Source organism: Amblyomma americanum, chromosome 2 (genome assembly GCF_052857255.1).
Source record: "Amblyomma americanum isolate KBUSLIRL-KWMA chromosome 2, ASM5285725v1, whole genome shotgun sequence".
Classification (NCBI taxonomy): domain Eukaryota; kingdom Metazoa; phylum Arthropoda; class Arachnida; order Ixodida; family Ixodidae; genus Amblyomma; species Amblyomma americanum.
In genome coordinates this window covers 187,368,601-187,945,316 of record NC_135498.1, presented here as the reverse complement: position 1 = coordinate 187,945,316, position 576,716 = coordinate 187,368,601, and the positions used below count along the sequence as shown (strand labels likewise).

The window sequence follows — 576,716 nt, the reverse complement described above, 5'->3', positions numbered from 1 at the left end:
TTTCATTTGTTCGCCGCTTTAACCCATGCTCCGAACAAGCCCAGCGTTATTTTGCACTCAGAACCTTGCACTTAGAATGGAAAGTGCCTTGAAAAGAGGGAGAAAAAATACCCAGGACCGTACAGCACAAGCTAATCTTTAGCAAAAATCAACTCATGCGCTTACCTATACCAACCCGCCAGTAGCAGCCAACGTCTGACATTTACGAGAGCTCAAAAATTACATCACATTCATTCTTGCGTCTTGAAAACAAAAGCAAGCAACAAACAAAAAGGTGACGCCGTGAGGAGTGATAATTTGATCAAATTGTATTCCCGGTCGTGTTAGGCGCAAGTAAGCAGCGTCTAATAAGGATTTTTGCAGGAGTCTGGATATCCAACCTCACAACAAATGTCCTTGCACCCGATGTGAATTTTTTGTCCTAGCGCAGTTGGACGGATGCAGCTTATACCACCGCACAAACATCCGCAAAAACTAATTCCGAATTTCCGCTATGTAGAAACGCACGGCGAACGGCCGGTGCGGCTGGCTTCCCTTCCGGGAAACGTGGAAATCCTGCATGTTACTGCGCGGCCATTGCTTCACTCATGACGCATTATCGCTGCAGATTAGAGAAGGCTGTCTGCATCCAGCGAAAGTAGCTTTAAACGGACCTGACTTCCCTCAGAGATGCCGGATGATCAGATGTGCAGTTTGTAGTATTGCACGTCTTAGAGAAGCTACTCTCTTCTTTTACACAAGGACAGTACTCTGGCAACCGTTCCATAGAAACTAACGAATGAGAAAATAACGAATGATGAGTTTCCTTCTGGGCAGCGCCGTTTCTGCTGCGCTAGTCAGTCTAGACATAACCGGCATGTCCGATCAACAGCGTCATCTGGGAAAAAGTGCGAGGCTTGGCTCTCGATGGAAAAGTTGAGTGGTACAATTAGACTGGTGGCATGTAAGCACTGAGAAGAGCGGAACGCTCATATCGCGGATATCCAGTGATGATCAAAGAATGCCAACTCTTACTGCTTGGACCCGGATGTGAGTTCTTAAGATAGATGTGTTCTCTCTCGCTGCCTTACTACCATCTCGTCATCGCAAAGAGGTCTCAGTGCATCCGCACAGGAGGGTTTTATACAGGATGTCGCGCAAAGAACGCTGTGATGCGAAAGCGAGAGGGAAAAAAACAAAACATTAAGCCCACATGTCTTGCGCCATCCGGCACTGAAGAGCATACCAAGCACGCGGCTACACTGAAGATGGGCAGCACCGCAGCTGATCGACTGCCTGCAGCCACAGTGCAGGGCCACCCCGCAGTTGCTCAACGAGAGTCGAGGTCGGCTCGCAAGGTACGTGTCACGCTCTCAGTCCTGTCCTCGCAGACTCGTGGCATGGTCGGCCGGAGGGCTACGCGTGCATGTTCTTGCAGCAGTGCGGCTCCTCGTCTGGCTGGCAGCTGCGCAGGGGCTCCGTCGCATCGGGCTCCGGCTGCGGCTTCAGCTCGGCTTCGCCCTGCAGCGTCTGGTAGCAGGCCAGCACGCACTTGAGGAAGTACACCTGTCCGAAGCGGGGAGAAGGAAAGGCCCCGTCGCACAGGATCCCGCTGCCGCACAAATCGCATCCGGTTTCAGTGAGAACAATTGTTTCAGTGGCAAATGGTCAAGTTGAAATACACGCACAGCTGTTTACAATAGAATGCCTGGATGCGTACTTCGGCTGAATGAGACGCTGCCCTCGCGATCTTTATATCTAAATGCGTAAGTAAAATAAGAGCCACTTGTAAAATTGGGGGGTTAATTTCATTTTCATATGACAGGAGTCGCTTGCAGTAATACGCTTGGGATTCTAAAGCATTGATTGACAGTGTGTTCGACACTCCTGATGTATAAAAAGCGAGTCTCGTAATCTGCGTACGCCTGAACTGGCGCAGTCACTATAAAGGCTTAGTCTAAGAAGGAAAGCAATCATAGGGTGGGTGGCTAATTCCAGAAACACGTCGAGGAAAAATTCTTTGAATTTTTGAAAAGTATTTCTTGCATTCGCCGTGGAATACACTGGAACTGCTGTGCAAGGCCATCATATTTTCTTAAATTTTTTCTCCTCTTCAGAGCCTTATGTAGAACTGCCTGCCGCTATGAGAAGAGCACAATTCTGAATCTTGATATTTTTTTGCTCTACAGATTCTGAAGCTGTAGTAATCAGCACAAATTTCTAAGTCAATTTTGCTTCAACGTGCATGCCCAGTGATCCGCGTATTCCTTTCTGATAAAAATAGGCTCGTCGTCTTACACTTGTGGACCCATCTCGGCAGTTAGAAAATTGGTTTTTGAGGAAAGGAAATGGCGCAGTATCTGTCTCATATCGTTTGACACCTGAACCGCGCCGTAAGAGAAGGGAGGAAGGTGCGAGTGAAAGAAGAAAGAGAGAAGCAGGTGCATTAATCGAGAGCTTCGGAATAATTTCGACCACCTGAGGATCTTTAACGTGCACTGACATCGCAGAGCACACGGGCGCCTTTGCGTTTCGCCTCCATTTCGACCACCTGGGGATCTTTAACATTCACTTACATCGCACTGCAAATGGGCGCCTTTTGCATTTCGCCTCAATCTAAACGCGCCCGCCGCGACCGTATTCGTACCCGGAAACTCTGGTTCAGTAGCCGAGGGTCCCGACCACGGCGCCACTGCGATGGGTTCTCGTTAGTTAGAGAATCACCCTTCAGTGCAACAAGGCGCCCCGTAGCAGGCGTACAGTTTTTCCTTATGTGAACGACGGCACCATTTGCCCGGACGACGGAAGAGGAAAGTTTGTTCGCACAGAAACGGTGATTAGAAATGGAATGGCGGTCTCACGTGTCGAAAAGCCAATTGCGACTCGATAGCTCTGCATGCATACACTTTGCACACACGCAATGGAATGGACACCACACGTGGTGCATTGTAGCCTGCGCAAAACGAATCACGGATGGAGAGTCAAGTGGCAGCCTGATACTACGAGTCATTATGTGGAGTCTTCATTGCGAAACACATCTCTCACGCTGCGCGTTCGATCCCCCAGAGACGCTCAGTGCTCATATCAAATGGGCGCAAGAAGTGGCACTGTTCTGACGGTGGGGCGACACGTGCGGCCTGCTTCATGTCCCGTGAGAGGGGAGCGAATAAAGCAAGGCCTCTTCCCGGTAACACGAGCACCAAACTCTCCTACACCAGTAAGGACGAGCACAATCGAACGGAACATCAACCGATTTAGAGCGGATTAGGCATGTGATGCGCGGCAGGCGAGACAGAGGCGAGGTGCGGCACTAACACAGCACTGTGCGAACAAATTTCAGCAGGGAAAGAAGGGACGCACGAAGTCCTGCAAAAGCCTTCTCAGCTTCGCCATGTATTTGAGTCACGCAGCAAAGCGGATAGATTTCCAGCAAGCACATGGCATTGGCAACATTGGGCTGCTGCAGCCAAGTACCACGCTTCCGAACGGCGCGTCCGAGGCAGCCTGAGCTCCCCTAACGACGCAGCATTTTGTGCGGGCACACGCGACGCTGTCCAGGAAAGAAAGTAGGCCGCTGCAGTCGGCTCAGACTAGGACCGCGTTTGGTGCTCCTGTGCGGTCGCCTCTTGATCGAGACCACCGGAGCGAACGAAACGCCTCGGCGGCGCAGGAAGCTACAGTGACCACAAGAATGTGTTCGCAAGGCTGAAAGATTTTTCTCATCGATCAGACAGTTGCGTATTAGTCGGCTGAAGCGCTGTTCAAATTTTCTTCAGTCTCATATGGCTACTGGTTTTGAATAAAATTCCGGGACTCATAGCCGTCGTAGGCGCACAGGCATCATTCTGGCATGGTCTCACGTGGTTCAACGCCCTGTGCCTGCGAAGACGCTGCAAGAAGGTGCTGTAGGCTTAACGCACTGTGGTTTCGCCGACAGGTTGCAAGACGGCGCATCATGCCGGCACCACCGACGGGCAAATGCTTCGCTACTTTCGCCGGTAAGACAGGTTCATTAGTAGGTAGGGTAGAAAGACAACGAGAGAGAGAGAGAAAGCACTCCATCTGGCAACGTTGTACTAGTCGCCGAGGAGGGAACAAGCTTGTTTCACCAGCGACAGTTGATCCTGATAATGGCACGGGGCCAACCATGCACTCCGGGAGTACGGGGTGGGTAAGGAAAGTGGGGATTATATGGCTACTGGGCATGTGTAGAGGCAACGCTGTAGTTTTGCGAACAGTTCAGGCAGTTAGGGAGGGCTGGGCCAACTCGGAGGCGTTATTGGTAAAGCAGGCGGAAGTGTGTTGCGGAGCGTGTAGAGAGATGGTGTTGGTAGAGCTCGTTAGGGGCAAGGCAGTTTTTGGTGGGCCTCCCTGACGTGGTCGTTGCAGGTCTTTTATGTTGCGTTGTATTGAAGGCCTTATCTTATGTCGTTCGGAAAGGCCGGGGGATTGCAGGCGCCCCGCTGCGTGACATCATGGGCGAGCCGGTGGACCAGCTCACTTCCTGAAATTCCAGAGCGGTCGGTAAGTGAAACACGACGGAACAGCGGTGTACGGATGTAAACGTGGACCCTAGTGTGCGCCTTGAAACAAATATTGCTGCTTAATGTAGGTGGGTAGCAATCTGGCGGCGACCATTTCATACACAGGCGGTCGTTTACGAAGTCGGCCGTTACCTTTCGTATTTTTGTTTGCGTTGCTGATCGACACGTGAACGCTGTTATTAGAAATCTTCCTTCGCGTTTCTTCCAGAGCAGTTTAAAAGACAAGCGAGGGAATGTCAGAACTACGGCACAATTAGACGTGCCTAAGGGTGGCGAACAAGCAGCTCGGTCTCGACAGTTGTCCTGTGCGTCGTTTCGTGAACTTCCGCCGTTGCGACAGCACTCACGCGGACTGTGCTAAACAAGGTTAGCTTGTGCATGCAAATCTCCCCCTTTGGAAGCCGGTGATGTGACATGGGCCGGGGGAGAGGGTGGTAAACTAATAATCATCATTTTCATTCACGTGTCTACTGCAGGACAAATGCCTGTCTCCAAAAGACTTCCATTTAGCCTTCCTCAGCGCCAGTTGAGACCACTTTATCACCGCACATATCTTAATCTCATCCGCCTATCTGACTCTCTGCTGGACCTTGCTCCGGTTACCTCCTCTTGAAGTCCGTCACGCCAAGGGACTATCGCTCAATATTCCCTTCCCACTGGAGGCAGTGCTCACTCCCACACTCGTATGCATGCTTTGCGCTAGCGACATTCCGTTGGACGGCTAAAAGACAGTTGCTATAACGTGGTTCTGTGTATACTGTAAAGCGGAGAGGGCGCGAGCGAAGGACTGCGAAGCTAGGCAGGCGACCGCATAGGTGCTGACTGTCAGAAGTCACTACGCATGCGCAGCCGCATGACAGCGCACGGGCTGTATTCGGAGCATGCTGTGACTGGTGTCCGGTTCGCAGACACCAAATCTGTCCAGGGAGGACAAGCAGCAGCGCAAGCGCCGGAGCTGCCAGCTCGGCAAATTTCTACTATCCAGTTTCGGTTTACACCAGCGGTGGCTGCAATAATGTCACCGAATTTATTGTGAACTACCGCTTGCGCCTGAGTGATACGGTGAAATGTAGTTCAGGTGATCTCTGAACAAATACTGTTGCTCTTGACCAAATGGCAAAAATAAAGCAGCTCATTTTTAGCACATGAATACCGTGGAAACAAGGGACCTAACCTAGTTGCTAAGTATTAGGCGTAACTCCTAGAGATTATTGTCCATTACTAGAGGGACAACTGGCGACGCTGCACTTCGTCCATCAAGGGCATGCCGAGAAGATGAGGTTTCGTATTTCGCTTGGCTAGCGCAGGGCCGAAAACGTGCACTCAGTGGTGACGCAAATTTTTCCCGAGGCAAACTTTAATGAAATGCTTTTGCTATTTTCCACACAAGCCTAACACCAAACACTGTGTTGTGATAAATATTGTAAATAAGTAATAAATGCTCTGTCAACAGAATCTAATCTGTACAGGGAGGAGAGAAAAGCGGAATATGGTGATTTCAGACAATTTATGACTCAAGCTGCCACTTGCAGTCGCCACTTTAGCCGATCAAAGCGCACACGACAGGAATTGCGACAGTATCCGTGACGTCATAGGTTCGTCTGGCGTGGCGTCAACATTTGGTCGAAACCCAGTTTAAGTTTCCTTGATTCTTGCTTTTTAAAAAAAATTCTACTCAAAACTTTTCAAACGCGGTTTCTTGTACCGGAGAGGGGCCTCCAAGGAATGCGATGTTATTATGAACGTTAAATATTGAAAAACAAACAAACGTGTGGCCGTTCTTTCTAAACCACACTGTTAAAGAAAAGGCTACGTCATTTTGGACCCCCCCCCCCTCAATTTAGGAAGCAAGCCTACCCAGAAAATGGATTAATGTAGATTAGTGGGTGGCTTAAGGTATATTAGTGGGTATCCTGATGTGGAGCAGAGCGTCGGGTTAATATCGTCCCATACTGCAATCCAATGAAAGGCACTGGACTATTATAGTCCTTAGATTTTCAAACTTGGCAGTGCTGATGACGTCATGACCCTGTCAACCTAATCATGTAATTCTGTCAGAGAGACACCCGGTGGTTTTTTACAAGACGAGAACCCAAATGATGCCGCATTAATATCACCGGAGTTCCCTTTAAGAAACTAGCATAGGCGCTGGGCGCCATGCACTTTTCCCTTTAGGTTGGTCTGTGAAACTATAGTATTAATCGCCTATCGATGAGACAACAGATATCTTGTTAGGCTTGCACGGCAAGGACAACTGCCTGCAGATATCGAAATAAATCGCATGGAATTGCCGCGTTCTATATGAACTTGCCGAAATTTTTGGGTCGCAAAGCAGGTAACAGCTTGTGAAAAAAAAAGAACCGATAAACAGGCGAGGTCACCCAACACAGAAAGAGCACACACGACTCGCTTGTGACTGCGATGAAGACCTAGAGTCCCAACGATGCAAATGAGAACTGGTTCTACTCCAAGCTTCGATACGTAATTATGGGAATTTCTGAGGGCGCACAACTCCGAACTCCCATTTGACAGTTGGATTTTTTTTTCGGTGGCTGCGAAGTAGAAGGCGCGCTTATGCCCTAACTCTCGAGTTCACTCTCAGCTGTCTGGCACCCGAGAGGCTTACATTTATACTATAGTTTCATGTATTGATGCTTGACGGAGACGCGGGAAAAGTCAGCGGAATCTGCTTGCTGGGCGGTACTCAAAAGAAGATAACGCCCACCGGTGCTGGGATAAATTAGTTGATTTATTAGTTTGAAATTTGAGCTCCCTCTTTCTTTCGTTGCAACTTTTTCGTACAGCGCTCCATTGCTTCATTGCTCCACTCATTCCTCCACAAAATAGCTCCGCTCATCGGTCTAACAAACGCGGCAATTCACTCAAAGTAACTTCGGAAAACATGAAAAACAGAACAAGGCAGGAGATGCTCGTAACTCGCTACACGTACGCTGCCATCCGAGTTCTCATTTTCTGCTGACATCCTTTCCCCGTGTAAGTGGAGAACGCATGGAAAAGAGGACAACTTTAAAACGCGGTAATTCTGCTGAAGTTATTCCAAAAAAAAAGAAGAGAGTGGGGAACACTTGGACATAGCTGTACTTCCGTGAGTTGTCGTTTTCTGCAAAGGTCTTTTTGTCCTTTAATTTGAGAGCGCAGAGACAGCGTGCAGCTTGAAGGAGCTAGAGCGTATTATTCGCAAGTCGCTGGTGCCCCCCCCCCCCCCTTCTGCAAATAAGCAACCGCAGCGTCGCCATACTCCGACCTTGCTGCCAAAGCACAGCCTCACGCTCGTGATAAACTCGGGGCGGAATGCGGGCGACCACTCCATTATTAATGCCTGCCAGGGTACGTCCAATATTCATCCGCCGCGCCATGCCGCCGCCGGAGGGCGCCTCGGGTCATATGCGGCTGTCGGTGGACGGGGGCTGATGGCTTGGCGGGCGGGAGCGCAGATCTATTTGTCAAAATCTCAACTTGCGCTTCTTCCGCGTGCGCGTAAATCTTTTTTCACGAGCGGCTGGCGTTTGTGGTGGCTGATTTTTTCGCGCGAGTCAAAGGGAGGGGGGGGGGGGGGGGGGGGGGGGGGGGGGCTCCATTTGACGCCAAGAATGCTTGGAGGCCCACTCAACGCCTTCGTCGCCGGTGGCGCTGTCGTCAAGCCCTGAACCTCGAAAGTCCGCCTGCCGACTCTCGTCAGAGAGCTGGGTGAGAAGGAAGCCTAGATGGTCGCTGAGTTTTCTCTGATGTACATTTAGTCATTTCGGCAAAACGGCGAGCTTAGAGATCCTTTGGGTAAGTTTTGAAAATATCCTCCAGGGGTATTGTTCTTTAGGTAAAGCTCGCACAGTGCAGAAGCAAACGCTGCTTTGACGACAGCAGTAGCAGCGCACTCACAGAAACAAAGAATTCGATCCAGGATCCCATGGCCCTGCCCAGGGAGTGCGTCAAGTGTAAGGAGGAGGGGAGAGACAGAGCTGATCGCAACGCTCATTCGGAACGCAACAAATCTTGCAGAGTTTACTGTCCGGTTGCCCAGGTTCTAATTATTATCAGTCGTGGAAACGTAACGCAGCATTTCTTTTTCGGCTACGGCTGATGCTCACACATCACTGATCAAGATCAACTGAAGCCTTGCATTGCAATGCCTAGCCGCACTGTACATGTTTCTCTACTTGCGCTGTGTTTCTGACTGCATCAGAAACGTTCCATTTTAACGACGGGACTCATTTCGGAGATATGCTGTTGTACACACTGAACTCAGACTACTCAATATGAGAGTAAACGGTCGTCTAGCGCACACTATAATGAAGACAGGGTATGCTTTGGAAGCCCAGCGGTGTATACTTGTCCTGATAACACTTACGATTGGCAGTCGGAGCAGATTGGCACCTAAAAAGATACGAAGTTATTGGGTAACCATGCGGGTACATTTTCACCGCTACAACAGGGATCTTGCGGTTAGCAACAGGAGGAGCAGGAAGAGCTCGAGCGAAACTAATAAGCTACATTAGTAGGCGCAGTAATTTTTCTAAGAGTTACAGCTTACTCTCATTGGGCAATCGTCTACACTCCGTTGTTACGAGAAAACATACTTTCGAATCCGCACCTATTTCCAACAGTAAGTAGTGCGCTTTCTCAGATGTGCAAGTCGACTCCGGGGCTCGTGGCGCATATTCACAGGGATGTTTCATTCCAGGAACTTTCCGTTTTTCAGGGAATTTCGGTAGCAAAATTTCGTGAGAAGGAAATCTTGATGGCTTTCATAAAAATTTTAATAACCAATATTTTCTCGGTTTTTTTCGAACTGTTGGATATACAAAGTGCTACAACGAAAAAAAGGCTAGAAATAGAGAACTATTTGGTTAAGCCACGGAACATCACAGCATATCCTGCCTCTTCCAATAAGGAGACTCCCAATACGGGTATTATGTGTTTATAGTGTACGATGCTCGGAGACAGCTGACGGGGCGCTGTAATTGCGTCGTGCGTGATTGATTAGCATGCATTTAGCAGAACGATCGTTTCGTTGCTTCTCTTTCGAGGCATTCCCAAAGATACGTACGCGGAAGGGAGTAAGACCCTAGCGTTGTCCCGCCATTAACCTCAGTGAGGAAAAGCAACAGGGCTGTTCAGAGGCAACACGTGCTGATTTTCATACAGAAACTGTGATCTCTCAGTTACTTGGGTTGTTAGCAAGAAGCTGCCCCCAGTAACGCGACTCAGTACCATAACTTTTCTCTCGAGGTACAGTCCCCGCCAAAAGTACACAGCAGAAGGGGTTCGCTTCTAAGCTGTTCAGCGGGGCTCCCTAGCACATCTGGCAGTCCAAAGCTTCGGAGGATTAAGGACACGAAGGCATTGCTCTTTAAAGCGCTTACGATCACTGAGGATGCATAACGAGCCATGCTGCAGGCCTCACAAGAAAACCCTTGGGCGGCATAGCTTTGACGGTGGTGCACGTACAATAGAATCAGTTACCTGCTGAAGATGCGGTATTTTAACGCCAAATGCACTGAGGTCGTATTCTTCCAGTAGGTAACTCCTACAGGCGATCGCTCCGGTGAAGAGGAAGAGGCACAGTAGAGAAGGCGAAGGCGCTTGCAACGAATTGTGATTGCAATGGTCGTCTTTAAGTTTGGTTCCTTTCTAATATGAGCACAGAAGGTGCCTTCCGGGACACCGCGGGGCCTCGACAGTAGAGACGCCAGTTTTCTGGGCAGTCACACGCACCATTCACGCCAAATGGGACGCCCCGCCGCGTGCACATGTTCTCATAACGTTGCCAAAGTTAAATCCTGGTTAATGTGTGAACAAGGGAAAAATGAATGGCATACCGAAGCAAACACAGCGGCAAGCACCTGCATGACGGCGATGACGAAAATGTACACGATGTTGAAGAAGCCCCACACGATGCACAGAAGTAACCAGCGATGATAGGCCTGCAAAAGAACAGCAAAAAAATTAAGGGTGATCAATTGGATTGATACAGAGGAAATGTGATAGCATTTTCTTTTCATTCACATATGTATTCCACTTCCATTCTATTCCAATTCTGAGTTCATTCTTTTTCACTCCCCAAATATTCCAATTCTGATTATATTACAACTGAAACTACGCAACCATGCAAAATATGTGAAAATGTTAGAGCGCGGCGCATCATCATACCACTACCGGCGCAGTTGTGCAGCGGTTAAGCGATACGCCACTGCACTGGCACCGGCATGTGGCTGTTTCAAACACAAACACCGGTTGTGCTTGTGGGGCCAAAATTCCTCTTCCTGAGCAATGCCAGGATAAATACCTCCCGCAAACCTAATCTTTGCACAGATAGCTCTTTGGGCGGCAGCATTCTTTTCACGCAGGCCTACTGCTCTCTGAGTCAATTTCTACACGTCATTTTCATTTCCACCTAGTCATTATTCATCGGGACTCTCCCCTACAAGTGTAGAAGGAGAGAGAGATGGTTGACAGGTGGAAAGTGTAGAGAAAAAAAAACAATAAACACCACCTGGCGGTTGGAAGCTCCACGCAGACGTCGCCGGACAGTTTTCACCTTGATGGCCCTCCTAAAGCTTGCGCATTAAACGTGCAGACGATCAATGCGATTGACGTGGCCGAAATGCTTTCGTATTCTCTTTGCGTTCTCTCCTTGAAGCGGTTAGTCGAGAGGCAATGAGAGTCACCTCTTGCCTTCCTCACATCCTCCAACAAGGCGCCACAAGAACATGCGCAGCTGAATACACTAGATGGGCTGGTGCAGCAACGACGCGATGCTCGCCGGATTAAGTCTAACCTTATACACACAACGTGTGCACTCAGGTCATATGCTTCATCGCACTTCATTCTACAGTCACCTCCGCCAGTTCTCCCTCCACGGCGGTTTGTGCAGTTAAACGACAACAAACCAAGTGATAATACGTTGGCCAACATCTACCCTCGCGGCGTCGTCATTTCGCGACCGAATTACAGAACAAGACTAAAATCTGCAGCATGGCTCCATCGTTATATACGTTGATGCAAGCATCCAGGCCACTGAAATAACAACGGTGGTTGACTGCCCTTGCAAGCCTGCCCTGAACAAATCGTCAAGGAGTCGCCTCTCAGAACCTCCTTCTTCCTTCTGGGTGGAGATGCTTGCTGTTCAAGACGCATTTTACTCTGTGTCTGCCGTTACCATGGTACCAACGGCCCGCATTGTCATTCGCACCGACGCTGTTCACCTCACACGCCTACTACGACGCGTCAGTTGCACGCCAGAAACTTGCCAAGACATCCATCGTCTAGCGGCACGCATCCCGCAGCCAATCCGTACTGAGCAGTACCACGTTAGCTCCTGAGCTCACAAAGCTGCGCAGATTCTGCGACCCGCCTTTTGACCCCAAGCTCACCTTTGCCTCGACTCCTCGCTCTAGATGCCACCGCCCTCCTTCTAACAAGAAAGGAACACCTACGGCGCCGCGCACGGGCTCCAATCCCTCCGTGAGCGGCAACCCTCCTCCGCGGTCTTACCCGTGCAGAGGAGGTTGCGCTTCGGAGGATGCGGGTCGGGGTTGCCCTAACATACTCTTTTATGCACTGAGGCATTAAACATCGTTAAAAAAAAGAAACCCAGGTAGTCGAACTTTCCGGAGCCCTTCACTACGGCGCCCCTCATAGCCTGAGTCGATTTGTGACGTTAAGCCCCCATTAACCAAACTAATCAGATTCCCTGTCGACACTAAAACAACAAAAAGTCATCAACATTTCTAAAACACTTAAAAACATTTTGTTTATCTTTGGTCAAGCACACTGCAACGCGCTTGTTAAACCGGCCTAAAAATCTTTGACGGAGCAAATTAGCAATGCAGGAACCTATCAAAAAACCACATTTTTGCTCGTATAGCCCGCCATTAATATGGATAAAGGAAGACAAAAGATACACCTCAAATAAAAGCACAAAATCTGCTACTGAAACTGAATAGAATTTTGAAATCTCCCCTCACCCTAACTCTCAATCCGTACTTTACCGGTTTTCAAAAGTTGTGGCCTCGAGCCATGTGACCTGGACTGTACTATAAAGACAAACGTCAGCACCAAGAACGAAAAAAACATTAAAAACATAGGGGCCACATCTGCCATACACAATCAGACTTCACCGCATCAGATTAGAGCACGTATACTCGATGCTTAACTCCACAACTAACGCCACGAAGCACCGGATAACAACAAGAATGTCGGGTTCTGTTGCCGTTTGTGCGTCCAGGAAACTTGTACTTGATGCTGTACGGTCGTGTGCAATAGTGGCGGGAAAATGTGCTATAAAAATCGTTGTACAGCTTTTTCGAAGCATTCCACTGAGATAAACTGAGAAAGCGCGTGACCAGAAAGTGGCAGTTCAGTCTTACGTTTTTCGGGCAGCCACGAATGGATTCAAGAAAAACTCTGACGTGTATTAGTGAAAGCTCCGCTTATCCTCACGTAATTCACAAACCAGAGAGGTCTCTATAGTATTCCTAAAGAAATAGTTGACTAGCCAATGGAGATACAAACGACTTAAACCAATTCCCCAGTCGCGGCCCGCCGAAAAAAGTTGGTTCGGCAGGTCCACATCCAGGGGGAACAACACACAAGTAATGGAAACACTGTGCAGTTTTGCACTTTCAAATCGGGTCACTGTAGACCCTGAACTCCATACCACAATTTTATGACCAAGAAAACATTGCAAATTGATGGTATGCCCGAAGAATGAATGTTTCATCCATGAAATCCTTCGCATCAGTCCAACTCCGCCAGTAGGACTCACAATCACAATAAAATTCGAGAGGCACAGCGAAGTAAGGGTCCTCCACTCCTAGCTTTAACACGCAAGAAAGAGGTGCGGCTCGCTCTTCGGATTGCCAGTGCGTCTTACACCGACACGTATCAAAACAAAGTGACGCAGGCGTAGAGGGGCCCAGAGCTGGTGCTTCTCGTCGTCTGCCATGTCGCTTTGATGCACACATGCAACGGACACAGTGGCATTCCGAACAGCGCAGTCATACCGCTTGCGTGTTCAAGCTAGAACTGGGCGACCCTTTACATGGGTGGGGTTGTGGTCCGAGGTATGTTACAGAAAGTGTCCGAGTCCCGTTCAATCTGAAATCGGCTCCTAACCTTCGTTTCACATGGTGTGTTGCGGAACTAATGTAGTAGTAGTAGTAGTGGTTTATTTAAAATAACATAAAAGGAAGGTAAAAGATTTTTGCTAGCCCCGGCATCTGCCATCACGTGCGGCGGCACCTGAGCTGGGGCAGCGGAAAGAAAGGATAGCAGGCAGGTGGGAGAAATGAAATAAAAGAGGTGAGGGGACAGAAGAAAGACAGGGGGGGAGGTAAATAGTACAGTACATAAAATAGATATACACTGCATAAAAACATTAAAAGTGAACACTATAAATGCAAAATAAATATACTATATACATTATTTACACAAACAGTCAAAAAGTCAGTTGTCTTCGCGGCGCGCGTGTGCTGATGACGGGAAACTCGGCAGTCAATGGTCACACGCGCGCCGCACTTTGCACACAACAGCTGGTGTGGGGCGCCCAGCTGTTAGAGCGTCCGAGGTAGCACACACGAAGCGTTCAGTCACAGCACTGTACTACCTGGCGCAGAACAGGCGGGACGTCAAGCCCGCCTGTTCGAGAAATACACACAGGCTCACCAAGGTTCGCTCGCGGGTGCGCGCACTGCCTTGCGGCCACAGGAGCGTCTCGAGCGAGTCCGGGAAGATGCCCAGCGCTCTGTAGGCCGCGAGCATATCGCGACGAGCGTCAGCGAACGCGGTGCAGCGTAGGAGTAGGTGGTTCATTGTCTCCACTGCACCGCATCCATCACACACATCACTCGTCGCGATTCCGTGTCGCACCCGTCGTACCCCGGGCCACACGCAACCAACGCGCGCGCGGAGGATCATTGCGCGTTGCTGCCGCGAAAGGGCACGGCAGCCGTTGAGGCTGGGTATGCGCTCACCTCCGGCGATGCGCGGGTCCGGGTGCTGCTGTCGGAGATGTTCCTGGATCACCGCACGCACATCCTCCAGCGAGAGGGGGTGGTCAGGCAGCTGGTGTGCGGCGATCGCGAGACTGTCGGCCTCTTCGTTGCCCGCAATGCCGCAGTGGCCTGGCACCCACTGGGCCCGCACAACGCATCCTTGTTGCGCGAGCCGCGCGATGCCGGAGCGGATGGCTCGCACGAGTGGTGTGCCACGGCCGTTGCACTGCAGGCGGGTGAGGGCGGAGCGGGAGTCACACAGCAGAGCACTCCTGGGTGGCGGGGGGGGGGGGGGGACATTGTGAGCAACAGGTCCACCCCGAGCTGCAGTCCGAGCAGTTCTGCGGTGGTGGACGAGCCCAGGAATGCTGCGTGCGTCTGGCTGTGCAGCCGCAGGGCGGGGATGGTGGCCGCCGCTGCGAGAGAGCAGCTTTCTCTGACCACTGAGCCGTCAGTATACACGAGGAGGTAGTCCCGGAGTTCCTCGTGTATGACGGCTCTGGTCAGCTGCTGCACAGCGTAGAGGGGTGTGCTCCGCTTTCCCGCGATGCCGACGATGTCTCGCTGTATCTCCGAGGCAGCTGGCCAGGGCGGGCAGGGTCCGTAGGGGGGGGGGGGCGGCATCAGTTAGGCGCTCGTACTCCTGCAACGCCGCGCCCATTCTTGAGTGGGGATGCGAGCGCAGACGCTGCAGAAGCGAGGCGCCGTCCGGTGCGCGGTGCATGCAGGCGATCGATGTGATGCAGTGCCCTGCGCGTTGCTTGGAGCTGGAGCGGCCAAGCTCCTGCCTCGGCCAGCGTTGCGGCGCTCTGAGAGTTCTTGGGCAGGCCGAGGCACACGCGCAGGGACTTGCGATGTTGCGTCTCCAACTTTCGCCAGCACGGTTTGCGCACCGTGACGAGTGGCAGCGCGTAGAGTGCCGCCCCCAGCGCTGCGGCGTTGTAGAGTCGCAGCGCTGCGTGCTGGCTGATGCCCTGGCCTCGAGCGGTGAGCCTGTGCACGGCGGCTGTGGTCCTCTTCAGCTGCAAACAGGCCTTGGTCGCCGCGGGGCGGAAGGAGAGGCGCCAGTCGATCTCCAAGCCCAGGTACCGCACCGACTCTCGCCAAGGAATCGGAGTCCCGTCCGGTGACAGTGGCGCTGGGCGGGCGCGCGAGCGCGAAACGCAAGCCATGGCGACCGATTTGCTCGCGCTCAGCGAGAGACCCAGGCCGCGCAAGCGGGCGTCAATTGCCGTCAGCGCCTCCTGAAGGCACCCACGCACGCGGAGCGCCTTGCCCGGTGGCCCACGGCACCACAGGGCAATGTCGTCCGCGTATATGGACATGTACACATCGTGTCGGCCGCCCGCGGGGAGGCAGGCCGGCACCACCGACATGGCCACATTGAAAAGAAAAGGCGACAAAACAGAGCCCTGCGGCACGCCCTGTTCCACCGGACGAGGCTCGGAGAGCTTGCCCCCTACTCGTACGCGCATGGTGCGCCCGGTCAGGAAACCGCGAACATATTGCAACAGGCGCCCGCTCACGCCTGCCCCCTCCAGTATCGCGAGAATTGGTGCACGGAGGACGTTGTCAAAGGCGCTGGAGACGTCCAGTAGCAGCAGCAGCGCTACGAGCCGCGCCGCTCTAGCGTGCTCCAGCGCCGTGACAACATCCGAAATCGAATCGGCCGTGCACCGCATCGCGCGAAAACCAGTCTGCCGCTCGTCAAACAAATCAGCCTCCGCGACTCGCTCGTTCAAACGCTGCAACGCCATGTGCTCCATGAGCTTACCCGCTGCCGATGTTAGTGCCACTGGTCGGTATCCGCTCAGCTCCGTCGGTGGGCGACCGGGCTTCAGGATAGGGCTGACGACCGCAGTGCGCCACTCCTCTGGTAGTTCCCCGCGTTCCCACACCAGGTTGACCTGCTGCAGGAGGACCTGTCATTGCTCCGCATCCAGGTTCCGAAGCATCTGGTAGGTCACCCCGTCCGGTCCGGGCGCCGATCGGCGGCGGCAGCGCTGCAGCGCGTTATTCAGTTCCGCCGCGGTGAAAGGCGCGTCACAGGGACCTTCCGAGGTGACGGGGGTGGGCGTGGCACCGCTTCTGGGGCTCTCCGATGCAACCATGCTGGCTGCGCCCGCCGGGCTTTGCGGCGCGAACCGATCGGCAAACCGCTCAGCGAGTTCTTCAAAGCTGAGCCCGCTCGCTATTGCCAGGGCAGCGAGCGGCTGAGGGTTTGCCTGCGGTTCGGAGATGCGCCGCAGGGTGTCGAAAAGCCTCCGCGAGCTAGCGTCCTGCTCCATCCTGTTGCAGAGTGAAGCCCACTGCTGCCGGTATAGTTTGTTGGAGTGGCGGCGCGCCTTCGCGTCCAGGCGGTTGTAGACAGTCCAATCGGCGGCCCTGTCGGTCCGTCGCGCCCTGCGCTCTGCCTGGTCTCTCTGAGCGCGCAGCTCCAGCAGGCGGTTGTCTGGTGCGGGCTGGCCTGCCCGCAATTCTGCTGTTCTGGTGGCTGCGAGGGCGCTCCGGACCAAGCTGGTGAAGAAGGCCGCGCCTGAGGCAGCCGCCTCGTCTACAGCCTGCCTGAACGCGCTCCAGTTGACAATGGAGTAGGTTCGTTTGGCGCGCGCCTCCACTGCAGTGGGCTCAATCAGGATGGAGTAGTGGTCTGAGGCCCAGAGAGATGGTGATCGGTGCCATGTCGCCTCGATGCCTCTGGATGCGAATTCAACGTCGATGCAGGAGCCGGGTGTTCCGCGTCGTCGAAAGGTGGGCTCGCCGGTGTTCAGGGCGGTGAGTCCCAGCTGCGTGGCTGCGTCGTGCAGGTCGTCTCCTCGCGCTGTGTGACGCGCACTGCCCCACGCACTGTGGTGCGCATTAAAGTCGCCACAGATGATTTGGCGCGGGGCACAACACGACGACACTGCACGAAACAACAGCGCGTTCCACGCGACAACTGGGCGCACATAAACACATGCCACCGACGTGTCAACACCACCGACGCGCACTGTCACCACCACACACTCCTGTGCATCGGATGTCGCCGCCGCCGAGCCGATAAGAGTATGTTGCACGTCCCGCCGCACATACAACGCGCACCGCGATTTCCCAGGCGGATGGGAGCGATCGCCGCATGGCACTGCTGCACAGGTCAGCTCCTCACATGATGTTGGTGAGTGGTAGCCGACATATCCAGGTAGTCGCCCTTGGGGGTCCCCGTCGTGGACGCGCACATACGTCTCCCGCAGCGCGATAACTTCCGGCGAGCTCTCCGCTATCCGCACGCGGAGCTCGGAATACCGCGCCGCAAGAGACCCCACGTTCTACTGGAGAATGGTGGGGATCCGTGGGGGGGCCCGGCGACTAGCCATGGTTGTCGGCATCCAGTGGAGGAGAGCCTGCAGCTTCTAAGCAGGCCCGGCGACCCTCTGAGCGCTCCGGAAGCAGGGAGCTGAGAGCCCGCAAGGCCAGCCTAAGCTGGCTGATCTCGCGGTCCCGTGCGTCCGGAGGCTGGCCTGGGGCTTTCGCAGCGGGTGCGCGTTTTGGTGCCTGGCGGGACACGCGCGGGCCCGGTTTCTGCCGGTCCCGCTGTGGAGGCTGCTGGCTGCGATTGCTCCGTCCGCCCTTCACCACCTGCGCATAGGAGAGAGCAGCAGGCGATGTAGTAGGTCGCTGCGGGGGACTCTGGGTCGCCGTTTCCGCCGCCACCACGCCCCGGACCGCGCGTCGAGACGGTGGCACCTGCGATGTGGCAAGCAGGGTGGCCACATGCCTCTCGCGCTGCCAATGATGGCACATGGGGTCCGAGGCCGCGTGTGGCCCGCCGCAGTTGATGCAGCGCGGCTTGCGGCTCGAGCAGGCGCCCTGGTCGTGGGGGCCCCCGCAGCGGATGCAGCGGACTGGAGCTCGGCAGGCCCCGGTGATGTGGCCAAGACCGCCGCACTTCCCGCACTGCAGCGGTCGTGGCCTGCAGGGCCTCACAGCCAGGCGCCTCCTGTGGATGGAGATATGGGCTGGTGGTGTCGGCGCCGCGAACCGGACCGTGAGCGTCGAGTCCGTGAGCGACGCCGACACGATCGGCACAGCCGACTCGGTCGCGGCGAGCAGCTGCTCCACTGTCCGGCGCCCGTCCACCCCGAAAACGAGGCCGGAACAGTGGTTGCGCGGGGCGGGCTCCCTCGCGCTTACTGCCACGCCACGTATGACGCTCATGGCGAGCAGCTCGCGCAGGGCAGCATCGCTCCCCACATCCGCAGCCACAACGCCGCGCCGAGTGTTGACCTGGACCGCCAGGACACCAGGCCGCGATCCCAGCTCCTCCGCCAGTTCCCAGCCTTGGTCCCTCGTGAAGGTGGTACCCCGCTGGGCTGGGCGGAAGAGCACGGTCCCCTGGATGTCTTCCGGGACTCGAACCGCGGCTGCCGCCCCGGCTAGGGCAGCACTGCGCCTCCGCTGGGCCTTGGTAGTCTGCAGCCTCCAAGGCACGAGGTCGCAGGCTGCCTCCGGGTCACAGCCGTCCCCGCGCGCTGGATGCTGCGCGCTCTGAGGCGCCGTGTTGACAAACAAGGGCTTCTCCCCTTATACCCTAGTTACACGGCCGGCTTAACCGCGGTTAAGCGCAACTGTGGTTAGGCGGAGTTAACCTTGGTTATCGTGAACTGCAGTTTGGTGGTGTTACACGCGGAAATTTGTTCTCGGTGTGCGCAGTTGTGTCGGTCACGTTGTTGCTCCAGAAGAGAAATCTGCACGGCTAATTTAACGCAAGTGGTACACAAAATCTTACCTAAAACACAAACGTAGGAAGTTTTCTTCGAACGAAGTTTGGTTACATCTGTGCAGGGAAATTTGTTGTCCCGAGGTTATTGAAAGTCAGACAAAACTTAAGAAAGTCTTTCGACATTGGGTGCAGTCGACTCCGCAGGCGACCCGAGAGCCAAGTCAATCCCGTCTGCTTTGGCTCTCTCTGCGACTTGCCGCCCGTCTTCCTGCCGCGCTCCACGTTTCATTTTACCAACTATTTTCCTATTTTAATTGTTCGCTAGAATAAGTGTTATTTTAAATTCTCTTCTATCATCTCTTATTGTGGTTTGCGTGTGAGTGCCGTGGCGCCGTGCGTCGGCGCGAAGTCATACATCGTGATGGCTCACAGCAAGCCCGTGCCGGACGCTGTGGACAGAGGCTGCGGGTTCCTGGCTATGTTCGCCGCCTGTCAGACGGAAATGCAGCAGCGACGTTTGCGGCAGCTCGCAATTCTCGACGAGCTGGAAGAACGGCAAGCTGAACAAGAGCAAGCGGAGAGAACGTGCAGGCGTCTGCAAGCCTTAGCTGCAAGGCTGTGCTCGCGTGAGCGTAGTGTGTGGACTTACCACCGGGAAACGTCGTGGTATGAAACAACTCTCCCGCACCTTCCGGAGAGTGGCTTCAGAGAAAATTTTCGAATGACCAGGAGCACATTTCAGTACATCGTGGGTGTGTGCGAGTGCATGAAGCGGCGCGATACGAACATGCGCAAGGCGATACCGCTGCGCAAACGTGTGGCGATTGCCATATATCGCCTAGCCACCTCAGGGAGTTTTGCGACACGATGGTGGAAGTGCTGGAACCTCGGTATATAAAAATGCCGAGGACGCACGAGCTGGCCGAACATCTCCGGCAGTTTGCAGCAGTCGCAGGCTTCCCGCAGGGCGTAGGAGCTGTCGACGGCTGCCACATTGAAGTTTGTCCACCCTCGGAACACGCTGTGGATTACCACAATTATAAGGGGTGGTACAGCACAATTCTTTTGGCTGTCGCAGACCACCGGTACAAATTTTTGTACACGAACTCTGGGTCTCCTGGCCGAAACCATGATGCTGCAGTTTTTGAAGTGTCGCGGCTTCCAAAGATTCTGGACAGTGATTTGTTCAAGAGGGAAGTGAGAGAAATTGAAGGTGTGCAGATTGGGCCTCTCTTCCTTGCCGACCAAGCTTTCCCACTGCAGAAGAATGTAATGAAGCCCTTCCCACATTCCGGCATTATCGGTTCTGATGCACAGGAATTTAATTTTCGCCTTTCTAGTGCCAGACGTGTGGTGGAAAATGCTTTTGGGCGCCTCAAGGCACGCTTCAGAATTCTACTGAAGGGCCTGGAATGTGACATTGTTAATGTACCCTATGTCATTCGAGCATGCTGTGTCCTTCACAACATATGTGAAGAACTTACCGACAGCTGCGACTCTAACTGGCTGGATGTGGTGCATGTAGAAGACAGGCGACGGCCACAGCCCGTCTGCACAAGCAGTCAAGTAGAACTTTCAGGGGTGGCCGTAAGAAATGCCCTGGCAAAGCACCTTGCTTCAAAGTGAAATGCCTTGCATTTACTGCCATGTTGGTGCACGAGTTTATTTCAGTGTGTTTTGTGGCATACAGGTTGAAAATATTTATCCAACTGTGCATATGCCGGATGTTTCAGGGAAGGTGATCACTAATTTTTCAAAATAAGGTTTTTGAGGCAACGAGAAGCAATTTGCGGCATAGTAGTACGAGTGTTGGCGGACGTCAAAAACAGGCGAATCATCTTAACTAGCGAAGTGCGTAACTAAGTTATAATAGTTAGCTTTTAACTATTACCAATAGGCACTTGATTGCAATTAGAGGTTTGTAGCCGGCCATTAGTAATAGCCATATCAGTTTTTGAATTTCAAAAATGCCATTTCTCTCGCTGCTGTGGCACAACAAAATTTGGCTATTTCGACTAGTTACGACTCCTGGAGGGGTTGCTTTGCCTACATACTGTTCGAAAGTGCATGTATTATAGCACGATGTAGCCAAATTCTGTCGTGCCACAGCACCGAGGGTAATGGCATTTTCGAATTTCTAAACTGATATGGCCATTCTTAACGGTCTGCTACAAATCTCTAATTGCAAGCAGGTGTCTTTTGGCAATAGTTTAAAAGTTAACTATTAGAATTTAATCACTTAGCTATTTAACATGATTCACCTCAAAAATCCTATCTTTAAACATGAGTGATCACCTTCTCTGAAACACCAGGTATGAGCTTTTAAGCTGCTTTTGGTTCATCTGTGGTCATTTCTCATTTTCATATGTGGAATCTTTGCAACCGTTCTGCAGTCTGAACAGGAAGTGACGTCTCCATTCCATGTAGGAAAAACAACTGCGCTTAACAGACGAAGACAGGGGCAGAACATAGACATAGTCTTCGTCTATAAGCACGCAGTTGTTTTTCAAAGAGCATGAACAAAGTATCTCATCAAAAAGTTCAGAAGACGGAAATTGTGGCAAAACTTAATCGCTCAGCAGTATAAACATGCAGCCACAAACTGCAGTGTGTGCCTGCATAGTCCACCCCTCAGTTCATGGCTTCTGTTCTATATGCAGTGCGGAAATTTAGGTGCCTTATGATTTCGGTGTGCCAGAAACGTTTGTGACCACTTGTACATTAGTAACTGTACACAAGTTCTTGCATTGTCCATGTCAACTTTGAGGAATTCTAGAAAAGTTGAAACAGGTTTCTGCATAAGCATTGTCAACAGCATATCGTTACTGGCAGTGCCTTGCTTATTACAGACAGGACAGAATCAATTATTCTTTATTCTCCTTGGATTGCAAATAGTCCTTCATCACCTGTAGCATGCCCTTCTGCACCTCATTGCTCTCTTTCTGGAGCTCGATGAGTTGCTTTCGCAGCTCGCTGCTTTCCTTCGCAGCCTTTGCTGCACGTTCCTCAGCCTGTTGATGCATGGCCATCAGCTCACGAAGCAGTGAGCTGGAAGGCCGCTTCCTGCGAAGATTGGACTTTCCACATCGCTCCCCACTTGTCCCCTGCTCCCTGCCTGCTGGCTCGCTGCCTGCCGTGCTGTCATTACCCTCTTCCAGAGTGCAGGGAATTGTAGCGGGTACGGGTATCAAGTTGTCTTCGTACTCAAAGACAATCTCTTGCCCAGTGTGGGCTGGATCCTCTGGCATCTGTGAATGGAGGAAAAAAGAGAAAATGACAAAGATATGTCAACCACTAAAATACAGAATCATATGATGGTTGGTAGGCAAGTAAAGCCTTGATCACAGACTCTTGAAAACATAACAGGACAAGATACAGAGAAATCTCAGGGGGATAAGAGAGCTTCCTACTTATTAGTAAAAACAGACTGTCTTACGGCGCAAACTTTGCATTGCCTCTTGTCCTTGTGTAACTCTATTAATTTTTGAATGTGAGGAAATCCTTGTGCTGGAGCACCATGTCAATTTTACACTGAACACAACATGGCTGCCACATGTTGTGGAGAAATGACTTATGATGGCCGTGCTGCTACATACGCCACTCATGTCAATAGTGGCACGCTGTCCAATCCCTGCAATTAATTTCTTGTACTTAAACTTTTCTTGTCAAAGAGCATATATGAAGCCTCACTGAAAGGGTCTGGGCCGTCACATTTTGAGATGCATTGCACATTGTGCCGAGAGGCTCAATTCTGTGTTCTGTGTATGATGTCCAAGCACAAAAACCATTTTGTAAGGAAGCTACTGAAAACACTTTATAGGACTGTGCGTAAGGCCCTCCTTGTCACTTACTCATTTGCCACATTGGTTTTTAATGTTTTTGTTGGGTTTTCGACAACTATGATTTCTTTCATGTGTTCTTGCTGATATATACCTTGCTGTTATGTTCATATGCTTATCTCTTTCGACCATGCTCATTCTATTCTTTTCAATAAAAACACGTCAAGTTCTGAGTGAGGTGGCTCTTCGCATTGTTTGTGTAGTTTGCTTTTGGTGTCGTGTAGTGCTTCGATGCAACCTAGATCGACATCAATTAGCCCTTTGTAAGCAACGATGCGGTACGACACAAATGGAGAAGCAAAGGCATGTTTGCACACATGATATTGCTTTCAACTCTCTGTTTATTCCTTTTTCCGTACTGTTCCTCAAAAACTTTATAGTGGTTTCTGAAAGGTGTCTGCAAAGAGGAATGGAAAGCAGGCACATAGCATTCACTACGCTGCTACCAGGCTGAACTGTGCTACAGGCAAAAAAAAAAGATTACCTCCACGCTCTCCTGCATCAGGTCACTGTCATTTACTGGCAGTGTGCCAAGAAAGGAGTGCAGCTGCCAATAAAAGGGCCACTGCACTCCTTTAGATCCAGTGGTCGATCCAGATCGCCTGAGCTTCCTAGAATGAAAGACAGTATTAGTCCATGAAACTGTGTCACGAAAATACACAACAAGGTACAATTACTTTTAAGAGAAAAATGGAGGAAAGGTGGCACTCGTGCTATTGAACACATTCAGCGAATAAAGCTGTACAGCTCGAGTAGCACCTGTATTAGCATGTCTACATGCAGCAGTTTAGCCTCAGCTAGTGGAAAGGTACATTGTTGACCACCTACCATAGGTCAAGCTATGCATGCATCAAGAAGGAAACATGTTGAATTAACTCTCTTGTCTGGGCGAGTTGGTTCATTTCTAACAAATAATGCACTTGCGCAAAGAAAACAGGACACAACGAAGTAACACATACGACAAGAACAGAGCGCAACTCCCAACTAGTTTATTAAGAGCAGGCAACTTGAATATATAGCAGTGTTAGCCAACAGAAAGATTACAAAACCAAAAGAAAGATAAACCACGTGCGCTGTTAATACCAGCAAGCCGCTGCCAAGGGTACAACCAGATATCATTCTGTCAAACTGATATGATACTCCATAACAATCAAAACATAAAACCAAAAAAGAGAAACTGAAGAATCATGAGGTGAACAATGAACACAGGGAATATGAGATATATTCACCTCATGATTCTTCAGTTTCTCTTTTTTGGTTTTATGTTTTGATTGTTATGGAGTATCATATCAGTTTGACAGAATGATATCTGGTTGTACTCTTGGCAGCGGCTTGCTGGTATTAACAGCGCATGTGGTTTATCTTTCTTTTGGTTTTGTAATCTTTCTGTTGGCTAACACTGCTATATATTCAAGTTGCCTGCTCTTAATAAACTAGTTGGAAGTTGCGCTCTGTTCTTGTCGTATGTGTTATTTTGTTGTGTCCTGTTTTCTTTGCGCAAGTGCATTATTTGTAAGAAGGAAACGCGTGTGTTCTGCTGGCGCAAGCCATTTGTGGCAATGGCGAAGTCTGCCCTTTACACGCTGTCGATGAAACGTTAAAATACGGTTTGGTTTGGTTTATATGGGTTTAACGCCCCAAAGCGACTCGGGCTACGAGAGAGACCGTAGTGCACGGCTCCGGAATTTCGACCACCTGGGGTTCTTTAACGTGCACTGCCATCGCACAGTACACGGGCCAGCAGCATTTCGCCTCCATCGAAAAGCTACCCCCGCGGCCGGGATCGAAGCCGCGCCTTTTCAGTCCACAGCTGAGCACCATTACCACTGAGCCATTGCGGTGCCTAAAAATATGCACGCTACAAAGGAAATGTACGCGGTCAGTGCAACCAAGCTTAGTTCAGGATGACACCGCACCACGTACAGGAAAGGACACGCAACTCGTACTAAAATGTGTGTTCTGCTCACGACCGGCAGCCGGTCGAGGTTCTGCTGAACGCTACGAGATTGGCAGTCACTCGGACGAGCCAGGCTACGATAGCGGCTGCCGCTCGTCACACACACACACTGGTGTTTACACGCGGAACCAAAATAGACGGTAAACATCGTTACTTGAGAAGGAACAACAAAAGATTTAGTGCTTACCGGTATTGCTTGTTCAAGTTTTCAAGCTTCTGCCGCACCTGCTTTGCCGAGTACGGTCCCTCGCCCGACGGCAGGCCCGCGTTCAACAACTCTGCCATCGCATTATATATGCGCGCATTGCGCGTGTTTGAGCGCAGTGAGCTAAGGTTGTCCTCCCAGATTCGTATCAACGCCTCTGTAGTCACAGTAGGCCAGTTGACACGCTTCTGGGAGGACGCTTCGCTGGCCATGGCACTGGGCTCGACCGACATGGTGGCAGCCATCTTGTGAGTTAGCAAGGCTTGACTGAGGTGGCCGACCTCAGTTTACGATGACCATGGTTACCGACATAACTGCGGTTAGATTGTCCGTGTGACTGCGCATAACTATGGTTAGTATTAACTGAGATAAACTGAACCGTGGTTAAGTCGGCCGTGTAACTAGGGTATTAGGGTGCCTCGATGCCAGCACCGCCGTCGGCGCAGCGCTGGCATCGAGGCACCCTATCTCCCCTCGTCGCGGCGCGCACCGGCCGGCTGCTTCCGTGTCAGCGGGGCTGACGACAGCAGCCTCCCCCTCTCTGCCGCTCGACGGTCTCCCCTCCGTCTGCCGCGGTGAGGGAGAGGGTGTCCGCCAGGCACCTCCTCGCCGCCTCCCGGCGGCTGATCCTCGGAATGTCCGAGAGAGGGGGCGGCCTCCGCGTCGCTGGGCGCTCCCTCGCTGGGAAGGGAAGGCCGGAATGCGGAAGAAGCCCCCTCTGCTCCGCCGGTGATTGACAGGCCGCTGCTGCCGTGGTATGCGGCTGGCCTGTCCATCGCCACGTGGTCCTCAGCGCCCTGCTCGCTGGCCCCGCGGAGCTCTCTGCCCGGCCTGGCCCTGCGTCCCTCTGTGGTCCCAGCAGCAGGAGGGGATGGCGAGCGAGGACGCTTGCGGACCGTGGTTTCATCCATGGGCTCCAGGTCCGGGTCCGCTGTCGTGGCCGCGATCCTGCTCGCCGTCGCCAGGGCTCCAAGGGTGGCAGGGGGGCCCGTCGGTGCGACCACGTGCTCCGACGTGGCAGAAGGCTCAGCAGGCAGGCCACGCGGCAGCGGCAGCTCGCCAGGTCCTCGGGGTTGATGGGGCACGCCGTACGTGGCCGTAGGTCCCGGGGCGATGCCAGCGTTCTTCAGGAGGCCGTTCACGCGCTCCAGCTCGACCAGCAACGTGGTGAGGCGGGTGCGGCTGCAGCCGTGTACATCGGCGCTGTGCGAGCGCGGCATTCGTATCAACGCGCTCGCCGCAGGCCTGTCGAGCACAGGAAGGGGGGGCGAAAACGTGGGCTCCATTATGGAGCCCTCTGCGTTCGAGTCCTAGCCATGGTCCCGCCGTGGCCAGGTCAACTCGCCCGTTGCGTTCAGAACGAGACGGCGATGCTGGTCTTCAGGTGCAAACAACGTCCACAACCGTCGACACACTCAACATCGCTCGCACTCAAGAGAGAGCACAGAATTCCAAATCAACTAATGTACGCCATATTCAATTCCTGGCTAAAAGCAGCTCCAATGCTAATATGAAATCTAAGATTCGACGAAATCTCGTCTGGTCGGGTGAATACATTGGCGAAAATAATGAAGCGCCGACCAAAAGGTGTTGTCAAGATGGAAGGACGTTTCGACTTCCACACGGAAGTCTTGTTCACCCTCAAGATGGAAGGACGTTTCGACTTCCACACGGAAGTCTTGTTCAGGGTGAACAAGACTTCCGTGTGGAAGTCGAAACGTCCTTCCATCTTGACAACACCTTTTGGTCGGCGCTTCATTATTTTCGCCAATGCTAATATGTTCAACAGGGTTACAACCAGCTTAAAAAGACGCACACATGACTGAGAATAGGAACGATTAAGGCCGAACAGCCCTGTGGTGTGCTATTCTCTATTATGTTTGCGCATTTTTTTGGCTGGTTGTAACCTTTTTGAATATGCATTGCCCAATAGGGCCACTATTGAGCACTGCTACAATGTTAACAGCAGGGAAAGACGAATATTGGTGAGCGAGAGGGCCAGAAAGTTTCCCGGAGTGTAATTTAAGCTTACTGGCATGTGTAGGTGTGATGTCAGAAGCACGCTTTCCACGTGCTTGTAAATATACTGCGACATGTCACGTGCCTTATGACTAGCTAAAATATTGTTACGGTTGTAACGTCACGACCGAGGCGTCTGGGCCGGTTCAACAGGGTAGGGACCAGCGGGAAGCAACACAGGTGCCGCTACACAGAGTCTAATGACCCAAACCACTTAGTTCCTCTTCATTGCTTCCTCTACCGTGCTCATTGTATGCCTTCTGTAAGTCCGCAACAATATCTTTCATCACACTCTGCTGCCTTTTCGCCAGCACCTTCAAAGAATTCTACGATGAACTTTTATTCTGTCCTTACTTTAGCCCAATTTATTACCCTCTCTCCGTGAAGGGCCGCCGGCAGGTTATTGCTTGGGCAACCACCGTGCCTTTGCTTTCGTCCAAGTGCACCATTCTTGGACAACAATTTTGAATATTGGAAGACTGTAAGGTACTGGCACAGAAACATTGAAACTAAGGGTTCCATCTTCCAGTATGTAGAAAATCTTTCTTTTGTAGAGTTCCCATGGCTTGCATCGAGCCGTTAAGAGTGCCGTAGAAAACCAATGGTGAACGCTTTTGACGACAGCAAAAATGTTAATTGTAAAAAAATGGAAGCCTGCCGGAGGGAGATCTGCAGTTATATTGTGTTATTTTGAAATCTTGCAGTATATAAAATATTATGTCCATAAACTCTCTCCCGTTCAAAAATGTTTTTGTCCAACAAAAACTCAGGACGGTTACGACTGTTGTAGCGCGAATTCGCTGTTGACCTGCCTCCATTCCGTTCACTTCCACGCTCCTCTCCATTGCCCTCTTCCTCGTTGGAGACAGGGCGACGGGTGGCAGCCGTTAGAGTGGGAGGCATGGGAGGAGTTGTGGGGAGTTAATGGGGCACTTGGGGAGTTCTTTCTTTAACGTGACAATGACGGCCTCGTGAGCGCTGAACTGGGCGCTTAAGTGGTCGACTAGGAAATGCGCGGGTAGTGAAAAGTTCCAGCTGCAGATGGCCTCCTGGGCAACCGCAGACATCGGCAGTGCCTCCGAGCCATTGACTTCCATCATTGCCGAGGTACACGCAAGAGATAGGCTACCTGCTGTTTGATTTTACATAGATTTTGGAAGCTGTGGAGTTCGCTGACCTTTCCGCGAACTCGCTGATATTGTGTCCGCAGGGAAAGCCGCTCCAGTGGGGTCGGAAGTCCCCAACAAAGAGTCCCGTCCCGTCCCTGCCTCCCTTCGTGCGGCGGACTCCCTCGTTTACGCCGCGCCGTCACGGGGATGACCCGCCGGGAAAAACGCTAACCATGTACAGCTGTCGACATGTGGTTGTTAAGGGGTTGACGAGGTTTCGGAGGCGCACGGGATACGGCTGAGTATTAGCCGAGGGACCGGAAACCCACTATTTCCGTAACGACTGTGTTCGTCTCGTGCGATGTATTCTGTAAACACTTTAGGGATCGTTTTGTCGCGTGTGCGAAAGAGATAGGAAAGTGGTAACGGCTGGGCCGTGGGTGCCGTGGAGAGGGTGGTCGCGTTTGTGCTGTTTGTCTATTTGATTGCAACCTCTCCTTTCCCAGATGTTTAATCAGCACTCTTTCTCCAATCTGTGATTAGTGGGCAGACCTTATTTTCCTTTCCCTAACCACTGATTGGCGAGATGGGTCGTTTGTTATCTTATTGGTTGCTGTCCCCGCTAAGGGCGGAGACAGAGGGTTTAAAACCAAGCGCTCTGGGTTGAGCGGGGGCTGAATTCGTCTGGTCCACGATTTAGTCATGTAAATAGTTTTCTCCTTGCTTTGTTTCTTCTCGTTTTTTTACCTATGTTGTAAATAAATAGTCAACCTTCTCCTTTCCTTGAGTAATGTGAATGTTTGCGAGTAGAACCACCGGGTCATCAAGAAACCCCGATTTCATCATCAAGTAGTTTCCTCTCATCGCCACCGGAAGGGGAAACTCAACTGGCGCAGTCGACAGGATTGCAACTGGCGCAGTTTACATACATACATACATACATACATACATACATACATACATACATACATACATACATACATACATACATACATACATACATACATACATACATACATACATACATACATACATACATACATACATACATACATACATACATACATACATACATACATACATACATACATCTTTATTTCCAGAAGACAACTGGATGGTCTCTTGGGCTAAAAGCTACACAAAAGCTTGACGAGGCCCAAGAGACCATTATAAGGCAGCAGCGTAAAGAATAGAAACATAATACATGAATAGTACATAGGTAGACAGTAATAGGGAAATAATAAAACAGTTACTGTGACAGGTAATAATGATGTCAATCACATAAAGCTACCAGTAATGAACTGAAACCAAAATAAAACAACTGAAAAGCACATACGCGGAAACAACAAACAAAAATTAATGGATCACAACTGCACAAAACAGGAATGTAATTGTTTTTTTGTTCAAGCCCACTGTGTGTCTATATTTGTTTAGTATTGTAGGGAGGTTATGGGTAAGTGACTGATATTTATAAAATGTACGAAAATGAGGAACTGCCCACGCATCAACATTTCTTGTTTGCACGCTAATAATTCGTCGCTCTAAGGATGCCAAGGACTTTAGAAGGTTAGTAACTTCAGGGGAGGAAAAGTAGATTGACTGTAATAGGCGAAATTCATACAACTTGTCTACACCTATGATATTGAATGATTCAAATGCACCCTTTGTAGTTTCCATGGGCTCAATATTTGCTATGTAACGGATGATTTTTTTCTGTAAAACCAGGAGTTTATTTAAATTGGTTTTTGTGGTTGTGCACCAAACTAGACTGCAGTATCTTAAATGAGAGTTAAGCAAAGCATGATATACTTGAAGTTTTATCTTGGGTGGAAGTACAGTACGACAGCGCGATATAACTCCTGTAATCGAGGAAAGTTTTTTACGAAGGTGATCAATGTGAGCATCCCAGGTTAGATGTGAGGAAAAATGTACACCTAATATTTTATGGTTGTCAACGATTTCAATTTCTTGGTGCTCATAGGTTATAGTGTGATTTATTTCAACTAATTCGTTTTTAGCGCGGAATATAATAGCTTTAGTTTTAGTGCAATTGATTTGAAGTCTGTTTAACTTGGACCATGTGGATCATGGCCAGGATTCTGGTTCATCCACTCCTAGTTCACAACGCCGCCACCACGGGCCGCATGAAGTTGAGCTCCTCCTCCTTCTCTTACATTAATCCTCCCGGTTTGAGAGAGAGACGCTAGTAAGCTTCGCCCATTGTCCGCTTTGTGTGTCCTCCCCTCAAGCCAAGCTCCTCGGGAGGGGGGCACCCTTCGCGTTTCTGTTTTTTTTTTCCACCCAGCGTGTTCGAAACGGGCTGACTGTGCGGCTCCCCTAGTCTGTTCCTTTACTGCGGTGCAAGAAAAGAAAGAAGTCGGGTTGGGGTTGAAACGGTGTACACGCCCCGTCTTTGTCCGACTTTGAGGGGCCATTTGTCAAAAACTACTGGCGGTATATATGCACATCACACAAGATATGGCTAAACGTTCCAGAATTGTGCCAAGGCCCAGCTATCACTCAGTGAGTCCAGAGCATAATGCGTGGAATAGAATTTTTTAGCGCTGCACCCAACTTCTCCCCGTGGGACGGTCTGTGTCTTCATGGTAAATGGTGTTTTGCTGTACAGAAAATCTGATGACTGGTGACAGAACAGAACTAGCGGCCGTATAAGCATCAGTAAGAACCTTGTGTTGCGCATTTGTTTACACGTCAGTGTTTTTATTTTTTCGAAAGAGGTTGCAGTTATAACCTGACTCACCATAATTGTCAAGTTTTTTCGCAATGGGGAAAAAAATTACGGACAACAATTAAGTCTACTGACGAGCTGTGAAGGAGAAAGCTTGCAGCGTGGTGTTCGGCTGCGGCGATGGCGTGCTGCTCTAATGCAATGGCCAGCCAAGCTGGTCAGTTCACGCCGCCCGAATGGAAGTTGATGAAGGCGACGATACCCAAACCCAACTCGAGCCCCTGTGCTTCCTTTTTTCGAGTTGAGTTGAGTTGTCGACAGAATGATGAAATGAAAAGCACGGGCTTGCTTACTGGCTCAATGCGGAGCCACGCCCAGCTGCCTGCGTGCTGATAGTAGGAGGTGAAAGATGGGAGTAAAGAGACAGAAGAAAAGCGCGCGCAATAGCCCGTAGGCCACGGGCCAATCCCGGAGGCAGTGCAATACCGGGCTGACCTGTGCCAGCGTGCGTTACGCCAAGCACTCCGCCATACTTTCAAAAATATGCGTAACACCCAAGCCTCAAGGGCCCATATGAGATAATAAGCCAGGTATGTGAATGGCATCCCCCTTCGAAAGCGGACCGGGGATTGAGCCACACGCGAATACTCGATCCTGTGCTTCCTTGCTATCGCTCCCCTTTATATTTCTCCTCGATATCATTTCCCTTTCTCCTCCGCCGGCTGAAGCTCGGGTGGTTAAGATATTAGATAGCAATTGCCACGGCCGGCAACATTATTTTCCTTCACTTTTGATGCGAAAGCTTCACTATGCTACCTCGTAACGATTTCGCGGTGCTTACGGTTTTGACCTTCAAGTGGGCCAGAGGTCAGTCCTCTCACGGCGTGGTTCGAGCGTCCACCGATATATGTGAGACAGTTACTGCGCCATTTCCTTTCCTCAAAACCAATTTTAGAAACTAACGCAATGAAGTGAAGTAGCAGTCACTGACCATAGTCGAAAAAAGAAAGACGTTTCGAAACCCGTACGGGTTTCTTGTTCACAGTGAGCAGGACAAGAGCGGTGGCGAATTTATATCCGGAGAATGTGACGTAAAGATCGGGCGTAGATGCCTGTCATGGGGCCAGCGTTCTTGTTTAATGTTGCTTGTGATGTTTGGATGAATAGCGATTCCAGCAGAAGGCGCGCCGTCAGGTTTCTTTCCTTAGATAAGATGGAGGCATTGCCCCAGTCAATCTGGTGGCCATTGTCGTGTGCATGACCCGCCAGCGCATTTGTGGCATGATTTTTGTTTTTCACATCACGTTGGTGGTCCTTTATGCGTCTTGAGAACTTCCCTGTCTCACCGATGTAGGCATGATTGCAGTTCAGGCATGGTATTTTGTAGACGACTCCTGGAAACTGCTCATTTGGTAGTCGGTCTTTCACATTCATTAGCTGATTCCGCAGCTTGCTGACAGGCATGTGGGCCGCGCGTAAGTCGTATTTTGAGAACACACGAGACAACGCTTCGCTGATACCAGGCATGTATGGAATGCCTGCTCGTGTTCGATACGTCCTACAATCAGTGGTAGCTGGATGTGCAGCTCGTTCTTGTAGCTTTGATATGAAGCGGCTCGGATAACCGTTGGCTGACAGTTCTTCGTGCACTCTTTTTAACTCCTTTTCTTGATCTTCTCGGCTTTTGCAGACACGTGTCGCACGTTTGGTCAGTGATGTGACGACGGAGGCTTTGTGCGCAACTGGATGATTTGAATGAAAGTTTAAGTACTGGGCTGTGTGCGTAGGCTTTCTGTACACAGAGAACGAAAGGCGATTGTCCCTCCGCTCGACCAGGACATCCAAGAAGGGAAGGCGGTTTTCTCGCTCAAACCCGGCCGTGAACTTCAAGCTTGGTTCGGCACTGTTTAGTTCATGTAGAAACCGCGACCGGCAGACAAAGGGAATGCTACCGTCCTGCTCAACCGCAGTGAATACAATGACAAGATGATCGGTTTACTGAACGACGGCACCTACTTGTCTGTACCACGCGATCCTACGGCCAGATTGCCAACAAAATTGCAAGAACTGCTGGCGGGCCTATTTAAGCTCGTGCCTCCGGATAACAAGAAACTTTACTACCGCCTCCTATGCACAAATGGTTCGGCTCCTGCTATATACGGTCTACCGAAGATCCACAAGCCTGGAGTCCCCCTACGCCCGATAGTGGACTTCACAAGGTCGCCACTGTATCGACTTTCGGGGTACCTCCACGAAGTGTTCAGCCGTAATATAAAAGCATTATTTTGTCATTTCTTTTCATAGTTTATTTAAATAAATAAATTATTGCGTTTTAAGCATTAAACAGCGCTTTATACAATTTCTTTCCTAAACAAAAGTTCGTACGTGCGGCGTACAAACTCGCGTGGCAACGCCGGGCCAGTCTAGCCACCCTTACCGGGCGGTCATTGGTTGAGATGCGGTGCTGCCGCGTCGCCGCCGCGAAAATTTCCAACTTGCCCGAACCTCGCCGCTCCAGCCGCTGGGGTTTCCTCCGCCGCTTCAGAGAGGGTGTATGCGCCGCGGCGGCGGAGTTCGCGAGCGGTTCGCTTGCATGTGAAACGGGCTTTAGACGGGCGAAGGGGGGCGGGCGGTTTCGGGAAAACGTCTTGGCTCCTTTCCTCTGGCTCGGTCTTTGCCTTCGCCGGTCTACGCCCGCTTGCCTCGCCATGCACGCTTCCTGCTGACGGGGATTAACAGGGAAATCGCCGCATCTCGGCGCCGGGCTGTCGACAAACCCTCGGATGGTTCGAACCTCGGCTTTTTAAGCCCTCGTGTTGAAGACATCCGGGTCAGTGGCTGCAAACCATGGATGTAAGAAGCGGGAAGTGTCCCCAGGGAGCGATTAACATTCTTCCCTGTCTGTTGGATGTGCCACGACTCAAGTAGAAGCCTCCTGTGCGGGTTAGCTTCGGTTTCCAGTACATTAGTGCCGTCAACGTCCATTCGGTGGTCGCATGCCTCGCAGTGTTCGGCCGCAGCGCTGCGGTCACGGTTCATTTGTCGGACGTCCGCTTTGTGTTGCCTCATTATTTCGGCGAAGTTCTTCGTTTCTCCTATGTACGATTCCGGGAAGACCGAGCAGGACATTTGGTATACAACCTCTTGGGCCCTTTCTTTTGGGTGACGGCCGTTTGGGGGGGGGGGGGGGGCGACTATGTCGTGCAGCTTGTGCTTCGCACCATAGGGAGCAGAAACATAGCGCATCCAAAAAGCAACCATGGACTGCGCTCCACGATTCGAGGAAAAGTAAAAGGAGAAAAAACAAGAAAGGCAGGCAAAGGCACAGCAGGAGACCCCTCCCCACTGTCCTTTTCTTCCTCCCTCTTACCACCCTGCTACCGGCTGCCCGTGTAGCTCTTGAAAAAGAATTTCTCCGTACCTATGCACCTGCTGAAATCATCCTTGGCCTTTTCCGTTACCGCCTCTCCACGTTCTTCATCCGTTTGATGCTGCGTGTTGTGCGTCTTGTTCCAGTAGCCTTTTTGGGAGGAACAGTGCTGAAAATTGTGCCCTAAGGGTAGGGTGGAATTCAAGCAAGTTTTGGTTAAGACGATTCCCAATTCTTGCATATTTGTTTTAAAATCAGCGACAACAGCAATGACACATCGCTTTGAGCATGCGGCTCGAGGACGGTGTGTGATTCGTTCCGCAGTGTCGCCGTGTACCCACTGATTTCCAATGGGTAGAAGTTTTCTCGAAGCCTGGCGCTTGGTTTCTTTGAGTTGAAGTGCTCGGAAAATGGTCTTCCACCTAACATTGTGTTGAAGAAAACACTTCAACCCATTGCGCTTGGTGCGAGGTTGCCAGTGCGCCATTAAAACTCATCATCAGCAAAACAAAACATTTCTAGGCAATGGATACCCAAGATTCTTCACTCGATGTATCATCTAAAACTGAAAAGGATGCAACGAAAACAACTCGATATGCTTATGCTAAGGACACGCTGGTGGCAAAAAAGCGTATGCAGTTAGTACGTAAAGGGTGTCTGCGAAACCTTGGCCAGTGTTCTCAGAAAGGAAGGGATGCAAACTACACACAAGCCGGACATCATTATAGGAGGCCTCCTGTGCCACTTCAAAGACAGTCATCCCACCCCAAAAAAGGCCTAGAGGCGCCAACTCGAATGGCCCTTCCTGGGCGTACGCGCTCAGCGTCCGCGCTCTTAGCGTAAGCCGAAACCGGTCTGCGCATGCGCACTGCAGGAGACGCCAGCAAGCCTAGGTGAGGCGTCCGTGCTAGATGTCGGCATCAGCGCGCGGGCGCTCGTGTACGCGTTGGAAAGGGGGTCCGGTTTATAACAATGGAAGGATCGCCGGGCTCTCGGTGGCTCTTTTCTTCATGGCTTGAAGCTACTTCAGGTTCCCCGAACTTTTCTTCGCGGTTTAAGTTGTTCTTTCATCGCCCCCCAACCCCTTCTCTCCACGGCTTGAAATTCTCTCCGTCCGCTCGACAGGTGAAGGGAGCCAGCACCAGGAACATGGAGATGCATGGCACATTTAAAAGTCGCTAGATAGTTCCGTGGAGTCACACATCCAATAAGTAGTAGATTGCCAACAGCTCCAGAGGCAACAACAACTGACGAGAATACAAAAAGGAAGCTAAAAATGTTGCCGGCCCAGCGACTGCTATCTAATCCCTCAAGCGAGAGAAGCACTGGAACTGCAACCGGCGGAATTAAAAGCAAAGAGAGAGGATAGCGAAAAGTAGATAGGAGAGCGGCAGAAAAAAAAAAAAACGAGGGTAGGTTGGAACTTATGCAAAAAAAAATATGTTCGCGCCACTCTTGCGAAAGTGCTTATGGGTATTGTTGCACATATTCGCAACACGGTAAATTCACTGCATATTCAGGGCCGCGAGCATGTAGCGTCCTGTCGCTAATGAATCGCGCTAGCGGCGCATTGCACAAACGGGTTGGGTGGAGCGCCGAGTCACCGTACTGGAGAAAACCAGTAATCTTTTAAACATCGTGTTATCCGACAATAACTTCTGTTCATTTCTTAGCAGATTTAAATTATAATCAAGAACATTTAACTAGAGTTTGACTCTTGATTGCTGCTCTGGGTAACGGCGTAGTTACTGGCTTGCCGAACTGATGGCACACTCTTCAGAATAGTTCCCAGCATGCCACTCTATGAAGTCTTCGTTAGCGGTTCATCCTTCACGTACATCTTTGACAGAATTGCCGAAACTAGCATCGATTACAGCAATGGTAAACCCCTTCTCGACGGCGAACGATCGAATCGTGAGAAGCACTTTACCAACCTAGACAAAAATGTGAACTACCACACTACTAATTATTACATTGGACAAATAACCTACTGGCATAAAACGCAGCATCAGGTTTGCCGCCTCTTATGTGCAACACATGCAACATTCACTTCAACGCATCCTTGCTGCACTTGCACCACATCGACAAAAGATTGGAAGAGCTTTCCGCTATTGAGGCTAATAACATGAGTGTTGAAATGTAGACATTAAGACACGATTTTACAATTTTGAATGCACAGTGCAACAACCATATACAAGTATCGGTGAGTGAGCTACAAGTATGAGCGTCCGGGAATTACAAATTTCACTGCTTGAACGAAAGTACCTAGAAGCTTCATTGCTTTGCACTGTTATTGCGTACGCAATTCCACTATCACCTATGCCGGTGTGGTCACTGTACGCGCTTAATGAAAAATGTACCTGTCAAGCAAAAGAGTCTTCTTATAGTTTCCTCTATATACCTCATAAAAGGCACACGCTTTCTTGTAGCATTTTATGTAGCAGCCCATAGCCATAGCCTCCCTCCGATGGGGGCACTTTTGATAAAACTGCGCATTCGTACGGCAGGCTCAACCTCCCAAAGCAACCTACCAAAGCAGGGACACTGTAGCAGGGCACGGCCGGAATCGAGCCGCCTCCGCTACTCGCGCCCGGCCGCGAGCAGGGACGTGTGCCTTTCCAACGCACCGAGAGAGGGCGCCACACGTTTCATGAATAAGCTGATGATGCATGATCAATAGTGAAATAGCGCAGGAAGACTTTTACGCCATTGAAATGTAAAATACCTTATACTTCCTTAAATGCAGGACATTACCCTACGTGAACCTGCTAGAGCTTGTCGATATATTTTAAAATAGGGCTGTAGTGAGCGATAAATTGAAGTCAAGTGGGGTATTTTTCAGGACCTCGCCATAGGCCCCATGCTGTCATAGATCATTGCTCATGGCAAACGCAATATGTAAGCTACATCGATGAAACTAGACTAAATGAAACTTTAGGATGCATTTAACATCTAGGCGAGAGAGCTAATTTCTAACTGTTATGCGCGACGAAATATCAATTTTTATTTTTCGTCGCCTTTGAGTTACGCGCCGCTGCGCCGCCGGCTGTCGCGAGATGGCGCGACCGGTTTTTCGAGGCGCATGGTCCAGAATCCTGGGGATGAGCTTAGCTAAAAATTCATTACATTGCATGATTAAACCGTCAGCATTTGGGCCAGAAATAAGAATAGTACTATCATCAGCATATATCACTAGTTTTACTGTATTACCAATATTCACCAAGTCATTAACGTATGTATTGAACAACAGCGGACCTAACACACTTCCCTGGGGTACGCCACTCTTTATCGGAAAAAGGGATGAGCTGCAGTTTTTGACATACACTCTCTGAAACCTGTTGCTGAGGTAGCATTTCAGCAAAGCTAGACACGTGCCGCGGATCCCGTAAGCTTGTATTTTGGATAGAAGAATGTTATGGTCCAGACAGTCAAAAGCCTTGCTGAAATCTATAAAAACAGCCAACGAGAACAAATTACTTTCTATGTTTCGTAAAATATTTTCTTTTAATGTTAGTAAAGCAGTTTCCGTCGATCTGTCCTTCCTAAAACCGAACTGTGCATTTGTTATTATGTTTTCTTTGTTAAAGAAGTTAGTTATACGAGCAAAAATGATTTTTTCTAGTGCCTTAGAAAATACAGGGAGGACTGAAATTGGGCGATAGTTTGTTGCCAAGTTTGGGTCGCCGCCCTTGAAGATTACAGAAACCCTGGCACATTTCATTTTTTCAGGAAAGACGCCCGAATCCAGTATTAAATTAAATATGTAAGCAAGTACGGATGTAAGTAAGGTCAATACATACTTTATCGGCATGATTTGAATGTTTTCAATATCAAGCGCCTTACTGTTTCGGAGCAACATGAAAGTGTTATAAATCTCCTGCTCATCAGTAGGCTGAAGGTATATTGTTTTCATTGTACTAGTGGAGATTCCAGTTGTATCTGGAGGATAGTCACAAGGATTTGCAATACTCACAAAATGATTGTTAAGGTAATCCGCAAGCGCTTTACCGCTCAATTCACCACCTTCATGTGTTAAAACATCCGGAAGAGAACTTTTACTTTTACGACCCAAAACAGTGTTTATTGCTTTCCATGCAGCATCCGGGCGTTGTCGAGCGCAGTCTGCAAATAACTGCTCATAGTATAAAGATTTGGCTCTCCGAAGCTCAGCGTTCAGCTTATTCCGCAATATTTTAAACTCCTTTAGAGTTTCTTTTGAACGTGCACGCAAGAAAGAAGGAAAGTGACGATTTTTTATTTTTGATCATTTGTAAGTGTTCTCGAGTGGCCCATGGTTTCTTAATCTTTTTTGTTGGCACGATAGTTTGCAAAGGGAAATGTTTAGCATAGATGCACACAAAACGATTTATGAATTCGTTATACGCGTCATTCGCATCCACATTTTTTAGCACGGCAGACCAATCTTGGTTCATGATTTCATTCTTGAACGAGATTAGCTTTCCTTCGGTAATGCGCTGAACAAAAAATGTTTCCCTTTTCACATTCCTGTCCAGTGAATCAATGCGATATGTTAAGAAAGTAGGACAGTGATCACTAACGTCGCAGGCAACTGTGCCTGCATTGTAAATTTCAGTGTCAAGATTCGTAACAATGAGATCTAGCATGGATGATGTAGAACATGTAATTCGAGTTGGTGTTTTAATCACATTTATGAAACCAGATGAAACCAGTTTTGTGCTAAAGTCACGAACACAGTTATTTTCGTCTAACATGTTTATGTTAAAATCACCACCACTGATGAGCCTAAGGTTGTTTTTACAAATAAATTCCAAGAAGTCTTCATAAAATTCTAAGAAGCGTGCAACATTCCCAGTTGGTGGACGATACAAGACAGAAATTATTTCTTGTTTATTTTTCAGCGTTAAGATTTCATAATCCACAGTGGTCTTACTGAATTCCGGAAAAATTTCACACTTCTTGTGCTTTGCAACTAGAATTGCGACGCCACCACCAATGCTGTTTTTACGATTAAGAAAGAAGTTATTGTAACCATCTAGTTCCAACATTTTGCTGCTGTTTGTATACCAAGTTTCCGACAGCATTAGGACAGAAAATTGAGAGCAAAATTGCTGTAATAAAAGGACAATGTCATCTTCTTTACGGTTCACTGAACGTGCATTGATATGCATAACTGATTCGCATGATAAATAATCAAACTTCACATCAGATGGCAGAGTAAGCTCCTGATAATCCATCTTTCAATGCTTGAAAACACGAAGCAGATAGCCAGATGAGCACGATGTCGGCAATCACACGTTATCGGCATCACGAGCTGTGTTGCCCGCTTGAGTAGAAAAAATCTTGTCGACAACGTCCTCACCTGTCACATGCACAGTGGGCGTGTTGTCTGCCTGCTTGGAAAAGATTTTCCCGTTGTAGGACCACACCGATTTCCAGTTACACTCATATTTTTTTTCACAGCCATTGCAAGTAGTTTCTTCAATGCGGGACAGAGGTGCTCATTTACATATATTGCATCTGATTTGTCTAGGTCGATGTCTTTGCTTGTAAGCCGTGTTTTTTTTCGCCTTCGTCAGAACAATGTCTCGCTTCCTGCGGGATTTGAATTGGACGAGGATGTGCGATTTCCCAGCAGTTCACGTAGGCACGCGATGGCAGACTTCAATGTCAGCTTCTTCTATCGGTTCTGAGATGGTGTTGTCAATTTTAGAGAGAATGTCACTCAGGGATTCGCCTTCAGTCTCTGCTATTCCTTGTATTTCAATGTTACACTTCCTTGAATATTGTTCAGCATGAGTAAGCCTGCTTTCTGCATTTTGCAATTTACTTTCGAGAGACAGGATCGCAACTTCTTTCTACTCAAGGCATTGGACGGAAGGTGAGAAGAACAAGTCGGTGGACAAGCTGTTTGTCCTAAAGGAGAAACGTGAAGCTGCGTCGAAAGACGACGTCGAGAGCTTCAGGTCACGGGTCGAGTTCGAGAGGACGTCGGAGGCTCAAGTCAGCGAGGAGCTGAAGGAGCCGGGAAACGACAAGCCAGGGGGGTCGAGTCAGTGAGCAGCTGAAAAGAGCCCATCGTCCACATCGAAAAGGTTGAGAACCAAGCGACCAAGTCAAGCGAGGTCCGAGGCAGTGAGCTGCGGAGGGACCAGGATCAACTCGTGGGCGTCTATACCTTCCCGGGAGCCCGCTGTCATCACGCTGAGATTGACAGCGCTGCGGTCGTCGGAGCATCGAAAGAGGTAGGACACCTGTTTGCTTTCTCCGAAACTGCCATGTCTGTGTAGTAGTCGTTCGCTATAGGGTAGCGTTATAATGACTGATGCAGAGATGGATGCTGCAGGGGGGTGCCATATTACTTGAGAAGAAGAAGAAGAAGAAGAAGAAGAAGAAGAAGAAGAAGAAGAAGAAGAAGAAGAAGAGAAGAAGAAGAAGAAGAAGAAGAAGAAGAAGAAGAAGAAGAAGAAGAAGAAGAAGAAGAAGAAGAAGAAGAAGAAGAAGAAGAAGAAGAAGAAGAAGAAGAAGAAGAAGAAGAAGAAGAAGAAGAAGAAGAAGAATGGTCTAGAGCCTGTTGAGCAACTCGTGTCATCAGAGTCGGTGCTAACGACAGAGCGGGCACTGGGAAGTATGACGAAAGCTTTGTGGAACGAAAGGGAGCGCAAGGCTCAAATGTTTGAAATTGAAAAGTTGAAGCTCCAACTTGAACTTAAAGAAATAAAATTGATGCAAATGCAGTTTCCGCCACTAGAGGATGCGCAACATGGACAGCGGTTGGGCGATTATGCAAATGGACTGAAAACGGTGCTGGCTCCTATGCCAGAAAAGGACCCATTGGCGCCCGCGGGCCATATTGGCGGAGGTCAGAAGAGCGCCGCACCTGAGGCGACATCGACGCGGTTAGCAATGCTGCAACTGCAGTTGCAGATCGCAGAAGTAGAGAGAGAATCGCTGGAATTGAAGCGCGAAACGTATCGTCTTCGTTCGGAGCGTATAGCACGAGAAAAGGCCAGCGAGACAGAAAAAGTGCGCGTGCTGGAAACACAAAGAGCGAGGCCGGAATTAAGAGATGCTAATTCTGAGTCTGACGTCGCTGTCCCGGGCAGATTAGTTCCCCAGAACTGCGAAAGAGCACGACAAACTTTAAGGGTAAGAGCAGGTACTGATGACGTTGTCGCCGAGGTGGCCTGTAGGCCATCACTGTCAGCTGAGGACGCGCCGCTCGTGTCGGTCGAGCTGTCGATACAAAGAACGCAGGTAGCGCTAACTCGGGCGGCGGTATTGGTAGACGCGTTGAGCGCGCCGGGCGACAGCAAAGAGCTGCGTGAGGATTCAGCGATGGTTTCCACCAATGATTGTGGAACAAAGGAAGCGCACGCAGAAAACCATCGGACACCTAGAAAAAGTCGTCGCCGCCGAGTGTACCCTGAACGCAACAAAGCCGAGTCCTCTCAGACTACGCCTGCGGGTGACTCAGACGGTAGCAACAGGAAGGGCAAGGTGAAGGCGTGCTTCTCGGCCGCAAGAGGCGTTCACATTGTGGATAGGCAGCGGCAGATGAGAAGTGGCATCAAGAAGGAGAATCAAGTAATTTAAATTTACACTCAGTCTAATATTTGGCATGAATATCTTCTCGTGCTATTAGCGAAGAGGCTTGGAACCACGTTTTCAAGGCGTGAAACCACTCATATTAATTTAATAGTTTATTTACGACCATCTAAGACGCCTATTTTCAATAAACGGCCGCTGCGGTGGCTCTGTGGTTACGGCGCTCGGCTGCTGACCCGGAAGACGCGGCTTCGATTCCGGCTGTGGCGGTCAAATTTCGATGGAGGCGAGATTCTAGAGGCCCGTGTAGTGTGCGACGTCAGTGGATATTAAAGAACCCCAGGTGGTCGATATTTCCGGTGCTCTTCACTACTGCGTCCCTCATAGCCAGAGTCGCTTTGGGACGTTAAACCCACCTTAACTAAACCAAACGATTTTCAATTTTTAAAAAACTGGCAGCACAAACTAGGGTGGAGGAATCTTGGATGGATAACTTCTGAACTGCTCCAAATTGTTATGCATAAGAAAACCTTCTACGCACAGTTTGTAAAATAAAGAGATTAAAACTTGATTCATCAGTTCAAAAAGTACCGAAATATTTTACATTTAAACTAATGATGGCTCGAGGTGCCTAAATTGCAAATGTGCTTTGGAGTTCCACTGAACGTTCACTCGTGTGCTATATGGCCGAAATTAAATTCATTGCGCCAACAAAATTTCCCTGATACCTTTGATAACGTTAAGCATGAGAGAAAACGACTTTTTGTCAGTCGCTTAGCGGACACCTTTAACAACTCTCTGGTTCAACATTCTTGTCATAGTCAGACAAACAATAACCAAATATACACTGAATTCTTACAAGAAAGCAGCTGCTCATCAGCGCTTTTCTTTGCTCCCACCAACTGCGCAGAAATTTAAATATATCAAATATATCAATATAGCAAATGGTCTTCCAATACCGTCTATTAAGCATGTTCAACTAGTAGGCATTTTAACTGCCAGCATTTATAATCTGATGTCATCTACTGCTCTATTAAAAAAGACTGCAAATCAGCTCTAGTGATAGCGTCTTTTAAACGTAGCCACAAAAAGTTTATTAATAACCACCGTCTCAAAAGCCATAGGGAAATTAATGCATAGTGGGGAACTGTCATTTTGTAACAAACAAAATCTGCTCATTGATTTTCAGCATGGCTCTCTAAAAAATCAGTCCACAAAAGGAACACTAATCACTTAAATAGAATCGATAAGAAACAAGGTTCAAAAGAAGGATATAGTTCCAGGCATATACGTAGATTTTAGGAAAGCTTCCGATGTAATAAAGCACAGTGTTCTGCTGCATAAATTAGACTACTATGGTGTCCGCAAAAAAACTCAGGACCTTACAAAATTCTACTTCTCACAAGGAATACAATATGTAGATTTCAATGAATCATTTTCTTTAATAAAAAAACATCAGAGCAAGAGTCCCCCAAGGAATCGTTTTTGGTTCCTCTTTTACTCTTATTTTAATTAAGCGACTTGGTCCATTGTGCAGCTGACAGCAAATTTGTGCCTATTGCGGATGACACTTCAGTTTTCATGTTCAAGAAATTGGAAGATGCCACTGAAAAAAAATTTCGAGGGGCACTTTGAACTCTCCAAACTGCGTGAGGTGAAAGCCTTTGCGCGCGGCTTTGGCTGTTACTATTGCTGCCTCTGTGAATTGTCATTAAAGGTGAAGCATTGGTATGATTACTTTTTATTTTTTCGACTGAATCACTTGACGATTACCGCTGAAAGTTTCTATGAGGACGTAGAATCGGCAATGAATAAAGGATAATTGCAGTACACTGTACTGTTGGGCGACTTCAATGCGAAGGTGGGCAAGAAGCAGGCCGACGACCACATGGTAGGTTACCATGGGATAGGTTCTACAAATAGCTGGCGAGAGTTATTAGTGGAATTTGCAGATAGAAATAATTTACGGATAATGAACACCTTCTACCGCAAACGAGAAAACAGGAAGTGGACCTGGAAGAGGCCCAATGATGAGACTAAAAATAAAATCGACTTCATACTATGCGCTAAATCTGGCATCGGTCAGGATGTGGCCCTCCTCGGAAAGGTACGTTGTAGCGACCACATAATGGTAAGGTCCCTAATTACCTTACACTTGAAGAGGGAACGGAAAAAAGCTAGTGAAGACGATGTCTATTAACGAGTTAGCCGTAATGGGGAAGTACAGGAGTTTAGCATACCGCTGCAAAACAGATATTGCGCTTTAACTGAGGAAGACGACCTTGATGTTCATACAATGAACGATAATTTCACAGTCACAATTACGGAGTGCGCAGTAGAAGTAGGTGGTAGGACAGTTCGACAGGATATCCGAAAGCTATCTCAGGTGACGAAAGATCTGATTAAGAAGCGCCAAAGCATCAGGGCGCCTAACCCTAACGATTGAGCAGAACTGATAGAGTTATCGAAGTTAATAAATAAGCGCAAGGTAGCCGACATAAGGAAGTTTAAAATGGAGAGAATCGAGCATGCACTAAAGAACGGAGGTAGTTTGAAGGCGGTGAAGAGGAAGCTAGACATAGGTAAAAACCAGATGTATGCGTTAAGAGACAAGCAGGGCAATGTCATTAGCAATATAGATAAGATAGTTAACGTAGCCGAAGAGTTCTACACAGACCTGTACAGTAGCCAATGTAATCAGAGCGTTAAAGAGAAAGACAGCAGTGCACAGCAATGCGTCATCCTGCCAGTAACGAAAGATGAAGTAAAAAAAGCCTCAGGAGCAATGGAAATGGGAAAAGCAGCTGGGGAGGATCATCTAACAGCAGATCTGTTGAAGGATGGAGGAGACATCGTGCTAGAAAAACTAGCCACCCTGTATACGCAATGCCTTAGGACCTCGACTGTACCAGAAGCTTGGAATAATGCAAACATTATGTTAATTCATAAGAAGGGAGACGCCAAGGACTTGCAAAATTACAGACCGATCAACTTACTGTCCGTTGCCTACAAAGTATTTACTAAGGTAATCGCTAATAGAGTCAGGGCAACCTGAGACATTAATCAACCAAATGATCAGGCAGGCTGTCGTAAAGGATATTCCACAATTGATCATATTCACACTATCAATCGGGTGACAGAGAAATGCTCAGAATATAACCAACCTCTATATATAGGCTTCATTGATTATGAGAAAGCATTCGACTCAGTAGAAACCTCAGCAGTCATAGAGGCATTGCGTAACCAGGGGGTAGAAGAGCCTGATGTCAAAATACTGGAAGATATATATAGCAATTGTACAGCTACTATAGTCCTCCATAAAATCAGCAATAAAATTGCAATAAGGAAGGACGTCAGGCAAGGAGACATGATCTCGCCAATGCTCTTCACCGCCTGTTTACAGGAGGTTTTCCGAGGCCTGAATTGGGAAAAGTTGGGAATAAGAGTAAATGGAGACTACCTAAATAATCTGCGATTCGCTGATGACATTGCCTTGCTGAGTAACTAAGGAGGTGAACTGCAAATCATGATCTATAAGTTAGGCATGAAGAGCAGAACGCTGGGTCTGAAAATTAACATGCAGAAAACCAAGGTAATGTTCAACAGTACTTAACAATTGGCAGCAAGAGCATGGGAGTCTACTTGGGGCAGGTAGGGACAGCTGATCCGGGCCATGAGAGGGCGATAACTTAAAGGATAAGAATGGGGTGGAGTGCATATGGCAGGTTCTCTCAGATCATGAGTGGCAGTTTAACAATTTTCCTCAAGTGAAAAGTGTACAACAGCTGTATCTTACCGGTACTCACCTACGGGGCAGAAACGTGGGGGCTAACGAAACGAGTTCAGCTAAAGTTAAGGAAAGCTTAGCGAGCCATGGAAAAAAAATGATAGGTGTAATGTTAAGAGACTGAAGCGGGCAGATTGGGTGAGGGAACAAACGCGGGTTATGGGCATCCTAGTCGAAATCAAGAGGAAGAAATCGGTTTGGGCAGGACATGTAATGCGCAGGCAAGATAACCGCTGGTCCTTAAGGGCAACGGAGTGGATTCCAAGGGAAAGTAAGCATAGCCAGGGGCGGCAGAAGGTTTGGTGGGCGGATGAGATAAAGAAGTTTGCAGGCAAAGGGTGGGTGCAGCTGGCAACGAAGAGGGTTAATTGGAGAGACATGGGAGAGACCTTTGCCCTGCAGTGGGTGCAGTAAGGCTGAGGATGATGGTGATGATGATGAGGTTGTTGACGTCGCTTCTGAACTTCTGATCTTCTGTTGGGTTTCTTATTTTTTCGACTGAACCACTTGACCCCTTTCTCTTGTTGATGCTTACTCTACAGTCATCAAACTTGGCTTCTGAATGCATTTTTTTCTCCTCTTCCCGATGCAACCATTTTTCTCCAATCTTTATTAGTTCCCGAGTTATTGCACTTTGCTGTGACGACTTTCGTTGGATGTGACGTCACACCCTTCCAGTTCTCGCTCTGAGTAATTAACTAATAATTCTACAGTTTATAAAACTTGCCTTCGAAGTTCATTTTTTCTCCTCTTTCCGATGCAACCATTTTTCTCCTCTCTTTATTAGTTCTCGAGTTATTGCACTTTGCTCTGATGATTTCTGGGGGATTTGACGTCACACCGTTCTTGTGGCTATATATTTAATCAACTAATTACTCTACAGTCATCCAACTTGGCTCCTAGGTTTCATTGTTCTTCCTCTGCCTGATGCAATTGCTTTTTTTCTGCTATCTTTTTAGTTTCCTAGTTATTCTACATAGAAAGCGTTACGGAAGGACGCTCACGATCAACGCCGCGAGCATGAGCCATTAAACACTTTCGCCTTAACAGCCAGGACACTATGGTCGGATAAAACTTAAGTCTGCAGTAAAACTACCCCCACATTTAGTGCCGGCGCAAAGAAGTCCTCCACGACAAAAAAGATAGTCCATTGTTAAAACTTATTTTGTCACCTAAACAAGAAGCTAATCACGAGATACACGTTATAAGCTTTATAATTTTGATACCTGGGTTGTTTAATAGAGTGAAACATTGAACAGCTGATTTCGTTAACTTTTGGGACCGTCTAGCGGTGTAATATAGCACGCCGTGGATTGTGGCCCAGTGTTAACAACAGCTGTCTTTTTTAAGTTGTATTCCACTATAGATGCATTGAATACTTGGGCGCACGGAAAGTCTGTGAAGATGAGAAAAATAGCATCACACTTTTGTATAGGGAATGTAACATATCGGCCAATGAATCCTGAATGTTTGTTGCCATACGACTTTATATTTTGAGTGTTTTATCTTTTTGAACATGGTTATCCTGGCCAAAAAATTTTATACTTATCCAATTCTTTTTGCTTTGCTCCTTATCTTGTTTCCCCCTATGTAATGCCCGATCGAACCTTTAGGGCATTTGAATAAATAAATAAATAAATAAATAAATAAATAAATAAATAAATAAATAAATAAATAAACAAAATCTTACAACATATAAAGAGATTGCGCTCATAAACTCCCGACCAAAGATCCTTTTGTCCAGAATTGTTGGATATGTCATGAATAGACAAGACTCGCTCTCCGCATTCTAACATCCTTCCCACCTTACAACCCCCCTCCCCCCGACCCTTTACCGGGCCTTCCTACTCGGATTGAATACCCTTTTTAAATCGCGCCAATGATGAACCCTCTGCCCAGACGAGGCCAAGCCCTCCTATCGGAACAATGGCAAGCACCCTGAGGCTCTGCTCTCCCTTGTTCACTTTTCGATATTCGGTAAACGGGTGTTTTTCCCAAGTTCAACAAGGCAGCCAATATAATCTTCATCACTGCGTGAAGATGACCTGAAAGACATTATTAGATATAATTGTATAAAGCTGAAACTGGCAGGATTTCACACTTTAAAGAGAGGTGAAGCGTAAGGGGAAAAATAAGCTACGCCGGCAATGCATCTCACAGCTGAGTTTTGAAAAAACTGTAAATTGCACAAAGTTGTAGCACCCGTATTGCCCAAAACGCTACTGCAATATAGTAAGACAGAAGTAAGGAATTATGGAGCAAAAGAGAACTGAAAAACAACACGCATGCGCGACATAATACATACATCTGAAGATGTATTTTATCTAACAGTCAATGTGATCATAGCAAGTGAATTCTGCCCTCGCGGTTGCTCAGTGGTTTGGCCCTAGGCTACTGACCTGGAAAACGCAGGTTTGATCCCGGCCGCGGTGGCCGAATTTCGATGGAGGCGAAATTCTAGAGGCCTGTGTAGAACCCCAGGTGGACAAATTTCCGGAGGCTTTAACGTCGGCGTCCCTCGCAGCCCGAGTTGCTTCGGGGCGTTAAACCCCTATAAACGAAATCAAACCAAGTCAAGCGCTTTGAAGCTATTACACCAAAAATTTTGAAAGAATATACTATTTCTATAGGGTCATGGCTTAAAGAAACATTGATTGGCCGAGATGTTACCTTCCCTATAGGAAAGTGTGATGCTATTTTTCTCTTTCTTCTTCACAGACTTTGCGCGCGCCCAAGTATTCAATGCAACTATAGTGGGATACAACTTAAAAAAAGACAGAAGTTGTTAACACTCGCCCACAGTCCACGGCGTGCTGTATTACTCAGCTAGACGGTCCCAAAAGTTAACGAAATCAGCTGTTCAATGTTTCACTCTATTAAACAACCAAGGTATCAAAATTATAAAGCTTATAACGTGTATCTCGTGATTAGCTTCTTGTTTAGGTGACGAGATAAGTTTTAACAATGGACTATCTTTGTGTCGTGGAGGACTTCTTTGCGCCGGCACTAAATGTGGGGGTAGTTTTACTGCAGACTTAAGTTTTATCCGACCATAGTGTCCTGCCTGTTAAGGCGAAAGCGTTTAATGGCTCATGCTCGCGGCGTTGATCGTGAGCGTCCTTCCGTAACGCTTTCTATGTAGAATAACTAGGAAACTAAAAAGATAGCAGAAAAAAAGCAATGCATCAGGCAGAGGAGGAAAAATGAAACCTAGGAGCCAAGTTGGATGACTGTAGAGTAATTAGTTGATTAAATATATAGCCACAAGAACGGTGTGACGTCAAATCCACCAGAAATCATCAGAGCAAAGTGCAATAACTCGAGAACTAATAAAGAGAGGAGAAAAATGGTTGCATCGGAAAGAGGAGAAAAAATGAACTTCGAAGGCAAGATTTATAAACTGTAGAATTATTAGATAATTACTCAGAGCGAGAACTGGAAGGGTGTGACGTCACATCCAACGAAAGTCGTCACAGCAAAGTGCAATAACTCGGGAACTAATAAAGATTGGAGAAAAATGGTTGCATCGGGAAGAGGAGAAAAAAATGCATTCAGAAGCCAAGTTTGATGACTGTAGAGTAAGCATCAACCAGAGAAAGGGGTCAAGTGGTTCAGTCGAAAAAATGAGAAACCCAACAGAAGATCAGAAGTTCAGAAGCGACGTCAACAACCTCATCATCATCACCATCATCATCAGCCTTACTGCACCCACTGCAGGGCAAAGGTCTCTCCCATGTCTCTCCAATTAACCCTCTTCGTTGCCAGCTGCACCCACCCTTTGCCTGCAAACTTCTTTATCTCATCCGCCCACCAAACCTTCTGCCGCCCCTGGCTATGCTTACTTTCCCTTGGAATCCACTCCGTTGCCCTTAAGGACCAGCGGTTATCTTGCCTGCGCATTACATGTCCTGCCCAAACCGATTTCTTCCTCTTGATTTCGACTAGGATGCCCATAACCCGCGTTTGTTCCCTCACCCAATCTTCCCGTTTCAGTCTCTTAACATTACACCTATCATTTTTTTTCCATGGCTCGCTAAGCTTTCCTTAACTTTAGCTGAACTCGTTTCGTTAGCCCCCCCCCGTTTCTGCCCCGTAGGTGAGTACCGGTAAGATACAGCTGTTGTACACTTTTCACTTGAGGAAAATTGTTAAACTGCCACTCATGATCTGAGAGAACCTGCCATATGCACTCCACCCCATTCTTATCCTTCCAGTTATCGCCCTCTCATGATCCGGATCAGCTGTCCCTACCTGCCCCAAGTAGACTCCCATGCTCTCACTGCCAATTGGTAAGTACTGTTGAACATTACCTTGGTTTTCTGCATGTTAATTTTTAGACCCAGCGTTCTGCTCTTCATGCCTAACTTATTGATCATGATTTGCAGTTCACCTCCTTAGTTACTCAGCAAGGCAATGTCATCAGCGAATCGCAGATTATTTAGGTAGTCTCCATTTACTCTTATTCCCAACTTTTCCCAATTCAGGCCTCGGAAAACCTCCTGTAAACAGGCGGTGAAGAGCATTGGCGAGCTCATGTCTCCTTGCCTGACGTCCTTCCTTATTGCAATTTTATTGCTGATTTTATGGAGGACTATAGTAGCTGTACAATTGCTATATATATCTTCCAGTTTTTGACATCAGGCTCTTCTACCCCCTGGTTACGCAATGCCTCTATGACTGCTGAGGTTTCTACTTAGTCGAATGCTTTCTCATAATCAATGAAGCCTATATATAGAGGTCGGTAATATTCTGAGCATTTCTCTGTTACCCGATTGATAGTGTGAATATGATCTATTGTGGAATATCCTTTACGAAAGCCTGCCTGATCATTTCGTTGATTAAAGTCTCAGGTTGCCCTGACTCTATTAGCGATTACCTTAGTAAATACTTTGTAGGCAACGGACAGTAAGTTGATCGGTCTTTAATTTTGCAAGTCCTTGGCGTCTCCCTTCTTATGAATTAAGATAATGTTTGCATTCTTCCAAGCTTCTGGTACAGTCGAGGTCCCAAGGCATTGCGTATACAGGGTGGCTAGTTTTTCTAGCACGATATCTCCTCCATCCTTCAACAGATCTGCTGTTAGATGATCCTCCCCAGCTGCTTTTCCCATTTCCATTGCTCCTAAGGCTTTTTTTACTTCATCTTTCGTTACTGGCAGGATGACGCATTGTTGTGCCCTGCTGGTTTTCTCATTAACGCTCTGATTACATTGGCTACTGTACAGGTCTGTGTAGAACTCTTCGGCTACGTTAACTATCTTATCTATATTGCTAATGACATTGCCCTGCTTGTCTCTTAACGCATACATCTGGTTTTTACCTATGTCTAGCTTCCTCTTCACCGCCTTCAAACTACCTCCGTTCGTTAGAGCATGCTCGATTCTCTCCATTTTAAGCATCCTTATGTCGGCTACCTTGCGCTTATTTATTAAGTTCGATAACTCTGTCAGTTCTGCTCAATCGTTAGGGTTAGACGCCCTCATGCTTTGGCGCTTCTTAATCAGATCTTTCGTCACCTGAGATAGCTTTCGGGTATCCTGTCGAACTGTCCTACCACCTACTTCTACTGCGCACTCCGTAATTGTGACTGTGAGATTCTCGTTCATTGTCTGAACATCAAGGTCGTCTTCCTCAGTTCAAGCGCAATATCTGTTTTGCAGCGGTATGCTAAACTCGTGTACTTTCCCCCTTGCGGCTAACTCGTTAATAGACATCGTCTTCACTAGCTTTTTTCCGTTCCCTCTTCAAGTCTAAGGTAATTCGGGACCTTACCATTCTGTGGTCGCTACAACGCACCTTTCCGAGGACGGCCACATCCTGACCGATGCCAGATTTAGCGCATAGTATGAAGTCGATTTTATTTTTAGTCTCATCATTGGGGCTCTTCCAGGTCCACTTCCTGTTTTCTCGTTTGCGGTAGAAGGTGTTCATTATCCGTAAATTATTTCTATCTGCAAATTCGACTAATAACTCTCGCCAGCTATTTGTAGAACCTATCCCATAGTAACCTACCATGTGGTCGTCGGCCTGCTTCTTGCCCACCATCGCATTGAAGTCGCCCAACAGTACAGTGTACTGGGATTTTTTTTATTCACTGCCGATTCTACGTCCTCATAGAAACTTTCAACGGTAATCGAAAAGTGATTCAGTCGAAAAAATAAAAAGTAATCATACCAATGCTTCATCTTTAATGAAAATTCACAGAGGCAGCAATAGTAACAGCCAAAGCCGCGTGAAACGGCTTTCACCTCGCGCAGTTTGGAGAGTTCAAAGTGCCCCTCGAAATTTTTTTTCAGTGGCATCTTCCAATTTACAATTTCTTGAACATGAAAACTGAAGTGTCATCCGCAATAGGCACAAATTTGCTGTCAGCTGCACAATGGACAAGTCGCTTAAATAAAATAAGAGTAAAAGAGGAACCAAAAACGGTTCCTTGGGGGACTCTTGCTCTGATGTTTTTTTATTAAAGAAAATGATTCTTTGAAATCTACATATTGTATTCCTTGTGAGAAGTAGAATTTTGTAAGGTCCTGAGTTTTTTTGCGGACACCATAGTAGTCTAATTTATGCAGCAGGACACTGTGCTTTATTACATCGGAAGCTTTCTTAAAATCTATGTATATGCCTGGAAATATATCCTTCTTTTGAACCTTGTTTCTTATCGATTCTATTTAAGTGAGTAGTGTTCCTTTTGTGGACTGATTTTTTAGAGAGCATGCTGAAAATCAATGAGCAGATTTTGTTTGTTACAAAATGATAGTACCCCACATGCATTAATTTCCCTATGGCATTTGAGACGGTGATTATTAATAAACTTTTTGTGGCTACGTTTAAAAGACGCTATCCCTAGAGCTGATTTGCAATGTCTTTCTAAATAGAGCATTAGATGACATCAGATTATAAATGCTGGCAGTTAAAATGCCTACCAGTTGAACATGCTTAATAGAGGGTATTGGAAGACCATTTGCTATATTGATATATTTGATATATTTAAATTTCCGCGCAGTTGGTGGGAGCAAAGAAAAGCGCTGATGAGCAGCTGCTTTCTTGTAAGAATTCAGTGTATATTTGGTTATTTTTTGTCTGACTATGACAAGAATGTTTAACCAGAAAGTTGTTAAAGGTGTCCGCTAAGCGACTGCCAAAAAGTTGTTTTCCCTCATGCTGAACGTTATCAAAGGTATCAGGGGAATTTTGTTGCCGCAATGAATTTATTTCGTCCATATAGCACCCGAGTGAACGTTCAGTGGAACTCCAAAGCACATTTGCAATTTAGGCACCTCCAGCCATCATTAGTTTAAATGTAAATATTTCGGTACTTTTTGAACTGATGAATCAAGTTTTAATCTCTTTATTTGACAAACTGTGCGTAGAAGGTTTTCTTATGCATACCAATTTGGAGCAGTTCAGACGTTATCCATCCAAGATTCCTCCACCCTAGTTTGTGCTGCCAGTTTTTTAAAAATTGAAAATCGTTTGGTTTAGTTAAGGTAGGTTTAACGTCCCAAAGCGACTCTGGCTATGAGGGACGCAGTAGTGAAGAGCACCGGAAGTATCGACCACCTGGGGTTCTTTAATATCCACTGACGTCGCACACTACACGGGCCTCTAGAATTTCGCCTTTATCGAAATTTGACCGCCACAGCCGGAATCGAAGCCGCGTCGTCCGGGTCAGCAGCCGAGCGCCGTAACCACAGAGCCACCGCAGCGGCCGTTTATTTAAAATAGGCGTCTTAGATGGTCGTAAATAAACTAATTAACTTAATGTGAGTGGTATCACGCCTCGAAAACGTGGCTCCAAGCTCCTTGGATAATAGCACCAGAAGATATTCATGCCAAGTATTAGACTGAGTGTAAATTTAAATTACTCGATTCTCTTTAATAACATCTCCAGGGTTATGAACTAACAGTACTACTCCCAGGTGATCACTAATGTAGGTATAGACAACACCTGCACTGTTAAATTGGTGACAGAATTTGTAACGAACACATGTATTAGGAATGCACTTTCTAAGGCCACGCATGTCGGCTTTGTTATTACGCTAAAGAAACCATTCATGGCATTTAAACTCCAACTAGTCCCGTCCGAAATCCTGATTCAGCGCCCGTCCTGTAGTCAGTGTTTTTTTCTTCTCATGTCCCTGTCTCTTTCCGCGCTGGTGATTTCGAATAATGTACCACCAACTCACCCCATCAGCAATTTTGATTGCGAATCTGTGAAGAGCAAGACGTTGTTGGTGTGTGTCCAGCTGCCCGAACCTGCTACTGCTTTGGCAGTGGGTCCGTGCTTTGAGGCCGAAGTGTGGAGTTGTCGGTTCAGCAATCGGCATGGCATAGCGGTACTTTTACTTTTGTTGCAACTTGGCCTAACACGGTTTTAAAAGAACAGTTGTTATAGGCTACAGTTCTACTGCGCTGCTTCTTAGATTCTTCCCAAGCTCTTACTCGCGCCATAGAGTTAGTCGCAGATTGCTGTTTGCGCACATCTCGCTGTCGAGAAAGAAGCGCATCCCATGAAAGTAAGTCTACGTGCGCACATCCTACGAAAGTAACTACACATGCTCCGTCATAACATCAAGTGAAAGGACCAACAAAGAAGGGCGTCTTCGCTGTGCGCGCGCTTACTGATTCGTTCCCCATGGACGGAAGCCGCCGCTGATGGCCAAGCCCATGCTTCCATTTGCTCGCACCCTACGGGAGGCCTGATAATCGTATCGGAGCGAGGGCGCTACGCTTCCGCACCACGATTGCCGCCTTCATCTACTGTTCAGTCCGTCCTTGCGTTCGAGGAAGTGGGCTCCGTAATCGTCCGACCATAATTGGCGCCTCTGTCTATCCAAAGTGACCTCCCTCCACAGAGAAAGTTGTCCTCCCTGTGACCTACGCTAGTGCCTGTCACGACAGAACTGCGCCCTGACGGCAGCTTCTTCTCAGCGGCCGTTTTCCCACTGGCAGGCGTCACTTACACCTGCTTTTTTGCGGCTGTCAGGCGCGGCGCACTATCTACGCTAAGATTTCGAACTGCACAACAAAGCCACGCTTGCCGGCTTGTGCTGGGATAACGACAATAAGGCAATAACTACAATAAGGTGAGAACGGCGACAGCGACGAAAAGAGTTTCAGCAACTCCAAAAGGACTTCATTTTGACTCGCTAGGACATATCGCTTGAAAAAATGTTAGCACAAAAAAAATTATCAATCACACAATAGGGGACGGTCACAAAGCAATATGGACACCCCTCTATTGTGATTCGTCTTTCGTTTGCGCTAAACGTTTTCCAGTAGTAGTAGTAGTAGAAACATTTATTGGCAACTCAAAATAAGATGAAGTCACTGCTGTGTGTGGTGTGTCTATTTGAGTACTACGATGATCATGATCGCGCTGATCTTTTGTGCACGAAGCGTGAATATGCACTGGTTTCTTTGCTTTTGCGGTGTGCCATCACACAACATCTTCAGTCTAGTAAATTCGCAGACACCCATAAAGGCACGACTGGCGCCGTAGCTCGGCAAAATGGTACGTCTTCTCAAGAAGCCTCGTCACCTTTGCGACGTTCGCAGAGCTCATATGCTCATCGGCTGTCTGGCACGTGATTACTCAGCAATTAGAAAAAACGAAACCGAATCGATTAGATTTGAATGCAGCGCTTGAAAATCTACTGACGGCAGCAATCAGCGCGCCTTTAGTTCACCGCCGTGAAGCATCGCATGCCAATTAAAACGTCACTGAATATTGTCGGACCCTTTTCACCTGTTTGCAACGTGGTATTTGTGCTAACTAAGAACCATTACTCTGAAATGCGATTTCTTTTGGTCCAGTGTCTCCCGGATTATCGGGTGGGGTGCCCACTGACGACTTAACGCTGCGACGAAAGCCGCATATGATGCGCAGTGACGCAAGAAGCTAGGAGATTGGCAGTATGCCCATTATCCGTATCCTACTGCATACATAGCTGTGCTACGTGTGAACCTTTTTTTATTACCGGAAGAATCCCAAAAGGCCAGTACCATAATTCAAATTGAAATGGCATGACATAGCACTTCTTCTCGCTAAGCTAAATGCTAAGGAGGGCGTTTACATACGCTTCACTAATATTCAGGTATGGGTTTGTTGGTTCATACGTTCTAAGAAACAGATTAACACAGCGCAACAGAGCGAGGACATGATAGAAGAAACACGAAACACAGGACGGGAGCTGCCCACCAACATTTGGTGTAGTACTGACTCGAATGCTTTACTGTGCAGGTCGACTGAATCTTCCGGTTTACCATCAGGCACATTTTAGCTAACTTACCGGGGGCAGAAACGCAACGTTCACACCATACTTGTCTGTATTCTATTTGAAATTGTGCGACAGTTTGTGGCTGTTCTCATTGACCGCCAAACGTTTCTCTTCGTTAGGCTCTTTCCCTCCTTCGCTTGGCTTTAGTTTCGGGATTAAGGCTTCGCGCAGGCTGATATGAGGAAGGGGAAGTAGCCAGACAAACGAAGGGGTTGAACCTGGTTGTCGGAGCTAGAATCAGTCATGTATTCGCTACTGTTTGTTAGTGGCGCATGAAGTGCACCAGTTACGGCTGCCCGTTTGACAAGTTTAGAATGCGCACTGTCGAAGGATAGCAAACCTTTCTTCGAACTAACGCTATATGACCAACACGCACGCTCGCCACTAAAACCAGCAACAAATCTAGAAATTTTATCGTATTCTCTTTTTGCATTTCCCACGTGAAGTTTATTCCATCAGAACAGTTTTTGAACGTCTCGACGATGTCCTTGACGGCTTCAGGTATGTCGATGACCGCTGCACTGTCTAACACAAAGAGGAAATCGTCCACATAATTACACATCTTGATAATAAGCTTGTCATGTAGATGTTCTTCAACAGTCCTATCCATGGCGGTCAAGAAAATAGCTCAGAGTACTAGGGCAACAGAAGAACCAATACAGATTCCTGATTTTTGTATCAGGAACTGGTCAAGGTACGACACTACTGTGGACTGCAGGTAAAACTCAAGTAGGCTGATGAACCTTTCTTGGCTCATTCCGGTTGCATTCTGAAAGCTGACGGCGCCGAACTCGTCCATCCTTTCGAACACAGCTGTGAATAGTCTTTCATGGGGAATAGAGCAAAACGCTCCCCTACGTGAATTGAAAAACTCCTCGCAGCTCCTTGCAATCCTTGACGACAGTCCTGGACTACTTCCAACGAGCTGCGTACTTGAAACGGGTCAGCTCCTGTCGAACAGTTCAAGCTGTCGCGAAGAAAATGTCCAAGGTTTTCCTGTCAGGTGCTGTTCCGAAACTGTTGTTCGTAGCGGACATTCAGGCTTACGAATTTTGCCTGTGAGTAACATTTCAATGCATCTAGATTTTACTGTTTTCACTATTTTGCTATTTATCCCAGATGGCATTCTTTTAACAGACGCATCACAGCTTATTTCTTTCTTGTCTATCGAGACTTAACGGTCTTGAAATTTTCCTCTATGGCAGTCAGTGCTTTCTCATTAAAAACACGAGTCGACATTACAACAAATCTTCCTTCTTTGTCTGACTGCATCACAGTTAGGTTGTTGTCTTCCAAAAATTTCATGAGTTTTATAAGGGCCGCACGTCGTTTCTGGCTCTGACTCACGTTTTTGATGAAGCAATCCACAACGTCTCTTCTGAGCCGTTCGATGATGATGATTATAGATATTATGACACAAGGACATCTATGGCCAAAGAGCGCCATGGCACAAGCTATCTTCAATTTCTCAAGGTTTGGTCAAGGACCCATTTCCTAAGCATTTCACCCGAAGTCAACCGAGCACCAGACCAGGGGAAAGCTTGTACCCATGGTATCACCGGTGGGTACCCGGCGGCACTGCGGATCGAACCCCGCACCTCCCGCATGCGAGGCGTATACTCCACCACTCGGCCACCGCTGCGGTTTCTGCTGAGCCATTCCTTGTCCTGGGTGTGCGACCGCTCAGCCACCTCCATAACCGTTGCCAGTAACTGAGATCGGGTAGGAGTCGGCCCTTTCAGCAAAATATTCTTGATGGCCGCTGTATGACTGGCGCCTCCGAAAATGCAACCGGAATAAGCCAAGACAGGTTCATGAACCTAATTGAGTTTTACGTGCAGTCCACAATAGTGCCGTACCGAGACCAGCTCCTGATACAAAAATCAGGAATCTGCATTGGTTCCTCTGTTGCCCAAGTGTTCTCACGCATTTTCTTGACCGCCATGGGCAGCACAGTTCAAAACCATCTACATGACAAGCACATAGTCAAGATTTATCGTTAAGTGGACAATTTCCTTATTGTGTTGGACACTGCAGCGGACATTGACATGCCTGAAGCAGTCCCTTCGTCGGGGTGTTCAAGGCCTCTTCTGGTGAAATGAATTTCACGTGGGAAATGCCAAAAGAGAACAGGATCCAGTTTCAAGATCTGACGGTTTTTAGTCGCGTTCCTGTGTCCTGGTCCTATAATGTTAGTTCGAAGAAAGGTTTGGTACTCTTCGACAGTGCGCATTTTAAACTTGTCAAGCAGGCAGCCGTAACAGGTACGAAGTTGTGAACTTATGGTTCCGACAAAAGTTTCAACGCCTTCGTTTGGCTGGCTACTCACCGTTCCTCATATCAGGCCTGTGCGAAACCTTACTCCAGAAAGTGAAGGTAGGCGAAGTAGGGACAGAGCCGAAAGAAAATAAATGTTTGACGTTCATTGATACACCCCAAACTGTCACACAATATCAAAAAAGTTTCTGCCAGGCATGATGTAAACGTTAGGTTCTCTGCACCATGTAAGTTGGCTAAAATATGCGCGATGGTAAAGCGGAAAAATCAGGCGACGTGCACAGTAAAGCATTCGAGTCAGTACACCTAATGTCAGACCACAGCACCCGTCCTGTATTCCCTGTTTACATACAGGGTGTTTTACATATCTTTAACCGAGGATTTAAAAATAAAAAGCTGCAAACTGTAGAAAGCTGAAACCAACGACACAGTGTGAAAATTAAAAAAGAGGCTTCCTTGAACTAGACGACTTCACTGCTCTCCATTCCTTTTGTGTATTATCTATGCGAATTGGCGTTTGAATTGGCTGTCTGTGGCTAGCCCATCGCTTATAGCTAATTAAGGCGCGAGTTTGCCATGTACCGGCAGAATGTGCTGACGCACTTTCAACGCTACGCTTACAGCGTCGTAGGCCGCGCACTTCAAGACGTTGAGCACGTACGATTCGCTCTTTCAAAACGAGTTTGGCAACGCCATAATAAGGTAGCGCAAGAGCCCAATCACGTGTAATCACTGTGGTTTGCACTCATTGTCGAGTCTCCAATGCTCCACAGCGCTTCGACAACATGACACTGCACCCGCACACGTGAGCGGCACAGCCACTTCTGCACCCTTCAAGAGAACTAGCACAAACACTCAACACTCAGAACAAGTGCTTTAACCTCTCCTCCAGCGTGCCCTATATCCTCTCATGCAAGCAAGAATGCTTCTGCGCCTCTCTCTTAGCTTTTGAAGCGAATTACTCTTTCTGCGCCTCTGCTCTTGTTGAAGACGGAAATCTCGTTCATAAATGCCTCTCGCTACTGCAATATGAATAATACTTCTCTCCTGTTGAACAAAGCCACCGCTTCAACCTTTGTAATATGATTACAACGGGACTGCCGAGGATTCTGCGAGGGAAGTAATCTCGTACTACAACACATAGCGCTCACAAATCCGCGACCTGAAACCACTGCGCAACAATATTATTCTCGAGAACTTTTGTTTGTTTATTTATGTATTTTTGATACCCTCATGGCCCACAGGGTATTACTGAGGGGACTGGTACATAGAGAAAAACCAGAATTGGTTAGAAGGAGGATAATGCATTTAGCAAAAAAAAAAACTCTGCACACAATTGTGACAAAATTCGATTCAAGTTTATTTGCATCTATACATGTACAGACAAAAAGCCAAATGAATTCGGCTTGACCGGGTCTCTACCCTCTACAGAAATGACACTACACAATAAAGAGAACACAAATGTACAATAATGAATAAACGAAAAAAGCATTACTGAACATTCTATAACAGAAATACGTACAGGTAAAAAAATCAGCGATAGAATGCGGCAAGGAATTAAATTACAGAAAGCGTATAGTATAAAAGGATACAAATGATACAGCCTTAAAATTCACATCTATAAATAGGTTATTCACAAGCGAACAAAATTGGTTAAGCATTCACGGCGTCAGTGTATACCACAGCAAAGCAAAAAAAGGTATCCACAATGAGCCCATTAAAAGGGATGATAAGTGTCTATAGAGTTTCTAATGAGCTTAGCAAAGACGGAAGTGTGTGGAGTAACATTTGTTGACCGTAGTTAGTGCACGCTTTAGGAACGTACCATGTTTCTCTGTGACGTGGGCTGTAAATGTGAGAATTCATTGCCAATAGAGATAAATGCTCGAAAAATTTCCTGTTCTGGTTTTTCGCAGGAGTGAAACGCTTGAGTAAAATACTATGATATATGGAGGTGACCAGTTGTAAGTTAAGGGCGCTGAAAATAGGCTGCGTATAAGCGTCATATGAAGAATTAGGGATAGCGCGCACTGCTTTCTTCTGCAATAAAATGAGTTTTTTGATGTTAGACATCGTGGTGCTTCCCCAGACTAAATGACAGTAATTCATATGGGACAGGAAGGGAAAGTTATAAGGCAGTTTTTTCACGTTCAAGGAAAGAAAAAAATTGAAGTTTCATTAGTATTCGCACAACACGAGCGATTTTGTTAGCAACTGAGTCTGTATAAAGATTCCAAATCAAGCTTTTTTAAATACGACCCCGAGACGCTTAATGGATGACACAAAGTTGACAGTCGAGGAATCCATTTGCAAATGACCTTCAATGTGGATATTTTTGTTTTTAGGTTGAAAAAGTACAGCCTTTGTTTTGTTTTTATTTACAGACAGTGAATACAATGAACTCTATCAATTAAGTTCACTTTAAACAGCAACCACAAGAACCAACAGCTCGCTTGCACACCCAGATGTACAAAACAGACTAGTGTCATTAGCGTATATGATCAATTGGGTAGTGGTGTCAATATTTGTTATGTCGTAAACGTAAATATTAAGTAACAAAGTCCAAGAATGCTTCGTTGAGGTACACCAGAATGACTGGGTAAGTTATCTGAAATGCAGCTATTTATTACAATCCTCTTACACCTTAACTCAAGATAGTTATTGATTATGCCAAGGAATGGGCCCCTGAAACCGTAAATTTTAAGTTTTGTTAGCGCAGAGTGGTGTCCGTAATTGTGTCAAAGGCCGTTTAGAAATCAATGGAAACGCCTAGTGTCATTAAATTTTATCAGATGCTTGTAGTATTAATTCCTTTTGTGTTAGTAGAGCCAGCTCTGTCGAGCGACCCTTTCGGAAACCGAACTGACAGCCAGTAATGAAAGATGGTAACTAGACAATGAAAGATGGTAACTTGAAAATGAAAGATAGTAACTAGAAAAACATGTCAGTCAAAAAGCCCAAACAAGACAATAAATACACACACTAAAAAGAGACAATTAACACAAAGAAAACTGGGACAAATTGAGATAAACACGAAAATATCAAAAAGAGAAAATAGGATCACCATCAGTAAAAACACAGAAAGCACAAAAGGGCGTGTTGCAGGAAGCTATACACATAACAGTAGAGGTTACGGTGCGTACACTCAACCAAGCATTACTGGATAACTTCGTGGTAACTAACCATACGGACCACTCCTCCCTGCATGTTGTACAAGATACATCCCCCTGAGCACGAAAAACGGAGGGACATGTTTCCGTCACAGCGCTCGTCAGAACCGCGCAACTGGAGTCCTTCAAATCTATTTGACAACAAACCAACCCACGTCTTCCTTCCGACAATCGACATACTTGCCCCAGCTACAAACAACACTGAAACGATTCACAAAAACCTGTCCGTTCCTGTCCTGAAGATGTCCCTGCCATCTTCTTTTGCACGTGTACTCGTCGCCCAACTAACCCACCTCCTCCTTTTGGGCATTCGACATACTTTTCCCAGCTCCAAACAACACTGTAACGATGACGAAGACCTCTCCTGTCGTTTTTTGCAGCTCTTTTGTATTCGTCTGTCGCGCCGTCTTTTTTCTCACATATACTCGTCACCAAACCAACCCACCTCTTTCATCCTGGCATTCGACATACCTGTCCCACCTAAAACAACACTGCAACGATTATCGAAGACCCGCCCTGTCGTTTTCTTGCTCTTGCTTTGTCTTCATCTGTCTCGCCATCATGTTTTGCACATCAACTCGCCACCCAGCCAACCCACCTCTTTTTTCCTGACATTCAACATACCTGTCTCAGCTCAAAGCAACAGCGTAATGATTCTCGAAGACCTGTCCTGTCCGGAAGAAGGTCCTGTCGTTTTTTGTGGCTCCCTTGTCTTCATCTGTCGCGCCGTCTTTTTTTGCACATCTACTCGTCACGCAGCCAACTCACCTCTTTCTTCCGGGCATTCGGCATATCTGTCCCATCTCCAAACAACACTCTAACGACTGACAAAGACCTGTCCTGTCCTGAAGAAGATCCTGTTGCTTTTTGTGGCTCTTTTGCCTTCACCTGTCGCACCGACTTCTTTGGGAAATCTACTCGTCACCAAACCAACCCACCTCCTCCTTCTGAGCACTCGACATAAATGTTCCAGCTCCAAACAACACTGTATCGATTTACGAAGACCTATCCCGTCGTTTCTGTGGCTCTTTTGTCTTTGTCTGACGCCCCCTCTTCTTTTGCACATCTGCTCGTCACCCAACCGATCCACCTCTTTCTGCCTGGCATTAGACATACCTGTTCCAGCTCAACACAACCCTGTAAGGATTCTCGAAAACCTGTACTGTCCGGAAAAAGGTCCTGTCGTTTTTTTGTGTGGCTCCCTTCTTTTCATCTCTCGCGCCGACTTCTTTTGCAAATCTACTCGTCACCTAACCAACCCACCTTCTCCTTCTGGGCACTCGACATATTTGTTCCAGCTCCAAACAACACTGTAACGAATTACGAAGACCTATCCTGTTGTTTTTGTGGCTCCTTTGTCTTCATCTGCTGCGCCGTCTTGTTTTGTACATCTACTCGTCACCCAACCAACCCACCTCCTCCTTCCGAGCACTCGACATACTTGACCGAGCTCTAAACAACACTGAAACGATTGACGAAGACCTGTCCTGTCCTGAAGAATATCCTCTCGTTTTTTGTGGCTCCTTTTTCTTCATCTGCCACGCCGTCTTCTTTTGCATATCTGCTCGTCACCCAACCAACCCACCTCCTCCTTCCGAACACTCGACATACTTGGCCCCGCTCCCAAACAGACCAAAACGATTGACAATGACATGTCCTGTCCTGAAGAATATCCTGTCGTGTTTTGTGGCTCCCTTGTCTTCATCTGCCGCGCCGTCTTTTTTTGCACATCCACTCGTCACACAACCAACCCACCTCTTTCTTCCTGGCATTCGAGATATCTCTCCCAGCTCCAAACAACACTGTAACCACTGACAACGACCTGTCCTGTCCTGAAGAAGATCCTGTCGCTTTTAGGACTCTTTTGTCTTCATCTGTCGTGCTGAGTTCTTTTTCAAATCTACTCGTCACCTAACCAACCCACCTAATCCTTCTGGGCACTCGTCAAAATTTTTTCCAGCTCTAAAAAACACTGTAACGATTTACGAAGACCTATCCTGTCGTTTTTGTGGCTCCTTTGTCTTCGTCTGACACAACCTCTTCTTTTGCACATCTGCTCGTCACCCAACCAACCCACCTCTTTCTTCCTGGCAATGGACATACCTGTCCCAGCTCAAAACAACCCTTTAAGGATTTTCTAGGACCTGTACTGTCCAGAAGAAGGACCTGTCGTTCTTTGTGGCTCCCTTGTCTTCATCTCTCGCACAGACTTCTTTTGCAAATCTACTAGCCACCTAACCAACCCACCTCCTCCTTCTGGGCACTCGAGATACTTGTTCCAGCTCCAAACAACACTGTAACGAATTACGAAGACCTATACTGTCGTTTTTTGCGGCTCTTTTGTCTTCATCTGCCGCGCTGTCTTGTTTTGTACATCTGCTCGTCACTCAATCAACCCAACCCCTCCTTCCGAGCACTCGACATACTTGTCCCTCCACCCAACAACACTGAAACGATTGACGAAGACCAGTCCTGTCCTGAAGAATATCCTGTCTTTTTTGTGGCTCCCTTCTCTTGATCTGTCGCGCCGTCTTTTTTTGCACATCTACTCATCAACCAACCAACCCACCTCCTCCTTCTGAGCACTCGACATACTTGTCCCAGCTCCCAAAACTGAAGCAATGAACGAAGACATGTCCTGTCCTGAGGAATATCATGTCTTTTTTGTGTCTCTTTTGTTTTCATCGCTCGCTCCATCTTCTTTTCTACATCTACTCGTCACCCAATAAACCCACCTCCTCCCTTTGTGCACTCGACATACTTGTCCCTTCTCCAAACAACACTCAAACGATTGACAAAAACTTGCCCTGTTCTGAAGATAATCCTGTCGTTTTTTGTGGCTCCTTTGTCTTCACCTGTCGCGCCATCTTCTTTTACAAATAAACTCGTCACGCAACTAACCTACCTTCTCCTTCCAGGCCCTCGACATACTTGTCCAACTTGCCAACAACACTGAAACGACTGACGAAGATCTGTCCTATCCTGAAGAAGATCCTGTCGTTTTTTGGGGCTTCTTTAGTCTTCATCTGTTACGCCGTCTTTTTTGTACATCTACTTGTCACCAAACCAACCCACCTCCTCCTTTCGAGAACTCGACATGCTTGTCCCCGCTCCCAACGACACTGAAACTATTAATGAAGACCTGTCCTGTCCTGAAAAAGACACTGTCGTTTTTTGTGGCTCCTTTGTCTCACCTGTCGCGCCGTCTTCTCTTGCAAATCTACTCGTCACGCAACCAACCCACCTCCTCCTTCCGGGCACATTACATACTTGTCCCAGCTCCAAACAGCACTGAAATGACTCTCGTACTCGATCATGGCCACTTTCTCGATCCTCACTCGGGCCTTTGTATGAACTTTAACGCTAGAGAGCAAAGGTAACAAGGACAAGACAAGAGAAGCGCGAAAAACACTAGCGCTGATTTTTATTGAGCGAAACGTACACAATATAGTATAGGGAAGTAGTATCAGTTGTAAGCAGATACAGTCAGTGTCACATATTGCAAAGGCTCATAAAAGCGATGAGACAACAGGTGATAAGGCTAATAAGCGATGTGATGTTTACAAAATTATATACAATAAAATACACTGGATGAGTGCATACACAATTAATGTCACAAGGTGTAGACAGCCATAAAATCGATAAACGACCTATAACGAGGTGTCAAGCGTAGTAGCTATAAAACGTTGAAAAATGAATGGTAGAATATTATACATCGAATGAATATGACAAGGTGTGGCTAAAAGCTGGAAGGACCTTAACAACAAAAAAATGAGAAAACAGTCTTTTAATGAAACAGGCATGTGTGGTCGTCGTCAAAAAAAAATTACGATGTTCTGATAGGCACCAGGCTCGTGGCGGCACAAAAAAGAAAAACAGCTCATGCTTCGATGGCACGATTTCTTCACTCTTCTACCCATCTATCCAATCATTCAATTTATCATTGTTGTGCAGGAATAGCAGTTCTTTTTTGCTTATGTGCACGGAAGCCTTGCTGACACATTTATCAAGAATTTTGAAATGGCGTGAGCGTCTATTATCACTTTTGTGGTGATATGCCGGCACTTGCTCAGAACAGTTTTTCTTCGGAAGTGAGGTCTGCAGTTTTGGGACTGGTTACAGTGTCTGCTGACGAAAATGATGATGAGTCTTGTGCTTAGACACCGTCCGGTTTGGGCGTTTCGCTCAATTAAAAATCAGTTGTTAGTGCAGCGCTTGTGCTTTGCGTCCTTTGTTGCTCGTCTTGTCATTGTTATCACTGTGTTCTAGTCTTGAAGTATGAACAAACAACTAGCCGGCCCGCACATGTTAAGCTTTGCTTGTAAGTAAAGAGGCTATGTAAATGTTTTGATGGCGGCATTTCTGTGCTTAGAGGATTATCTGTGTGAGAATTGTGACACATACGCCTGGAAAAAAAGCTGGCCGCCATCTTTTGACAGCAAATGAGGGAGTGAAAGTTGAGAGCAGATTTCAAAGATCGTCGTTACATTGTGTAATGTTTCTTGCTTTTATATGTATGGCTGTTTGTGAAGAGTCTGTCAGAAATTCATTTGTTATTTTTTGACCAAATCAACTTAACGTTCCAGAAAAAGGAGGAATGAAAACAGTGAGAGATCTATATTAGTTCGATGATCGCTTTCTTTAATGTGTTAGCATTACTGCCCCAATGTTCGCAAAATCTCTCTGTCTGGTGCTGTGAGATGACGCTCAGTGGAATGTGGAGAGGAGATGGGAGAGTGAACATGGTAAATAAGAGTGCTACGAATCACGTGGAGAGAAGAAAACGCGGCGGCCAATCGTAGAAATGGGGAGGAATCAAGGGCTCGAGATGAGGAAAGCGCCGTCCAGGCGCTTTATTATGCGTTAGCGGCGGCGCCTGCTCCTGCCTTTGTGAAGCGTCTACATTCCGGCCTCCCTCCGGGCCCGGAAGCTGCCTCCTCCGAGCACCCTCCAGGACTCCATACATGGGCAGTCACCGGCAAAAATACAAGTCTCAACTATCAGGGTCCACGCACATGTCAACCTTTACTCTCCAAAGGTTTCCACCCTCCTCCATAAGAGTCCTTCCCAAGCCATCATTCCATGGTGAAAGCGAATTCAAAGACGCAACTGGGGCGTTAAGCAGCTGAAGCCCCGCACAGGAGATTCAGATGCCAAGTGTGCTCAGTGCACCGTTGGATACACGGCCGTATGCGCCACCGCATGACTACAAATGATCATCTGTGAGTTTCTACAGCGACCGCTGCTAAGCGTCCGTTCCGTATGTTTCTCGTGGTTGTAGTTGTTGTAGTGCGTGACCGGAGAGTGATTGTCATGCCGACAACTCGGTGGGAAGCTACCGTAGAAGGAGGAGGGTTACTCCGGAAGAAAAAGGGTAGGACAACACTCTAAGAATGCGCAACCGTTATCGTGGAAGAAAGAGGGTTTGGCGAGAGCGTAAGAGAGAGAGAAGAAGCAATTGAATGAAAAAGGTGCAGAGGCCGGTCTGGTGCAAGGTGACGTAGAAACAGGAGGGGAGCGCTTACCCGGATGGTGTCTACGACAGAAACCATCCGGAAGGTGGTTATCGCGGACAGAGGGGAGCTAGCAAGGCGAGAGTGGGGAATGTAGCACGCTCCGTCTGCAGCGGCAGCTGAGAAACGCGCCGCCCGAGGAGAGGCTCAGCTGCGGTGGCACCACACATGTTTAACGGTGGACATTTGTAGGGGAGAACTAGCAGAATAATGAGCACGTGGGAACAACTAAAGAATGGGCTCTATAACTATATACGTGTGCACGTTGCTCTTGTGTTCCTTGTATTATTATGTCATGAAATGAATGTACGCAAATATCTCTAGCTGAATTCCGTGTTACAGACTGGTAACCATCCGATGAGTTTTTGTAGCGAAAGCTACATTACGGTATCCTATCGAGCTTCCAGCGTGGTTGGTCACGTGATGCGGAGCAGCTGTCGGCGGCGCGGTGCCGTGGCTGATCAAGTGGTTCCACACGTGGTTGGTCAAGTGACCAAGTTCCACTCGGCCAGCTGTAGCTATCGCTTCACTTCAGGTTTCACCACAGCTAAACCACCGCCAATTTTTTTTTATTCAGTCCTACCCTACATGCCCTCAACTGAAGATATTGTCACTGATGCCACGGTCTTGGCTCGAGCTACCTGCGCGCTACGCCGTGGCGAGGACGAAGCGGTCGCGAGGGGAGAGCTCTATCCGGCTCTGGGCTAAGCGATTAAAACTCCGGCCGCTCTATGGTCCCCTTCACGTCTACGACTGCGTTTCGGCTGGTCTGCGGCTGAAACATGAGCACATTAACATAACACTTAAGATAAAGAAAGCGAAACCAACAAGGTTGAAAAAAATATGTATACAGATGCTAGGAGCTATGAGGTCAACGCACATTAGAGTTATCTCCAAAGTACAGTCAAGAAAATATATACAGCACTTGATGTTGGCGTTTGTATAGATGTACACACCTAAACCTTGATTTGGCTCTTTTCTGTTCAGAAAAATTATCACTCTGCGTTCTTGGCGTGCCCGCCCTTAAATTCGGCCTTTGTTTTCAATGGATTAATGATCGTTATAGGAAGTAGACCCGAGCTCTCAACACCGACGCCATGCCACCCTAACAGTTCTTTCCTTGCCACGATGATGAAACTAGCCCTCTTAATGCGGCAACAAAATCTGGCAATTAAGATTTGTGTTCTACTCGGTGGACAAACTCAAGAGTAGCATATGGTGGATCTCGTCTTGCTTCATCCACTAATGAAGCTCAAGTGCAGAGCTATTGTTTTGGAGCTGAGTGCTACGCTTCCTAAGCTCCTTTTTTACCCTTATATAGAAGGGCGAAATTTCAGCGTAGCTCTTCTAGCATGTCTTCTAGCAATTCAGCCTTTTGTTCCACATTCTCCGTCTGTTTTTCTTCGTCCCTGAATGTCTATTGCGGTGCAGTAGAATTTAGTCACCGGTTTGCTGAATAGGTGATTGAAAAGTTCTTTACCTCCTCTGCCCAGTTTTAATACAAGTTGATCAATTTCTTTTTCGGATTCACCAGTAGTAGGCATGGTCGAGTAATTAGATAGAATGTCCACATCACAATGTATACAACTACTTTGATCAAGGCAGTAGTAAAGACTGCTGGTTGTTATGGGTAGCTAAAAAATAGGGTGACAATGCGAGAACTAGCCTGCCCAGCAAAGGCGACGATTCAGACGGCACTAGCTGTTCTGAGGCCGCTGCTGTCAATCATAGGTTTATTAAGGCACCTCTTTATTCAAGGCAGGAATGGCGGCGGCCGTAACTAAGGGAAACGGACGTTGAAAGTGAACGCTTACTAGTTCGGACGCTTTTCCTGCAGTCGCCGTTCATTTCATTGATAACGTACAACTGCTTTCCGCGATATTTCCGAGCAGTTTCGAGCAAATTAGTAATCGTGATGGCGGCGATGATGAACGGAGAGCATGCTTGAAATCCGTTACCACATTGCCCACGAGTCGAGTTTTGTTCGTTTTGCTTTTCGCTTTTGTCAAGACAGCCTCCGGCGGTAGCGGTTTGAGGTTTTGATGGAGCGCTATCGATGTCTATTTCGTTGTCATTAGCTTGTTGTTGGACGGCAGAATGCGGAAGGCGCATCATGACTCTCACGTTTAAGAAACTGCTCGAAAACAAAGGCAGAATACCAGAAGGAATTAACTGCTTGTTTCGTGCTTCCTCTCGAGTGTGGCTGTGCCATTAATGTCCTGGTGCATCTGCTGTCTCCGTTTTTTATTTTCCTTTTTGCACGGTGCGTTTAAGCTCTGTACCGGATATATGCCACACTTAGCAGGGAACGTAGCAACGAATGGCCGCCGCTCTTCGCGAAGCGCTGCCGTGTTTCCTCTAAGTATGGCACATACTGTACAGTCAAGAGTGGAGTGCACGACTCGCCCTGACGCCGGTATTCGCCCCTTTCGAAGCTGACGCGGGGCCTGACCATCCTGGGCTCCTACCTCATGGTGACCGCACCGCGCTAAGAGAACACGCGGCTCCACAAGCAGGACGAGAAAGCGCTCATCAGTGAGTGGGCCGACCTCCGCGCGAGGGCGCTCCGGTCGCACTTGGCAGGCGGTCCTCTAGAGAGCACTCGTGCCGTCAGGACACGTTTTTGGGTGGCCCCTGAGTCAGTGCTTGGTGACGCAAAATACTTTTCTTTTCGATGTGGCCTGAATCAGGGATCACGGAAGTCTAGTGTATATTAAAGCGAAAGCTTCACTGGCCTAGCGGCGCTGATTTCGCCAAGGGCTGCAGTTTGACATTGAACTTCCTTGCTGCGCCGTTGCCATCGCAACGCCTCACGTGACTTCGCCGTCGCTGCGCCGGGGCTCCAGAGCTGCTTAGCGGCTGCTGTCTGACCACGCGATCTAGCCGAGCAGGCGTGGCTTGGCGTCTGTAACGCTGAGTGCCTTCCGCTCACTGGAGAGGCTGCGCGCCCACACTGCCACCCTGGCAGGTGGCATTTATGGTTGATCGCGAGAGGTTGGTCACCCAATGAGCGCTGCGGCCTATTGCTGCAGTGTTGCGTACCTGACCCAACGTTGTCAGCGCAAATGCACGCAGCCCACAACTATCTCTTATCACCGCCACGAACCTCAAAACGCGATTGCGGCCTCCACCGACCCAGGGAGCCATTTATGCGCCCTTCCTTTATTCAAAATCATCGACGTGCAGACCGCTGTCAGCGCCGACGCCAATGAACGCAATGAACGCCGACACCTTTCGCTTTGCATATAATAGATTAGTTGAGCTAAAACACATTCAATTCTTTCTTGCTGTTAGTAAGGTATAGTCGGCTACAGGCTTGCTAGCAAATTTAAAAACTGTTTATTGCTCTAGCGACTCGAATGCATATACCCCAAACAAAAGTATGTTATGGCAGGCAGTAGTTAAACGGGCCAAGTTGCTATGGTCATCTTTAACTGTATTTTCAGGCGGATATACTTTTCTATAGACAGCTAAAAATAGCTGTTTCGTTGCGAAGGTGTAGCTCCAGTGGCAGAAATTTTTCAATAGCTGGCGATAAGCATCGCTTTTGGGCATGTACAGATGCTCCAATGTTTTTCACCTCCCTTTTCGCACACATTTCATTGTAACTGCATTACTGCCTGTGTACAGGTACACCAACCCCCTCCTGTAAAGTTCCCTTCAGGGTTTCTTGGAAACACAGCGCAAAAAGACAAGGACGACACAACAAGGTCTAGCCCTTGTCTGACTGTTACGCCCTCCTTGTCTTTTTTTCTGCGTTATGTTTCCAGGAAACTAAAACCACTAGCACAAACCAAGTTTATGTTCCTGTCAAGAGATTGACAGTATCTTGAAATACATCAATAAAAATGTTCATTGGGACGGCAGTATTAACAAAACGGTCAGAGGGAGTAGGAAAAAACAGAAGAAAAGGGTTTTAACGTAGTTAAATCGAGTAGACGTGCAAAAGCATGTGTTCAGTCTTGACTTGAACACTACACTTAAGCTCCGCCTTAACCCAAGCAGCACAGGTAATCGGCCCAATATTGCAACAGGATGGTCCCATCCTGGCTCTTTGTAGGGTCGGCCTTTGCCAATACACGCTCCAATGTTGGGCCAATTACCTGCGCTGCTTGGGAAGAGTATAACGCGATACCTTCACTGGGTTAATGCCCATATATGCAGAAATGGCCATTCTCTACTTAGCATTCATAGATGGCGGCCAGTCCTCATGCCAGAGCAGTGGCGCAGCGGTTAACCGATGCGCCACTGCAGTGGAAGGTGGCTGTTTTTATCACAGCCACCGGTATTGATTGCGCGACCCAAGTTTCTCTTCCCGAGAAACCTTCGGTGGCCAATCAAGTTAACTGCCCTCTGCCTCCCATTGGCTGCTGCTTGCGCGACGCTTCTCCGAACTAACCCGAGCTTACCCGAGCAAGTCGGGTAAGCTCGGGTTAGTTCGGAGCACGGCACTAGAAAAGACAAAATTCTTGCTCGGCATTGGTACGTCTGGAATAGTGCTTTCGAACTAATAACGAGTTCCGCAGCAGAAATAACGCGGAGGAATTACAAACTACGTGGCTTCTAAACGAAGAAGAAATAGGCGCACACGTTGTTCCTCAGACGCCGCTCTGTGATCTGGACCGTTTCACTTTCAATCGAAGGTTACATTTGTGAAGTGCAGTAGAAAAACAACTGAAAAGAAATGTGCGGAGGTTGAAGTGCTGGCCCATCAAGGAACGAATCGGCAGGGAGTAAAATCCAAATGTAAAAACAATATCTCAGTGTCAGGCATAGTTGGTGGACAAGGGACGTCACTCGTAGTAGTCTGTTGATGGACTGGGACGGATAAGACCTCATGAGATGTCTTAACGATAATATAAAGCAGTTTTGGGATAAGGGCATCCAAGCTCTGGATGAAATAGCAGAAATTAATAAGAAGTTACTTCTTAAACTCTGTGAGCAGCACAAGCTATTTGTCAACAGAGAGCGAATAAAAAAATCATGTTGGCCATTCCGAATTCACGACTACCTCGGTAATAAGGAAATGCACGAAGGAGGAGCGGAAGAGCTAGGAAGCGATTATTAACTTATAAGTCTTATTATAGAACACCTATCGAAAAGATTAATGTTGGAGCACAAACTGGAAAAATAAATTTAAGTGACCAGCCGCTAGAGCTAATAGCTGCAAGCATTTATTGAGAAATGACCTAATTTTGATCGTGGGATTGTGTGGTATATTTTGACTGCAGGGAGAGGTGGCCCAATGCCGCCATGGTGTCATTCTTCCAAATCAGAAGGCAAGGTGCAGATTTCTGCACCGGTGGCAACCAAGTCACAGACCTTCCTGACGCTATCGGTTACACGGAACAGCCAACAAGTTGTTGCGCGGAGGACACAGGCTCGTCGTCTTCAGTGTTTATCCCAACTGTTTTTTTTTTTTTGCAAAGTCGCAGTGCTGGTGGTTTTGCTTTCGTGAGTTTCGTGGTGGCTCTGGTACCAGAAAACTGGTGCGCATGATAGTGAACAGTTTTCGTAGTGACTACGCCTAGAGCTTTGGGGCCATGACGTAGAAAGGGAATGGTTCGTTGGAATCGCTGAAACATTGGATGTGAGCACCGCCATTAATCCAGAAAGCTTCTCGTTAAAGGTCAGGAAGAGGTCGTAGCGATTATAAGCACAGTCTGCAACTGGTGAAGTCAGAAGGACAGCTAGTAATGTGAGGGCTGGGAAAAAAAACGAGAACTTTGAGATGAAAAAACCTTTTTCCTTATTTTTTCCCGATGGATGGAAAACAGGAAAAAAATGGACTGTCTAGAGGACACATAATAAATGGAGTCTTGCGCAAATATTTTGTTTCTGAACATTCAAACAGCGATTAAAAGCTTTTTAAAAAAATCATCATCATCATCCAGACTGCACCCACTGTAGAGTAAAGGGATCTCCCATGTCTCTCCAATTAACCCTGTGATTTGCCAGCTGCGCCCACCTAACCTTCTGCCGCCCCATGCTACGCTTGCCTTCTCTTGGAACCTACTCCATTATTTTTAGGACCAGCGGTTATCTTGCCTTCGAATTACATGCCCTGCCTAAGTCCACAACCTCCCCTTGATTTCCAGCAGGATGTCCCTAACACGCGTTTGTTCCCTCACCAACTAGGCCCGCTTCCGGGCTCTTAACGTTACACCTATCATTTTTCTTTCCATGGCTCGCTGTGTTGTACTTAAGCTGAACCTTTTTCGTTAGCCGCCACGCTTCTGCCCCGTAGGTCCGTAGGTGAGTACTGGTAATATACAGCTGTTCAACAGTTTTCTCTTGAGGGATATTGCTAACCTGCTATTCATGATCTGAGAGCACCTGCCATGTGCGCTCCAGCCCGTTCTTATCCTTATAGTTGTTTCCCTCTAATGATCGGGATCAGCAGCCACTACCTGTCCTAAGTAGTATTCCTTTACTTCTTCCAGCACCTCGCTTCCAATTGTGTACTTCTGTTCGCTTGCTAGACTGTTAAACATTACTTTGGTTTTTTGCATGTTAATTTTTAGACCTACCGTTCTGCTCTCTGTGTAACCCATTGATGAAATTAAAAGGAATGATCAAATTAAAAAAAAATCTGGCTCTGGCTTAACAGTGGCTAAGCTTCGGTATACAAGGGAAAGCTTCGCGCGCTTGGCGTTCCGAACCCTTTTCTGTGAAGCAGCTCCCCAGGCGATATCCGCGGGGTGGCCAGACGCCGCTTTCCGACGACTGCCCAAAGCCTCCCGCGCAACGCTCAGAGAAGACGGCCCGGTCTCGCCCTCATGCATGGCCAAGCCCGCATGACTAGGCAAGCGCGGCGCTCCATGCGCGCGGTGAGTGACGTGTTTCAGGCGGAGACCCAGCTGCGCAGAGCGCATGCGCCAAGCCGCCGCCGGCGGCGTTGCCAACTCTACAGCGCAGCTGCGGTCAAATGAAGGTCAATCTGCATCTGTAGGCCACCGTGAACTTTGGGACGCAGGGACGTAGAGAGGCACATTGAAACAGGAAACACAGCGCTGATGTTCCTCTCTGTATCGGCTCCTCTTTTCTTCTCTGTTCTTCAAGCCCCACCTTCTACTTTAACGCTCTTGATTGCCGACATTACCTGCAAGGGAAGATTGCTATCGCGCAGTATAACAAAGAAGCTGTGCACACAGGACGTTAGGCAGCTGTTAAGACAGTGCTGTGTTTCGTGTTTCAATGCGTATGTCTGCGTCCCTGCGTCCCAATGTTCACGCTGGCCCACAGATGGAATTATACCAACTAGCCCAGACGAATGCCATTTTGTCAAACTGCAGATCACGGCTAAATCCGCGTCTGTCTTCTTTCACTCCCTCCTTTATCCCTTCCCTTACGGCGCGGTTCAGGTGTCCAACGATATATGAGACAGATACTGCGCCATTTCCTTTCCACCAAAAACCAATTATTATTATTATTATTATGTAAACCTTTCGTTTGAAAAAAAAGGCAAGCAAGTGCACTTCATTTAATATTATTTTTCCGTTCTTAAACAATTAGAAGTTAAGCCATTACATCATCCTTTCCATTCTGCTGATAAGAAAGGACTGAACGGCACTTGTTGAGCGATTTCGTTCGCATGACAATATGTGGTAAAATTTTTAAAACTGAATTTTCTACACGGCTGCTAAGAAAGCGATCTTGTAGTCCTTCTTTGGTCATCGCAACATTGCAGCACTTTTCATTTCTAACTTCTGGAAAATTGACAGCCGCCCAGTACAACGCGTGATTTTGCAGGAACGAAATGCAGTTAGAGCATAACAGCCATTTTAAGACACCACGTAAGTGTTCGTTATACTCTTTCAAAATTCTTCTTGCTTTATCGCGCCGTCGTATTCTACCGCAGAGCCGCCGTGGTGGCTCAGTGGTTGCCCAGCTAAGCTCTGGCTCAGCTGCTAACCCGAAAGACGCGGGTTAGACCCCGGTCGCGGCAGCAGTCGAATTTCGATGGAGGCGAAATGCTAGAGGCCCGTTCGTGCACCGATCGAAATTTCCGCTGCCCTTCACTACGGCGTCCATCATAGCCTGAGTCGCTTTGGGACGTTAAAATCCCGTAAACCGTATTCTACCGCAGGGAGTCCCCCGCTAAACGTGAGAAATTAACGGCAACTCGAATGCAACCCTTCAGCGCTCGGAGGCTTCAGGCCAGTATCGGCTCTTAACAACAAAGCTGTCTCACATATGCATACTGCTTGTTTCAGCGCCTCATCTAGCTATTTTTCTGGCACTGCAGTGGAATTTGCTCAACAGTTTTTGTAGGAGGTAGTACAGTTATCGGCTCGTCCGTCATGTTCCTTTCTCTTTTTTCCGTGGTGCAGTCAACTTTCGCCGTCATAGATCTTGCAGCTTCACTAACTCAGCTTTTGGGAAGACGCTACCAGACGGGATCCTTGAAACACCGTCATGCAGAGACGGAACAAGTTGCCCTGCGCTGTCCATTTCTGGTACATTTCAGTGTTGCTCCACATTCGCCTTCTTTGTCTCACCATAGATGTGAGTGTACACAAATGTACCCAATATCGCCACTACACGCCATGAAGTAACAGTATTCCGTAAGCCAGAGCACCGGGAGTAGAGCGTATGCCAAGTGTTTCGCCTAAAATGGTCTCCAATTTTTAAAAATGCGCTTTTAGAGTTAGAAGAGCGCATTTTTCTACATAGGATATTATCTATCTGCGGTGTAGCGTATCAAAATCCAGCTAAGACGTGCTAACTGTTTACTGCGCGACGTGTAGCCCACCGTAAGTAATATGCGTATTTTTTTATTTAGAGAACGTACTCGCCCTTGGCGCTGTGACCTCGAAAATTGCGCCTGTTTCAAATCAAATGAAATGAAATTAAACTGCAGTTTATCTCTGAAGGAGAAAAGGGGCTGACGGGAAAAAGCCGCATCACTGCGGCTTGGGAAAGCCCGGCTTCGTTTTTGTACAGTTCGGCATTGGTTCTACTGTAATGCAAGAAACGATGTAACACCTGGCTCAAACTTTCATGCTTCAGTTCGCAGACCCAAATTAGCAATTTACAGAACAAAACGGTTCAGGTAAAGAGCCCATTTTTATAAATTGCAGAACATTGAGGGGAAATATCCTGTATGTGAACAAGAATCCATAAAAGAGTCTTTCCGGTGACAAACGTCTGGCGTATATGGGTACAAATGAAATGCATATTCTTGTTCTTATTATCTTCACAATGCTTCCAGCAGTAGAACAACTTACTTTCTTAGTCGATTTTTAGCATTCGAAATTTTCGCATATTTTTCATTCCTAACTGGAACGACGGACGGGAATTCGACGGCCACAATCTTGTCAGTCGGTCTGTTAAACTTTCGGGTGTGTCTGTCGACGGCACGCTGACGATGATGGGCACCAGCTGGAGGAGGAGAAGGAACAATTTATTTAAGAAGCCTGAGAGCGTCATCGTCATCTTCTACAAAAATTGGCTGTGGTTTAGCTCTGGTTCACCCTAGTTGAATTGTGAAAGCTTCGTTTCCTCGCCACGTCGCCTACGCAGCGTCTCATTCCGACACTCTCGAGAACTCACAGCGGTCTCTTCCGCAGATGAAGAGTCACTCCGGGACGTGGCGCGACCGCTTCTAGCCGCATGTTCGTTACGACGCTTCTCGAGTCGTGCGGCGCGTTCTTCTGCCGTCTCTTGAGCGCCTTGGCTCTTCCTCGCTTCGTTCTTTCGTTGTTGCGTGTCTCTTTCGCGCTTTCCATAAGGAACGACTAGAATCCAGTGAGGCGAAGCGCATATATATATATCTATATATATATATATATATATATATATATATATATATATATATATATATATATATATATATATATATATATATATATATATATATATATATATATATATATATACCCCGCGAGGCGACACCTACTCTCCCTCTACTCCAGCGGAGGAGCGCGGCTGTGGCATTGCTAGGCAACGGCGGCACAAGGTCGTTCGTCGGCCATGGCAAACGACATACGGCTGAAGTGCGTCCACACATGACTAGCCGAGCTGGCTGGCTGGCTGGCGTAGTGTTGCTTTCGCAACAAAAAGTCGTCAAAGGTGGGCTCCTACTTGTCCCTGAGTCCACGGGCCTGGGTTGGGTACGGGGGAAACAGCCATGGGTTGGGCAAATTCCCACAGGTAGCGCATACGCGGGTGGCCTTGGCCACCCCACATGTTGAACAAAGTGGTAGGGTGGTAGCGATGAAGGAGGTAAGGCGAAATGTATCAGTTTGTCTGCAGTTACCGCCAGACAGCAAGACATTCTGAATCAAGTGCATGGTGAGGTGGTGGGAGGGTGAAGCGGCTGTTTTCTAATGACTGGTGATTAAGTGGCATGTGAGTAGAGCCCGCGAGGCTTCCTGCGTGAGTGAGGGCGCCACCGCGCTCTTGGCGGGCACTCTGTCATCAGTAGCGCACAGGGGTGGCAAAATGTTCCCACGCCGCTCCGACCGAGTCAGGAGCGATTTCTCACACCTGGCGTGGCGCTGCCGTCGCTGGCGCGCCTCGGAGCGCTCCGGCTTCGAGGGTGGGCGCTGAGAGGGCGTGAGATCCTCTTTCCTTCTTGCTCTCCTTGATAACGAAGCTGGAAAAAAGGTTGTGCGACGGGTGCCTTTCCTTTTCGCTCTTCGAATGTGGCTGTGGTGCAAGAGAGCATGGCCGCCAGCATGGTGCGTTACTGCAGTTTTTCTGAAAGTAAGGCACTGTGCTGGAGGCCTTATGTAGTTGGACTCCTTGTGCTTCTCCTTACTTTTCGGCTTCCTGGCGTACGATACTGTCCTTTTCCCTTCACATGAGCTCTGCAGCGACTCTTTCATGCATCTGCGTGATTTCTGAAGTGCTCTTTTCTTGAAATTCCGTCTTGTAACCTGGAAATTGCCAACATATAAACTTGATCAAAGTCCGGCGTGTTCGCTCTTGTTCTAGAAAAATTCTTGTTCGCCGCAGTGTTACAGTGCTCTGTCTTAAGCTGCGTGTTAATGAGTGAGTTCGGTGCATCCACGCACGTAACGCTGGCGAAGTAGCTGTTGTGCCGGAGCAGCTGTCATATGTTGTTGACACTTTCGCTAAGAATTTGTAGGCTCCTAAGCAGAATGTTCTGTCTAATAATAATAATAATAATAATAATAATAATAATAATAATAATAATAATAATAATAATAATAATAATAATAATAATAATAATAATAATAATAATATAATAATAATAATAATCATTGGTTTATGGGGAAAGGTTAAAGCTGCGCTTTCGGCGCTTAAGGGAGTCTCTCTGTGCTCACGAGCACGAGACGGACAAGATAGCACTTTGCCATAATTCCAGGGAATAATGGGTATGAGCTTGACTGCCCGCCATCATGTGACCAATTAAGGTGTTAGGCTATGCGTGATGTTGTTGCAACTGTTCTCTCGCTTTCTCTTCGCGTGCTTGACACGTGATTTCCGCACAGGTTCTTCGTCGGAGGGGGAGAAATAGTTGCTGTGCTGTGAATCTCTGCCTCGGCTTGGCTTGCATTTGCGGTTGGTGCTGCCTCGCGCTGTCGAACTCTGGGCGTTCGAACATTTCACGCTCCGTTCATGACAAGGAGCAAATCTTTTCGCCCCTCTGCAGCCAATCTGACACGTCAGTTCTATGTGGACAACAGTCGATAAACACAAATACGGCGTCGCTGCAGTAGTTTCGCTTGCACTTTTGTGTCGTCACGCTTGCATTGCACAGCAAACAACATACGACGGGGGAAGCAGCAGACAATTTTCTGTCGCAAAGATAGCGCCTACATCTCGAAGCGCCGACAAAAAGTCATTGACAGGCGATGTGACGCTCGTATTTCATCTATTCGTTCCTCCTAAAGAAGAAAAGGAAATACCGCAGTCATGCTCCAAATGAAAAGCGCCTCGAGATCAGGGCTTTAGATTTGCACCGCGGTGGCCGATAACTGCCTTAACGATGCCGGAACAGCCAGGACAGTTGGGTGAAGATAGGACCGATGCTCCAGATATCTTCCGTGTAGAAAAGGTATCTTCGATAAAGCAAAGAAAAAATCCTCGCCCCCGTTATCTTCTCTTCATTGCTATGCAACACGTGGATGAGGACGTAGAAGTGCACGCAGTTTTACTGCAGCGACGTCGAGCGTACGATTACCGCCCCTTTTCTATGCACTAGAGGTGATTAAGATTGGTAGTAGGGGAACCAAATTATTCGCTCTTTCCTTTGAATGGAGCGCCACAGGTTTTAGCGCCGATAGCGCGGCAGCGCTACCGCAAGACCAAAAGCAAGCGCATCCAGGCAGAGGCAGGGGCTCACAGCACAGGGACGTTTCCCTCCTCTCTGACGAAGAATCAATGTTGACATCACACGACAAGCGCGCAAAGCGGGACAACGGATGCAAGAACATCACGCTTAGTGTCAACACCTTAAATGGTCATATGACGCGCGTGTTTAGCCTCGTACACGATGAGCATCTATTTTGTTAACATGTTGAATGAGTCCTTTCGCCCTTCTCGTGAGCACAGAGGGACCAGCATGGGCGTCGAAAAAGTTGCATTGATAGATCGAGCGTACTGCATAGGAGTGCACGAAAGATTTCACAATAGCGCCCACAGCTCCTTCTAGCGGCTTCAGCACACGGCGAACTTCAGCTGTGTTGCTTGCACAGAGGATCTAATCAAACTTCTTACCATATAGAGCTCAGGATAGTGCACTGACATCATGGCAGCAAGCGTGAACTCTTCGGAATCCTAAGCAAACATTCCGGACTCCAGGCATTCCCGACGTCTGTATGTAGCGAATTTCCGGAATGTAAAACGAAGGGGTAAAAATATGGCATGTTAGAAGTCAAGCAGATGGCTCAAAGAACCGCAAACCAGCTCTTGCGAACGCAAACGCATGATATCGTGCGCCAGGAAGCACGAAGGCATGGCTAAGGACACGGAGTCTAACAAAGTATGCCCATCAGCATTCTGCGTTATTTTCTGGGAAATTGTCGCCTAGCAGTTCGATGTAGAGCCGTGAAGGCGCACGTCGCACTAGCTTCTTTGCGGCTTTGTTATCAAGGGGAGCAAGCAGTAATGTTTTCACGCTTGCATAAATGAAGGAGAGTGCACGGCTGGTGTTTATTAAGAATAATCTTGAAGCGAGTCGCTGAATTACCTCCAATTTATGAAGGTTAGTTGTGGTGTGTGGGTGCCGCACTATTTTTGCTTATTCAATAATTGTCCTTGGTACAACCTTATGCACCAGATTTTTCACTTCGATGGTTGCGCGATAGTCATTCCCAGGGTGCCCAGAGAACTTTATTGACCCTTCGCCACACATCACTGATGCGCGTGTTCCACCTCAAGTTTGGTAACATACAATTATCCTGAATATTATGCTCTGAATTGTTTTTAGTTCGTGTTCTTCGATGCTGTACTCATACTTCAGGGTCGCCTTGTTCCTTGCTATAAGTCTTACAGACTGATTGTACTGGGTTCGGTGTCATTTGTTATTCAATACACCATTCCGGAATTTTTGTGTAAATTAGTGCTAAAGTCTTACTGGTCACTCAAACTTTGAATTGTGTAATATAGGACGCGATAATCTGCGAATAACCTTAGTGATACTTTGATAGTGAAAAAAATTGTTAAGTAAAATTAGAAATTAAAGGGGCCTGCATACTCTGCCCTGCGGTGCTCCTGACAAAACTAGCTTGCGTCCGGTGCTTACTTTCATTTATCTGGACATACTGCTCACGAGAATGAAGGCGTGATGTAAACGATTTGGAAATATTTCCATTTTCATATAGCTTTAGTTTTTAGCAAGAGTTTAGGAAGATATCCTTTATAAAGTACGTTGGCGAACTCAAAAAGCTAAGTTGCTCTGGCCTCGGCTCCTTATTGTTTGACGAATATCGTAAACGGCTTGTACAAATGCCATGCTATTGCGGACAACCTCTTATGAAAATCATGCTGCACTTTTGATAACAAATTTTAAGTTGAAAGATAGTTTGAGAGATGTTTACAGATTATAACTACAGTTATTTTCGCTTGTTTCCAGGCTGTAGGAAATGCACCCTGGGTATGCGATGATTAAGACATGGTGAGGTATTTAGTGACCCACTAGGAATATCTATATAAAGCACATTAAGAACGCCGTCCGCAACGGCGGATATCTTAGTCTTAATCCTCAGGAGGTTTAGGACTCCTTCCTCGTTGACCACAAGGTCTGATGCTGAAGGACGATCGGACGAGTCGTAAAATTATAGAAGCAACATCTTTGGCGGAAACGGAAGAGAAGTTTAAGCTAAAATGTTCATGGTGTTCTCGTGTAATTTTTTAATCCCTAGCTTTATTCTGTTTATATATAGGGCTTACGTATCCCAACACTTAACAAATGCTTTCAAAGGTGCTGCATAAATAAAATCTTTCACTGTTGCGTTAAAGATATATCCTTCGAAACCTTAGTAAGACGATTAAATTCTCGCCTCGTGCAATGAAGCAGTGTCATGTTCTCGGCGCTTACGAGAGCATGCTTTTCGTTTCCTTTTAATCCTGCACTTGAGATGAATCACTTCGCTGCTAGTCCAGACGTTTTTTTTCCTTTTGCACTTTTAGCAGTTCTTGGGGAAAAGTAAATACTGTGCCTCATCTTAGAAAAAAATTCCCACAGATCATCTCTGAGAGCATTTGATTAGAAAATAGACATGAAATTATCAAACGACCGTTCAGGGCAATCTAAAACACACTCACCTCATCATCAGCTAGAAAGTTCGCACCTAAACCTTGCAAATGAAAAATTAGCGTTTAGAATCCTCGTAAACATTGAGACAGTCTGCAATGCCTCACGCCTCTTGTTTCTGGGTCATTCCAGATCCCCACTACGTCGCGATAGCCATGATAACAGAAATCTGCATAGAAATTTTCTTCTCCATCATCATTCTCATCGGCGTACTTAAGGCACGCACACACGTCCATCTCTATACCAGCCAGCCGACCCTATTTGCAACTCCAGATCACTGCTTGCCACCTAGCAGGCTGCGCGAGAAACCGTCGATTCAGGTCCAGCATAGTAGCCCGACTCAGTTGTCCGTAACTCGTGTGTACTACTACGTCGTTTATTGTTCTTTACTCATCGTGAAGCCTTCACGCGAAGTGCAAGAAACACCAAAGCAAACGTCGAAAGATTTTGGCTGCGTTCTATTTTGTATGCCCTTTCGCTGGAATGCACATACAGTGTCATTTTGCTGTTTCCAAAGGAGGAAGCAGATGATGTGCTCCGGAAAACGTTATTGATTGAAAACCTGAGAACTGGAAAAAAAGGTGACCGCGATCATGGTCATTTCCTCGAACCATTTCACTCTATCGATACATCTTCTTCCTTCCCTGTCATCATCAAATTACCTTGTAATAAGTGATATAATATCGCATGAGCGAATTGCGATCGTGGTTTCGTTTTGAAGTCAAATTTGTCCTGGAGCTTTCCTTTTTACTTTCATGGTCTTCAACCCCAGAGAGAAAGAAAGAGCGTTATTTGCAGAATGTTACAGTAATGGCGCTTCCTTGTGACGTACGATGCCGTCGAAATATTCGACGCATAGGAGGCGTCAAAACACTGCCGATAATGCCACCATGCATCCTAGATTCGGTTATTATAGTGATGTGGGAAAACGACGGGCTACTTCCTTCTACCGAAGGAATAGAGCGCGGCTGCCATGAATGTGGCCGGAGCTTCACTGCAGACTTCCTTTATCCGACCATAGTATTTCTCACACCAGATTACGCTTTTTTTGTGGACTAGTTTCGCAAATATAAGGCTCTAACATTAGGCTTTTGGCGTATGACAAGTTCCTTCGGAATAAGCTCAAATACGCATCTATCATTTGGGATCCGTACACGAAAAAGAACATCACCTCCTTTCAAACCATTGAAAGGGAAGCAGTCAGGTTTATTTTACACAAATATGGCAGATTTGATTCTCCCACAAAGCTTAAGGCCGAAAATAGTATCCCAATTCTTTCAGACCGCCGCAATATAAACCGAATTTTGTTCCTTCGTAAGATTCTTTCATGCGAGGTAAACATTCCAGTACCTAGTTGTGTTCAACTTTCTACCATCAGACGAACATGACACGCTAAGGACCCACACTGCAGCCTATATTTGCACGAACAAATTCATTTAAGCACAGCTTCTTGCCCCGAACCATCTTCGATTAGAACTTGCTCCCAGAATCCCTTTTTCAAAATAGTAATTTTAGCAACGCATTGGAAGAACACTTCCTTGGTTAAGTTGTCTTTCTTGGAATATTATTATTGCTGTTTTTTCTTCCCTTTGTTAACATCGAATGATGCTGTGTGTTGTTTTTTTCTTTGTGATTGTTATGTTGTATTGCCCTCCTGCTTGGGCCATATAGGCTCGCAGTATTTTTAAATAAATCAATAAATTTGGGAGACGTAAAAATTTCTTCTCGCTGGTTCTTTTCAACGTGAACACGGCGTCGCTAAAATGCTGTCTGATATGCTCTGAAATTCATGCACACCTCTTTAAGAGTCACATGTTATTTATTTATTTATTTTATATTGGCATGTGCCTAGCACCACGCGTCCTCCGCGATTAGTCGAAAGGACAACGAAGCGGCGGTTGGTTCGAAAGATGCGCTCGGGCTAGGCCACTTGAAATTCCCTAGGGAGCGTTCATGTGCTTCAAAGCAATGTGAGGTTTTCATGACGCTTATTGCGCTGGCGGATTCCTCGCCTTAATCTTTATTTATGAAGTGCTCGATTCACGCCGTCGAATCTACTTGCGTCATGCGTGGACGTTGATTGGTTTGGTTTGTGAGGGTTTAACGTCCAAAAGCGACTCAGGCTATCAGGGACGCCGTAGTGAACGGCTCCGGAAATTTCTATCACCTGGGGTTCTTTAACGTGCACTGACATCGCACAGTACACGAGCCTCTAGAATTTCACCTCCATCGAAATTCGACCGCCGCGGCCGGGATCGAACCCGCGTCTTTCGGACCAGCAGGCGAGCGCTATAACCACTCAGCCACAGCGGTGGCCAGCGGGGACGTTGAATCCTTAACCATTTAATCTTCTCCGGTAGACGGTTTGCACGGAAGAGAACTAAGTATTTTCAAAATTTCCCCTCGCTCGATTAGGGCTCACAAGTCTCACAAGCCTGGATGCCCCCTGCGCACGATTGTTTCGGAAAAAGGGTCCTGGCAGCTGTACGTTGGGCGCTTTCTCCAGTGCCATTTAAAGTCCCTACCTCTAGATGACCCTTTTCTTGTCCGCAGCTCTAATAAGGTTGTTCAGGAACTTAGAAACGGAATGCCAGGAGCACAGTGGGCTTTTTCGATTGATGCCAATGACCTGTATTATTCCATCCCGCATACCGAAATGTTAATTTCCATCAAACACAAGATTGCATGCATTGGCGAACTACCATTTCAGGACAAAACAGGTATTAGTTGTGATGATTTCTTGACACTTTTAGAATTTTACCTTTCATCGACTGCCGTTTTTTTCAACCATCAGTTTTATGCTCAGCGCGATGGTGTTTGTATTGGGTCGTCTCTTGCGCCTATATTGAGTGACATTTATTTATCGTGTGTTGACAAACGTGTCAGTGACCGGCTTTTATTGACCTCTAACGTTGTTAGGGTATTCAGATATGTGGATGACTACCTAATTGTGCTAACCGATCACGTAGGTTCAAAAACCATGCGCCATTTATGAAAACATTGTCACCATTTTCAGTAGTGAATCCAAAGGGCTTCTTTTCACTCAAGAACTTCCCCGCGATAATAGCCTACAATTTCTTGACCTTAGACTTGTGTTTAGAACGACAGACATATTTGCTGGTCCTACAACCCCAGATCGTGCATAGAGCTACTCCCTTTCGGTAGTGCACATTCCAAGCAAATCAAGCGAGGAATCGTTGCGACATGCCTGAATGCAGCCTTGGAAAAATCTTGCCAGCATGAGATGGCACTCAGCTTTGATGCGCAAACTGAACGCATTCACCAAGCCGGGTACCCAAAACACCTCATCACGAGTATTAGTGAGAACCTTGTAAAAAAGCGCAAGGTGGCGTCAAGGGGTGAACAGGCTCAGAAAGACAAGGACAAAGAAAAGAAACCGACGGTGGTGATTCCCTATATTCATCGGCTTTCGCACAATCTAAAGAAAGTAGCCAGCAGGTATAAGGTCAATGTGGTTCTATCTGCTCCTTGCAAGCTATCATGCGTGTGCACTTTGAACAAAGCAAGAATGGTTAGGCAGTGCAAAACTAATCACCAAATCCGCGCCACTGTTTTCACTACTGACGTTGTGTATGCTGTGCCTCTTAGCTGCGGTCTGGAATATATTGGCCAGACAGGTCAATGCTACAATGAAAGAGTGAGGCAGCACAAGATTGAGATAAAAAATGGTTATGGGAGCCACATGGCCACTCACTGCAAAAGCTGCAAGTGTCGTCCAGGTTTTGTAAACACCAAATTCATCGCAAGGTCTAAAGACAAATTAGAGCGTGAAATCATAGAAGCTTATTACATCAAGCAGAGGGGTCATATCTGCATAAGCAAGCCATCTGTCTCGCTCTCAGAAGAAGAGATTAGGTTTCTCAGTGTTGTCATTATCAGAGTTGTAATCATTTCTTGATCCTTTTGGCACGTGTTCCTATGCTCTGTCACTGCGTGTTTATGTTTTGCTTCTATCTTTGCCTGCTGGTGTGGTTATTAAGCGATTTTTTCCATGAATAAACTTAGTTGGAAGTTGGCGCCTGTCCTGTCTTGAGTGTGCTTGTCTTCGTCGTTTAGCGCCTGTAAGCTTTTTTGCGTAAACCATGTCAAGCTACAACCAACTAGCTCAAATGAAAGTCTTGCCTACCTGCACGGCTCTCCTTAGGTCGTGACACTGGTGGATGTGCGGTCGATGCTCCCGTCTCGTGTAGATGACTCTCGTGACCACCCCGGTTCATCGCGCAACCCGGAGGCTCCAAGGTTTGTCCGCCGAGGTCGTTCCTCTTGACGGAGCGGCCCAGCCTTCCACTTCACTCATGGCAACGTCACCGCCCGCCCTGACTGCGGATGGCCCTACCGCCGCTCCCTCCTATCTCACCCTTCAAACCCCACGGACCCCTAAGCCCATTCAAGGAGACCAGTTCGAGAATGCCGAGGTCTGGCTGGCTCACTACGAATGGATCGTGACCTTCAATAGCTGGGAAGACGCTACGAAACTGCGGAACGTGTACTTCAGCCCTGAAGCTACTGCCCTGGCGTGGTTTGAGAATTGCGAGGCCACATAGTCTACGTGGCCGGCATTCCGCCGTCAACTTCCGAGTGCGTACGCCAACAGTGACCGCCGGGAGAGTGCGGACCGTACCCTGGCCTCTCGCATCTAACTCACGAATGAGGGTGTTGCAATGTACGTTGAGGACGTGACGCGTCTTTGCCACCGCGCCGACCCGGCCATGAGTGAAGAAAAGAAGCTGCGGTACCTGATGCGCGGTGTCAAAAATGAGCTCTTTTCTGGCCTCGCACGGAACCAACTTGCCCACCACCGCTGCGGAGTTTCTGGCCGATGCTGTTCATATGGATAAACTGCTGCAGCAGAGGTCCAGCAGCGTCGAGCGTCCACGCTGTACAAGCTTAACCGGGTCGACTACGATCCCGGAACAAATCCGAGCTCCCTTCGCGAACTTGTGCGCTCCGTGGCCCGTGATAAGCTGGAGTAACTCAGAGCAGTGTTTGCCGCTGACGTCGATTCCCTGACTTGTGTCACCCGCGAAGAAGTTCATTTCACACTCAGGGCACCGGTCGCTGCAGTCGTTCCAGCACCGCAACCGGCCCCCCAAGCTAGTGACATATGCGGCCCTAATGCGCCGTTTCCTGTAATTCCTGTACCCTCGCCCTAAACTCCAGTGGTCGCCGTGCACGCTGCCCAACCGTTTGCCTTCTGATCTGATAGGCGCCAGGCGCCACGGACGACGGATCCTGATCAACGCGCTCCTGATCAACGACCTCTCTGCTACCACTGTACGTAGTCCCCCGCGTTCTCCGCGCCGCGAGACTCGATCGCCACGCCGCTCTTCGCCTTCTGGGTCACATTATGCCGCAGCACGTGTTTCCTCCGAAGGTGAAGCCGTCAAAGGCCAATTCGCCGAAAAGCTTCGACCGCAGCACCAATCGAATCGCCCCTACGTCTACCGCCGCACTGCCGAACAGTTTATTTATTTATTTCAGAGGTACTGCCAGCCTTCGCAGAAGGCCTTTGGCAGGAGTGAGCAAACATGGTGAAGAAAGTACAAAAAAGCGCTACAATATATGATAATGATAACAGTGGTGTCATCCGCCTGCTTGAGCAGATTAACACCGAGAAGAAAAGAAAAAAGAAAAAATAAGAAAGAAAAATGCTTTGTACAAGCTCGCGCTGTTCAGGCATATAGAAACAACACTGGCACATAACACAAGAACGCTGGCATCAATAGCACGCTTTAGTAAATAAACACTAACGGTAGACATACGCTGATCCATCAGCAATGACAATAATCACAACCACAAAGCAATATCAATAGCGGGAACCAAAAACGCTTAGGTTGAGTTAACTTATGCACTTCAATTTTGATAAGAAAGATTCGACAGTAGGGCATTCCACAGCATCACAAGGCAAAGCGTTGCACTGACGGACGGTTCTCGGAAAAAAGGAATTTTGAAAGGTATCTGTTCGGCACATATATTCTTTTAATTTTTTGGAATGGTTTGATCGTGTACATCGCCGTATAACATGTTCGATATAAATGCTACTATCTATACCTAGCTTACTATTGTAGAGTAGATGCATGTATTTCATTCGTTCAAAATACCGTCGCAATTGTAATGGTTCTAAATTAGCTTTTTCCACAAGTGCAGTTGCGGAGGTACGCCAACTATAATAGTTATAGATGAATCGAGCTGCCTTTTTTTGGATGCTTTCGAGTTTGGCAATGTTTAATTGAGTGCACGGATCCCAGACTACAGAAGCGTATTCAAGAACGGGTGTGATAAAAGTTTTGAATGCAAGAAGTTTTATCTCTTGTGTAGAATTGCGCAGGGTTCTTCTCATGTAACCTAGTTTCTGCATAGCCTTTTTTGTAATGTATGAAACATGTTCATTCCATCTGAGATCTGAGGTGAGGATTACACCTAAGTATTTACAGCTTTTAACGGAAGATAAAGGGTGTCAATTGACGGAATAGGGAAATAGGAGGGGTTTTCTTTTGCGTGTTACTGCCATTGTTACCGTTTTCTTCCTGTTTATTTTCATTTGCCACTTTGAGCACCAGTTTTCTATTTGAGCTAGCGAAAAATTTAGTTGAGATTGGTCATTCGAGTTTTTAATTTCTTGATAAATAATACAATCATCAGCAAAAAGTTTTATTTTCACGGGTGCTACACTAACAATATCATTAATAAAAAACTAGGAAGAAAAGGGGCCCAAGAACAGATCCCTGTGGAACACCCGACTGGACAAACATATAGCTCGAGCACACTCCATCAATTCCCACACATTGGCATCTACAGGAGAGATAAGCTGCTATCCATGCAAGCAATGTGTCGTTCTTGAGTATGGTTCGCAGTTTTAATAGCAGCTTTGGGTGGGACACGCAGTCGAAAGCTTTTTAAAAATCTAAAAAAATAATATCGATCTGGCTTTGTTTATCGAGTGCTGCTCTAAAATCATGCACTGCCTCTATAAGTTGCGTGACCGTAGATACGCCCCTGCGGAAGCCGTGCTGTCGGGAATCGACTAAGTTGTACTCCTCCAGGAAAGAATATATGTGTTTGAAAATAATACGTTCCATTATTTTAGCGCTTGTGCTCAATAGAGAAAATGGTCTATAGGATGCTAGAAGTGATTTGTTTTCCGCTTTCGGTATGGGCGTAATTTTCGCATACTTCCAGTCAACTGGAAGCGCTGCTTGAGATAGGGATATTCTAAAAATAACAGATAAGTATTTGGAGCACCACTCTGCGTACCTGTACCGGAAGGCGTTTGGGATCCCGTCAGTTCCGTGTGCCTTTTTTGTATCGATGTTCTGTAAAAGCGATAAGACGCCTTGTTCTGATATGGATACATCACTGAGAGCGGAGTTACCATGGCATGCAAAATATGGTCATTTGCCGTCATCAAATGTAAATATCGAACAGAAAAATTTGTTGAATGCGTTCGCAATATGGGACTTGTCAGTCACAGTCGCACCGTCGATACACATACTACAGAATTGGTCTTTTCTGGGTTTAAAATGCCGCCAGAACTTGGCAGGGGATGAGACAAGGAAAGTTTTCATGGTTACATGAGGATAATTATATTTTGCTTTTCTTACGCATCCCTTCAGCTGAAGGTGCATGTATGAAAGCTTGAGCATATTAGAAGGAGAGGGAGATTTCCTGATTTGTTTTCTAAGTCTTTTTGTTTTCCGCTTTAAGCGCACAATCTCTTTGGACATCCAGGGATTTGTGTTATGTACAATTTTTTGAGTACATGGTACTAAATCATTTATACACTTTAACACCAAACTCTTAAAGATTAACCATAAGCGGTCCACCCGACATGTCTCGGAAAGAGAGAGGAAGTTAGAAAAGGAGCCGTCCAACGCATCCAGAATGCCAACGTCATCGGCACGTGAAAAATTTGGAAAAGCACGTTTATGCTTCCTGCAGTTAGGAACAATGTTTAGTTTGAAGGCTAAGCATATCATCTTGTGGTCTGATATGCCTTCCACGATGTGCAGTTCTGGACCACGACGAAGTAGTCCATCGGATAAAAGAAATAAATCTAAAATGGACGCTGAGTCGTTCTGAATGCGTGTGGGCTGCTTTACAAGCTGGGTTAAACTATGGAAAAGAATTATGTCAACGAAGGGCTCTGCTGATTTGGACAAAGGTTCAGGAAATTCGCTTTCCCAGTCAATGGCCGGAATATTAAAATCGCCGCCGATTAAGATGTTAGGTGAGATTTTTTAGCACTCAGAAAGGAAATCATTAAGTTTTTCGAAGAAGATATTATCGGAGTTAGGAGGCCTGTAAAATGCTCCTATGATAAGGTTCAGTTCCCTTAAACAAATCTTTGCAACAACGCACTCAATTTCAGGTATGTCAGGCAACCTAACTACTTGCAATGATTCTTGAACGCCGCTTGAATCGCCCCGACTCGCCGACCAGATTCCGCCGCCGCACCGCTGTCACTCCCTACCTACAACGCCAGGCCGCGCTGAAGGGGGGACCTCCTTGGTCGTCCCTGTTTTTGTCGACGCGAAGAAGGTTGATAAGCACGTTGGTAGATACCGTTGCGAATTACTCCATCCTTAGCGGACCACTTACGGCGACCCTTAAAAACGTGACAACGGCGTGGCAAGGGTCAGATATACGTACGGCCGGCGGATATGTTGCGCACCACACGGTATGTGTACGGCGTGGGTTACGGTGCGAGGCTACACATTCGTTGCCACGTTTCTCATACTGCACGAATTCTTTCGCGATGTCCTCCTTGGCATCGACTTTCTGCTGGAGCACGGTGCCACTATCAATATCCCGAATCTCTTGGTGACGTTTCCCACCAAAATGACAGCCTAAAAGCCTGAGCACAAAGGGTTCCCAATGTGCTCTGCGAGTCACCGATGATAACATTAAGGCGCCACTACGCGCCAGCATACTCGCTAGATTTACGTGCGACAAACAACATCAGGGACTCCGGGTTGTCGAGACTAATGTATCCCTTTTAGTAGCTACGGGGATTTCTGCGGCACGAGATCTTGGCTTCCTTCATGGCGGTTGCACAGATATACTTGTTACCAGTTTCTCCAATGAGCATCGCCATCTGTTCCGTGGCACAGCCATAGCGTACGTCGACCATATTCGGGATGTGGCCGAATACTTTTCTTGCGAGGTAACTCCGACTCGAGGTCAACCAGAAGCGGTAAACGACATTGACATAAATAGAGGCCTTCCACCAGCTGGAAAGAGGAAACTGCAGGACTTCTTGCGTGACTTTGGCGCACGTTTCACGTCTTTGTCCAAACGGCGACAAACATCGATTGTTAAACGCCATATCATCATGCATAAATACGCTCGGCCCATTCATCAGCAGCCCTATCGTGTGTTCATTCGTGAGAGAAATGCTATTCAAAGGCAGATCAGTGAGATGCTCGCAGACTGCGTAATCCAACCGTCAAGCAGTCCGTGGTCCTCTCCTGTAGTCCTCGTAAAGAATACGAAACACTGCGCTTCTGCGTCGACTACTGGAAGCTTAACGTATATCTGCTGCCGCGTGTCGACGCTCCCTCGATAGGCTTCGGCTAGCCAAATACTTCTTTTCGGTAGACCTCAGGAGTGGATATTGGGAAATAGAAGTTGATGAGAGGGACCGTGAGAAAACCGCCTTAGTTACACCGGACAGGCTCTACGAATTCCGCGTCCTCCCATTCGGGCTCGGCTTCGCTCCTGCAACATCCCTAAGAATGATGGACACCATCCTCAGAGGTCTGAAGTGACAGATATGCCTTGTTTACCTTGGCGATGTCATCAATTTTTTTTCACAGCGTTCACCGATCATTTTCACCGCCTCAGAACTGACCTCGAAGCTGTTGGTTAGATCCGCCACACTCTCCATCAGGCCGCTAAAGTACTACTTTGGGTTCCCCGAATTGAAGTTTCTCGGGTACATCGTGAGTGTGGACAGAATCTGTGCTGACCCTCAGAAACTTATTGCCGTTGCTGCCTTTCCGGTCCCTGCCTACAAAAAGCGGTCCGACGGTTCCTGAGCCTCTGCTCCTACTATCGTCGCTTCATTAAAACTTTACCCACCATGCCGGCCCTCTGACGCTCCTAACCCTTGATGATGCATCATTTTCCTGGGGCAGCGAACAGCAGACGGCTTTCGATGTTTTACGACGCCGGCTCCAATCGCCCCCCGATCGTGGCACATTTCGACGATGATACCGACATGGAGGTACTCGCGGATTCAAACAGCGTCGGTCTTGGTGCCGTTCTAGTTCAGCGGCAAAACGGTGTCAACAAAGCAATCGTTTGCGCCAGCCGTGCACTTTCGCGCTTTGAATCGAACTACCCGACGAAGTTGTTCACTTCTTTATACACGACATAGTGCTCAGACAAGGCATTACTGACTGAGGCAAGGCGTTTACAGCTCGGCTCCTACATGACATCTTGACTCTCAGCCATACAGAAAATCGAAAAACCACAGCCTTTCATCCACAAACTAATGGCCTAACGGAACGGCTCAACAAGACATTGGGAGATATGATCTCAATGTACGTCGACGTTCAGCATAAAACACGAGACGAGATCTTGCCATTCGTCACCTTCGCGTACAATACCGCGACGCAAGAAACCACTAAGTTTACCCCGTTTCGTCTTATTTAACCTAGGTAGAGTCCGCATGATGTTGGACGCGATGCTCCTATGCGGGAATGAAGCGGTCCCACCGAACGCAGGCCACTTCGTGGAGCAAGCAGAGCAAACCCGTCAGCTGGCCCGCTTGCACATCAAGGACCAGAGATCCGCCGATGTCCGACACTACAACCTTCGGCACAGGAATGTGCACTACGAACCGGGCGACCACTTGTCGGTGTGGACCCCCATGCGCCGCAAGGGGTTGTGCGAAAAGCTCCTCACGATTTTTAAGCGGCACGGGCCTTGACTAGAGTTTGTAGTGTTAGAAAATATGCCTTGTCTTTTTATCGTGTGCTTCTCCCATCATCATCATCATCTCCCGTCGTGACCCTCTTTTTTCTCTTCTTCCCCTTACCCAGTACGGAGCAGCAGGCGAGATATTCATTTTTCCGCCCAACCTCTCTGCATTTCCAGTGAATAAACTTTCTCTCTCTCTTTCTCCTTCATACACAAAGTCCAGCGCGGCCTCAGCGTGAACTACTATGTTGTTCCTGACGGAAGTGTCATCGCTGGCCCTCGAGGTCAGCGGCTTCATATCGTGCGTGTGGTATGCTTAAAGCCGTACTTTTCACGTGACTGAGCGATGCGTTCACGTTGTGTTCCGCGCCCTTATCACCTCCCCGCAAGTGCGAACTTGACTTTCCCCGCCTCCCAGCTAGCACGGATTGTATATTTCACCTCACCCCTATTCATTTCCTTTTCTTCTATAATTGTACAAAGCCCACTTGGCATCGAGCCGATGGTCTTTCGAGAGGGAAATAATGCCACGTGCCTATATCACCCAGCGGCTTTCCGCGCTTAGTCGAAACATCGAAGAAGCGGTGGTTGGCTTTAGAGACACGCTCGGGCTTGACCTGGCTCTTTGATTAAAAGGACCTACCTCTTTGTCGAGTTATCCTCTACGCCTGCCTGCACGGCTCTCCTTGGGTCGTGACAATATACACCTCAAAGGCTCCAGGTATGGGGTATTCATTGCATGAGGGATAGCGTTTATACATCAAAGGCAAAGAAAAATGCATCACCCATTACAGGAGTACAATTTTTTTGTCTGAACATAATAAAATGTTGCGCATCAATGTAGAGCACGGTAGAAATCATTCTAGTCTTTTGCAGTCTGGAAGGAAAATGAGAAAAGATACGCACTAGTATGGGCAGGCGGTGGATAAGCACTTTTACTGTGGCTGACACGTTGCGAAGTCCGGTAAGGGGTAGGATGAGAGAACTAGATAGCTGTAAATGATAAAATATATGAAAAAGACTAATTCGAGAAATTTTACATTGATTAACGAGAGCAGGCAGGTCAGATTCAAACTTTAGATTAGATACACTAGTGAAATAGCTGTAGTTGGAGTGCATAAACCGGGCAGCTCGATTCTGTACTGATTCAAGAGCATTCCTAAGAAATTATTGTTGCGGGTCCCAAATAGCGCATGCGTGCTCTAGTTTTGTTCGAACAATGGTAAGACAGGGAATAATTATTACACAGGAGCAGGAGAGTTTTAAGTGACAGCAGCGAAAACCAACCAGGACACCGGTTAGAATCGTTTGTGCGTGCTGATATGTGATCAGACCAAGACAGATTGTGTGTTATGTTAATACCCAAGTACCTGTAAGAGGGAACACAGGTGATTACCGAATCTAAAATGACGTACTTAGGCGGTGGGTAGGAGTGCTTTCGATGGGAGGATACGACGGATGTTTTTGTAGGATTGATAGTCATTAACCATTGATGCGGAAAGCGAACGCCCAGAACATTTATTTCACATTCAGAAATCTGGGTGCAACTATGATTCTCCATGGCCTTGCAACGTTTAATTCACAATTAGTGAAACAGGCCTTAACGAGTCAGTGGCCAGAGGCGCGGCGGTTAAAGAAAATGCATTTCTGTAGTATTTCTGTAAACGCTTTGCTATAACCATTTGAACACTGACTCCTTTAGGCCATTAACGCCTAACTATAAAAAATGATGTCAGAACAGGAAGTAGGGAACACCCATTTCCAATATCGGAAGTCTCCAACACCGTAACCCTGATATATTGCCAGGAGCTGTTGTTTGCCTGCTGCTTTTTATAGAACTTGAAAACAATATTAGTATCGTTTCAATGGAGGTTTTTGTAAAAAGCTATTGGTGTCAAGCTCTTCAATCTTTACTTGACAGCGCAGCTCTTAAGCGGTGCTGTGAAAAAATTTGAGGCCTCTGCGGTAACCCGCATCGGAGGATTACGAAAGCACTGACGCCTCCTCGGGACTCGTCGCCTCTTTTTGCTTCACTTGTCCCTTCCCCTCACATTTACTCGATTAAGCAGTGGTGTAAATTCATACCATTTCTCAATTACCACAATGAATTCTCTTACTTTATGAAGTTCCATAAATGGCCCATTTTGAGTTTTGAAACATGGCGCCACGCTTCGATTTCAAATTTGGCGCCAAACGTTGCCCTGGCTCCGCCCCTTCTTTCGGTCCTTTTTAGCTATAAGTAATATAACTAATCACTCTGTCGACATAATTTTTTTGCGCACCATCCTCACATTATCCTCTTTCGTTTGGCGCCACCTCTTTTAAGTTCCTCAAAACTGCTGCGGACATGTTTTGCGGACACGACCTTGTCGATATAGCCTAGTAAAGCTTTCGCCGTAATAATCGTTAAGCGGTGTCCAATGTTGGTGTAACGTATAACGTGAACATTCTGCAGCCACATGAGCACGATGTCAACCTCACGTCAGCTCCACGTCCTGCTTCGTCTCCCTGTAAGAGGGTTAGCTTCCAGATCCATTTCTCCTATATATGGCTTCCAAAATCTATGTAAAATCAAACAGCAGGTAGCCTATCTCTTGCGTGTGCCTCGGCAATGATGGAACTCAATGGCTCGGAGGCACTGCCGATGTCTGCGGTTGCCCAAGAGGCCATCTGCAGCTGGAACTTTTCGCTACCCGCGCATTTCCTAGTCGACCACTTAAGCGCCCAGTTCAGCGCTCACGAGGCCGTCATTGTCACGTTAAAGAAAGAACTCCCCAAGTGCCCCATTAACTCCCCACAACTCCTCCCATGCCTCCCACTCTAACGGCTGCCACCCGTCGCCCTGTCTCCAACGAGGAAGAGGGTAATGGAGAGGAGCGTGGAAGTGAACGGAATGGAGGCAGGTCAACAGCGAATTCGCGCTACAACAGTCGTAACCGTCCTGAGTTTTTGTTGGACAAAAACATTTTTGAACGGGAGAGAGTTTATGGACATAATATTTTATATACTGCAAGATTTCAAAATAACACAATATAACTGCAGATCTCCCTCCGGCAGGCTTCCATTTTTTTACAATTAACATTTTTGCTGTCGCCAAAAGCGTTCCCCATTGGTTTTCTACGCCAGTCTTAACGGCTCGATGCAAGCCATGGGGACACTACAAAAGAAAGATTTTCTGCATATTGGAAGAATGAACCATTAGTTTCAATGTTTCTGTGCCAGTACCTTACAGTCTTCCAATGTTCAAAATTGTTGTCCAAGAATGGTGCACTTGGACGAAAGCAAAGGCACGGTGGTTGCCCAAGCAATGACCTGCCGGCGGCCCTTCACGGAGAGAGGGTAATAAATTGGGCTAAAGTAAGGACAGAACAAAAGTTCATCGTAGAATTCTTTGAAGGTGCTGGCGAAAAGGCAGCAGAGTGTGATGAAAGATATTGTTGCGGACTTACAGAAGGCATACAATGAGCACGGTAGAGGAAGCAATGAAGAGGAACTAAGTGGTTTGGGTCATTAGACTCTGTGTAGCGGCACCTGTGTTGCTTCCCGCTGGTCCCTACCCTGTTGAACCGGCCCAGACGCCTCGGTCGTGACGTTACAACCGTAACAATATTTTAGCTAGTCATAAGGCACGTGACATGTCGCAGTATATTTACAAGCACGTGCAAAGCGTGCTTCTGACATCACTCCTACACATGCCTGTAAGCTTAAATTACACTCCGGGAAACTTTCTGGCCCTCTCGCTCACCAATATTCGTCTTTCCCTGCTGTTAACATTGTAGCAGTGCTCAATAGTGGCCCTATTGGGCAATGCATATTCGAAAAGGTTACAACCAGCCAAAAAAATGCGCAAACATAATAGAGAATAGCACACCACAGGGCTGTTCAGCCTTAATCGTTCCTATTCTCAGTCATGTGTGCGCCTTTTTAAGCTGGTTGTAAACCTGTTGAACATATAAACATTGGAGCTGCTATTAGCCAGGAATTGAATATGGCGTACATTAGTTCCGCAACACACCATGTGAAACGAAGGTTAGGAGCCGATTTCAGATTGAACGGGACTCGGACACTTTCTGTAACATACCTCGGTCCACAACCCCACCCATGTACAGGGTCGTCCAGTTCTAGCTTGAACACGCAAGCGGTATGACTTCGCTCTTCGGAATGCCACTGTGTCCGTTGCATATGTGCATCAAAGCGACGTGGCAGACGACGAGAAGCACCAACTCTGGGCCCCTCTACGCCTGCGCCACTTTGTTTTGATGTCGGTGTAAGACGCACTGGCCATCCGAAGAGCGAGCCGCACCTCTTTCTTGCGTGTTAAAGCTGGGAGTGGACGACCCTTACTTCACTGTGCCTCTCGAATTTTTTTGTGATTGTGAGTCCTACTGGCGGAGTAGGACTGATGCGAAAGATTTCATGGATGAAACATTCATTCTTCGGGCATACCATCAATTTGCAATGTTTTCTTGGTCATAAAATTGTGGTATGGAGTTCAGGGTCTACAGTGACCCGATCTCAAAGTGCAAAAACTGCACAGTGTTTCCATTACTTGTGTGTTGTTCCCCCTGGATGTGGACCTGCCGAACCAACCTTTTTCGGCGGGCCCGTGACTGGGGAATTGGTTTAAGTCGTTTGTATCTCCATTGGCTAGTCAACTATTTCTTTAGGAATACTATAGAGACCTTTCTGGTCTGTGAATTACGTGAGGATAAGCGGAGCTTTCACTAATACACGTCAGAGTTTTTCTAGAATCCATTCGTGGCTGCCCGAAAAACGTAGCACGGAACTGCCGCCTTCTGGTCACGCGCTTTCTCAGTTTATCTCAGTGGAATGCTTCAAAAAAGCTCTACAACGATTCTTATAGTACATTTTCCCGCCACCATTGCACACGACCGTACAGCATCGGGTACAAGTTTCCTGGACGCATAAACGGCAACAGAACCCGACATTTTTGTTGTTATCCGGTGCTTCGTGGCGTTAGTTGTGGAGTTAAGCATCGAGTATACGAGCTCTAATCTAATGCAGTGAAGTCTGATTGTGTATGGCAGATGTGGCCCCTATGCTTTTAATGGTTTTTTCGTTCTTGGTGTTGACGTTTGTCTTTATAGTACAGTGCAGGTCACATGTGTCGAGGCCACAACTTTTGGAAACCGTTAAAGTGCGGATTGAGAGTTAGGGTGCGGGGAGATTTCAAAATTCTATTGAGTTTCAGTAGCAGATTTTGTGCTTTTATTTGAGGTGTATCTTTTGTCTTCCTTTATCCATATTAATTGCGGGCTATACGTGCAAAAATGTGGTGTTTTGATAGGTTCCTGCATTGCTAATTTGCTCCGTCAAAGATGTTTAGGCCAGTTTAACAAGCGCGTTGCAGTGTGCTTGACCAAAGATAAAAAAATGTCTTTAAGTGTTTTAGAAATGTTGATGACTTTTTGTTGTTTTATTGTCGATCGGAAATCAGATTAGTTTGGTTAATGGGGGCTTAACGTCACAAATCGACTCAGGCTATGAGGGGCGCCGCAGTGAAGGGCTCCGGAAACTTCGACCACCTGGGTTTCTTTTTTTTTTAACGATGTTTATTGCCTCAGGGCATAAAAGAGTATGTTAGGGCAACCCCGACCCGCATCCTCCGAAGCGCAACCTCCTCTGCACGGGTAAGACCGCGGAGGAGGGTTGCCGCTCACGGAGGGATTGGAGCCCGTGCGCGGCGCCGGAGGTGTTCCTTTCTTGTTAGAAGGAGGGCGGTGTCATCTAGAGCGAGGAGTCGAGGCAAAGGTGAGCTTGGGGTCGAAAGGCGGGTCGCAGAATCCGCGCAGTATTGTGAGCTCAGGAGGTAACGTGGTACTACTCAGTACGGATTGGCTGCGGGATGCGTTCCGCTAGACGATGGATGTCTTGGCAAGTTTCTGGCGTGCAACTGAAGCGTCGTAGTAGGCGTGTGACGTGAACAGCGTCGGTGCGAATGACAATGCGGGCCGTTGGTACCATGGTAACGGCAGACACAGAGTAAAATGCGTCTTGAACAGCAAGCATCTCCACCCAGAAGGAAGAAGGAGGTTCTGAGAGGCGACTCCTTGACGATTTGTTCAGGGCAGGCTTGCAAGGGCAGTCAACCACCGTTGTTATTTCAGTGGCCTGGATGCTTGCATCAACGTATATAACGATGGAGCCATGCTGCAGATTTTAGTCTTGTTCTGTAATTCGGTCGCGAAATGACGACGCCGCGAGGGTAGATGTTGGCCAACGTATTATCACTTGGTTTGTTGTCGTTTAACTGCACAAACCGCCGTGGAGGGAGAACTGGCGGAGGTGACTGTAGAATGAAGTGCGATGAAGCATATGACCTGAGTGCACACGTTGTGTGTATAAGGTTAGACTTAATCCGGCGAGCATCGCGTCGTTGCTGCACCAGCCTATCTAGTGTATTCAGCTGCGCATGTTCTTGTAACGCCTTGTTGGAGGATGTGAGGAAGGCAAGAGGTGGCTCTCATTGCCTCTCGACTAACCGCTTCAAGGAGAGAACGCAAAGAGAATACGAAAGCATTTCGGCCACGTCAATCGCATTCATCGTCTGCACGTTTAATGCGCAAGCTTTAGGAGGGCCATCAAGGTGAAAACTGTCCGGCGGCGTCTGCGTGGAGCTTCCAACCGCCAGGTTGTGTTTATTGTTTTTTTTCTCTACACTTTCCACCTGTCAACCATCTCTCTCTCCTTATACACTTATGGGGGAGAGTCCCGATGAATAATGACTAGGGGAAAATGAAAATGACGAGTAGAAATTGACTCAGACATCAGTAGGCCTTCGTGAAAAGTATGCAGCCGCCCAAAGAGCTATCTGTGCAAAGATTAGGTTTGCGGGAGGTATTTATCCTGCCATTGCTCAGGAAGAGGAATTTTGGCACCACAAGCACAACCGGTGGTTGTGTTTGAAACAGCCACATGCCGGTGCCAGTGCAGTGGCGTATCGCTTAACCGCTGCACAACTGCGCCGGTAGTGGTATGATGATGCGCCGCGCTCGAACATTTTCACATATTTTGCATGGTTGCGTAGTTTCAGTTGGAATAGAATCAGAATTGGAATATATTGGGGAGTGAAAAAGAATGAACTCAGAATTGGAATAGAATGGAAGTGGAACACATATGTGAATGAAAAGAGCATGCTATCTCATTTCCTCTGTATCAATCCAATTGATCACCCTTAATTTTTTTGCTGTTCTTTTGCAGGCCTATCATCTCTGGTTACTTCTGTGCATCGTGTGGGGCTTCTTCAACATCGTGTACATTTTCGTCATCGCCGTCATGCAGGTGCTTGCCGCTGTGTTTGCTTCGGTATGCCATTCATTTTTCTCTTGTTCACACATTAACCAGGATTTAACTTTGGCAACGTTATGAGAACATGTGCACGCGGCGGGGCGTCCCATTTGGCGTGAATGGTGCGTGTGACTGCCCAGAAAACTGGCGTCTCTACTGTCGAGGCCCCGCGGTGTCCCGGAAGGCACCTTCTGTGCTCATATTAGAAAGGAACCAAACTTAAAGACGACCATTGCAATCACAATTCGTTGCAAGCGCCTTCGCCTTCTCTACTGTGCCTCTTCCTCTTCACCCGAGCGATCGCCTGTAGGAGTTACCTTACTGGAAGAATACGACCTCAGTGCATTTGGCGTAAAATACCGCGTCATCAGCAGGTAACTGATTCTATTGTACGTGCACCACCGTCAAAACTATGCCGCCCAAGGGTTTTCTTGTGAGGCCTGCAGCATGGCTCGTTATGCATACTCGGTGATCGTAAGCGCTCTAAAGAGCAATGCCTTCGTGTCCTTAGTCCTCCGAAGCTTTGGACTGCCAGATGTTCTAGGGAGCCCCGCTGAACAGCTTAGAAGCGAACCCCTTCTGCTGTGTACTTTTGGCGGGGACTGTACCTCGAGAGAAAAGTTATGGTACTGAGTCGCGTTACTGGCGGCAGCTTCTTGCTAACAACCCAAGTAACTGAGAGATCACAGTTTCTGTATGAAAATCAGCACGTGTTGCCTCTGAACAGCCCTGTTGCTTTTCCTCACTGAGGTTAATGGCGGGACAACGCTAGGGTCTTACTCCCTTCCGCGTACGTATCTTTGGGAATGCCTCGAAAGAGAAGCAACGAAACGATCGTTCTGCTAAATGCATGCTAATCAATCACGCACGACGCAATTACAGCGCCCCGTCAGCTGTCTCCGAGCATCGTACAATATAAACACATAATACCCGTATTGGGAGTCTCCTTATTGGAAGAGGCAGGATATGCTGTGATGTTCCGTGGCTTAACCAAAAAATTCTCTATTTCTCGCCTTTTTTTCGTTGTAGCACTTTGTATATCCAACAGTTCGAAAAAAAACGAGAAAAGTTTGGTTATTAAAATTTTTATGAAAGCCAGCAAGATTTCCTTGTCACGAAATTTTGCTAACGAATTCCCTGAAAAACGGAAAGTTCCCGGAATGAAACATCCCTGTGAATATGCGCCACGAGCCCCGGAGTCGACTTGCACATCTGAGAAAGCGCACTACCTACTGTTGGAAATAGGTGCGGATTCGAAGGTATGTTTTCTCGTAATAACGAAGTGTAGATGATTGCCAAATGAGAGTAAGCTGTAACCCTTAGAAAAAAAGTACTGCGCCTACTAATGTAGCTTATTAGTTTCGCTCGAGCTCTTCCTGCTCCCCCTGTTGCTAGCCGCAAGATCCCTGTTGTAGCGGAGAAAATGTACCCGAATTGTTACCCAATAACTTCGTATCTTTTTAGGTGCCAATCTGCTCCGACTGCCAATCGTAAGTGTTATCAGGACAAGAATACACCGCTGGGCTTCCAAAGCATACCCTGCCTTCATTATAGCGTGCGCTAGACGACCGTTTACTCTCATATTGAGTAGTCTGAGTTCAGTGTGTACAACAGCATATCTCCGAAAGGAGTCCCGTCGTTAAAACGGAATGTTTCTGATGCATTCAGAAACGCAGCGCAAGTAGAGAAACATGTACAGTGCGGCTAGGCAATGCAATGCAAGGCTTCAGTTGATCTTGATCAGTGATGTGTGAGCATCAGCCGTAGGCCGAAAAAGAAATGCTGCGTTACGTTTCCACGAATGTTAATAATTAGAACCTGGGCAACCGGACAGTAAACTCTGCAAGATTTGTTGCGTTCCGAATGAGCGCTGCGATCAGCTCTGTCTCCTCCCCTCCTCCTTACAGTAGACGCACGCCCTGGGCAGGGCCATGGGATCCTGGATCGGATTCTTTGTTTCTGTGAGTGCGCTGCTACTGCTGTCGTCAAAGTAGCGTTTGCTTCTGCACTGGACGAGCTTTATCTAAAGAACAATACCTCTGGAGGATATTTTCAAAACTTATCCAAAGGATCTCTAAGCTCGCCGTTTTGCCGAAATGACTAAATGTATATCAGAGAAAACTCAGCGACCATCTAGGCTTCCTTCTCACCCAGCTCTCTGACGAGAGTCGGCAGGCGGACTTTCGAGGTTCAGGATTTGACGACAGCGCCACCGGCGACAAAGGCGTTGAGTGGGCCTCCAAGCATTCTTGGCGTCAAATGGAGCCCTTTCCCCCCCCCCCCCCCCCACCCTCCCCCCTTTGACTCGCGCGAAAAAATCAGCCACCAAAACGCCAGCCGCGCGTGAAAAAAGATTTACGCGCACGCGGAAGAAGCGCAAGTTGAGATTTTGAAAAATAGATCTGCGCTTCCGCCCGCCAAGCCATCAGCCCCCGTCCACCGACAGCCGCATATGACCCGACGCGCCCTCCGGCGGCGGCATGGCGCGGCCGATGAATCTTGGACGTACCCTGGCGGGCATTAATAATGGAGTGGTCGCCCGCATTCCGCCCCGAGTTTATCACCAGCGTGAGGCTGTGCTTTGGCAGCAAGGTCGGAGTATGGCGACGCTGCGGTTGCTGATTTGCAGATAGGGGGGAGGGGGCACCAGCGACTTGCGAAAATTACGCTCTAGCTCCTTCAAGCTGCACGCTGTCTCTGCGCTCTCAAATTAAAGGACAAAAAGAACTTTGCAGAAAAAGACAACTCACGGAAGTACAGCTATGTCGAAGTGTTCCCCACTCTCTTTTTGTTTGGAATAACTTCTGCAGAATTACCGCGTTTTTAAAGTTGTCCTCTTTTCCATGCGTTCTCCACTTACACGGGGAAAGGATGTCAGCAGAAAATGAGAACTCGGATGGCAGCGTACGTGTAGCGAGCTACGAGCATCTCCTGCCTTGTTCTGTTTTTCATGTTTTCCGAAGTTACTTTCAGAGAATTGCCGCGTTTGTTAGACCGATGAGCGGAGCTATTTTGTGGAGCAATGAGTGAAGCAATAAAGCAATGGAGCGCTGTACGAAAAAGTTGCAACGAAAGAAAGAGGGAGCTCAAATTTCAAACTAATAAATCAACTAATTTATCCCAGCACCGGTGGGCGTTATCTTCTTTTGAGTACCGCCCAGCAAGCAGATTCCGCTGACTTTCCCCGCGTCTCCGTCAAGCATCAATACATGAAACTATAGTATAAATGTAAGCCTCTCGGGTGCCAGACAGCTGAGAGTGAACTCGAGAGTTAGGGCATAAGCGCGAATTCTACTTCGCAGCCACCGAAAAAAAATCCAACTGTCAAATGGGAGTTCGGTGTTGTGCGCCCTCAGAAATTCCAAAATTACGTATCGAAGCTAGGAGTAGAACCAGTTCTCATTTGTATAGTTGGGACTCTAGGTCTTCATCGCAGTCACAAGCGAGTCGTGTGTGCTCTTTCTGTGTTGGGCGACCTTGCCTGTTTATCGGTTTCTTTTTTTTTCACAAGCTGTTACCTGCTTTGCGACCCAAAAATTTCGGCAAGTTCATATAGAACGCGGCAATTCCATGCGATTTATTTCGATATCTGCAGGCAGTTGTCCTTGCCGTGCAAGCCTAACAAGATATCTGTTGTCTCATCGATAGGCGATTAATACTATAGTTTCACAGACCAACCTAAAGGGAAAAGTGCATGGCGCCAGCGCCTATGCTAGTTTCTTAAAGGGAACTCTGGTGATATTAATGCGGCATCATTTGGGTTCTCGTCTTGTAAAAAACCACCGGGTGTCTCTCTGACAGAATTACATGATTAGGTTGACAGGGTCATGACGTCATCAGCACTGCCAAGTTTGAAAATCTAAGGACTATAATAGTCCAGTGCCTTTCATTGGATTGCAGTATGGGACGATATTAACCCGACGCTCTGCTCCACATCAGGATACCCACTAATATACCTTAAGCCACCCACTAATCTACATTAATCCATTTTCTGGGGTAGGCTTGCTTCCTAAATTGAGGGGGGGGGGGTCCAAAATGACGTAGCCTTTTCTTTAACAGTGTGGTTTAGAAAGAACGGCCACACGTTTGTTTGTTTTTCAATATTTAACGTTCATAATAACATCGCATTCCTTGGAGGCCCCTCTCCGGTACAAGAAACCGCGTTTGAAAAGTTTTGAGTAGAATTTTTTTTAAAAAGCAAGAATCAAGGAAACTTAAACTGGGTTTCGACCAAATGTTGACGCCACGCCAGACGAACCTATGACGTCATGGATACTGTCGCAATTCCTGTCGTGTGCGCTTTGATCGGCTAAAGTGGCGACTGCAAGTGGCAGCTTGAGTCATAAATTGTCTGAAATCACCATATTCCGCTTTTCTCTCCTCCCTGTACAGATTAGATTCTGTTGACAGAGCATTTATTACTTATTTACAATATTTATCACAACACAGTGTTTGGTGTTAGGCTCGTGTGGAAAATAGCAAAAGCATTTCATTAAAGTTTGCCTCGGGAAAAATTTGCGTCACCACTGAGTGCACGTTTTCGGCCCTGCGCTAGGCAAGCGAAATACGAAACCTCATCTTCTCGGCATGCCCTTGATGGACGAAGTGCAGCGTCGCCAGTTGTCCCTCTAGGAAAGGACAATGAGCTCTAGGAGTTACGCCTAATACTTAGCAACTAGGTTAGGTCCCTTGTTTCCACGGTATTCATGTGCTAAAAATGAGCTGCTTTATTTTTGCCATTTGGTCAAGAGCAACAGTACTTGTTCAAAGATCATCTGATCTACATTTCACCGCATGACTCAAGCGCAAGCGGAAGTTCACAATAAATTCGGTGACATTATTGCAGCCACCGCTGGTGTAAACCGAAACTGGATAGCAGAAATTTGCCGAGCTGGCAGCTCCGGCGCTTGCGCTGCTGCTTGTCCTCCCTGGACAGATTTGGTATCTGCGAACCGGACACCAGTCACAGCATGCTCCGATTACAGCCCGTGCGCTGTCATGCGGCTGCGCATGCGTAGTGACTTCTGACAGTCAGCACCTATGCGGTCGCCTGCCTAGCTTCGCAGTCCTTCGCTCGCGCCCTCTCCGCTTTACAGTATACACAGAGCCACGTTATAGCAACTGTCTTTTAGCCGACCAACGGAATGTCGCTAGCGCAAAGTATGCATACGAGTGTGGGAGTGAGCACTGCCTCCAGTGGAAGGGAATATTGAGCGATAGTCCCTTGGCGTGACGGACTTCAAGAGGAGGTAACCGGAGCAAGGTCCAGAAGAGAGTCAGATAGGCGGATGAGATTAAGATATGTGCGGTGATAAAGTGGTCTCAACTGGCGCTGAGGAAGGCTAAATGGAAGTCTTTTGGAGACAGACATTTGTCCTGCAGTGGACACGTGAATGAAAATGATGATTATTAGTTTACCACCCTCTCCCCCGGCCCATGTCACATCACCGGCTTCTAAAGGGGGAGATTTGCATGCACAAGCTAACCTTGTTTAGCACAGTCCGCGTGAGTGCTGTCGCAACGGTGGAAGTTCACGACACGACGCACAGGACAACTGTCGAGACCGAGCTGCTTGTTCGCCACCCTTAGGCACGTCTAATTGTGCCGTAGTTCTGACATTCCCTCGCTTGTCTTTTAAACTGCTCTGGCACTGTCAAACGCACTGTGGAATGAACAAAGGCACATGGACTTAACAGCCTAGTGCAGCTTTAAATTCATCGAGCGAAACGCGAAGGAAGATTTCTAATAACAGCGTTCACGTGTCGATCAGCAACGCAAACAAAAATACGAAAGGTAACGGCCGACTTCGTAAACGACCGCCTGTGTATGAAATGGTCGCCGCCAGATTGCTACCCACCTACATTAAGCAGCAATATTTGTTTCAAGGCGCACACTAGGGTCCACGTTTACATCCGTACACCGCTGTTCCGTCGTGTTTCACTTACCGACCGCTCTGGAATTTCAGGAAGTGAGCTGGTCCACCGGCTCGCCCATGATGTCACGCAGCGGGGCGCCTGCAATCCCCCGGCCTTTCCCAACGACATAAGATAAGGCCTTCAATACAACGCAACATAAAAGACCTGCAACGACCACGTCAGGGAGGCCCACCAAAAACTGCCTTGCCCCTAACGAGCTCTACCAACACCATCTCTCTACACGCTCCGCAACACACTTCCGCCTGCTTTACCTATAACGCCTCCGAGTTGGCCCAGCCCTCCCTAACTGCCTGAACTGTTCGCAAAACTACAGCGTTGCCTCTACACATGCCCAGTAGCCATATAATCCCCACTTTCCTTACCCACCCCGTACTCCCGGAGTGCATGGTTGGCCCCGTGCCATTATCAGGATCAACTGTCGCTGGTGAAACAAGCTTGTTCCCTCCTCGGCGACTAGTACAACGTTGCCAGATGGAGTGCTTTCTCTCTCTCTCTCGTTGTCTTTCTACCCTACCTACTAATGAACCTGTCTTATCGGCGAAAGTAGCGAAGCATTTTCCCGTCGGTGGTGCCATAATGATGCGCCGTCTTGCAAGCTGTCGGCCAAACCACAGTGCCTTAAGCCTACAACACCTTCTTGCAGCGTCTTCGCAGGCACAGGGCGTTGAACCACGGGAGACCATGCCAGAATGATGCCTGTGCGCCTACGACGGATATGAGTCCCGGAATTTCATTCAAAACCAGTAGCCATATGAGACTGAAGAAAATTTGAACAGCGCTTCAGCCGACTTCTACGCAACTGTCTGATCGATGAGAAAAATCTTTCAGCCTTGAGAACACATTCTTGTGGTCACTGTAGCTTCCTGCGCCGCCGAGGCGTTTCGTTCGCTCCGGTGGTCTCGATCAAGAGGCGACCGCACAGGAGCACCAAATGCGGTCCTAGTCTGAGCCGACTGCAGCGGCCTACTTTCTTTCCTGGACAGCGTCGCGTGTGCCCGCACAAAATGCTGCGTCGTTAGGGGAGCTCAGGCTGCCTCGGACGCGCCGTTCGGAAGCGTGGTACTTGGCTGCAGCAGCCCAATGTTGCCAATGCCTTGTGCTTGCTGGAAATCTATCCGCTTTGCTGCGTGACTCAAATACATGGCCAAGCTGAGAGGGCATTTGCAGGACTTCGTGCGTCCCTTCTTTCCCTGCTTAAATTTGTTGGCACAGTACTGTGTTAGTGCAGCACCTCGCCTATATCTTGCCTGCCGCGCATCACTTGCCTAATCCGCTCTAAATCGGTTGATGTTCCGTTCGATTGTGCTCGTCCTTACTGGTGTAGGAGAGTTTGGTGCTCGTGTTACCGGGAAGAGGCCTTGCTTTATTCGCTCCCCTCTCACGGGACGTGAAGCAGGCCGCACGTGTCGCCTCACCGTCAGAACAGTGCCACTTCTTGTGCCCATTTGATATGAGCACTGAGCGTCTCTGGGGGATCGAATGCGCAGCGTGAGAGACGTGTTTTGCAATGAAGACTCCACATAATGACTCGTAGTATCAGGCTGCCACTTGGCTCTCCATCCGTGATTCGTTTGGCGCAGGCTACGATGCACCACGTGTGGTGTCCATTCCATTGCGTGTGTGCAAAGTGTATGCATGCAGAGCTATCGAGTCGCAATTGGCTTTTCGACACGTGAGACCGCCATTCCATTTCTAATCACCGTTTCTGTGCGAACAAACTTTCCTCTTCCGTCGTCCGGGCAAATGGTGCCGTCGTTCACATAAGGAAAAACTGTACGCCTGCTACGGGGCGCCTTGTTGCACTGAAGGGTGATTCTCTAACTAACGAGAACCCATCGCAGTGGCGCCGTGGTCGGGACCCTCGGCTACTGAACCAGAGTTTCCGGGTACGAATACGGTCGCGGCGGGCGCGTTTAGATTGAGGCGAAATGCAAAAGGCGCCCATTTGCAGTGCGATGTAAGTGAATGTTAAAGATCCCCAGGTGGTCGAAATGGAGGCGAAACGCAAAGGCGCCCGTGTGCTCTGCGATGTCAGTGCACGTTAATGATCCTCAGGTGGTCGAAATTATTCCGAAGCTCTCGATTAATGCACCTGCTTCTCTCTTTCTTCTTTCACTCCCACCTTCCTCCCTTCTCTTACGGCGCGGTTCAGGTGTCAAACGATATGAGACAGATACTGCGCCATTTCCTTTCCTCAAAAACCAATTTTCTAACTGGCGAGATGGGTCCACAAGTGTAAGACGACGAGCCTTTTTTTATCAGAAAGGAATACGCGGATCACTGGGCATGCACGCTGAAGCAAAATTGACTTAGAAATTTGTGCTGATTACTACAGCTTTAGAATCAGTAGAGCAAAAAAATATCAAGATTCAGAATTGTGCTCTTCTCATAGCGGCAGGCAGTTCTACATAAGGCTCTGAAGAGGAGAAAAAATTTAAGAAAATATGATGGCCTTGCACAGCAGTTCCAGTGTATTCTACGGCGAATGCAAGAAATACTTTTCAAAAATTCAAAGAATTTTTCCTCGACGTGTTTCTGGAATTAGCCACCCACCCTATGATTGCTTTTCTTCTTAGACTAAGCCTTTATAGCGACTGCGCCAGTTCAGGCGTATGCAGATTACGAGACTCGCTTTTTATACATCAGGAGTGTCGAACACACTGTCAATCAATGCTTTAGAATCCCAAGCGTATTACTGCAAGCGACTCCTGTCATATGAAAATGAAATTAACCCCCCAATTTTACAAGTGGCTCTTACTTTACTTACGCATTTAGATATAATGATCGCGAGGGCAGCGTCTCATTCAGCCGAAGTACGCATCCAGGCATTCTATTGTAAACAACTGTGCGTGTATTTCAACTTGACCATTTGCCACTGAGACAATTGTTCTGACTGAAACCGGACGCGATCAGTGCGGCAGCGGGATCCTGTGCGACGGGGCCTTTCTTTCTCCCCGCTTCGGACAGGTGTACTTCCTCAAGTGCGTGCTGGCCTGCTACCAGACGCTGCAGGGCGAAGCCGAGCTGAAGCCGCAGCCGGAGCCCGATGCGACGGAGCCCCTGCGCAGCTACCAGCCAGACGAGGAGCCGCACTGCAGCAAGAACATGCACGCGTAGCCCTCCGGCCGACCATGGCACGAGTCTGCGAGGACAGGACTGAGAGCGTGACACGTACCTTGCGAGCCGACCTCGACTCTCGTAGAGCAACTGCGGGGTGGCCCTGCACTGTGGCTGCAGGCAGTCGATCAGCTGCGGTGCTGCCCATCTTCAGTGTAGCCGCGTGCTTGGTATGCTCTTCAGTGCCGGATGGCGCAAGACATGTGGGCTTAATGTTTTGTTTTTTTCCCTCTCGTTTTCGCCTCACAGCGTTCTTGGCGCGACATGCTGTATAAAACCCTCCTGTGCGGATGCACTGAGACCTCTTTGCGATGACGAGATGGTAGTAAGGCAGTGAGAGAGAACACGTCTATTTTAAGAACTCACATCCGGATCCAAGCAGTAAGAGTTGGCATTCTTTGATCATCACTGGATATCCGCGGTATGAGCGTTCCGCTCTTCTCAGTGCTTACATGCCACCAGTCTAATTGTACCACTCAACTTTTCCATCGAGAGCAAAGCCTCGCACTTTTTCCCAGATGACGGTGTTGATCGGACATGCCGGTTATGTCTAGAGTGACTAGCGCAGCAGAAACGGCGCTGCCCGGAAGGAAACTCGTCATTCGTTATTTTCTCATTCATTAGTTTCTATGGAACGGTTGCCAGAGTACTGAGCTTGTGTAAAAGAAGAGAGTAGCTTCTCTAAGACGTGCAATACTACAAACTCTGCAAATCTGATCATCCGGCATCTCTGAGGGAAGTCAGGTCCGTTTAAAGCTACTTTCGCTGGATGCAGACAGCCTTCTCTAATCTGCAGCGATAATGCGTCATGAGTGAAGCAATGGCCGCGCAGTAACATGCAGGATTTCCACGTTTCCCAGAAGGGAAGCCAGCCGCACCGGCCGTTCGCCGTGCGTTTCTACATAGCGGAAATTCGGAATTAGTTTTTGCGGATGTTTGTGCGGTGGTATAAGCCGCATCCGTCGAACTGCGCTAGGACAAAAAATTCACATCGGGTGCAAGAACATTTGTTGTGGGGTTGGATATCCAGACTCCTGCAAAAATCCTTATTAGACGCTGCTTACTTGCGCCTAACACGACCGGGAATACAATTTGATCAAATTATCACTCCTCACGGCGTCACCTTTTTGTTTGTTGCTTGCTTTTGTTTTCAAGACGCAAGAATGAATGTGATGTAATTTTTGAGCTCTCGTAAATGTCAGACGTTGGCTGCTACTGGCGGGATGGTATAGGTAAGCGCTTGAGTTGATTTTTGCTAAAGATTAGCTTGTGCTGTACGGTCCTGGGTATTTTTTTCTCCCTCTTTTCAAGGCATTTTCCATTCTAAGTGCAAGGTTCTGAGTGCAAAATAACGCTGGGCTTGTTCGGAGCATGGGTTAAAGCGGCGAACAAATGAAACGTGACACGTGGGATCAATTCCATGGCCGCAGATGTATTTGGCGTAGAGAGGTGCTTCGGAGGGAGCTCTCCCCCTTATAATTCCGAGCGGCTGCCAAAGCGTATAAATTGCGCAGTATGTCAACAGCACAAGTGCATCCTGACGTATGCAGAAGCAGCCGATGCCGCGGTGACTCTTCAGCAGCATTGTGAGTTTTATGGGAACAATTATTTGTCGCTTGAGTACTGATTAGTCATATAGACAGAGGCAGTGCCCTCTCTATTATGTCCGATGCGGTACAACACAGCACTGCATTGAGTTTAGACACGTGGTTGTGTGCCTGTATCAAAGGCACCCGTTTGCGAACAAAGTTCGACGTTAAAGAAGAAAGCAGGAAGAAAATTCGGCTGTTACCATGACTAAAAAAGTAACTGAATCAAAAACAAGAGAGCCAAGCTGCGCTTTGCAGTTGAGATTTGTTACGATCGTATGAGGTGACGACTCGGCGCGAATGTGGGTCGGGTTCTGCCGGTTGGCTCGAACGTTGGGAATGTACCCACTTCTATTCAAGGGGTCTTCTGTTGCGACTGCACATGCAATCGCTTGGTACTCGAACAAGCGAAAAGCTGTGAAAGCGAAGATTGACGGCTGGCAGTGATGGTTTAGAGGTGGCATCTTTGATCCAGTAGAAATGTGCATGGAGGAAAGCGGCCGCTAGGCCGCTAGGGCGCTTTCAGAGAATCCTATTACGTTTTGCGTGAACTCACTAATCTGCAAGCGGGAGCTGAATTCCTCCTTGCTCCAGAAATTTGTAGAGGTAACATATATTTCGTTGCTTGCGTAATGCCGAAAAATATTTAGGGGCTATAATTCGAGTGAGGTAGAGAAGATTCCGTACCATTTTAGTGCTGTAGCACTTAGTGTCGTTGCTGTTGCTGTTATAGTGTCGTTGTTGTTATAGCGTCGTAGCTGTTGTTTGTTTGTTTACTTTTGTTTGTTTGTTTGTTTGTTTGAGGTCTCTCAAGGATCTACCGTATGAGAGCGGTATGAGGACTCCCAGAGATATATGAATGTAATCAATGACCAATGGCAGGGGAAGGGTACGGTTGACAGGTGACATGTGGACAGAGGGACATCCCCCTAGACACCACCTGGCATGGTTGGCAGGTGGAGGCTTTAGACAGACGCGACGCCATACTCTTTGGACTTTCGTACTCCTCCTAATGATATCCCATTAATTATGAAGAGAGAGGGGTTGGTTGCAAGGTGGCAAGTGAAGAGAGGGAAATCCCATAAACACTACCTGCCGCCTGTCACCTGCCAGGGCTGGCAGGTGGAGCCTTCACACAGACGTCACCACCAACGCCACCGATGCCGCGCAGTTTTTTCTTTCATGGCTGTCCTAATGTTATCGCATTAATAAATAAAAACCTCCCACCTGATAGGAAGCTACTTTCCAGAGATCGTGTGAGGAAAGGGCGGTGATAAGCTTGCGTCTGTGCTCTATGTCATTTCATTTACTACAGAATAACGCAGAACATCATGTGCATATGTGTAGTGAGGACGTCCTGTCTGGATAGCCGAGGCAAGACGCGCGCTGTAACGCCAGACAAGACCTCACAACCCTAATGGCACAAAAAGCTGCAGGAAAAAGCCCAGCTGTCTTCCCGCGCTTCTTTGGAGTAACACTCAGAGCAGCTTCAGTAAAGCGCGCGCTGCAGTACAGCAAAAATAAAGAAAACTGCGGTACGATTAGACATCTGGTGCAACAATTCTGCGAATGCACTTGAATCCACAATAGAATATTTACTCTCGAAAGAGCACTATATTGAGATACAGCTGAGAAGTGGAGGATGCGGTTCGCCATATTGCTTACACCTCTCCTCAGTGATCCCTGGCCTATCCCCCGTGATGGGTATATGCCATGTCACTAAGGCAGCAACAACAGCCGGCTCGGCAGGCTGGTGTAGTTCTGTTCCCAATTGCCTGCCGTTGAACATTCGTGACAAATCTGATGGAGAAGCCGGGTTCACTTCCAGCCCCGCGTGGGCTACATACCAGCACGGATCTCACCCCTGTCCACCAGAGCCGCGGCCGCCGCCTCCGTCGAGCGTCCCCTGAATTCGGACCATATCCGGCCGCCGCAAGGGCGACGCAGCCTCGGCTGTCGGAGGAACCAGGTGCCATGTTAACTAAGAGTAGGCTCCTGGCGCAAATACTATGCCATCAGCCGCGCACACCCTCGTCGTTTCATGGCGACGTGTTTGAGAACGCCGAGGACTGGCTCGAGACCTTCGAGCGTGTTGCCCGTTACAGCGGTCGGAGCGATGACCGTAAGCTACAAAAAGTATATTTCGCGCTTGAAGAGTCGGCCCGTACGCGGTTCGAAAACCGTGAGGCGTCGTTTCTATCCTGGGAGGCCTTCTGTCGCAACCTGCTGGCCACTTTCCCGAACGCAGACCGCCGAGAGAGAGCAGAAGCTACGGTACACTCGCGCAACTGGCGCCAATACGAGAGTGCGCGCGTCTGCTACGAGGCTGTGACCCGTCTACTCAAGCCCGCGGACCCCGATATGCCGGAAGTCAAGAAGCTTTGCCACCTCATGCGAGATGTCAAGCAAGAGCTTCTCGCGAGACTCGGGCGCAGCCCAACGCTCACTGCAGCACTTTCTTACCGACGCGATTACTATACAGAAGACGCTGAATCAACAGGCCCACCAGTACAATCGCGACGTCCACAGCTTAAGGCCTGATATCTTCTCCATTCTTTTCGAGAGCGATGCGACCGTTCTACGTGAGGTCATCTGGTCTGTTGTCAGGAGGAACTGCAGGCTCAGAGGATGGCTTCCAACACGCCATCTTTTCCGTCGCTAAGTGATGTCGTCCGTGAAGAGGTGTTCCTGGCTGCGCATCAACACCAAGTCTCTGAAGTGCCCCGGGTTGATGCAAGGCCCACGTATGCGTCTGCCCTGCGTCAGAGTTCCGGGTACGACGTCACTGCCGCGACTCCAGCAGTGCGTCCGCCGGAGTCCCCTTGTGACCACGCTCTGCCCGCTTACCAGCTACCACGAAAGAGTGAAGTGTGGCTTTCCCCGGATCGTTGGTCCTGATGCTATCACTGTGGCGAGGCGGGTCACCTCTACAGGGCTTGCCCATACCGCCGCGTGGGCCTGCGTGGTTTCGCGCCTGACGACCCGTGCCCATATAACGGCGAACGACCACTTCAGCTTTGATCCCCGTTGCCGATGCGCTACCGTTCTCCAAGGCCCGTCAAGCAGCAGGCTACGCCGGTCGCTCTTCTCCCAGTCCACGCTGGGAGAACTAATTCCAGCGGCCTCTGGAAGCAAGGCCGCTGACATCGTTCAAAGTGTAGATTCTCCTACGCCATCACGACCCTACGACGGTATTTCTCTGGGAGCCAGTAGCGACAGCATCCGACGCGCTACCTCTGATTTGTGCGTAACAATTGATGGAGTCGACCTGACCGCCTTACTGGATAGTGGGGCCGATTATTCCGTCATGTGCCTTGCCCTCAAGCAGCAGGATGATGATCTGTGTGGCCCAGCTGCAAGTGAGGCAGATAATGTTGTCGACACTTTTCTTTTCTTCTACTTTTTCCCTGGCACTTAAACGTCCGAGTTTCTGCTTCCTAGCACTGAAGGCACTCGGGGCCATTTCGAGATCGCCCTTTATTTTTTTCCTTACAACACGTACTATCAGCAAGTAATAAAACGCGAACAAGATAGTTCAGCGGAGCAAAATAAGAATCTTTCACCAGGGGAAGCTCAATATTAGCAGATGACAACATCACTTTGAAGGCGTGAAGACTTGTTCAGAAGTGTTAACCTCGCTTGTATTTCTTCTCCGGGAGCTAATAAGTTGGTGCTTTTTTGTTGCCACCACAGTTGTGTGTTTCGCATTTCATGCGTTGCTGATAGCAGACTTGAATATGTAGGGTAACTCTGAGAAAGTGCTTGACAAAAGAATTCTTTAATCAGGTCTGTCATTAAACAGGCTTTTAACTCGCTGGGCAACGCCATTAGCGATTCGCCTCAGTTGGTCATTGTAGCAGAATTTTATCAAGATTTCTTTTGTAGCCAGAAAAAACAGCGCTGAAGAGTTGCTTCGTCGAGCTTCATGTCCCGTTTGAAAATTAAAAAACCTAAAGAGAGTGAAGAGGGCTATAAGGCAGGGGATATCAAGCTACTGCAGAACCGCTGAGATATGGCACACGTACTTCGCTCGAAGCGCTTTCCGTGTTGACACGGAAGGCTGCATCGTCTGAAACTTATTATAAAACATGTAGGAATGCAATCAAAACTTTGGCAATAAGACATCTATATCAAAACACTTGACATGTATAAAGAATGACTAGACTAGCGTCCGCTGCCTCTTATATATTTACTGACTAAGGCCGTTGTTAATATAGATGTAAAGCGTTAGATAATTACAAAGCCGAGCGCAGCCGTTACCGTATAAAGCCTGGACTCCATGTACGCGAAAACTCACGCGAACGCGAACGCGACGGCGGCAAGCGACGAGCGACGCCGTCGCGCGAAGCAAAATGCATGTGTCGCTCGGATCTGCACCCACACAAAATTTCGCTCGTCTCCCGGAAGTTGCTTACGCGATTAGCTAATAGCAGCTAAGGCAGCGTACGTCACTGCCGGTAATTTTGCGCGCTTTCTCTAAAGTGCCGCATTGTTGGCAAGCTTTTTCGAGTGCTCGTAGGTGTATCACATTTGCGCTACCATGGCACACGCTCAAGCCCAAGCCTTCAATGAAAAACTCATCGACGCCGTGGAGTGCGAGCGGGTCCTTTGGGACATGCAGCAAAAAAACTATAAGGACCGCAACGTTTCGGAAGCGGCGTGGCGCCGAGTAGCCGAAGCCGTCGGTGCAACAGGTGAGGTTTTGTAAACAAAGCACTCTGTCGGTGCCATTGACTATACAAAATGCTGGTTGTACGCCGAGTGCCGCGTTTCGCAATTGCTGTGTTTTACGACGTGGCAAGTTGTGTAACGTCGAGCGATCGTTATCGTTCGCTAGAAAATGCACTCCGCCGGGCAGCAGATTTGCATGCCAAATCGATACAGGCTTTCACCTGATAGCCGATTATTATTGCGCTTTTCATGCCTCCGCAGTTCCTGACGTGAAGCACCGTTGGAAAAATCTGCGCGACACATTCAGGGGGGTTTTTAAAAGGCTCCGCCAATCGAAAAAGAGCGGGACTGGGGCAGACGAGGTTGAAGAGACAACCTGGCCTTTCTTCGAAAGGCTGCTCTTCCTGCGGGACACGATGCTCAGCAGACCGTAAGTCCATTTGGAGGTTATCATTACATTTCACTGAATGTATGCTGTTTTATGTGCAGTTTCGCCGCTGATTTACCGTTTTGCACAGAACAAGAAAACCAAGGCCCAATATTATTTCCTGCCTGCCGTGTTGAAAATTATTGTAAGCAAATTATTTGTACTTGCTGCCTCTTAAATGATTCGAGCAGACTATTGTCTTCAAGTGCATTAAACTTTAAAGGGCCTCATTTTCCCGATTGAAACCGGAGGTACTTATCTTTTACTTTACTGTAGGACCTCGGGCAACTTGGAATCGCTGCCGCATGCGGAAGCGGTATATATTGTGCCCGAAGAAAACATCAGAGACACGCCACAGGGAAGTGCAGAGGCGATTTTTCAACAAATGTTTGCCGAGTCTGCCTCTTTGCAATCAAGTCCTGGGACAAGCGCAGCACCAACACCAAATGCCCCAAATGCCCCAAGTGCCAGTGTTGAGCTTGTGGCTGAGATGCCCAGCACAGGCTCACATAAAAAAAGGAGCAGAATAGAGAAGTATGATAGTCAGATTGATATGCTTGGAGAAATGCTAAAAAAAAAACCGGACAGCCTCGATCATTTCGGAGCATACTTAGTCGACAAAATGAGGGAAGTGCCAGAGAGGCTGCAGAATGAAATGCAGATGAAGTTATTGTAGTGTGTATTTGAATTCATACCGGAGAAGTAATTTACTTGATTTATCCTGTGAACTGCTGGAAGCAATATGAGGGGGAACACAGGAGCATGGGGCCTCCGTACTTTGCAAAGTGGAGCCACCAACAGACTACAACAGGTGGCATCAGGGTCTTGCTCGGGAAGGATAGGCGGCCATGCTTACTTTGCATGCGCCTTACACTGACAATTCTCGCCTTCTGTCCCTGGCAGTACTTTGCAAAGCAAGGAGGCCACACGCTCCCATGTTCCCTCTTATATTGCTTCTAGCTATACATCATGCATGCGAGATCATATGAAGGAAGCTAACAGTCACTGAAAGCAAGAAAAGCATAGGGAACTAGATGCTTATACATTTCTTCGTATTGTGGTATTGCTCATTGAGAAATTATTACTGTAATATGGCTATGCCTGAAAAATAACAGATTACAAATTGGTTTGGTTTGGTTTATGAGGGTTTAACGTCCCAAAGCATTTAAGGCTATGAGAGACGCCGTAGTGAAGGGCTCCCTAAAAGGACCACCAGGGGTTCTTTAACGTGCATTGACACTGCGCTGTGCATTGACATTGCACAGTACATGGGCCTCTAGAATTTCGCCTTCATTAAAATTCGTCTGCCGCGTCCGGGATCGAACCCGCATCTTTCGGGCCGGCAGCCGAGCGTCATAACCACTCAGCCACCGTGGCGGCTGGATTACAAATTGGAACAAAGGCAAGCAATTGCCACCATGGCGATCCGAGCCCACGACCTCCATGTCGTGTACGGTCGCGAGTTTGGTTCCCATTGCTGGCATATTCATGTTTTTGATCCGACTTGTAATCAGTTACCTTTCAGGCATAACGAGATTACAGTACTAATTTCCAAGCGAGCAGTATTACAATACGAAGAAATGGAGAACAGTATATGTATAGAAACTCACTATGCTGTCCTTGCTTTCGGTGACTGTTTGTGTTGCTCGTTTTGAACTGTGCTATAGTGATGCTGTGATAACTATGAATACTGTAGCTATTACACGTTTGTGCAATAATCGAAATTATATTCCATTATGGTTTCTTTATTTTATTTTAAAGTCAACTTTGTAATTGCAGTTGCAATGATTGGTTTGATTACTTAGTAGTCTGCATTTTTGTGAAATACAAGTTTTCTCATTTTAGTGTATGATTGCTAATACCCGACTATAGTGATGCTGTAATATCTCTGATTACTGCAGCTTTTACACTTTTGCGCAGTAATCAGTTATGTTTCTGTACTTATTTCTTATTTTAAAGTCAACTCTGAAATTGCAGTAGCAATGATTGGTTCGATTACTTAGGAATCTGCATTTTTGTGAAGTACGAGTTTTCTCATTTTAGTGTATGATTAGTAATACCCGACTATGGTGATGCTGTGATAACTCTGATTACTGCAGCTTTTGCAAGGTAATCACTCTTACGCTCCTGTATGTATTTCTTATTTTGAAGTCAACTCTGTAATTGCAGTTGCAATGATTGGTTCGATTACTTAGGAGTCTGCATTTTTGTGAAGTACAAGTTTTCTCATTTTAGTGTATATTAGTAATACCCGACTATATTGATGCTTTGATAACTCTGATTACTGCATCTTTTGCACAGTAATCAGTTACGTTTCTGTACTTATTTCGTATTTTAAAGTCAACTCTGAAATTGCAGTAGCAATGATTGGTTCGATTACTTAGGAGTCTGCATTTTTCTGAAGTACTAGTTTTCTCATTTTAGTGTATGATTAGTCATACCCGACAATAGTGATGTGATAACTGAATTCTGCAGCTTTTACACTTTTGTGCAATAATCAAGGTTATGTTCCTGTATGCATTTTTATTCACAGTCAGCTTCGCCACTGTAGACATTGCAGTGGTCATTTTGAATGCTTACATGTCCGCATTGCTGTGAAGTTAAAGGAGTCTTTAAAGTTTCTCATTTTATTGTGCGCTTAGTGATATCTGACTGCAGTGATGCTGCAATAACTGTGAATGCAGCAGCTTTCACACTTTTGTGCAATCAAGGTTACATTCCGTTATGCATTTTTTATTTATAGTCAGCTTTGCCACTGTAGACATTGCAGTTGCAGTGTTCATTTTCAATGCTTACATGTCCCCATTTTTGTGAAATAAAAGGCGTGTTTAAAGTTTCTAAATTTAGTGTGTGGATACAGTGATCTGTTACAATCACAAAGAGAACAGTGTGTTTACAAATTCATTTCTTTCCATCAGAAATCCGGGGCGAAGCAAAAAGCTGCAGCAGCAGCTTGACTAGTCGTGGCATCTAGCAAGTTACTGCTTTCGAACTCCCTGATTACTGAAGAGGTTGGAAAACATAATGACATAATAGATTCTTTGCATGGCAATGTAAAGAATGAGGTGTGCAGAGCTTTAATGGTACAAAAGTTTAATACACAAGGACATATTCATAAGATGTAAAGGTACATAATCTGAATGCAGAGGCTCACACGCAAAATAAAAGAAAGTCTTCAAACGCAACAAAATAATTTCCCAATATTTACACACACACGCACTTGAGGTGTAAATTATCGATATTCAACAAAGTTCGGTGGGGAAAAAAGACAATGTAATACAGAGAATGCAGATGGTCAAACATAATTGCGCTTTTGAACTGACTGGGAAACAACAGGGGTGACACAAGCACTGGTGCGCAAGCTGTCAACTGAAGTTTACTGCGGTTTGCACATGTCAAAACATAAACAAAAAAAACATTGAAAGCAGCAACTTTCCTATCGTATCAACAAGCATAAAAAAAAACTCTCCCAGCAGATCGGATATTACTTTTACTCCTTTGATATTACTTTTCCAAGATTTGCTTTTCTTGTTTGGAAAGCAAAAATGAAGGGCCTCTTACACAAGTCCCCACTTTTCCCGATTCCAAGCATAAGCTTCCCACAGCTCCCTGATTGTCTTATCTCTGGCATTATGTTTGACCATGTAAACTACCAACTAGTCGAATTTGAAACTCTCTCAATGGAGGTGCATTGCTGCATTGTACTGGTACCCATCTTGTTCAGCGACTTCAGTTACCCTATTACATTCTCCCTTTTTGTCTGTCCAGTACATGAGCACAATCTAGGCAATTTTTGAGCCTAGTACAGGATTACTACCTTCAGAGAGCGATGAGATGGCCCTCCTGTTGACATCAACCCCTGATAAGGTAACAAGTATAAATATGATAACTGTTATCAGCGATCATCACAACCTCCTCAAATTTCAAATTAAAATTCAACTTCATTTTCAACATTTCACAATGTTGACGGTCTTACAGGCAAAAAGTTGTGGGGACAGCTTGACGAGGCCTGAAAGCCGGCGGCAGGCGACAGTGACAGCCGTAGAAAAGAAAAGTTATACATGTTCTGCTGCTTCGAAAAAGACACGTTTTATCATAAATGTACAAAAATAAGAGCAGAAGTAAAAGTAAAAAAAGACATGAAGCCATTATACAAAAACTAGCGTATGCATGCACACGAGCTTACAACAAACCCGATCACTGCATTCAAGTTAGACATAAAGCTAAGATTATTATGTTTATAGCACGAAAGCGCAAGTCATTCTAGAAATATTGACCGCGAAACTTCGCGGGTTATTACAGGATTAAAAGAACTGGGTACATTGCGCTTATTGAGTAACACTGGCATGTATAGCTTAACTGTAGAAGGTAATTTGTTCGGCGGTGTGCAATTTTCTATTTTTCAGGCCCGCGTTTTCAAAATATTGCAGCATAACATTGCATCTGAATGTGTCAATAAGAATTCTTTATACTTTGCATTACCAAAATGAAACTGGTGGAGGAGACGGTAATTATGAAGGAAGTAAATATTGATTATATGATGCTGACTAAATAGCTTGGCTGAGGGATGTAAATATGATACATTGTTTAAGCAACGTATGGCTTTTTTTTCTATCACTATTCCTTTTCTCTCACGCCACTTTTTCATTATCAATGAAAAGCAGACTACCTTCTAGAAAAATACCATATTATGCCAGATCAAACAATGAAATCATTAATGGTACCCTTCGCAGTGGCTTAGTGGTTAAGGCACTCATCTAGTAAGCCGGAGTATCCGGGTTCGAACCCGACCGCAGCGGCCGCATTTCAATGGAGGCAAATGCACAAGGCGCCCGTGTGCTGTGTGATTTCGGTGCACGTTAAAGAACCCCAGGTGGTCGAAATTACTCCGAAGGCCTTCACTACGGCATCCCTCATAGCCCGAGTCGCTTTGGGACATTAAACCCTCATAAAACCATAAAGCTAAGGCAAGATGTTGATAGACTGTCATCTAAGAGAATGGATGAGAAGGAAACGTGCAACTACAATTAGTAGTCTGCACTCGACACACACATGGCTGAGCCACTGCCCAAGCCTTACGGCTTGCTGACACCAGGCAGGCTCCACTGCCAGGGCACTTGGCCTTCAGTCAAAAAACTCCAAAAATGTGTTGCGCACAGCAGTGGCACCCTGTGCACAGTTGCGTGCCCTCGTCCTCTGCAACTGGAACATTGCAGAGGTAGACGCAGCCTCCCGCCAGGAGCCCTCGTAAACATTTCTGAACGTGTCGGTGCAGTCAGCGTAGCCAGGAGGGCAGTAGTAGCTAACGGAACTGCGCTCCATACAAAGAAAATTATGGCGCACACATGTTGCCTTTACTACACTGTCCACATTTTTGGGCTCGAGGTTGATCTTTCTCTCGAAGATGCGCCACCGAGACACCAAGATGCCGAATGCATTTTGGACACATCTTCTGTAAAAGAGACAATCACAATTTTGCTTGCAAAACTAATATGCGTCTCACTTTTCTCAACCAAGCAAAGCCCTTTTTGTGACTCAGCAGGCTGGTTTTAGCACTTATAAAATATCGCACGCCTGCAAGTCTATGGTGCTAACTGGTGACTGAGTGAGGCCAGAAACACCGTTAAATTTACTGTTAGGTTCTCACTTGAGTGATACATACCGTGCTCGGCTGAGGCGGTAGTTGAACACCACCTCTTTGGCGTCTGTGCGGCTCCCTGGCAGTGGCCGCATGAAATCTGGGCGCAACAGGAAGGCCTCATCGCCAACGAAAACATGAGGGCACACCTTCTACGACTTTGGCAGTCGAGCTGCACGAGGCAGTTTGAGCGTGCCCTAATGCAGACGTTGGCCAATGGGGGAATCTTTAAAGATGCCCCCATCACTGAGTCTTCCAGGTGCGCCCACGTCCACCAGCCGAAAAAGATACCTGCTGTCCACCACGGCCAGCAGAACAATGGAATGGGTGCAATGCGCATAAGTGCGAATACAAACACTGAAGGCTGGGGTCCACAGGAGTCACCAGAGTGAGCAGTAGCAAGTGCGGTGACGTGGCATGTCATCCCACCCTCTACCATGTCCTGATGCTCGCTCTGCACCCACAGCAGTTGACCCTCCCCTCGTACTAAGTTTACTGCTGGAGTGTCATGAACTTTGTTTCTTGCAGTGCGTTACAATTATTATTGCAATGCAGTAGTTTTCGCAAAAAAAAAGACTTTGCTTCCTCAGAATACACACTTGCTATCACGCCACACAAAACACCAGCTCAGTGTGACTGTTTCACAGTCAGATGTGACCCTTTCCACAATGCTCTTTGGGCCTTGAAACAGTGCAACAAATGGATTACTCCCGTTTTTACATCACAACATACAAATACTTTGCTTTCATACCTTGTAGGTGAAATAAAGACTTCCAGCATTCTTGGGGCATTTGATTTCAACGTGCTTCCCATCAACGGCTCCCAGGCAGTTCGGAAATTGCCACAGACTCCAGAAGTCTGCAGCAATTTCCCTCCACTCGTTCTCTGTTGGAGCCTGCAATACGGAGGACTAGTGGTTAATGAAAACTGAAATGCCTATATCGCAGCTGTATTGTACTAGAGGGCAAAATTAATTGACACACCTTCATGTAAATTGGAGCAAGCACCTTCCAGAGCACTGTGCGTGTCATATGGATTGCCCGTCTGGCTGTTTCGATCCCCACCCTGAACACCATTGCGGCATCTTTGATCAGCATTCCTGATGACAGGTACCTGAAAATATAGACAATAACAAGAATTTCATCTAGTTCCAAAAAGCACACACACACGCGCGCGCTGTGCTACTCTGTGAATTATTACAGGCAAGCAATCTCCTGTACAATGTCCCCAAACAAGCGTCGTCTGCTTATAGCCGCTCGTCGCACAGCCTCCCTTCAGAAACAGTACGTCCTTACCGCAGCGTCAGGGCGAGGCGCTCGCCAGACGATATGGGCTCTGCACAGCCACTCGTTTGTTAGACGACTTGCAACCATTGAGTGGAGGAGGTTAAATGTCTGCGGGGACTTGCGGTGAAACGTGTGGAACAGCTATGCGTCCCCGTCTTGCATCGCCTTCATCTGCAAGAATGCATTGAACCATATGCAGTTGCGCTGCTTTGATTTCTTCGCCAGGAACAACTTACCGCTGTAAAGAATTCGCTTTCCTCAGCGCGCCGCTCCCAGACTGGTCGAACCCAGTACTTGCGTGTAAGGGCCTTCTTTCTTTTCAGAATTAGGCGCAGGCGTAGAGCTGCTACTTACTGCTGCCACTCCATTTCGATCGGGGAAAAGCGCGGGGAAAAGCGCGCGGGGAAAACAGCCGAAAACAAACTCCACAACCAAGTGCCAAAACGTTACGTGAGTGTTCAGTTAAACAGTCTACACTCTATGCACAAAGCTGTAAACACATTATATTTTGAATTTCATGCGCAATATTTTAAACCTTGCACATAATGTGACTCTTGTTATAGGCGCAAACAGCTTTGTGGTGTATTATGCCAGCAACACTGATCGTCGTCGCCATTTCGCGTTCGCGTCTGTTTCGCGCATGGAGCTTGGCCGGTGGGCGACGGAGCGGACGCCAGCCTTCGCCGCCGCCGTCGCCTTCGCGTTCGCGTGAGTTTTCGCGCACATGGAGTCCAGGCTTAAGCGTTAAGCGTTACGATAAGAGCCACGTTTTGCTTTCATCCGGTACCTAGCATCTGATGATAGCAAGCAGCTGTGTAAATCCAGCTGTCATTATTGCACTGTATCCTGTCTACATCTCGTGTTGCTATCCCTTTTAGGCGCAACTTGGTTGTCAGGTGCCTACCATGTGCATTGATAGAACTTGCATTGACCTTAAGTATGTGTTCGGAGCTACGACTCTGTATAGTATGTTTCCAGCAGAGCATGTACTGCTGCATTTCCTTCGCAGGGTAAGGCAAGGAACCAGCAATCGGTTTTAACAACTTACTGGAAGATTCTATGTGTCCGCTTGATATTTTGCCTTTCAGGTTAGTAACACAGCTCGGAACCTCTGTACAGTGTACTTTCAATATCCTTTATTCTTCTTCACTGTCCTTTCACCGAAGGACAGGGCATCACTCTTCGGTCCAAGATGTCATTTCAATTTGCGAGGGAACATTTCCTCTGGGGCTACTATCCTTCTTCAACCCTTTTATGTCTTGCTGTAAGCCGTTTGTACCGATCTGTAAGGACACAGGATTGAAGTTTTTGTTTTTTATTCTCGCAGCAGAAACATCAAAACATTTTGTTTGGTAACACTTACTGTATACCTATCTCAACGACTGGCCAACAGAATTTTCGATGTTCACATAGCACACTTCAGGTGCGTGTTTCAGTGCTGATAAATGTAATTCGCTGCTTTTTAGAGTTAAACTCTCTAGAAAATAAGGTTACAGCAACGCCGGTAAAGCAGTCAACCAGAAGCAGCACTGACACTCTCGTGTTCTCTTCAAGATGTAGCACAGTACTCCTAACGTACTGCCAGCTTCCGAGTGTGAATGCGCCAGTCCGTCAGCCTTTACGACGGTTGAGGTTCATGCATTGCCACATCCGCCTGCAACAAACAAAAGAAGCAGAGAATATGAGCTTACCACGTAGTCGAATTTCCTCCCTGGAGATATCTGTATAGAGTCCACACAGATCATGCCGTCGCGGTGATCGCAAAACCCAGGCGCCACAGATTATTTTCCCGCTACGTTGCATGGCATGTTCTGGTGTGGTTGTACCGCGTGTTGAAAGAAATTATTGATTAACCTAACAGAGGGGACCATGTTGCTCACCTCGTCTCGTGTAACCGAGAACCCTCATACAGTGACAAAGTACGCAATCGTGCCTTCTCAGTGTACCACACTTGACAGCACTTCCCCTTCTTCCTGTGGCTGAATGAAAGCTCCGCTGTGTAGTCACTCCATGCGCGTGTCTCCTCCCGGTGCCTCTCCACGCGTGTTTGCTCAGCATGCACGAACTCCGTTGTGTGCCTTCCTTGGTGTCTTGAGGCACTGAAAGCGTCCTCCAGCACCCAGACGGGCTGAGAAGCCAGAATCTCAACGATCATCTAGCTTGAGCTCATTGCGAAAATACCGGCAGAGAGGTAAGTTTGTTATATGCCTTCTCTCTCGACTATCCAAACCGCAGCATCTGCAATGAAAACCGGTGGCAGACTCTGCCGGCTTCCGAAGATCTTCGGTTAAACCTTTCAAAAACAAAAAGCCGCCAGCGTGAAAACCACACCTTGTCTTTGTTCAAAGTTAAGTGTGTTTCAGTTTTCGCTCTTACTGTTCTGCAAGAGTAGAAATGTCCACAGTAGGCACTCTGGGTATGAAATGTGGCCCCCGAGCTCCTGCGCGCCTGCACAGCAGCAGCCACCGCGGTAGTGAAAAAACTGCCAGGAGGGACGTGGCACAATTAAGTCGCGTTACCAGAGGGCCACGGATGAAGGAGAGGCGGAGCACAGTGGTCTAAACGCGTCACGTATACGGGAAGCAAGAGCCACAAACGAGCGACAGGTCAAACGGGGGAGGAACACTACTGGGATGCCGACCGCACACGCTCTGCATGCCAAGACATCAAAGTCCGTGCCAGTACATTTCTCACGCTATAAACCACTCGTTGCAATGCTGCCAAAATCGAAACAAAAGCGTCGCCCCCTCACGCCTACCAGCAACATTCAAAGCGAATGCAACAATTCCAAAAGTGGAATCTAATAACGCTATCGCCGGTCTGCCGCATTCATCATCAGCGACAGGAACAGCAGCAGCAGCCTGACTGCGCCTTCTGCAGGACAAAGGCAACTCCCACATCTGTCCAATTAACCCTGTCCTGTGCCATCCGCGGCCATCTTGTCGCCACAAACTTCTTAATATTACTTGCGCAATTAACTTTCTGCCGCCCCCGGCTACCCTTGCCTGCTCTTGGAATCCATTTCGTTTCGCCTAGGGGCCACCGGTTATTTTGGCGTCGCATTACGTGCACAGCCAGTGCCCATTTCTTCTTTATTTCGGATGGGGTGTCATTATATCGCGATTGTTCTCTGATCCACTCTCTTGGCTTAATCCGCTTTGCCACTGATGTAATCGGTATCAATTTTAGTCATAATAACCACAAGGTTAATGCAAACAATAACCACGTGTACCAAAGCGTCATGAACACCCAGAAACGGGTATGCGCTGAAATTAAATTACTGATATTAAAACGGAATAATGTGCCTATTCTTTGAATAAAAGGCGGACGGAGACGATCCGAATATCCACGTTTCTGCTGTGGCTACGTCGGCTGGCACTATTCTAGTTCATTTGTAAATAACTGTAACGATATCCTTCCCGCACCACAATTGGTAGAGATGCGATGTAGGCCATCGCAAGACGGAGCTCCGCAGCGGGCGCAAGCTTCATCAACCTGCGATGCCGCGAAAAACCGCGCAAAGACGGCACCGGTTCATGTTATCGGTCATAATCACGAAGCCCAGTTATCATGGGACATTTTCCGGTACAGACAGTGTAAACATGGACTATTAATTGCTTATGTGCGAACGCGTGAATACGTACAACAGATGGCATCACCCCTTATGCTTGCCAATGTGAAATTCGATCCTGAGGGCACCGCGCTTGTCTTCTTGACACCTACAAATCCAAAATTTTGCACGGAGACATGTTGGGATTTCAGCGCACTTACTTCTTCATCATAATTGTGTGACTCACGAAGACGAGTTAACAAACTGGGACATCTTCAAGCAGAAACATTGTGGCCTGTTTGGAGAGCCGATTGGTAAGTCCATTGCACGTATTCACGCAAGCAGACACACTAATTAGAGCATAAATTTGGGCGAGTTGATTGAAGTGCATGGTAGGTAATAGCGCAAGAAGAGACGAAGGACAAGGCGCCACAATGAGCACACATAGGAGTTTGACGTCAAAACCAATAATTAATCCGATATTGTATACAATCAGCGCCGCATAAGTAAGTGGCGCAGGCATTCAGTGTCCACAGTGACGAAGGCTCGGAAGGCGCTTTTGGAAAAGAAGAGTGTGCATACGTTGTCCTGCAACAGTTTACTAATTCATTTCTCGTATGCCTGTTGATCACGGGTACGCACCATTGGGAGCAGAAAATTTATTGTTTCGATTCATGGGGTTTAGTGACGAAAGGCTCAGAATTAAAGGAAAGGTTGTCAGCGAGCTTTAAAGATTCGAATGCTTGAAGCTTGTAGTTAAAGCCCCAAAGTACTTTTTAGGCTAGCACCAAAACTGGTTATGCTATCACCCATTAAAGACACAGTGAAGATGCTTGCCCTCAAAGACTGTGCTGTGCGGGGAAGCCTGGAGATTATGTTATCTACGGTCAGGTTTCAAATTTCCACTGTTTCCGCTCGCGCTCTGCTATCTATGTTCCATTGCAGCCAAGCTATGCAGAGTGGTCTCAAGCTTCGTGCAGTTTGCTTTCGTTTAAAGAGGTGTTTTTTGATTGAAAATGTACCGCAACTGTAGCGCCATTCGGTAACCTCTACACTCTAAACACGAAAGCAGTAAAAATGGAGTAGGCGCTCCTCTAGCGCACCCTCTTTACGGGGCAGAGTATGCCGCCCAAGCCCACGGGTAGATTTCCATCGCTGAAAACCTAGATTACTAACGGTTGGCAACGCAAACAAAATTCCCCCTTCAATACCTGCGAAGTTCTAGCGGTTACGCAAATTTTAACCGAGGTTATCTATTTGCTAACCTCAGGACCCCCGGTGCAGCGTTGAAAAGTATTATCCGTTTTCTAACTCCATCAAGTTACTATGCTTGTCGGAGGCAGTGTGTGCCTCCGTAGCCAAGGGTAAGCATTGCGTACATTTAGCGATCGAAATCTACTGTGGAACATGGTCAGCATACCCTGCCCCTAAAAGGCAGTGCGCTAGAGAAAAGCTCGCACCCATATTACTCACACATAGGCCAATTCGTCATAAGGGAGCAATTACTCATTGGCATCCACCCAAGCGCAGCCATACGGCTACAAATTCAAGCTTGCGGGATTCCACTAAACATTGTGCCAACACATTCCCGCTTGTTCCAAGTTATTGATAAATTCGCTCTCTCGTCGTACCATATCCTAGCTGTCCCGGTTAGCTCGGGTGGTAGAGCAACTGCTGCGGTGAACCGGTGGTCCCTGTTGCGATCGAAGCCCGGAGCAGGATGAATTTTTCTTTAACTATAAAGTTTCCGTGCAAGCTCTACAGCTTTCCTTTGTATCCGTATGGCTGATCTCGGGTGGATGTTAATGAGTAATTAATCCCTTATTACAAATCTACTCCACTTTGTGGGATTTCCCTAAACATTGGACCATGCTTATTCCTCTTTACAGTTTACCCGGTGCTGTACAACGCGGAGAAGCCTGAACGGTGCTACGGCGTTAATAAGCAGTTACGTCATCGGTTCAAACACTAGCTCAAAAAATTTGAGGGGGCACTTAAGCTCCACTTTAAGGCGATAACGCGATAGCGTTAATGGGTGCCTTCTGCAGCCTGGGGTCCACTTTGCGTATCACTTTACAGATACGGACAACGTTCTTTTATTTACCCTCAAATAACGCTTATGGTCTGTGCCATAAAGTGAACCGCAAAGAAGAAAAACGCCCTCCACGAATTATAAAACATGACATCCACTCGCTCAATGCCACAAACGTGTCTACATGAGATACCACTAAACTTTGGTTGCACGTACGTCAGTCAGACAGGTCGTTGCCTTAATGCCCGACCGGCTGCGTGAGCATGAAGATTCAAAGAGGACTGCCATTGGAGCAATCTTCCTATAGACTGTAAGAAATGCAGAACCTACGTAACGAAGGTTCACCTGACGCACGTCTTCAGAAGGTATCAAGGAAAAACAGCCAGGGAAATCTACGAAGCTCCCATCATCCACACGAGGGAAGAGACTTTGGTCAGCACGTGTTCAATCGCATTCCTGAAGAAGGAACCGCTCTATCTGAACGCTTAGTTCCTTTATCTATGACATATTGTGTCCGACTATTTTGTTTTTTACTCCCTAGGGCCAGTGGTGTATTTAATCATTCTCTTGCTTCTCGACGGTATTATCACCGACAAACGTAGGGCGACACAAAAGGAGCTTTTAATCGGATGGCCAAGAACAACAGCACCAAGCGTCCGAGCTGGAACGTCGTCTTCCTCGCTCCCACACGAGCCCAGCATTTTTGCACACGCAAGTAGAAGTGTTTTCAGTTGTTAGTAGTCAGCGCGTGTGTTTCTCTTTCTCCAGCCCATGTTCTTAGGACTCCTTTGCCTAATTTAGATTCAAAGCACCTCAATCCATTCTTATAGCAACCCGAGCCTATATCCCCTCAAAACGTGTGAAGCATGAGAGTTGTTTTGCCTCCGAGGACAAAAAGCTCGTTTAGACCAACTTTGGAAGAATTGCCTTATTTCTGCGCAGCTGTTGAAAACCTGACCACGTGGGAGCACAGGGAACGCTCTCAGACTTGCAATAGCCCTCATACGGCTGAATTGGTGCGTTTTTCTCTTTTTTAGCCCCGTAAAAGACAGATGTGCACAATAAGGTATGCAGAGTGCGACGAGGCTATAAGCACTCCGCTTGTCTCCGGTTCTCGGGTGCAATTTTCATTCGTTCTTCTTTTAAAATTCAAGATGTTAACGCCTGTGATGTCTACCCTGGCGTCCCCAAAGCCAGTGTGCAAGCTGGCTGTAGCTGATGTAGCGCTACCTCCTGCTGATAAGAGAAAACAAGTCACCATTTTTTTAGCACAGCAAAATGAAAGTTCACCTTCAGGCTTTTATAATGCTGAAAGCTAATCATGTTGCCAGTGTCTGTACAGTTAGTTCTAACGTCATTGTTTGCAAGTTGGACCATGTGATCGTCACCTTGTGTTCGTCCGGGCAGCGTGGTGAACTCAGACTTCTATTGCAACATTTTGCAGTTACTGTGACAGAACGGTAGACAACAAAAATGCAGCAATGACGTAGCCACAATTTCTTAGCAGCACTGAAACTTTTTGTTCATGGTGCTACGGTTCTCCATGTGCAGCACAGGTAAATGTTGCTGAATTATCATATTTGTATGAAGTTGCGAAGAGAGGAAAGCGTTTATTTACTAGACAGACTGAACGGTCAGCGGCAAGTACCATAGCTCAGTTTTGCGTCCATCGTGTCCGTCATTTTCTCGCTGCACTATAGGGCGACTTTGTATATCGCCCCAGGTCGGTTGAAGCTCGTCTTCAGGCAAGATAGACAATATTGTGATGACAGCGTTTGAGGGAGGCTATGTGAACAACCTGGGTTTCGCGAGTGTGGCAAATACATGGGGTAACAGGGGTGCAAACTTGTGTCCTGATTGTTCTTAGGTGAGCTAGTCTTCACGTTTCCTTGGCATGACCAAGGGTATGCAGAACTAATGGATCAGGATGTTGAGAAAAAGGAAGAATTGTGTCCCAAAAGGTGATTAGTATGTGAGTATAAAAAAACAAAGGGAGTATCCAGTGACGTCGTGTTTGCCAGTGTTGTAAGTGTACGTGACAAACGGTAGCACAATGCCCCAGTTCTTGCATAAACCAAAGGACATAACATTAAATTCACACCGTCGATCGCGGCGAACAAATGCGGTCTTCTTCCGATCCGATGGATGCATGGGGATCTGCCAATACCCAGAGCGCTGGTGAACCGACCAGAGGTGCGACACAGATTGAAGACAATCCACGGCATCATTAATACGTGGGAGTGGACAGACGTACTTCTTCGTAACAGTATTTAACTTATTGTAGTCTATACAAAAGCGCCAGGAGTTATGCTTTTTTTCGCACCTGTGTAAAAGGAGCAGCCCGTGGACTCGACGACTCCGGGATGATGCCTTTCTGTACTATATCTTGCACTTTATCTTTGAACCAAGTCTATTCGGCGTGGGACACGCAACAAGACTTCTATTTGATGAGCAGAGTGGTTCTAGTATTAATCTGATGTTACATGCCATAAATTTGCAGCGGAGAGTAAGTGGCTGGCTGAGCAAGATCAAACACTGACGCATACTGGCTAAGAACAGTCTGTAATGCGAGCAGTTCGGATGACAAAAACGACACATATCAGATAGTAAGAGTATCATAATCATCAAATCAAGCGAGTTTAAGCCCCGACGGGATCAAAACAGGTTCTGATGAGGTTCACTGTCCACACTTGTGCGCAACGGTCATCCACGGTAAGAAGGACCCGGGGCACGAGAACATTATTTCGCAGCGTTGTGCACGTCTGGCTGAATAAGCAAGTGGCGGGTACGCGTGTAAATGTTGGAAGAGTGAAAAGGAATGGACATTACTGCCATGGTTGGTAAGAGCACATATTGGGCGACACTAAGGGTTGCGGCAGCCAGTTGCTGTGCTGGCCTTGTGAAGAATCTATGTTTTGATTGAGTGAAGTGTTTCACAAATTTCGCATGGCAAGTTGACACTTCCAGATTATGGAAGCCCAAAGTCATCGACACCAAGGCAAGCATAGTGGAATGTTTCCATTTTTTCGTGCTGTCCATCGATGCGAAACAAATAGTGTTTTATTTCATGAATCAGAAAGCAGAAGAAAAACAACAACCACATACTGGCGGTGAGTCTGAAGCCTCAACCTCCAAATGTTGCGCCCCATGCTCTACCAACTTAAGCCATAGTAGCAGCTGCCCAATCTTCTGCTATCGGTTGTTTTTATGTTGCATGAAACCCAACCTTGAGAGTGTTCATCAGTGCCACCTTCATCCATGGCGGTTACAGAATGTGTAACGTAAGAATGCGATGGAGTGACGAGGGAAGAAGCTGTTAGAGAACTCTCTTATGTTACCTGTGGCATCAAGATTGCTAGGTTCTGAATAAAAGAGGAAGAGAAATTAGGGGCTTGTTATGACTTACAAATCAAAGAAGCCAACAGTCATCGAAAACAAGGGAAGCATAGGGCTAAGCAAGCACATTTTTTGTGGGTTGTTCATCAATGAAAAACTATGAGTGTAATTAAATATTTGTTTGGTTCTGTGATCCCACCTGTCCTGTTCTGTCACGTTGGTCAGCCCTGTGACTTTACAACTTTAGAGCTGGAGGGTGGAGCTGAGGAACAGCTAGCAGTTTCAAAGAGGAATGCCTCGCACCCCCAGCACATGCAAGATGCCAGTGTCGACATATGTAAGACAGGTTTACTGTGTGACTGCTGAAGATTCGGATTTTATACACCATGCTGTGCCACAAGCATCCATACATTTGTAGAGGTGATGATGGCTGCAATGAAGTTCATCAGCAAATACTTTTTAATCGAAACAAATTACGTATGGCACGCTCTAGAACGTTATCACCTAATGCGCTTGGCAAAAAAAAAAGATAGCAAAGAGGACAGTGCTGGGATGGTGATTGTTCTGGCAGTGAGCGGGGCTTGGTTATTTTGCTATATATAATTCAATTTTATACAGTTTCGTGCAAAATAAAGGATTGCTTTCTTTTGTACCAATTTTAAAGTATTTCTCACGATTATTTTCATTGAAATCATCTTCTCTAGTGGTGCACTTGTTGAAGCTGCATATACAGGCAATAAAACTCAAAATTGTCTGGTCAGTATCTAAATACCGTACAACGATGGGCATGATCTTCAACCGCATTATCCAAGTTCACACATGCCAGAAGACACGTCTCATCTGCCTTTCTCATTTACTCGAGAATATTTTACCACCTGAGCAGCAATACATCATGCTCGTCCACGCCAATGAAAAAAGAAAAATAAGACCATCGAGGTCGTGTTCACAGTAACGTGCCGCGATGCGTATACACTCCGTGACACCTTGTGCAAACACAACATCGGCGCTTTTACACATTTTCCTAGGGCACGATGTGATCCCAGAAGTTATCGCCAAGTTGAAGCCTTTATAGAGCACTGCCTCCAAGTTTGATTACAGCGCTTCGCATGTGAGAAAAGAGCAAAACAGGCGGTTGCTTCTTCATGCTGCGTCTCCATTTGAGCATTGTTCTTACCTTGTGTCCTCGACGTATGGCTCATGATCCAGAAGCATTTGCACTGCCATAGTAAGCACCACCTCGTCTAGGCACAGGGTATAAAAGTGGGGGTGCTCCGTAATGCACGCGGACGGCTGCTTCAGAGTCGCTGCCGGAATCTCGCGGCAGCAGGTGCTTCCGAGTACAGTGGGCATGGACAAACACCGCCCAGAGACACACCTATTCGAATGCTTTGGTTAGCGATTGCATTATCCTCCTCATCATCATCAGCCTGACTACAGCCACAGCAGGGCAAAGGCCTCTCCTAAATCCCTCCAATTAACCTTGCCCTTTGCCACTGCGATTGCACTCTCTCGCAAAGTGCTCAACGTAAGCAACAAGACTCGGACATACCAGTGGGCATTCCCGACACGACCGGGTTCGGGAGGTTCACGGTCGGGGCTTCCGCAAGTAGAGGTTGTGCCACGGGTTACGTCCGCTATTGGCCGGGCGCACGCTACGTCTTCGCAGTCATTGTCACTGCCGCCGCTGTCGTCCTCTCTGTCGTCTTCTGACGACGACCGATCTTGCCCCCGCAAAGGTGTGTTGCCGTACGGCCCAAAACCCCTACAGCCGACTGCTTTCCAGCAAGCGACGCTGTAGATCGGGAAGATCGGCCATTTTAAAATTACCTGGCTTGTGTGCGTGGCGTACCGTGACGTCATTTTGACGCCATATCTCAGTACATAAGGTGCTAGACCTCGGTCAACCATGGGTCTACAGGCCTCGCTAAGCCGCCATGTTGTTTCGGCGACAGAAGAGTCTGATTGGCTTCTTAAGATGATGTTTGCTGTACAGTTGAGCAGAATGCATGCGGGAAACCGAAATTTACTTTTTTTTTTGCTATTTGATCAACCCGGACGATGAAACGAATCACTGTACGCTATAGTATGAAGGGTCAGAATTCCAGTTACACACGTCGTTCAAAATTTTTCGGAAAACGCTTCACGACCGATTTAAAGGGGCTGTGATAGGAGTCTCAACAAAGATGCGCAGTGCCTAGGATGCTAAAGGACGCCGCTTCGCAAATATTCTCCAGCAAGAATTTTTTAGATGCGTTTTGTGGAAGCTGACTTGTCTGTAGTAAAAATTTGCATTTCCGCGTCTTCGCGCCTTTCCCTCTCCTCTCGTCACTTTTGTCATGCTAAAATGTCAGCGCTCCTCCGCCGGCCCCTCGCACTCGCCTTCTCCGCCAGCTGCCGACGCGCGCGAACCAATGCTAGCAGTCCACTGCTGACATAACGAGTGATACATGACGCAACGAGCGCGGATGCTGACGTAACGAGCGCGGATTCGGGTGAAAGCCCAGCACAGCAGTTACTCGCCACTATAGGTGCGGAAGCGGAAGTTTTTAAAATTGTGTTGTAAATTATCGGCTCGCTTTTGAGGTCTTGCACGCGGCATGAACGCTCTTAGGCCTGTGCTGTACATGAGGCGAGCATTTTATAGCAAACTTCAAACACACTTTTAGAGACCCTTTAAGGCAGGTAGTGACCGCTGATCCTGATAATGAGGGGAAAATAACTGGAAGATTAAGAATCTGATGAAGAGCATATGGCAGGTCCTCAGGTCCTCTCAGACAATTAATGGCAGTTTACCAATATCCCTTAAGATAAAAGCATACAACAGCTGTATCTTACTGGTGCTCACCTACGGGGCAGAAGCGTGGAGGCTAACGAAAAGGGTTCAGCTTAAGTTAACGACAACGCAGCGAGCCATGGAAAGAAAAATTATAGGTGTATCGTTAAGAGACCGGAATCGGGCAGAGTGGGTGAGGGAACAAACGCCATTTAGTGACATCCTAGTCGAAATCAAGAGGAATAAAATGGGCTTGGGCAGGACATCTATTGCGAAGGCAAGATAACCGCTGGCCCTGAAGGGAGTCGAAATGGATTCCAAGATAAGGCAAGCGTAGCAGGGGGTGATAGAAATTTATGTAGGTGGATGTGATTAAGAAGTTTGCGGGAACACGGTGGCCGCTCCAGGAAAATCACCGGGTGAATTGGAGGTAGTTGGGAGAGGCCTTAGCCCTGCAGTGAGCATAAACAGGCTAATGCTGATGCTGATCTGGACAGCAATGTGAAGTTTGACGAATATATAATCAATAAAAAAAAATTTGTTATAGTGTGATAATCCTTATTAAAGCCCGTTCTTACTTTTCAACAGCACATGAGTATCCTTGTATTATGCATTTATACACCCGCACATCAATTATTGTACAGTGTGCTAGGGAACCAGATACGAGTATACTACTAGTTTTATTAACGTTTATTTTCGTTCTATTGCTGCATCATAATGTACGCTCTGTGTACGGTCAGTGAACACACACACACACACACACACACACACACACACACACACACACACACACACACACACACACACACACACACACACACACACACACACACACACACACACACACACACACACACACACACACACACACACACACACACACACACACACACACACACACACACACACACACACACACACACACACACACACACACACACACACACACACACACACACACACACACACACACACACACACACACACACACACACACACACACACACACACACACACACACACACACACACACACACACACACACACACACACACACACACACACACACACACACACACACACACACACACACACACACACACACACACACACACACACACACACACACACACACACACACACACACACACACACACACACACACACACACACACACACACACACACACACACACACACACACACACACACACACACACACACGCACGCACGCACACACGCGCACACACACACACACACACACACACGCACGCACGCACGCACACACACACACACACACACACACACACACACACACACACACACACACACATACACGCTAACACGCACGCACACTAACACGCACGCACACACGCACGCACGCACACACACACGCACACACACACACACACACACACACACTCACACACACACACACACACACACACACACACACACACACACACACACACACACACACACACACACACACACACACACACACACACACACACACACACACACACACACACACACGCACACACGCACACGCACCTTTATATATCGAATAGATAAGCATGTCTTATGCATGAAAAGTCAGCTGACTGTAGGTAGCTGCGGAGGAGGTTGTTTACATATTAAAGTTAGAACTACTGTGAAAATGCCTAGGAAAGACTGCAAATGCCGTTATTTTTTCTCTGTCAGCAATGCAAAAAACACAGCGGTGTGCAACTTTGAATAACTGACTAAAATTTTTAAGTTTTTAATCTCAACTATTTGTAAAAATGTGATTATGCCGTTTATAATTACGGAGGGTTTATAATCCTGGACTTTGGCCTGACCTGATCGAGAATTCGCAATAAGAATCGCGTCGTTCTGAATTCGTGGGGGTAGCGTAACTTTCAGAGGGGGCAGCCTGCTGTTATTTTGGTAAATCGTCGACCGTTGTGAAAAAATAGCAATTGAACGAGAAGGAATACGCGATTGCGATGGGACGCGTTTTTCGGTCTCTTGGATAGAAATGCTCCACATATCGTTTCCCACAACTTCGCTTAAGATGATTAGACTTTCCTGCGCTGCTGCAAAGTTTTGTCACGAATTGGTTCGCGGCCGTTAGAGTCGGCCGAACCGAGATCCATGGCATGCCCAGCCGACCACGATTGTATCTTCAACGAAAATATCGGAGCAAAAAAAAAAAATCGTTGACGCAACGGATGTCTCGAGCACGCCGCAATTAAAAGGAACAATTTCTACTGCAAGATATCTGCGTGCGTTGCTACAGGCACATACCTGTACCGCTGCACGCGATTAGACGACAGGCACTGCCGGGAGCGCCAATCGGAATGCTGGGATCATCCGGCTCGCTCGAAAGCGCAAAAGTGATCGTACAACGCCTTTCCGCCCTACGTCCGCTCGGAGGCCGAAAATGGGGGGACCGCTCGTCGAACGGGCCTAGCGGAAGCCGCTCAAGAACGATCGTACGACGGCCCTTACGAAGAACAGGTGTCGGCAGCACTGTCTACCATCAGCTGGCCATGGAACAACACATGCTGACCTACCGTAGTGACCTACCGTGACCTACCACAGCAGCCTGAACACGTGAGAGGGGCGGGGGGGCGGGGAGGGCCTGTCGAGGGAGATAGAGTGTGTGATCGTGCGCCACAATAAGCTTGACAGGACAGGGCGTCCTGTCAAGTTCCCATGGCAGGACGTCCTCCATGTAGTGTCTTTTAAAAATGCGTGCTTTATAAAACAAGGCCAGGGCAAGAGTTGTACAAAATGCAAATAAACCCGGTAATCTTATTTCAGCCTTCACCGAACTCCTTCCCTCGACGGAACTGCTTTCATGGTTGGAACGGGCGTCGTCTAAACCGAGGATCCAATAAGCGGCGTCCGATCCCCACACACAACACCGGACACTTGACATCGTTTTTCCCGTTGCCAATCGCTAATTGTTCAGGGCACTGAAGTGTCGCGAACTTGGGCATTATCTAATATACAGTAGTGAACAACAACATATGACATTTCATCTTTTACAATCTAAACGTTTTCACCGGACGAACATTTTGGCACAAAGTTGGTGGGACAAAATTTCAGACATTTCAGACGCAGTTGCGAGTAAGCGCTTGTGTGGTTTGGTCTCTCTTGTCTGTTGTCCTAAGTGCGCTTTATAATTTTTGAAAATTTTACACAATACCAACCAATATTTATTATCATATTCAGCAACGACTTCTGAGGGCAGAAAATTTATTGAGGAACAGCTTTCTGCGCTACGTGCAAGTATCGGAGAATATGAATATTTAATAGAACGTGAGGCAACAGTTTCAAGAACGCCTCTTCGCAGTAAACTAATGTGTAAGCACTTCACAGGCAAGTGTTTTCAGGCGATCACAACTTGACTCCACCGCAGTATGAAGTTCAGGAAGCTCTCAGTCAACGTCTAGTCCAAGTTTTCCCACTTTTGTAGCAGCGCGATTTCTATAGCCAATTCAAATAATCTCAGCAGGCCACCTGGCCACTCCATAAGGTCTACCATCCTCATCTTTATCCAGTCTTTCACAAGCGTAGAAGAGTGCCTCCGACGTCATGTCCCGACATGACCTATTTGATGCAGTGCGGGACCGCGCAGTGGCCCAGGGACCCAGCAGGATCTGAAACTCACTTGCGAATAAAAAAGTTTTTCTGTCTGTCTGTCTGTCTGTCTGTCTGTCTGTCTGTCTGTCTGTCTGTCTGTCTGTCTGTCTGTCTGTCTGTCTGTCTGTCTGTCTGTCTGTCTGTCTGTCTGTCTGTCTGTCTGTCTGTCTGTCTGTCTGTCTGTCTGTCTGTCTGTCTGTCTGTCTGTCTGTCTGTCTGTCTGTCTGTCTGTCTGTCTGTCTGCCTGTCTGTCTGTCTGTCTGTCTGTCTGTCTGTCTGTCTGTCTGTCTGTCTGTCTGTCTGTCTGTCTGTCTGTCTGTCTGTCTGTCTGTCTGTCTGTCTGTCTGTCTGTCTGTCTGTCTGTCTGTCTGTCTGTCTGTCTGTCTGTCTGTCTGTCTGTCTGTCTGTCTGTCTGTCTGTCTGTCTGTCTGTCTGTCTGTCTGTCTGTCTGTCTGTCTGTCTGTCTGTCTGTCTGTCTGTCTGTCTGTCTGTCTGTCTGTCTGTCTGTCTGTCTGTCTGTCTGTCTGTCTGTCTGTCTGTCTGTCTGTCTGTCTGTCTCATACGTTCTGGCTAATACGTTCGATTGTCTGTCTGTGTGTCTGTCTAATACGTTCTGGTTAATACGTTCGATTGTCTGTGTGTCTGTCTGTGAAGACACATATCCTAATCCCAGATACTTCTGTGCCCATGGAAGCATAAAATTTTAAAGAATGCACCGATCAACCTCTCTTCGCTCATGGTACCTGGAGTTCAGTCAAGCAGAGAATGAGCTCCGTGCCACTGCGTTCCCACCTCTGTGGTTCAACGCGGGAAGTTGAAATGAATTGAATTTGTTGCGCTTTCGACAATACAGCCATGGAACAGGGGCAAAAGGTGGTCCGTATAAATTGCGTTTGGGGTGAAGTATAAAAATGGTACGATCATTCCCGCACGACACAAGAAATTTTATTCGGCTAATAGGTTCGATAGTGACTCATAAAGAATTTGATTATTCGCGGCCTCCTGCGGAACTCCAAGCGCTCTCCTTATGCTCTTTCGGTGCAGAGTTTCAAGGTTTTAAAAATGAGAAGCAGAATGCGATAATAAAGTAGTTGGTACATTATGCGTCTCATTACGAGGGCTCATGGAGTCTGAGTCTTGAGGAAGTACGATTTTCTCATTGTTCATCCGCGATTCTGCGGATCACATTGAGGCGCAAAGACGGAGATGAGACAGTAGAGTCCACAGAACATCGCCATTGAAGACTGGAGTCAAGAACGACGTCACGGAAGCGCATGCGACTATATTGGCGAATGCACGAGAGGCCAAGATCAATCTTCAACCGCGCATATCGTTTTCGAACACCTGGAAACAGGACAAAGCTAGACTTTCCCATTGCTGTAGATAATCTCATACTTTGAAGGTAATCCTGTACCGAAAGTAGGGTCGGTGGAGCTATCAAGTCTAATCGCTTGCGTTGGTAGCCCAAATTGTGTTGTGTTGGTAAACCAAATACAAATCTCGTCTGCATAAACCGACATGGTTTTTCTTCAAGGCCACGTGAAGAGCAGCCATTGCACCGTCAAAGAGCATGGGGGAAAACATTTCCCGAGGCGCACCTCTCGATGCAGCCCTTTACGTGCTTGAAGTGATCCCTAGCTTTACTCGAATCGAACGATCGCAGATGAACGAATGAACGCATCGTAGGAGATGGCCCTGGTTGGCTTGGTTTTATAGGGTTTATCGTTGCAAAGCGACTCAGGCTATGAGGGATGCCGTAGTGGGGAATTCTGGAAAAATACGAACGTTTGGGGTTCTTTAGCGTATCCTGAAATCGTGCAGTATACGGGCCTATAGCACTGCACCTTCATAGAAATGCGACCTCCGCGGCCGGGATCGAACCCACGTCCTTCAGGTTAGTGGCCAAGCCCCACAACCTCTAAGTCACCGGTGTGGCAGACGGTGACTCTGCACATCGGTCTTGCAAAATACTCAGTATTGCACTTTGGAGGACGCTGTCATTAGCTTTTGGTACGGCAAGGAAAATGGCTAATGTCGGAAGGCCAAAAGCCCTCTGAAGCTTAATGCGGCTTACCAGGTTCAACACGCTATCTTGGGCACTCAGGCCTGGGCGGAATCGAGTCATGCATTACGGAGATCACGCACTATGCTATCCTCCTGTCTATTATGGTTGCTCCTATAATTTTCCTTTCCATAGATCGCTGCGTTTTGCTCAATTTAGGTGCATCCTTTTCGTTAGCCCTGCATGTTTCTGCTGCATAGGTGAGTACCAGTAAGGTACAGCGGTTATATACTATTCTCTTGCGGTATATTGGTAACCTGCCGTTCATGGTGGCTATAGTGGCGGTGAGGGCTTTGCAGATATCTTCCAGTACTCTTACATAAGGCTTTTCTACACTCTGATTCTGTATTGCCTGCATAATGCAGAGGTTTCGACTGAGTTAAATGCTTTCTCGTAATCTTGGGTGGCATGCAGAAGAAAAACATACAATTCTGATGGCTTCGAGCGAAATTCGATCCCGCCAGCCTCTGGCGCTGTGGTTTGGAAATCGTGGGCGTCACCAACTTACATTCGTGGGCGATTCAGTGCAAACGCAGGAGCGCACGGCCACTTGTACGTGCCAGCTCGAGTTCGAACGCCTGGCTGGTTTCATGACTACACTTGATGACATTTGATAAAACGCTTGATTTAACTTGGAAACTCATTTGAACAAGTTCGACAATATGCCAAATGGTTTCTAAGAATTGGAAAACACGAGAAGCAGCCTTCCTCCTCGCGTGCTAAATTGCCAGCCTCTCGGTCTGTGGCTCTAGTTGGCGCCTCTGCGTGCAGAGGGTGCCACAGATCCTCGACGCTCGTGCTAACTGGCGTGACTGCGCAAAGATGGTGCCACGAGTCAGTGCGCTCACGAAACGGGACCCCACCTGCTAACGCAGCGTTAGCAGGTGGGGTCCCGTTTCCTGAGCGCACTGACTCGTGGCACCATCTTTGCGCAGTCACGCAAGTTAGCACGGCTGGATGGATGGATGGAAGGTAGGAGCGTCCCCTTTTAAACTGGGTGTTGGCAGTTGCCACCATGTTGGGCATTTTTAAATTTTTATTGAAATGTATTGGAAGTTATTGAAATTCACCATTTTCTTAATATACATCTTCCTATGCTTCTAACCTTATGTCATCTCTCTGCTTTTTAGCCACGAATCCTCCAATCGATTTTTGCTACATTCCACCGAAGATTTATTTACATGACCATTGCTATCTCTAAACCCTAGGGCCTCAGGAAGAATGACTGGGCCTGTATCAACATCGGGATGGATACCATCACACTTGAGTATGAGGTGTTCTATTGTTTCTACAGATTTACCACACACAGCACATGTGTCATCTGCTTCGTTAAAATTCTTTTTGTAACTTCGCGTTCTAAGACACTCTGACCTAGATTCAAAGAGTAGGGCACTCCCTCTTGAGTTATCATAAAACACTTATTCTTTCCTGATCGGCCTTTTCCAGTATCCGTATAGTTCTACACTATGCTTCCTTTTCATTCAATATATCCAATTTGTACCTTCACGTTATTAACCTATCGTTTATTGCTCTTTCTTTCTCCGTCCACGTGTCTGCCATACTTACTGGCTAGATTCCGAGTTCTTTTCCGCCAGTGTGAGTCAACGCTCTTTATGTATAGGTATTTAAATACCTTAGCTGGCCACCTGATACCGTCCAATTTCCTTAGGCGTTCTTCGTATAGTATTTTACTCTGAGCTTTCCGTTCTTCGAACGATGCCCAACCTATATCCCTCTGTACTGCCTCGTTTGTGGTTTCCCCGTGGGCACCTAGTGCTAATCTTCCAAGTGCTCTCTCATTTACTTCTAATCTCGACTGAACGCCTGCCCTTAAGCACAGAACCGCTTTTCTTGAAAGTAAGCCCAGGCCCCATTATTCCTTTCCAAATACCTCTCAGCAGTTCATACCTGCTGTACCCCCACGATGCTCTATGTTTCATTATCCCAGCATCTCTTCGCCCTTTTGCTATGAGAAACTGTTCTTGCTTTTCTGTGTACATCTGCCCTTCGTTTACCTATACCCCGAGATATTTGTATTCGGCCACTCGGGGTATTTCATGGCCTTGTATTGTGAGCTCCTGATCTGTTGTATCATTGAAAATCTTCAAACCTGACTTAGTTGCGCTAAAACTGAAACCTAAACTGTCTCCGTTTCCACAGCAATTTACCAGAGTTTGCAAATCTTCCTGGCCATCTGCTAAGGGTACAATATTGTTAAACCGGTAGTCGTTGATCAACAACCCTTCCGCCTAATCTGTACGACCGAATATAACCTAGATTGCTTCCATGTAGCCTTCTTTCCATACTTATCATATAAAGCATGATCAGCAGCGGTGATAGAGGACAACCTCGTATTAATCCTTTGCGTACGTCGACAGTTGTCCTACTCTTAATTCCTTCCCATGATATTTAAATTTTATTTTCTCGATATATTTCCTGTACAAAATCATTTACCTAGTGGCAGATACCTTCATCTTTTAATATGATCCGCAGAAGTTCCCTGTTCCTGTTGTCGTGTGCACCGCTTATGTCCAGGAAGGCTAAATACAGAGGTCTTTTTCTCCGCCTCATCTATATCTATGCACTTGCTAAGCACGAATAGACTATTATTTAAGCGCCTACCACTTCGGAACCCATTCTGAAGTTCTCCTATTATTATATAACTTTTTACCCATGACTGCATTTTAAATTGCACCGCCTGCATCGCCAGCCTGTATATAACTGGTGTTATCGTAAACGCTCGGAAGGATTTTATGTCGGTCTTTTCACTTTTTTATTATTTTTTTTTTGGGGGGGGGGGTGGTAGCCTCGTCAAGCCGACTGTCTTGCTTCTCCCTACGTCCCCCATCGCAATGATGGAAAATAAAGGTATTATTATTATTATTATTATTATTATTATGTGTTTTCGCCTTTTCCTTTATAAATCAAATTCATTTTACCTTGTTTCTGGCTGTGCGCACTTTCCTTAGTTGTTATGACTGCCTTCAATGTTTTTATCACCGTTTCCTTGCCTCTTCGCCCAAGTTCATTAATTAGCTTGATTGGAATTTTGTCCATCCCTGCTGACGTTCATTTTGGAATATTTGCTACCACCTGTTTCCAGTTAAGACTGGTCATTTGGTCAGATTGGTCAGTGCTGTCAAGGATCTGTGGCTGCCTCTGTGCGCAGAGGCGCCAGCTAGTAATGCATTCCCCTCCACATCTGTTGCACTGATCGGCAGTGAAGTTCACTAACTACGATGCATGTACTAGTTGAGCAGGTATGCGTCGTCCCGCAACAAAGTTGAGGAATTACTGCTCTAAACTTGTTTAGGGCACCTGCCGACTCTGTCATGCAGCTTGCAATATATTCCTCAACAGGGCCTTTCAGCTTGGAAAAAGGCTGCGGCAGAGCGCGTCGCAGCCAGAATCACTGAGAGCTGTATGCATCGGCTGGTGCTTGATTAAGCTACTCATGATCACGTGGTTACGTCACGGATGAATTGTTACAGAGGATTCATAGCGCTCTTTGCCCCCAACCGGAAATTTGAGTGCAGGCGGCTATGGCTGCGTTGGAGAATAGTAATGAAAAAGAAATTGAGCGCTTTCTCTTGTTAGCACGAAATATACTACTGCTGAAGAACAAAATGTAGGAGATATTTAATTAAATTACGTGTTCAGAATGCAGTCCGGCCTGTTTCTCCTTCGTTGTGGCTGCTCGCCGCATGCGATGATGAGCCTGTGCAGCTACCGGTGCTCTATATGGGCAGCGACGCACTTTCGGGATCGGCTCTCCCCGAGCGGGAGTTGGCTACTATACAGGAGGCACGCGGCGCTGCTTCTGGCTCCATGCCACCGTGATACGCCGAGCTGTCTAGAAACGCCTGCACACAACCAAGCACAGCTGCCAACTGATTTCCAGCGCGCCACGCCCTCGGCCATGTCATATGATCAGCGCACCTACCAACCCGGCCATATCAGGTGGTCTCATGAGGTCGCGCACCCATCGACGAATCAGCGAACTTTAGGAAAGAGGACGCCGCCGAATTTTTTCTTCGATGACGCTAATGCTGCCTCAATGAAACGTCGCTACACGAACCTACGCTAAAGAGCGCCCGCTATGGAGTCCCATAGACCTCCCGTGCGCGGTGGTGAACTTTGCACGCGCACGACGTGTGACACTGGGAGAATTTTCGATGACATGGACTTTATTGGCGGAAGCCGGCGTCGTCCTCCGATTGCTGGCCCAGGACACCGTCGGCGCTGTCAGGGTCCATTCCGAATATGGAGAAGCCGCTGGCGATGCCATCGGCCACCGTGTGGATGACGTTGTTGAAGATGTTGCTGATCATGCCTGTGATGGGACCCAGCGAGCGGCCATCCAACGCCACGCACTGCGCCAGCGCTGCGCAGGAGAAACAGAGAGCACCGCTTTACGACACGTCGGCTGGGCTGATTCCACACCGGAAACATCACCCTCTTTAGAGTCAAGCTCCCGCACACTGTTGATGCGAATGAACACACGCCTCACAGGGTACGTGCACACCACGAACGGGCATCCCGCGAGTGTATGACGCGTATTCAAGTATATTACCCCTAGCAGTACCGCACAAGTAAACGAATGAGGTTGCAGTACTGAAAACGAGCAGTCCCCACCACGAACACGAAAAAATCCAAAGTTAGGGATTTAATTCCGTATAAGCTGCGTGTTAATAATAACATTAATTGGAATTTGGGGAAAGGAAATGGCGCAGTATCTGTCTCATGTATCCTTGGACACCGGAACAGCGCCGTGATAGAAGGAATAAAGGAGAGAGTGAAAGAAGAAAGGAAGAAAAAAGTCCCATAGTGGAGGGCTCCAGAATAATTTCGACCACCTGGGGATCTTTAACGTGCCCTGACATCGCACAGCACACGGACGCCTTAGCGTTTTGCCTCTCTAAGAACGCAGCGCCGCGGTGTTCCGGCTGCATGTTCTGTACGCCTTTTTATTATCTTCTATGTATGACAGCGATGGCTCCTTACTTCGTGCTTATTCACACCTAGAGTAGACGAACTTGTCATGGAGTTTTCATGGAGTTTTAGCTCAATGACTAGAAATATAAGCGTGCCGTATGCGAGGCTTACACACCAGAGGTGAAAAAACATTCGCGGTGGTTTAGCTCTGGTTAAACCTGGAGTGAGGCGATAACTAGAGCTGGCCAAGTGGAACTTCCTCAGCTGAATTACAAAGTCAGTGTTTCGCCGCTCCGTTTCGCTGGGCGTTCCGTCTTCATCTTAATCCCAGTTGATATGGCGCATGCGCTCAGCAGTGGCAGCTCAGTTTCGCCGGCGCGCACCACGTGACTGGCCACGTGACCAACCACGTGACCACGTGATCTGTACTGTTCGCGCCGGAGTTGGAAGTTGTTGAAGTCGACGATGGGAAATGCACAGTGCGAAAGTGGTTACGCTCTGATCGGGGTTCAGCTGCTCTGGTATGTTCGCGCCGCAGTTGGAAGTTGATGAATAGGACGATGTGCTATGCACAGCGCGAAGGTGGTTAAGCTATGATCGAGGTTCAGCTTATCTGGTCTGTTCGCGCCGCACATGGAAGTTGATAATGACGATGATGCCTGCAAGGTACTGCGAGAAAGCGGCTAAGCTTTGATCGAGGTTCAGCTGATCTGGTCTGTTCACGCTGCAGTTGGAAGTTGATGAAAAGGACAATGTGCAATGCACAGCGCCAAAGAGGTTAAGATCTGATCGATATTCAGCTTATCTGATCTGTTCGCACCGCAGATGGAAGCTGATGAAGTTGATTATTTGCAACGCACAGCGCCAAAGTGGTAAAGCTATGGTCGAGGTTCAGCTTATCTGGTCTGTTCGCACGGCAGTTGGAATCTGATGATGAGGACGGTGTGCAACGCACAGCGCGAAAGTGGTTTAGCCCTGATCGAGGTTCAGCTGATCTGGTCTGTTCGCGTGGCAAATTGAAGCTGATGAAGATGACGGTGTGCAACACACAGCGCGAAAGTGGTTAAGCCCTGATCGGGGTTCAGCTGATCTGGTCTGTTCGCGCGGCAGTTGAAAGTTGATGAAGAGGACGATGTGCAATGCACAGCGCGAAAGTGGTTAAGCCCTGATCGAGGTTCAGCTGACCTGGTCTGTTCGCGTGGCTGTTCGAAGCTGATGAAGATATCGGTGTGCAATGCACAGCCCGAAAGTGATTAAGCCCTAATCGAGGTTCAGCTGATCTGGTCTGTTCGCGCATCAGTTGGAAGCTGATGAATAGGACGATGAGCAATGGACAGCGCGAAAGTGATTAAGCTCTGATCGAGCTTCAGCTTATCTGGTCTGTTCGCGCCGCAGATGGCCGCTGATGATAATGACGGTGTGCAACGCACAGCGCAAAAGTGGTTAAGCTCTGATCGAGGTTCAGCTGCTCTGCTGTGTTCGCGCTGCAGTTGGAAGTTGATAATTACGATGATGCATGCAAGGCACTGCGATAAAGCGGCTAAGCTTTGATCGAGGTTCAGCTGATCTGGTCTGTTCGCGCTGCAGTGGGAAGTTCTTGAAGACGACGATGTGAAATGCACAGTGCGAAAGTGGTTAAGCTCTGATCGAGGTTCAGCTGCTAAGGTATGCTCGCACTGCAGTTGGAAGTTGATAAAGACGACGATGCATACAAGGCACTGCGAGAAAGTGGCTCAGTTTTGATTGAGGTTCAGTTGATCTGGTCTGTTCGTGCTGGAGATAGAAGTTGTTGAAGAGGACGATGGGAAATGCCCAGTGCGAAAGTGGCTAAGCTCTGATCGGGGTTCAGCTGCTCTGGTCGGTTCGCGCCGCAGTTGGAAGTTGATGAAGAGGACAATGTGCAATGCACAGCGCCAACGAGGTTAAGCTCTGATCGATATTCAGCTTATCTGATCTGTTCGCACCGCAGATGGAAGCTGATGAAGTTTATGGTGTGGAACGCACAGCGCCGAAGTGGTAAAACTATGATCGGGATTCAGCTTATCTGCACTGCTCGCCCGGCAGTTGGAAGCTGATGATGATGACGGTGAGCAACGCACAGCGCGAAATCGAGGTTCAGCTGATGTGTTCTGTTCGCGCGGCAGTTGCAAGCTGATGAAGATGACGGCGTGCAACGCACAGCGCGAAAGTGGCTCAGATTTAATCGAGGCTCAGCTGATCTGGTCTGTTCGCGCTGCAGTTGAAAGTTGATGAAGAGGACGATGTGCAATGCACAGCGCGAATGTGGTTAAGCTCTGATCGAGGTTCACCTTATCTGGTCTGTTCGCGGCGCAGATGGAAGCTGATGAAGATGACGGTGTGCAACGCATAGCGTGAAAGTGGTAAAGCTATGATCGAGGTTCCGCTTATCTGGTCTGTTCGCGTATCAGTTTGAAGCTGATGAAGAGGACGATGTGCAATGGACAGCGCGAAAATGGTTAAGCTCTGATAGAGGTTCAGCTTATCTGGTCTGTTCGCGGTGCAGATGGAAGCTGATGAAGATGATGGTGTGCAACGCACAGCGCGAAAGTGTTTAAGCACTGATCAAGGTTCAGGTGATCTGCTTTGTTCGCGCCGCAGATGGAAGCTGATGAAGATGACGGAGTGCAATGTACAGCGCGAAAGTGGTAAAGCTCTGATCAAGGTTCAGCGGCTCTGGTCTGTTCGCGCCGCAGTTGGAAGTTGATAATGACGATGATGCATGCAAGGGAATGCGAGAAAGTGGCTAAGCTTTGGTCGAGGTTCAGCTGACCTGGTCTGTTCACGCTGCAGTTGGAAGTTGATGAAGAGGACATTGTGCAATGCAAAGCGCGAAAGTGGCTAAGCTCTGATCGAAGTTCAGCTGATATGGTCTGTTCGCGCTGCAGTTGAAAGTTGGTGAAGAGGACGATGTGCAATGCACAGCGCGAAAGTGGTTAAGCTCTGATCGAGGTTCATCTGCTCCGGTCTGTTCGCGCTGCAGCTGGAAGTTGATAAAGATGACGGTGTGAAATGCACAGTGCGAAAGTGGTTAAGCTCTGATCGACGTTCAGCTGCTCTGGTCTGTTTGCGCTGCATTTGGAAGTTGATAAAGATGACGGTGTGCAACGCACAATGCGAATGTGGTTAAGCTCTGATTAAGGTTCGGCTTATCTGGTCTGTTCGCGCCGCAGGTGGAAGCTGATGAACATGACGGTGTGCAATCCACAGCGCCAAAGTGGTTAAGCTCTGATCGTGGATCAGCTTATCTGGTCTGCTCGCACTGCAGTTGGAAGCTGATGAGGATGACGGTGTGCAACGCACAGCGCGAAAGTGGTTAAGCTCTGATCGAGGTTCAGCTGATCTGGTCAGTTCGCGTGGTAGTTGGAAGCTGAAGATGACGGTGTGCAATGCAGAGCGAGAAAGTGGTTAAGCTCTGATCGAGGTTCAGCTTATCTGGTCTGTTCGCGTGGCAGTTCGAAGCTGATGAAGATGACGGTGTGTGACGCAAAGCGAGAAAGTGATTAAGCCCTGATCGAGGATCAGCTTATCTGGTCTGTTCATGCCGCAAATGGAAGCTGATGAAGATGACGGTGTGGAACACGCAGCGCAAAAGTTGTTAAGCTATGATCAAGGTTCAGCTTATCTGGTCTGTTCGCGCCGCAAATGCCGGTGTGCAACGCTCAGCGCGAAAGTGGTTAAGCTCTGATCAAGGTTCAGATTATGTGGGCTATTCGCGTCGCAGATGGAATTTGATGAAGATAACGGTGTGCAATGCACATTGCGAAAGTGGTTAAGCTCTGATCGAGGGTCAGATTATCTGGTCTGTTCGTGCTGCAGTTGAAAGTTGATGAAGACGACGGTGTGCAATGCACAGCGCGAAAGTGGTTAAGCTCTGATTCGCGGTTCAGCTTATCTGGTCTGTTCGCGGCGCAGATGGAAGCTGATGAAGATGATGGTGTGCAATGCGCAGCGCGAAAGTGGTTAAGCTCTGATCAAGGTTGAGCTTATCTGGTCGATCCGCGCCGCAGATGGAAGCTAATGAAGGTGACGGCGTGCAACGCACAGCGCGAAAGTCCTTAAGCTCTGATGAAGGTTCAGCTTATCTGGTCTGTTCGCACCGCAGATGGAAGATGACAAGGATGACGCTGTGCAACGCTGAGCGCGAAAGTGGCTAAGCCCTGGTCGAGGTTCAGCTGATCTGGTCTGTTCGCGTGGCAGTTGGAACTTGATGAATAGGACGATGTGCTATGCACAGAGTGAAAGTGGTAAAGCTATGATCGAGGTTCAGCTTATCTGGTCTGTTCGCCCGGCAGTTGGAAGCTGATGATGATGACGGTGTGCAACGCATAGCGCGAAAGTGATTAAGCACTGATCGAGGTTCAGCTGATCTGGTCTGTTCGCGCCGCAGATGAAAGCTGATGGATATAACGGTGTGCAATGCACAGCGCGAAAGTGGCTAAGCTCTGACCAAGGTTGAGCTGATCTGGTCTGTTCGCGCTGCAGTTGAAGGTTGATGAAGAGGACGATGTGCAATCCACAGCACGAAAGTGGTTAAGCTGTGATCGAGGTTCAGCTTATCTCGTCAGTTCGCGCTGCAGTGGGAAGTTCTTTAAGACGACGATATGAAATGCAAAGTGCGAAAGTGGTTAAGCTCTGATCGAGGTTCAGCTGCTGTTGTCTGTTCGCGCTGCAGTTGGCAGTTGTTGAAGACGACGATGTGAAATGCACAGTGCGAAAAGGGTTAAGCTCTCATAGAGGTTCAGCTGCTCTGGTTTGTTCGCTTTGCAGTTGGAAGTTGATAAAGACGACGATGTGAAATACACAGTGCAAAGGTGGTCAACCCGTGATCGAGATTCAGCTGATCTGCTCTGTTCGCGCCGCAGTTGGAAGTTGATGAATAATACGATGGTCTATGCGCAGTGGGAAAGTGATTAAGCTCTGTTCGAGGTTCAGCTTATCTGGTCTGTCGGCGCCGTAGATGGAAGCTGATGAAGATGACGGTGTGCAACGCACGGCGCAAAAGATGTTAAGCTCTTATCAAGGTTCAGCTTGTCTGGCCTGTTCGCCCGGCAGATGGAAGCTGATGAGGATCACGGTGTGCAACGCACAGCGCCAAAGTGATTAAGCCCTGATCGAAGTTCAGCTATCTGGTCTTTTCGCGCCGCAGATGGAAGCTGATGATGGCGGTGTGCAACGCACAGCGCGAACTGGATAAGCTCTGATCAAGGTTCAGCTTCTCTGGTCTGTTCGCGCCGCACATGGAAGCTGATGAACATGACGATGTGCAACACCCTGCGCGAAAGTGGTTAAGCTGTGATCGAGGTTCAGCTTATCTGTCCGGTTCGCCCAGCAGTTGGAAGCTGATGATGATGACAGTGTGCATCGCACAGCGTCAAAGTGGTTATGCCCTGATCGAGGTTCAGCTGATCTGGTCTTTTCGCGCGGCGGTCGGAAACTGATGAAGATGACGGTCTGCAACGACCAGCGCGAAAGTGGTTAAGCCCTGATCGAGTTTCAGCTGCCCTCTTCTGTTCGCGCTGCAGTTGGAAGTTGATAAAGACGACGTTGTGCAACGCACAGCGCGAAAGTGATTAAGCTCTGATCCAGGTTCAGCTAATCTGGCCTGTTCGCGTGGCAGTTTGAAGCTGATGAAGATGACGTTGTGCAACGCTCAGCGCGAAAGTGGTTAAGGCCTGATCGAGGTTGAGATTATCTGGTCTGTTCGCACCGCAGATGGAAGCTGATGAAGATGTCGTTGTGCAATGCACAGCGCGAAAGTGGTTAAGCTCTGATCAAGGTTCAGCTTATATGGTCTGTCCGCGCCGCAAATGGAAGCTGATGAAGATGACAGTGTGCAACGCACAGCGCCAAATTGCTTAAGCTCTGGCCAAGATTCAGCTTATCATTTCTGATCACGCCGAAGGTAGATGCTGAAGAAGATGGCGGTGTGCAGCGCACAGCCAAAAGTGGTTAAGCTCTGATCAATGTTCAGCTTATCTGGTCTGTTCGCCCAGCAGTTGGAAGCTGATGAGGATGACGGGTGCAACGCACAAGACGAAAGTGGTTACGCTATCATCAAGGTTCAGCTTATCTGGTCTGTTCGCGCCGCAGATGGAAGCTGATGAAGATGACGGTGTGCAACGCACAGTGCGAAAGAGGTTAAGCTCTGATCGAGGTTCACCTTATCTGGTCTCTTCGCGCGGCAGTTGGAAGCTTATACAGATGACGGCGTGCAATGCACAGCGCGAAAGTGGCGAAGCTCTGATCGAGGTTCAGCTGATCTAGTTTGTTCGCGCTGCAGTTGAAAGTTGATGAAGAGGACGATGTGCAATACACAGCGCGAAAGTGGTTAAGCTCTGATCAAGGTTCAGCTTATCTGGTCTGTTCGCTACGCACATGGAAGCTGATGAAGATGATGGTGTGCAACGCACAGCGCCAATCTGGTTAAGCTCTGATCAAGGTTCAGCTTATCTGGTCTGTCCGCGCCGCAAATGTAAGCTGATGAAGATGACGGTATGCCACGCACAGCGCGAAAGTTTGTAAGCTCTAATTGATGTTCAGCTTATCTGGTCTGTTCGCACCGCAGATGGAAGCTGATGAAGATGATGGTGCGCAACGCACAGCGCGAATCTGGTTAAGCTCTGATCAAGGTTCAGCTTATCTGGTCTGTTCGCCCGGCAGATGGAAGCTGATGAGGATGACGGTGTGCAACGCACAGCGCCAAAGTGGTTGCGCCCAGATCGAGGTTCAGCTGATCAGGTCTGTTCGCGCGGCGGTAGGAAACTGATGAAGATGACGGTGTGCAACGCACAGAGCGAAAGTGGTTAAGCTCTGATCAAGGTTCAGCTATCTGGTCTTTTCGCGCCGCAGATGGAAGCTGATGATGGCGGTGTGCAACGCGCAGCGCGAACTGAATAAGCTCTGATCAAGGTTCAGCTTATCTGGTCTGTTCGCGCCGCAGATGGCAGTTGATGAACATGACTCTGTGCAACGCCCAGCGCAAATGTGCTTAAGCCCTGATCGCGGTTTAGCTGATCTGGTCTGTTCGCGTGGCAGATCGAAGCTGATGAAGAAGAAGGTGTGCAACGCACAGCGCGAAAGTGGGTAAGCCCTGAGCGAGGTTCAGCTGATCTGGTCAGTTCGCGCGGCAGATGGAAGCTGATGAAGACGACGGTGTGCAACGCACAGCGCGAAAGTGGTTAAGCCCTGATCGAGGTTCAGCTGATATGGCCTGTTAGCGCGGCCGTTGGAAGTTGATGAAAATGACGGTGTGCAACGACCAGCGCGAACGTGGTTAAGCCCTGATCGAGCTTCAGCTTCCCTCTTCTGTTCGCGCTGCAGATTGAAGTTGATAAAGACGACGTTGTGCAACGCACAGCGCGAAAGTGGTTAAGGTCTGATCAAGGTTCAGCTGATCTGGCCTCTTCGCGCTGCAGTTGAAAATTGATGAAGAGGAGGTTGTGCAATGCACATCGCGAAAGTGGTTAAGCTCTGATCGAGGTTCGGCTTATCTGGCCTGTTCGCGCAGAAGCACGAAGCTGATGAAAATGACGGTGTGCAACGCACTGCTCGAAAGTGGTTAAGCCCTGATCGAGGTTTAACTGATCTCGTCTGTTCGCGCGGCAGTTGGAAGCTGATGAAGATGACGGTGTGCAACGCAAAGCGTGAAAGTGGCTAAGCTTTGATCGAGGTTAAGCTGATCTGGTCTGTTCGCGCTGTAGTTGAAAGTTGATGAAGAGGACCATGTGCAATGCACAGCGCGAAAGTGGTTAAGCTATGATCGAGGTTCAGCTTATCTGGTCTCTTCGCGCAGCACATGGAAGTTGATAATGACGATGATGCCTGCAAGGTACTGCGAGAAAGCGGCTAAGCTTTGATCGAGGTTCAGCTGATCTGGTCTGTTCACGCTGCAGTTGGAAGTTGATGAAAAGGACAATGTGCAATGCACAGCGCCAAAGAGGTTAAGATCTGATCGATATTCAGCTTATCTGATCTGTTCGCACCGCAGATGGAAGCTGATGAAGTTGATTATTTGCAACGCACAGCGCCAAAGTGGTAAAGCTATGGTCGAGGTTCAGCTTATCTGGTCTGTTCGCACGGCACTTGGAATCTGATGATGAGGACGGTGTGCAACGCACAGCGCGAAAGTGGTTTAGCCCTGATCGAGGTTCAGCTGATCTGGTCTGTTCGCGTGGCAAATTGAAGCTGATGAAGATGACGGTGTGCAACACACAGCGCGAAAGTGGTTAAGCCCTGATCGGGGTTCAGCTGATCTGGTCTGTTCGCGCGGCAGTTGAAAGTTGATGAAGAGGACGATGTGCAATGCACAGCGCGAAAGTGGTTAAGCCCTGATCGAGGTTCAGCTGACCTGGTCTGTTCGCGTGGCTGTTCGAAGCTGATGAAGATATCGGTGTGCAATGCACAGCCCGAAAGTGATTAAGCCCTAATCTAGGTTCAGCTGATCTGGTCTGTTCGCGCATCAGTTGGAAGCTGATGAATAGGACGATGTGCAATGGACAGCGCGAAAGTGATTAAGCTCTGATCGAGCTTCAGCTTATCTGGTCTGTTCGCGCCGCAGATGGCCGCTGATGAAAATGACGGTGTGCAACGCACAGCGCAAAAGTGGTTAAGCTCTGATCGAGGTTCAGCTGCTCTGCTGTGTTCGCGCTGCAGTTGGAAGTTGATAATTACGATGATGCATGCAAGGCACTGCGATAAAGCGGCTAAGCTTTGATCGAGGTTCAGCTGATCTGGTCTGTTCGCGCTGCAGTGGGAAGTTCTTGAAGACGACGATGTGAAATGCACAGTGCGAGAGTGGTTAAGCTCTGATCGAGGTTCAGCTGCTAAGGTATGCTCGCACTGCAGTTGGAAGTTGATAAAGACGACGATGCATACAAGGCACTGCGAGAAAGTGGCTCAGCTTTGATTGAGGTTCAGTTGATCTGGTCTGTTCGTGCTGGAGATAGAAGTTGTTGAAGAGGACGATGGGAAATGCCCAGTGCGAAAGTGGCTAAGCTCTGATCGGGGTTCAGCTGCTCTGGTCGGTTCGCGCCGCAGTTGGAAGTTGATGAAAAGGACAATGTGCAATGCACAGCGCCAACGAGGTTAAGCTCTGATCGATATTCAGCTTATCTGATCTGTTCGCACCGCAGATGGAAGCTGATGAAGTTTATGGTGTGGAACGCACAGCGCCGAAGTGGTAAAACTATGATCGAGGTTCAGCTTATCTGCTGTGCTCGCCCGGCAGTTGGAAGCTGATGATGATGACGGTGAGCAACGCACAGCGCGAAATCGAGGTTCAGCTGATGTGTTCTGTTCGCGCGGCAGTTGCAAGCTGATGAAGATGACGGCGTGCAACGCACAGCGCGAAAGTGGCTCAGATTTTCTCGAGGCTCAGCTGATCTGGTCTGTTCGCGCTGCAGTTGAAAGTTGATGAAGAGGACGATGTGCAATGCACAGCGCGAATGTGGTTAAGCTCTGATCGAGGTTCAGCTTATCTGGTCTGTTCGCGGCGCAGATGGAAGCTGATGAAGATGACGGTGTGCAACGCATAGCGCGAAAGTGGTAAAGCTATGATCGAGGTAACGCTTATCTGGTCTGTTCGCGCATCAGTTTGAAGCTGATGAAGAGAACGATGTGCAATGGACAGCGCGAAAATGGTTAAGCTCTGATAGAGGTTCAGCTTATCTGGTCTGTTCGCGGTGCAGATGGAAGCTGATGAAGATGATGGTGTGCAACGCACAGCGCGAAAGTGTTTAAGCACTGATCAAGGTTCAGCTGATCTGCTTTGTTCGCGCCGCAGATGGAAGCTGATGAAGATGACGGAGTGCAATGTACAGCGCGAAAGTGGTAAAGCTCTGATCAAGGTTCAGCGGCTCTGGTCTGTTCGCGCCGCAGTTGGAAGTTGATGAATAGGACGATGTGCTATGCACAGCGCGAAAGTGGTTAAGCTATGATCGAGGTGCAGCTTATCTGGTCTGTTCGCGCCGCAGATGGAAGTTGATAATGACGATGATGCATGCAAGGGAATGCGAGAAAGTGGCTAAGCTTTGGTCGAGGTTCAGCTGACCTGGTGTGTTCACGCTGCAGTTGGAAGTTGATGAAGAGGACATTGTGCAACGCAAAGCGCGAAAGTGGCTAACCTCTGATCGAAGTTCAGCTGATATGGTCTGTTCGCGCTGCAGTTGAAAGTTGGTGAAGAGGACGATGTGCAATGCACAGCGCGAAAGTGGTTAAGCTCTGATCGAGGTTCATCTGCTCCGGTCTGTTCGCGCTGCAGCTGGAAGTTGATAAAGATGACGGTGTGAAATGCACAGTGCGAAAGTGGTTAAGCTCTGATCGACGTTCAGCTGCTCTGGTCTGTTTGCGCTGCATTTGGAAGTTGATAAAGATGACGGTGTGCAACGCACAATGCGAATGTGGATAAGCTCTGATTAAGGTTCGGCTTATCTGGTCTGTTCGCGCCGCAGGTGGAAGCTGATGAACATGACGGTGTGCAATCCACAGCGCCAAAGTGGTTAAGCTCTGATCGTGGATCAGCTTATCTGGTCTGCTCGCACTGCAGTTGGAAGCTGATGAGGATGACGGTGTGCAACGCACAGCGCGAAAGTGGTTAAGCCCTGATCGAGGCTCAGCTGATCTGGCCTGTTCGCGTGGTAGTTGGAACCTGAAGATGACGGTGTGCAATGCAGAGCGAGAAAGTGGTTAAGCTCTGATCGAGGTTCAGCTTATCTGGTCTGTTCGCGTGGCAGTTCGAAGCTGATGAAGATGACGGTGTGGAACACGCAGCGCAAAAATTGTTAAGCTATGATCAAGGTTCAGCTTATCTGGTCTGTTCGCGCCGCAAATGCCGGTGTGCAACGCTCAGCGCGAAAGTGGATAAGCTCTGATCAAGGTTCAGATTATGTGGGCTATTCGCGTCGCAGATGGAATTTGTTGAAGATAACGGTGTGCAATGCACATTGCGAAAGTGGTTAAGCTCTGATCGAGGGTCAGATTATCTGGTCTGTTCGTGCTGCAGTTGAAAGTTGATGAAGACGACGGTGTGCAATGCACAGCGCGAAAGTGGTTAAGCTCTGATTCGCGGTTCAGCTTATCTGGTCTGTTCGCGGCGCAGATGGAAGCTGATGAAGATGATGGTGTGCAATGCGCAGCGCGAAAGCGGTTAAGCTCTGATCAAGGTTGAGCTTATCTGGTCGATCCGCGCCGCAGATGGAAGCTAATGAAGGTGACGGCGTGCAACGCACAGCGCGAAAGTGCTTAAGCTCTGATGAAGGTTCAGCTTATCTGGTCTGTTCGCCCGGCAGTTGGAAGCTGATGATGATGACGGTGTGCAACGCATAGCGCGAAAGTGGCTAAGCTCTGACCACGGTTGAGCTGATCTGGTCTGTTCGCGCTGCAGTTGAAGGTTGATGAAGAGGACGATGTGCAATCCACAGCACGAAAGTGGTTAAGCTGTGATCGAGATTCAGCTTATCTCGTCAGTTCGCGCTGCAGTGGGAAGTTCTTTAAGACGACGATATGAAATGCAAAGTGCGAAAGTGGTTAAGCTCTGATCGAGGTTCAGCTGCTGTGGTCTGTTCGCGCTGCAGTTGGCAGTTGTTGAAGACGACGATGTGAAATGCACAGTGCGAAAAGGGTTAAGCTCTCATAGAGGTTCAGCTGCTCTGGTTTGTTCGCTTTGCAGTTGGAGGTTGATAAAGACGACGATGTGAAATGCACAGTGCAAAGGTGGTCAACCCGTGATCGAGATTCAGCTGATCTGCTCTGTTCGCGCCGCAGTTGGAAGTTGATGAATAATACGATGGTCTATGCGCAGTGGGAAAGTGATTAAGCTCTGTTCGAGGTTCAGCTTATCTGGTCTGTCGGCGCCGTAGATGGAAGCTGATGAAGATGACGATGTGCAACACCCTGCGCGAAAGTGGTTAAGCTGTGATCGAGGTTCAGCTTATCTGTCCGGTTCACCCGGCAGTTGGAAGCTGATGATGATGACAGTGTGCATCGCACAGCGTCAAAGTGGTTAAGCCCTGATCGAGGTTCAGCTGATCTGGTCTTTTCGCGCGGCGGTCGGAAACTTATGAAGATGACGGTCTGCAACGACCAGCGCGAAAGTGGTTAAGCCCTGATCGAGTTTCAGCTGCCCTCTTCTGTTCGCGCTGCAGTTGGAAGTTGATAAAGACGACGTTGTGCAACGCACAGCGCGAAAGTGATTAAGCTCTGATCCAGGTTCAGCTAATCTGGCCTGTTCGCGTGGCAGTTTGAAGCTGATGAAGATGACGGTGTGCAACGCTCAGCGCGAAAGTGGTTAAGGCCTGATCGAGGTTGAGATTATCTGGTCTGTTCGCACCGCAGATGGAAGCTGATGAAGATGTCGTTGTGCAATGCACAGCGCGAAAGTGGTTAAGCTCTGATCAAGGTTCAGCTTATATGGTCTGTCCGCGCCGCAAATGGAAGCTGATGAAGATGACAGTGTGCAACGCACAGCGCGAAATTGCTTAAGCTCTGGCCAAGATTCAGCTTATTTTTTCTGATCACGCCGAAGGTAGATGCTGAAGAAGATGGCGGTGTGCAGCGCACAGCCAAAAGTGGTTAAGCTCTGATCAATGTTCAGCTTATCTGGTCTGTTCGCCCAGCAGTTGGAAGCTGATGAGGATGACGGGTGCAACGCACAAGACGAAAGTGGTTACGCTATCATCAAGGTTCAGCTTATCTGGTCTGTTCGCGCCGCAGATGGAAGCTGATGAAGATGACGGTGTGCAACGCACAGTGCGAAAGAGGTTAAGCTCTGATCGAGGTTCACCTTATCTGGTCTGTTCGCGCGGCAGTTGGAAGCTTATACAGATGACGGCGTGCAATGCACAGCGCGAAAGTGGCGAAGCTCTGATCGAGGTTCAGCTGATCTAGTTTGTTCGCGCTGCAGTTGAAAGTTGATGAAGAAGACGATGTGCAATACACAGCGCGAAAGTGGTTAAGCTCTGATCAAGGTTCAGCTTATCTGGTCTGTTCGCTACGCACATGGAAGCTGATGAAGATGATGGTGTGCAACGCACAGCGCCAATCTGGTTAAGCTCTGATCAAGGTTCAGCTTATCTGGTCTGTCCGCGCCGCAAATGTAAGCTGATGAAGATGACGGTATGCCACGCACAGCGCGAAAGTTTGTAAGCTCTAATTGATGTTCAGCTTATCTGGTCTGTTCGCACCGCAGATGGAAGCTGATGAAGATGATGGTGCGCAACGCACAGCGCGAATCTGGTTAAGCTCTGATCAAGGTTCAGCTTATCTGGTCTGTTCGCCCGGCAGATGGAAGCTGATGAGGATGACGGTGTGCAACGCACAGCGCCAAAGTGGTTAAGCCCTGATCGAGGTTCAGCTGATCTGGTCTGTTCGCGCGGCGGTAGGAAACTGATGAAGATGACGGTGTGCAACGCACAGAGCGAAAGTGGTTAAGCTCTGATCAAGGTTCAGCTATCTGGTCTTTTCGCGCCGCAGATGGAAGCTGATGATGGCGGTGTGCAACGCGCAGCGCGAACTGAATAAGCTCTGATCAAGGTTCAGCTTATCTGGTCTGTTCGCGCCGCAGATGGCAGTTGATGAACATGACTCTGTGCAACGCCCAGCGCAAATGTGCTTAAGCCCTGATCGCGGTTTAGCTGATCTGGTCTGTTCGCGTGGCAGATCGAAGCTGATGAAGAAGAAGGTGTGCAACGCACAGCGCGAAAGTGGGTAAGCCCTGAGCGAGGTTCAGCTGATCTGGTCAGTTCGCGCGGCAGATGGAAGCTGATGAGGATTACAGTGTGCATCGCACAGCGTCAAAGTTGTTAATCCCTGATCGAGGTTCAGCTTATCTGGTCTTTTAGCGCGGCGGTCGGAAACTGATGAAGATGACGGTCTGCAACGACCAGCGCGAAAGTGGTTAAGCCCTGATCGAGTTTCAGCTGCCCTCTTCTGTTCGCGCTGCAGTTGGAAGTTGATAAAGACGACGTTGTGCAACGCACAGCGCTCTGATCCAGGTTCAGCTGATCTTCCCTGTTCGCGCTGCAGTTGAAAGCTGATGAAGAGGACGATGTGCAATTGACAGCGCGAAAGCGGTTAAGCTCTGATCGAGGTTCAGCTGATCTGGTCTGTTCGCGTGGCAGTTTGAAGCTGATGAAGATGACGGTGTGCAACGCTCAGCGCGAAAGTGGTTAAGCCTTGATCGAAGTTAAGATTATCTGGTCTGTTCGCACCGCAGATGGAAGCTGATGAAGATGTCGTTGTGCAGCGCACAGAAAAAAGTGGTTAAGCTCTGATCAAGGTTCAGCTTATCTGGTCTGTTCGCCGAGCAGTTGGAAGCTGATGAGGATGACGGTGCGCAACGCACAAGACCAAAGTAGTTAAGCTATCATTAAGGTTCACCTTATCTGGCCTGTTCGCGCGGCAGTTGGAAGCTGAGAAAGAACGGCGTGCAATGCACAGCGCGAAAGTGGCGAAGCTCTGATCGAGGTTCAGCTGATCTAGTTTGTTCGCGCTGCAGTTGAAAGTTGATGGAGAGGACGATGTGCAATACACAGCGCGAAAGTGGCGAAGCTCTGATCGAGGTTCAGCTGATCTAGTTTGTTCGCGCTGCAGTTGAAAGTTGATGAAGAGGACGTTGTGCTATACACAGCGCGAAAGTGGTTAAGCTCTGATCAAGGTTCAGCTTATGTGGTCTGTCCGCGCCGCAAATGGAAGCTGATGAATATGACGGTAGGCCACGCACAGCGCGAAAGTTGTTAAGCTCTAATTGATGTTCAGCTTATCTGGTCTGTTCGCCCGGCAGATGGAAGCTGATGAGGATGACGGTGTGCAACGCACAGCGCCAAAGTGGTTAAGCCCTGGTCGAGGTTCAGCTGATCTGGTCTGTTCGCGCGGCGGTAGGAAACTGATGAAGATGACGGTGTGCAACGCACAGAGCGAAAGTGGTTAAGCTCTGATCAAGGTTCAGCTATCTGGTCTTTTCGCGCCGCAGATGGAAGCTGATGATGGCGGTGTGCAACGCACAGCGCGAACTGAATAAGCTCTGATCAAGGTTCAGCTTATCTGGTCTGTTCGCGCCGCATATGGAAGCTGATGAACATGACGGTGTGCAACGACCAGCGTCAAAGTGGTTAAGCCCTGATCGAGGTTCAGCTGATCTGGTCTGTTCACGCGGTGGTTGGAAGCTGATGAAGATGACGGCGTGCAACGCACAGCGCGAAAGTGGTTAAGCTCTGATTAAGGTTCAGCTTATCTGATGTGTTCGCGCCGCAGATGGAATCTGATGAAGATGACGTTGTGCAATGCAGAGCGTGAAAGTGGTTAAGTTCTGATCAAGGTTCAGCTTATCTGGTCTGTCCGCGCCGCAAATGGAAGCTGATGAAGATGACGATGTGCAACGCACAGCGCCAAAGTGGTTAAGCACTGATCGAGGTTCAGCTGACCTGGTCTGTCCGCGCCGCAGATGGAAGCTGATGAAGATGACGGTGTGCAACGCACAGCGCCAAAGTGGTTAAGCGCTGATCGAGGTTCAGCTGATCTGGTCTGTTCGCGCGGCGGTTGGAAACTGATGAAGATGACGGTGTGCAATGCACAGCACGAAAGTGGCTAAGCTCTGACCAAAGTTCAGCTGATCTGGTCTGTTCGCACTGCAGTTGAAAGTTGATGAAGAGGACGTGGTGCAATCCACAGCACGAAAGTGGTTAAGCTGTTATCAAGGTTCAGCTTATCTCGTCTGTTCGCGCTGCAGTGGGAAGTTCATGAAGACGACAATAAGAAATGCACAGTGCGAAAGTGGTTAAGCTCTGATTGAGGTTCAGCTGCTCTGGTCTTTTCGCGCTGCAGTTGGCGGTTGTTGAAGACGACGATGTGAAATGCACAGTGCGAAAGGGGTTAAGCTCTGATAGAGGTTCAGCTGCTTTGGTTTGTTCGCTTTGCAGTTGGAAGTTGATAAAGACGACGATGTGAAATGCACAGTGCGAAAGTGGTTAACCCGTGATCGAGATTCAGCTGATCTGCTCTGTTCGCGCCGCAGTTGGAAGTTGATGAATAATGCGATGTGCTATGCACAGTGGGAAAGTGATTAAGCTCTGTTCGAGGTTCAGCTTATCTGGTCTGATCGCGCCGCAGATGGAAGTTGATAATGATGATGATACATGCAAGGCTCTGCGAGAATGTGGCTAAGCTTTGATCGAGGTTCAGGTGATCTAGTCTGTTCACGCTGCAGTTGTAACTTGTTGAAGACGACGATGTGAAATGAAGTGCGAAAGTGGTTAAGCTCTGATCGAGGTTCAGCAGATCTGGTCTGTTCGCGCTTCATTTGGAAGTTGATGAAGAGGACGATGTGCAATGCACAGCGCCAAAACGGTTAAGCTCTGGTCGATATTCAGCTTATCTGATCTGTTCGCTCCGCAGATGGAAGCCGATGAAGATGATGGTGTGCAAAACACAGCGCGAATCTGGCTAGGCCCTAGATCAAGGTTCAGCTTATCTTGTCTGTTAGCACCGCAGAGCGAATCTGATGAAGATGACGGTGTGCAACACACAGCGCGAAAGAGATTAAGCATCTGATCGAGGTTCAGATTTTCTGGTCTATTCGTTCCGCAGACGGAAGCTGATGTAGATGACGTTGTGCAATGCACAGCGCGATAGTGATTAAGCTCGGATCAAAGTTCAGCTTATCGGGTCTGTTCTCGCCGCAGATGGAATCTGATTAACATGACGGTGTGCAATGCACAACGCAAAAGTGGTTAAGCTCTGATCAAGGTTCAGCTTATCTGTTCTGTCCGCGCCGCAGATGGAAGCTGATGAAGATTATGGTGTGCAACACACAGCGCGAAAGTGGTAAAGCCATGATCGTGGTTCAGCAGACCTGGTCTATTCGCGTGGCAGTTCGAAGCTGATGAAGATGACAGTTGCAACGCACAGCGCGAAAGTGGCTAACCTTTGATCGAGGTTCAGCTGATCTGGTCTGTTCGCGCGGCAGTTAAAAGCTGATGAAGAGGACGATGTGCAATGCAAAGGGCGAAAGTGGTTAAGCCCTGATCGAGGTTCAGCTGATCCGGTCTGTTAGCGTGGCAGTTCGAAGCTGATGAAGATGACGGTGTACAACGCACAGCGCGAAAGAGGTTAAGTCCTGATCGAGGTTCAGCTGATCTGGTCTGCTCGCGCGGCAGTTGGAAGCTGATGAAGGTGACGCTGTGCAACGCACAGCGGGACAGTGCTTAAGCTCTGTTCATATTTCAGCTTCTCTGGTCTGTTCACGCCGCAATAGAAGCTTATGAAGATGGCGGTGTGCAACGCACAGCGCGAAAGTGATTAAGCTCGGACCGAGGTTCAGCTTATCTGGTCTGTTCGCGTGGCAGTTCGGAGCTGATGAAGATGACCGTGTGCAACCAACGCACAGCGCGAAAATGGCTAAGCTCTGATCGAGGTTCGGCTGATCTGGTCTGTTCGCGCCGCAGTTGGAAGCTGATGAGGATGACGCTGTGCAACGCACAGCACAAAAGTGGCTAAGCTCTGATCGAGGTTCAGCTGATATGGCCTGTTCGCGCAGCAGTTGAAAGTTGGTGAAGAGGACGATGTGCAATGCACAGCGCGAAAGTGGTTAAGCTCTGATCGAGGTTCAGCTTATCTGGTCTGTCCGCGCCGCAGATGGAAGCTGATGAAGGTGACGCTGTGCAACGCACAGCGGGACAGTGCTTAAGCTCTGTTCATATTTCAGCTTCTCTGGTCTGTTCACGCCGCAATAGAAGCTTATGAAGATGGCGGTGTGCAACGCACAGCGCGAAAGTGATTAAGCTCGGACCGAGGTTCAGCTTATCTGGTCTGTTCGCGTGGCAGTTCGAAGCTGATGAAGATGACCGTGTGCAACCAACGCACAGCGCGAAAATGGCTAAGCTCTGATCGAGGTTCGGCTGATCTGGTCTGTTCGCGCCGCAGTTGGAAGCTGATGAGGATGACGCTGTGCAACGCACAGCACAAAAGTGGCTAAGCTCTGATCGAGGTTCAGCTGATATGGCCTGTTCGCGCAGCAGTTGAAAGTGGGTGAAGAGGACGATGTGCAATGCACAGCGCGAAAGTGGTTAAGCTCTGATCGAGGTTCAGCTTATCTGGTCTGTCCGCGGCGCAGATGGAAGCTGATGAAGATGATGGTGTGCAACGCACAACGCGAAAAAGGTTAAGCACTGATCGAGGTTCAGCTGATCTGGTCTGTTCGAGCCGCAGATGGAAGATCATGAAGATGACGGTGTGCAACGCACAGCGCGAAGGTGCTTAAGCTCTGATGAAGGTTCAGCTTATGCGGTCTGTTCGCACCGCAGATGGAAGCTGACAAGGATGACGCTGTGCAACGCTCAGCGCGAAAGTGGTTAAGCCCTGATCGAGTTTCAGCTGCCCTCTTCTGTTCGCGCTGCAGTTGGAAGTTGATAAAGACGACGTTGTGCAACGCACAGCGCGAAAGTGATTAAGCTCTGATCCAGGTTCAGCTGATCTGGCCTGTTCGCGCTGCAGTTGAAAGTTGATGAAGAGGACGATGTGCAATTGACAGCGCGAAAGCGGTTAAGCTCTGATCGAGGTTCAGCTGATCTGGTCTGTTCGCGTGGCAGTTTGAAGCTGATGAAGATGACGGTGTGCAACGCTCAGCGCGAAAGTGGTTAAGCCCTGATCGAAGTTGAGATTATCTGGTCTGTTCGCACCGCAGATGGAAGCTGATGAAGATGTCGTTGTGCAATGCACAGCGCGAAAGTGGTTAAGCTCTGATCAAGGTTCAGCTTGTATGGTCTGTCCGCGCCGCAAATGGAAGCTGATGAAGATGACAGTGTGCAACGCACAGCGCGAAAGTGCGTAAGCTCTGGCCAAGATTGAGCTTATCTGGTCAGATCACGCCGAAGGTAGATGCTGAAGAAGATGGCGGTGTGCAGCGCACAGCCAAAAGTGGTTAAGCTCTGATCAAGGTTCAGCTTATCTGGTCTGTTCGCCCAGCAGTTGGAAGCTGATGAGGATGACGGTGTGCAACGCACAAGACCAAAGTAGTTAAGCTATCATCAAGGTTCACCTTATCTGGTCTGTTCGTGCGGCAGTTGGAAGCTGATAAAGATAACGGTGTGCAATGCACAGCGCGAAAGTGGTGAAGCTCTGATCGAGGTTCAGCTGATCTAGTTTGCGCTGCAGTTGAAAGTTGATGAAGAGGAGGTTGTGCAATACACAGCGCGAAAGTGGTTAAGCTCTGATCAAGCTTCAGCTTATCTGGTCTGTTCGCGGCGCAGATGGAAGTTGATGAAGATGATGGTGTGCAACGCTCAGCGCGAAAGTGGTTAAGCTCTGATCAAGGTTCAGCTTATCTGTCCCGTTCGCCCGGCAGTTGGAAGCTGATGAGGATGACAGTGTGCATCGCACAGCGTCAAAGAGGTTAAGCCCTGATCGAGGTTCATCTGATCTGGTCTGTTCACGCGGCGGTTGGAAGCTGATGAAGATGACGGTGTGCAACGCAAACCGCGAAAGTGGTTAAGCCGTGTTCGAGGTTCAGCTGATATGGCCTGTTAGCGCGGCGGTTGAAAGCTGATGAAGATGACGGAGTGCAACGACCAGCGCGAAAGTGGTTAAGCCCTGATCGAGTTTCAGCTGCCCTCTTCTGTTCGCGCTGCAGTTGGAAGTTTATAAAGACGACGTTGTGCAACGCACAGCGAGAAAGTGATTAAGCCCTGATCGAGGATCAGCTTATCTGGTCTGTTCACGCCGCAGATGGAAGCTGATGAAGATGACGGTGTGCAACGCATAGCGAAAAGTTTTAAGCTATGATCAAGGTTCAGCTTATCTGGTCTGTTCGCGCCGCAGATACCGGTGTGCAACGCTCAGCGCGAAAGTGGCTAAGCTCTGATCAAGGTTCAGATTATCTGGGCTATTCGTGCCGCAGATGGAATTTGATGAAGATAACGGTTGGTTGTGAAACTTTATTTCCAGCGGATATAGAGGAGCGAAACGAAGTCGCCCCCCGCTTAAACGGCGGCCGCTATCCCTTGGGCAGCGGCGGAGTCTTCAGCCAGCTGGAGGAGCTTGATCTGTATCCCCGGGTCGGGGCTGAGGAATAGAGCCTCCCAATGAGAAGAGTCGGTAATGAAGTGACTCGCGGGTAGGGACTGTGGGCAGTTCCAGATCATATGATTTAGATCGGCTTTCGCATCACAATTTTTGCATTTGTTTGAGTAGAGTCCTTCCGAATAGAAGCTACACAATTGGGGATTTGGATAGGTGTTAGTTTGAAGTTTACGCCAGGCTTTGGCCTGTTGCTTGGAGAGCGTTTTATCTGCTGGGGGGAATCTGAGTCTTGGAAGCCTGTAGTGCTGCAGGATTTCTCTGTAAGAAAACAACCTGTCCTTGCCAGAGTATAGGGCGGGTGGGCTGCACGACCCAGCTCGGCGGGACAGTTCTCGAGCTAGGTTATGAGCCGCCTCATTACTAGCAAGGGAAGCATGAGCAGGCGTCCAGATTAGGCGAATGCGCCGCGTGGGCTGATAATTTAGCAGAATCCGTGCTGCTTGTGGGGAGATTCTTCCAAACGTGTAGTTACGTATAGCCAATTTTGAGTCGCTGACAATGGTTTCTGCCGAGGATCCCACAATGGCTAGAGCAATGGCTGTTTCTTCTCCAACATGTGTGTGCTGAGTGCGTATAGTTCCCCCAGTTATGAGTGTACCACGTTCCGTGGTGACCACAGCTACCATCTTGTCAGCCGAAGAATCTGCCGCATCTACATATACCACAGAGGTATCATTAAGAAAGCGTTTGCCTAATGATTTGGCTCTCTCTGTACGACGTTCAGCGTGGAAATTTGGGTGCATGTTCCGAGGTAGTGGAGGAATGACCAGAAGCTGGCGTATATGTTTGGGAAGGTCAGTTGTGGGTCCGCCTTGTCGTTCGTATGTTATGCCTAGTGTGGACAGAATGTGTCTGCCAGTTGGTGTGGCCGATAGTCGTTCGTACTGCGAGACGGTTACCGCTTCAATAATCTCGCTTAGGGTGTTATGAATACCGAGACCTAACACTTTCTCAGTCGCTGTGTGCATGGGTAGCCCAACTGCCTGTTTGACGCATTTTCTGATTATGGCCTCCACTTTTTCTTTTTCAGCTGACTTCAGATGTAGGTAAGGGCATACGTAAGCTATGCGGCTTATCACAAAGGCTTGTACTAAACGGAGAGTATTGCTTTCCTTCAAGCCCGAGTGGCGGTTACTAATGCGGCGAATGAGTCGCATAATTTGCTGCGAGGTTCCCTGAAGCTTCCGAATTACGTCACCATTGAAGCCGTGTTCTTGTAGAATTAGGCCCAAGATTATAATTTTGGGCACTCGAGGAATGGGGACTCCGCGAATACTGAGTTCGATGGCCGGTGGGATTTGCGCAAGGGATCTGATGTTGCGGAATATGAGAAATTCAGATTTGGCTGGAGAGCACCGCAGCCCCCCAGTGTCTACATAGTTCCCCACGATATCTATTGCATGCTGTAGTCTCTCCTCGATTTCGGCATCATTGCCCTCGGCGGTCCACAAGGTGATATCGTCAGCATAGAGGCTGTGGTGGAGTTGCGGAACCTGCGCTAATAGGTGTGGAAGTTTCAACATTGCAACGTTGAAGAGAAATGGTGATAGGACCGATCCCTGCGGGGTGCCCTTGTTGCCGAGGGGAAAGTCATGCGAGTGGAGACCTCCTACTTGAAAATGCGCCTTTCTACCTGAAAGAAAGTCGCGGATATAGTTGAAGGTGGGGGCTCCCACCCCGAGTTCATGCAGGTTCTTTAAGATCGCATCATGTCTGACATTGTCAAAGGCCTTTTCCAGGTCAAGTCCAAGAATTATTCTGGTGTCCCGCGTTTTTGCCTCAATAATCTGATGCTTGAGCTGAAGTATTACATCCTGCGTAGAAAGTTTTGGTCGAAATCTAATCATGGTTGGAGGGTACAGCCCGTTCTCCTCCATAAACCGGTTGAGGCGGGTATGAACTACGTGCTCCATGAGCTTACCTACACAAGACGTGAGCGAAATCGGCCTGAGGTTCTCAAGGCTGAGTGCCTTCCCTGGCTTTGGGATGAGTATGATCTCTGCCGTTTTCCATATTTGTGGGATGGAGCCCTCCGACCAACATTTCTGCATATACTCAGTTAGTGATTGTAGCGACACTTCATCCAGGTTGCGGAGGATCTTGTTGGATACTGCATCGGCGCCAGTGGCGGATTTGCAGTTTAGCCTGGCAATCTCTGACCTAACCTCATCCACAGTAATGGGGGAGTCGAGCTGCGTGTTTGTCGGACCAGCATAATCTGGGAAGGCTTGGATAGGAGCATTGCCAATATATCTATCTTTAAGTTCAAGGAAAAGGTCCTCTGGTGGGCCTGCATACTCATGCACAAGCTTCTGCAGGTTCTGCCTGTGGGTGGTTCTGCTACCTGTAGGGTCAAGTAGATGACGGAGCAAGTGCCAAGTCTTAGAGACTCCCATATTGCGATCCATTTGGTTGCATATGTCATCCCAGTTTTGTTGAGTAAGTTTAGCTGCATGATCCTCGATCTCCTTGTTTAGCCCAGCTATTCTTCTGCGCAGATTGCGGTTCCACCGCTGTCGTTTGAGTCGGTTCTGGAGTCCTCTCTTTGCCTCCCATAGGTGAAGAAGCCGGCTGTCCGCAATCTCCAGGTGGTCAGTCTGGTCTAACGTATGGGTGACTGCTTTAGCATCTTGACAAAGATCCTGTGCCCAGATATCTATGTCTAGTATTTCGGGGGTATCAGCTTCTCGGGCGGCTCTTTTAGCGCGGAACGTGTCCCAATCGACAAGGGTGGGGGCTCGAGCGCTACGACGTTTGTGGCCAGTTGAGGTCACTATTTCCAATATGTAGTGATCGCTGCCGAAATTTTGTTGAGTGTTTATCCATGTTGGAGTGCCCGAATTTTTAGTAAAAGTCAGATCGGGAGACGTATCCCTGGAAACACTGTTACCGCAGCGGGTGGGGACTAGTGGATCTGTAAGAAGAGTCAACCCACACTGTTGTGCGGTGAGCCACAGTTTTCTACCTTTAATGTCCTCCTGTGCGTAACCCCAAGCCGGGTGTTGGGCATTAAAGTCTCCCGTGAAAATGACGGGGTGATTGCCTGCGAGCTTCAGGGTCGCCTGAAAAAGCGGGCCGAACGGTGTGCAACGGACATTGCGAAAGTGATTAAGCTCTGATCGAGGGTCAGCTTATCTGGTCTGTTCGTGCTGCAGTTGAAAGTTGATGAAGACGACGATGTGCAATGCACAGCGCGAAAGTGGTTATGCTCTGATTCGCGGTTCAGCTTATCTGGTCTGTTCGAGCCGCAGATGGAAGCTCATGAAGATGACGGTGTGCAATGTGCAGCGCGAAAGGGGTTAAGCTCTGATCAAGGTTCAGCTTATCTGGTCGATCCGCCCCACAGATGGAAGCTAATGAAGGTGGACGGCGTGCAACGCACAGCGCGAAAGTGCTTAAGCTCTGATGAAGGTTCAGCTTATCTGGTCTGTTCGCACCGCAGATGGAAGCTGATAAGGATGACGCTGTGCAACGCTCAGGGCGAAAGTGGTTAGGCCCTGATCGAGGTTCAGCTGATCTGGTCTGTTCGCGTGGCAGTTCGAAGCTGAAGATGACGGTGTGCAACGCAAAGCACGAAAGTGGTTAAGCCCTGATCGAGTTTCAGCTGATCTGGTCTGTTCGCGCCGCAGATGGAAGCTGATGAATATGACTATGTGCAATGCGCAGCGCGAAAGTGGTTAAGGTCTGATCAATGTTGAGCTTATCTGGTCGATCACCGCCGCAGATGGAAGCTGATGAAGGTGACGGCATGCAACGCACAGCGCGAAAGTGCCTAAGCTTTGATCAAGGTTCAGCTTATCTGGTCTGTTCGCACCGCAGATCGAAGCTGACAAGGATGACGCTGTGCAACGCTCAGCGCGAAAGTGGTTAAACCCTGATCGAGGTTCAGCTGATCTGGTCTGTTCGCGCTGCAGTTGAAAGTTGATGAAGAGGACGATGTGCAATGCACAGCGCGAAAGGTTCAGCTATCTGGTCTTTTCGCGCCGCAGATGGAAGCTGATGATGGCGGTGTGCAACGCACAGCGCGAACTGGATAAGCTCTGATCAAGGTTCGGCTTATCTGGTCTGTTCTGGCCGCAGATGGAAGCTGATGAACATGACGGTGTGCAACGCCCAGCGCGAATGATTTTAAGCTCTGATCGAGGTTCAGCTTATCTGTCCTGATCGCCCGGCAGTTGGAAGCTGATGAGGATGTCAGTGTGCATCACACAAGACCAAAATGGTTAAGCCCTGATCGAGGTTCAGCTGATCTGGTCTGTTCACGCGGCGGTTGGAAGGTGATGAAAATGACGGTGTGCAACGCACAGCGCGAAAGTGGTTAAGCCCTGATCGAGTTTGAGCGGCCCTCTTCTGTTCGCGCTGCAGTTGGAAGTTGATAATGACGACGTTGTGCAACGCACAGCGCGAATGTGGTTAAGCTCTGATCGAGGTTCAGCTTATCTGGTCTGTTCGCGGGGCAGTTTGAAGCTGATGAAGATGACGGTGTGCAACGCTCAGCGTGAAAGTGGTTAAGCTCTGATCGAGGTTGAGATTATCTGGTCTGTTCGCACCGCAGATGGAAGCTGATGAAGATGTCGTTGTGCAATGCACAGCGCGAAAGTGGTTAAGCTCTGATCCAGGTTCAGCTTATCTGGTCTGTCCGCGCCGCAGGTAGAAGCTGAAGAAGATGGCGGTGTGCAACTTACAGCCGAAAGTGGTTAGGCTCTGATCAAGGTTCAGCTTATCTGGTCTGTTCGCCCAACAGTTGGAAGCTGATGAGGATGACGGTGTGCAACGCACAAGACCCAAGTGGTTAAGCTAGCATCAAGGTTCAGCTTATCTGGTCTGTTTGCGCCGCAGAGGGAAGCTGATGAAGATGATGGTGTGCAACGCACAGTGCGAAAGAGGTTAAGCTCTGATCGAGGTTCACCTTATCTGGTCTGTTCGCGCGGCAGTTGGAAGCTGATAAAGATGACGGTGTGCAATGCGCAGCGCGAAAGTGGCTAACCTCTGATCGAGGTTCAGCTGATCTAGTCTGTTCGCGCTGCAGTTGAAAGTTGATGAAGAGGACGATGTGCAATACACAGCGCGAAAGTGGTTAAGCTCTGATCGAGGTTCAGCTTATCTGGTCTGTTCGCGGGGCAGTTTGAAGCTGATGAAGATGACGGTGTGCAACGCTCAGCGCGAAAGTGGTTAAGCCCTGATCGAGGTTGAGATTATCTGGTATGTTGGCACCGCAGATGGAAGCTGATGAAGATGTCGTTGTGCAATGCACAGCGCGAAAGTGGTTAAGCTCTGATCAAGGTTCAGCTTATCTGGTCTGTCCGCGCCGCAAATGGAAGCTGATGAAGACGACAGTGTGCAACGCACAGCGCGAAAGTGCTTAAGCTCTGACCAAGATTCAGCTTATCTGGTCTGTTTACGCCGCAGGTAGAAGCTGAAGAAGATGGCGGTGTGCAACGCACAGCCGAAAGTGGTTAAGCTCTGATCAAGGTTCAGCTTATCTGGTCTGTTCGCCCAGCAGTTGGAAGCTGATAAGAATCACGGTGTGCAACGCACAAGACCAAAGTGGTTAAGCTATCATCAAGGTTCAGCTTATCTGGTCTGTTCGCGCCGCAGATAGAAGCTGATGAAGATGATGGTGTGCAACGCACAGTGCGAAAGAGGTTATGCTCTGATCGAGGTTCACCTTATCTGGTCTGTTCGCGCGGCAGTTGGAAGCTGATAAAGATGACGGTGTGCAATGCACAGTGCGAAAGTGGCTAAGCTCTGATCGAGGTTCGGCTGATCTAGTCTGTTCGCGCTGCAGTTAAAAGTTGATGAAGAGGACGATGCGCAATATGCAGCGCGGAAGTGGTTAAGCTCTGATCGAGGTTCAGCTTATCTGGTCTGTTCGCGTGGCAGTTTGAAGCTGATGAAGATGACGGTGTGCAACGCTCAGCGCGAAAGTGGTTAAGCCCTGATCGAGGTTGAGATTATCTGGTCTGTTCCCACCGCAGATGGAAGCTGATGAAAATGTCGTTGTGCAATGCACAGCGCGAAAGTGGTTAAGCTCTGATCAAGGTTCAGATTATCTGGCCTATTGGCGCCGCAGATGGAAGCTGACGAAGACGACGTTGTGAAATGCACAGCGCGAAAGTGGTTAAGCTCAGATCGTGGTTTAGCTGCTCTGATCTGTTCGCGCTGGAGTTGGAAGTTGATAAAGACGACGATGTGAATTGCACAGTGTCAATGTGTAAGCTCTGATTGAGGTTCACTTGCTCTGGTCTGTTCGCGCCGCAGGTGGAGGCTGATGAAGATGATGGTGTGCAACGCACAGCGCGAAAGAGGTTAAGCACTGATCGAGGTTCAGCTGATCTGGTGTGTCCGCGCCGCAGTTGTAAGCTGATGAAGATTACGGTGTGCAACGCAAAGCACGAAAGTGCTTAAGCACTGATCAAGGCTCAGCTTATCTGGTCAGTTCACGCCGCAGATGGAAGCTGATAAAGATGGAGGTGTGCAACGCACAGCGCGAAAGTGATTAATATCTGATCAAGGTTCAGCTTATCTGGTCTGTTCGCGCCGCTGATGGAAGCTGATTAAGATGGCGGTGTGCAACCCACAGAGCGAACGTGTTTAAGCTCTGGTCAAGGTTCAGATTATCTGGCCTGTTCGCCCGGCAGTTGGAAGCTGATGAGGATGACGGTGTGCAACGCACAGCGCCAAAGTTGTTAAGGCCTGATCGAGGTTCGGCTGATCTGGTCTGTTCGCGCGGCGGTTGGAAGCTGATGAAAATGACGGTGCGCAACGACCAGTGCGAAAGTTGCTAAGCCCTGATCGAGGTTAAGATTATCTGGTCTGATCGCACGGCAGTCGGAAGCTGATGAAGATGACGGTGTGCAACCCACAGAGCTAAAGTGGTTAAGCTCTGATCAAGGCTCAGCTTATCTGGTCTGGTCGCGCCGCCGGTAGAAGCTGATGAACATGACGGTGTGCAATGCACAGCACCAAAGTGGTCAAGCTCTGATCGAGGTTCAGCTTGTCTGGTCTGTTAGCACGGCAGTTGGAAGATGATGAGGATGACGGTGTGCAACGCACAGCGCGAAAGTGGTTAAGCCCTAATCGAGGTTCAGCTGATCTGGTCTGTTCGCGTGGCAGTTGGAAGCTGATGAACATGACGGTGTGCAATGCACAGCACCAAAGTGGTTAAGCTCAGATCAAGGTTCAGCTGATTCGGTCTGTTCGCGCCGCAGATGGAAGCTGATGAAGACGACGGTGTGCAACGCACAGCGCGAAAGAGGTTAAGCTCTGATGGAGGTTCACCTTATCTGGTGTGTTCGCCTGGCAGTTGGAAGCTGATGAGGATGACGCTGTGCAACGCATAGCGCAAAAGTGCTTAAGCCCTGATCGAGGTTCAGCTGATCTGGTCTGTTCGCGTGGCAGATCGAAGCTTATGAAGATGAAGGTGTGCAACGCACAGCGCGAAAGTAGTTAAGCCCTAAACGAGGTTCAGCTGTTCTGGTCAGTTCGCGCGGCAGTTTGAAGCTGATAAAGATGACGGTGTGCAATGCACAGCGCGAAAGTGGCTAAGCTCTGATCGAGGTTCAGCTGATCTAGTCTGGTCGCGCTGCAGTTGAAAGTTGATGAAGAGGACGATGTGCAATACACAGCGCGAAAGTGGTTAAGCTCTGATAAAGGTTCAGCTTATCTGGTCTGTTCGCGGCGCAGATGGAAGCTGAGGAAGATGATGATGTGCAACGCTCAGCGCGAAAGTGGTTAAGCTCTGATCAAGGTTCAGATTATCTGGTCTATTCGCGCCGCAGATGGAAGCTGACGAAGACGACGTTGTGAAATGTACAGTGCGAAAGTGGTTAAGCTCTGATCGTGGTTTAGCTGCTCTGGTCTGTTCGCGCTGGAGTTGGAAGTTGATAAAGACGGCGATGTGAAATGCACAATGCGAATGGTTAAGCTCTGATCGAGGTTCAGCTGCTCTGGTCTGTTCGCGCTGCAGTTAGAAGTTGATAAAGATGACGGCGTGCAACCCAGAGCGCAAAATTGGTTAAGCTCTGATCAAGGTTCAGCTGACCTGGCCTGTTCGCGCTGCAGTTGAAACTTGATGAAGAGGGCGATGTGCAATGCACAGCGCGAAAGTGGTTAAGCTCTGATCGAGATTCAGCTTATCTCGTCTGTTCGCGTGGCAGTTCGAATCTGATGAAGATGACGGTGTGCAACCCAAAGAGCGAAAGTGGACAAGCTCTGATCAAGGTTCAGCTTATCTGGTCTGTTCGCCCAGCAGTTGGAACTGATGAGGATGACGGTGTGCAACGCACAGCGTAAAAGTGCTTATGCCCTGATCGAGGTTCAGCTGATTTAGTCTGTTCGCATGGCAGATCGAAGTGGATGAAGATGAAGGTGTGCAACGCACAGCGCGAAAGTGGTTAAACCCTGAACAAGGTTCAGCTGACTTGGTCTGTTCGCGCGGCAGTTGGAAGCTGATTAAGATGACGGAGTCCAATGCACAGCGCGAAAGTGGCTAAGCTGTGATTGAGGTTCTGCTGATCTAGTCTGTTCGCGCTGCAGGTGGAAGCTGATGAAGATGATGGTGTGCAACGCACATCGCGAAAGTGGTTAAGCACTGATCCAGGTTCAGCTGATCTGGTGTGTCCGCACCGCAGTTGGATGCTGATGAAGATGACGGTGTGCAACGCAAAGCGCGAAAGTGCTTAAGCACTGATGAAGGTTCAGCTTATCTGGTCTGTTCGCCCTGCAGTTGGAAGCTGATGAGGATGACGGTGCGCAACGTTGTGCAACGCACAGCGCCAAAGTGGTTAAGCCATGATCGAGGATTAGCTGATATGGTCTGTTAGCGCGGCCGATGAAAGCTGATGAACATGACGGTATGCAATGCACAGCACAAAAGTGGTTAAGCTCTGATCGAGGTTCAGCTTATCTGGTCTGTTCGCACGGCAGTGTAAAGTTGATGAATATAACGGTGTGCAATGCACAGCGCGAAAGTGGTTAAGCTCTGATCAAGGTTCAGCTTATCTGGTCTGTCCGCGCTGCAGTTGGAATTTGATGGAGATGACGGCGTGCAACGCACAGCGCGGAAGTGGTTAAGCTCTGATCAAGGCTCAGCTTATCTGCTCTGTTCGCGCCGCAGGTGGAAGCTGATGAACATGACGGTGTGCAATGCACAGCACCAAAGTGGTTAAGATCTGATCGAGATTCAGCTTATCTGGTCTGTTCCCGCGGCAGTTGGAAGCTGATGAGGATGGCGGTGTGCAACGCACAGCGCAAAAGAGGTTAAACCCTGATCGATGTTCAGCTGATCTGGTCTGTTCGCACGGCAGTTGGAAGCTGATGAGGATGACGGTGTGCAACGTACAGCGCGAAAGTGGTTAAGCACTGATCGAGGTTCAGCTGATTTTTCCTGTTCGCGCGGCAGTTGAAAGTTGATGAAGATGACGGTGTGTAACGCACAGCGCGAAAGTGGCTAAGCTTTGATCGAGGTTCAGCTGATCTGGTCTGTTCGCGCTGCAGTTGAAAGTTGATGAAGAGGACGATAAGCAATGCACAGCGCGAAAGTGGTTAAGCTCTGATCGAGGTTCAGCTTATCTGGTCTGTTCGCGTGGCAGTTGGAAGCTGACGAGAATAACGTTATGCAACGCACAGCGCGAAAGTGGTTAATACCTGATCGAGGTTCAGCTTATCTGGTCTGTTCGCGTGGCAGTTCGAAGCTGATGAAGATGACGGTGTGCAACGCACAGCGCGAAAGCGGTTAAGCCCTGATCGAGGTTCTGCTGATCTGGTCTGTTCGCGCGGCAGTTGGAAGCTGATGAAGATGACGGTGTGCAACGCACACCGCGAAAGAGGTTAAGCATTGATCGAGGTTAAGATTATCTGGTCTGTTCGCCCCGCAGATGACAGTGTGCAGCGCTCAGCGCGAAAGTGGATAAGCTCTGATCAAGGTTCAGATTATCTTGTCTATTCGCGCCACAGATGGAAGCTGATGAAGATGATGGTGTGCAACCAACAGCGCGAAAGAAGCTTTAGCTGTGATCGAGGTTCAGCTGACCTGGTCGGTTCGCGCTGCAGTTGAAAGTTGATGAAGATGACGGTGTGCAATGCACAGCGCGAAAGTGGTTAAGCTTATGATCAAGGTTCAGCTTATCTGGTCTGTCCGCGCTGCAGTTAGAAGTTGATTAAGATGACGGCGTGCAACGCACAGCGCGAAAGTGTTTAAGCTCTGATGAATGCTCAGCTTACCTGGTCTGTTCGCGCCGCAGGTGCAAGCTGATGAAGACGACGGTGCGCAATGGTGTGCAACGCACAGCGCCAAAGTGGTTAAGTTCTGATCGAGGTTCAGCTGATATGGTCTGTTAGCGCGGCCGATAGAAGCTGATGAAGATGACGGTGTGCCACGACCAGCGCGAAAGTGGTTAAGCCTTGATAGAGTTTCAGCTGCCCTCCTCTATTCGTGCTGCAGTGGGAAGTTGATAAAGACGACGATGTGAAATGCTCAGCGTGAAAGTGGTTAAGCTCTGATCGAGGCTTAGCTGCACTGGTCTGTCCGCGCTGCAGATGGAAGTTGATGAACATGATGGTGTGCAATGCGCAGCGCCAAAGTGGTTAAGCTCCGATCGAGGTTCAGCTTATCTGGTCTGTTCGCACGGCAGTTGCAAGCTGATGAGGATGACGATGTGAAATGCACAGTGCGAAAGTGGTTAAGCCCTGATCGAGGTTCAGCTGATCTGGTCTGTTCGCGTGTCAGTTGGAAGCTGATGAAGATGACGGTGTGCAACGCTCAGCGCCAAAATTGTTAAGTTCTGATCAAGGTTCAGCTGATTTGGTGTGTTCGCGCGCAGATGGAAGCTGATGAAGACAATGGTTCGGAACGCACAGAGCTAAAGTGCTTAAGCCCTGATCGAGGTTCAGTTGATCTGGTCTGTTCGCATAGCAGTTCGAAGCTGATGAAGATGACGGTGTGCAACGCACAGCGCGAAAGAGGCTCTAGCTCTGATAGAGGTTCAGCTGTTCTGTTCTGTTCGCGCTGCAGTTGAAAGTTGATGAAGATGACGGTGTGCAATGCACAGCGCGAAAGTGGTTAAGCTCTACTCAAGGTTCAGCTTATCTGGTCTGTCCGCGCTGCAGTTGGAATTTGATAAAGATGAAGGCGTGCAACGCACAGCGCTGAAGTGGTTAAGCTCTGATCAAGGCTCAGCTTGTCTGGTCTGTTCGCGCCGCAGGTGGAAGCTGATGAAAATGACGGTGTGCAATGCACAGCACAAAAGTGGTTAAGATCTGATCGAGGTTCAGTTTATCTGGTCTGTACCCACGGCAGTTGGAAGCTGATGAGGATGGCGGTGTGCAACGCACAGTGCGAAAGAGGTTAAGCTCTGATCGAGGTTCAGCTTATCTGGTCTGTTCGCGTGGCAGTTGGAAGCTGACGAGAATGACGTTATGCAACGCACAGCGCGAAAGTGGTTAAGCCCTGATCGAGGTTCAGCTTATCTGGTCTGTTCGCGTGGCAGTTCGGAGCTGATGAAGATGACGGTGTGCAACGCACAGCGCGAAAGAGGTTAAGCCCTGATCGAGGTTAAGATTATCTGGTCTGTTCGCGCCACAGATGGAAGCTGATGAAGATGACATTGTGTAACGCACAGCATAAAAGTCGTTAAGCTATGATCAAGGTTCAGCTTATCTGGTCTGTCCGCCCCGCAGATGCCAGTGTGCAACGCTCAGCGCGAAAGTGGATAAGCTCTGATCAAGGTTCAGATTATCTTGTCTATTCGCGCCACAGATGGAAGCTGATGAAGATGACGACGTGCAACTCACAGTGCGGAAGTGGCTAAGCTCTGATCGATGTTCAGCTTATCTGGTCTGTTCGCACGGCAGTTGGAAGCTGATGAAGATGACGCTGGGCAACGCACAACGCGAAAATGGCTAAGCTCTGATCGAGGTTCAGCTGACCTGATCTGTTCGCGCTGCAGTTGAAAGCTGATGAGGATGACAATGTGCAACGTACAGCGCCAAAGTGGTTAAGCTATGATCAAGGTTCAGCTTATCTGGTCTTAACACCGCAGATGGAAGCTGATGAAGCTGACGATATGCACGCGCAGTGCGAAAGTGGTTAAGCTCTGATCGAGGTTCAGCTTATGTGGTCTGTTCGCACGGCATTTAGAAGCTGATGGGGATGACGGTGTGCAACTCACAGAGCTAAAGTGGTTAAGTCCTGATCGAGGTTCATCTGATCTGGTCTCTTCGCGCTGCAATTGAAAGTTGATGAAGAGGACGATGTGCAATGGACAGAGCGAAAGTGTTAAGCTCTGATCGAGGTTCGGCTTATCTGGTCTTTTCGTGTTCGCGGCGAAGATGAAAGCTGATCAAGAATACGGTGTGCAACCCACAGCGCGAAAGTGGTCAAGCACTGAGCGAGGTTCAGCTGATCTGGTCTGTTCGCGACGCAGATGGAAGCTGATGAAGATTACGGTGTGTAACGCACAGCGCGAAAGTGGTTAAGCTCTGATCAAGTTTCAGCTTATCTGCTCTGTTCGCCCGGCAGTTGGAAGCTGATGAGGAAGACGGTGCGCAACGGTGTGCAACGACCAGCGCGAAAGTGGTTAAGCTCTGATCGAGGTTTAGCTGCTCTGGTCTGTCAGCGCTGCAGTTGAAAGTTGATAAAGATGACGACGTGCAACGCACAGCGCGAAAGTGGTTAAGCTCTGATCAAGGCTCAGCTTATCTGGTCTGTTCGTGCTGCAGGTGGAAGCTGATGAATATGACGGTGTGCAATGCACAACACCAAAGTGGTTAAGCTCTGATCGAGGTTCAGCTTATCTGGTCTGTTCGCACGGCAGTTTTAAGCTGATGAACATGACAGTGTGCAACGCACAGCACCAAAGCGGTTACGACCTGATCGAGGTTCAGATGATCTGGCCTGTTCGCGATGCAGTTGAAAGATGACGAGGATGACGGTGTGCAACGCACAGCGCCAAAGTGGTTAAGCTATGATCAAGGTTCAGCTTATCTGGTATGTTAACGCCGCAGATGGAAGCTGATGAAGCTGACGGTGTGCACGCGCAGTGCGAAAGTGGTTAAGCTCTGATCGAGGTTCAGCTTATCTGGTCTGTTCGCATGGCAGTTGGAAGCTGATGGGGATGACGGTGTGCAACGCACAGAGCTAAAGTGGTTAAGCCCTGATCGAGGTTCAGCTGATCTGGTCTCTTCGCGCTGCAATTGAAAGTTGATGAGGATGAGGGTGTGCAACGCACAGCGCCAAAGTGGTTAAGCTATGATCAAGGTTCAGCTTATCTGGTCTTAACACCGCAGATGGAAGCTGATGAAGCTGACGGTGTGCACGCGCAGTGCGAAAGTGGTTAAGCTCTGATCGAGGTTCTGCTGATCTGGTCTCTTCGCGCTGCAGTTGGAAGCTGATGGGGATGACGGTGTGCAACGCACAGAGCTAAAGTGGTTAAGCCCTGATCGAGGTTCAGCTGATCTGGTCTCTTCGCGCTGCAATTGAAAGTTGATGAGGATGAGGGTGTGCAACGCACAGCGCCAAAGTGGTTAAGCTATGATCAAGGTTCAGCTTATCTGGTCTTAACACCGCAGATGAAAGCTGATGAAGCTGACGGTGTGCACGCGCAGTGCGAAAGTGGTTAAGCTCTGATCGAGGTTCTGCTGATCTGGTCTCTTCGCGCTGCAATTGAAAGTTGATGAAGAGGACGATGTGCAATGGACAGAGCGAAAGTGTTAAGCTCTGATCGAGGTTCGGCTTATCTGGTCTGTTCGCCCTGCAGGTGCCAGTGTGCAACGCTCAGCGCGAAAGTGGATAAGCTCTGATCAAGGTTCAGATTATCTTGTCTATTCGCGCCACAGATGGAAGCTGATGAAGATGACGACGTGCAACTCACAGTGCGAAAGTGGCTAAGCTCTGATCTATGTTCAGCTTATCTGGTCTGTTCGCACGGCAGTTGGAAGCTGATGAAGATGACGCTGGGCAACGTACAACGCGAAAGTGGCTAAGCTCTGATCGAGGTTCAGCTGACCTGATCTGTTCGCGCTGCAGTTGAAAGCTGATGAGGATGTCGGTGTGCAACGCAGAGCGCCAAAGTGGTTAAACTATGATCAAGGGTCAGCTTATCTGGTCATAACACCGCAGATGGAAGCTGATGAAGCTGACGGTGTGCACGCGCAGTGCGAAAGTGGTTAAGCTCTGATCGAGGTTCAGCTGATCTGGTCTCTTCGCGCTGCAATTGAAAGTTGATGAAGAGGACGATGTGCAATGGACAGAGCGAAAGTGTTAAGCTCTGATCGATGTTCAGCTTATCTGGTCTGTTCGCACGGCAGTTGGAAGCTGATGAAGATGACGCTGGGCAACGCACAACGCGAAAATGGCTAAGCTCTGATCGAGGTTCAGCTGACCTGATCTGTTCGCGCTGCAGTTGAAAGCTGATGAGGATGACAATGTGCAACGTACAGCGCCAAAGTGGTTAAGCTATGATCAAGGTTCAGCTTATCTGGTCTTAACACCGCAGATGGAAGCTGATGAAGCTGACGATATGCACGCGCAGTGCGAAAGTGGTTAAGCTCTGATCGAGGTTCAGCTTATGTGGTCTGTTCGCACGGCATTTGGAAGCTGATGGGGATGACGGTGTGCAACTCACAGAGCTAAAGTGGTTAAGTCCTGATCGAGGTTCATCTGATCTGGTCTCTTCGCGCTGCAATTGAAAGTTGATGAAGAGGACGATGTGCAATGGACAGAGCGAAAGTGTTAAGCTCTGATCGAGGTTCGGCTTATCTGGTCTTTTCGTGTTCGCGGCGAAGATGAAAGCTGATCAAGAATACGGTGTGCAACCCACAGCGCGAAAGTGGTCAAGCACTGAGCGAGGTTCAGCTGATCTGGTCTGTTCGCGACGCAGATGGAAGCTGATGAAGATTACGGTGTGTAACGCACAGCGCGAAAGTGGTTAAGCTCTGATCAAGTTTCAGCTTATCTGCTCTGTTCGCCCGGCAGTTGGAAGCTGATGAGGAAGACGGTGCGCAACGGTGTGCAACGACCAGCGCGAAAGTGGTTAAGCTCTGATCGAGGTTTAGCTGCTCTGGTCTGTCAGCGCTGCAGTTGAAAGTTGATAAAGATGACGACGTGCAACGCACAGCGCGAAAGTGGTTAAGCTCTGATCAAGGCTCAGCTTATCTGGTCTGTTCGTGCTGCAGGTGGAAGCTGATGAATATGACGGTGTGCAATGCACAACACCAAAGTGGTTAAGCTCTGATCGAGGTTCAGCTTATCTGGTCTGTTCGCACGGCAGTTTTAAGCTGATGAACATGACAGTGTGCAACGCACAGCACCAAAGCGGTTACGACCTGATCGAGGTTCAGATGATCTGGCCTGTTCGCGATGCAGTTGAAAGATGACGAGGATGACGGTGTGCAACGCACAGCGCCAAAGTGGTTAAGCTATGATCAAGGTTCAGCTTATCTGGTATGTTAACGCCGCAGATGGAAGCTGATGAAGCTGACGGTGTGCACGCGCAGTGCGAAAGTGGTTAAGCTCTGATCGAGGTTCAGCTTATCTGGTCTGTTCGCATGGCAGTTGGAAGCTGATGGGGATGACGGTGTGCAACGCACAGAGCTAAAGTGGTTAAGCCCTGATCGAGGTTCAGCTGATCTGGTCTCTTCGCGCTGCAATTGAAAGTTGATGAGGATGAGGGTGTGCAACGCACAGCGTCAAAGTGGTTAAGCTATGATCAAGGTTCAGCTTATCTGGTCTTAACACCGCAGATGGAAGCTGATGAAGCTGACGGTGTGCACGCGCAGTGCGAAAGTGGTTAAGCTCTGATCGAGGTTCTGCTGATCTGGTCTCTTCGCGCTGCAATTGAAAGTTGATGAAGAGGACGATGTGCAATGGACAGAGCGAAAGTGTTAAGCTCTGATCGAGGTTCGGCTTATCTGGTCTGTTCGCCCTGCAGGTGCCAGTGTGCAACGCTCAGCGCGAAAGTGGATAAGCTCTGATCAAGGTTCAGATTATCTTGTCTATTCGCGCCACAGATGGAAGCTGATGAAGATGACGACGTGCAACTCACAGTGCGAAAGTGGCTAAGCTCTGATCTATGTTCAGCTTATCTGGTCTGTTCGCACGGCAGTTGGAAGCTGATGAAAATGACGCTGGGCAACGTACAACGCGAAAGTGGCTAAGCTCTGATCGAGGTTCAGCTGACCTGATCTGTTCGCGCTGCAGTTGAAAGCTGATGAGGATGTCGGTGTGCAACGCAGAGCGCCAAAGTGGTTAAACTATGATCAAGGGTCAGCTTATCTGGTCATAACACCGCAGATGGAAGCTGATGAAGCTGACGGTGTGCACGCGCAGTGCGAAAGTGGTTAAGCTCTGATCGAGGTTCAGCTGATCTGGTCTCTTCGCGCTGCAATTGAAAGTTGATGAAGAGGACGATGTGCAATGGACAGAGCGAAAGTGTTAAGCTCTGATCGAGGTTCGGCTTATCTGGTCTTTTCGTGTTCGCGGCGAAGATGAAAGCTGATCAAGATGACGGTGTGCAACCCACAGCGCGAAAGTGGTTAAGCACTGAGCGAGGTTCAGCTGATCTGGTCGGTTCGCACCGCAGATGGAAGCTGATGAAGATTACGGTGTGTAACGCACAGCGCAAAAGTGGTTAAGCTCTGATCAAGGTTCAGCTTATCTGCTTTGTTCGCCCGGCAGTTGGAAGCCTATGAGGAAGACGGTGCGCAACGGTGTGCAAAGAACAGCGCGAAAGTAGTTAAGCTCTGATCGAGGTTAAGCTGCACTGGTCTGTTCGCGCTGCAGATGAAAGTTGGTGAACATGATGGTGTGCAATGCAAAGCTCGAAAGTGGTTAAGCTTATGATCAAGGTTCAGCTCATCTGGTCTGTTCGCGCTGCAGTTGGAAGTTGATTAAGATGACGACGTGCAACGCACAGCGCGAAAGTGGTTAAGCTCTGATCAAGGCTCAGCTTATATGGTCTGTTCGCGCTGCAGGTGGAAGCTGATGAACATGACGGTGTGCGAAGCACAACACCAAAGTGGTTAAGCTCTGATCGAGGTTCAGCTTATCTGGTGTGTTCGCGCGCAGATGGAAGCTGATCAAGATGACGGTGTGCAACCCACAGCGCTAAAGTGGTTAAGCACTGATCAAGGTTCACCTTATCTGGTCTGTTCGCCCGGCAGTTGGAAGCTGATGAGGATGAGGGTGCGCAATGGTGTGCAACGCACAGCGCCAAAGTGGTTAAGTTCTGATCGAGGTTCAGCTGATATGGTCTGTTAGCGCGGCCGATAGAAGCTGATGAAGATGACGGTGTGCCACGACCAGCGCGAAAGTGGTTAAGCCTTGATCGAGTTTCGGCTGCCCTCCTCTATTCGCGCTGCAGTGGGAAGTTGATAAAGACGACGATGTCAAATGCTCAGCGCGAAAGTGGTTAAGCTCTGATCGAGGTTTAGCTGCACTGGTCTGTTCGCGCTGCAGATGGAAGTTGATGAACATGATGGTGTGCAATGCGCAGCGCCAAAGTGGTTAAGCTTCGATCGAGGTTCAGCTTATCTGGTCTGTTCGCACGGCAGTTGGAAGCTGATGAGGATGACGATGTGAAATGCACAGTGCGAAAGTGGTTAAGCACTGATCGAGGTTCAGCTGATCTGGTCTGTTCGCGTGTCAGTTGGAAGCTGATGAAGATGACCTTGTGCAACGCACAGCGCGAAAGAGGCTCTAGCTCTGATCGAGGTTCAGCTGATCTGGTTTGTTCGCGCTGCAGTTGAAAGTTGATGAAGATGACGGTGTGAAACGCAGAGCGCGAAATTGGTGAAGCTCTGATGAAGGTTCAGCTTATCTGGTCTGTCCGCATTGCAGTTGGAAGTTGATAAAGATGACGGCGTGCAACGCACAGCGCAAAAGTGGTTAAGCTCTGATCAAGGCTCAGCTTATCTGGTCTGGTCGCGCCGCCGGTGGAAGCTGATGAAAATGACATTGTGTAAAGCACAGCGTAAAAGTCGTTAAGCTATGATCAAGGTTCAGCTTATCTGCTCTGTTCGCGCCACAGATGCCAGTGTGCAACGCTCAGCGCGAAAGTGGTTAAGCTCTGATCAAGGTTCAGATTATCTTGTCTATTCGCGCCACAGATGGAAGCTGATGAAGATGACATCGTGCAACTCACAGTGCGAAAGTGGTTATGCTCTCATCGATGTTCAGCTTATCTGGTCTGTTCGCACGGCTGTTGGAAGCTGCGAGGGTGACGCTTTGCAACGCACAGCGCGAAAGTGGTTAAGCCCTGATCGAGGTTCAGCTGATCTGGTACGTTCGCGTGGCAGTTCGAAGCTGATGAATGTGACGGTGTGCAACGCACAGCACGAAAGTGGTTAAGCCCTGATCGAGGTTAAGCTTATCTGGTCTGTTCGCGCGGCAGTTGGAAGCCGTTGAAGATGACGGTGTGCAACGCACAACGCGAAAGTGGCTAAGCTCTGATCGAGGTTCAGCTGACCTGATCTTTTCGCGCTGCAGTTGAAAGCTGATGAGGATGACGGTGTGCCACGCACAGCGCCAAAGTGGTTAAGCTATGATAAAGGTTCAACTCACCTGGTCCGTTAACGCCCCAGATGGAAGCTGATGAAGTTGACGGTGTGCAACCGCAGTGCGAAAGTGGTTAAGCTCTGATCGAGGTTCAGCTTATCTGGTCTGTTCGCACGGCAGTTGGAAGCTGATGGGAATGACGGTGTGCAACGCACAGAGCTAAAGTGGTTAAGCCCTGATCGTGGTTCAGCTGATCTGGTCTCTTCGCGCTGCAGTTGAATGTTGATGAAGAGGACGATGTGCAATGGACAGCGCGAAAGTGTTAAGCTCTGATCGAGGTTCGGCTTATCTGGTGTGTTCGAGTTCGCGGCGAAGATGGAAGCTGATCAAGATGACGATGTGCATCCCAAAGCGCGAAAGTGGTTAAGCACTGAGCCAGGTTCAGCTGATGTGGTCTGTTCGCGCCGCACAGGGAAGCTGATGAAGATTACGGTGTGCAACGCACAGCGCGAAAGTGGTTAAGCTCTGATCAAGGTTCAGCTTATCTGGTCTCTTCGCCCGGCAGTTGGAAGCTGATGAAGGTGACGATGTGAAATGCACAGTGCGAAAGTGGTTAAGCTCTGATCAAGGTTCAGCTTATCTGGTCTGTTCGCGCCGCAGATGGAAGCTGAAGAATCTGATGGATTGCAATGCGCAGCTCCAAAGTGGTTAAGCTCTGATCGAGGTTCATCTGATTTGGTCTGTTCGCGCCGCAGATGGAAGCTGATGAACATCACGGTGTGCAATGCACAGCACCAAAGTTGTTAGGCTCTGATCGAGGTTCAGCTGATCTGGTCTGTTCGCCCGGCAGTTGGAAGCTGATGCGGATTACGGTGTGCAACGCACAGAGCTAAACTGGTTAAGCCCTGATCGAGGTTCAGCTTACCTGGTCTGTTCGCGTTCGCGGCGAAGATGAAAGCCGATCAAGATGACGGTGTGCAACCCACAGCGCGAAAGTGGTTAATCTCTGATCAAGGTTCAGCTTATCTGGTCTGTTAGCCCGGCAGTTGGAAGCTGATGAGGATGACGGTGCGCAACGGTGTGCAACGCACAGCGCCAAAGTGGTTAAGCCTTGATCGAGGTTCAGCTGATATGGTCTGTTAGCGCGGCCGATGGAAGCTGATGAAGATGACGGTGTGCAACGACCAGCGCGAAAGTGGTTAAGCTTTGATCGAGTTTCAGCTGCCCTGCAATATTCGCGCTGCAGTGGGAAGTTGATAAAGGCGACGATGTGAAATGCTCAGCGCGAACGTGGTTAAGCTCTGATCGAGGTTTAGCTGCACTGGTCTGTTCGCGCTGCAGATGGAAGTTGATGAACATGATGGTGTGCAATGCGCAGCGCCAAAGTGGTTAAGCTCTGATCTGGTTCAGCTTATCTGGTCTGTTCGCACGGCAGTTGGAAGCTGATGAGGATGACGATGTGAAATGCACAAGGCGAAAGTGGTTAAGCTTTGATCGAGGTTCAGCTGCTCTGATCTGTTCTCGATGCAGTTGAAAGTTGATAAAGATGGCGGTGTCCAAGGCACAGCGCGAAAGTGGTTAAGCTCTGATCAAGGTTCAGCTTATCTGGTCTTTTCGTGTTCGCGGCGAAGATGAAAGCTGATCAAGATGACGGTGTGCAACCCACAGCGCGAAAGTGGTTAAGCACTGAGCGAGGTTCAGCTGATCTGGTCGGTTCGCACCGCAGATGGAAGCTGATGAAGATTACGGTGTGTAACGCACAGCGCAAAAGTGGTTAAGCTCTGATCAAGGTTCAGCTTATCTGCTTTGTTCGCCCGGCAGTTGGAAGCCTATGAGGAAGACGGTGCGCAACGGTGTGCAAAGAACAGCGCGAAAGTAGTTAAGCTCTGATCGAGGTTAAGCTGCACTGGTCTGTTCGCGCTGCAGATGAAAGTTGGTGAACATGATGGTGTGCAATGCAAAGCTCGAAAGTGGTTAAGCTTATGATCAAGGTTCAGCTCATCTGGTCTGTTCGCGCTGCAGTTGGAAGTTGATTAAGATGACGACGTGCAACGCACAGCGCGAAAGTGGTTAAGCTCTGATCAAGGCTCAGCTTATATGGTCTGTTCGCGCTGCAGGTGGAAGCTGATGAACATGACGGTGTGCGAAGCACAACACCAAAGTGGTTAAGCTCTGATCGAGGTTCAGCTTATCTGGTGTGTTCGCGCGCAGATGGAAGCTGATCAAGATGACGGTGTGCAACCCACAGCGCTAAAGTGGTTAAGCACTGATCAAGGTTCACCTTATCTGGTCTGTTCGCCCGGCAGTTGGAAGCTGATGAGGATGAGGGTGCGCAATGGTGTGCAACGCACAGCGCCAAAGTGGTTAAGTTCTGATCGAGGTTCAGCTGATATGGTCTGTTAGCGCGGCCGATAGAAGCTGATGAAGATGACGGTGTGCCACGACCAGCGCGAAAGTGGTTAAGCCTTGATCGAGTTTCGGCTGCCCTCCTCTATTCGCGCTGCAGTGGGAAGTTGATAAAGACGACGATGTCAAATGCTCAGCGCGAAAGTGGTTAAGCTCTGATCGAGGTTTAGCTGCACTGGTCTGTTCGCGCTGCAGATGGAAGTTGATGAACATGATGGTGTGCAATGCGCAGCGCCAAAGTGGTTAAGCTTCGATCGAGGTTCAGCTTATCTGGTCTGTTCGCACGGCAGTTGGAAGCTGATGAGGATGACGATGTGAAATGCACAGTGCGAAAGTGGTTAAGCACTGATCGAGGTTCAGCTGATCTGGTCTGTTCGCGTGTCAGTTGGAAGCTGATGAAGATGACCTTGTGCAACGCACAGCGCGAAAGAGGCTCTAGCTCTGATCGAGGTTCAGCTGATCTGGTTTGTTCGCGCTGCAGTTGAAAGTTGATGAAGATGACGGTGTGAAACGCAGAGCGCGAAATTGGTGAAGCTCTGATGAAGGTTCAGCTTATCTGGTCTGTCCGCATTGCAGTTGGAAGTTGATAAAGATGACGGCGTGCAACGCACAGCGCAAAAGTGGTTAAGCTCTGATCAAGGCTCAGCTTATCTGGTCTGGTCGCGCCGCCGGTGGAAGCTGATGAAAATGACATTGTGTAAAGCACAGCGTAAAAGTCGTTAAGCTATGATCAAGGTTCAGCTTATCTGCTCTGTTCGCGCCACAGATGCCAGTGTGCAACGCTCAGCGCGAAAGTGGTTAAGCTCTGATCAAGGTTCAGATTATCTTGTCTATTCGCGCCACAGATGGAAGCTGATGAAGATGACATCGTGCAACTCACAGTGCGAAAGTGGTTATGCTCTCATCGATGTTCAGCTTATCTGGTCTGTTCGCACGGCTGTTGGAAGCTGCGAGGGTGACGCTTTGCAACGCACAGCGCGAAAGTGGTTAAGCCCTGATCGAGGTTCAGCTGATCTGGTACGTTCGCGTGGCAGTTCGAAGCTGATGAATGTGACGGTGTGCAACGCACAGCACGAAAGTGGTTAAGCCCTGATCGAGGTTAAGCTTATCTGGTCTGTTCGCGCGGCAGTTGGAAGCCGTTGAAGATGACGGTGTGCAACGCACAACGCGAAAGTGGCTAAGCTCTGATCGAGGTTCAGCTGACCTGATCTTTTCGCGCTGCAGTTGAAAGCTGATGAGGATGACGGTGTGCCACGCACAGCGCCAAAGTGGTTAAGCTATGATAAAGGTTCAACTCACCTGGTCCGTTAACGCCCCAGATGGAAGCTGATGAAGTTGACGGTGTGCAACCGCAGTGCGAAAGTGGTTAAGCTCTGATCGAGGTTCAGCTTATCTGGTCTGTTCGCACGGCAGTTGGAAGCTGATGGGAATGACGGTGTGCAACGCACAGAGCTAAAGTGGTTAAGCCCTGATCGTGGTTCAGCTGATCTGGTCTCTTCGCGCTGCAGTTGAATGTTGATGAAGAGGACGATGTGCAATGGACAGCGCGAAAGTGTTAAGCTCTGATCGAGGTTCGGCTTATCTGGTGTGTTCGAGTTCGCGGCGAAGATGGAAGCTGATCAAGATGACGATGTGCATCCCAAAGCGCGAAAGTGGTTAAGCACTGAGCCAGGTTCAGCTGATGTGGTCTGTTCGCGCCGCACAGGGAAGCTGATGAAGATTACGGTGTGCAACGCACAGCGCGAAAGTGGTTAAGCTCTGATCAAGGTTCAGCTTATCTGGTCTCTTCGCCCGGCAGTTGGAAGCTGATGAAGGTGACGATGTGAAATGCACAGTGCGAAAGTGGTTAAGCTCTGATCAAGGTTCAGCTTATCTGGTCTGTTCGCGCCGCAGATGGAAGCTGAAGAATCTGATGGATTGCAATGCGCAGCTCCAAAGTGGTTAAGCTCTGATCGAGGTTCATCTGATTTGGTCTGTTCGCGCCGCAGATGGAAGCTGATGAACATCACGGTGTGCAATGCACAGCACCAAAGTTGTTAGGCTCTGATCGAGGTTCAGCTGATCTGGTCTGTTCGCCCGGCAGTTGGAAGCTGATGCGGATTACGGTGTGCAACGCACAGAGCTAAACTGGTTAAGCCCTGATCGAGGTTCAGCTTACCTGGTCTGTTCGCGTTCGCGGCGAAGATGAAAGCCGATCAAGATGACGGTGTGCAACCCACAGCGCGAAAGTGGTTAATCTCTGATCAAGGTTCAGCTTATCTGGTCTGTTAGCCCGGCAGTTGGAAGCTGATGAGGATGACGGTGCGCAACGGTGTGCAACGCACAGCGCCAAAGTGGTTAAGCCTTGATCGAGGTTCAGCTGATATGGTCTGTTAGCGCGGCCGATGGAAGCTGATGAAGATGACGGTGTGCAACGACCAGCGCGAAAGTGGTTAAGCTTTGATCGAGTTTCAGCTGCCCTGCAATATTCGCGCTGCAGTGGGAAGTTGATAAAGGCGACGATGTGAAATGCTCAGCGCGAACGTGGTTAAGCTCTGATCGAGGTTTAGCTGCACTGGTCTGTTCGCGCTGCAGATGGAAGTTGATGAACATGATGGTGTGCAATGCGCAGCGCCAAAGTGGTTAAGCTCTGATCTGGTTCAGCTTATCTGGTCTGTTCGCACGGCAGTTGGAAGCTGATGAGGATGACGATGTGAAATGCACAAGGCGAAAGTGGTTAAGCTTTGATCGAGGTTCAGCTGCTCTGATCTGTTCTCGATGCAGTTGAAAGTTGATAAAGATGGCGGTGTCCAAGGCACAGCGCGAAAGTGGTTAAGCTCTGATCAAGGTTCAGCTTATCTGGTCTGTTCGCGCCGCAGGTGGAAGCTGATGAACATGATGGTGTGCAATACGCAGCGCCAAAGTGGTTAAGCTCTGATCGAGGTTCAGCTTATCTGGTCTGTTCGCACGGCAGTTGGAAGCTGATGAGGATGACGGTGTGCAACGCAAGGCGCGGAAAGTGGTTAAGCCCTGATCGAGATTCAGCTGATCTGGTCTGTTCGCTTGTCACTTGGAAGCTGATAAAGTTTACGGTGTGCAACGCTCAGCGCCAAAGTGGTTAAGATCTGATCAAGGTTCATCTGATTTGGTCTGTTCGCGCCGCAGATGGAAGCTGATGAACATGACGGTGTGCAATGCACAGCACTAAAGTGGTTATGCTCTGATCGAGGTTCAGCTTATCTGGTCTGTTCGCACGGCAGTTGGAAGCTGATGAGGATAGCGGTGTGCAACACACAGCGCGAAAGAGGTTAAACCCTGATCGAGGTTCAGATGATCTGGGCTGTTCGCACGGCAGTTGGAAGCTGATGAGGATGACGGTGTGCAACGCACAGCGCGAAAGTGGTTAAGCCATGATCAAGGTTCGGATAATCTGGCCTGTTCGCGGGGCAGTTGGAAGCTGATGAAGATGACGGTGTGCAACGCACAGCGCGAAAGTGGCTAAGCTTTGATCGAGGTTCAGCTGATCTGGTCTGTTCGCGCGGCAGTTGGAAGCTGATGAAGATGACGGTGTGCAACGCACAGGGCGAAAGTGGTTAAGCCCTGATCGAGGTTAAGGTTATCTGGTCTGTTCGCGCCGCAGATGGAAGCTGATGAAGATGACATTGTGTAAAGCACAGCGTAAAAGTCGTTAACCTATGATCAAGGTTCAGCTTATCTGGCCTGTTCGCGCCGCAGATGCCAGTGTGCAACGCTGAGCGCGAAAGTGGCTAAGCTCTGATCAAGGTTCAGATTATCTTGTCAATTCGCGCCACAGATGGAAACTGATGAAGATGACGGCGTGCAACTCACAGTGTAAAAGTGGTTATGCTCTGATCGATGTTCAGCTTATCTGGTCTGTTCGCACGGCAGTTGGAAGCTGATGAATATGACGGTGTGCAAAGCACAGCGCGAAAGTGGTTAAGCCCTGATCGAGGTTCAGCTGATCTGGTCTGTTCGCGCGGCAGTTGGAAGCTGATGAAGATGACGCTGTGCAACGCACAACGCGAAAGTGGCTAAGCTCTGATCGAGGTTCGGCTTATCTGGTCTGTTCGAGTTCGCGGCGAAGATAGAAGCTGATCAAGATGACGGTGTGCAACCCAAAGCGCGAAAGTGGTTAAGTACTGAGCGAGGTTCAGCTGATCTGGTCTGTTCGCGCCGCAGATGGAAGCTGATGAAGATTACGGTGTGCAACGCATAGCGCGAAAGTGGTTAAGCTCTGATCAAGGTTCAGCCTATTTGGTCTCTTCGCCCGGCAGTTGGAAGCTGATGAAGGTGACGATGTGAAATGCACAGTGCGAAAGTGGTTAAGCTTTGATCGAGGTTCAGCTGCTCTGATCTGTTCTCGATGCAGTTGAAAGTTGATAAAGATGGCGGTGTCCAACGCACAGCGCGAAAGTGGTTAAGCTCTGATCAAGGTTCAGCTTATCTGGTCTGTTCGCGCCGCAGATGGAAGCTGATGAACCTGATGGTGTGCAATGCGCAGCTCCAAAGTGGTTAAGCTCTGATCGAGGTTCATCTGATTTGGTCTGTTCGCGCCGCAGATGGAAGCTGATGAACATGACGGTGTGCAATGCACAGCACCAAAGTTGTTAAGCTTTGATCGAGGTTCAGCTGATCTGGTCTGTTCGCGCTGCAGTTGAAAGTTGATGAAGAGGACGATAAGCAATGCACAGCGCGAAAGTGGTTAAGCTCTGATCGAGGTTCAGCTTATCTGGTCTGTTCGCGTGGCAGTTGGAAGCTGACGAGAATAACGTTATGCAACGCACAGCGCGAAAGTGGTTAATACCTGATCGAGGTTCAGCTTATCTGGTCTGTTCGCGTGGCAGTTCGAAGCTGATGAAGATGACGGTGTGCAACGCACAGCGCGAAAGCGGTTAAGCCCTGATCGAGGTTCTGCTGATCTGGTCTGTTCGCGCGGCAGTTGGAAGCTGATGAAGATGACGGTGTGCAACGCACACCGCGAAAGAGGTTAAGCATTGATCGAGGTTAAGATTATCTGGTCTGTTCGCCCCGCAGATGACAGTGTGCAGCGCTCAGCGCGAAAGTGGATAAGCTCTGATCAAGGTTCAGATTATCTTGTCTATTCGCGCCACAGATGGAAGCTGATGAAGATGATGGTGTGCAACCAACAGCGCGAAAGAAGCTTTAGCTGTGATCGAGGTTCAGCTGACCTGGTCGGTTCGCGCTGCAGTTGAAAGTTGATGAAGGTGACGGTGTGCAATGCACAGCGCGAAAGTGGTTAAGCTTATGATCAAGGTTCAGCTCATCTGGTCTGTTCGCGCTGCAGTTGGAAGTTGATTAAGATGACGACGTGCAACGCACAGCGCGAAAGTGGTTAAGCTCTGATCAAGGCTCAGCTTATATGGTCTGTTCGAGCTGCAGGTGGAAGCTGATGAACATGACGGTGTGCGAAGCACAACACCAAAGTGGTTAAGCTCTGATCGAGGTTCAGCTTATCTGGTGTGTTCGCGCGCAGATGGAAGCTGATCAAGATGACGGTGTGCAACCCACAGCGCTAAAGTGGTTAAGCACTGATCAAGGTTCACCTTATCTGGTCTGTTCGCCCGGCAGTTGGAAGCTGATGAGGATGAGGGTGCGCAATGGTGTGCAACGCACAGCGCCAAAGTGGTTAAGTTCTGATCGAGGTTCAGCTGATATGGTCTGTTAGCGCGGCCGATAGAAGCTGATGAAGATGACGGTGTGCCACGACCAGCGCGAAAGTGGTTAAGCCTTGATCGAGTTTCGGCTGCCCTCCTCTATTCGCGCTGCAGTGGGAAGTTGATAAAGACGACGATGTCAAATGCTCAGCGCGAAAGTGGTTAAGCTCTGATCGAGGTTTAGCTGCACTGGTCTGTTCGCGCTGCAGATGGAAGTTGATGAACATGATGGTGTGCAATGCGCAGCGCCAAAGTGGTTAAGCTTCGATCGAGGTTCAGCTTATCTGGTCTGTTCGCACGGCAGTTGGAAGCTGATGAGGATGACGATGTGAAATGCACAGTGCGAAAGTGGTTAAGCACTGATCGAGGTTCAGCTGATCTGGTCTGTTCGCGTGTCAGTTGGAAGCTGATGAAGATGACCTTGTGCAACGCACAGCGCGAAAGAGGCTCTAGCTCTGATCGAGGTTCAGCTGATCTGGTTTGTTCGCGCTGCAGTTGAAAGTTGATGAAGATGACGGTGTGAAACGCAGAGCGCGAAATTGGTGAAGCTCTGATGAAGGTTCAGCTTATCTGGTCTGTCCGCATTGCAGTTGGAAGTTGATAAAGATGACGGCGTGCAACGCACAGCGCAAAAGTGGTTAAGCTCTGATCAAGGCTCAGCTTATCTGGTCTGGTCGCGCCGCCGGTGGAAGCTGATGAAAATGACATTGTGTAAAGCACAGCGTAAAAGTCGTTAAGCTATGATCAAGGTTCAGCTTATCTGCTCTGTTCGCGCCACAGATGCCAGTGTGCAACGCTCAGCGCGAAAGTGGTTAAGCTCTGATCAAGGTTCAGATTATCTTGTCTATTCGCGCCACAGATGGAAGCTGATGAAGATGACATCGTGCAACTCACAGTGCGAAAGTGGTTATGCTCTCATCGATGTTCAGCTTATCTGGTCTGTTCGCACGGCTGTTGGAAGCTGCGAGGGTGACGCTTTGCAACGCACAGCGCGAAAGTGGTTAAGCCCTGATCGAGGTTCAGCTGATCTGGTACGTTCGCGTGGCAGTTCGAAGCTGATGAATGTGACGGTGTGCAACGCACAGCACGAAAGTGGTTAAGCCCTGATCGAGGTTAAGCTTATCTGGTCTGTTCGCGCGGCAGTTGGAAGCCGTTGAAGATGACGGTGTGCAACGCACAACGCGAAAGTGGCTAAGCTCTGATCGAGGTTCAGCTGACCTGATCTTTTCGCGCTGCAGTTGAAAGCTGATGAGGATGACGGTGTGCCACGCACAGCGCCAAAGTGGTTAAGCTATGATAAAGGTTCAACTCACCTGGTCCGTTAACGCCCCAGATGGAAGCTGATGAAGTTGACGGTGTGCAACCGCAGTGCGAAAGTGGTTAAGCTCTGATCGAGGTTCAGCTTATCTGGTCTGTTCGCACGGCAGTTGGAAGCTGATGGGAATGACGGTGTGCAACGCACAGAGCTAAAGTGGTTAAGCCCTGATCGTGGTTCAGCTGATCTGGTCTCTTCGCGCTGCAGTTGAATGTTGATGAAGAGGACGATGTGCAATGGACAGCGCGAAAGTGTTAAGCTCTGATCGAGGTTCGGCTTATCTGGTGTGTTCGAGTTCGCGGCGAAGATGGAAGCTGATCAAGATGACGATGTGCATCCCAAAGCGCGAAAGTGGTTAAGCACTGAGCCAGGTTCAGCTGATGTGGTCTGTTCGCGCCGCACAGGGAAGCTGATGAAGATTACGGTGTGCAACGCACAGCGCGAAAGTGGTTAAGCTCTGATCAAGGTTCAGCTTATCTGGTCTCTTCGCCCGGCAGTTGGAAGCTGATGAAGGTGACGATGTGAAATGCACAGTGCGAAAGTGGTTAAGCTCTGATCAAGGTTCAGCTTATCTGGTCTGTTCGCGCCGCAGATGGAAGCTGAAGAATCTGATGGATTGCAATGCGCAGCTCCAAAGTGGTTAAGCTCTGATCGAGGTTCATCTGATTTGGTCTGTTCGCGCCGCAGATGGAAGCTGATGAACATCACGGTGTGCAATGCACAGCACCAAAGTTGTTAGGCTCTGATCGAGGTTCAGCTGATCTGGTCTGTTCGCCCGGCAGTTGGAAGCTGATGCGGATTACGGTGTGCAACGCACAGAGCTAAACTGGTTAAGCCCTGATCGAGGTTCAGCTTACCTGGTCTGTTCGCGTTCGCGGCGAAGATGAAAGCCGATCAAGATGACGGTGTGCAACCCACAGCGCGAAAGTGGTTAATCTCTGATCAAGGTTCAGCTTATCTGGTCTGTTAGCCCGGCAGTTGGAAGCTGATGAGGATGACGGTGCGCAACGGTGTGCAACGCACAGCGCCAAAGTGGTTAAGCCTTGATCGAGGTTCAGCTGATATGGTCTGTTAGCGCGGCCGATGGAAGCTGATGAAGATGACGGTGTGCAACGACCAGCGCGAAAGTGGTTAAGCTTTGATCGAGTTTCAGCTGCCCTGCAATATTCGCGCTGCAGTGGGAAGTTGATAAAGGCGACGATGTGAAATGCTCAGCGCGAACGTGGTTAAGCTCTGATCGAGGTTTAGCTGCACTGGTCTGTTCGCGCTGCAGATGGAAGTTGATGAACATGATGGTGTGCAATGCGCAGCGCCAAAGTGGTTAAGCTCTGATCTGGTTCAGCTTATCTGGTCTGTTCGCACGGCAGTTGGAAGCTGATGAGGATGACGATGTGAAATGCACAAGGCGAAAGTGGTTAAGCTTTGATCGAGGTTCAGCTGCTCTGATCTGTTCTCGATGCAGTTGAAAGTTGATAAAGATGGCGGTGTCCGAGGCACAGCGCGAAAGTGGTTAAGCTCTGATCAAGGTTCAGCTTATCTGGTCTGTTCGCGCCGCAGGTGGAAGCTGATGAACATGATGGTGTGCAATACGCAGCGCCAAAGTGGTTAAGCTCTGATCGAGGTTCAGCTTATCTGGTCTGTTCGCACGGCAGTTGGAAGCTGATGAGGATGACGGTGTGCAACGCAAGGCGCGGAAAGTGGTTAAGCCCTGATCGAGGTTCAGCTGATCTGGTCTGTTCGCGTGTCACTTGGAAGCTGATAAAGTTTACGGTGTGCAACGCTCAGCGCCAAAGCGGTTAAGATCTGATCAAGGTTCATCTGATTTGGTCTGTTCGCGCCGCAGATGGAAGCTGATGAACATGACGGTGTGCAATGCACAGCACTAAAGTGGTTATGCTCTGATCGAGGTTCAGCTTATCTGGTCTGTTCGCACGGCAGTTGGAAGCTGATGAGGATAGCGGTGTGCAACACACAGCGCGAAAGAGGTTAAACCCTGATCGAGGTTCAGATGATCTGGGCTGTTCGCACGGCAGTTGGAAGCTGATGAGGATGACGGTGTGCAACGCACAGCGCGAAAGTGGTTAAGTCATGATCAAGGTTCGGATAATCTGGCCTGTTCGTGGGGCAGTTGGAAGCTGATGAAGATGACATTGTGTAAAGCACAGCGTAAAAGTCGTTAACCTATGATCAAGGTTCAGCTTATCTGGCCTGTTCGCGCCGCAGATGCCAGTGTGCAACGCTGAGCGCGAAAGTGGCTAAGCTCTGATCAAGGTTCAGATTATCTTGTCAATTCGCGCCACAGATGGAAACTGATGAAGATGACGGCGTGCAACTCACAGTGTAAAAGTGGTTATGCTCTGATCGATGTTCAGCTTATCTGGTCTGTTCGCACGGCAGTTGGAAGCTGATGAATATGACGGTGTGCAACGCACAGCGCGAAAGTGGTTAAGCCCTGATCGAGGTTCAGCTGATCTGGTCTGTTCGCGCGGCAGTTGGAAGCTGATGAAGATGACGCTGTGCAACGCACAACGCGAAAGTGGCTAAGCTCTGATCGAGGTTCGGCTTATCTGGTCTGTTCGAGTTCGCGGCGAAGATAGAAGCTGATCAAGATGACGGTGTGCAACCCAAAGCGCGAAAGTGGTTAAGTACTGAGCGAGGTTCAGCTGATCTGGTCTGTTCGCGCCGCAGATGGAAGCTGATGAAGATTACGGTGTGCAACGCATAGCGCGAAAGTGGTTAAGCTCTGATCAAGGTTCAGCCTATTTGGTCTCTTCGCCCGGCAGTTGGAAGCTGATGAAGGTGACGATGTGAAATGCACAGTGCGAAAGTGGTTAAGCTCTGATCAAGGTTCAGCTTATCTGGTCTGTTCGCGCCGCAGATGGAAGCTGATGAACCTGATGGTGTGCAATGCGCAGCTCCAAAGTGGTTAAGCTCTGATCGAGGTTCATCTGATTTGGTCTGTTCGCGCCGCAGATGGAAGCTGATGAACATGACGGTGTGCAATGCACAGCACCAAAGTTGTTAAGCTTTGATCGAGGTTCAGCTGATCTGGTCTGTTCGCGCTGCAGTTGAAAGTTGATGAAGAGGACGATAAGCAATGCACAGCGCGAAAGTGGTTAAGCTCTGATCGAGGTTCAGCTTATCTGGTCTGTTCGCGTGGCAGTTGGAAGCTGACGAGAATAACGTTATGCAACGCACAGCGCGAAAGTGGTTAATACCTGATCGAGGTTCAGCTTATCTGGTCTGTTCGCGTGGCAGTTCGAAGCTGATGAAGATGACGGTGTGCAACGCACAGCGCGAAAGCGGTTAAGCCCTGATCGAGGTTCTGCTGATCTGGTCTGTTCGCGCGGCAGTTGGAAGCTGATGAAGATGACGGTGTGCAACGCACACCGCGAAAGAGGTTAAGCATTGATCGAGGTTAAGATTATCTGGTCTGTTCGCCCCGCAGATGACAGTGTGCAGCGCTCAGCGCGAAAGTGGATAAGCTCTGATCAAGGTTCAGATTATCTTGTCTATTCGCGCCACAGATGGAAGCTGATGAAGATGATGGTGTGCAACCAACAGCGCGAAAGAAGCTTTAGCTGTGATCGAGGTTCAGCTGACCTGGTCGGTTCGCGCTGCAGTTGAAAGTTGATGAAGGTGACGGTGTGCAATGCACAGCGCGAAAGTGGTTAAGCTTATGATCAAGGTTCAGCTCATCTGGTCTGTTCGCGCTGCAGTTGGAAGTTGATTAAGATGACGACGTGCAACGCACAGCGCGAAAGTGGTTAAGCTCTGATCAAGGCTCAGCTTATATGGTCTGTTCGAGCTGCAGGTGGAAGCTGATGAACATGACGGTGTGCGAAGCACAACACCAAAGTGGTTAAGCTCTGATCGAGGTTCAGCTTATCTGGTGTGTTCGCGCGCAGATGGAAGCTGATCAAGATGACGGTGTGCAACCCACAGCGCTAAAGTGGTTAAGCACTGATCAAGGTTCACCTTATCTGGTCTGTTCGCCCGGCAGTTGGAAGCTGATGAGGATGAGGGTGCGCAATGGTGTGCAACGCACAGCGCCAAAGTGGTTAAGTTCTGATCGAGGTTCAGCTGATATGGTCTGTTAGCGCGGCCGATAGAAGCTGATGAAGATGACGGTGTGCCACGACCAGCGCGAAAGTGGTTAAGCCTTGATCGAGTTTCGGCTGCCCTCCTCTATTCGCGCTGCAGTGGGAAGTTGATAAAGACGACGATGTCAAATGCTCAGCGCGAAAGTGGTTAAGCTCTGATCGAGGTTTAGCTGCACTGGTCTGTTCGCGCTGCAGATGGAAGTTGATGAACATGATGGTGTGCAATGCGCAGCGCCAAAGTGGTTAAGCTTCGATCGAGGTTCAGCTTATCTGGTCTGTTCGCACGGCAGTTGGAAGCTGATGAGGATGACGATGTGAAATGCACAGTGCGAAAGTGGTTAAGCACTGATCGAGGTTCAGCTGATCTGGTCTGTTCGCGTGTCAGTTGGAAGCTGATGAAGATGACCTTGTGCAACGCACAGCGCGAAAGAGGCTCTAGCTCTGATCGAGGTTCAGCTGATCTGGTTTGTTCGCGCTGCAGTTGAAAGTTGATGAAGATGACGGTGTGAAACGCAGAGCGCGAAATTGGTGAAGCTCTGATGAAGGTTCAGCTTATCTGGTCTGTCCGCATTGCAGTTGGAAGTTGATAAAGATGACGGCGTGCAACGCACAGCGCAAAAGTGGTTAAGCTCTGATCAAGGCTCAGCTTATCTGGTCTGGTCGCGCCGCCGGTGGAAGCTGATGAAAATGACATTGTGTAAAGCACAGCGTAAAAGTCGTTAAGCTATGATCAAGGTTCAGCTTATCTGCTCTGTTCGCGCCACAGATGCCAGTGTGCAACGCTCAGCGCGAAAGTGGTTAAGCTCTGATCAAGGTTCAGATTATCTTGTCTATTCGCGCCACAGATGGAAGCTGATGAAGATGACATCGTGCAACTCACAGTGCGAAAGTGGTTATGCTCTCATCGATGTTCAGCTTATCTGGTCTGTTCGCACGGCTGTTGGAAGCTGCGAGGGTGACGCTTTGCAACGCACAGCGCGAAAGTGGTTAAGCCCTGATCGAGGTTCAGCTGATCTGGTACGTTCGCGTGGCAGTTCGAAGCTGATGAATGTGACGGTGTGCAACGCACAGCACGAAAGTGGTTAAGCCCTGATCGAGGTTAAGCTTATCTGGTCTGTTCGCGCGGCAGTTGGAAGCCGTTGAAGATGACGGTGTGCAACGCACAACGCGAAAGTGGCTAAGCTCTGATCGAGGTTCAGCTGACCTGATCTTTTCGCGCTGCAGTTGAAAGCTGATGAGGATGACGGTGTGCCACGCACAGCGCCAAAGTGGTTAAGCTATGATAAAGGTTCAACTCACCTGGTCCGTTAACGCCCCAGATGGAAGCTGATGAAGTTGACGGTGTGCAACCGCAGTGCGAAAGTGGTTAAGCTCTGATCGAGGTTCAGCTTATCTGGTCTGTTCGCACGGCAGTTGGAAGCTGATGGGAATGACGGTGTGCAACGCACAGAGCTAAAGTGGTTAAGCCCTGATCGTGGTTCAGCTGATCTGGTCTCTTCGCGCTGCAGTTGAATGTTGATGAAGAGGACGATGTGCAATGGACAGCGCGAAAGTGTTAAGCTCTGATCGAGGTTCGGCTTATCTGGTGTGTTCGAGTTCGCGGCGAAGATGGAAGCTGATCAAGATGACGATGTGCATCCCAAAGCGCGAAAGTGGTTAAGCACTGAGCCAGGTTCAGCTGATGTGGTCTGTTCGCGCCGCACAGGGAAGCTGATGAAGATTACGGTGTGCAACGCACAGCGCGAAAGTGGTTAAGCTCTGATCAAGGTTCAGCTTATCTGGTCTCTTCGCCCGGCAGTTGGAAGCTGATGAAGGTGACGATGTGAAATGCACAGTGCGAAAGTGGTTAAGCTCTGATCAAGGTTCAGCTTATCTGGTCTGTTCGCGCCGCAGATGGAAGCTGAAGAATCTGATGGATTGCAATGCGCAGCTCCAAAGTGGTTAAGCTCTGATCGAGGTTCATCTGATTTGGTCTGTTCGCGCCGCAGATGGAAGCTGATGAACATCACGGTGTGCAATGCACAGCACCAAAGTTGTTAGGCTCTGATCGAGGTTCAGCTGATCTGGTCTGTTCGCCCGGCAGTTGGAAGCTGATGCGGATTACGGTGTGCAACGCACAGAGCTAAACTGGTTAAGCCCTGATCGAGGTTCAGCTTACCTGGTCTGTTCGCGTTCGCGGCGAAGATGAAAGCCGATCAAGATGACGGTGTGCAACCCACAGCGCGAAAGTGGTTAATCTCTGATCAAGGTTCAGCTTATCTGGTCTGTTAGCCCGGCAGTTGGAAGCTGATGAGGATGACGGTGCGCAACGGTGTGCAACGCACAGCGCCAAAGTGGTTAAGCCTTGATCGAGGTTCAGCTGATATGGTCTGTTAGCGCGGCCGATGGAAGCTGATGAAGATGACGGTGTGCAACGACCAGCGCGAAAGTGGTTAAGCTTTGATCGAGTTTCAGCTGCCCTGCAATATTCGCGCTGCAGTGGGAAGTTGATAAAGGCGACGATGTGAAATGCTCAGCGCGAACGTGGTTAAGCTCTGATCGAGGTTTAGCTGCACTGGTCTGTTCGCGCTGCAGATGGAAGTTGATGAACATGATGGTGTGCAATGCGCAGCGCCAAAGTGGTTAAGCTCTGATCTGGTTCAGCTTATCTGGTCTGTTCGCACGGCAGTTGGAAGCTGATGAGGATGACGATGTGAAATGCACAAGGCGAAAGTGGTTAAGCTTTGATCGAGGTTCAGCTGCTCTGATCTGTTCTCGATGCAGTTGAAAGTTGATAAAGATGGCGGTGTCCAAGGCACAGCGCGAAAGTGGTTAAGCTCTGATCAAGGTTCAGCTTATCTGGTCTGTTCGCGCCGCAGGTGGAAGCTGATGAACATGATGGTGTGCAATACGCAGCGCCAAAGTGGTTAAGCTCTGATCGAGGTTCAGCTTATCTGGTCTGTTCGCACGGCAGTTGGAAGCTGATGAGGATGACGGTGTGCAACGCAAGGCGCGGAAAGTGGTTAAGCCCTGATCGAGGTTCAGCTGATCTGGTCTGTTCGCGTGTCACTTGGAAGCTGATAAAGTTTACGGTGTGCAACGCTCAGCGCCAAAGTGGTTAAGATCTGATCAAGGTTCATCTGATTTGGTCTGTTCGCGCCGCAGATGGAAGCTGATGAACATGACGGTGTGCAATGCACAGCACTAAAGTGGTTATGCTCTGATCGAGGTTCAGCTTATCTGGTCTGTTCGCACGGCAGTTGGAAGCTGATGAGGATAGCGGTGTGCAACACACAGCGCGAAAGAGGTTAAACCCTGATCGAGGTTCAGATGATCTGGGCTGTTCGCACGGCAGTTGGAAGCTGATGAGGATGACGGTGTGCAACGCACAGCGCGAAAGTGGTTAAGTCATGATCAAGGTTCGGATAATCTGGCCTGTTCGTGGGGCAGTTGGAAGCTGATGAAGATGACGGTGTGCAACGCACAGCGCGAAAGTGGCTAAGCTTTGATCGAGGTTCAGCTGATCTGGTCTGTTCGCGCGGCAGTTGGAAGCTGATGAAGATGACGGTGTGCAACGCACAGGGCGAAAGTGGTTAAGCCCTGATCGAGGTTAAGGTTATCTGGTCTGTTCGCGCCGCAGATGGAAGCTGATGAAGATGACATTGTGTAAAGCACAGCGTAAAAGTCGTTAACCTATGATCAAGGTTCAGCTTATCTGGCCTGTTCGCGCCGCAGATGCCAGTGTGCAACGCTGAGCGCGAAAGTGGCTAAGCTCTGATCAAGGTTCAGATTATCTTGTCAATTCGCGCCACAGATGGAAACTGATGAAGATGACGGCGTGCAACTCACAGTGTAAAAGTGGTTATGCTCTGATCGATGTTCAGCTTATCTGGTCTGTTCGCACGGCAGTTGGAAGCTGATGAATATGACGGTGTGCAACGCACAGCGCGAAAGTGGTTAAGCCCTGATCGAGGTTCAGCTGATCTGGTCTGTTCGCGCGGCAGTTGGAAGCTGATGAAGATGACGCTGTGCAACGCACAACGCGAAAGTGGCTAAGCTCTGATCGAGGTTCGGCTTATCTGGTCTGTTCGAGTTCGCGGCGAAGATAGAAGCTGATCAAGATGACGGTGTGCAACCCAAAGCGCGAAAGTGGTTAAGTACTGAGCGAGGTTCAGCTGATCTGGTCTGTTCGCGCCGCAGATGGAAGCTGATGAAGATTACGGTGTGCAACGCATAGCGCGAAAGTGGTTAAGCTCTGATCAAGGTTCAGCCTATTTGGTCTCTTCGCCCGGCAGTTGGAAGCTGATGAAGGTGACGATGTGAAATGCACAGTGCGAAAGTGGTTAAGCTTTGATCGAGGTTCAGCTGCTCTGATCTGTTCTCGATGCAGTTGAAAGTTGATAAAGATGGCGGTGTCCAACGCACAGCGCGAAAGTGGTTAAGCTCTGATCAAGGTTCAGCTTATCTGGTCTGTTCGCGCCGCAGATGGAAGCTGATGAACCTGATGGTGTGCAATGCGCAGCTCCAAAGTGGTTAAGCTCTGATCGAGGTTCATCTGATTTGGTCTGTTCGCGCCGCAGATGGAAGCTGATGAACATGACGGTGTGCAATGCACAGCACCAAAGTTGTTAAGCTTTGATCGAGGTTCAGCTGATCTGGTCTGTTCGCGCTGCAGTTGGAAGCTGATGCGGATTACGGTGTGCAACGCACAGAGCTAAACTGGTTAAGCCCTGATCGAGGTTCAGCTTACCTGGTCTGTTCGCGTTCGCGGCGAAGATGAAAGCCGATCAAGATGACGGTGTGCAACCCACAGCGCGAAAGTGGTTAATCTCTGATCAAGGTTCAGCTTATCTGGTCTGTTAGCCCGGCAGTTGGAAGCTGATGAGGATGACGGTGCGCAACGGTGTGCAACGCACAGCGCCAAAGTGGTTAGGCCTTGATCGAGGTTCAGCTGATATGGTCTGTTAGCGCGGCCGATGGAAGCTGATGAAGATGACGGTGTGCAACGACCAGCGCGAAAGTGGTTAAGCTTTGATCGAGTTTCAGCTGCCCTGCAATATTCGCGCTGCAGTGGGAAGTTGATAAAGGCGACGATGTGAAATGCTCAGCGCGAACGTGGTTAAGCTCTGATCGAGGTTTAGCTGCACTGGTCTGTTCGCGCTGCAGATGGAAGTTGATGAACATGATGGTGTGCAATGCGCAGCGCCAAAGTGGTTAAGCTCTGATCTGGTTCAGCTTATCTGGTCTGTTCGCACGGCAGTTGGAAGCTGATGAGGATGACGATGTGAAATGCACAAGGCGAAAGTGGTTAAGCTTTGATCGAGGTTCAGCTGCTCTGATCTGTTCTCGATGCAGTTGAAAGTTGATAAAGATGGCGGTGTCCAAGGCACAGCGCGAAAGTGGTTAAGCTCTGATCAAGGTTCAGCTTATCTGGTCTGTTCGCGCCGCAGGTGGAAGCTGATGAACATGATGGTGTGCAATACGCAGCGCCAAAGTGGTTAAGCTCTGATCGAGGTTCAGCTTATCTGGTCTGTTCGCACGGCAGTTGGAAGCTGATGAGGATGACGGTGTGCAACGCAAGGCGCGGAAAGTGGTTAAGCCCTGATCGAGGTTCAGCTGATCTGGTCTGTTCGCGTGTCACTTGGAAGCTGATAAAGTTTACGGTGTGCAACGCTCAGCGCCAAAGTGGTTAAGATCGGATCAAGGTTCATCTGATTTGGTCTGTTCGCGCCGCAGATGGAAGCTGATGAACATGACGGTGTGCAATGCACAGCACTAAAGTGGTTATGCTCTGATCGAGGTTCAGCTTATCTGGTCTGTTCGCACGGCAGTTGGAAGCTGATGAGGATAGCGGTGTGCAACACACAGCGCGAAAGAGGTTAAACCCTGATCGAGGTTCAGATGATCTGGGCTGTTCGCACGGCAGTTGGAAGCTGATGAGGATGACGGTGTGCAACGCACAGCGCGAAAGTGGTTAAGCCATGATCAAGGTTCGGATAATCTGGCCTGTTCGCGGGGCAGTTGGAAGCTGATGAAGATGACGGTGTGCAACGCACAGCGCGAAAGTGGCTAAGCTTTGATCGAGGTTCAGCTGATCTGGTCTGTTCGCGCGGCAGTTGGAAGCTGATGAAGATGACGGTGTGCAACGCACAGGGCGAAAGTGGTTAAGCCCTGATCGAGGTTAAGGTTATCTGGTCTGTTCGCGCCGCAGATGGAAGCTGATGAAGATGACATTGTGTAAAGCACAGCGTAAAAGTCGTTAACCTATGATCAAGGTTCAGCTTATCTGGCCTGTTCGCGCCGCAGATGCCAGTGTGCAACGCTGAGCGCGAAAGTGGCTAAGCTCTGATCAAGGTTCAGATTATCTTGTCAATTCGCGCCACAGATGGAAACTGATGAAGATGACGGCGTGCAACTCACAGTGTAAAAGTGGTTATGCTCTGATCGATGTTCAGCTTATCTGGTCTGTTCGCACGGCAGTTGGAAGCTGATGAATATGACGGTGTGCAACGCACAGCGCGAAAGTGGTTAAGCCCTGATCGAGGTTCAGCTGATCTGGTCTGTTCGCGCGGCAGTTGGAAGCTGATGAAGATGACGCTGTGCAACGCACAACGCGAAAGTGGCTAAGCTCTGATCGAGGTTCGGCTTATCTGGTCTGTTCGAGTTCGCGGCGAAGATAGAAGCTGATCAAGATGACGGTGTGCAACCCAAAGCGCGAAAGTGGTTAAGTACTGAGCGAGGTTCAGCTGATCTGGTCTGTTCGCGCCGCAGATGGAAGCTGATGAAGATTACGGTGTGCAACGCATAGCGCGAAAGTGGTTAAGCTCTGATCAAGGTTCAGCCTATTTGGTCTCTTCGCCCGGCAGTTGGAAGCTGATGAAGGTGACGATGTGAAATGCACAGTGCGAAAGTGGTTAAGCTTTGATCGAGGTTCAGCTGCTCTGATCTGTTCTCGATGCAGTTGAAAGTTGATAAAGATGGCGGTGTCCAACGCACAGCGCGAAAGTGGTTAAGCTCTGATCAAGGTTCAGCTTATCTGGTCTGTTCGCGCCGCAGATGGAAGCTGATGAACCTGATGGTGTGCAATGCGCAGCTCCAAAGTGGTTAAGCTCTGATCGAGGTTCATCTGATTTGGTCTGTTCGCGCCGCAGATGGAAGCTGATGAACATGACGGTGTGCAATGCACAGCACCAAAGTTGTTAAGCTTTGATCGAGGTTCAGCTGATCTGGTCTGTTCGCGCTGCAGTTGAAAGTTGATGAAGAGGACGATAAGCAATGCACAGCGCGAAAGTGGTTAAGCTCTGATCGAGGTTCAGCTTATCTGGTCTGTTCGCGTGGCAGTTGGAAGCTGACGAGAATAACGTTATGCAACGCACAGCGCGAAAGTGGTTAATACCTGATCGAGGTTCAGCTTATCTGGTCTGTTCGCGTGGCAGTTCGAAGCTGATGAAGATGACGGTGTGCAACGCACAGCGCGAAAGCGGTTAAGCCCTGATCGAGGTTCTGCTGATCTGGTCTGTTCGCGCGGCAGTTGGAAGCTGATGAAGATGACGGTGTGCAACGCACACCGCGAAAGAGGTTAAGCATTGATCGAGGTTAAGATTATCTGGTCTGTTCGCCCCGCAGATGACAGTGTGCAGCGCTCAGCGCGAAAGTGGATAAGCTCTGATCAAGGTTCAGATTATCTTGTCTATTCGCGCCACAGATGGAAGCTGATGAAGATGATGGTGTGTAACCAACAGCGCGAAAGAAGCTTTAGCTGTGATCGAGGTTCAGCTGACCTGGTCGGTTCGCGCTGCAGTTGAAAGTTGATGAAGGTGACGGTGTGCAATGCACAGCGCGAAAGTGGTTAAGCTTATGATCAAGGTTCAGCTCATCTGGTCTGTTCGCGCTGCAGTTGGAAGTTGATTAAGATGACGACGTGCAACGCACAGCGCGAAAGTGGTTAAGCTCTGATCAAGGCTCAGCTTATATGGTCTGTTCGCGCTGCAGGTGGAAGCTGATGAACATGACGGTGTGCGAAGCACAACACCAAAGTGGTTAAGCTCTGATCGAGGTTCAGCTTATCTGGTGTGTTCGCGCGCAGATGGAAGCTGATCAAGATGACGGTGTGCAACCCACAGCGCTAAAGTGGTTAAGCACTGATCAAGGTTCACCTTATCTGGTCTGTTCGCCCGGCAGTTGGAAGCTGATGAGGATGAGGGTGCGCAATGGTGTGCAACGCACAGCGCCAAAGTGGTTAAGTTCTGATCGAGGTTCAGCTGATATGGTCTGTTAGCGCGGCCGATAGAAGCTGATGAAGATGACGGTGTGCCACGACCAGCGCGAAAGTGGTTAAGCCTTGATCGAGTTTCGGCTGCCCTCCTCTATTCGCGCTGCAGTGGGAAGTTGATAAAGACGACGATGTCAAATGCTCAGCGCGAAAGTGGTTAAGCTCTGATCGAGGTTTAGCTGCACTGGTCTGTTCGCGCTGCAGATGGAAGTTGATGAACATGATGGTGTGCAATGCGCAGCGCCAAAGTGGTTAAGCTTCGATCGAGGTTCAGCTTATCTGGTCTGTTCGCACGGCAGTTGGAAGCTGATGAGGATGACGATGTGAAATGCTCAGTGCGAAAGTGGTTAAGCACTGATCGAGGTTCAGCTGATCTGGTCTGTTCGCGTGTCAGTTGGAAGCTGATGAAGATGACCTTGTGCAACGCACAGCGCGAAAGAGGCTCTAGCTCTGATCGAGGTTCAGCTGATCTGGTTTGTTCGCGCTGCAGTTGAAAGTTGATGAAGATGACGGTGTGAAACGCAGAGCGCGAAATTGGTGAAGCTCTGATGAAGGTTCAGCTTATCTGGTCTGTCCGCATTGCAGTTGGAAGTTGATAAAGATGACGGCGTGCAACGCACAGCGCAAAAGTGGTTAAGCTCTGATCAAGGCTCAGCTTATCTGGTCTGGTCGCGCCGCCGGTGGAAGCTGATGAAAATGACATTGTGTAAAGCACAGCGTAAAAGTCGTTAAGCTATGATCAAGGTTCAGCTTATCTGCTCTGTTCGCGCCACAGATGCCAGTGTGCAACGCTCAGCGCGAAAGTGGTTAAGCTCTGATCAAGGTTCAGATTATCTTGTCTATTCGCGCCACAGATGGAAGCTGATGAAGATGACATCGTGCAACTCACAGTGCGAAAGTGGTTATGCTCTCATCGATGTTCAGCTTATCTGGTCTGTTCGCACGGCTGTTGGAAGCTGCGAGGGTGACGCTTTGCAACGCACAGCGCGAAAGTGGTTAAGCCCTGATCGAGGTTCAGCTGATCTGGTACGTTCGCGTGGCAGTTCGAAGCTGATGAATGTGACGGTGTGCAACGCACAGCACGAAAGTGGTTAAGCCCTGATCGAGGTTAAGCTTATCTGGTCTGTTCGCGCGGCAGTTGGAAGCCGTTGAAGATGACGGTGTGCAACGCACAACGCGAAAGTGGCTAAGCTCTGATCGAGGTTCAGCTGACCTGATCTTTTCGCGCTGCAGTTGAAAGCTGATGAGGATGACGGTGTGCCACGCACAGCGCCAAAGTGGTTAAGCTATGATAAAGGTTCAACTCACCTGGTCCGTTAACGCCCCAGATGGAAGCTGATGAAGTTGACGGTGTGCAACCGCAGTGCGAAAGTGGTTAAGCTCTGATCGAGGTTCAGCTTATCTGGTCTGTTCGCACGGCAGTTGGAAGCTGATGGGAATGACGGTGTGCAACGCACAGAGCTAAAGTGGTTAAGCCCTGATCGTGGTTCAGCTGATCTGGTCTCTTCGCGCTGCAGTTGAATGTTGATGAAGAGGACGATGTGCAATGGACAGCGCGAAAGTGTTAAGCTCTGATCGAGGTTCGGCTTATCTGGTGTGTTCGAGTTCGCGGCGAAGATGGAAGCTGATCAAGATGACGATGTGCATCCCAAAGCGCGAAAGTGGTTAAGCACTGAGCCAGGTTCAGCTGATGTGGTCTGTTCGCGCCGCACAGGGAAGCTGATGAAGATTACGGTGTGCAACGCACAGCGCGAAAGTGGTTAAGCCCTGATCGAGGTTCTGCTGATCTGGTCTGTTCGCGCGGCAGTTGGAAGCTGATGAAGATGACGGTGTGCAACGCACACCGCGAAAGAGGTTAAGCATTGATCGAGGTTAAGATTATCTGGTCTGTTCGCCCCGCAGATGACAGTGTGCAGCGCTCAGCGCGAAAGTGGATAAGCTCTGATCAAGGTTCAGATTATCTTGTCTATTCGCGCCACAGATGGAAGCTGATGAAGATGATGGTGTGTAACCAACAGCGCGAAAGAAGCTTTAGCTGTGATCGAGGTTCAGCTGACCTGGTCGGTTCGCGCTGCAGTTGAAAGTTGATGAAGGTGACGGTGTGCAATGCACAGCGCGAAAGTGGTTAAGCTTATGATCAAGGTTCAGCTCATCTGGTCTGTTCGCGCTGCAGTTGGAAGTTGATTAAGATGACGACGTGCAACGCACAGCGCGAAAGTGGTTAAGCTCTGATCAAGGCTCAGCTTATATGGTCTGTTCGCGCTGCAGGTGGAAGCTGATGAACATGACGGTGTGCGAAGCACAACACCAAAGTGGTTAAGCTCTGATCGAGGTTCAGCTTATCTGGTGTGTTCGCGCGCAGATGGAAGCTGATCAAGATGACGGTGTGCAACCCACAGCGCTAAAGTGGTTAAGCACTGATCAAGGTTCACCTTATCTGGTCTGTTCGCCCGGCAGTTGGAAGCTGATGAGGATGAGGGTGCGCAATGGTGTGCAACGCACAGCGCCAAAGTGGTTAAGTTCTGATCGAGGTTCAGCTGATATGGTCTGTTAGCGCGGCCGATAGAAGCTGATGAAGATGACGGTGTGCCACGACCAGCGCGAAAGTGGTTAAGCCTTGATCGAGTTTCGGCTGCCCTCCTCTATTCGCGCTGCAGTGGGAAGTTGATAAAGACGACGATGTCAAATGCTCAGCGCGAAAGTGGTTAAGCTCTGATCGAGGTTTAGCTGCACTGGTCTGTTCGCGCTGCAGATGGAAGTTGATGAACATGATGGTGTGCAATGCGCAGCGCCAAAGTGGTTAAGCTTCGATCGAGGTTCAGCTTATCTGGTCTGTTCGCGCTGCAGTTGAATGTTGATGAAGAGGACGATGTGCAATGGACAGCGCGAAAGTGTTAAGCTCTGATCGAGGTTCGGCTTATCTGGTGTGTTCGAGTTCGCGGCGAAGATGGAAGCTGATCAAGATGACGATGTGCATCCCAAAGCGCGAAAGTGGTTAAGCACTGAGCCAGGTTCAGCTGATGTGGTCTGTTCGCGCCGCACAGGGAAGCTGATGAAGATTACGGTGTGCAACGCACAGCGCGAAAGTGGTTAAGCTCTGATCAAGGTTCAGCTTATCTGGTCTCTTCGCCCGGCAGTTGGAAGCTGATGAAGGTGAAGATGTGAAATGCACAGTGCGAAAGTGGTTAAGCTCTGATCAAGGTTCAGCTTATCTGGTCTGTTCGCGCCGCAGATGGAAGCTGAAGAATCTGATGGATTGCAATGCGCAGCTCCAAAGTGGTTAAGCTCTGATCGAGGTTCATCTGATTTGGTCTGTTCGCGCCGCAGATGGAAGCTGATGAACATCACGGTGTGCAATGCACAGCACCAAAGTTGTTAGGCTCTGATCGAGGTTCAGCTGATCTGGTCTGTTCGCCCGGCAGTTGGAAGCTGATGCGGATTACGGTGTGCAACGCACAGAGCTAAACTGGTTAAGCCCTGATCGAGGTTCAGCTTACCTGGTCTGTTCGCGTTCGCGGCGAAGATGAAAGCCGATCAAGATGACGGTGTGCAACCCACAGCGCGAAAGTGGTTAATCTCTGATCAAGGTTCAGCTTATCTGGTCTGTTAGCCCGGCAGTTGGAAGCTGATGAGGATGACGGTGCGCAACGGTGTGCAACGCACAGCGCCAAAGTGGTTAAGCCTTGATCGAGGTTCAGCTGATATGGTCTGTTAGCGCGGCCGATGGAAGCTGATGAAGATGACGGTGTGCAACGACCAGCGCGAAAGTGGTTAAGCTTTGATCGAGTTTCAGCTGCCCTGCAATATTCGCGCTGCAGTGGGAAGTTGATAAAGGCGACGATGTGAAATGCTCAGCGCGAACGTGGTTAAGCTCTGATCGAGGTTTAGCTGCACTGGTCTGTTCGCGCTGCAGATGGAAGTTGATGAACATGATGGTGTGCAATGCGCAGCGCCAAAGTGGTTAAGCTCTGATCTGGTTCAGCTTATCTGGTCTGTTCGCACGGCAGTTGGAAGCTGATGAGGATGACGATGTGAAATGCACAAGGCGAAAGTGGTTAAGCTTTGATCGAGGTTCAGCTGCTCTGATCTGTTCTCGATGCAGTTGAAAGTTGATAAAGATGGCGGTGTCCAAGGCACAGCGCGAAAGTGGTTAAGCTCTGATCAAGGTTCAGCTTATCTGGTCTGTTCGCGCCGCAGGTGGAAGCTGATGAACATGATGGTGTGCAATACGCAGCGCCAAAGTGGTTAAGCTCTGATCGAGGTTCAGCTTATCTGGTCTGTTCGCACGGCAGTTGGAAGCTGATGAGGATGACGGTGTGCAACGCAAGGCGCGGAAAGTGGTTAAGCCCTGATCGAGGTTCAGCTGATCTGGTCTGTTCGCGTGTCACTTGGAAGCTGATAAAGTTTACGGTGTGCAACGGTCAGCGCCAAAGTGGTTAAGATCTGATCAAGGTTCATCTGATTTGGTCTGTTCGCGCCGCAGATGGAAGCTGATGAACATGACGGTGTGCAATGCACAGCACTAAAGTGGTTATGCTCTGATCGAGGTTCAGCTTATCTGGTCTGTTCGCACGGCAGTTGGAAGCTGATGAGGATAGCGGTGTGCAACACACAGCGCGAAAGAGGTTAAACCCTGATCGAGGTTCAGATGATCTGGGCTGTTCGCACGGCAGTTGGAAGCTGATGAGGATGACGGTGTGCAACGCACAGCGCGAAAGTGGTTAAGCCATGATCAAGGTTCGGATAATCTGGCCTGTTCGCGGGGCAGTTGGAAGCTGATGAAGATGAGGGTGTGCAACGCACAGCGCGAAAGTGGCTAAGCTTTGATCGAGGTTCAGCTGATCTGGTCTGTTCGCGCGGCAGTTGGAAGCTGATGAAGATGACGGTGTGCAACGCACAGGGCGAAAGTGGTTAAGCCCTGATCGAGGTTAAGGTTATCTGGTCTGTTCGCGCCGCAGATGGAAGCTGATGAAGATGACATTGTGTAAAGCACAGCGTAAAAGTCGTTAACCTATGATCAAGGTTCAGCTTATCTGGCCTGTTCGCGCCGCAGATGCCAGTGTGCAACGCTGAGCGCGAAAGTGGCTAAGCTCTGATCAAGGTTCAGATTATCTTGTCAATTCGCGCCACAGATGGAAGCTGATGAAGATGACATCGTGCAACTCACAGTGCGAAAGTGGTTATGCTCTCATCGATGTTCAGCTTATCTGGTCTGTTCGCACGGCAGTTGGAAGCTGATGAATATGACGGTGTGCAACGCACAGCGCGAAAGTGGTTAAGCCCTGATCGAGGTTCAGCTGATCTGGTCTGTTCGCGCGGCAGTTGGAAGCTGATGAAGATGACGCTGTGCAACGCACAACGCGAAAGTGGCTAAGCTCTGATCGAGGTTCGGCTTATCTGGTCTGTTCGAGTTCGCGGCGAAGATAGAAGCTGATCAAGATGACGGTGTGCAACCCAAAGCGCGAAAGTGGTTAAGTACTGAGCGAGGTTCAGCTGATCTGGTCTGTTCGCGCCGCAGATGGAAGCAGATGAAGATTACGGTGTGCAACGCATAGCGCGAAAGTGGTTAAGCTCTGATCAAGGTTCAGCCTATTTGGTCTCTTCGCCCGGCAGTTGGAAGCTGATGAAGGTGACGATGTGAAATGCACAGTGCGAAAGTGGTTAAGCTTTGATCGAGGTTCAGCTGCTCTGATCTGTTCTCGATGCAGTTGAAAGTTGATAAAGATGGCGGTGTCCAACGCACAGCGCGAAAGTGGTTAAGCTCTGATCAAGGTTCAGCTTATCTGGTCTGTTCGCGCCGCAGATGGAAGCTGATGAACCTGATGGTGTGCAATGCGCAGCTCCAAAGTGGTTAAGCTCTGATCGAGGTTCATCTGATTTGGTCTGTTCGCGCCGCAGATGGAAGCTGATGAACATGACGGTGTGCAATGCACAGCACCAAAGTTGTTAAGCTTTGATCGAGGTTCAGCTGATCTGGTCTGTTCGCGCTGCAGTTGAAAGTTGATGAAGAGGACGATAAGCAATGCACAGCGCGAAAGTGGTTAAGCTCTGATCGAGGTTCAGCTTATCTGGTCTGTTCGCGTGGCAGTTGGAAGCTGACGAGAATAACGTTATGCAACGCACAGCGCGAAAGTGGTTAATACCTGATCGAGGTTCAGCTTATCTGGTCTGTTCGCGTGGCAGTTCGAAGCTGATGAAGATGACGGTGTGCAACGCACAGCGCGAAAGCGGTTAAGCCCTGATCGAGGTTCTGCTGATCTGGTCTGTTCGCGCGGCAGTTGGAAGCTGATGAAGATGACGGTGTGCAACGCACACCGCGAAAGAGGTTAAGCATTGATCGAGGTTAAGATTATCTGGTCTGTTCGCCCCGCAGATGACAGTGTGCAGCGCTCAGCGCGAAAGTGGATAAGCTCTGATCAAGGTTCAGATTATCTTGTCTATTCGCGCCACAGATGGAAGCTGATGAAGATGATGGTGTGCAACCAACAGCGCGAAAGAAGCTTTAGCTGTGATCGAGGTTCAGCTGACCTGGTCGGTTCGCGCTGCAGTTGAAAGTTGATGAAGGTGACGGTGTGCAATGCACAGCGCGAAAGTGGTTAAGCTTATGATCAAGGTTCAGCTTATCTGGTCTGTCCGCGCTGCAGTTAGAAGTTGATTAAGATGACGGCGTGCAACGCACAGCGCGAAAGTGTTTAAGCTCTGATGAATGCTCAGCTTACCTGGTCTGTTCGCGCCGCAGGTGCAAGCTGATGAAGACGACGGTGCGCAATGGTGTGCAACGCACAGCGCCAAAGTGGTTAAGTTCTGATCGAGGTTCAGCTGATATGGTCTGTTAGCGCGGCCGATAGAAGCTGATGAAGATGACGGTGTGCCACGACCAGCGCGAAAGTGGTTAAGCCTTGATAGAGTTTCAGCTGCCCTCCTCTATTCGTGCTGCAGTGGGAAGTTGATAAAGACGACGATGTGAAATGCTCAGCGTGAAAGTGGTTAAGCTCTGATCGAGGCTTAGCTGCACTGGTCTGTCCGCGCTGCAGATGGAAGTTGATGAACATGATGGTGTGCAATGCGCAGCGCCAAAGTGGTTAAGCTCCGATCGAGGTTCAGCTTATCTGGTCTGTTCGCACGGCAGTTGCAAGCTGATGAGGATGACGATGTGAAATGCACAGTGCGAAAGTGGTTAAGCCCTGATCGAGGTTCAGCTGATCTGGTCTGTTCGCGTGTCAGTTGGAAGCTGATGAAGATGACGGTGTGCAACGCTCAGCGCCAAAATTGTTAAGTTCTGATCAAGGTTCAGCTGATTTGGTGTGTTCGCGCGCAGATGGAAGCTGATGAAGACAATGGTTCGGAACGCACAGAGCTAAAGTGCTTAAGCCCTGATCGAGGTTCAGTTGATCTGGTCTGTTCGCATAGCAGTTCGAAGCTGATGAAGATGACGGTGTGCAACGCACAGCGCGAAAGAGGCTCTAGCTCTGATAGAGGTTCAGCTGTTCTGTTCTGTTCGCGCTGCAGTTGAAAGTTGATGAAGATGACGGTGTGCAATGCACAGCGCGAAAGTGGTCAAGCTCTACTCAAGGTTCAGCTTATCTGGTCTGTCCGCGCTGCAGTTGGAATTTGATAAAGATGACGGCGTGCAACGCACAGCGCTGAAGTGGTTAAGCTCTGATCAAGGCTCAGCTTGTCTGGTCTGTTCGCGCCGCAGGTGGAAGCTGATGAAAATGACGGTGTGCAATGCACAGCACAAAAGTGGTTAAGATCTGATCGAGGTTCAGTTTATCTGGTCTGTACCCACGGCAGTTGGAAGCTGATGAGGATGACAATGTGGAACGTACAGCGCCAAAGTGGTTAAGCTATGATCAAGGTTCAGCTTATCTGGTCTTAACACCGCAGATGGAAGCTGATGAAGCTGACGATATGCACGCGCAGTGCGAAAGTGGTTAAGCTCTGATCGAGGTTCAGCTTATGTGGTCTGTTCGCACGGCATTTGGAAGCTGATGGGGATGACGGTGTGCAACTCACAGAGCTAAAGTGGTTAAGTCCTGATCGAGGTTCATCTGATCTGGTCTCTTCGCGCTGCAATTGAAAGTTGATGAAGAGGACGATGTGCAATGGACAGAGCGAAAGTGTTAAGCTCTGATCGAGGTTCGGCTTATCTGGTCTTTTCGTGTTCGCGGCGAAGATGAAAGCTGATCAAGAATACGGTGTGCAACCCACAGCGCGAAAGTGGTCAAGCACTGAGCGAGGTTCAGCTGATCTGGTCTGTTCGCGTCGCAGATGGAAGCTGATGAAGATTACGGTGTGTAACGCACAGCGCGAAAGTGGTTAAGCTCTGATCAAGTTTCAGCTTATCTGCTCTGTTCGCCCGGCAGTTGGAAGCTGATGAGGAAGACGGTGCGCAACGGTGTGCAACGACCAGCGCGAAAGTGGTTAAGCTCTGATCGAGGTTTAGCTGCTCTGGTCTGTCAGCGCTGCAGTTGAAAGTTGATAAAGATGACGACGTGCAACGCACAGCGCGAAAGTGGTTAAGCTCTGATCAAGGCTCAGCTTATCTGGTCTGTTCGTGCTGCAGGTGGAAGCTGATGAATATGACGGTGTGCAATGCACAACACCAAAGTGGTTAAGCTCTGATCGAGGTTCAGCTTATCTGGTCTGTTCGCACGGCAGTTGGAAGCTGATGAACATGACAGTGTGCAACGCACAGCACCAAAGCGGTTACGACCTGATCGAGGTTCAGATGATCTGGCCTGTTCGCGATGCAGTTGAAAGATGACGAGGATGACGGTGTGCAACGCACAGCGCCAAAGTGGTTAAGCTATGATCAAGGTTCAGCTTATCTGGTATGTTAACGCCGCAGATGGAAGCTGATGAAGGTGACGGTGTGCACGCGCAGTGCGAAAGTGGTTAAGCTCTGATCGAGGTTCAGGTTATCTGGTCTGTTCTCATGGCAGTTGGAAGCTGATGGGGATGACGGTGTGCAACGCACAGAGCTAAAGTGGTTAAGCCCTGATCGAGGTTCAGCTGATCTGGTCTCTTCGCGCTGCAATTGAAAGTTGATGAGGATGAGGGTGTGCAACGCACAGCGCCAAAGTGGTTAAGCTATGATCAAGGTTCAGCTTATCTGGTCTTAACACCGCAGATGGAAGCTGATGAAGCTGACGGTGTGCACGCGCAGTGCGAAAGTGGTTAAGCTCTGATCGAGGTTCTGCTGATCTGGTCTCTTCGCGCTGCAATTGAAAGTTGATGAAGAGGACGATGTGCAATGGACAGAGCGAAAGTGTTAAGCTCTGATCGAGGTTCGGCTTATCTGGTCTGTTCGCCCTGCAGGTGCCAGTGTGCAACGCTCAGCGCGAAAGTGGATAAGCTCTGATCAAGGTTCAGATTATCTTGTCTATTCGCGCCACAGATGGAAGCTGATGAAGATGACGACGTGCAACTCACAGTGCGAAAGTGGCTAAGCTCTGATCTATGTTCAGCTTATCTGGTCTGTTCGCACGGCAGTTGGAAGCTGATGAAGATGACGCTGGGCAACGTACAACGCGAAAGTGGCTAAGCTCTGATCGAGGTTCAGCTGACCTGATCTGTTCGCGCTGCAGTTGAAAGCTGATGAGGATGTCGGTGTGCAACGCACAGCGCCAAAGTGGTTAAACTAGGATCAAGGGTCAGCTTATCTGGTCATAACACCGCAGATGGAAGCTGATGAAGCTGACGGTGTGCACGCGCAGTGCGAAAGTGGTTAAGCTCTGATCGAGGTTCAGCTGATCTGGTCTCTTCGCGCTGCAATTGAAAGTTGATGAAGAGGACGATGTGCAATGGACAGAGCGAAAGTGTTAAGCTCTGATCGAGGTTCGGCTTATCTGGTCTTTTCGTGTTCGCGGCGAAGATGAAAGCTGATCAAGATGACGGTGTGCAACCCACAGCGCGAAAGTGGTTAAGCACTGAGCGAGGTTCAGCTGATCTGGTCGGTTCGCACCGCAGATGGAAGCTGATGAAGATTACGGTGTGTAACGCACAGCGCAAAAGTGGTTAAGCTCTGATCAAGGTTCAGCTTATCTGCTTTGTTCGCCCGGCAGTTGGAAGCCTATGAGGAAGACGGTGCGCAACGGTGTGCAAAGAACAGCGCGAAAGTGGTTAAGCTCTGATCGAGGTTTAGCTGCACTGGTCTGTTCGCGCTGCAGATGGAAGTTGATGAACATGATGGTGTGCAATGCGCAGCGCCAAAGTGGTTAAGCTTCGATCGAGGTTCAGCTTATCTGGTCTGTTCGCACGGCAGTTGGAAGCTGATGAGGATGACGATGTGAAATGCACAGTGCGAAAGTGGTTAAGCACTGATCGAGGTTCAGCTGATCTGGTCTGTTCGCGTGTCAGTTGGAAGCTGATGAAGATGACGGTGTGCAACGCACAGCGCGAAAGAGGCTCTAGCTCTGATCGAGGTTCAGCTGATCTGGTTTGTTCGCGCTGCAGTTGAAAGTTGATGAAGATGACGGTGTGAAACGCAGAGCGCGAAATTGGTGAAGCTCTGATGAAGGTTCAGCTTATCTGGTCTGTCCGCATTGCAGTTGGAAGTTGATAAAGATGACGGCGTGCAACGCACAGCGCAAAAGTGGTTAAGCTCTGATCAAGGCTCAGCTTATCTGGTCTGGTCGCGCCGCCGGTGGAAGCTGATGAAAATGACATTGTGTAAAGCACAGCGTAAAAGTCGTTAAGCTATGATCAAGGTTCAGCTTATCTGCTCTGTTCGCGCCACAGATGCCAGTGTGCAACGCTCAGCGCGAAAGTGGTTAAGCTCTGATCAAGGTTCAGATTATCTTGTCTATTCGCGCCACAGATGGAAGCTGATGAAGATGACATCGTGCAACTCACAGTGCGAAAGTGGTTATGCTCTCATCGATGTTCAGCTTATCTGGTCTGTTCGCACGGCTGTTGGAAGCTGCGAGGGTGACGCTTTGCAACGCACAGCGCGAAAGTGGTTAAGCCCTGATCGAGGTTCAGCTGATCTGGTACGTTCGCGTGGCAGTTCGAAGCTGATGAATGTGACGGTGTGCAACGCACAGCACGAAAGTGGTTAAGCCCTGATCGAGGTTAAGCTTATCTGGTCTGTTCGCGCGGCAGTTGGAAGCCGTTGAAGATGACGGTGTGCAACGCACAACGCGAAAGTGGCTAAGCTCTGATCGAGGTTCAGCTGACCTGATCTTTTCGCGCTGCAGTTGAAAGCTGATGAGGATGACGGTGTGCCACGCACAGCGCCAAAGTGGTTAAGCTATGATAAAGGTTCAACTCACCTGGTCCGTTAACGCCCCAGATGGAAGCTGATGAAGTTGACGGTGTGCAACCGCAGTGCGAAAGTGGTTAAGCTCTGATCGAGGTTCAGCTTATCTGGTCTGTTCGCACGGCAGTTGGAAGCTGATGGGAATGACGGTGTGCAACGCACAGAGCTAAAGTGGTTAAGCCCTGATCGTGGTTCAGCTGATCTGGTCTCTTCGCGCTGCAGTTGAATGTTGATGAAGAGGACGATGTGCAATGGACAGCGCGAAAGTGTTAAGCTCTGATCGAGGTTCGGCTTATCTGGTGTGTTCGAGTTCGCGGCGAAGATGGAAGCTGATCAAGATGACGATGTGCATCCCAAAGCGCGAAAGTGGTTAAGCACTGAGCCAGGTTCAGCTGATGTGGTCTGTTCGCGCCGCACAGGGAAGCTGATGAAGATTACGGTGTGCAACGCACAGCGCGAAAGTGGTTAAGCTCTGATCAAGGTTCAGCTTATCTGGTCTCTTCGCCCGGCAGTTGGAAGCTGATGAAGGTGACGATGTGAAATGCACAGTGCGAAAGTGGTTAAGCTCTGATCAAGGTTCAGCTTATCTGGTCTGTTCGCGCCGCAGATGGAAGCTGAAGAACATGACGGTGTGCAATGCACAGCACCAAAGTTGTTAGGCTCTGATCGAGGTTCAGCTGATCTGGTCTGTTCGCCCGGCAGTTGGAAGCTGATGCGGATTACGGTGTGCAACGCACAGAGCTAAACTGGTTAAGCCCTGATCGAGGTTCAGCTTACCTGGTCTGTTCGCGTTCGCGGCGAAGATGAAAGCCGATCAAGATGACGGTGTGCAACCCACAGCGCGAAAGTGGTTAATCTCTGATCAAGGTTCAGCTTATCTGGTCTGTTAGCCCGGCAGTTGGAAGCTGATGAGGATGACGGTGCGCAACGGTGTGCAACGCACAGCGCCAAAGTGGTTAAGCCTTGATCGAGGTTCAGCTGATATGGTCTGTTAGCGCGGCCGATGGAAGCTGATGAAGATGACGGTGTGCAACGACCAGCGCGAAAGTGGTTAAGCTTTGATCGAGTTTCAGCTGCCCTGCAATATTCGCGCTGCAGTGGGAAGTTGATAAAGGCGACGATGTGAAATGCTCAGCGCGAACGTGGTTAAGCTCTGATCGAGGTTTAGCTGCACTGGTCTGTTCGCGCTGCAGATGGAAGTTGATGAACATGATGGTGTGCAATGCGCAGCGCCAAAGTGGTTAAGCTCTGATCTGGTTCAGCTTATCTGGTCTGTTCGCACGGCAGTTGGAAGCTGATGAGGATGACGATGTGAAATGCACAAGGCGAAAGTGGTTAAGCTTTGATCGAGGTTCAGCTGCTCTGATCTGTTCTCGATGCAGTTGAAAGTTGATAAAGATGGCGGTGTCCAAGGCACAGCGCGAAAGTGGTTAAGCTCTGATCAAGGTTCAGCTTATCTGGTCTGTTCGCGCCGCAGGTGGAAGCTGATGAACATGATGGTGTGCAATACGCAGCGCCAAAGTGGTTAAGCTCTGATCGAGGTTCAGCTTATCTGGTCTGTTCGCACGGCAGTTGGAAGCTGATGAGGATGACGGTGTGCAACGCAAGGCGCGGAAAGTGGTTAAGCCCTGATCGAGGTTCAGCTGATCTGGTCTGTTCGCGTGTCACTTGGAAGCTGATAAAGTTTACGGTGTGCAACGCTCAGCGCCAAAGTGGTTAAGATCTGATCAAGGTTCATCTGATTTGGTCTGTTCGCGCCGCAGATGGAAGCTGATGAACATGACGGTGTGCAATGCACAGCACTAAAGTGGTTATGCTCTGATCGAGGTTCAGCTTATCTGGTCTGTTCGCACGGCAGTTGGAAGCTGATGAGGATAGCGGTGTGCAACACACAGCGCGAAAGAGGTTAAACCCTGATCGAGGTTCAGATGATCTGGGCTGTTCGCACGGCAGTTGGAAGCTGATGAGGATGACGGTGTGCAACGCACAGCGCGAAAGTGGTTAAGCCATGATCAAGGTTCGGATAATCTGGCCTGTTCGCGGGGCAGTTGGAAGCTGATGAAGATGACGGTGTGCAACGCACAGCGCGAAAGTGGCTAAGCTTTGATCGAGGTTCAGCTGATCTGGTCTGTTCGCGCGGCAGTTGGAAGCTGATGAAGATGACGGTGTGGAACGCACAGGGCGAAAGTGGTTAAGCCCTGATCGAGGTTAAGGTTATCTGGTCTGTTCGCGCCGCAGATGGAAGCTGATGAAGATGACATTGTGTAAAGCACAGCGTAAAAGTCGTTAACCTATGATCAAGGTTCAGCTTATCTGGCCTGTTCGCGCCGCAGATGCCAGTGTGCAACGCTGAGCGCGAAAGTGGCTAAGCTCTGATCAAGGTTCAGATTATCTTGTCAATTCGCGCCACAGATGGAAACTGATGAAGATGACGGCGTGCAACTCACAGTGTAAAAGTGGTTATGCTCTGATCGATGTTCAGCTTATCTGGTCTGTTCGCACGGCAGTTGGAAGCTGATGAATATGACGGTGTGCAACGCACAGCGCGAAAGTGGTTAAGCCCTGATCGAGGTTCAGCTGATCTGGTCTGTTCGCGCGGCAGTTGGAAGCTGATGAAGATGACGCTGTGCAACGCACAACGCGAAAGTGGCTAAGCTCTGATCGAGGTTCGGCTTATCTGGTCTGTTCGAGTTCGCGGCGAAGATAGAAGCTGATCAAGATGACGGTGTGCAACCCAATGCGCGAAAGTGGTTAAGTACTGAGCGAGGTTCAGCTGATCTGGTCTGTTCGCGCCGCAGATGGAAGCTGATGAAGATTACGGTGTGCAACGCATAGCGCGAAAGTGGTTAAGCTCTGATCAAGGTTCAGCCTATTTGGTCTCTTCGCCCGGCAGTTGGAAGCTGATGAAGGTGACGATGTGAAATGCACAGTGCGAAAGTGGTTAAGCTTTGATCGAGGTTCAGCTGCTCTGATCTGTTCTCGATGCAGTTGAAAGTTGATAAAGATGGCGGTGTCCAACGCTCAGCGCGAAAGTGGTTAAGCTCTGATCAAGGTTCAGCTTATCTGGTCTGTTCGCGCCGCAGATGGAAGCTGATGAACCTGATGGTGTGCAATGCGCAGCTCCAAAGTGGTTAAGCTCTGATCGAGGTTCATCTGATTTGGTCTGTTCGCGCCGCAGATGGAAGCTGATGAACATGACGGTGTGCAATGCACAGCACCAAAGTTGTTAAGCTCTGATCGAGGTTCAGCTGATCTGGTCTGTTCGCCCGGCAGTTGGAAGCTGATGCGGATTACGGTGTGCAACGCACAGAGCTAAACTGGTTAAGCCCTGATCGAGGTTCAGCTTTCCTGGTCTGTTCGCGTTCGCGGCGAAGATGAAAGCTGATCAAGATGACGGTGTGCAACCCACAGCGCGAAAGTGGTTAATCTCTGATCAAGGTTTAGCTTATCTGGTCTGTTAGCCCAGCAGTTGGAGTGTGCAACGCACAGCGCCAAAGTAGTTAAGCCTTGATCGAGGTTCAGCTGATATGGTCTGTTAGCGCGGCCGATGGAAGCTGATGAAGATGACGGTGTGCAACGACCAGCGCGAAAGTGGTTAAGCTTTGATCGAGTTTCAGCTGCCCTGCAATATTCGCGCTGCAGTGGGAGGTTGATAAAGGCGACGATGTGAAAGGCTCAGCGCGAACGTGGTTAAGCTCTGATCGAGGTTTAGCTGCACTGGTCTGTTCGCGCTGGAGATGGAAGTTGATGAACATCATGGTGTGCAATGCGCAGCGCCAAAGTGGTTAAGCTCTGATCTGGTTCAGCTTATCTGGTCTGTTCGCACGGCAGTTGGAAGCTGATGAGGATGACGATGTGAAATTGCACAAGGCGAAAGTGGTTAAGCTTTGATCGAGGTTCAGCTGCTCTGATCTGTTCTCGATGCAGTTGATAGTTGATAAAGATGGCGGTGTCCAAGGCACAGCGCGAAAGTGGTTAAGCTCTGATCAAGGTTCAGCTTATCTGGTCTGTTCGCGCCGCAGGTGGAAGTTGATGAACATGATGGTGTGCAATGCGCAGCGCCAAAGTGGTTAAGCTCTGATCTGGTTCAGCTTATCTGGTCTGTTCGCACGGCAGTTGGAAGCTGATGAGGATGACGATGTGAAATGCACAAGGCGAAAGTGGTTAAGCTTTGATCGAGGTTCAGCTGCTCTGATCTGTTCTCGATGCAGTTGAAAGTTGATAAAGATGGCGGTGTCCAAGGCACAGCGCGAAAGTGGTTAAGCTCTGATCAAGGTTCAGCTTATCTGGTCTGTTCGCGCCGCAGGTGGAAGCTGATGAACATGATGGTGTGCAATACGCAGCGCCAAAGTGGTTAAGCTCTGATCGAGGTTCAGCTTATCTGGTCTGTTCGCACGGCAGTTGGAAGCTGATGAGGATGACGGTGTGCAACGCAAGGCGCGGAAAGTGGTTAAGCCCTGATCGAGGTTCAGCTGATCTGGTCTGTTCGCGTGTCACTTGGAAGCTGATAAAGTTTACGGTGTGCAACGCTCAGCGCCAAAGTGGTTAAGATCTGATCAAGGTTCATCTGATTTGGTCTGTTCGCGCCGCAGATGGAAGCTGATGAACATGACGGTGTGCAATGCACAGCACAAAAGTGGTTATGCTCTGATCGAGGTTCAGCTTATCTGGTCTGTTCGCACGGCAGTTGGAAGCTGATGAGGATAGCGGTGTGCAACGCACAGCGCGAAAGAGGTTAAACCCTGATCGAGGTTCAGATGATCTGGGCTGTTCGCACGGCAGTTGGAAGCTGATGAGGATGACGGTGTGCAACGCACAGCGCGAAAGTGGTTAAGCCATGATCAAGGTTCGGATAATCTGGCCTGTTCGCGGGGCAGTTGGAAGCTGATGAAGATGACGGTGTGCAACGCACAGCGCGAAAGTGGCTAAGCTTTGATCGAGGTTCAGCTGATCTGGTCTGTTCGCGCGGCAGTTGGAAGCTGATGAAGATGACGGTGTGCAACGCACAGGGCGAAAGTGGTTAAGCCCTGATCGAGGTTAAGGTTATCTGGTCTGTTCGCGCCGCAGATGGAAGCTGATGAAGATGACATTGTGTAAAGCACAGCGTAAAAGTCGTTAACCTATGATCAAGGTTCAGCTTATCTGGCCTGTTCGCGCCGCAGATGCCAGTGTGCAACGCTGAGCGCGAAAGTGGTTAAGCTCTGATCAAGGTTCAGATTATCTTGTCAATTCGCGCCACAGATGGAAACTGATGAAGATGACGGCGTGCAACCCACAGTGCAAAAGTGGTTATGCTCTGATCGATGTTCAGCTTATCTGGTCTGTTCGCACGGCAGTTGGAAGCTGATGAATATGACGGTGTGCAACGCACAGCGCGAAAGTGGTTAAGCCCTGATCGAGGTTCAGCTGATCTGGTCTGTTCGCGCGGCAGTTGGAAGCTGATGAAGATGACGCTGTGCAACGCACAACGCGACAATGGCTAAGCTCTGATCGAGGTTCGGCTTATCTGGTCTGTTCGAGTTCGCGGCGAAGATAGAAGCTGATCAAGATGACGGTGTGCAACCCAAAGCGCGAAAGTGGTTAAGCACTGAGCGAGGTTCTGCTGATCTGGTCTGTTCGCGCCGCAGATGGAAGCTGATGAAGATTACGGTGTGCAACGCACAGCGCGAAAGTGGTTAAGCTCTGATCAAGGTTCAGCTTATTTGGTCTCTTCGCCCGGCAGTTGGAAGGTGATGAAGGTGACGATGTGAAATGCACAGTGCGAAAGTGGTTAAGCTTTGATCGAGGTTCAGCTGCTCTGATCTGTTCTCGATGCAGTTGAAAGTTGATAAAGATGGCGGTGTCCAACGCACAGCGCGAAAGTGGTTAAGCTCTGATCAAGGTTCAGCTTATCTGGTCTGTTCGCGCCGCAGATGGAAGCTGATGAACCTGATGGTGTGCAATGCGCAGCACCAAAGTGGTTAAGCTCTGATCGAGGTTCATCTGATTTGGTCTGTTCGCGCCGCAGATGGAAGCTGATGAACATGACGGTGTGCAATGCACAGCACCAAAGTTGTTAAGCTCTGATCGAGGTTCAGCTGATCTGGTCTGTTCGCCCGGCAGTTGGAAGCTGATGCGGATTACGGTGTGCAACACACAGAGCTAAACTGGTTAAGCCCTGATCGAGGTTCAGCTTACCTGGTCTGTTCGCGTTCGCGGCGAAGATGAAAGCTGATCAAGATGACGGTGTGCAACCCACAGCGCGAAAGTGGTTAATCTCTGATCAAGGTTCAGCTTATCTGGTCTGTTAGCCCGGCAGTTGGAGTGTGCAAAGCACAGCGCCAAAGTGGTTAAGCCCTGATCGAGGTTCAGCTGATATGGTCTGTTAGCGCGGCCGATGGAAGCTGATGAAGTTGACGGTGTGCAACGACCAGCGCGAAAGTGGTTAAGCTTTGATCGAGTTTCAGCTGCCCTGCAATATTCGCGCTGCAGTGGGAGGTTGATAAAGGCGACGATGTGAAATGCTCAGCGCGAAAGTGGTTAAGCTCTGATCAAGGTTCAGCTTATCTGGTCTGTTCGCGCCGCAGGTGGAAGCCGATGAACATGATGGTGTGCAATGCGCAGCGCCAAAGTGGTTAAGCTCTGATCGAGGTTCAGCTTATCTGGTCTGTTCGCACGGCAGTTGGAAGCTGATGAGGATGACGGTGTGCAACGCAAGGCGCGGAAAGTGTTTAAGCCCTGATCGAGGTTCAGCTGATCTGGTCTGTTCGCGTGTCACTTGGAAGCTGATAAAGATTACGGTGTGAAACGCTCAGCGCCAAAGTGGTTAAGATCTGATCAAGGTTCATCTGATTTGGTCTGTTCGCGCCGCAGATGGAAGCTGATGAACATGACGGTGTGCAATGCACAGCACAAAAGTGGTTAAGCTCTGATCGAGGTTCAGCTTATCTGGTCTGTTCGCACGGCAGTTGGAAGCTGATGAGGATAGCGGTGTGCAACGCACAGCGCGAAAGAGGTTAAACCCTGATCGAGGTTCAGATGATCTGGGCTGTTCGCACGGCAGTTGGAAGCTGATGAGGATAACGGTGTGCAACGCACAGCGCGAAAGTGGTTAAGCCATGATCAAGGTTCGGATAATCTGGCCTGTTCGCGGGGCAGTTGGAAGCTGATGAAGATGACGGTGTGCAACGCACAGTGCAAAAGTGGTTATGCTCTGATCGATGTTCAGCTTATCTGGTCTGTTCGCACGGCAGTTGGAAGCTGATGAATATGACGGTGTACAACGCACAGCGCGAAAGTGGTTAAGCCCTGATCGAGGTTCAGCTGATCTGGTCTGTTCGCGCGGCAGTTGGAAGCTGATGTAGATGACGCTGTGCAACGCACAACGCGAAAGTGGCTAAGCTCTGATCGAGGTTCGGCTTATCTGGTCTGTTCGAGTTCGCGGCGAAGATAGAAGCTGATCAAGATGACGGTGTGCAACCCAAAGCGCGAAAGTGGTTATGCACTGAGCGAGGTTCAGCTGATCTGGTCTGTTCGCGCCGCAGATGGAAGCTGATGAAGATTACGGTGTGCAACGCACAGCGCGAAAGTGGTTAAGCTCTGATCAAGGTTCAGCTTATCTGGTCTGCTCGCCCGGCAGTTGGATGCTGATGAAGGTTTCGATGTGAAATGCACAGTGCGAAAGTGGTTAAGCATTGACCGAGGTTCAGCTGCTCTGATCTGTTCTCGATGCAGTTGAAAGTTGATAAAGATGGCGGTGTCCAACGCACAGCGCCAAAGTGGTTAAGCTCTGATCGAGTTTCAGCTTATCTGGTCTGTTCGCACGGCAGTTGGAAGCTGATGAGGATGACGGTGTGCAACGCAAAACGCGAAAGTGGTGAAGCTCTGATCAAGGTTCAGCTTAACTGGTCTGTCCGCATTGCAGATGGAAGTTGATAAAGATGACGGCGTGCAACGCGCAGCGCGAAAGTGGTTAAGCTCTGATCAAGGCTCAGCCTATCTGTTCTTTTCGCGCCGCCGGTGGAAGCTGATGATCATGACGGTGTGCAATGCACAGCACCAAAGTGGTTAAGCTCAGATCGTGGTTCAGCTTATCTGGTCTGTTAGCACGGCAGTTGGAAGATGATGAGGATGACGGTGTTGAACGCACTGCGCGAAAGTGGTTAAGCCCTGATCGAGGTTCAGCTGATCTGGTATGTTCGCGTGGCAGTTGGAAGCTGATGAACATGACGGTGTGTAATGCACAGCACCAAAGTGGTTAAGCTCTGATCGAGGTTCAGCTTATCTGGTCTGTTCGAGGAGCTGATAGAAGCTGATGAAGATGGCGGTGTGCAACGCACAGCAAAAAGTGGTTAAGCTCTGATCAAGGTTCAGATTATCTCGTCTGTTCGCGGCGCAGATGGAAGCTGATGGAGATGATTTTGTGACACGCACAGCGCGAAAGTGGTTAAGCACTGATCAAGGTTCAGCTTATCTCGTCTGTCCACGCCTCAGATGAAAGCTGATGAAGATTGCGGTATGCAACGCACAGCGCGAAAGTGGTTAAGCACTGATCAAGGTTCAGCTTATCTCGTCTGTCCGCGCCGCAGATGAAAGCTGATAAAGATTACGGTGTGCAACGCACAGCGCGATAGTGGCTAAGCTCTGATCGAGGTTCAGCTGATCTGATCTGTCCGAGCGATAGATGGAAGCTGATGAGGATGACGGTGTGCAACGCACAGCGTCAAAGTGGTTAAGCTATGATCAAGGTTCAGCTTATCTGGTCTGTTAACGCCGCAGATGGAAGCTGATGAAGCTGACGGTGTGCACGCGCAGTGCGAAAGTGGTTAAGCTCTGATCGAGGTTCAGCTTTTCTGGTCTGGAAGCTGATGGGGATTACGGTGTGCAACGCACAGAGCTAAAGTGGTTAAGCACTGATCGATGTTCAGCTGATCTGGTCTCTTCGCGCTGCAATTGAAATTTGATGAAGAGGACGATGTGCAAAGGACAGTGCGAAAGTGTTAAGCTCTGATCGAGGTTCGGCTTGCCTGCTCTGTTCGCGTTCGCGGCGAAGATGGAAGCTGATCGAGATGACGGTGTGCAACCCACAGCGCGAAAGCGGTTAAGCTCTGATCAAGGTTCAGCTTATCTGGTCTGCTCGCCTGGCAGTTGGAAGCTGATGAGGATGACATAGTGTTAAGCACAGCGTAAAAATCGTTAAGCTATGATGAAGGTTCATCTTATCTGGTCTGTTCGCGCCGCAGATGCCAGTGTGCAACACTCCGCGCAAAAGTGGTTAAGCTCTGATCAAGGTTCAGATTATCTTGTCTAATTGCGCCACAGATGGAAGCTGATGAAGATGACGGCGTGCAACTCACAGTGCGAAAGTGGTTAAGCTCTGATCGATGTTCAGCTTATCTGGTATGTTCGCACGGCTGTTGGAAGCTGATGAAGATGACGCTGTGCAACGTACAACGCGAAAATGGCTAAGCTCTGATCGAGGTTCGGCTTGTCTGGTCTGTTCGCGTTCGCGCCGCAGATGGAAGCTGATGAAGATTATGGTGTGCAACGCACAGCGCGAAAGTGGTTAAGCTCTGATCAAGGTTCAGCTTATCTGGTCTGTTCGCTCGGCAGTTGGAAGCTGATGAGGATGACGGTGTGCAACGACCAGCGCGAAAGTGGTTAAGCCTTGATCGAGTTTCAGCTGCCCTCCTATATTCGCGCTGCAGTGGGAAGTTGATAAAGGCGACGATGTGAAATGCTCAGCGCGAAAGTGGTTAAGCTCTGATCGAGGTTTAGCTGCACTGGTCTGTTCGCGCTGCAGATGGAAGTTGATGAACATGATGGTGTGCAATGCGCAGCGCCAAAGTGGTGAAGCTCTGATCGAGGTTCAGCTTATCTGGGCTGTTCGCACGGCAGTTGGAAGCTGATGAGGATGACGGTGTGCAACGCACAGCGCGAAAGTGGTTAAGCCATGATCAAGGTTCGGATAATCTGGCCTGTTCGCGGGGCAGTTGGAAGCTGATGAAGATGACGGTGTGCAACGCACAGCACCAAAGAGGTTAAGCTCTGATGGAGGTTCAGCTTATCTGGTCTGTTCGCACGACAGTTGGAAGCTGATGAGGATGGCGGTGTGCAACGCACAGCGTGAAAGTGGTTAAACCCTGATCGAGGTTCAGCTGATCTGGTCTGTTCGCACGGCAGTTGGAAGCTGATGAGGATGACGGTGTGCAACGCACAGCGCGAAAGTGGTTAAGCCTATATCGAGTTTCAGCTGCCCTCCTCTATTCGTGCTGCAGTGGGAAGTTGATAAAGTGGACGATGTGAAATGCTCAGCGCGAAAGTGGATAAGCTCTGATCGAGGTTAAGCTTATTCGGTCTGTTCGCGCGGCAGTTGGAAGCTGATGAGGATGACGGTGTGCAACGCACAGCGCCAAAGTGGTCAAGCTATGATCAAGGTTCAGCTTAACTGGTCTGTCCGCGCCGCAGATGAAAGCTGATGAAGATTACGGTGTGCAACGCACAGCGCGAAAGTGGTTGAGCTCTGATCAAGGTTCAACTTATCTGGTCTGTTCGCCCGGCAGTTGTAAGCTGATGAGGATGACGGTGTGCAACGCACAGCGCCAAAGTGGTTAAGCCCTGATCGAGGTTCAGCTGATATGGTCTGTTAGCGCGGTCGTTGGAAGCTGATGAATATGTCGGTGTGCAACGACCAGCGCGAAAGTGGTTAACCCCTGATCGAGGTTCACATTATCTGGTCTGTTCGCGCCGCAGACGGAAGCTGATGAAGATGACGTTGTGCAATGGACTGCGCAAAAGTGCTTGAGCTCTGATCAAGGTTCAAATTTATCTGGTCTATTCGCGCATCAGACGCACAGCGCGAAAGTGGTTGAGCCCTGATCGAGGTTCAGCTGATCTGGTATGTCCGCGTGGCAGTTAAAACCTGATGAATATGAAGGTGTGCAACGCAAAGCGCGAAGGTGGTTAAGCGCTGATCGAGGTTCAGCTGATGTGGTCTGTTCGCGCGGCAGTTCGAAGCTGATGAAGATGACGCTGTGCAACGCACAACGCGAAAGTGGCTAAGCTCTGATCGAGGTTCAGCTGACCTGATCTGTTCGCGCTGCAGTTAAAAGCTGATGAGGATGACGGTGTGCAACGCACAGCGCCAAAGTGGTTAAGCTATGATCAAGGTTCAGCTTAACTGGTCTGTTAACGCCGCAGATGGAAGCTGATGAAGCTGACGGTGTGCACGCGCAGTGCGAAAGTGGTTAAGCCCTGATCGATGTTCAGCTGATCTGGTCTCTTCGCGCTGCAGTTGAAAGTTGATGAAGAGGACGATGTGCAATGGACAGCGCAAAAGTGTTAAGCTCTGATCGAGGTTCGGCTTATCTGGTCTGTTCGCGTTCGCGGCGAAGATGGAAGCTGATCAAGATGACGGTGTGCAACCCAAAGCGCGAAAGTGGTTAAGCACTGAGCGAGGTTCAGCTGATCAGGTATGTTCGCGCCGCAGATGGAAGCTGATGAAGATTACGGTGTGCAACGCACAGCGCGAAAGTGGTTAAGCTCTGCTCAAGGTTCAGCTTATCTGGTCTGTTCGCCCGGCAGTTGGAAGCTGATGAGGATGACGGTGCGCAACGGTGTGCAACGCACAGCACCAAAGTGGTTAAGCCCTGATCGAGGTTCAGCTGATCTGGTATGTTCGCGTGGCAGTTGGAAGCTGATGAACATGACGGTGTGCAACCCACAGCGCGAAAGCGGTTAAGCTCTGATCAAGGTTCAGCTTATCTGGTCTGTTCGCCTGGCAGTTGGAAGCTGATGAGGATGACATTGTGTTAAGCACAGCGTAAAAATCGTTAAGCTATGATGAAGGTTCATCTTATCTGGTCTGTTCGCGCCGCAGATGCCAGTGTGCAACACTCCGCGCAAAAGTGGTTAAGCTCTGATCAAGGTTCAGATTATCTTGTCTAATTGCGCCACAGATGGAAGCTGATGAAGATGACGGCGTGCAACTCACAGTGCGAAAGTGGTTAAGCTCTGATTGATGTTCTGATTATCTGGTATGTTCGCACGGCTGTTGGAAGCTGATGAAGATGACGCTGTGCAACGCACAACGCGAAAATGGCTAAGCTCTGATCGAGGTTCGGCTTATCTGGTCTGTTCGCGTTCGCGCCGCAGATGGAAGCTGATGAAGATTATGGTGTGCAACGCACAGCGCGAAAGTGGTTAAGCTCTGATCAAGGTTCAGCTTATCTGGTCTGTTCGCTCGGCAGTTGGAAGCTGATGAGGATGACGGTGTGCAACGACCAGCGCGAAAGTGGTTAAGCCTTGATCGAGTTTCAGCTGCCCTCCTATATTCGCGCTGCAGTGGGAAGTTGATAAAGGCGACGATGTGAAATGCTCAGCGCGAAAGTGGTTAAGCTCTGATCGAGGTTTAGCTGCACTGGTCTGTTCGCGCTGCAGATGGAAGTTGATGAACATGATGGTGTGCAATGCGCAGCGCCAAAGTGGTGAAGCTCTGATCGAGGTTCAGCTTATCTGGCCTGTTCGCACGGCAGTTGGAAGCTGATGAGGATGGCGGTGTACAACGCACAGCGCGAAAGTGGTTAAGCCCTGATCGAGGTTCAGCTGATCTGGTCTGTTCGCGAGGCAGTTGGAAGCTGATGAACATGACGGTGTGCAATGCACAGCACCAAAGAGGTTAAGCTCTGATGGAGGTTCAGCTTATCTGGTCTGTTCGCACGACAGTTGGAAGCTGATGAGGATGGCGGTGTGCAACGCACAGCGCGAAAGTGGTTAATCCCTGATCGAGGTTCAGCTGATCTGGTCTGTTCGCACGGCAGTTGGAAGCTGATGAGGATGACGGTGTGCAACGCACAGCGCGAAAGTGGTTAAGCCTATATCGAGTTTCAGCTGCCCTCCTCTATTCGCGCTGCAGTGGGAAGTTGATAAAGTGGACGATGTGAAATGCTCAGCGCGAAAGTGGTTAAGCTCTGATCGAGGTTAAGCTTATTCGGTCTGTTCGCGCGGCAGTTGGAAGCTGATGAGGATGACGGTGTGCAACGCACAGCGCCAAAGTGGTTAAGCTATGATCAAGGTTCAGCTTAACTGGTCTGTCCGCGCCGCAGATGAAAGCTGATGAAGATTACGTTGTGCAACCCACAGCGCGAAAGCGGTTAAGCTCTGATCAAGGTTCAGCTTATCTGGTCTGTTCGCCTGGCAGTTGGAAGCTGATGAGGATGACATTGTGTTAAGCACAGCGTAAAAATCGTTAAGTTATGATGAAGGTTCATCTTATCTGGTCTGTTCGCGCCGCAGATGCCAGTGTGCAACACTCCGCGCAAAAGTGGTTAAGCTCTGATCAAGGTTCAGATTATCTTGTCTAATTGCGCCACAGATGGAAGCTGATGAAGATGACGGCGTGCAACTCACAGTACGAAAGTGGTTAAGCTCTGATTGATGTTCAGCTTATCTGGTATGTTCGCACGGCTGTTGGAAGCTGATGAAGATGACGCTGTGCAACGCACAACGCGAAAATGGCTAAGCTCTGATCGAGGTTCGGCTTATCTGGTCTGTTCGCGTTCGCGCCGCAGATGGAAGCTGATGAAGATTATGGTGTGCAACGCACAGCGCGAAAGTGGTTAAGCTCTGCTCAAGGTTCAGCTTATCTGGTCTGTTCGCTCGGCAGTTGGAAGCTGGTGAGGATGACGGTGTGCAACGACCAGCGCGAAAGTGGTTAAGCCTTGATCGAGTTTCAGCTGCCCTCCTATATTCGCGCTGCAGTGGGAAGTTGATAAAGGCGACGATGTGAAATGCTCAGCGCGAAGGTGGTTAAGCTCTGAACGAGGTTTAGCTGCACTGGTCTGTTCGCGCTGCAGATGGAAGTTGATGAACATGATGGTGTGCAATGCGCAGCGCCAAAGTGGTGAAGCTCTTATCGAGGTTCAGCTTATCTGGTCTGTTCGCACGGCAGTTGGAAGCTGAAGAGGATGACGATGTGAAATGCACAGTGCGAAAGTGGTCAAGCTTTGATCGAGGTTCAGCTGCTCTGATCTGTTCTCGATGCAGTTGGAAGTTGATGAACATGACGGTGTGCAATGCACAGCACCAAAATGGTTAAGCTGTAATCAAGGTTCAGCTGATTTGGTCTGTTCGCGCCGCAGCTGGAAGCTGATCAAGACGACTGTGTGCAACGCACAGTGCGAAAGCGGTTAAGCCCTGATCGAGGTTCAGCTGATCTGGTCTGTGCGAGCGGCAGTTGGAAGCTGATAAAGATGACATTGTGTTAACCACAGCGTAAAAGTCGTTAAGCTATGATGAAGGTTCATCTTATCTGGTCTGTTCGCGCCGCAGATGCCAGTGTGCAACACTCCGCGAAAAGGGGTTAAGCTCTGATCAAGGTTCACATTATCTTGTCTAATTGCGCCACAGATGGAAGCTGATGAAGATGACGGCGTGCAACGCACAGTACGAAAGTGGTTAAGCTCTGATTGATGTTCAGCTTATCTGGTATGTTCGCACGGCTGTTGGAAGCTGATGAAGATGACGCTGTGCAACGCACAACGCGAAAATGGCTAAGCTCTGATCGAGGTTCGGCTTATCTGGTCTGTTCGCGTTCGCGCCGCAGATGGAAGCTGATGAAGATTATGGTGTGCAACGCACAGCGCGAAAGTGGTTAAGCTCTGCTCAAGGTTCAGCTTATCTGGTCTGTTCGCTCGGCAGTTGGAAGCTGGTGAGGATGACGGTGTGAAACGACCAGCGCGAAAGTGGTTAAGCCTTGATCGAGTTTCAGCTGCCCTCCTATATTCGCGCTGCAGTGGGAAGTTGATAAAGGCGACGATGTGAAATGCTCAGCGCGAAAGTGGTTAAGCTCTGAACGAGGTTTAGCTGCACTGGTCTGTTCGCGCTGCAGATGGAAGTTGATGAACATGATGGTGTGCAATGCGCAGCGCCAAAGTGGTGAAGCTCTGATCGAGGTTCAGATTATCTTGTCTAATTGCGCCACAGATGGAAGCTGATGAAGATGACGGCGTGCAACTCACAGTGCGAAAGTGGTTAAGCTCTGATCGATGTTCAGCTTATCTGGTCTGTTCGCACGGCAGTTCGAAGCTTATGAAGATGACGGCGTGCAACTCACAGTGCGAAAGTGGTTAAGCTCTGATCAAGGTTCAGCTTTTCTGGTCTGTTCGCGCTGCTGTTGAAAGTTGATGAAGAGGACGATGTGCAATGCACAGCACGAAAGTGGTTAAGCTCTGATTCTGGTTCAGCTTATCTGGCCTGTTCTCAGGACAGTCACAAGCTGACGAGGATGACGCTATGTAACGCACAGCGCGAAAGTGGTTAAGCCCTGATCGACGTTCAGTTGTTCTGGTCTGTTCACGTGGCAGTTCGAAGCTGATGAAGATGACGGTGTGCAGTGCACAGCGCGAATGTGGTTAAGCTCTGATCGAGGTTCAACTGATCTGGTCTGATCGCGCGGCAGTTGAGAGCTGATGAAGATGACGGTGTGCAACGCACAGCGCGAAAGTGGCTAAGCTCTGATCGAGGTTCAGCTGATCTGGTCTGTTCGCGCTGCAGTTCAAAGTTGACGAAGAGGACGATGTGCAATGCACAGCGCGAAAGTGGTTAAGCTCTGATCGAGGTTAAGCTTGTTTGGTCTGTTCGCGCGGCAGTTGGAAGCTGATGAAGATGCCGGTGTGCAACGCACAGCGCGATAGTGGCTAAGCTCTGATCGAGGTTCAGCTGATCTGATCTCTTCGCGCCGCAGATGGAAGGTGATGAAGATGACGGTGTGGAATGCGCAGTGCGAAAGTGGTTAAGCTCTGATCGAGGTTCAGCTTATCTGGTCTGTTCGAGGAGCAGATGGAAGCTGATGAAGATGGCGGTGTGCAGCGCACAGCGCAAAAGAGGTTAAGCTCTGATCAAGGTTCAGATTATCTGGTCTCTTCGCGGCGCAGATGGAAGCTGATGAAGATGACGGCGTGCAACGCACAGCGCGAAAGTGGTTAAGCTCTAATCAAGGCTCAGCTTATCTGGTCTGTTCGCGCCGCAGGTGGAAGCTGATGAACATGACGGTGTGCAATGCACAGCACCAAAGCGGTTAAGCTCTGATCGAAGTTCAGCTTATCTGGTCTGTTCGCACGGCAGTTGGAAGCTGATGGGGATGACGGTGTGCGATGCACAGAGCTAAAGTGGTTAAGCCCTGATCGAGGTTCAGTTGATCTGGTCTGTTCGCGTAGCAGTTCGAAGCTGATGAAGATGACGGTGTGCAAAGCACAGCGCGGAAGAGGCTTTAGCTCTGATCGAGGTTCAGCTGATCTGGTCTTTTCGCGCTGCAGTTGAAAGTTGATGAAGATGACGGTGTGCAATGCACAGCGCGAAAGTGGTTAAACTCTGATCAAGGTTCAGCTTATCTGGTCTGTCCGCGCTGCAGTTGAAGTTGGTAAAGACGACGTCGTGCAACGCACAACGCGAAAGTGGTTAAGCTCTGATCAAGGCTGAGCTTATCTTGTCTGTCCGCGCCTTAGGTGGAAGCTGATGAACATGACGGTGTGCAATGCACAGCACCAAAGTGGTTAAGCTCTGATCGAGGTTCAGCTTATCTGGTCTGTTCGCCCGGCAGTTGGAAGCTGATGAGGATGGCGGTGTGCAACGCACAGCGCGAAAGTGGTTAAGGCCTGATAGAGGTTCAGCTGATATGGTCTGTTAGCGCGGCAGATGGAAGCTGATGAAGATGCCGGGGTGCAACGACCAGCGCGAAAGTGGTTCAGTTCAGTTCAGTTTATTACCTTAAGGACCCCCGTGGGGGTATTACATAAGGGGTGGATTATACAAAAAAAAATAAGTACAATGGTTGCCATGTGGGTTCAACTTACAATATGATCTGTTAGTGCTTTGGAAAAGTTGGATGGGCAGGTGATAGCGGCGATGCTGTGGGAAAGGCCGTTCCAATCTAATGCTGCTCGGGGGAAGGAGGCAGCGAACGTGGTCGTATGGGTCCGAGGCCGGGCAACTTGAAGAATGTGACCAGTGCGATGCGATATGCGAGCTGGTGATGTGATATAGCCTGCGTAACTGTGGGTGCTGTAAAAGAACTTATGAAACAGGTTTAGGCTGGCAATGCGGCGACGAATAACAAGGGTTGATAAGGCGGATTCTGCTTTTAAAGACGACACGCTGACTTGGTATGAATAGGTATTGTGGATGAATCTAGTGGCACGGTTCTGGACGGATTCGAGGGCATTTATGAGGTATATTTGATGTGGATTCCATATGGGGGATGCATATTCTAGTTTCTGTCTGATTAGCGATTGGTAAGCCAGGAGTTTAACTTGTTGGGGAGCGTGACGTAAGTGGCGTTTCAAAAAGCCTAGTGTTTTATTCGCGCCTATATCGAGTTTCAGCTGCCCTCCTCTATTCGCACTGCAGTGGGAAGTTGATAAAGAGGACTATGTGAAATGCTCAGCGCGAAAGTCGTTAAGCTCTAACCGAGGTTTAGCTGCACTTGTCTGTTCGTGCTGCCGATGGAAGTTGATGAAGATGACGGTGGGCAGCGCACAGCGCAAAAGTGGTTAAGCTTTGATCAAGGTTCAGATTTAAGTGGTCTATTCGCGCATCAGATGGAAGCTGATGAAGATGACGGTGTGCAACGCACAGTGCGAAATTGGTTAAGCTCTGATGGAGGTTCAGCTGATCTGGTCTGTTCGCGCTGCAGTTGAAAGTTGATGAACAGGCCGATTTGCATTGCACAGCGCGAAACTGTTTAAGATCCGATCGAGGTTCAGCATATCTGGTCTGTTCGCGGCGCAGATGGAAGCTGATAAAGACTACGGTGTGCGACGCACAGTGCGAAAGTGGTGAAGCTCTGATCGAGGTTAAGCTTATCTGGTCTGTTCGCACGGCATTTTTAAGCTGATGAGGATGGCGGTGTTCAAAGCACAGCGCAAAAGTGGTTAAACCCTGATGGAGGTTCAGCTGATCTGGTCTGTTCGCGTGGCAGTTGCAAGCTGACGAGGATGACGCTATGTAACGCACAGCGCGAAAGTGGTTAAGCTCTGATCAAGGCTCAGCTTATCTGGTCTGTTCGCGCCGCATTTGGAAGCTGATGAACATGACGGTGTGCAATGCACAGCACCAAAGTGGCTAAGCTCTGATCGATGATCAGCTTATCTAGTCTGTTCGCACGGCAGTTGGAAGATGATGAGGATGACAGTGTGCAACGCACAGCGCGAAAGAGGTTATGCCCTGATCGAGGTTCAGCTAATCTGGTCTGTTCGCGTGGCAGTTGGAAGTTGATGTACATGACGGTGTGCAATGCACAGCACCAAAGGGGTTAAGCTCTGATCAAGGTTAAGCTGATTTGGTCTGTTCGCGCCGCAGATGGAAGCTGATGAAGACGGCGGTGTGCAACGCATAGTGCGAAAGTGGTGAATCTCTGATCGAGGTTAAGCTTATCTGGTCTGTTCGCACGGCAGTTGGAAGCTGATGGGGATTACGCAGTGCAACGCACAGAGCTAATGTGGTTAAGTACTAATCGAGGTTCAGTTGATCTGGTCTGTTCGCGTAGCGGTTCGAAGCTGATGAAGATGACGCTATGCAACGCACAGCGCGAAAGTGGTTAAGCCCTGATCGAGGTTCAGCTGATCTGGTCTGTTCGCGTGGCAGTTCGATGCTGATGAAGATGACGGTGTGCAACGCACAGCGCGAAGGTGGTTAAGCGCTGATCGAGGTTCAGCTGATCTGGTCTGTTCGCGCGGCAGTTGGAAGCTGATGAGGATGACGGTGTGCAACGCACAGCGCCAAAGTGGTAAAGCTATGATCAAGGTTCAGCTTAACTGGACTGTTAATGCCGCAGATGGAAGCTGATGAAGCTGACGGTGTGCACGCGCAGTGCGAAAGTGGTTAAGGTCTGATCGAGGTTCAGCGGCTCTAGTCTGTTCGCGCTACAGTTGAAATATGACGAAGAGGACGATGTGAAATGCACAGCGCGAAAGTGGTTAAGCTCTGATCGAGGTTAAGCTTATTCGGTCTGTTCGCGCGGCAGTTGGAAGCTGATGAGGATGACGTAGTGCAACGCACAGCGCCAAAGTGGTTAAGCTCTGATCAAGGTTCAACTTATCTGGTCTGTTCGCCCGGCAGTTGTAAGCTGATGAGGATGACGGTCTGCAACGCACAGCGCCAAAGTGGTTAAGCCCTGATCGAGGTTCAGCTGATATGGTCTGTTAGCGCGGTCGTTGGAAGCTGATGAATATGACGGTGTGCAACGACCAGCGCGAAAGTGGTTAACCCCTGATCGAGGTTCACATTATCTGGTCTGTTCGCGCCGCAGACGGAAGCTGATGAAGATGACGTTGTGCAATGAACTGCGCGATAGTGCTTGAGCTCTGATCAAGGTTCAAATTTATCTGGTCTATTCGCGCATCAGATGCACAGCGCGAAAGTGGTTGAGCCCTGATCGAGGTTCAGCTGATCGGGTATGTCCGCGTGGCAGTTAAAAGCTGATGAATATGAAGGTGTGCAACGCAAAGCGCGAAGGTGGTTAAGCGCTGATCGAGGTTCAGCTGATGTGGTCTGTTCGCGCGGCAGTTGGAAGCTGATGAAGATGACGCTGTGCAACGCACAACGCGAAAGTGGCTAAGCTCTGATCGAGGTTCAGCTGATCTGATCTGTTCGCGCTTCAGTTAAAAGCTGATGAGGATGACGGTGTGCAACGCACAGCGCCAAAGTGGTTAAGCTATGATCAAGGTTCAGCTTAACTGGTCTGTTAACGCCGCAGATGGAAGCTGACGAAGCTGACGGTGTGTACACGCAGTGCGAAAGTGGTTTAGCCCTGATCGAGGTTCAGCTGATCTGTTCTCTTCGCGCTGCAGTTGAAAGTTGATGAAGAGGACGATGTGCAATGGACAGCGCAAAAGTGTTAAGCTCTGATCGAGGTTCGGCTTATCTGGTCTGTTCGCGTTCGCGGCGAAGATGGAAGCTGATCAAGATGACGGTGTGCAACCCAAAGCGCGAAAGTGGTTTAGCACTGAGCGAGGTTCAGCTGATCTGGTCTGTTCGCGCCGCAGATGGAAGCTGATGAAGATTACGGTGTGCAACGCACAGCGCGAAAGTGGTTAAGCTCTGTTCAAGGTTCAGCTTATCTGGTATGTTCGCGTGGCAGTTGGAAGCTGATGAACATGACGGTGTGCAATGCACAGCACCAAAGTGGTTAAGCTCTGATCGAGGTTCAGCTTATCTGGTCTGTTCGAGGAGCTGATAGAAGCTGATGAAGATGGCGGTGTGCAACGCACAGCAAAAAGTGGTTAAGCTCTGATCAAGGTTCAGATTATCTCGTCTGTTCGCGGCGCAGATGGAAGCTGATGAAGATGATTTTGTGACACGCACAGCGCGAAAGTGGTTAAGCACTGATCAAGGTTCAGCTTATCTCGTCTGTCCACGCCTCAGATGAAAGCTGATGAAGATTACGGTATGCAACGCACAGCGCGAAAGTGGTTAAGCCCTGATCGAGGTTCAGCTGATCTCGTATGTTCGCGTAGCAGTTCGAAGCTGATGAAGATGACGGCGTGCAACTCACAGTGCGAAAGTGGTTAAGCTCTGATCAAGGTTCAGCTTTTCTGGTCTGTTCGCGCTGCTGTTGAAAGTTGATGAAGAGGACGATGTGCAATGCACAGCACGAAAGTGGTTAAGCTCTGATTCTGGTTCAGCTTATCTGGCCTGTTCTCAGGACAGTCACAAGCTGACGAGGATGACGCTATGCAACGCACAGCGCGAAAGTGGTTAAGCCCTGATCGACGTTCAGTTGTTCTGGTCTGTTCACGTGGCAGTTCGAAGCTGATGAAGATGACGGTGTGCAGTGCACAGCGCGAATGTGGTTAAGCTCTGATCGAGGTTCAACTGATCTGGTCTGATCGCGCGGCAGTTGGAAGCTGATGAAGATGACGGTGTGCAACGCACAGCGCGATAGTGGCTAAGCTCTGATCGAGGTTCAGCTGATCTGATCTGTCCGCGCGGCAGATGGAAGGTGATGAGGATGACGGTGTGCAACGTACAGCGCCAAAGTGGTTAAGCTATGATCAAGGTTCAGCTTATCTGGTCTGGAAGCTGATGGGGATTACGGTGTGCAACGCACAGAGCTAAAGTGGTTAAGCCCTCATCGATGTTCAGCTGATCTGGTGTCTACGCGCTGCAATTGAAATTTGATGAAGAGGACGATGTGCAAAGGACAGTGCGAAAGTGTTAGGCTCTGATCGAGGTTCGGCTTACCTGGTCTGTTCGCGTTCGCGGCGAAGATGGAAGCTGATCGAGATGACGGTGTGCAACCCACAGCGCGAAAGCGGTTAAGCTCTGATCAAGGTTCAGCTTACCTGGTCTGTTCGCCTGGCAGTTGGAAGGTGATGAGGATGACATTGTGTTAAGCACAGCGTAAAAGTCGTTAAGCTATGATCAAGGTTCATCTTATCTGGTCTGTTCGCGCCGCAGATGCCAGTGTGCAACACTCCGCGCAAAAGTGGTTAAGCTCTGATCAAGGTTCAGATTATCTTGTCTAATTGCGACATTTGGAAGCTGATGAAGATGACGGCGTGCAACTCACAGTGCGAAAGTGGTTAAGCTCTGATCAATGTTCAGCTTATCCGGTATGTTCGCACGGCAGTTGGAAGCTGATGAAGATGACGCTGTGCAACGCACAACGCGAAAGTGGCTAAGCTCTGATCGAGGTTCGGCTTATCTGGTCTGTTCGCGTTCGCGCCGCAGATGGAAGCTGATGAAGATTATGGTGTGCAACGCACAGCGCGAAAGTGGTTAAGCTCTGATCAAGGTTCAGGTTATCTGGTCTGTTCGCTCGGCAGTTGGAAGCTGATGAGGATGACGGTGTGCAACGACCAGCGCGAAAGTGGTTAAGCCTTGATCGAGTTTCAGCTGCCCTCCGATATTCGCGCTGCAGTGGGAAGTTGATAAAGGCGACGATGTGAAATGCTCAGCGCGAAAGTGGTTAAGCTCTGATCGACGTTTAGCTGCACTGGTCTGTTCGCGCTGCAGAAGGAAGTTGATGAACATGATGGTGTGCAATGCGCAGCGCCAAAGTGGTGAAGCTCTGATCGAGGTTCAGCTTATCTGGCCTGTTCGCACGGCAGTTGGAAGCTGATGAGGATGGCGGTGTACAACGCACAGCGCAAAAGTGGTTAAACCCTGATCGTGGTTCAGCTGATTTGGTCTGTTCGCGTGGCAGTTCGAAGCTGATGAAGATGATGGTGTGCAGTGCACGGAGCGAAAGTGGTTAAGCCCTGATCGAGGTTAAGCTTATTTGGTTTGTTCGCGCGGCAGTTGGAAGCTGATGAAGATGACCGTGTGCAACGCACAGCGCGATAGTGGCTAAGCTCTGATCGAGGTTCAGCTGATCTGATCTGTTCGCGCCGCAGATGGAAGCTGATGAAGATGATTTTGTGACACGCACAGCGCGAAAGTGGTTAAGCACTGATCAAGGTTCAGCTTATCTCGTCTGTCTACGCCTCAGATGAAAGCTGATGAAGATTACGGTATGCAACGCACAGCGCGAAAGTGGTTAAGCACTGATCAAGGTTCAGCTTATCTCGTCTGTCCGCGCCGCAAATGAAAGCTGATCAAGATTACGGTGTGACACGCACAGCGCGATAGTGGCTCAGCTCTGATCGAGGTTCAGCTGATCTGATCTGTTCGCGCCGGAGATGGAAGCTGATGAAGATGACGGTGTGCAATGCGCAGCGCCAAAGTGGTTAAGCGGTGATCGAGGTTCTGCTTATCTGGTCTGTTCGCACGGCAGTTCGAAGCTGATGAAGATGACGGTGTGACACGTACAGGGCTAAAGAAGCTTTAGATCTGATCGAGGTTCAGCTGCTCTGGTCTGATCGCGCTGCAGTTGAAAGTTGATGAAGAGGTCGATTTGCATTGCACAGCGCGAAACTGGTTAAGATCCGATCGAGGTTCAGCTTATCTGGTCTGTTCGCGCGCAGATGGAAGCTGATAAAGACTACGGTGTGCAACGCACAGCGCGAAAGTCGATAAGCTCTGATCAAGGTTCAGATTTATCTGGTCTATTCGCGCATCAGAAGAAAGCTGATGAAGATGACGGTGTGCAACGCACAGTACAAAAGTGGTTAAGCTCTGATCGAGGATCAGCTTATCTGGTCTGTTCGCACGGCAGTTCGAAGCTGATGAAGATGACGGTGTGCAACGTACAGGGCGAAAGAATCTTTAGATCTGATCGAGGTTCAGCTGATCTGGTCTGTTCGCGCTGCAGTTGAAAGTTGATGAAGAGACCGATTTGCATTGCACATCGCGAAACTGGTTAAGATCCGATCAAGGTTCAGCTTATCTCGTCTGTCCACGCCTCAGATGAAAGCTGATGAAGATTACGGTATGCAACGCACAGCGCGAAAGTGGTTAAGCCCTGATCGAGGTTCAGCTGATCTCGCATGTTCGCGTAGCAGTTCGAAGCTGATGAAGATGACGGCGTGCAACTCACAGTGCGAAAGTGGTTAAGCTCTGATCAAGGTTCAGCTTTTCTGGTCTGTTCGCGCTGCTGTTGAAAGTTGATGAAGAGGACGATGTGCAATGCACAGCACGAAAGTGGTTAAGCTCTGATTCTGGTTCAGCTTATCTGGCCTGTTCTCAGGACAGTCACAAGCTGACGAGGATGACGCTATGCAACGCACAGCGCGAAAGTGGTTAAGCCCTGATCGACGTTCAGTTGTTCTGGTCTGTTCACGTGGCAGTTCGAAGCTGATGAAGATGACGGTGTGCAGTGCACAGCGCGAATGTGGTTAAGCTCTGATCGAGGTTCAACTGATCTGGTCTGATCGCGCGGCAGTTGGAAGCTGATGAAGATGACGGTGTGCAACGCACAGCGCGATAGTGGCTAAGCTCTGATCGAGGTTCAGCTGATCTGATCTGTCCGCGCGGCAGATGGAAGCTGATTAGGATGACGGTGTGCAACGTACAGCGCCAAAGTGGTTAAGCTATGATCAATGTTCAGCTTATCTGGTCTGGAAGCTGATGGGGATTACGGTGTGCAACGCACAGAGCTAAAGTGGTTAAGCCCTCATCGATGTTCAGCTGATCTGGTGTCTACGCGCTGCAATTGAAATTTGATGAAGAGGACGATGTGCAAAGGACAGTGCGAAAGTGTTAAGCTCTGATCGAGGTTCGGCTTACCTGGTCTGTTCGCGTTCGCGGCGAAGATGGAAGCTGATCGAGATGACGGTGTGCAACCCACAGCGCGAAAGCGGTTAAGCTCTGATCAAGGTTCAGCTTATCTGGTCTGTTCGCCTGGCAGTTGGAAGCTGATGAGGATGACATTGTGTTAAGCACAGCGTAAAAGTCGTTAAGCTATGATCAAGGTTCATCTTATCTGGTCTGTTCGCGCCGCAGATGCCAGTGTGCAACACTCCGCGCAAAAGTGGTTAAGCTCTGATCAAGGTTCAGATTATCCGGTATGTTCACACGGCAGTTGGAAGCTGATGAAGATGACGCTGTGCAACGCACAACGCGACAGTGGCTAAGCTCTGATCGAGGTTCGGCTTATCTGGTCTGTTCGCGTTCGCGCCGCAGATGGAAGCTGATGAAGATTATGGTGTGCAACGCACAGCGCGAAAGTGGTTAAGCTCTGATCAAGGTTCAGCTTATCTGGTCTGTTCGCTCGGCATTTGGAAGCTGATGAGGATGACGGTGTGCAACGACCAGCGCGAAAGTGGTTAAGCCTTGATCGAGTTTCAGCTGCCCTCCTATATTCGCGCTGCAGTGGGAAGTTGATAAAGGCGACGATGTGAAATGCTCAGCGCGAAAGTGGTTAAGCTCTGATCGACGTTTAGCTGCACTGGTCTGTTCGCGCTGCAGAAGGAAGTTGATGAACATGATGGTGTGCAATGCGCAGCGCCAAAGTGGTGAAGCTCTGATCGAGGTTCAGCTTATCTGGCCTGTTCGCACGGCAGTTGGAAGCTGATGAGGATGGCGGTGTACAACGCACAGCGCAAAAGTGGTTAAACCCTGATCGTGGTTCAGCTGATTTGGTCTGTTCGCGTGGCAGTTCGAAGCTGATGAAGATGATGGTGTGCAGTGCACGGAGCGAAAGTGGTTAAGCCCTGATCGAGGTTAAGCTTATTTGGTTTGTTCGCGCGGCAGTTGGAAGCTGATGAAGATGACCGTGTGCAACGCACAGCGCGATAGTGGCTAAGCTCTGATCGAGGTTCAGCTGATCTGATCTGTTCGCGCCGCAGATGGAAGCTGATGAAGATGATTTTGTGACACGCACAGCGCGAAAGTGGTTAAGCACTGATCAAGGTTCAGCTTATCTCGTCTGTCTACGCCTCAGATGAAAGCTGATGAAGATTACGGTATGCAACGCACAGCGCGAAAGTGGTTAAGCACTGATCAAGGTTCAGCTTATCTCGTCTGTCCGCGCCGCAAATGAAAGCTGATCAAGATTACGGTGTGACACGCACAGCGCGATAGTGGCTAAGCTCTGATCGAGGTTCAGCTGATCTGATCTGTTCGCGCCGGAGATGGAAGCTGATGAAGATGACGGTGTGCAATGCGCAGCGCCAAAGTGGTTAAGCGGTGATCGAGGTTCTGCTTATCTGGTCTGTTCGCACGGCAGTTCGAAGCTGATGAAGATGACGGTGTGACACGTACAGGGCTAAAGAAGCTTTAGATCTGATCGAGGTTCAGCTGCTCTGGTCTGATCGCGCTGCAGTTGAAAGTTGATGAAGAGGTCGATTTGCATTGCACAGCGCGAAACTGGTTAAGATCCGATCGAGGTTCAGCTTATCTGGTCTGTTCGCGCGCAGATGGAAGCTGATAAAGACTACGGTGTGCAACGCACAGCGCGAAAGTCGATAAGCTCTGATCAAGGTTCAGATTTATCTGGTCTATTCGCGCATCAGAAGAAAGCTGATGAAGATGACGGTGTGCAACGCACAGTACAAAAGTGGTTAAGCTCTGATCGAGGATCAGCTTATCTGGTCTGTTCGCACGGCAGTTCGAAGCTGATGAAGATGACGGTGTGCAACGTACAGGGCGAAAGAATCTTTAGATCTGATCGAGGTTCAGCTGATCTGGTCTGTTCGCGCTGCAGTTGAAAGTTGATGAAGAGACCGATTTGCATTGCACATCGCGAAACTGGTTAAGATCCGATCAAGGTTCAGCTTATCTCGTCTGTCCACGCCTCAGATGAAAGCTGATGAAGATTACGGTATGCAACGCACAGCGCGAAAGTGGTTAAGCCCTGATCGAGGTTCAGCTGATCTCGCATGTTCGCGTAGCAGTTCGAAGCTGATGAAGATGACGGCGTGCAACTCACAGTGCGAAAGTGGTTAAGCTCTGATCAAGGTTCAGCTTTTCTGGTCTGTTCGCGCTGCTGTTGAAAGTTGATGAAGAGGACGATGTGCAATGCACAGCACGAAAGTGGTTAAGCTCTGATTCTGGTTCAGCTTATCTGGCCTGTTCTCAGGACAGTCACAAGCTGACGAGGATGACGCTATGCAACGCACAGCGCGAAAGTGGTTAAGCCCTGATCGACGTTCAGTTGTTCTGGTCTGTTCACGTGGCAGTTCGAAGCTGATGAAGATGACGGTGTGCAGTGCACAGCGCGAATGTGGTTAAGCTCTGATCGAGGTTCAACTGATCTGGTCTGATCGCGCGGCAGTTGGAAGCTGATGAAGATGACGGTGTGCAACGCACAGCGCGATAGTGGCTAAGCTCTGATCGAGGTTCAGCTGATCTGATCTGTCCGCGCGGCAGATGGAAGCTGATTAGGATGACGGTGTGCAACGTACAGCGCCAAAGTGGTTAAGCTATGATCAATGTTCAGCTTATCTGGTCTGGAAGCTGATGGGGATTACGGTGTGCAACGCACAGAGCTAAAGTGGTTAAGCCCTCATCGATGTTCAGCTGATCTGGTGTCTACGCGCTGCAATTGAAATTTGATGAAGAGGACGATGTGCAAAGGACAGTGCGAAAGTGTTAAGCTCTGATCGAGGTTCGGCTTACCTGGTCTGTTCGCGTTCGCGGCGAAGATGGAAGCTGATCGAGATGACGGTGTGCAACCCACAGCGCGAAAGCGGTTAAGCTCTGATCAAGGTTCAGCTTATCTGGTCTGTTCGCCTGGCAGTTGGAAGCTGATGAGGATGACATTGTGTTAAGCACAGCGTAAAAGTCGTTAAGCTATGATCAAGGTTCATCTTATCTGGTCTGTTCGCGCCGCAGATGCCAGTGTGCAACACTCCGCGCAAAAGTGGTTAAGCTCTGATCAAGGTTCAGATTATCCGGTATGTTCACACGGCAGTTGGAAGCTGATGAAGATGACGCTGTGCAACGCACAACGCGACAGTGGCTAAGCTCTGATCGAGGTTCGGCTTATCTGGTCTGTTCGCGTTCGCGCCGCAGATGGAAGCTGATGAAGATTATGGTGTGCAACGCACAGCGCGAAAGTGGTTAAGCTCTGATCAAGGTTCAGCTTATCTGGTCTGTTCGCTCGGCATTTGGAAGCTGATGAGGATGACGGTGTGCAACGACCAGCGCGAAAGTGGTTAAGCCTTGATCGAGTTTCAGCTGCCCTCCTATATTCGCGCTGCAGTGGGAAGTTGATAAAGGCGACGATGTGAAATGCTCAGCGCGAAAGTGGTTAAGCTCTGATCGACGTTTAGCTGCACTGGTCTGTTCGCGCTGCAGAAGGAAGTTGATGAACATGATGGTGTGCAATGCGCAGCGCCAAAGTGGTGAAGCTCTGATCGAGGTTCAGCTTATCTGGCCTGTTCGCACGGCAGTTGGAAGCTGATGAGGATGGCGGTGTACAACGCACAGCGCAAAAGTGGTTAAACCCTGATCGTGGTTCAGCTGATTTGGTCTGTTCGCGTGGCAGTTCGAAGCTGATGAAGATGATGGTGTGCAGTGCACGGCGCGAAAGTGGTTAAGCCCTGATTGAGGTTAAGCTTATTTGGTTTGTTCGCGCGGCAGTTGGAAGCTGATGAAGATGACGGTGTGCAACGCACAGCGCGATAGTGGCTAAGCTCTGATCGAGGTTCAGCTGATCTGATCTGTTCGCGTCGCAGATGGAAGCTGATGAAGATGATTTTGTGACACGCACAGCGCGAAAGTGGTTAAGCACTGATCAAGGTTCAGCTTATCTCGTCTGTCTACGCCTCAGATGAAAGCTGATGAAGATTACGGTATGCAACGCACAGCGCGAAAGTGGTTAAGCACTGATCAAGGTTCAGCTTATCTCGTCTGTCCGCGCCGCAAATGAAAGCTGATCAAGATTACGGTGTGACACGCACAGCGCGATAGTGGCTAAGCTCTGATCGAGGTTCAGCTGATCTGATCTGTTCGCGCCGGAGATGGAAGCTGATGAAGATGACGGTGTGCAATGCGCAGCGCCAAAGTGGTTAAGCGGTGATCGAGGTTCTGCTTATCTGGTCTGTTCGCACGGCAGTTCGAAGCTGATGAAGATGACGGTGTGACACGTACAGGGCTAAAGAAGCTTTAGATCTGATCGAGGTTCAGCTGCTCTGGTCTGATCGCGCTGCAGTTGAAAGTTGATGAAGAGGTCGATTTGCATTGCACAGCGCGAAACTGGTTAAGATCTGATCGAGGTTCAGCTTATCTGGTCTGTTCGCGCGCAGATGGAAGCTGATAAAGACTACGGTGTGCAACGCACAGCGCGAAAGTCGATAAGCTCTGATCAAGGTTCAGATTTATCTGGTCTATTCGCGCATCAGAAGAAAGCTGATGAAGATGACGGTGTGCAACGCACAGTACGAAAGTGGTTAAGCTCTGATCGAGGATCAGCTTATCTGGTCTGTTCGCACGGCAGTTCGAAGCTGATGAAGATGACGGTGTGCAACGTACAGGGCGAAAGAATCTTTAGATCTGATCGAGGTTCAGCTGATCTGGTCTGTTCGCGCTGCAGTTGAAAGTTGATGAAGAGACCGATTTGCATTGCACATCGCGAAACTGGTTAAGATTCGATCAAGGTTCAGCTTATCTCGTCTGTCCACGCCTCAGATGAAAGCTGATGAAGATTACGGTATGCAACGCACAGCGCGAAAGTGGTTAAGCCCTGATCGAGGTTCAGCTGATCTCGTATGTTCGCGTAGCAGTTCGAAGCTGATGAAGATGACGGCGTGCAACTCACAGTGCGAAAGTGGTTAAGCTCTGATCAAGGTTCAGCTTTTCTGGTCTGTTCGCGCTGCTGTTGAAAGTTGATGAAGAGGACGATGTGCAATGCACAGCACGAAAGTGGTTAAGCTCTGATTCTGGTTCAGCTTATCTGGCCTGTTCTCAGGACAGTCACAAGCTGACGAGGATGACGCTATGCAACGCACAGCGCGAAAGTGGTTAAGCCCTGATCGACGTTCAGTTCTGGTCTGTTCACGTGGCAGTTCGAAGCTGATGAAGATGACGGTGTGCAGTGCACAGCGCGAATGTGGTTAAGCTCTGATCGAGGTTCAACTGATCTGGTCTGATCGCGCGGCAGTTGGAAGCTGATGAAGATGACGGTGTGCAACGCACAGCGCGATAGTGGCTAAGCTCTGATCGAGGTTCAGCTGATCTGATCTGTCCGCGCGGCAGATGGAAGCTGATGAGGATGACGGTGTGCAACGTACAGCGCCAAAGTGGTTAAGCTATGATCAAGGTTCAGCTTATCTGGTCTGGAAGCTGATGGGGATTACGGTGTGCAACGCACAGAGCTAAAGTGGTTAAGCCCTCATCGATGTTCAGCTGATCTGGTGTCTACGCGCTGCAATTGAAATTTGATGAAGAGGACGATGTGCAAAGGACAGTGCGAAAGTGTTAAGCTCTGATCGAGGTTCGGCTTACCTGGTCTGTTCGCGTTCGCGGCGAAGATGGAAGCTGATCGAGATGACGGTGTGCAACCCACAGCGCGAAAGCGGTTAAGCTCTGATCAAGGTTCAGCTTATCTGGTCTGTTCGCCTGGCAGTTGGAAGCTGATGAGGATGACATTGTGTTAAGCACAGCGTAAAAGTCGTTAAGCTATGATCAAGGTTCATCTTATCTGGTCTGTTCGCGCCGCAGATGCCAGTGTGCAACACTCCGCGCAAAAGTGGTTAAGCTCTGATCAAGGTTCAGATTATCTTGTCTAATTGCGACATTTGGAAGCTGATGAAGATGACGGCGTGCAACTCACAGTGCGAAAGTGGTTAAGCTCTGATCAATGTTCAGCTTATCCGGTATGTTCACACGGCAGTTGGAAGCTGATGAAGATGACGCTGTGCAACGCACAACGCGAAAGTGGCTAAGCTCTGATCGAGGTTCGGCTTATCTGGTCTGTTCGCGTTCGCGCCGCAGATGGAAGCTGATGAAGATTATGGTGTGCAACGCACAGCGCGAAAGTGGTTAAGCTCTGATCAAGGTTCAGCTTATCTGGTCTGTTCGCTCGGCAGTTGGAAGCTGATGAGGATGACGGTGTGCAACGACCAGCGCGAAAGTGGTTAAGCCTTGATCGAGTTTCAGCTGCCCTCCTATATTCGCGCTGCAGTGGGGCGTTGATAAAGGCGACGATGTGAAATGCTCAGCGCGAAAGTGGTTAAGCTCTGATCGACGTTTAGCTGCACTGGTCTGTTCGCGCTGCAGAAGGAAGTTGATGAACATGATGGTGTGCAATGCGCAGCGCCAAAGTGGTGAAGCTCTGATCGAGGTTCAGCTTATCTGGCCTGTTCGCACGGCAGTTGGAAGCTGATGAGGATGGCGGTGTACAACGCACAGCGCAAAAGTGGTTAAACCCTGATCGTGGTTCAGCTGATTTGGTCTGTTCGCGTGGCAGTTCGAAGCTGATGAAGATGATGGTGTGCAGTGCACGGCGCGAAAGTGGTTAAGCCCTGATTGAGGTTAAGCTTATTTGGTTTCTTCGCGCGGCAGTTGGAAGCTGATGAAGATGACGGTGTGCAACGCACAGCGCGATAGTGGCTAAGCTCTGATCGAGGTTCAGCTGATCTTATCTGTTCGCGCCGCAGATGGAAGCTGATGAAGATGATTTTGTGACACGCACAGCGCGAAAGTGGTTAAGCACTGATCAAGGTTCAGCTTATCTCGTCTGTCTACGCCTCAGATGAAAGCTGATGAAGATTACGGTATGCAACGCACAGCGCGAAAGTGGTTAAGCACTGATCAAGGTTCAGCTTATCTCGTCTGCCTACGCCTCAGATGAAAGCTGATGAAGATTACGGTATGCAACGCACAGCGCGAAAGTGGTTAAGCACTGATCAAGGTTCAGCTTATCTCGTCTGTCCGCGCCGCAAATGAAAGCTGATCAAGATTACGGTGTGACACGCACAGCGCGATAGTGGCTAAGCTCTGATCGAGGTTCAGCTGATCTGATCTGTTCGCGCCGGAGATGGAAGCTGATGAAGATGACGGTGTGCAATGCGCAGCGCCAAAGTGGTTAAGCGGTGATCGAGGTTCTGCTTATCTGGTCTGTTCGCACGGCAGTTCGAAGCTGATGAAGATGACGGTGTGACACGTACAGGGCTAAAGAAGCTTTAGATCTGATCGAGGTTCAGCTGCTCTGGTCTGATCGCGCTGCAGTTGAAAGTTGATGAAGAGGTCGATTTGCATTGCACAGCGCGAAACTGGTTAAGATCTGATCGAGGTTCAGCTTATCTGGTCTGTTCGCGCGCAGATGGAAGCTGATAAAGATTACGGTGTGCAACGCACAGCGCGAAAGTCGATAAGCTCTGATCAAGGTTCAGATTTATCTGGTCTATTCGCGCATCAGAAGAAAGCTGATGAAGATGACGGTGTGCAACGCACAGTACGAAAGTGGTTAAGCTCTGATCGAGGATCAGCTTATCTGGTCTGTTCGCACGGCAGTTCGAAGCTGATGAAGATGACGGTGTGCAACGTACAGGGCGAAAGAATCTTTAGATCTGATCGAGGTTCAGCTGATCTGGTCTGTTCGCGCTGCAGTTGAATGTTGATGAAGAGACCGATTTGCATTGCACATCGCGAAATTGGTTAAGATCCGATCGAGGTTCAGCTTATCTGGACTGTTCGCGGCGCAGATGGAAGCTGATAAAGACTACGGTGTGCAACTCACAGCGCGAAAGTCGTTAAACACTGATCGAGGTTCAGCTGATCTGGTCTGTTCGCGCCGCAGATGGAAGCTGATGAAGATGACGGCATGCAACGCACAGTGCGAAAGTGGTTAAGCTCTGATCAAGGATGAGCTTATCTGGTCTGTTCGCGCCGCAGGTGGAAGCTGATGAACATGACGGTGTTCAATAGCACCAAAGTGGTTAAGCTCTGATCGAGGTTCAGCTGATCTGGTCTGTTCGCGCTGCAGTTGAATGTTGATGAAGATGATGGTGTGGAATGCACAGCGCGAAAGTGGTTAAGCTCTGATCAAGGCTCAACTTATCTGGTCTGTTCGCACGGTAGTTGGAAGCTGATGAGGATGGCGGTGTGCAACGCACAGCGCGAAAGTGGTTAAACCCTGATCGAGGTTCAGCTGATCTGGTCTGTTCGCACGGCAGTTGGAATCTGATGAGGATGACGGTGTGCAACGCACAGCGCGAAAGTGGTTAAGCCTATATCGAGTTTCAGCTGCCCTCCTCTATTTGCGCTGCAGTGATAAGTTGATAAAGTGGACGATGTGAAATGCTCAGCGCGAAAGTGGTTAAGCTCTGATCGAGGTTTAGCTGCACTGGTCTGTTCGCGCTGCAGATGAAAGTTGATGAACATGATGGTGTGCAATGCGCATCGCCAAAGTGGTTAAGCTCTGATCGAGGTTCAGCTTATCTGGTCTGTTCGCACGGCATTTGGAAGCTGATGAGGATGACGATGTGAAATGCACAGTGCGAAAGTGCTTAAGCTTTGATCGAGGTTCAGCTGCTGTGATCTGTTCTCGATGCAGTTGGAAGTTGATGAACATGACGGTGTGCAATGCACAGCACCAAAGTGGTTAAGCTGTGATCAAGGTTCAGCTGATTTGGTCTGTTCGCGCCGCAACTGGAAGCTGATCAAGACGACTGTGTGCAACGCACAGTGCGAAAGCGGTTAAGCCCTGATCGAGGTTCAGCTGATCTGGTCTGTGCGAGCGGCAGTTGGAAGCTGATGAAGATGACATTGTGTTAACCACAGCGTAAAAGTCGTTAAGCTATGATCAAGGTTCAACTTATCTGGTCGGTTCGCACCGCAGATGCCAGTGAGCAACGCTCAGCGCGAAAGTGGTTAAGCTCTGATCAAGGTTCAGATTATCTTGTCTAATTGCGCCACAGATGGAAGCTGATGAAGATGACGGCGTGCAACTCACAGTGCGAAAGTGGTTAAGCTCTGATCGATGTTCAGCTTATCTGGTATGTTCGCACGGCAGTTGGAAGCTGCGAGGGTGACGCTGTGGAACGCACAGCGCGAAAGTGGTTAAGCCCTGATCGAGGTTCAGCTGATCTGGTCTGTTCGCGTGACAGTTCGAAGCTGATGAAGATGAGGGTGTGCAACGCACAGCGCGAAAGCGGTTAAGCCCTGATCGAGGTTGAGCTGATCTGGTCTGTTCGCGCGGCAGTTGGAAGCTGATGAAGATGATGGTGCGCAACGCACAGCGCGAAAGTGATTAAGCCCTGATCGAGGTTAAGATTATCTGGTCTGTTTGCGCCGCAGATGGAAGCTGATGAAGATGACATTGTGTAATGCACAGCGTAAAAGTCGTTAAGCTATGATCAAGGTTCAGCTTATCTGGTCGTTTCGCGCCGCAGATGCCAGTGTGCAACGCTCAGCGCGAAAGTGGTTAAGCTTCGATCATGGCTCAGATTATCTTGTCTATTTGCGCCACAGATGTAAGCTGATGAAGATGACGGCGTGCAACTCACATTGCGAAAGTGGTTAAGCTCTGATCGATGTTCAGCTTATCTGGTCTGTTCGCACGGCAGTTGGAAGCTGACGAGGGTGACGCTGTGCAACGCACAGCGCGAAAGTGGTTAAGCCCTGATCGAGGTTCAGCTGATCTCGTATGTTCGCGTAGCAGTTCGAAGCTGATGAAGATGACGGCGTGCAACTCACAGTGCGAAAGTGGTTAAGCTGTGATCAAGGTTCAGCTTTTCTGGTCTGTTCGCGCTGTTGTTGAAAGTTGATGAAGAGGACGATGTGCAATGCACAGCACGAAAGTGGTTAAGCTCTGATTCTGGTTCAGCTTATCTGGCCTGTTCTCAGGACAGTCACAAGCTGACGAGGATGACGCTATGCAACGCACAGCGCGAAAGTGGTTAAGCCCTGATCGACGTTCAGTTGTTCTGGTCTGTTCACGTGGCAGTTCGAAGCTGATGAAGATGACGGTGTGCAGTGCACAGCGCGAATGTGGTTAAGCTCTGATCGAGGTTCAGCTGATCTGGTCTGTTCGCGCGGCAGTTGGAAGCTGATGAAGATGCCGGTGTGCAACGCACAGCGCGATAGTGGCTAAGCTCTGATCGAGGTTCAGCTGATCTGATCTCTTCGCGCCGCAGATGGAAGGTGATGAAGATGACGATGTGGAATGCGCAGTGCGAAAGTTGTTAAGCTCTGGTCGAGGTTCAGCTTATCTGGTCTGTTCGAGGAGCAGATGGAAGCTGATGAAGATGGCGGTGTGCAGCGCACAGCGCAAAAGAGGTTAAGCTCTGATCAAGGTTCAGATTATCTGGTCTCTTCGCGGCGCAGATGGAAGCTGATGAAGATGACGGCGTGCAACGCACAGCGCGAAAGTGGTTAAGCTCTAATCAAGGCTCAGCTTATCTGGTCTGTTCGCGCCGCAGGTGGAAGCTGATGAACATGACGGTGTGCAATGCACAGCACCAAAGAGGTTAAGCTCTGATCGAAGTTCAGCTTATCTGGTCTGTTCGCACGGCAGTTGGAAGCTGATGAGGATGACGGTGTGCGATGCACAGAGCTAAAGTGGTTAAGCCCTGATCGAGGTTCAATTGATCTGGTCTGTTCGCGTAGCAGTTCGAAGCTGATGAAGATTACGGTGTGCAACGCACAGCGCGGAAGAGGCTTTAGCTCTGATCGAGGTTCAGGTGATCTGGTCTTTTCGCGCTGCAGTTGAAAGTTGATGAAGATGACGGTGTGCAATGCACAGCGCGAAAGTGGTTAAACTCTGATCAAGGTTCAGCTTATCTGGTCTGTCCGCGCTGCAGTTGGAAGTTGATAAAGACGACGTCGTGCAACGCACAACGCGAAAGTGGTTAAGCGCTGATCAAGGCTCAGCTTATCTTGTCTGTCCGCGCCGTAGGTGGAAGCTGATGAACATGACGGTGTGCAATGCACAGCACCAAAGTGGTTAAGCTCTGATCGAGGTTCAGCTTATCTGGTCTGTTCGCCCGGCAGTTGGAAGCTGATGAGGATGGCGGTGTGCAACACCCAGCGCGAAAGTGGTTAAGGCCTGATAGAGGTTCAGCTGATATGGTCTGTTAGCGCGGCAGATGGAAGCTGATGAAGATGCCGGGGTGCAACGACACGCGCGAAAGTGGTTAAGCCTATATCGAGTTTCAGCTGCCCTCCTCTATTCGCACTGCAGTGGGAAGTTGATAAAGAGGACGATGTGAAATGCTCAGCGCGAAAGTGGTTAAGCTCTTACCGAGGTTTAGCTGCACTTGTCTGTTCGTGCTGCCGATGGAAGTTGATGAAGATGACGGTGTGCAGCGCACAGCGCAAAAGTGGTTAAGCTTTGATCCAGGTTCAGATTTACGTGGTCTATTCGCGCATCAGATGGAAGCTGATGAAGATGACGGTGTGTAACGCACAGTGCGAAAGTGGTTAAGCTCTGATGGAGGTTCAGCTGAGCTGGTCTGTTCGCGCTGCAGTTGAAAGTTGATGAAGAGGCCGATTTGCATTGCACAGCGCGAAACTGTTTAAGATCCGATCGAGGTTCAGCTTATCTGGTCTGTTCGCACGGCATTTTTAAGCTGATGAGGATGGCGGTGTTCAAAGCACAGCGTAAAAGTGGTTACACCCTGATGGAGGTTCAGCTGATCTGGTCTTTTCGCGTGGCAGTTGGAAGCTGATGAACATGACGGTGTGCAATGCACAGCACCAAAGTGGTTAAGCTCTGATCGATGATCAGCTTATCTGGTCTGTTCGCACGGAAGTTGGAAGATGATGAGGATGACAGTGTGCAACGCACAGTGCGAAAGAGGTTATGCCCTGATCGAGGTTCAGCTAATCTGGTCTGTTCGCGTGGCAGTTGGAAGCTGATGTACATGACGGTGTGCAATGCACAGCACCAAAGTGGTTAAGCTCTGATCAAGGTTAAGCTGATTTGGTCTGTACGCGCCGCAGATGGAAGCTGATGAAGACGACGGTGTGAAACGCATAGTGCGAAAGTGGTGAAGCTCTGATCGAGGTTAAGCTTATCCGGTCTGTTCGCACGGCAGTTGGAAGCTGATGGGGATTACGCTGTGCAACGCACAGAGCTAATGTGGTTAAGCCCTAATCAATGTTCAGTTGATCTGGTCTGTTCGCGTAGCGGTTCGAAGCTGATGAAGATGACGCTATGCAACGCACAGCGCGAAAGTGGTTAAGCCCTGATCGAGGTTCAGCTGATCTGGTCTGTTGGCGTGGCAGTTCGATGCTCATGAAGATGACGGTGTGCAACGCACAACGCGAAAGTGGCTAATCTCTGATCGAGGTTCAGCTGACCTGATCTGTTCGCACTGCAGTTAAAAGCTGATGAGGATGATGGTGTGTAACGCACAGCGCCAAAGTGGTAAAGCTATGATCAAGGTTCAGCTTAACTGGTCTGTTAATGCCGCAGATGGAAGCTGATGAAGCTGACGGTGTGCACGCGCAGTGCGAAAGTGGTTAAGCTCTGATCGAGGTTCAGCTGTTCTGGTCTCTTCGCGCTGCAGTTGAAAGTTGATGAAGAGGACGATGTGCAATGGACAGCGCAAAAGTGTCAAGCTCTGATCGAGGTTCGGCTTATCTGGTCTGTTCGCGTTCGCGGCGAAGATGGAAGCTGATCAAGATGACGGTGTGCAACCCAAAGCGCGAAAGTGGTTAAGCACTGATCGAGGTTTAGCTGCTCTGCTCTGTTCGCGCTGCAGTTGGAAGTTGATAAGCACGACGATGTTAAATGCACAGTGCGAAAGTGGTTAACTTCTGATCGAGGTTCAGCGGCTCTAGTCTGTTCGCGCTACAGTTGAAAGTTGACGAAGAGGACGATGTGAAATGCACAGCGCGAAAGTGGTTAAGCTCTGATCAAGGTTAAGCTTATTCGGTCTGTTCGCGCGGCAGTTGGAAGCTGATGAAGATGACGGTGTGCAACGCACAGCGCGATAGTGGCTAAGCTCTGATCGAGGTTCAGCTGACCTGATCTGTTCGCGCTGCAGTTAAAAGCTGATGAGGATGACGGTGTGCAACGCACAGCGCCAAAGTGGTTAGGCTATGATCAAGGTTCAGCTTAACTGGTCTGTCCGCGCCGCAGATGAAAGCTGATGAAGATTACGGTGTGCAACGCACAGCGCGAAAGTGGTTAAGCTCTGATCAAGGTTCAACTTATCTGGTCTGTTCGCCGGGCAGTTGTAAGCTGATGAGGATGACGGTGTGCAACGCACAGCGCCAAAGTGGTTAAGCCCTGATTGAGGTTCAGCTGATATGGTCTGTTAGCGCGGTCGTTGGAAGCTGATGAATATGACGGTGTGCAACGACCAGCGCGAAAGTGGTTAACCCCTGATCGAGGTTCACATTATCTGGTCTGTTCGCGCCGCATACGGAAGCTGATGAAGATGACGTTGTGCAATGGACTGCGCGAAAGTGCTTGAGCTCTGATCAAGGTTCAAATTTATCTGGACTATTCGCGCATCAGATGCACAGCGCGAAAGTGGTTGAGCCCTGATCGAGGTTCAGCTGATCTGGTATGTCCGCGTGGCAGTTAAAAGCTGATGAATATGAAGGTGTGCAACGCAAAGCGCGAAGGTGGTTAAGCGCTGATCGAGGTTCAGCTGATCTGGTCTGTTCGCGCGGCAGTTGGAAGCTGATGAAGATGACGCTGTGCAACGCACAACGCGAAAGTGGCTAAGCTCTGATTGAGGTTCAGCTGACCTGATCTGTTCGCGCTGCAGTTAAAAGCTGATGAGGATGACGGTGTGCAACGCACAGCGCCAAAGTGGTTAAGCTATGATCAAGGTTCAGCTTAACTGGTCTGTTAACGCCGCAGATGGAAGCTGATGAAGCTGACGGTGTGTGCGCGCAGTGCGAAAGTGGTTAAGCCCTGATCGAGGTTCAGCTGATCTGGTCTCTTCGCGCTGCAGTTGAAAGTTGATGAAGAGGACGATGTGCAATGGACAGCGCAAAAGTGTTCAGCTCTGATCGAGGTTGGGCTTATCTGGTCTGTTCGCACGGCAGTTGGAAGATGATGAGGATGACAGTGTGCAACGCACAGCGCAAAAGAGGTTATGCCCTGATCGAGGTTCAGCTAATCTTGTCTGTTCGCGTGGCAGTTGGAAGCTGATGTACATGACGGTGTGCAATGCACAGCACCAAAGTGGTTAAGCTCTGATCAAGGTCAAGCTGATTTGGTCTGTTCGCGCCGCAGATGGAAGCTGATGAAGACGACGGTGTGCAACGCATAGTGCGAAAGTGGTGAACCTCTGATCGAGGTTAAGCTTATCTGGTCTGTTCGCACGGCAGTTGGAAGCTGATGGGGATTACGCTGTGCAACGCACAGAGCTAATTTGGTTAAGCCCTAATCGAGGTTCAGTTGATCATGGTCTGTTCGCGTAGCGGTTCGAAGCTGATGAAGATGACGCTATGCAACGCACAGCGCGAAAGTGGTTAAGCCCTGATCGAGGTTCAGCTGATCTGGTCTGTTGGCGTGGCAGTTCGATGCTGATGAAGATGACGGTGTGCAACGCACAACGCGAAAGTGGCTAATCTCTGATCGAGGTTCAGCTGACCTGATCTGTTCGCACTGCAGTTAAAAGCTGATGAGGATGATGGTGTGTAACGCACAGCGCCAAAGTGGTAAAGCTATGATCAAGGTTCAGCTTAACTGGTCTGTTAATGCCGCAGATGGAAGCTGATGAAGCTGACGGTGTGCACGCGCAGTGCGAAAGTGGTTAAGCCCTGATCGAGGTTCAGCTGTTCTGGTCTCTTCGCGCTGCAGTTGAAAGTTGATGAAGAGGACGATGTGCAATGGACAGCGCAAAAGTGTTAAGCTCTGATCGAGGTTCGGCTTATCTGGTCTGTTCGCGTTCGCGGCGAAGATGGAAGCTGATCAAGATGACGGTGTGCAACCCAAAGCGCGAAAGTGGTTAAGCACTGATCGAGGTTTAGCTGCTCTGCTCTGTTCCCGCTGCAGTTGGAAGTTGATAAGGACGACGATGTTAAATGCACAGTGCGAAAGTGGTTAACTTCTGATCGAGGTTCAGCGGCTCTAGTCTGTTCGCGCTACAGTTGAAAGTTGACGAAGAGGACGATGTGAAATGCACAGCGCGAAAGTGGTTAAGCTCTGATCGAGGTTAAGCTTATTCGGTCTGTTCGCGCGGCAGTTGGAAGCTGATGAAGATGACGGTGTGCAACGCACAGCGCGATAGTGGCTAAGCTCTGATCGAGGTTCAGCTGACCTGATCTGTTCGCGCTGCAGTTAAAAGCTGATGAGGATGACGGTGTGCAACGCACAGCGCCAAAGTGGTTAGGCTATGATCAAGGTTCAGCTTAACTGGTCTGTCCGCGCCGCAGATGAAAGCTGATGAAGATTACGGTGTGCAACGCACAGCGCGAAAGTGGTTAAGCTCTGATCAAGGTTCAACTTATCTGGTCTGTTCGCCGGGCAGTTGTAAGCTGATGAGGATGACGGTGTGCAACGCACAGCGCCAAAGTGGTTAAGCCCTGATCGAGGTTCAGCTGATATGGTCTGTTAGCGCGGTCGTTGGAAGCTGATGAATATGACGGTGTGCAACGACCAGCGCGAAAGTGGTTAACCCCTGATCGAGGTTCACATTATCTGGTCTGTTCGCGCCGCAGACGGAAGCTGATGAAGATGACGTTGTGCAATGGACTGCGCGAAAGTGCTTGAGCTCTGATCAAGGTTCAAATTTATCTGGAGTATTCGCGCATCAGATGCACAGCGCGAAAGTGGTTGAGCCCTGATCGAGGTTCAGCTGATCTGGTATGTCCGCGTGGCAGTTAAAATCTGATGAATATGAAGGTGTGCAACGCAAAGCGCGAAGGTGGTTAAGCGCTGATCGAGGTTTAGCTGATCTGGTCTGTTCGCGCGGCAGTTGGAAGCTGATGAAGATGACGCTGTGCAACGCACAACGCGAAAGTGGCTAAGCTCTGATTGAGGTTCAGCTGACCTGATCTTTTCGCGCTGCAGTTAAAAGCTGATGAGGATGACGGTGTGCAACGCACAGCGCCAAAGTGGTTAAGCTATGATCAAGGTTCAGCTTAACTGGTCTGTTAACGCCGCAGATGGAAGCTGATGAAGCTGACGGTGTGTGCGCGCAGTGCGAAAGTGGTTAAGCCCTGATCGAGGTTCAGCTGATCTGGTCTCTTCGCGCTGCAGTTGAAAGTTGATGACGAGGACGATGTGCAATGGACAGCGCAAAAGTGTTCAGCTCTGATCGAGGTTGGGCTTATCTGGTCTGTTCGCACGGCAGTTGGAAGATGATGAGGATGACAGTGTGCAACGCACAGCGCAAAAGAGGTTATGCCCCGATCGAGGTTCAGCTAATCTTGTCTGTTCGCGTGGCAGTTGGAAGCTGATGTACATGACGGTGTGCAATGCACAGCACCAAAGTGGTTAAGCTCTGATCAAGGTTAAGCTGATTTGGTCTGTTCGCGCCGCAGATGGAAGCTGATGAAGACGACGGTGTGCAACGCATAGTGCGAAAGTGGTGAACCTCTGATCGAGGTTAAGCTTATCTGGTCTGTTCGCACGGCAGTTGGAAGCTGATGGGGATTACGCTGTGCAACGCACAGAGCTAATTTGGTTAAGCCCTAATCGAGGTTCAGTTGATCATGGTCTGTTCGCGTAGCGGTTCGAAGCTGATGAAGATGACGCTATGAGACGCACAGCGCGAAAGTGGTTAAGCCCTGATCGAGGTTCAGCTGATCTCGTCTGTTCGCGCGGCAGTTGGAAGCTGATGAAGATGACACGGTGCAACGCACAACGCGAAAGTGGCTAAGCTCTGATCGAGGCTCAGCTGTTCTGGTCTCTTCGCGCTGCAGTTGAAAGTTGATGAAGAGGACGATGTGCAATGGACAGCGCAAAAGTGTTAAGCTCTGATCGAGGTTCGGCTTATCTGGTCTGTTCGCGTTCGCGGCGAAGATGGAAGCTGATCAAGATGACGGTGTGCAACCCAAAGCGCGAAAGTGGTTAAGCACTGAGCGAGGTTCAGCTGATCTGGTCTGTTCGCGCCGCAGATGGAAGCTGATGAAGATTACGGTGTGCAACGCACAGCACGAAAGTGGTTAAGCTCTGATCAAGGTTCAGCTTATCTGGTCTGTTCGCCCGGCAGTTGGAAGCTGATAAGGATGACGGTGCGCAACGGTGTGCAACGCACAGCACCAAAGTGGTTAAGCACTGATCGAGGTTCAGCTGATATGGTCTGTTAGCGCGGCCGATGGAAGCTGATGAAGAAGACGGTGTGCATCGACCAGCGCGAAAGTGGTTAAGCCTTGATCGAGTTTCAGCAGCCCTCCTCTATTCGCGCTGCTGTGGGAAGTTGATAAAGGCGACAATGTGAAATGCACAGCGCGAAAGTGGTTAAGCTCTGATCGAGGTTTAGCTGCACTGGTCTGTTCGCGCTGCAGATGTAAGTTGATGAACATGTTGGTGTGCAATGCGCAGCGCCACAGTGGTTAAGCTCTGATCGAGGTTCAGCTTATCGGGTCTGTTAGCGTGCCAGTTGGAAGCTGATGAATGTGACGGTGTGCAACTCACAGCGCGAAAGTGGTTAAGCTCTGGTCGAGGTGAAGGTTATCTGGCCTATTCGCGCCGCAGATGGAAGCTGATGATGATGGCGGTGTGCAACGCACAGCGCGAAAGTAGATAAGCTCTGATCAAGGTTCAGCTTATCTGGTCTGTTCGCGCCGCAGTTGGAAGCTGATGAATATGACGGTGTGCAACGCCCCGTGCGAAAGTGGTTAAGCTCTGATCGAAGTTCAGTTTATCTGGTATGTTCGCCCGGCAGTTGGAAGCTGATATGGAGGATTGTGTGCAACGCACAGCGCCAAAGTGGTTAAGCCCTGATCGGGGTTCAGCTGATCTGGTCTGTTCGAGCTGCGGTTGGAAGCTGATAAATATGACAGTGTGCAACGCACAGCGCGAAAGAGGTTAAGCGCTGATCGAGGTTCAGCTGATATAGCCTGTTAGCGCGGCTGTTTGGAAGCTGATGAAGATGACGGTGAGCAACGACGAGCGGGAAAGTGGTTAAGCATTGATCGACTTTTAGCTACCCTCCTCTGTTCGCGCTGCAGATGGAAGTTGATAAACACGACGATGTGAGATGCACAGCGCGAAAGTGGTTAAGCACTGATTGAGGTTTAGATGCTCTGGTCTGTTCGCGCTGCAGTTGGAAGTTGATAAGGACGACGATGTTAAATGCACAGTGCGGAAGTGGTTAAGCTCTGATCGAGGTTCAGTTGGTCTGTTCGCGCTGAGGTTGGAAGTTGATAAAGATGACAGAGTGCAACGCACAGCGTGAAAGTCGATAAGCACTGATCGAGGTTCAGCTGATCTAGTCTGTTCGCGCCGCAGATGGAAGCTGTTGAAGATGACGGCGTGCAACGCACTGCGCGAAAGTGGTTAAGCTCTGAACAAAGGTTCAGCTTATCTGGTCTGTTCGCACGGCAGTTGGAAGCTGATGAGGATGACGGTGTGCAACGCACAGCGCGAAAGTGGCTAAGCTTTGATCGAGGTTCAGCTGATCTTTTCTGTTCGCGCTGCAGTTGAAAGTTGATGAAGATGACGATGTGCAATGCACAGCGCGAAAGTGGTTAAGCTCTGATCGAGGTTCAGCTTATCTGGTCTGTTCGCGGCGCAGATGGAAGCTGATAAAGACTACGGTGTGCAACGCACAGCGTGAAAGTCGATAAGCAATGATCGAGGTTCAGCTGATCTGGTCTGTTCGCGCCGCAGATGGAAGCTGATGAAGATGACGGCGTGCAAAGCACAGCACCAAAGTGGTTAAGCTCTGATCGAGGTTCAGCTTATCTGGTCTGTTCGCACGGCAGTTGGAAGCTGATTGGGATGACGGTGTGCAATGCACAGAGCTAAAGTGGTTAAGCCCTGAATGTGGTTCAGTTGATCTGGTCTGTTCGCGTAGCAGTTCGAAGCTGATGAAGATGACGGTGTGCAACGCACAGCGCGAAAGAGGCTTTGGCGCTGATCGAGGTTCAGCTGATCTGGTCTGTTCGCGCTGCAGTTGAAAGTTGAAGGTGACGGTGTGCAATGCACAGCGCGAAATTGGTTAAGCTCTGATCAAGGCTCAGCTTATCTGGTCTGTTCGCGCCACAGGTGGAAGCTGATGAACATGACGGTGTGCAATGCACAGCGAGAAAGTGGTTAAACCCTGATCGAGGTTCAGCTGATATGGCCTGTTAGCTCGGCCGTTGGAAGCTGATGAAGATGGCGGTGTGCAACGACGAGCGGGAAAGTGGTTAAGCATTGATCGACTTTTAGCTACCCTCCTCTGTTCGCGCTGCAGATGAAAGTTGATAAAGACAACGATGTTAAATGCACAGTGCGAAAGTGGTTAAGCTCTGATCGAGGTTCAGCGGCTCTGGTCTGTTCGCGCTGCAGTTGGAAGTTGATAAAGATGACGGCGTGCAACGCACAGCGTGAAAGTCGATAAGCACTGATCGAGGTTCAGCTGATCTAGTCTGTTCGCGCCGCAGATGGAAGCTGTTGCAGATGACGGCGTGCAACGCACAGCGCGAAAGTGGTTAAGCTCTGATCAAAGGTTCAGCTTATCTGGTCTGTTCGCACGGCAGTTGGAAGCTGATGAGGATGACGGTCTGCAACGCACACCGCGAAAGTGGTTAAGCCCTGATCGAGGTTCAGCTGATCTGGTCTGTTCGCGTGGCAGTTGGAAGCTGATGAAGATGACGGTGTGCAACGCCCAGTGCGAAAGTGGTTGAGCTCTGATCAAGGATCAGCTTATCTGGTCTGTTCGCACAGCAGTTGGAAGATGATAAGGATGACGGTGTGCAACGCACAGCGCGAAAGTGGTTAAGCCCTGATCGAGGTTCAGCTGATCTGGTCTGTTCGCGTGGCAGTTGGAAGGTGATGAACATGACGGTGTGCAATGCACAGCACCAAAGTGGTTAAGCTCTGATCCAGAATCAGCTTATCTGGTTTGTTCGCACGGTAGTTGGAAGCTGATGAGGATGACGGTGTGCAACGCACAGCGCGAAAGTGGCTAAGCTTTGATTGAGGTTCAGCTGATCTGGTCTGTTCGCGCTGCAGTTGAATGTTGATGAAGAGGACAATGTGCAATGCACAGCGCGAAAGTGGTTAAGCTCTGATCGAGGTTCAGCTTTTCTGGTCAGTTCGCGTGGCAGTTGGAAGCCGACGAGGATGACTCTATGTAACGCACAGCGCGAAAGTGGTTAAGCCCTGATCGAGGTTCAGCTGATCTGGTCTGTTCGCGTGGCAGTTGGAAGGTGATGAACATGACGGTGTGCAATACACAGCACCAAAGTGGGTAAGCTCTGATCGAGAATCAGCTTATCTGGTTTGTTCGCACGGTAGTTGGAAGCTGATGAGGATGACGATGTGCAACGCACAGCGCGAAAGTGGCTAAGCTTTGATTGAGGTTCAGCTGATCTGGTCTGTTCGCGCTGCAGTTGAATGTTGATGAAGAGGACAATGTGCAATGCACAGCGCGAAAGTGGTTAAGCTCTGATCGAGGTTCAGCTTATCTGGTCAGTTCGCGTGGCAGTTGGAAGCTGACGAGGATGACGCTATGTAACGCACAGCGCGAAAGTGGTTAAGCCCTGATCGAGGTTCAGCTGATCTGGTCTGTTCGAGCGGCAGTTTGAAGCTGATGAAGATTACGCTGTGCAACGCACAACGCGAAAGTGGCTAAGCTCTAATCGAGGTTCAGCTGACCTGATCTGTTGGCACTGCAGTTGAAAGCTGATGAGGATGACGGTGTGCAACGCGCAGCGCGAAAGTGGTTAAGGCCTGATCGAGGTTCAGCTGATCTGGTCTGTTCGCGCGGCAGTTGGAAGCTGATGAAGATGACGGTGTGCAACGCACAGCGCGAAAGTATTGTTACAAGTGGACGAATCATGAACGAAGAAGTGGCGGTGCGCTGAACGACGACGACGTTGACAGTTGGTAGCTGGGGGCTCGGTTCTGAGCTGAGTGCTGGCCATCTCAGAGCAGCCGCCAATATAGACTTACCGCCGTAACATCCCCGTAACATCTTTTGGTGGAGGTCGCGGGTTCGAGCCGACATGCCGACGACCCGACGAGCCGACGAGACGACGGGTCGAACCGGCGAGACGACTACCGACCCGGCCCCTCCGTCTGCGCCTGCCACGCCAACGGTCGTCGTAGCCCACCCTCGCGACCCGGGCACATTCTGCGGTACAGATGGCGTGGACGTCGAGGACTGGCTCTCGCTTTATGAGCCTGTTAGCCAGCACAACAGGTGGGACGCCACGCTGATGCTGGCCAATGTAATATTTTATCTCGCCGGCACCGCACGCGTCTGGTTCGAAACCCACGAAGAAGAGATTGCCACATGGGATGCCTGCAAGCAAAAGCTTCGCGGCCTTTTTTGGAAACCAGTTGGCCGTCAGCTTGCTGCCGAAAAAGAACTTGCAGCTCGCGCCCAAACGGCCACTGAATCATATATTACATACATTCAAGACCTCTTGGCACTGTGCCGAAAGGTCGATCCCAACATGACCGAAGACGATAAGGTAGGCCACATTCTTAAAGGCATTGCCGACGATGCCTTCCACCCTATTCTATGCCGGGACTGCTCTACGGTTGACTCCGTTCTGCAGGTGTGTCGACGCTTCGAGCAGGCCAAGCACCGGCGCATTGAACACCGCTTCGACCGCCTGCCTAACACAGCTGCCAGTTCCACGTGCGAGGATCTGCCGACACTAAGGCAGCCTTCCAACCCCGACAACGTGACTCGCATCGTGCGCCGTGAACTGGAGGCGCTGGCTCCTGTTACATCCAACGCGCCCTTGTCGGACAACACCCTGGCCACAATATCCCTTATTCAAGCTGTCGTCCGCCAGGAGGTCGCCAACTTGGGCATGCCCTCCAGCCATCGTCCCGTCGAACCTCGGAGTGCGAGCCCCATCTCTCCCGTGGTCGCTACTGCTACGGCCCGCAACACCTTCGTCCCAGGTTACACAAGGTATCGCAATCCGGATGAGTGGCGTACCCCTGACGACCGGCCGATCTGCTTTACGTGCTCGCGCGTAGGCCACATCTCCCGCCACTGCCGCAGCCGTTGGTCCGCACCTACCCGACCTTTGCCCTACGTCGACCGCCGTTATGACTATGGACCCCGTCGCTTCACGCCTCGGAATGACCCACCCAGCGCCGAGTCCACACCGCCTCCTCGTAGAACCAGCCGCTCTCCCTCCCCGACAGCCCACCGTTCCCGCTCACCTCTTCCGCACCGCAGTTACTCACCGTCCTCTGCAGGCCGCTTCGCGGGAAACTAGCCAGTGCAGCTCCCGGAGGTGATGCTGCATTGGTGCCCCGACCTGAAAATCCTCTACTGACCCAGCCTTCGCCCTGTAATCTGCTCGACGTTTTTGTGGACGGTGTTCCTGTTTCTGCCCTCATTGACACTGGTGCCCAAGTCTCGGTTCTTAGCTCATCCTTTTGCCGTCGCCTCAAAAAAGTTCAGACCCCTGCCGCTTCGCCCACCGTTCGCGTGGCCGATGGCAGCACTGCTGCCGTCACTGGCCTGTGCACTGCCCGCGTCACTCTTGCCGACCGTCACATCCCAGTTTTGTTCACCGTCCTCGAACACTGCCCTCACAATGTGATCCTTGGTCTAGACTTTCTAACCGCTCACTCTGCCCTTATCGACTGCTCCAGCGGCCTTCTACGATTGGACCTGCCTCTCAGCTCAGCCGACACACCCTCAAGCTCCACGCCCCGCCTTCGCTCCACCGAGTACGCTCGCCTGCCCCCCGACTCTGCCGTTTATCTGCCTATGTCCCCATTTCCTGCCGTTCCTGATGGGGATTATCTTGCCTGTCCACTCGCCGATGTCGTTCTCTCCTGCAATGTTGTTCTTCCGCACCTCATCGTGACCCTCATTAAGAATAGCACCTCCCTTCCTGTCCTCAACTTCAGCTTGTCACCACAAGTTCCTCCTGCAGGCATATCGCTTGCTACTTTGTCTTCTCTCACCGACTGTACCGTCACTGCTCTCTCACCTGGACCGCCTTCTACTGTCTCTCAAGCCGCCGACATCCCGGCCAACGTTCCGCAATCCATTTCTGCGATGATTGCTTCTGACCTGAGCCCCGAGCATGCACAGGATATTCACAACCTTTTGGTGTCCTACTCCGACATTTTTGACTTCGCTTCTGCTCCTCTGGGTCAAACATCGGTAGTGACTCACCGCATTGACACCGGCGATGCCAGACCTATACACCGGAGGCCTTATCGTGTGTCGCTACCAGTGCGCCAGATCATCCAGCGGGAGGTGGACAAGATGTTGGCCAACGATATCATCGAGCCTTCAAACAGCCCTTGGGCATCGTCTGTCGTGCTCGTGAAAAAGAATACCAAACTTGGCGGTTTTGCGTCGACTATCGTCATCTCAACAAGGTCACGAAGAAAGACGTCTATCCCCTTCCGCGCATAGATGATGCCCTGGACTGTTTACATGGCGCCTGCTACTTTTCTTCCATCGACCTTCGTAGTGGGTATTGGCAAATCTCTGTTGACGCAAGAGCCCGCGAGAAAACAGCTTTCGTCTCCCCTGATGGCCTTTACCATTTTAAGGTCATGCCCTTCGGCCTTTGTAACGCCCCTGCCACATTTGAACGGATGATGGACTCGTTACTCCGGGGCTTCAAGTGGACGACCTGCCTTTGTTACTTAGATAATGTAATTGTTTTCTCGCCCTCTTTGGAACCCACCTGCTTCGCCTTTCGTCCATCTTTGCACTTTTCCGCCGCGCAGGTCTTCAACTCAACTAAAAAAAATGTACTTTCGGCAGCCGCGAACTCAAAGTCCTCGTCCATTTGGTGAATGCGAGTGGCATACAACCTGACCCTGATAAAGTTCGTGCCGTCAGTGCTTTTCCCTGTCCCCGCTCGCCCAGTGATGTTCGAAGCTTCATCGGAATCTGTTCCTACTTTCGCCGGTTCGTCCCGAACTTCGCAGCCGTCGCTCGCCCTCTCACCAATCTGTTGCAGAAAGGCGTTCCTTTTTCCTGGGGCCCAGAGCAGGCTACTGCATTCTCCAGCCTTATCGCCGTCCTCACCAACCCTCCTGTATTGGCCCATTTCAACCCGTCTGCCCCGACTGAACTTCGCACCGATGCCAGTGGTCACGGAATTGGCGCCATCCTTGCTCAGCGACAACGCGGCCAGCACTGCGTGATCGCGTACGCCAGCCGTCTTCTTTCTTCCGCCGAGAAGAATTACTCCATCACAGAACGCGAGTGGCTGGCTCTTGTTTGGGCCATTGGAAAATTCCGCACATACTTGTTCGGCCGCCCATTCACTGTTATAACCGACCACCACGCCCTGTATTGGCTCTCATCTCTCAAGGACCCTACTGGCCGTCTTGGCCGGTGGGCATTGCGATTGCAAGAATACACCTTTTCCGTGGTTCACAAGTCCAGTCGCCTCCATCAAGATGCAGACTGCCTGTCCCGCTATCCCGTCGATCCTCCTTCTACAGACTGTGAGTCGGATGCCTGTGTCCTCTCCATCTCCGACCTCTCCCACATTGCCGACGAACAGCGCTTGGATCCCACCCTCACCTCGCTCATCGACAGCCTCAGCACCGACCGCCGCGACACTTCTCTGGCCCGGTTTTTGCTGGACGGGAACACGCTGTACCGCCGCAGCATGCGACCTGATGGCGCTGAGCACTTGCTCGTTGTTCCCCGCCACCTACGGTCCACTATCCTCGAACAACTGCATGACGCACCTACGGCTGGTCGTCTTGGTGTCTCCCGTACGTACGACCGCGTGCGCCGGCGTTTCTTCTGGCCTGGTCTGTACCGCTCCGTTCAACGCTACGTCGCCGCTTGCGACGTCTGTCAGCGCTGAAAGAAGCCCGCTGTCCTGCCGTCTGGACACCTGCAGCCGATCCCCATCCCGACCGACCCGTTTTCTCGTGTTGGGCTAGATTTACTTGGGCCCTTCCCGGAGTCCTCCACGGGGACCAAGTGGATTGCCGCCGCCACCGATTATGCCACGCTGTACGTGATCACTCGCGCCATTCCAACCAGCTGCGCCACTAACGTCGCTGACTTCCTTCTGCACGACGTCATATTACACCATGGCGCTCCCCGTCAACTCCTTACTTACCGTGGCCGCTGCTTCCTTTCCCGAGTTGTTGACGAAATCCTTCGTTCGTGCTCCGTTCGTCACAAGATTTCCACTGCTTATCATCCTCACACGAACGGCCTTACGGAGCGTCTCAACCGCACGCTGACAGACATGCTCGCCATGTACGTATCCGACGACCACCGGGACTGGGACATAAGCTTGCCTTTTGTCACCTTCGCCTACAACTCTTCGCGCCATGATACCGCTGGTTACTCGCCCTTCTATCTTCTCTTTGGACGAGACCCCTTACTGCCCTTCGACACTCTGCTGCCCACAGCTGGCCCTGTCACTACATATGCGCGTGACGCTGTCGCGTGAGCAGACGCTGCCCGCCAGGTTGCTCGACACAAGCTCTCCGCCTCCCAAGAGGCTCAAAAACACCGCTACGATGGCCTGCACCGTGATGTGCGATACCCTGCCGGATCGCTCGTCTTGCTGTGGCTCCCATTCCGTCATGTGGGGTTATGTGAAAAACTTCTGCCGCGCTACACAGGTCCTTATCGTGTATTACGGGCAGTGACCGACGTAACGTATGAAATCACGCCGCTGCACCCAAAGTCGACGTCCGCTCCACTAAAGTCCGAAGTCGTTCATGTAGCTCGCCTCAAGCCCTATCCACCACCATCGACATCGCACGCCTAACACGCACCGGGACGTTGCCTTCAGCCGAGGGGGATAGTGTTACAAGTGGACGAATCATGAACGAAGAAGTGGCGGTGCGCTGAACGACGACGACGTTAACAGTTGGTAGTTGGGCGCTCGGTTCTGAGCTGAGTGCTGGCCATCTCAGAGCAGCCGCCAATATAGACTTACCGCCGTAACATCCCCGTAACAGCATGTAAGCTCTGATCGAGGTTCAGCTGACCTGGTCTATTAGCGCTGCAGTTGAAAGTTGATGAAGAGGCCGATTTGCATTGCACAGCGCGAAAGTGGTTAAGATTCGATCGAGGTTCAGCTTATCTGGTCTGTTCGCGGCGCAGATGGAAGCTGATAAAGATGACGGTGTGCAACGCACAGCGCGAAAGTCGATAAGCACTGATCGAGGTTCAGCTGATCTGGTCTGTTCGCGCCGCAGATGGAAGCTCATGAAGATGACGGTGTGCAATGCACAGCGCGAAAGTGGTTAAGCTCTGATAGAGGTTCAGCTTATCTCGTCTGTCCGCGCCGCAGATGGAAGCTGATGAAGATTACGGTGTGCAACGCACAGCGCGAAAGTGGTTAAGCTCTGATCAAGGTTCAGCTTATCTGGTCTGTTCGCCCGGCAGTTGAAAGCTGATGAGGATGACGGTGTGCAAAGCACAGCGCCAAAGCGGTTAAGCCGTGATCGAGGTTCAGCTGATATGATCTGTTAGCGCGGCCGATGAAAGCTGATGAAGATGATGGTGTGCAACGACCAGCGCGAAAGTGTTTAAGCCTTAATCTAGATTCAGCTGCCCTCTTTTATTCGCGCTGCAGCTGGAAGTTGATAAAGACGTCGATGTGAAATGCTCCGCGCGAAGGTGGTTAAGATCTGATCGAGGTTTAGCTGCACTGGTCTGTTCGCGCTGTAGATGGAAGTTTATAAAGACGACGATGTGAAATGCACAGTGCGAAAGTGGTCAAGTTTTGATCGAGGTTCAGCTGCTCTGCTCTGTTCTCGATGCAGTTGGAAGTTGATAAAGATGGTGGTGTGCAACGCACAGCGGAAAGTGGCTAAGCTCTGATCGAGGTTCAGCTGACCTGGTCTGTTAGCGCTGCAGTTGAAAGTTAATGAAGCGGCCAATTTGCATTGCACAGCGCGAAAGTGGTTAAGATTCGATCGAGGTTAAGATTATCTGGTCTTTTCGCGCCGCAGATACAAGCTGATGAAGATGACATCGTGCAACGCACAGCGCAAAAGTGGTTAAGCTGTGATCAAGGTTCAGCTGGTCTGGTCTGTTCGCGAGGCAGTTGGAAGCTGATGAAGATTGCGCTGTGAAACGCACAATGCGAAAGTGGCTAAGCTCTGATCGAGGTTCAGCTTACCTGATCTGTTCGCAATGCAGTTGATAGCTGATGAGGATTACGGTGTGCAACGCACAGCGCCAAAGTGGTTAAGCTATGATCAAGGTTCAGCTTATCTGGTCTGTTAACGCCGCAGATGGAAGCTGATGACGCTGACGGTGTGCAACGCGCAGCGCGAAAGTGGTTAAGCAATAATCGAGGTTCAGCTGATCTGGTCTGTTCTCGCGGCAGTTGGAAGCTGATGAAGATCACGGTGTGCAACGCACAGCGCGAAAGTGGCTAAGCTCAGATCGAGGTTCAGCTGACCTGGTCTGTTAGCGCTGCAGTTGAAAGTTGATGAAGAGGCCGATTTGCATTGCACAGCGCGATAGTGGTTAAGATCCGATCGAGGTTCAGATTATCTGGTCTGTTCGCGGCGCAGATGGAAGCTGATAAAGATGACGGTGTGCAACGCACAGCGCGAAAGTCGATAAGCACTGATCGAGGTTCAGCTTATCTCGTCTGTCCGCGCCGCAGATGCAAGCTGATGAAGATTACGGTGTGCAACGCACAGCGCGAAAGTGGTTAAGCTCTGATCAAGGTTCAGCTTATCTGGTCTGTTCGCCCGGCAGTTGAAAGCTGATGAGGATGACGGTGTGCAACGCACAGCGCAAAAGCGGTTAAGCCGTGATCGAGGTTCAGCTGATATGGCCTGTCAGCGCGGCCGTTGGAAGCTGATGAATATGACGGTGTGCAACGACGAGTGGGAAAGTGGTTAAGCATTGATCGACTTTTAGCTACCCTCCTCTGTTCGCGCTGCAGATAGAAGTTGATAAAGACGAAGATGTGAAATGCACAGCGCGAAAGTGGTTAAGCACTGATCGAGGTTCAGCTGATATGGTCTGTTAGCGCGGTCGTTGGAAGCTGATGAATATGACGGTGTGCAACGACCAGCGCGAAAGTGGTTAACCCCTGATCGAGGTTCACATTATCTGGTCTGTTCGCGCCGCACACGGAAGCTGATGAAGATGACGTTATGCAATGGACTGCGCGAAAGTGCTTGAGCTCTGATCAAGGTTCAAATTTATCTGGTCTATTCGCGCATCAGATGGAAGCATCAGATCTACCTTGTGGTCTGTCAGTTTTCGCGCCTGTAATCCAAAGATGTACCAACTTACCCAGCAAGACGTTCTTTTGGAAGCTGATGAAGATGACGGTTTGCAACGCACAGTGCGAAAGTGGTTAAACTCTGATCGAGGTTCAGCTTATCTGGTCTGTTCGCACGGCAGTTCGAAGCTCATGAAGATGACGGTGTGCAACGCTCAGGGCGAAAGAAGCTTTAGATCTGATCGCGGTTCAGCTGATCTGGTCTGTTCGCGCTGCAGTTGAAAGTTAATGAAGAGGCCGATTTGCATTGCACAGCGCGAAAGTGGTTAAGATCCGATCGAGGTTCAGCTTATCTGGTCTGTTCGCGGCGCAGATGGAAGCTGATTAAGACTACGGTGTGCAACGCACAGGGCGAGAGTCGATAAGCACTGATCAAGGTTCAGCTGATCTCGTCTGTTCGCGCCGCAGATGGAAGCTGATGAAGATGACGGTGTGCAATGCACAGCGCGAAAGTGGTTAAGCTCTGAATAAGGTTCAGCTTATCTCGTCTGTCCGCGCCGCAGATGGAAGCTGATGAAGATTACTGTGTGCAACGCACAGCGCGAAAGCGGTTAAGCTCTGATCAAGGTTCAGCTTATCTGGTCTGTCCGCCCGGCAGTTGGAAGCTGATGAAGATGACGGTGTGCAACGCACAGCGCCGAAGCGGTTAAGCCGTGATCGAGGTTCAGCTGATATGGTCTGTTAGCGCGGCCGATTAAAGCTGATGAAGATGACGGTGTGCAACGAAAAGCGCGAAAGTGTTTAAGCCTTGATCGAGTTTCAGCGGCCCTCCTCTATTCGCGCTGCAGCTGGAAGCTGATAAAGTCGTCGATGTGAAATGCACAGCGCGAAAGTGGTTATGCTCTGATCGAGGTTAAGCTGCTCTGGTCTCTTCGCGCGGCGGTTGGAAGCTGATGAAGATGACGGTGTGGAACGCAGAGAGCAAAAGTGGTTAAGCTCTGATCGAGGTTCAGCTTATCTGGTCTGTTCGCGTGGCAGTTGGAAGCTGACGAGGATGACGCTATGCAACGCACAGCGCGAAAGTGGTTAAGCCCTGATCGAGGTTCAGCTGATCTGGTCTGTTCGAGTGGCAGTTGGAAGCTGATGAAGATTACGCTGTGCAACGCACAACGCGAAAGTGGCTAAGCTCTAATCGAGGTTCAGCTGACCTGATCTGTTCGCACTGCAGTTGAAAGCTGATGAGGATGACGGTGTGCAACGCACAGCGCCAAAGTGGTTAGGCAATGTTCAAGGTTCAGCTTATCTTGTCTGTTAACGCCGCAGATGGAAGCTGATGAAGCTGACAGTGTGCAACGCGCAGTGCGAAAGTGGTTAAGCCCTGATCGAGGTTCAGCTGATCTCGTCTGTTCGCGCGGCAGTTGGAAGCTGATGAAGATGACGGTGTGCAACGCACAGCGCGAAAGTATGTAAGCTCTGATCGAGGTTCAGCTGACCTGGTCTATTAGCGCTGCAGTTGAAAGTTGATGAAGAGGCCGATTTGCATTGCACAGCGCGAAATTGGTTAAGATCCGATCGAGGTTTAGCTTATCTGGTCTGTTCGCGGCGCAGATGCAAGCTGATAAAGATGACGGTGTGCAACGCACAGCGCGAAAGTCGGTAAGCACTGATCGAGGTTCAGCTGATCTGGTCTGTTCGCGCCGCAGATGGAAGCTGATGAAGATGACGGTGTGCAATGCACAGCGCGAAAACGGTTAGGCTCTGATAGAGGTTCAGCTTATCTCATCTGTCCGCGCCGCAGATGGAAGCTGATGAAGATTACGGTGTGCAACGCACAGCGCGAAATTGGTTAAGCTCTGATCAAGGTTCAGCTTATCTGGTCTGTTTGCCCGGCAGTTGAAAGCTGATGAGGATGACGGTGTGCAACGCACAGCGCCAAAGCGGTTAAGCCGTGATGGAGGTTCAGCTGATATGGTCTGTTAGCGCGGCCGATAAAAGCTGATGAAGATGATGGTGTGCAACGACCAGCGCGAAAGTGTTTAAACCTTAATCGAGTTTCAGCTGCCCTCCTTTATTCGCGCTGCAGCTGGAAATTGATAAAGGCGGTGATGTGAAATGCTCCGCGCGAAGGTGGTTAAGATCTGATCGAGGTTTAGCTGCACTGGCCTGTTCGCGCTGTAGATGGATGTTGATAAAGACGACGATGTGAAATGCACAGTGCGAAAGTGGTTAAGTTTTGATCGAGGTTCAGCTGCTCTGCTCTGTTCTCGATGCAGTTGGAAGTTGATAAAGATGGCGGTGTGCAACGCAAAGCGCGAAAGTGGCTAAGCTCTGATCGAGGTTCAGCAGACCTGGTCTGTTAGCGCTGCAGTTGAAAGTTGATGAAGAGGCCAATTTGCATTGCACAGCGCGAAAGGGGTTAAGATCCGATCGAGGTTAAGATTATCTGGTCTTTTCGCGCCGCAGACACAAGCTGATGAAGATGACATCGTGCAACGCACCGCGCAAAAGTGGTTAAGCTGTTATCAAGGTTCAGCTGGTCTGGTCTGTGCGCGGCAGTTGGAAGCGGATGAAGATTGCGCTGTGCAACGCACAACGCGAAAGTGGCCAAGCTCTGATCGAGGTTCAGGTTACCTGATCTGTTCGCACTGCAGTTGAAAGCTGATGAGGATGACGGTGTGCAACGCACAGCGCCAAAGTGGTTAAGCTATGATCAAGGTTCAGCTTATCTCGTCTGTTAACGCCGCAGATGGAAGCTGATGAAGCTGACGGTGTGCAAGGCGCAGCGCGAAAGTGGTCAAGCCCTGATCGAGGTTCAATTGATCTGGTCTGTTCGCGCGGCAGTTGGAAGCTGATGAAGATGACGGTGTGCAACGCACAGCGCGAAAGTGGTTAAGCTCTGATCAAGGTTCAGCTTATCTGGTCTGTTCTCGCCGCAGGTGGAAGCTGATGAACATGATGGTGTGCAATGCGCAGCGCCAAAGTGGTTAAGCTCTGATGGAGGTTCAGCTTAGCTGTTCTGTTCGCACGGCAGTTGGAAGCTGATGAGGATGACGGTGTGCAACGCACAGTGCGAAAGTGGTTAAGCCCTGATCGAGGTTCAGCTGCTCTGCTTTGTTCTCGATGCAGTTGGAAGTTGATAAATATGGCGGCGTCCAACGCACAGCGCGACAGTGGTTAAGCTCTGATCAAGGTTCAGCTTATCTGGTCTGTTCTCGCCGCAGGTGGAAGCTGATGAACATGATGGTGTGCAATGCGCAGCGCCAAAGTGGTTAAGCTCTGATCGAGGTTCAGATGATCTGGTCTGTTCGCGTGTCAGTTGGAAGCTGATGAAGATGACGGTGTGCAACGCACAGCGCGAAAGCGGTTAAGCCCTGATCGAGGTTCAGATGATCTGGTCTGTTCGCGTGTCAGTTGGAAGCTGATGAAGATGACGGTGTGCAACGCTCAGCGCCAAAGTGGTTAAGCTCTGATCAAGCTTCAGCTGATCTGGTCTGTTCGCGCCGCAGATGAAAGATGATGAAGACGACGGTGTGCAACGCACAGTGCGAAAGTGGTTAAGCTCTGATCGAGGTTCAGCTTATCTAGTCTGTTCGCACGGCAGTTGGAAGCTGATGGGGATGACGGTTTGCAACGCACAGAGCTGAAGTGGTTAAGCCCTGATCGAGGTTCAGTTGATCTGGTCTGTTCGCGGAGCAATTTGAAGCTGATCAAGATTACGGTGTGCAACGCACAGCGCGAAATAGGCTTTAGCTCTGATCGAGGTTCAACTGATCTGGTCTGTTAGCGCTGCAGTTGAAAGTTGAAGATGACAGTGTGCAATGCACACCACGAAAGTGGTCAAGCCCTGATCGAGGTTCAATTGATCTGGTCTGTTCGCGCGGCAGTTGGAAGCTGATGAAGATGACGGTGTGCAACGCACAGCGCGAAAGTGGTTAAGCTCTGATCAAGGTTCAGCTTATCTGGTCTTTTCTCGCCGCAGGTGGAAGCTGATGAACATGATGGTGTGCAATGCGCAGCGCCAAAGTGGTTAGGCTCTGATGGAGGTTCAGCTTAGCTGTTCTGTTCGCACGGCAGTTGGAAGCTGATGAGGATGACGGTGTGCAACGCACAGTGCGAAAGTGGTTAAGCCCTGATCGAGGTTCAGCTGCTCTGCTTTGTTCTCGATGCAGTTGGAAGTTGATAAATATGGCGGCGTCCAACGCACAGCGCGACAGTGGTTAAGCTCTGATCAAGGTTCAGCTTATCTGGTCTGTTCTCGCCGCAGGTGGAAGCTGATGAACATGATGGTGTGCAATGCGCAGCGCCACAGTGGTTAAGCTCTGATCGAGGTTCAGCTTATCTGGTCTGTTCGCACGGCAGTTGGAAGCTGATGAGGATGACGGTGTGCAACGCACAGCGCGAAAGCGGTTAAGCCCTGATCGAGGTTCAGATGATCTGGTCTGTTCGCGTGTCAGTTGGAAGCTGATGAAGATGACGGTGTGCAACGCTCAGCGCCAAAGTGGTTAAGCTCTGATCAAGCTTCAGCTGATCTGGTCTGTTCGCGCCGCAGATGGAAGATGATGAAGACGACGGTGTGCAACGCACAGTGCGAAACTGGTTAAGCTCTGATCGAGGTTCAGCTTATCTAGTCTGTTCGCACGGCAGTTGGAAGCTGATGGGGATGACGGTGTGCAACGCACAGAGCTGAAGTGGTTAAGCCCTGATCGAGGTTCAGTTGATCTGGTCTGTTCGCGGAGCAGTTTGAAGCTGATCAAGATTACGGTGTGCAACGCACAGCGCGAAATAGGCTTTAGCTCTGATCGAGGTTCAACTGATCTGGTCTGTTAGCGCTGCAGTTGAAAGTTGATGAAGATGACAGTGTGCAATGCACACCACGAAAGGGGTTAAGCTCTGATCAAGGTTCAGCTTATCTGGCCTGTCCGCGCTGCAGTTGTAAGTTGATAAAGATGACTGCGTGCAACGCACAGCGCGAAAGTGGTTAAGCTCTGATCAAGGCTCTGCTTATCTGGTCTGTTCGCGCCGCAGGTGGAAGCTGATGAACATGACGGTGTGCAATGCACAGCACCAAAGTGGTTAAGCTCTGATCGAGGTTCAGCTTATCTGGTCTGTTCGCACAGCAGTTGGAAGATGATAAGGATGACGGTGTGCAACGACCAGCGCGAAAGTGTTTAAGCCTTGATCGAGTTTCAGCTGCCCTCCATTATTCGCGCTGCAGCTGGAAGTTGATAAAGACGTCGATGTGAAATGCTTCGCGCGAAGGTGGTTAAGATCTGATCGAGGTTTATCTGCACTGGTCTGCTCGCTTCATAGGGAAGTTGATAAAGACGACGATGTGAAATGCACAGTGCGAAAGTGGTTAAGTTTTCATCAAGTTTCAGCTGCTCTGCTCTGTTCTCGATGCAGTTGGAGGTTGATAAAGATGGCGGTGTCCAAAGCACAGCGCGAAAGTGGTTAAGCTCTGATCAAGGTTCAGCTTATCTGGTCTGTTCTCGCCGCAGGTGGAAGCTGATGAACATGATGGTGTGCAATGCGCAGCGCCAAAGTGGTTAAGCTCTGATGGAGGTTCAGCTGAGCTGTTCTGATCGCACGGCAGTTGGAAGTTGATGAGGATGACGGTGTGCAACGCACAGCGCGAAAGTGGTTAAGCCCTGATCGAGGTTCAGCTGATCTGGTCTGTTCGCGTGTCAGTTGCAAGCTGATGAAGATGACGGTGTGCAACGCTCAGCGCCAAAGTGATTAGGCTCTGATCAAGGTTCAGCTGATCTGGTCTGTTCGCGCCGCAGATGGAAGCTGATGAAGACGACGGTGTGCAACGCACAGTGCGAAAGTGGTTAAGCTCTGATCGAGGTTCAGCTTATCTAGTCTGTTCGCATGGCAGTTGAAAGCTGATGTTGATGACGGTGTGCAACGCACAGCGCGATAGCGGGTAAGGCCTGATCGAGGTTCCGCTGATCGGGTCTGTTCGCGCGGCAGTTGGAAGCTGATGAAGATGGCGGTGTGCAACGCACAGCGCGAAAGTGGTTAAGCCCTGATCGAGGTTAAGATTATCTGGTCTGTTTGCGCCACAGATACAAGCTTATGAAGATGACATTGCGCAACGCACAGCGTAAAAGACCTTAAGCTATGATCAAGGTTCAGCTTATCTGGTCTGTTCGCGCCGCAGATGCGTGTGTGCAACGGTCAGCGCGAAAGTGGTTAAGCTCTGATCAAGGTTCAGATTATCTTGTCTATTCGCGCAACAGTTGGAAGCTGATGAAGATGACGGCGTGCAACTCACAGTGCGAAAGTGGATAAGCTCTGATCGATGCTCAGCTTATCTGGTCTGTTCGCACGGCAGTTGGAAGGTGACGAGGGTGATGCTGTGCAACGCACAGCGCGAAAGTGGTTAAGCCCTGATCGAGGTTCAGCTGATCTGGTCAGTTCGCGCGACAGTTGGAAGCTCATGAAGATGACACTGTGCAACGCACAACGCGAAAGTGTCTAAGCTCTCATCGATGTTCAGCTGACCTGATCTGTTCGCGCTGCAGTTGAAAGCTGATGAGGATGACGGTGTACAACGCACAGCGCAAAAGTGGTTAAACTCTGATCGAGGTTCAGCTTATCTGGTCTGTTCGCGTTCGCGTCGAAGATGGAAGCTGATGAAGATGACGGTGTGCAACCCAGAGCGCGAAATTGGTTAAGCACTGAGCAAGGTTCCGCTGATCTGGTCTGTTCAACCGGCAGTTGGAACCTCATGAGGATGACGGCGTCAACGCACAGCCCCAAAGTGGTTAAGCTCTTATCAAGGTTCAGCTATCTAGACTATTCGCGCCACAGATGGAAGCTGATGAAGATGACGGTGTGCAACGCACAGCGCCAAAGTGGTTCAGCCCTGATCGAGGTTCAGCTGATCTGGTCTTTTCGAGCTGCGGTTGCAAGCTGATAAAGATGACAGTGTGCAACGCATAGCACGAAAGTGGTTAAGCCCTCATCGAGGTTCAGCTGTTATGGTCTGTTAGCGCCGGCGTTGAAAGCTGATGAAGATGACGGCGTGCAACGACCAGCGCGAAAGTGGTTATGCATTGATCGACTTTCAGATGCCCTCCTCTGTTCGCGGTGCAGATGGAAGTTGATGAAGACGACGATGTGAAAAGCACAGCGTGAAAGTGGTTAAGCTCTGATCGAGGTTTAGATGCTCTGGTCTGTTCGCGCTGCAGTTGGAAGTTGATAAAGATGACGGCGTGCAACGCACAGCGCGAAAGTGGTTAAGCTCTGACCAAGGTTCAGCTTATCTTTTCTGTTCGCGCTGCAGTTGGAAGTTGATAAAGACGACGATGTTTAATGCACTTGCGAAAGTGGTTAAGCTCTGACCGAGGATCACCTGCTCTGGTCTGTTCGCGCTGCAGTTGGAAGTTGATAAAGATGACGGCGTGCAACGCACAGAGCGAATGTGGTTAAGCTCTGATCAAGGTTCAGCTATCTGGTCTATTCGCGTCGCAGATAGAAGCTGATGAAGATGGCGGTGTGCAACGCACAGTGCGAAAGTAGATACCCTCTTATCAAGGTTCAGCTTATCTGGTCTGTTCGCGCCGCAGTTGGAAGCTGATTAAGACAACGGTGTGCAACGCCCTGCGCGAAAATGGTTACGCTCTGATCGACGTACAGTTTATCTGGTCTGTTCGCCCGGCAGTTGGAAGCTGATGAGGAGGATGGTGTGCAACGCACAGCGCCACAGTGGTTAAGCCCTGATCAAGGTTCAGCTGATCTGGTCTGTCCGAGCTGCGGTTGGAATCTGATAACGATGACCGTGTGCAACGCACAGCGCGAAAGTGGTTAAGCCCTGATCGAGGTTCAGCTGATATGATCTGTTAGCGCGGCCGTTGGAAGCTGATGAAGATGACGGTGTGCAATGACCAGCGCGAAAGTGGTTAAGCATTGATCGACTTTCAGCTGCCCTCCTCTGTTCACGCTGCAGATGGAAGTTGATAAAGACGACGATGTGAAATGCACAGCGCGAAAGTGGTTAAGCTCTGATCGAGGTTCAGCTGCTCTTGTCTGTTCGCGCTGCAGTTGGAAGTTGATAAAAATGACGGCGTGCAACGCACAGCGCGAAAGTGGTTAAGCTCTGATCAAGGTTCAGCTTATCTGGTCTGTTCGGCGCCGCAGATGGAAGCTGATGAACATGACAGTGTGCAATGCACAGCACCAAATTGGCTTAGCTGTGATCGAGGTTCAGCTTATCTGGTATGTTCGCTCGGCCGTTGGAAGCTGATGAGGATGACGGTGTACAAAAGCACAGGGCGAAAGTGGTTAAGCCCTGATCGAGGTTCAGCTGATCTGGTCTGTTCGCGTGGCAGTTGGAAGCTGATGAAGATGAGGGTGTGCAACGCACAGCGCGAAAGTGGCTAAGCTTTGATCGATGTTCAGCTGATGTGGTCTCTTCGTGCTGCATTTGAAAGTTGATTAAGAGGACGAAATGCAATGCACGGCGCGAAAGTGGTTAAGCTCTGATCAAGGTTCCGCTTATCTGGTCTGTACGCGCCGCAGATGGAAGCTGATGAAGATGACGGTGTGCAATACACAGCGCGAAAGTGGTTAAGCTCTGATCAAGGTTCAGCTTATCAGGTCTGTACACGCCGCATATGGAAGCTCATGTAGATGGCGGTGTGCAACCCATTGCGCAGAAATTGGTTAAGCCTTGATCAAGGTTCAACTTATCTGGTCTGTTCGTGCCCCAGAAGGAAGCTGATGAAGATGGCGGTGTGCAAACCACAGAGCGAAAGTGGTTAAGCTCTGATCAAGGTCCAGCTTATCTGGTCTGTTAGGCCGGCAGTTGAAGGCTGATGAGGATGATGTGTGCAAGGCACAGCGCGAAAGAGCTTAAGCTCTGATCAAGGTTCAGCTTATCAGGTCTGTCCGCGCCGCAAATGGAAGCTGATGAAGATAACGGTGTGCAACGCACACCGCGAAAGTGCTTAAGCTCTGGTCAATGCTCAGCTTATCAGGTTCCTTCACGCCGCAGATGGAAGCTGATCAAGAAGGCGATGTGCAACGCAAAGCACGAAAGTGGTTAAGCTCAGATCAAGGTTCAGCTTATCTGGTCTGTTCGCGACGCAGATGGAAGCTGATGAAGATGACGGTGTGCAATGCACAGCGCAAAAGTGGTTAAGCTCTGATCAAGGTTCAGCTTATCTGGTCTGTCCGCGCCGCAGATGGAAGCTGATGAAGATGAAGGTGTGCAACGCACAGCGCCAAAGTGGTTAAGCTATGATCAAGGTTCAGCTTATCTGGTCTGTTCGCGCCCCAGATGGAAGCTGATGAAGATGATGGTGTGCAACGCATAGTGCGAAAGTGGTTAAGCTCTGATTGAGGTTCAGATTATCTCGTCTGTTCGCGCCGCAGATGGAAGCTGATGAAGAAGACGGTGCGCAAAGCACAGTGCGAAAGTGGTTAATCTCTGATCGATGCTCAGCTTATCCGGCCGTTCGCACGGCAGTTGGAAAATGATGAGGATGACGCTCTGCAACGCACAGCGCGAAAGTGGTTAAGTCCTGTTCGAGGTTCAGCAGATCTGGTCTGTTCGCGTGGCAGTTCGAAGCTGAAAAATATGACGGGTTGTAACGCACAGCGCGAAAGTGGTTAAGCCCTGATCGAGTTTAAGCTTATCTGGTCGGCTCGCGGCGCAGATGGAAGCTGATGAAGACGACGGTGTGCAACGCACAGTGCGAAAATGGTTAAGCTCTGATCAAGGTTCAGCTTATCTGGTCTGTCCGCGCCGCAGATGGAAACTGATGAAGACGACGGTGTGCAACAACCAGTGCGAAGTGGTTAAGCCCCAATCGAGGTTCAGCTGTCCTCCTCTGTTCGCGCTGCAGTTGGAAATTGATAAAGACGATAATGCGTGCAAGGCACTGCGGGAAAGTGGCTAAGCTTTGATCGAGGTTCAGCTGATCTGGTCTGTTCGCGCTGCAGTTGAAAGTTGACGAAGAGGACGATGTGCAATCCACAGCGCGAAAGTTGTTAAGCTCAGATCGAGGTTCAGCTTATCTGGTCTGATCGCCCTGCGGTTGGAAGCTGATGAAGATGACGGTGTGCAATGCACAGCGTGAAAGTGATTAAGCTCTGATCCAGATTCAGCTTATCAGGTCTGTACACGCCGCATATGGAAGCTGATGAAGATGGCGGTGTGGAACTCATTGCGCGAAAGTGGTTAAGCCTTGATCAAGGTTCAGCTTATCTGGTCTGTTCGTGCACCAGATGGAAGGTGATGAAGATGGCGGTGTGCAACCCACAGAGCGAAAGTGGTTAAGCTCTGATCAAGGTTCAGCTTATCTGGTCTGTTCGGCCGGCAGTTGAAGGCTGATGAGGATGATGTGTGCAACGCACAGTGCCAAAGTGGTTAAGCTATGATCGAGGTTCAGCTGATCTGGTCTGTTCGCGTGGCAGTTAGAAGCTGATGAAGCTGCGGTGTGCAACGCACAGCGCAAAAGTGGTTAAGCCCTGCTCAAAGTTCAGCTGATCTGGTCTGTTATCGCGGCAGTTGGAAGCTGATGAAGATGAGGTGTGCAACGCACAGCGCGAAAGTGATTAAGCTCTGATCGATGTTCAGCTGCTCTGCTCAGTTTGCGCTGCAGTTGGAAGTTGATAAACACGACGATGTGAAATGCACAGCGCGAGAATGTTTAAGCTCTGATCGAGGTTCAACTGCTCTGGTCTGTTCGGGCTTTAGTTGGAAGTTGATAAAGATGACGATGCATGCAAGGTACTGCGAGAAAGTGGCTAAGCTTTGATCGAGGTTCAGCTGGTCTGGTCTGTTTGCGGCGCAGATGGAAACTGATGAAGATGATGGTGTGCAACGCACAGCGCGAAGGTGGTTAAGCACTGATCGAGGTTCAGCTTATCTTTTCTGTCAGCGCCGCAGATGGAAGCTGATGAAGATGATGGTGTGCAACGCACAGCGCGAAAGTGGTTAAGCTCTGATCAAGGTTGAGCTTATCCGGTCTGTCCGCGCCGAAGATAGAAACTGATGAAGATGACGGTGTGCAACAAACAACCAATGCGAAGTGATCAAGTCCTGATCGAGGTTCAGCTGTCCTCCTCTGTTCACGCTGCAGTTGGAAATTGATCAAGACGTTGATGCGTGCAAGGCACTGCGGGAAAGTGGCTAAGCTTTGATCGAGGTTCAGCTGATCTGGTCTGTTCGCGCTGCAGTGGGCAGTTCTTGAAGATGACGTTGTGAAATGCACAGTGCGAAAGTGCTTAAGCTCTGATCGAGGTTCAGCTTCTCTGCTCAGTTCGCGCTGCAGTTGGAAGTTGATAATGACGACGATGTGAAATACATCGCGCGATAATGGCTAAGCTCTGATCGAGGTTCAACTGCTCTGGTCTGTTCCGGCTTTAGTTGGAAGTTGATAAAAACGACGATGCATGCAAGGCACTGCGAGAAAATGGCTAAGCTTTGATGGAGGTTCAGGGGATCTGGTAAGTTCGCGCTGCAGTTGGAAGTTTTGAAGACGACGATGTGAAATGCACAGCGCGAAAGTATTTAGCTCTGATCAAGGTTCAGCTTATCTGGTCTGTGCGCGCCGCAGATGGAAGCCGATGAAGATGAGGTGTGCAACGCACAGCGCGAAAGTGCTTAAGCTCTTATCAAGGTTCAGCTTATCTCGCCTGTTCACGCCGCAGATGGAAGCTAATGAAGATGGCGGTGTGCAACCCACAGAGCAAAAATGGTTAATCTCTGATCGAGTTTCAGCGTATCTGGTCTGTTCGCCCGGGATTTGCAAGCTGATGAGGATGGCGGTTTGCAATGCACAGCGCCAAAGTGGTTAAGGTATGATCAAGGTCCAGCTTACCTGGTCTGTTCGCGCCCCAGATGGAAGCTGATGAAGATGACTTTGTGCAACGTACAGCGCGAAAGTGGTTAAGCACTGATCGAGGTTCAGCTGTTAAGGTCTGTTCGCGCGGCAGTATGAAGCTGATGAAGATGACGGTGTGCAACGCACAGCTCGAAAGTGGCTAAGCTCTTATCGAGGTTCAGCTGATCTGGTCTGTTCGCGCTGCAGTTGAAAGTTGACGAAGAGGACGATGTGCAATGCACAGCGCGAAAGTGGTTAAGCTCTGATCAAGGTTGAGGTTATCCGGTCTGTCCGCGCCGCAGATGAAAACTGATGAAGATGACGGTGTGCAACAACCAATGCGAAGTGGTGAAGCCCTGATTGAGGTTCAGCTGCCCTCCTCTGTTCGCGCTGCAGTTGGAAGTTGATAAAGGCGATAATGCGTGCAAGTCACTGCGATAAAGTTGCTAAGCTTTGATCGAGATTCAGCTGATCTGGTCTGTTCGCGCTGCAGTGGGAAGTCCTTGAAGACGACGATGTGAAATGCACAGTGCGAAAGTGGTTAAGCTCTGATCGAGGTTAAGCTGCTCTGCTCAGTTCGCGCTGCAGTTGGAAGTTGATAAACACGACGTTGTGAAATGCACAGCGCGAAAGTGGTTAAGCTCTGATCGACGTTCAACTGCTCTGGTCTTTTCGGGCTTTAGTTGGAAGTTGATAAAGATGACGATGCATGCAAGGTACTGCGCGAAAGTCGTTAAACTCTCATTGAGGTTAAGCTTATTTGGTCTGTTCGCGGCGTAGATGGAAGCTAATGAAGATAATGGTGTGCAACGCACAGCGTGAATGTGGTTTAGCTCTGATCAAAGTTAAGCTGCTCTGGTCTGTGCGCGCCGCAGATGGAAGCTGATGAATATGACGACGTGCAACGCACAGCGCGAAAGTGCTTAAGCTCTGATCAAGGTTCAGCTTATCTGGTCTGTTCGCGCCGCAGTTTTAAGCTGATGAAGATGACGGTGTGCAACCCACAGAGCGAAAATGGTTAAGCACTAATCAAGGTGCAGCTTATCTGGTCTGTTCGCCCGCCAGTTGGAAGGTGATGAGGATGACGGTGTGCAATGCACAGCGCCAAAGTAGTTAAGCCCTGATCGCGGTTCAGCTGATCTGGTCTGTTCCCGCGGCGATTGGAAGCTGATGAAGATGACGGTGTGCAATCCACAGCGCGAAAGTGGTTAAGCTGTGATCGAGGCTCAGCTTATCTGGTCTGTTCGCGCTGCAAATGGAAGCTGATGAGAATGACGGTGTGCAACGCACAGCGCAAACGTGGTTAAACCTTGATAGAGGTTGAGATGATATGTTCTGTTAGCGCGGCCGTTGGAAGCTGATAAAAATGACGGTTTGCAACGACCAGTGCGAAAGTGTTTAAGCCCTGATCGAGGTTCAGCTGCCCTCCTCTGTTCGCGCTGCAGTTGGAAGTTGATAAAGACGATGATGCGTACAAGGCACTTCGATAAAGCGGCTAAGCTTTGATCGAGGTTCAGCTGATCTGCTCTGTTCGCGCTGCAGTGGGAAGTCCTTGAAGAACACGGTGTGAATATCACAGTGCGAAACTGGTTAAGCTCTTGTCGAGGTTCAGCTGCTCTGCTCCGTTCACGCTGCAGTTGGAAGTTGATAAACACGACGATGTGGAATGCATAGCGCGAAAGTGGTTAAGCTCTGATCGAGGTTCACTTGCTTTGGTCTGTTCGCGCTGCAGTTGGAAGTTGATAAAGATGACGATGCATGCAAAATACGGCGAGAAAGTGGCTAAGCTTTGATCGAGGTTCAGCTGGTGTGGTCTGTTCGCGGCGCAGATGGAAACTGATAAAGATGATGGTGTGCAACGCACAGCGCGAAAGTGGTTAAGCACTGATCGAGGTTCAGCTGATCTGGTCTGATAGCGCCGCAGATGGAAGCTGATGAAGATGACGGTGTGCAATGCACAGCGCGAAAGTGGTTAAGCTATGCTCAAGGTTCAGCTTATCTGGTTTCTTCGCACCGCAGATGGAAGCTGATGAAGATGATGGTGTGCAAAGCACAGCGCGAAAGTGTTTGAGCACTGATCGAGGTTCACCTGATCTGGTCTGTTCGCGCCGCAGAAGGAAACAGATGAAGATGACGGTGTGCAACAACCAACGCGAAGTGATCAAGCCCTGATCAAGGTTCAGCTGTCCTCCTCTGTTCGCGCTGCAGTTGGAAATCGATAAAGACCTTGATGCGTGCAAGGCACTGCGGGAAAGTGGTTAAGCTCTGATCGAGGTTCAGCTGCTCTGCTCAGTTCGCGCTGCAGTTGGAAGCTGATAAAGACGACGATGTGAAATGCACGGCGCAAAAGTGGTTAAGCTCTGATCGTGGTTCAACTGCTCTGGTCTGTACGGGCTTTAGTTGGAAGTTGATAAAGACGACGATGCATGCAAGGCACTGCGAGAAAATGCCCAAGCTTTGATCGAGGTTCAGCTGATCTGTTATTTTTGCACTGCAGTTGTAAGTTGATGAGGATGACGGTGTGCAACGCACGGCGCGAAAGGGGTTAAGCCCTGATCGAGGTTCAGCTGATCTGGTCTGTTCGCGTGGCTGTTCGAAGCTGATGAAGCTGACAGTGTGCAACACACAGCGGGAAAGTGGTTAAGCCCTGATCGAGGTTCAGCTGATAAGGTCTGTTCGCGCGGCAGTTGGAAGCTGATGAAGATGACGGTGTGCAACGCACAGCTCGAAAGTGGTTAATCTCTGATCGATGCTCAGCTTATCCGGCCGTTCGCACGGCAGTTGGAAAATGATGAGGATGACGCTCTGCAACGCACAGCGCGAAAGTGGTTAAGTCCTGATCGAGGTTCAGCAGATCTGGTCTGTTCGCGTGGCAGTTCGAAGCTGAAAAATATGACGGGTTGTAACGCACAGCGCGAAAGTGGTTAAGCCCTGATCGAGTTTAAGCTTATCTGGTCGGCTCGCGGCGCAGATGGAAGCTGATGAAGACGACGGTGTGCAACGCACAGTGCGAAAATGGTTAAGCTCTGATCAAGGTTCAGCTTATCTGGTCTGTCCGCGCCGCAGATGGAAACTGATGAAGACGACGGTGTGCAACAACCAGTGCGAAGTGGTTAAGCCCCAATCGAGGTTCAGCTGTCCTCCTCTGTTCGCGCTGCAGTTGGAAATTGATAAAGACGATAATGCGTGCAAGGCACTGCGGGAAAGTGGCTAAGCTTTGATCGAGGTTCAGCTGATCTGGTCTGTTCGCGCTGCAGTTGAAAGTTGACGAAGAGGACGATGTGCAATCCACAGCGCGAAAGTTGTTAAGCTCAGATCGAGGTTCAGCTTATCTGGTCTGATCGCCCTGCGGTTGGAAGCTGATGAAGATGACGGTGTGCAATGCACAGCGTGAAAGTGATTAAGCTCTGATCAAGATTCAGCTTATCAGGTCTGTACACGCCGCATATGGAAGCTGATGAAGATGGCGGTGTGGAACTCATTGCGCGAAAGTGGTTAAGCCTTGATCAAGGTTCAGCTTATCTGGTCTGTTCGTGCACCAGATGGAAGGTGATGAAGATGGCGGTGTGCAACCCACAGAGCGAAAGTGGTTAAGCTCTGATCAAGGTTCAGCTTATCTGGTCTGTTCGGCCGGCAGTTGAAGGCTGATGAGGATGATGTGTGCAACGCACAGTGCCAAAGTGGTTAAGCTATGCTCAAGGGTCAGCTTATCTGGTCTGTTCGCGTGGCAGTTAGAAGCTGATGAAGCTGCGGTGTGCAACGCACAGCGCAAAAGTGGTTAAGCCCTGCTCAAAGTTCAGCTGATCTGGTCTGTTATCGCGGCAGTTGGAAGCTGAAGAAGATGAGGTGTGCAACGCACAGCGCGAAAGTGATTAAGCTCTGATCGATGTTCAGCTGCTCTGCTCAGTTTGCGCTGCAGTTGGAAGTTGATAAACACGACGATGTGAAATGCACAGCGCGAGAATGTTTAAGCTCTGATCGAGGTTCAACTGCTCTGGTCTGTTCGGGCTTTAGTTGGAAGTTGATAAAGATGACGATGCATGCAAGGTACTGCGAGAAAGTGGCTAAGCTTTGATCGAGGTTCAGCTGGTCTGGTCTGTTCGCGGCGCAGATGGAAACTGATGAAGATGATGGTGTGCAACGCACAGCGCGAAGGTGGTTAAGCACTGATCGAGGTTCAGCTTATCTTTTCTGTCAGCGCCGCAGATGGAAGCTGATGAAGATGATGGTGTGCAACGCACAGCGCGAAAGTGGTTAAGCTCTGATCAAGGTTGAGCTTATCCGGTCTGTCCGCGCCGAAGATAGAAACTGATGAAGATGACGGTGTGCAACAACCAATGCGAAGTGATCAAGTCCTGATCGAGGTTCAGCTGTCCTCCTCTGTTCACGCTGCAGTTGGAAATTGATCAAGACGTTGATGCGTGCAAGGCACTGCGGGAAAGTGGCTAAGCTTTGATCGAGGTTCAGCTGATCTGGTCTGTTCGCGCTGCAGTGGGCAGTTCTTGAAGATGACGTTGTGAAATGCACAGTGCGAAAGTGCTTAAGCTCTGATCGAGGTTCAGCTTCTCTGCTCAGTTCGCGCTGCAGTTGGAAGTTGATAAGGACGACGATGTGAAATACATCGCGCGATAATGGCTAAGCTCTGATCGAGGTTCAACTGCTCTGGTCTGTTCCGGCTTTAGTTGGAAGTTGATAAAAACGACGATGCATGCAAGGCACTGCGAGAAAATGGCTAAGCTTTGATGGAGGTTCAGGGGATCTGGTAAGTTCGCGCTGCAGTTGGAAGTTTTGAAGACGACGATGTGAAATGCACAGCGCGAAAGTATTTAGCTCTGATCAAGGTTCAGCTTATCTGGTCTGTGCGCGCCGCAGATGGAAGCTGATGAAGATGAGGTGTGCAACGCACAGCGCGAAAGTGCTTAAGCTCTTATCAAGGTTCAGCTTATCTCGCCTGTTCACGCCGCAGATGGAAGCTAATGAAGATGGCGGTGTGCAACCCACAGAGCAAAAATGGTTAATCTCTGATCGAGTTTCAGCGTATCTGGTCTGTTCGCCCGGGATTTGCAAGCTGATGAGGATGGCGGTTTGCAATGCACAGCGCCAAAGTGGTTAAGGTATGATCAAGGTCCAGCTTACCTGGTCTGTTCGCGCCCCAGATGGAAGCAGATGAAGATGACTTTGTGAAACGTACAGCGCGAAAGTGGTTAAGCACTGATCGAGGTTCAGCTGATAAGGTCTGTTCGCGCGGCAGTATGAAGCTGATGAAGATGACGGTGTGCAACGCACAGCTCGAAAGTGGCTAAGCTCTTATCGAGGTTCAGCTGATCTGGTCTGTTCGCGCTGCAGTTGAAAGTTGACGAAGAGGACGATGTGCAATGCACAGCGCGAAAGTGGTTAAGCTCTGATCAAGGTTGAGGTTATCCGGTCTGTCCGCGCCGCAGATGAAAACTGATGAAGATGACGGTGTGCAACAACCAATGCGAAGTGGTGAAGCCCTGATTGAGGTTCAGCTGCCCTCCTCTGTTCGCGCTGCAGTTGGAAGTTGATAAAGGCGATAATGCGTGCAAGTCACTGCGATAAAGTTGCTAAGCTTCGATCGAGATTCAGCTGATCTGGTCTGTTCGCGCTGCAGTGGGAAGTCCTTGAAGACGACGATGTGAAATGCACAGTGCGAAAGTGGTTAAGCTCTGATCGAGGTTAAGCTGCTCTGCTCAGTTCGCGCTGCTGTTGGAAGTTGATAAACACGACGTTGTGAAATGCACAGCGCGAAAGTGGTTAAGCTCTGATCGACGTTCAACTGCTCTGGTCTTTTCGGGCTTTAGTTGGAAGTTGATAAAGATGACGATGCATGCAAGGTACTGCGCGAAAGTCGTTAAACTCTCATTGAGGTTAAGCTTATTTGGTCTGTTCGCGGCGTAGATGGAAGCTAATGAAGATAATGGTGTGCAACGCACAGCGTGAATGTGGTTTAGCTCTGATCAAAGTTCAGCTGCTCTGGTCTGTGCGCGCCGCAGATGGAAGCTGATGAATATGACGACGTGCAACGCACAGCGCGAAAGTGCTTAAGCTCTGATCAAGGTTCAGCTTATCTGGTCTGTTCGCGCCGCAGTTTTAAGCTGATGAAGATGACGGTGTGCAACCCACAGAGCGAAAATGGTTAAGCACTAATCAAGGTGCAGCTTATCTGGTCTGTTCGCCCGCCAGTTGGAAGGTGATGAGGATGACGGTGTGCAATGCACAGCGCCAAAGTGGTTAAGCCCTGATCGCGGTTCAGCTGATCTGGTCTGTTCGCGCGGCGATCGGAAGCTGATGAAGATGACGGTGTGCAATCCACCGCGCGAAAGTGGTTAAGCTGTGATCGAGGCTCAGCTTATCTGGTCTGTTCGCGCTGCAAATGGAAGCTGATGAGAATGACGGTGTGCAACGCACAGCGCAAACGTGGTTAAACCTTGATAGAGGTTGAGATGATATGTTCTGTTAGCGCGGCCGTTGGAAGCTGATAAAAATGACGGTTTGCAACGACCAGTGCGAAAGTGTTTAAGCCCTGATCGAGGTTCAGCTGCCCTCCTCTGTTCGCGCTGCAGTTGGAAGTTGATAAAGACGATGATGCGTGCAAGGCACTTCGATAAAGCGGCTAAGCTTTGATCGAGGTTCAGCTGATCTGGTCTGTTCGCACTGCAGTGGGAAGTCCTTGAAGAAGACGATGTGAATATCACAGTGCGAAAGTGGTTAAGCTCTTGTCGAGGTTCAGCTGCTCTGCTCCGTTCACGCTGCAGTTGGAAGTTGATAAACACGACGATGTGGAATGCATAGCGCGAAAGTGGTTAAGCTCTGATCGAGGTTCACTTGCTTTGGTCTGTTCGCGCTGCAGTTGGAAGTTGATAAAGATGACGATGCATGCAAAATACTGCGAGAAAGTGGCTAAGCTTTGATCGAGGTTCAGCTGGTGTGGTCTGTTCGCGGCGCAGATGGAAACTGATAAAGATGATGGTGTGCAACGCACAGCGCGAAAGTGGTTAAGCACTGATCGAGGTTCAGCTGATCTGGTCTGATAGCGCCGCAGATGGAAGCTGATGAAGATGACGGTGTGCAATGCACAGCGCGAAAGTGGTTAGGCTATGCTCAAGGGTCAGCTTATCTGGTTTCTTCGCACCGCAGATGGAAGCTGATGAAGATGATGGTGTGCAAAGCACAGCGCGAAAGTGTTTGAGCACTGATCGAGGTTCACCTGATCTGGTCTGTTCGCGCCGCAGATGGAAACAGATGAAGATGACGGTGTGCAACAACCAACGCGAAGTGATCAAGCCCTGATCGAGGTTCAGCTGTCCTCCTCTGTTCGCGCTGCAGTTGGAAATCGATAAAGACCTTGATGCGTGCAAGGCACTGCGGGAAAGTGGTTAAGCTCTGATCGAGGTTCAGCTGCTCTGCTCAGTTCGCGCTGCAGTTGGAAGCTGATAAAGACGACGATGTGAAATGCACGGCGCAAAAGTGGTTAAGCTCTGATCGAGGTTCAACTGCTCTGGTCTGTACGGGCTTTAGTTGGAAGTTGATAAAGACGACGATGCATGCAAGGCACTGCGAGAAAATGCCCAAGCTTTGATCGAGGTTCAGCTGATCTGTTATTTTTGCACTGCAGTTGTAAGTTGATGAGGATGACGGTGTGCAACGCACGGAGCGAAAGGGGTTAAGCCCTGATCGAGGTTCAGCTGATCTGGTCTGTTCGCGTGGCTGTTCGAAGCTGATGAAGCTGACAGTGTGCAACACACAGCGGGAAAGTGGTTAAGCCGTGATCGAGGTTCAGCTGATAAGGTCTGTTCGCGCGGCAGTTGGAAGCTGATCAAGATGACGGTGTGCAACGCACAGCTCGAAAGTGGCTAACCTCTGATCGAGGTTCAGCTGATCTGGTCTGTTCGCGCTGCATTTGAAAGTTGACGAAGAGGACGATGTGCAATGCACAGACCGGAAGTGGTTAAGCTCTGATCGTGGTTAAGCTTATCTGGCCTGTTCGCGGAACAGATGGAAGCTGATGAAGATGACGGTGTGCAACGCACAGCGAAAAAATGGTTAAGCACTGATCGAGGTTCAGCTGATCTGGTCTGTACGTGCCGCAGATGGAAGCAGATGAAGATGACGGTGTGCAATGCACAGCGCGAAAGTGGTTAAGCTCTGATCGAGGTTCAGCTTATCTGGTCTGTCCGCGCCGCAGTAGGAAGCTGACGAAGATGACGGTGTGCAACCCACAGAGAGAAAGTGGTTAAGCTCTGATTAAGTTTCAGCTTATCTGGTCTGTTTGCCCGGCAGTTGGAAGCTGATGAAGATGACGGTGTGCAACGCACAGCGCGAATGTGCTTAAGCCCTGATCGCGGTTCAGCTGATCTGGTCTGTTCGCGTAGCAGTTCGAAGCTGATGAATATGACGGTGTGCAACGCACAGCGCGAGAGTGGTTAAGCCCTGACCGAGTTTCAGCTGATGTGGTCTGTTCGCGCGGCAGTTGGAAGCTGATGAAGATGACGGTGTGCAACGCACAGCGCGAAACAGACTAAGCTCTGATCGAGGTTCAGCTGATCTGATATGTTCGCGCTGCAGTTTAAAGTTGATGAAGAGTACGATGTGCAATGCGCAGCGCGAAAGTGGTTAAGCTCTGATCGAGGTTCACCTTATCTGGTCTGTTCGCGGCGCAGATGGAAGCTGATGAAGACGACGGTGTGTAATGCACAGCGCGAAAGTGGTTAACCTTTGATCAAAGTTCATCTTATCTGGTCTGTCTGTGCCGCAGATGGAAGCTGAAGATGACGGTGTGCAACGCAAAGCGCGAAAGAGCTTAAGCTCTGATCAAGGTGCAGCTTATCAGGTCTGTCCGCGCCGCAGATGGAAGCTGATGAAGATGACGGTCTGCAACCGACAGAGCGAAAGTGGTTAAGCTCTGATCAAGGTTCAGCTTATTTGGTCTGTCCGCGCCGCAGATGGAAGCTGATGAAGATAACGGTGTGCAATGCACGGCGACAAAGTGGCCAAGCTCTGATCGAGGTTCAGCTGATCTGGTCTGTTCGCGATGCAGTTGAAAGTTGACGAAGAGGACAATTTGCAATGCACGGCGCGAAAGTGGTTAAGCTCTGATCGAGGTTAAGCTTATTTGGTCAGTTCACGGCGCAGATGGAAGCTGATGAAGATAACGGTCTGCAATGCACAGCGCAAAAGTGGTTAGGCTCTGATCAAGGTTCAGCTTATCTGGTCTATCCGCGTCGCAGTTGGAAGCTGATGAGGATGACGGTGTGCAACGCACAGCGCAAAAGTGGTTAAGCTATGCTCAAGGTTCAGCTTATCTGGTCTGTTCGCGCCGCAGATGGAAGCTAATGAAGATGATGGTTTGAAACGCACAGTGCGAAAGTGGTTAAGCTCGGATCTAGGTTCAGCTTATCTGGTCTGTCCGCGCCGCAGATGGAAGCTGATGAAGATAATGGTGTGCAACGCACAGCGCGAATGTGGATAAGCACTGATCGAGGTTCAGCTGATCTGGTCTGTTCGCGCCGCAGATGGAAGCTGATAAAGATGACGGTGTGAAATGCACAGCGCGAAAGTGGTTAAGCTCTCATCAAGGTTCAGCTTATCTTCTCTGTCCGCGCCGCAGATGAAAACTGGTGAAGGTGACGGTGTGCAACAACCAGTGCGTTGTGGTTAAGCCCTGATCGAGGTTCAACTGTCCTCCTCTGTTCGCGCTGCAGTTGGAAAATAATAAAGAATATGATGCGTGCAAGGCACTGCGAGAAAGTGGCTAAGCTTTGATCGAGGTTCAGCTGATCAGGTATGTTCGCGCTGCAGTTGGAAGTTTTGAAGACGACGATGTGAAATGCACAGCGCGAAAGTATTTAGCTCTGGTCAAGGTACAGCTTCTCAGGTCTGTCCACGCCGCAGATGGAAGCTGATGAAGATGACGGTGTGCAACCCACAGAGCGAAAGCGGTCAAGCTCTGATCGAGGTTCAGCGGTCAGAACGCCCGTCAGTTGGAATCTGATGAGGATGACTGCGTATAACGCACAGCGCCAAAGTGGTTAAGCTATGATCAAGGGTCAGCTTACCTGGTCTGTTCGCGCCCCAAATGGAAGCTGATGAAGATGACGGTGTGCAACGCACAGTGCGAAAATGGTTAAGCTCTCATCGAGGTTCAGCTTATCTCGCGTGTTCGCACGGCAGTTGGAAGCTGATGAGGATGACGCTGTGCAACGCTCAGAGCGAAAGTGGTTAAGCCCTGATCGAGGTTCAGCTGATCTGGTCTGTTCTTGTGTCAGTTGGAAGACGATGAAGCTGACGATGTGCAATCCACAGCGCGAAAGAGGTTAAGCTCTGATTGAGGTTAAGCCTATTTGGTCTGTTCACGGTGTAGATGGAAGCTGATGAAGATGATGGTGTGCAACGCACAGCGCGAAAGTGGTTAAGCTCTGATCGAAGTTCAGCTCCCCAGGTCTGTTCGTGCCGCATATGGAAGCTGATGAAGATGACGGTGTGCAATGCACAGCGCAAAAGTGGTTAAGCTCTGATCAAGGTTCAGCTTATCTGGTCTGTCCGCGCCGCAGACGGAAGCTGATGAAGATGACGATGTGCAACGCACAGCGCGAAAGTTCTTAAGCTCTGATCAACGTTCTGCTTATCTGGTCTGTTCGCGCCGCAGTTGGAAGCTGATGAAGATGACGGTGTGCAACCCGCAGAGCGAAAGTGGTTAAGCTCTGATCAAGGTTCAGCTTATCTGGTCAGTCTGCGCCGCAGATGAAAGGTGATGAAGATAACGGTGTGCAATACACAGCGCAAAAGTGATTAAGCTCTGATCAAGGTTCAGCTTATCTGGTCTGTCCGCGCCGCAGGTGGAAGCTGATGAATATGACGGTTTGCAACCCACAGAGCGAAAGTGGTTAAGCTCTGATCAAGGGTCAGCTTATCTGGTCTGTTCGGCCGGCAGTTGGAAGCTGATGAGGATGACGGTGTGCAACGCACAGTGCCAAAGTGGTTAAGCTATGATCAAGGTTCAGCCTATCTGGTCTGTTTGCGCCGCAGATGGAAGCTGATGAAGAAGACGGTGTGCAAAGCACAGTGCGAAAGTGGTTAAGCTCTGATCGATGTTCAGCTTATCCGGCCGTTCGCACGGCAGTTGGAAGCTGATGAGGATGACGCTCTGCAACGCACAGCGCGAAAGTGGTTAAGTCTTGATCGAGGTTCAGCAGATCTGGTCTGTTCGCGTGGCAGTTCGAAGCTGATGAATATGACGGTGTGCAACGCACAGCGCGAAAGTGGTTAAGCCCTGATCGTGATTCAGCTGATCTGGTCTGTTCGCACGGCAGTTGGAAACTGATGAAGATGACGGTGTGCAATGCACAGCGCGAAAATGGCTAAGCTCTGATCGAGTTTAGGCTTATCTGGTCGGCCCGCGGCGCAGATGGAAGCTGATGAAGACGACGGTGGGCAACGCACAGCGCGAAAGTGGTTAAGCTCTGATCAAGGTTCAGCTTATCAGGTCTGTCCGCGCCGCAGATGGAAGCTGATGAAGATGACGGTGTGCAACGCACAGCGCAAAAGAGCTTAAGCTCTGATCCAGTTTCAGCTTATCTGCTCTGTTCACGATGCATTTGGAAGCTGATGAAGTTGACAGTGTGCAACGCACAGCGCGAAAGTGCTTAAGCTCTGATCAAGGTTCAGCTAATCAGGTCTGTTCAAGCCGCAGATGGAAGTTGATAAAGATGGCGGTGTGTAACGCACAGCGCGAAAATGGTTAAGCTCTGATCAAGGTTCAGCTTATCTGGTCTGTTCGCACAGCAGATGGAAGCTGATGAAGATGACGGTGTGCAACGCACAGCGCGAAAGTGGTTAAGCTCTGATCAAGGTTCAGCTTATCTGGTCTGTTCTCGCCGCAGGTGGAAGCTGATGAACATGATGGTGTGCAATGCGCAGCGCCAAAGTGGTTAAGCTCTGATGGAGGTTCAGCTTAGCTGTTCTGTTCGCACGGCAGTTGGAAGCTGATGAGGATGACGGTGTGCAACGCACAGTGCGAAAGTGGTTAAGCCCTGATCGAGGTTCAGCTGCTCTGCTTTGTTCTCGATGCAGTTGGAAGTTGATAAATATGGCGGCGTCCAACGCACAGCGCGACAGTGGTTAAGCTCTGATCAAGGTTCAGCTTATCTGGTCTGTTCTCGCCGCAGGTGGAAGCTGATGAACATGATGGTGTGCAATGCGCAGCGCCAAAGTGGTTAAGCTCTGATCGAGGTTCAGCTTATCTGGTCTGTTCGCACGGCAGTTGGAAGCTGATGAGGATGACGGTGTGCAACGCACAGCGCGAAAGCGGTTAAGCCCTGATCGAGGTTCAGATGATCTGGTCTGTTCGCGTGTCAGTTGGAAGCTGATGAAGATGACGGTGTGCAACGCTCAGCGCCAAAGTGGTTAAGCTCTGATCAAGCTTCAGCTGATCTGGTCTGTTCGCGCCGCAGATGAAAGATGATGAAGACGACGGTGTGCAACGCACAGTGCGAAAGTGGTTAAGCTCTGATCGAGGTTCAGCTTATCTAGTCTGTTCGCACGGCAGTTGGAAGCTGATGGGGATGACGGTTTGCAACGCACAGAGCTGAAGTGGTTAAGCCCTGATCGAGGTTCAGTTGATCTGGTCTGTTCGCGGAGCAATTTGAAGCTGATCAAGATTACGGTGTGCAACGCACAGCGCGAAATAGGCTTTAGCTCTGATCGAGGTTCAACTGATCTGGTCTGTTAGCGCTGCAGTTGAAAGTTGAAGATGACAGTGTGCAATGCACACCAGGAAAGTGGTCAAGCCCTGATCGAGGTTCAATTGATCTGGTCTGTTCGCGCGGCAGTTGGAAGCTGATGAAGATGACGGTGTGCAACGCACAGCGCGAAAGTGGTTAAGCTCTGATCAAGGTTCAGCTTATCTGGTCTGTTCTCGCCGCAGGTGGAAGCTGATGAACATGATGGTGTGCAATGCGCAGCGCCAAAGTGGTTAGGCTCTGATGGAGGTTCAGCTTAGCTGTTCTGTTCGCACGGCAGTTGGAAGCTGATGAGGATGACGGTGTGCAACGCACAGTGCGAAAGTGGTTAAGCCCTGATCGAGGTTCAGCTGCTCTGCTTTGTTCTCGATGCAGTTGGAAGTTGATAAATATGGCGGCGTCCAACGCACAGCGCGACAGTGGTTAAGCTCTGATCAAGGTTCAGCTTATCTGGTCTGTTCTCGCCGCAGGTGGAAGCTGATGAACATGATGGTGTGCAATGCGCAGCGCCACAGTGGTTAAGCTCTGATCGAGGTTCAGCTTATCTGGTCTGTTCGCACGGCAGTTGGAAGCTGATGAGGATGACGGTGTGCAACGCACAGCGCGAAAGCGGTTAAGCCCTGATCGAGGTTCAGATGATCTGGTCTGTTCGCGTGTCAGTTGGAAGCTGATGAAGATGACGGTGTGCAACGCTCAGCGCCAAAGTGGTTAAGCTCTGATCAAGCTTCAGCTGATCTGGTCTGTTCGCGCCGCAGATGGAAGATGATGAAGACGACGGTGTGCAACGCACAGTGCGAAAGTGGTTAAGCTCTGATCGAGGTTCAGCTTATCTAGTCTGTTCGCACGGCAGTTGGAAGCTGATGGGGATGACGGTGTGCAACGCACAGAGCTGAAGTGGTTAAGCCCTGATCGAGGTTCAGTTGATCTGGTCTGTTCGCGGAGCAGTTTGAAGCTGATCAAGATTACGGTGTGCAACGCACAGCGCGAAATAGGCTTTAGCTCTGATCGAGGTTCAACTGATCTGGTCTGTTAGCGCTGCAGTTGAAAGTTGATGAAGATGACAGTGTGCAATGCACACCACGAAAGGGGTTAAGCTCTGATCAAGGTTCAGCTTATCTGGCCTGTCCGCGCTGCAGTTGTAAGTTGATAAAGATGACTGCGTGCAACGCACAGCGCGAAAGTGGTTAAGCTCTGATCAAGGCTCTGCTTATCTGGTCTGTTCGCGCCGCAGGTGGAAGCTGATGAACATGACGGTGTGCAATGCACAGCACCAAAGTGGTTAAGCTCTGATCGAGGTTCAGCTTATCTGGTCTGTTCGCACAGCAGTTGGAAGATGATAAGGATGACGGTGTGCAACGACCAGCGCGAAAGTGTTTAAGCTTTGATCGAGTTTCAGCTGCCCTCCATTATTCGCGCTGCAGCTGGAAGTTGATAAAGACGTCGATGTGAAATGCTTCGCGCGAAGGTGGTTAAGATCTGATCGAGGTTTATCTGCACTGGTCTGCTCGCTTCATAGGGAAGTTGATAAAGACGACGATGTGAAATGCACAGTGCGAAAGTGGTTAAGTTTTCATCAAGTTTCAGCTGCTCTGCTCTGTTCTCGATGCAGTTGGAGGTTGATAAAGATGGCGGTGTCCAAAGCACAGCGCGAAAGTGGTTAAGCTCTGATCAAGGTTCAGCTTATCTGGTCTGTTCTCGCCGCAGGTGGAAGCTGATGAACATGATGGTGTGCAATGCGCAGCGCCAAAGTGGTTAAGCTCTGATGGAGGTTCAGCTGAGCTGTTCTGATCGCACGGCAGTTGGAAGTTGATGAGGATGACGGTGTGCAACGCACAGCGCGAAAGTGGTTAAGCCCTGATCGAGGTTCAGCTGATCTGGTCTGTTCGCGTGTCAGTTGCAAGCTGATGAAGATGACGGTGTGCAACGCTCAGCGCCAAAGTGATTAGGCTCTGATCAAGGTTCAGCTGATCTGGTCTGTTCGCGCCGCAGATGGAAGCTGATGAAGACGACGGTGTGCAACGCACAGTGCGAAAGTGGTTAAGCTCTGATCGAGGTTCAGCTTATCTAGTCTGTTCGCATGGCAGTTGAAAGCTGATGTTGATGACGGTGTGCAACGCACAGCGCGATAGCTGGTAAGGCCTGATCGAGGTTCCGCTGATCGGGTCTGTTCGCGCGGCAGTTGGAAGCTGATGAAGATGGCGGTGTGCAACGCACAGCGCGAAAGTGGTTAAGCCCTGATCGAGGTTAAGATTATCTGGTCTGTTTGCGCCACAGATACAAGCTTATGAAGATGACATTGCGCAACGCACAGCGTAAAAGTCCTTAAGCTATGATCAAGGTTCAGCTTATCTGGTCTGTTCGCGCCGCAGATGCGTGTGTGCAACGGTCAGCGCGAAAGTGGTTAAGCTCTGATCAAGGTTCAGATTATCTTGTCTATTCGCGCAACAGTTGGAAGCTGATGAAGATGACGGCGTGCAACTCACAGTGCGAAAGTGGATAAGCTCTGATCGATGCTCAGCTTATCTGGTCTGTTCGCACGGCAGTTGGAAGGTGACGAGGGTGATGCTGTGCAACGCACAGCGCGAAAGTGGTTAAGCCCTGATCGAGGTTCAGCTGATCTGGTCAGTTCGCGCGACAGTTGGAAGCTCATGAAGATGACACTGTGCAACGCACAACGCGAAAGTGTCTAAGCTCTCATCGATGTTCAGCTGACCTGATCTGTTCGCGCTGCAGTTGAAAGCTGATGAGGATGACGGTGTACAACGCACAGCGCAAAAGTGGTTAAACTCTGATCGAGGTTCAGCTTATCTGGTCTGTTCGCGTTCGCGTCGAAGATGGAAGCTGATGAAGATGACGGTGTGCAACCCAGAGCGCGAAATTGGTTAAGCACTGAGCAAGGTTCCGCTGATCTGGTCTGTTCAACCGGCAGTTGGAACCTCATGAGGATGACGGCGTCAACGCACAGCCCCAAAGTGGTTAAGCTCTTATCAAGGTTCAGCTATCTAGACTATTCGCGCCACAGATGGAAGCTGATGAAGATGACGGTGTGCAACGCACAGCGCCAAAGTGGTTCAGCCCTGATCGAGGTTCAGCTGATCTGGTCTTTTCGAGCTGCGGTTGCAAGCTGATAAAGATGACAGTGTGCAACGCATAGCACGAAAGTGGTTAAGCCCTCATCGAGGTTCAGCTGTTATGGTCTGTTAGCGCCGGCGTTGAAAGCTGATGAAGATGACGGCGTGCAACGACCAGCGCGAAAGTGGTTATGCATTGATCGACTTTCAGATGCCCTCCTCTGTTCGCGGTGCAGATGGAAGTTGATGAAGACGACGATGTGAAAAGCACAGCGTGAAAGTGGTTAAGCTCTGATCGAGGTTTAGATGCTCTGGTCTGTTCGCGCTGCAGTTGGAAGTTGATAAAGATGACGGCGTGCAACGCACAGCGCGAAAGTGGTTAAGCTCTGACCAAGGTTCAGCTTATCTTTTCTGTTCGCGCTGCAGTTGGAAGTTGATAAAGACGACGATGTTTAATGCACTTGCGAAAGTGGTTAAGCTCTGACCGAGGATCACCTGCTCTGGTCTGTTCGCGCTGCAGTTGGAAGTTGATAAAGATGACGGCGTGCAACGCACAGAGCGAATGTGGTTAAGCTCTGATCAAGGTTCAGCTATCTGGTCTATTCGCGTCGCAGATAGAAGCTGATGAAGATGGCGGTGTGCAACGCACAGTGCGAAAGTAGATACCCTCTTATCAAGGTTCAGCTTATCTGGTCTGTTCGCGCCGCAGTTGGAAGCTGATTAAGACAACGGTGTGCAACGCCCTGCGCGAAAATGGTTACGCTCTGATCGACGTACAGTTTATCTGGTCTGTTCGCCCGGCAGTTGGAAGCTGATGAGGAGGATGGTGTGCAACGCACAGCGCCACAGTGGTTAAGCCCTGATCAAGGTTCAGCTGATCTGGTCTGTCCGAGCTGCGGTTGGAATCTGATAACGATGACCGTGTGCAACGCACAGCGCGAAAGTGGTTAAGCCCTGATCGAGGTTCAGCTGATATGATCTGTTAGCGCGGCCGTTGGAAGCTGATGAAGATGACGGTGTGCAATGACCAGCGCGAAAGTGGTTAAGCATTGATCGACTTTCAGCTGCCCTCCTCTGTTCACGCTGCAGATGGAAGTTGATAAAGACGACGATGTGAAATGCACAGCGCGAAAGTGGTTAAGCTCTGATCGAGGTTCAGCTGCTCTTGTCTGTTCGCGCTGCAGTTGGAAGTTGATAAAAATGACGGCGTGCAACGCACAGCGCGAAAGTGGTTAAGCTCTGATCAAGGTTCAGCTTATCTGGTCTGTTCGGCGCCGCAGATGGAAGCTGATGAACATGACAGTGTGCAATGCACAGCACCAAATTGGCTTAGCTGTGATCGAGGTTCAGCTTATCTGGTATGTTCGCCCGGCCGTTGGAAGCTGATGAGGATGACGGTGTACAAAAGCACAGGGCGAAAGTGGTTAAGCCCTGATCGAGGTTCAGCTGATCTGGTCTGTTCGCGTGGCAGTTGGAAGCTGATGAAGATGAGGGTGTGCAACGCACAGCGCGAAAGTGGCTAAGCTTTGATCGATGTTCAGCTGATGTGGTCTCTTCGTGCTGCATTTGAAAGTTGATTAAGAGGACGAAATGCAATGCACGGCGCGAAAGTGGTTAAGCTCTGATCAAGGTTCCGCTTATCTGGTCTGTACGCGCCGCAGATGGAAGCTGATGAAGATGACGGTGTGCAATACACAGCGCGAAAGTGGTTAAGCTCTGATCAAGGTTCAGCTTATCAGGTCTGTACACGCCGCATATGGAAGCTCATGTAGATGGCGGTGTGCAACCCATTGCGCAGAAATTGGTTAAGCCTTGATCAAGGTTCAACTTATCTGGTCTGTTCGTGCCCCAGAAGGAAGCTGATGAAGATGGCGGTGTGCAAACCACAGAGCGAAAGTGGTTAAGCTCTGATCAAGGTCCAGCTTATCTGGTCTGTTAGGCCGGCAGTTGAAGGCTGATGAGGATGATGTGTGCAAGGCACAGCGCGAAAGAGCTTAAGCTCTGATCAAGGTTCAGCTTATCAGGTCTGTCCGCGCCGCAAATGGAAGCTGATGAAGATAACGGTGTGCAACGCACACCGCGAAAGTGCTTAAGCTCTGGTCAATGCTCAGCTTATCAGGTTCCTTCACGCCGCAGATGGAAGCTGATCAAGAAGGCGATGTGCAACGCAAAGCACGAAAGTGGTTAAGCTCAGATCAAGGTTCAGCTTATCTGGTCTGTTCGCGACGCAGATGGAAGCTGATGAAGATGACGGTGTGCAATGCACAGCGCAAAAGTGGTTAAGCTCTGATCAAGGTTCAGCTTATCTGGTCTGTCCGCGCCGCAGATGGAAGCTGATGAAGATGACGGTGTGCAACGCACAGCGCCAAAGTGGTTAAGCTATGATCAAGGTTCAGCTTATCTGGTCTGTTCGCGCCCCAGATGGAAGCTGATGAAGATGATGGTGTGCAACGCATAGTGCGAAAGTGGTTAAGCTCTGATTGAGGTTCAGATTATCTCGTCTGTTCGCGCCGCAGATGGAAGCTGATGAAGAAGACGGTGCGCAAAGCACAGTGCGAAAGTGGTTAATCTCTGATCGATGCTCAGCTTATCCGGCCGTTCGCACGGCAGTTGGAAAATGATGAGGATGACGCTCTGCAACGCACAGCGCGAAAGTGGTTAAGTCCTGTTCGAGGTTCAGCAGATCTGGTCTGTTCGCGTGGCAGTTCGAAGCTGAAAAATATGACGGGTTGTAACGCACAGCGCGAAAGTGGTTAAGCCCTGATCGAGTTTAAGCTTATCTGGTCGGCTCGCGGCGCAGATGGAAGCTGATGAAGACGACGGTGTGCAACGCACAGTGCGAAAATGGTTAAGCTCTGATCAAGGTTCAGCTTATCTGGTCTGTCCGCGTGTCACTTGGAAGCTGATAAAGTTTACGGTGTGCAACGCTCAGCGCCAAAGTGGTTAAGATCTGATCAAGGTTCATCTGATTGAGGTTCAGATTGAGGTTCAGATTATCTCGTCTGTTCGCGCCGCAGATGGAAACTGATGAAGACGACGGTGTGCAACAACCAGTGCGAAGTGGTTAAGCCCCAATCGAGGTTCAGCTGTCCTCCTCTGTTCGCGCTGCAGTTGGAAATTGATAAAGACGATAATGCGTGCAAGGCACTGCGGGAAAGTGGCTAAGCTTTGATCGAGGTTCAGCTGATCTGGTCTGTTCGCGCTGCAGTTGAAAGTTGACGAAGAGGACGATGTGCAATCCACAGCGCGAAAGTTGTTAAGCTCAGATCGAGGTTCAGCTTATCTGGTCTGATCGCCCTGCGGTTGGAAGCTGATGAAGATGACGGTGTGCAATGCACAGCGTGAAAGTGATTAAGCTCTGATCCAGATTCAGCTTATCAGGTCTGTACACGCCGCATATGGAAGCTGATGAAGATGGCGGTGTGGAACTCATTGCGCGAAAGTGGTTAAGCCTTGATCAAGGTTCAGCTTATCTGGTCTGTTCGTGCACCAGATGGAAGGTGATGAAGATGGCGGTGTGCAACCCACAGAGCGAAAGTGGTTAAGCTCTGATCAAGGTTCAGCTTATCTGGTCTGTTCGGCCGGCAGTTGAAGGCTGATGAGGATGATGTGTGCAACGCACAGTGCCAAAGTGGTTAAGCTATGATCGAGGTTCAGCTGATCTGGTCTGTTCGCGTGGCAGTTAGAAGCTGATGAAGCTGCGGTGTGCAACGCACAGCGCAAAAGTGGTTAAGCCCTGCTCAAAGTTCAGCTGATCTGGTCTGTTATCGCGGCAGTTGGAAGCTGATGAAGATGAGGTGTGCAACGCACAGCGCGAAAGTGATTAAGCTCTGATCGATGTTCAGCTGCTCTGCTCAGTTTGCGCTGCAGTTGGAAGTTGATAAACACGACGATGTGAAATGCACAGCGCGAGAATGTTTAAGCTCTGATCGAGGTTCAACTGCTCTGGTCTGTTCGGGCTTTAGTTGGAAGTTGATAAAGATGACGATGCATGCAAGGTACTGCGAGAAAGTGGCTAAGCTTTGATCGAGGTTCAGCTGGTCTGGTCTGTTCGCGGCGCAGATGGAAACTGATGAAGATGATGGTGTGCTACGCACAGCGCGAAGGTGGTTAAGCACTGATCGAGGTTCAGATTATCTTTTCTGTCAGCGCCGCAGATGGAAGCTGATGAAGATGATGGTGTGCAACGTGCAAAGTGATCAAGTCCTGATCGAGGTTCAGCTGTCCTCCTCTGTTCACGCTGCAGTTGGAAATTGATCAAGACGTTGATGCGTGCAAGGCACTGCGGGAAAGTGGCTAAGCTTTGATCGAGGTTCAGCTGATCTGGTCTGTTCGCGCTGCAGTGGGCAGTTCTTGAAGATGACGTTGTGAAATGCACAGTGCGAAAGTGCTTAAGCTCTGATCGAGGTTCAGCTTCTCTGCTCAGTTCGCGCTGCAGTTGGAAGTTGATAATGACGACGATGTGAAATACATCGCGCGATAATGGCTAAGCTCTGATCGAGGTTCAACTGCTCTGGTCTGTTCCGGCTTTAGTTGGAAGTTGATAAAAACGACGATGCATGCAAGGCACTGCGAGAAAATGGCTAAGCTTTGATGGAGGTTCAGGGGATCTGGTAAGTTCGCGCTGCAGTTGGAAGTTTTGAAGACGACGATGTGAAATGCACAGCGCGAAAGTATTTAGCTCTGATCAAGGTTCAGCTTATCTGGTCTGTGCGCGCCGCAGATGGAAGCCGATGAAGATGAGGTGTGCAACGCACAGCGCGAAAGTGCTTAAGCTCTTATCAAGGTTCAGCTTATCTCGCCTGTTCACGCCGCAGATGGAAGCTAATGAAGATGGCGGTGTGCAACCCACAGAGCAAAAATGGTTAATCTCTGATCGAGTTTCAGCGTATCTGGTCTGTTCGCCCGGGATTTGCAAGCTGATGAGGATGGCGGTTTGCAATGCACAGCGCCAAAGTGGTTAAGGTATGATCAAGGTCCAGCTTACCTGGTCTGTTCGCGCCCCAGATGGAAGCTGATGAAGATGACTTTGTGCAACGTACAGCGCGAAAGTGGTTAAGCACTGATCGAGGTTCAGCTGTTAAGGTCTGTTCGCGCGGCAGTATGAAGCTGATGAAGATGACGGTGTGCAACGCACAGCTCGAAAGTGGCTAAGCTCTTATCGAGGTTCAGCTGATCTGGTCTGTTCGCGCTGCAGTTGAAAGTTGACGAAGAGGACGATGTGCAATGCACAGCGCGAAAGTGGTTAAGCTCTGATCAAGGTTGAGGTTATCCGGTCTGTCCGCGCCGCAGATGAAAACTGATGAAGATGACGGTGTGCAACAACCAATGCGAAGTGGTGAAGCCCTGATTGAGGTTCAGCTGCCCTCCTCTGTTCGCGCTGCAGTTGGAAGTTGATAAAGGCGATAATGCGTGCAAGTCACTGCGATAAAGTTGCTAAGCTTTGATCGAGATTCAGCTGATCTGGTCTGTTCGCGCTGCAGTGGGAAGTCCTTGAAGACGACGATGTGAAATGCACAGTGCGAAAGTGGTTAAGCTCTGATCGAGGTTAAGCTGCTCTGCTCAGTTCGCGCTGCAGTTGGAAGTTGATAAACACGACGTTGTGAAATGCACAGCGCGAAAGTGGTTAAGCTCTGATCGACGTTCAACTGCTCTGGTCTTTTCGGGCTTTAGTTGGAAGTTGATAAAGATGACGATGCATGCAAGGTGCTGCGCGAAAGTCGTTAAACTCTCATTGAGGTTAAGCTTATTTGGTCTGTTCGCGGCGTAGATGGAAGCTAATGAAGATAATGGTGTGCAACGCACAGCGTGAATGTGGTTTAGCTCTGATCAAAGTTAAGCTGCTCTGGTCTGTGCGCGCCGCAGATGGAAGCTGATGAATATGACGACGTGCAACGCACAGCGCGAAAGTGCTTAAGCTCTGATCAAGGTTCAGCTTATCTGGTCTGTTCGCGCCGCAGTTTTAAGCTGATGAAGATGACGGTGTGCAACCCACAGAGCGAAAATGGTTAAGCACTAATCAAGGTGCAGCTTATCTGGTCTGTTCGCCCGCCAGTTGGAAGGTGATGAGGATGACGGTGTGCAATGCACAGCGCCAAAGTAGTTAAGCCCTGATCGCGGTTCAGCTGATCTGGTCTGTTCGCGCGGCGATTGGAAGCTGATGAAGATGACGGTGTGCAATCCACAGCGCGAAAGTGGTTAAGCTGTGATCGAGGCTCAGCTTATCTGGTCTGTTCGCGCTGCAAATGGAAGCTGATGAGAATGACGGTGTGCAACGCACAGCGCAAACGTGGTTAAACCTTGATAGAGGTTGAGATGATATGTTCTGTTAGCGCGGCCGTTGGAAGCTGATAAAAATGACGGTTTGCAACGACCAGTGCGAAAGTGTTTAAGCCCTGATCGAGGTTCAGCTGCCCTCCTCTGTTCGCGCTGCAGTTGGAAGTTGATAAAGACGATGATGCGTGCAAGGCACTTCGATAAAGCGGCTAAGCTTTGATCGAGGTTCAGCTGATCTGCTCTGTTCGCGCTGCAGTGGGAAGTCCTTGAAGAACACGGTGTGAATATCACAGTGCGAAAGTGGTTAAGCTCTTGTCGAGGTTCAGCTGCTCTGCTCCGTTCACGCTGCAGTTGGAAGTTGATAAACACGACGATGTGGAATGCATAGCGCGAAAGTGGTTAAGCTCTGATCGAGGTTCACTTGCTTTGGTCTGTTCGCGCTGCAGTTGGAAGTTGATAAAGATGACGATGCATGCAAAATACGGCGAGAAAGTGGCTAAGCTTTGATCGAGGTTCAGCTGGTGTGGTCTGTTCGCGGCGCAGATGGAAACTGATAAAGATGATGGTGTGCAACGCACAGCGCGAAAGTGGTTAAGCACTGATCGAGGTTCAGCTGATCTGGTCTGATAGCGCCGCAGATGGAAGCTGATGAAGATGACGGTGTGCAATGCACAGCGCGAAAGTGGTTAAGCTATGCTCAAGGTTCAGCTTATCTGGTTTCTTCGCACCGCAGATGGAAGCTGATGAAGATGATGGTGTGCAAAGCGCAGCGCGAAAGTGTTTGAGCACTGATCGAGGTTCACCTGATCTGGTCTGTTCGCGCCGCATAAGGAAACAGATGAAGATGACGGTGTGCAACAACCAACGCGAAGTGATCAAGCCCTGATCAAGGTTCAGCTGTCCTCCTCTGTTCGCGCTGCAGTTGGAAATCGATAAAGACCTTGATGCGTGCAAGGCACTGCGGGAAAGTGGTTAAGCTCTGATCGAGGTTCAGCTGCTCTGCTCAGTTCGCGCTGCAGTTGGAAGCTGATAAAGACGACGATGTGAAATGCACGGCGCAAAAGTGGTTAAGCTCTGATCGAGGTTCAACTGCTCTGGTCTGTACGGGCTTTAGTTGGAAGTTGATAAAGACGACGATGCATGCAAGGCACTGCGAGAAAATGCCCAAGCTTTGATCGAGGTTCAGCTGATCTGTTATTTTTGCACTGCAGTTGTAAGTTGATGAGGATGACGGTGTGCAACGCACGGCGCGAAAGGGGTTAAGCCCTGATCGAGGTTCAGCTGATCTGGTCTGTTCGCGTGGCTGTTCGAAGCTGATGAAGCTGACAGTGTGCAACACACAGCGGGAAAGTGGTTAAGCCCTGATCGAGGTTCAGCTGATAAGGTCTGTTCGCGCGGCAGTTGGAAGCTGATGAAGATGACGGTGTGCAACGCACAGCTCGAAAGTGGTTAATCTCTGATCGATGCTCAGCTTATCCGGCCGTTCGCACGGCAGTTGGAAAATGATGAGGATGACGCTCTGCAACGCACAGCGCGAAAGTGGTTAAGTCCTGATCGAGGTTCAGCAGATCTGGTCTGTTCGCGTGGCAGTTCGAAGCTGAAAAATATGACGGGTTGTAACGCACAGCGCGAAAGTGGTTAAGCCCTGATCGAGTTTAAGCTTATCTGGTCGGCTCGCGGCGCAGATGGAAGCTGATGAAGACGACGGTGTGCAACGCACAGTGCGAAAATGGTTAAGCTCTGATCAAGGTTCAGCTTATCTGGTCTGTCCGCGCCGCAGATGGAAACTGATGAAGACGACGGTGTGCAACAACCAGTGCGAAGTGGTTAAGCCCCAATCGAGGTTCAGCTGTCCTCCTCTGTTCGCGCTGCAGTTGGAAATTGATAAAGACGATAATGCGTGCAAGGCACTGCGGGAAAGTGGCTAAGCTTTGATCGAGGTTCAGCTGATCTGGTCTGTTCGCGCTGCAGTTGAAAGTTGACGAAGAGGACGATGTGCAATCCACAGCGCGAAAGTTGTTAAGCTCAGATCGAGGTTCAGCTTATCTGGTCTGATCGCCCTGCGGTTGGAAGCTGATGAAGATGACGGTGTGCAATGCACAGCGTGAAAGTGATTAAGCTCTGATCAAGATTCAGCTTATCAGGTCTGTACACGCCGCATATGGAAGCTGATGAAGATGGCGGTGTGGAACTCATTGCGCGAAAGTGGTTAAGCCTTGATCAAGGTTCAGCTTATCTGGTCTGTTCGTGCACCAGATGGAAGGTGATGAAGATGGCGGTGTGCAACCCACAGAGCGAAAGTGGTTAAGCTCTGATCAAGGTTCAGCTTATCTGGTCTGTTCGGCCGGCAGTTGAAGGCTGATGAGGATGATGTGTGCAACGCACAGTGCCAAAGTGGTTAAGCTATGCTCAAGGGTCAGCTTATCTGGTCTGTTCGCGTGGCAGTTAGAAGCTGATGAAGCTGCGGTGTGCAACGCACAGCGCAAAAGTGGTTAAGCCCTGCTCAAAGTTCAGCTGATCTGGTCTGTTATCGCGGCAGTTGGAAGCTGATGAAGATGAGGTGTGCAACGCACAGCGCGAAAGTGATTAAGCTCTGATCGATGTTCAGCTGCTCTGCTCAGTTTGCGCTGCAGTTGGAAGTTGATAAACACGACGATGTGAAATGCACAGCGCGAGAATGTTTAAGCTCTGATCGAGGTTCAACTGCTCTGGTCTGTTCGGGCTTTAGTTGGAAGTTGATAAAGATGACGATGCATGCAAGGTACTGCGAGAAAGTGGCTAAGCTTTGATCGAGGTTCAGCTGGTCTGGTCTGTTCGCGGCGCAGATGGAAACTGATGAAGATGATGGTGTGCAACGCACAGCGCGAAGGTGGTTAAGCACTGATCGAGGTTCAGCTTATCTTTTCTGTCAGCGCCGCAGATGGAAGCTGATGAAGATGATGGTGTGCAACGCACAGCGCGAAAGTGGTTAAGCTCTGATCAAGGTTGAGCTTATCCGGTCTGTCCGCGCCGAAGATAGAAACTGATGAAGATGACGGTGTGCAACAACCAATGCGAAGTGATCAAGTCCTGATCGAGGTTCAGCTGTCCTCCTCTGTTCACGCTGCAGTTGGAAATTGATCAAGACGTTGATGCGTGCAAGGCACTGCGGGAAAGTGGCTAAGCTTTGATCGAGGTTCAGCTGATCTGGTCTGTTCGCGCTGCAGTGGGCAGTTCTTGAAGATGACGTTGTGAAATGCACAGTGCGAAAGTGCTTAAGCTCTGATCGAGGTTCAGCTTCTCTGCTCAGTTCGCGCTGCAGTTGGAAGTTGATAATGACGACGATGTGAAATACATCGCGCGATAATGGCTAAGCTCTGATCGAGGTTCAACTGCTCTGGTCTGTTCCGGCTTTAGTTGGAAGTTGATAAAAACGACGATGCATGCAAGGCACTGCGAGAAAATGGCTAAGCTTTGATGGAGGTTCAGGGGATCTGGTAAGTTCGCGCTGCAGTTGGAAGTTTTGAAGACGACGATGTGAAATGCACAGCGCGAAAGTATTTAGCTCTGATCAAGGTTCAGCTTATCTGGTCTGTGCGCGCCGCAGATGGAAGCTGATGAAGATGAGGTGTGCAACGCACAGCGCGAAAGTGCTTAAGCTCTTATCAAGGTTCAGCTTATCTCGCCTGTTCACGCCGCAGATGGAAGCTAATGAAGATGGCGGTGTGCAACCCACAGAGCAAAAATGGTTAATCTCTGATCGAGTTTCAGCGTATCTGGTCTGTTCGCCCGGGATTTGCAAGCTGATGAGGATGGCGGTTTGCAATGCACAGCGCCAAAGTGGTTAAGGTATGATCAAGGTCCAGCTTACCTGGTCTGTTCGCGCCCCAGATGGAAGCAGATGAAGATGACTTTGTGCAACGTACAGCGCGAAAGTGGTTAAGCACTGATCGAGGTTCAGCTGATAAGGTCTGTTCGCGCGGCAGTATGAAGCTGATGAAGATGACGGTGTGCAACGCACAGCTCGAAAGTGGCTAAGCTCTTATCGAGGTTCAGCTGATCTGGTCTGTTCGCGCTGCAGTTGAAAGTTGACGAAGAGGACGATGTGCAATGCACAGCGCGAAAGTGGTTAAGCTCTGATCAAGGTTGAGGTTATCCGGTCTGTCCGCGCCGCAGATGAAAACTGATGAAGATGACGGTGTGCAACAACCAATGCGAAGTGGTGAAGCCCTGATTGAGGTTCAGCTGCCCTCCTCTGTTCGCGCTGCAGTTGGAAGTTGATAAAGGCGATAATGCGTGCAAGTCACTGCGATAAAGTTGCTAAGCTTTGATCGAGATTCAGCTGATCTGGTCTGTTCGCGCTGCAGTGGGAAGTCCTTGAAGACGACGATGTGAAATGCACAGTGCGAAAGTGGTTAAGCTCTGATCGAGGTTAAGCTGCTCTGCTCAGTTCGCGCTGCAGTTGGAAGTTGATAAACACGACGTTGTGAAATGCACAGCGCGAAAGTGGTTAAGCTCTGATCGACGTTCAACTGCTCTGGTCTTTTCGGGCTTTAGTTGGAAGTTGATAAAGATGACGATGCATGCAAGGTACTGCGCGAAAGTCGTTAAACTCTCATTGAGGTTAAGCTTATTTGGTCTGTTCGCGGCGTAGATGGAAGCTAATGAAGATAATGGTGTGCAACGCACAGCGTGAATGTGGTTTAGCTCTGATCAAAGTTCAGCTGCTCTGGTCTGTGCGCGCCGCAGATGGAAGCTGATGAATATGACGACGTGCAACGCACAGCGCGAAAGTGCTTAAGCTCTGATCAAGGTTCAGCTTATCTGGTCTGTTCGCGCCGCAGTTTTAAGCTGATGAAGATGACGGTGTGCAACCCACAGAGCGAAAATGGTTAAGCACTAATCAAGGTGCAGCTTATCTGGTCTGTTCGCCCGCCAGTTGGAAGGTGATGAGGATGACGGTGTGCAATGCACAGCGCCAAAGTGGTTAAGCCCTGATCGCGGTTCAGCTGATCTGGTCTGTTCGCGCGGCGATCGGAAGCTGATGAAGATGACGGTGTGCAATCCACCGCGCGAAAGTGGTTAAGCTGTGATCGAGGCTCAGCTTATCTGGTCTGTTCGCGCTGCAAATGGAAGCTGATGAGAATGACGGTGTGCAACGCACAGCGCAAACGTGGTTAAACCTTGATAGAGGTTGAGATGATATGTTCTGTTAGCGCGGCCGTTGGAAGCTGATAAAAATGACGGTTTGCAACGACCAGTGCGAAAGTGTTTAAGCCCTGATCGAGGTTCAGCTGCCCTCCTCTGTTCGCGCTGCAGTTGGAAGTTGATAAAGACGATGATGCGTGCAAGGCACTTCGATAAAGCGGCTAAGCTTTGATCGAGGTTCAGCTGATCTGGTCTGTTCGCACTGCAGTGGGAAGTCCTTGAAGAAGACGATGTGAATATCACAGTGCGAAAGTGGTTAAGCTCTTGTCGAGGTTCAGCTGCTCTGCTCCGTTCACGCTGCAGTTGGAAGTTGATAAACACGACGATGTGGAATGCATAGCGCGAAAGTGGTTAAGCTCTGATCGAGGTTCACTTGCTTTGGTCTGTTCGCGCTGCAGTTGGAAGTTGATAAAGATGACGATGCATGCAAAATACTGCGAGAAAGTGGCTAAGCTTTGATCGAGGTTCAGCTGGTGTGGTCTGTTCGCGGCGCAGATGGAAACTGATAAAGATGATGGTGTGCAACGCACAGCGCGAAAGTGGTTAAGCACTGATCGAGGTTCAGCTGATCTGGTCTGATAGCGCCGCAGATGGAAGCTGATGAAGATGACGGTGTGCAATGCACAGCGCGAAAGTGGTTAAGCTATGCTCAAGGGTCAGCTTATCTGGTTTCTTCGCACCGCAGATGGAAGCTGATGAAGATGATGGTGTGCAAAGCACAGCGCGAAAGTGTTTGAGCACTGATCGAGGTTCACCTGATCTGGTCTGTTCGCGCCGCAGATGGAAACAGATGAAGATGACGGTGTGCAACAACCAACGCGAAGTGATCAAGCCCTGATCGAGGTTCAGCTGTCCTCCTCTGTTCGCGCTGCAGTTGGAAATCGATAAAGACCTTGATGCGTGCAAGGCACTGCGGGAAAGTGGTTAAGCTCTGATCGAGGTTCAGCTGCTCTGCTCAGTTCGCGCTGCAGTTGGAAGCTGATAAAGACGACGATGTGAAATGCACGGCGCAAAAGTGGTTAAGCTCTGATCGAGGTTCAACTGCTCTGGTCTGTACGGGCTTTAGTTGGAAGTTGATAAAGACGACGATGCATGCAAGGCACTGCGAGAAAATGCCCAAGCTTTGATCGAGGTTCAGCTGATCTGTTATTTTTGCACTGCAGTTGTAAGTTGATGAGGATGACGGTGTGCAACGCACGGCGCGAAAGGGGTTAAGCCCTGATCGAGGTTCAGCTGATCTGGTCTGTTCGCGTGGCTGTTCGAAGCTGATGAAGCTGACAGTGTGCAACACACAGCGGGAAAGTGGTTAAGCCGTGATCGAGGTTCAGCTGATAAGGTCTGTTCGCGCGGCAGTTGGAAGCTGATGAAGATGACGGTGTGCAACGCACAGCTCGAAAGTGGCTAACCTCTGATCGAGGTTCAGCTGATCTGGTCTGTACGTGCCGCAGATGGAAGCAGATGAAGATGACGGTGTGCAATGCACAGCGCGAAAGTGGTTAAGCTCTGATCGAGGTTCAGCTTATCTGGTCTGTCCGCGCCGCAGTAGGAAGCTGACGAAGATGACGGTGTGCAACCCACAGAGAGAAAGTGGTTAAGCTCTGATTAAGTTTCAGCTTATCTGGTCTGTTTGCCCGGCAGTTGGAAGCTGATGAAGATGACGGTGTGCAACGCACAGCGCGAATGTGCTTAAGCCCTGATCGCGGTTCAGCTGATCTGGTCTGTTCGCGTAGCAGTTCGAAGCTGATGAATATGACGGTGTGCAACGCACAGCGCGAGAGTGGTTAAGCCCTGACCGAGTTTCAGCTGATGTGGTCTGTTCGCGCGGCAGTTGGAAGCTGATGAAGATGACGGTGTGCAACGCACAGCGCGAAACAGACTAAGCTCTGATCGAGGTTCAGCTGATCTGATATGTTCGCGCTGCAGTTTAAAGTTGATGAAGAGTACGATGTGCAATGCGCAGCGCGAAAGTGGTTAAGCTCTGATCGAGGTTCACCTTATCTGGTCTGTTCGCGGCGCAGATGGAAGCTGATGAAGACGACGGTGTGTAATGCACAGCGCGAAAGTGGTTAACCTTTGATCAAAGTTCATCTTATCTGGTCTGTCTGTGCCGCAGATGGAAGCTGAAGATGACGGTGTGCAACGCAAAGCGCGAAAGAGCTTAAGCTCTGATCAAGGTGCAGCTTATCAGGTCTGTCCGCGCCGCAGATGGAAGCTGATGAAGATGACGGTCTGCAACCGACAGAGCGAAAGTGGTTAAGCTCTGATCAAGGTTCAGCTTATTTGGTCTGTCCGCGCCGCAGATGGAAGCTGATGAAGATAACGGTGTGCAATGCACGGCGACAAAGTGGCCAAGCTCTGATCGAGGTTCAGCTGATCTGGTCTGTTCGCGATGCAGTTGAAAGTTGACGAAGAGGACAATTTGCAATGCACGGCGCGAAAGTGGTTAAGCTCTGATCGAGGTTAAGCTTATTTGGTCAGTTCACGGCGCAGATGGAAGCTGATGAAGATAACGGTCTGCAATGCACAGCGCAAAAGTGGTTAGGCTCTGATCAAGGTTCAGCTTATCTGGTCTATCCGCGCCGCAGTTGGAAGCTGATGAGGATGACGGTGTGCAACGCACAGCGCAAAAGTGGTTAAGCTATGCTCAAGGTTCAGCTTATCTGGTCTGTTCGCGCCGCAGATGGAAGCTAATGAAGATGATGGTTTGAAACGCACAGTGCGAAAGTGGTTAAGCTCGGATCTAGGTTCAGCTTATCTGGTCTGTCCGCGCCGCAGATGGAAGCTGATGAAGATAATGGTGTGCAACGCACCGCGCGAATGTGGATAAGCACTGATCGAGGTTCAGCTGATCTGGTCTGTTCGCGCCGCAGATGGAAGCTGATAAAGATGACGGTGTGAAATGCACAGCGCGAAAGTGGTTAAGCTCTCATCAAGGTTCAGCTTATCTTCTCTGTCCGCGCCGCAGATGAAAACTGGTGAAGGTGACGGTGTGCAACAACCAGTGCGTTGTGGTTAAGCCCTGATCGAGGTTCAACTGTCCTCCTCTGTTCGCGCTGCAGTTGGAAAATAATAAAGAATATGATGCGTGCAAGGCACTGCGAGAAAGTGGCTAAGCTTTGATCGAGGTTCAGCTGATCAGGTATGTTCGCGCTGCAGTTGGAAGTTTTGAAGACGACGATGTGAAATGCACAGCGGGAAAGTATTTAGCTCTGGTCAAGGTACAGCTTCTCAGGTCTGTCCACGCCGCAGATGGAAGCTGATGAAGATGACGGTGTGCAACCCACAGAGCGAAAGCGGTCAAGCTCTGATCGAGGTTCAGCGGTCAGAACGCCCGTCAGTTGGAATCTGATGAGGATGACTGCGTATAACGCACAGCGCCAAAGTGGTTAAGCTATGATCAAGGGTCAGCTTACCTGGTCTGTTCGCGCCCCAAATGGAAGCTGATGAAGATGACGGTGTGCAACGCACAGTGCGAAAATGGTTAAGCTCTCATCGAGGTTCAGCTTATCTCGCGTGTTCGCACGGCAGTTGGAAGCTGATGAGGATGACGCTGTGCAACGCTCAGAGCGAAAGTGGTTAAGCCCTGATCGAGGTTCAGCTGATCTGGTCTGTTCTTGTGTCAGTTGGAAGACGATGAAGCTGACGATGTGCAATCCACAGCGCGAAAGAGGTTAAGCTCTGATTGAGGTTAAGCCTATTTGGTCTGTTCACGGTGTAGATGGAAGCTGATGAAGATGATGGTGTGCAACGCACAGCGCGAAAGTGGTTAAGCTCTGATCGAAGTTCAGCTCCCCAGGTCTGTTCGTGCCGCATATGGAAGCTGATGAAGATGACGGTGTGCAATGCACAGCGCAAAAGTGGTTAAGCTCTGATCAAGGTTCAGCTTATCTGGTCTGTCCGCGCCGCAGACGGAAGCTGATGAAGATGACGATGTGCAACGCACAGCGCGAAAGTTCTTAAGCTCTGATCAACGTTCTGCTTATCTGGTCTGTTCGCGCCGCAGTTGGAAGCTGATGAAGATGACGGTGTGCAACCCGCAGAGCGAAAGTGGTTAAGCTCTGATCAAGGTTCAGCTTATCTGGTCAGTCTGCGCCGCAGATGAAAGGTGATGAAGATAACGGTGTGCAATACACAGCGCAAAAGTGATTAAGCTCTGATCAAGGTTCAGCTTATCTGGTCTGTCCGCGCCGCAGGTGGAAGCTGATGAATATGACGGTTTGCAACCCACAGAGCGAAAGTGGTTAAGCTCTGATCAAGGGTCAGCTTATCTGGTCTGTTCGGCCGGCAGTTGGAAGCTGATGAGGATGACGGTGTGCAACGCACAGTGCCAAAGTGGTTAAGCTATGATCAAGGTTCAGCCTATCTGGTCTGTTTGCGCCGCAGATGGAAGCTGATGAAGAAGACGGTGTGCAAAGCACAGTGCGAAAGTGGTTAAGCTCTGATCGATGTTCAGCTTATCCGGCCGTTCGCACGGCAGTTGGAAGCTGATGAGGATGACGCTCTGCAACGCACAGCGCTAAAGTGGTTAAGTCTTGATCGAGGTTCAGCAGATCTGGTCTGTTCGCGTGGCAGTTCGAAGCTGATGAATATGACGGTGTGCAACGCACAGCGCGAAAGTGGTTAAGCCCTGATCGTGATTCAGCTGATCTGGTCTGTTCGCACGGCAGTTGGAAACTGATGAAGATGACGGTGTGCAATGCACAGCGCGAAAATGGCTAAGCTCTGATCGAGTTTAGGCTTATCTGGTCGGCCCGCGGCGCAGATGGAAGCTGATGAAGACGACGGTGGGCAACGCACAGCGCGAAAGTGGTTAAGCTCTGATCAAGGTTCAGCTTATCAGGTCTGTCCGCGCCGCAGATGGAAGCTGATGAAGATGACGGTGTGCAACGCACAGCGCAAAAGAGCTTAAGCTCTGATCCAGTTTCAGCTTATCTGCTCTGTTCACGATGCATTTGGAAGCTGATGAAGTTGACAGTGTGCAACGCACAGCGCGAAAGTGCTTAAGCTCTGATCAAGGTTTAGCTAATCAGGTCTGTTCAAGCCGCAGATGGAAGTTGATAAAGATGGCGGTGTGTAACGCACAGCGCGAAAATGGTTAAGCTCTGATCAAGGTTCAGCTTATCTGGTCTGTTCGCACAGCAGATGGAAGCTGATGAAGATGACGGTGTGCAACGCACAGCGCGAAAATGGTTAAGCTCTGATCAAGGTTCAGCTTATCTGGTCTGTCGGGGCCGCAGATGGAAACTTATGAAGACGACGGTGTGCAACAACCAGTGCGAAGTGGTTAAGCCCCAATCGAGGTTCAGCTGTCCTCCTCTGTGCGCGCTGCAGTTGGAAATTGATAAAGACGATAATGCGTGCAAGGCAATGCGAGAAAGTGGCTAAGCTTTGATCGAGGTTCAGCTGATCTGGTCTGTTCGCGCTGCAGTGGGAAGTTCTTGAAGACGACGATGTGAAATGCACAGTGTGCGTTTGTGCCAATGTGTGAGGTCAACAACAACAACACAGAAAGTGGTTAAGCTCTGATCGACGTTCAGATGCTCTGCTCAGTTCGCGCTGCAGTTGGAAGTTGACAAAGACGACAATGCATGCAAGGCACTGCGAGAAAGTTTCTACGCTTTGATCGAGGTACAGCTGATGTGGTATGTTCGCACTGCAGTTGGAAGTTTTGAAGACGACGACGTGAAATGCACAGCGCGAAATTATTTAGCTCTGGTCAAGGTTCAGCTTATCTGGTCTGTCCGTGCCGCAAATCGAAGCTGATGAAGATGACGGTGTGCAACGCACAGCGCGAAAGTGCTTAAGCTCTGATCAAGGTTCAGCTTATCAGGTGTGTTCACGCTGCAGATGGAAGCTGATGAAGATGACGGTGTACAACGCCCAGCGCAAAAGTGGTTAAGCTCTGATACGTTCAGCTTATCTGGTCTGTTCGCACGGCAGTTGGAAGCTAATGAGGATGACGGTGTGCAACGCACAGCGCCAAAGTGGTTAAGCTCTGATAAACGTTCAGGTTATCTGGTCTGTTCGCGAAGCAGATGGAAGCTGATGAAGATGACGGTGTGCAACCTACAGAGCGAAAGTGGGTAAGCTCTGATCGAGGTTCAGCTTATCTGGTCTGATCGCCCGGCAGTTGGAAGCTGATGAGGATGACGGTGTGCAACGCACGGCGCCAAAGTCGTTAAGCTATGATCAAACCTCAGCCTATCTGGTCTGTTCGCGCCCCAGATGGAAGCTGATGAAGATGACGGTGTGCAACGCACAGTGCGAAGGTGGTTAAGCTGTGATTGAGGTTCAGCTTATGTCGTCTGTTCGCACGGCAGTTGGGAGGTGATGAGGATGACGGTGTGCAACGCACAGCTCGAAAGTGGCTAAGCTCTGATCGAGGTTCAGCTGATCTGGTCTGTTCGCGCTGCAGTTGAAAGTTGACGAAGAGGACGATCGATGTGCAATCCACAGCGTGAAAGTGGTTAAGCTCAGATCGAGGTTAACCATATCTGGTCTGTTTGCGGCGCAGATGGAAGATGATGAAGATGCTGGTGTGCAACGCACAGCGCAAAAGTGGTTAAGCACTGATCGAGGTTCTGCTGATCTGCTCTGTACGTGCCGCAGATGGAAGCTGATGAAGATGACGGTGTGCAATGCCCGGCGCGAAAGTGGTTAAGCTCTGATCAAGGATCAGCTTATCTGGTTTGTATGCGCCGCAGATGGAAGCTGATGAAGATGACGGTGTGCAATGCACAGCGCGAAAGTGGTTAAGCTCTGATCAAGGTTCAGCTTATCAGGTCTGTACACGCCGCATATGGAAGCTGATGAAGATGGCGGTGTGCAACCCATTGCGCAGAAAGTGGTTAAGCCTTGATCAAGGTTCAACTTATCTGGTCTGTTCGTGCCCCAGAAGGAAGCTGATGAAGATGGCGGTGTGCAAACCACAGAGCAAAAGTGGTTAAGCTCTGATCAAGGTCCAGCTTATCTGGTCTGTTCGGCCGGGAGTTGAAGGCTGATGAGGATGATGTGTGCAACGCACAGTGCCAAAGTGGTTAAACTCTATTCGATGTTCAGCTTATCTCGTCTGTTGGCACGACAGTTGGAAGCTCATGAGTATGACGCTCTGCAGCGCACAGCGCGAAAGTGGTTAAGCCCTTATCGAGGTTCAGCTGATCTGGTGTGTGCGCGCCGAGGATGGAAGCTGATGAAGATGACGGTGTGCAACGCACAGCGCGAAAGTGCTTAATCTCTGATCAAGGTTCAGCTTATCTGGTCTGTTCACGCCTCAGTTGGAAGCTGATGAAGATGGCGGTGTGCAACCCACAGAGCGAAAATGGTTAAGCTGATCGTGGTTCAGCTGATCTGGTCTGTTCGCGCGGTGGTTGGAAGCTGATGAAGATGACTGTGTGCAACGCACAGCGCTAAAGTGGCTTAGCGTTCCCGAGGTTCAGCTGATCTGGTCTGTTCGCCCTGCAGTTGAAAGTTGATGCAGAGGACGATGTGCAATCCACAGCGCGAAAGTGTTTAAGCTGTGATCGAGGCTCAGCTTATCTGGTCTGTTCGCGCCGAAGATGGAACCTGATGAAGATAGTGGTGTGCAACGCACAGCGCGAAAGTGGTTAAGCTCTGATCAAGGTTCAGCTAATCTGGTCTGCTTGCCTGGCAGTTGGAAGCTGATGAGGATAACGGTGTGCAACGCAGAGCGCAAAAGTGGGTAAGCTATGCTCAAGGGTCAGCTTATCTGGTCTGTTCGCGCTGCAGATGCAAGCTAATGAAGATGACGGTTTGAAACGCACAGTGCGAAAGTGGTTAAGCTCGGATCAAGGTTCAGCTTATCTGGTCTGTCCGTGCCGCAGATGGAGGCTGATGAAGATGATGGTGTGCAACGCACAGCGCGAAAGTGGTTAAGCACTGATCGAGGTTCAGCTGATCTGGTCTGTTCGCGCCGCAGATGGAAGCTGATGAAGATGACGGTGTGCAATGCACAGCGCGAAAGTGGTTAACTCTGATCAAGGTTCAGCTTATCAGGTCTGTACACGCCGCATATGGAAGCTGATGAAGATGGCGGTGTGCAACCCTTTGCGCAGAAAGTGGTTAAGCCTTGATCAAGGTTCAACTTATCTGGTCTGTATGATGCGTGCAAGGCATTGCGAGAAAGTGGCTAAGCTTTGATCGAGGTTCAGCTGATCTGGTATGTTCGCGCTGCAGTTGGAAGTTCTTGAAGACGACGATGTGAAATGCACAGTGTGGGTACGTGCCAATGTGTGAGGTCAACAACAACAACAACACAGAAAGTGGTTAGGCTCTGATCGACGTTCTGATGCTCTGCTCAGTTCGCGCTGCAGTTGGAAGTTGCTAAGCTTTGATCGAGGTACAGCTGATGTGGTATGTTCGCGCTGCAGTTGGATGTTTTGAAGACGACGACGTGAAATGCACTGCGAGAAATTATTTAGCTCTGGTCAAGGTTCAGCTAATCTGGTCTGTCCGTGCCGCAAATGGAAGCTGATGAAGATGACGGTGTGCAACGCACAGCGCGAAAGGGCTTAAGCTCTGATCAAGGTTCAGTTCATCAGGTCTGTTCACGCTGCAGATGGAAGCTGATGAAGAAGGCGATGTGCAACGCACAGCGCGAAAGTAGTTAAGCTCTGATCAAGGTCCAGGTTATCTAGTCTGTTCGCGAAGCAGATGGAAGCTGATGAAGATGACGGTGTCCAACCCACAGAGCGAAAGTGGTTAAGCTCTGATTCAGCTTATCTGGTCTGATTGGCCGGCAGTTGGAAGCTGATGAGGATGACGGTGTGCAACGCACGGCGCCAAAGTGGTTAAGCTATGATCAAGGCTCAGCTTATCTGGTCTGTTCGCGCCCCAGATGGAAGCTGATGAAGATGACGGTGTGCAATGCACAGCGCGAAAGTGGTTAACTCTGATCAAGGTTCAGCTTATCAGGTCTGTACACGCCGCATATGGAAGCTGATGAAGATGGCGGTGTGCAACCCTTTGCGCAGAAAGTGGTTAAGCCTTGATCAAGGTTCAACTTATCTGGTCTGTACGTGCCCCAGAAGGAAGCTGATGAAGATGGCGGTGTGCAAACCACAGAGCGAAAGTGGTTAAGCTCTGATCAAGGTCCAGCTTATCTGGTCTGTCCGGCCGGCAGTTGAAGGCTGATGAGGATGACGTGTGCAACGCACAGTGCCAAAGTGGTTAAGCTAAGATCAATGTTCAGCTTATCTCGACTGTTCGCACGACAGTTGGAAGCTGATGAGTATGACGCTCTACAACGCACAGCGCTAAAGTTGTTAAGCCCTTATCGAGGTTCAGCTGATCTGGTCTGTTCGCGCCACAGTTGGAAGATGACGAAGATGGCGGTGTGCAACCCACAGAGCGAAAATGGTTAAGCACTGATCAAGGTTCAGCTTATCTGGTCTGTTCGCCCGGCAGTTGGAAGCTGATGAGGATGATGGTGTGCAACGCACAACGCCAAAGTGGTTAAGCCCTGATCGCGGTTCAGCTGATCCGGTCTGTTCACGCGGTGGTTGGAAGCTGATGAAGATGACGGTGTGCAACGCACAGCGCGAAAGTGGCTTACCGTTGCCGAGGTTCAGCCGATATGTTCCCACCACAGATGCAAGCTGATGAAGACGACGGTGTGCAACGTGCAGTGTGAAAGTGGATAAGCTCTGATCAAGGTTCAGCTTATCTTTTCTGTCAGCGCCGCAGATGGAAGCTGATGAAGATGATGGTGTGCAACGCACAGCGCGAAAGTGGTTAAGCTCTGATCAAGGTTGAGCTTATCCGGTCTGTCCGCGCCGAAGATAGAAACTGATGAAGATGACGGTGTGCAACAACCAATGCGAAGTGATCAAGTCCTGATCGAGGTTCAGCTGGCCTCCTCTGCTCGCGCTGCAGTTGGAAATTGATCAAGACGTTGATGCGTGCAAGGCACTGCGGGAAAGTGGCTACGCTTTGATCGAGGTTCAGCTGATCTGGTCTGTTCGCGCTGCAGTGGGCAGTTCTTGAAGATGACGTTGTGAAATGCACAGTGCGAAAGTGGTTAAGCTCTGATCGAAGTTCAGCTGCTCTGCTCAGTTCGCGCTGCAGTTAGAAGTTGATAATGACGACGATGTGAAATGCACCGCGCGAAAGTGGTTAAGCTCTGATCGAGGTTCAACTGCTCTGATCTGTTCCGGCTTTAGTTGGAAGTTGATAAAAACGACGATGCATGCAAGGCACTGCGAGAAAATGGCTACGCTTTGATCGAGGTTCAGGGGATCTGGTAAGTTCGCGCTGCAGTTGGAAGTTTTGAAGACGACGATGTGAATTGCACAGCGCGAAAGTATTTAGCTCTGATCAAGGTTCAGCTTATCTGGTCTGTTCACGCCGCAGGTGGAAGCTAATGAAGATGGCGGTGTGCAACCCACAGAGCAAAAATGGTTAAGCTCTGATCGAGTTTCAGCATATCTGGTCTGTTCGCCCGGCATTTGCAAGCTGATGAGGATGACGGTGTGCAATGCACAGCGCCAAAGGGGTTAAGCTATGATCAAGGTCCAGCTTACCTGGTCTGTTCGCGCCCCATATGGAAGCTGATGAAGATGACTTTGTGCAACATACAGCGCGAAAATGGTTAAGCACTGATCGAGGTTCAGCTGTTAAGGTCTGTTCGCGCGGCAGTATGAAGCTGATGAAGATGACGGTGTGCAACGCACAGCTCGAAAGTGGCTAAGCTCTTATCGAGGTTCAGCTGATCTGGTCTGTTCGCGCTGCAGTTGAAAGTTGACGAAAAGGACGATGTGCAATGTACAGCGCGAAAGTGGTTATGCTGTGATCAAGATTGAGCTTATCCGGTCTGTCCGCGCCGCATATGGAAACTGATGAAGATGACGGTGTGCAACAACCAATGCGAAGTGGTGAAGCCCTGATCGAGGTTCACCTGTCCTCCTCTTTTCGCGCTGCAGTTGGAAATTGATAAAACGATGCTGCGTGCAAGGCACTGCAATTAAGTGGCTAAGCTTTGATCGAGGTTCAGCTGATCTGGTCTGTTCGCGCTGCAGTGGGAAGTTCTTCAAGACGACGATGTAAAATGCACAGTGCGAAAGTTGTTAAGCTCTGATCGAGGTTCAGCTGCTCTGGTCTCTTCAGGCTTTAGTTGGAAGTTGATAAAGACGACGATGCATGCAAGGCACTGCGAGAACGTGGCTAAGCTTTATGGAGGTTCAGCTGATCTGGTATGTTCGCGCTGCAGTTGGAAGTTTTGAAGACGACGATGTGAAATGCACAGCGCGAAAGTATTTAGCTCTGTCAAGGTTAAGCTTATCTGGTCTGTCCGCGCCGCAGATGGAAGCTGATGAAGATGACGGTGTGCAATGCACGGCGCGAAAGTGGTTAAGCTCTGATCAAGGTTCAGCAAATCTAGTCTGTTCGCGCCGCAGATTGAAGCTGATGAAGATGACGGTGTACAACGCCCAGCGCAAAAGTGGTTAAGCTCTGATACGTTCAGCTTATCTGGTCTGTTCGCACGGCAGTTGGAAGCTAATGAGGATGACGGTGTGCAACGCACAGCGCCAAAGTGGTTAAGCTCTGATAAACGTTCAGGTTATCTGGTCTGTTCGCGAAGCAGATGGGAGCTGATGAAGATGACGGTGTGCAACCCACAGAGCGAAAGTGGTTAAGCTCTGATCGAGGTTCAGCTTATCTGGTCTGATCGCCCGGCAGTTGGAAGCTGATGAGGATGACGGTGTGCAACGCACGGCGCCAAAGTGGTTAAGCTATAATCAAGGCTCAGCTTATCTGGTCTGTTCGCGCCCCAGATGGAAGCTAATGAAGATGACGGTGTGCAACGCACAGCTCGAAAGTGGCTAAGCTCTGATCGAGGTTCAGCTGATCTGGTCTGTTTGCGGCGCAGATTGAAGATGATGAAGATGCTGGTGTGCAACGCAGAGCGCAAAAGTGGTTAAGCACTGATCGAGGTTCTGCTGATCTGCTCTGTACGTGCCGCAGATGGAAGCTGATGAAGATGGCGGTGTGCAACCCACAGAGCGAAAATGGTTAAGCACTGATCAAGGTTCAGCTTATCTGGTCTGTTCGCCCGGCAGTTGGAAGCTGATGAGGATGATGGTGTGCAACGCACAGCGCAAAAGTGGTTAGGCTATGCTCAAGGGTCAGCTTATCTGGTCTGTTCGCGCTGCAGATGGAAGCTAATGAAGATGACGGTTTGAAACGCACAGTGCGAAAGTGGTTAAGCTCGGATCAAGGTTCAGCTTATCTGGTCTGTCCGTGCCGCAGATGGAAGCTGATGAAGATGATGGTGTGCAACGCACAGCGCGAAAGTGGTTAAGCACTGATCGAGGTTCAGCTGATCTGGTCTGTTCGCGCCGCAGATGGAAGCTGATGAAGATGACGGTGTGAAATGCACAGCGCGAAAGTGGTTAAGCTCTGATTAAGGTTCAGCTTATCTTCTCTGTCCGCGCCGCAGATGGAAAATGATGAAGATGACGGTGTGCAACAGCCACTGCGAAGTGGTTAAGCCCTGATCGAGGTTCGGCTGTCCTCCTCTGTTCGCGCTGCAGTTGGAAATTATTAAAGACGATGATGCGTGCAAGGCATTGCGAGAAAGTGGCTAAGCTTTGATCGAGGTTCAGCTGATCTGGTATGTTCGCGCTGCAGTTGGAAGTTCTTGAAGACGACGATGTGAAATGCACAGTGTGGGTACGTGCCAATGTGTGAGGTCAACAACAACAACAACAACACAGAAAGTGGTTAGGCTCTGATCGACGTTCTGATGCTCTGCTCAGTTCGCGCTGCAGTTAGAAGTTGATAAAGACGACAATGCATGCAAGGCACTGCGAGAAAGTTGCTAAGCTTTGATCGAGGTACAGCTGATGTGGTATGTTCGCGCTGCAGTTGGATGTTTTGAAGACGACGACGTGAAAAGCACTGCGAGAAATTATTTAGCTCTGGTCAAGGTTCAGCTAATCTGGTCTGTCCGTGCCGCAAATGGAAGCTGATGAAGATGACGGTGTGCAACGCACAGCGCGAAAGTGGTTAAGCTCTGATCAAGGTTCAGGTTATCTAGTCTGTTCGCGAAGCAGATGGAAGCTGATGAAGATGACGGTGTCCAACACACAGAGCGAAAGTGGTTAAGCTCTGATTCAGCTTATCTGGTCTGATTGCCCGGCAGTTGGAAGCTGATGAGGATGACGGTGTGCAACGCACGGCGCCAAAGTGGTTAAGCTATGATCAAGGCTCAGCTTATCTGGTCTGTTCGCGCCCCAGATGGAAGCTGATGAAGATGACGGTGTGCAATGCACAGCGCGAAAGTGGTTAACTCTGATCAAGGTTCAGCTTATCAGGTCTGTACACGCCGCATATGGAAGCTGATGAAGATGGCGGCGTGCAACCCATTGCGCAGAAAGTGGTTAAGCCTTGATCAAGGTTCAACTTATCTGGTCTGTACGTGCCCCAGAAGGAAGCTGATGAAGATGGCGGTGTGCAAACCACAGAGCGAAAGTGGTTAAGCTCTGTTCAAGGTCCAGCTTATCTGGTCTGTTCGGCCGGCATTTGAAGGCTGATGAGGATGATGTGTGCAACGCACAGTGCCAAAGTGGTTATGTCCTTATCGAGGTTCAGCTGATCTGGTCTGTTCGCGCCACAGTTGGAAGGTGATGAAGATGGCGGTGTGCAACCCACAGAGCGAAAATGGTTAAGCACTGATCAAGGTTCAGCTTATCTGGTCTGTTCGCCCGGCAGTTGGAAGCTGATGAGGATGATGGTGTGCAACGCACAACGCCAAAGTAGTTAAGCCCTGATCGCGGTTCAGCTGATCTGGTCTGTTCGCGCGGTGGTTGGAATCTGATGTAGATGACGGTGTGCAACGCACAGCGCGAAAGTGGCTTACCGTTGCCGAGGTTCAGCCGATATGTTCCCACCACAGATGCAAGCTGATGAAGACGACGGTGTGCAACGTGCAGTGTGAAAGTGGTTAAGCTCTGATCAAGGTTCAGCTTATCTTTTCTGTCAGCGCCGCAGATGGAAGCTGATGAAGATGATGGTGTGCAACGCACAGCGCGAAAGTGGTTAAGCTCTGATCAAGGTTGAGCTTATCCGGTCTGTCCGCGCCGAAGATAAAAACTGATGAAGATGACGGTGTGCAACAACCAATGCGAAGTGATCAAGTCCTGATCGAGGCTCAGCTGGCCTCCTCTGCTCGCACTGCAGTTGGAAATTGATCAAGACGTTGATGCGTGCAAGGCACTGCGGGAAAGTGGCTAAGCTTTGATCGAGGTTCAGCTGATCTGGTCTGTTCGCGCTGCAGTGGGAAGTTGATAATGACGACGATGTGAAATGCACCGCGCGAAAGTGGTTAAGCTCTGATCGAGGTTCAACTGCTCTGATCTGTTCCGGCTTTAGTTGGAAGTTGATAAAAACGACGATGCATGCAAGGCACTGCGAGAAAATGGCTACGCTTTGATCGAGGTTCAGGGGATCTGGTAAGTTCGCGCTGCAGTTGGAAGTTTTGAAGACGACGATGTGAATTGCACAGCGCGATTGTATTTAGCTCTGATCAAGGTTCAGCTTATCTGGTCTGTGCGCGCCGCAGATGGAAGCTGATGAAGATGAGGTGTGCAACGCACAGCGCGAAAGTACTTAAGCTCTTATCAAGGTTCAGCTTATCTCGTCTGTTCACGCCGCAGGTGGAAGCTAATGAAGATGGCGGTGTGCAACCCACAGAGCAAAAATGGTTAAGCTCTGATCGAGTTTCAGCGTATCTGGTCTGTTCGCCCGGCATTTGCAAGCTGATGAGGATGACGGTGTGCAATGCACAGCGCCAAAGGGGTTAAGCTATGATCAAGGTCTAGCTTACCTGGTCTGTTCGCGCACATATGGAAGCTGATGAAGATGACGGTGTGCAACGCACAGCTCGAAAGTGGCTAAGCTCTTATCGAGGTTCAGCTGATCTGGTCTGTTCGCGCTGCAGTTGAAAGTTGACGAAAAGGACGATGTGCATTGCACAGCGCGAAAGTGGTTAAGCTCTGATCAAGATTGAGCTTATCCGGTCTGTCCGCGCCGCATATGGAAACTGATAAAAATGACGGTTTGCAACGACCAGTGCGAAAGTGTTTAAGCCCTGATCGAGGTTCAGCTGCCCTCCTCTGTTCGCGCTGCAGTTGGAAGTTGATAAAGGCGATAATGCGTGCAAAGCACTGCGATAAAGTGGCTAAGATTTGATCGAGATTCAGCTGATCTGGTCTGTTCGCGCTGCAGTGGGAAGTCCTTGAAGACGACGAAGTGAAATGCACAGTGCGAAAGTAGTTAAGCTCTGATCGAGGTTCAGCTGATCTCGTCTGTTCACGCCGCACATGGAAGCTGATGAAGATGACGGTGTGCAATGCACAGCGCGAAAGAGATTAAGCCCTGATCAAGGTTCAGCTTATCTGGTCTGTCCGCGCCGCAGATGGAAACTGATGAAGATGACGGTGTGCAACAACCAGTGCGAAGTGGTTAAGCCCTGATCGAGGTTCAGCTGTCCTCCTCTGTTCGCGCTGCAGTTGGAAATTGATAAAACGATGCTGCGTGCAAGGCACTGCAATTAAGTGGCTAAGCTTTGATCGAGGTTCAGCTGATCTGGTCTGTTCGCGCTGCAGTGGGAAGTTCTTGAAGACGACGATGTAAAATGCACAGTGCGAAAGTGGTTAAGCTCTGATCGAGGTTCAGCTGCTCTGGTCTCTTCAGGCTTTAGTTGGAAGTTGATAAAGACGACGATGCATGCAAGGCACTGCGAGAACGTGGCTAAGCTTTGATGGAGGTTCAGCTGATCTGGTATGTTCGCGCTGCAGTTGGAAGTTTTGAAGACGACGATGTGAAATGCACAGCGCGAAAGTATTTAGCTCTGTCAAGGTTAAGCTTATCTGGTCTGTCCGCGCCGCAGATAGAAGCTGATGAAGATGACGGTGTGCAATGCACAGCGCGAAAGTGGTTAAGCTCTGATCAAGGTTCAGCGAATCTTGTCTGTTCGCGCCGCAGATTGAAGCTGATGAAGATGACGGTGTACAACGCCCAGCGCAAAAGTGGTTAAGCTCTGATACGTTCAGTTTATCTGGTCTGTTCGCACGGCAGTTGGAAGCTAATGAGGATGACGGTGTGCAACGCACAGCGCCAAAGTGGTTAAGCTCTGATAAACGTTCAGGTTATCTGGTCTGTTCGCGAAGCAGATAGGAGCTGATGAAGATGACGGTGTGCAACCCACAGAGCGAAAGTGGTTAAGCTCTGATCGAGGTTCAGCTTATCTGGTGTGATCGCCCGGCAGTTGGAAGCTGATGAGGATGACGGTGTGCAACGCACGGCGCCAAAGTGGTTAAGCTATGATCAAGGCTCAGCTTATCTGGTCTGTTCGCGCCCCAGATGGAAGCTGATGAAGATGACGGTGTGCAACCCACAGAGCGAAAATGGTTAAGCACTGATCAAGGTGCAGCTTATCTGGTCTGTTCGCCCGGCAGTTCGAAGCTGATGAGGATGACTTCGTGCAATGCACAGCGCCAAAGCTGTTAAGCTATGATCAAGGTCCAGGTTACCTGATCTGTCCGCGCCCCAGATGGAAGCTGATGAAGATGACTTTGTGCAACGTACAGCGCGAATGTGGTTAAGCCCTGATCAAAGTTCAGCATATCTGGTCTGTGCGCGCCGCAGATGGAAGCTGATGAAGATGAGGTGTGCAACGCACAGCGCGAAAGTACTTAAGCTCTTATCAAGGTTCAGCTTATCTGGTCTGTTCACGCCGCAGATGGAAGCTAATGAAGATGGCGGTGTGCAACCCACAGAGCAAAAATGGTTAAGCTTTGATCGAGTTTCAGCTTATCTGGTCTGTTCGCCCGGCATTTGCAAGCTGATGAGGATGACGGTGTGCAATGCACAGCGCCAAAGTGGTTAAGCTATGATCAAGGTCCAGCTTACCTGGTCTGCTCGCGCCCCAGATGGAAGCTGATGAAGATGACTTTGTGCAACGTACAGCGCGAAAGTGGTTAAGCCCTGATCGAGGTTCAGCTGATAAGGTCTGCTCGCGCGGCAGTATGAAACTGATGAAGATGACGGTGTGCAACGCAAAGCTTGAAAGTGGCTAAGCTCTTATCGAGGTTCAGCTGATCTGGTCTGTTCGCGCCGCAGAAGGAAGCTGATGAAGATGACGGTGTGCAATGCACAGCGCGAAAAAGGTTAGCTAGGCTCAAGGTTCAGCTTATCTGGTCTGTTCGCACCACAGATGGAAGCTACTGAAGATGACGGTGTGCAACGCGCAGTGTGAAAGTGGTTAAGCTCTGATCAAGGTTCAGCTTATCTTTTCTGTCAGCGCCGCAGATGGAAGCTGATGAAGATGATGGTGTGCAACGCACAGCGCGAAAGCCGTTAAGCTCTAATCAAGGTTGACCTTATCCGGTCTGTCTGCGCCGCAGATGGAAACTGATGATGATGACGGTGTGCAACAACCAATGCGAAGTGATCAAGTCCTGATCGAGGTTCAGCTGTCCTCCTCTGTTCGCGCTGCAGTTGGAAATTGATAAAGACGTTGATGCGTGCAAGGCACTGCGGGAAAGTGGCTAAGCTTTGATCAACGTTCAGCTGATCTGGTCTGTTCGCGCTGCAGTGGGCAGTTCTTGAAGATGACGTTGTGAAATTCACAGTGCGAAAGTGGTTAAGCTCTGATTGAGGTTCAGCTGCTCTGCTCAGTTCGCGCTGCAGTTGGAAGTTGATAATGACGACGATGTGAAATGCACAGCGCGAAAGTGGTTAAGCTCTGATCGAGGTTCAACTGCTCAGGTCTGTTCCGGCTTTAGTTGGAAGTAATAAAAAAGACGATGCATGGAAGGCACTGCGCGAAAATGGCTAAGCTTTGATCGAGGTTCAGGGGATCTGGTAAGTTCGCGCTGCAGTTGGACGTTTTGAAGACGACGATGTGAAATTCACAGCGCGAAAGTATTTAGCTCTGATCAAGGTTCAGCTTATCTGGTCTGTGCGCGCCGCAGATGGAAGCTGATGAAGATGAGGTGTGCAACGTACAGCGCGAAGGTACTTAAGCTCTTATCAAGGTTCAGTTTATCTCGTCTGTTCACGCCGCAGATGGAAGCTAATGAAGATGGCGGTGTGCAACCCACAGAGCAAAAATGGTTAAGCTATGATCAAGTTTCAGCTTATCTGGTCTGTTCGCCCGGCATTTGTAAGCTGATGAGGATGACTTCGTGCAATGCACAGCGCCAAAGTGGTTAAGCTATGATCAAGGCTCAGCTTACCTGGTCTGTTCGCGCCCCAGATGGAAGCTGATGAAGATGACTTTGTGCAACGTACAGCGCGAAAGTGGTTAAGCACTGATCGAGGTTCAGCTGATCTGGTCTGTTCGCGTGGCAGTTGGAAGCTGATGAAGATGACGGTGTGCAAAGCACAGCGCGAAAGACGTTAAACTCTGATCGAGGTTAAGCTTATTTGGTCTGTTCGCGGCGCAGATGGAAGCTGATGAAGATGATGGTGTGCAACGCACAGCGCCAAAGTGGTTAAGCTCTGATCGAAGTTCAGCTGCTCTGGTCTGTGCGCGCCGCAGATGGAAGCTGATGAAAATGACGATGTGCAACGCAGAGCGCGAAAGTGCTTAATCTCTGATCAAGGTTCAGCTTATCTGGTCTGTTCGCGCCGCAGTTGGAAGCTGATGAAGATGGCGGTGTGCAACCCACAGAGCGAAAATGGTTAAGCACTGATCAAGGTTCAGCTTATCTGGTCTATTCGCCCGGCAGTTGGGAGCTGATGAGGATGATGGTGTGCAACGCACAGCGCCAAAGTGGTTAAGCCCTGATCGCGGTTCAGCTGATCTGGTCTGTTCGCGCGGTGGTTGGAAGCTGATGAAGATGACGGTGTGCAACGCACAGCGCGAAAGTGGCTTAGCGTTGCCGAGGTTCAGCCGATATGGTCTGTTCGCCCTGCAGTTGAAAGTTGATGTAGAGGACGACGTGCAATCCACAGCGCGAAAGTGGTTAAGCTGTGATTGAGTCTCAGCTTATCTGGTCTGTTCGCGCCGAAGATGGAAGCTGTTGAAGATGGCGGTGTAGAACGCACAGCGCGAAAGTGGTTAAGCTCTGATCAAGGTTCAGCTAATCTGGTCTGTTTGCCCGGCAGTTGGAAGCTGATGAGGATGACGGTGTGCAACGTACAGCGCAAAAGTGGTTAAGCTATGCTCAAGGTTCAGCTTATCTGGTCTGTTCGCGCCGCAGATGGAAGCTAATGAAGATGACGATTTGAAACGCAGAGTGCGGACGTGGTTAAGCTCGGAACAAGGTTCAGCTTATCTGGTCTGTCCGCGCCGCAGATGGAAGCTGATGGAGATGATGGTGTGCAACGCACAGCGCGAAAGTGGTTAAGAACTGATCGAGGTTCAGCTTATCTTGTCTGTCCGCGCCGCTGATGGAAACTGATGAAGATGACGGTGTGCAACAACCAGTGCGAAGTGGTTAAGCCCTGATCGAGGTTCAGCTGTCCTCCTCTGTTTGCGCTGCAGTTGGAAAATAATAAAGATGATGCGTGCAGGGCACTGAGAGAAAGTGGCTATCTTTGATCGAAGTTCAGCTGATCTGGTATGTTCGCGCTGCAGTTGGAAGTTTTGAAGACGACGATGTGAATTGCACAGCGCGAAAGTATTTAGCTCTGATCAAGGTTCAGCTTATCTGGTCTGTGCGCGCCGCAGATGGAAGCTGATGAAGATGAGGAGTGCAACGCACAGCGCGAAAGTACTTAAGCTCTTATCAAGGTTCAGCTTATCTGGTCTGTCTGCGCCGCAGATGGAAGGTGATGAAGATAACGGTGTTCAATGCACAGCGCAAATGTGGTTACGCTCTGATCAAGGTTCAGCTTATCTGGTCTGTCCGCGCCGCAGATGGAAGCTGATGAAGATGACGGTGTGCAACCCACAGAGCGAAAGTGGTTAAGCTCTGATCAAGGTTCAGCTTATCTGGTCTGTTCGGCCGGCAGTTGGAAGCTGATGAGGATGACGGTGTGCAACGCACAGTGCCACAGTGGTTAAGCTATGATCAAGGTTCAGCTTATCTGGTCTGTTCGCGCCGCAGATGGAAGCTGATGAAGAAGACGGTGTGCAAAGCACAGTGCGAAAGTGGTTAAGCTCTGATCGATGTTCAGTTTATCTCGTCTGTTCGCACGGCAGTTGGAAGCTGAGTGAGGATGACGCTCTGCAACGCACAGCGCGAAAGTGGTTAAGTCCTGATCGAGGTTCAGCTGATATGTTCTGTTAGCGCGGCCGTTGGAAGCTGATGAAAATGGCGGTTTGCAACGATCAGTGCGAAAGTGGTTAAGCCCTGATCGAGGTTCAGCTGCCCTCCTCTGTTCGCGGTGCAGTTGGAAGTTGATAAAGACGACGATGCATGCAAGGCACTGCGAGAAAGTGGCTAAGCTTTGATCGAGGATCAGCTGATCTGGTCTGTTCGCGCTGCAGTTGGAAGTTGTTGAAGTCGACGATGTGCAATGCACAGCGAGAAAGTGGTTATGTTCTTATCGAGGTTCTGCTTATCACGTCTGTCCACGCCACAGATGGAAGATGATGAGGATAGCGGTGTGCAACGCTCAGCGCCAAAGTGGTTAAGCTATGAACAAGGTTCAGCTTATCTGGTCTGTTCGCGCGGCAGTTGGAAGCTGATGAAGATGACGGTGTACAACGCACAGCGCGAAAGTGGCTAAGCTCTGATCGAGGTTCAGCTGATCTGGTCTGCTCGCGCTGAAGTTGAAAGTTGACGAAAAGGACGATGTGCAATGCACCGCGCGAAAGTGGTTAAGCTCTGATTGAGGTTAAGCTTATTTGGTCTGTTCACGGCGCAGATGGAAGCTGATGAAGATGATGGTGTGCAATGCACAGCGGGAAAGTGGTTAAGCTCTGATCGAAGTTCAGCTGCCCGGGTCTGTTCGTGCCGCTTATGGAAGCTGATGAAGATGACGGTGTGCAATGCACAGCGCGAAAGTGGTTAAGCTCTGATCAAGGCTCAGCTTATCTGGTCTGTCCGCGCCGCAGATGGAAGAGTATCAAGATGACGGTGTGCAGCCCACAGAGCGAAAGTGGTTAAGCTAAGATCAAGGTTCAGCATATCTGGTCTGTCCGCGCCGCAGATGGAAGAGTATGTAGATGACGGTGTGCAACCCACAGAGCGAAAGTGGTTAAGCTCTGATCAAGGTTCAGCTTATCTGGTCTGTGCGCGCCGCAGATGGAAGGTTATGAAGATAACGGTGTGCAATGCACAGCGCAAAAGTGGTTAAGCTCTGATCAAGGTTCAGCTTATCTGGTCGGTCCGCGCCGCAGATGGAAGCTGATGAAGATGACGGTGTGCAACCCACAGAGCGAAAGTGGTTATGCTCTGATCAAGGTTCAGCTTATCTGGTTTGTGCGGCCGGCAGTTGGAAGCTGATGAGGGTCACGGTGTGCAGCGCACAGTGCCAAAGTGGTTAAGCTATGATCAAGGTTCAGATTATCTGGTCTGTTCGCGCCGCAGATGGAAGCTGACGAAGAAGAAGGTGTGCAACGCACAGTGCGAAAGTGGTTGAGCTCTGATCGATGTTCAGCTTATCTCGTCTGTTCGCACGGCAGTTGGAAGCTGATGAGGATGACGCTCTGCAACGCACAGCGCGAAAGTGGTTAAGCCCTGATCGAGGTTCAGCAGATGTGGTCTGTTGGCGTGGCAGTTCGAAGCTGATGAAGCTGACGGCGTGCAACGCACAGCGCGAAAGTGGTTAAGCCCTGATCGAGATTCAGCCTATCTGGTCTGTTCGCGCGGCAGTTGGAAGCTGATGAAGATGACGTTGTGCAATGCACAGCGCGAAAGTGGCTAAGCGTTGACCGAGGTTCAGCCGATATGTTCTGTTAGCGCGGCCGTTGGAAGCTGATGAAAACGACGGCTTGCAACGGCCAGTGCGAAAGTGTTTAAGTCCTGATCGAGGTTCAGCTGATCAGGTCTGTTCGCGCGGCAGTTGTAAGCTGATGAAGATGACGGTGTACAACGCACAGCTCGAAAGTGGCTAAGCTCTGATCTAGTTTCAGCTGATCTGGTCTGTTCGCGCTGCAGTTGAATGTTGACGAAGAGGACGATGTGCAATGCACAGCGCGGAAGTGGTTAAGCTCTGATCGAGGTTAAGCTTATCTGGTCTGTTCGCGGCACAGATGGAAGCTGATGAAGATGATGGTGTGCAACGCACAGCCCAAAAGTGGTTAAGCACTGATAGAGGTTCAGCTGATCTGGTCTGTACGTACCGCAGATGGAAGCAGATGAAGATGACAGTGTGCAACCCACAGAGCGAAAGTGGCTAAGCTCTGATCAAGTTTCAGCTTATCTGGTCTGTTCGCCCGGCAGTTGGAAGCTGATGAAGATGACGGTGTGCAACGCATAGCGCGAAAGTGCATAAAGCCCTGATCGTGGTTCAGCTGATCTGGTCTGATCGCTTGGCAGTTCGAAGCTGATGAATATGACGGTGTGCAACGCACAGCGCGAAAGTGGTTAAGACCTGATCGAGTTTCAGCTGATCTGGTCTGTTCGCGCGGCAGTTGGAAGCTGATGAAGATGGCGGTGTGCAACGCACAGTGCGAAAGTGACTAAGCTCTGATCGAGGTTCAGCTGATCTGATCTGTTCGCGCTGCAGTTGAAAGTTGATGAAGAGGACGATGTGCAATGCGCAGCGCGAAAGTGGTTAAGCTCTGATCGAGGTTCATCTTATCTGGTCTGTCTGCGCCGCAGATGGAAGCTGAAGACGACGGTTTGCAACGCACAGCGCGAAAGAGCTTAAGCTATGATCAAGGTTCAGCTTAGGTCTGTCCTCGCCGCAGGTGGAAGCTGATGAAGATGACGGTGTGCAACGCACAGCGCGAAAGTGCTTAAGCTCTGATCGAGGTTCAGCATATCTGGTCTGATCACGACGCAGATTGAAGCTGATGAAGATGGCGGTGTGCAACGCACAGCGCAAAAGTGGTTAAGCTTTGATCAAGGTTTAGCTTATCAGGTCTGTTCACGCCGCAGATGTAAGCTGATGAAGATGGCGGTGTGCAAAGCACAGCGTGAAAGTGGTTAAGCTCTGATCAAGGTTCAGCTTATCTGGTCTATTCGCCCGGCAGTTGGAAGCTGATGAGGATGACGGTGTGCAACGCACAGCGCCAAAGTGGTTAACCTATGCTCAAGGTTCAGCTTATCTGGTCTGTCCGCGCCGCAGATGGAAGCTGATGAAAATGATTGTGTGCAACGCACAGCGCGAAAGTGGTTAAGCACTGATCGAGGTTCAGCTGATCTGGTCTGTTCGCGCCGCACATGGAAGCTGATGAAGATGATGGTGTGCAATGCACAGCGCGAAAGTGGTTAAGCTCGGATCAAGGTTCAGCTTATCTGGTCTGTCCGCGCCGCAGATGGAAGCTGATGAATATGACGGTGTGCAACGCACAGCGCGAAAGTGGTTAAGACCTGATCGAGTTTCAGCTGATCTGGTCTGTTCGCACGGCAGTTGGAAGCTGATGAGGATGACGCTCTGCAACGCACAGCGCGAAAGTGGTTGAGCCCTGATCGAGGTTCAGCAGATCTGGTCTGTTCACGTGGCAGTTCGAAGCTGATGAAGCTGACGGCGTGCAACGCACAGCGCGAAAGTGGTTAAGCCCTGATCGAGATTCAGCCTATCTGGTCTGTTCGCGCGGCCGTTGGAAGCTGATGAAGATGACGGTGTGCAACGCACAGCGCGAAAGTGGCTAAGCGTTGACCGAGGTTCAGCCGATATGTTCTGTTAGCGCGGCCGTTGGAAGCTGATGAAAATGACGGTTTGCAACGACCAGTGCGAAAGTGTTTAAGCCCTAATCGAGGTTCAGCTGCCCTCCTCTGTTGGCGCTGCAGTAGGAAGTTGATAAAGACGATGATGCGTGCAAGGCACTGCGATAAAGTGGCTAAGCTTTGATAGAGGTTCAGCTGATCTGGTCTGTTCGCGCTGCAGTGGGAAGTCCTTGAACACGAGGATGTGAAATGCACAGTGCGAAAGAGTTAAGCTCTGATCGAGGTTCAGCTGCCCTGCTCAGTTCGCGCTGCAGTTGGAATTTGACAAACACGACGATGTGAAATGAACAGCGCGAAAGTGGTTAGGCTTTAATCGAGGTTCAACTGCTCTGGTCTGTTCGGGCATTGGTTGGAAGTTGATAAAGATGATGATGCATGCAAGGCACTGCGGGAAAGTGGCTAAGCTTTGATCGAGGTTCAGCTGATCTGGTTTGTTCGCGCTGCAGTTTCAAGTTTTGAAGACGACGATGTGAAATGCACAGCGCGAAAGTATATAGTTGAGATCAAAGTTCAGCTTATCTGGTCTGTACGCGCCGCAGATGGAAGCTGACGAAGATGACGGTTTGCAACGCACAGCGCGAAAGTGCTTAAGCCCTTATCAAGGTGCAGCTTATCTCGTCTGTTCACGCTGCAGATGGAAGCTGATGAAGATGGCGGTGTGCAACGCACAGCGCGAATGTGGTTAAGCTCTGATCGAGTTTCAGCTTATCTGGTCTGATCGCCCGGCATTTGGAAGTTGATGAGGTTGACGGTGTGCAACGCACAGCGCCAAAGTGGTTAAGCTAGTGTCAAGGTTCAGCTTATCTGGTCGGTTCGCGCCCCAGATGGAAGCTGATGAAGATGACGGTGTGCAACGCACGCGCGAAAGTGGTTAAGCCCTGATCGAAGTTCAGCTGATCTGGTCTGTTCGCGTGGCAGTTCGAAGCTGATGAAGCTGACGGTGTGCAACACACAGCGCGAAAGTGGTTAAGCCCTGATCGAGGTTCAGCTGATCAGGTCTGTTCGCGCGGCAGTTGGAAGCTGATGAAGATAACGGTGTACAACGCACAGCGCGAAAGTGGCTAAGCTCTGATCCAGGTTCAGCTGATCTGGTCTGCTCACGCTGAAGTTGAAAGTTGACGAAGAGGACGATGTGCAATGCACCGCGCGAAAGTGGTTAAGCTCTTACTGAGGTTAAGCTTATTTGGTCTGTTCACGGCGCAGATGGAAGCTGATGAAGATGATGGTGTGCAACGCACAGCGCGAAAGTGGTTAAGCTCTGATCGAAGTTCAGCTGCCCTGGTCTGTTCGTGCCGCATATGGAAGCTGATGAAGATGACGGTGTGCAATGCACAGCGCGAAAGTGGTTAAGCTGTGATCAAGGCTCAGCTTATCTGGTCTGTCCGGGCCGCAGATGGAAAGGTATGAAGATGACGGTGTGCAACCCACAGAGCGAAAGTGGCTAAGCTCTGATCAAGGTTCAGCTTGTCTGGTCTGTCCGCGCCGCAGATGGAAGGTGATGAAGATAACGGTGTGCAATGTACAGCGCAAAAGTGGTTAAGCTCTGATCAAGGTTCAGCTTATCTGGTCGGTCCGCGCCGCAGATGGAAGCTGATGAAGATGACGGTGTGCAAACCACAGAGCGAAAGTGGTTATGGTCTGATCAAGGTTCAGCTTATCTGGTCTGTACGGCCGGCAATTGGAAGCTGATGAGGATGACGGTGTGCAACGCACAGTGCCAAAGTGGTTAAGCTATGATCAAGGTTCAGCTTATCTGGTCTGTTCGCGCCGCAGATGGAAACTGATGAAGAAGACGGTGTGCAACGCACAGTGCGAAAGTGGTTAAGCTCTGATCGATGTTCAGTTTATCTCGTCTGTTCGCACGGCAGTTGGAAGATGATGAGGATGACGCTCTGCAACGCACAGCGCGAAAGTGGTTAAGCCCTGACCGAGGTTCAGCAGATCTGGTCTGTTCGCGTGGCAGTTCGAAGCTGATGAAGCTGACGGCGTGCAACGCACAGCGCGAAAGTGGTTAAGCGTTGACCGAGGTTCAGCCGATATGTTCTGTTAGCACGGCCGTTGGAAGCTGAAGAAAATGACGGTTTGCAACGACCAGTGCGAAAGTGTTTAAGCCCTGATCGAGGTTCAGCTGCCCTCCTCTGTTGGCGCTGCAGTTGGAAGTTGATAAAGACGATGATGCGTGCAAGGCACTGCGATAAAATGCCTAAGCTTTGATCGAAGTTCAGCTGATCTGGTCTGTTCGCGCTGCAGTGGGAAGTCCTTGAACACGACGATGTGAAATGCACAGTGCGAATGAGTTAAGCTCTGATCGACGTTCAGCTGCCCTGCTCAGTTCGCGCTGCAGTTGGAATTTGACAAACACGACGATGTGAAATGCACAGCGCGAAAGTGGTTAAGCTGTGATCGAGGTTCAACTGCTCTGTTCTGTTCGGGCATTAGTTGGAAGTTGATAAAGATGATGATGCATGCGGGAAAGTGGCTAATCTTTGATCGAGGTTCAGCTGATCTGGTTTGTTCGCGCTGCAGTTTGAAGTTTTGAAGACGACGATGTGAAATGCACAGCGCGAAAGTGTATAGTTCAGATCAAAGTTCAGCTTATCTGGTCTGTCCGCGCCGCAGATAGAAGCTGATGAAGATGACGGTTTGCAACGCACAGCGCGAAAGTGCTTAAGCCCTTATCAAGGTTCAGCTTATCTCATCTGTTCACGCCGCAGATGGAAGCTGATGAAGATGGCGGTGTGCAACGCACAGCGCGAATGTGGTTAAGCTCTGATCGAGTTTCAGCTTATCTGGTCTGATCGCCCGGCATTTGGAAGCTGATGAGGTTGACGGTGTGCAACGCACAGCTCCAAAGTGGTTAAGCTAGTGTCAAGTTTCAGCTTATCTGGTCTGTTCGCGCCCCAGATTGAAGCTGATGAAGATGACGGTGTGCAACGCACGGCGCAAAAGTGGTTAAGCCCTGATCGAGGTTGAGCTGATCTGGTCTGTTCGCGTGGCAGTTCGAAGCTGATGAAGCTGACGGTGCGCAACACACAGCGCGAAAGTGGTTAAGCACTGATTGAGGTTCAGCTGATCAGGTCTGTTCGCGCGGCAGTTGGAAGCTGATGAAGATGACGGTGTGCAATGCACAGCGCGAAAGTGGTTAAGCTCTGATCGAGGTTCAGCTTATCTGGTCTGTTCGCACCGCAGTCGGAAGCTGATGAAGATGACGGTGTGCAACCCACAGAGCGAAAGTGGTTAAGCTCTGATCAAGTTTCAGCTTATCTGGTCTGTTCGCCCAGCAGTTAGGAACTGATGAAGATGACGGTGTGCAACGCATAGCGCGAAAGTGCATAAACCCCTGATCGTGGTTCAGCTGATCTGGTCTGATCGCGTGGCAGTTCGAAGATGATGAATATGACGGTGTGCAACGCACAGCGCGAAAGTGACTAAGCTCTGATCGAGGTTCAGCTGATCTGATCTGTTCGCGCTGCAGTTGAAAGTTGATGAAGAGGAAGATGTGCAATGCGCAGCGCGAAAGTGGTTAAGCTCTGATCGAGGTTCAGCTTATCTGGTCTGTTCGCGGTGCAGATGGAAGCTGATGAAGACGACGGTGTGTAATGCACAGCGCGAAAGTGGTTAAGTTCCGATCAAGGTTCATCTTATCTGGTCTGTCTGCGCCACAGATGGAAGCTGAAGATGACGGTGTGCAACACACAGCGCGAAAGAGCTTAAGCTCTGATCAAGGATCAGCTTAGGTCTGTCCTCGCCGCAGGTGGAAGCTGATGAAGATGACGGTGTGGAACGCACAGCGCGAAAGTGCTTAAGCTCTGATCGAGGTTCAGCATATCTGGTCTGATCACGACGCAGATTGAAGCTGATGAAGATGGCGGTGTGCAAACCACAGAGCGAAAGGGGTTAAGCTCTGATAGAGGTTTAGCTTATCAGGTCTGTTCACGCCGCAGATGGAAGCTGATGAAGATGGCGGTGTGCAATGCACAGCGCGAAAGTGGTTAAGCTCTGATCAAGGTTCAGCTTATCCGGTCTATTCGCCTGGCAGTTGGAAGCTGATGATGATGACGGTGTGCAACGCACAGCGCCAAAGTGGTTAAGCTATGCTCAAGGTTCAGCTTATCTGGTCTGTTCGCGCTGCAGATGGAACCTGATGAAGAAAACGGTGTGCAACGCACAGCGCAAACGTGCTTAAGCCCTGAACGAGCTTCAGCTGATATGTTCTGTTAGCGCGGCCGTTGGAAGCTGATGAAAATGACGGTTTGCAACGACCAGTGCGAAAGTGGGTAAGCCCTGATCGAGGTTCAGCTGCCCTCCTCTGTTCGCGGTGCAGTTGGAAGTTGATAAAGACGACGATGCATGCAAGGCACTGCGAGAAAGTGGCTAAGCTTTGATCGAGCATATGCTGATCTGGTCTGTTCGCGCTGCAGTTGGAAGTTGTTGAAGTCGACGATGTGCAATGCACAGCAAGAAAGTGGTTATGTTCTGATCGAGGTTCTGCTTATCACGTCTGTCCACGCCACAGATGGAAGCTGATGAGGATGACGGTGTGCAACGCACACCGCCAAAGTGGTTAAGCTATGATCAAGGTTCAGCTTATCTGGTCTGTTCGCGCCCCAAATAGAAGCTGATGAAGATGACGGTGTGCAACGCACAGTGCGAAAGTGGTTAAGCTCTGACCGAGGATCAGATTATCTCGTCTGTTCGCACGGCAGTTCGAAGCTGATGAAGCTGACGGTGTGCAACGCACAGCTCGAAAGTGGTTAAGGCCTGATCGAGTTTCAGCTTATCTGGCCTGTTCGCGCGGCAGTTGGAAGCTGATGAAGATAACAGTGTACAACGCACAGCGCGTAAGTGGCCAAGCTCTGATCGAGGTTCAGCTGATCTGGTCTGCTCGCGCTGAAGTTGAAAGTTGACGAAGAGGACGATGTGCAATGCACCGCGCGAAAGTGCTTAAGCTCTGACTGAGGTTAAGCTTATTTGGTCTGTTCACGGCGCAGATTGAAGCTGATAAAGATGATGGTGTGCAACGCACAGCGCGAAAGTGGTTAAGCTCTGATCGAAGTTCAGCTGCCCTGGTCTGTTCGTGCCGCATATGGAAGCTGATGATGATGACGGTGTGCAATGCATAGCGCGAAAGTGGTTAAGCTCTGATCAAGGCTCAGTTATCTGGTCTGTCCGCGCCGCAGATGGAAGAGTATGAAGATGACGGTGTGCAACCCCACAGAGCGAAAGTGGTTAAGCTCTGATCAAGGTTCAGCTTATCTGGTCTGTCCGCGCCGCAGATGGAAGAGTATGAAGATGACGGTGTGCAACCCACAGAGCGAAAGTGGTTAAGCTCTGATCAAGGTTCAGCTTATCTGGTCTGTCCGCGCCGCAGATGGAAGGTGATGAAGATAACGGTGTGCAATGCACAGCGCAAAAGTGGTTAAGCTCTGATCAAGGTTCAGTTTATCTGGTCGGTCCGCGCCGCAGATGGAAGCTTATGATGATGACGGTGTGCAACCCACAGAGCGAAAGTGGTTATGGTCTGATCAAGGTTGAGCTTATCTGGTCTGTACGGCCGGCAGTTGGATGCTGATGAGGATGACGGTGTGCAACGCACAGTGCTAAAGTGGTTAAGCTATGATCAAGGTTCAGCTTATCTGGTCTGTTCGCGCCGCAGATGGAAGCTGATGAAGACGGTGTGCAAACGCACAGTGCGAAAGTGGTTAAGCTCTGATCGATGTTCAGCTTATCTCGTCTGTTCGCACGGCAGTTGGAAGCTGATGAGGATGACGCTCTGCAACGCACAGCGCGAAAGTGGTTAAGCCCCTCATTGAGGTTCAGCAGATCTGGTCTGTTCGCGTGGCAGTTCGAAGCTGATGAAGCTGACGGCGTGCAACGCACAGCGCGAAAGTGGTTAAGCGTTGACCGAGGTTCAGCCGATATGTTCTGTTTAGCGCGGCCGTTGGAAGCTGATGAAAATGACGGTTTGCAACGGCCAGTGCGAAAGTGTTTAAGCCCTGATCGAGGTTCAGCTGCCCTCCTCTGTTGACGCTGCAGTTGGAAGTTGATAAAGACGATGATGCGTGCAAGGCACAGCGATAAAGTGGCTAAGCTTTGATCGAGGTTCAGCTGATCTGGTCTGTTCGCGCTGCAGTGGGAGGTCCTTGAAGACGACGATGTGAAATGCACAGTGCGAAAGAGTAAAGCTCTGATCGAGGTTCAGCTGCCCTGCTCAGTTCGCGCTGCAGTTGGAATTTGACAAACACGACGATGTGAAATGCGCAGCGCGAAAGTGGTTAAGCTCTGATCGAGGTTCAACTGCTCTGGTCTGTTCGGGAATTAGTTGGAAGTTGATAAAGATGATGATGCATGCAAGGCACTGCGGGAAAGTGGCTAAGCTTTGATCGAGGTTCAGCTGATCTGGTTTGTTCGCGCTGCAGTTTGAAGTTTTGAAGACGACGATGTGAAATGCACGGCGCGAAAGTATTTAGTTCTGATCAAGGTTCAGCTTATCTGGTCTGTCCGCGCCGCAGATTGAAGCTGATGAAGATGACGGTGTACAACGCCCAGCGCAAAAGTGGTTAAGCTCTGATCGAGGTTCAGCTTATCAGGGCTGTTCGCACGGTAGTTGGAAGCTGATGAGGATGACGGTGTGCAACGCACAGCGAAAAAGTAATTGAGCCTTAATCGAGGTTCAGCTGATATGGTCTGTTAGCGCTGGTGTTGGAAGTTGATAAAGACAACGATCCATGCAAGGCACTGCGAAAAAGTTGCTAAGCTTTGATCGAAGTTCAGCTGATCTGGTCTGTTCGCGCTGCAGTGGGAAGTTGATAAAGGTGAGGAGACATGCAAGGCACAGCGAGAAAGTTGCTAAGTTTTGATCGAGCATAAGCTTATCTGGTATTTTCGCGCTGTAGTTCGAAGTTGTTGAAGACGATGATGTGAAATGCACAGTACGAAAGTGGTTAGGCACTGATCGAGGTTCAGCTGCTCTGCTCAGTTCGTGCTGCAGTTGTAAGTTGATAAAGACGTTGATGTGAAATGCACAGCGCGAAAGTGGTTAAGATCTGATCAAGGTTCAACTGCTCTGGTCTGTTCGGGCTGCAGCTGGAAAGCTGGTAAAGACGACGATGCATGCAAGGCACTGAGAGAATGTGGCTAAGCTTTTATCGAGGCTCAGCTGATCTGGTTTGTTCGCGCTGGAGTTGGAAGTTGTTGAAGACGACAATGGGAAATGCACAGTGCGAAAGTGGTTAAGCTCTGATAGAGGTTCAGCTACTCTGGTCTGCTCGCAATGTAGTTGCAAGTTGATAAAGATGACGATGTGAAATGCAGTGCAAAAGTGGTTAAGTTCTGATCGAGGTTCAGCTGCTTTGGTCTGTTCGCGCTGCAGTTGGAAGTTGATAAAGACAACGATGCATGCAAGGCACTGCGAGAAAGTGGCTAAGCTTTGATCCAGGTTCAGCTGATCTGGTCTGTTCGTGCTGTAGTGGGAAGTTTTAAATGACGACGATGGGAAATGCACAGTGCGAAAGTGGTTAAACTCTGGTCGAGGTTCAGCTGCTATGGTCTGTTCGCGTTGCAGATGGAATTTGATAAATGCAACTATGCATGCAAGGCACTGCAAGAAAGTGGTTAAGCTCCAATCGAGGTTCAGCTGCTCTGGTTTGTTCGCGCTGCAATTGGAATTTGATAATGATGACGGTGCGCAACGCACAGCGCGAAAGTTTTTAGCTCGGATCGAGGTTCAGCTGCTATGGTCTGTTCGCGCTGCAGTTGGAAGTTGATAAAGACGACGATGTGAAATGCGCACTGCGAAAGTGGTTAAGCTCCGATCGAGGTTCAGCTGCTCTGGTCTGTTCGCGCTGCAGTTGGAAGCTGATAAAGACGACGATGTGGAATGCACAGTGCGAAAAAGGTTAAGCTCTGATAGAGGTTCAGCTGATCTGGTCTGTTCACGCTGCAGTTGGAAGTTGTTGAAGTCGACGATGTGAAATGCACAGTGCTGAAAGGGTTAAGCTCTGATAGAGGTTCAGCTGCTGTGGTTTGTTAGCTTTGCAGTTGGAAGTTGATAAAGACGACTATGTGCAATGCAAAGTTAGAAATTGGATAATCCCTGATCGAGGCTCCGGTGATCTGGTCTGTTCGCGCGGCAGTGTGAAGTTGATGAAGAGGACGGTGTGCAATGCACAGCGCGAAAGTGGTTAAGCCCCGATAGACTTTCAGCTGCTCTTCGCAGTTCGCGCTGCCGTTGGAAGTTGATCAAGACGACGATGTGAAATGCACAGCACGAAAGTGGTTAAGCATTCATCGCGGTTCAGCTCATCTGGTCTGTTCGCGCCGCAGATTGAAGCTGACGAAAATGACAGTGTACAACGCCCAGCGCAAAAGTGGTTAAGCTCTGATCGAGGTTCAGCTTATCTGGTCTGTTCGCACGGTAGTTGGAAGCTGATGAGGATAACGGTGTGCAACGCACAGCGAAAAAGTGGTAAAGCTCTGACCAAGGTTCAGCTTATCTGGTCTGTTCGCGCTGCAGATGAGAGCTGATGAACATGACGGTGTGCAACGCTCAGCGCGAAAGTGGTTAAGACCTGATCAAGGTTCAGGTTATCTGGTCTATTCGCGCCGCAGATGGAAGCTGATTAAGATTATGGCGTTAAACGCACAGCGATAAAGTGGTTAAGCTCTGATCGAGGATCTGCTTATCCGGTCTGTTCGCACTGCAGTTGGAAGCTGATTTGGATGACGGTGAGCAACGCACAGCGCGAAAGTGGTTAAGCATTCATCGAGTTTCAGCTGATCTGGTGTGTTCGCGCCGCAGATGGAAGCTGATGAAGATGACGGTGTGCAATGGACAGCGACAATGTGCTTAAGCTCTGATCAAGGTTCAGCTTATTCGTCTGTCAGCGCCGTAGATGCAAGCTGATGAAGATGACGGTGTGCAATGCACAGCGCGAAAGGGGTTAAGCTCTGATCAAGGTTCAGCTTATCTGGTCTGTTCGTGCCGCAGATGGAACCTGATGAAGATGGCGGTGTGCAACGCACGGCGCGAAAGTGGTTAAGCTCTGATCAAGGTTCAGCTATCTGGTCTATTCGTACCGTAGATGGAATATGATGAAGACGACGCTGTACAACGCCCAGCGCAAAAGTGGTTAAGCTCTGATCGAGGTTCAGCTTATCTGGGCTGTTCGCACGGTAGTTGGAAGCTGATGAGGATGACGGTGTGCAACGCACAGCGAAAAAGTGGTTAAGCCCTGATCGAGGTTCACCTGATATGGTCTGTTAGCGCTGCTGTTGGAAGTTGATAAAGACAACGATGCATGCAAGGCACTGCGAAAAAGTTGCTAAGCTTTGATCGAGGTTCAGCTGATCTGGTCTGTTCGCGCTGCAGTGGGAAGTTGATAAAGATGAGGATACATGCAAGGCACTGCGAGAAAGTTGCTATGTTTTGATCGAGGTTCAACTGATCTGGTCTGTTCGCGTTGCAGTGGGAAGTTTTGAAGATGACGATGCAAAATGCAAAGCGCGAAAGGGGTTGAGATCTGATCGAGGTTCAGCTGCTATGGACTGTTCGCGCTGCTGTTGGAAGTTGATAAAGACGACGATGCATGCAAGGCACTGCGAGAAAGTGGTTAAGCCCTGATCGAGGTTCAGCTGATATGGTCTGTTCGCGCTGCAGATGAGAGCTGATGAACATGACGGTGTGCAACGCTCAGCGCGAAAGTGGTTAAGACCTGATCAAGGTTCAGATTATCTGGTCTATTCGCGCCGCAGATGGAAGCTGATTAAGATTATGGCGTGCAACGCACAGCGATAAAGTGGTTAAGCTCTGATCGAGGATCAGCTTATCCGGTCTGTTCGCACTGCAGTTGGAAGCTGATTTGGATGACGGTGAGCAACGCACAGCGCGAAAGTGGTTAAGCATTCATCGAGTTTCAGCTGATCTGGTGTGTTCGCGCAGCAGATGGAAGCTGATGAAGATGACGGTGTGCAATGGACAGCGACAATGTGCTTAAGCTCTGATCACGGTTCAGCTTATTCGTCTATCAGCGCCGTAGATGCTAGCTGATGAAGATGACGGTGTGCAATGCACAGCGCGAAAGGGGTTAAGCTCTGATCAAGGTTCAGCTTATCTGGTCTGTTCGCGCCGCAGATGGAACCTGATGAAGATGGCGGTGTGCAACGCACAGCGCGAAAGTGGTTAAGCTCTGATCAAGGTTCAGCTATCTGGCCTATTCGCACCGCAGATGGAAGATGATGAAGATGGTGGTGTGCAACGCGCAGCGCAAAAGTGGATAAGCTCTAATCAAGGTTCAGCTAATCTAGTCTGTTCGCGCCGCAGATTGAAGCTGATGAAGATGACGGTGTACAACGCCCAGCGCAAAAGTGATTAAGCTCTGATCGAGGTTCGCTTTATCTGGTCTGTTCGCACTGCAGTTGGAAGCTGATTTGGATGACGGTGTGCAACGCAAAGCGCGAAAGTGGTTAAGCATTCATCGAGGTTCAGCTGATCTGGCCTGTTCGCGCCGCAGATGGAAGCTGATGAAGATGACGGTGTGCAATGGACAGCGCGAATGTGCTTAAGCTCTGATCAAGGTTCAGCTTATCTCGTCTGTCAGCGCTGTACCTGGAAGCTGATGAAGATGACGGTGTGCAATGCACAGCGCGAAAGTGGTTAAGCTCTGATCAACGTTCAGCTTATCTGGTCTGTTCGCGCCGCAGATGGAACCTGATGAAGATGGCGGTGTGCAACGCACAGCGCGAATGTGGTTAAGCTCTGATCAAGGTTCAGCTATCTGGCCTATTCGCACCGCAGATGGAAGATGATGAAGATGGCGGTGTGCAACGCGCAGCGCGAATGTGGATAAGCTCTAATCAAGGTTCAGCTAATCTAGTCTGTTCGCGCCGCAGATTGAAGCTGATGAAGATGACGGTGTACAACGCCCAGCGCAAAAGTGGTTAAGCTCTAATCGAGGTTCAGCTTATCTGGTCTGTTCGCACGGTAGTTGGAAGCTGATGAGGATGACGGTGTGCAACGCACAGCGAAAAAGTGGTTAAGCCCTGATCGAGGTTCAGCTGATATGGTCTGTTAGCGCTGCTGTTGGAAGTTGATAAAGACGACGATACATGCAAGGCACTGCGAGAAAGTTGCTATGTTTTGATCTAGGTTCAGCTGCTACGGTCTGTTCGCGCTGCAGTTGGAAGTTGATAAAGACGACGATGTATGCAAGGCACTGCGAGAAAGTGGCTAATCTTTGATCGAGCATCAGCTGATCTGGTATGTTCGCACTGCAGTTAGTTGTTGAAGACGATGATGTGAAATGCTGATAAAGACGACGATGTGAAATGCACAGTGCGAACGTGGTTAAGCTCTGATTGACGTTCAGCTGATCTGGTCTGTTCGCGCTGCAGTTGGAAGTTGTTGAAGTCGACGATGTGAAATGCACAGTACTGAAGGGGTTAAGCTCCGATAGAGGTCCAGTTGCTGTGGTTTGTTCGCTTTGCAGTTGGAAGTTGACAAAGACGACTATGTGCAATGCACAGTGCGAAAGTGGATAATCCCTGATCGAGGCTCCGGTGATCTGGTTGGAAGTTGATCAAGACGACGATGTGAAATGCACAGCGCGAAAGTGGTTAACCTCTAATCGAGGTTCAACTGCTCTGGACTGGTCTGTCAGTGCGGCAGATGGAAGCTGATGAACATGGCGGTGTGCAACGCTCAGCGCGAAAGTGGTTAAGACCTGATCAATTTTTAGATTATCTGGTCTATTCGCGCCGCAGATGGAAGCTGATTAAAATTATGGCGTGCAACGCACAGCGCGAAAGTGGTTAAGCTTGTTTTGATCGAGGTTCAGCTGATCTGGTCTGTTCGCGCTGCGGTTGGAAGTTTTGAAGATGACGATGTGAAATGCAAAGCGCGAAAGTGGTTAAGATCTGATCTAGGTTCAGCTGCTATGGACTGTTCGCGCTGCAGTTGGAAGTTGATAAAGACGACGATGCACGCAAGGCACTGCGAGAAAGTGGCTAAGCTTTGATCGAGCATCAGCTGATCTGGTATGTTCGCGCTGCAGTTAGTTGTTGAAGACGAAGATGTGAAATGCACAGTGCGAAAGTGGTTAAGCACTGATCGAGGTTCAGCTGCTCTGCTTAGTTCGCGCTGCAGTTGTAAGTTGATAAACACAATGATGTGAAATGCACAGCGCGAAAGTGGTTAAGCTCTGATCGAGGTTCAACTGCTCTGGTCTGTTCGGGCTGCAGCTGGAAGTTGGTAAAGACGACGATGCATGCAAGGCACTGCGAGAAAGTGGCTAAGCTTTGATCGAGGCTCAGCTGATCTGGTCTGTTCTTGCTGGAGTGTGAAGTTGTTGAAGACGACGATAGGAAATGCACAGTGCGAAAGTGGTTAAGCTCTGATAGAGGTTCAGCTGCTCTGGTCTGCTCGCACTGCAGTTGCATGTTGATAAAGATGACGATGTGAAATGCACAGTGCGAAAGTGGTTAAACTCTGATCCAGGTTCAGCTGCTCTGGGCTGTTCGCGCTGCAGTTGGAAGTTGATAAAGACGACGATGCATGCAAGGCACTGCGAGAAAGTGGCTAGGCTTTGATGCAGGTTCAGCTGATCTGGTCTGTTCGCGCTGGAGTTGGAAGTTGATAAAGACGACGATGTGAAATGCACAGTGCGAAAGTGGTTAAGCTCCGATCGAGGTTCAGCTGATCTGGTGTGTTCGCTCTGCAGTTGGAAGTTGATAAAGACGACGATGTGAAATGCACAGTGCGAAAGTGGTTATGCTCTGATCGAGGTTCAGCTGATCTGGTCTGTTCACGCTGCAGTTGGAAGTTGTTTAAGTCGACGATGTGAAATGCACAGTGCTGAAGGGGTTAAGCTTTGATAGAGGTTCAGCTGCTGTGGTTGTTCGCTTTGCAGTTGGGATTTGATAAAGACGTTGATGTGCAATGCACAGCGCGGGAGTGGATGATCCCTGAACGAGGCTCCGGTGATCTGGTTTTCGCGCTGCAGTTGGAAGTTGATGAAGAGGACGATATGCAATGCACAGCGCGAAAGTGGTTAAGCTCTGATAGAGGTTCAGCTGATCTGGTCTGTTCGCGCTGCAGTTGGCAGTTGATGAAGATTATGATATGGAATGCACTGTGCGAAAGTGGATAAGCTCTTATCGACGTTCGGCTCATCCGATGTGTTCGCGCCGCAGATAGAAGATGATGGTGATGACGGTGTGCAACGCACAGCGCAAGGAATTATTTTTTCTTTCTTCTCATTATATTTTTGTTCTTACGATTGTCATCAACTAACCACTCGGCTATAAAGAGCAGTCTCGATCTCTTGCATGCGCTATGCATTTCTCGTTTCATTTTGTTGTTCCTTTTTGTTTACTTCTTCCTTCCTCAGCATTCATTTTATTTACATTCAGGAAATATTTATCTTAAAAACGCTCTGTTCCCACGAATGCTTGGCCAATCCCCTATGTAGCCATGTGCTATTGTTGTCGTCGATTTTACCCTAATACAACAACAACAGCAACAACAAAAACAACAACTACATCAAAAACAACAACAAGGCGGAAAATCTTCAAGCGCCGACCAATCGTTAAAAAGGATGACGTTTCGGCCCCGGCTTACGTGGGCCTTGTTTACAATGAAAGAAAGACAGGAGTGAAGGTAGTTTATATAGGTTTCATGGTATGACGCAAGCAGCGGGAGTATATCGGGGGTAGATTGCCTTCGTTGCGATTAAGCGTGTTTGCCGTCGTCTGAATATAAAAAGATTCTAGGTAAAGCCTTGTCGTCTTGCTCTTTTCTTTTTCGATTATCTTCGCGCCGTCCCAGCCGATGTCATGGCCCTCGGTGATAGCATGATCAGCCAGTGCGTTTGTTGCCACGCGCTTGTTCTTGACATCATTTTGGTGCTGCTGCAATCTTTTCCGAAAATCACCTGTTTCACCGATATAGGCATGCTCACAATCAGCGCAGGGAACCCTATACACGATGCCCGGGAACTTCTCCTTCTTTATCTTGTCTTTGACTGTAAACAACGCGTGTCGCAGCTTCTGCGTGGGTACATGTGCGACGTCGACTTCGTGCGACTGGAATATGCGGGATAAACTTTCACTTACTCCGGGGTCGTAGGGTATCGGAATCATTTTCTTCTTCTCTCGCTGGGGTTGCTGTGGCGGCGGGTGAGCTAGGCGATTCTCGGATTTTTTAATAAAAGAACTAGGATAGCCCGAAGCCAGCAGGTCGCGGCGAACGGTGTCCAGGTCTGTCTTTTTCTCTTCCAGCGTAGAGCAGAGGTTCTCCGATCGGCGGACAAGCGAGGCAACAACGGACTTCTCGTGACAGGTCGGGTGTACGGAACTGAAGTTGAGGTACATGCCAGTGTGCGTGTTCTTCCGGAATACACTGAATGATATTACAGGGCCGTCGCGTTTCACCAGAACGTCCAAAAAAGGAAGACGGCCATCCACTTCCTCTTCCGTGGTAAACTGTATGGCCGGTTCCATGCTGTTAAGGTGCAAAAGGAATATACTCACAGCCGATTTCTGGATTATGCGGAAACAGTCGTCCACATAACGAAGAAAGACTTTCGGGCGAGGCGTGAAGCATGAAAGGGCACGGGAGCGGGTTCTTTCACGAGTACGAGGGCATAAGGGAAGACAGCCATAGAAAAAGAGGGAAAAAAATTCAAAGCCGCGGCTACTTAAGCATATAATTTTTATGACGTACGTTACAGGATTGCAATGAAGTTCAAAATGCCATGGCTTCATTTGAGCATTGTAAATGAAAATTTGTTGCAACACTTAGGCCACATCGTCAACAAACATAAAAGCGGATAAAACTTTCCTGAAAAGAGAATAATCATTGATGTATGCGACATCATTGAGTGGTGGTTCGAGTCGCCGCATGTACGTGGTAAAGATGAGTAAGAAAATGTGTATATATTACAACGAATATATCCAACCTTGCGCTTGTGGTCGACTCGATGTCAAGGTGAAGGTCGAGGCTTCATAAATGAGTGGCCTTCTACAGCTGTCATCCCGAAATAGAGCTTTAGCTCGAAATGTCAGGGTAACTTTGGAGAACCGGAAAAGAGCGCAGTGGGTAGCAAAAACCCCGCGTTAATGACATCCTAAGTAAAATCAAGAAGAGGAACTTGACCTGGGCCGGGCTTATGATGTGCTGGAAATTAACTCGTAGTCCCCCTGAACAACGGAGTGGATTGCAAAAGGAAAGATGAAAGTAGCAGGCGCCGGCAGAGCGTAAACGAATAGATCCGACCAATACGTCTGTGGTGACTGATTGGGAGCAGCTGGCGCAGGACACGGTTGATTGGTGAGGTGGTAGACGTAGCTGCGCGGATGATGATGACAGTTGTAAGCAGGGTAAAAATGACTAAAGCTAACGTAGACGAAAAATGGCGATTATAGATAGTGTGAAAAAAGAACAATTGTAGGTAGTGTAAGCAAACACAAAAATGCAGACCCTCCGCCCCTGCACACGTTGGAGCCGTCATACCGTTGTCTTTGTTTTAAGGGTGCCCGAATGCTTGACTGACCGTTCTGCAGTGCTGTGGGAGTACGTGGCATTGTCGCAACCGTTGCCGCTCACGTCAACACCTGCTGGTTTTCAGGAGGCCAGTTACACGCAGCCAGCTTTCCAGGGTCGTGAGCGTTCAGGTGCGAGCACGTGAGCGCGTGGTTGATGCTCCAGAATGACCGACGTGGTCACGCAGTGGGCTCTTCGATGGGGGTCACGAAACAACCACTGAAAAAGCCTTCGGCTCTTGCACTATGCAGGGAATACAAAATAAGAGGGGAAAAAGAAGAAGCCGAGCTCGCCCCAAGGCTGGTTTAATTGCGTCCCGTGGGCAGTCTGTCCGACCCGCACCACCACAGCCGCATCCCGTTACCAGCGAAATACGGCCGACGTGCGTCGACTCAGAAACATGCAATCGATTTCCGCGGCCCGATGCCGCGGTTAGCGCTAAGCCGTGGGTCAGAGAACCCCACTAGAAGTGTGGCCATGTCGATGGGCTCGTCTTGGAGATCCTAGTGCACGCGGCTAAAACCACGCTCCACTGCAGAACTTCTGCTTCTAACTTTAACATTTAGGTTACTACGGGAAAATATTCGCATTTGACTCTACAGTGCAGGACCCATCCGGTCACTAAATTAAAACCACGTGGGCTCCCAGGAGCCACGGCCGGGTCTCTCGTGAGCTGAACTCAATTTGCAGGCCAAGGTGCGCCGCGGCACACACACCCAGTGTTGCTGCCGGCTTGGGCAACGGGATCGGACCCACCGCACTGGTGGAATGGATGAGCCGGTCTGCTTGGGAGCATGAGGTCTTGGGATAAATTCCCTCCCAAAGCGGCCACGCTTCTGTGCAGGCTAAACATTCTACGTGCTATGCAATGTCAGTGCTCACTGAAGAACTGCAGGTGGTAGAAATTAAAATTATTCCGAAGTCCTCCACGACGATGCTTTGCATAGACCATGTTCACCTTTGGAACGTTAAATATCAATCCGCTCACTGTGAGTACGCCGTGGGGATTCGCAGGAATGAAGCCAGCGCAGCGTTGACACAATGCCGCCAAACATGGCAATTAATCGATAGTGGGAACCAGAGTAGGTGTATGGGATTAAGCAGCGTTGGCTTCGCTTGCGCACTCACTCCTCACCGACATGCGCTTTGCTATTCGCTTTAATCACTACTCCGTTTATTAGTTCATCTCTAATCACACGTACCCATTGGCGTACAGTCTGAGGCTACCATATTACGTGCAAGGCCACACGATATACATGTAAAACCCCGCTTTAACCAAAGCCGCATGCAGGAGCCTGCGTGGCCTGGGGGCAGCGTGTATGACTTGCCATGCAATGCTCAGATGTTCGATTTGCCCACTAATTTTACAAATTTTGTTTCCAGCACCATTCATTTGCATAACATACTTACTTGTCTTAATGAAGTTTCAGTCATCTTGCAACCTCGTAATCGCAACTTATATATGTTTTAATCACTTTTCAATTCCACCGCTCCGCGTGTGACGTCAAGCCTTTTCGACCTATCCGTAGTTTCGCGACACAACAACGCTGGACGCCGCAGACGGGGCACCGCATTTTCCGCCGAACGGGAGCCCTAAAATGTCGCATTAAAAGCACACTGCAGAAGCATAGGCCTCGAAGTCAGCCCGACCTATGGCATCACGTAGTGCAACGCGGCCAATGGCATCCAAAGGGGTGGCTTCGTTTTCGCGCCTTCGGGTCCACCACCGAGCTTACTCCGCCGAAACCGATAAGCGAGGTCAATGCGGACAACGTGCTGTCGTGAACGATGTTTCAGGCAGCAATCAACGACCAGCGCTTCGTTTTCAGGCGTCGCGAGGAAGCGTGGAAAGGATAGTCCTCCTCGCGTTGCAGCTCAGGCTGCTGCTTGTGTGTCCGTTTCGCGAGCTCTCTTGTTGCATTTTGCCAGCAGAGGCCTTGACCCTGCGGTAATGTATCGCTGATTTCATTCCTTCAGTAAAGTGGCATCCGGGCACCTTACATTGCTTTGTGACAGAATTCAGTAAGCTCTTTTGCGATATGAGCATTAATTAAATCAAACTACGATATTTTGAGGGCTTTTTTCGGGATGTTCGAATAGCTTTCTTCTCAAACTGAATCGAATAAGAAGAATGAAGCCTTGTTACCGAATCGAATACGGATTCTTTGGGTAAAAACCGATCGACTCCAAGAGTTACAAAACTGAATCATACACGAATAGAATATTTTTTTTCGAATATCTGCTTCTTGTGCGAATATTCAACGAGCAATGGTGCGATACGGTGAAGCGCTAGCGGCGGTGCTGCGATACAGCGCTGTTATACGCAGGTAGTTATAGCTTTACCTATTAAAAGGCGGAGCACAGAGCTTCGTTGTGGGTTTGAAAAAAAATATCCGTAACTAACTGTATTATCGTCCAGTTATACGCAGACTAAGATTAACTTTCTCTATTGATGACTAAAGAGGATCGTCACATCTCAGAACATGGGGCAGGGAACATCCATGACCTCCGAGTTCGGGTATTAAGGCCCGTTCAATACGGGTTGCTGGGCTAGTCGGTACTTAATGCTCAGGTTCACGCAGCGCGACTACTAACGCGGTCCGTTTCACGCGCAGGTCGCTGCCGTTGCCAGACATAGTGTGACACATCGCATTCCTTTTCACAGTGGACGTCCTGAACTGATTTTTGTACGCGCAGCGCGCGGCTGTAAACTTAGTTGAAGCAGGCGCTTTGTAGAGTCATCTTATCAGTTGTCGCGCTGTGTAGATGTAAGCGTCGATGCCGGGTTTGCTGAACTCTCCTGAGCCCTGGCACATTGTTCACTTCCGGAGGCCATGGATGTGCCACAGAGTATTGTGATGTTTACTTCTTCGTGTTTAACGCCACCGGCACGCGTCTTTATCCCTTTGTTTGTGATGCAAGACGCGAACAGATTTACCCCGATCGATAGCGTCCAGGCGGAGCCGATTTTACGTTGTTCCAGAATGTTGTGGTAACTTTGCACGTCGTATCTCCAAAGTTCACTATCAACTTTCATTAAATTGATAACGGCCGAGAGCAGCGGGCATTCTGTTCGACGACAGCCCAGCATGCTTGTTGGCAAGTCGTCGTCGAGTGATCCAGTCGATTCTGGGCGCAAGTAAGCCCAAATAAAGAGATCTGTTTTGAAGCCATCTTCGCCGTCTTCCTGCTGTACAGATTGCAGTCACTACTAAGTAACGTATGAGCATTACAAACGCCGCCACGCGAAAAGACCGCGTCGCGGCGCTCAACCCTCCATCTCGCTTGAGTACAGCCTACGCATGCCGTTAGCGACACCGCGGTACGAAGAGTCAGTGTGGGCCATGTTTCTGGAACAGTCGTGGAAGATAAATACGGTGGGCCTAGTCGAATGTCCTACCAATTATTCGAAGAGTACTCGAAAGCTTGAGAACATATACACGACTCGTTTCGACTAATTTAAAAATTTCACTGTTTGATTTGTTCGGAGATTCGAAGAGAATAATATTGGAGTGGTTATCCGAACTTATCGAATATTCGCAAGCGTCTACAAGTTGTTTTTTTTCTCAGTGAGTGAAACTGTTGTCCAAAGAATTGTAAACAAAGTAGTAGTTTACAAATGACAGTTTATTACTATTACTAATATATCTAGTGATTCTCCGTTCCGTATTTAACGTCTGGTATGCCTCGCAGGAATAGTAAGTTACGATCATAATAGGCAAAGCCAAAATTTCCTGAAAATATCTGTATTCCTTTCAGAGTTGTGTTTTTATTGAAATGCGTCTGTTCTTCGTTTGAATTACCTGTATTACCGCAGCGGTGGCCTAGTAGTTCGGGCATCTGGCCCATATGCGTGAGGTGTAGAGTTCGATCCCTAATGCCGCCTGGTATCCAGTTGTGATACAATGGATATAAGCTTTGGCTTCTACTGGTACCCAGCTTACTAAGGACGAAATGCTTGAGAAATGGGTCTTTGACCTCATCCCGAGCAGACGAAAAGCGCCTTGAGCATTGCGCTCTTTCGCCATATAGCTGCCCTTGCGCCATAAACGTCCTAAATCATCACGAACTAGCTGTATTAATATTGAGATGCGTTCGATTCTAAGCCTATCTTTATTATTCGTATTCGCTTTGCAACCGAATATTTAATATTCGCACACCTCGACTTCTCATAATCTCTATGTCGGCCAGGCGACTGCTGACGGCTACTGCTCTTCCGTCTTTAACCCGCTAGCATTCGCCGTGCAAAGCCAACTGGCTGGCCGACGCTAAAACAAACGAACGGAAGGGACTGTTCTACCGGTGGCGTACGAAACAGTCGTTCGCGCATGGCACAAGGAGCAGTGTTACGTTTCCTTTGCCGTCGCTTGCCCTCGGGCGAGTCTGTAACGCTATGGGTCATTACAGTTTGCACGCTTGTTGTGTGGTTACCGCTGCCGCAGATCCTAGCTTGTATGTGTAATATTCGAAAAAGAGGTCTCATGCGTATGCGCAAGAGATCACTGCCACTTTTACGGGCAGAGCTGTTAGTTCCACTATCATACGCGGGTCGGCATTGTGGCCCGCAGAGAGTGAGGCGGGAGTGAAGGAGAGAGGGCACGCCAAAGAGGGCCGAATGTGAAACCTGATAGGCCGCCTGTGGCAAGGCAGTCGAGTGCGCTTACGGCGCGAGCTCGGATGTGTACGTCTGTGCGTGCGTTCGAGTTAGCTGCGAGAGAAGCTTTGAGTTAGAGATCGGTAAAAGGGTTCCCCATCTTTTCGGCACATGTTCTCAAAACACTGTGTTGGCTTGCGACAGCATTAGAGTTGTCGTCACACCGGAATCTCGCTGATGTCCTGCGTCCCGAAATTGCATGATTGATCGAGACGGTGATGACATAAGAGGTGTCACGTGATCACAAAGGACCAGCCACAGATCGCTGCACACTGGGAGCAAATTCAAACCACCATATGCAAAGTGGACTCGCGCCGTCGTGATTTCTGCTGACTTCTGACGTCATTATACGACCCTAAGCCTGGGAGAACTTCTTTAGAGGGTGTGTTTGAACAAAGGAAAGCAATTTCGCTGATATGAAGAAATGAGTGATGAAGTGGTAGAATCGAACCTTGCACAGCTGTGTCACGAGCCGGACACACTACCTCTACGCCACCGTGGGACTATTTATTTTCAACTTGGTATTTATTACAGTTATGCAATGCTCTATGTAGATGGACCATGTATACAAACCGTTAGAAAAACTGCGGCGAGTGAAGATGATGCATTATGCGGCACATGTGAGCAACAAACAACTAGAAAAGAGGCAATGAAGAGCGCAGCAAGAGTGAGCGCCCCTCTGTCTCGAACTCGGTGCGGGCATACAGTTCGTTTCGGTGAAAAATCATGCTCCTGAAGTGGTCTTTTGCAGAAACGACGTAATCACAACGTCACTCCATCATGAGTGTTTTCCGGAGGCTGTGTAGTCTAATTATAAAGAATGCGTCTAATGTATCATCAGCAAATAGCGTTGCAGTGAGATATCGTACAAAATCTGGTGTGAAATTAATCCTTTTTCAATGTTCGTTGCATGATATCCCACAAGACTATTGCGTCTTCGTAACGTACGAAACAACGCTCAATCGTTTCTGGAGCATCACAAAAGCGTAGACACGTAAATCTCCTTTTCTCTAACCTTGTTTAAGGGGAAATCTTGGCGTATAGCTTATAGAAATATGTCTTTGTACACCTCGAGAAGGACGTTTTGCGCACTATTTTGGGTACGTCATGTCCCAGCAAACCGAAATACACAGACCAGTACGTGGGCTGAGGGAAGAGGATGTAAATAGAACTCTTATACAACTGTTTCTTCGACACTGAAAACACGTACCCAGGAGGGAAACGAACAAGTAGAAAACAAACAGCCAGATGCACTCCATGCTTAAAGCCACACAAACACGGACGATCGGAAACATCAGAAGACGCTCTGAGGTACGGTGAAATATGGCACCAAGCAACATTCGTTCTGTAAAGATAAACGGAGGCCTATAGGAGTGACGCTAATTAGTGCCCATAATCAATGTCTTCTAGTAAGGAACTTCCGCATAGGCGTTGGCGGAGGAGTATCTGCCGCGCACGGAAAGTTTGTGAAAGATTCCGTTTCGAACGCTATCGAAAACTCTTAAGCCTAACTTATGTGTCCCCCTCAAGCTTGCGTACGGGTCTTTTGTGCGCAAAATATTTGTTGACTGCGCAATACGTCGTTCGCAAATGATGGGCTGAAGAAACGCCATGGTATTGTGTGCAAGGAAATTGCAGCGACAGGTGCTGCGATCCGCGCTGCACGAGCAAGAACGTGGGGAGGTGGTGTGCGGTGAAAAGCTCCAAACAAAAAGGGTTGCGCAGCAATTTTTGAGGACCACACGCAAAGAGCTGCACGGAAGCGCGATGCTCAAGCTTCGGAGACGAAGGAGCATCGCTGACAGAGCTCGCGTTAACGACGTGATCAGCCACCCGGTATCATAGACAGCTTCATCGCTCTACCGCGGTGCTACCTTGCGGCTGTTGAGCCACGCGCTGTGGATCTTCGCAGTCGCGCCGACGGCCTCGAGCGCCTTAAAATTGGCAGGGGTTTAACGCAGATAAACAGAGTAGACTTGCGAAAGCAGGTGTTCATTCTTCGGGTCAATGCTTCGAGCACCTTCCGTGCCCTCGAACCTCGAATCACCGCAATAAGCATTACTCTGTGAAGCATAAAGCGAATGCGGGCATCGCCATCGGAAGCTGGCTAGGCGGCACCTTCAGCCTTCCGAGGCACGTGATTGCTCTCGAACTCACGTCATATTTCGATCAAGTAAATGAAATATTGGTTTGGCGAGCGAGCCATAGCAAAAGCCTCGTTGAACCGTGATTCTGCAGCCTGCTGCAGTTTACTCCAGCAAGATTGCCAGAGAAAAGCCTGACACGTGGCCGCGAACGATGACTCGAGATGTTCAGCATATGTTAACACAATGAGCTTTGAGCGAAAAACAGACAAGAATGTTAGGCTGCGTGTTCACACCAGGTACAAGCGTGCCATTTGAGAGATCGTTTTCGTTACGTAATAATGACACGTTATTGAAATAATGGAGTTCAAATATATATTTACTATATAACTGAATCGGCTTCATTCAACGTTGTATTTCATTGTGGCCCAGCTACATTCTCAAATTATGCTATTAAATACACCTGACAACTTGACTCGAATATGCCGGTGCAATATGAAGGCCATCGGAACTGCACGACTGATTTATATGAAGGTATATTGAATTGAAACGCAGGCATTGCGGAACCAGAATGGAGAAAAGGCGGGTGCAGAAATACTGGAAGACGTGTAAAATGGCTGCACAGCTATCATTGTCCTCTATAAAGTCAGCAATAAGATCCTAATCAGGAAGGGTCTCTGGAGACAGGATCTCTCCAAGTGCTATTCACCGCGTATTTAAATAAGGTGTATACAGAGAACTGGTTCGGGAAGATCTGGGGATGAAAGATATAGAAAATACCTTGCTACTGTACGATCCGCTGGTGCCATTGCTTTGCTAACTAAACATAGGGAACGAACTGCAAAACATGATCGAAAACGTAGAGAGGCGACCGACTGCGCTGGCCCTATAAATTATTATGAAGATAATTAAAGTAACGCTCCGTGCTCTTGGAAGGTCACGATAGTTTACGACAGACAGCGATGCATTGCAAGTTGCGAGTGAAAACATCTACTCAAGGCAGGCATTGACGGCTTATCCAGAGAGCGAGAGCGAAAATACCAGAGAAATAAGTCTGTGATGGAGCGCATGTGGCGGGCACTCTCAGGTCATGAGTAGCACCTTGCCAGTTCCCTCGAAGCAGGGCTGGGCGCGATACATGAAGAAGGTATCTTCGATTCCAATACCCGATACCCTCAGAAATTGTACTTCCCATGGCGATACAAGATACCAAACCAAAATTGATTTCCGATACAGATGCTCGATACGGCATTGTCGACATTATGACTGAAATCGCCATTATTATAATGTTGGTAATATGATTTGGTAAGAAATTTCTCCTTGATTTCTGGAATTTTCAGCATATTTTACAAAGCGCACTATATTAGGGAATACAATGCAATACAAGTCAGATGGTTATGTACAAAATTGCAACACCCTTAGCTGGCAGGGAACATTCCATCTGTTTCAGTTTTTTTAGATTTCGAAAGAGCAATACAATAAACGATTCTACAATACAATACAAATTCTACAATACAATAAACGATATTGACACCGCCCATTCATCGTCGTCGTTCTACTAGAACCACGAGAGCGCGGAATGCGCGCGCGAGCTGGCCTTAGAAAAAGAAGCCGAAGTGTCTGGCTGCAAATGCTCCGCTTTTGGGACTGCTACTGACGTCCGCTGCAGTCACCTACTTTGGCGTATCCAACCGAGCTGTACCACCCGTGACATCTGGTGGAGGTGCTGGGTAACGCATTCCATGCCTCGGACTCCCCCAGCAAGCAGGGATTCAAGTCCTCGAGGGTCATCTGCCATCGAGGTGACGCCTGTACACCACGGCAGCCGCCGGCTCCAAGGCCTTCAACCCGAGTTTGGGCTTCTGGAGTCTCGCTCAACCCAAGCGGTTCGTTCAGCGCCATCGTCGACGACCGTCCAGCCCGAAATAGGCATGCAGACGACGATTAGTTCACCTTCTGTTGTGCTGCAGCAGCCTCGGGAGCCACCGATCTTCCAAGGTTCTCCAGGCGAAGACCCGGAAGACTGGCTGGAGAAATTTGAACGCGTGGCCCGGTACAACAGATGGGCGGAAGGCTCCACGCTTCAACACGTGTTCTTTTCGCTGGAGGGCGCAGCTCGTACGTGGTTCGAGAACCGGGAGTCGTCCATAACGACGTGGAACGTATTTAAAGACCAGTTCCTGAAGGATTTCACCACGGTGATTCGAAGAGAACGGGCCGATCTGCTCCTTCAGTCCCGAACCCAGCTACCAAATGAAAGCATACTGGTATACTTCGAAGAGATGGCAAAGTTAATTCGTCGAGCTGACCCGGACATGACAGAGCAGAAGAAACTCCGGTACCTTATGCGAGGTGTCAAGGAGCAAATCTTTGCCGGACTGGTTCGCAATCCACCGAGCACGGTCGCAGAGTTTCTGTCGGAGGCAACCACCATGGAAAAGACACTCGATATGCGGTTGCGGCAATACGAGCGTCAACCTTTGGCCATGACTGCGGCAACCACGGACATCAGTAACACCCACATGTTTCGCGAAACCGTACGAGCTATCGTTCGCGAGGAGCTCCAGAAGCTGTTCCCGGCTACGCCGCCTGCGCCAACGGTTACTGCTCTATCCGAGGTTATTCGGGAAGAGGTGCAACAGGCGCTTACAACACCAGCTCCCTTTCAGCCGTCCACAGCCCCACCGCAAATGACATAAGCCGCTGTTGCTCGTCGCGCACAACCGCCGCCGACTCGTCTTCAGGAAACCCCGGCCTCTTTTCGGCCGCCACCACCTGCTCGTCCTGCTCCATCGTATCCCCGTAAAAGTGACATCTGGCGCACTCCCAACTACCGTCCTCTCTGCTATCACTGCGGTGAGCCGGGCCACCTGTACCGCAACTGCAGGTATCGTCAGATGGGCCTGCCGGGGTTCCCTGCAGATGCACCACGTCCGCAGCCTGGGCAGCGACCCAGAGAAATCAACGATTATCTGGCCGAATCTGCCGGTGGGACCCGCAGGTCGCCATCCCCACGTCGTCGGTCTTACGGTGACTTTCCTCGGGGAAGGTCGCCAAGCCCCCGCCAGGAAAACTAAAAGCAGCAACCTTTGAGGGGGAGGTTGCTCACCGACGAAATGTAACAGACCCTCCTACGCCGCAACTAGGTGGCCACCCGATGCCACGACCGAATGCCGTCCAACACCGTGAAACGCCGACTCGACGGGAATGCCACCTGACGTATCGAAATGAACCCGCGCCGCACCGCAGCCGTGACCGAACACCGCGCCGTACCGCTCACACGCCGTCTACGACAGCAAACCTGAGCATTTCCCTCGACGGAACAGACGTCACTGCACTCGTCGACACAGGGGCGGATTACTCTATCCTCAGTGGAAATTTCGCCGCCACTCTGAAAAAGGTCACCACTCCGTGGATGGGCCCATAGATTCGTACAGCGGGGGGTCACTTAGTTACACCGACCGGGACTTGCACATCAAGAGTAGCAGTTCAAGGCGCAACCTACCTGGCAACGTTCGTTATACTCGAACATTGTTCACGTGACGTCATTCTCGGGATGGATTTCTTTACCGAGAATGGAGCGGTCATCGACCTCCAGTCAAAGGCCGTGTGTTTCTCCACAGAGAACGCAATACACAGAGATCCAGACCATCCGACCGCACTTTGCATCCTGGATGACCACGTCACCATCCCACCTCGTTCGAGTATTATGGTTTCTGTCGGCGCCAAGACTGTGCGGAATTTCGAAGGCGTCGCGGAAGGAAACCAGATCTTGCTTTTTGCCAGGAGCCTTGCTGTCGCAAGAGGAGTCGTTAATCTTGTCGACGGAGAAACAGAAGTGCTGATAACCAATTTTGGTGGTGCACACCAACATCTGAACGTGGGAACCGTTGTGGCTCACGTTGATGCCATCGCCCATGTCAGCAGCGCACCCAGTATTTCCACAATGTCGTTGTCGCAAGAGCAGAGCCCAGTCACTGGTTTCACGTTCGACGTCAATCCAGCATTCTCCCCGACGCAGCAACAACAAGTTAAAGATCTTCTTCTGCGCTACGGCGACATCTTCTCGGTATCATCGTGTGTTGGACGAACTCACCTAGCGAAGCATCGCATTATTACGGACGATAACGTGCACCCTCTCCGACAGTCCCCCTACCGAGTGTCTCCCGCTGAACGCGACGCTATTGGCCGCCAAGTCACGGAAATGCTCCGCGACGACGTAATTCGTCCTTCCCGGAGTCCCTGGGCAGCGCCAGTCGTCCTTGTGAAGAAGAAAGACGGAACATTGCGTTTCTGTGTAGACTACCGTCGCTTAAACAAAATCACCAAAAAGGATGTCTATCCTCTCCCTCGGATCGACGATGCTCTGGATCGCCTTTGTAGCGCTAAATACTTTTCTTCGATGGACCTCAAGTCAGGTTACTGGCAAATTGAGGTCGATGAGCGGGACCGTGAAAAAACAGCTTTTATTACTCCAGATGGCCTGTATGAATTTACGGCCATGCCCTTTGGACTGTGCTCTGCACCGGCAACTTTCCAACGCCTCATGGATACCGTCCTTTCCGATTTAAAATGGCAGACGTGTCTCGTCTATCTTGACGATGTTGTCGTCTTCGCCCCGACTTTCCAGGAGCATCTTCACCGCCTCGAATTGGTCCTACAAGCAATAAGGTCTTCTGGACTCACGCTCAAAAATGAGAAATGCCACTTTGCGTATACAGAGTTGAAGTTCTTAGGGCACGTTGTGAATCAAGCCGGTGTTCAGCCTGATCCTGAAAAAACAACAGCTATTGCCCATTTTCCGCCGCCGCAAGACCTTAAAGCTGTCCGCCGTTTTCTTGGATTGTGCGCGTATTACCGTCGCTTCGTGAAAGATTTTGCTCGCATTGCCGAGCCGCTGACGCGCCTAACAAGGTCAGACACATCTTTCACATAGGAAGCAGCGCAAGAAAATGCATTCCGCAGCCTTCAAAGCTTCCTGCAGGCGCCTCCCGTTCTGGCTCACTTCGACGTAAACGCCGACACGGAGCTCCATACTGAAGCCAGCAACATCGGCTTAGGTGCTGTCCTGGTCCAGATCCAAGCAGGTCAAGAACGGGTCATCGCTTACGCAAGTCGATGTTTGTCACCAGCCGAATCAAACTATTCCGCTACTGAGAAAGAATGCCTTGCCATTGTATGGGCCACTTCGAAATTCCGACCGTACCTTTACGGCAAAAATTTTAAGGTGGTGACCGATCATCATGCCTTGTGCTGTCTCGCAAGCCTTAAAGACCCGTCCGCTCGCCTCGTCCGATGGAGTCTGCGGCTCCAGGAATACGACATGACTGTCGTGTAAAAATCCGGGCGCAAGCACTCTGACGCCGATTGTCTGTCCCGCGCCCCAGTAGATCCTTCTACCGACGCCTGTAATGATGACGACATCTTACTGACTGCTCTCAGCGCCTCCTGCCTCGCTGACCAACAATTCGCCGACCTCGAACTTCGAGACGTAATGAAATTTCTCAACGGCAGCAACACGACCGCCCCACGCGCTTTCAGGCGCGTGTTGCCATCTTTATGCATCCGCAATGGTCTTCTGGTCAAGAAAAATTTCGCTCCAGACAGTACGCAATACCTAATCTTCGTACCGCCTAGCCTGCGCAATGAAATCCTCCAAGCCTCCCATGACGAACCCACTTCTGGACATTTGGGCATAGCCCGTACGCTAGCCCGAATCCAAGAGAATTACTACTGGCCTCGTCTCCGTGCTGATGTCACTCACTACGTCAGAACGTGCCGAGCCTGTCAGCGTCGCAAGGTACCGTCAACCAAACAAGCTGGGTTCTTGATGCCCATTAGACCACCCACAAGGCCCTTCCAACGAATAGGAATGGACATGCTGGGTCCGTTCCCACGTTCGAACTCTGGCAACAATTGGATAATTGTCGCGACGGACTACCTTACCCGCTATGCAGAAACGTCAGCTCTACCCAGCGGCACCGCTAAAGAAGTCGCTAAGTTCTTCGTGCATCAGATCGTACTCCGCCATGGGGCACCTGAAGTGCTGATCACTGACAGAGGCCCTGCGTTCATGGCTGAGCTGCTGCAGGAGATCTTGGTTTACAGTCATACCGACCACCGCCGAACAACGTCGTACCACCCTCAAACGAACGGGTTGACTGAAAGACTGAACCGAACCCTTTCTGACATGATTTCCATGTACGTCGATATTGAACACAAAACGTGGGACGAAGTGGTTCCTTATGTCACCTTCGCCTACAATACGGCCATGCAAGAAACAACGCAGATGTCCCCATTCCAACTCGTCTACGGCCGAGCAGTGACGACGATGCTCGACGCAATGTTACCACATCTGGACGACTCTAGCCTTCACACTGATACCTACACGTTCCTGGAACGCGCCGAAGCTGCTCGCCAACTGGCCAAAGTTCGAATTCAGGACCAACAACTTCGAGATGCAGATCGCTACAATCGGCGCCGTCACGACGTCCATTATGCGCCTGGCGAACGTGTGTGGGTGTGGTTCCCCATTCGGCGACGAGGACTGAGCGAAAAACTCCTCCATCGCTACTTCGGACCATACCGCGTGGTCAGGTCATTGGGCGACCTCAACTACGAGGTCATTCCCGATGGATTTCAGAAGTCCCGACGGTCCCCGTGCCCTGGAGTGGTTCACGTGGTCCGCCTGAAGCCTTATCACGATCGGTAGCCTCGCCCACTAACCCCGTTCAGTCCTTCCGACCTCTCCACTCACTCCCAGCATCGCGACGATGCTTCTTTTTGCCGGGGAGTAATGACACCGCCCATTCATCGTCGTCGACCGCAGCGGTGGCCAAGTGGTTGAGCATCCGCCTCGCATGCGGGAGGTGCGGGGTTCGATCCCCAGTGCCGCCGGGTACCCACCGGTGATACAATGGGTACAAGCTTTCCCCTGGTCTGGTGCTCGGCTTATTTAGGGTGAAATGCTTGGAAAACGGGTCCTTGACCCCACCTTGAGAAAAAGAAAAATACCTTGTGTCATGGCGCTCTTTGGCCTTAGATGCCCTTGCGCCATAAAAATTCATAATCATAATCATATTCATTCATCGTCGTCGTTCTACTAGAACCACGAGAGCGCGGAATGCGCGCGCGAGCTGGCCTTAGAAAAAGTAGCCGAAGTGTCTGGCTGCGAATGCTCCGCTTTTGGGACTGCTACTGACGTCCGCTGCAGTCACCTACTTTGACGTATCCAACCGAGCTGTACCACCCGTGACAATATGAGAAACTGCTTGGCGATCTAGCAACACCGCGTCCACAGCTTCCGGTTTCCATCTTGGTTAAGGGCGAGCACGTCGAGCTGGTGCGTCGTGTACTATGAGTGCTTTGTGATACCGGTGTAGCTGCCGTGAATCACACCAGTGGAATTTAAAAAGCCAATGCCTCAGTTGCCCTGCTGCTTCCTCTGCTCACTTTTTACCAAATATAGGTCCTTTTCCCAGCGCCAGCATGCTCCTCCTGTGTCCTGAGCATCGCTTCAATTTTGCCATTGCTGATGGCAAGAATCGGCACAGGAAAGTGGGTTTGAAAGTCGAACTCTGTGCTGGGGGTTGTCATTTTAATACGCGCATTTAAGTGCCGGTTCAAGTGTCGCGCATTATCATCGCTATTATCTTCAAGCGGAAACAAATTCATCCGGTACGATACCGAGCGGTTATCTTGCCCTGAGCGCGCAAAGGTGTCGACCAACTTCCGTGGCTCTGCGAACTGTCTTGCGTGCTGACGCTGGCAGCTGCGTGCACTGCGATACAATCACACAAGAGGCTCGGCCAAACGTCTACTGCCATTCCCTTAACTGCAATGTGCAATGCATATCCGAGATCTTCATCGTCGCCGTTTCAAAGCCGGGGCTAACGTTGAAACTGCGTCATGGAGTAACTATATTGAGTTGTTAGCATTCTATATTAAAAGTGGATATCCTGAAAAATTAACACATTCAAACCTCACTTTTTATACATAGTGTGTACGAAATCACACCGGCGCATTAACGCGCATAACATGAAGTGACGACCGCATGATATTGAAGAAATATAGCGTTTGTGACCTTAAGCTTCACGGCCGAGGGAGCTTTCTAGCCCTTCTAAAAGCAACAGAACACGAGAAAACTCAAAATCAACAATTAGAAACTAAACAGTATTCAGCGTATAATTTTTTTAGTACACTTAGTTCGCCACAGCACGAGGGATTGAGGTTCGTAATGGAGCGCACTTAGTGCATATGGCCATGATTTGCAGGCCAATTAACGAACGCGCTTCTTCGCAACTGCATTACATGAGCGATCAACATAGCCTAGTCTGGCTGAAAAAAGTTGCCTCCTCTATTACGTTACTGAAGTACGCGTCGCCATGTTCATGTTCGACTGATATATGCGCTATCGCAGAATTAGTAAATGCACAAAATTGACTCCTGATTTTGATCAAACAGAACAAAAACTCTAATACGTGACGTAGTTCGAACGCAAATCACCTGTATAGCTTTATGAAAAATCAGCGCAGAAAACGAAAGGTGCGCTGGTCAGCGGGCTGACACATGATACATCGCGTGACATTTGGTGTTATTAAAACGTTGGCACAGAGTTAAATAAATTAAAAAGCGCGATGATGGAACGTACCTGGTTCCCGCACGCATCGTACTACCCTTGCAGAGCGCACAACGTGGAGCAACATTGCATTGGCATTTCACATTTCAAAAGGTGCGCTGCCGTATTAACCAACCGCTGGGCAGCGGTTTCGTTTCCTCCACCGAACCAGCATGACGGGCCTAGTTCTCGGAGCGGCAAGAGATGGCGCTGCACATTTCGCATATCGTATATTTCATCATCGCAGACTCGGTTCTTTGTCACATCACGGATATTTAAACTTTAGTTCTACTTGCCTAATAAAAGCCTTGTGACGAATAAAAATAAAAATTTGATAGTTAATAAATGAAGAAATTAATAACCAGTAATAAAGAACAGTGTCTGTGTGGGCGTGGTGATATGCGTAGAAGACCCCAGACCGCTAAAGAGACCTTTTGATGCTACCGCGTCATACCCCTAAGGCCAAGCTTAAATGTCCCCGGAATTTTTGTCAACGGATAAGAGTGCAGCATATCCACGTCTGCTCCAGGACTCTCGAGGTATAATATGTAAGTTTCACTAACGCGTCTTCAGAACTACGGCTTGTTGTAGCTTTCCTCCTCCAAATGAAAGGAATGCGCTGTGCGTTTGACGCTACCGGCGTTGATGACCCCATTGACCCGCGTGTGGAAGAGTGCGTGACATTTGTCGTGCTTACAAAGTAAACAACAAATGTTCCGTAAGTTGAAGAGGAAAATCTTCCGTTTGGGTCATTCCATGCGAAACGCCCAAGGCCCTAAAAGCGAACATCACCGATTTCGTTAAAAAAAAATTCAGGTAATTGTCATATGTGTGAAATACAGTTTTTTAAAGTATTGTCGCGGGAAAAAAATGTTTTCTCACATAAGCGCCTTTCGAAGTTTTCGCGAAAATGCGAAAGTTGCTTGCAGGTAAATATTTTTAAATCATGTGCGAAAGCAGTATAAATAACCAATTATATTCTATATTATCGCGTATGCATCGTTACATCGTTTTTATTACAAACATCGTTCATGTTTCTGTCGCAATAAATTTTTCCATCATTCGCTTGGCGGTAGAGTTGCTGCCAAAAATATTTTTAACCTTCTTTAAATAGTATTTTTTAAGGAAATCAGTGCCAAATTTGGCAGAGTGATGCTTTTCTTAGATTGAGAGCAAAATACGCATAAAGGCCCATGAGATAAAAATACTTGAGATAACTCAGTAAACACATGCGCTTATTAGCCTGCAATCCACAATGTTTTGTTGGTGTAAATTTTTTCTGACGCGAGAAAAAATTGTTGAAGTACACTACCAGCATCCATGGTCGGCACTGCCGAAATGCGCTCTCACTGCATCACACGTGCGCGGCACCGGCCCTTTTTTGCACCGGAACGCATGTTTACTTTAGGCCTTTGACAAGCGAACACGTTCTCAGTCAGTTGATGCCAATAAATATCGATCTTGAACGAAGTACATTCCTGAGTTTAACATTCATTTCTGGCCTCAGCGTTGCCAAGTAAACGAATAAAACATCGATGTGACGCCTTTTGTGGGGCAGTTAATCGTAAACGTTGCAGATGCAGATGAACGACATGGTCATTTCTTCTCTCCTGCCTTGCAATAGAATGAACAATATGGCTTGAACGGGCTCATGCACACTTATAGCAGGAGGCTATACCCTCCAAATAAAAAAAATTCTCTACATTCTTGTTCTTTGCCTTTTGTTTTCTCACCCGCTAATCTGTTCAAAAATATGAATTTTTCGTTTCAATATGAGGCCACCTGTATGTTCACGTCTTTTTCTTGACTTGAATTTCTTGGACATTCGAGATTGATGTGATGCCAACATAAATTGTAGAACACGTCGCTGGGCTCAAGTAGTGGAACTCTCTGTGATTGCCATTGCGAATCCGGAAGCCAGTTCTATTATTTTTTCTTGTATTTCTGCGATGGGCACCCAGATTACCGTAACTCCTTTCACATTATTTTTTGCCCAGGTAAACAGGTCCTCTGATGGTATATTTTGATCCTGATGTGGCCTCTGCAAGCTTGCTGCGAGAAGTTTTATTGTGCCGCCGACGCCATCGCATGCACTTTTTTCTTGTGAAATAGCGAAGAAATTCCATTCTGCCAAACGTCTGTCATCTTGTTCGTGGTAGCAGAGATTCAGAAAATTATTTTTATTCTTATACTGTGTTGCAGCTCCATAAAAAAAACAGTAAATTTTTTTACACAAATGTAAACTATTAAAATACTATTACAGTAAAAACAAAATACGGCAGTATCGCTAATGGTTATTTTACGACCATTTGGCGCTGAGAAAATAGCATTCACCAACATATACCGGATCCAGAGTTTACAGGCGCATTCAAATTGAGCTGCGGTGCGTAGGTCTTACGCAGCGAAAACACAGTTGGACAGTGGCGCCCAGTGGCGCTGGTAGTGAACTTCAAAAAGTTTTTTCTAAATAATTTATAATCTCATTTCTTTTTCATGCTGTTTCGGTTTTGGCTTCAACAGCCGAATGACGACTGTGACGTCACCGTTTGCTTACAGGTCACATGAGACATGAAGAAACTGCAATATAATCGCTGCTTTCACATTCGTTGTCATTCCGGCTTTTGAGCAAGGCTGGCTTCAGCACTGAACCCAGCGATTGATGAATTACTTGATGAAGTATCGATTATATGGACGCATTCCCATGCCTAGCGTGACACAAAAGCACTCTTTGACGTCACAGCCATCGTTCGGCAGTTGAAGCCGAAAAAGCATGATGGAAAAAATTTTGATTATAAACTACTTACCGTTTGTCGGGGAACATCACATGGGGATTCATGCGTAGTAGTGCCTTCCGCACCATTGTAGAGAAGAAAAAATGCCACCAAAATTAGGTGTTTATAATCCTTTAAAAACACGGTGATGCGATGAGCTCTCAACTGCAGTTAGCCTGTAACCAGGCCCGGCTCAGAGACCTATTGCTGCCGCTCACGGAACGTAAAGCCCTAAGGCCGCTGCATGTGTTCCGCAACCAAAGGAAAAACAGCAAAGGAAGAACTGAAGCAACCGCGGTACAGCAATACGCAGCTAATGTCCGACGAGACCAAGCGCGGCGACTAGTCAAGTTTTCTCTTCATTTAGTAATGTTCTGTAGAGCAGCAGCCTCAAAAATTACATACCACGAAACAATGAATTTGATCTATATCATCATCTCGATCAAAAGCGCAATCAATATTACGAGTGCGGAGAAATCTCGCATTTATAAACGATACAAACTCGTGCGCAATTGGCTTCATGGATTTACCTAAGACCATGGGGTTGTTGAACCTCATATCATGGACTTATTTAGTTTGATAGGTCCACGCTCTACCTGGCTGAACAGGGTTCGGATCAATATCTAAATGTGAGCCCGCTCTCATCACGACTCAGATCATGATCTGAATGTGAGCCCGTACTGACGACTCAGATCGTGAACTGAACGTGAGCCCGGACTCACAACTCAGATCATGATCTGAACGTGAGTCCGGGTTCACTCACGACTAAGATCATGATCTGGATGTGAGGCCAGACTCACTAACGACTCGGATCATGAGCTGAAAGGAGCCTGAGTGAGCCCGAGTGAGTCAATTCATAAGTGATGTTTGTGTTTGTGTTCGGTTTAATGGCACATAGACAACTAAGGCTGTCATGCACCAAACACAAGATATATAAAAATTTTCTGCAGAGTTCTATAGAAAAAGTGAAAAGTGATCAGTGGTGTAGACGGCCTAAAATGTAGGTTTTACTACCTAGTGATGCCGATGACAACACATTTTAGAAATGAACATTAGTGAAAGTTGTACATAAAGGCGGGTAATCTCTGCAGCCATCCTTCCCTGCGCAACGGTGTCGAGGCTCCCAATGGATCGAATAAAGACCTAAGCCGTCTTCTCCGGAATGAGAAACTGGCATAGGTGTGGTTAAAATGTCTCTTGTTATAATTGGATTGGACTGGAAAACATTTAATTCGTCAGAAAAGGCAGAATCCAGACGATCAGTGCTAGGTGGCTATCAGTCCACGGCTGACAGCGACCTGGGTAGCCAATTCAATGACCCGGGTTTGAACTCCCAAGTCTGAGCTTACCAACACGGCCTCCCACTGCTCGAGAGTAGGAGCCTGTATTAGAGATTTCGGGGGCGGCTCCTCTTTGCAATTCCACAATAGGTGATCATAAGTGGCTAAATCACCACATAATGTACATGCAGGGTCGTATTCACCGGGGTAGAATTTTGACAACAAGTAAGGCGTCATGAAGGATCGCGTCTGGAGTCGCCTCCAAGTGGTCTCCTGCTCCTTAATAAAGGCTTTGTCTGGAGGAGGGAATATCCTCCTTTCAAGTTTAAAATGATTAGTAATATCGTGAAAAGATGATTGGCCGTCCTTCGAAAAACTCTCAGCAACGACAGCGTCCCCTGCTCGGCTGACGAATCATCGAGCTGTTATGTGGGCCGCTTCGTTACCAGGGTTCCCCGAGTGAGCCGGAACCCATATCAATTCAATAATTCTAAGTCTGGTTTGACCCAATATGCTCATTGCTGCCTGAGAAATTCTGCCCTCGCATAATTGCGTATGGCAAAGTTAGAGTCGCTGAGTATGGTAGTAGCTTCTGTGTTAACGATAGCAAGGGCGATTGTCGCCTCTGCTGCCGTTTCCGAGGATTTCGTTTTGGTAGTGCCGGAGACTATCAGTCTACATTGCGTATCCACCGCCGTTAGTGCTAACGCTTGTTTCTGGGGATATTCTGCGGCATCTACATATACTGCATGTTCATCTTGGTTGTATATGTTGTGTAGAGCTTTTGCCCTAGCCCTTCTTCTCCCCTCGTGGTGAGCAGGATGCATATTCTTAGCTAGTGGCTTAACTCTTATTACCTTAGCGATGCGTTTAGGTATCTGTGGTTTGGTATCTTGGGGTGGCAATTGTTATTAAATGACTCTTGCTATAAAATGACTGTATATTATGAGATTTAAAATTTTTTTAAGAGGCCTGCTCTTTTCAAAAACTTAAAAGCTTGTGAAATCTGAACAACTGCCTGCAAGAAGTTTTTTCCAGAGTGCTTAGAGTTTTCTGCATGAAAATAAAACATGTTTTATTGTTAGCTCATCTTCGCATATTTCGCATTGGGGTTTCTCTTGTTTCGTCAATAGATAAATATATGTGAGGTATGTGTGTCCCCTACGAAGACGGCAGATTATCACTTTCTTGAAACGTTCCTGGTGGGTGCAAGACTTCCATTCTCCTAAAACTGGATTTACAGAGTGTAGTTTGTTGTTTGCTTCATTGCCCCAAGCGGACTGCCATTTTTTCCTTATTTCACCATGTACCGATTTCATGCTATCTTTAAATGGAATATCTACTTTTTTATTTGCTTGCCACGAGCCTGCGCAGCGCAGAGGTGAGCTCTCTCGTTCCATCTATTTCCGACATAACTCGGCATTCAGCAAAGTTTTATATCTTTTCCTAATAATTGGCGAAGTCCAGTTATTTCCATTTAATGTCCTCGTACTACTGCGCTTCCTACGCAGGAATCCGTTTTTGAACCATCAGTATAAAATTCCATGAAACCATTGTATTTTGCTCCGAGTGCTAGAAATTCTTTCAGTATATGTTGTTGTTGTGAAGTATGCCATTTGTGAAACTGTGTAAGGATTAAATCGCATATCAAATGAAAATTGTATCATGGAGGTAGTGGATCTCGTCTATGTGCCATGCTAGGTAATGTATCTAGTACGCCGAGATTGTGGCACATCTCTTCAAAACGCAAGAGTAGTGGCCTGTTAGTTTGTGGTTTGTTGTTAGAGTGTTCTAGATGGGCACTTTGTAACTATTTCCTAACAGGTATGTATTGGTAGGGAACGACTTTTTAGAATGTATGTGCATGTAAGCATGCTTCTTCTACCTGAAAGTGATGGTTCGTTAGTTTCAAAATAAAGACTGTTTATGGGCGATGTCCTGTATGTTCTAGTGGAAAGACGCAAACCCAAATTATGCACTGGATCTAGTCGTTTCAAGTAGGACGGCCTTGCTGAACGATACACTATGCAAACATAGTCGAAGAACGATCGTACCACAGAGTGATAAATTTGTAAAGGCTTGCCTTGTCAGAACACCAGTGTTTGTGTAAAAAAACTTTGAGTATATTCAGTGAACGAGAAGCTTTCTTTTTCAACGCACTTATGTGAGGCAGGAAAGTTAGTTTTCGGTCAAATGTTATGCCTAAGAATATGTGTGCATTTCTTAAAGGTAACTGGGTTTCATTTAGGTGTATTGTGGGATCTGTCTGGAGGCCCCGCTTCAGTGAAAAAAGTAAGGCCACTGTTTTCTGTGGACACCTTTCCTGGAAACCATTCCTGTCTGCCCATGTTGCCAGTTTGTTGTTAGCTGTATTTGTCTATAGCATGCGGATATATAAGAGGATGTACATGCTATCTGAAGATCGTCAACATAGACAGAATACATAACAGGTCTTGGGATTATTTTCCTAATAGAATTCATTTTTACGACCAAGAGAGTTGTGCTTCAAATGCATCCTTGAAGTACCCCATTATCCTGAATAAAATTCTTTGAACTGGATGACCCTAGGCGTACATTAAACGAGCGGTGGGACAAGAAGTCTTTTATGCAATTTAACATCTTGCCGCGGATATGCCAGGCTCGGCAAGGTCTTGAAGAATCCCGAAACTCCATGTTGTGTCATAGGCTTTTTCTAAATCGAAAAAGACTGCAATGCAGTGTTGTTTGTGTTCAAAAGCTTCTCTAAATGTTTTTTTCTAGACGAACTAAGTGATCTATAGTGGATCAACTCTTTTTAAAACCACACTGACTAATATCAGCAAATTCACAGGATTTAAGGACGAAGGTTAATCACGTTGAAGACACTTTCAAAAGAATTCGCGAGGCAACTGATAAGAGCTATCGCCCTGTAACGTCTGATAGAGGTTGGTTTTTCCCGGATTTAAGAAACGGTGCAATAAGAGCTTTTTCCAGGCTGTGCGTAGTTTCCCTGATACCCAAATTTTGTTAAAGAATCTTAAAAGTGCCTCTACGGTAGACTGGAAAAGATGCGGCAGCATTTCATGGTGTGTTTGGTCGGGTCCTGGAGCTGTTTTTTTTACCGGCAGATAGTATTCTATTGATTTCCTGGAGGGTAATTAATGTATTGTATTGTTCATTAGCACCTCCACTTGTTGGGAGTCTGTTTTTCGACCATGTTTTTGTATTTTAGAAATGATTGGGTGTAATGTGAGATGCTAGAAACTGCAGTCAAGTGCTGTCCTATAATCTCCCTGTTCCCTTATATTTTTTTGTGTACTAGGTGTTGTCAAAAGCGGAATTGTGCCATTTAATGACTGACATTTAATTTTCTTACCCGTTCCTACATTTTTAATGGGATCTGATTGTTTATGAATGACACATAGCTCTGTCATGATGCTTTCTCTGCACTACGACGGACGTACCGAGATTTAGTTCTTGGCTTTTTAAAATTTACTAGGTTCTCGTGCGTGGAGTTCCGGCGAAAAATACCCCAAGCTCTATTCTCTCGTTTTTTTGCATCCGTGCAATCTTGTGTCCACCAAACTTTGTGTTTTTGCCGTACTATTCCTGAAGACATAGGAATAGCCAAGTGTGCGGCAGCTACGATGCAATCAGTGAACTTTCAATTTAGTTCATCAATGCCGATATATTCTAAAAATGTTTTTCTAAACTGGCTTCTGATCTGAAAAGTTACCAGTCATCTAAAGGGAGCTTCCAATGTTGCTGTTTTGTCGGGATAATTTCAGGTTCTGATGTTAGACTGATTTTACGAGAAGGTGATGGCTACGATATAGGTTTTATATGACATCCCATTTAAAATCGTTAAAAACAGAGGGACACCTAAAAGACAAATCTAAGCAGTTCATTTTCCCTCAGGTTGGAAAGCAGTATGTTGTTTTTCCAGAATTCAGCAAACAAATAATAATGCTGAGAATAACATCCTTCGTAATTTGACCTCTATTACATGTTTTTTCACTTTCCCGGAAAAAGGAATGTCCGTTAAAATCCCCAACTAACATACAAGGCTATAGTAGTTGTGCTAAAAGGTTTTCTAACTTTATGTGGATAGCTTTCAGATGTGGCTCTAGGCATACAGAACACAGTGTAAGAGTTATATATGTAAGGAGAGTGGCTGATATAGCCTCTAATTTGGTAGTAATTGTTACTTCACGGGCTTCTATACCGTTCTCCACGATCATGGCTACCTTCCCGGTAGCCTGCTTGCATGCTCTTGGTCATGGCGGAGTATTTTGTATTTTTTTAATACATTTGTATGGTGGGAACCTAGGTTGGTTTTCTGCAAGCACAGGGTCACAGAGGAGAACGAAGATAAGATATCCTTTATGTCAGTGAGATTATTTAAAACTCCCCTGCAATTCCAGTGTTTCATGAATGCCATCTTGTGGGTTTAGAAACTACGTTTAGGTTGGCCTCTTGATTCGGGAATTTTCTCTTTTTTTCGATCCAGGGAGTTGTGCCGTACGTGTGACGTCTACGGCACGGTGCTACCCTGGCTCGTGTCCATCACCTCCTCAGATGTGCTGAAGGATCGTGCAGACTGCACGTGGGTCATCATGGGAGACTTCGCCTCGTGGGCAGAGGTCTAGATGCCCGCTGCCTCAGGAGGCAGCATGACCTGCTTTGGAGCTGTGGAGTAGTGTAAGCTACTTCCACCTGGGGCGTGGATGGCCCTGCTGCTGCCTCACTACGTGAGGTCTGGGCAGGTGCCATATCCAGGTGTGATGGATCGACCCGTCGCAACACATCGGCAAAGCTTTTGTGTAGATTCAAAGAAAAATTGTTTGCCATTCTGATACGTGTTCTCGCCTCTTTGAAGGAAATGTTCTCTTTAGTTTTCAATGACTTCTTTTTCCGTAGAAGCTTGGGCAAGTTGGTGTGACATTGTTTTTCAGTAGCGCAGATGACAAAGAACGAGAGACGTGCACAGACACGGCGCTGATCGTATTCCACGACGGGCAAAACCTGGAGCAGGCTGGGTGCTCGCCTTCACTGTTAGCACAGCGGAATGTTGCTCCACAGTTTTTAGAGGAGTTTTCTGTCAAAGCGCATATTACGCAGGTTTAGCGGCCTCGGCAACTTAGGGAAATTGAAACAGCGTCTGGGGTTGGGAACGTATGGTCTCACAGTAATCTTTGTGTAGCCCATTTCAATGGAGTCGGGCAGTGTGCAACAAGTGAAAGTAAGTACAAGGTATTTCTTTGGGAACTATTTTTCACATTTTATTATTTTGATTCCTTAGACTTTTGTGACATGTTGATCGGCGAGGCCTTCGAGTATTACCTCCTCGGTGAGATCCAGAAGATAAATTTCTGAGGTCACCCCGCGGACTGTGTTAAGTGACCTGTGAGATGTGACAGAGACATAAATGTCCCCAAATGACATAATAGTAGGAAGGTTCTGGACTTGAACTATATCGCGTAACTCAAGAAGCAGGCCTCCACTATATAGTTTGCTCACCTTGTAACCGGGCCAAAGGCTTGTTTCAAGCATTGCGCAACTGTGAAGTGGTATATTTTCCTTGCTGGTTTTGCAGGATCTTGACTCTGGACAACGTGATATTTAGGAAAGACTTCATTTGTATTTTTTTTGAAAAAAGTGTTTCCTTGCTTCGCTCCGCCCCCTTTTGAGAGGACGATCATATTTTGAAGGGGAATGATCCATAGAATAGGTGTGTTGTTCGGCCGTGGTGCAGCCGCCCACCATGGAGCCCAACAAGGGGATGAGACAGGAACTTACAGGCAAGTCCTGCCCACGCCAGCTGTACACCTCAACTATAACCATATATTACGAAACCCAGGGTAGTTCGACACGCAAGGTTGACCCAAGCCGCCAGGAAAAAGGAAAAACAAAGAAGTGTGTAGGAGATAGGAGAGTTGTAAGTGAGAAGATATCAAAGTAAAAGATGGAGGGGAGGATAGGAAAAGGCGACTGCCGATTCACCCCGGTCGGGTTAGGCCGGAGGTGCCGCCGACAGGAAGCTGGGGCCAAAGTGGTGTGTTTCTTTCGCTGAGGGGCCTTAAAGGTCCAAACACCCGGCATCGGCTTAATCACCAGGAGCCACTTTTCTCCGGACACGACGATGCCACGCACAGGTAGGCGCGGGTGCTCGGGTCAGTGGTGATTCACTGTTCACTATCATCCCCCTGCTGGGATGTCCCTGAGGATGCTCGGGAACACGTGGGGTCGCCACTCACCAACGCCTGCAAGCTGCAGACGCCCCCTGTGGGGATCAACTTATGAGTGAGTTAGCCAACCTATGGTTACTGACACCCTATAGCCGAAATGAAGAAGACATGGACATGTGCAGGGCATGTAATGCGAAGGTAAAATAACTGCTGGTCCTTAAGGGTAACGGAGTGGATTCCATGGAAAGGGCAGCGTAGCAGGGGGGCGGCAGAAAGTTTGGTGCGCGGTGAGATTGAGAACTATGCGGGAATAGGGTGGTCGGGGCTGGACATGACACGGTTAATTGGTGAGAGATGGGAGATACCTCTGTCCTGCACTAGGCTTAGTCAGGCAGAAGATGATTATGACAATGTAGAATTGGGCAGCTCGCTTCGTCTGCTCAAAATATGATGCCCGGATAAGCGTTAGTGCCATCAGATCGCCCATCAGGCTAGAGTATTTAGGTCAGCCACGAAAGAATTACGGCTGCGCCTGTTTCATAAATTGTACTATCTAACCGTTCTTTTTATCCCATCCGTACAAACATCACGACGACATTTCAATTCCTGCAGCTTGCATTACATAAGCGGCTCCACAAACACTTGTAATATGTCGTTCTTGCCCGTGGAAACTAATATATTGTATCCGATTCCAGAACCCAGCGTCAACGAACGCGACAACTTTAAATTAATGCAGATGATATCAGATCACTTAGAGCAACTAGAGTTACGAGCAGCGATAACTACCGTGCATAAAGTCTCCCCCCCCCCCCCCCCCTGTGATGCTTCACTATAGTCATGACAGTAAATTTTGTTCTTGTAACCTGTCCTTATCCTCACTTATGTATCACATTCGGTCCTGTGCTTGCATATTGTTTTCTCCGGGTAGGGATTTTAAAACACTACACTTTGCTTGCGCGCACACACATGAAAATGCATCGGTATCTTTTTCATCGCTCTTGTTTCGCGTTGACGTTTACATTATAACATAGGGGTTGAACGTTTTGGTCAAAACCGAAAACAACTGATAAAAATATGCCGATTTCTCCCAGGAGGTCGAAATTTCCGGAGCCCTTCACTGCGGCATCCCTCATAGCCTGAGTCGCTTTCAGACGTTAAACACCGTAAAACATAAAACAAACTTTGACAAGCAAATTCAAGAAAGCACAACTGTCGCCACTCATCTGACCTGTGGAGAAGTCCAGTCAAAAACCTGCCCCTTTCCCACCTCCCACTCAACCTGATTACCCCAAGCCAAGAAAAAAATCATGAATAATTTAGAAAGGATGACTCTTTATCAACCAAGAACAAGGAAGGCTAGGCTGATACATTATGCGTGCTTCTTTCTGGAGAAATAAGCTTCCATTATTTCTCTGGTCGTCTTATCCCGGTGGCCAACCAAAACCGGCGTTTTTGTAACCAAGGGGCGGCCATTTTTCTTTTTCTTTTCTCCTTTCCAGCAATCGCGACAGTGATCATTTAGGTCAGATTATCTGAAATCTGAGAGCGAATTGATGTGCTCACGGAAGTGAATGTTAATGCATCGACTGGTTGGACCTATGTAGACCATGATAGAGGAAGTTCATAAAATACTGAGCAGGCGCAGTCCACCAACATTGACCAGTGTGAAATGTGGCATTTAAATGGGTTGATTTCTATCAAGGTTCTTACTGGAAGGGCAGAGCCCGCTCAATTTAATTGGCGGCGAAGAAAATGACATCAAACCTTCCCGCCACATTTTTAAGATTATGTGCTACATTGTCCACGTATGCAATAACCGTCATATTCGTACGTGCAATGCCCTTTTTTTAAATTTCATTTATTTCATTTCATTTATTTCATCCTTAAAGGCCCGAAGGCATTACATAAGGAGGGGCTTACAAATGGGTTTGTGTAAATGCACTCATGATGAAAACATAGGCACAATGAACTTAACACTGAAACTGTAAACACTAAAAAAACACTAAAAAAGGAGGATCAAGCGGTTACAAAATTGTGAAGAAAAAAAAAGAAAAAGAAAAAAGCACAAAAATACAGGGAAAAAATGCAGGAAAAAGTATAGGGCAATTACAAGTTCACGTGTTCTGAAAATGACTAGTGAGTTTCGCGCGAAATGTTTTGCGATCGTTGCATGAAACTATGTCGTTTGACAGGGCATTCCAATGGGTTATTGTGTCAGGAAAAAAAGAACTGTTCATTCCTAAAGTACGGCTCTTGATGCTGGCTATGGGGTGGCTGTGGCTGAGGCGACTGGAAGTTCGGATTGGTGGTTTCAGCAGGGGGTGCGACGTCTGATGGTAAAAAAAAAGCTGTGTAGTAGGCAAAGGCGTGAAATAATGCGGCGTGACTGAAGTGTGGGGAGGGAGATAGAACGTTTGAGTGCAGTAATGCTAATTGCTTTAGTGTATTCAGAGGTGATAAAACGGGTCGCGCGGTTTTGGATAGCCTCAAGTTCGGCGGTGAGGTAGGCTTGAGAGGGATGCCAGATGGATGATGCATATTCAAGTTTGGGACGAACAAATGTTAGGTAAGAGAGTTTTTTTACTTCGGGAGATGCTCACTTGAGGTTACGTCGTAGATAACCTGAGACACGGGAGGCATCTGAACATATTCTTTGCACATGGTTTACCCAAGATAGTGAAGATGTCAGATGCAATCCAAGATACTTATATGACGTTGTTGGGACCATCGGAACTGAGTTTATATTGTATGAATGATGAATAACTGCGCGTTTGCGAGAGAACGACAACAGTTGGCATTTATCGAGGTTTAAAGGCATCAGCCATGTGTCGCACCATGTGGCTTTTGTGTCGATATCTTTTTGTAGCAGGTGACTATCGGTGGGATCACGAAGCGGGCTGTATATTACACAGTCGTCGGCGAACAGTCTTAATTTGGTGCTTGTGTTTAATGGAAGATCGTTGATGTAAATGAGGAATAGCAGTGGGGATAAGCCAGCCCCCTGTGGGACACCTGATGATACATCGGTAAGGGATGAGCGGTAGCCATTGCATGACGTGAATTGCATGCGTCCATTTTAGAAATGATCAATCCAGGTTATTAGGTTATGCGGAATGCCTAGGGAGGAGAGTTTTGCGAGCAGGTGCGTATAAGGAACACGGTCGAAGGCTTTGTAAAAGTCTAAAAAAATAGCGTCTATTTGAAGGTTATTGTCCATAAAGTGTAGGATTTCATGAGTGGATTCCGCCAACTGTGTTTCTCAGGAATAGTGTTTTCGAAAACCGTGTTGGTGGGGATAAAAGAAGTTAATTGAATCTAGATGGCTCATTAAGTTTGACGATATAACATGTTCAAGTAATTTTGAAGGAATGCTGGTTAACTAAATGGGACGATAGTTGGAAGGATTTGTGCGGTAACCTTTCTTAAATATTGGAATGATTTCAGCTATCTTCCAGTTATCGGGCAACTTCACCGGATTCCAATGATTGGGTAAAACTTAGATGCAAGATTAGGCTTGAGATTGAACTAGTATTTTTCAGGAGTTTACTGTTTATATTATCGCAGCCAGCTGATGATGAAATTTTGAGAGAACTGATTCAGTTAGCTATTCCTGCCGGTGTGACTGTGACTTGCTGCCTGGGTATTGCGGCGATGGTTGGCAAAAAATTGGGGCTGCTAGTTGCTGAGGAGAACACTGAACAGAAGTAATTATTGAGAATTGCCGCGCACATATTACTGTCTATGGGTTCACGTAATCCGCCCTTACCATTCGCAATAACTTTTCAGAAGTTGTCGATATAACTGAATCCAGAAAACCTGCAGTTTTTAGCAGGCGCACCTGTAACAGTGCACTATCTTGGATAAAATGATGACACGAGTTCTGCAGCCTCGAGCGAATGCAATACGTAGCAGTAGCATTTTTGCTATAGCAATAGCATGTTAGTGATGGATGCACTGACGAGAATGATGAAGTTGGCTTTATGGGTCAGTGTGGAGTGCCAGTTGAAACTTTCCTTGAACTGTTATGCTTTTATTTAAAATAAACTTATGTAGGTTGGCGGGGTGACGTCTATATGCAAAAACAAAGTGAATTTGCATTGCATCGGAGTTGGCGTCTGTACTGAGCAATGTTTTCTCAGGTCAAATCGACTGACAAGTTAGTAAATAAAGCCGTGGAATGAGTGAGTATCTTTAGATTTGTGGCTGATTTCTTGGTGCTGATTGAAAAAGTCAACTTCAACAGGAGAATAGTAGATATCATGAAGTTGTTTCGAGAGTGTGCTAATGGTTTGTCGTTTACGTTTGAAGTTCCTTTGAATGAATCTCTCCGATTTTTAAGCATTTGTTTATTTTTCAAGAACGACCACTTATGCTGGGTTTGCTCCCCAAGGTCTGAAAGAAATATTAAACTAAATATCTGGTCACTCAAAAACTGTAAAAATGCTAATGCTATGTCTTGCATTCGCTAGAGCCTACAGAACTCGTGTCATCATTGTATCCAAGATAGTGTACTGTTACAGGTGCGCAGGCTAAAGACTGCAGGTTTTCCGGATTAAGTTATCTCGACAATTTCTTAAAGGTTCTCGCGGAGGCTAAGGGTGGATTTTGTGATTTCAGAAAAGGACAATGCATGTACGAAAATGACGGTTATTTCATACGTGCGCGAAGTAGCACATAGTCTGAAACATGTGGCGTGACGGTTGTTTGTTGTCATTTTTTCGGCGCCAATTAGGTTGAGCGGGCGTTGCCGTGCCATTGGGAACCATGATAGAAATTAACCCATTTAAATGCTACATTTCACACGGGTCGAAGTTGGGCGACTGCGCCTGCTCGGTAGTTTACGAACTTCCTTTATCATTCAAAAAGGCCTACATAGGTCAAACCAGTCGACGCATTAACGTTCGTTTGCTTGAACACCTCAATTCACCCCAGATTCCAGACAATCTTACCTAAAAGATCACTGTCGCGATTGCCGGAAAGGAGAAAAGAAAAAGAAAAATGGCCACCCCTTGGTTACAAAAACGCCGATTTTGTTTGGCCACCGGGATAAGACGACCAGGGAAATATTGGAAGCTTATTTCATCAGAAAGAAGCACGCATAATGTATCAGCCTTGCCTTCCTTGTTCTTGGTTGATAAAGAGTTCTCATTTCTGAATAGTTCATGATTTTTTTTCTTGGCTTGGGGTAATCAGGTGGGGTGGGAGGTGGGGAAAAGGTAGGCTTTTGATTGGACTTCGCTACACGTCAGATGGGTGGTGATAGCTGTGCTTTCTTGAATTTGCATGTCATAGTTTGCTTTATATTTTTTTGGGGGGGGGAGAGTTAAACGTCCCAAAGTGACTCAGGCTATGAGAGACGCCGTAGTGGAGGGCTCCAGAAATTTCGACCACCTGGAGTTCTTTAACGTGCACTGACATAGCATAGTACACAGGCCTCTAGAATTCCACTTCCATCGAAATTCGAGCGCGTCGGCTGGGATCGCACCCGCGTGTTTCGGGCCAGCAGCCCAACGCCATAACCACTCAGCCACCTCGGCGGCCCCTTGTCAAAGTGCTCGATGCTCTGTCGTGTCTCGTGATTTTCATGAATAAATGTTTGATCTTCTCAATAAAAAAATTGTTGCGAGTCAGCGCTCGTGTGTGTTGTCTTCTTGCTTTTGCCCGTCGTCTAGCTCGTGCTGTGCCACCCACAATGAATTATTACCAACTCGCCCAGCTGTCCATCTTTCTTCATACACCTCATTCCCTTCGCACTTCTAAATGGAGGGTAGGGGGGGGGGGGGGAAATAAGTAAATGCGTCAACAACGTCGGACGGCTTCGTTAAAGCGGGACCTATACGTATGTCGAGTGGTGTTTCACTTAATATGGAAACAGTGTCCGTCTTTGCGTGGAAAAGAGGAGGCGCTGACGGGACACCTTAACGATATCGCGTAATATTCTTAAAGGGGGAGCTGAAACGTCTCAAATTGTTATAACTGCTGCGGCTGCTACTGGGCAGGCGCGCGGAATTCGGCGTCATGCAGTCACCTCAGGCTGTTATCGTGAGCAGCCTTCCAAGGCATTTGGCGCTGTATTGAGCGACGGCGCGCCACACCTGATCATGATAATGTTCTCTCTAGGCGCCTGCTATATGCGCGGTGTGGTAAAGTGATCTAGGACGCTTTTTCGCGACGAGCACAACAAATGCTCCTACGCTTTTGGCGATAAGCTCGGCGTTAACATCTTGAATTTTAAAAGAAGAACGAATGAAAATTGCACCCGAGCACCGGAGACAAGCGGAGTGCTTATAGCCTCGTCGCACTTTGCATACCTTATTGTGCACATCTGTCTTTCACGGGGCTGAAAAGAGAAAAACGCACCAATTCAGCCGTATGAGGGCCATTGCAAGTCTAAGAGCGTTCCCTGCGCTTCCACCTGGTCAGGTTTTCAAGAGCGGCGCAGAAATAGGGCAAGCCTTCCTAAGTTGGTCTAAATGAGCTTTTTGTTCTCGGAGGCCAAGCAACTCTCATGCTTCACACGTTTTGAAGGGATATAGGCTCGGGTTGCTATAAGAATGGATTGAGGTGCTTTGAATCTAAAATAGGCAAAGGAGCCCCAAGAACATGGGCTGGAGAAAGAGAAACACACGCGCTGACTACTAACAACTGAAAACACTTCTACTTGCGTGTGCAAAAATGCTGGGCTCGTGTGGGAGCGAAGAAGACGTTCCCGCCCGGACGCGCGCTGCTGTTGTTCTTGGCCATCCGGTTAAAAGCTCCTTTTGTGTCGCCCTACGTTTGTCTGTGACAATACCGTCGAGAAGCAAGAGAATGATTAAATACACCACTGGCCCTAGGGAGTAAAAAACACAAGGGTCGGACACAATATGTCATAGATAAAGGAACTAAGCGTTCAGATAGAGCGGTTCCTTCTTCAGGAATGCGATTGAACACGTGCTGACCAAAGTCTCTTCCCTCGTGTGGATGATGAGAGCTTCGTAGATTTCCCTGGCTGTTTTTCCTTGATACCTTCTGAAGACGTGCGTCAGGTGAACCTTCGTTACGTAGGTTCTGCATTTCTTACAGTCTATAGGAAGATTGCTCCAGTGGCAGTCCTCTTTGAATCTTCATGCTCACGCAGCCGGTCGGGCATTAAGGCAACGACCTGTCTGACTGACGTACGTGCAACCAAAGTTTAGTGGCACCTCATGTAGACACTTTTGTGGCATTGAGCGAGTGGATGTCATGTTTTATAATTCGTGGAGGGCGTTTTTCTTCTTTGCGGTTCACTTTATGGCACAGGCCGCCCCGCTTGCTTGGTGCCAAAAAAAGAACACGAAAGCCAGTGCGGTTTCCAGCCTTCTTTATGCGATGGGACACGAAAGACCGCCATGATTTCCTATGTACAGTCTGCGGTGACTTTGCCTAGAGCGCTTGAGCAGTCAGCACCAAGCAGTCAAAAGTGAATTTAGAAAGCAGTCCATGGTATGCGGTAAAATTGCTTGTTCGCACTTTGCTTTCCTGTTCATGTGGCTCTACTTCTTCGCAAGGTTCCAGTTCCTGCTCTATGAGATTCCTTGATCTCAGACTTTATTTTGATAGAGGGAAGGTCTGCTGGGCCTAGAAACCCAGAGGCGGCGGTGCTCCCTTTCGAATTGGCACATTCGAAACAAACTAGTGAAAAAAAATTTAAACCCTCTGTTTGTCAGAAACGCTTAAAAATGTAATGTATTCACGCAACGGAATCCAGGTTTTGTCGTCAGGTTGACCGACTTACGGGAGCTGGGTACCCGCCGCACATGCTTGTGTCTGTGGAGCAACCGTTGACAAAGAGCCTAAAACTCGAGCGTGTCGCTGCCGAACGAGGTCACGAAAGCAGCAGGATGAAAGACAGAAGAATTGTGGCCCTGCCGCATGTGCATAATCTATCCCATCTCTTGAAAAATAGTGGCCACAAAGCAAGAGTTATTGTCGCGCTTACTGCCTCTGGAAAACTGCAATGCCTCTGCGGACGTATCAACGCAGATGACTCTTTGAAATAGCACAGGGGTGCGGAATAAACCACCAGAGTCGTTTTGTGGAATACGCTGAAGGCGTTGTGTATTTTATGCCATTGAAATGTTTGTAAATGTATGTAGGGCAAATAAGTAAATGCACCAGCGAACAGCTGAAGGAACACAAAATTAACGTCAATCAAGCCTTCAAGCATTTAGGTATTCCCGTCAAATATTGCCAATCCAAAACTTGTGCCGTAGAATACGAACGAGGTAAAGTGCTGAAAAAGCCCAATGAACAGCTGGTCCGTGAGATTATCGAGGCACCTGAGATAGTCAGAATACGAGAAAGCTTCTTCAGCACGCCTTCTCTACTGTTAACAAAAAAGAACGAGTTGTTAAAAGTGCAATGATTTTCATGAGTGCGCAGAAGGGCGCGTGCCGCATGGTGTGCAAGTCACGTGTCTGTGGCACATGTGGTGACTTTATGCAAATATATATGGAGCTGGGTGTTTCTCAAAATAAACATTGTTGAAAGTCAGCGCTCGCTGTGTCGCCTTCTCGTCTCGTGCTCCCGTCTACGTTCTGCGCTTCTACTTGAGGATGATGAGTGCGCAAGCATGGCTTTTAAAAGCTACACGCTACGACGAGGTGTCGACTTTTGTGGTGCCAAGGGCACTGCTAGATAGCTCTACACTATTAAGGGTGACGCAGACTGTACACCACCCGTCAAAAGAGTTGAGCTGCTGTATTTATTCACTTGCAGTTGGATGAATGCCCCTTGAGTGCTCCATGTAGAGGAGCATTGCCGGCACACGTCAAGCATCTCTGCCACAAAATGTGACACCCGTTATGATGAGTGCCATAAAGGTGTATACGAGATCCCGCAAAAATGTGCTCACACGTACATCGGTCAGACAGGGCGTTGCCCTAATGACCGATCGGCTGCTTGACCTTGCAAATTTAAAAAGAACTGCCGCAAGGAGAAATCTTCCAATAGACTGCAAGAAATGCAAAAAACCGCCAACCGAAGCTACTTAGGTGGAGACCTCTGTGGTAAACACTTGCACACTTTCTTCCCCTCTACTTCATGTGGTTGCCTGCGCCCTGGGTACCCTCGAAACTCAAAGGCGCCCGCGTGCTGTGCGACGTCAGTGCACGCTAAAACTCTCCGGGTGGCCGAAAATTATTCCGAAGCCCTCCACTACGGCACCTCTTCCTCCATTTCTTCTTTCACTGCCTCCTTTATACCTTCCCTTAGGGCGCAGCTGAGGCACCCACTAAGAAGTTAGACAGCTGCTGCCGCATTTACTTTCCTCGAAACAAAATTTCGTAGGCCCCCTGGCTCTTTTGTTCTTAATACTGTTCCCTTAGTCCACACACCCTTGTTTCCTTCTTCCCTGTCAGCGCCTACCATACTAGTCACTAGTTCCCCGAAGGTCTGCGTAACGGCATTTGCGACGGAATGTCCACCATGCTGTTTTCAACGGTGATCTCTATTTATGTGTGTTGACGGGCTACTTGGCGCTGCGTGCTTAGTTACAAAAAGGCGCAAAATCTACGACACATATAACGTGGCTATAAACACAAGCACCAATTTGAAACGCTTGTTGGCAGCGTGGAAAGACGTATACTGAAACTTTTTTGTCATGGGCGCCGCCGTATCGCATCGGCATGTGCAGCCGTGTCCGCATCTGATTGTCCCACAGTCAATAAGCATAAGACCTGCTTATTTTCAAGCATCGCCGCCCGCTATCCCGGCATTCCGCTGCGATTTGTGCCATGTCTGGCGCGTTGCACACGCTGCTGCTGGCAGTGGTGCTTCAGTTTGGCTGGCGCATCACACTCGTTTCCTCTCGTCGCCTGCACCTCTGCTTTTACCTTTTATATGAAAGCATTGTTATACTCCTACTACGAGAAAAGCCGGCGGAAGATGGTATAGAAAACCCCAGCAATGGCAAAAAAATATAAGGTGACGTCACAAGCGGCCGTTGTACGCCCAAAGCACTCCAGCACCGCCACTTCAGACAATCATATTGTTAAGTAGTGGTGCCGGCAGTTAGGAAGACAGCAAAGAGGGCTTCCAAAAGAAACTTTATTGGGCTGACTCGCCCCCGTACAGAACTAAATTACTCGGCGGCGGCGGTAGCCAATAAGCATGCTCGACGGTCATCGAACAGAATGCGTGCCGCTGTCGGCTGTGCACAATTTAATGCCCACAACGAACTTTGGAGGTACGGCATGCATAACAACAACAACAGTCTCAAAAACGTAGAGTTGGTTCTGCCTGTCTGCGATCATTTGAGATAAATCTCGTCACATCTTGCATCACGAAGTGAAGAAGCCACGTGCCGGCGGCATTGATAATGAACAAAAACCTTACATAGCTTGGCCGAATTACTCCCCCCCCCCCCCCCCTAATATAGCATCGTCTCGGTGCTTTACAGTGAACAGAAATGTGGTCAAAAATAAACACTAAGAAAGGAAGGAACAAAAACAATAACTGATAATGCAAATGGAGTCATTTGGCAGGCCCAGTAAAGCTTTGGACCCGCAATATGTACTGCAACTTCCGGGCGTGTGCGGCGCCATCGGGATTCTGTCACTGTCGGGGGCCATTTCGTAGTCAAATTAGCTCTCCAATTCGACGAATGATCTTGCATGGGCCGAAGTAGCGGCGCGGAACCTTCTTTTCTCTGTCCGCAGCGGAGAATGGGCGTCCAGACCCATACACGGTCACGCGGCTTGTATTCCGCGTGACGTCGGCATAGCTAGCACCGTCGGGTGTCGGTGCATTGTTGATCTACGATACGTAATCAGGCAAGTTGTCGGGCTTCAGTGCGTTGAAGGTAGGCGGGAATGCCGAAGCTGTCTTCATGTGCGACGTTCGAGAGCATGGAATCGAGCGCTCTGGTTGCCTCTCTGCCGAGGACGAGCCTAAAAGAAGTCATTTAAGTGGTCCTCTGCACTGCGGTGTTGTAAGCGAAGACGACGTAAGGCAGGATGACGTCCCAAGTTTTGTGTGCGGTGTAGACATACATGACAGCCATGTCTGCTATGGTCTTGTTTATGCGCTCCGTGAGAGCGATGATCTGCGGATGGTACGTAGTCGTCCTCCTAAGGCTTGTTTTACGGTAGCGCAGAATGGCTTGCGTCAGCTCCGCCGTGAATGCTGTTCCTCTGTCCGTGATGAGCACATCGAAGGCGCCGTGTCACAGAAGGATGCATTCGAAAAAAAATTTGGCGACTTCTGCTGGTGTTCTGTTCGGTAGGGCGTTTGCCTCGGCGTAGCGGGTCTGGTAGTCAGTCGCTATGATGATCCGCTTGTTTCCAGGTGTTGGCTTCGGTAAAGGGCCAAGCAGGTCAATGTCGAATTATTAGAAAGATCTTGACGGAGGTTCAGTAGGGTTCAGAAGTCCTGCTGGTCGGGCGGGAGGCGTCTTCCGTCGATGACAACCTCGGCAGGTTTGCACAGAACGTGTGGCATCCGAAGATAGTCTGGAACAGTAATACTTGTCTTGCATTCGGCGGAGGGTGCGAGAAAACCCGAGACGTCCACCTGTTGGCTCATTGTGCGGAGCTACTTCGCGCAGACTTGCAGGTACAGCAATGAGGTAAGCCGTTTTGTTCGGTGCCAAGTTCATCTTCACGATGATATCATTCCGTGCGTGGAGCAAAAACAATCCTCGCTCTAACGAGGCTGGGGGTGAAGAAGCGTCGCCTTCCAAGTACTCGATGAGGCATGGGAAATGAGAGTCCGAGCGTTGCTACTGTGCAGAAGTGCTGGTGCTGATAGGTGAGAGCCGCGAAAACTGAGCGCGAAGGACAGGACTGGGAAAAGGAGACACGCACACACATAGCGCTGACTAACAACTGAGCGCATATTGGAACCTTCGCAATAAACACCTGAAGAATGAATAAAACGTGCCTGAGCATTCTTGATGACTGTTGGTTTGTGTTCTTACTTCTATTATGTAGTGATGTGGAAACGAGTCCCGGTCCTGGCAGTGATAATGAGCCAACTCTCAGTACAATCTTGGCAGAACTAAAGGGTCTGAAACTTGCTGATTCAAAGCGTGACGCTACCCTTGCAGAAATTAACGAAAAGTTATCCAAACTAGAGGAATTGCTCACGATACCCAAGGCAAACGAAGAAAAGATATTAAAGCTCGAGAAAACAGTACAGCGCTTACAGAATGTTCCGGCTGGACAGGAAAAACAACTTATAGATTTTAAGGACCACAGCCGTAGGAATACCTTAGTAGTGTTCGGAATAAAGGAAGACGCTAGTGAAGCTCTGTTTGATCCTGAAAAAAAGCTTTTTCAAGACATTTGCAAGGACAAACTAGGAGTGGATATTGATTCTCTGAACGTATACAGAGAATTGGCAAAAAACGCGGTAATCAACCGAGGCCTGTTATTCTTCAGCTCTACAACTATAACGAAAAAATAGCCATTCTTACGAATGGCCACAAAATGAAAAAATCCGGAGTGTCAATATCTGACGGCTACTCGCCGGCAACGTTAAAGATAAGGAAACTGCTTTGGAAATCTTATGAGAGCGAAAAACGCCCCGGTGACAAAATAAAGCTCGTCTACAACAAACTGCATGTAAATGGCAACATTTATGCGTGGGACAAGCAGAACAATTGCAGGGTATTGCTGCACAAAGCAGCTCACACGTCCCAAGATTGACGAACAGATACCACCTCACGCATTGCGGAAAAACCACTTCGACTAATATGTTTGAATGCGCAAAGCTGGTGCAGAAAGCCAGGCCGACTCGAACGCTTATTACTTTGCTATGATTCACACGTGGCAATTATATCTGAAACTTGGCTTCATGCCGACATTCCTGATAGCTGCGCCGTACCGCCTTCATACACATGCTTCAGAAACGACCGCGCCACGAAGGGTGGCGGAGTTGCGATTCTCGTGAAAGCTGGCTTGTCTTCTGTCTTATTGCCCGATGTTTCCACTTATCATGCAAGCATTTCGTGTAGGCTGATGTTCTCAGGCAACCAAATAACTATTGCTGGAATCTATAGGCCTCCAGGGGCGGCATCAGAATATCTACTAGAAATATATGATTACCTAGAAAAGTATTTAAACCAGAATATTATAATTGCAGGTGTCTTTATTTTTCCCCACATTGATTGGGGCACCATGAAGTTTAGCCCCCCCCCCCGATGCGCGTAGTTCAGAAGTATCACTTTATATATTGTTTGCGTATAATCTGGTCCAGACTGTACACTCGTACACGCGTAACTTGTTCAGCTTCTTCAATTTTAGAAGTCATTTTATGTTCCGCAGGCATAAAAAATGCATTACTGAAGTTTGCGAGGCCCTTTATGATCACAAACAAGACTATTTTACCTGCATGCTCCCACGCCAACCGGGAGCGTGCATGCCAAAATTACAAATTGTGAAACATTTTCACGCCGCAGACAAACCACGTATTATGCATTTCCTTGAAGATGCCCTTTCATCGTTCTGTGAGGACGACGTAAATGCGTTGTGGGCGAGGTTTAAATACCTCTGCAATTACTGCGTACGAAACTTTGTACCGGAAAAAATAAAGAAACCATGGAGAACAAACCCTTGGTTAACCCGAGAACTAATTCAATTAAAACGGAAAATCGAGCGCTGCAGGAAGAAAAATAATTAAAATGAGTCACTAATTACAGAATCAAGCGCCTCCCTAAGGCATGGGCTGCAAAAAGCAAGAGACAGGTATTTTTCCGAGACACTTGGTCCTTTTGCAACAGAACATCCTCGAAAATTCTCGCAGTACCTGTCGAATAAGGACAACAAAAAGTTAGAGCAAGTAACGGTTGACGGAGAAGTTGTCACGGACAAAAAGGAAATGGCAGACTGACTCAACCTCCATTTTCAAAGCGTATTTTTCAGACCTGATACGAGGATTGATAACACGTCAGTCAGCGATGGCAAAAGCAACATTAGTATTTGTTTGGAAGGTGTTACCGAAGTTCTATTGTGATTGGATCCAAAAAAGTCAGCCGGCCCTGATAATATTCCCGCTGCATTCTTAAAAAGGTATGCAGAAATTTTGACAATTTTTCTCGTCGTAATCTTTCAAAAATCTGTAGAGTGCGGCGTCGTACCCCATGACTGGCGTCTTGCGCCTGTTGTACCCGTTTTAAAGAAAGAAAATCCATCGGAAATCAATAATTACCGCCCAATATCTCTCACCTCTATTCCTTGCATATTAATCCAGCATATTATACTCAAATACCTTAGTTTTTTAGACACGAATAAATAATTAGCAACAGGCAACATAGCTTCCGGCAACGTTATTCCACTACTACGCAACTAATTGATACCGTAAATAATCTAACAAAAACTGTCGATAGTGGCGGTCAGGTAGATAAAATTTTTATGGATTTCTCTAAGGCGTTTCATATAGTTATTCAGTCTAAATTAATATCTAAAATGAAAGAAATAGGTATACCTTCCCATATTATTGATTGGGTTATGTCATATTTACAAACTAGAAAACAATATGTGGAAATTGATGGCAATTGCTCCCGCTTCATAGATGTTCATTCAAGTGTTCCTCAGGGTTCAGTGTTGGGGCCTGTTTTATTTAATATTTACATTAATGACTTGATAGGCGTTCTGGAACTAAACACGTCGGCCAGGTTATTCACCGATGACTGCATTATTTTCAAAACCATTCATTCTGTATCCGATCAACTTGTCTAAATTCTATCTTCCAGCTTCTTGCAGATTGGTGTAAAAAGTGGGATATGACAATTAATTATGACAAAACCGTTTAATTATATGCTACGAACACGATCAACAAAATTAATTTTTTTATGGCATTGGGGATAAAATAATTAGTCAAGTGGAAGAATACAGATAACTGGGCGTGACTTTCACATGTGATCTTTAATGGTCATCCCATATTTCCAACATCAGCTCCTCTGCAAGGAAAAAGCTAGGCTTCTTAATACATAAATCAGGCAATTCTTCAAGCGCACTTAGACTTCAAGCGTGCAAAACAATTGTTAGACCAACTCTTGATTATGCCAGCATAGTATGGCACCCACACACCACAATCAACATTGAAAAACTAGAAAAAATCCAGAAGTTACCAGTAAGGTTCATATATAACAGGTATAAGCGAAGGGACTCTCCATCCGTCATGTTACAAAAGGCAGCCCTTGAGCCATTGGCTGGAAGAAGAAACGCTGCCCGGCTACGTTTTTTTCACTCTTTTTATTTTCAAAACTAGGTATTCCGCCACAGGACTACTTCGAAAGGGACTCAACCAGAACTCCACGACACAAGCATAGTCCTAGTATCAAGCTAAAATTGCCCGCACGAACTTCTACAAATATTCATTTTTCCCGAAAACAATATCTGACTGGAATTCCCTGCCTCATGATTCACCTCTCCTTTCTCCAACCTTTTGAGAGCCTATACATCTGACTGTACGGTTAGAAATGATGATTATTTACTAACAGTGCGTAGTGTGCTTCTTTGTCTATGTGCCTGTGTTTGGTGCATGTACTTTCACAAAGTGTATTTCATTTAAAACCTTGCTTATGTATGTTCATATTTTTCTTGTTGCAAATTGTAACTTCACCATTGTTGCTGATTTCAAGGCATAGTGCCTTACTAAGAAATGTATGTACCCTCTCCTGCTTGGACCGATTCGGTCTGCAGTATTCTGTAAATAAAAAAATAAAAATAATGGTATAAAGGCACGAGATGAGTAAGCACCCCATCGATGGCACTGACAAGAAAAGAAATGGATTGATTTGAAACCCATGACAAGAAGTGACAGACAGACTCGTCTTCCCCTTCAGATTGCGTTTCTTTTACTTTTATTTTATATTTTTTTGTTCATTCTCCTAGTATTAATTGCGAACAATGCATTAAACGTTCAGTTGTTAGTCACCACACTGTGTGTGCGTCTCTCCTTTTCTCAGTCCTGTCTTCCGCACGCTGTTTTTGCGGAAATCATGTACCAGCTGATCCGGCAACTTTCCGTAATGCTCATTGTAGGCAATTGGCGTCGGAGTGCTTGCGCCCGTACTTGTAAACGACGGTGACTTCAAACTCAGGGAGTCGTAGGCTTCTTCAAGTGGGCGAGCCAGCACAGCGCGCGATGATGGTCAGGGAGAACGCCCGCCGCACAAGTACGGGTGGAATTTCGACATAGCCCACTCTATCGCAAGGCACTCCTTTTCCATCCTGGAATCGCTGGCCTCTGCCTTTGACAAAGAGCGGCTGGCGTACGCTGTTACTCTTTCGCGGCATTGCTGCTTCTGAACGAGAACGGCGCCTAGCCCCACGCTGCTTGCGTCTCTATGAATTCCAGCTCCAGCGTTTTTGTCAGTGTCCAAGCATGGGCGGCGACTGCAAATATAACGCTTAAGTTCTTGGAATGCTTCCTGTTGCGGAGTTTTCCCCTTGAATAACACATTCAACTTCGTTACCTGCGTGAAAGGTCCGGCGATGCACGAAAAGTTCTTCACAAATCGTGTGTAATAACAGCGCAGCCCTAGAAATCGGCGCACAGCTTTATTGTCGGTCAACTGTAGAAACGGTGCAATGGTGGCGGTTTTCTGCAAGTCAGCTTGAATTCCAATGTTTGTCATGATTTCGCTTACAAAGAGCAGCGGCTGGTAAGCGAAATGGCACTGCTCTGGCTTAAGGGTGAGCCTTGATGACTTGATTGGGTCTAGCACAGTTCGAAGCCTTTTTAGATGTTAGAAGTCGAAGAAAAGATAACGACGTCCTCCAAGTACACGATACAAATTTACCGCTTGAGGTCTGCCAATACCACGTTCTTAACCCGCTGGAACCTTGCTGGGGCGGAAGAAAGTCCAAATGGCATAACCTTGAACCCAGAGAGGCCGCCGGCTTGAGGAAGGCGCTCTCCTCACGGCTCCTTTCATCGACCTCCCGACGAGAGGTCATGTCTTGAACTTCCGCTGGAGGCATCGATAACGGAGAGCCAAGTGCATGCTTCCCTTCTTCGGGGATGATTTCCATGAGGGTCACTACTTGAGACTGTCTGGATGACATCCCGCAGGTTGTCTCCGAATGCTGTGGCATCTGAGAGGGTTGTCGAGGTCACTTGGAGCGGTCGAGCGAAATGGCGGGCTTGTGCTTCCAGGCTTCTCTTTGTGTTGACCGCTTAGCTAGTGAATCCAGCGACTGTCTTCTGTGGACTATGGGTTAGACCAGGAAAAATTTCCTCTTTAGCACCTAGCATCATAAGCATCATCTTCTCTTTCGTCTTATCAGGATCACCGCGTCGAAAAAGGCGCTTCATGTCTTCTACGTAAGCAGTCACTGTTCCATGCGGGTGCTGTATGCGTGACTGAAGAAGCGGGTGCGCTCTTCTTTCCTCACGATGCTTGTGAATGCTTCCATGAATTCCCGCTTGAATGATCCCCACGTCGCAAAAGAGGCCTCGTGGTTTTCCAACTAAATTCTGACCTTTCCTTTTAGGGGGAAGAAAACATGGCTTACTTTGAATACGGCAACACGGTCAAACTATTGCAGCCATTCTTCAGCATCCTCGCCTGGTCAACCGTTGAACATGGGCGACAATGGGGGCTCGTGGAGAACAATGGACTTGCGGTGTTGTGGCCTCGGTTGACGTTGACTCTGACCGTTCTGTGCTCTTGCGCAGTTCGGCAGTAGTCAATGTTCAGGCGGCATATTTTGGAAACGTCGGCTGCTTCACAGTTCCTCTTCGGTTGGGACGGCTTCGCTGGCTTTACCGCTTTGGGGCGGCTCGTGCTGCTTCGGGGGCTGCCAGGGGAGAGGTCGCTAAGGATCCGTACCCAGCATCTCCACCAGATGTAACGTAGTGGTGACGGCAGTGAGAAAGACAGCGAAAAGGGCTTCGAAGCGAAACTGTTCATTGACTGACTCACATCTAGATAGCACTGAATGACCCGGCGGCGCCGCTAGGCAGCAAGCGTTCTCGACGGTCGTCGAATAGAATGCCCGCCGCTCTCGGCCGTGCAAAATTTAAACCTGACAAAGCGTTTTCCACATACGGCGTGCAAAGCAACCACAACACTAAACAAAATTAGAATCGGTTCCGCCTGTCTTAAATAATTCACGATAAATCCGGTCGCATCTTGCATCAAAGAGTGATAAAGACGCGTGCCGGCGGCAGTGAACATGAATAAATAAACATTAAAAATGTTTGCGGCAATATACACGCCCATTCAATTGTACGCCTTCCCAGACTCTACGGCTTCCCTTACGCCGCTTCGCTTAAGGTGCGGTTGAGGTGCCCGCCGTGATATGAAACAGTTACTGCGCTATTTCCATTACTCAAAAGCCAATTTTCGTATCAAAGCTGTGATGCAACCGTTCGTCATACGCCACTGCGGGTGGTGTCATACGATTTCTCGTTGTATATAGCGTACGTATCTTATACCTCTGTAGCACGTTCATTTCGAAAACTCTCGAACCGATAGTTTATCAACTCAAAGGCCGGAGGGCGGCTCCGATGGCCATCGTGTAAATAGTCTGTCTAGTCAACAGAGCTCCGCGGAACTCTATCGAGAGATCTTGATAATCTCGAGGGCCTTCGAGCGGGGGCTGCGTGCACTCTCGGACGCGGAGCGCACAGAGCAACGCTCCGGGGAGTAAAGTCACTGCACTAATGAAAAACATTGGTCTTTAAAATGTGCAAATTATTGTGCAGAAAGAAAGATTTGCCGGGCCAGCGTAGTCTGCAGCAAGCATAATACCATTGTTTCCAGCGACACAAAAATAATTAACACCAGAGGATTTAGAAGTGCATGAATGCTACTACAGCTTGTCCAAGACAACGACGTTGATTTCAAAAGTGATTAATATTACTTTAACGACTAAACTGTTTGTTTAAGCATTTACAGGTTAAACTTCTAAGCTAAATGTTAGCCATTGCTAGCATGCCTGGAAAATCTCTGGTGGCAACGGTGGCGCCACATCACCTTGGTGCGAGAAGATGGAAACTCTCGATGACGATCGAGTTTCCGATGTAGCAACGGCACAACTCCATAGAGTTTCAATAGCGACTGAGAATCTCGAAGGTTGTCGACTCGATAGCCTTTGAAAGTGCCCGTGTTAGATTAGTATTACCCAGGTTGGAGAATAGCTCGCGACAGGGATTCCAACCGCCGACATATATACCTCCATGTGTATGCCGTTCCCCGACTTACGTGTAAAAATTGTGTCGCAACCGTGCATCGCACAGCGTTCCGGGTGGTGTCATAAGAGTTCTCGTTGCTAAAGCATATGTCTTTTAATCAGGTTGGAGGCTATCTTACGACAGGCATTCAAACCGAGTATCCGAGTGTTCCATTCGGACCTTTGAGGATTCAGCGTTCGGAGGCGCGTCTTCGTTTCATTTCTCAGTGCGCAATCTGCGTCGAGATCGATCGCTCACAATGCCACACTACTTTCGTCTTCATAGCACGTAAGAAGTTTAAAGTGCCTATGAATTTTTTCCTTGTTGAGGCCATAATGAAAGGCTTCAACAACACCAACTGTGGAAGGAAAGTACACGACTACGTCAAGTGCCAACTCTTCCAGACGTCACGCAGCTACCACGGCCGCGACCACTCCAGAGGGCCAGGAAGCTCTGTCCCCCGGGGGATTCCGGCGCAGCAGACGAGTGCGTGGGGCCGGCGGAGGAGGGTGACATTTCAGCGTGCAAAATGTGACGAGAGAGAATGGCGCGAAGACGCTGTAATTCAAATTTTGGCTATAGATAACTCAGGTTCCGCAAAACGCTGCCAAAAATTCTTGCTGGAGGATATTTGTGAAACGGCGTCCTTTAACATCTTAGGCACGCCAATATATTGAGAGCCACTTAAAAGGTCAATATAGTTGGAGCTCTTGATTAAAGGTTATAAGGACTCAGTAAGCGGTCAGCTTAAACTCAATGTGCATTTTTGCAAGGGATGTGTCCTGGCGAGTTGCGCATCGCCCGCCATGCTGGCACAGCACCTGTACCTCTTTGGAGCCGCGCACAATATTACAGCGCACTAAGTTGTTTATTAAGCAGCGGGGGGTCTGGCACCTCGCCTCGGTTATATCTTTGTCCAGGCGAAACGCAGACTATCGACCCCGGCATGCCGAAACAGACTCTGCCTTCACGATGTGTGCCGTAGCCTCGGAGAAGGTTTGGGACTGAAAGGCACGTTAATGAAATGTTTTGCTCTACTCAGAAAGAGAAAAGCAGACATCCTCTTCTCTTTTGCAAGTTCGAGTTAAGTTATGTCAACTCAGTCAAGTCTATGCAACGAACGAGTATGAAGCCCTGTTGTCTGAAACCAGTGATGAAAGCGCATGCCATGCTGGTTAATTAAAAATACGCATTTATGATTTTCTAGCCGGCTAAAATAGCTAGGATGGCATGGACAATGTCCATCCGCGATCAGAGCTTTGCAGGAAGCAATAAATCGTGTCGAAACTGCGTTCTGCACCACCTAACGGTGCATGTTCACTATTTTGTACCTACAGGCATCTCTTCCCCCCCCTCCCCCTCTTGTACCAGGCGCGCCCTACACGCTGTGATGCGGGAGGCGGATCGTATGCCGCCTTTCGCGACACGGCGACACCGCATGGGAGGAGGGGGGGAGCGTTCAATTATGGATTTTTCCGTCTTGCTCCCTAGCACCGTGAGAGGCATTTCCTCCAAACGGCAGCTTGTGCATCCTGTACACTGCATAAGCACCACCCATCTGGCATCCACCAACTTTCGCCCTCCATAATTCCCTACCCACAACTCAAGTCCCCTCACCCCTGTAGCCAGGGGGCTGCCCGGCCACGCTCCACCCACCTGTACCCTTGAGAAGCGCCATTTGCCACTTACTTTCCTTTCCCTCAACCCCTAGCTATGCGGGCTGCCCGCCTGACAACCATACACTTTGCCCTATCTAGAGGAGTCCACCCCCATCTCCACCTTCCAGAAGCCCACTCCGCTTATACCACCCAGAAACGCTTCCTATGCAACCCACACTCCAATACCCGAACCTCTACTGGCAAGGCTAAAAATGCAAGGCTGCTAAACTATTCCTAGTAGCAAGGAATTGGGGAATACCAAGTGATGCGTCAAATGGCGGTTATGCCAAACGCAGATTCAGCAGTACTAGTTCATCACTATAGGGGAGCGGTTAACTTCAGAATGGACAAACCGGACGAAACAACACGAGACACCGAGCGCAGGATGAAGACAGAACGAGGATAGAGAGAAAATGTGCGATTTACTTTTCGTGTGAATGAAAGAATAAAAAATGTTCATAGCGTTCAACAATTCCGTCAGATATGTCAAGGAGTGAGCGCGCTTCTGGCGACACCAGAACAACCACATTTAGCGAGTGCCGCCGACTCCAACCTCACTCGCCAATAGCCTCGCGGAGTTCTAGAATCCTAGCCCATCAGATGTAATTTTTGCTACTGAGCATTAATATTTTTCTAAAGTTTCTTTCACGCTAAAATAAATCCCCCTTTACATTCCGTCTTTGTTTAGCGACCCCCCCCCCCCTTTTTTTTCGCGGAGGCCTAGGTATTTCAACGCTCTTCGAGACCGGGAGCAGCTGATCATCGTGGCAGCTGAAACTTGTCCACACGGGCAGCTTGCGCACGCTGGAAATTGAGAGTAACCTCTTAAATGAGCCTAATAATTAATAGAAGGTATATAATTGAAAGCCCCCTTTCCACATGCAGAGTCATCGTGCCGCTAACGGCAGCAGGCGTCCTGCTTCCCGCATCACAGCTGCCTGGGAATGCAGCGGACACCGAAGCTGCATCTGGCTGCGGTTCCTATCTCCTTAACACCTGCGTAAAAGCGAGGGTACAGAAATGCCTGCGACGGACGAAAGAGCGAATGTGCCCCGCTTGGCGGTGCAGAACACAGTTTAGTCACGCTTTCCTGCGCCCCAGCATATTCTGATCGCGACAGACTTCAAAGCACTACCCGAGATGGTAACGCCGGTGGCCAACAGCTGCGGGTTTTCCGAAAGACGCAGACTAACAGCCACAGCTCGCGTGGCGCCAAAGGACGGCTAGAGCTGTAGAGAGTCATGAGTGACAGCAAATGCCTCGCATGCCCAGTAAGCGAAAGTGCATGTGGCTTCCGTTCGGGAAAACGCGGCCGCAGAGCGTGATAATTTGTACGCGACAATTGCAGGCACGGGGCGAGCTCCGTTAGAGCAAAGAAATGAAAGACGCAGAAATGGCGCTTTTGTAACGAAAACAGAGCAAACTGAAACGGCCAACTGCCGACCACTCTCAACGACGTGTGGCTAATTTTGCGTCCCGCAGAGAAGCCTGAGCTCAGCGTGTCCCGCAGTGGCTCCTTGAAGTTCTCAATCTGTGCAGTGTAGGACGGCAAGATCGCGTCGGCCACAGCAGACGCGCGCTTCTTACCGAAATGGCAGAGCACGATGAAGCGGCCCAGCATCGTGTGGCTCTTTCCGTCAACCGAGGAGCTTCGAAGAACTGGCTGCCGCGGCGTCTCCTTCGATTACGATTGTTCCCCGCGCTTTCATTCCTCTTCCCCGAATAAAAGAAAAAGAAAAAAGAAAGACCGCAATCTGCACTTCGAGACACGCGTAGTTCACCGTGCTGCCGTCTCCATTTGGCTACGACAAGGGAGCAGGACAGGCCATGAATTCGGTATCCGTTCTGTGACCGGGTAGCTACGGTTATTTGTGAACAGCGACTGAAATTATGGTCCGGTGACGTGCGTACGTTTGGTAATAACGCGCTCGACAGGAAATGAAAGTTCTCCTTCCTTATGCGCTTGAGCAAGCAACAATGGTCAGTCAAGGTGGGCGACACATGTATAGATTCGTTCCTTCGTGTATTCGATGTGTCAGTGGTTTCATAAATTTCGTCTAGAAAGGTCAGGCTGGCTTCATGGTCTATGCTTAGGCGAGAACGCAGTAGGCGCAAGTAGGAGCATTAAAGGGCAACTGAACAACTGAACAAGTTTTAGAATTCGATTAGTTTTAAGGGAGGAGATATTGGAAATTTGCAAGTAAAGCGCGCGAAGTGTCTTTTTTTTAACGCGGCAATGTTTAGGGTCCCGTTCAGCGGAAAACTCGACGTACGCGGCATTGGTGTGTCGAGAAAAGCAGGTGGTACACCTGCCACCTGGGTCCATTCCATTCCATTCCAAAAACATTTATTTCTATCAGAAATAGAGACCTCCTACTCCCTACCCCTGGCGCGCAGGCCTAGGGGCAGGGGCCGAGGGCCTCCGCGACTGGATGCAGGCAAAGAGTTGCTGGCTCTTCGTGGCCTCTACCGCCAGATGGATGGCTTTCCTCTGCATGGCGGGGTCCGCGCTTTGCAGAAGGGTCTCCCAGGCTTCTCTACTATTTAATTCCTTTATTGACCCCTGGGGAGTGTGTGCATTGCCAGATTATGTGGTCGAGGGTCCCCCTCTCCCCGCATTCCTTACATTTATCGTCTATGTCTTCGTCTTTCAGGACGTGTGATGCCCATACCGGATTTATGCAGTTTCCTGCCTGTAATCTGCGCCAAGATGTTGCCTCTCTGTTTCCGAGCCCTTTGTCCGGTGGAGGGACAGTTTTTCGCTGTAATCTGTAGTTTTCTATTATCTCCGTGTATGTCTGTAGTCTCTCGTAAAGCTCCTTGCAATCGGGCGGCTCTGCTCTTGCCCGGAGGTAGAGATCTCGGGCTAAGAGGTGCGCCGTCTCGTTGCCTGGAACTGACGTGTGAGCTGGTGCCGATATGAGGCTAATTTTACTACCAATTTTCCTTCCAACTAGTATTCGCACCGCTTCTGGTGCTACTCTGCCCCTTCCGTAATTGTAGATGGCTGTCTTGCTGTCGCTTATTATGTAACTTGCCTTGGTGCCTACGCAAGCAAGTGCTATTGCTACTTCTTCCACTACCTCTGGATTGCGGCTGCGTATTGTTGCTGCTGAGATTGCTTTACCTTGGCCATCTACTACCGAGGCCTCTACTGCTCCCAGTTTGCCGTTCGCCGCATCTGTGTATGGCACTGTCTCGCTGATTACTTCGCTGAAGCGTTTGACTAGTGCTTCAGCTCTTTTTTCCTTCCGTTCTTTATTGAAGGCGGGATGCATGTTCTTGGGAAGCGGGTCAATCCTCAGCTGTGCCCTGATTTTACTTGGAATATCCTGTTTCTTTTGCATGCCTCTGTCTGTCTGCAGTCCCACCATGCTTAGAATGGCCCTGCCTGTGTATGTTTGGCTGAGTCTTTCCTGCTGGGCGGCCCTTAATGCTTCGGCTGTTTCTTTCCATGTATTATGGATTCCCATTGCTAGGAGTCTTTCGGTTGAGGTGCTTATGGGTATTCCGAGTGCTCGTTTGTAGCATCTCCTGATTATTGAGTCAAATTTATCTCTTTCTGAGGCCCGGATGTTTAGATATGGTGTAGCGTAGCTGTGTCGGCTGATGCGTACGTTTGTACCAGCTTAACTAGGCTCCTTTCCTTTAGCCCTCTTCTCTTGAGGGCTATTATTCTGAATATCCCTGTCATCTGTGCTGCGTAGCCCTCCAATTTCTTTATGGTTTCGTCGTTGTATCCGTTACTTTGAATGAAAAGACCTAATATTCTTATTTTTTCCACTTTGGGTACTGGTGTGTTTCCGACCATGATTTTGAGATCGCTGTCTTTTTTCAGCCTTAATGATTTGGGATTGTACATTAAGAGTTCTGATTTTTCTGGTGAGCAGGGAAGCGCCCTAGCTGCTACGTACTCTACTACTGTATCTGCAGCCGTTTGCAGCTTGTTCCCTATTTCTGCGTCGCTACTTTTGTTTATCCAGACGTTTATGTCGTCAGCATACATGCTGAAATTTAGGTTTTTTTTTCTCCCAAGATTAGCTGGGAGACCCCTCATTGCCAGATTGAAGAAGAGTGGGGAGAGTACCGATCCTTGTGGGGTACCTCTGTTTCCCAGCTATATTTCTTCCGATTCCAAATCTTGGTATCTTATCTTTGCCATCCTGTCTGTCAGGAAGTTCTTTATATAATTGTAGGTTCTGCCTCCTACGCCTATTTTCTGAAGTTCTGTCAGGATTGCCTCGTGTTTGACATTGTCAAAAGCTTTCTTGAGGTCTAGACCTAGGATTGCTTTTATATCTCTCGATCGCGAGTCTATGATGTCGTGCTGGAGTCTCAGCATCACATCATGGGTGCTTAGGCTCGGCCGGAATCCGACCATCCCATTCGGCCATAGTTCATTATCTTCCATTATTCGGGTTAGCCTCGTTTGGATTACATGTTCCATTAGTTTCCCCACACAAGATGTGAGGGAAATCGGCCTGAGGTTCTCAAGATTAGAGGGCTTGCCCGGTTTGGGGATTAGTATGATGCTAGCTTCTTTCCATTGTTTCGGAATTTCACCCTTCTCCCATACCTGCCACCTGGGTCAATTTACCTATTGACTTCATCACAACCTTTTCACCATAGCAGGTGGCATGCCACCTAGTGAGCAGTCGGTAAGTTATTGTAGTTAAATTACGTGTTGGTCACAAGAGGTTGCTCGGGAATAGCAGCCCGGTTCTCACAAGCCCATCGGAGACTGTGTCTGAAACATCCACCTGCCATTGAAGTGGCGCACCGCTTATCCGCTGGACCTCTGCGCCTTTAGAGGTATGATGACTCTCAGGGATTTACGAATGTAATGTACAGAACGATCAATTCCGCATATATGGGCACGTAGGCAGAACCTAGGCATCAGAGGAGTACTTGCGCGGGAGGGATCTCTAAAGCAAGGGCGTTGTACTCTTTAGGGCAGGTCAAGTGTTACGTGGTGGCAAAAAAAAAGAACATTGTCCGTGTCTGTAAAGTGATACGCAAAGTGGACCCCAGGCTGCAGAAGGCTCCCATTAAGGCTATCGCGTTATAGCCTTAAAGTGGAGCTTAAGTGCCTCCTCAAGTTTTTTTGTGCTAGCGTTTGAACCGATGACGTAAATGCTGATTAAAGCCGTTGCACCGTTCAGGCTTCTTCGCGTTTGACAGCACCGGGTAAACTGTACACAGGAACAAGCATGGTCCAATGTTTAGGGGAATCCCACGAAATGAAGTAGATTTGTAATAAGAGAGTATTTACTCATTGACATCCACCCGACAGTAGCCATACGGATACAAAGGAAAGCTGTAGAGTTTGCACGGAAATTTTATAGTTAGAGAAAAATTCAGCGTGGTCCGGGCTTCGCACCAGGGACCACCGCTTCACCGCAGCAGTTGCTCTACCAACCGAGGTAACCGGGACGGATAGCATATGGTACGACGAGACCGAATTTATCATTAACTTGAAACAAGTGGGAATGGTGTTGGCACTATGTTTAGGAGAATCCCACAAGCTTTCCTTTGTAGCCGTATGGCTGCGCTTGGATGAATGAAAATGAGTAATTACTCCCTCTTGGCGATTTGACCTTAATGTGAGTAAACTAGGTGTGAGCTCTTCTCTGGCACAATGCCTTTTAGGGGCAGCGTATGCTGACCATGTTCCACAGTACATTTCGATCACAAAATGTACGCAATGCTTACCCTTGGCAATGGAGGCCCATATTCTCTACAAAAAGCATAGTAACTTGACGGAGTTAGAAATTGGAGAAGGCTTTTAAACGCTGCACCGGAGGTCCTGAGGTTAGCAAACAGATAACATCGGATAAAATCTTCGTAACCGCTGGAACTTCACAGGTTTTGAAGGGAGCGTATTGTTGGCGTTGCCAACCGTTAGTAATCCGGATTTTCAGTGATGGAAATCTACCCCTGGACTTGGACAGTGTACCCTGCCCCTATAAGGAAGTGCACTAGATGAGCGCCTGCTCCATTTGTACTGCTTTCGTGTTTAGAGTGTAGAGATCGCACAATGGCTACATTTGCGGTACATTTTCAATCAAGAAACACTTCTTTAAAAGAAAGCTAATCCACCTAAGCTTGAGACCACTCTTCATAGCTTGGCTGCACAGGAACATAGATCGCAGAGCGCGAGCGGAAACAGCGGACATTTGAAAACTGACCGTAGATGACACAATCGCCGGGCTTCCCCGCACAGCATAACGCTTTGGGGGCAAGAATCTCCACCGTGGCTCTAATGGGTGATAGCATCACCAGTTTTTGGTGCTAGCCTGAAAAGCACTTTGGAGCTTTAACTACACACTTCAAGAAATCGAATCTTGAAAGCTCGCTGACAACCTTTACTTTCATGCTGAGCCTTTACTGACAAAACCCCATGATTCGAGCCGACAAATTTGCTGCTGCCTATAGTGCGTACTCGTGATCAACAGGCATACGAAAAATTAATAACTAAACTGTTGCAGGACAACGTATGCACACTCTTCTTTTCCAAAAGCACCTTCCCAGCCTTCGTCACTGTGGACACTGAATGCCTGCGCCACTTACTTATGCGGCGCTGATTGTATACAATATCAAACTAATTATTGGTTTTCACGTCAAAATTCTGTGTGTGCTCATTGTGGCGCTTGGTCCTTCGTCTCTTCTTGCGCTATTACCTACCATGCACTTCAATAAACTCGCTACGTGAGTACGTGCAATGTACATACCCTGCTGCTGCTGCTGCTGCTGCTGCTGCTGCTGCTGCTGCTGCTGCTGCTGCTGCTGCTGCTGCTGCTGCTGCTGCTGCTGCTGCTGCTGCTGCTGCTGCTGCTGCTGCTGCTGCTGCTGCTGCTGCTGCTGCTGCTGCTGCTGCTGCTGCTGCTGCTGCTGCTGCTGCTGCTGCTGCTGCTGCTGCTGCTGCTGCTGCTGCTGCTGCTGCTGCTGCTGCTGCTGCTGCTGCTGCTGCTGCTGCTGCTGCTGCTGCTGCTGCTGCTGCTGCTGCTGCTGCTGCTGCTGCTGCTGCTGCTGCTGCTGCTGCTGCTGCTGCTGCTGCTGCTGCTGCTGCTGCTGCTGCTGCTGCTGCTGCTGCTGCTGCTGCTGCTGCTGCTGCTGCTGCTGCTGCTGCTGCTGCTGCTGCTGCTGCTGCTGCTGCTGCTGCTGCTGCTGCTGCTGCTGCTGCTGCTGCTGCTGCTGCTGCTGCTGCTGCTGCTGCTGCTGCTGCTGCTGCTGCTGCTGCTGCTGCTGCTGCTGCTGCTGCTGCTGCTGCTGCTGCTGCTGCTGCTGCTGCTGCTGCTGCTGCTGCTGCTGCTGCTGCTGCTGCTGCTGCTGCTGCTGCTGCTGCTGCTGCTGCTGCTGCTGCTGCTGCTGCTGCTGCTGCTGCTGCTGCTGCTGCTGCTGCTGCTGCTGCTGCTGCTGCTGCTGCTGCTGCTGCTGCTGCTGCTGCTGCTGCTGCTGCTGCTGCTGCTGCTGCTGCTGCTGCTGCTGCTGCTGCTGCTGCTGCTGCTGCTGCTGCTGCTGCTGCTGCTGCTGCTGCTGCTGCTGCTGCTGCTGCTGCTGCTGCTGCTGCTGCTGCTGCTGCTGCTGCTGCTGCTGCTGCTGCTGCTGCTGCTGCTGCTGCTGCTGCTGCTGCTGCTGCTGCTGCTGCTGCTGCTGCTGCTGCTGCTGCTGCTGCTGCTGCTGCTGCTGCTGCTGCTGCTGCTGCTGCTGCTGCTGCTGCTGCTGCTGCTGCTGCTGCTGCTGCTGCTGCTGCTGCTGCTGCTGCTGCTGCTGCTGCTGCTGCTGCTGCTGCTGCTGCTGCTGCTGCTGCTGCTGCTGCTGCTGCTGCTGCTGCTGCTGCTGCTGCTGCTGCTGCTGCTGCTGCTGCTGCTGCTGCTGCTGCTGCTGCTGCTGCTGCTGCTGCTGCTGCTGCTGCTGCTGCTGCTGCTGCTGCTGCTGCTGCTGCTGCTGCTGCTGCTGCTGCTGCTGCTGCTGCTGCTGCTGCTGCTGCTGCTGCTGCTGCTGCTGCTGCTGCTGCTGCTGCTGCTGCTGCTGCTGCTGCTGCTGCTGCTGCTGCTGCTGCTGCTGCTGCTGCTGCTGCTGCTGCTGCTGCTGCTGCTGCTGCTGCTGCTGCTGCTGCTGCTGCTGCTGCTGCTGCTGCTGCTGCTGCTGCTGCTGCTGCTGCTGCTGCTGCTGCTGCTGCTGCTGCTGCTGCTGCTGCTGCTGCTGCTGCTGCTGCTGCTGCTGCTGCTGCTGCTGCTGCTGCTGCTGCTGCTGCTGCTGCTGCTGCTGCTGCTGCTGCTGCTGCTGCTGCTGCTGCTGCTGCTGCTGCTGCTGCTGCTGCTGCTGCTGCTGCTGCTGCTGCTGCTGCTGCTGCTGCTGCTGCTGCTGCTGCTGCTGCTGCTGCTGCTGCTGCTGCTGCTGCTGCTGCTGCTGCTGCTGCTGCTGCTGCTGCTGCTGCTGCTGCTGCTGCTGCTGCTGCTGCTGCTGCTGCTGCTGCTGCTGCTGCTGCTGCTGCTGCTGCTGCTGCTGCTGCTGCTGCTGCTGCTGCTGCTGCTGCTGCTGCTGCTGCTGCTGCTGCTGCTGCTGCTGCTGCTGCTGCTGCTGCTGCTGCTGCTGCTGCTGCTGCTGCTGCTGCTGCTGCTGCTGCTGCTGCTGCTGCTGCTGCTGCTGCTGCTGCTGCTGCTGCTGCTGCTGCTGCTGCTGCTGCTGCTGCTGCTGCTGCTGCTGCTGCTGCTGCTGCTGCTGCTGCTGCTGCTGCTGCTGCTGCTGCTGCTGCTGCTGCTGCTGCTGCTGCTGCTGCTGCTGCTGCTGCTGCTGCTGCTGCTGCTGCTGCTGCTGCTGCTGCTGCTGCTGCTGCTGCTGCTGCTGCTGCTGCTGCTGCTGCTGCTGCTGCTGCTGCTGCTGCTGCTGCTGCTGCTGCTGCTGCTGCTGCTGCTGCTGCTGCTGCTGCTGCTGCTGCTGCTGCTGCTGCTGCTGCTGCTGCTGCTGCTGCTGCTGCTGCTGCTGCTGCTGCTGCTGCTGCTGCTGCTGCTGCTGCTGCTGCTGCTGCTGCTGCTGCTGCTGCTGCTGCTGCTGCTGCTGCTGCTGCTGCTGCTGCTGCTGCTGCTGCTGCTGCTGCTGCTGCTGCTGCTGCTGCTGCTGCTGCTGCTGCTGCTGCTGCTGCTGCTGCTGCTGCTGCTGCTGCTGCTGCTGCTGCTGCTGCTGCTGCTGCTGCTGCTGCTGCTGCTGCTGCTGCTGCTGCTGCTCTGCTGCTGCTGCTGCTGCTGCTGCTGCTGCTGCTGCTGCTGCTGCTGCTGCTGCTGCTGCTGCTGCTGCTGCTGCTGCTGCTGCTGCTGCTGCTGCTGCTGCTGCTGCTGCTGCTGCTGCTGCTGCTGCTGCTGCTGCTGCTGCTGCTGCTGCTGCTGCTGCTGCTGCTGCTGCTGCTGCTGCTGCTGCTGCTGCTGCTGCTGCTGCTGCTGCTGCTGCTGCTGCTGCTGCTGCTGCTGCTGCTGCTGCTGCTGCTGCTGCTGCTGCTGCTGCTGCTGCTGCTGCTGCTGCTGCTGCTGCTGCTGCTGCTGCTGCTGCTGCTGCTGCTGCTGCTGCTGCTGCTGCTGCTGCTGCTGCTGCTGCTGCTGCTGCTGCTGCTGCTGCTGCTGCTGCTGCTGCTGCTGCTGCTGCTGCTGCTGCTGCTGCTGCTGCTGCTGCTGCTGCTGCTGCTGCTGCTGCTGCTGCTGCTGCTGCTGCTGCTGCTGCTGCTGCTGCTGCTGCTGCTGCTGCTGCTGCTGCTGCTGCTGCTGCTGCTGCTGCTGCTGCTGCTGCTGCTGCTGCTGCTGCTGCTGCTGCTGCTGCTGCTGCTGCTGCTGCTGCTGCTGCTGCTGCTGCTGCTGCTGCTGCTGCTGCTGCTGCTGCTGCTGCTGCTGCTGCTGCTGCTGCTGCTGCTGCTGCTGCTGCTGCTGCTGCTGCTGCTGCTGCTGCTGCTGCTGCTGCTGCTGCTGCTGCTGCTGCTGCTGCTGCTGCTGCTGCTGCTGCTGCTGCTGCTGCTGCTGCTGCTGCTGCTGCTGCTGCTGCTGCTGCTGCTGCTGCTGCTGCTGCTGCTGCTGCTGCTGCTGCTGCTGCTGCTGCTGCTGCTGCTGCTGCTGCTGCTGCTGCTGCTGCTGCTGCTGCTGCTGCTGCTGCTGCTGCTGCTGCTGCTGCTGCTGCTGCTGCTGCTGCTGCTGCTGCTGCTGCTGCTGCTGCTGCTGCTGCTGCTGCTGCTGCTGCTGCTGCTGCTGCTGCTGCTGCTGCTGCTGCTGCTGCTGCTGCTGCTGCTGCTGCTGCTGCTGCTGCTGCTGCTGCTGCTGCTGCTGCTGCTGCTGCTGCTGCTGCTGCTGCTGCTGCTGCTGCTGCTGCTGCTGCTGCTGCTGCTGCTGCTGCTGCTGCTGCTGCTGCTGCTGCTGCTGCTGCTGCTGCTGCTGCTGCTGCTGCTGCTGCTGCTGCTGCTGCTGCTGCTGCTGCTGCTGCTGCTGCTGCTGCTGCTGCTGCTGCTGCTGCTGCTGCTGCTGCTGCTGCTGCTGCTGCTGCTGCTGCTGCTGCTGCTGCTGCTGCTGCTGCTGCTGCTGCTGCTGCTGCTGCTGCTGCTGCTGCTGCTGCTGCTGCTGCTGCTGCTGCTGCTGCTGCTGCTGCTGCTGCTGCTGCTGCTGCTGCTGCTGCTGCTGCTGCTGCTGCTGCTGCTGCTGCTGCTGCTGCTGCTGCTGCTGCTGCTGCTGCTGCTGCTGCTGCTGCTGCTGCTGCTGCTGCTGCTGCTGCTGCTGCTGCTGCTGCTGCTGCTGCTGCTGCTGCTGCTGCTGCTGCTGCTGCTGCTGCTGCTGCTGCTGCTGCTGCTGCTGCTGCTGCTGCTGCTGCTGCTGCTGCTGCTGCTGCTGCTGCTGCTGCTGCTGCTGCTGCTGCTGCTGCTGCTGCTGCTGCTGCTGCTGCTGCTGCTGCTGCTGCTGCTGCTGCTGCTGCTGCTGCTGCTGCTGCTGCTGCTGCTGCTGCTGCTGCTGCTGCTGCTGCTGCTGCTGCTGCTGCTGCTGCTGCTGCTGCTGCTGCTGCTGCTGCTGCTGCTGCTGCTGCTGCTGCTGCTGCTGCTGCTGCTGCTGCTGCTGCTGCTGCTGCTGCTGCTGCTGCTGCTGCTGCTGCTGCTGCTGCTGCTGCTGCTGCTGCTGCTGCTGCTGCTGCTGCTGCTGCTGCTGCTGCTGCTGCTGCTGCTGCTGCTGCTGCTGCTGCTGCTGCTGCTGCTGCTGCTGCTGCTGCTGCTGCTGCTGCTGCTGCTGCTGCTGCTGCTGCTGCTGCTGCTGCTGCTGCTGCTGCTGCTGCTGCTGCTGCTGCTGCTGCTGCTGCTGCTGCTGCTGCTGCTGCTGCTGCTGCTGCTGCTGCTGCTGCTGCTGCTGCTGCTGCTGCTGCTGCTGCTGCTGCTGCTGCTGCTGCTGCTGCTGCTGCTGCTGCTGCTGCTGCTGCTGCTGCTGCTGCTGCTGCTGCTGCTGCTGCTGCTGCTGCTGCTGCTGCTGCTGCTGCTGCTGCTGCTGCTGCTGCTGCTGCTGCTGCTGCTGCTGCTGCTGCTGCTGCTGCTGCTGCTGCTGCTGCTGCTGCTGCTGCTGCTGCTGCTGCTGCTGCTGCTGCTGCTGCTGCTGCTGCTGCTGCTGCTGCTGCTGCTGCTGCTGCTGCTGCTGCTGCTGCTGCTGCTGCTGCTGCTGCTGCTGCTGCTGCTGCTGCTGCTGCTGCTGCTGCTGCTGCTGCTGCTGCTGCTGCTGCTGCTGCTGCTGCTGCTGCTGCTGCTGCTGCTGCTGCTGCTGCTGCTGCTGCTGCTGCTGCTGCTGCTGCTGCTGCTGCTGCTGCTGCTGCTGCTGCTGCTGCTGCTGCTGCTGCTGCTGCTGCTGCTGCTGCTGCTGCTGCTGCTGCTGCTGCTGCTGCTGCTGCTGCTGCTGCTGCTGCTGCTGCTGCTGCTGCTGCTGCTGCTGCTGCTGCTGCTGCTGCTGCTGCTGCTGCTGCTGCTGCTGCTGCTGCTGCTGCTGCTGCTGCTGCTGCTGCTGCTGCTGCTGCTGCTGCTGCTGCTGCTGCTGCTGCTGCTGCTGCTGCTGCTGCTGCTGCTGCTGCTGCTGCTGCTGCTGCTGCTGCTGCTGCTGCTGCTGCTGCTGCTGCTGCTGCTGCTGCTGCTGCTGCTGCTGCTGCTGCTGCTGCTGCTGCTGCTGCTGCTGCTGCTGCTGCTGCTGCTGCTGCTGCTGCTGCTGCTGCTGCTGCTGCTGCTGCTGCTGCTGCTGCTGCTGCTGCTGCTGCTGCTGCTGCTGCTGCTGCTGCTGCTGCTGCTGCTGCTGCTGCTGCTGCTGCTGCTGCTGCTGCTGCTGCTGCTGCTGCTGCTGCTGCTGCTGCTGCTGCTGCTGCTGCTGCTGCTGCTGCTGCTGCTGCTGCTGCTGCTGCTGCTGCTGCTGCTGCTGCTGCTGCTGCTGCTGCTGCTGCTGCTGCTGCTGCTGCTGCTGCTGCTGCTGCTGCTGCTGCTGCTGCTGCTGCTGCTGCTGCTGCTGCTGCTGCTGCTGCTGCTGCTGCTGCTGCTGCTGCTGCTGCTGCTGCTGCTGCTGCTGCTGCTGCTGCTGCTGCTGCTGCTGCTGCTGCTGCTGCTGCTGCTGCTGCTGCTGCTGCTGCTGCTGCTGCTGCTGCTGCTGCTGCTGCTGCTGCTGCTGCTGCTGCTGCTGCTGCTGCTGCTGCTGCTGCTGCTGCTGCTGCTGCTGCTGCTGCTGCTGCTGCTGCTGCTGCTGCTGCTGCTGCTGCTGCTGCTGCTGCTGCTGCTGCTGCTGCTGCTGCTGCTGCTGCTGCTGCTGCTGCTGCTGCTGCTGCTGCTGCTGCTGCTGCTGCTGCTGCTGCTGCTGCTGCTGCTGCTGCTGCTGCTGCTGCTGCTGCTGCTGCTGCTGCTGCTGCTGCTGCTGCTGCTGCTGCTGCTGCTGCTGCTGCTGCTGCTGCTGCTGCTGCTGCTGCTGCTGCTGCTGCTGCTGCTGCTGCTGCTGCTGCTGCTGCTGCTGCTGCTGCTGCTGCTGCTGCTGCTGCTGCTGCTGCTGCTGCTGCTGCTGCTGCTGCTGCTGCTGCTGCTGCTGCTGCTGCTGCTGCTGCTGCTGCTGCTGCTGCTGCTGCTGCTGCTGCTGCTGCTGCTGCTGCTGCTGCTGCTGCTGCTGCTGCTGCTGCTGCTGCTGCTGCTGCTGCTGCTGCTGCTGCTGCTGCTGCTGCTGCTGCTGCTGCTGCTGCTGCTGCTGCTGCTGCTGCTGCTGCTGCTGCTGCTGCTGCTGCTGCTGCTGCTGCTGCTGCTGCTGCTGCTGCTGCTGCTGCTGCTGCTGCTGCTGCTGCTGCTGCTGCTGCTGCTGCTGCTGCTGCTGCTGCTGCTGCTGCTGCTGCTGCTGCTGCTGCTGCTGCTGCTGCTGCTGCTGCTGCTGCTGCTGCTGCTGCTGCTGCTGCTGCTGCTGCTGCTGCTGCTGCTGCTGCTGCTGCTGCTGCTGCTGCTGCTGCTGCTGCTGCTGCTGCTGCTGCTGCTGCTGCTGCTGCTGCTGCTGCTGCTGCTGCTGCTGCTGCTGCTGCTGCTGCTGCTGCTGCTGCTGCTGCTGCTGCTGCTGCTGCTGCTGCTGCTGCTGCTGCTGCTGCTGCTGCTGCTGCTGCTGCTGCTGCTGCTGCTGCTGCTGCTGCTGCTGCTGCTGCTGCTGCTGCTGCTGCTGCTGCTGCTGCTGCTGCTGCTGCTGCTGCTGCTGCTGCTGCTGCTGCTGCTGCTGCTGCTGCTGCTGCTGCTGCTGCTGCTGCTGCTGCTGCTGCTGCTGCTGCTGCTGCTGCTGCTGCTGCTGCTGCTGCTGCTGCTGCTGCTGCTGCTGCTGCTGCTGCTGCTGCTGCTGCTGCTGCTGCTGCTGCTGCTGCTGCTGCTGCTGCTGCTGCTGCTGCTGCTGCTGCTGCTGCTGCTGCTGCTGCTGCTGCTGCTGCTGCTGCTGCTGCTGCTGCTGCTGCTGCTGCTGCTGCTGCTGCTGCTGCTGCAGAAGAAGAAGAAGAAGAAGAAGAAGAAGAAGAAGAAGAAGAAGAAGAAGAAGAAGAAGAAAAAGAAAAAGAAGAGAACGCGGATGATCAGCGCTAGCTCGGGGGCCATATTTCATACCCAGAGTGCCTACTGTGGACATTTCTACTCTTGAAGAACAACAAGAGAGAAAAGTGAGACACACTTAACTTTGAACAGACAAGGTGTCTTTTTCACGCTGGCGGCTTTTGTTTTTGAAATTTGAACCGGGGATCTTCTCAAACCGGGCAAAGTCTGCCACCGGTTTTCTTTGAAAATGCTGCGGTTTGGATAGTCGAGAGAGAAGACGTATAACAAACTTATCTCTCTGCCGGTATTTTCGCAATGAGCACAAGCTAGATGAGTGTTGAGATTCTGGGTTCTCAGTCCGTCTGGGAGCTGGAGGGCTCTTTCAGTGCCTCGTGGAACCAAGGAAGGCACACAGCGGAGTTCGTGCATGCTGAGCAAACACGCGTGGAGAGGCACCGGGAGGAGACACGCGCATGGAATGACTGCACAGGGGAGCTTTTATTGCGCCACAGGAAGAAGGAGAAGTGCTGTCAAGTGTGATACACTGAGAAGGCACGATCGCGTAGTTTGTCACTGTATGAGGGTTCTCGGTTACACGTGACGCGGTGAGCAACATGGTCCCCTCTGTTAGGTTAATCAATAATTTCTTTCAACACGCGGTACAACCACACCAAAGCATTCCACGCAACGTAGCGGGAAAAATAATCTGTGGCGCCAGGGTTTTGCGATTACCGCGACGGCATGATCTGTGTGGACTGTATACAGATACCTCCAGGGAGGAAAATGGACTAAGTGGTAAGGTCATATTCTGCGCTTCTTTTTTTGCTGCAGGAATATGTGGTGATGCATGAACCTCAACTGTCGTAAAGGCAGAATGACTGGCGCATTGACACTCGGAAGCTGGCAGTACGTAAGGGGTGACTGTGCTACATCTTCAAGAGAACACGAGAGTGTAGTGCTGCTTCTGGCTGGCTGCTTTACCGGCGTTGCTATAACATTAATTTTGTAGAGTTTAGCTCTAAAAAGCAGCGAATTATATTTATCTGCACAGATACGCGCACCTGAAGTGTGCTACGTGAACATCGAATATCCTCTTGGCCAGTCGTTGGTATAGGTATACAGTAAGTGTTACCAAACAACCTGTTGCGATGTTTCTTCCGCGAAAATAAAAACAAAATATTCAATCCTGTGTCCTTACAGATCGGTACGAACGACTTACAGCAAGACATAAAAGGGTTGAAGAAGGACAGTGGCCCCAGATGAAATGTTCCCTCGCAAATTGAAATCACATCTTGGAGCGAAGAGTGATGTCCTGTCCTTTGGTGAAAGGACAGTGAAGAATAAAGGCTATTGAAAGTACACTGTACATAGGTTCCGAGTTGCGTTACTAATTTGAAATGCAAATTATCACGCGGACACATAGAATCTTCCAGTAAGTTGTTAAAACCGATTGCTGGTTCCTTGCCTTATCCTGCAAAGGAAATGCAGCAGTGCATGCTCTGCTGGAAACATACTGTACAGAGTCATAACTTCGAACACACACTTAAGGCCTATGCAAGTCCTATCAATGCACACGGTAGGCACATGACAATCAAGCTGCGCATAGAAGGGATAGGAACACGAGATGCAGACAGGATACAGTGCAATAATGACAGCTGGCTTTACACAGCTGATTGCTATTATCAGATGCTAGGTACAGGATTAAAGCAAAACGCGCTTCTTATCGTAACGCTTAACACTTATACGGTAATGGCTGCGCTGGGTTTTGTTATCATCTTACGCTTTACATCTCTATTAGCAACGGCCTTAGTCAGTAAATATATAAGAGGCTGCGGACGGTAGTCTACTCATTCTTTATACTTGTCAAGTGTTTTGGTATAGCTGTCTCATTGCCTAAGCTTTGTTAGCCTTCCTATATGTTTTATAATAAGTTTGAGACCATGCAGCTTTCCGTGTGAACACGGAAAGCGCTTCGAGCGAAGTACGTGTGCCATATCTCATCGAATCTGCAGTAGCTTGATATCCCCTGCCTCTTAGCCCTCTTCACTCTTTTTAGCTTTTTTTAATTTTCAAACGGGACATGAAGCTCGACGAAGCAACTCTTTAGCGCTGTAATTTTTCTGGCTACAGAAGAAATCTTGATAAAATTCTGCTAAAATGACTAACTGAGGCAAATCGCTAATGGCGTTGCCCAGCGAGTTAACCAGCCTGTTTAATGACATGCCTCATTACAGAATTCTCTGGCCAAGCACTTTCTCAGAGTTACCCTATATATTCAAGTCTACTATCAGCAGCGAATGAAACTCGAAACACACAACTGTGGTGGCAACAAAAAAGCACCAACTTATTAGCTCCCGGAGAAGAAATACAAGCTAGGTTAACACTTCTGAACAAGTCTTCGCGCCTTCAAATTGATGTTGTTATCTGCTAGTATTGAGCTTCCCCTGGTGAGAGATTCTTATTTTGCTCCGCTGAACTATCTTGTTAGCGTTTTATTACTTGCTGATAGTACGGGTTGTAAGCCAAAAAAATATAAAGGGCGATCTCGCAATTGCCATGAGTGCCTTCAGTGCTAGGACGCAGAAACTTGGACGTTTAAGTGCCAGGGAAAAAGAAGAATAAAAGAAAAGTGTCGACAACATTATATGCCTCACTTGCAGCTGGGCCACACAGATCACCATCCTGCCGCTTGAGGGCAAGGAACATGACGGAATAATCGGCACCACTATCCAGTAAGGCGGTGGCGTCGACTCCATCAATTGTTACGCACAATTCAGAGGTAGCGCGTAGGATGCTGTCGCTACTGGCTCCCAGAGAAATACCGTCGTAGGGTCGTGATGGCGTAGGGGAATCTACACTTTTAACGACGTGAGCGGCCTTGCTTCCAGAGGCGGCTGGAATTAGTTCTCGCGGCGTGGACTGGGAGAAGAGCGACCGGAGTAGCCTTTGGCTTGACGGGCATTGGAGAACGGTAGCGCATCGGCGACGGGGATCAAAACTCAAGTGGTCGTTCGCCGTTCTATGGGCCTTGCATACGTGGGCCTTGCATCAAACCGGGACACTTCAGAGACTTGGTGTTCTTGCGCTGCCAGGAACATCTCTTCAAGGACGACTTCACTTAGCGACGGAAAAAATGGCATGTCGGAAGCCATCCGCTGAGCCTGCAGTTTCTCCTGACGACCGACCGGATGAGCTCACGTAGAACGGTCGCATCGCTACCGACAAGAATAAAGAAGACAACAGGCCTTAAGCTGTGGATGTCGCGATTTTACTGGTGGGCTTGTTGATTCAGCGTCTTCTGTATAGTAGTCGCGTCGGTAAGAAAGTGCTGCAGTAGCGTTGGGCTGCGCCCGAGTCTCGCGAGAAGGTATTGCTTCACATCTCGCATGAGGTGGCAAAGCTTCTTGACTTCAGTCATATCGGGGTCCGCTGGCTTGAGTAGACGGGTCACAGCCTCGTAGCAGATACGCGTACTCTCGTATCGGCGCCAGTTGCGCGAGTGTAACGTAGCTTCTGCTCTCTCTCGGCCGTCCGCGTTCGGGAAAGTGACCAGCAGGTTGCGACAGAAGGCCTCCCAGGATGGAAACGACGCCTCATGGTTTTCGAACCGCGCCCGGGCCGACTCTTCAAGCGCGAAATAGACTTTGTGTAGCTTACGGTCATCGCTCCAACCGTTGTAACGAGCAACACGCTCGAAGGTCTCGAGCCAGTCCTCGGCGTCCTCTAGCACGTCGCCATGAAACGACGAGGGTGTGCGCGGCTGATGGCATAGTATTTGCGCCAGGAGCCTACTCTCAGTTAACATGGCACCTGGGTCCTCCGACAGCCGAGGCTGCGTCGCCCTTGCGGCAGCCGGAAATGGTCGGAATTCAAAGGACGCTCGACGGAGGCGGCGGACGCGGCTCTGGTGGACAGGGGTGAGGTCCGCGCTGGTAGGTAGCCCACGCGGGGCTGGAAGTGTACCCGGCTCCTCCATCAGATTTGTCACGAATGTTCAACGGCAGGCAATTGGGGACAGGACTACACCAGCCTGTCGAGCCGGCTATTGTTGCTGCCTTAGAGATGTGGCATATACCCATCACGAGGGATAGGCCAGGGATCAGTGAGGAGAGGGGTAAGCAATATGGCGAACCACATCCTCCACTTCTCAGCTGTATCTCAATATAGTGCTCTTTCGAGAGTAAATATTCTATTGTGGATTCTAGTGCATTCGCATAATTGTTGCACCAGATGTGTAATCGTACCGTAGTTTTTTTTATTTTTGCTGTACTGCAGCTTGCGCTTTACTGAAGCTGCTCTGAGTGTTACTCCAAAAAAGTGCGGGAAGACAGCTGGGCTTTTTCCTGCAGCGTTATGTGCCATTAGGGTTGTGAGGTCTTGTCTAGCGTTACAGCGCGCGTCTTGCCTCGGCTATCCAGACAGGACGTCCTCACTACACATATGCACATGATGTTCTGCGTTATTCTGTAGTTAATAAAATGACATAGAGCACATACGCAAGCTGATCCCCGCCCTTTCCTCGCACGATCGCTGGAACATAGCTTCCTATCAGGCGGGAGGTTTTTATTTATTTATGCAATAACATTAGTACAGCCATGAAAGAAAAAACTGCCCGGCATCGGTGGCGTTGGTGGCCATGTCTGTGTCAAGGCTCCACCTGCCAGCCCTGGCAGGTGACAGGTGGCAGGTAGTGTTTAGGGGATTTCTCTCTCTTCACTTCCCACCTGCCAACCAACCCCTCTCTCTTCGTAATTAATGGGATATCATTAGAAGGGACACGAAAGCCAAAAGAGTCCGGCGTCGCGTCTGTCTAAAGCCTCCACCTGCCAACCATGGCAGGTGGTGTCCAGAGGGATGTCCCTCTGTCCACATGTCGCCTGTCAACCGTACCCTTCCCCCTGCCATTGGTCATTGATTACATTCATATATCTCTGGGAGTCCTCATTCCACTCAAATACGGTAGATCCTTGGGAGACCTCAAACAAACAAAATCAAACAAGCGAACAAACAAACGAAAGAACAAGCAAACAAACAACAGCTAGACGCTATAACAACAACGACACTACAACAGCAACAGCAACGACACTAAGTGCTACAGCACTAAAATGGTACGGAATTTTCTCTACCTCACTCGAATTAATGGCCCCTAAATATTTTTCGGCATTACGCAAGCAACGAAATATATGTTACCTCTACAAATTTCTGGAACAAGGAAGAATTCAGCTACCGCTTGCAGATTAGTGAGTCCACGTAAGACGTAATAAGATTCTCTGAAAGCGCCCTAGCGGCCCAGCGGCCGCTTTCCTCCTTGCACATTTCGACTGGATCAAAGATGCCACCTCTAAACCGTCACCGCCAGCCGTCAATCGTCGCTTTCACAGCTTTTCGCTTGTTCGAGTACAGAGCGATTGCATGTGCAGTCACAACAGAAGACCCCTTAAATAGAAGTGGGTATATTACCGACGTTGGAGCCGACAGGCAGAACCCGGCCCACATTCGCGCCAATTCGTCACTGCATACGATCATAACAAATCTCCTCTGCAAAGCGCTGCTTGGCTCTTTTGGTTTTGATTCAGTTACTTTTCACTCAAGGTAAGAGCCCAATTTTCTTCCTGCGTTATTCTTTAACGTCGAACTTTGTTCGCAAACGGGTGCCTTTGATACAGGCACACAACCACGCGTCCAAACTCAATGCAGTGCTGTGTTGTAGCGCATCGGACATAACAGAGAGGGCACCGCCTCTGTCTATATGACTTATCAGTACTCGAGTGACAAAAAAATTGTTCCCATAAAACTCACAATGCTGCTGAAGAGTCACCGCGGCATCGGCTGCCTCTGCGTACGTCAGGATGCACTTGTGCAGTTGACATACTGCGCAATTTATACAATGTCATGAAGGGATAAAGCGTGGCCTTTGATAAATTACGCTTTGGCAGCAGCTCGGAATTATAACAGGGAGAGCTCCCTCCGAAGCACCTCTCTACGCCAAATACACCTGCGGCCATGGAATTGATCCCACGCGTCACGTTTCATTTGTTGGCCGATTTAACCCATGCTCCGAACAGGCACAGCGTTATTTTGAACTTAGAACCTTGCACTTAGAATGGAAAGTGCCTTGAAAAGAGGGAGAAAAAATACCCAGGACCGTACAACACAAGCTAATCTTTCATCATCATCATAATCATCATCATCATCATCATCATCATCATCATCATCAGCCTTACTACACCCACTGCAAGGCAAAGGCCTCTCCCATGTCTCTGCAATTAACCCTATCATTTGCCAGCTGCATCCAACCTTTGCCTGCAAACTTCTTAATCTCATCCGCCCACCTAACCTTCTGCCGCCCCCTGCTCCGCTTACTTTCCTTCCTTAAGGGTAACGGAGTGGATTCCAAGACAAAGTAAGCTAATCTTTAGCACAAATCAACTCATGCGCTTACCTATACCTACCCGCCAGTAGCAGCCAACGTCTGACATTTACGAGAGCTCAAAAATTGCTTCACATTCATTCTTGTGTTTTGAAAAGAAAAGCAAGCAACAAACAAAAAGGTGACGCCGTGAGGAGTGATAATTTGATCAAATTGTATTCCCGGTCGTGATAGGCGCAAGTAAGCAGCGTCTGAAAAGGATTTTTGCAGGAGTCTGGATATCCAACCTCACAACAAATGTTCTTGCACCCGATGTGAATTTTTTGCCCTAGCGCAGGTCGACGGATGCAGCTTATACCACCGTACAAACATCCGCCAAAAAAATTCGGAATTTCCGCCATGTAGAAACGCACGGCGAACGGCCGGTGCGGCTGGCTTCCCTTCCGGGAAACGTAGAAATCCTGCATGTTACTGCGCGGCCATTGCTTCACTCATGACGCATTACCGCTGCAGATTAGAGAAGACTGTCTGCATCAAGCGAAAGTTGCTTTAAACGGACCTGACTTCCCACAGAGATGCCGGCTGATCAGATTTGCAGAGTTTGTGGTATTGCATGTATTAGAGAAGCTACTCTCTTCTTTTACACAAGGAGAGTACTCTGGCAACCGTTCCACAGAAAATAACGAATGATGTTCACTGATAAACTACCATCTGATATCATCGGCTCTATACATTCAGTTGTTTGAAAAATAGAGAATTTAGACATTGTTGGAACTGGACGCGCTGTACCGCACAACCGAATTGGCTTAAACAGTACCGGCTTCCAAAACCTAGATCACGCCAGGAAAGGCAGCAGACGGCTGGAGTTTCCTTCTGGGCAGCGCTGTTTCTGCTGCGCTAGTCACTCTAGACGTAACCGGCATGTCCGATCAAGAGCGTCATCTGGGAAAAAGTGCGAGGCTTGGCTCTCTATGGAAAAGTTGAGTGGTACATTTAGACTGGTTGCATGCAAGCACTGAGAAGAACGGAACGCTCATACCGCGGATATCCAGTGATGGTCTAAGAATGCCCACTCTTACTGCTTGGACCCGGATGTTAGTTCTTAAAATAGATGTGTTCTCTTTCGCTGCCTTACTACTATCTGGGCATCGCAAAGAGGACTTGTGCATCCGCACAGGAAAGTTCTATACAGCATTTCGTGCAAACAACGCTGTGATGCGAAAGCGAGAGGGAAAAAAAAAACATTAAGCCCACATGTCTTGCGCCTCCCGGCACTGAAGAGCATACCAAGCACGCGGCTGCACTGAAGATGGGCAGCAACGCAGCTGATCGACTGCCTGCAGCCACAGTGCAGGGCCACCCCGCAGTTGCTAAAACGAGAGGCGAGGTCGGCTCGCAATGTTCGTTTCACGTTCTCAGTCCTGTCCTCGCAGACTCGTGGCATGGTCGGCCGGAGGGCTACGCGTGCATGTTCTTGCTGCAGTGCGGCTCCTCGTCTGGCTGACAGCTGCGCAGGGGCTCCGTGGCCTCAGGCTCCGGCTGCGGCTTCAGCTCGGCTTCGCACTGCAGCGTCTGGTAGTAGGCCAGCACGCACTTGAGGAAGTACACCTGTCCGAAGCGGGGAGAAGGAAAGGCCCCGTCACACAGGATCCCGCGGCCGCACAGATCGCGTCCGGTTTCAGTGAGAACAATTGTCTCAGTGGCAAATGGTCAAGTTGAAACACACGCACAGTTGTTTACAATAGGATGCCTGGATGCGTACTTCGGCTGAATGAGAAGCTGCCCTTGTGATCTTTATATCTAAATGCGCAAGTAAAATAAGAGCCACTTGTAAAATTGGGGGGTTAATTTCATTTTCATATGACAGGAGTCGCTTGCAGTAATACGCTTGGGATTCTAAAGCATTGATTGACAGTGTGTTCGACACTCCTGATGTATAAAAAGCGAGTCTCGTAATCTGCGTACGCCTGAACTGGCGCAGTCGCTATAAAGGCTTAGTCTAAGAAGAAAAGCAATCATAGGGTTGGTGGCTAATTCCAGAAACACGTCGAGGAAAAATTCTTTGAATTTTTGAAAAGTATTTCTTGCATTCGCCATGGAATACACTGGAACTGCTGTGCAAGGGCATAATATTTTCTGAAATTTTTCTCATCTTGAGAGCTTTATGTAGAACTGCATGTCGCTATGCGGAGAGCACAATTCTGAATTTTGATATTTTTTGTGCTCTATTGCTTCTGAAGCTGTTGTCATCGGCACAAATTTCTATGTCAGTTTTGCTTCAAAGTGCATGCCCAGTGATCTGCGTATTCTTTTCTGATAAAAATAGGCTCGTCGCCTTGCACTTGTGGACCCATCTCGTCAGATAGAAAATTGTTTTTTGAGGAAAAGAAATGGCGCAGTAACTGTCTCAAATCTCGGTGGACACTCGAACCGCGCCGTAAGGGAAGGGAGAAAGGTGGGAGTGAAAGAAGAAAGAGAGAAGCAGGTGCAGTGGTGGAGGGCTTCGGAATAATTTTGACCACCTGGGAATCTTGCACTGACATCGTACAGCACACGGGCGCCTTTGCGTTTCGCCTCCATTTAGACCACCTGAGAATCTTTAACGTGCACTGACATCACACAGCACACGGGCGCCTTAGCATTTCCCCTCCATCTAAACGCAGCCGCCGCGGCCGAGTTCGAACCAGGGTACTCCGGATCAGTAGCCGAGCGCCCTACCCACTGAGCCACTGCGGTGGGTTCTCGTTAGTTTGAAGTTCACCCTTTGGTGCAAGAAGGCGTTCCGTAGCAGGCGTACAGTTTTTGCTTTTGTGAACGACGGAACCATTTGGCCCGGACGACGGAAGAGGAAAGTTTGTTCGCACAGAAACGGTGATTAGAAATAGAATGGCCGTCACACATGTCGAGAAGCCAATTGAGACTCGATAGCTCTGCATGCATACACTTTGCACACACGCAATGGAATGGACACCACACGTGGTGCATCGTAGCCTGTGCCAAACGGATCACCGATGGAGAGCCCAGTGGCAGCCTGATACTACGAATTCATTATGTGTAGTCTTCAATGCAAACACGTCTCTCACGCTGCGCGTTCGATCCCTCAGAGACGCTCAGTACTCATATCAAATTCTCGCAAGAAGTGGTACTGTTCTGATGATGGGGCGACACGTGCGGCCTGCTTCATGTCCCGCGAGAGGGGAGCGAATAAAGCAAGGCCTCTTCCCGTTAACACGAGCACCAAACTCTCCTACACCAGAAAGGACGAGCACAATCGAACGGAACATCAACCGATTTAGAGCGGATTAGGCAAGTGATGCGCGGCAGGCAAGATAGAGGCGAGGTGCTGCACTAACACAGTACTGTGCCAACAAATTTAAGCAGGGAAAGAAGGGACGCACGAAGTCCTGCAAAAGCCTTCTCATCTTGGCCATGTATATGAGACACGCAGCAAAGCAGATAGATTTCCAGCAAGCACATGACATTGGCAACATTGGGCGGCTGCGGCTAAGTACCATGCTTCCGAACGGTGCGTCCGAGGCAGCCTGGGCTCACCTAACGACGCAGCATTTTGTGCGGGCACACACGACGCTGTCCAGGAAAGCAAGTAGGCCGCTGCAGTCCGCTCAGACTAGGACCGCATTTGGTGCTCCTGTGCGGTCGCCTCTTGATCGAGACCACCGGAGCGAACGAAACGCCTCGGCGGCGCAGGAAACTACAGTGACCACAAGAATGGTTGCCTTAACAACTGCAGCGCAAGGCTGAAAGATTTTCCTCATCGATCAGGCAGTTGCATAGAAGTCGGCGGAAGCGCTGTTAAAATATTCTTCTTTCTCATATTGCTACTGGTTTCGAATACAATTCCGGAACTCATAGCCGTCATAGGCGCGCAGGCATCAGTCTGGCATGGTCTCCGTGGTTCAACGCCCTTAGCCTGCGAAGACGCTGCAAGAAGGTGTTGTACGCTTGACGCGCTGTGGTTTCGCCGACAGGATGCAAGACGGCGCATCATGCCGGCACCACCGACGGGCAAATGCTTCGCTACTTTTGCTGGTAAGACAGGTTCATTAGTAGGTAGAATAGAATTACAACGAGAGAGAGAGAAAGCACTCAATTTGGCAACCTTGTTCTAGTCGCCGAGGAGGGAACAAGCTTGTTTCACCAGCGGAAGTTGATCCTCAAACTGGCCCGGGGCCAACCATGCACTCCGGGAGTATGGTGTGGGTAAGGAAAGTGGGGATTATATGGCTACTGGGCATGTGTAGAGGCAACCTTGTGGTTGCGTCAACACATGTTCCCAAGGAATGTGATGTTATTATAAACTCTAAGTACTAAAAAAACTTGTGGCGTTCTTTTTAAACCATACGGTTAAAAAAAATGCTACATCATTTTGATGTAGCATTTTGGCACCCCCCCCCCCCCCAATTTCGGAAGCAAGACTACCCCAGAAAATGGCTTAATGTAGATTAGTGGGTGGCTTAGGGTATATTAGTGGGCATCCTGAGGTGGAGCAGTGCGTCGGGTTAGTATCATCCCATGTGGAAATATAATGGAAGGCACTGGACCATTCTAGTCCACAGATTGTCAAACTTAGCAGTGCTGATGACGTCTCGACCCTGTCAACCCAATCATGTAATTTCGTCAGATAGACACCCGGTGGTTTTTGCAAGACAGAAACCCAAATGATGCCGCATTAAAATCCCCGCAGTTGCGCTTTAAGAAACTAGCATAGACGGTGGCGCCATGCACTTTTCCCTTTAGTTAGGTCTGTGAAACTATAGTATTAATCGCCTAGCGATGAGACAACGGAAATCTTGTTAGGCTTGCATGGCAAGTAGAACTGCTTGCAGATATCGAAATAAATCGCATGGAATTGCCGCGTTCGCTATTATTTGCCAAGGTTTTTCGGTCTGAAAGCAGGCAACAGCTGGTAAAAGAAAAAAGGAAACCGATAAGCAGGCAAGGTTGCCCAACACAGAAAGAGCACACAGGACTCGCTTGTGATTGCAATGAAGGCCTATAGTCCCAATGATGCAAAGGAGAACTGGTACAACTCAAAACTTCGATATGTAATTATGGAGTTTCTGAGGGCGCTTAGCTCCGAACTACCATTTGACAGGTCGATATTTTTTTGGTGGCTGCGAAGTAGAAGGCGCACTTATGCCCTAACCCTCGAATTCAGTCTCAGCTGCCTGGCACCCGAGAGGCTTACATTTATACCACAGTTCCATGTACTGATACTTGACGGAGGCACGGGAAAATCAGCGGAATCTGCTTGCTGGGCGGTGCTCATAAGAAGGGAACGCCCACCAGTGCTTCGATAAATTAGTTGATTTGTTAATTCGAAAATTTGAGCTCCCTATTTCTTTCGTTGCTACTTTGCCGTACAGCGCTCTATTGCTTCAATTATATAAACAAAATTGCTCCACTCATTGGCCTAACAAACGCGGCAATTCTCGAGAAGTTACTTCGGAAAACAAGAAAAAACAGAACAAAGCAGGAGACGCTCGTAGGTCGCTACACGTACGCTGCCATGCGAGTTCTCATTTTTTGCTGACATCCTTTCTTCGTGTAATTTGAGAACGCATGGAAAAAAGGAAAACTTGAAAAAGACGAGGTAATTCTGCTGAAGTTATTCCAAAAAAAAAAGAAGAGAGTGGGGAACACTTCGACATAGCTGTACTTCCTTGAGTTGTCGTTTTCTGCAAAGTTCTTTTTCTCCTTTAATTTGAGAGCGCAGAGACAGCGAGCAGCTGGAAGGCGCTAGAGCGCATTTTTCGTAAGTCGCCGGTGCTTCCCCCCTCCCTTCGGCAAATCAGCAACCACAGCGTCGCCCTGCTCTGAACTTGCTGCCAAAGCACAGCCTCACGCTCGTGATAAACTCGGGGCGGAATGCGGGCGACCACTCCATTATTAATTCCCGCCAGGGTACGTCCAATATTCATCCGCCGCGCCACGCCGCCGCCGGAGGGCGCGTCGGGTCAAATGCGGCTGTCGGCGGACGAGGGCTGATGGCTTGGCGGGCGGGAGCGCAGATCTATTTTTCAAAATCTCAACTTGAGCTTCTTCCGCGTGCGCGCAAATTCCTTTTCACGAACGGCTGGCGTTTGTGGTGGCTGCTTTTTTCGCGCGAGTCAAGCCGGGGGCTCCATGTGACGCCAAGAATGTTTTGAGGCCCGCTCAACGCCGTCGTCGCCGGTGGCGCTGTCGTCGTGCCCTGAACCACGAAAGTCCATAATATTAAAACAGCGCTAAGCAACAAGGACGAAGAACGAAGGGAACATACACACACAGGCGCTGATCTTACAACTAAATTTTATTTGAAGCAAGCAGGTCAATTTATATGTACACAAGAACTGCGCACATGCGCATGGTCAAACACAGATGTACTCATTTAAAAATGCAAATAAAAACACACCGCATCAAAGGTTCATGCAGTTATCGCCGATATGCTATCCCCTGTGCAACAGGCTCATTTCCTTGGAATTAGGGTTACTGAAGGTGTGCTGACGCAACAGCTTGTCTTTCTTATGATATGGAAGGCCTCTACTATCTCTCTTGTGCGCCGATCATTGTCCACAAACAACACTTCCGTGTCGACTAAATATGGTGTGCATTTACACGTGAAGCAATGCTTGGCTAGGTTAGTCTCTTTTTTTCTCAAGGTATTGGCGTGCTCCATGAGGCGTACATTATTACATCTGCCGGACTGACCTATGTACGTAGAACCACATGACAATGGGATCTGGTAGACAATGCCAGTCCTGCACAAGACATATTGATTGACATGGTTGATGTTACACACTTTCCTCTTTCTATGTCCTTCGATTTTTCTTTGTACTGCGGCCTCTACTTTACATAATTTATTAGGGGCTGAAAAAAGGACATCAACTCCGCACTTAGCCCCCACTTTTTTTAACCGGTGCGACAGGTTGTGACATATGGCATGACTGCCAACAGCAGTACAGCAGTACATATGGCATGACAGCAGAGGCCTTCCATATCATAAGAAAGACAAGCTGTTGCGTCAGCACACCTTCAGTAACCCTACCCTCCAAGGAAATGAGCCTGTTGCACAGGGGATAGCATATCGGCGATAACTGCACGAACCTTTGATGCGCTGTGTTTTTATTTGCATTTTTAAACGAGTACATCTGTGTTTCACCATGCGCATGTGCGTAGTTCTTGTGTACGTATAAATTGACCTGCTTACTTCAAATAAAATTTAGTTTTAAGATCAGCGCCTGTGTGTGTGTTCCCTTCGTTCTTCGTCCTTGTTGCTTAGCGCTGTTTTAATATTATGGAGCATTTCCAATTCGCCCAATTTGCCGTTCTTCTACTCGAAAGTCCGCTTGCCGACTCTCGTCAGAGAGCTGTGAGAGAAGGGAGCCTAGATATTCAATGAGATTTCTCTTATGTACATTTAGTCATTTCGGCAAAACGGCGAGCTTATAGAGCCTTTGGATAACTTTTGAAACTATCCTCCAGAGGTATTGTTCTTTAGGTAAAGCTCGCACAGTGCAGAAGCAAACGCTGCTTTGACGAAAACAGTAGCAGCGCACTCACAGAAACAAAGAATCCGATCCAGGATCCCATGGCGCTGCCCAGGGCGTGCGTCGACTGCAAGGAGGAGGGGAGGAGACATAGCTGATCGCAACGCTCATTTGGAACGCAACTAATCTTGAAGAGTTTACTGTCCGGTTGCCCACGTCTATTTGTTAACATTCGTGGAAACGTAACGCAGCATTTCTTTTTCTGCCTGCGGCTCATGCTCACACATCACTGATCAAGATCAACTGAAGCCTTGCGTTGCATTGCCTAGCCGCACTGTACATGTTCCTCTATTTGCGCTGTGTTTCTGACTGCATCAGAAACGTTCCGTTTTAACGACGGGACTCATTTCGAAGATACGCTGTTGTACACACTGAACTTAGAATACTCTATATCAGAGCAAACGGTCGTTGAGCGACAACTATAATTAATGCAGGATATGCTTTGGAAGCCCAGCGGTGTATTTTTGCCCTGATAACACTTACGATTGGCAGTCGGAGCAGATCGCCACCTAAAAAGATACGAGAAGTTATTGGGTAACAATGCGGGTTCATTTTCACCGCTACAACAGGGTACTTGCGGTTAGCAACAGGAGGAGCAGCAAGAGCGCGAGCGAACTAATAAGCTGCATTAGTAAGCGCAATACTTTTTTTCTAAGGGTTACAGCTTACTTTCATTTGCCAATCGTCTAAACTCTGTTGTTACGAGAAAACATACTTTCGAATCCGCACCTATTTCCAACAGTAAGTAGTGCGCAATCTCAGATGTGCAAGTCGACTCCGGAACTGGAGGAGCATATTCACATGGATGTTTTATTCCGGGAACTTTTCCTTTTTCAGAGAATTTCGGTAGCAAAATTTTGTGAGAAGAGAATCTTGATGGCTTTCATAAAAATTTTAATAACCAAAATTTTCTCGTTTTTTTTTTTGAACTGTTGGATGTACAAAGTGCTACAACGAAAAAAAGGCGAGAAATAGAGAATTATTTGGTTAAGCAGCGAAACATCATAGCATATCCTGCCTCTCCCAGTAAGGAGACTCCCAATACGGGTATAATGTGTTTATAGTGTACGGTGCTCGAAGGCGGCTGACGGGGCGCTGAAATTTCATCGTGCGTAATTGAATCGCATGCATTTAGCAGAACGATCGTTTCGTTGCTTCTCTTTCGAGGGATTCCCAATGAGACATACGCGGAAGGGAGTAAAACCTTAGCATTGTTTCGCCATTAACCTCAGTGAGGAGAAGCAAGAGGGCTGTTGAGAGGCAACGCGTGCTTGTTGTCATACAGAAACTGTGATCTATCGGCAGCTGGAGTTGTTAGCAAGAAGCAAGGATTGTGCCATGTGCTGCCCCCAGTAACGCTACTCAGTACCATAAGTTTTCTCTCAAGGTACAGTACCCGTCAAAAGTATACAGCAGAAGGGGTTCGCTTCCAAGCTGTTCAGTGGGGCTCTCTAGTACATCTTGCAGTCCAAAGCTTCGGAGGACTGAGGAAACGAAGGAATTGCTCTTTTGAGAGCTTACGGTCACTGAGGATGCATAACGAGCCATGCTGCAGGCCTCACAAGAAAACCCTTGGGCAGCATACTTTTGACGGGGGTGCACGTACAATAGGATCAGATACCTGCTGAAGATGGGGCATTTTAACGCCAAATGTACTGAGCTCATATTCTTCCAGTAAGGCAACTCCTACAGGCGATCGCTCGGATTAAGAGGCAGAGGCACAGTGGAGAAGGCGAAGGCGCTTGCAACGAATTGTGATTGCCATGGTCGTCTTTAAGTTTGGTTCCTTTCTAATATGAGCACAGAAGGTCTTTGCCGGGACACCCCGGGGCCTCGACAGTAGAGAAGCCCGTTTTCGAGGCAGTCACACACACTATTCACGATGAACGGGCAAAATGGGACGGCCAGCCGCGTGCACATGTTCGCATAACGCTGCCAAAGTTAAATCCTGGTTAATGTGTGAACAAGGGAAAAATAAATGGCATACCGAAGCGAACACAGCGGCAAGCACCTGCATGACGGCGATGACGAAAATGTACACAATGTTGAAGAAGCACCACACGATCCACGGAAGTAACCAGCGATGGTTGGCCTGCAAAATAACAGCAAAAAAAATTAAGGGTGATCAATTGGATTGATACAGAGGAAATGTGATAGCATTATCTTTTCATTCACGTATGTATTCCACTTCGATTCTAGTCCAATTCTGAGTTCATTCTTTTTTACTCCCCAACATATTCCAATTCTGATTCTATTCCAACTGAAACTACGCAACCATGCAAAATATGTGACAATGTTAGAGCGCGACGCATCCTCATATCACTACCGGCGCCGTAGTGCAGCGGTTAAGTGATGCGCCACTGCACTGGCACTGGCATGTGGCTGTTCCAAACACAACCACCGCGGGTGCTTGTGAGGCCAAAATTCCTCTTCCCGAGAAATGCCAGGAGAAATACCTCCCGCAGCCCTAATCTTTGCACAGATAGTTCTTCGGGCGGCTGCATATTTTGCACGGAGACCAGCTGTTGTCTGAGTGATTTTATTCTCGACATTTTCGTTTTCCCCTAGTCATTCTTCATCGGTCCTCTCCCCTACAAGGGTAGAAGGGGAGAGGGACGGTTGACAGGTGGCAAGTGCAGAGAAAAAAACCCAATAAACACAACCTGGCAGGTGGAAGCTCCACACAGACGCCGCCGGACAGTTTTCGCCTTGATGACCCTCTTAAAGCTTGCGCATTAAACGTGCTGACGATAAATCTGATTCACGTGGCCGAAATGCTTTCGTATTCTTTTTGGGTTCTCGCCTTGAAGCTGTTAGTCGAGAATCAATGAGGGTCGTCTCCTGCCTTCCGCGCATTCCCCAACAAGGCGCTCCAATAACATGCGCAGCTGAATACACTAGATGGGCTGGTGCCACAACGACGCTATGCTCGCCGGATTAAGTCTAACCTTATACACAAAATATGTGCTCTCAGGGCATATGCTTTATCGCACTCCATACTACAGCCGCCTCCGCCAGTTCTCCCAACGCGGCGGTTTGTGCTGCTAAGCGACAACAAACCAAGTGATCTACGTTGACCATCATCTATCCTCGCGGCGTCGTCATTTCGCGAGCGAATTACCGAACAATACTCCACTCTGCAGCATGGGTACATCGTTATATACGCTGACGCCAGCATCCAGGCCTCTGAGATAACAACGGCGGTTTACTGCCCCTGCAAACCTGCCCTGAACAAAACGTCAAGGTTTCGCCTCTCGCAACCTCCCTCCTCCTTCTGTGCGGAGATGCTTGCTGTTCAAGACGCATTTTACTCTGTGGCTGCTGTTCCCATGGTACCAACGGCCCGCATTGTCATTCGCACCGACGCTGTTCACGTCACACGCCTACTACGACGCGTCAGTTGCACGCCAGAAACTTGCCAAGACATCCATCGTCTAGCGGCACGCATCCCGCAGCCAATCCGTACTGAGCAGTACCACGTTAGCTCCTGAGCTCACAAAGCTGCGCAGATTCTGCGACCCGCCTTTCGACCCCAAGCTCACCTTTGCCTCGACTCCTCGCTCTAGATGACACCGCCCTCCTTCTAACAAGAAAGGAACACCTCCGGCGGCGCGCACGGGCTCCATTCCCTTCGTGTGCGGTAACCCTCCCCCGCGGTCTTACCCGTACAGAGGAGGTTGCGCTTAGGAGGATCCGGGCCGGGGTTTCCCTAACATACCTTTTTATGCCCTGAGGCAATAAACATCGCTTAAAAAAAAGAAACCCAGGTGGTCGAAATTTCCGGAGTCCCCCACTACGGCGTCCCTCATAGCCTGAGTCGCTTTGGGACGTTAAGCCCCCATAAACCAAACTAATCAGATTCCGAGTCGACAATAAAACAACAAAAACTCATCAACATTTCGAAAACACCTAAAAACATTCTTTTTTTCCTTTTTGGTCAAGCACACTGCAACGCGCTTGTTAAACTGGCCTAAAAATCTTTGACGGATCAAATGTGCAATGCAGGAACCTACGAAAACACCATATTTTTGCCCGTATAGCCAGCCATTAAAATGATTAAAGGAAGACAAAAGATACACCTCAAATAATAACACAAAATCTGCTACTGAAACTCAATGGAATTTTGAAATCTCCCCGCACCCTAAATCTCAATCCGCACTTTAACGATTTCCAAATGTTGTGGCCTCGAACCATGTGACCTGGACTGCACTATAAAGACAAACGTCATCACCAAGAACGAAAAAACCATTAAACACATAGGGGCCACATCTCCCATACACAATCAGACTTCACTGCATCAGATTAGACCACGTATATTCGTTGCTTAACTCCACAACTTCCGCCCCGAAGCACCGGATAACAACAATAATGTCGGCTTCTCTTGCCGTTTATGCATCCAGGAAACTTTTTTCCCCGATGCTCTACGGTCGTGTACAATGGTGGTGGGAAAATTTACTATAATAAATTGTTGTACAGCTTTTTTCGAAGCATTCCACTGAGATAAACCGAGAAAGCGCGTGATAAGAAAGTGGCAGTTCAGTGCAATGTTCTTCGGGGAAAAACGAATGGATTGTAGAAAAATTCTGGCGTGAATTAGTGAAAGCTCCGCTTAGCCTCACGTAATTCCCAGACCAGAAAAGTCTCTATAGTATTCCTAAAAAATGGTTGACTAGCCAACGGGGAAACAAACGACTCAAACCAATTCTCCAGTCGCGGCCCGCCGAAGAAGGTTGATTCGGCAGGTCCACATCCAGGGGGGGACTACACACAAGTAATGAAACAATGTGCAGCCTAACTTTCAGATCGAGTCACTGTAGACCCTGCACTCCATACCACAATTTCCTGACAAAGAAAACATTCCAAATTGATGGTATGACCAAGAACGAACGTTCCATCCATAAAATCCTTCGCATCAGTCCTACTCTGCCAGTAAGACTAACAGCCGCAATAAAATTCGAGAGGCACAGCGAAGTAAGGGTCATCCACTCCTAGCTTGAACACGCAAGAAAGAGGTGCCGCTCGCTCTTCGGATGGCCAGTGCGTCTGACACCGACACGCATCGAAGCAAGGTGGCGCAGGTGTAGAGGGACCCGGAGCTGGTGCTTCTCGCCGCCTGCCACTTCGCTTTGTTGCACATATGCAACGGACACAGTGGCGCTCTGAAGAGCACAGTCATATACCGCTCGCGTGTTCAAGCTAGAACTGGACGACCCTGTACATGGGTAGGGCTGTGGTCCGAGGTACGTTACAGAAACTGTCCGAGTCCCGCTAAATCTGAAGTCGGCTCCCAACCTTCGTTTCTCATGGTGTGTTTCGGAACTAATGTACGCCATATTCAATTTGTGGCTAATAGCAGCTCCAATGTTAATATGTTCCAAAGGGTTACAGACAGCTTAAAAAGACGCACACATGACTGAGAATAGACACGATTAAGGCTGAACAGCCCTGTTGTGTGCTATTCTCTATCATGTTTGCGCATTTTTTTTTTGGCTGGTTGTAACCTTTTGAATATGCATTACCCAATGGGGCCACTATTGAGCATTGCTACAATGTTAACAACAGAAGACCAATATTGTGAGAGAGAGGGCCAAAAGTTTTCCCCGAGTGTATTTTAAGCATATTGGCATGTGTAGGTGTGATGTCAGAAGCACCTTATCCGCGTGCTTGTAAAGATACTGCGACATGTCACAAAGCCTTATGACTACCTAATATATTGTTACGGCTGTAACGTCACGACTGATGCATCTCAGCCGGTTCAACAGGGTAGGGACCAGCGGGAAACCACACAGCTGCCGCTAGACAGAGGCGAATGATCCAAACCACTTAAACTTCCTCTTCATTGCTTCCTCTACCATGCTCATTGTATGTCTTCTGTAAGTCCGAAACAATATATTTCATCACACTCTGCAGCCTTTTCGCCTGCACCTTTAAAGAACTGCACAATGAACTTTCGTTCTGTCTTTACTTTCGCCCAATTTATTACACTCTCTGCGTGAAGGGTAGCCGGCAGGTCTTTGCTTAGGTTACCACCCTGCCTTTGCTTTTGTCCATGTCTACCATTCTTGGACAATAATTTTGAATATTGGAAAACTGTAAGGTACTGGCATAGAAATATTAAAAGTATTGGTTCATTCTTCCAATATGTAGCAAACTCTTTCTTGTATAGTGTTCCCATGGCTTGCGTCGAGCAGTTAGGACTGGCGTCGAAAACCAATGGGGAAAGCTTTTGACGACAGCAAAAACGTTAATAGCAAAAAAAAGGAAGCCTTCGTTGCAGCGTTCGTCCGTATTTTTTGCGTGTTCCTTCTCTGTGTGTGTGTGCTTCTTCGCTGCAATATGAATCAAAAAAGGAAGCCTGCCGGCGGGAGATTTGATGTTATATTGATTGTTATTGCGAAATCTTACAACATATGAAAAATTATGCTCGTAAACTCTTTCCCGTTCAAAAATGCTTTGTCGAGCAAAAACACAGTACGGTTACGACTGTTGCAGATTAACTGCTGAGCTGCCTCCATTCCGTTCACTTCCCCGATTCTCTCCATTGCCCTCCTCCTCGTTGGAGACAGTGCGACGGGTGGCAGCCGTTAGAGTGGGAGGCATGGGAGGAGTTGTGGGGAGTTAATGGGGCACTTGGGGAGTTCTTTCTTTAACGTGACAATGACGGCCTCGTGAGCGCTGAACTGGGCGCTTAAGTGGTCGACTAGGAAATGCGCGGGTAGCGAAAAGTTCCTGCTGCAGATGGCCACTTGGGCAACCGAACACATCGGCAGTGCCTCCGGGCCATTGACTCCCATCAGTGCCGAGGTAGACGCAAGAGATCGGCTACCTTCTGTTTGATTTTACATAGATTTTGGAAGCCATATATAGGCGGAATGGATATGGAAGCTAACCTTCTTACAGGGAGACGAAGCAGGACTTGGAGCTGACGTGATGTTGACATCGCGCTCATGTGGCTGCAGAATGTTCCCGCTATACGTTATACCAACATTGGGCACCGCTTAACGATTATTACAGCGAGAGCTTTACTAGGCTATGTCGACAAGGTCGTGTCCGCAAAATATGTCCGCAGCAGTTGTGAGGAACTTAAGAGGTAGCGCCAAACGAAAGAGGATGATGTGAGGATGCTACGCAACAAAATTATGGCGATAGAGTGATGAGTTAATTAATTACAGCTAAAAATATCCAAAAAAGGGGCGGAGCCAAGACAACGTGTTGCGCCAAATTTAAAAACCGGAAGCGTGGCAGGAGCCAACGCATAGCACCAAAATTGAAAACAAAGCGTGGAGTCAAGTTTGAAAACTCAACATGGGCCATTGATGGAACTTGATTAAGTAAGAGAATTAATTGTGGTAATTTTGAAATAGGATGAATTCACGTCAGTGCTTAATCGAGTAAATGTGAGGATAAGGGACAAGAGAAGCAAAAAGAGGCGACGAGTTCCGAGGAGGCGTCAGTGCTTTCGCGATCCTCCAATGCGGGTTACCGCACTTACCTCAAATTTTTTCACAGCACCGCTTAAGAGCTGCGCTGTCAAATAAAGATTGAGGAGCTTGACACCAATAGCTTTGTTGAAAACGTCCATTGAAACGATATTAATATTGCTTTCAAGTTCTATAAATAGCAGCAGGCAACCCAACAGCTCCGGGCAATATATCAGGGTTACGGTGTTGGAGACTTCCGATATTAGAAATGGGTGTTCCCTACTTCCTCTTTTGAGATCATCATATTTTAAAGATAGGCGTGAATGCCCCAAAGGAGTCAGTGTTCAAATGTTTATAGTGAAGCGTCTACAGAAATGTTACAGAAATGCATTTTCTTTAACCGCCGCGCCTCTGGCCACTGAATCGTTAAGGCCTGTTTCACTATTTGTGAATTAAACGTTGCAAGGCCATGGAGAATCATAGTAGCACCCAGATTTCTGAATGTGAATTAAATGTTCTGGGCGTTCGCTATCCGCATCAATGGTTAATGACTATCAATACTACTAAAACATCCGTCGTAACCTCCCATCGAAAGCACTCCTACCCGCCGTCTAAGTACGTCATTTTAGATTCGGTAATCACCTGTGTTCCCTCTTACAAGTACTTGGGTACTAACATAACCCACAATCTGTTTTGGTCTGATCACAAATCAGCACTCACAAACGATTCTAACCGGTGTCTTGGTTTTCGCCGCTGTCACTTAAAACTCGCCTCCTCCTGTGTAATAACTATTCCCTGTTCGAACAAAACTAGAGCACGCATGCGCTATTTGGGACCCGCAACAATAATTTCTTAGGAATGTTCTTGAACCAGTACAGAATCGAGCCTGCCCGGTTTAAGCACTCCAGCTACAGCTGTTTCACTAGTGTATCTAACCTAAACTTTGAATCTAACCTGCATGCTCTCGTTAATCGATGTAAAATTTCTCGAATTAGTCTTTTTCATATATTTTATCATTTACAGCTATCTAGTTCTCTCATCCTACCCCTTACCGGACTTCGCAACGTGTCAGCCACAGTAAAAGTGCTTATCCACCACTTGCCCATACTAGTGCTATCTTTTCTCATTTTACTTCCAGACTGCAAAAGACTGGAATGATTTTCCCCTTCCTGCCGTGCTCTACGTCGATCCGCAACATTTTATCTTCAGAGAAAAAAATTATACACCTGTAATAAGTGATGCACTTTTTTCTGCCTTTGATGTATAAACACTATCCCTCATGCAATGAATACCCCATACCTGGAGCCTTTGAGGTGTATATTGTCACGACCCAAGGAGAGCCGTGCAGGCAGGCGTAGAGGATAACTCGACAAAGAGGTAGGTCCTTTTAATCAAAGAGCGAGGTCTAGCCCGAGCGTGCCTCTAGAGCCAACGACCGCTTCTTCGACGTTTCGACTAAGCGCGGAAAGCCGCTGGGTGATATAGGCACGTGGCATTATTTCCCTCTCGAAAGACCATCGGCTCGATGCCAAGTGAGCTTTATACAAGGATAGAAGAAAAGGAAATGAATAGGGGTGAGGTGAAATATACAATCCGTGCTAGCTGGGAGGCGGGGAAAGTCAAGTTCGCACTTGCGGGGAGGGGATAAGGGCGCGGAACGCAACGTGAACGCATCGCTCAGTCACGTGAAAAGTACGGCTTTATGCATACCACACGCACGATGTGAAGCCGCTGACCTCTCAGGGCCAACGATGACACTTCCGTCAGGAACAATATAGTAGTTGACGCTGAGGCCGCGCTGGAATTTGTGTACGAAGGAGAAAGAGAGAGAGAAAGTTTATTCACTGGAAATGCAGAGAGGTTGGGCGGAAAAATGAATATCTCGCCTGCTGCTCCGTACTGGGGAAGGGGAAGAGGAGAAAAAAGAGGATCACGACGGGAGATGATGATGATGATGGGAGAAGCACATGATAAAAAGACAAGGCATATTTTCTAACACTACAAACTCTTTTCAAGGCCCGTGCCGCTTAAAAATCGTGAGGAGTTTTTCGCACAACCCCTTGCGGCGCATGGGGGTCCACACCGACAAGTAGTCGCCCGGTTCGTAGTGCACATTCCTGGGCCGAAGGTTGTAGTGTCGGACATCGGCGGATCGCTGGTCCTTGATGTGCAAGCGGGCCAGCTGACGGCTTTGCTCTGCTTGCTCCACGAAGTGGCCTGCGTTCGGTGGGACCGCTTCATTCCGCATAGGAGCATCGCGTCCAACATCATGCGGACTCTACCTAGGTTAAATAAGACGAAACGGGGTAAACTTAGAGGTTTCTTGCGTCGCGGTATTGTACGCGAAGGTGACGTATGGCAAGATCTCGTCTCGTGTTTTATGCTGAACGTCGACGTACATTGAGATCATATCTCCCAATGTCTTGTTGAGCCGTTCCGTTAGGCCATTAGTTTCAGGATGAAACGCTGTGGTTTTTCGATTTTCTGTATGGCTGAGAGTCAAGATGTCCTGTAGGAGCCGAGCTGTAAACGCCTTGCCTCAGTCAGCAATGATGGTCGAGGGGGTGCCTTGTCTAAGCACTATGTCGTGTATAAAGATGTGAACAACTTCGTCGGGTAGTTCGATTCACAGTGCGAAAGTGCACGGCTGGCGCAAACGATTGCTTTGTTGACACCGTTTTGCCGCTGAACTAGAACGGCACCAAGACCGACGCTGCTTGCATCCGCGAGTACCTCCATGTCGGTATCGTCGTCGAAATCTGCCACGATCGAGGATGATTGGAGCCAGCGTCGTAAAACATAGAAAGCCGTCTGCTGTTCGCTGCCCCAGGAAGTTGATGCATCATCCCAGGTTAGGAGCGTCAGAGGGCCGGCATGGTGGTTAAAATTTTTAATGAAGCGACGATAGTATGAGCAGAGGCTCAGGAACAGTCGGACTGCTTTTTGTCGGCAGGGACCGGAAAGGCAGCAACGGCAACAAGTTTCTCAGGGTCAGCGCGGATCCTGTCCGCACTCACAATGTACCCGAGAAACTTCAATTCAGTGAATCAAAGTAGTACTTTAGCGGATTGAGGGAGAGGGTGGCGGATCTAACGAACAGCTTCGAGGACAGTTCTGAGGCGGTGAAAATGATCAGTGGACGCTGCGAAAAAAAAATTGATGACGTCGCCAAGGTAAACAAGGTATGTCTGTCTGTTACTTCAGAACTGTGAGGACGGTGTCCATTATTCTTTGGGATGTTGCAGGAGCGCAACCGAGCCCGAATGGGAGGGCGCGGAATTCGTAGAGCCCATCCGGTGTGACGAAGGCGGTTTTCTCACGGTCCCTCTCATCAACTTCTTTTTGCCAATAACCACACCTGAGGTCTACCGAAAAGAAGTATTTGGCTAGCCGAAGCCTATCGAGGGAGCGTCGACACGCGGTAGCAAATATACGTTAAGCTACCTGTAGTCGATGCAGAAACGCAGTGTTCCGTATTTTTTACGAGGACTACAGGAGACGACCACAGACTGCTTGACGATTGGATGAAGCAGTCTCCGAGCATCTCTCTGATCTGCCTTTGAATAGCATTTCTCTCACGAGAGAACACACGATAGGGCTGCTTATGAAGGGGCCGAGCGTATTGATGCATGGTGATATGGTGTTTAACAATCGATGTTTGTCGCCCTTTGGACAAAGACGTGAAACCTGCACCAAAGGCACGCAAGAAGTCCTGCAGTTTCCTCTTTCCAGCTGGTGGAAGGCCTGTATTTATGTCGATGTCGTTGACCACTTATGGTTGAACTCGAGTCGGAGTTACCTCGGAAGAAAAGCATTCGGCCACATCCCGAACATGGTCGACATACGCTATAACTGTGCCACGGAACACATGGCGATGCTCATTGGAGAAATTGGTAACAAGTTCATCTGTGCAACCGCCATGAAGGAAGCCAAGATCTCGTGCCACAGAAATCCCCATAGCTAATAAGAGGGGTACATTAGTCTCGACAATCCGGAGTCGCCGATGTGGCTTGTCGCAGGTAACTCTAGCGAGGATGCTGGAGCATAGTGGCGCCGTAATGTTATCATCGGTGACTCGCACTGCAGATTGCGAACCCTTGTGCTCAGGGTTTTCGGCGGTCATTTTGGTGGAAAATGTCACCAAGCTATTCGGGAGAGTGATAGTGGTACCGTGCTCCAGCAGAAAGTCGATGCCAAGGAGGACATCGCGAAAGAATTCGTGCAGAATGAGAAACGTGGCAACCGTAACCCACGCCGTACACATACCGCGTGGTGCGACAACATATCCGCCGGCCGTACGTATGTCTGGCCCTTGCCGCGCTGTCGTCACGTTTGTCAGGGTCGCCGTAAGTCGTCCGCTAAGGATGGAGTTATTCGCAACGGTATCTACCAACGTGCTGATCAACCTCCTTCGCGTCGACAAGAACAGGGATGACCAAGGAGATCCGCCCTTCAGCGTGGTCTGGCGTTGTAGGTAGGGAGTGACTAAGCGGTGCGGCAGCAAAATCTGGTCGGCGAGTCGGGCGATTCAAGCGCTGCTTCGGGAAAACTGTTCGGCAGCGCGGCGGTAGACGTTGAGGCGATTCGATTGGCGCCGCGGTGAAAGCTTCTCATCGAATTGGCCTTTAACGGCTTCGCCTTCGGAGGAAAGACGTGCTGCGGGAAAACGTGACCCAGAAGGCGAAGAGCGGCGTGGCGATCGAGTCTCGCGGCACGGAGAATGCGGGGGACTACGCTGGCGAGTGACGTACTCGGCGATGTGCTGAGGCCGCTCACCAAGTCTTGGACGAGGACTGCCGGGGGAAAATCTTCGCAGGTCCAGTGGCGATATGGGCATCGCCGGTCGATATGACCTGCCTCGCCACAGGTGTAGTAGAGAGGTCGTTGATCAGGAGCGCGTTGATCAGGATCAGTCTTCCGTGGCGCCTGGCGCCAATCAGATCAGAAGGCAAACGGTTGGGCAGCGTGCACCGCGCCCACTGTAGTTTAGGGCGAGGGTACAGGAATTACAGGAAACGGCGCATTACGGCCACATATGTCACTAGCTTGGGGGCCGGGTACGACGCTGGGACGGATTGGGCCGGTTGCGGTGCTGGAACGACTGCAGCGACCGGTGCCCTGAGTGCGAAATGAACTTTTTCGCAGGTGACACAAGTCAGGGAATCGACGTCAGCGGCAAACACTGCTTGGAGTTACCCCAGCTTATCACAGGCCACGGAGCACACAAGTTCGAGAAGGGAGCTCGGATTGGTTCCGGGATCGTAGTCGACCCGGTTAAGCGTGGACAGCGTGGACGCTCGACGCTGCTGGACCTCTGCTGCAGCAGTTTCTTCATATGCACAGCATTGGCCAGAAACTCCGCAGCGGGTTTGGGCGAGTTGGTTCCGTACGAGGCCAGAAAAGAGCTCATCTTTGACACCATGCACCAGGTGCCGCAGCTTCTTTTCTTCACTCATGGCCTGGTCGGCGCGATGGCAAAGACGCGTCACATCTTCGACGTAGTACATTGCGACACCCTCGTTCGGGAGTTGGATGCGGGAGGTCAGGGTACGGTCCGCACTCTCCCGGCGGTCACTGTTGGCTTACGTACTCGGAAGTTACGGCGGAATGCAGGCCACGTAGACTAGTGGCCTCGCGATTCTCAAACCACGTCCGGGCAGCAGCTTCAGGGCTGAAGTACGCGTTCCGCAGTTTCGCAGCGTCCTCCCAGCTATTGAAGGTCGCGATCCATTCGTAGTGAGCCAGCCAGACTTCGGCATTCTCGAACTGGTCCCCTTGAAGGGGTTTAGGGGTGCGTGGGGTCTGAAGGGTGAGATAGGACGGAGTGGCGGTAGGGCCAGCAGCAGAGGGCGGGCGGTGAAGTTGCATGAGTGAAGTGGAAGGCAGGGCCGCTCCGTCAAGAGGTACGACCTCGGGGGACAAACCTTGGAGCCTCCGTGTTGCGCGATGAACCGGGGTGGTCACGAGAGTCATCTGCACGAGACGGGAGCATCGACCGCACATCCCCCGGTGTCACGAGCCAAGGAGAGCCGTGCAGGTAGGCAGGCGTACGGGAGAACACAAAAATTAGGTTGGTCCTTTATATATCAGAGCAGGTTGTTGTTGTTGTTGTCTCTGAAGCGATGGCACATACTACCGTGGAGGGGGGGGGGGGGGAATTGGTTAGGGTTAGGCGCAGAATCAAAAAGGATAAAAATTCATTGAGACTTATCTCAAGCGATTCATATATAAAAATTGAGGAATCAGGGAAAACGAAGAATGAAGATCGAGAGATATTGAGGAGGTTTGGATAAAAATCGAGGAAACAAAGAGGTCAGGGCTAAAAAGTGGAAATTACAAAGTAACAAGATAAATAACCCAGTTTTGAGAGAAAAATACAGGGGAAGAAGAGTTAGCACAAAAAACTCCTGGTCTCGATAACATACCTGTGAAGGAACTCACACACCAGCTTAAGGGCATGCCCTTTGAGGGTAGCAGCGAAGGAGAGGAGGACGGGAAGAGTAAACAGCAGCCCTGATCGAGCGAGGGGTAACTGAAAATATTTAGTTCTCTTCCGTGCAAACCGTCGGCAAGAGGGGATGAAATGGTTAAGGATTCAACGTCCCCTCATCACTCAAGTAGACTCGACGGCGTGAATCGAGCACTGCATAAATAAAGAATAAAGCGAGGAATCCGCCAGCGCAATAGCTTCATTGAAACTTCACATTGCTTTGAAGCTCATGAACGTTCTCTAGGAATTTTAAATGGCCTAGCCCGAGCGCATCTCTCGAACCAACCGCTGCTTGGTTGTCGTTTCGACTAAGCGCGGAGGACGCGTGGTGCTAGGCACATGCCAATATAAAATAAATAAATAAATAAAATGTGACTCTTAAAGAGCAGTGCATCAATTTCAGAACATATCAGACAGCATTTTCTCGACGCCGTGTTCTCGTCGAAGAGAAGCAGCGAGAACAAATATTTACGTCGCCCAAATTTATTGATTTATTTCAAAATACTGCGGGCCTATATTGCCCAAGCAAGAGGGGTATACAACATAACAATCACAAAGAAAACAAAATACAACACACAGCCTAATTCGATGATAACAAAGAGAAGAAAGAAACAGCATTAATAATAATCCAAAATAAGACAAATTAACAAAGGAAGTGTTCTTCCAATGAATTGCTAAAATTGCTGTTTTGAAAAAAAGATTCTGGGATCAAGTTTCAAATCGAAAATGGTTCGGCGCAAGAAGCTATGCTTAAATGAATTTGTTCGTGCAAGTATAGAATGCAGTGTATGTTCCTTAGCGTGTTGTGTTCGTCTGGTGGTAGAAAGTTGAACACAATTAGGTTTTGGAATGTTTACCTCGCGTGAAAGAATCTTACCAAGAAACAAACTTCGGTTTATATTGTGGCGGTCTGAAAGAAGTGGGATACTATTTTCTGCCATTAGCTTTGTGGGAGAATCAAATCTGCTATATTTGTGTAAAATAAACCTGACTCCTTCCCTTTGAATGGTTTGAAAGGAGGCGATGTTCTTTTTTGTATACGGATCCCAAACGATAGCTGTGGATTTGAGCTTAGTCTGAAGGAACATGTCATATGCCAAAAGCCTAATGTTAGAGCCTAATATGCGAAACCAGTGGACAACAAGCGTAATCTGGTGTAAGAATTACTAGGGTCGGATAAAGGAAGTCTGCAGTGAAGCTCCGGCCACATTCATGGCAGCCACGCTCTATTCGTTTGGTAGAAGGAAATAGGCCGTTGTTTTCCCACATCACTATAATAACCGAAACTCAGATGCATGGTGGCATTATCAGCAGTGTTTTGACGCCTCCTATGCATCCAATATTTCGACGGCATCGTACGTCACAAGGAAGCCCCATTACTGTAACATTCTGCAAATAACACTCTTTCTTTCTCTCTGAGGTTGAAGACCATGAAAGTAAAAAGGAAAGCTCCAGGACAAATTTGACTTCAAAACGGAACCACGATCACAATTCGCTCATGCGATATTAAATCACTTATTACAAGGCAATTTTATGATGACAGGGAAGGAAGAAGATGTATAGATAGTGAAATGGTTCGAAGAAATGACCATGATCGCGGTCACCTTTTTTTCCAGTTCTCAGTATTTCAATCATTAACGTTTTCAGGAGCACATCATCTGGTTCCTCCTTTGGAAACAGCAAAATGAAACTGTATGTGCATTCCAGCGAAAGGGCATAGAAAATGAAACGCAGCTAAAATATTTCGACGTTCGCTTTGGCGTTTCTTGCATTTCGCGTGACGGCTTCGCGATGAGTAAAGAACATAAACAACGTTTTAGTGCACACGATTTACGGGCAGCTGAAGCGGGTTATTAAGCTGGACCTGAATCGACGGTTTGTCGCGCAGGCTGCTGGGTGGCAAGCAGTGATCAGGAGTTGCAAATAGGGTCGGCTGGCTGGTATAGAGATGGACGTTTGCGCTTACCTTTATTACGCCGATGAGAAGGATGGTGGAGAAGAAAATTTCTATGCAGCTTTCCGTTATCATGGCTATCGCGACGTAGTGGGGATCTGAAATGACCCAGAAACAAGAGGCGTGAGGCATTGCAGACTGTCTCAATGTTTACGAGGATTCTAAACGCTAATTTTTGCATTTGCAAGGTTTAGGTGCAAACTTTCTAGCAGCATATGAGGTGAGTGTGTTTTAGATTACTCTGAACGGTCGTTTGATAATTTCATGTCTATTTTCTAATCAAATGCTGTCAGTGATGATCTATGGGACTTTTTTGATAAGGTGAGGCATAGTACAAAGGCCGCTAAAAGTACAAAAGGAAAAAAAAGCCTGGACTAGCAGCGAAGTGATTCATCTCAAGTGCAGGATTAAAAGGAAACGAAAAGCATGCTATCGAGATCTAAGTGGCGAGAACATGACACCGCTTCATTGCATGAGGTAAGAATTTACTCGTCTTACTAAGGATTTGAAGGATATATTCTTTAACGTAACAGTGAAAGATTTTATTTATGCAGCACCTTTAAAAGCAATTGTTAAGTGTTGGGATACCCAAGCCCTACATATAAACAGCATAAAGCTGGGGATGAAAGAATTACACGAGAACACCATGAACATTTTAGCTTCAATTTCTCTTCCGTATCCGCCAAAGATGACACTTCCATATTTTTACGACTCCACCGATCGTCCTTCAGCATCAGACCTTTTGGTCAACGAGGAAGGAGTCCTGAACCTTCTGAGTATTGGAGATACGCTGTTACGGACGGCGTTCTTAATGTGTTTTATACAGATATTCCCTGTGGGTCACTATATACTTCACCATCTCTTAATCATCGCATACACATGGCGTATTTTCTACAGCCTGGAAACAAGCGAAAATAAAGGTAGTTATAGTCTGTAAACATCTCTCAAATTATCATTAAACTTAAATTTCGTTATCACCAGCGCAGCATGATTTCCGTGATAGGTTGTCCGCAATAACATGGCATATGTACAAATCGTTTACGATATTCGTCAAGCAATAGGTAGCCCAGGACAAACCGACTTAACTTTTTAGACTTCGCCAAAGTTCTTTATAAAGTATATCTTCCTAAACTCTTGCTAAAATTAAAGCTATATGAAAATGGAAATATTTGGAAATGATTTACATCACCCCTTCGTTCTCGTGAGCAGTATTTTTATATAAATGAAAGTAAGCGCCGGGCTCAAGCCAGTTCTCTCAGGAGTACCGCAGGGCAGAGTATTCATGCCCCTTTCATTTCTAATCTTTATTAACAATTTTTTTCACTATCACAGTATCACTAATGTTATTCGCAGAATATTGCGTCCTATATTACACAATTCAAAGTTTGAGTGACTAGTAACCCTTCAGCACTAATTTACACTAAAATTCCGTTATGGTGTATTGAATAGCAAATGACACCGAACCCAGTACAATCAGTTTGTAGGACTTATGAAAAAGAATATGGCGACCCTGAAGTATGAGTACAGCATCAGCGAACACGAACTAAAGACATTTCAGAGCATAATATTCAGGATAATTATTTGTTACCAAACTTGAGGTAGAACACGCGCCTCATTGATGTGTGCCGAAGGACGAATAAAGTTCTCTGGGCCCTCAGGGAATGGCTACAGCGCAACCATCGAAGTGAGAAGTCTGGTACATAAGATTGTACCACGGACAATTATTGAATAAGCAAAGATAGTGCGGGACCCACACACCACAACTAACCTTCATAAATTGGACGGAATTCAGCTCACGTAGCAAAACATTTTTTCCAGCTTCGTTATCAAGGAGAGCAAGAAGGAATGAGGATCTCACGCCCTCTCAGCGCCCACACTCGAAGCCGGAGCGCTCCGAGGCGCGCCAGCAACGGCAGCGCCGCGCTAGGTGTGACAAATCGCTCCTGACTCGGTCGGAGTGGCGTGGGAACATTTTGCCACCCCTGTGCGCTAATGGTGGCAGAGTGCCCGCCAAGAGCGCGGTACCGCCCTCACTCAGGCAGGAAACCTCGCGGGCTCTGCTCACACGCCACCTAGTCACCAGTCATTAGAAAACAGCCGCTTCACCCTCCCACCACCTCACCATGCACTTGATTCAGAATGCCTTGCTGTCTGGCGGTAACTGCAGATAAACTGATACATTTCGCCTTACCTCCTTCATCGCTACCACCCTACCACTTTGTTCAACATGTGGGGCGGCCAAGGCCACCCGCGTATGCGCTACCTGTGCGAATTCCCCCAACCCATGGCAGTTTCCCCCGTACCCAACCCATCCCCCTTCTCATGGGAGATTGCTGTGCGAGCTGCTTATCCCGCTGTCAAAACATGGCTAGTGGACAGAGCTGTCCGGGAAGCGCAGGCCCGTGGACTCTAGGACAAGTAGGAGCCCACCTTAGACGACTTTTTGTTGCGAAAGCAACACTACGCCAGCCAGCCAGCTCGGCTAGTCGTGTGGTCGCACTTCAGCCGTATGCCGTGTGCCGTGGCCGACGAACGACCTTGAGCCTCCATTGCTTAGCAATCCCGTGCCGCGCTCCAACAGATGTGCTCCGCTGGAGTAGAGGAAGAGGAGGTGTCGCCTCGCGGGGTCTATATATATATATATATATATTAAGGAAGCCAACAGTCACCGAAAACAAGGTGCATAGGGGAATGTTTTCTGTTTTTTTTTAATTTCTAGTGCCAATCAATTGTTTTCTTAAAGGAAATTACTTATAAACCAGCAGAAAAAACAACAATGCCGCCGATGGGATCCGAACCCACGACCTCCGAATATCGCGTCCGGTGCTCTTACCAACTGATCTACGGCGACGGCTGTCCAATCTGCTGCTTTCGTGGGTATTTATGTTTTGCATGTAAGCGAACCTTGCGAGTGTTCACCAGCGCCACCCTCGTCCATAGCGGTGGACGTAGCACGTCCTGTAATACCGCAAGTGTGACGTAGAACGTCTTCTAACGGCGAGGGCGGAAACTGTGCGAGAGCCCTCTTAAGCTACCTATGGCATCAAGACTGCCAGAACCGAGACCCCCGTTAAGCTATTAGCAGACAAGGCAGATGAAATGAGGGGCTCGTTTGACAAACATATTAAGGAAGCCAACAGTCACCGAAAACAAGGTGCATAGGGGAATGTTTTCTATTTCTTTTAATTTCTAGTGCCAATCAATTGTTTTTTTAAAAGAAAATTACTTATAAACCAGCAGAAAAAACAACCATGCCGCCGGTGGGATCCGAACCCACGACCTCCGAATATCGCGTCCGGTGCTCTTACCAACTGAGCTACGGCGACGGCTGTCCAATCTGCTGCTTTCGTGGGTATTTATGTTTTGCATGTAAGCGAACCTTGAGAGTGTTCACCAGCGCCACCCTCGTCCATAGCGCTGGACGTAGCACGTCCTGTAATACCGCAAGTGTGACGTAGAGCGTCTTCTAACAGCTATGGTGAGACAAAGAAGGCGAATGTGGAGCAACACTGGAATGTACCAGAAATAGACAACGGAGGGCAACTTGTTCCGTCTCTGCATGACGGTGTTTCAAGGATCCCGTCTGGTTGCGTCTTCCCAGAAGCCAAGTTAGTGAAGCTGCAAGATCTATGAGGGCGAAAGTTGACTGCACCACGGAAAAAGAGAAAGCAACCTGACGGACGAGCCGATAAGTTTACTACCTCCTACAAAAACTGTTGAGCAACATGCACTGCAGTTCCAGAAAAAAAGCATGATGAGGCGCTGACACAAGCAGTACGCACCTGTGAGATAGCTTTGTTGTTAAGAGCCGATACTGGCCTGAAGCCTCCGAGCGCTGAAGGGTTGCATTCGAGCTGCCGTTAATATCTCACGTTTAGCGGGGGACTCCCTTGGGTAGAATACAGTTTATAGGGTTTTGAACGTCCCAAATTGACTCAGTTTATGATGAACGCCGTAGTGAAGGGCTGCGGAAATTTCGATCGGTGCACGGGCCTCTAGCGTTTCGCCTCCATCCAAATTCGACCACGACCGCGACCGGGGTCTAACCCGCATGTTTCGGGTTAGCAGCTGAGCGCCCTAACCACTGAGCCACCACGGCGGCTCTGCGGTAGAATATCACGCGGTGATAAAGCAAACAGTAGAAAGAATTTTGAAAGGTTACAACGAAAACTTACGTGGTGTCTTAAAATGGCTGTTATGTTCTAACTGCATTTCGTTCCCACATAATCATGCGTTGTAGTTGGTGGCTGTCATTATTCCAGAAATTAGAAATAACAAGTGCTGCAATGTTGCGAAGTCCACAGAAGGACTACAAGATCTCTTTTCTAGCAGCCGTGTAGAAAATTCAGTTTTAAGAATTGCACCACATGTTGTCATGCGAACAAAATCGCTCAACATTTGTCGCTTAGTCCATTCTTATCAGCAGAATGGAAAGGATGATGTCCTGGCTTAACTTCTAATCGTTTCAGAACGGAAAAATTATATTAAATGAAGCGCACTTGCTTGCGTTTTTTTTTCAAACGAAAGGTTTACTGGCCTACAGACGCGGATTTTGCCGGGAGCTGCAGTTTGACAAAAAGGCATTCTTCTGCGCTAGTTGGTATCATTCCATCTGTGGGCCAGGGTGAACTCTGGGACACAGGTACGTAGACAGACGCACTGAAACACGAAACAGAGCACTGTCTTAACCTCAGCCAGAAGTCCTGTGTGCACAGCTTCTTCTTTATGCTGCGCGATAGCAATCTTGCCTTGCAGGTGATGTCGGCAATCAAGAGCGTTAAAGTAGAAGGTGGGGCTCGAAGAACAGAGAAGAGGAGCCGATACAGAGAAGAACATCAGCGCTGTGTTTCCTGTTTCAATGTGCCTCTCTACGTCCCTGCGTCCCAAATTTCACGCTGGCCTACAGATGCAGATTGACCTTCATTTGACCGCAGCTGCGCTGTACAGTTGGCAACGCCGCCGGCGGCGGCTTGGTGCATGCGCTCTGCGCAGCTGCGTCTCCGCCTGAACCACGTCACTAACCGCGCGCATGGTGCGCCGCGCTTGCCTAGTCATGCGAGCTTGGCCTTGCATGAGGGCGAGACCGGGCCGTCTTATCTGAGCGTTGCGCGGGAGGCTTTGAGCAGTCGTCGGAAAGCGGCGTCTGGCCACCCCGCCATTATCGACCGGCGAGCTGCTTATCCGGAGAGGGTCCGGAACGCCAAGCGCGCGAAGCTTTCACTTGCATCCGAGGCTTAGCCACTGTTAAGCCACAGCCATATATTTTTTAATTTGATCATTCATTTTAATTTCATCAATCGACTACACAGAGAGCAGAACGGTGGGTCTAAAAATTAACATGCTGAAAACCAAAGAAATGTTCAACAGTCTTTCAAGCGAACAGAAGTTCACAATTTGAAGTGAGGTGCTGGAAGAAGTAAAGGAATACTACTTAGGACAGGTAGTGGCTGCTGATCCGGATCATTAGAGGGAAAAAACTATAAGGATAAGAATGGGGTGGAGCGCACATGGCAGGTGCTCTCCGATCATGAATAGCAGGTTACCAATATCCCTCAAGAGAAAACTGTAGAACAGCTGTATATTACCGGTACAGAAGCGTGGAGGCTAATGAAAAAGGTTCAGCTTAAGTACAACTCAGCGAGCCATGGAAAGAAAAATGATAGGTGTAACGTTAAGAGACCGGAAGCGGGCCGAGTGGGTGAGGGAACAAACGCGTGTTTGGGACATCCTACTCGAAATCAAGAGGAGGAAGTGGACTTAGGCAGGGCATGTAATTCGAAGGCGAGATAACCGCTGGTCCCAAAAATAATGGAGTGGATTCCAAGAGAAGGCAAGCGTAGCAGGGGGCCGAGAAGGTTAGGTGGGCGGATGAGATTAAGAAGTTTGCATGCATAGGGTGGGAGCAGCTGGTAAAGGACATATAGTATGGTGGAGCTGCCATAAAAAGAATGTAAACCAATAAGCTCCTGCCTGCACCACTGACGTATAACAGGCTTGACCCAATCGTAAAATAAATGAAAAGGCCCGAAGGCAATCCATCGTTTTGCCACCCGTAGGTGGAAAAATAAAAGAAATGGGGGGGGGGGGGGGGATGCTACAAGCGACCCATCGCCGGGGGAACGGGCCCGGGGACACTCCCCTGATCTCCCCTAGGACGTAGCGGAGGGGGTGGGATGTAGGGTATGGGAAATTGGAATTGGGAAAGGGTTATGGGAATTGGGATGGGAATGGGGACAGCGAGATTTTGCTCTGATCCTTCATTTGACATCGACTCCATTTCTGGCCTGCCTGGCCATGACAGGTAGGGCATCGAGCTTTTCCAATGGTGCGGCTCCCACACGGGATGCACGACCACGCACTGGCTCCGACCGTCGGAGAAAGGAAAGAAAGAAAAAAAAATTCCTAACTTGGGGTCCGCAGCCACCTGTTCCTCCACAATTTTAAGGGTTGGATCGGACCGGCCGGTTACTAGCCCTCGACTGTGTTTCGCGGTTTTTCAGACTCCGGAAGTGTGTGTGGTGTGGTCCGGCCAACAGAGGCCCAGGTCGTCAGCCTATCGGCGCTTGGCCCTCGGCGCCATAACCCGGTAACCCTGGGGGACCCACCTGTGCTACCTTCCAACCACCATGCACTTATTTCCTACCCTTGCTTGCTCCACACCTACTGAGGAGGGAGTATTCAAGGCCGGGCGCCCGGGCCACGAACCAAGAATCGGGCATAGGGTGAGATAAGCCGTGCCTACTCCACCGGTACTCCACACATCGACGGTTTTCGTACTGGTCCTACTGCACACCCTCTACCTCGGCGTCCCCGGTGGTCCCCAAGACCGGGTCAGCCTCGGCGTCCGCAATATGCCACCCATCATAAGCGATCCGCAATGAGACTGCTTCCCCGAGGACATCGATTCCGAGGAGCTCGGGCTGTCGGAACCCCCGCGCGGCCCTGGCCTCTATGTAGCCAGAAACCGTGCGTCGGCACGCTACCGCGCGGACCTGACCTCTTCGTAGCCAGAAACCGAGCATAGTAGCCGTGCACGTTCCCGTGAGCGGAGGTTTTTGACTTTTGACATTCCTTTACCGGATTTCGTGGGTCCAACCTGGTCTGCCTCCAGGCCTGCCTCCGCACAGACAACGGACCTCACGATTCGGCTGGCCCTCACAGCCGTGGGAGTCGCTGCAGCTCCCAAGAGGATGGGCCCCGGACAACCCATCCCCACCGCTGGCGTTGCACCGGAATAAAGCCTAGTAGCCGAAACTACACCGGCCCGTATCCGGCGGCAGGGGGGCCTCGAGCAGGCCGCACAGTCGGATTTCCCCCCGCTTGTAAAGGACAAGGTTAATTGGAGGGACATGGCAGAGCCCTTTGCTCTACAGTGGGTGCCGTCACGCTGATGATGATGATGATGATTTTTTAAACAGCTGTTATTCGCTGTTTGAATGCTCAGAGGGGAAATAATTGCGCAAGACTTCATTTATCATGTGCCCTCTAGACAGTCCATTTTTGTCCTGTTTTCCATCCATCGGCAAAAAATAACGAAAAAAAGCGTTTTTTTTCATCTCAAAGTTCTCGTTTTTTTTCGCAGTCATCCCATAACTAGCGGTCCTTCTGACTTCACCAGTTGCAGACTGTGCTTATGATCGTAGCGATCATAAGCACAGCCTCTTCATCACCTTTAACGAGAAACTTTCTCGATTAGTTGCTGCGCTCACATCCATTGTTTCAGCGATTCCAACGAACCATTCCCTTTCTACGTCATGGCCCCAAAGCTCCAGGCGTAGTCACTACGAAAACTGTCCACTATCATGCGCACCAGTTTTCTGGTACCAGAGCCACCACGAAACTCACGAAAGCAAAACCACCAGCACTGCGACTTCGCAAAAAAAAAACAGTGGGGCAAAACACTGAAGACGACGAGCCTGTGTCCTCCGCGCAACACCAAGCTGGCAGTTTCGTGTAACCGTTAGCATCAGAAATGTCTCTCACTTAGTTACTACCGGTGCAGAAATCTGCACCTTGCCTTCTGCTTTGGAAGAATGGCACCATGGCGGCATTGTGCCACCTCTCCCTGCACTCAAAATACACCACACATTCCCACGATCAAAAGTAGGTCATTTCTCCTTAGATGCTTGCAGCTATTAGCTCTTGCTGTTGGTCACTTAAATTTATTTTTTCAATTTGTGCTCAAACAAAAATGTTTAGGATAGGTGTTCCTTATTCACACTAATAAGTTATTGATCGCTGCCTTGTTCTTCCGCTCCTCCTTCGTATATTTCCTTATTAACGAGGTTGTGAATTCGGAATTAATCAACATGATTTTTTATTCGCTCTCTGTTGACAAATAGCTTGTGCTGCTCACAGAGTTTCAGAAGTAACTTCTTATTAATTTCTGCTATCTAATCCAGAGCTTGGATGCCCTTATCCCAAAACTGCTTTATATCAACGTTAAGACACCACATAAGGTCTTATCTGTCCCAGTCCATCAACAGACTACTACGAGTGACGTCCCTTGTCCCCCAACTGTGCCCGACACCGAGATATTGTTTTATATTTCGATTTTACTCCCTGCCGATTCGTTCCCTGATGGGTCAGCAATTCAACCCCCACACATTTCTTTTCAGATGTTTTTCTACTGCACTTCCCAAATGTAACCTTCGATTGAAAGTGAAACTGTCCAGATCACAGAGCGGTGTCTTATAAAGAACATATACGCTTATTTCTTCTTCGTTTAGAGGCCAGTTAGTTTGTAATCCCTCCGCGTTATTTCTGCTACTGAACTCGTTATTATATCGAAAGCACTACTCCAGACGTACCAACGCCGAGCAAGAATTTTCTATTTTCCAGTCCCGTGCTCCGAACTAACCCGAGCTTACCCGACTTACTCGGGTAAGCTCGGGTTAGTTCGGAGAAGCGTCGCGCAAGCAGCAGCCAATGGGAGGCAGAGGGCAGTTAACTTGATTGGTCACCGGAGGTTTCTAGGGAAGAGAAACTTGGGTCGTGCAATCCATACCGGTGGCTTTGATAAAAACAGCCACCTTCCACTGCAGTGGCGCATCGGTTAACCGCTGCGCCACTGCTCTGGCATGAGGACGGGTCGCCATCTATGAATGCTAAGTAGATAATGGCCAATTCTGCATATATGGGCATTAAACCGGTGAAGGTATCGCGTTATATTCTTAAGGCTGAGCTTAAGTGTAGTGTTCAAGTGAAGACTGAACACATGCTTTCGCACGCCTACTCGGTTTAATTACGTTAAAACCTTTTTTTCTGATTTTTTTTTTCCTATTACCTCTGGCCATTTTGTTGGTATTGCCGTCCCAATGAACATTTTTATTGATGTATTTCAAGATACTGTCAATCTCTTACCAGTAACATAAACTTGGTTTGTGCTAGTGGTATTAGTTTCCTGGAAACATAACGCAGAAAAAAAAGGCAAGGAGGGCGTAACAGTCAGACAAGGGCTGGACCTTGTTGTGTCGTCCTTGTCTTTTAGCGCTGTTTCCAAGAAACCCTGAGGGGAGCTTTACAGGAGGGGGCTGGTACCTGTACACAGGCAGTAATGCAGTTACAGTGGTACGTGTACGAAAAGGGAGGTGAAAAATATTGGAACAATGCAAAAATGCATTGCAAAAGGAAAGAAAAGGAGAGCGCGAAATAAGCATCAAAGTCTTATACTGTATATGAATTAATAGAAGAATGGAAGACTCATAAAATTGCCAAAGAGGAAATCATATCACTTGTCGCTATTTGTCACCACAATTATGCTAGCTATTTGCGAAAATTTCATTGCAATCGTGCTCTTTTTCCCTGCGGTCACGTTAGTATGGCAGATCGTTAACTGTAGCTCAATAAGGTTCCCCCTTGCTTCAGTGTGTGACAATTTACTCTAGTTTTTTTTTCAGCCAAACGTTTTGCTTTCTTACCTGAAAACATGCCCAGTGCGACCATCCTATCTCCTTCCATCCTTTCCCCTATAACTGCGCCACATATTCTAGAGTAGCCCCCTTTGATGAGCACTTGTACACTCTCTCCCTCATTCCTAACTTCTTCCTGCTGCTTGCCTCTGTCCCGAGAACCCGGACTCCTTGTCTTTGTCAACTGGTGGCCCCAAAAGTGGCCACTTTCTTACATGCCATTGTTCCCTTTTTTTTATGTCGCCGCCGGCTGTCATAGTCACTACTTCCGCGTAGTTCTGCGCGAGTTTGACTCTTTGACTTCGTTCGATCCTGTTGGCCAAGCAGGTGCTGAAGCCATGCACGTGTTCTCTACTGCTATGTTCGGCATAACAATCTCGAATGGTAGTCCTAGCCACGACGTTCAGATGGTTGCTTTGGCGTTATGCTGCTGATTCCAAGGTCAAGGGATCGAATTTCGGACGCAGCGGTCGCATTTCGACGTAAGAGAAATGAAAAAATAGTCTTGTGCTGTGCGCTGTCAACGCACACCAAATAAACCGAGGTAGTCTAAGTTAACCTGGCTTCCTCGATTGCAGCGTCCCACGTAGCCTATGCGCTATTTAAGCGAGTTAAGCCCCACATAACACCATCACACCGTCCTCTGCTTTTTTTTCCTACTACATCCGGCCTTGACTTCAGTCTCTGGCATTCCACAATTATTGACTGTGGCTCTGGCTTTAGACTCTACACGCGCCACGGGTTCCAGTGATGCATTCATCAAGCATGATGTGCACACAAATTCTTTGTCGTCTGCAGCCTCGATCTTTTTAACCAGGATTCTTCCAAATTCGTTATCCTTTCGCATTTCTGACATCCAACCTGTCCTTAAACTTGCTGTCCTAATCGGAAGCCAAATGTTAGAGGAGGTGTGCAAAGACTTGTCTGACCATATCTCACTACAACCGGAAAAAAAAGTATTTTTTGTACTATGCCACTCCCCGTCCCCTCATTAAACAATAATGATTTTAGCAATCGCAGAACTCTTACTAAGCGCCAGATTCACTCAATTCACCAAATATAAAAAAACAACACAAGCAAAGCACGAAGGATATCCCCAATTCCTGAAACTTCTAGCTGCCGAATCGAAGAACGTTGGTGCTACGAGGGTTATTGTATGTGATCTCTGCGGGCAGAATGCTTTCTCAAGCATCCAAGGTATGAGGGCGAGCCGACGCTTTTGCATGCATGAGCCGTGGTTGGTGGGCCGGTTACAACGGGTGCTCATTTAATCCGCTTACGTTTAGCTGTAAAACTCGAGTTCGTTGATATGCCGTGTAAAAGTGAATGACAGCTTCTTAACAGTGCGCCGGCTGTAGCAAGACCTAATCAAAAAGTCACAAATAAAGTATTTGCCATGTGGATCGCTGCCGCCATCAGTTGTAAACTCTACAAATTACTAGCGCATTTTTTCAACGATAAGAGAAAACTTCTAGGTACACGAACAGCTGTTTGATGCAATGCGTTCGGGCAAAAAGAAAGGCCGCAAAGCACGATAACAGTAGACAGTAGCAAAAATAGAGTTCCGACAGCATTGAACTTCTAAACAATGGTAGGTTGTCAGTTACAAGGAGTACGTTAGTGCAACACAATCACTTTCGAAAATAAAGGCATTGAGAACAAGTGCGAAGATGTGGCTCCAGAAAGGAGCGTTTACTAGGTATGTGTAACAAAAATGGTCTGTGTAAAAAGTTTATTGCAAGCTAAGTCCATCTATGGCCTTTTATTATCATCTGCACATGCCCAAAAGCGATGCTGATCATCAGCTATTGAAAACTCTATGCCACTAGAGCTATAGCCTCGAAACCAAACAACTATTTTTAGCTGTCTATAGAAAAGTATATCCGTCTGAAAATACACATAAAGATGACCATGGCAGTTTGGCCCGTTTAACTACTGCCTGCCATAACATATCTTTGGTTGGGGTATTCGAGTCGCTAGAACCAGAAACAGTTGTCAAATTTGCTAGCAGGCCTGTAGCCGACTATACCTTACTAACAGCAAGAAAAAATTGAATGTGTTTTAGCTCAGCTAATCTATTATATGCAATTTGCATATATTAGCAAAGGGAAAGGTGTCGGCCTTCATTGCGTTCATTGGCGTCGGCGCTGACAACGGTCTGCACGCCGATGATTTTGAGGAAAAGAAGGGCGCATAACAGGCTCCCTGGGTCGGTGGAGGCCGCAATCGCGCTTTGAGGTTCGTGGCAGTGATGAGACATAGTTGTGGGCTGCGTGCATTTGCGCTAACAACGTTGGGAAACGTACGCGACACTGCAGCAATAGGCCGCAGCGCTCATGGGTGACCAACCTCTCGCGATCAACCATTAACTGCCACCTGCCAGGGTGGCAGGGTGGGCGCGCTGCCTCTCCAGTATGGGGAAAGCACTCAAGGTTACAGATGCCAAGCCACGCCTGCTCGGCTAGATCGCGTTGTCTGGGAGCTGCCGCTCCGCAGCTGTGGAGCCCCGGGGCAGCGACGGCGAAGACACGGCTCGGCGGTGCGGTAGGGTCGCGTGATGCGTTGCTATGGCAACGGCGCAGCAAAGATGTTCAAGGCCAAATTGCAGCCCACGGCGAAATCAGCGCCGCTAGACAAGTGAAGCTTTCGGTTAAATATACATTCGACGTCCGTGATCCTGAGCGCTGAAGTCTCTATATACTTGTTTTCAGCCCACATAGAAAAGAAAATGTGTTTTGCATCATCAAGCACAGACTCAAGGGCCAACAAGAAACGTGTCCTGACGGCACGAGTGCTCTCTAGAGGACCCGCCTGCCAAGCTAAAACCCCTTGATAATATGAAAGTTCCGCCAACCATTGAACTTTGCGGCCGCCGCGCGACCTCCTCGCCTCCTCCTCGCCCCATGCTCAACCCTTCCCTGAGGGTCTGCTCTCCGCCCCATTTCCTGCGCGACGATTGGTCTCCCTGCCGTTGCCCTTGGAAACGCGGGGGGTCGGGCGTTTTGCTTCTGTTTTTCTTTTTCTGCCGCGCCATTTTTCTCCTAGGCTCGGCGAGCGAATATTACGCGCTGTGCTTTTATTGCAACGTGCAAGCGATACACCATGCTGTTGCGCGTACAGCTGCAGCAAGCGGCCTGAAGATGGTTATGCAGTATTCATGATGCCATATATATTCACGTTAGGGGATTAACCACGACGTCATAACGAATGGTTGACGCCGTTGGTTGGAAGGCATCCTTCGAGGGTTGTTTGCTGCTTTGTTTTTAGGTTATTTTGCATGCGAGGCCAGAACGGAACGAATCTCCAAAGCATCCGCGCATTGCATCTTCTCTCCAAATAGCGACTGGGCTCAAAACATGCTAGTTGTTGCACCTGCAGCGTCGTCTTTATAGCAACAAACCCGGAATTTTTAACATAGAAGCTTTTAGCGTAAGATCCCATTGTCCGTCAACTTTCGGTTGCATGAAACTGCTGTATACATGTACAAAGTGACGTTGATTTGAGCTATGACATACACCGCTGTTGTATTTCCTTGAGCATGTATTCTATCAACTGTCATCAGTACTGTATAGCACATTTTTGCACTAGTGTAGATGTAGAATATTATCTGATTCTCCCGTTTGTTACGTGTATCTTGTCAATCAATGTTCTTGTGCGTGCGCGAAAATAAATCATCCTGCTGACCATGCTCTCGTGTTCTTTAATATTACATTTTTTGTGATGCCTAATCAAAATACAAGCTTTATATCCTCTGCTACTTAGTGAAACAGAATTTTGGTGTCAAGTATAATATTACATTATCGAGGGGCGTTTATCTTTCCTAGAGATATAGAATGCATTCTCTCATAGGGATACCGAGCATATTCTTATGCTTCCTTGACACCAGTGCCTAATATTGTTCTATCAATTGCGGTCGATGAATGGTTGTCCGCGCTCCTTTATCGCATTGAATGTATGCAACTGCTTTATTCAGTGAACATACTCGAATGCAAAAGCCACTTTCACAGTGATGAGTCAAACCTAGGGATGGAAGATGCACTCATGCCTAATTTATTGTAAGCAGGTGCACGCTAAATAAGACCTACTGCACACAAGTAAGCACAAGCAAAGAAAAACATTTCGAAGCAGTTCGTGTTAAGACTAGTTAGAGTGTTATCTCTGTTGTTGTGAGGTATTCCTTTTAGTTTGGGCTAGCTAGCATAATGCGTTTACACATGCCCTTAGTTTTCCATGTATAGTTCAAATATCGGATTTAACTGCAGTAAAATAATTAGCAATAATTAATTCGGGCCGATAATAGCACAGCGCATTTGCACTGAACTTCAGCATTCGAAAGGTATATGACTCGGTGCTCTAATGCAAATAGTGGTTTTGATTGCATATAGGTCATTAATGCTAATTGTTAGGGATCGCTAACAAATTCAGAGCATTTGCATTTATCCTAAGCTTTTCAACGATATCTGACTTTATCGTCTGGAACAAAGTTTGATTTTATACAAAACTAACTAATTAACGCAAATTAATGCGGATCGCTAGCTAGCACAGTACCATTACACTTGGCCTAATCTTTCCAACGGTATATGACTCGATGCTGCAGTGCAAATTTGGGTTTTAATTGCAATTTACTAAATATCAATTAATTTGGCCCAGTAATTGGTGATAATAAGTGTATAGGTAACCAATGATCCAATCTCACGGTTGATCACGTGATATATACTATGCTTTGAGAGATAGCTTGAGAGTAGCGTAATAGACTAAGTCCCGCTTCCACCTTCTCTGATCTTGAAGTTCAAAGCACCAGCCTGGGTTGTTTTCCGTAGTGTTCCTGTATATGCTCCCGCAGGGAGCATATATAGGAACATTAGTTTTTCGAAGTTTTACCAAGGTGACAGAGTTCACGCCCTAAAAAACAAACACAGACAAAGTCAGAGGCAGTACTAGATCAGGTGCACAAACTAAAACACCTTATCATGTGACTTAAAAAGTGTCTGCAGTGCAGAACTCGCCTGAAAGCTTTGTTTACAGCAGTATTCCCCATTCAAACAGTTCTTATAAACCAATCTCTTCATGAACGCTACTTTGGGCATTCTCAATGCTTTGCTCACAATTTTTCAAATATTTTGCGCACTCCTGGAGCGCAAACCTGGCCCAGAAACACGCGCTTCACTCACTGCTGCGGCCGGCTGGCGGGCGCCAGGGAGAAAAAGCTTGTCGTGCGCAGAACTCGCAGCCGCCGCGCCAGGAGAATCGAGGAGAAAAGCGCGGCGCGCAGGAGAGTGTCGCTACTTTCATATTATCAAGGGGTTTTATGCCAAGCGTGGCCGGAGCGCCCTCGTGCGGAGGGCGGCCCACTCACTGATGAGCGCCTTCTCGTCCTGCTTGTGGAGCCGCGTGTTCTCGTAGCGCGGTGCGGTCACCATGAGGTAGTAGCCCAGGATGGTCAGGCCCCGCGTCAGCTGCGAAAGGGGCGAATGCCGGCGTCAGGGCAAGTCGTGCATTCCACACTGACTGTACAGTATGTGCCATACTCAGAGGAAACACGGCAGCGCTTCGCGAAGAGCGGCGGCCATGCGTTGCTACGTTCCCTGCTAAGTGCGGCATATATCCGGTACAGCGCTTAAACGCACCGTGCAAAAGGGAAAATAAAAAACGGAGACAGCAGGTGCACCAGGACATTAATGGCACAACAACACTCTAGAGGAAGCACGAAACAAGCAGTTAATTCCTTCTGGTATTCTGCCTTTGTTTTCGAGCAGTTTCTTAAACGTGAGAGTCATGATGCGCCTTCCGCATTCTGCCGTCCAACAACAAGCTAATGACAACGAAATAGACATCGATAGCGCTCCATCAAAACCTCAAACCGCTACCGCCGGAGGCTGTCTTGACAAAAGCGAAAAGCAAAACGAACAAAACTCGACTCGTGAGCAATGTGGTAACGGATTTCAAGCATGCTCTCCGTTCATCATCGCCGCCATCACGATTACTAATTTGCTCGAAACTGCTCGGAAATATCGCGGAAAGCAGTTGTACGTTATCAATGAAATGAACGGCGACTGCAGGGAAAGCGTCCGAACTAGTAAGTGTTAACTTTCAACGTCCGTTTCCCTTAGTGACGGCCGCCGCCGTTCCTGCCTTGAATAAACAGGTGCATAAATGAACCTATAAATGACAACAGCGGCGACAGCGCAGCAAGTGTCGTCTGAATCGTCGGCTTTGTTGGCAGGCTAGTGCTCGCATAGTCACCGTATTTTTTATCTCCCCATAACAACCATCAGTCTTTACTACTGCCTTGATCAAAGTAGTTGTATACTTTGTGATGTGGATATTCTATCTAATTACTCGACCATGCCTACCACTAGTGAATCCGAAAAAAAATTTGATCAACTTGTATTCAAACTGGCCAGAGGAGCTAAAGTAGTTTTCAATCCCTTATTCAGAGAACCGGTGACTAAATTCTACTGCACCGCAATAGACATTCCAGGACGAACAAAAGCAGACGGAGAATGTGGAACAAAAGGTTGAATTTTTAAAAGACATGTTAGAAGAGCTACGATGAAATTTCGCACTTCAGGATAAGGATAAAAAAAGGACCTTGAAAGCGTAGCACTCAGCTCCAAAACAATAGCCATGCACTTGAGCTTCATTAGTCGATGAAGCAAGCCGAGATCAACGATATGCTGCTCACTCTAGGAGAAGACTACTCTTGAGTTTGTCCACCGAGTAGAACACAACTCTTAATTGCCAGATATTGTTGTCGCAATAAGAGGGCTGGTTTCACCAACATGGCAAGGAAAGAGCTGTTAGGGTTGCATGACATCGGTGTTGAGAGCTCGGGTCTACTGCCAAAAACGATCATTTCACCTTTGAAAACGAAGGCCGAATTTAAGGGCGTGGCACGCCAAGAACGCAGAGTGATAATCTTTCTGTATAGAGAAGATCCACATCAAGGTGTAGGTTTGTACCTAAACACTAACGCTAGCATCAAGTGCTGTATTTATTTTCTTTATTGTACTTCGAAGATACCTCTAATGTACGTTGACCTCATAGCTCCTAGCATCTGTATACATACTTTTTTCAACCACGTTGCGTTTGCCTTTTTTTCTTTAGTGTTATGTTAATGTGCTCATGGTTCAGCCGCAGACCAGCCGAAACGCAGTCGTAGACGTGAAGGGGCATAGAGCGGCCGAGGCTTTAATCGCTTAGCCCAGAGCCAAATCGAGCTTTCCTCTCACGGCCAATTCGTCCTCGCGACGCCGCAGCGCGCAGGTAGCTCGAGCCAAGACCGTGGCATAAGTGGCAATATCTTCAGTTGAGGGCATTTAGGGTAGTACTGAATAAAAAAAAATGGCGGTGGTTTAGCTCTGGTTAAACCTGGAGTGAAGAGTTGCAGTTGGCCGAGTGGAACTTGGTCACTTGACCAGCCACGTGACGAACCACTTGATCAGTCACGGCGCCGCGCCGCCGGCAGCTGCTCCGCATCCCGTTACCAACCACGTGACAGAGTGGCGGCGCCGCCATGCTGGAGGCTCGAAAGGCTACCGTAATGTAGCTGTCGCTACAAAAACTCATCGGATGGTTACCAATCTGTAACACGGAATTCAGCGAGAGTTATTTGCGTAATTTCATTTCGTGACATATTAATACAAGAAACTCGAGAGCAACGTGCATACCTGTATAGTTATAGAGCCCATTCTCTAGTTGTTCCCACATGCTCATTATTATGCTAGTTCTCCCCTACAGACGTCCACCGTTAAACATGTGTGGTGCCACCGCAGCTGAGCCTCTCCTTGGGCGGTGCATTTCTCAGCTGCCGCTGCAGACGGAGCGTGCTACATTCCCCACTCTCGCCTTGCTAGCTCCCCTCTGTCCGCGATAACCACCCTCCGGGTGGTTTCTGTCGTAGACACCATCCGGGTAAGTGCTCCCCTCCTGTTTCTTCGTCACCTTACACCAGACCGGCCTCTGCACCTTTTTCATTAAATTGCTTCTTCTCTCTCTGTTACGCTCTCACCAAACCCTCTTTCTTCCACGATAACGGTTGCACATTCTTAGAATGTTGTCCTACCCTTTTCCTTCCAGAGTAACCCTCCTCCTTCTACGGTAGCTTCCCACCGAGTTGTCGGCATGACAATCACTCTCCGGTCACGCACTACTACAACAACAACCACGAGGAACATACGGAACGAGCGCTTAGCAGCAGTCGCTGTACAAACTCACAGATGATTATTGGGAGTCATGCAATGGCTCATCTGGCGGTGTATCCAAGGGTGCACTGAGCACTCTTGGAATCTGAATGTCCTGTGCTGGGCTTAAGCTGCTTAACGCCCTATTTGCGTCTTTGGATTCGCTTTCACCATGGGATGATGGCTTGGGAAGGACTCTTATGGAGGTGGGTGGAAGCCTTTGGAGAGTAAAGGTTGACACGTGCGTGGACCCTGGTAGTTAAGACTTGTATTTTCGTCGGTGGCTGCCCAGGTGTAGAGTCCTGTAGGGTGCGCGGAGGAGGCAGCTTCCGGGCCCGGAGGGAGGTCGGAAGGTGGACGCTTCACACAGACAGGACCACACGCCGCCGTTACACGCATTATAAATCAGAAGAATGGTGAGTTGGGCGAGTTGGATTTAGTTAATTTTGGCGGTAAAATTCAGCGCGGACGAACGAAGGACACAGAAAAAGGACAAAACAAGCGTTGCTTCGCAACTTAGTTTAATGAAGTAGGAACGCAACAATATATACATATACAGAAAAACGACATAGGCGCGATAGGTACGATGTGCACAGATAGCGACGAGGGCACTATCGCCTCCAAAGTTCAAAAACCCGAATGCGCTGTGTCACAGATCAAAAATGGTGGTACATCAAGAGGCATATAAAAACCTATCACTTTCAAATAACGCGACCGAGGGAATGCTGACACAGACATCTTTTTTCTTTTCGTTGAAATATGCCTCCATTATCTCACGAGTGCGCTGGTCGCGATGCGGCTACAACACGGTGGTTTTCTTGAAATCAGCTTTGCACTCGTCTTTTTTTTTTTTTGGTGCACTCTGCACAGTGTTGAGCGATGCTTGAACGAACGGTGTCTGAAGAAAGGTTATCGTGTTCCATGAGCTGAACGTTCAAGCATCCCCCGGTTTGTCCAATATACACTTTTTTTACAAGAGAGCGGTATCTCATAGACAACACCGCAACCACAACCTAAAAATGGGGAGTGGTGTCTCACTGCGCACACGAACGGGCTGGCGTTGCGCCGCCTATCTAATCTACTTTTTGTCATGGCACAAAGGCGTTGCACTTTAAACGGTGCTGTGCACACGACGTCAACTCCAAACCTCCTCCCAACATTCCTAAGCTTGTGCGACATGCGATGGACATACGGAATTTGCAACGGTTTTCTTCTTTTTTCTATGTTCACCCTCCTCACCGTTCCTTGTGTTCCCGGAACGACCAGCCTTAACAGTGGAAAGCAGCTTCTCACACACACTTGAAATGACCGAGTCTGGAAACCCTGAGGCGCAGTGCATTCGGGTTTTTGAACTTTGGAGGTGATAGTGCCCTCGTCCCTATCTGTGTACTTCGTACCTGTTGCATCTATGTCGTTTTTCTGTATATGTATATATTTTTGCGTTATTTCTTCATTAAACTTAGTTGCGAGACAGCGCTTGTTTTGTCCCCTTTCTGTGTACTTCGTCCGTTCGCGCTGGATTTTACCCCCAAAATTAGCTCTATAAAGCTTCTAGACAGCGCTTTCCCCTTCTCCACGTTATTCGTCGCACTCTTATTTACCATGTCAACTCTCCCATCTCCTCTCCCCATTCCACTGAGTGTCATCTCACAGCATCACACAGATTTTTCGAACATTGGGGCAGTAATGCTAACACTGTTGTGCTCGCACTCCCGTCCTGCTGTTGAGTTCGGCGAAGTTGGACATGGAGGAGGATTCCCTGAAAACCACTGCGAATGTGAATAAGCCCTTAGGAAGAAACGTGGCTTCAGGAACATCGGGTGCAGCGACGATAATGGCGTCCCTACGTATTCGGACAGGTCATCAAACGACGAAGTACAATTCAATGTTGCCCTCTTCAGTCACGCTAGGGTTGAACAATTGCCCGAGTGCCGCGCTTTCGACAGAGGTTCTGCGTTCCGGTCATCAGTACAAGATCTTTCAACCCCTGCTGGAAGACAGCCTGCATTCCTGTGTCGCGCAGTCGCCTTCCGGGTCCAAATGGGCGCGGTCCGGACACACGTGCGCGCCCACCTGGAGGCCACGTAGACGACAACGTGACCGGGTCCTGTTTCCTTTCCCTCGACCAAGCTGCGAGAGAACATCAGGACCTCCCTGCAGTGGGTGGTACCATCAGTGCAATCGTGTGATTGGACATCAATCTTCGAACTGTATTCCCCAGCTAGGGATATGGGGAATACAAAGAGTATTTAACGAGCTGCTGGTTTGGTACCAGAGAGCCCCCCCCCCCCCCTCTTGAGAGATACCGATTACTGGGAGAGACTCCCGACTGCTAAGAAGCTCTCTTCACTGAGAGACACTCTCAGTTGCCCTTACTTGTACATTATATAAATAGTCTTTGTATAAAGATTTCCAAGTTTTCTTCCTCCGATCCTCCTCGTCTCTTCTCCGGCCCAGTCACGCTACCTGAATCACAACAACTGCTGGCAGGGGTCGGATGCTGCTACCTGAATCCCAACAACTGGATGACAGCTGTGGGATGTCCACATGTAGTTATTGGCTTCAACGGGCCTCGGCAGCTACGGGACTGACGGGCGTCAGCTATACCTTGGCAGGGTGAGTGGCCAATGTTTTCCGTTCATTTCGCCAGACCGTACTAGCACAGGCAGATGATAGGTGCGGATTCCTGTTGTCAGGAAAATTGATTTTAGGAAACTGTTCTGTTTACTTCAAGTTAGGGACTTTGTTTAAGTAAGCTTGCTAACGCATGGTGAAACTCACGATGGAGAAGTTAAAAGTGCAGGAGCTGCTCGAAATTTGCCAGGAGTTGGGGATTTCGCTACGTTCTGCGAAAATAAAAAAAGAAAGTCTCGAGGTTATGCGGCAGGAGGAGGTGACTACTGAGGAAGTCGACGAAGTGTGGGAAACGATTGTTGGGCGCAAAGAACAGAAATGACGAGAGTTGTGCGAGCAGAAAGAAAAAGAAGAGCTTCGGTTGGCTCAAGAGAGACGGGAGGTCCGTGAGGCAGAGGAAAAAGCGAGTGAACATGCTCAAAAAATGAAGGACCTCGAAATCGCGTCAAACGGAGAAAATATGGCGCGTCTTAGCCCTATAGCTTCGCTAGAGGAGCAAGGGAGGAAGAGATTGCAGGATCTCGTCTCACCATACCGCGTGGGAGGCGATATTGCACTCTTTTTGGTAAATATCGAACGCGCATGCGGGAAGATGCACATCGACAACAGCGCTTGGTCAGAGAAGTTACTTCCTCTCCTTCCGTGCGAGGCGGCCGAAGTGGTCTTTAGGCAGTGATTCAGGCAGGCAAAGAAAGGCGGAGAGTCGCATACTAATTTCGCGTACCGGCTTAAAGGCAACTTAATAGAGTAGCTTAAGTCAGCTTAGGTGCACGGAAGTCATGACAAGGTACTGGAGTGCATCGCACTAGAGCAGTACTATAGCGCGATTCCAGAAGATCTGAGGATATGGCTGCAAGATAGGCTAACAGATAAAGACCTAGACAAAGCGGCACAGCTCGCAGACGAGTATTACGTTCGCCAAAACCTAAAAAGCAAGGCAGGGTACGAGAATAGTTTAGGAAAGGGAGAAACCTATTTAAAGAGAATCCCCGGTCGAAGGATGCCACCAGCACGTCAGGATCACCGAGCAGAGGATGAGGGATCATAAGGAGCAGGTAGCGAAAAAATAGATTGAGTCACCGAAATCTGCCGATTCGCCGAAACAGCAGACACCAGGAGCTCGCGCATTTGAAGCGCGAAAGCCCATTGTCTGCTATAATTGCAACAAGGAGGGTCACATCTCATTGAACTGCGAACAGCAAAAGATGGCGTTCGCGTGCATGCGAGAGTCGGAGGAAAGCCTTAAATTGCTGGAACGATACATGCGGGACGTGGTAATAAATGGTAAGAAATTCAGACACTGCGGTATTCAGCGGCTACCATGGATGCTGGTCACCCATCCTGTGTTTCCTCCACAGACGACACCGGCGAATTCGCCTGGATTAAGCAGGTCGCCGAAAAACAGAGTGCATGCTTGCCTATAGCGAAGGTGACTTTAGAGGGGACTTTTGGCAGGCTAGACACAGATGCGCAAGTTAGCGCAAACTTGCCGACACTCTTGCCCTACCTGTTTTCGAACAAATCCGAGCAGCTCCTGAAAGAGAAAGGTCTCTCTTTCACCTCGGGCTTGGCTTGCATGGCGCTAGCACGTTCTCGAGCGCGAGAGCTAGCAAAGAAACTCGACTGCGCTCCGATAAATGAGCAGGCACCGAACCATTCTCCCGACCAGCCGGGTGATTCTTGCATGAAAACTGATCCGTCTAAACCGCATGAGCATGACCATGAAGGTGTTCCCGAACCATCACTAGCTGATGAAATCCAAGGAACTGCCGATTCCGTAGAAAATGGGGCAACAGGAGCCAACGCGAAAGGTTCTACAGTAACACCTGTTTCGACATGTTGGGAGGAGTTGACTAAGGTTTATAGGAAATCACTCATTGCAGAGCAGAAATCGACCCATCGTTAAGAGCTTTACGCAATAATGTGAGAGAGGGAGTCGCCAGAAAGAGCATCAGCTTTCATGAAAAATCAGGCTTTCAGTACCGGAAATACTGCGACACAAAGGGACGCGCATATGAGCAACTCCTGGTGCCTGACAAGTACCGGCGACAGCTTCTAGAGCTCGCACACGAAAATGCATGGGCGGGCCACCTGGGCATAAAGAAAACAAAAGCTAGATTGGCCCTAGATTATTACTGGCCTCGCTGCTGGAAAGATGTGGAAATGCTTGTTAGATCTAGCGACACCTGCCAGCAGGTCGGCAAGTCGACGGATAAATGAAAAGTGCCCATGGCCCTGGTTCCCATCATTACAGAGCCCTTTCGGCATCTTGTAATAGATACTGTCGGTCTACTGCCAGAGTCAAACTCTGATTGTCACTACATTCTGACCTCACTGTGCATGGGAACCAAATTTCCCGAGGCCATTCCTTTGAAGGAGCTAAGTTCCGCATGTGTTGTAGACGCCCTTTTGTCAATTTTCTCTCGCGTGGGGTTCCCTGCAGAGATAAAAAGCGATAACGGGTGGGCGTTCACAAACTGCTTGACAACAACGTTTCTTTGAACGGTGTGCGATTAAAAAAATCCGCAATTCCACTCACCCCCCTCAGTCAAATCCAGTCGAGCGTATGCACTCAGTGCTAAAGCGGACACTTAGGTCTGTGTATTTTGAGAATAAGGGAGATTGGGAAGGCGGAATTCCAGCAGCACTCTTTGCAATGAGATGCGTCCCCCACGAAAGCACAGGATTTAGCCCCGCTGAACTAGTCTACGGGCGTGACTTTAGGACCCCGTTGCTCATGCTGAGGGAGTCATGGGAGGGCTACGGAGAGGATCCCTGTGAAGTGGAATACGTTCTAAAGCTACTGGAAAGACTTGCGAAAACCAGAGACCTCGTGGAAGCAAATGTCAGAGCAGCGCAGTCACTGTCTAAAATGTACTACCACACATCTGCACGCACGCGCCCCTTTCATTCTGGTGACCAGGTGATGTTGCTGCGTCCGTCAAAAAGGAACAAGCTTGAGGTGCAATGAGGAGTGCCAGCTAATGTGGTATCTAAGCTTTCGCACATCAACTATGGGGTGTAAAATTTAAGAACAAACACAATCGGATAATCGACACTAATTTGATCAAGCCTTATGTATAGCGTCAGGCCATAGTTAACATGGCGCTAAACATACCAGATGAAGAGATCTCAGACATACCTTATGTCCCTCACTAGGACGAGCAAGCAGCGAATGACCTGCGATATTCAATCGACAGAGAGCCACGTTTGACGGAGAGTCAACGAGGAGACATGAAAAACGTCGTCCGCGACTTTGAGGCGGTGTTTTCAAACAAGCCAGGAAAAACAACCCTCATCGAACACGACATTCAGCGGTCCGGCGAACAGCCGATCAGGAGCAAACCGTACCGTGTCTCTCCAAGGCAAAAGGAAATAATTGAGACGAAGATCCGCCGTAAGTGCGAACTTGGCGTCATAGTGCCCTGCGAAAGTTACTATACGTCACCAATCATTATTGTAGAGGTTCCAGGCAAGGATCCGAGACCTTGCGTGGACTACCGGAGACTGAGTTCAATCACAGTGGACCAGACCTACCCCATTCCGAACATCGAGGAGAGGGTTGAAACCGTCGCTAAATCAGAATATATATCCACACTGGATTTAGTTCGTGGTTAAAGGCAGGTTCCACTCACTGAGCGCTCCAGCAGGTACGCAGCATTCGTGTCCCACGCGGGCACGCTTCGCCCTGTAATGTTGAGCTTCGGCTTGAAAAATCCCCCGTAGTGTTTTTCAAAGTTAATGGCCCAAGTGCGGCGGGGACTTGCAGATTTAGCTCTCCCCAACCTTGACGACGTGGCCGTTTTCTCACAAAACTGGGAGGAGCACATTGAACACCTGCGTATTGTGTTGAGCCGACTGCTTGAGGCTGGTTTAACGGTAAGGGCGGGAAAATGCCACCTGGGGTGCGCCGAAGTGAACTATCTTGGGCACGTCATTGGACGAGGCCAACGCACACCTGCAGAACTTAAAGTGGCTGCCGTGGTGGAGCACCGTCGCCCGACCACAAAATCGCAACTCAGGGCATTTCTTGGCTTAGCAGCCTATTATCAGCATTAGGTAAAGGACTGCTCTGATTTAGCCAGCCCCCTGACCGGCGCGCTGAGAAAAGGTGAGCCTGCCAATCTTTTTTGTGACCAAATGAACGAGAAGGCATTTCAGAGTCTGAAAACTGCCCTAAGCGAGCGCCCAATACTGGCTGAGCCAGATTTCTCGAAACCTTTTATCATACAATGTGATGCCAGCGACCGCGGGTTAGGCGCTATTCTTTGCCAGGAAAGCGATGGCAGGTACACACGGCCTGTCCTTTACTTGAGCCGCAAGCTCAGCACCTCTGAATCCCAACAACAATTTAAAGAAAGCGATCATCGAACTAATATGAATCTCTCACTGTTTTCATTCCTCATTTTTCTGGAAGGCTAAGTTTATTTGCTTCAAAAATAAGAATTTAATTTCTGACAGACTATTCACAAACAGCCATACATATAAACGCAAGAAACATTCTACAAAGTAACGACGATATTCGAAATCTGCTCTCAACTTTCACTCCCTCATTTGCTATCAAAAGATGGCTACCTACTTTTTTTTCCAGACTTATGTGTCACAGTTCTCCCATAGACAATCCTCTAAGCACAGCGATGTCACCATCACCACATTTACATAGCCTCTTCACTTACAAGCAAAGCTTAACACATGCAAGCCGGCTAGTTTGTGCATACATCTAGACTAGAACCCAGTAATAACAAGGACAAGACGAGCAGAGGACGCAAAGCACAAGCGCTGCACTAACAACTGATTTTTGATTGACCGAAACGCCCAAACCGGACGGTGTCTAAGCAGAAGACTCATCATCATTATGGTCAGCAGACACTGTAACCAGTGCCAAGACTGCAGACCTTACTTCCGAACAAAAACTGTTCTGAGCAAGTGCAGGGATATCACCAGATGGTTAAAAATAGACGCTCATGCGATTTAAAAATTCCCTGATAAATGTGTCAGCAAGGCTTCCGTGCATCTAAAAAAAGAACTGCTCTTCCTGCACGACAATGACAAATTGAATGATTGGATAGATGGGTAGAAGAGTGAAGGAATCGTGCCACCGAAGCATGAGGACAGGGCCGGTCTTCATCAATCGTTTAAGTGTTGTTGGGAGCTGGGACAAGCATGTGGAGTGCTCGGAAGAAGGAGGTGGTATGGTTGGGTGACGAGCTGATGTGCAAAAGAAGGTGGCGCGACAGATGAAGACAAAGGAGCCACAAAAACGACAGGATCTTCTTCAGGACAGGACAGGTCTTCGACAATCGTTTCAGTGTTGTTGGGAGCTGGCACAAGCATGTCGAGTGCACGGAAGGAGGAGGTGCGTTTGTTTGGTGACAAGTTGAAGTGCAAAAGAAGATGGCGCGACAGATGAAGACAAAGGAGCCACAAAAACGACAGGATCTTCATCAGGACAGGACAGTTCTTCGACAATCGTTTCAGTGTTGTTGGGAGCTGGGACAAGTATGTCCAATTCCCGAATTTCCAATGTCCAAAAAACGACAGGATCTTCATCAGGACAGGACAGGTCCTCGTCAATCGTTTCAGTTTTGTTGGGAGCTGGGACAAGCATGTCGAGTGCACGGAAGGAGGAGGTGGGTTGGTTGGGTGCCGAGTTGATGTGCAAAAGAAGGTGGCGCGACAGATGAAGACAAAGGAGCCACAAAAAACGACAGGGACTTCTTCAGGACGGGACGGGACAGGTCTTTGTGAATTGTTTCAGTGTTGTTTTGAGTTGGGACAAGTATGTCGATTGCCCGGAAGGAAGAGGTGGGTTGGTTTGGTTTCGAATAGATGCGAACGATTCAAGTTGCGCGGTTCTGACGGGCCATGTGGCTGAGACATGTCCCTCCATTTGTCGTGTTCAGGGGGATGTACCTTGTTTTACAACATGCAGAGAGGAGTGTTCCGTTTGGTTGGTTACCACGAAGTTATCCAGTATTGCTTGGTTGAGTATACACACCGTAACCTCTTCTGTTATATGTGTAGCCTTCTGCAACATGCCCTTTTGTTCTTTCTGTGATCCTATTTTCTATCTTTGATATTTTTGTGTTTATCTCAATTTGTCCGAGTTTTTTTGCGGGAATTGTCTCTTTTTGTGTGTGTATTTATTCTCGTGTTTGGGCTTTTTGACTGACATGTTTTTATAGTTACTATCTTTCATTTTCTAGGCACCATTTTCCATTTTCTAGTTACCATCTTTCATTACTGACCGTCAGTTCGGGTTCCGAAAGGGTAGCTCGACAGAGGTAGCTCTGCTAACACAAGATGAATTAATACTACAAGCATTTGATCAAAATTTACTCACATTAGGCGTTTCCATTAATTTCTAAAACGCCTTTGACACAATTAACCACACCACTCTGCTAACGAAACTTAGTGGTCCATTCCTTGGCTTAATCAATAGCTATCTTCAGTTAAGGTGTAAGAGGATTTAAATAAATAACTGCATTTCAGAAAACATACCCATTCATTCTAGTGTACCTCAAGGAACCATTCCTGGACCTTTGTTACTTAATATTTACGTTAACGACATAACAAATATTGACACCACTGCCCAATGGATCATATACGCTGACACTAGTCTGTTTTGTAGATCTGGTTGCGCGAGGGACCTGTTGGTTCTTGCGAATGCTGCTTTAAGTGAACTTAATTGATAGAGTACATTGTATTCATTGTCTGTAAATAAAAACGAGACAAAGGCTGTACTTTTTAAACCTAAAAACAAAAATGTCCACATTGAAGGTCATTTGCAAATGGTTTCCTCGGTTATCAACTTTGTGCCATCCATTAAGCGTCTCGGGGTCGTATTTAAACAAAACTTACACTGGTATCTTTATGAAGACTCAGTTGCTAACAAAATCGCTCGTGTTGTGGGAATACTAATGAAACTTCGATATTTTTCTTTCCTTGAGCGTGAAAAAACTTCTTTATAACTCTCTCTTCCTGTCCAACATGAATTAGTGCCATTTAGTCTGAGGAAGCACCACGATGTCTAACATCACAAAAATTATTCTCTTGCAGAAGAAAGCAGTGCGCGCTATCGCTAATTCTTCATATGACGCTTACACGCAGCCTCTTTTCAGCGCCCTTAGCTTCCAGCTGGTCACCTCCATATATCATAGTATTTCACTCAAACGTTTCACTCCTGCGAAAAAAAAAACAGGAAATTTTTCGAGCATTTATCTCTTTTGACAATGAATTCTAATATTTACTACACACGTCACAGAGAAACATGGTACGTTCCTAAAGCGTGCACTAACTAGGGTCAAGAAATGTTACGCCACACACTGCCATCTTTGTTAACCTCATTACAAAATCAATAGACACTTATCACTCCTTCTAATGGGCTCATTGTGGATACTTATTTGCTTTGCGGTGGTATACACTGACGCCATGAATGCTTAACCAATTTTTTCGCTTGTAAATAATTTATTTATAGATGTGAATTTTAAGGCTGTATTATTTGTATCATTTTATACTATACCTGGATATGTCGGAACTTAGAAACTATGCCACCACCAACACACAGACACGGTTTACCTGTCTCCACTTCAATCTGCAGTCTGGTAGAAATAAATACGCGAATTTAGAATGTTTCTTTCGCGAAGTAGGAGTACTGTTTGATGTAGTAATGCTTTCTGAGACTTGGTTCAACACTGAGAATGATGTGTTTCGTATGCCTGGATACCGATCATATTTCATTAATCGCACTGGCCAACGAGGTGGCGGGGTTTGTGCCCTGACCTCGAACAATATGAACTGTGAGCTGCAGCCAGAATTCTGTGTTATCACACCAGACTACGAAACACTGACGCTGAGGTCAGGGTCAACCATTTTCTGTGTTTGCTATCGTCCGCCATCTGGAGATACCTGCCAGTTTTTTTTTTCATTTCTGGATTCTATTTTGGAGTACGTAAACGAAAACAAATGCCACTTAATTCTAGGTGGGGACTTCAACATAAACTGGCTTGGTGAAACCAGCGTAAAAGAAACCTTCGAAACCCTGTTAAACATTCACCTATGCAAGAATGTAATAGCGTCACCCACGAGAATAACAGTAACTTCACAGTCTGTGTTAGATCTCTTCATCACTAATATTGATATATCTCGTGTGAAAGATGGAGTCATAAATTACGCGCTCAGCGATCATCTTCCAATCTTTATGTCTATTGAGCATATTGTTAACACCAACAGACACTCAAGAAAACCTTTCCAGTACCGTGTAATGAACCCAGAACAGCTGTCATCCTTTCGCACCCGCTTAACCGGCTTTAATTGGGCCGATGTACTTGAGTTGAGAAACCCTGAAGAAGCTTACGATAAATTAATGGAAAAAATTACTGATGCCTATTACGACTGCTTTCCACTTGTTACGCTAAAACGACCTAAAAAGGCTCGAAAGCCATGGGTTACCACCGACATGCTAAAGCTTATTAGAAAACGAGATCGACGTATGCTAAGTTTCTGCAAGCCAGGAACCTTGACACATTAAAACTTTATAAAGAGTACCGAAATTTTGTCAACAAATAACTACGTGCCGCTAAAAGGAATTATCACGAAAATCTTTTCAACTCCTCGACTGGCCGATCAGACGACACATGGAGGATATTGAGTCTTTTGACCAGAGAGCAAAGAGTCACCCGAAACAGTCTCGAAAGTAACGTTAGATAATGTAGAATTAACCGGGGTTGACCTAGCCAATGCCTTCAATTATTTCTTCCTCTCTGTTGCACAGGCACGAAACACCACTGCTAATTACAGCTACATGGAACAAAGTACCGGCCACAGTATGTTTTTGAAGCCCGTCACTTTTGATGAAGTTATTGCAGCGTTTTTATCGCTTAGGAATAGTAAGTCAGAAGATGCTCTTGGTCTTCAAATCACACCAGTTACATATGTTATTAATGTAATAGCACCCTATTTGATGCACATTTTTAACGCCTGCCTGTCGTTCGGTCTGTTCCCGCGTGGCATGCAATACGCAAGGGTTACCGTGATCTATAAAAACAAAAACCGAGATGAATTATCAAATTATCGCCCTATTTCTATTCTTCCTGTCATTTCCAAAGGATTCGAAAAATTAATTCTACAACGCTTGATGGCTTTTTCTGACAAACATAACATTTTAACACCGGCTCAGTACGGCTTCCGAAAAAATAAATCAACCGAGTTAGCTTTGCTTGCTCAAAAAGAGCTGATATTACAGAATTTTGAAAATAAAAATATCGTGTTAGGCCTCTTTTTAGATTTCACGAAAGCCTTTGATCTCATCAATCACCGCATCCTGGTTAAGAAGATGGAATACTACGGTTTTCGCGGCAAAGTTCTCTCTTTAATATCTTCTTACTTACAGCATCGCACACAATTTGTCGATATTCAAAGACAACGCTCAGCTATTAAACCAGTAGTTTCGGGTGTTCCTCAGGGGAGTATTTTAGGGCCCTTCCTGTTTTTAATTTATGTCAATGATATTGTTAATATCGACAAATCTGCTGACTATATTATATACGCCGATGATACAAGTGTTTTTTTTTCTGGACAATCGAGCATCAATTTAGCCGATCGAGCAAACAGGACTCTGGGACATATAAATACTTGGGCAACGGAGAATGACTTAAAGATCAACGTTGCAAAGACAAAAGCAGTGATCTTCCATCCCCGTCAAAAATATATTTGTATTCCATCCCTTGCAATAAACAACACTACAATTGAAGTGGTTAGCCCTTTTGAAACACTAGGGGTCATTTTTTTTCAGAAAATATGTCGTGGGACGACTACATTACCTACCTCTCCGGGAAGCTCTCGCGTACGACTGGCTATTTGCGTCGCTACGGTTCATCTTTTTCTATATCAGTTAACGTATTATTATACAATTCCCTTTTTTCCTCGGTAATGAATTATGGCGCGCTTGTCTGGGGAACCACATCGCTTAATAATACTAATAAACTGCTGCGTTTACAGAAACGTGCTATCCGCATTATTGCAAAAGTCCCTCGTTATTCACACACAGCCGAATTATTTAAAAAATTTAACATAATCGGTATAGAATCTTTATATTCCTACAGACTAATCCGTCACTACAAGTCAGAAATAATTAAACACGACAATTCTTTAGCAGTGCTAGCCGCATTTGCTACGAATTATCCTGTGTATTGTACACGAAATCCGGAAAAATGGAAAGTTTATGTATGCCGCACCAATCACGGGAAACAATTGTTAAAATATCGTCTCCCAGCTATCCTGAACGAACTGTCCGGTGAAGATAACCGAGATGTCTTCAACAAGTCGTTCAGGGATCGCGCAGCATGTTTCTCTAGCCAAAGAAATGTACGTGGCAATATTATGAGTTTCTTTGTTTTGTTTGTAAAATAAGCCCAGTTACAGCGATGTGTGTTATTTTTGTTCTCGTTTTTTTTCTTCACTTCACTTTCGTGCCGTGCATTTTTTTATTCTTAGCCACTTTTGTGCACTACATTTTTCATGATCCGTACACCTCGTCTCTGTTTGCCTTTCGTTATCTGCATTTTTCGTTTTTTTTTATTTTGTACGCCTTTCTGCCTTGTGGGCAGCTGCGTTTTCTGCGTTTTCTCCGTTTCCTGCTGATTTCATTGCCTGTATTTTAAACATTCCACGTATTCCACTGTATGCCTTGTAAGGGGCACGGACCTCGTCGAGCCACCTTTGGCTTTTTGTCCGTGCCCCTAAGCATCTCAGGATGTTTGAATAAATTGATTTGATTTGATTTGATTGATAATTTAATTCATTGCCGCATTCTATCGCTGATGTTCTTACCTATATGTATTTCTGTTATAGAGTGCTCACTAATGCTTTTTTCGTTTTTTTATAATTGTATGTTTGTTTTCTCTTTATTGTGTATAGTGCCATTTCTGTATGGGGTACAGACCCCGTCAAGCCGAATTCATTTGGCTTTTTGTCTGTGCATGTATGGATGCAAATAATTTTGAATTCAATTTTGTCACAATTGTGTGCAGAGATTTTTTTTGGCTAAATGCGTTATCCCCCCTCTAATCAATTTCGGTTTTTTTTTTTTTGAAACGATGTTTATTGCCTCAGGGCATAAACACTATGAAGTGAGAGATGAGTAAGATGCTTAAATAAATGAAAAAAGGCGGACTGATTTGATGAAATCAAGAAGTGAACGATGATATGGACCCTGTGTCCAGGCAATATAGCAATCCGGATTGTCCGGTGAGAGTCCCACTGCCGCCAGGTGCCGAATTCTCGTCGGCTTCAGCGCCGGGCAGTCCCACAGAAGGTGGTGGATATCCGCCTCAAAGTCTCTGTTCTTTGACATGAATCTTTGAAATGCGGCCACTTGCGTGTCACAGCTGGAGTTAGGGCAACCCCGACCCGTATCCTCCGACGTGCAACCTCCTCTGCACGGGTAAGACCACGGGGGAGGGTTACCGCACACGGAGGGATTAGAGCACTTGTGCGGCGCCGGAGCTGTTTCTTTCTTGTTTAAAGGAGGGTGTTGTGATCCAGAGTTAGGACTCGAGGCAAAGACGAGGTTGGGGTCGAAAGGCGGGTCGCAGAATATGCGCGGCTTTGTGCGCTCAGGAGGTCACGCGGGACCCACTCAATACGGATTTGCTGCGGGATGCGTGCCGCTTGACTATGGATGTCTTGCCAGATTTCTGGCGTGCGACTGACACGTCGTATATTAGGCGTGTGACGTGAAGGGCGTCGGTGCGAATGGCCATGCTTGCCGTTGGTACCATGGGAACGGCAGCCACAGAGTAAAATGCGTTTTGAACAGCAAGCATCTCCACACAGAAGGAGGAAGAAGGTTCTGGGAAACCAAACCTGGGCGTTTTTTTTTCAGGGCACGCTTGCAAGGGCAGTAAACCGCCGTTGTTATTTCAGAGGCCTGGATGCTAGCGTCAACGTACATAATGATTGCGCCATTCGGCAGATTGGCGTCTTGCTCTGTAATTCGGTCGCGAAACGACGATGCTGAGCCGACTTAGATCAGTTGGCTTGTTGTCGCTTAGCAGCACAAATCGCCAAGGAGGAAGAACTGCCGGGGGCGGCTGTAGAATGGAGTGCGATGAAGCATATTCCTTGAGTGCACACGTTGTGTGTGTAAGGCTTGACTTTAGGCTGCGAGCATCGCGTCGTTGCTGCGCCAGCTCATCTAGTGTATACAGCTGCGCATGTCTTGGAGCGCCACGATTGGGGTAATGCGGGGAAGGCAAGACATGACCCTCATTGCCTATTTTCTGTATGTACGTGTCCTCTCAGTAATACCCTGTGGGCCAAGGGGGTATCGAAAATAAATAAATAAATAAATAAATAAATAAATAAATAAATAAATAAATAAATAAATAAATAAATAAATAAATAAATAAATAAATAAATAAATAAAGGTTCTCGAGGTTCATATTTTTGCTTAGTGGTTTCCAGTCGCGGATTTGTGAGCGCTATGTGCTGTAGTAGGAGATTACTTCCCTTGCGGAGTCCTCGGTAGTCCCGTTGTGATCATATTGTAGCGTAGCGAGCTTCGCGGGTTTCGTGCGCCAGTTTTTCCAACAAGCTGAATGTGTTCTTCTCCCCGCGGTGCGACTGTTGCTGTCTTTGTACTCTCTGCTGTGGGGGGAGCCATTAGAGGGGCTCATACCCCGACATTTGGCAGAGCCGTTTTCTCCCTTGGTCTTTGAAAGCAGGCGTTGTACGGCTCGCTCCTCGGCTTTGTTCGAATGTTTAGTTAGAGTAAAACGCACTGAGACGCACGGTTAGCTGCCTGCAGGGGGACAATGTCTTCCAAGGCCGTGTCAGAGACACCGGAGCGGGCGCGCGGACCCCCCGTGGTTTCCAGGAGAGTCGCGCGAAGTAATTGCTTCGGGCAGCACACTGCCCGGCCGATAAAATGCGCCGGAGACGAGCCGCGAGGGCTGAGAGCGCGGACGGCGGGTTGCGTGGTGCATCGACTGGGAAGTTTGCGTTCCCTTTGTTTCGGATGTCGTTTTGTGTGTTTGTATCTGTGTGCCAAGCGTAAATGCGCGCGTCTTCGTGGAATTTACGCGGTGCTCTCGAGTAAACAACCTCGTGGGCACCGGCGTGCTATTGGCTGCTATCGTTTTAACGAAATCGTTGTCATTGGCTTCGACAACTGGATTTCCGATTGATTACTAAAGGTGTCCCCAGGATCCTGTGCGAACGTATTTAAGAGGGGGTTTTGGCGCGACGAAGAGGAAGGAACGGCTGCGGTCCTGCTGCTCGGGACCTCTGCTCGGAAGATGTTGCGCGCCCCTTGGTATGACTTTTATACCTTTTCTGTCATTTTGTTCAGTTTAAATCATGTTTTGGACCCATTTTAAATAAATAAAGTTAATTCATGTTACCCATCGACACCTGCTGGTCAACTTCTTCGAGGCGGCAAAGCCACCGTTCCGTCCCGACGTACGGTTCGTTACAATATTATCATGGTTGAAGCAGTGGCTTTATCGACAGGAGAGAAGTATTATTCATAGTGCAGTAGGGAGGGGCATTTATGAAGGAGATTTGCGTCTTCAACAAGAGCTGAGGCGCAGACAGAGTAGTTTGCTTCAAAGGGTAAGAGATAGCAGCAAAACATTCTTGCTTGCATGAGAGGATATAGGGCGCGATGGAGGAGAGGTTAAAGCACTTGTTCTAAGTGTTGAGTGTTTGTGCTAGTTCTATGAAAGGGTGCAGAAGTGGCTGGGCCGCTCACATGTCCGGGTGCAGTGTCGTGTTGTCGAAGGGTTATGGAGCATTGGAGACACCACAATGAGTGCCAACCACAGTGATAACACGTGATTGTGCTCTTGCGCTACATTATTATGGCGTTGCCTAACTCGTTTTGAATGCACGAAGTGTACGTGCTCAACGCCTTGAAGTGAGCGGCCTGCGACGCTGTAAGCGTAGCCTTAAAAGTGCATCAGCACATTCTGCCGGTACATGGCAAACTCGCGCCTTAATTGGCTATAAGCGATAGGCTAGCCACAGACAGCCAATTGAAACGCCAATTCACATAGATAATACACAAAAGGAAAGTAGGGCAGTGAAGTCGCCTAGTTCAAGGAAGCCTTTTTTTCACACTGTGTCGTTGGTTTCAGCTGTCTACAGTTTCCCGCTTTTTTATTTTTTTAAATCCTTGGTTAAAGATATGCAAAACACCCTGTATGTAAACAGGGAAAACAGGACGGGCGCGGCGGTCCGACATTAAGTGTACTGACTCGAATGCTTTACTGTGCAGGTCGCCTGATTTTTCCGGTTAACCATCGCGCATATTTTAGCCAACTTACATGGTGCAGAAAACCTAACGTTTACATCATACCTGGCTGAAACCTTTTTGACATTGTGTGACAGTTTGTGGATGTATCAATGACCCTCAAACATTTCTTTTCCTTCGGCTCTGTCCCTACTTTGCCTAGCTTCACTTTCTGGAGTAAGGTTTCGCACAGGCCTGATATGAGGAACGGTGAGTAGCCAGCCAAACGAATGCATTAAACCTGGTTGTCGGAGCCATGTGTTCCCAACTTCGTGCTAGTTACGGCTGCCTGCTTGACAAGTTTAGAATTCTCACTGTCGAAGATTACCAAACATTTCTTCGAACAAACGTTATAAGAGCAACACACAGCCTCGCGACTAAAAACAGCGTCAGATCTAGAAACTGGATACTGTTCTCTTTTGACATTTCACACAGGAAATTCCTTTCACCAGAAGATGCCTTGAACACCCCGACGAAGGGGCGGCTACAGGCATGTCGATGGCCGCTGCACTGTCCAACACAATTAGGAAATCGTTCACGTAAGGGTAAATCTTCACTATGTGCTTGTCATATAGATGGTCTTGAACTGTCCTACCCGTGGCGGTCAAGAAAATACGTGATAGCACTTGGGCAACAGAGGAACCAATGCAGATTCCTGATTTTTGTATCAGGAGCTGGTCACGATACGGCTCTATTGTGGACTGCACGTAAAACTCAATTAGGTTGATAAACCTGTCTTGGCTTATTCCGGTTGCATTTTCGGAGGCGCCAGTCATACAGAGGCCATCAAGAATATTCTGCTGAAAAGGCCGACTCCTACCCGATCTCAGTTGCTGGCAACGGTTAAGGAGGTGGCTGACCGGTCGCACACCCAGGACAAGGAATGGCTCAGCATAAACCGCAGCGGTGGCCGAGTGGTGGAGTATCCGCCTCGCATGGGGGAGCTGCGGGGTTCGATCCCCAGTGCCGCCGGGTACCCACTGGTGTTACGATGGGTACAAGCTTTCCCTAGTCTGGTGCTCGGCTTACTTAGGGTGAAATGCTTAGGAAATGGGTCTTTGACCCCACCTTGAGAAATTGAAGATACCTTGGGCCATGGCGCTCTTTGGCCATAGATTCCCTTGCGCCATAAAAATCTTTAATCATCAGCATCGAACGGCTCAGCAGAGATGGTGTGGATTGGTTCATCAAAAACGTTAGTCACAGCCAGAAACGACGTCCGGCACTTATAAAAGTCACGAAATTTTTGGAAGACAACAACTTAACTGTGATGCTGTCAGACAAAGAAGGAGGATTTGTTGTAATGCCGATTCGTGTTTTTAATCAGAAAGCACTGACTGCCATAGAGGAAAATTTCAAGACCCTTAAGTCTCGAGAGACAAGAAAGAAATAGGCTGTGATACGTCTGTTAAAGAGTGCCACCTGAGATAAATAGCAAAAAAGTGAAAAAAGTAAAACCTAGATGCTTTGAAATGTTCCTCACAGGGAAAACTCGTAAGCCTGAATGTCCGCTACGAACAATAGTTTCGGAACGGCACCTGACTGGAACACCTTGGACATTTTCTCCGTGACAGCTTGACAGCTGACCCGTTTCAAGTATGCAACTCGTTGGAAGTACTCGAGGACCGTCGTCAAGGATTGCAAGGAGCTGCGACGACCTTTTCAATTCACGTAGGGGAGCTTTTTACTCTAATCCCCATGAAGGACTAATCACAGCTATGCTCCAAAGGATAGACGAGTTCGGCGCCGTCATTTTTCAGAATGCAACCGGAATGAGCCAAGAGAAGTTCATCAGCCTACTAGAGCTTTACCTGCAGTCCACAATAGTGTCGTACCTTGACCAGTTCCAGATTCAAAAATCGGGAATCTGTTTTGGTTCTTCTGTTGCCCCAGTGCTGTCAGCTATTTTCTTGACCACCATAAATAGGACCGTTGAAGAACATCTAAATGACAAGCTCATTATCGAGATGTCTAATTACGTAGATGATTTCCTAATTTTGTTAGACAGTGCAGCGGCCACCGATATGCCTGAAGCCGTCAAGGAAATCGTCGGTGTGTTCAAGAACTGTTGTAATGGAATGAACATCACGTGGGAAATGCAAAAAGAGAACAGGATGAAATTTCTACATTTGAGTGGCGTGCGTGCGCGTTGATCCTATAGCGTTAGTTCGAAGAAAGTTTTGCTAGCCTTAGACAGTCCGCATTCTAAACTTGTGAAACAGGCAGCCGTAACTGGTGCACTTCATGCGCCACTAACAAAGAGTAGCTAACACATGGCTGATTCTAGCTGCGGCAACCAGGTTCAACGCCTTCGTTTGGCTGCTTACTTACCGTTCCTCATATCAGGCCTGTGCGAAGCCTTACTCCCGAAAGTGAAGCTAGGCGAAGGAGGGAAATATATTAACGAAAAGAAACGTTTGGCCGTCATTCCATACAGCCACAAACTGTCGCACAATGTCAAAAAGGATGCAGACAGGTATGGTGTGAACATTGTGTTTTCTGCCCCCGCTAAGTTGGCTAAAATATGCCCGATTGTGAACCGGAAGATTCAGGCGACCTGCACAGTAAAGCATCCGAGTCAGTGCACCAAATGTCGGTCCGCACCGCCCGTCCTGTCTTTCGTGTTTCTTCTATGATGCCATCGCTCTTTTGCGCTGTGTTAATCTTTTTCGTAGAAAGTATCAACCAACTAACCCATACCAGAATATTAGCGCAACGTATGTAAACGCCCTCCTTAGCAGTTAGCTCAGCTAGAAGTAGTTCTATGTCATGTCATTTCTATTTGACTTATGGTACTGCCTTTTAGAATTCTTCCGGTAATGAAAAAAAGGTTCACACGTAGCACAGCTACGTATGCAGTAGGATACGGATTATGGGTATACCGCTACTCTCCTAGCTTCCTGCGTCACTGCGCATCATATGCGGCATTCGTCGCAGCGCTATGTCGTCAGTGGGCACCCCGCCCGATAATCCGGGACACACTGGACCAAACGAAATCGCATTTCAGAGCAAGGGTTCTTAGTTGACACGAATACCACTTTGAAAAACAGCTGAAAAGGCTCTGATAGTATTCAGTGACATTTTCATCGGCATACGATGCTTTACGACGGTGAACTAACGGCTCGCTGATTGCTGTCTTCAGTAGATTCTCAAGCGCTGCATTCTAATCGCACCATTTTGGTTTTGATTTTCTATGCGCTGAGTAATCACGTGCCTGACAGCCGATGAACATATGAGGTCTGCGAACGTCGCAATGTTGACGAGGCTTCTTGAGAAGACGTACCATTTTGCCGAGCGACGGCACCACTGCTGCCTTTATGGGTGTCTGCGAATTTACTAGATTGAAGACGTTGTGTGATGGCACGCCGCAAAAGCAAAGAGACCAGTGCATATTTACGCTTCCTTGCTCAAAAGATCAGCGTGGTTAAGATTATTGGAGTACTGAAATAGATACACAACCCACAGCAGAGACTTCGTCTGATTTTGACGTGCCAATAAATGTTTCTACTACTAATACTACTGGAAAAAGTTTAGCGCACACTAAAAACGAATCACACTGGAGGGCTGACCATATAGCTTTTTGACCGTCCGCTATTGTGCGATTGATAATTTGTTTGTGTTAACATTTTTTCAATCGATATGTCCGAGCTAGTCAAAATGAAGTCCTTTTGGAGTTCCTCAAACTCTTTTCTTCACTATCGCCGTTCTCACCCTATTGTCGTTATTGTCTTATCGTCTTTAACCCACCATAAGATGGCAAGCGTGACTTTGTTGTGTAGTTCGAAATCAGCGTAGATAGTGCGCCTCGCCTGAGAGCCGCAAAAAAGCAGGTGTAAGTGACGCCCGCCAGAAGGAAAACGACCGCTCAGGAGACGCTGCCGTCAGGGCGCAGTTCCGTCGTGACACGCACTAGCGTAGGACACAGGGAGGACAACTTGCTCTGTGGAGAGAGGTCACTTTGGATAGACAGAGGCGCCCATTACGGTCGGACGATTACGGAGCCCACTTCCTCGAACGCAAGGACAGACGGAACAGTAGACGAAGGCGGCAATCGAGGTGCGAAAGCGTAGCGCCGTCGCTCCGATACGATTATAAGGTCTCCGGCAGGGTAAGAGCAAATGGAAGCATGGGCTTGGCCATCGGCGGTGGCTTCCGCCCGTGGGGAACGAATCAGTAAGTGCGCGCACAACGAAGACGCCTTTCTTTATTGGTCCTTCACTAGGTGTTATGACGGAGAATGTGTCTTTACTTTCGTAGGCTGTGCGCACGTAGACTTACTTTCATGGCATGCGCTTCTTTCTCGACAGCGAGAGACGCGCAAACAGCAATCTGCGACTAACTCTCTGGCGCGAGTAAGAGCTTGGGAATAATCTAAGAATCAGCGCAGTAGAGCTGTAGCCTATAACAACTGTTATTTTCAAACCGTGTTAGGCCAAGTTGCAACAAAAGTAAAAGTACCGCTATGCCATGCGGATTGCTGAACCGACAACTCCACCCTTCGGCCTCAAAGACGCACCCATTGCCAAAGCAGTAGCAGGTTCCGGCAGCAGGACATACACCAACAACGTCTTGCTCCTGACAGATTCGCAATCAAAACTGCCGATGGGGCGAGTTAGTGGGACATTATTCGAGATGACCAGCGCGGAAACAGACAGGGACATCAGAAGAAAAAACACTGACGACAGGACGGGCGCTGAATCAGGATTTTGGTCGGGCTAGTTGATTTATTGCCATCAGCAAACCACCACAAAGGAAGGAAGGACTGGAGAGCTCCCATCCTGAGTTGTGTGCTGTATTTCGTGTCCTGTTCTTTCGCGCTGGGTTAATCTGTTGATCGCAAGCCGTCTGCCCGCACTTTTTGCACAAACACCTTCGAACAACAACGAGTCACATAGTAGAGATCGCCGTCTGCTGTGTAAAGAAGTCATGGGAGAATCGATAAAATTTACAAGCAGAAGCTACAGCACGAAGCACAAAATGAGCACAGATGTGACGATATGATTCGCTGAACCGCGTTCGCTGGTGGAGTGCCCTGAGGTAGTGCTAATTCTTCGCGCTCCCTCGGCGAGTGTGGTTGGGGTTTCTTTTTAGTGAATGTACTGCCGCCCCCTCCTTCGTATGACGCCTGCCCAGTGTAAAGGCCCCATTCACGGCTCATCTAGACCCCGGTATGCAACTTTTACACTGGCGCCCTGTTCAGTACTGCGAAGCGTTGTTGGCGGCTTTAACCGAGGGCAGATGTGCGGACTTTTAAAACAAACTTACGTTGGAAAGTAGAATGGAAGCAGCTGCTGCCTTAGATCAGTTGCTTGAGCACCGCACGCGACATGCGCATGTAGTATATGTTCGATTTTCGCCGGCAGCCTGCTGAGTTTTATTTTACCTTTCCTTTTCTTTCCCATCCTTTGTTACCCTTGGGTAGCATACAAGGCGTCCATTAGTTAACCTACCAGCCTCTCTGTTCTTTTGTTTCTCTCTCTCTCTTTCTCTCTTCATCTTGTTGAAATGCCTAATATGAGATAAAAATCCCCTGCGGACACATTGCGGTGGCTCACCGGTTAAGGCACTCGCCTACTGAGCCGCAGTTCCCGGGTTCGAACCCGGCCGTGGCGGCCGCGTTTCGATGGAGGGGAAACGCAAAAGGCGTCCGTGTGCTGTGTGATGTGAGTGAACGTTAAAGATGCCCAGGTGGTCGGAATTATTCCGGAGTCCTCCACTACTGCGCCCTGTTCACTCTTTCTTATTTCAATCCCTCCTTTCTACCGTCACTCAAGACGCAGTTGAGGTGTCCGCCTAGATGTGAGACAATTACTGCGTCTTTCATTTTCTCAGAACAAATATTCTTTCTAATACATAAACAGTTTGCTTTTGTTACAAAAAATTATCCAATTACGCTGCCCTTAATTTGAAGGAAAGTTGACTTCAATCGTTGACAAGTTCCAGCATTGGAACGTGGGAGGTAATTTGAAAAGCATCGTCCTCAACTATAACCTGGCTCCCTGCCTACGTCTAGTGAGCGGGCCATATAACCATTGTTAGGCTGGCCACTATGCTATTATTTAAGCCGCCGCGGTGGCTGAGTGGTTATGACACTCAGATGCTGGCCCGTAAAACGTGGGTTTGATCCCGGCCGCGGCGGTCGAATTTCGATGGAAGCGAAATTCAAGAATCCTTGTAGTACGCGATGTCAGTGCTCGTTAAAGAACCCCAAGTGGTAGAAATTTCTTGAACCCTTCGCTACGGCGTCCCTCATAGCCTGCATCGCTATGGGACATTAAACCTCCATAATCCTTAAGCCATCTATGCTACTCTTTGTACATAAGTTTTGTCTGGCTGTCATTCAAGCTAAGGCCTTTCCTGTAGGGTGTGCTGAACATAGCTCTGTTAGCCTGAATACGAGCAGTGCCAGTTTGTTTGCGCTCAGGATGCGCCGTGCAGAGTGCCACTCACGATGGACGCAACGGCGGTGGCCAGAGACCCGTTGCGCGTGTCGCAGCAGAAGCAGCAAGAGGACATGATGGGCGACTGGCGCTGTGGCGAGGCGCTGGCGCTCAGCGACTGGCTGCTCCACGACGCCTCGTCCACGCATCGGCACCTGCACCCACAGGCGGGTTCTGGTCAAGTGCACTCGAATCACTCGGTGGCTGGCGCCGTTCCTGCGTGTACATCGCAGCGACGTTACTTATTTACTGCGGGACAATTGTGCGACTAACTGCTAACATGCTGCGACTAACTTGGCGGCGTCACCATTACACCTCTGTCACACGGATTCGCCAGCGCCTGCGCTGCAGTCATTCAACCCAGCGCCTGCAGAATAGAAACCGAACTTTAGTTCTCAACGTGCTGATACCAAGATTGCTGTCCACTCAAGGACAGCAACCTGAAGACGTTCGAGGAGGTTCAAGATGACAGAGTGCCGCCACAGAGGAGTCGAGCTCGCCGTTATTTAAAGTGTAAAACAGCTGAGCCCCTCAATCGAAACGTGGCCGCTTCAACAATGTCAGGAGAGAAGGATGGAGGGAGTGAAACAAGCTAGACAGAAGTGGCGCAGGAGACGAATCTTGATTAATATCGGCCACTCTGGATCCTTTCTTTAATGGGGCGGATTACTGCCGGAGGCAGAACAAAAAACCTGGAAGGGACACTTAAGCTCCACCTTAAGCGTATGACGTGATAGCTTTAATGGGTGAGTGTCCCCAAATTCGTAATCTGTCAGTCTCGATCCCTGGTATCCTTCTTACCCGTCCTGGCGCAGTGAGGCAGCAGCTCAGCGATACAAGAGTAGACGTACGGGCTAGTTGGCTTTGTGTGTTCCTTCTGCGTCCGCGTCTTTTGCGCTGTTTAAAAGAAGCTCAGCGATGGATCGCTGGCCTGCGATGGCAGAGGCTGCCACTGGTTGGGCTTGTGACACTCAGGATGCTCTTCCCAAGCAAGCTCTCGCGATCAATCATTAATTTTACTGCCACCTGGCAGTAAAGCTGCAACCGGAGCAGTTTAGTCACAATCCGGTAGCCAGGTTGTGATGACGTCACAAGAGTACGTGTCTTAGGTTGCTTCTCCTGGGATTTTTCGTTGATTTCTCGCTCACGGCCAACGACGGCGCCGACGCCGCCGGATTTTCTGCGACACGGGGCCCTTAACGCGTTAATATCGACCTCTCCTTGCAGACCATTTTGTATACAATTGAAATGGCGAGGGCAGGACTGGAGAATTAGGTAGGAATTTATATCTTAAATTGGCAAAGGAATGTAGGCCAGAGCCGACGGTTGCACGGTGCCATGTTAAAGCTTCCTTGTTATCCAGTAGCCCGGCTACGTCGACTAGAGTCGCACGAGTCAGAGCGCTTTGTTACGCGAGTGCGTATACAGCTCTTCCGGACCAAAAGCCGTCACTGTGACCTGACTTTGAGGGCCTATTTGCATTTGAAAGTCGCGGAGGTCGCGCGACTGTTTTGGTCCAAAAGCGACAGTCGCAAACGGTCGCTTTGATAAAAAACGACAGTTGCGGGCTAGTCTCTCGCTGCTCGATTTTCTAGCTGTGCGACTGCGAGTCACAAACCGCTGAACCAATGAGCCAATCACCGTGTGAGCCGAGGTTTCCGGAACGTGGCCGCTCGCGGGTGTGCTGGGCGACGAACTGCGCTATCAACTCTTTGGCTGCCCTATAGTCGTCGCTAAGCGTATCCGGTTTCACAACGATGCCGCGGCTGAGGGCGTTTTGGAACTAACCAGAGCTGTAACCAAGATGCTACTCTCGTCACGACTTTATTGTGAACTCCGTCTCGTGACACTATAAAAATGTGCTTGATTTCCGCTACGCCATCAGCAGCGAAGAAAGCAGACGCCAGGCGATCGAGCCGCTTTGGGCAGCAGCAAAGCGGCTATGCGAAGAAGTTTTCTTGTACCCAGCAACTTGGTATTGGCCAACGACACTCACGATTGATTCATTTTTGAATTTTTACTTCCCACGGCATGGTATGAACGCGAACAAACCACACACTAGGGCATTTTACTGACGCTAGCGGCCGGTATTCAGGCTGTCTGGCAGGCCGCTTGTACAGCCACGGTGCATGTAGAGAGACAGAGACTTAGTCCAATACAAATTAACGGGGCGCGACGAGGACGAAGCGAAAGGCCGGGAACCAGGGATCAACTGCAATTATGCCACGCCGCACGTGGCCCCATGTCGCCAGCGCGAGCGCATGTCACGAGCCGAGGCGGCGCAGCACTGCCGCTGGTGATAGTGCCGCTACAGCCCCCCCCCCCCCCCCCCCCCCCCCTTGCGGACAGGTTGAAATTTCGCGATGGTGAAGTGGCGGTACGTGCGCGATGTAGGCGGGTTTCACGCGGTAGATGGCAACGCCTGCTTCTCGTCCACCGACAGACTTCTTCAGAGTTTTCACACCCCGCTGCAGGACGGGATAAAGTCCATTGCAGGGAGGGGTGAGCGAAGGCTTGATGGCGTCTCCACGCACAAAGACATGGGTGGACGTGCGAGGCCTTTGCTCACGAAGACTTTGTGAGGCGATGGACGTGTGGGGACAGGTTGCAGGCGCCTGAAGAGCAGGCGTTGTTGTTCAACGTAGGCAGGCGGCGAGATGTCCTCTGTGCGTGCCGGAATGATGAACTCGCCCGGCCGACGGACGGCAGTCCCGTGGACCATCTCGGCCGCCGTGCACCGCATATCTTCTTTGAAGGCTGATTGAAGGCCGAGGAACACCAAGGGAAGGGAATCGGGCCAAGAGGTGCGAACTTTGCGTGCAACAAGGGCAGCCTTCAGCTGTCGGTGCAAGCTTTCTATACCATATGCCGTTCGCGGAGGGATGATACGCGGTGGTGTGAACATGGCGCACGCCAAGCAGAGATGTCAGGGCGCGAAACAAGGCGCCCTCAAACTGGCGGTCACGGTCCGCCGTTACTACAGTGCGGCAGCCGAAACGGGTAATCATCATCATCATCATGATCAGCCTTACTACACCCACTGCAGGGCAAAGGCCTCTCCCATGTCTCTCCAATTAACCCTATCCTTTGCCAGCTGCATCCACCCCTTGCCTGCAAACTTCTTAATCTCATCCGCCCACCTAACCTTCTGCCGCCCCCTGCTACGCTTACTTTCTCTTAGAATCCACTCCGTTACCCTTAACGACCAGCGGTTATCTTGCCTTCGCATTACATGCCCTGCCAAAGCCCATTTCTTTCTCTTGATTTCGACTAGGATGTCATTAACCCGTGTTTGTTCCCTCACCCACTCTGCCCGCTTCCGGTCTCTTAACGTTACACCTATCATTTTTCTTTCCATCGCTCGCTGCGTTGTCCTTAACTTAAGCTTAACTCTTTTCGTTAGCCTCCACGTTTCTGCCCCGTAGGTGAGTACCGGTAAGATTAAGCTGTTGTACACTTTCCTCTTGAGGGAAATTGGTAAACTGCCACTCATGATCTGCGAGAATTTGCCATATGCGCTCCACCCCATTCTTATCTTCCTAGTTATCTCCCTCTCATGATCCGGATCAGCTGTCACTACCTGCCATAAGTAGACGTATTGCGTCACAACTTCTAGGCTCTCGCTGCCAATTGTGAACTGTTGACCCCTTGGTAGGCTGTTGACCATTACCTTGGTTTTCTGCATGTTAATTTTTAGACCCATCGATCTGCTCTGCTTGTCTAACTCATTGATCATGATTTGCAGTTCACCTCCTGAGTGACTCACTCAGCAAGGCAATGTCATAAGCAAATCGCAGATTATTTAGGTATTCTCCATTTATTTTTATTCCCAACTGTTCCCGGGGAATCCACCCACTGAAAAACGTGGACGCCACTGTAGACGCCTTGACATCGGGCAGCGGTAAGGCTTCGGGCCACCGTGCGTAGCGGTCAGCACACGTAAGGATGTATTGGAAACCTCGTGATGGAGGAACATGGCCAACAATGTCGACGTATACATGGTCGAAACGACAGTCAAGGAGCCGGAAAGGGTGATGAGACGATCGCGTGTGGCGCGTTGATTTGCCACGCTGGCATTGCGAGCACTCACGAGCCCAGCGACGCACATCTCGGTTGACGTTTGGCCAGACGAATCTAGCCGTCACGAGCCGCCGCGTAGCACGAATGCCGGGACGGGTTTCGTTGTGCAGCTGTTCAAAGACTTGGCGGCGGAACGCGGTGGGTACAAAAAGCTATGGAGAACCACTGGACACGTCGCACATGATGGTGTCCGAGCAGAACGGCAGGCGCATCGGCGACAAGGTCAGAGAGCTAGGGTTGGCCTGGAGGGCTTGAACCTCACTGTCTAATGCCTATGCGGCTGCCAGCGCTGGGAAATCAAGTGGGCCTGATGCAAGAGTAACGCCACGGGAGAGCGCATCGACGGCACTGTTCACTGGTTGTTTGATGTGTCTTATGTCCACCGTGAATTCAGAAATAAAACTCGGGTGCCGTATCTCTCGTGCAGTGTATGAGCTTTGGTTTACACGAAAAGCAAAATTTAAGGGCTTGTGGTCCGTGAGCACACAAAAAATGACTCCTTCCAAGATGTGACGAAAGTATCGAATGGCGATATAGACAGCCAGCAACTCACGGCCGAAAGTACTGTAGCGCATTTCTGCGGGCTTGAGCTTCTGGGAGAAGAAACCCAGCGAGCACCAGCAGTCGCCCTGAAGCTGCTGCAGGACGGCACCTTCAGCGGCACCAGAGGCGTCGGTGATGAGATGCAACGGGGCGTCGGCCAGTGGGTGCATGAGCAGAGTACTGTCGGCAAGGGTGTCCTTGGCGGCTTAGAAGGCAATTTCGGCAGCTGGCGTCCACTCGAGAGGAGTGTGAGGGCCATGCAGTGACTTTAAGAGATCGTTGCGAGGTAGGGTAATGCGGGCAATGCCGGGAAAGAAACGTCGGTGGAAGTTCAGGAGGCCGAGGAACTCGCGAAGCTTGCGAAGTGACTTGGGGAGAGGAAAGACGCGGATGACGCGCACCTTGCTCTCCAAAGGACGAGTTCCCTGCGCTGTGACATGACGGCCAAGGAACTCAATGGCGTCGATGCCAAACACACACTTGGCCGGATTGATGACGAGACTGTGCTCTTCGAGGCGTAAAAGAGCAGGCGTAGGTGTTAAGCGTGTTCTGCTGACGAGGAACTGGCAGCCGGCAGATCACCGATATACGCTAACACAAAACGCCGGCCGCGAGTGACCTCGTTGATGGAGTGTTGGAATGTCTGAGCAATGTTTCGCAGACCAAAGGGCATACGGACGTACTCGAAGAGGCCAAATGGTGTTACATTTGCAGTCTTCGGGATGTCTGCAGGCTGCACCGGGATCTTATGGTAGGCATTCACCAAGTCAATCTTGGAAAGTATGGTCATGCCATGCAGGTCGGCCGCAAAGTCATGAATATGCGGCAGAGGATATCGATCCGGGGCAGTGCGGGTGTTGAGGGCACGATAGTCGCCGCAGGGGCGCCAATCGCCGGGGTCAGGTTTCGACACCATACGCCGCACCGAAGACCAACTGCTGGACGACGGCCGAATGATGCCCAATTGCAGCATAAGGTCAAATTCGTGGCGGGCAATGACGAGGCGGTCGCCAGCAAGATGGCGCGGTCGGCAGAACGCTGGTGGGCCCGTAATGACTTTGTAGTGGGTGACGGTGTGACGGACGGAAAGCTCAAGGTTGCTGGGCGGCGTTATGGCAGGAAAATCGGCCAGAACCGCAGCAAAGGCGGACGACGGCAGATGCGGAGCGGCTTGGAGGATGGGGTGGCCAGCTGGGTGAGGACGCAGTTCATAGATAAGCGAGTCGTGTGGTTCACGGTCGACAAGATCGAAGGTCGACAGCCAGGCCAAAAGTGGTGAGAAAGTCCTCTCCGAGGATGGCCAACCGCACGTCCGCGATAACGAAAATCCATCGGAATTTGCAGCGTAAGCCCAAATTGAGGGTGACTGAACGCTGTCCGTCGGTATCTATCGGGGAGGTGTTGACCGCCTGCAAAGGCGTTCCTTGGACAGCGCGTTGCCGATCGAGGCGGGAGGAAGACACGACGTGGACCTGTGCACCGGTGTTCACAAGGAAACTGCATCCTGAGATTATGTCGGTGACGTATAGTAGGCGGCTGGATGTAGCGCTAGAATCCCCGTCAGCCATCAGTGACTCGAAGGCGCGTTTCCCAGCCATAGTCAAGGCTGCCGGCACTGACGGGCAGCAGCGCCGAGCCTGCGGTGGTACCTGCAGAACCCGTCACAGGCAGGGCTCGATCGATGACTAGAACTGGAGCGATGGGACAACCGTTGGTGAGAAGAACGCTGGTAGCGACGAGGAATCGACGCTCGCAGTGCTGCAACGGTGCTCGTGTGGTGGTCGATTTTAGCCTCGAGGCTTGACTGCCGGTCGACGAGAGTGGACGACCCGGCGGAAGGAATTGCAGCCACTGAACGCGGGCCAGAGTAATACGAGACACGGTCAGCCAACTCCTCGAGCTTATTCAAGCTAACATCACCTGCTGCAGCCAGGATGACCAAGAGGTTCTGAGGCAGGCGCTGAAGGAACAGCTCACGGAGTAGCGGTCTGTAGACGTCCTGTGGGCGGTCGCCGAGCAGCTGTCGCATGCGATGGAGGAGCTGAGATGGTCGACGGTCACCAAGGTCCTCAGTGCTGAGCACTGAGCAACTGCTGCAGGCGGCTGCGCTCCGAGATGGTCTTCCGGGCCAGGACCGAAGCCTTGAAGTGATCATACGGGGAGGAAGGGTCGAGCGTCTTCAAAAGATCGTCAAACTCGTCTATTACCTCGGGGCAGAGAGTCGACATGATGTGGAGATACTTCACGTGCTGTGAAGTGATGCGCTTAAGATTGAACACAGCCTCCACTTGCGCCAACCATACGGCAGAATTCTGAGGACAAAATGACGGCAGCTGAACGTCAACGCTGGCGATGTCCTCCGCAGCCGGCCTATGAGCCGGAACCTGGGGTCTGGGCGCAGCAACCGCGGCGGCGTTATACGCGTCCATAACGTCCGGTATCACCAAACTGTAAAGGCAGAGAGACTTTGTCCTCTACAAATTAACGGAGTGCGACGCGGACGAAGCGAACAGGCCAGGAACCAGGAATCAGCTGTTGTGGTTGTTAGCCTATCAAAAGATGGCACATACCCACACTGGGGGATCGGCCAAGAATCGGGTGGCTATTCACCTGAACGCAGTTAACAAAAAGGAAAAGCACGGGGGAGCGCAACACCGGTGAATTCTTCGCCATGAACAGAAACGGGATGAGAGTTTTGATTTGAAAATTATAAGAATAATAATAAAGAGAGGGATTAAATAATAATGATTTAGTCAAAATGTAATAATTGATAGAAAAGTTTGGAACACTTAGCAAGGCAGTCGGTGAGATTCTATCAGAAAATTTAGAACAGCCGTACAAACAGATCTGTGGCTGAACCCAAATGTAGTGGCGCCAAGTGATAGCAAGAGCGGGCTGCTCAAACTAAGGCCAAGATGCTGCAAGGGCTCCTCCAGCAACCTTTTTCTCAGAGAGTTGAATCGGCGACAATACAGCCAAAAATCTTCTATAGATCCAGGCTCACGGCAAAATGCACAAAGGGGAGAGAGCGCCAAACCCGACTTGTGTAAATAGAAATTTAGAGGGGGGATGCGGCAGCGCAGCCTCGTCAGTGATACTTCAAGCTGCCGAGAGCAACAAATTTTCCTGTTCCAATAATATTTAAGGTGCTCATAATCCGCCGATGTTAAAAGTGATGTGTGTTGCGTGCTTAAAAACGCACGTCGCCGAAATCTAGATGCTGTAATATAGGCTGTAGCCGGGATGATTGGCAACACGGGGCCGCTGAGGGAAGCCTTTGCGAGATTGTCAGCAATCTCATTTACTGCCACACTGCTGTGACCGGGAACCCATACTAAATGAACAAGGCTCAAATGCGGAGGAAGTAGGGATAAGAAAGTTGTTAAAATGGGACCGTGAACATGTGCAGCGAGGGACGAACACAAAGATAAAGAATAATTACTGCAACTCCTGTAATAGAGGGGCCTAGCTTGCATAGAGCAAGTACAACTGCTAGAAACTCTGAAACATAGGGGTGAAATCTGGAAGGAGCAGTGAAAAGGACCAGTCTAAATGCGAGCAAAATATCCCCACACCTGCTTTTTCGTTGCATTGCGATGCGTCAGTGGCTATTGCTATATCTGTAGGTAGGGTCCTCAGATTATACTCTAGAAGTCCATTTAGAATACTTGGTGGCAAAAGTTTTGCATTTTTTGGGAATATGTCGTCGAAAACAATGTGAATAGCGGGCCAATTGCGAAGCGCCGGAAGGATATCAGAAATGTTTACATCTAAAGGCTGAAGTAATCTTTGCGCAAACACTACCTGAGGGGAATTGAAACGAGACCAGGAGACACCAAAAAAGGACGTCGGCTGAGAACAGAAAATGTTTTGGGAACGGTGGAAATCGGATTCATGGATCCTAAGGTAAGTTTGCACAGTTAAAAATTGAAGTCGTGGTAAGAGAGGCGGAATGCGGGCTTCAAGGTACAGCACATTGATAGGCACAATTTTTGGAAGGCCGATGCACATGCGAAGTTCTTCCCTCTCTAAAAGGACGAGAGGACGAAGTTTATATGTAGCCGAGCCTGAAAACAACACTGATCCAAATTTTAAAATTGGCCTGACATACACAGTGTAGATAATTATTAGCGCATCTCTGCGCATGCCGTACCGGTGATGGCATAATCTCCGTAACATGCCCACGGCACGAGCCCCTTTCGCCGCGACATGGTCAATGTGAGGTCGCCAGGTGAGTTAGTTGTCATAAATGACCCCTAGGTATTTTAGGGATTGAGCCTGCGGTATTATTTTTAACTGGCAAGTGAGAGAGACCACTACAGGAGCGAATAGAGGGAAAACAAGAATGGCGCACTTGCCAACATTTAACTTCAGGTGTAATGCGCTCAACCAGTGCTCAAGTGTATTGAAATATGACTGCAACAGACAATACAGAGAATGTATATCCGGCGCAGCAGCAAAAAACGCAATGTGGTCTGCATAGACGTAAGCGCGTACACGGCGGTGGAGAGGAATTGAGCTCAACAGAATATTAAAGAGCACAGGAGAAAGAAAAGCTCCTTGCGGTACACCTCGCGTTTGTCTGTACCTCTCTGAATAAACACCATTATGGGCGCAAAAGAATTCCCTGTTATAAAGAAATGCAGATATCCATGCAACTATATAATCTGGAAATTGAAGAGACTGTAGCCTATGTATCAGGATGGAGTGTTCTACACTGTCGTAAGCTTTGGCGACGTCTAACGTAACCAAAGTCGCGACCAGGTGTTGACGATGAGCAAGGAGAATTCTGCTCTCAAGATCAGCATGTACATTCCATATCGAACACCGTGGCCGGAAACCGAGTTGGCACGGGCTGAGTATAATAGTTTTGCGGTCCAGAATGGCTGATACCTGATATTTAAGTAAAGGGATCACCTTGGACAGCTTCCACTCAGAAGGTATCCAAGCGTGTTTAAGAGAGTAGTTTATTAGGTGCAATAAAGAGTTGGGAGACTATTCAAATAGAATATTGAGCATCTTTGTAGTAACACCATCAGGACCAGGAGCAGCAGCTGGCAATCTCTCTACAACTTGTGAAAGCTGTGATAGATTTACTTGTAAGGCATTATCATTTGGCACGACTGGTGCAAAAAACAATGGGCGCAAAGGTAGTAAAGACGAGAACCGCTTTTGCAGGCCTGTGGCAATTAATTCAACCGCCTGGATAGCTTCTTCAGGTGACATAACTAATTACTGAAAATTATGACAGGACATGAGCTGTTTCCTAGACCGTAGAAAACCGAATAGTGCATGTCGGTTGCCCACCTTTGAAAGATAATAGAAGTGTTCTGAGTCATATTTTTCCTTCACGCGAGAAACTGTGCGTTTAAAGGTGGCTGCAATAAATTTATAATCACTCCAGTTATTCGGGCTTTGGTTATGAAGAAGCTTTTTCCCTGCTGCTTACCTCTGCCTGTAATCTCTTGTACAGTCCGCATTCCACCAGTTAGAAGAATTCCCTTTTGTTGGCCTCACCAGGAACTCCGACTTTTTACGGCTTTCCTCTATAGCCAGACATATGCTTGCTGACTGGTGGACCTCGGCGATGTTAGACACTGAAGCAAGGGCAGAGCGCAACGCCGTCTGAAATCTGTCATAATTTACATGTGACCGCAACTGAGAAGACGCCGGAGTAACACGACATATGATATCAAAATTAATAGGTATATGGTCACTTGAGGTGCCGCTATCAACATTCGGCCAATTCCAGGACTAATGAACGTGACATCTAAACAGATTGAGTGTGTGAGCGAAGATAAGTGGCCGATCCTGAATTTGAGCACATCAGGTTGTGATCAGAAACCCAGTCCCAAAGGCGCTTGCCGCATGTATTAGTCCTAAAACCCCACGACACATGGTGAGAATTGAAGTCCCCAGCCACGAGAACTGGGGTTTTACAGTTAGCGAGTAACAAGTCTAGAGGTCTAACATCCTGGCCTTCATTGGGGAAATAACAATTTGCTATTGAAAATGGAGAGCACCTAGGAAGTACAAAGTCTAGTGCCAAAATCTCACAGTCAGGAGACATTTGTTGAAAAGATACCATAGCCCTGTGGCAAAATTTTGAAGAGACTAAAGTTAGTAAACCCCCGCCTCTTGACTGGCGGTCTAGGCGAAATGAACGGTAATTATTTATATGAAAATGTTTGTCGACTGAAAGCCACGTTTCTTGCAGAATTATGACATCCGGATTAAGCTGGGTAGAAATGGAGTGTAAATCTGTGGAAGCGGAAAGAATAGAGCGACAGTTCCACTGCAGAACTCGCAACGACGCTATGGTTGCGAATGTCTAGCAGCAGCAACTGCCTGCTCCAAAATGGTATCCTTGGGTTTAGTGCCAGGCTGCTGCTTCTTTGATTTGGGCTGGGTGCCCAGAGAAGACAACGAATGAGACATGGGGGACCCGCTGCGCTTAAGAAGCCGCGCATCAGGCTCCACCATCTCGGAATCATAGATTATACCATCCCTCGAAGTACCCGAGGTAGGTACAGAGGAAGGGGCAGAGGTTTGTTCCTGGGGTTGTGATGCTACTGGAATTGGAGGCCGGATAAGAGGAGAGGGAATTGCTGTCGAAAGAGGTGCCAACCCGGCCTGCACGGCATGTGTAAGCTGAGTCGCTAGAACGTTTGTAAGGCACTTTGACACACTTGCGACAATCTTTTCTACCATTTTAGACATCGGAGCCTCCACAGCAGCCGCAATTGCCTGGGACAGCCTTGAGTCTAACATGACACTTTGCCGAGTGGTCACACCGGCATAACCGTGGGCACGTTTTTTGACCCCTGAAATAGCGTCACGGCGCGAGCAGCGTTCATTGTCAATTATCTCCAGAATTTGGATTTCCTGAGCTCTAGAGGGACAATTTCAGTAGTTTGCAGAGTGAGCACCCCCGTAAAGGCAACACTTCTCATTCTTCTCAGTGCAGGCGCTCGTTGAATGACCATTCCCACAGTTGCAACACCTCAAGTTGGATTTGCAACCGCCGGCGCTATGTCCCTAGCGCCAGAAGTTGTTACACTGCAGAGGCCGAGATGATAACGGGTCTGCCCGGAAAATTGGAGGCCATATCTTGATTTCAGAGGTGCAGGAAGTGCCGGCAAAGGTAGCAATCACTGATTCAGTGGGCATCCGCAAGTTGTTTACATCCCGGCTACAGCGCTGCACAGCAACAACACCTGCAGCCGACAGAAGCTCAAGAGTCTCTGCCGGAGACAGGGAAGAGTCTACGCCTCGTATAATACCTTCCGTGCACGCCAGATGTGAAGGGATGAAGGAACTTACCCGAAGGGAGGCAAAGGATGAGGAGTTTAGCAAATCTCTTACACAGGCGAGGTCTGGAGATCTGCACAGAATCCCGCCGCGTCCAAACTGGCGTACCTCTGAGATTTATTCATAATGAGAAGTTGCCGACTGGAGAGCAGCCGGAACAGCACCAGGGTTGTTCATCTTGATTGCATCACCATCCTTAGGCACCAACGCGGCAGGGATACTGCCGACACCACTGCGCAAAAAAGCTTCCAACGGTAGGAGATCAGTGGACAGAGAAGCCGACCAGAGAGAGCTCCCCTGGCCGGGAGTCTGGGTGGACATAGCCCGGGCTTACTGCCTTACCGCGCAAAGACGCAGAGAGAAAATGCCACAACCAGCCACCCGAAGCTTAGCCGATCGTTCTCAGCAGAGCAGAGCTTCCAGGAGATTCGGAACGGTCTCCCAGGTCGGATGTTGACGAACTATAAAAGCGACATGGTTAAGGCACGCTCCTCTTAATGCACAACAAGACGCATTTACACTGCACACTGCACGTGGCCCCACGTAGCCAGCGCGAGCGCATGTCACGAGCCGAGGAAGCACAGCACTGCTGATGATAGTGCCGCTGCAGTGCACATTGACGCGATGTCCTCCTCTCGGTCAGGTTGTCGCAGTAAATTGCTAATATCGAGGGGACCAGAGCACTTTTGAAGGCCAAGCGCGAGCGCACGAGATGCGGCCACAGCAGACGAAACTCTCGAAAGCGCGCGAACAACGTCATTCCCGAGAGTTGTCATTTCAAGCGAGAATCGAATGAGAAGGTGACCCGCACGTCGCAATTGCAAGTGTTGTTGAGCTGCGGTGTTGTCGCAGGCGACTGCTGGTCGCGCGACCTCTGCGGATCTCACAGGTGAATGGGCCCTGAAACGAAGGCCTCATAAGCATGGCGGAAATTTTCCCAGAAATGAAGAAAGAAATTCGCTGGCATTGGGGTTTGAACCCACGCCCACTACGTGCCAGATGAGCACGCAACACATATACGACTAAGGTTACCTATCTTTTCAACATGGCATTTTTTACAGTGATGCAATGTTTTACGTACTTGTGCCATTACAAACACTGAGAAAACAGTGGCAAATGAGTACACTTAAGCAACGTAGAACAAGAAAAAAGGCAGTGAGCAGCACAGCACTAAGAGTGAGCCCCCTTCCGGTTCAAACTCGGTCTGGGCGGGTACAAGCATTCTACTGAAATGGACTTTAGCAGAAACAACAGATTGACAATGTCGATCCATCATGCGTGTTTTCCGGAGGCTGTGTAATCCAAATAAAAACCACGATTAAAAATCACATCCATGGGTTGATCAACAAATGGCAGTGCAGTGAGATATTGCACCGGATGCGGCATCAAATTAAGTGTTTTTTTTTCAATGTCCATTGCATGATGTCTCAGAAGAGTATTGCATCTTTGCAATTGATGAAACAATGCTCAGTCGTTTCACGAGCATCACGAAGGCGACAATTAACCGTAGACACAAATATGCCCTTTTTCTCTAGCCATGCTTTAGACAGTGATGTCTCAGTGTGTAGCTTAAGGAAAAGAATGTTTCTTGTATATGGCGAGAGGGGCATTTTACGTACACTCTTGAGTACATCATCTCCCGGTGAACCAACATACACAGAGCGATACATTGGCAGAGGAAAGAGTATACAGATTAAAGCCTTGTACAACCGTTTCGTCGACACCGGAAAAAGAAACACGGGGGTGAAACAAAAAAGGAGGAGGCGAACAAACAAATACACCTCATGCGTGAGTCCCCAAAAACACTGACGATCAGAAGCATATGAAGACACAAGGATGCTCGGTAAAGCATGAAATATATTTATTCGTCGGCTCACGCGTGTTAGAGGGGCACCAAGTGAACGCGTTGGGGTGGAGGAAGAAGAAGACGGCGATTAGTGGGCCGGCTGTCTGACACCGGTCCGTAATTTTCGGCTTTGTTTTCTCACTTCAGAGGTTTTCTAGTCTTTTTGGCGTGTGTCCTCGACGTGCGGCGACCTGGGGGTCCCTGGCCGCCGGCAAAAGCACGTCAAGCGACCTCCTCGGCGCTGTGCGCCGTATCAACGCCGACACGGAACATCACCGCCAGCTGAACTCCAAGCTGCACTGATGGCAGCAGCGCCAGTGGCGGGTCCAGCGGCCCCTGTAGTTGCGGCTACAGACCAGGCCCCGCCAAACAAGAGACTGCGCGACGACCAAGCCAGCAACGAGCCTCTGACCGACCATCCAGAGGACATGGACCAAGCATCAATTACAGTTGTATCGTACAAGAAAAAGAGAGCTACCGGTGTTCCTGTAGTTTTCAGGCCCACTGAGGAAGGAGGAAGCCTATGGAAAGCCAACCCCAACATTGTGGCTTCGGCGGTTGTAGCTTCGGCTCAAGAAAAAGTCCTCAGCCATCGCATTCACAAGGATGGGAGCCTGATGGTTCTGCCCGCCGCCAACCGTCTGCTCACGGTAACTAAGCTGGCTGGAGTGGCTGTAGAGGCCCGAGTCCCATATTCTTACATGGCAAGCTATGGCAAAATACAAGATGTACCTGTCACCTACACAGACAAAGATCTGCAGGAATATCTACGCGACCAAGGTGTCCTCTAAGCAAGGAGGCTAACCGCCTACACTCCTGAGGATAGTGGAAGGATAAAAGAGGTACGCCGTCGCACAGTTATATTAGAATTCGCAAAAGATGCGCCGCTACCAAAACGAGTAACGCTGGGGTTCTGTAGTTACCCTGTAACTGAATACTTCAGAGCAGCAACTCAGTGCTAGAAATGGCAGAGGCATGGCCACATATGAAGACACTGTAACGGCCCCGTGCGCTGCAAAGTGTGTGCTGGCCCCCACTCGCACAAAGAATGCACTTAGAGAGCGCAACCTAAATGCGCTTACTGCGGTGGCCCACACCCTGCTTCTTATGGAGGGTGTTATAAAAAGAAAGCAGCCACAGTTGCTCGCACGGCAGAGCAAACACAAGGAAAACCCCCTAAGCGCCATGAACCACCACCTAACCCCGACGTGGTTTTCACGACTACGGCAGCTCTTTCCGCGAATCAGTCAACACAGCGTGGCAGAGCAGCTGACAAGACCTACGCAGATGCGGCAAAAAAGAAGCGTGGGAAATCCGTTGGTTCTTCTCCTTCATCAAAGCTACTGCAACGCACTACACAAGACCCGACAAACAGCGTCGCTCGCTCTGACCCTAGGGCGCCACAACATGACAAGAAGATCAGCGGCAGGCAGCAAACCGGAAGCTCTGAACAAGATGTCACATGCCTACTGATTCCGATGCTGTTTGCAGCCATCAAGGCTCTTATCTGTGCAAACCCCTCGTCAGGAGGACTCCCAGAAGTAGAAGCTGTCCTTGCAATGGAGCCGTTGGTGTCGGTCTTCTACGTTCCGCAGGGGCGTAATACCACACTTCAGTAATCATGGCTTCCACAGCGAGAACTTCACCGCAGCTGACAATCCACAACATCTTTCTTACATGCACCATTTTCCAGTGGAACGCTCGCGGGCTACGTTCTAAACTCTCAGATTTCCGACAGCTTGTGCGAGCGTACCGCTTCCCCTTCATAGTCATCTGTGAATCACGCGTCGAGGAAACTTTCCGACTCAATGGATACTATTTTCATCATTCACAACGACCAGATAACGTCAGCAGATTGCTGATTGGCTTTCGCAAGGATATCCCGGCCTCACCGGTTGATGTCCCGCCTCACAGCGACAATGAATACGTATGCGCTGTCACAGTTATTGCCGGACAACAGTACACTCTGATTGGAGTATATCTTGAGCCAGGCACGCCATTTGATGCTTTGAGACTTGAAGACTTGATAGCAAGGACGCCCTCTCCGCATATTATTTGCGGAGACTTCAATGCTCATAATGAAATTTTGGGCAGCTCACATACATGTGCCCGAGGTGCCAAGCTTGCAAAACTTCTCTCCAAGTATTCAGTTCAGCCAATAAATGACGGCAGCATCACCTACACCTACCTCCGAGGCCCGACGACCACCAGCAGCATCGGCGTGACATTTGTCACAAGTTCATTCGCCCACAACTTTGGCTGGTGCACTGATTTGGAGACACGAGGAAGCGACCATTACCCAATCCTCATATCGGCTTTACATGTGAAGAGGAACCCAAAGAAATTCCTTATAAAATCTACAGACTGGGACGCATACATGGACGCTGTAAGCAGAGGAGTTACTGCGGCAACTCGCAATGAGGAATTAGCATTGACAATTGCGTATTGCATGAGGGCGAGTACACAAATTACAGCTAAAAATGATAACCTACCTTCAAACGATGACACATTCCAAAGGCTTTGCGCAATACGCAGGCGAGCTGAAAGGAAAGCTCTGCGCACAAAAAGCCTCGGTGACCTACGTGCATGCCGGCGGGCACAGCGTCACATTCGACGCTACAGGGATAAACTCAGTCGGCAAAAGTGGCGTGACTTTTGTTCTACGTTGGATGTGCGCAAACCAGTAACCAATATTTGGCGGATAGTTAGAGGTATGCGCACGCCACTTCAACAACTCCACCCCTTCGCTGCACTCTCCCTTCACGAACAAAAATCTATAAAAGAAGTCTCAGAAGAATACTGCAAGCTGCTGTCGGCAGGGTCAGGGCATTCGACACTCTCCGCAGATGGTCAAACAGGCATCCCAAAGGCGGCAGTGCCAGCGTTAGACCTGCCTTTCACTATGGAAGAACTATCCACAGCTATCGCGGAGCCAAACAGGCAAACGTCTCCGGGTCATGATGAGGTGACCTATGACGCCATTGCAAAGCTACCCCACACCTCCCGTCCTCGACTCCTGGAGTATTACAATTCTTCCTGGATGGCTGGTGAGGTCCCCACGGAATGGAAGCTGGCGAAAATCGTGCCCGTTTTGAAACCCTGTAAGCAACCAACAAGCTACGCATCATTCCGGCCCATTGCCCTACTGTGCTGCGTAGGTAAGCTCATGGAGCGCATGATCTGCAAGCGCATAACTTGGTTCCTAGAAAGCCGAAATGAGTTCCCCCAAGAAATGAACGGGTTCCGTCAAAACAGGTCTGCGACTGACAATATCATCGCCCTCGTCTCATCAATTGAGGAGTACCTTTATGCTGGGTATATCCCAACAGCCGTTTTCCGAGATATCAAGGCCGCTTTTGACTCCGTCTTTCACCATGCAATTCTCGCAGCCTTTGGCAGTCTTGGCCTTGGAGGAAGGCTATACAAGTGGATTGGGCATTATTTAAAAGAACGACAAATTTTTATTACCACTCCAAACGGTCCAACACGCTTTCACGCAGTGGAGAGGGGCGTACCACAGGGAGCGGTGCTCAGCCCTCTCCTGTTCAATATTGTCCTTATTCACATAAGAAGACACCTTCCGCGAGGGGTCTGCATAACAATTTATGCTGATGATATCCGCATCTGGACCGCGTCACGTTCGCGCTATATTACCCAGCAACGTCTTCAGAGAGCACTATTGCACATTTCGATGTACCTGGCTTCCAGAGGTCTTCGTCTCTCGCCAGAAAAGAGTGTTGCAATGGCGTTTACAAGAAAAACGATGACCCGATATCCGCTGCTCCTAGGCGGACGATCGCTGCCATATGTACGATCTCAGCGATTCCTGGGTGTTGTAATCGACTCTAATCTGCCATGGTCACCTCAGATCAAAAAACTCCGCGAGAGGATTACTACAGCATCGCAAGTGTTCAGGTTCATAGCGGGAACAAGGTGGGGTAGCAACTGCCGATCAATGCTTCTGCTTGAAAAAGCCTATGTTGAAGGAACCTTGCGCTACTGTCTACCAGTGCTTCAAAGATTATCTACATCAAGCAATAAGACTCTCAATGCCGCACGGAACAACTGCCTGCGAATATGTCTTGGCCTCCCAAAGGGTTCCTCTGCATCAGGAACAGTAGCGGAGGCAGAATGTCTCCCACTAGAGGTAATTGCCGCCCAGGAAACTATGCGTACCCATCTCCGCCATGTTCTGCAAGGGAAGAAGCACTTCCTACACCGTGTCCACCTAACTCACAGCAACTCTAGCTTTGGCCAGGCAGTGCAGCTCCTGCCCCTTCCTACTATTAATCAGCCACAGAAACTACTCCCTCTGGCCTTGCCTCCATGGACACTCTGTCCTCTAAAGGTGAAGAAGTCTGCTCCAGGTGCGAATGCAAAGAGCCGCATGCCACAGGCAGCACTTCTGCAAGCTACTTTCGCCTACTTAATCGAAGAATATACGCAGCACACCCATATCTCCACCGATGGTTCAACTACTAAAGAAACTTCTTGTGGCCTTTATGTGCCCTCAACAGGCCATGCCCTTTCTTACCGGCTGCAGCGGGGGACCTCCTCTACAACAGCTGAGCTTCACGGCATTAAGGAAGCTGTTTCTTACATCCTGCGCCGAACCGCCGGCCGTTGGGTTATCTTCACCGATTCAAAAGCATCTCTGCAGATCCTGGCCAACCTGCTGAAGAAAACGAATCACCATACAGTTTCCCTGGACATTGGGTATATCCATCATTTAGCTATTGCCGCAGGCCACTGCATAACATTTCAGTGGGTACCTGCTCACTGTGGCATTATGGCTAATGAAAAGCAGATGAAGCGGCCCGTAATGGCCATCAACATCACAGATACATTCGAAGTTTTCTCACGAAATCTGATGCGTCCCAAATGGCTAAAAGTTTTGCGTACGAAGAAACGTATCGGCTTTGGAGTTTGCCGACACATCAGTACCAATTTCTTCACTCAATCGACCCACATCTTAGATCAAGACTCTCACCCAGAATTCCTCGACAACTCGAAACACTTTATCACCGACTTCGTCTGAATGCTGCATATACAAACGGCCTGCGATACCGTTTTGGACAAATGAACAGTCCGCATTGTGACAACTGTGCCTCGATAGAAACTGTGGAACATATCCTGCTTGAGTGCCCTGCGTATGCTAACGAGCGTGCGTACTATGAACATTGCATGCAGAAGCTCTGCCCAGTGCCCCTAACAATGGACAAAGTTTTAGGCCCCCTAGCCTGCTTCAGGCAACAGAGACTTGCAATGAACTTTCTTTTTACATATTTAAAAACATTGTACATCTCGATAAGCTCTAAATTCACTTGCAGGTTACCTTCATGCATTCTTCTTGCAGTGAACTTCGTCAGCTCATTTGTCGGACTATGCACTCCATCATTCCATAGGTTACATCAATACTCGCCACTGCATCCTTAGTACCCATTTCATGGCTGCATTTTATCTTCGTTTTTTTTCCTTCCACCTCTTCACGCTGCTCTCCTTCAGTCTTTATCTCCCAAATTCCCCTCCCTACGCAGAGTAGCATGCCAGCGATATTGAAGCGCCGGCTAAATTCCCTGTTTTTTCATTAAAGACTCTCTCTCTCTCTCGTTGGGGTATGTATGGCGGTAAAATGTGTTGGGGACGTGTACCTATGTTATAGTAATAAAAAATAAAAATAAGGTTTAAAAGGCGCTATCGCGTCTACTCCTAAGGCTAAGCGTGCGCTTAATTTTTTTCATTCTTCGTAATGAGTACCGCCATCCTAAATGTAATAGCCCTTTCAGATGATGATTACGAGGGTAGAGTTTCTAAACAGTACCGAGAAGGAATAGCTGGAGCCCCCGTCTATGAGAGTTTCTTCAAGAGCACTTCATCCGCCTGGGTAGTAACGGCATTAGACTACATTAGACAATTTTATGGTTCTGTGTTTTACGATGTCGCTGCTCTACTGAGTGAATGCATTTTTCTGCCCTCCCTGCCAGGACTCAAATGAGGGTCTGCAGTAATGTGGAAATAAATAAATAACAAAATATATTATTACTATTATACTGCGTTCACTGTTCTTGCGTGATGCCCCCCCCCCCCCCCCTCATCCTTCTAATGCCAACGGGGGCCTTGAGGGTAAATAAATGGAAGAGACGAGGTTTTGTACATGGCTTGCGAGTTGTTGTTGGGCCGCAAACGTGGATTGTGCCTCAGAATCGGTAGCTGCGTCTCGATGCCCTCCTCTCTGCGCAGAATGATTATTTTAATGCCATATTTCCTACTTCTTAACACATTTAGTGCTGCTGAATGTTCACTGCAAGGCTGCTCGGAAACGTTCACATATTAGCTTCGAGGTTTGCTCGCGCAGAGTCGTATTGTTGCGGCTGAATCCACGTTTAATGCCCAACGATAGCAGAACCAGAAACGAAACCTCGTCTTCCCGGCGTTCCCGCGCCTCTCAGTATGGCGGATGGAATGCAGCGCCGCCAGATTTCTCTATTTAGCTAATATTGAGGAACTCGGTTTCAAAAGGCGCAACAGGCGTAGCAGCAGACGACACCGCTGTGCCCAGCGTTACTATTGGCTGCGCCATCGGCTAAGCACTCCCGGTAGTGCTTGCGAGAACACGTGGCTCTTCCGGCACGTTATTTTGTCCTGCGCCTGCACAGCGAATGCCTCTCCTAAGCTTTCCTTTCTCCATGGAGCTGACCTAATCTGGTCATAGCGTCCAATTTCAACCTGCCGAATGTGACATGGAACCTCTCAAAATGCTCCAGAGCGATCCATAGCGGCCACTGATCTCCACTAGGGAGCTGTATGGTGCATCGAGCACTCGAAATTGAAGCCGCCGCAAGCGAGCGGCCACGTCCCGGAAGTCAGCCTTTGGCAGTGCACGAAATTGAGCATGAGCAAAGTTTTTCGGTTTGAGTTTTTGTTTTACCCCTGTCATTCCGTCCTTCCGCCGTTCTCGTCTTTTTCCACGACAGTGCCCCCATGTTGCGCCGTCAACTGCATGAGGAGAGCAGCAAAGTGCTCGGGGAAGACGCTTCGACAAGGGCCTCTTGCATAGATATGGGAAGACACTAGCAGAAGACAGGACTAGGTTACGCGCAGTACGTACGGTGCCATGTCTGCTCAGCTCTGAGTCGTCCGTTGCGCAAGCGTCTCCAACTCTCTGCTTAACTGTGATGAACGTTCCCGCGCTCTAAGCCAAAGTTTTACCATCAGTTCGGGATAAATTGAAGGAAGAATAGGCGGCAACCTCGACCAGGCCGCCGACTTTGCAGTGATCACTTCACCGAATTTTGTTTCTATCGAACCAGACCGAGGGCGCGGCTACTACGTGGTGAAGTGAAGACGGTGTTCTGGTTCACATCAGTGCCTCCAAAAGGTAGGCTACTGCTTTTACAGCGGTTTGTATCACGTACTGTTTTGTACTGTATTAAGCACTATTTCGTATTGTACGAACTTATGCTTGGACGTGGTTTTCTTCGTGATGCTCGGCCCAGTTTACTTCCAATAGCACTTGGCTTCTGTTTCTCTTTCTCGTACACTATTTGTCTCGCGCTGTGCACATCGGAAAAGGCACGCGCTGCAGCCATCGTGGTTATCCTCAGTCGCTTCTCTCGCGCTGAGCATGTTTGAATACACTAATGACTAGACCGAAAATTGTTGTGCGTGCTTCTTTTAGGTGCAGCTGTGCAAACGTGGTTGGGCTACAGAGATTGATTAACAGCACCTCTGGAATGCAAATGACATACTAAAGCGCTAAAGATAACCCGCCATCTGAGACGACACATCGGCTGCCTGCTACTCGAATCTGAAGCTACAGCAGTTGTATAATGAGCGGCTCTTCCTAGGACGAGCGTGAGGATTTCCGCCATCGTTCGCCTTTTTTGTGCAACGCAAAAATTCTGTTTTAAGTTTACCTTAGCCTCACCGCGATTCCACTAGTGCTACTTTGAGTTTGGAAGATAAGTACCGGATAAGGAAATAGTGTATTATGGGCGTACCACTTTACCAAGGCAGGGTAAAAACTGCATGCCTGTTTTTCTCGATTTCTCTGAAATTACAGGCTTCCTCAAACAATGCTCACATATCTGGCGTCGAGCTTGCTTATTCCTTTGACATAACAGCAGACATTACACGAGAAAAATGCAAAAAAATACTCCGAACAAAGGGGCTAAAGGCGCGACTGTTTGCATTGAAATACACAGCAGAGACCCGACTTCCGGGACAGGATGTCCAACTTCCGGTGGCTTCAGTCACGCAGTTCACGCTCGCCTCGGAAAGCAGGAATGCGGCATCCAGCCACCTAATGAAGGTCAGGGCTATTGACAAGACGAAGACGGCATCGCTTTATATCATGTCCCGAAATGGGAGTGTCGGCGACTGCGCTTAACAATGAGGAAACGAGACTTCGACATGGAAAAACCAAGCTTTATAGTGTTCTGCTGTGTTTTTCAGTGCCACAGACGGTTATCCGTTTTTCGGGCAAGAAGATTTTGATTGAAGCGAAAAAAGAATTCTGCCGCTAAAAGTCAGGAGCTTGCGTTTTAAACATGCACTGACATCGTACAGCGCACGGCCGTCTCTTGGAGATCGCCCGCATTGGAAAGCGGCTGCCACGGCCGGGATGCCATTCTGCGCCCTCGAATGCCGTAGACGGCGCTGCCACGGCAGTATAGCAAGTTATGTATGTACATGTATAACACTGACGGAAAATCACCATAACCGCAATCTCAAAATTGTCCCTCCAATACGAAAGGGAAGAATGCTTGAACGTTCAGCGAATGATTGTTCCGTAAGTATGCGAGAAGCGCACCTTTTACTAATTTCTAATTTTCCTCTTCGCATATATTAACTGAACAGTTGTGACCCTCTTGGAAAAATAACCAAAAACTTCTTCGTTTTGATTATGGATTTTTTATGGCGCAAGGGCAGCTATGGCCAAAGAGCGCCATGTCACAAGGTATTTTTTCTTTTTTCTCAAGGTGGGGTCAAAGACCCATTTCCCAAGCATTTCACCCTAAATAAGCCGAGCACCAGACCAGGGGAAAGCTTGTACCCATTGTATCACCGGTGGGTACCCGGCGGCACTGGAGATCGAACCCCGCACCTCCCGCATACGAGGCGGATGCTCAACGACTTGGCCACCGCTGCGGTTTCTTCGTTTTGTTGAAACTGGTTGTGCCTTTTCACATCGACGGGACCTACACTTGCGAGTAGCCGGCCTACCAGCGGAGGTTGGGAAGAATTCTTTCAATGCCGACTGACGAAATTCAGCAGGAAACCTCAGTTATCGTAAGCCCATTATGTCTGCTGTGCGGTTATATATTTCGAGTAGTGCTGAAAGATGTGTTTTGGCGATGCGATTGTGCATGTCGTGTGAGCAGCAAAGCGTGCATCGGCTCAGCTGTAATCGCTGTTCTTCTGCAGGATAGAGCAAAGAACCGAAGCTTCAATTACAGCAGATTACGCTGAAAAGAGGTCAAAGTTGCGCAGATGCGATCTAGAATAAAAGAAAAAAAAACTACGGATCCCCAGCTACGAAGAGCTCGCGGCTCTTGTTGCTGTTTATGCGGGCTCTTTAAGAGCGAACAAACGATTTTATGCAGGTCGGCAGTTCAGCTGGCTGAGTGACCACTGGCACTTGACCTGTAGCCCAAAGAGTTTCTCAATATTCCCTAGAGGGAAAGCAGGCAGCGCAGGAAGGTGAAGGAAGACCATGGAGATGCCGGGAAGAGGAGGTTTCGTATTTGGCTTGGCTATTGTTGGACCGAAGACATGGATTGTGTTTAGCAGTTGGTGGCTGCGTCGCCGAGCTCCCCTTTGCGCGCCGATCAAATTCTAACAGTCCGTTTTTCATTTCTTCAATAATTTTAACATAAGTGTCAGGCTGCTGTGGAAATTTTCAGAACATTTCTTGGAGGTTTGCCGCGAGAGGTGTCGTATTGTTATGACCGAGTCCACATTTCATGCCCATCAATAGCCCAAGCCAAATCCAAGCAGTAAACTTCTTCCCGATGTTCCCGCGGTGTATGAGATGCTCTTTAAGAAACTCGCATATACGGTAGCGCTAGCTTTCTAGGTAACATTGAAAAGCCCAATGATGTCTCCTGCCCTCTCTCATCTGTCTTTGTTTCGACGGGAAAAGAAGCACTGGAAGGAAGTCAGTCACCTTTTATGCCTTGCATGCATGTCCTAGACAATTCTCGTTCGGCTTTCTTACTCACTCCTTCTTTCCCGCGACCGACTTTGAATGCTCTTCAGTCGAGCGCTGTCTTAAGAACTACCCCCCGTCCTCATTCACTAGTCGTCTTCGCCATCTAAAGTGTCTCATTACGTTACGAAGCGTCGCCGACGCTCTTGGCACGAACCTTCACGTGCTCTTTTCTGTCGACAGCACGTACGGTGCGGTTAAAGAAGCAAAAAGAAAGAAAGCAGATGCTCTCGACGCAGTTTCCTGTAAAAGAACAAAGAAACCATTCGAGTGGAAAGTTGCGTTTACAGGAGTGGCTGTTTTCGAAACGCTCTCATGAAGAGCGCCGAACTGACTTGGACCTCCGCTGCCATCCCTTCAGAACGTGCATCTAGACAGGGCAAAAAAAGCAGACATTTTGGTGATTGCTTTATGAATAATGGAAGACGAATGGTGAAAATCTTGAAAATGTTGAGGGCATTGCGTTCAGGCCGGCTGCAGTGTCCTCGTGGTGCTTTCATTAAAGTTTGACAAAAAACCAGAAACTTTGGAGAACTTACTGCCGCAGGGTGTTTCGTTTTTAAGTACACTGCGAGACGTCGTGCTGTCTAGCCGTTCCAGCTTATAACCCCTTGTTGAAATGGAATAAAAGATACCATTCATGTGACTGGAATGAGTATAAGCACTGGCTGTGCAAGCACAATGGGTGCGCGCATATTCTCCGGTTAAACTTTGTTTACTATTTATAGAGAGAAGCAGAGCTTGCAAACTGTATACGTAGTTTCTTTTTGAGCCTTCTTCTTGTTCCTGATGTAAAATAAAGACGTAATTAGTATCCTAGTTATTACTTCTCGCCATCGGGCAAGCTAGAGAGCCAGACTTCAGATTCGCTGCGTGCTTGCTGTGTGGTTACGGACTACAGGACAACTCGATCGCGCTCCGTACTGCGAACTGAGCTCAGCTTCCATTCCCCTAATCTTTCTCCTCTCTTTATCTTCCTCAATACGGGCAGGGCAGCCAACTGGGTGCTGCCTGGTTAATGTCGCCGCCTTTCCATTATTGTGCCATCATCTCTCACTGCTCTCACTTTAAAACGCATTTTTAACCGAAACACTGCTAACACACTTGAACAACGAGAACAGCTTTGAAAACTAGGCAAAAAAGCGACGAGGATCCCTTAACCTCTTCTTTGTAGTCTTCCAATGATATCGGGCCAACTGGTTCCCCAGACTACCTCGTAATTGCTGACAGCTTGTATATCTTCCTGTTATTACGTTTATGAATAGACCTGGTCACCACTGGTGCCAAGAGCAACGACTGTGGTGTTTTTATGCACAGCAAAAACGCGTCAATATCCTTCGCGAACCAAGGGAACACACAGAAAGCTGCGCAGCTTCTTGACTTTCGATCATTTGTCAACATCCGCCTCTGAAGTAGTACGCTAAACCTTGACAAGCAATTCGCGGACTTCAGCTTATCCAGCAATGAAATCACGCGTGTGTCCTCTCTGTCAAACAAAACATGCAGCACCTTTCTGTTTCGCTGAATTTGTACGGCAGTCAGAGTAACTTGTAGCGCAGCTTTACTTCCTTTTTCCAACCCCCACAAGATTGCGTAAATTCGTTGAACTCACCGCTGCAGTCAGGGCGCAATATTCTTCACTGTGATTGTATCGATGACGCTTTTTACATCACTTTCCGGGGTACATCAACAGAAACTTCTGGTATAAGTCTCGCTTGCATAGCGGTGTCCAAACTCAAAGTAGCGAGGAGCTTAAGTGAGCGGAATGTGTTACTGTATGCAGAATATGAACATAGTATTAAGACACCGGTTTACACATTTATTTTGCCCCAGGGCATCCGAATTACAGGGGAAAGCGCCGCAGAGCGCAAAGTGATACACCCACCAGAAAATGATACAATAAAAAAAAACAATAAGAAGACAAGAATATTATCAAAAAACCTTAAAAGCGAAAGGTACACAAAAAAACAAAAATAGGTGGAAACATCAACTTCTACGGTGGTTGATGTCATAGGGTAAAAAATGTGGATTAATTTATTTAATGTGGCTGTATGCTGCAATAGCAATAACTGCCTGTGTAAGATGGTTTAGTATGTAGATGTTGTCGGAAAGAATGAATAAAATGTTGTAGTCCTAGACCTAGGATGAATACTTTTGCATGTGATAATTTTTGGACGAAAGGTAGGTTAATGAGTGAAGCGATCGCCTGTGGTGATTATGGTATCTTGTGGTGTACAGAGAGCAGCAGAAGGCAAGAGTTGATTTAGATTCATGTAAGTGCGCTGTTATATGATAGAAAATCTAAAGTGATCGGCCCGGTTTTGTCCCGCTTCATGTTCAAATCAAATCAAGTCAAATCTTTATTTCAACATTAATGACGTTGGGGCACAGTCAAAAAGCCAGTTAGTGGCTGGACGGGGACTGTACACCCTTTGCAAGGCAACCGTAACGCACACATCAAATACATATTTTACTGATATAAAAAACGAAGTACAGTACATAGTTTACAAACATCTAAAAATTGCGAAAAGCCTCACAATAAACTTCAAAAATCAAAAAAGAGTGAAACCCTAGCATCAACTGTAATAAGGTCACGCTGTGGTCAAAAAGCATGCTATATGAGGTCAGTGTAGGGGAGCGTGAAAAGTTTTGCGGCCCGGGGATCGAAAAAAAATGAAAGCAGCAAAGCGAGAAGCTTAGGTCACGCTGAAAGGTGAGGTGGGATCTTGAAACATTCCCCACACATTTAACGTGTTCGGGATTCTGGCCTTGGTTGTTGTATGTATTCGGTGCAACAGGGTTGGACACGTTCGGCGGCAGTCACACAACGGATAGCTGTGTCGTGATCAATGCCGATAGATTTCGTCAAGGTTACTGGTTGAATGAAGTTTATGTAGTGTCGGAGTACATAACGGATATTTTGGACGTTGTAGACGGCACCGCCGTTTCATGCGAAGAAATGCCTACCGACCATTCGCAAGATATCAAGCCTCCACCTTTTAAACCATCTTTTATACTGTTACTGATCTGCTATATAGTGCGGCTTTTCGAGGGTGTTAATAACCAGATTAATCGGTTAAAGTTTAGATTAAGTGGTTTAGGAATTCGGCCACTTCAAAGAAGCGTTTCCGCAACATTAAGGTGAGCAGCGTGCAGCCATTGACGAGCATATTACTTTAGTCGAAGTGAAATCTGCCATTTCTGCTCTGCAGGGTAAGGAGCCTCCTGTCCCGGATTGTTTAAGTAGTGAGTACAATAAAGTGTTTATGCCTTGCCCAGCGCCTCCCTTATTGGAAGTTCTCAATGCTGCTTATGGCATGGGCTTCTTACCTCCCACGTTATATACTGGTCCCACCATACTAATCCCGAAAAGCACAGATGCAGATCGGTTGAAAACTCTTGAAGGGTATCATGCGATATTCTTATCCAGCGTGGATTGTAAGATATTTGCAAAAGTCCTCGCCTCTCTTATGCAGTCTGTGGCATTAGATTTATTAGGTCCGCACCATGTCGGTCAAATGAAAGGCCGTAGTTAGCCAAGCGACTCTTACTCGTATTTATCTGGAAAAACCTTTAGATCAGTTGCGTGATGATATTTTTTACTGTTTTGAAGAGTGCAAAACATTGATGATGTCTTCCTTAAAGGAACTGAACTATCTTATAAAGCGTCCACCCAAAGTCTGATTATTAATCGAAAGGTTACCAAATATATTCCATTTAAATCATCGTTCGGAAAGGGCTGCCCACATTCACCCTTGTTATTCGCTTGGTATCTGTGTCCCTGCGCCTTTGTCACATAGGAAACACGAATTCATTTCTTCTCGTGATCGCAATGTGAAAGTTAAAAAATGCGTTATGCTGATGGTGCTGCCCTTTTCTCTTCTGAGAAAAAAAGTGTGCTTGAGGCTTTGCATGTAACAGCAGTTTTCTGAAGGCTCGCGTGCGGATCTTCAACTTTGATAATGAAAGACGTTCTGGGTAGGACAATGGGGTACAAAACCAAGCCGTTTTGGAGACATCATGCGGGACTCCGAATATTTAAAATATTTCTTTTGGGGCTCTCCTACATCAGTATCACAATGTTGGGTTTCCTTGAGATTTTCAAACCTCCTCCGTCAGGTGATAAACCATGGCTTGGATATGTAGGTAGCTCTATGTATTTGCACAGGCACAAGTATGCAATATCTTCCAGATTTCGAAGCTCATTTACGTCATATAAGTGTTGCATTGTGCAAGGAAAGAAGTAAGTACGGGCGATGAATAGAGTTCCTGCGACTTTAGTGTAGCGCTCCCAGTCGGAGCCTATGCATCGAGACAATTTGTGTTTTTCCTCCGATGTCTGGTAGAGCTGGGCCTCAACACGTGTCGGTCCATTAGCTTGTTTCAAGGTTTTTCTTTTTTTAAAACGGCAAACCATCGTTTTCGCGTAGCTGAGCTTAACAGATGATTAAGCGCCATTTTGCATTATTCGTCTGCGCCCACTGCTAATAGACGTGAGAGGCCTTCGCGGGATTTTCTGAAATAGTTGCCGACACATTCCATTCCCTCACTGTTCTGACTGAGACGTCATTTCTTTTGCCGATGTATTGGCAGCCTTATCTCGCTTTGTAGACGACAGTGTATTGAAGTAGGTGCAATGGATATGTGTTCAGTCGACCGCAAATAGTCTCTTTTTTAAGCTCCATGCGCTGACCTTACCTGTCGAAATGCGGCTTCGTGTTAAGGGGACGTTTGTGCCATGGGCAGTCGCTTGTGTGATCAGCCAGGGCCAATAGATCACTGGTTAGTGTTTTGTCGTGATGCCGTGTTTTTTGGAACGTTCTTCCAAGGACTCTCAAAAATACATTGAGATCACTCCTATCACACTATATAATTTGCCTACAGTGCAAAGCTCTAAGGTTCCATGTGATATTTTTGGGATGATGGGCCTGTTTAGCCTGTGGAAGAGCCACATGATAGATTGCCACGCAGAGCAGCCACGGTCATCGGAGTCTCTGTTCAGAGAGCAGTGTGCTGTGGTGCGGGCGTATATGCTGCGCAAAATAGCCCCCTGCCTGGCTGCCTTTACTCGGTGCATGTATGTGTCGCCCGGAATTTTGACGTGCGGGCAGAGTGATAGCAGGATGCTGGCGTGGCTATGTATGGCGGATCTGCGGGATGCGGCCTGGTTAAGTCGGGCTTGAAGCCTGTCAGTGGTGGACTTCCATGCGATAAAGAAAAAAAAAGGCGCAGTTTTACCGTATTCAAACCGAGCAGACGTGTGAAGACTTGCGTTTAACCAGACTGGCTCATGGTTTTGTTTTTCTGTGTCGTCGGCACGTGTAGCGACGTATCAGACTCAGCTTAGGCTCTGATCGAGGTTAACCTGATCTGTTCGCGCCGCAGACGGAAGCTCATGACGAGAGAGTGTTGCAGTTTAACACAAGGCGTCATGGGCTGCGCCGATTGCATAATGGGCAGTGAAGCTGATCTCTTCACGCCGCCGTGGTTTTGAATCCAAGACGCGGCAATATTTATTTATTTATATATTATTTATTTGGTTATTTATTCAAAGTCAAGGCTTCAGCGATGGTCTGGCTTTTGCAGCTTTGGTCGTGTAGTAGAGCGTTAGCTCTACAAAGTGCCCGCGTGGCCTACGGGTAGCGTTTCTGATTTGCAACCCAAGGGTAAAAGGTACGATTGAAGACTAATTAACTAATTTCGACATTTTCCTTTCTCCGCAATTCGATTACTTTACACTCTTTAATGACGTCTGTGTTATGTTGCGACCTTATAATCACCAGCTTTCAGACGTTTCGATAGCTTTTCATTCTACAGCTCCACGTGTGACGTCCCGGTCCTCTCCATCAATCCAGCTTTTCTAAACCACGCACTGGCGACGCCTACTACGATGGGCTCTCCGCTCAACGGTACCCTTAAATATACCGCGTCAATAAATGGTGCCTGCCAAAGGAATCGTGAAATGGCATTCCTGCTCTTCCATGGCATCTGAATTATCATTTCGCGGTTCCTTTTAACCCAGGCCGTTTATACTTTTTCGAAAAACTAGTCCGGATAACATAAATACCTATGAGTCACATGTACAGTTTTGCGTTTGCAAATACTTAAATTCATCTCCAAAAGCAACACCGATTGCGAATGTTATTCAAGTAACTTTGAGGACGCATTATGCCGGTACAATCCATTATTTGCTAGTAAATGTGTCGTCAACACATGCCAATTTTGGAAGAAACTTTAGCAGGTAAATCATTATTATAGGTAAGGAATAATAAAGGTTAGGTCGGGTAACTGTAATGAGTAATAGAGAGTTATCAACCTTCTAAAATATCTAGAAAAGCTAGAACTGCTTTACACTAGCGATTGAGAGATAAATGTAAATCACCAGTGAAAAGAGCTCTCTGGGTTTAGCACCAAAAATGCTTGTGAAAACCATGCTGCGCACCGGTGAAGCCGTTATTATTTAAAACATTGATGTGTTCACTGTGTGATATGCTGTAAAAGTTTGCGCATGACTGGTCCCACTGAAAGTGCACCATTATAAAAAGCAATTTATCCCTTGTGCGAGAAGTTTACCAACCTTTCACATCACTACGCACTGGAAGCGTGTTTAGATTGAATATAAATTTCTTGTTTGGCTGGTACGAATTGCCGGAGCGCAAAAACTTCATGTCTACAGCTTGGCGCCCTGCACACTTCGGAAGCGCGGGAATGCAGCGACTCGCCAACCGTTTGTCTCGTCAGCTTTCATGGTAAGACCACCACCGGCAACCCTGCTGGATCACTTCTGCGTAGATCAAGGCACCCGGATCGACTTTGTCATCAACACTCGTCGTCGGTAAGAACTGCTGGCGCGCTCCGGAACTGTTCAGTGTGCGTGGGAGCAGCTACGTGATGCGGCTCTTCAACTTCGTCCGTTTCTTTTGCCAGGTTACTTCATGTCTACAGCTTGGCGCCCTGCATAATTCGGAAGCGCGGGAATGCAGCGACTCGCCAACCGTTTGTCTCGTCAGCTTTCACGGTAAGACCACCACCACCGGCAACCCTGCTGGATCACTTCTGCGTAGACCAAGGCACCCGGATCGACTTTGTCATCAACACTCGTCGTCGATAAGAACTGCTGGCGTGCTCCGGAACTGTTCAGTGGGCGTGGGAACAGCTACGTGATGCGGCTCTTCAACTTCGTCCGTTTCTTTTGCCAGGTTACTTCATGTCTACAGCTTGGCGCCCTGCACACTTCGGAAGCGCGGGAATGCAGCGACTCGCCAACCGTTTGTCTCGTCAGCTTTCATGGTAAGACCACCACCGGCAACCCTGCTGGATCACTTCTGCGTGGATCAAGGCACCCGGATCGACTATGTCATCTATACTCGTCGTCAGTAAGAACTGCTGGCGAGCTCCGGAACTGTTCAATGGGGGTGGGAGCAGCTACGTCATGCGGCTCTTCAACTTCGTCCGTTTCGTTTGCCAGGTTACTTCATGTCTACAGCTGGGCGCCCTGTATACTTAGGAAGCGCGGGAATGCCGTTTGTCTCGTCCGCTTTCACGGTAAGACCACCACTGGCAACCCTGTTGGATAACTTCTGCGTGGATCAAGGCACCCGGATCGATTATGTCGTCAACAATCGTCGTCGATAAGAACTGCTGGCGTGCTCCGGAACTGTTCAGTGGGCGTAGGAGCAGCTATGTGATGCGGCTCTTCAATTTTGTCCGTTTCTTTGTCCAGGCCCAGCCATGACTCTTGCTTTTACGCAAGTAAATCGAATAATGCCTGTTTGTTGCTGTTCCCACGTCCGGGAATACATTTGCCCTTGCTATGTGAGTGCGTTGTTGTTGTAAAAGAGCTGCTCCTGCTGTCCAGTGGTGTGGACGAAAACCCAGGTCCCCCACACAATAACCGTTCCCAGGAAGCAGGAGCTGACGACGATGCACAGCAGAAGCAGCTAAGTGATATGTTTGGGTTGCTACAGGATATAAATTTTTGAGCCACCAAATTGGAGAAAACCAAGTCAACGTAATCAGTACAGTGAATGAAATCAAGAGAAGTCAGGAGGAAATTCAGAATAAGTTATCAGATATTGATAGTAGGTCAAATGTGGTTGAAGGCAAAACTGTAGCCAGTGAACGTTTTCAGAAGGAATGCCGACGACTACGAAGTTTTGCTGATAGCCTAGCTAGTGAAAATTCGAAATTGAGGGCTAATCAGGCGGAGCTCCAAGACAGGCAGCGCCGTGATAATCTTCTTTTTTATGGCCTTTCTGACGCTAATTCTGAGTCCTGGGATTAGATTGAAGAAAGTCTTGTGGATGTACTTTCGGGTTATGGGGACTTAACTTCCTAAAGCGGCTCAGGCTATGAGGAACGCCGTAGTGAAGGGCTCCGGAAATTTCGATCACCTGGGGTTCTTTAACGTGCACTGACATCGCACAGTACACGGTCCTCTAGAATTTTGCCTCCATCTAAATTCAACCGCCACGGCCAGGATTGAACCCGCGTCTTTCGGGTCAGCAGCTGAGCGCCGTAACCACTGAGCCACTGCGGCGGGTTTTGTGAATGTACTTTCATCTGCCTCTAATTTGCCACCGTCGGAACTATCGATTGAACGGGCTCATAGGCTTGGAGCTGGGCCAGTCATTGCGAAGTTCTCATCTTTTAAAACAAGGCAAAAAGTTTTCTTCTAAACTTTTGAACTGAAAGATAATGACATTAGTGTAAGAGATGATTATTCTCTCATGACTCGGCAGGCGCGGAAAAAACTCGTTGAATTTGGTATCGCTCAAAAGTCTAAATTCAAACTGCGCTATAACAAGCTTTATATGAACGATAGGTTTTACTGTTACGATCAGCTTAATGACAGCGTTTTTGATGTTCGTGGTATTGCAAGCCTTTCATCCGAATCGCCTACAGATTAACGATGTGTGAGGGGTAGTGGGCACCCATCACTGTCCAATCTCTCATTATTGTTTCTGTACACTAATATTAGAAGTGTTTTGCCTAAACGTGATGAGCTTTGTGCGACTATCGATGCATACGATGCTGACATCGTTTGTCTCACCGAAACGTGGCTTTCAGCAAAAGTTGATAGGCCGGAAATCTTTTATTGCCACAAGCATTTTACCACTTAACGGTACGACAGGTGCAACAGAAGTGGTGGTGGTGTTCTGATAGCTGTTGCCGACACACTTTTTTTCTTCTGTTCATGTTGTTACCAGATTACAAATTCTTTAGGTTGAACTGCGCATGCGCGTGAAAAAATTGATTTTGGGCGTTTTCTATCGCCCTCCCTCGTACAGTGCCACTTTCGTTGAAAAACTTCATGATGCTGTTTGCGCGATTAACGTTCGTTTTCAAAATGTTCCTATTCTTTTCGTAAGTGACTTCAACTTTCCAACTATTATTTGGTCGAATGTATGTTTTTATGCCGACCCTTTTTCTACGCAATGTGATAGTTTCTTCAGCTTATGTGCCGACTTTAATCTCTCCCAACTTGTTACTCAGCCTACTCGCGTTACATCTTCATCGTCCAACTTGTTAGACCTTGTTTTTACCACGTCGCCTGATTTTGTTGCTCCAATATCTTGTTTTAGAGAGGGAGACTCTTTAATGAAGAAACAGATAATTTAGCCGGCGTTTCAATATCGCTGGCATGCTACTCTGCGTAGGGAGGGGAATTTGGGAGATAAAGACTGAAGGAGAGCAGCGTGGAAGAGGTGGAAAAAAAAACGAAGCTAAAATGCAGCCATGAAATGGGTACTAAGGATGCAGTGGCGAGTATTGATGTAATCTATGGAATGATGAAGTGCATAGTCCGACGAATGGGCTGACGAAGTTCACTGCAAGAAGAATGCATGAAGGTAACCTGCAAGTGAATTTAGAGCTTATCGAGATGTCCAATGTCTTTTAAATATGTAAAAAGAAAGTTCATTGCAAGTCTCTGTTGCCTGAAGCAGGCTAAGGGGCCTAAAACTTTGTCCATTGTTAGGGGCACTGGGCAGAGCTTCTGCATGCAATGCCAGGCTTAAGTGATCATTGCATGCTCCATTTTTCATTGAACGTCGTGTCACGACGCCAAAATAATGATTCTATATACATCCGTGACTACAAAAATGCTAACTTTGAGGCCATAAATCGTGAACTCGCTGTTTTTGTCGATGTGTACTTGTGTTACGTCTTCATCGTAAAACCTGTTAGACCTTGTTCTTACCACGCCGCCTGATCTTGTTGCTCCAACATCTTGTTAGCGGGGCTTAAGTGATCATTACGCTTCATTTTTCATTGAACGTCGTATCACCACAGCAAAATAACAAAACTAAATACATTCGTGACGACAAAAATGCAAACTTTGTGGCCATAAATCGTGAACTCGCTTCTTTTATCGATGTAAATTTACCCTCTTTTCACGACCGTCCAATCGGAATTAACTGGAACCTTTTTAAGCACAAAATTGCGTCCCTGACAAATTCCTATGTGCCGCTGAGAAAATTAATAACTAACAAATGTTCGCCCGGTTTAGTTCTTCACTAAAAAGGCTATCTAACAAAAAGAAACGTCTGTTTCGCTCCGCCAAACTGTCCCATTCTGTGCCCTGGTTGGATGCTTATCAGCCCGCTGCGTCTGAATACAAGTCTGCACTTAAACAAGCAAAGAAGTCCCTTTTGGTCATACTCTTCCGTCGATGCTTTTAAATAATCCCAAACAATTTTGTAACTTGGTTAAAAAACTGGTTCATCTACAATTATTCTTAAAACTTGAGACGATCAAGTTATTCCCAGTGAAATGTGCGCTGATATTCTTTATAATGTGTTTACTGCTTCTTTTACGAACGAATTAATTACTGCAATTCCTCATTACCCACACCCGACTTCTTGATTATGATCCCCATTATAATGAATTCTGTTGGCATCGAAAAAATAATTGAACAGCTGAATATGTAATCATCACGCGGAGTGAATAACATCAACTCGAAACTTTTGAAAAATACTGAAGTGTACAGCGCTCTTATTTTTGCTGAACTCTTTTTCAACAATCTCGAGTGTGGCTGTGTTCCTAGTGACTGGAAGGTGGACAAAGTGGTTCCCCTGCACATGGCTGGGGCCGAACATTCTCCTAATAAATATCGGCCCATTTCACTGTTTAGCGTCCCTTGTAAGATCATGGAACATGTCGTCTGCTCTCACCTTGCTAGTTTTCTTGAGTCAAATTCTTTTTTCAGTCATTGCCAACACGGGTTTCGTAAATCATTATCATGCGAGACGCAGCTTCTATGCTTTACATAGGATCTTCATTTCATTCTTGACCGGGGTTCCATGGCTGACTGTATATTCCTCGATTTCTCCAAAGCGTTTGACAAAGTTTCTCACCAATTACTACTTTTTAAAATAAATTATCTCAATCTGGACCCTAAGATTATTTCGTGGCTTAAGTCTTTCCTCACTAATGGTTCTCAATACGTGACTGCTAATAAATCCCTCTTTCCTCTCCGGTGGGCTCGGGCGTTCTCAAGGGTGCTGTCCTAGGGATTCTACTTTTTCTTATTTATATTAATGACTTGCCTAACAACATTGCTTCTTCTGTATGTCTTTTTGCCGATGATTGTGTTATTTACCGGGAAATTAACAGTGACTCTGACACTTCGATCTGATATCAACCAAGTTTCGTAATGGTGTAAATTATGGCACATGGAACTTAACATCAATAAGTGTAAACATATGCGTGTTTCTCGACGTAACACTGGAATAGCCAATTACGACCTCAATAATAATCCTCTTGAAACTGTGTCTTTGTATAAGCACTTTGGTGTGCACATAACTGCTAATCTTTCTTGGAAACTGCATGTATAATTGATTACTAACAATGCTAACCACCTGTTGGGGTACATGCGTAGAAACTTCTCCATTTCTTTTTCTTGAATAAAATTGCTCCTTTATAAAACACTTGTTCGGCCTAAATTGGAATATGCAGCATCTGTCTGGGACCCTTACCTCTCATAATTAGCATCTGAAATCGAATCTGTTCAAAACCGTGCGTCACGTTTTATACTTTGCAATTATCACCGTAACTCCAGTGTTACCGTTATGAAAACTACCTTATCATTGCCACTTTCTCACTCCGCAGAAAAATATCTCGCTTACGCCTATTTCATAAGATCGATTACTACAATCCTGTCCTTAAGTGCCGGCTACTAACTATCCCTACATATGTTTCAGGCCGCATTGATCATCTTCGCAAAGTAAGTGTTCCGTCATGCCATACTAAACACGTTTTTTCTTCTTTTGTCCCCAACACTTCCGACACTTGGAACCACCTTCCCAGGCACGTTGTCGACATTACTAACTCAAGTTGTTTTAAGACGGCCCTATGTAATCTCTATTTGTACATTTTAGTCAGTTTTACTTTGCGTTCGTTTTCGATGTTTTATTGGTGTATGCCAGAAATGTTTTCCTTTTTTTTGGGATTCGTTTTTTTCCCTTTGCCCTCTTTTGCCTTATTTTTAGTGTTTTGTTTTGTTCATTTTCGCCGCGTTGTCATTTCTTCTATTTGTTTTTCTGCTGTACTGTATGTTATTCATTGTATGTCTTCCCCACTCTCCTCTTTAATGCCTTAAGACCCTGAGGGTATTTGAATAAATGAATAAAGGAATAAATAAATATTTTTTGTATTTTGTTTCAGAAGAATGGCAAATTCGAACTCTTACTTGCAGTGTTTAAGTCTTTGTGCAACACCATATTGCTATCACTTCTCACTATTGTGTTTCACTTGTGATGTAAAAATTCTGATCTCTTCTTTACTTATGTATAGTATACGGGGAAAATTATTTTCATTAAATAAATAAATAAATAAATAAGTTGAGATGCGCAAAAACTCTCAAGCTTTACAGAGGCCCTGCCGCCTTGGCAGTACAGCGAAGAAATAGCCAACAAAATATGGTTTCTTCACAGAAGAAAAAAGTACAGAAACAAGAAATTTACAGACACAAGGTAAAAATCAATGCTATTCGTTACAGCACAAACGAAAATGGCAGCACGCTACATGGGGGAAACGAAAAAATAAGATTATTCTTTGGAAAAGCGCGTGCAATAAATATCATTGCGTCAACTTGTGTATAAAAACTGTCTGATAGCTTGATTTGAATGCGGAAAGGAGTCAAATATTTTTTATTTAGCTTATTTAGTAAGACAGCCAGAGTAAAGCAGATAGACTGTTCGGTGTAATATGGCCTAGGTGTCGTCACTAACCACATTTCGTTACGTTCTTCGGTGCACAGAGCTCATGGTACACCGTTCGGGGGGCCCGACACCGTTCGCTGCACCATGTTTACGGCCATCCTCCTGTTCCAGATGCTGACGTGCTGGCTGCCTTCCAGTGCGTGCCCATCCTCGGATTACCAGCCTTCAACTACCGCCTTCACCCTGAGTGGAGCTAAAAAGTGGAACCCGCCTTGGCTAGAACCCCCTCCAGTCGCCACGAACTCAAATCCAGCCCGAATACAGCACTTCGCCTGGCAACGTACCGCATCGCCAACGTCACCAGTCACAAGACCGGATCGGGCACTACTTAAGCAAAGTGGCTGCGCCAGCCACTTGGGGCCCGACACCGTTCGCTGCACCATGTTTACGGCCATCCTCCTGTTCCAGATGCTGACGTGCTGGCTGCCTTCCAGTGCGTGCCCATCCTCGGATTACCAGCCTTCAACTACCGCCTTCACCCTGAGTGGAGCTAAAAAGTGGAACCCGCCTTGGATAGAACCCCCTCCAGTCGCCGCGAACTCAAATCCAGCCCGAATACAGCACTTCGCCTGGCAACGTACCGCATCGCCAACGTCACCAGTCACAAGACCGGATCGGGCACTACTTAAGCAAAGTGGCTGCGCCAGCCACTTGGGGCCCGACACCGTTCGCTGCACCATGTTTACGGCCATCCTCCTGTTCCAGGTTGGTTACTTACCTTGTAAAGAATACCGAAGTAGCAACCGCTGCCTTGTCGCGGTGTCGTGCCCCAATTTTGTCGACTGGCGTGGTGTTATGCGTCTTAGTTGTGATATGCTGGCGCTTGGAATGTTGTCGCGATTATTGCTCTTGCTGTCAGGTGATGTGGAACTTAACCCAGGCCCTCCCAAGAAGGATGATAAAGCTATCCTGGACGCTCTGCAGCGCCTTGAGGAACATCACGCAGCCTTCAGTACTGAGCTGAAACAGCTACGTACTACCCAAATAACCCATGAAAAGTTAATATCCTCACTAACAAACCGCGTGCTTGCGCTGGAAACATCCCAACAGAACCTGAGCATACACACCAACCTGAACGAAACAGGCGAACTTAAACATGAAATAGCAGTCTTAAAGGCCGCAAGTATTGATACCAGTAATCGAATGCGACGAAACAATTTGCTCTTCCTAGGCCTTGAAGACACTGAAAATGAATCCTGGGCAGAATCTGAAACACAAGTCTTGTCATTCTGTTCGAATGAACTTGACATCGAGATAGACCCCACAAGCATCGAGCGTGCCCACCGTTTAGGTAAATTTAATGCTGAAAAAAAACGTCCGATCATTGTTAAATTAGCACACTTTAAAACCAAAGACACCATCCTAGCCTGCGGTCCCAAACTGAAAGATACAAGTTACGCCATCAGAGAAGATTTTGCTTTTGCCACACGTCTCGCTCGCTCTAAATTGATACAGTTTATTCGGCCTAAAAAATGCGCATTCAAGCTTAACGTTGACAAGCTTCATGTAGGGCATAAATGCTATGCGTACGACCCTGTGTCTGATAGCGTAATTGAGTCTGCAAAACAGCCAGCTGGTCGTGCTCAATCCGAGCACCTCTCCTACAAACCATCACAAAGCACCGATTGACACCCCGCAAAACATGCTACGCCACCAAATCGCCCCCACCCTTCACGTTCCAAGCATCTTAATATCGTCCTCACTAACATACGGAGCATTTTACCAAAGCGAGATAAACTGCACAGCTTTATCGACGACACTGGTGCTGACATTGTCCTACTAACAGAAACGTGGCTACACGAAGGCGTGAAAGATACTGAAATCCTCCCTTCAAACGGGAACTACGTTCTTTATCGTCGTGATCGGCGCGGACGGAGGGGCGGAGGAGTGCTTATCGCCATCCGAAACACCCTATCATCATCACTCAACTGTCACGACACCAAACTAGAACTAACCTGGGTATGCGTGCACAACTTCGGATTGAAAGAATTATTGGGCATTTGCTACAGGCCACCAGACAGCGATTCATCCTTCTGTGACTCCCTTCATGACGCATTAACGATGATTAAAAACACATATTTGAATTCGAACATCTTTCTGTTCGGTGATTTTAACTATCCACATATAAACTGGGCTTCCCTCTCTATATCTAGTCATTCACCTTTTAAAGAATCGAAACAATTTCTTGACTTAACACTAGACTTCAACCTGCATCAAACCATCACACACCCCACAAGAGGCACTCACACTCTTGACCTGTTACTGACATCTTGCCCAGACAACATTCACAGTGTAACTCTGCTTCCGGGCCTCAACGATCACATGTTTCTGCACATTTGCACGTCATTACATTCCAACAGGCGATCACCTACGAAAAAATTAATCACTGACTATAAGCGAGGTAATTTCGATTCCATAAATAAGGAACTTTCATTCTTTTTCACCGACTTCCTAGGTTCTTATCTAACCAACACAGTTCACGAAAACTGGGAAAGTTACAAGCCAACAATGTTACGACTAAAAAATAAGTACATCCCAACCATTGTCGTCAAATCGGATTCCAACAATATTTGGTTTAACAAAAACTTGAAGCACCTTCTTAGTAGGAAAAAACGGCTTTATCGTTCCGCTAAACTAAGCCAAAAACAAGAAGCATGGGAAAGATACCACGCCTGCGCGAGTAAATATTTAAATGAATTGAGTGCTGTGAAAGATAAATTTTTCTCTGTTGACTTGCTATCCATTCTCAAAACAAATCCCACCAAATTCTGGCGTATCCTCTCCCCTAAACATAAATCTAATCGGTTCGATCTTGTAGGACCTGATGGCGAACCAGCTGATACTAATCAATGCGCAAAACTTTTAAATGACTACTTCTCATCTGTGTTTTCGCCTGTCAGCAATTCTACACCCAACGTTTTGCAAACCAATAGTCAAAAAGAAATGCCGGAAATTCAAATTAGCCCCGAAGGAATCTCCAAATTAATCAGTTCACTCAAGCTGTCATCATCTGCAGGAAGTGACCAAATAAACAGTAAACTACTTAAAAACACTCTATCATTATCAAGCCAGATACTACACCTAATATTTACCCAATCTTTAGACACCGGAAACATTCCTGACGATTGGAAGATAGCCCAAATTGTTCCCATTTTCAAAACAGGTGATCGCGCATGCCCAGCTAACTATCGTCCAATATCCCTTACTAGCATATCTTCTAAACTACTAGAGCACATTATATCATCAAGCTTAATGTCTCACCTTGATTCAATAAATTTCTTTTATCCTCATCAGCATGGCTTCAGGAAATCATTTTCATGCGAAACCCAGCTGGCAGAGTTCACCCAAGACATCCTTAAGGCCATAGACGATAACCTCCAAATAGATGCAATCTTCTTAGACTTCTCGAAGGCATTTGATCGCGTACCTCACAACCATCTGCTTGCGAAACTTTCGTTCCTGGGAATTCCTGCTAATCTGATATGCTGGCTCGAACATTTTCTAAAAGGACGCTCGCAGTTCACATCCGCCAATAACATCCAGTCACCCTTAACAGATGTAACATCTGGTGTCCCTCAAGGGGCCGGGTTATCACCGTTACTCTTCTTAATATACATCAACGACCTGCCCTCTAATATTCAATGCAAATTGCGACTCTTTGCGGACGATTGTGTCATCTATAATGCAATAAGTAACCCAACCGATAACCTCACTTTGCAACAGGACCTTGACGTTATTGCATCATGGTGTGAAAAGTGGCAGATGCCTTTAAATCTTACTAAGTGCAAATCGTTGTCCTTCACTCACAAACACACCTTGACGAATCACACTTACAGCATTTCATCAGTCCCTATAACCGTTGCAAAATCTTACAAATATCTAGGTGTACATCTCACATCAACACTTTCTTGGGTCACCCACATTAGAACCATTTGCTCCGACACTTCACGCACACTTGGCTACCTGAGAAGGAATCTGAAATCTGCATCCCCTAACATAAAACAACTCGCGTATGAAACATTTGTGCGGCCAAAATTACAGTATGCATCATCCATCTGGCACCCATGGCAATCGTATCTCACCATCGAATTGGAATCAATTCAAAATCGTGCAGCTCGGTTCATCACTTCATGTTACTCAAGAGAAGCCAGTGTCACCGCCCTCAAGCAGTCCCTCCGTCTCTCAACACTGGAATCACGCCGCGTCGTTTCCCGCCTATGCTTACTTCATACATTTTATCATAACACAAGATCACGGCACGCTCTATTAACCGCCCCACTACGAACGTCCTCCCGGCTTAGTCACGGTAACCCGATAGCTCGCATCAGTGGCCACACGTCAGCTTACAACAACTAATTTTTCCCCAACGCAATAGCACTATGGAATTCACTGCCTAACGACATCGCTGCATGCACTGATCACAAAACATTCCGCGAGAAAATAAAAATTTACCTCACATAAATCTTGATCACTTCTGCGCTCTTTTGTAGCGAGTATTGCTTGACATATCTTTGTTAAATGATGTATCACTTGCTGGAAAACCCTGATATGACTACAACCCCTTTTATGTTTGTTTGTATGTTTGTTCTTTTTATTGTTATGCATGTTCCTATCATCGCCGTTGGAAACCAATATGCCCCCCCTTATGTAATGCCTTCGGGCCTTTAAGGGATCAATAAATGAAATGAAATGAAATGGTTCTTGATAGCTACAAAGTGGAGAAAGGAGAGGGAAGCCTCTGGGCGCTTTCCGACGTTTTGGCAAGATGACTTGTCTTTGTCTGGGCAGAGCGTTCATTATTGGCGCGGTTTAAACAGTCTTCACTCCTGGGAGGAAGGCCCAGTGAGGGGTAGGGGGGCGTGAGGTGGGAAGGGTGCTAGATTGAGGAGGGCGAATTTGCCCACGCATGATGATTGACAAAAAGGATCAACCGGTTGACTTGCGAAACTGTGAAAAGAAAAAAGGGCAGATCAGCACATAGGAGCACATAGGATGTGCAGCGCGAAGAGATTGCGAACGTGGATGTGGAGCGTGTGTCCACCTGCATAGACAGGTTGCGTGATATTACTTACTTCGTTGACTTGAAAAACTCAGATGAAGAAATTAAGCAGCATGGCAAAATACCGAGCGAAAAAAGGGGGAAACTGAAGTAAAAGAGAAAGGGCAAGTTCAGAGAAAGTGCAAAAGGCAGGGGGGGGGGGGGGGGGAGGTGATGAAGGAAGGAAGGAATAGAGTTTTCTAGTCAAACATGTTAATCCTACTTGACAGAAATTTTCAACATTCTTGGACAAAAATTTTGAATTTTAGTTAACTATAAGGCACTGGTAAAGCAATATTGAAAATAATGGTCTATTCTTGCGATATATAGAAAAATCATTGCTTTATAGTGTTTCCATCGCTCGCATCGAGCTGTAAGAATGCCATAAAAAGCAAACGAGGAACGTTTTTGACAATCGCAAAAATGTTAATAGTACAAAAATTCAAGCCTACCGACGCGAGATGTGCGGCTATAATAACTGTTATAGTGTTATAGGGATTTGCGGCCGAATTCTTGGACCTAACCACTTCTCTTCTTCTCCTGTAGTAAAGAAACGACTGCGGCGGCCCCAAAACCTGCTCGGATCTGCTGACTATCAACCGTTCGAGGCAGCTGCCTGCCACCACGTGTTCATTGAATAACCGCCACATCATTGGTGCACCACCCATCATAAACAGCCTACAGCGCAAGCGCCATCTCTGCCCATGGAAGCGCCCCTCCCTGATCTGCTATAAAAAGACAGACGACAATAATAATAACAATTGGCTTTGGGGGGAAAGGAAATGGCGCAGTATCTGTCTCATATATAAAAAAAGACAATAAAACAAAAAAAGACAGACGACCAGAAATGAAATCAAAATTGGTTTTTGGGGAAAGGAAATGGCGCAGTGTCGCACATCTCGGCGCACACCTGAACCGCGCCGTAAGGGAAGGGATAAAGGAGGGAGTGGAAGAAGAAAGGAAGGAAGAGGTGCCGTAGTGGAGGGCTGCGGAATAATTTCGACCACCTGGGGATCTTTAACGGGAACTCACATAGCACAGCACATGGGCGCCGAGGGTGATTTGCGGCCGCATTCTTGCACATAACCACTTCTGTTCTTAGGTGAGTGAGACGCAAATACATAGGCTTGGTAGATTACTACCCATGTTTTGGCGGAAAATCCGAAGTGTGTTTTCCACAGCTCTAAATCTCTTGGTGATGGGTGTTCATCTTTGCACACACCGTGTTCGAATTGGTTGTTCTTGCACCATCGGGAAGGGAAACATTTTCATTTCCACCAGTATGGCTTTGCTCGGGCTCAGCTACTGCAAACTTATGCTTACGCGGTCGGCTGACCTTAGCCATTTCGTGTATAAGGCTCCTGCTGATCTGTGCTGGTGACATTGAAACAAACCATGGTCTTGACAAATGTGATCAAATTCTCGCTGCTATCAAAGAAATGACATTATCCAGTGAAACGTTTCAAAAAGAAATTCCTGGAAAGGTCAAAGACGTGCAGTTCGGCGTCACAGAGATCAAACGGCGCCCATCTAAACAAGAAGATAACTCGGATGTAGTTAGTGACATCCCTAAAAAAATCAGCTCGATGATCAAAGAATCCCAAGACAGGCTTAAAAGCATATAAACAACACAAATGCACGAACGCGTCAGTCTAGCGTAGTTGCTGACGACCACAGGAACATAATGCGTAGAAATAACTTGATCTTCAAAGGTATTACAGAGGATACAACGGAAACATGAAAAGATACGGAAGAAGTTGTGTTTAAGTTTGGGACAAAAACTTGGGAATTTCTGTTGGCGAAATCAAACGTGCCCACAGAATAGGAGAGCGAACGCAATACAGCAGTCGCCCAATAATTGTGAAGCTCTTAAATTTCAAACACAAACCTAACATTCTCAAAAATGCATCCAAACCAAAAGATCTCGGCATTGCTTCCATTGAACAGAGAAGGATTTTTTGCCCAGGATAGAATTTATTAGAAAAAAACTCAAAGACTTCGCCCGAAATACTCGAAAACCTGGTGAAAAGTACAAGCTCTTATTTGATAAGCTCCTTCTCAATAATACACTGTATGCATTTAACTCTGAGACTAAAGAAGTGATAGCTCTCCCCAAGCGTGTCTCTTACAAAGTGGCTGCTTTTCACAAAAGCGGCACTAGTGAAATCACTGCTCCTCCTGAACGCGACGCGACCACTGAGGACCACTGACTACCATATAAACCCATAAAATAAGCCCTGCGAATGCTAGTTTGAAACTTCCGCAGCCTCTTTCCAAAACAAGATAATGTGTGGACAAGCGTTGAAGCATGCTCAGCCGACCGTGTGTTCGGCTCAGAGACCTGCTTATCTCCCAATATTGCTGATTTTAAACTATCCTTCTGCAGCCGTTTTTCATTATTTAAAAAAGGTCGCATTACCTCGCACAGTGATGGGGTTTTGATCGCCGTAAGGAAAAGACAGCAAGCGCATGTTGTTGATACAGGATCGTGTCTGGAAATTTTGTGGGTTGCATTGCGTCTATCACCGTCTGTAAATTGTGCCGTTGGGGTCTGCTATCGCCCATCTGATTCTCTAATGAATCTCTAACTTACGTGCAGAAGAAATTTCCACGCTCACCAATATTCCTGGCCGGTGACTTCAATCATGTGCATATTGATTGGTAGACATGCAGCCCTCTTCACGGCATAAGAAAGCGTGATTGCCAGTATTTTCTGGATTTACTATCACTTTTCGATCTGCATCAGGTAGTTTCCACACCTACGCGTGGCGGTTGAATCTTAGATCTCGTGCTGACAACGCAACCGGACAAGACATCTGTAAACGTGCTAGATGATGCCAGTGACCACAGGATTTTGCAGTGAGATTTCACAGTAGCCAGGAAAAAACTACAAAGAGCAATTAAAACTATATTTGGTTATGCTAGGGCAAACGTTGATATGCTTCTCAATGAACTATCATTATTTTCTGCCGATGTTTTTCATTCTTTTATTTCGAGCGATGCCAATTAAAACTGGTCTCTTATACGAGACAAACTAGCCTTGCTAAAAGAAAAATTGGTCCCCAAAGTCACCATCATCACAGAAAGCAAGTCGTTCATAAAGCGCGTCAAAAGATGTATGAACAAAAGGAAAAGGTCGTACGTGAAAGATAAACTGTCAGGATCGAAGCACGATTGGTATCAATACCTTACACAGGCGCAACTGTGCAAAACTAAAGCCGCGAAGGACAAGTTTTATAACAATAATGACCTTTCACATGTGTTAAAGAACACTCCTAAAAATTTTAACGAGTTGTTAATCCAAAGCACAGTTCCAACTCAGAAGGACTTTGGTGTAGGCCAGTTGGTATGACATCGTGAAGAGCAAAACCGCAAAACAGGACGGGACTGAGGCAGGCGACCTGTGTTGTCGCCTGCCTCAGTCCCGTCCTGTTTTGCGGTTTTGCTCTTCACAGTTCCAACTCCTCAGTGTCAATAGCTAAAGAAGGAAAGCTCCTTACCTCCCCTCAGGTAGCCGAGTAATTTAACCAATTTTTCTGCTCAGCGTTTACTGATGAGAGCCCTTTACTTACGTACCTGCGATTTCTAAAGCTACCTTAAGCTATGCCCGACATAACTGTCCTGCCAGAGGGTGTATCTACTGCCATAGACCGTCTAGCCGCTAACTCTGCACCAGGAGCGATGGGATACGTCCTAAATTACTCTAAATACCAAAGTCTTCAATATCCCCCATCTTAGCTGCTATTTATCAGCAATCCATTGAGACGGGCTTTGTTCTAAACGACTGAATAATTGCGCGTGTCATACCCGTTTTTAAACTTGTGATGCTTTTAAACCATCAAATTACAGACCCATTTCGTTAACTAACAGGAGCTGCATATTACTAGAGCACACAATCTCATCTGCCATGATGGGTTACCTGGTGAAACATAACTTCTTATTTGCCAATCAGCACGCCTTCTTACACGGTCAATCTTGCGAAACACAGCTGTTTGAACTGATCACATACCTTCATCACGCTGTTCATGCTCACTCTAAAATAGACGCCTTATGTGTATATTTCGCCAAAGCGATCCATAAAGTCCCACACATACGTCTAAAACAACTTGAAAATCAGAACATAAATTGGAAGGTTATTTCTTGGATCAGGAGTCTTTGGCCAGTTGGTATCAATCAGTCTTTGTTAATTTGCCTTCATCGTCCCTCTCTCACGTTAAATCTGGAGTACCGCAAAGGTCTGTACTCTGACCTCTCTTGTTCTTAGTTTATATTAAGGACCTAACTAATAACCTAAGTTTCATGGTCAGATTATTTGCAGATGATTGCGTGATATACAGGCAGATTACTGATCCTTCCGGCTCTACTCATCTACAATCAAACAGACCTTAACAAGATTAACGATCGGTGCACACAATAGCAAATAGAAACTAGCTCCTCAAAAACAAAATTTGTGATATTTGCCAATATATTTAGGGCTGAACCTTCGCAGTACACTATGAACAATGTGCGCTTAGAGTCGGCACCCATCATAAAATATCTAGGGTTGCATTTAGCAGCAGACCTCACATGGAACAGTCAGATCTATACGGATATTATCAAGGTTTCCAAAATACCCGACTTGCTCAGACTTGACCTGCGTTTAGCTAATCTAGACACAAAGCTATTAGCATACACTGCATTAGTGCGCTCGAAATTGGATTACGCCTCTTTGATCTGGAACCCCCATCAAGCATACCTAGTAAAAAACTGAAGTCTCTGCAAAATAAAGCCGCCCGGTTTATATCTGAGACTCGCGTCAGTGAGTGTAACTGAAACAAAAAAGGTCTAAATTTACTTCTATAAAAATGCAGAATGCTTTGCATACTGTCATTTTTGTTCATATTATATCGCAGTCACTCGTCCTTTGCTTTGCACCATATCAAGCCGGCTCATCGCATATTCCCACGCTTTGATCGCCAACTCAAAGTAGAGCACTTATTTACTAAAACTAACCTCTTATTTAATTCGCCTCTCCTCCTCGCCTTCCGTCACTGAAATCTACTCCCTGACGCCATTGCATCTACCAATGATTACGAAGCGTTTGCAAGCGCGCTAAAACGCCACTTTGAGCTGTAACCTTCATCCTTGCATTTTTTTTGTATTCTTGTTGAAGCACTGCTTTCCAAAAAACTTCAATGTTTGTTGCCATGTGTCTTTATATTTTGAGTGTTTTATGCTTTTCAGCAAGGTGTTCCCGGCCAAAAAAGTTTGTACTTATCGCATTTTTTTCTTGCCTTGCATTTAATCTTGTTCCCCCCTATGTAATGCCCGCTCGAACCTGTAGGGCATTTGAATAAATAAAGAAACGAATAAATAAATAAATAAAATCTTACAATATATAAAAAGATTGCGCTCATAAACTCCCGCCCAAAAATCCTTTTTTCCACAATTGTTGGGTATGTTATGCCTAAACAAGACTAACTCTCCCCATTCTAACATCCTTCCCACCTTACACCCCCCCTCCGAACCCCTTACCGGGCTTGCCTACTCGGAATGAATACCCTATTTAAACCGCGCCAATGATGAATCCGCTGCCCAGACGAAGCCAAGTTCTCTTATCGGAACAATGACAAGCACCCTGGGGCTCTCCTCTCCCTTGTTCACTTTGCGATATTCGATAAACGGGTGTTTTTCACAAGTTCAACAAGGTAGCCAATATATTCTTCATCACTGCATGAAGAAGGTCTGTAACTCATTATTAGGTGTAATAGTATAAAGCTGACATTGGCAGGAATTCACACTTTAAAAACAGGTGACGTGTAGGGGGAAAAGTAAGTTACACCGGCAATGCATCTCACAGCTGAGTTTTGAAAAAGCTGTAACTTGCACAAAGATGTTCACATCCGCATTACCCAAAGTGCTATTGCAATATAGTAAGACAGAAGTAAGGAATTATGGAGCGCAAGCGAACCGAAAAATAACACGCATGTGCGGCATAATACCTATAGCTGAAGATGTATTTCATCTAACAGTCAATGTGATAATAACAAGTGAGTTCTGCCGTCACGGTGGCTCAGTGGTTTGGCCCTAGGCTACTGACCTTAAAAACGGGGGTTCGACCCCGGCAGCGGCGGTCGAATTTCGATGGAGGCGAAATTCTAGAGGCCCGTGTAGAACCCCAGGTGGACGAAACTTCCGGAGGTTTATTCCGGAGATTTTGAAATAATCTACTGTTTCTATAGGATCATGGCTTAAAGATACATTGATTGGCCGGGATGTTACCTTCCCTATAGGAAAGTGTGATGCTATATTTCTCTTTCTTCTTCACAGAATTTGCGAGCTCCCAAGTGTTCCATGCATCTATAGTGGGATACAACTTAAAGAAAGACAGCAGTTGTTAACAACACCAGGCCACAGTCCACGGCGTACGGTGTTACTGCACTACACCGTCACAAAAGTAAACGAAATCAGCTGCTTAAGGTTTGACTTTATTAAACAAGCCAGGTATCAAAATTCTAGACCTTATAACTTTTATCTCGTGATTAGCTTTTTGTTTAGGTGACGAGAGAAGTTCTAACAATGGAATACTTTTCTGTCGTGGAGGAATTCTTTGCGCCGGTACTAAATGTGGGCGGAGTTTGACTGCAGACTTAAGTTGCTTCCGACCATAGTGTCCTGGCTGTTAAGGCGGAAGCCTTTAATGGTTCATGCTCGCGGCAATGATCGTGTTTGTCCTTCCGTAGCGCTTTCTCTCTCGAATAACTGGGCAACTAAGAAATATAGGAGAAAAAAACACATGCATCAGGCAGAGGAGGAAAAATTAAACATAGGAGCCAAGTTTGATGGCTGTAGAGAAATCAGTTAATTATATAGCCACAAGAACGGTGTGACGCCACATCGACCAGAAATCATCAGAGCAGAGTGCAATAGCTCGGGAACTAATAAAGATAGGAGAAAAATGGTTGCATCGGAAACAGGAGAAAAAATGAACTTTGAAGCCAAGTTTTATGACTGTAGAGTAATTAGATAATTAATTAGAGCGAAAACTAAATGGGGTGACGTTACATCCGCCGGAAGTTGTCACAGCAAATTGAAATCACTCGGGAAGTAATTAAGATAAGACAAAAAGAATGTTTGCATCGGAAAGAGGAGAAAAAAATGAACTGAGAAGCCAAGTTTGATGACTCTACACTAAGCATAAACAAGAGTAAGGGTCAAGTGGTTCAGTAGAAAAAATTAGAAAACCAACAGAAGATTAGAAGTTCAGAAGCAACGTCAAAACACTAATCGTCAAGTGATTCAGATGAAAAATTAAAAAATAATCACAAAAATGCTTCATATTTATTGATAATTCGCAGGGGCATCAATAGTAACAACCAAAGCCGCGCGCGAAGGCAGTTTGGAGAGTTCAAAGTGCCTTCGAAATTTTTTTTCAATGTCATCTTCCACTTTCCTGCTTATGAAAAGTGTCATCCGAAAAAGGCACAAGTTTACTGTCAGCTGCAAAATGGACAAAATCGCTTAAATAAAATAAGAGTCAAAGTTGAAGCAAGGCGGTTCCTTGCGGGACTCTTGCTCTGATGTTTTTTTATTCAAGAAAATGATTCTTTAAAATTTGTATAGTGTATTCTGTGTGAGAAGTAGGATTTTGTAAAGTCTTGAGGTTTTCCGCTGAAACCATAGTTGTCTAATTTATGCAGCAGAACACTGTGGTTTATTAAATCAAAAGCTTTCCTAAAATCTATGTATATGCCTGGAACTATTTCCTTCTGAACATTGTTTATTATCGTTTCTTTTTAAGTGATTAGTGTTGCTTCTGTGGACTGATTTTTTCGAGAGCTTTGCTGAAAATTAATACGCAGATTTTGTTTGTTACAAAATGATAGTACCCTACTATGCATTAATTTCTTGATTGCTTTTGAGACGGTGGTTATTAATAATCATTTTGTAGCCACGTTTGAACGCCGGTATCACTAGAGCCAATTTGTAATGCCTTTCTAAATAGAGCAGGAGATGATATCAGATTATATATGCTGGCAGTTACAATTCCTATTAGCAGAACATGTTTAATAGACGCTATGTGAAGATCATTGCATCAGCTGAATTGCTATATTTATGTGTGCTCATGCCGGAGAAAAGTTCGCATTTGGTAGGAGCAAAGAAAAGTGGTGATGATCTGCTGCTTCCATGTAAGAATTCAGTGTAATTTTGGCTACTGTTTATCTGACTATGACAAGAATGTTGAAAAAAAAGTTGTGAAAGGTGCCAGCTAAGCGATTGCCAAAAAGTCGTTTTCCCTCATGCTGAATGTTATAAAAAGTATCAGGGGAATTTTGTTGCCGCAATGAATTTAATTTCGGCCATATATCATACAACTGCTTGTTCAGTGGGACTCTAAGCACATTTGCAATTTAGGCAACTCGAGCCATCTTTAGTTTCAATGTAAATTATTTCTGTACTTTTTGAACTGACGAATCAAGTTTTAATCTCTGGATTTTACAAACTGTGCGTGGAAGTTATTCTTATGCATAACCATTTAGAGCAGTTAAGACGTTATCCATCCATGCTTTCTGCTACCTAGTTGGTGCGGCCAATTTTTTAAAATTGAAAATGGTTCGGTTTAGTTTATGGGGGTTTAACGTTCCAAAGCAACTCGGGTTATGAGGGACGCCGTAGTGAAGGGCTCCGGAAATATCGACCACCTGGGATTCTTTAATGTCCACTGACATCGCACACTACACGCACCTCTAGAATTTCGTCTTCATCGAAATTTGACCGCCACGGCCGGAATCAAAGCAACGTCTTCCGGGTAAGCAGCCGAGTGCCGCAACCAGTGAGCCACCGCGGCGGCCGTTTATTGAAAATAGGCGTCGTAGATGGTCGTAAATAAACGACTGAAATTAATGTGACCGGTATCACACCTCGAAAACGTGGTTTCAAACTTCTTGGCTAATAGCACAAGAAAAATATGGATGCCAATTATTAGACTGAGTGTAAATTACTTGATTCTCTTTAATAACATCTCCAGGCTTATCAACTAACATGACTGCTTCCAATTGATCACTATTGTAGGTGTAGACAACGCCTGCACCGTTAAATTGGTGACAGCATTTGCAACGAACACACGTACTAGGGATGCAATTTCTAAAGACACGCGCGTCGGCTTTGTTATTACGTTAAAGAAACCAATAAAGTCATTTAAAGGCCGTAGTTTTTTTTGCCACTACATAGTTGAAAGCATATTTATATTCATATCGTCACCTAAAACCATGTCTAGAGATCGTTTGGATGCACAGCTAATAATATCTACAAGAATTGTTAACAGGCGACCACAGTAACTTAGATGGTGACCTCGACATAACGTAGAATAGTTTGTTCGAACTTCACAGGGTGATTACTTCGTACTGAGCCGTTATTGCAGTGTATTCTGCAACCATTCCGTAAGACTTTGCTTCTTTAAGTAGAAACGCGACGCCGCCTCCTCGTTTATATTTGCAGTTTTGAGAAAACCCCTGATAGCCAGGACGGTGAAACGCAGTTGATTGCAGGGTGTACTACGTTTCGGTCAATATTATTGTCCTGATACCTCGAAAATATCGAGGAGAAGTGCTCATTCATTGTGTTTTTTTTTGTTAAGGATGGAATTTTCAGACAAAAAAAGACAAAACAGATTTTCTCGGTACCATTACCTGCTTAACCTCACGTGGTTCATGACCCGTACCATGAAAACAAATCTTCGTTTGAATGCTTGCAGGTACAACTACACAATGCCATGCACCTTACTGATGTTTTATGGTTAACTGCAGCTGGTGATACTTTCTGCTCCATGTACAAAGGCACCCGCCATGTTAAGCCACTTCAAGAACGTTTCATGCTAGCTACATCTTTGGGTTGTAGGAAATGAAATTCGAAGGAAATGCCCACTCTATATACGCTGGACTCTAGGAAAGGCCTTGTCACGAATTTATTAAATGACATCGAGTCGACGTTTGCCCTGAGCGAAGATGCGATCATATGAGTGAAAGTTTTGAAGTGTATCACTGCTACGCAATGTACGCTATGCCCTCGTCTTTATGCTTTCCATACTAAAACTTCGCACTTAAAAATAGACGGAGCTCATGCAAGCTTAGCCTGAGTAGGACTGTTTTAACTCAGCTGACGAGGTAACTTCTTCACGCGACTGTGACTTTTTTTGCTGTACCTTAGTCCAGACGCCGTCACATTTTGCAAGCAGGTGTATTTCAAGGGTGTAAAGCTCCGAACAGGGCGCAGAGTCTGAGAGATTATTTCGGCTTCATCTCTTCTTACCACTGGGGCTCGTCCGTCTCCTGGGAGCCCTGAGCTCCGACCTAATTTGTGCACAACTGCCCGGAGCTCTCTAAGCTTTGCCGGGGTTCGAGCGACCTCCACGCCGCCCCTGTAATTCCAGCAGGGTGAAAAGCAGTGGAATCCGGAGACGAGGCCAAATCCGCCCTCTCGCGAAGGGCGAGACGGTGTTCTTGGCGGAAGAGGCCCGCCTGCAGGCGCCATCCCTCTAGGCTTCTTTCGTTGTTCCCTAATCACAATATTCTTCCCCAAATCGTGCCTGCCGGCTAAATCTTAGTCTGTATCTTACAGATCCGTAAGTTACGCCGATCTTTTTTTTTCTTACTGCGCTTTCATATGGCAACAAACTGGTTCGCGACCCCGCCTTTTGTGTAAATTGTATTAGGGCTGTCACAAGCAGTGAGGCACGGGCCATGCCCTCCAGAGGACTTTTCTGTTGTACGACCTCCGAAATAAATGAGTTGGAGCGCGGAAAATACGCGCGTGACAGCCTTGAGGTGCAATTTACTAGGGGTGGCTCAGCGGCCGCACAATAGGATTTTTTGTCTGCGGACAAGGTTCTTTAGTAAGGAAGGTTTCATGTCATTATTAATGTTAAGGGCCGAATGAAGAAATCTTTTGAGAAAAGCGACAGGATCGCGTTGAGTCATTTACTTACGAGCCAGACTGAACAGAGCCATGCAGTAACTTGAACACAAACATAAAGAAACGCGAACGCAGTGACCAGCATGGCAAACTGGATGGAGGCCAAGGCGGCTGAGGCAGAATTGTGTTTTTATTTTGAGACGCGAAAAAACGAAATTTCTTCGCCTCGTTTGTTTCTTGTCACGGCCTCTTCTTTAAAGGTGTCTGGTAGGATGGAAAGGAGAGTGAGGGAAAAAATACGAAGGCCGACCACAGTAGAAAACCCAGCTCTATATCTTTAAGACAATGGGCGAAGGGTAAAATGAAAAACCGCGTGCGCACAAGCCCGGGAAGCGCACCGTGTCGACCAGGAGTTGCCGAGAATGGAATAGGGATAGCGCCTTTGTATCCGCGAGTCCAGCGACCCGTACGGTGTCATCCTCTTTCACAGCGGGTCGGCTTATCGCTTTCAGCCTCTTCGCAAGGACACTTAGTCACCGGTATTCGGCAAAGAAAGCCGCGAATGTACACGGTGGTAAGTGAGATGGAAACCCAGAATCCTGAATCCAAGAACACGGCGTCAGGAACTTAGGAATGAGGTAATTTAATCGCTTGCTAGAGAATGTCATTTGATGTCGCAAGTGGCGATTGAAAAAGGATTGCTGGTCAAAGGTGTCGACGCGCTCTTCTCGCGTGTGTCAAGAACGACTGAGCGGAGTGGAAACAGACCCAACAAAACTTGGGGGATGCTTAAGAGGGTATGACGCGATGACTTTACTGGGTCCCTTGAGCGGCCTGGTATCCTGTTGGCTACCTTACTCGGCTAGGTTCTGCCTACATGCCCATGTATGCGGAAAAGTCTATTCTTTGATTTACATGCATATATAGAGGGGAGTCCTCATACCCCGCCTGGTGCAGTGGTGCAATGGTTAGCGATGCGCCACTGCCCCTGCAGGTGGCTGGTTCAAACGCAGTCACCGGGGGTGCTTGTGAGACTAAAACTGCTCTGACCAAGCGACCGTAAGTCTCATGCATAGCGGCACGCATAGCAGGGCGCGATTGTATTTAATTTGCCCGACGTGGCAGGTTGCCACCTCCTTTTGTCAACACGTCAAGCTCTATGGTTTTTCCGCTGATCGGGGCCGTTAGCACTATCATGTTAAAAACAAGCCACAGTGCTGATCCGAAGGTCGTGGGATCGTATACGAACCGCGGCAGCCGCATTCCGATGGAGGCAAAATGCTTTACTATGTTAGTGTAAGTGAAAGGTGGCTGAAAAGCCCGCCACGGCGCTTCTTTCTTTCTCTGGCCCTTTTCGTTCTTTAATGGAGAAACTTGGCGTTGTAGCTCAGGTGCGCATCGATACTGCGACAATCACGCGCTTTTCCATTCCTCATTAAGCAGTATTATTAACACTAAGAAAAGCACAAGTGCATGTGTGCGCGCGCCGAAGGGGCGGAACAATGAGCAGTGATTAATCAGTACATGGTGACTGATGAATTCGGGTTTGCTAAGCATCAGTAGTGGGTTACGAGGCCAGCCGTAGTAAAGGGTCGCGAAATTTTGACCAGTTAGGGTTTCTTAACGTGCACCGAATTCTGAATACATGGGAGTTTGTGCACTACACCTCCAGTGTAATGCGGTTGTCATGGTCCAAAACGAACGGGATGATTCGTGCACAGCAGCCGAGCGCCGCCGCCATTTAGCGTCTGGTTAAAAGAGACAGCTCTAGGGAATGGAACGTTGTCGTGGCCGGCAGGCTGCAGCAGCACGTCGCAAATAAGACAGTGGCCACATGCTCATGTTCCTTCTTGCCGTGAGAAGCACTACTGGAGTTGCGATTTCAGCTTTGCTGTATACGGCTGTCTGCTGCTGGCAATGGGGTGTCCATGGGGAATAGTTTGTGAATTGTGGATGTCTACGCTGTGCCGCATGTTTGTTAGATCGGCGTGTGGTAATAAATGTGCGCTCCTGCACATTTCTCGCCCGTTACTTAACCTTTGCCCTCGTTCTCTTCCCCCTGTCACTGCGAGACTTCCACACGACAAATGTCTGGAAGAAAACTTCTCGGAGATCCTTGGCAAAACGACGACGATTCTGGTCTTCGACAAGCACAGTGTACATGTCAGCTGCGATCGGCTGTCAAGTCACTAGACTTGTGCGACGTGCATACTATGTTGTGGACGTCCTCAGTGAAAGATTCTGTGAGGAAATGCTTCCTCATGCAGGCGAGCCTGCGAGAGAACCGCGAAGGCGACTACGAGAAGTAATCGGTTCTTTAACAAACTTCCAAGCTTTCGAAAGGGAACTGGTCTGCTATCCTTCGGCAAACTTTCTCTTACTCCCCGCCCCCTTTCTAAACCTATACTTTACGGCACACTCACTGAATATTAGAAGAAACAATGCGGAGGCGATCATATACGATGAGATGTGACCGATCTTCCTTATCAGTACTGGTTCAACATTTTGCTCTTAGATTCATCGCCTTCCCATTGCCTCTGAGTTTGATTTCGATTTTTTTTTCGTTCCGTTGATGCGTGATGAGGTCAAACATGCATTTTAAAGTGAAAGCTCTACTACTCGATGTACTACGCAGAGTTTCGAATGGCTTTGCGCGTTTAACCTTGAAGGCCGACTAAGATCAAACCAAGAAAACACTCCCAAGACTAATAATGTATGACCATGTGTCTTGCTGCGCGTAACTATGATATGCCGGTATGGTATCGTCATGGCAAATGACCAGGAGCCACGTGACTGATGACCAGTGGCCATTTTACCTTTGACCTTTACAGCTAAGTTTTGCATCGCCTGATTTGACGCCATGCAGTGACGTAGCAATGACGTACCACCATTTTTCGCATTAAATACCGCTGGCGTTGCTTTCGCTCGTCGACTACGCTCAGCTGGGTTGAACCTCAGCAAGTTTTTTACCAGAGTGTGTCCGGAGGGGCACGCAATGAAGGGTATTTCCGCAGGATAGGGCTTATTGAAGTGGGAGGCTTCACACGCACAAACAAAAACACACGCACCGAGAGCACGAATTCTTCAGAGGGCCGTATCACTAACGAGGTAAAAAAAAACTCCGTTCGTCATGGACGACAACCGCAAGAACTGTCGAGAAACATCTGGCCACCAAGACGCGTGTAGAGTGCTGCGCTGCACTTGCAATTTGCGAGAGAAAGGGTCTGTTCACTTCAATGAAGCGCACTAGTTTCGGGCTGAGCACTGAACGGGCTCGAGCAGGGCTCAGGCAAGCACATGGAGGGGCTGTGTAAGGCTTGTGATTCATCCCCGCTGCAGGTTGAACTACATGTAGCAGCGACACGGATGACATGGGGCCGTGGTGTTGGCTTGGAAAAAAAATTAGTCAGGGCCTTTTTTTCCTCAAGTTGAATTTACCTCACGTAAGAATAATTACAAGAAATATTAATTTATTTTACTGTCGGCCCTAAATATCTCAAAAATGAAGGAATTCTTGCAATATTTTTCAAACCGTTTATAATAAACCATTATTGCTACTTTTTTTGGTCACACTGAATTATAAAATGCTTTGCAGACGGAGTTTGATCAGCATCACTCTGTGTACAATGTCCAAGTAAGTTCGGATGCGCAAGCCTGGCCGCGTTAAGCTATATACACGGGAACTGCAAAAGAAAAAGCTAAAAATCCAGCAGCGGACTGCACTACAGCGGCGTTGTCAGCAGAGCTCTCAAACGCTTAGCAAGCGGCCTATTTGCACGAGTGCGTTCGCCTCCTAGTAGAGTACACACCGCACCGCAGGTTTGGGCTCTTCCACCTGTTAGCGAGGACACACCACCGTAGGACCTTCTAGAAGGTGCTCCGCATCTGCGCGGTTTTGTGTTGCCACTCAAGATGGATATTACAGCGCCCGACAGGCTTGGGCCGGGCTGGGGCTCTGACTCAGGCCGGGCTAGAACCTCATAATACGGTCCGTGCAGTGCTCGACTCCGTAGTGCATCATTCACCAAATACCGGAGGTCAACTCAGTGTTTGCTAGTATTAGAGCGAGAACACTATTCCAGACGTACCTACCCCGGGAAAGAATCTTGTCGTCTTGTCTTGCCTTGTGCTCCGAACTAACCCGAGCTTACCCCAGCTACTCGGGTAAGTTCGGAAAAGCGTCGAGTAAGCTGTAGCCAATGGGACGAGGGCGTCGCGCCACCTAGGACACGTAACCCCGTGTCGTCATGCCGACCTGCCCTGAAAGGTGGTAGTTAAATTAATAATTGGTCACGAGAGGTTGCTCGGGAAGGGCAACATGGGTCGCGCAATCCTTACCGGATGCGGTACTGCCAGTGCAGTTGCGCATCGCTTAACCGCGGCGCCAGGAATGATACGAGGACTACCAAGGATGTATGAATATTAAGTAGGGAATGAGCTATTCTGCATATGTTAACATTAATGAACTAAAGCTATGGCTTCATACCTTGAAGGCGGAGCTTAAGTGTTCCCTCCAATTGAAGAATGATCACCTGCTTTCGCACGTCTACTCGCTTTAACTGTGTTCAATCCCTACCACCTTTATGTTGCACACGAAAAGAAAGCTACATTTCTTCTATTTTCAGTGCATAGAACTGAAATCTGCCTTGTTTAGCCAGGCAAGCAACTGGGGCCTTTAACTGAAGCTAGAATCTTAAGCCTTGTGCTAAACCCGTTGCTAAGCCTGGTAGGACCCGGGCTTGATAACATCTTTAACATATTCCTGCGTATATAATGCCAAATAGGAAGGAAAGTTGAATAATACCCTTTAACGAGTTTTATCGTTCCGTTCTTATCCTCAGGAATTGAAAACACCTAAAGTAACAACAATAACACACCATTCTGGAAGCAAATGTGATCGTAGCAACAGCAGACCAATCTCGCTAACAGCATGGTATGCAAGCTGCCTCAACAAATCGGCTTCAGAAGGGCAGAACAGCCAGTCGAGAAGAAAACCAATTAACAACACGTTTTCAGCGTTGCCGTCGTAAAAGACTTTCATCATCATCATCATCATCATGATAATTCATCATGATCAAAATCATCATGAACTAAAGCATGTCCATTGCTATCGATCACCAAAAACAAGTGGACTTCACTTTCTCAGAGTTTTTGAAAGCTTTCGACCACGTATCAGGCGTAAAACGTATTACTAAACTTTAACTAACTTGCGGAACGGGCCCCATTTTAGGTTCTATTAGTGAGAAACTTACTGACCACACTCAGTTTGTCGGAATTAACAATGAGAAGTGTGCCACATTCAACGTGAGCATTCAATTCAGCATCAGATATACCACAAGAAAATATCTTAGCCCCTGTATTATCAATTTTTATAAGCGACCTTCCTGTTAGTATTTCGCACAGTATTAAAATTTTTGCCGACGACTGCGTTCTTTATTAGGAAATTAACTCTGTCAATTACCATATATATTTAAATTACACCTGAACAGCAGTGTCCAAGTGGTGTGAAGAATGGCATGGGACTATTAAAGTTACCGAATCTGTTCTTTTATCTGTAACCAGAAAGAAACAGAGATCGCCTTTTAAATTTAAACAACACTCTTTTTGCATCTGTCCACGCATTTAAATACTTAGTGATTACACTAACATCTGATCTGAGATGGATTTATCAAGCTAACATGTCAGGTCAACCACACTAAATAAGTTATTTTTCAATAACAGACGCCTCAAACTAGCATTATCTGAAATAGTAACTTACACGCAATATATTCGCCGGACCAGTCCTATAGAGCACGCAAATGCCGTTTGGTATCATTTGACTAGCAAGCTGAGTACTGAGAAAGGCGCTGAAATGTATATTTAACAAGCAAAGGTTAACAGATTCACCGACACAATTACTCAAACACACAACGCTACTAACTCTGCAGAAGGGAGCCAAGCTTGCGCACCTTAAAAGCTCGTACCAAATCATACTCAGTTAAAAGCGAATACTTCAAGATGCATATCAAAATCTCAAATGAGGCAAGCACGGTGTAACATCGCAAACACACTAAACGAGTAGTTGGCGTTCCATACTGCCACTTTCAGGTATTCATTCTATCCTTGGACTGTACACTTAGGGAACACTTTCGACACGCGCATTGTTAGTAGTTCATAATTAAATGCGTTTATCGCCCATGTTGCAAACGAGCGACTTACATCTCAGTAACCACTTGTGTTGTTTCGTAATTGTCCATTTGTTCCTACAGTTCTGTTGTGAATGGCGTTATATAAATGTTTGTACAGCTCAGTTCTTGTCACGAGCTCCTCATGCTAGTTCTTATCTTACAGACGCCCAGAGAGCGTCTGTGAGGCGCTTCAAAGCTTTTGGGGGCTTCCTGCGACCGCGCACTCCTGCTCCGTTAAAGCAAATAGCCACTTGCCGGCTGCTTTCACAGGCACTGCGGTGTAGGGCGTGGCTGTTGTAGGCGGCCCTGCGATTGTTCCACTGCGCGAATGAAAACTGCCGTCGACTACAATTCGGGTCGCGAGAAAAGCAAGGGCCAACTACTCCTCCTTCGTGTGCTAGTTCTCGACATGACGTTGCCACGCAGACGCACGTTGCATGTGGCAAGAGCAGGACGGAGGCCGTGGTTCCTCGAGACTCTTGCATGCAGCTTTGCCTTCCCGCTGTACCAGCAGCTTCACACATCAGAGTCTGAAAATTCTGGGCAAGCTTAAGTGGCCTTAAGAGATTAATGCGGTAGCATTTAAAGCTATGTGATAAGAGGTGGTCCCATAAATCTCCTGAACCGCACTGAACGAACGCTGCTTAGTGGCCGGGGGGCGGGGCGCCCGGCTCACGACCCAGGGCGTAGCGGTTTGAGTCCCGGCTAGACAATTTTTTTAGGGCAGTTGCCTTTCGTTTTTTCACAGGCACTACGTAATGCTGCAGGAATGATGTCATGACCAAGCTGGCCAATGTCGAATTATGTTTTGACGTCATCTCTGTACTGTGTGATCGTCATGCGATGTTGGGATTACCCGCGCTAGGTAATGTGGTCGTGACTTCACATCGTCTTCGACCAATGACAAATATCACTGTGACCATGGGGTCTTCGCCGAAGATCTGTTCTAACGATTAAAGATGAATCTCGGACCCACAACAAACGACAAGCGAACGAAACGGACAAACACAAAAATAAATCGCGATTTATATTTGTTGTTGTTGGTCGTTTTGCTTCGAGCACGAAATCCTTCCGTTCGTGTGGGTGGCGCAGGCGAAGGCGATGCATTCACACCTAAGAGCCCAGTTAGATTCCCCTCATATTCGGAATTGTCGGGAGTTTTGAGACACGGCTGCCTGCTGTGGTGGTTAACGAAACGGACTCTAAAATATTTGTTTTCCGATTATGTTTGTAAAAAATATCGATGATGTTGATAGCTGCCAGTGCCACAGTTTTCATTTGGGCGAAGAATTTTGGTGGGGAAGTTTTTGTTCAGCACGTCTTTAATTTATTGCACACCTGTAGTCAAAAGCTTTCGGAGCCAATTGTTAGCCAGCAATATTTATCTCATCGGCGTCTATGCAGCTAATGCGAATTTGGTATGTGTGTGCAGCTTTGAGGGCGCGTATTACACACTGAACCGGTGAAACACAAGAAATACACCCTTACGGAAGCTACAAAACCTTCGGGGTCATGAGCTGAAGCTGCGCTCCGGAAAAATTTGTGCCCTAAATGTACATCCGCCACGTGTTGAGGACTTGTAAGGTGCGATGCACTACAACGTCTTTCTCTGAATTAGGGGAAAACAAAATAATAAACATAGTTTTGGCGGAAGGTTCTTTGTTATTATAAAACATTTACTGGTACAAATGTCGAGGTAAAAAATTCAGTATGTTACTTACTATATATTACATAATGAAGCTGTGGCAGGCTTCCCATCTCTATTTGTTAACCTTCGCACAATAAAGATAACATTGTGCTGCTATATTGGTCTCTATAGCAAAAGAAAAAATGAGCTTCGCAGAATAGACGAAAAATAAGTTGTTCTTCTGCTGAAGCCTTGAAAAATATGATGGGAAATGGCTCCTTGAGTAGTAAGGAATTTAAGAACAAGAGCCACACTTCTCACTTAGACATCAGGAGAGGCTTTTGGCTGCAGGTGTTTGCTCTCACATTGGTTGGAATGTGCTGGACTACCTTTGCGTGTGAACGGTGAGCCGTGACATGGCTGTGCAAGTAGATGAAATGCACGTGAGCGGACATCTCTCGCCGGCGGATATTAAGCAGCACAGTGAAACAAAGAGCGCAAGAAGCGACGATTGCCGCCGCAGGGAAATAAGACGCCCCAAGCGTGCGTTTTGACCTACTTTGTGCGTCTAGCAGCCATGAATGAAGAATTATAGCAATGAGTACATAGGAAACCCTCTGCAACCGCTCAATGGCAATATGACACTCAGGTGTTGAGCGCAATCTCAGGGGTTCAATACGGCAGCTTATGAATACATGATGGCGATTATTACGAGTTCGTAAGGGGCCAAGAACAGCTTTGGCTGAAAAGCCCATGACAAAAGGTGTGTTTGTCTACACAAGGTTGGATCAAAGACCCCTCTTCTCAGAATTTCACCATTGTATCACGCATTGTATCATACCACTGGAACCCCGCTCCGGTACAATATTTTTATGGAGGCCAAATGCACAAGAGCTCTTGGACTATGAATTCAGTGCAGATTAATGAACCTCTGATGGTGTTGTTTAAGCCGGAAACCCGTAAGTTTAAGCGCAGCCACAGCGTTCATTTGGTATATACGACCGTGCTGGTGTCAAAGCCAAACATCAATGTGAGCATCGGGAGGGCCACTCCTTCCAATGTTCGTTCTCAGTGAAGACTGGCTCCGTGGCTATTAATGGCTATGTTGATGTTGGTTTGGCTGCAGGAGATGCTTTTATGACACGAAAACACTCGATGGCTTATCGACACGAAGCTCGGCACCACCCAAATAGTGATCGCGTTACAAAACTTGCGATTGGTCAAAATGGAGTCATGTCATCATAAGCCCTGTCTACATGAACCCGATAGAGTCGAATAGAGTTTCCTTGTCGGGTAAAAAACCAGTTGCCGGTTCATGTAGACGCTGTCGGGTCGAGTAAAATAAGTTAACTCGCCTGCAAGGGGTAGGTTAACTCGCCTGACCCGCCTTAATTTCCAAAAACCATGTATACGCAGTCGGGTCAGGGAGTCGGGTAACAGGGAACTCTGGGAAAAATTTCGGTCATGTGATCAGTCGACCAAAATGGCAGCCGCCGTCGGTCCCCGCGCTGTTTCCACCCGAGCTTCTTGGACCGACCGGGAAGTGGAATGTTTTCTGGGGCTAATAAATGAAAACAAAATGTGAGCGAGGCGCTGGACAGCAGACGGCAGCGCAACCAAGATCTGTTCAAAGATCTGCAGGCCGAAATGACCAATCTCGGCTACCAGTGGACGGGGCAGCAGTTGCGGAACTGCTGGAAGAATTTGAAGAAGCGATTCACGGCCGTCAGTATAAACATTCCCTCACCAGAATTTCGACGCCCATACGGAATGATACGACATTGCAGCACAATTCTGTCTTGTGTGACAGGAACGGTTGGAGCAAGAGAGAAGTGGAGCTGCACCGTCGGCTTGGAAGTGGTATGACCATATTAGCGCGCTGCGGGAACCCGCGGGCCAAAAACAAGAACAAGAAACTTCCACGATAACTGCGAACCTCGACGCTAGGCGCCGCTGCGATACTTACGCGCTTGAACAGAGTTCATGTAGACACCAATCGGGGCGAGTCAGAGGCGAGTCACCTAGCCCGACGCTGACTCTACCCGGTCCTGTCGGGTTCATGTAGACAGGGCTATAGGTGGAAAATACCAAATGTTGACCAGTAATAGTTAGCACTAGAGCCAACAACAGTAACAACTACAAATAAAAAGGAAATAATTGGTATATAATTAGAATACAATTGGAATATAAATAAAATAGAATAGAACTAGGATACAAATACTATGCTTTCGCATTAATCGCGCGTGAGTTCCTTAAGTTATCCGATAAGTTTATTGCGAAAAAGGCATTTGGAAATGAAACAACCGTTTCCTCGCAGATCCATTGAAATTCGTGGTGACCTCAATACTGAAACGGACTTCGTAATCCTGGGCGGAGGGGAATGACGGTGTAAAATTGCCTAAAGGATCGGCGTGAAACTTTCTTGCGCCACTTAAGTTGAACTGTGGAAACGGCCAGCGACCGCGGTACTTGTACTTCATTATTTTTTTTTTGCCTTTTCCACATTGTACAAGCTCGTTCCAAGTCGAGAATGCCTACTCGTCATGAGAAGACAGTATCCAATCGACACAGACCAACTTAAATTTGACCGGAGTCTCCCTTAGCTATAATCGTCACGTGCAGGTCGTGGACTTAAGCAACGTCACTGTTTTCCTATTGAATCGTTTGCAGCACGCATTTTTTTTCGTCCGTTATTGCGGTGGAGGTGACTTGAGAAAACGGCGCCAGTCTGTGCAGCGATCGGAATCTCGGGTATCAGCTTCTGATAGCACTTATACTCCTCTACATCAACTGGATTACCAAGTGCAGCACAAAGAGCTTGGCAGTGCGTCCCTATGCGAACTGTGGCAACATAAAGGTGTCGAGTGTAGTAAACCAAAATAAAGTGCAAGTGCAAGTGCACTTAATTTTTTTCATAATGATAGTAACAAACCTCCCAATCATATGCTCCAAAATCCAATGTGAATTCGCCCCACCCGCACTCTTTTTCTGTTTTCAACCACACTCCAGAAAATAATAGTCATAATACGTAATACTAAAATAACGGGTCCCGGCCTGGATAATGCTGCGACTCGGGTAGCTTGGCCGGACCGGTGATGGGACGAGGGTGATCGGACATTGATGTCAGGGAGCTCTCGATGAGATGTCATTCTCGATAAGATGTAGCTCCTTGGCCGTACTCTGCGCCGAGATTTGTAGGGTTTTTCTTCCCTGAAATCCCTAGAGGGAAGCAGGGCTTGCTGAGGAAGGCGTGTCCAAGTTCACTCTGGCAGATCACGCACTTTCTCCCCAGAGAACACGCCCCCGTCACGTGTTGAACTTGAGACGAGGATGGCATCTACGCCAGGCGGACACCGGAACCTCCACGAGTGACGTCACCATGGTTTGCAGGTGGTCGCACGTGTTTCCCATCAATGTACGGGCAAGGCTATACGCGGAACGGTACGCGGTGTCCCCTTCCCTTTGAACATAGATGCCGATGTCAAAACTTGATGACTTGACCCCTGCTGACTCCTGGATCTTCTCGAGACGGTCAATTCTGCTGGGAGACCTGCGCCGGGTGCTTTCATGGAAGGCCAACTGGCGCCATTGTCGAGGAGAAGCCGGGCACTGACCCTGAATCGCTTCCTGCAGAACTCAGCGGCAGCCCATGGAGGGTGCGCTGAAGTAGCGCAGGGCTAAGTCTTCGGCCCGCTTCACATGGTGCTAATTTCACCGATCGGCACTGTGAATTCGTTCAACCTGTGGCGAAGAGGGCCGCCGCTCTTGCCGCAGACGTCTTGCGAACGATTTCCATCCGGTTAGAATTCATTCGCCGCGTCGGTGTGTTCGCTCTGCGACTGACCAATAGGGAGCATCCACTGCTTGTCTCCCCGTCAGGCTTGGCTTTGGCTACGCTTGGCTAGGCCATCATGTACATTTAGAATAATTCAGAACTGTTTACTTTAATAAAAATTTGCGAAATGTCACCTTTCTTCAGAAGGTGCGCATGACTACAACAACATACACACATTCCATGTTGCATTACTGCCGCCTTTATTCACGGGGTTGCATAGGCATACATACAGCAACCCTGCTGTACCAACCGAACGAATCAGCAGGTTCTACGTTGCATGTGAAAGGACTGAGCGGCAATCGCATTTCGGCATAAGCGGCGGCACCGAAATCGCAGTGTCGGTGCGGCTAAATTCGCAGCATGTGAAACGGGCCTTCCAGCAATCCGTCGAAGTGGCCAGTGGGTGTGACAGAGGGAACTTTTTTGTTTTCAAACCAAGGGCATCCTGCATGCAGCCAGAAGTACGATCATAACAGCTCTTCCGCCGCCAGGTAGAGGTCTCGAAAGAGCCGCATCAGCTTGGCAAGTCCCCTGTTTTCTGGGTGATCCATGGGCCGATGTCTGCAGGCGAAGGGACTCATGTAGAGCAATAGTGATCAATTCAACACAATGCCCCCAACCCGCCAAGGCAAGAGCACCGCCCATTACCGAGTTGTGCCCGGCAAATAAAGAACAATGCCTTAAGCTGGGCTGCAAGAATATCTTCCCTTTTTGCACCCCCCTCAGGCGGTCTGGTCGGGTGAGCTGCGGACCTGACCTATGCGGGCGATTCGTCGGCATCGCATCTTTCAATTTTGAATCAGGTTCGAGTTTGGAAGGAATCAGAGCGGCCGTTGCGATCAACAGACGGATGACCGGTAGATGAGTTGCGAGGATAGTACAGTTCAACTATACTGCAACAATACATATCATAACCTCAAGCGCTCAACCATACATAACATACCGCATACAAAACATAACCTACTCTCGGCAACCATACATAACAAAACGCTCAAATGCTGTCCGTAAACAAAAAGGATTTAATAGACAAAAGCACAGAAAATAAACTCCCTCCAGAATTGGAGTTACGCCTAGAGAGCGCCTGAAATATCTAACCTTCTCTAGCGGACAAAACCGCTGCTGCCCATCCCAATTCCCATTTTCTTTTCCTCTCCAGTTGAACACTTCAAGATTAATCTCCTCTAAGGCGAGACTTCAGGGCGATATACGTCCGTTGTTCGGAGACTTGGGCCATGTCAATGGGTAGGGAACGGCATCGATGTGCGAATAGAAAGCCGGCCAAGTAACAATGAAGCTTTGAGTAGCCCGCAGTAAAAAAGCGCATCCTTTCCTAGGGACATGATACACGCTCCTTCACGGGACTAGAGTTCTTGCTTACGAAAAGCATTCTGACTCAAAAGAATTCATAGCCACTCTGTTTCGCGTAGAAACCTTTGAAGAGCCTTCAAGTAAATTTCGCGCTTAATCTGCATTTCTTCTAAGCGCTGCGCCCTCTAAACCATGTGGCCCTTTTTAGCTCATTCATGACCATGATTGCTTGAATGATCAGCTAATCAAATCAGATGACAACCAATGCGAAATATTATTCTGCTTTGAAAAAAATTATCCCACTTAATATGCCCACGAAAGGAAACCAGACTTCTCGTTAATGCGAGTATATCTGCGGCACATCTCAACAAAAAACTTGGTAGCTTAGCTTTACTAACATTCTTTCAGCTCCTTTACAAAAAAAATAACTACAAGAGCAAAAATCCCCTGGTTGGTTTTTTCCTGCAAGGGATATATGGTGCCAACTTCGTTTCTACATTGACCATCTCTTGCAGCAAACATTTAAACCCTCGTGGACTTCTCAGTTTCCCTATGGCGTTCTTTCAGGCGCGCCCGTCGAAGTCGCGGTCTGACTGCTTCTACTGGGGGGGGGGGGGGGGGGGGGGGGGGTCGGAGGTGCAAAAGGCAGAGCAGGAATTACTGCTTGGGCTATTGTTTGCACCCCCGAGGCTTCTCTGAAATGCTGCGACAACCTAGGTGGCGCAAGCACACATGGCCTCTGCCAGTTGAAAACAATCCGTGACTAAAGTAATCAGCGGTCTTTAGCTTTCGCACCCTACCCGCGTCTTTGCCAGCTTTCCGCAACGATCGCTTCCAGGAAGGCAACTTCGACCGTGCCAGACGCGCCTTTATTCTCCAAAGTATGCGACAAACATGCCTGGATGGCCTGTCTTTGGCACTGGAGCCCTTTGCATACCTGCGGCGATACGTCGGGTGGTGAGCGCCTCCTGATCTCCAGGGCAGCTGCGCCTTTTTTCTTTTCGATCTCGTGACAGGACGGCGTTGACTGGCTGTTACCGCAGGCCGATGTACCTTTGAGCGCTTCGCTTTTCTGCTGTTGGTAGCCTGCGCTTTCTCTTTTTCTGTGCTTTGAACGTTTGAGCCATCCGCGTTTTTCACCTGATCAAAAGCTGCATTCCTGGATTTTCGAGGTGCTACGCGGTGTGTAGGTTCAAAATTATCCTCCTCCTTATTCCCCTCGAACAACGTTAGCTCTTTATCCTTGGCAGACTTAATGTCTATGTCTGCCGACTCAGTAACCGTAAGAGTTGTGCGCCTATCCTCAAGCCTTCTAATTAGGGCGCCTTTCTCTTCAGTTAATTGCTCTGGTTCGAGCAGATCTACGACCTGTAGCTTCATGCCTTCTGCATCAGCACAGTTTGGAAGCAACCCGCGGCTAGGCTCTGCCTTCTCGGCAGCCTCAGCCTCTATAGGCGCCGTTTCCTCCAACGCAATGCCTTCTCGGCTACTGCCCTTGTTCTCGCCGCAGTGCTTCAACAATCCCGCATCGACCGTCTGAGGTTCTGACGACTCACTTTGGGCATCATGCCTGCGCTGAGCCGTTTCCGTGTGGTCATATTCTTGCGGAGTAAATCGCTCTGGTTTGAGTTCACCCACTACTGTTACTACTCTATCCGCATCCGTGTGGTTCCGAAGCGACGCGCCATTACTGTCCGTCTTGTGGGCAGTCTCGCTCACTGCATTGCAAATGACGAACACGCCGACGGACTCTCGTGCCCTTTCGGCAACTCTTTCTAAGGTCAGCTGTTCTCCTTCTGCTCCGTCCTGGTCGGACTCCCTCTCTGTTACTTTCGCAGCGTAAGTAATTTTCCGACAGAACCACGGCCTGTCTTGCCCTGTCGGTTTCTCGCTCTGGGGTTAGCTCGTTCCATTTTTCCCCAAGTTCCGCCTCGTATTTTGCAAAGTTCTGGAGTCACTCTGGAGTCGCTCTTTCTCTAGCTCTACTTCCGCTTGCTTGAACGATTCCCCCGATTCCTCTTCTCTTTTCCGTTCCTCCAATTCGTCTTGTTTTTTCGTTCCTGCAATTTTTTTCATGTCCTCCCAACGCTACACTATCTCCTCGTCCTCAGAACGGAGGTCCTCTATCGCACTGACAAACTGCTGTTTCTTAATTGTTTTCCCACAATAAATCACCAATTCTCCACATAAGGAGGTCAGTTTCATCCTGTGTAGCTTTAGCCTGTCCATGACTGCCTGTAAGTATGATCGCTAGCCTCTCAGAGATGTTGGTGCAAAGCAGGGTTCAAATTCAAACAGAGTACTACAACCAACGTTCAAAACCAGGAAGAACCGCACAAATGCTAAGCATGGCTAATACTCAAGGAGAGAAGACGATATGCTCACCAAAACAGAAGCCAGGACGCCACGCAGACGATCTGACCGCTGCCAACAAGTTGGTGCGACTCGGGTAGCATGGCCGGACCGGTGATGGGACGAGGATGATCGGAGATTGGTGTCAGGGAGCTCTCAATGAGACGTCGCTCTTTATGACATGTAGCTCCTCGGCCGTACTCTGCGCCGAGGCGTGTTCAAGTTCACTGTGGCAGATCACGCACTCTCTCCCCAGGGAACACACCCTCGTCACGTGTTATACTTGAGAGGAGGGTGCTATCTACGTCGGACAGACACCGGAATCTCAACAAGTGACATGAATGACGATGTAAACACATGATTACTTTACCCCTGCTGACCCCTGGATCTTATCGAGACGGTCCATTACGCTGGCAGAGCTGCGCCGGCGGCTTTCAGGGAAGGCCAACTGGCGCCGTTGTCGAGGATAAGCCGGTGCTTGACCCCGCATCGCTTCCCGGTACTCAGTGGTAGTCCGTGGGAGGGTGTGTTGGTTGCCGTCGCGCAGGGCTCAGTTTTCCAGCGGCCTGTAGAAGTGGCCAGCAGGTGCAACAGAGGGAAAGTTTTTTTTTTTCAGCCCAAGGGCATCCGGTATGCAGCCGTCGCGAGGTCGTCGGTTTTGTTGACAGTTCTCGGTTGTCGCTTACTCCGGCCCGCGCGGCCAGAAGGACGATCATAATAATAGTACTCATCCTGTTTATATTAAAATCATTGCACGTATCATTAGGGATGTATTATCACATATAGCAAACGTAATGTTTAAAACCGGCAAGTCCAGTTGGCCCCGACACGCGGCGTTTGTACGAACCCAATAATCGGTTCGCGACCCGACAACTGCATTCAACGCGGAGCTCCGGCTGCTCGCTAACGCTCGCTGCTATTTGTGTCGTGCCAGTTCAACGTTGAGGTTTTCAGAATGTTCTCCGCGTTTCAGTGCAAGCCATGCCGACTGTGTGCGTTGTGGGGCAGGGCCGCACAACTTACCAGAGAGGAAGCAATGTTAGATTTCACAAGTTGGCCGGCGACCTGCTGCGAAGAGGTATGTGGCTGGCTTGGAGCAATTAACCGCGATATGGGCTGTCAGATCGGGTCCGTGTGCTTCGAGCACTTTCTACCGGGCGACTAGGAAACGAACCTGGATGTCCTCAGAAGCGTTGCAAAACTTGCTGGCAGGCTAGTTGAAGAAGTTGAAGAAGGCTCGACTTGAAGACTTGAAGAACGCTTGCCTCAAGCGAGACGCCGTACCGACGCAAAACCTCCAGCCCGGTGTACCACAAAAAAGCGGAGAAGGTCTGAGGTAAGTTCGCGTGATAAAAATTATCAAATTTATTACGATTTATTGCCCTTGTTACGGTTGCTAACAGCTTTTCCTCTTTTTAGAAACTACCCGAACCGCACGATGTATAATCAGTTTTGACAGCCGAAGACGCGCAAATTTCGCCTCAAATGGTTGACAGCAGCACAGAGACCTCAAGGAATACCTTCGCTGTTGCCTGCCAGACTTATGCCGGTGATGTGTAAACAAGATGTAAGATTTTGCTCGCAGCAGCGGCGTGTTCGTTTTCTTCCCACACTCCACAAGAATAAATTGTGTCGCAAAAATTTTGCTGTGGCTTAGGAAGAGGGAAGGAGCACTGGTTAATGCATTCATTATCCAGTGGTATCACTGAATGCTTGACAAATTCTGGAGGAAGCATTCGTGTTGTACCAGTTGCAATGTGGGGAAGTTCTTAGACGGTGTATAATAATCACTTTCTGGGCTCCTACATGCAGGTAGTGATAATATAGCCGATATCAAGTTTGGCACTCACATGCCCATTAGTTGATAACGGGGAGTCCATAGCTATGCAAAATTAACGTTGCATAAACAAAGAGCACTTAACATTGCATGAGTTTCGTTTTCGTCATTAACTTTCAGATACACAGGTGAACATCCACATTTCCCTGAGAAAGGATATGCATGAGCAGACAGATGCCGGGCAGTCCACCAGCAGCACTGTGAAGCTTGTGCCAATACAAGTGCTGCTCCAACCTGCAAAGCGTCACCTGTTTCTTCTCTAGCACCTTCTCCCTCCCAAGCAGTCCCGTCAATACCAATTGAAGGTCGAAAACCGCCTGCCATCCCATTCGGTTCACGACAGTGATCCAGTTCCTTAAAATCCGACGCCTCAGTCTGTGAAGATGAGGAGGATAACACTCTGCAGAGCTCCGAGTTTCATCAATTAACAAGACCTTTTTGTGCTAATAATTGCGACTTTATACGTACCCCTTTAGCATATGCACTGTATGTCGTTTCATTATGATGGCGTGACTAAAAATCAGGTCAGTCATTTAGTAGACAGAAGAGCACATAAGGATGTCCTCCCCTTTTCTTGGGAAGGGGCACGTGTGAGTATCGTACTGTCTGCGCTAGCATAATTGTTTCGCGGTAGTGCACATGCCCTGTCTACAGCTGGCCAACTTCCCAATATATGAATACCCATAAAGCAGCTCTTGACGCATTGAAATGCTTTCGCAATATTAAATGGCACAAGCAGCTGCTCATGCAGCATCAATGAGACAAGGAATCTTGGAGCTTTGCAAACCTGTCATAAGATTACTTGCAAGCAAAAAAATGCATAGCATGCAAAAATGTCATCTAGAACACAGAAGGCACAATGTCGGTGTGGGCAACCGTTACAGCTAGTGCTCTTTATTGGCGTTAAACTCTAGATTCCAGTTACCTTGGCAGCATCACGTGACAATTTGCCCATTGCAACTCACTTTACATTGTTGTTGAGTTGACTCCAGCCCCGGGGAAGTCTCTCTACAGTATGATAGAAAATTATTAGAGTTGAAAGTCGCCTGAAGGAACTATTTCATGTATGCCGCAAGTGCTTTGCCGCTCGCAAAAGTGTGAGTCGTGTGTCTGGGACTTCGCTTCAATTACAGACACTGTGCGAACCGCCACTTCCTCACATGGTGGAGCCAACCTTTGATAAACGACAAGGCAGCAGGCAACGTGCTTATATCAGCAGACAACGTGCTAATTTCAGCACCTATGTTGTTCGCTGGCACCAGTCCCACCTCAGTGCTCCGGATGGTCAACTAAGTGAACGTGCAGGTGTTCACGTCACGGACATTTTTTTAACTACCAACGGGGCTACCTGCTTCTTGCGATCGAGAAGGTAGGAGAAAGGTTGTGCATTGCAAAATGAAGAGTTGCTGAACAAATATTTCACACTTAGTTTCTTCAGCTCAAACAGTATGTCATCCAGTCAGTCATCATTTTCAGAGTTTTGAACACTGAGAAACTTGATCACTTTACTTTGTGTTAATAATATCGAAGAATCTCTCGTGAGCTGATGCCCCCCCCCCCCCCCCTTCGGTTGAAGCCCCTGGGTCTGCCCATGTGCCTGTCAATATCAAAACCCCTCTCGTTTTAAAAGACACAAGGTTCTATAAGCAAGTGCTGATGTAATATCTGGTCTATGAGGGTCCACATATGTTCTGGAGGGTCCACATATGTTCTCGAGGGTCCACATACTATCGCGATCAAAACTTTAAGGACAGTCGCCTGAAATGTGTCTCGGTATGCGGGGCGAAGTGTGCTCCATCCCCTGGCAACAATACCACGCGGGTGACTCGCGTGATAGAGCTGCAATAATCTTTTTTTCGAGAACACGCATCCCGTAAAAATTTGGTCGCGAATATACGATTCTATGAAATGATTTTCTATGATTCTATGAAATGGTTTGATACGAGTCTATGAAATGATTTTCTGAGAAAAGTTAGACTGACCTCAAAGTAACTTGAATTTCCAAACGGCGCAGCAACAGCTATTCATTTTCAATCCATTGCACCCATTTTTGAAGAAAAAAGCTAGAAAATTCCAGATGCCTTTTATCCTCAACTCTCCAGTGAATGATGCGGCCTAAGCCGTGTTTACAGTGACAAGTCTTGAAGTCGGCAGTTCACATGCGGAACGTAGGTAGCACCAGATAAGCTACATAATCAAAACAAAAGAACAGTGCTGTTCGCAACATCTGCAGCAAAGCAAGTGAAGCTATTGGCTCAAAGTTGTTCACGTATGCATACAGTACTGCGCAGACATTTATATATGTTTGCTCTGCATATTTCGCAGCAGATGTCATTAATATTCCTGCAGCTGTGTGAGTTGTGTAGTATGTACTTCTATTATTATGCACGGTATTGAAAAGTCAGAGTGCCCCAAACGTTATGCTTGAGCAAGTGAACAAATGCATACAAACTGGAAAACAGCACATAGTGCCACCAGGGTTCATGCACGCCTCTGGTTGATTCCCGACATCGCAGCAGAGGTACTGAGATGGGAAAATAGTCCCATTTAATTAAGCTCTGTATAACATATCAACTGCTTCTTTCTACATGAAAAGCGGGGCGAACAACTAGGTTGTAGCAAATAATGAAGCAGTGGGAGAGGTTGCTGAAGTTGAAGGGGCTAAAATATGGGGAAAATTTTATCTGTTTGCTGTACTTTTTGGCTGTTTTTTATGTGAATGACGACGAGGGAAAGGTCAGCCATGCATGTACATGTTGCGGATGGGCACTGTGGTGGGAAACCAGATTCCTTGGGTTGTGGAGGTAGAGGAGAGAAAGCGGGTGTTTCGGGGTGCAAGCTCAAGAGCCAGATTAATATATAATGAAGGAAAGATTAATCTTCATTAATTAATACACTTCCATTTTAGGCATCAAGAAGAAGCTGTCTTTCCATGCAAAACGAGCTGGATGCAGTGTACTAGAAAAGTGTATTTTGGTGTGCAGCCCTCAGCGATGGCAGCGTCGAGCTACTAACGGACATCTGGAAGGGCATGGAGTGGCACACTGCAAACATGCACTCGGGATATCCGGGGCTCTGCACGCAATGTGCACATAATGACCTTGGAGAGAGGCAATGGCTAGTTCCTGGAGAGTAATGTAACTGTTTTAAAGCAAGATATGCTTTCTGCAGAGCCCTAAATTTGTCTCCTAAATGTTTATTTACTTTCCACGTTACAATCATATTCTTGTGATTAAGTATGGTTTGCGACATGCTGAAACTTCAAAGCTTTGTCAAACAGCCAAGTTGCTGGCATCGAGCTAGTTGTCTACCTTTACCAAAGAACTAATTATTGTTGTCAGTGAATATGCGCGTTGTTTATTCACAATTTTAGAAGTTATGTCCAACTAAAAAGATGGAGAAGGCTTTTTTCAGAGAAGGCTTTTCTGAGAAATTGATTTGTCAGTGCAGGAACAACCGCACACAAGTTTGTAGAGGTTGTGAAGTCACGTCGTCTCCTGAAAGACACTAGGCAATTGGCCACTTGTGCACACACCTTAAGCTTGGAGGCTTTCCACAGTGTACTGATAGGCTTTGCACAAAAGTCTGTATGCTTCTCACCTGAGGGCATGCGTGCGAGGTAAGTAGTGAATGATATCATGCGAAAGTTTACACCTGATGACCTGCTCGAATTATTAGTCTGCTTTTTAAGAACACAACTGGCAATATTCTATTTCAGTGAGAATGCCAGCAAAGAACAGGCCGCCACAGCTGAAGGACAGTCCCCATGGACAATAAAGCACCCAAAAGCAATGAAGAGAACAGCCGTTGCTTGTCCCGTGAAAGTGGAGCATAGATATGGTAAGCAGTTTACTTAGCGTTACAAAAGTAATTTTTGTAAACTCTTTAAGATCCGAAATCACGAAGGGAAAACAAAAACAGGGATAACTGAAGTATAGGTTGCAATATCTGGAACAATTTTTTTGTTTATTTTTCAGTCTATGTGCAATAAACTATTGTGAAACAATATTAACGACACAGCGCGCTCAGGATACCCATCGTATCTGGGCATGACCGTTCTAAGCCACCGGTTCGTGTCAGTGCATTACAATATCGTTGGTCGGTGTAGCCTGGGATCAGACAACCCCAAAGACACCAAACTTGAAAATGGCCGTTGGCCATGCTACTATATGGAGTACATTACAGGTCTCGCTTTTGTAGCGGGAGCTACAGTGGGCAACCAGTCGGACATTTCGCGGTACATGCGAGAGTACAGTTGTGCGCATGCGCCGTTACCATGGCAACCGGAGAGGTGCAGTGGGTGCGCCACGCGCTTCGTCGCCGCCGTCGCCGCACGCCCGCTCTACCGTCGAAGGCGAATGATACGTCATGCGGATGAGCAGTTGTGCGCCTGCGCCGATACTATCGTAATCAGAGACCCCACAGCTGCGCCGCGTTCGTTACCACCGCCTCGCCGCACGCCGCTCTATCACCCGAACCGCGTGTCTTCGCATTCGCAGCATTGCGTATAAAAGGCGGAGATGCTGCAAGCGGCTGTATCGCAACGTTTGATATGGATGCACAGAAGGAGAGTCCAGCCGCTGCTAAATGGCGGTATGGACAAGAGAATAACAACTCTTCCGATCATGAGGTTGTCGCCTGGCTGTTGGCTACTCAACAAAGAGAGAATGAGCGTCAGAAGGCGAAGAGAGCAGCGGAGACGCAAGAACAGAGAGAGGAACGCCTTGCCAAACAGAAACGTCAGACTACCGAGCGTAATAGACGCCGCATAGCCACTGAGATGGAGCCGATGGAAGGTGTCAGTCAGCGGGAACCAACTGAAGAAGATGTGAAGTCCCGTCGTGTGACTGATCACACCATTCGAGTTTCCGAAAGTACATCTGCGACCCGGACATTTGAAGCAGACTGCGAACAATCCGTTTGGGCACATTTGTAGTGCGTGCGACAGACTGTGGCATTAAAAGGACTTGACACCAGTGAGTAATCTAAGGTATGACACACCGCGTTTGGCATTACCAGAACAACAAACTCAGCCAGGGAAACGCACCTCCCGCTATATATATCCTGTCATAGCGGAGCTAAGCCACTGCCATTTTTTTTCACATATACATTAGAATTTTACTACAATCTTTCACATGTGTACCAGCATCTGACTCTCAATTTTGTGTACGGAATATAGGCTTCGTCAGCATTTTGGTGGCATATTCAACTCACCATTCAAAATATTCAATTTCAGCCACAAGTTCTATTGTAAGTGTTCCCATGAGAACTTAAACTAAGGGTGTGTATGGTCACGACCAAAGGAGTATTTTCTATACCCTCTTTAGTACGCTCTTTGGTATGACTGCTAGTGTAACGAATGTTTGCATTAATAATGCTCATATCATTATACGCACGCGTGTTGTTTTCCAGATTATGTTAGCCTGCTTCTGAAGGAGACTATCCATTGCTGTGAACAGTGGTAACCTTTAAGGTAGCCTTTGAGGCAAATCTTTCGACGCCCCCCCCCCCCCCCTGAGTCACTCTTTTCCGAGGCTCTCTAAGGATGAACTCGTGGCAGCAAGAAGGTCTAGTTTTTCCAGTAGCATGGGGAGCACCGCTGTCTTGTACAGGTGCGTATTCCTTAAAATTACCACATGAGTGTTGAAGGATATGCCGGTTAATTTCAAAAATTTATAGGTTGCTAACATGTTCATCTTCTACTATGAATTTATGCAGGGTGCGTTGCTTGGCTAGTTGGTTTTGTTCAGAGATAGTGGATTCGCAACGCTTGCAGACGAGCACAGAGACAAGACACGCAAAACTGCGCTGCTGTTTGTGTGCCCTCTCTTTGTCCCCATCTGCAAGTGCTGTGATTCCACGATGTCTGCCATGAAGCATGGCAGAGGTTGAAGTGTCAGTCGTCACACACTGAGACAAAAAAAGAAATATATCCATCTCTCAAAAGCCTAGGTTTGGATAGAGTGCGAAATTGTAATCAATCTGTCTCTACCAATGCCTTGTATGGAACATCAGCACATTGAAATCAGTAACATGATAACAAGGTGGATGCAAATGAAAGTTCTAAAAAAATTCTTCAGAAATAGATGGATACAAATATAGCATTGTTAAAACCAACAATTTCACAAAATTAATGAAGACCTAGGGGGCACAACATCTTTCAAATGCTCTCATCTGGAGCGGAAATTTTCACACTTTGAGGTCGCTTGTCCCAACAGTGCATTCCCCTCTTCAGCACTCGTTGCATAATACAGCGATGTGCGGCTAACATGGACGCATTTGTTCCCTGGGCACTTTTGTTTCCAGAAAAATGTTTTATAATTTGAGTGGTTAAATGAACGTCACCACTGCACATTATAGCCAATGAGCGTGGTCACAGAGGATCAAAGCAATGTCTACAAAACTGAGACAAAATGCATCTATTTTTGGTTTTGGTTCCCAAATAAGCTGAAGATAGTCCAGGCAGAGAGTTTCTATATTAGCAAGACAGAATAGAATGGGAAGAGATCAGTCCTTGAAAATTGTCCTTATAGCAGGGTGTCCATGTTAACAAGACATGACTGCAACTTCACAAACATTGCTATGCAAACCTCTACAGCCCTTGTGCGCACTGGAAGCCAGGGTAACCCTCAGAGGGAAACCTCTGTCTTATTTGGTGTACAGCACAGACAGGGAGAACCTTCCTGTGATGTCTACCCTGGCGTCCCAAAAGCCAGCGTGCAAGCTGGCTGTAGCTGATGTAGCACTACATCCTGCTGACAAGAGAAAACGAGTCACCATTTTTTTAGCATAGCAAAATGAAAGTTCAGCTTCAGGCTTTTATAATGCTGAAAGTTAATCATGTTACCAGTGTCTGTACAGTTAGTTCTAACGTCATTGTTTGCAAGTTGGACCATGTGATCGTCGCCTTGTCTTCGTCCTGGCAGCATAGTGAACTCTGAATTCTATTGCAACATTTTGAAGTTACTGAGACAGAATGGTAGACAACAAAAGTGCAACAGTGACGTAACCACAATTTCTCAGCAGCATTGAAACTTTTTGTTCATAGTGCCATGGTTCTCCAGGTGCAACACAGGTAAATGTTGCAAAACTATCATATTTATATGAAGTTGCGAGGAGAGGAAAGCGTTTATTTACAAGGCTGAATGAACGGTCAGTGGCGAGTACCACAGCTCAGTTTTGCGCCCATCGTGTCCGTCATCATTTTCTCGCTGCTCTATAGCGCCACTTAGTATCTCGCCCCAGGTCGGTTGAAGCTCGTCCTCAAGCAAGTTTACAATATTGTGATGGCAGCGTTTGAGGGAGGATATGTGAACAGCTTGGGTTTCGCGAGTGTGGAAAATACCTGGGGTAACAGTGACAAATATGAAGTTAACATCACTGAGTCGATAGAGATCAACGAAAGGGTCACAGTACTTCGCAAGGAATTTCTCATAGAGGCCCCGTCGATGCAGTTGAGTCCAGAGCCGAACGTAGTCACATGGCTCGTACGTACCTGGAACGTTCCCACTGTCGTAACAGCCCTTGGTGCAAACTTGTGTCCTGATTGTTCTTAGGCGAGCTAGTCTTCACGTTTCCTTGGCATGACAAAGGGTCTGCGAAACGAATGGATCAGGATGTTGAGAAAAAGGAAGAATTGTGTCCCAAAAGGCGCTTAGCATGTGGGTGTAAAAAAGAAAAAAAAAGAGTATCCAGTGAGTCATGTTTTCTTGTGTTGTAAGTGTACAACCGGCAACAAAACAAGTCGGGGCACGCGACAGGCGACCGGAATCAGATAAAACTGCATCGCCGCGCCATCTGACGTGGCACTTCTGGTGTCGAGACATCGCAGTGGCCGTTCGCCTCCTTTCATGCTCACAGCCCTGTCTTTCTTTCTTACCTGCAGGGGACTATCTGATTACATCCACCTTTTGGCGTTAGGCGTCGCTTCCTTTATTCCCTGCGCCACGCTTGCACTTCGGCGGGAGTATGGAAAAGGTGAAGCGTTCGCTGCTCGCGTTGCCCTCATGAAACAGACAGTGCATAGCAGCGGAACAAAAAAAAACATAAAACATATAAAGGTTCTCAAGAAGGGCACCGAAGCAGCATGAAAATTCATCTACGCAGTGACCGAGCTAGTTTTCACTGGTCCCACTAGAATGCGGCTGTCACGCCATTCCTTTACCTTTTCCCCTCGTCATGTATTCGGACTTCTCATTGGCCAGTGATACCTCTTAAAGGTATAAAAGCGTGTAAGGCCGAACAAAGTTACGTCGTCTACCGAAATGGCACCACGTGTTCCGATTGAAGACCGAAGATTAATCGCCAGGCTTTTTGCGGAGGGTGTACCGCAGCGTGAGATATGCCGAAGAACTGGTAGGTGGAAGACGTCGGTGAGTAGGATTATCCGCGCCTTTCGAGATGAGGGAACACTTGCGGATGCGAAGCGGTCTGGCCGTCCAAGAGTCACGAACCTTAAGGACGACATATTGATTGTTGCCGCAGCTGTCGTTGACCCTTTCATGAACGCTAAAGAAATCCGCAACGAGCTGTCACTGGATATTTCTGCTGCCACTGTACGCCGCCGTTTAAAGCAGCTGGGATTTTAAATTGTGCCGCTGCACAAAAGCCTTTCCTGACTCAACGACAGCGCCAGCAACGCCTGAGCTTCGCACAGGAGCATCGGCACTGGACCCTGGATGAATGGCACAATGTTATTTTTTCGGATGAGTCCACATTTTGCACAAGGTGGCATCAACACAGGCGGGTGTGGCGGCCCTTGAATTCCAGGTAACCACTGCCTTCACATTTTGGTGACATTGGCTAATTTTCTGCTTTTGCATAAGCCGAAAGCTTTTGTGTATCTGATATTTCAGGAATTATCAAAATATTAACATCAGTGTATTTATCTGAAAACCTTAATAAAGAACTAAGTGCACTAGATGTCAGAGCAATGTGCATCAATAACTTCTTATTAGCACCAGGTCGAATACACATATTTGAAGGATTTTGCACAATGCAATGATGTATAAGCAAAAAAAAGACGCATTGAAGACTAATTTACCGTTCGCACAATTACTTTTCTACATCTTTACCTGTCCATTGTGCTTCTTTTACAACTGCAGATACCGCCCTGGCTATACACAGAGTGTTCTATCAAGTGGCCGGTGTGCAGTCTCCGTTTGGGGGGCCATGAGCAAAGATGGGCTAGGGCCTCTTGTGCGCATTGATGGGAGGTTCACGGCCTCCTGTTACAGTGCTGTACTACAGGATACCATGCTTCCTTATGTGCTGGAAGGGCCCTTTCCTGACGGGTGCTTCTTGTTCCAGCAGGACAAAAGCCCCGTGCACATGGCTCGTCAGGTGATAGCCCTTCTCGAAGACCTTGGCGTGCGCACGTTGATGTGGCCTCCGAATGGCGCGGACTCAAATCCCATTGAAAATGTATGGGCGCACATGAAGTCGTGCCTGTCTACACGAAACTTGTCCAGAGCAACAGCAGATGTGCTGTGGAACGCCATTCACGAAAAGTGGGAAGTTCTTCGAAGTGATCGCGAATATGTAGTCTCATTGTACGACTCGATGCCAAGGCGGATGGCGGAAATCATTTCAGCGGACGGTAACTTCACCCGCTACTAAGTCTGTATAATGACCAGGGGACACAATGGACACATTTAGCGGCGATGCTATTTTTTTTGCTTGACTTCTGCCTTAATTTCATTTTGTTCTCTCACGTCGAACTTATGGCTACGGCGATACCTCCTGGCATTTATTACTCGTCTACTTACGTATTTTATTCTATGTGCAAAGTGACCTGCCTATCCCGTTTCATCTGACGGCAATAAATGAAACGATTTTTCGGCTCACTCTTCGGTTTGTGTGCGCTCGTTCCTATTTCGACACACCACAGAATGTTTAAACCAAAAAAGAAAAATCGCAGCGGCTGAACGTGCATACACAGGTAACTCGAGCGGAAGCATGGTTCACTCGGTGCATTTATATTGGTAAACTTTCGAGTGGCCCAGGCCAAATTTGGGTGCCACCATCGAACTGAGCTCGGTTAATTATAACTAGATATCAATTTGGCCGACGTCAATATTCAGGTAACTAGGGCCAAATTTTGGAGGTGGCCCGGGCATACTTTGGTGATGGCCATCTAACTGAGCGCGGTGTTGCCCTTTTCTAAAGTTGAATCGCCGCACACTTATGTTATAGCGTTACTATGACGCAGTTGCTGTTGCCTTGGCACACACAAAGACCGCAACATCTTCCTCGGGGTTAGCGCCCATCGGAAGAATGCTTTCGCACAAAAATGCAAAGAAGCGGAGTAATCCTGTGTGAGGTACCGGTTTGTCAGCCAGAAACGTTAAGATATGTTATCCGCCCAAAGTATGGCAGCACACGCTTCTCCCTCGCCGTGCGCACGCCGAACTGCGAACGTCACGCTGTGAATGAAGAAAGCGACGCCTAACGCCAAAAGGTGGGTGTAATCAGATAGTCCCCTGCAGGCGAGAAAAAAAAGACAGGGCTGTGAGCATGAAAGGAGGCGAACGGCCACTGCGATGTCTCGACACCAGAAGTGCCACGCAGATGGCGCGGCGATGCAGTTTTATCTGATTCCGGTCGCCTGTCGCGTGACCCGACTTATTTTGTCGCCGGTTGTACGTGACAAACGGTAGCACAATGCTCCAGTTCCTGCATAACCCAAACGACATAACAATAAATTCAGACAGTCGATTGCGGCGAACAAATGCGGTCTTCTTCCGATCCGATGGATGCATGGGGATCTGCCAATACCCAGCGTGCTGATGAACCGACCAGAAGTACGACACAGACTGAAGACAATCCACGGCATCATTAATACATGGCAGTGGACAGACGTCCTTCTTCGTAACAGTATTTAACTGATTGTAGTCTACACAAAAGCGCAAGGAGTTATTCTTTCTTCGCACCTGTGTAACAGGAGCAGCCCGTAGACTCGACGACTCCCGGATGATGCCTTTCTGTTTATCTTGCACTTGCTCTTTGAACCCAGTCCATTCGGCCTGGGACACGCAACAAAGCTTTTGTCGGATGAGCAGAGTGGTACTACTGTTAATCTGGTGTTGCATGCCTTAAATATGCAGCGGAGAGTAAGTGGTTGGCTGAGCAAGATCAAACGCTGATGCATACTGGCTGAGAACGGTCTTTAATGCGAGCAGTTTGGACGACAAAAGCGACATGTTAATCAGGCGGTCGATATTGACGGCGAAGTCTGTGGCTCGAGAGGAATGCTCGCACTGAGACACGGGTCAGATTGTAAGAGTGTCATGATCATAAAATCAAGCGAGTTTAAGCCCCGACGGGATCAAAACAGGTTCTGATGAGGCATTCACTGTCCACACTTGTGCGCACCGGTCATCCACGGTAAGAACGACCCGGGGCACGAGAACATTATTTCGGAGCGTTGTGCACATCTAGCTGAACAAGCAAGTGGCGGGCGCCCGTGTAAATGTTGGAAGATTGAACAGGAACGAACATTACTGCTATGGCTGGTAAAATCACATAATGGGCGACACCAAGGGTTGCGGCAGCCAGTTGCTGTGGTGGCCTTCTGAAGAATCTGTGTATTGATTGAGTGAAGTGTTTCAGAGATTTCGCATGATAAGTTGCAACTTTCAAATGAAGGAAGCCCACAGTCATCAACACCAAGGCAAGCATAGTGGAATGTTTCTATTTTTCGTGCTGTATGTTGATGCAAAACTATTAGGGCAATTATTTCATGAATCAGAGAGCAGAAGAAAAAAACAACCACGTACTGATGGTGAGTCTGAAGCCTCAACCTCCAAATGTTGCGCCCCATGCTCTACCAACTTAAGCTATAGGTACCAGCTTCCCAATCTTCTGCTATTGGTTGTTTTTATGTTGCATGCAGCCCAGCCTTGAGAATGTTCATCAGTGCCACCCTCATCCATGGCAGTTACAATAAGTGTCACGTAGGAATGTGATATAGTGACGAGGGAAGAAGCTGTTAGAGAACTTCTTATGTTACTTGTGGCATCAAGATTGCTAGGACCTCTTCATAAGCTGCTGAATAAACAAGGAAGGGAAATTAGGGGCTTGTTATGAATTACAAATGAAAGAAGCCAACAGTCATCGAAACCAAGGGAAGCACAGTGCTAAGCAAGCACATTTTTTTGTGCGGTGTTCATCAATGAAAAATTATTAGTTTAAATAAATAATTGTTTGGTTTTGTGATCCTACCTGTTCTGTCACGTTGGTCGGCCCTATGGTTTTCCAGATTTAGAGCTGGTGGGTGGAGCTGAGGAACAGCTGGCAGTTTCAAAGAGGAATGCCTCGCACCCCCCGCACATGCAAGATGCCAGTGTCGAAGTATGTAAGACAGGTTTGCTGTGTGACTGCTGAAGATGCGGATTTTATACACCAAGCTGTGCCACAAACATCCACACATTAGTAGAAGTGATGATGGCTGCAATGAAGTCTATCAACAAATGCTTTTTAATCGAAACAAATTACATATGGCACGCTATAGAACGTTATCACCTAATGCGCTTGGAAAAAAAAAGATAGCAAAAAGGACTGTGCTGGGATGGTGATTGTTCTGGCAGTGAGTAGGGCTAGGTTACTTTGCTATATGAAATTCAATTTTATACAGTGGCCTGCAAAGTAAAGGATTGTTTTTTTTGTACCGATTTTAAAGTATTTCTAACCATCCTTTTCATTGAAATCATCTTCTCTAGTGGCGCACTTGTTGAAGCTGCATAAACAGCCAATAAAACTCAAATTTGTCTGGTCATTATCTATATACTGTACAACCATGTGCATGATCTTCAACCGCACTATCCAAATTCACACATGCCAGAAGACACGTCTTATCTGCCTTTCTCGTTTACTCAGAAATATTTTACCACCTGAGCAGCAAAACATCGTGCTCGTCCACGCGTATGAAAAAGAAAAATAAGACCACCGAGGTCGATCGCACTAACGTGCCGCGATGTGTATACACTCCGTGACACCTTGTGCAAACACAACATCGGCGCTTTTACGCATTTTCCCAGGGCACGATGTGATCCCAGAAGTTATCGCCGAGTTGAAGCCTTTAATGAGCATTGCCTCCCAGTTTGATTACAGCGCTTCGTATGTGAGAAAAGAGCAAAAATTGGCGGTTGCTTCTTCATGCCGCGTCTCCCTTTGAGCATTGTTCTTACCTTGTGTCCTCGACGTCTAGCTCATGATCCAGAATCATTTGCAGTGCCATAATAAGCACCACCCCATCGAGGCACAGGGTATAAAAGTGGGGGTGCTCCGTAATGCACGCGGACGGCTGCTTCAGAGTCGCTGCCGGAATCTCGCGGCAGCAGGTGCTTCCGAGTACAGTGGTCATGGACACACACCGCCCACACGCACACCTATTCGAATGCTTCGGTTAGCGATTGCATCATCCTCCTCATAATCATCAGCCTGACTACACCCACCGCAGGGAAAAGGCCTCTCCTAAGTCCATCCAATTAACCTTGGCCTTTGCCACTGTGATTGCACTCTCTCGCAAAGTGCTCAACGTAAGCAACAAGACTCGGACATACCAGTGCGCATTCCCGACACGACCGGGTTCGGGAGGCTCACGGTCGGGGCTTCCGCAAGTAGAGGTTGTGCAGCGGGTTACGACCGCTATTGGCCGGGCGCACGCTACGTCTTCGCAGTCATTGTCACTGCCGCCGCTATCGTCCTCTCTGTCGTCCTCTGAATAAGGCCGATCTTGCACCCGCAAAGGTGTGTTGCCGTACGGCCCAAATCCCTACAGCCGACTGCTTTCCAGCAAGTGACGCTGTAGCTCGGGAAGATCAGCCATTTTAATATTACCTGGCTTGTGTGCATCACGTACCGTGACGTCATTTTGACGCCATATCTCAGTACATATGGTGCTCGACGTCGGTCAACCATGGGTCAACAGGCCTCGCTAAGCCGCCATGTTGTGTCGGCGACAGAAGAGTCTGATTGGCTTCTTAAGATGATGTTTGCTGTAGAGTTGAGGAGAACGCATGCCGGGAAACCGAAATTTACCTTTTTTTCGCTATTTGATCAACCCGGACGATAAAACAAATCACTGTACGATATAGTATCAAGGGTCAGAATTCCAGTTACACACGTTCGAAATTTTCTGAAAACGCTTCACGACCGCTTTAAAGGGGCTGTGATAGAGGTCTCAACAAAGCTGCGGTGCGCCTAGGATGCTGAAGGACGCCGCTTCACAAATATCCTCTAGCAAGAAATTTTTAGATGCGTTTTTCGGAAGCTGACTTATCTGTAGTCAAAATTTGAATTTCCGCGTCTTCGCGCCATTCCCTTTCCTCTCGTCACCTTTGCCATGCTAAAATGTCAGCGCTCCTCCGCCGGCCCCTTGCACTCGCCATCTCCGCCGGCTGCCGACGCGCGCGGACCAATGCTAGCAGTCCACTGCTGACGTAACGAGCTATACATGTCGTAACAAGCGCCGATGCTGACGTAACGAGCGCGGATTCGGGAGAAAGCCCAGCACCGCAGTACGCCATTAGGTGCGGAAGCGAGAGTTTTTAAAATTGTGTAGTAAATTATCGACTCACTTTTGAGGTCTTGCGCGCGGCATGATCGCTCGTTGGCCTGTACTCTACATGATGCGAGCATTTTATAGACAACCTCAAACACCCTTTTCAGGGACACTTTAAGGCAGGTAGGGACCACTGATCCCGATCATGAGGGGAAAATAACAAGTAGAATAAGAATGTAGTGAAGTGCATATGGCAGGTTCTCTCAGATCATGAATGGCAGTTTACCATTATCCCTTAAGAGAAAAGCTTGCAACAGCTGTACCTTACCGGTAATCACCTACGGGGCAGAAGCGTGGAGGCTAACGAAAAGGGTTAAGCTTAAGGTAACGACAACGCAGCAAGCCATGAAAAAAATATGATAGGTGTAACGTTAAGAGACCGCAAGCGGGCAGAGTGGGTGTGGGACCAAACGCGAACAGACATCCTAGTCGAAATCAAGAGGAACAAATGGGCTTGGGCAGGGCATGTGATGCGAAGGCAAGATAACCGCTGGCCCTTAAGGGAGTCGGAGTGGATTCCAAGACAAGGCAAGCGTACCAGGGGGTGGCAGAAATTTAGGTTAGTGCATGAGATTAAGAAGTTTGCGGGAACACGGTGGCCGCTCCTGGAAAAGGACAGGGTTAATTTGAGATAGTTGGGAGAGGCCTTAGCCCTGCAGTGGGCATAATCAGGCCAATGCTGATGCTGATCTGGACATCAATGTGAAGTTTGACGAATATATAATCAATAAAAAAATAGGTATGGTGTGATAATTTTTATTAAAGCCCGTTCTTACTTTTCAACAGCACATGAGTATCCTTGTATTTTGGATTTATACGCTCGCACATCAATTACTTTACAGTGTGCTAGGGAACCAGATACGAGTATACTACTCCTCTTTGATGACTGCCGAAAATAAAAAATCAAGCCAGTCGAATACTTACCTACAGCTCTTTTTAAACCAATGCTGCATATATTCTTTTCCTTTCAGTGTCATAGCTTGTTAGGCATTCTCTTGTTCTTCTCATGTAAAAAACTGTCGAAAATCCGATCTTATCCCGCAGTGTCCTCTTGTAAATGACAATACAACTCTATTCGCCTAAACTACGAACTAATTACGATAAACAGTTAATTAATTTCTCAATAGTGAATGCGTATAGCACCTTACCAACAGAACTAAAAATTGTTAACACACTGTGTATCTTCAGAGCACACTTTAAGCGAATAATTCTTAGCGAAGAACCCTGAGTTCAATTTTTTTGTTTTCGTTCTTCTCTTCCTTCCCCTTTATCTTATGTACAGCCTTCTAATTTAGGCACACCTTTTCAAACTTCATTATGATGCTATTTCGACTAGTTCTCTTTAATGGTACCTGAAATATGCTTTTCGTTTTATTAACGTTTATTTTCTTTCCATTGCTGCATAATAATGTATACTGTGTGTACGGTCAGTTTTGATATATTCATTGAATGCCGCTTAAGCTTCCGCTTGGTCTCATCTGATGCATTAGGAGGCCCCAATACAGTCACCTAATTTGGGACCTCCGTCTTTATGCTATGCTGTACACATCAATTTCATATGCAAATATATTTCGGTTCTGAACACCCGGCCTGGTGGCTCAGTGGTTACGACGCTCGAGTACAGAGCCGGAGGACCGCGGTTCAATACCGACTGTGGAAGCCGTGTTTCATTGGAGGAGAAATGCAAAAGGTGCCCAAGTACTGTGTGGTACCAGCGCCCGTTAAAGAACTCCAGGTTGCATAACTTAATCCGGGGCCCTTCATTACGGTAGCTGCTGTGGCCTTTGCGCACTGTTGTCATGGTCCTTGAAGTAGTCGTTCACCCAGCTGCAAGCTTGGCCTAAAAAAATAACATTTAGAAAACTTTCTGAACCAGAATATTGTCTATAGGGTTTAACGCTTCAAAACGACTCATGATATGCGGGACGATGTAGGGAAAGGCTCCGGAAATATCGACCACCTGGGGTTTTTTTAACGTGCACTGCCATCGCGCTGTACACATGCCTCTGAAATTTCGCCTCCATTGAAATGAGACCGCTGCGGCCTGAATCGAACCGGCGTCTTTCGGGTCAGAAACCAAACACTATACATAACCACTGAGCCACTTGGGCGGCAAGTGAACCAAAATAAATTACCCCTCGTGCTCAAAAGAGAGAGAGCTAGCCGCGCTTCTTCGCACAATGCTACTTGTCTTCTGAACCTGCATTTGTAATTTCTGGGCGTAGTGAAAACGGGAGAGGAAGAAGACCGGAAAAGTCGTTTTTGCACGACTGCACCGGTACTCATGAAGACATTTCGCTTTGATTTCACGGCTTGTGCAGAGCGGGAAGCTCCCCCTGCACCTTTGATAGGCGACCGACCACCTTCAAGCAGTAGTGGAAACGTGCACGTCACGAGGCGGCAGACATAGCCGTCAGCGCACCCAACAACACGCCAAGGGGAAAAGAGGAGCTTGCTGTTAGCGATGTATGCTGTGAAAGTGGCTAATCTTTAAGGGACTGACTTTCCGTGACTGGACAACGCTGTGGTCTGTAAAGGCTACGGCGTAATAGCCACCGTCTGCGGTTCTTCACAGGGCACCGCAACCTTAGCACACGGGCTCTTCAGCATTCCGTGTTCATCGAAATGAAACTGCGGCCGGGATCGAACTGGCGACGCTCAGCTCAGCAGCCCACTACTATACGCTCTAAGGGACTGCGAATGGGAAGTGCTAGGACACTGGTTATTTAGTCGGCAACGTTCATAGGACGACTATTTTTGCCATTGCCTCTCGCGACCAGTTGTCTTTCCTATGCCCGTGTTCTCAACTGAAAACAGGAACTGAGAAAAAGACGCAGAAAGACGAAGAATTGCACCGCTCCGGTACCAAAAATCTTGTCAAGAGAGCTCCTGATAATGATCACTTATTCTTTGCAGACCAAGTCTTACCAATCACAAATGTGGCATAGCAATAATGCAATAATAGAAAAGACAAACACGCTGGTCATGAACCTGTTCATGGAGAGCCATGAACTTGTTAATGGAGAGAGAGGAGGCGTAAACACCAACTGAAAGTGAAATCGCAACGAAAGAGGAAACCTCGAACTATGCACAGTGTGGCACATAAATGATGCCGTAGGCTTTAAAAAAGCGGTACCCCAAAGATGGGTGAAATCAACGACCTATTGATTGACACGTGGATTGGTTACAGCACAGGCAGCAGGCGTGGATGGCAGAAAAAATATTGGGATGAAACTCAAACTGTTCTTTGGTCTAACTCCTGCCCGAACAGAATAAAACAGCTCGGTGGTGGCGATAGCAGCAGATCTGCTCTACTTTCGTCGAAGATCGAAGTTTCCGTCGCTTTCAGCATGCTAGTGTCCGTCGCTATCAGATACGGGCCTGAAGCCCCGTAAACATCCTCGAGTGTGGTAGGAACGGCTGCGCGCTGTCATAAAAAGAGGAATGTGACCGCGTCCCGCATCGCAAGCAGAATTAAAGGGCCGCATGTCAGCAACAATGAATAGAGGAAATGTCAGAACAGTGCATATTTCGCTGTAGTAGTGTTTGCCGCCGTGTCGCGAAAGTTACAAATCTCTGTGCACAGGAGCTATCAGTGGACAAAGACGTTCAGGCTCTCAAAATACTTAATGGTTCTATAGAGGCCAGTAGAAACATCATCGATGATGAAGTATACCCTTCACAGCAGCCAGTACGTTGGATCATAGGGTTGGGCTTCGATACGAAACAGCAATCCCGCTGGGCCATGCGAGTACTGACCGAGCATTCGCAGTGAGTTGGACACGAAGCCCCGTGTGAAGAAGCACAGTCCACCCAAGAGATTGCAATGTCGCCAGTGCACTTTCGTCTTCCACCAGACCACTACTCCGACAAGTACAGATGAAAACCATGGACTCAGGCAGCATACAGCGGATAGTTGTCTAGAGGGCCATCCCCGAACATGCACAATTTGAAATGAGCTAGCCGCCTCCTCCTCCTCACATAAGTTATTGGGTTCAGTCAGTTCAGAAAATTAGGGACAGCAAACCACTCCCTGCCTTCGGATCTGTGTCGCTGACTCAAGGGACAAATACAGCGGGCAGTTTTACTAAAACGTATAAAAACTCTATAGAAATTTACCAAGCATATCAATCGTCGGCCTCAGCCATTACACATAGGCGCTCTGAAAACGTGATCTATTAACTGAAGTTTTGTTCCTCTTTCAATGTGTGCTTTTTGTTAATGGTTTAAAGTCAGCGCTTGTCTTGTTCGAAACGGGACTTTCTTCGAGAACCTTGAGAGCACCGCTGTGCGGGACGGACCAAACGACAGCGGCCAGTGGCACCTTCGCGCCAGCCGCCAACTCAGTGTCGCCTGCTTGCTACCGTTTCGTCATGAATGGCTAGACGCAGTTCATCGGCACCGGAAAGCCGCTGGAGCGATGAGCCGATCAAAAGCGGTTGCTTCGCGTCATTGTTTCTTCCTCATGTGCTCGAATGGAGCGCATATTCGTGGTACGCTTATTGGTGAGGCCGTACCCGCTATGCTAACGCAGGCCTAAATCTAAGGGTACCTGCATGACTTACAGAAGAAGAAACACACACAAACGCACACGCACACGCACAAACACACAAACACGCGCGCGCGCACACACGCACACACGCACGCAAACACAGAAAAACCTTTGATTTGGTAGATGCCGAAGGAAAGACGTGGTGTATTATGTGAACTATGGTATGGTACAGCCTCTGTCAAAAATATACAGCCGAAGGAGAAGACACGAAGCTGAGCTCTGTCGGCACTCCTAGAAGTGCTAAGCACCGGAACGGTGGAGCCGAGTTTTTCTCGCTATCCAGGGATGCCGAACCAGCCGCGAAATAAGGCAGCAACAAACGCGGTGGGGCTGCGTATTTTTGAAATAGGCTGCGCATCGTAACACGCGACGCTTGTCCCCAAAGTACGGCCGCTCGATATCCGACACGGCAGCGCCGATGGGCGCTAGTTGCGCAATCAGTCGTGGAGTAAATGTTGACAGCGCCTCGCCCACTGACGGGGGAATCGATGACGTGGGCATTTCGCGGGGAAATTTACCAAGATGGGGGACCGAAGTGCCAGAGGGCAGCAAGCAACACATCGCCATTGGCTCCTATTTCACGTCACGGTACCTGCCGCTTTGCTCGCTTGGCATGGCAGCAGAGCGCGACAGCTCTCCCTGTCGCGTCGCTAGTATGGGGCAGTCCAGTTGGAAGAAGAACACGCGTGAATACTACCCCTTCGGGTCTGAACCCTTGCCTCTAGCGGCCGTAAAGTCTTCCCTGGGCGGACTCACGTGCCACACCAACCGCCGCGCGGATGATCACGCGGCTAGGTTGGTCGGACTAAAGGGCACGACGCACTAGCGGTGTTTGCGGTGGCTGTGAAAAACGCAAGCTGTTTCTCGATGCCGTTGTGTGCCCCTGCTTTACTGCAGCTCCAACGGTGAGGAACCTTTTCGTCGTTTGAGAACACAGCGTGATGAAGATGACCGACGAATTACTTTTCCTAAAACTGCAGGCTTACGTTCGCGTGGCGTGAGAGATTATTTTCAGACGGGCGCAACGTATCCTGTAACATCTTGAACTTAGGAGACTCATAAGCCTTTGATAAGCAATCGTTGTAGACGGATGCAGTTAGCTTAAGTCAAGAGCAATGTTTGATCTTCGTGGGCAACGGGTCTGTAATATTCAAAGCGATGTGCGGTGGGAATGCGCGTGTCGTGTAGACAATTATTTTTTCTCTGCATGCCACTGCAACGCGTGCAGCCTGCCTGTTCCAGGCGACTTTCATCTGATACGTCCACGCTGAACAAGTCAGCAACTGTCCAAGTGATATCGAAGCGTAGTAGCCTATACGCACGTGGTGAACGTCCATGTGATAGTGAGTCATACATTACGAAATAGAACTAAGTATATAAATGTGTTCGACAGAAAAAATCAGGTGTGTCAGCGATAGCATTTGTAATGTCGCTAAAGAATTTTTGCCGCTAGAAGACGCCGCAGAGAGCGCCAGATTGGTTTATAAAGTGCAGAACATGAGCAACTTCAGGTGTAGTTGCATGGTTGAGTGTCAGTTTCGCTATACGCTCCCGCGCGCGCGCGCGCGCGCGCACGCACGCACACACACACACACACACACACACACACACACACACACACACACACACACACACACACACACACACACACACACACACACACACACACACACACACACACACACACACACACACACACACACACACACACACACACACGCACGCACACGCACACACACACACACACACACGCACGCGCACACACACACACACACACACACACACACACACACAAACACACACACACACACACACACACACACACACGTGCTGCTTCGGTGGCTCAGTGGTTATGGCACTCGGTTGCTGACCCTAAAGACGCCGTTTGGATCCCGGCCGCGGCGGTCGAATTTCGATGGAGGCGAAATTCTAGAGGCCCGTGTACTGTGCGATGTCACTGCACGTTAAAGAGCCACAGGGGGTCGAAATTTCCGAAGCCCTTTGCTACTACGTCCCTAGTGGCCTGAGTCGCTTTGGGACGTTAAACCCCTATAAACCATAAACCGACACACACACAGGCGCCTGAGTGGCTGCCCTAAATAGTGAAGGACATTCAGTCACACCAGTGAAACCAGAACCACATGTGGAGTGAACGTACAGAGGTAAACATGCTTGTCGCCCGAAAGTTGCGCTGCAGAGCCGGTGAAGTGGAATTGTAACGCAGCTGCTTCTCTTGGGGCAAGGTGCTTGCGCATGCACGGTTTGTATGTCTACCCGACTGCGCTAGATCGCAAGTGCTATTTCTGAAAGTGGGTACCTGCTTTAAAATTTCACTTCCTTTGCTCAGGACAACGGCTTTCACCTCTGTACGTAGTTGGTATAGCGCATGAAATCGTGGGGCATGAGACTTTCGACCTTGAGTCTGTGCTTTGTCACTGACGCTCACTCGCATCTTGTACTTGAGGTGGGACAACATTTATTCAGGTCCATCCTGATCGAACGCGCTGCTCTTCTCACGCCTGTTTTTGGCTTCATCCAAATCATTTACCCTTGTTCTTTCCATGAAGCTGCCGCGGAAAATTGCTTCCCCGAAAGGGCGAAACCCAGTGGATTCTGTTTACATTCAGGAATGACATGTCAAGAGCAGAGCTTGCAGATGTCAATTTTAAATCTTGTTACCCCTAACACCGCCCCTTCCATCTCAATCTTGGTACATGGCAGCTATGAGTTTACCGCTGATATATTTGCATCTTTTTACAGGCGCCGGTGCAACCTGTGGATTGTTTTCCAGCTGCCTGTCATTCGTTTCAGGGTTCAGCCTCTTTCACCGCCTTGCAAATTACTTACCGCTCTTGGTCTTCACATGCACTTTCTTAGTTCATTGCTCTCGAGGCTGTAAAGCTTGTTGTGTAACATGTCAGCGTGCGATGATCTGCTGACATGGCTGACGGCTCGGCCTGACACTACGCTGAGACAGTCTCGTGGAGGAGACGCCTATCGACCCGAGCCGGTCAAAAATAGGACGCCGAACGGGTGAAAAACGTACGGCCTGCATTGATTTTAGGGCTGTAATAGGGGAAGCCCAACAAGGCGAAACGAAGTGCGTAAACGCGGCAGTAGCGAGAATGGTTTCACGTCGGGGCCCGAAAACAGGCACTAAACGCTGATGGTAGCGCTCCACGAAAAGCTTGAGGGTCCTCCACAAACTGTGCCGCGGGCTAACTGCCGCAGAACACGCGGTTGGGGCGTCGTCAGAGCAGCCGGCAGGTGGCGTCGGCTCCGGCTGGTGGAGCGCCTCAAAGTGCGGTCGGCCAACTCTGGCTCGTGAAGAAACTGCTGGAGACTCCAGAATGAGCGGCGGTGGTTCGCTAGTGAACGAAAGCAGTCGGTTGCGATACGTACGACCCTAGTCAGAACATGAGCGAACGCTTATATTGAGCTGTTTTTGGGGTAGGTTATGTTTACTTCCGAGGACCCACAACAGTAGATATTTACTGCAGCCGGCATTTGGAAGAAATCGCAAATACGCTCTTTCTGAAACATAAAGGTTTTTCCTAAGGACTGATCATCTGATGAATTTTCCGGTGCCAGCAGAACACCGCGGGGAAAGGGGAGTGTTAGGGATTGAGTCAGACCACCAGGAATTCATTACGGTGCACCAAAAATATCATTACATGACCCAACCTCGAAAAGCATTCTGCGTTCTAGGCACAGGATCGATTACTCTTTCCAGTACTCTCGCGCCGTCTGGAAGTGCTGCGCATGACGACTTTGCTGATACTGTCTTTTCTGTGGGCAATGGTTTCCTGCAGACAACCGTTGCCATATGAGTCGAAACATTCAAGCGGGCTCGTTTCCGCCAAGCAGCAAAAAGGATGTCTCACTATTTCTGGACAATTTTATTAGCGTCAACCTTTTTTTAAGCGATTGGTGTGGCTGTTTACCACACCATGTTTTTACGATGTAGCCGGAGGAGCGTGAAGGGGGGTGCGGACTGAAAAATGAAAACGGGTTTTTGAGGAAGAGAAATAGCGCAGTAATTGTCTCACATATCTCGGTAGACACCTGAACCGCGTCGTAAGGAAGGGATAAAGGAGGGAGTGAAAGAAGAAAAGAAGAAACAGGCGCTGTTGTGCAGGGCTCCGGAATAGCTCGACCCCTTGGGGATCTTTGAAGTGCACTTACACCGCACAGCACACGGGTGCCTTTTGCGTTTCGCCTCCATCGAAACGCAGCCGCCGCGGCCGGGTTCGAAACCGGGTACTACGGATAAATATCCGATCACCCTAACCACTGAGCCACCGCGGCACACCGTGTGCAGCTTTGAGAGGGTGATAACGATGCCAATGCTTGACATTGAAGAATGCGTCGCAATGTAGGGTTTGTTTGTTTACATGCCGCGGTGAGCCACCGAGCCGGGTGGCGTATTGCCAAACCATATCCCTTAGGCGTACTTGAGCAAAAGACGCCCAGTAGTGCGATCACGTGACGTGACATCATTTCCGTCCACAGGGAAAATGGCTGCTCTACGTGCGCCGCGGCATGGGGGATTGATGGAAGGAGGGAGGAAGGTAGGGAGGGAGCGATGGAGGCAGAGAGGGAGGAAGAGAGGTGGGTGGAAGGAAGTTTTCCTTTCTCTATCAGTCACGGTATATCACGCCGTTGTAAACGGTTGCAAACAAGTGGAAGTGGTTCCAGGTTAGAGCAGGTAGTGACAGCTGATCCGGATTACGAGAGGGAAATAACTAGAAGGGTAAGAATAGGGTGGAGCGTATATGGCTGGTTCTCTCAGATCATGAATGGCAGGTTACCAAAATCCCGCCAGAGAAAAGTGTACAGCAACTGTATCTTACCGGCACTCACGTACGGGGCAAAAACGTGGAGGCTAATCAAAAGGGTCCAGCTTAAGTTAAGGACAACGTAGCGAGCCATGGAAAGAAAAATGATAGGTGTAACATTAAGAGATCGGAAGCGGGCAGAGTAGGTGAGAGAGGAAATGCGGGTCAATGACATCCTAGTCAAAATCAAGAGGAAGAAATGGGCTTGGGCAGGACATGTAATGCGAAGGTCAGATAACCGCTGGTCCTTAAGGGTAACGCAGTGGATTACTAGAGAAGACAAGCGTAGCAGAGGCCGGCAGAAGGTTAGGTGTGAAGAAGAGATTAAAAATTTTGCAAGCGTGTGTGCGCAGCGGGCAAAGTGCAGGGTTAATTGGGGGAGACATGGGAGAGGCCTTTGCCCTGCAGTGGATGCAGTCAGGTTGATGATGATGATGATGATGCAAATGGTTCCAAAAGTCTATGCAAGCCACCTCGTTGGATCCTGGACACTTGCCTCAGAATGCTTAAAGTGCGTCAATTTCAAGGACGTATGCAAGCAGCGCCGTGGGATGGCCCATATGCGTCGTCCAACAATCTTCAAGCCGACGCAAGATTTACACGGGGGCGATGGCACGAAGCGTTTATATGGAGCACATTGTGCTTCCGGCGAGAGTTCCTATTCGTAATTATTGCGAGGACCACCACGGACAGGGGCGAGTAACAGCTGCCCACGGCGAATTTCCAAGGCGAGCATATTCTGCATAGCACAGTGAAAAGGAGTGTCCGCGTAGAGAAAGTGAAGGCGATTGGAGCGAGTGCTTTTCCGTCAAGGCAGGGAAATGTGCAGCTGCTCACAACGCATGCCGTGTTTCCCGAACGCTGAAATCAACTTGGCGTTGTGCAGCGAGTCGCATTCGTTGCGATGGTTGCAGTGATTGCGACCGAAGCGTTCACACGACGTTGTTTCTGCTACGTATCCGTCAGCGATTTTGATCGCGGTTCGTGTGGGTATGTGCTTGAAAACTGACTGAAAGTTACGCTGCCCCCAAGCGGGTGCCATCGATTTCAGAACAAAGGTGGGATTTTTATTGCGAATTCTTCAACGGGCCAAGCACATTCACTATAACAAGCCAGGCCGCAGTACAGGATGCGAACAACCGTCTGTAGTTATAACCAGGGAAATCACGTTTTTCAAGTTGCTAAGATTACATACTTTAAACGATTAAATTCGTTATTCAATATAGCACACTGCCGTGGTTTTACATTGCTGAGAGAGAAAAAAGTGCGTCTACAGCCTTAGCCAAGTCATACACACTGGTTGTGACTGCAATATGGAAACGCCTCCTCCCTGGCTCCGCACTGACAGTTATTTCTAAACAGATACCTTATCTATTCATTTTATAAGGTGCGTGTATGTCTAAATTGTGCACGCATTAACAATTCACATTTTTTCACACTGCTGTCAAATAAACATACAAGTGCACATGTGAAAATTTGGATGTTTCCAACAATTTGAACATGCAGAATCAGAGGTAACTAAGACAGTTCTGCGTTTTACAAAACAGTGGCAATGCAATGACACTATTTATGTCTCTTCTTTCAGGCAATTGTCAAAGCCAAAATATAAACAGCACTGTGTGGCTGCAAAGCAGCTGGGACGTGCATCACTCGGCTAATGTGCACGGCTTTGTTCTCCACAGTGACAGCGGGCTATCAGTGGTCCTTTACCCGTCTTTCCTGACCTGACATTGCAGTTGCACAAACCAACATTGCAGTTGCACAAACCAGAATACAGGATTGAAAACATGTGTGGGAAGTTCTGAGGAAGGCTAGTCATTGTTGACATGTACGCACCAAACTGGGACGTAATCCCTGCAGTCCAAAGCATTCTCAAATGTCCCTCTGAATGAGAAACAAAGTGAGAGCCAAGTATTGCATAAACGTCTACACTTGCTGTCCTCATTAGTAAGATTTGGAAGCCAATAAGATTTGGCTCCAAAATAATTAAGATTTAGGAGCCAGTAAACTGGATTACAGGTACAGGAAACGTAAGAACAGATTTGAGGGCTCACATCGCTAAGGATTATGGCTTAACCTGGGAAAGAGTATTTCGTATAGTCAGGCACGCACGATATAATGACCATATCTTCTGGTTATCTCTAGCAAACGCATTCATGTCGAGTACAAATTCTAATATTAAATTTCTATTATGAGTGCTATGATGTCGCAGAATAAAATAAAAAATCTAACACTGCGTGAATCATATGCCTTTGTTGCACACTGGAATTGCTATCATGCTGCTTGTCACACTGTGCACAGAGTTTTACGTTAACACGAGAGCTGAAGGCACACAGATTCCTCCTGCTTACACACTTTCTGGTTACCACAGCACTTCTCTTTCTGGTGTTAAAACAATTGTCAGGGCTCGGCCACTCAGATCCTTGCTCAGACTGCTCAATACGCAAAATCAATTACGCTTCTTAAAAATAAAAGAACAATCCGCTTGCTTTCATTACAACCTTACATAGGCCTTTCCATAGCCAACAGTGCCGAATTAAACTTTTTAAACAGAGAACAGAGTACAGCCTGCCTCAGCCTTTTGTAGAGTGCTCGAAGAGCGCGCACCGGGCAACCAAAGCTGGAATTCTGCAGTTGCCTGACGGTCCGCGGGCAAAGTTCTCTTCCTACAGCGCTTGAAAATCTATGTGGTTCAACATTTTGCCAAGAGTGGTTGTCGGGCGCGACCGTTGGCTCGCCCCGGACGCGAGTGAAACGAGCGGTATGTTTTTTGAAGGTTGGTGCGGCTCAGGCGAAGATTAATGGGAGACCCATCCCTCTAGCGGTCTGAAGGGGGGCCGGCAGCCGGCGTCTGGAAGCCGGCGAAGGGCCGAGGTGAGATGCTGGTCATGCGAAGTACGCCACAGAGGGGTGTCACCTGAGAGGACCACGGTCTGCGCTCGGGAGCGGCGATGCCTCCCTAACGACCGCCGGGTTCTAGGAACCAGTCGAGATGTTGCCTTCACAAGGAGCCGACCAAAGAGAACAACGGAGAAGCGAGGGCGAACCAGAGAATGCCGTAATGGAGGACCCTGAACCGAGGAGAGAGGAATGCAGAAGAACGGGCAGAGAGAATGTAGACGCCGAGGCCAGAGGCCGCACCCTGACGGCAGCACAGTTGTCTCAATTTTGTTCATAATGTAAACAAATTCTGCTGTTATCATCATTCCGAGGTGGTCGGGCTTCGTCTGGAGGAGCATGGAAGAGTAAGAAAGAACGTGCCTGTATGTGGTATTTGTAACCTATCAAATGCGGCGGGGT

At 48.9% G+C, this 576,716-nt stretch overlaps 2 protein-coding genes, 1 long non-coding RNA gene and 2 pseudogenes across 3 annotated transcripts; 1 reads left to right on the top strand and 4 right to left on the bottom strand.

The window, feature by feature from the left end:
* Positions 1-20,120: 20,120 nt before the first annotated feature.
* LOC144122086 (uncharacterized) lies at positions 20,121-25,606 on the bottom strand. Its single transcript, XM_077655604.1, has 3 exons — positions 25,219-25,606; positions 23,559-23,685; positions 20,121-22,483 (listed from the first exon to the last, which is right to left on the bottom strand). The coding sequence occupies exons 1-3, from the start codon at positions 25,479-25,481 to the stop codon at positions 22,100-22,102; spliced, it is 774 nt and encodes a 257-aa protein (XP_077511730.1). The 5' UTR covers positions 25,482-25,606; the 3' UTR covers positions 20,121-22,099.
* Positions 25,607-41,740: 16,134 nt separating this feature from the next.
* On the top strand, positions 41,741-109,012 carry LOC144120303 (uncharacterized; annotated as a pseudogene).
* Positions 109,013-144,194: 35,182 nt separating this feature from the next.
* LOC144119377 (uncharacterized) lies at positions 144,195-395,597 on the bottom strand. Its single transcript, XR_013312343.1, has 2 exons — positions 395,515-395,597; positions 144,195-144,392 (listed from the first exon to the last, which is right to left on the bottom strand). It is a non-coding gene; the product is annotated as an uncharacterized LOC144119377 (long non-coding RNA).
* A 12,862-nt stretch (positions 395,598-408,459) lies between these two features.
* Positions 408,460-484,609, bottom strand: LOC144120302 (uncharacterized). The gene is made up of 9 exons (XM_077652691.1): positions 484,503-484,609; positions 483,830-483,999; positions 481,731-481,953; positions 479,207-479,351; positions 453,003-453,102; positions 437,748-437,833; positions 423,858-423,962; positions 421,884-421,937; positions 408,460-415,928 (listed from the first exon to the last, which is right to left on the bottom strand). Exons 1-9 carry the CDS (start codon positions 484,607-484,609, stop codon positions 415,779-415,781), a joined length of 1,140 nt encoding a protein of 379 aa, XP_077508817.1. The 3' UTR covers positions 408,460-415,778.
* A 1,279-nt stretch (positions 484,610-485,888) lies between these two features.
* LOC144120301 (uncharacterized) lies at positions 485,889-492,054 on the bottom strand (annotated as a pseudogene).
* Between the last annotated feature and the right edge of the window lie 84,662 nt (positions 492,055-576,716).

Coding starts and splice junctions, on each gene's coding strand:
- LOC144122086 (XM_077655604.1), bottom strand. CDS start 25,481: ATGGCTGCCACCATGTCGGTCGAGCCCAGTGCCATGGCCAGCGAAGCG. Junction 23,686..25,218: donor AACTTGAACAAGCAATACCG/GTAAGCACTAAA, acceptor CTTTCATTCTAG/GAAGCTCAGGCGATCTGGAT. Junction 22,484..23,558: donor TGATGCAGGAGAGCGTGGAG/GTAATCTTTTTT, acceptor CTCCATTCACAG/ATGCCAGAGGATCCAGCCCA.
- LOC144120302 (XM_077652691.1), bottom strand. CDS start 484,609: ATGACCATACTTTCCAAGATTGACTTGGTGAATGCCTACCATAAGATC. Junction 453,103..479,206: donor CCACCGCCGTTGCGTCCATC/GTGAGTGGCACT, acceptor CCCCTTTCGCAG/CTGACGCGGGGCCTGACCAT. Junction 423,963..437,747: donor TTCTCATCGGCGTAATAAAG/GTAAGCGCAAAC, acceptor GTTATTTTGCAG/GCCAACCATCGCTGGTTACT.